Raw genomic sequence first — 576,716 nt, 5'->3', positions numbered from 1 at the left:
AACTCTCAAGAATGAATTTCTCATAATACAAACACAAGTGATTCTGCTAAGGAGAAAAAGGGGAAGATGTCTAGAGAAGCCAAGAGATAGAAGCAATAGCAGGTAACTGAACATGGATATAAATTAGTATCAAGGCTTGTAAGAATAGTGTTAGAAGTGTTAAAGCTCAGAATGAGCAGATGGTGATGAGAAAAGGGGCTTTTTTTTCTTTAACCCATATTGGGAATAATGGAAAGATCCAAGAAAGGAATGGTACCATTGTTCTCAATGAATAGAATGATGATAATGAAGACCAGAATGGGCTACTTTCTTAATTTTCTGTGGCATATGATAGATAGAACCCTGAGTTTGAAGTCAAGAAGACCTGAGTGTGAATCTTGGTTCACATACTTCCTACGTGTGACTCTGAACTGGTCCCTTAACTTTCAGTGTCCTCATCTGCAAAATGAGAGAGCTCAGGTTTGTGGGGAAAATCATGAGGTAATATATGTAAAACACATTGCAAACTTTAAATTGCTGCTTAAATGCTCACTATCATTTTTTATCAAAAAGAACTATTTTGGACTAGAAATCACAAAGTAAAAGAGTATTGAGTTGAAACTTTTAAGTGAAAAGTTGGTAAAAGAGTATTTAGAAGCCCTAATGAGTTCAAGTCACAAGAAATGGATAGATTACATTACTGTTAGTCATCAAACATTTCATAAAAAATTATTTATTTTTTTAAATACTTCCCAAATTTTCATTAGGTATTTCATCAGTGCTTACAAGGTGTAAGACAACTGTGCTAAGTGTCAGAGATATATAAAAAAGTTAAAAGAATTAGTAGATGTTATTGCTATGGTTTTGTTGATGATGCTTGAAAAATTATGGAGAACAGGGACAATAGGATAAGAAATTGCTACTACTGCTGCTCCTATTTCTACTTCCACCTAACTAGCTAACTACCAACTTCAAAGTTGGTAAAGTATCATACAAATATAATCTTATTCTATCCCCACAACTTGGGCGGGGGGATAATTACTATTATAACCATTTTATACATGGGGAAACGGAAGCATTCAGCAGTTAATTTTCCAGGCTATATAGCTAGTGTCTTTGAAGGGATCTGAACTCAAGTCTTTCTGACTCTAAGCCCTGAGAGTTGGAGGGCTGAAGTAGGGAGTGACATAGTAGGACCTCTGTTTTAGTAAAATCACTTTGGCAGCTGAATGGAGGATGAACTGAAGTGGAAAGAGGCTTGAGACAGGCAGACCCATCAGGAAGCTATTACGATAGTCCAGGCATGAGGTAATGAAGGTCTCCCAGTAGCAATGTCAGAGGACAGAAGCTAGAATATTTGAAAGGTTTTGCAAAGGTAAAATGAACAGATCTTGTAGAGGATGACACTTAGGCTATAAGCCTAGAGGACTGGGAGGATGGTGGTCCCTTCAACAAAAATAGTAATTGAAAAGTTAGGAGTAAAGATGGAACTGGGGAAAAGATAATAAGTTCAGTTTTAGATTATCGAATTTAAGATAATTTAAATGGATATTCAGTACAACATCTGAAAAGCAGTTATAGAAGCAAGATTGGGGGTCACCAGAGAGGTTAAGGCAGGACAGATAGATTTGGGAATCATCAACAATGATATGATAATTAAATCCATGAGAGCTGATGGGATCACCAAGTAAAATAATAATACAGAGGAAAAAGAGAAAGAAGACTCAGGAAAACATTTTGTTGGATACCTAGGCTAGAGCATGTGATGTGACTGAAAATCTAGCAAAGGAGATTAAGAGGGAGAGTTCTAGTAGAAGACCCAAGAGAGACTAAGGTTCCAAAACTTAGGGAGAACAAAGTATCAAGGAAAGAAGAAAGTGATCAACAGTGTCAAAACCTAGAGAGAGGTCAAGAAGGATGAGGATTGGGGGGCAGCTAGGTGGTGCAGTGGATAGAGCACCAGCCCTGGAGTCAGGAGGACCTGAGTTCAAATTCAGTCTCAGAAACATAATAATTGCCTAGTTGTGTGACCTTGTGCAAGTCACTTAACCCCACTGCCTTGTAAAAACTAAAAAACATTAAATTTAATAAAAAAGAAGAATGAGCATTGAGGAAAAGTCCTTGGATAGCTTTGAAGAGAATAATTTCTTTTTAAAAATTATTTTATTGATTTATTTTTCCAATGTCATACAATGGTAATTTTCAACATCCATTTTTTACAAATCACAAATGGAGAATGAATATTAGAGAGAGAAAAATCATAATACATAAAGCAACTTTTAAAATTGAAGATAGAAAGCTTTGGTCTGCATTTAAACTCCACAGTTCCTTCTCTGGATAGGGATGGTATTTTCCATCATGTCTTTCAAAATTGTCTTTGAATATTGTACACTGAAATTAACAAGTCCATTATAGTTGATCATCACTCAATGTTGCTGTTAGTGTCTATAATGTTCTTCTGATTCTGGTCACTTCACTCAGCATCAGTTCTGCAAAGTCCTTCCAAGTTAATCTGAATGATGTCTTATAGAACAGTGGTGTTCCATCACATTCGTATACCACAATTTGTTCAGCCATTCCCCAATTGATGGGCATCCCCTCATTTTCCAGTTCTTTGCCACTATGAAAAGAGATGCTATAAATATTTTGTACATGTGGGTTTTTTACCTTCTTTTGTGATCTTGTGATACAGACCTAGTAGTAGTATTTCTGGATCAAAGGGTATTCATAGTTTTATTGTCCTTTGGGCATATTCCAAATTGCTCTCTAGAAAGGTTGGATCAGTTCAAAAGTCCGTTTTCCCATATCCCCTCCAATATTGATCATTTCCCTTTTTTTGTCACATTGTCCAATTTGATAGATGTGAGGTAGTATCTCAAAGTTGTTTTAATTTGCATTTCTCTAATCAATAATGATTTAGAGCATTTTTCATGTGACTTTAAATAGCTTTAATTTGAAAAGAACAATGTCAAGAGAATGATGAGGTTGGATTGAAAGGGATTAAGAAAAGAGTGAAAGGAGAAAAGGTGAATGTACTTATTGTATATGGTCACAAGTAGTTTAACAACAAAGAGTGGAAGAGATAGAAGATAGGAGATAGAGGGGATGAAGGGAATCAAATGAGGGTTTTTTGAGCTGAGGGCGATATAGTCACATTTGTAGGCTGGATCTGGTAAACAGGGAGAGACTGAAGATAAATGATAAAGATGGGATGACACAGGAGGCAATGCACTGAAGGAAATGGAATGGAATGGGATCACATGTGCAGGCTAAGGGAGGCCTTAGGAAGTAAGGTCACCTTTATTGACTAGGTTAGTAGATCCATAGATTTGGATCCCTGAAAGGTTTTTGACAAAATCTCTTAACAGATACCCTTGAGGTATCTGTTAGATGTACAGATATTATTTGTATAAGATTTAAGTTAGGCATATTTGGAACCTTTTGAAATGATCAGACCCAGGGAGGCTAGGTTGCACAGTGGATAGAGCACTGGCCTTGGAGTCAGGAGTACCCGAGTTCAAATCCGGCCTCAGACACTTAATAATTACCTAGTTGTGTGGCCTTGGGTAAGCCACTTAACACTTAACCCCATTGCCTTGAAAAATCTAAAAAAAAAAAGATCAGACCCAAAGAATTCCAATCAATAATTTAAAGAAAATGTAGTGGGATATCACTTGTGGTATGTCCTAAAGTCTATCCTTGGTCACACTTCATTTTTATTAATGACTTAGACAATAGCTTAAGCTTTTTAGTTGATTTCAAAAATCATCATGAGTCAATAGTGTGACATGACAGCATCAAAAGCTAATTCTATCTTAGATTGCTTTAAGAGATAAGAAAGGAAAGAGCTAAGGGAATAAACATTTATGTGACAAGCACTATTAAACTACAAATATTTTCTCCTCTGATCTCACTGTGAGGCAGATACTTTGATCCCCATTTCATGGTTGAGGGAACTGAGGCAGAGATTAAATGACTTATCCAGGGTCACACAGATAGTGTTTGAGGCCAGATTTGAAAACAGGCCTTCTTGATTCCAGACCCAGTGTACTATCCACTGGGTCACCTAAAAAAGTCATTCTAGGGATGGGGACAAGACAAGTAAAGTAATAGTCCTAATCAGACCACGGCATTGCAGGAAGGAAGGAAGGACACTGGTAAACTGTAAATAGTCCACAGGAGGTGACAGGGATGGTGACGTACTTTGAGTTCATGCTATTCCCAGTGAATGGCACATAACAGGCACTTATTAAATGCTAGTTGAATTGAATTCGATTGGTAAAAGAAACTGAGAATGTTTAGCCAGGGGGATAGAAGACTGATAGGGGGTTATGAGAACTGTCTACAAGTATCTACATGGTTGTCATGGGAAGATGGATTAGATTTTTTTTTTTGTCTTCATCTCCAGAGGGTAGGACTAGAAGCAATGGGTGGAAATAGCAGAAAGGTAAATTTAGGCTTGTTATGAAGGAAAAACTTAACCTCTCAGGAGCCAATGAAATCCTATTCATTAGTGGTCATCAAGAAAAGGACCTTCTGTTGAGGCTGTTGTGAAGGATAAACTTGGTTAGGGATAGTTGGACTACATGGTCCTAGAATTTCCTGCCAATTCTGAGATTCTAGGATTCTGGGACTTTGATCAGCTATAATCATAGTTGCCTTATAACCACCCCCAAAAAATTATTATCAACACATATGCTAGATTATTTCAATTAAACATATTTACAGAATTGTATTGAATTGAATTGGTCTGTGATTTTGTTGTTCTGAGTTTACTCCTCATCAGAGAAAGTTATGCCCCAACTCTGTGGACTCAGGGGATCATCTTGTAAACTTGGAATGTCCAAAATAGTCATCATCCTGTGGCCAATCTGCTAATACTCCTAAACAATAATCATAGATTGTAGATAGTTCTTAAAGATTTTCAAAAGTCTTTATAAATATTGTGGTTTCTGTTGAAGTTTTTCAGTCATGTCTGACTCCATTTGGAGTTTTCTTGGCAAAAATACTGGAGTGGCTTACCATTTCCTTCTCCAGCTCATTTTACAGATGTGAAAACTGAAGTAAACAGTCATGTGACATGCCCAGGGTCACACAACTATAAGTGTCTGGAGCTTCATTTGAACCCAGATCCTTCTGATTCTAGGGCCAGCACTCAATCCATTGTACTGTCTAGTTACCCTATTAATATTATCTCATTTTGTTCTCACAACAATCCTGGGAGGTGGATGCTATTATTATTCCCATTCCACAGATGAGAAAACTAAGACATTAAGGTTAAATCACTTTCCCAGAGTCATGCAATTAGAAAGCCTCTGAAGTTAGACTTCATCCCAAGTCTATTTATTGCCAGATTCAGGAATCTTTCTACCTCTGTTGTATAGTGTTTTTATGATTTGCAAAAAAGATTATATACATTTCTGCATTTGTACCTTACAACAACCCTACAAGGTAGACACTATTATTAAACATTCATAATGTACTATTTGAGGATTTACTTAAAAATAAATTATAAGCTTTGAGACAAGTCATTTTCATATAGCACATGTACATGGCTGATCTTTTTTAATCTTAATCTTTTAATCTTTAAACTTCTAGTTCTAGTTTAAGCCTAGCTTCTGCAAATGCCAAAACCAATTGAAGTTTTCAGTCAAAAATTAGTTAAACTGTAGAAGCAAAACAGGTTGAGTGAATTTTTCCCATTTGAGTTGATTATTTTTTGTTGTCATGGAGATATAGTCTAAAACTAGGAGTAAGTGGTGTTGTTCATCTATTTAATTTGAAGGCCATTGATTAATGAATCTGTTTTTGTTTTCCTTTTCTTCTTTGCCTCTTTCTTTTGCTCTTGTCCAACTCATCTTCTGGCCGGAGTTGGATGCTAACATTCCCCCCCTACTTTTGCCAATTCTACTTGGGTGGGATGCTCCTTTTAAGAGAGACATAAACATTACTGATTTTAGGGTCAGAAGTGACTCAGCAGCCTTTTTCAAATTAGTTGAAAATTATGCTCCCTCGACTGTTTTTGCATAACAATTAACATGATCTTTTCATAGGCAACGCCTTTGTGATAAGCTTATTTATTCTGTCATTCCTTTGTTTTACTCTCAAGTTGAACTAAGGTAAAATGCCTTCCTAGCCATGCTGTGTCATTAAAGCATTTTACCTAGAAGTCACTCTTATTTTGTTTCCTTATCAGTATATTGGAGAAGTAGACCAAAACAGAAAGAATCATAATACTAAATAGTTAACATTTTCATAGCACTTTCAGTTTTGCCACACATTTACAAACATTAGCATCAGATTGCATGATCCTTAAGACAAGAACTGTCTTTTCTGTCTTTTTGTTTAGAACAGTGTAGCACACAGCAGGCACTTTACAAATGTGTTGATTGATTCTTTATCTCATTTGATTCTCAAAGCAATCCTAAGAGGTAAATGCTAATATCCTCATTTTACATATGAGGAAACTACTTGTCCAGGGTCACACAGCTAGTATGTGTCTGCAGCTCAATCTGAACTCAGATCTTCCTAACCCCAGATCCAGAACTCTCCTTGATGCTACTATATGACAAAATATAGCTGCTGCTATATATTTTGGACAGTGACAGAGAAGAATTAATGTTCAAAAATCCTGAAAAATGACTGGCCTAAAATGACAACATGGAGTGATGGTAGGTAGGTTTTAATAGCAGAAGATGGAGAGGAATTGATCAAGAACTCTTGTTCTTCAGGTCACATGTCACCTTCACAACTCATGAACTGAGCTGTCAGTGTGGAGGGAGTGGAGGGAGATGCTCCTCCATGGGAATGTACAAAGGGAATTTCTCTGCCATTGAGCATTTCCACCTTGAGTGAGATAGAGCCATTGCAGGATCACAGATCCAGAACTAGAAGGGATTTTGATGACCATTAAATCTGGATTGCCAGAGAACCTAAGCTCTGTCAAAGTCACCCTGGTGAAAAGGGTCAGAGAAAGTCTTCTGACAAGAGTTCATCTTCTTTTTATTTTATCATCTTCCCTCTTTAGTGAGTAGGAAATTATTAATCAATAGATGGCATCAGGGTTTTAAGGGAGGATATCAGAGCACAAGACAAGAACACTTTGCCTTTCTGTTTTGCCTAGGTTCAGAGTCAAAGAATGCAAATATTGGAAAGGACTTTAAGGATTTATCAGTTAAACTAACTTCCTTATTTTTTGATGTTTTCCTTATTGTTCTTCATCCACTGTACTATATTGAATCTAAGGGGAGAATTATTGGATCATGACTATTAGCTGCTTCTTCTCACAATCTTCTAAAATATCAAACTTTTTGGTCTCAACATCATTTTTTAAAATGACTAAGGAACTCCTAAAGAGTTTTGTTTACATGAGTTATGTCTTTTGACATTTACAAATTTAGAAATTGAAAAATTTAGTGTTTTGATGAAAACAGTTTAACCTCATAGCCCTCCCCCCTTCCAAAAGGGTATCAAGGATGCTCCAGGAGATACTGAACTATACTTAAAATACTATTTTAAAGGAAGATTTCTGTGCAATGCATTAACCACTAGTAACCAGTGGTTAGTGCCCTCTCCATTCTCAACAATACATATATCTCATTTATTTTATATATACTTAGTTTTATGCATGTTGTGTGCTCCATAGAAGATAAATGGCTTTAGAGGAGAGAGAATTTTTAAACATTTCTAATACCAAGTACAGTCTCTGACACTTAATAAGTGCCTAATAAGTGTATGTTGATTGATTGCTTCAAGGTCCCTGAGAGATATTCAGAAAGACGAACTAATAAGAACATATAGGTGCTCTGGAGCTCATGGGCAACATAATGTATGAAATATTCTATTTCTAATCACAGGAAGAAAGAGTGAATTAATCAAGAAGATGCTGTACTGGACTGGATTATTTCATCCATTTCTTCATCTCCCACTTACTTTATGACCCTGTTATCTAACTTACCTTTCTAAAATATCTGTCATTCCTTTGTTTTACTCTCGTTTCATTTTCAGTCTTTATTCCATGTCTTTATTCAAAACATTATCAGAACCTCTGACATATTCCCTCCTCATCTTTGTGCTTTTGAAGTCTTGACTTCCTTGAAGACTCAGCACAAGTGTTTTCTCCCCTAACAGAAGCCCTCCCTCATCTCCCTAATTGTTAAGACTCTTTCCCTTGCCAACATATCATTTATCTACTAACTGTGAAAATGTTGTAGTGCTTTCTGAATTATCACTAGCAGTACTCTCAGCAAACTCTAGTATGGGGTGGGGTAACAACTATTTCTTTAGATCTCTTTTTTACTTTTTGGAAAATGAGAGAATTGGACAAGTCCTAATGTCCTTCATACTAAGACATTCAATAAAATTATTAAATTTTTATGACAGACTGATTTGTAAATTCTAGGCAACAGAAAAGCCCTTGTAAACATTGATTCTTCCAATGTCCTCATATACTTGAGAGAAAATTTCACATTTAAGGTAGAAAGATTCCTTGGTAAAAGCAAGTAGGACCTCACACAGGCATGTCTATTGAACCAGTGCTGCTCCCCATCTAAAGAACAAGGCCAGCCTTTAGTGAATTGGTCACAGTAGCAGCAAATTTCTCGATATTGCAGTCTGGTTTAATTTGGAGCTAAGTTTTAAAAAACAAAACTAAGCAATTCAGTTGTTATTGGAGGTGCTGAGTCTACAGTAGGTGCCATTAACCTTACTCTCATTCTTTGTCTGCACTGGCCAAGTGAAATCTCTGTTTGGAAAGGGTTCTTTGTTGTAACCAGGGTGGAACAGTTGATTTTTTTTACTTCCCAAAGAAAAATAGGCACTGTTGAAAACACTGAGGCAGGTTTGCTGGGCTTACAAAGAATAGTAGAAATTGTTCAGGTAAAAATATTTATATTAGGCTGATGGGGGGTGGGAGGTGAGGGGGGAAGCATTTTTTTTCTTTCCATTTGGACCATTCTATTTTCTAAACAACAGTTGGCATAGTAACAAATACAAACAAGGCAGTCGGCTCATGTAAAATGGATACATTGTATTTCAGCTATGGCTTTTATGCTTCCATTTCATTCTTTTTCATAGTGGGCTAATACAGTTGCATTGCACACCTCAACAATCCATGCTGAAATTAGGCACTCACTTCTATGACTTGGCTGAACCCATCTATAAAGGAATCTTTAAATAGGTTTAATAGATAGCTAAGTATGTTATAGGTATTATCATCATTATGTTAATTTGAAATCACTTTCAAATTCCTCTTCAAGAAATAAGGATAGAAGAACCCTTGGGGTTTTGGGGGGTTTTGGTTATTGTTGTTGTGGGGTGTGAGGGTTGAAATTTCTCCCATAATTGATAGATACCTTCTGGAACATCAATAAAGGGGGAAAATAAAATCTACTTTCCAGTTCTGACTTCTAACCTCATTGGTCCAGAGAACTGAGCTGCTCCTTTGCTCTAAATATTTGTAAATGTTCCCTTTTTAAAAGTTTCTTCTTAAAGATTTTTCCCCCTCCGGCAATTTGCACAAACTTTTTCAAAGCAAAATGCAGTTAAAAATGTCTTCAGTCTCTGGTCTTAAGATATTATTAGTTAAATATGATAGGTTATTGTAGAGAGCTCCCAGGAAAGTCCCTCTACCATAGCAGGTGAGTATCTTCTCTGCAAGAGTAGTCTTAAAGAGTCACCTAATGTTGACCTAGAAAAACCATATATAAACATTATGTATGTTTATTGTTTGTTATTCATTTTATTAAATATTTCCCAGTTACATTTTATTGTGTTAAATTTGACTGGGAAGGGTTATGGGTCACAGGAGGAGCGCAAGCAGCATGTGTGACTGATCTGGCATCAAGTACTCAAGGTTCAGTGATTTGTCCAGGTGTCCATGGTCAGTATGTCAGAAGAAGAACTTTAAACTATTGTCTTTCTGACTTTGAGGATGGTTCTTTCTGTGTGATGCCCCACCTGTTTTCCAAAATTAGGTACTTAATATCAATGCTGCAACAAATATGATTCTCTCAGAAATGAATGGTATAGGGGCAGCTAGTTGGCACAGTGGATAGAGCACTGACCCTGGAGTCAAGAGGACCTGAGCTCAAATCCAGCCTCAGTCACTTAATAATTACCTAGCTTTGTGACCTTGGGCAAGCCGCTTAACCCCACTGCCTTGCAAAAAAGAAATTAATGATATAGACATTCGTAACTGACCTTTATACAAAGTGTCCCAGAAGTCACAGTGCAGATTAAGCAATTAATCTTTAAACTGAACCTTTGGACTCCCTATAGAGCACTTTGCCAGCATGAGCTCTTTTGATCCTAACAATAAGGGGGGGGGGGTTAATTACTTATTACTTCGGGTATTATTATCCCTATTTTATAGATGAGGAGATTGAGGCTGCGAGGTTAAATAGCTTACCTGTGGGGTGGCTAGGTGGCACAGTGGATAAAGCACCAGCCCTGGAGTCAGGAGTACCTGGGTTCAAATCTGATCTCAGACACTTAATAATTACCTAGCTGTGTGGCCTTGGGAAAGCCACTTAACCCCATTTGCCTTGCAAAAAACCTAAAAAAAAAATAGCTTGCCTGTAGTCACACAGTGATGAAGTGTCTGAGGCAGGATCCAAACCCAGGTCTTTCCTAGTGCAAGGTCCAGCATCCTTTGAACTACACCATCACACTGTCTCCCAGTGTTAAGTACATGAGATATTCAGAGAAAGATGAAGCCAGTTTGGACTTGCACTCTCAGGGGAGACTTCATTGAAGAGGAAGGACATGAGTTGGGTCTAAAAGTAGGGAACTTAATTATTGTATAAAGTGAGCTAGGCCTGCATGCTACCTTAATGATTTGAAGTATACTGTTTGTGTTAAGTCATTTTAGCTGGACTTGATATAAAGGAAGACATTCTTTTTAATTTATTCTGTTAATTTTTCCAAGTGTTGTTTCTGGGTCTTTCTGGCTTTATGTCAAAAGCAATTCTGTATCTTCCATGCTTTCCTTCAGGTAGCCAAGAAACAGTATTTCAAGTGCAAGAAAAGGGGAGGGGAGACTGTTAGATCTAGCAGAGTCTAATGAAGACAGATGGAGCTGAAGTGTATTGATTATTTTATTTTTAGTCAATTTTGTGGCACACATTATTGACACTACTGTTCAGATTGTCTGAAGTTGGTAAAACTTGCTGTCAGGAAAAGCATATACTGTTTCAAGTTAGCAGAAACTGTTCATTGCCTATCTTAGTCTTTCAGCAAATTTAGACTCTGGAGAGTAGGGGGAGGCAAGTATGGACTCTTCAGGTAAAGGAAAAGGAAGCCATCCCTTTTAAAGACTGAGCTGAGGATCTCTTAAGATTATTGAGATTAAGGGAAATAGTTTTGTGAAACAGAAAGAACTTTGGAGTAGGAGTTTTAGTGGATTTTATCTCATTTTTACCACTTAATGGCTTAAAGACTGATCAGATCAAATGATATCCTTGAGCCTTGTTTTCCTTGTCTATATAAAATGGATTGAGTAATACATTTTTCTAATATTCTGACAAAGTTGTTTTGAGAATTAAATGAGGTAATCCATATTTAGAATGTAAGATATAATTATGACTATATTCCTACCAAAAGGCAACTTACTTAGCACATAGAACGCTGGTTTCCAAGTTCAAACCTTTTCCCTGATAAATGGCTCACCATGCCCACTTCTCATGTCAGCCTCTTGGCTTCCAAGTCCCAGCTAAAATCCCACTTCCTATGGGAAGCTTTTCCTAGTTGTCCTTAATCATAGTGCCTTCCCTCCAAGTCTAGCCCCAATATATCCTGGATCTATCTTGTTTATATAGATTTGCCTGATGCCTTCCCCATTAGAATAGGAACTCCTTGAAAGCAGAGAATGACCTTTGCCGTTCTTTCTTTCCCCTATGCAGGAACAATGTCTGGGCATGGCAGACACTTAACAAATGTTTATTGACTGACTGACACACTAGTTGTGTGACCATGGTTAAGTTATTTAACCTCTCAGTGTGTCCCAGACAATCCTCTGAAGCTTGTGAGCTGCAGAAAATTTGTTGATCTGCACTAATAGAGGAAGTTCCTTACCAGTGAAAAGAAAATGAACAGACAGACAAACATGTTTCTGTGATTTATTGGCAAAAGAATGAGGCTTGAAGTCATGAGACCTAGACTTGAATTCTGTAGCAAACTCTCACCTATTATGTGACCCTGGTCAAGACCTTTATAAGATCATACATAGCTCTGGAGCTGAAAGAAACATTATAAAGTCATCTGGTTTAACTTCTTCATTTTACAGCTGGGAAAACTTAAGGTAGGTACATGAATTTTCTAAGGTCACATAGGTATTAAGGGATAAAGGGAAGAGACAACCCCAAGTTGTATAAATAACAGTAATCAAAACAATTATAATAATAATAATAACAATGACTAATACTTATATAATGCTTTAAGGTTTGGAAAGTATTTTACAATGTCTCATATTATCCCCCAAGCAGTTCTGAAAAGTATGTTTTTACGCCCATTTTTGAGATGAAGAACTGAGGCTGAGAGAGTAAAGTTACTTGTAGAGGGTCTCACACAGCATAGTGAGTGTTTGGGGCTGACCTTGGACTAGTGTCAACCTGACTCTAAGAACAATATACTCTAATCCAATATACCACTTAAGTTATTTCCCCTTATGTCATTAATCAATCTTAGTTTCCTAATTTGTAAAATGGGGATAACAATAGTACCTCTTTCACTAAGCTGTTACATTTTAAAAAATGAGATAATTTGTGTACATATACATACACATATATACCTATAGATGAATACATATATATATATATATATATATATATATACACATGTGTGTGTGAATATATCACTTTGAAAATCTTAAATCCCTGTATAAATACTACTGCTATTGTCTATTACTGAGTCTTAGTGAATTTCCTGGAGATTATTTAAATGCCCAGTGGAAACAAGTATTTGTATTAGAGACAGAATAATTATGGGGGACATTCAGTGTTTAGAAATGGAGGTTTTATTAGTTCCCCACAATTGAGACTCAAAGGTGACCTTTTAGTTGGTGATCATATCTGCTTTTGTTTATCAATTCCTAGAAAAGACTTAGAGGGATATTGCGTATTCATTGTTTGAATTTATTAAAAATCATTTGACTATAACATCTTTATAGGGTGGGGGTTGTCTCCCCTTGCAATTTATTTCTAATTATAACATTAAAACCTCAAACAGTAAAAACATGGTTATCTGATCTGGCAGAAAATGGGAAGAGGGTTAGACAAACTCTCCCTTTAATTAAGAGTTAATTTCTATTGCCCCAGGTGGTAGTCTTCATAAAGCCCTTCTTCTAATTGGCAGAAAGTGCAGTGATTTACATATACAAATCACTAGTGTTTATAAAAGTTCTGTGAAGCAGAGATATAACTTAAAATGAAGAAAAGAACCCAAAATTGAAAAGCTCAAAATAAAAAATAGAATGCTAAAATTGTTTTCACCTGTAATTGAGGAAAATAAAATACATTCTTTAAAATATAAAAAAAAACCAAATAAACAAAAATCTGTAAATTTTCTGCTAGTAATCTAAGTACTTCCTACCATAATTCAGTTGGATAGGCTATTCCTATTAGTTCAGGCATTGGGTTCTGGTTACTTTACTCAAGATTTCTTGTGAGGGAATAAAGGAATGAAGATTTCTGGAAGTTTTCTAATTAGCAAACAGCTAAAAGATAAATTTAACAAGCCTCTTCTTTCACAAGACTTTCCCAAATATTTTAAGAAACAATGGAAAGTGGTACTATTTCAAAATTAAGAGAGCATTTATTAATTAGAATTTACAAGTCTGGAAGAGGTGACCTCAGGCAATTTATTTAATCTCCTGGGGCCTCAGTTTTCTCATACGTAAAATAAAAGAACTAAATTAAATGGTCTAGAAAGTCTCCTCCAGCTCTACAACTCTGATCGTATGCTCAAATGCTTCCTTTTAGCTGGTGGTCATTCTACTTCTGCTAATCAATTCCTGGAAGGGACTTAGAATTATTTTAGTATAGTTTTTATTATTCCCATTTTGCAGAGGAGGAAAAGGGAGACTCTGAGAAGATAAAGGACCTTTTTCATAGTCAAACAGCCAAGTTTCAAAACCAGGTCTCAAAGACTTAAATTGCAGCATTTTAATCATAAAGGAAAACTGCCTCGCCTTGACATATATGCATAAAAAGTTAAAATAACAATAAATAGTGTTCTCAGAGTTCAGAGAATGGCAAACATGATACATTGATCTTTCCCACCATTTATGGAGTACATTGTACTGATTCTTCATGGAAATGATAATCAAATTCTCTACTTCCCCCATATTTTATAACCCACTATTATGTATCCAGTGGTCTGCTTTCTATCTCTTCCATAAGCTAATATGGTCCAGTTCTTTCTCTTATATGAATAATGTTTATACCTCTGAATCTCTTGTCCACCAACATATTCCTTGAAGATGATTGAAAGTCCTTTATAAACCATCAGGCACTATGTAAATGTAGTCGATTATTTCCCACATCTTTCATCTGTATTATTCAGGACTATCTGAGGTTTCCCAGTGGTGACTAGAAAAGTGGGATTACTTCAAATGTAATACTTGAGATTTAATAAGTGAGGGATTGGGATTGGATCTGTGATTTCAACTCCCTTTAACAACTTTCTCTAAAATGTATGTAAATTCCAAGCTCTACCAATGAGGTACTGTATGCAAAGTGTTATCTCATCCACATCATACATAAATACATAATGTGGAACATGTAGAAACTTCAAGGAGGAGCAAGAAAAAAGAAGATGGAAATTGTTCAAGAGCATGCATTCCATCTGACATTATTTTGTGAAAGGAGCTGATCATAAAAGAGAAGGGGAAATTCAGAAGGGAAGTGAGAAGATGAGGCAGGGAAAGAGATACATAGAAGGAAAGAAAGGAGGGCAAAAATACAGGAGAGGAAAAAAACATCTCAAATTTATCTATAGAATTTTTAATGTTCACAAAGCACTTGACTGACAGCTACACTGAGAAGTAGGGTAACAAGTGGTATTATCCCGAATGAAAAAAGAGAGAGAGAGAAGGATTGAATATGATTGGGTGCCTATGCAGTTGATATTGGCTGCAAATAACTGTGAGCACAGTTATCACTTAGCTTGAGAATCACCTTCCCATAATACATTAAAACATACATGCATACACATACACACACACACACACACACACACACACACACACAAATATTTCCCAAAACACTTGAAAATTTTCAAGCTGGTATTCAGTCTGTGTTAGTCACTTCATTGTGGAGCTGATGTGCCTCTGGGTTTTTCCAAGAGGCATATAAAATATGGAAAATCCTCCAACCTCCTCTGTCACCCCCTCCCCAGAATCTAACCAAGATATAAAATTTCTCTTTTAAAAGTCCCGCTGCAGTTTCATATTTATCCAAAACAACTCTATTGTGGAGACAGCATGCTCATTCTTCTTTGATGATGCATATGCCTAATGTTCACATTCAGAAGTACAAACATAGCTTTAGTAAAGGTTACAGCAAACACACATACACACAAATAATAATCCCACAACAGAGATGACTTCTTTGAATATGGAGTGTCATTGGAATCTCTACTTGAGTAAATTAGAACACATTTTTCAGTGTTCTACCTCAGTAGGAGTTCAGTGTAGAAAACTATTTACTTACCATAAATGGCACTATATTTCTTTCCACAAACATGCATGCAAGTTAGTGTGAGCATTTTCTTTATTAAATGATAAAATCATTTCTAGCTCCAGATTTTAGCATCTGGCTGCTAGAAGAGTCTGATTGTACAAACAGCCTAGGTGAAGTATTTTTCTTCTCCCTTTCTTTGGCTCAGAGACTTAGACTATTGTTTTCTTCATTTGTCATCATCATCATCTTATCATTATTATTATTATGTTTTTCTCTTCTCATTTTTCTTCACAATTTTTTGTTGTAATGATGATTTTTTAAAAATTGTATGAATCAGGGCAGCTGGGTGGTGCAGTGGGGACAGCTAGGTGGTGCAGTGAACAGAGCACCAGCCCTGGAGTCAGGAGGACCTGAGTTCAAATCTAGCCTCAGACACTTAATAATTACCTATGTGACCTTGGGCAAGTCACTTAACCCATTGCCTTAAATATTTTTTTTTAAATTGTATGAATCTTTTGTATTCTTCAAAGGATATTCAGATTTAAATATATTGTTTATTAGATCACAGTAAACTCCATGTGTTTCTACTAGGTTCCTAAACATACTGTGAGAATACTTTTCCTCCTATTTTAAAATATGATATAGGTGAAAGGTGTCAGATGAATTGCCCTTAAGTCTAGCATCTTATATTTTATTCCTATTCTGGGTTGAATAAATTCTTCACCCCTCCTAAGGCAGAGTTCTATGATTAATCTCTGTTTTCTACTTAATCTTCCAGCCCCTCTTTGTTGATGTCTATCTACAGAATAAAATTCCTTTCTGGTCTATCTGAAAGTGGGGCAAAGTCCTTGCTATACTATTTATTTCCCACTCCCTATTCCCCTCTTCACTTTGCTTCTCCTTTTATACCTTAGCTGTCTTGTAAGAGACCTTTTCCTGATCCATCTAATTGCCAAAAATTACCTTGAATTTATTTGGTATTGGGGAACATTCTGTGAAGCAGGTGTGAGGATAATTCTCTATCTTCTTCTGGTGGGCCATATGCTAGGACATATATGACAAATGAAGTTTTTTCAGGTTGTCTCTTGGTCTACTATGAGTATGGAAAGTAATTGGTTAGATAAGGGAAGAAGAGATGAACCCCTTAATCTTTAGAATGGTTCACTTGTCACTCATTTAGACTTTCTAGGAACCCCTTTTTAGGGTGAAGCTTACCTGTTCTCCTCTTTATCCAGTCTACTGAGGAAACACCTTTCCTGGTTCATTTGCTAAACATCTGACATATGGTCCTTTAGCATGTTGTTTATCACAAGGAGCCAGCCAAGTCCTATTCAAGCTTCTTGGATTGGCCTCCACTACACTTAAATTTGTACTTATTTCCCCCAAAAGAATGTAAATTCCTTTGGGGCAGGGATAGTTTTATGTTTATCTTGTTATCCCCAGTTCAGAGACTGGCACAAAGTAAAAGATTAATAAATGCTCATTGATTGATGTTTATAGATAAGAAAATTAAGTCTCAGTGAGGATAAGTTACTCACACATGGACATTTAATTGGTAAAGAGGTCAGAGACAGGATTACAATTCTGATCTTATCAGGGTTCAGCACTCTTATTAACTAAACCACAAATACCTTTTTGATCATGCTGCCTCTGGTACCGTAATTCACATGGGTCACAAAATAATCTCCTACTGCTAAGAACCTCCATTTCTGTTGACCTGGACTGGTCATCATTATCAGTTCACTGAGTAATCTTATCCACCCCCACAGAAGTTGTAATAACTTTCTCTGGTTCGTAAAAAGGCTAGTAAATGAATCAACTCCAAAGAAGTAGCTGCAGCATTGACTTTACCATTCTGACTTGCACTCTTTTCATTGTAATATGCAGGGGAAATGGCACTTATAGGCCACCAAGCACACTCCTCTACAATTGTGTGTGTTTAATATGAGGTAAGAATCACCAACTGCTTTCTAGCAATGATTACAGAGAAATTAAATGAAAGGGTAAATTAGTCCTATTACTTTACTATGTAAGAAACCCGAAGTCTCCTTTGCTCCCCTCGGCAACTATTTTTACATTAGAGGATATAGATTTGTTTGCTGCTGCTTCTTGGCCTACAAGAAACAGCATGACTTGGGGTGTGACTTCCTTAGTCAGTAGAGATAATATCTCTTTGAAGACTACATTAGTCTTTGTATAGCATACTGAAAAGGTGTGTCCACAGTATGTCTTGGGCTTTAGAGAATTCCACTCTGACTTACTTCTTACTCCTTTGGAAAAGATAGTGGCAGTAATGGCAGATCCAATCTCATTGCTTAAATCTTAAAAAAAAGAACTTCATCCTTCACTGTCCTTCCAATGCTCCTTTGACTTAGAGGACTATGAGGGTCCATTCCCTTAGTCTGGCTAAACCTGGTACTTTTTTCTCTTCAAAGAGCTACTTAGGGGAATGTTCTACAACAAAAAGGGAACAGGCACAGGCCTGTCAGAGTAATCTCTATTTCCAAACCAAACCAATAACAACACTAGGTTTTATAGGTGAATTAAACAAGGAAAAAAGAAGAAAATTTGTTTGGGGATATGTCTTTAGCTCAGACATATTTCCTGTGAACTTCAACTGAGTTTCTGTACTGAAATTACTTTGTACTAACTTTAAAAATATTTTTTTATACTAGACCTATGATTTCTACTGTATGGGGAGCTCCAAGTAAGGAATTTCCTCTCCAATGCAGATAAACACCTTCTTCAGCAAGGCCAGTATGTATCAAGAGGCAAGTTTTGAACCTAGAACTTTCTAACTCAAAAGCTAGTTTAGTTCTCTGTATCTCCACCTTTAGGGCTTAAGTGGAGAACATCTACAAAGAATTGGAAGTATTTCCATTAGAATGAGATTTGTGTCACAGTTAACTTTGTTAAAACAGGATTTGCTTTCCCTAGACATACCTCTTGGCATGTATATTAGGCTAAATCCAATCCTGAAGCCTTGGCTACAGAAGGGTTGAGGAAGGAGGGTTCCCAAAAGGTGGTACAAAGAACAAAACAGAAGAGTCAGCTCCATGGCATAGTTCTTGGGGCAGTGGACTTAGAGCCTGAAAACTCTGAGTTCAAATCCTGAGTTTCAAATAATTTACTAGATATTTGATCCAGAACAAATTATTTAACTTGTGTGGCCTTGGTTTCCTCTTGTGTGAAGTGAGGCGGCTGACTTTGGTGGTCTTAGAAGTTTCTTCCAGCTCACGTGTTATCACCCTTTGTTGTCTTATCACTTTAAAGCCTTCTTTAAGCCCTTTATGAAGCAAAAACTTCTCTCCTCTTCCATATACTTGGTCATGTTTAGATAATTATAGTTAATAATAGATAACATTTTAATATTTCCATAGTGATTATGTTATTTCACCTGATCTCTTTATTGTCCTATGAAATTAACTGAGGAGAAGAGGGAAAAAAAGTGACTTGCTGAAGGTCATGGTCTCGGAACTCCAAGGTTACTCTTGATCTTCCTTATAAATACTGAGCAGGGATTGTTGGGTAGAAGATGAATATATCTCATCATTTGCTCCTAGTGAACACTTCCAGGAAAGGTATTTGCCTTGTACCTTTTAGGGAAAATCCTGAGCACCTGCATGTTCTAGATACAGAAAACTGTGTTTTGGTCAGCCTTGTACAAGTGTGATTCTCCACTGCTGTCTTGAGGGAGATGAGGTATTTGGGAGTCACTCCAAAAGGTATTACAAAAATTTCCAAAGTTTCTGAAAGAAAATTAATTTGTAATTTATTTTATTAAAAAAAACACACACAAATATGTAGCACCTTCATGATATAATGGAAAGAGCCCTGGATATGAAGTCAGAAGACCTGGCTTTGCTGTGTGCCTGAGCCTTATAGTATCATCGATATGGAACCAAATGGTAATCTGGGAGAGTCATCTAATTCCACCCCCTCTCTTTAGTAGATGAGGAACTTGAGACACAAAATGTTTAAGTGATTTACAGGAGGTCACACAGATAGTTACTTGTCAGAGCTAGGATTTGAACCCAGATCCTTTTCTTCTATACCAAACTGCTTCAGTCTTTACAATAATAGTGGTGGCCTGGATTCCTGAGTTCCTTCCATCTCAAAGCATGGTGATCTTTTGAAGAGGGAGGGTCAGGGTTATACAAATAACCAGTGTTGAGATGCTGCAACATTCCAGAAAGGAAAATGAAAATCTCATTTCTTTGGCTTTTGCACATTCTCCCTAGAGAGTGAAACTCAACTCACTCTTATGGTGTTCTGTCCTTCATTCATATATCATGAACAAGTAGAGGTGGTAGGTCTATTGGTAGTGGAAACAAATGACTCTTGTCAGGAAGCTGCATGGGAAGGAATGAGCAATAGAAAACTGCATTTTGAAAGATCCCAGTGTTCTCTTTAGCATTCTTTTGCAATCTGCTTGTCTGCCTTCTTTATCTTTTCATCTAGGAAACCACCCAGCTTTGGGAACCATGCTGCCTTTTTTTTTCCAAAAGGAAACGCGCCTCCCATCCTTAGCCTTTCATCTAAGGGTTTATTACCAAAAATTAAGTTTTCATCTGCAATGGGTTAATGTCAGTTGGAATTAGTGGCAGTTTTACTCATAAGCTTTTATTGTTAATATTTACATAACTTCAAGATTATGGCCTTTGGCTAAGAAGACCAGTATTAGAATGCAGAATGAGCCCAAGCCTGGAATCTTAAGATTTTTTTCTTCCATTTTATTTATGTTTTTAATAAATAAAATGAGTTGAATGGCTTCCAGTGAAACTGCCAAAAATAAAATATAAGACTTCACTTTCTGCAAGTCTTGGCAGCCAGAGCAGTTATTAAGCAGCAGTGTTCAAGAACTGTGTAAATACGGCCTTCTGAAAGAGGTTGTTACCTTTCTGTGAATGTAGCAGAGAGATATGGAGGGAGAAAGAAAAAGACCTGCCTTCTCTTTTCTGGTTCTGAAGATACCTATAGGCCTAGATGATTATGATTTCCATGCTATCATCATTTTAGTTTGTGTGTGTTTCCCATCACTAATTATGGTGCAGTATCTCAAGAGAGACAAGGTTAGTATGATCAATTCACTTCTTGCCTTGATTTGACCATTCACAATTGGTTTGAGAAGTGTACTGGCTAGAACTATTAATTGATACCACACAGGTTCAACTTCTCAGGGCAATGTGATATAGGAAAATTCTGGAAGTGATTTTAATTGTCTTGAAATAATATCTTAGTAGTTTTCATATTTCTTTCTGCTTATACTTTACTTCAGGGAGGGTAATGATGTTATCTTGACATGATTTCATTGGTATAGGAAACTTCATCCAGAGGAAACTCCCTCTGTGAATGCAGATAATCATCCATTGTTCTATAATTTAGAATTATAAAGAGTTGCCTAGGGCTCTGTCAGATTAGGTGGCTTGTCCAGGTTATATAATTAATATGTCCTGGAAATGGGACTTGAACCCAGGTTTTGCTGACTCCAAGGCGTCCTCACTCAATTCTCACAATTCATATAATACTTGTGATTTACAAGGTGCCGTGAAATCAACATTGTTACAAGTTTTCTTTGAATAGCCGTAATCATGGGTAATCTCTAGGTAGCTAGGTGGTACAACACCTATCCAGAAGAGTTGCTGTGATGATCAAATGGGATAATATTTGTAAAATGTTTAGAACAGTGCCTGGATGTACCAGGCACTTAATAAATCTTTTACTCCCCACCCCCAATTTGGGGGGGGGGGTGTTGAGTAACAAACAGCAATTAAGTGGCACAGTGGATAGAACATCGTATTTGGAATCATGAAAACCCATCTTCTTGAGTTCAAATTTGGTCTCATTCACTTATTAGCTAGATGGCCCTTAGCAAGTCACTTAACCCTGTTTTCCTCAGTTTCTCCTTTGTAAAATGAGCTAGAGAAGGAAAGGGCAAACTATTTCAGTATCTCTTCCAAGAAAACAACAAACAGGATCAACAAAGAATCAGACATGACTGAACAAAATATTGAGTAAAAAACAAAACTCAGGTATGGATTTGATTAAATGTTCTCTGTGACTGTATCATTTTGCTACTCATCTTCCATTTTTTAAAAAATGGACATGGTAGTCACACTACAAAAATCTATTTCCAACTTCTTTTTTTAAATTGATATTTTATTTTTCCAAATACACGTTATGAAAGTTTTTCAACATTCATCCATATGAATATGTATATTTTTAAGTTACAAAATTTCCTTCCATCTTCCCACCTCCCTCCCCTCAGCAGGTGAACAGCCAGGTTAGTATTGTGTATATATAGGGGTGGCTAGGTGGTGGAGTGTGATAAAGCACCGGCCCTGGAGTCAGGAGTACCTGGGTTCAAATCCGGTCTCAGACACTTAATAATTACCTAGCTGTGTGGCCTTGGGCAAGACACTTAACCCCATTTGCCTTGCAAAAACCTAAAAAAAATTGTATATACATATATATATATGTTAAATATAACAGATTAGTCATTTTTAGCATGAGGAATTAGAATTAAAGGAAAGAAATACATAAGAAATATTTTTTTTTAAAGTGAATGTGGGGTTCATCAGTTTCTGAAGGGTTTTTATTTTGTTTATTTGTTTTGTTTTGTTTCTCATTCTCTGGATGGGGATAGCTGGTCTAATAGCTCTCTGTACTGTTGAGATGGGCTGCATCCATCAAAGTTGTCCATCTCACAATGTTGTGGTTAATGTGTGCATTGTTCTCTTTGTTCTGCTCCCTTCACTCAGCATCAGATCCTGTAATTCATTCCATGCTTTTCTAAAGTCTGTCTATGATTGCTTAGAGTATAATAGTATTCCATAATAGTCATATACCCTAACTTGTTTAATCATTCCCCAATTGATGGACATCTCCTCAATTCCCAATTCTTTGTCAATACAAAAAGAGCTGCTATGAATATTTGGGAACATGTGGGACTTTCCCCACTTTTTATGATTTCTTTGGGATGTAGGTCTAGATTTGGAATAGTTCCATCTTCTTGAAGGGTCCCAAATTAGCATCCTAGCTTTCTACTTCTTGCTCAGGAGAACATTAATGATGTGTTTTGTGAAGCCACTAAGTTAAAGAACAATTCTCTGCCCTCAACTCCCCTAGAGTTGATGATCAAATTCAAATGTTAACTAAATGGAATGTACCATTCTCATTCTAACAACTATCCTTTTTGAGAAAAGATTGGAGGAGGAAACAGAAACAGAAACTGTAACTGTGTTTGTGGAATAAAACCTGAAGTCATTTAGCACCTCCATGCCTGTCTCCATAGATACTAGAACTGTAAACTGTAGCCTGAGACCCCAATATGTGACTCCATTCCCCATTCATTGCATGAATTCACAGAGAACTTTCTTGTTAGGTCCTTTGCCATGGAAAAGGAAAGAACTAACTGTTATGGTTACAGTGAGTTCTTATCTTTTACATATTTTTCCATCCTGTTGGTTTGAGACTTCTCAGTTTAGTGTTTTAGAGCCGTCTAACTTCATTTGCCAGTGCCTAGTTCTATCTCCTCTCACTGCTCTCAGCCTTGATTGGTGATTTTCTTGAGTGCTGAATGTTTTTACCTTTGCTGCTTATGTTGTCAGTGGGGAATACTGGCTGGAGGTGGGGAGCCCCCTACTTACAGATCTGATGGTCAGATATCTATGCTTTTTCAGCCCCAATGAGTAGAACTTTTCCTCCATATGGTTCTAAGTAATAGTTGATGGTTTTTAGCTTGGTTTCTTTATATAGGATTCTAAGTGATGGTTTAAAAACCAAAAGAAGCAGGAGAGAAAGGATCACAAAGAAGAGCAGATTGTAAGTAAAATATGTTATTAGCAATTTTAATAGGCTGGAGAGTAGTAGAGTCTTAAGACCTAGACTCCAAGATTAACTGACAAAGGAGCTCAATTCATAGAATTGAGAACTGCATTTTGGAATTACTCAGGGGAAAACAATGACTCAAGTAATTGTAAATGAAATGTAATTATTTACCTTGGTGCCTTCCACCCTACTTGTTACTTAGAATCATGGGGGCTGGGTGTCCAAGGAATCAGGGTCTTTACAATGAGAGACATAGAAAAGTATAACTTTGTAAACATGCTTTGGTCATGAATCTCTCCAAATTTAGCAAAATTGATCTTCAATCATAATGGTACCCATACACAAAGCCTTTCTAGAAAGGAACAGTCTACTCATACATATGATCTGTAGTTAAAACCTTCAAGTACTCAGGGTCATCAGGTCTTCATCATTTAAAACTCATGAAAACCAACTTTAAAGGAGGAGAGGAGTGACAGGAATTGAAACCAGACCAAATGAAATTAAAGATCTCTAAAGTATTCAACTTAGTCTTTAAGGTATCATAGGATTTCAGCAGATACAGTTTAATACAACATTCAGAATGTCTGGTTTTCTTTCTATTATAAAGTAATTTCAGAAGCTGTTCCTCCATGAGGAACCAGCAAGCCAAGCCAATGAAACCAACAAGGAAGGGGGAAAAAAGAAGAATGATTGGGTGGTGTAAAAATCTCATATTGTAGCATCATAGAACTGTGAGGGACCTTAGAGATCAAGTCTAATCCCCTTATTTGAATGGTTAAGGAAACTGAGACACAGAGGGATAGATTGATTTGCCCATATCATATAGCTGTAAGAATTGAGACAAGATTCAAACCTGTATCTTTGTGACTAAAATTCCAACACTTGGTAGATTATAAAGTGACAGACTTAAAATGAATAAGGGCATCCTCACATTAATGGTGGACATAATGGATGGTGGACAGAATGGATGGAAGAAGACAGTAGATTCTTACTCACAAAAAGTATTACAATATATGGGTGAGAGTGAATCATTAGAAATGACATCATGTGAGTTTATCATTTATTTATATTACTACTTCAACAGTTGTTGGTGGTGATGATGATGATGAAGATTTTTTTCTTATCCATTTACTGTTTCAATGGGCAGTTTTAGCAAGTGTTCACTTGATTATTTTCTGACAGATTTTTATTCATCTGGTTTTTTCCTCAGAAAAAATGTATTTGAAAAATAGAGAGAAATTTTATTTCCTGTCTCAATGAGAGCCCATAATTCAAAACAAGTGTTTGGTTGACATCAGATCTTTTGAGCAAAAAAAGGAGGTGGGTTGTCTATTTTTATTTACTGATTGTAGTTAGGCTTTGAGTATCTACCCTCAGTCACTTGGTTATAACATTCTTATTCTAAAGATAGTCTGGAATAAACTCTGTGCAGCAGGAGTGTTGTAGAATTTGCCATGCAGGAGATAAGGATTATTATGTAGCATAATGTATTGGAAAATAAGCATTTATATTTAATATAATAAACCCCTGAATTGCATTTACCAAGCACTTAATTTCAAGATAGCATTACAGGCCATCTTTCAAAAAACTGTCTACTACAGTTTTAAGGACTTTTCCAGCCTCTATGACCTTATGTCCATCAGTCATTTATTAGTCCACTTACTGAAACTAAAACCATTTTGATTGCAAAAAAGTTAAGAAGATTTTTAAACTAGTTTCTCCTGGGATTAAGCTACTCCCTGGGGATAATTTGGACAATTTCAGAAGTTTCCCTAATGGTTTCAAATCACTAGGAAATTGTTATTAAATGATTCCTTCAATGTATTACCTAAAAGACCGGCAAATGTGAACCCAGCTTCCCAAAATATATGAACATTTCTTTAGTTAATAGTTTAGTGCTATGGATTAAGGTTAGGTGGTAGAGAAAAGGAAAAAATGGCAATCTCTGCTTAAAACTTAAAATGTTTAGATATTTTCCTTTTGAAGATCATTTCATTTGTCTGAACTCTAGGGTTACTCTGATGATGTAAGGTTAAATTAAAGTTTTTAATAGAAGTAAAAGTTTCTCTTTTTGAGTCTGAATTGGCATTTATTTAGCAGATTTGATGAATATAGCATATCAAAATATTAGCTCTTTGGAGACAGGAATTGTTTTTTTTTCTTTATATTCCCATCACCTAAACCGGCAAATGCTTAATAAATGCATATCGATTGACTTGAAAAACCATAAAGAAAGAAATCAGGTAATTTTTTGTCTTTTAATTTTGCACCAAATAAAGACAATAATTATTCTTTCCTGCCTTGATAGTATTTGAGAGATCAATCTAAAACAATTCAGTTTTTGATCAAATATCCCTTGTTAGCCTTTTGTTTATGAAATCAATTTAATTCAGTTTTAAGAACCACTTTTTCTTCTTTTTCCTTTCCTGTGCTGGATATTTACATAACACTTTCTTACTCCAACTCTCTAAAATCTGTGGTGTAAATATCATCCCTATTTTAAGGGATGAGCATAATGAGCCCCAGCACAGTCGCAGCTCCCCTTCAGGCCAATCTACTCCGTGGGAGAATGGAGTCTCCTGGCTCAGTGGTGTTCTTTGCACCAGGCTAGGTTCCCTCTCTCCCTGAGGTCAAGGTGACCAAACTTCCAGAGGTGGGCATTGAGGTCAGTATTGCAGGACAGTGATGGACAGCAGAAGTTAGTGCAGCGCGGGCTAGGATGTCTCCTTTCTCACCTTCTCTCACTAAATTCCCACGTGTCATCCCACAGTGCGTGTGTCTCTTTCAGCTAAACTCAGCTGTGTAATTTCTACCTTCCCTCAGGCACTGATTCTTACAAGCAGACAATTACTGGTGTCAGCAAGCATGTGGCTATGGTTCACTGCGTGATTAGCTCTTAATATTTTGTTAAAGGGATCATTTGAACCCCATCAGTGTGCCCATCAGTATGACTGAAGACAAACCACTTTTCAAGCATATCAAACCAGGCTACCTACCATGAAGGGAGGGAAATGGCAGAAATAGGTGTTTCTTTTGCCACTAAACCCAATTTTATTTTTCCATTAGAGGAGTCATCATGGAGAGTTTCTGGGACTCTATTGATCTATTATAGTGTACAGTATAAGAAGGGAAAGAGGGGATGGGCATAAAAATATTGAAAAGATTAACTAGAGACCTGGTCTTGGACCCAGATCAGCCTGGATTCAAGTCCTCATTCTAAAATCTAATCAACCAGTGATCATGGACATGTCACAACCTCTCAGTGCAAAGGCAGTAATCTAATACTCTCATTTTCAGACATAGTGCCAATCTGCCTCCATGAATTGAATTCCCACTACGGGAATTCTGTTTAAAAAAAGAAACCATTAGTCAGGGCCAAAACAAACAAACAAAAAAAAAAGACACCCCCCCCCACACACACATCCATACACACACTCACACAAACATAACCCTTTGGAAAGTAATTTCAACATTATTCCTATTTGAATTTAAAGCTCTTTTCTAACATTTTCACAGTTTTATTTTCTGTGGTATACAGGGGAGGGGTGAAGCAAAATGTCATTCGTGACAATATGATGCTGCAGTCAAGCAAAATAGCCTTCTTTGGAACTAAAATAATAGTATTAGATTTCTTTATCCCTGAAGGAGTTTAACTGAGTAATCACTGTGACTGTCATTAAATACACATGAGGATATATTTCTTTATATCTAATTTAAGCAGGTGTAGTAATTATAACTATGTTGCCAAGTTTTTTTTCATTATTAGGGCACTTGCAACATTTTAATGTTGGAGAACTTTTACTTTCTACCCCTTAGTTGCAGTAGCAGAAATCATATATTGAGAAAAGTCATTAAAAGTCAGACTTATAAAGAGACCTTGGATTTAGAGAGGGTCAGGGAAGCTGCTCAGTATCACATATTTGGGGTGGGGAAAAGACAAAGGCAGAGTAAGAAAAAGGATCAAAGGATCAACGGAACAATGATTTAAAAGTTAAGAGAAGTGAAAATCTTAATGATTTTGGATTAATCACTAAATCTTCCTCATTTTCCCCCCTTTTTGAAATGTAGGGCTTGTACTGCATTCTCTACTGTCCATTTTTTCAATCCCAAACTATCATCCTATGTTCATGTTGTTAGTGTTTAGTCATTTTCCAATCATGTTCACTCTTCTAGACCCTATTTTGGAGTTTTCTTCAAAAGTGCCATGTGGTTTGTTATCTTCTTCTCCAGCTCATTTTACAGATGAAGAAACTATGGGAAATAGCACTAAGTGACTTGTCCAGGGTCACACAGTTGTCTGAGTCCAAACTTGAACTAAGGTCCTCTCGACTGAAGTGAAGTCTATCCACTGGACCACCTAGCTGTCCTGAGTTTCTGTGTTCATTGGTCAATAAAAATGAGGCTCTAAAATTAGAATTTGAGAGGATGAAAGACATTCTTATTCCTTTGATGATAGGAATTATTTTCTTCCCATAAGAATGCAAGTTCTTTGCCTTTCATTGTATCCCTAGCACTTAACACACTATTTGGCACATAATAAGACTTTTTTTCTTGCTTCTTGCAGGGACATTTACTGGGACACATGATCTTTCTATGGTGCCTTAAAATTAAAAACTCTTTACATCCCTTATTTCATTTTCCCCCTCAAAATAATTTTATGAGGGGCAGCTAGGTGGTGCAGTGGATAAAGCACCAGCCTTGGAGTCAGGAGTACCTAGGTTCAAATCCGTCTCAGACACTTAATAATTACCTAGCTTTGTGGCCTTGGGCAAGCCACTTAACCCCATTTGCCTTGCAAAAAGCTAAAAAAATAAAATAAAATAATTTTATGAAGTAGATTTTACAGGGTTAATGGTTCTTTCTTTTAGATGAGATAGTTTGAATTAAGGTGACTTGAAGAAGGGGTCCATAAAAGATGATATTTTTAAAATATTCAATAAAAAATTTCAATATATGATTTTCTATATTTAAAAACATGATTTTTTGGAAAGGGCTTTTTTTGTCAAAATAATGGGGTTAAGTGATTTGCCCAAGGTCACACAGCTAGGTAATTATTAAGTGTCTGAGACAGGATTTGAACTCAACTTCTTCTGACTCTAGAGCCAGTGCTCTGTCCATTGCACCACCTAGCTGACCCTAGAAAGAGTTTTAAGTTTTAAATTTTAAGACTTCCATCAGGATCTACAACACAAACAAGGATCACCTCCTCTATGAATCCCTTTACTTATTTCCAAGTTGTTAATGCTCACCCGTTATTTCATATTTATGATGTATTTATTTGAGGTCGACTTATTGTATATATGTTTACTCTCAGTTGAATATATAAGCTGCTTGAGGATAAGGATTGTTTCATTGTTGTCTTTGTATGCCTAGGGGGTGCCTTACACATAGTAGGTGCACAGGTGCTTGTTAAATAAATGAAACCTTTGGAAAAAATAGAGCAGTGTTTTGTGGCTGTTTTCAGTCCCCATTCCAATCTTTAGCCAGGTGAGTTATGATTGCTTTGGAATAAAATTATAGGTGGGGTTCAGTTCATGCAGGTACATTTGAATCAGAGGCAAATGAAAGATTCAGCAGGTCTGACTCACCAGTTATTCACAGGACCTGGCAATGGAAACAACTGATTCGATTGTCTCAGTGTAGACACAGTCAGGATCAATTGAGGGAAAAAGTCACTAAAAATGCTTCCAGACTATGGTAACCTCAATAGAAACAGAAGAAAACTCTGTGGAGTTCTTTCCATTGGCTTGCTAATGACCACAGATGATTTCACAAGTCCTGAACTCCCCTAGCTTTCAATTTTATCCTGTAAGAATTGATTGCTTTGAATTTCTATTGTTAGTAATTAATTGAAAGAATAAGTCTTCATGATAGGTTAATAAATATGTTTTATTGGAGAAATCCCAGCAGTGCAAATGCAAAACTTGCATTTTAAAATTTAAATGGTTACCAAAATGAAACTTTCAACTCCTTCAAAAGTATAGCTTACTGAATCAATAATGAATCCATTAATTTCCTGACATAGCTATTTAAATATCCTATTTTGGTTCCCATAGGCATTTTCTATGTCCAACCTAAATCAAAGATTACTTTACAATATTTCTGTAATAGATCAGCTAGGGTAGAAAAACTTATGGCTCCTCCAATTTGGCTCTGTGCTTAGCTTCATTTAGCCTGATTCTTTGACCTATGGGTATATGTCTGGAGCAAGAATTCCCATTCCTACTCTAGACTCCCAAGAGCTTGATATTGTTCTCTTTTGGAAATGGGTTTTTTTTCCTTTTACAAAAAAAAGTGCATGTGCAATTTGAGAGGGTACATTATCATCCTGGAAAGAGAAGAAAAGGAAAGAACTCAAAGTTAGCATCCTATGTGGCAGAATAAACAATAACTTATATGATGTGGTTTCATGATCATAGACAGGCCCTACTACAACTTATCCAATTGAAATTTGGCTTGAGACATAGGTCCTGATAAAAATTCAGGACACTTCTGGAAAGAGTAATACTTTAAGCATTTTGGGGGTTGTTTTATGTTTTTGAATTTAGTATATAGAGTACCATATATAGGTAAAAAAGGATTTTTTTGTTTTGTCAGGACAAAAAAAAAGAGTAATCTAAGGGACTGGAGACAGACTTGAGGGGCAGGGCAAAAAAATCAATGGGCAGAGAATCAGGAAGCCTTTGCTCTCTAGTATCTAGAAATGGGGAAGAAACAGAGAGAATAAAGTGTAACTGATGAATTCTTGCTGATGTGGAGATAACTGCTGGAAAAAAATGTTCTGCAGATTGTAATGGAGCTTTCTGGTTTGCAAGCTCTTAGGGTGTGTTGGGTATGGTCCTCACACTGGCTATTTTTTCTTTACCCTGGCATGATGCAATACTGTTTGTCAATTCAAAGATTGGTCAAACAATGAAGGGAGTGCTACTCTTGCTTCCACCATCCAAGACAGGGAACTAAACAATAGAGACACCACCTAGAATAAAGATGGGGACCCTGGGACTGCCTAATTCTCATGAGCCAAAAAATAATGATGCTTTCTCCTCCTCCTCCTCCTCCTCCTCCTCCTCCTCCTCCTCCTCCTCCCCCCTCCCTCCCTCCCTCCTCTTCCTCCTCCTTCTTCTCCCTCCTCCTACCTTCCTCCTCCCTGCTCCTCCTCCTACCCCTTCTATTCCTCCCTTAAACTAGAAGAGTGAGTTCCTGTTCCAATTTTCCCCCAGTTCTTGATAGTTGTTTACACTTTCTGATTTAATTAGTACTTCATCTGATTTAGATAAAAGATCAATCCTAACTTTCTGGTTGTGTGCTTCATTATCTGTAGTTGGAAAGGCAGAAAGAAAAGAGGGCAGTGACTAATTTGTTACATCTCTAGATACATAAAAAGGACAGAGGTTTGAATCCTTAGTCAAAAGGACCAAGTTTATCTTCTGGGTATGGGGCTTCTAGGTTAAGAGAATTTTATTGATATTGATATCCATTTTAAGAAACCTCCCCAAGTGGATAAAACAATTTCCAGGATCTCTTTGCCCTTCAGTAAAAGCAAGACAGTGGCCGTGGCTGTTTGAGAGGAAGGTAGGTTGTCTAGTCACACTGGCTTTTTCAGTTATTTCCTCCCCATCTCTCCGTGCACTGAAAAATATCTCTGTAAGAGGTAGAGTCCACAATGGTGATTAGAGAGTAGGTCATATCCAGTGAGAGGAGAAATGGAATGTTTGGACCCAGCTGATAACACCTACATTTCAAAGGAAATGGCTAAAGAAGAAGAGAATACCTCTCCTTTTCATTTTTTTGTTACATTCAACCAAAAAACCTCCAAACTTATATACTACAAAGGCATCTCGATGTACCTAAGACAAATTTTGTGAACTTCACTTTCTTCTCAGTCTTATTTATATTAAAGCCCACCCTGTTTCTACTCTAATTTTAGATTGCTTTGATTTTAAACGAGGGAGGGAAACCTATTTAAAGGAGTATTTCCAGAATCTTTTCTCCAAAATTTAGTCTTTGGCCTGAATGGACTCACAATAAGAATAAATAAGCTCAATTCTGATGAGAATGTGAATGGAAACCCAAGTAGGGTCTCATTCTTTTTGTATGCTGAGCATTCTCCATTGTCTTGATACAGGGGGGAAATTATGTTTCAGACAACAAAATAACCATAAACTGTACATGGATGAAAAGGGAATAAAGTCATTTCCACCTTAAAATGCCTAAATACTTCTAAAAGGAAAAAATAAGCTAACTTTTAGATATATATTTTATATTTCAGTGGCATCTTAAAAAGTTTAAGTACTTGCTTTTTTTGCATATCATTTGCAGATATACCAAGTGAAATTTACCTTTTAACAAAGAAAAACAAATACATGTAACCAATCAACAAAATTATATGATATAGCCAATATTGCATAACCATAGCCTCTCATGTCTTCAGCAAAAGGAGAGTGGTTCATTTCCTCCTCTCTTCTTCAGGGCTGAGATTGATCAGTTAATAGCTTTAAAAAAAATTCTCTACTGACTTTTTGAACATCCAGAGGTAAACCTTATCAATGCCTTCCATTTCCCCTCTGCCCAAGGTGGAGAAATCATTTCAAAAGTGCATGCAGTATATTCCAATTAGAGGTAAGTTCAGTGGTGCTTCCCACTGTCATGTAAATGACCTTTCACAGTTCCCTTTCCCTTAATGCTACCTCATGTCACCTAAGTTTAAAACATTGAAGAAATTTAACATTGAAGCTAAAATATTTATTCCATGCTTAGATTTTGCCTAGATCTCAAAATGTATTGAGGTGCCATTCATAAGATTTTGTCAGAGTTAAAGTTTTTTTAACATGTGAATAGAACACCACTCTCCTGTGTAACTGATTTTAAAGCTCTTGTGTTCAATTAAAACAACAATATCAAATTATGTAAATGTGCTAATTGCTTTATTGAAATTTATACCCTTATTTAGCAAGTTAAACCTTGTAAAATGGTCATTTTATTAAAAATTATGGAAGTAAGCTGGCCATTTAAAGGCTAATGTAATTGGATGAGCCCAACAACTATAAAATGTCAATTAAAGGGAGATTGTTAAATAATATTGTTTAAACAATCAATTTTCTCCTGTAGCTTAGAAAATTTCTAACAGACAAGATAAAGAAATAAAGCTTGTCAAAGAACTAAAGGAAGCTTTGGATTTCCTTTTTAGGTTTGTTTTCCCTTTCCTTTACTATATGTAATAAGGAGTCTTATATTAAGCTATGTTGATGGTGCCTGAGGATATACTCAGGTCATCACATTTCTACAAAGGTCATTGTCAACTGTCATTGAAGGAGGAATTTAGAAATATTAGGCCAATAAGTCATTGACACCATGCTGGGTATTTGTTGAAATATGTGGAAACATTTAATCTCTCTTAATTTGACATCCTAGGGCTATTGAGGTGATAAGGGGAAAAAAATCCTGTCTGCTCAGAGTGGGAGGAAATATTGCATGGTGATTGAAAACTATTAAGGATTGTTACTCTGTGACTCCAGTTCTTATGATGAAAAACCTAAAAATTATGATTCTCAATGGAATCACCTTTAAAGATATGGTCTCAGCAAGAGCCTTACCCTAGAATTATGAGATCCACTCTTTTTTAAAATGAGCATTCTCATTGGAGTAGAGTACAGAAACCTATTTGTGCAAATATCTTGTGGCTTCCAAATAGTTGCTGGGAAGGGAATTTTTGGTCACTCATGTAATTTACAGAATTGAGGTCAAAAGAGAATTTTGGGATATTTCACAATGAGGCTATGAAGACAAATGTACAATTAATAATCTGAGTCTTTCTGCATTATTTCAGTTATCAGCCTCTAAAATATCCATATTTTATATGAATATGGATTTTTGGATAAAATATATCCATATTTTAATAAATCACTCCATCTGTGAAATTATCTTTGGTTGTGTCCATGGCCATTTAAAGGTTATCATTACATGTGTTACTTACCGGTCCTTGTTCATTCGTCCCCACAACCTTTTATTATTTAATCTTTAAGAGTCCTTTCCTAGAAGAATCTATTACTCCTGAATTACTTAGTGATGATTTTTTAAAAAATCAAAGATTTATTTTATGATTTTTCTCTCCCAATACACAAACACCCAAAAGAAAAATAACACTGGTAAATAACCCTTTGAAAAGTTTAATCTATTTAAATTTCTTTTGCTCTATGCTAAAGATATTTTAGATCTGCTCCTTGGAGTGGTAGAATTTTTTTTTTCTGCATCATTGCATACATGACTAATATGAAATATGTTAATTTTATTATGCCTATCCTTTGAAAAACATAAAACTTCTTTTTGTCATAGGATTGTTTATTTCAATAGCTAAAAAACAGCAAAATGAGCCCTGATTCATAAAAGAGTGAGTTCCAATGCTATTCAATCTTCCCTGATGAAATAGTATGAGGTGCTGGTATATAGTATGGTAGTTCTGAAACATTTATCTCTATCTCTGTCTCTTCTATCTGTATCATCTATTTTATCTATAATGTAAATTCCTTGAGATTAAGGACTTTTAAATCTCATCCTTATATCCTTACCTCCTAATATAATGTGTAGCTTCACAGCAGGAACTTAATAAATATTTGTTGATTAATTAATCATTCTCTGAACCTATGTGATTTCATCAGTAAATGGAATTACCAGTGTGAAGACTCCTGGTCTCAATGCATATGACTACATGAAGACAAAGAATTTGTCTGAATCCCAGATGTGTTACTTTCTACCTAGGACAGTTTGAGTAAATAATTTAATTATTCTGGATCTCATTTTCATCATACATAAATTGAAATAATTGTACCAGATGATTTCTAAGATCTCTTACAGCTCTATATCTTTGAACCTGTACATTAAGCAAGAAAAAAGTTTCTCCTTATATTAAGTTAACTTAGAACATTGGATTTTTTGCATTCTTGTGTCCACTTTTTAATTTTTCTGTGCTGCTCACTGTCACTTCTTAGAAATGTCAGAAACACAGACCATTCTAATCTACTATGGACTTGGAAATCAGATAATGATGCTTACAAAGAGTTTGTGTGTATCTGTATATCTGTGACTGTATGTGTGTGTATGTTGTAAAATGAATTATAACCTATGAAAAGTACATGGACTTTAGTCTGTTGATGCTGTGATATCTGTTTTGATCTCTCAGAAACTTTCTTTCTTTACTCCCTTCCTTCTTTCTTTCCTTTTCTTGTCTTGTTCTATAGAGGTAAGCTTGTTAGTGAAATTTTGGATAGGTTAGGGTTTACTACATTTAATTTTTCTTTTAGCAAGGCCAGGAGAGCTGCCAAAAGCAAAATGATGATTTACAAAAATCACTAGACTATTACTGCATTGTACTTTGTTTAATTGGATTTTCTTCTACATAAAAAAATGTCTAAAGGAAAATGTTTCCCTTGTGAATATACTATGCAATATGTAAAATGAAAGAGTACCTGATAGTTTGAAGAGTCTAGAATGTACACATACATTCCAATTCAATTCTGTTTAGTAGGATGTTATTAGTTATGATCAATTATTTTAAAAAAATATGGACTTTATCTAATGTTCCCAAGGAAATTTGAAAGATCACAGAAAACTATTTCTCTTCTATGCCCAAATGGTTGACAGCTTCCTATTTAGCATTTTCAGTTGCTGGCCATATTCGTTTCTGCCACTGTCTTATTGTGCCTTGGCTGGAAGAGTTGAGAGGACATGAGGATTTCTCACTAGTGACATGAAATGACACTTTACTTTATTGTACACTGACGATTTTCTGACAGAGATAGATGACATAGTTGGAGTTTCCAAGAAAATGTTATTCCATCATTGTATTGGGAAGCTTTGAACCAATCTTCCTTATTTACAAACAGGTTATGGATGTGCCAAATCTGACAGAAAGATACTGAAATGTGAAGCCCTGAAATTGAAGTTAGTCCATTGTTGTTTGAGCCAGGATGTATAAAGTTACAGGTAACGAAACACATCTGAGAAGTTTTATTTTCACTCTTCATTAAGGAATATAATTTACCTGATTTTTGTCAAACCCTTGAAGAATTAGCATTAGTTTCCACTTCTTGGACATCAGCACCTATGATAATAACTTCATAAAGTAGTATAATTGAGGTAAACCAGTTGTCATAATTAAGAGACCAAAAGACTCTAGAAACCACTTCATCCAACAAACACTTGATCTTTATACCACACAGAAAACATAAACTCATGTACAGGACTAATAGAAGGAAGAATGTAGAAAATTATAAACAATATTACTTCATGCAACATTTTAAAGCAGTGGAAAGTAAAACAGTTTGGTAAGAGACTCAATTTAAATACATATATATTATATATGTATATATATTGCCAAGGGCATTTAATGATATAACTACAGACCGTACAATAAACATATGAAGAATGAGAAAAAATCTGTAAAGTTTTTTAAAATAAAATTTTCCTCATCAAAGAGAGAAGGACTACCTCATTTGGATTCTAATATGATTAGTAATTAGTCGTTCTTTAATGCATTTGGTTATTTTATCCAACCTTGTCAAAATCTCATTTTCTACCTTATTTTTGAAAAGTGGTGTAAGAACTTTTGTGATTAACCTCAGTGAGTGAGTGACCTAACACTGGACTGCTGGTTGGCTTAGTTGACATAAAACCTCCTTCAAGAGTCTTTTCTTGATTCTTACTTTAATTTATAGGCCTTCTCTCCCTTCACCATTCACATTTACCATTTTGCCTCATATTTACTTTGTGTATCTTTCAACACTGTGTAGTTTTCTACATGCAGCTTCCCCCAATATAAAGTATTCTTTTTTTTAGGCAAGAACTATTTTCATTGTGGCCTTTGTATCTCCAGGACCTAGCACATAAAAAGGTGTTGAATTGCATTGAAATAATAAGTTAAAGTGACTCAAAATCAAAGAGAAAAATTAGCTAATTCTAAATCAGTGTCAATGGTCACATGTCATATGTAGTGTGTGTCAAAAAAGCTGCTATGTTTTAGGAAATCTGATCCTAAATAGCCACAGTTGGTCAAACTGTTCTTGTTTTGTTGGTCAAGATGTTCTCTGTATGTGCTATTTTGTAACGTTCATGAATGTGATTTGAATTATTCAAGTGGGATGATTAACATTAAATGTTCCATACCCTTAAGAATCCAAAGGCAATTAAAATATTGTACTCGACCTGCTGCTCTCTTTTGAAGGGTATATAAGTTCTCTGCAGGAATTATTGCAGAGGTGAAGGTGGAAAAACACACATACACAAAAATTCAAGTTTGTCCTACATAGTGTCCTATGTCTAAATATATATATACCCTTCAAAATAAGAAACTACTGAGTATGATTCAGTTTAAATGCCATTGGATAGTTGAAAAGCTAGACAAACAGATGTTTCTATAGAGTTGGCTGCATGGTGTGGAATAGACAGTGTAACCAGATGAATAATTACATTTTTTTCATTTCATCTTGAATTAAAAAAACCTATCCTTCATAAACTGATATTTTACATTTCCATAAAAAAAACTTTGTACCTTGAATTTCTTTCTTTTCCACTGAAATCCACATTAAGGGTCAAATAAATAAGGAAATCAAACATATCTGAATCATATGATTAGTTCAATTTATTGTATTGTTCATATAAATACTATTTTAAACAGTGAAAAACTCAGATACAGCTCTCCCTTCCTCCCATAAGCAAGGTGACCCTAGACAAAGTTGGAATCTATAGTAGAATACATAATATGGCCTTAGACATATTGCTTTTATCTGTGGACTTCAGTGTCTTTATCCATGAAATATGGTTGAACTAGACAAGTGTTTTCTACCTAATAGTTGATGGCAAATTTTTACTGATATTTTAAAAAAATTGACTCCCTTACTTCTTAAAACCTATAAGCTTTTAAAACTGACTCCTTTTCATTCTCCTATATCAACTTCCATTTGTTCATTCAACAAAAATTTATTAAGAATTTGTATCAACAAATTAGAGGAAGAAACAAACTGTACGTATATCGCATAAAGATGAACATGTTGGACGACAGAATTAGGACTCTAAAGGTTCTCAAGTGTCTAGAATGTTGGGCTAATTCTAATAAGATTAAAGTTAGAAAATGTAAAATTAGGTTGAATAAAATCATCTTCATATGTACAATGTAGCATGACCAAAGAACATCACAGGTGAAAAAGATCTGAGTGCTGCAAGTTCAATACCAAAAAAAAAAAAAACTGATGTGATCTTAGACTGTTTTTGAAAGCTGTAAAGTGTCTAGAACAGAATTCACTCTGAATTATCAGCTGATCTGATATACAAGAAGGACATTAACAAATTAGAAAATACATATATGGAGGCAGGAAAACTGAATGGTGATAATCATAGAGGCAGTGACATAAAAAGATTGGTTCAAGGAATTGGAGAGGTTTGTTTGATGGCTGCCTTCAAGTATTCCAAAGACTGATATTAAAAAAGTAATTATTAAGCTTATTCTGCTTTGACTCAAAAAGGAAAACTAGGAGCAATGGATCAAATTTGTACATGTGGATTTAGGTTTAACATGAGTGGAAGCCAAACATAATGGTTTGCACATAGTAGGGTGTTTAATAAATATTTGTTGCTTGATTGATTATTGATTAACCATTAGAGTTTTCTAAGAGTACTGTGGTTGATGATGGGTTACCATTCACCATTTTGAAGATCTCTAAGATCTTCAAATGAAAACTGTATGACTTTTTTTGAGTAATATCTTTATATTTTTCATCCATATGAATGTTTATTGCAGAATTTCCTTCCACCCTCCCTTCCCAGCCCCCTACCCTCAGTGACTAACAGTCAGATTAGCATTGTACATATATAATTTTGATAAACATGATTACAGATTAGTCATTTTTAGCATGAGGAATTAGGATTAAGGGAAAGAGATACTTAAGAGATAATTTTTATAAGTGTTAATCAGATTCTGAAGGGTTTTTGTTTTGTTTTGTTTTTCTTCCTCTGGATGGGGATAACATTGTCCATAGCCAGTCTAATATGGTTGTCCTAGCTAGTTCTCTGAACTGCTGAAAGTAGCTGTTTCCATTAAGGTGGTTCATCTCACAATGTTGTTGTTAATGTGTACATTGTTCTCTTGGTTCTACCCCCCTTCACTCAGCATCAGATCCTTCAAGTCATTCCATGCGTCTCTAGAGTCTGACCATTTATAGTTTCTTCTAGAAAAATAATATTCCATAGAATTCATGCACCATAACTTGTACTGTATGATTTCTTATTGGGGATGTTGTAGAGGAAAATCCTGGGAAAAATTAGAATGAGAAGGTCCTTTGATGAATAATAATAGCAATAATAATAAATAGCTGGTATTCTGTAGCACCTAAAATATAGACATATATGTATATATATACATTTGAATATAGATACACATTTATATTTATATGCACACTCAATGAATAATTGTGACATTAAATTAAAAATGAAATTGTCTATATCTGCCTATACCCAGTCAGATTCACTCTCCTTGAGAGACTCCAAAGTGGATATTCAGAAGCAGCAACAGAGCAGAAGAGCAGCTTTCAAAAGGCAGAATTTTGGAATCCCAGATTGAGGTAGACTGTAACTGTGGGGGAGGCAGTATGCACAAGTCAAAGACTCTCTGTGACTAGTGAACTATGATCTAAGGAGGCAATGTTGCCCACCTCCTAGGGAAATTTGTAGGTGAGAAATCTGTTTTATAGTGTACCAAAGAAGTCCTTTTTTTTAATATTGTCTATTTTAAAATATTTTGAGACTATACTCTTGAAGGTGGGTTGAGGACCATGACATGAACTAATGAAATTCATATACAGCTAGCTAGCTAGATATCAATATATATTTTGATATCTATCTCTTGATAGATATCTACATATATATAATTTATATACATGTACAATACATAAACATATGTATAAATTCATATACATGTACATGCATATACACACACACACACACACACACACACATCTAGGTGCTTTCAAGGAAAGTGAAAATTCTTTTTCTTATTTTCAGGGACCTAGTCAGGAGTCAAATTATGACATTCCCAAAGGAAAACTTTGGATGGAGGCAGGGCAATGACTAAGATTATTGAGAAGGCTTCATGATTGAATTTGATCCTTGTAAACCAAGAGTTTTCATTCTGGGAGCTGTTGTGGCCAGTGCTGAGATTGTAGTGGATAGAGGAGTCAATGATAGAGAATTGAAATTTAGTGAAATTTAGTGGCTTAAATTGAAAGAGTAGCTTAAGTTGAAAAACACTGGCCTTGGCGACCTCTCAGGTACTTTCCAACTCTTAAGTCCCCTATATATTGGTCAAGCTCTGACTGTCTTAGTTTTGGGGTACCAAAAGCTTCTAACCAAAAGAATTGCTGCTGATTTCATTCTTGGAATTCCTTCATGGATATTTCTTCTCAGCTAAGAAAATGAAAATATATAAATGCTGTTGCCTGGGGCGGGGCGGGGCGGGGGGAGGGAAGAAACATTAGGCTGTTATCAGGTATTAAAACATAATTTTTAAATTTAATTTATTATTTTATTTATTAAAATTTATTATTTTAACATATAGTCTATATTAGCAGGTACCTAAAGAAAGAGGACACAAGACAATATATTTTCAGAGAGGTATTCGGGAAGTAGAGGGTGAAAAGGGAAAGAAAGGTATTGGAAAATGGATTCTGCCTAGGAAACCACACTCATGTAGAATATCACAGAAGTGGCAGATAAGGGCAAATGAATTACAGACCTAGGCATTAATGGAGGAACAATAATGACAAACTTTTCCTACTTCATAGTTTTGCCAAGTGCCAGCTCTGCTCACAAGGATGCCTGTTGAGAATCAAAACAGACCCCTGAAGTCTTTTAGCCTGGCCCAGCTGTAGATAAATAGAAATCTCCCTATTGAACAGTGGAGAAAATGAAGTTGACTTTATGAGCTTTGCCCAAGGCCATAGAAACAGTCCATATCACATCTGGGATTAAGACTCAAATTCTTCTGCCTTCCAGAAAAACAACCACTGTCACTCATGAGCATGGCCTATTTTTAATTTCATTACTTCACCTCCTGGTACTTAACCCACCTTCAAGAGCTGTAGCCTCAATACATTTTAAAATGGACAAATCTCAAATGATCTTGCTCAGGTTACCCACCTCATCTTCCATGGCTCCAGAAGGACTCTGTGATACAGAACAAAATAGGCAGGTTTCTCTGGGAGGTGGGAAACATTTCCTCCTTAGATCACTGAACACCAGTCACAGAGAGCCTCTGGCTAGTGCATACTGCTCCCCCATTGTAACAGTCCACCTCAATCTTGGATTCCAAAATGCTGCCTTTTGGCAGCTGTTCTACTGTTCTGTTGCTGCTTCTGCAGCAATATCCATTTTGGTACCTCTGAGGGAAAGTGAACCCAGCTAGGGCATAGGCAGATACAGCCAAATTTTCCCTCCATCTCAGTTTAAATCCACAAGTATTTATTGAGTCCCAACTGTTGGATTAACAAATTATTCTAGGTGAGGTGGAACACACAAAGCCTAAAACAGAAATCCCAAAGAGACAATAGTCCAGTAAGGAAGCCAAGACATGAGTGTATAAAATACCTAAATAATAAAATAAAACATTAGATAATTAAATGTCAAATTGAGTAGAAGAGACAGTAAGGACTACTAGATCAAGAAGAATTCTTACTGAACTACAATAAAGTGTTCAGACAAATGACTAGGGCATCTGACATAGAATTAGATTCATAAAAGAATTTTCTCCAAAAAGAGCTGGTGGAAAATGAAATGAAAACTTTGAAACTTACTTATTTCCAGCCAGAAAAGCAATGGAGTTTAGCAAGATAAAGGATCTTTTTTTCCTTTTTGCAATAAAAAAATCCCCAAAACATCTTTTTTTTTACTGACCAAATTCATGAAATTACTCTATTAACTCTGTTCTTTGAGATGAAGCTCAAAAGAAAGGCCTTTATTAAAATGTAAGTGACTGCTTAAGAAGGGTAAGGCATGAGGACATTATCAGTCATTAGAACCTAGGCTTAAATTAATTTAGCACAGTAGCTTCCAGTCACCTAGAAAAGACCTCGGGGAATGGTCAATATTCATCTCCTTCTGGGCTTCTGTTTTCTCTACTGAAGGAATTGATCTTTAAACTAGAAAGGATAAACAAAAGAGAAAAGGGTGGGTTAATAGGTATTTTAAGCCCCGGCTAGGTGAGGATATAAGGGAACATATGAATTGAATCACCTGTCCTGGTTAAATTATATTCCAGACACTGAAAAAAACGATTTAAAAAACAATTCTGAGAATGTGATTGCTGAACTTTGCAGTGTGAGAAATCATAATAAATTGGAGGACTGTTTCTGGGCTGGAGATGGTTAAGTATTTTCCTACTTTGTACATTAAAGATGGGTAAATATTCTGGTTTTCAAAATTAACATGGGTACAAATAGTTCAAATGATTGAGATTCGAGTGATTATATATATATATATATATATATACATATATAATAGAATTAATTACTTAAGAGGGAGTATGTGTGTACTTACAGAGTGAGGGGGTAATAACTGGGATCTATCATAAGTTCATTCAGCACAAAGTATACCAGCCTAATTTTTTAACTGTTAGTAGTTTCCTATCATTGGATGTGTTTACACAGGGACTGTCTCTCTATTTGTTGGGCTATTGAAAAGGGAATTTCTCTTCAGGGAGAAGTCAGATTTCTTGACTTCCTTTCCCTTAGATCTTAAGATAATATTAAAATGAGACCATATAAAATCATTAATCTTAACAAATCCACCAAAGGATTATCTCTATGATTAAAATTATTGCTATGTAACCTTGAACATGTGACAGTGAGTCTAGACCTCATTTTCTTCAAATATAAACAGAAGAACCTGCACCTGATGATCTATATATTCTCATAGGCAACTAGATAGCAGGATGAGTGACAGAGTGTTGGTCTTGGAGTCAGGAACATCTGAGTTCAAATCCAAACTCAGACACAATTATCCTTGTGATCCTGGTCCAATTATTTTGCCTGACTGCATCAGTTTCCTCAACTGAAAGACAGGGATCATAATACCCAGGGTTGTTGTGAGGATCAACTGAGATAATATTTGGAAAGTGCTTAGCACAGGGCTAACACAAAATATTCACTTAATAGAAGTTTATTTCCTTCCTTTCTTACTGCTCAGATATCAGAGTGAGTCCATGATTCTGGGTTCTGAAATGTCTTTGATATCTCTGAAAGTTAAAAAAAAAAAAAAAAAAGGAACTGTGCTTTTCGTTTGTATTAACTGGACTTGACATTCTTCTTTCTCTGTCCTTTTTTTTCATTTTTTTGTTCTGTTTTTCTTTTGTATCCTATTCTTCCTTTACATTTGCTGAACACCCACATCATGACTGACCAGCCTTGGAATAGGCATTTTAGAGGTAGTAGGAACACAAAACAGGGTGCAGAGATTGCTACCGTGTCTGCCTCATATTACTGCTACCCCCTCATGTCTGGCAAAGGAGCAATATCACTGGTAATTTTTGGCTGTGTGAAATCTCATGGTTTATTTAGTGAAGAAGTTAATTTTGAGAATTGTTGGTCCTCATTATGAAATGTTAGCACATTTCTGGACTGGTGTGCTCTGTTGGGCTTTTTATCACTCTTTTCATAGGTTAACACTCTGAGGTGGTCTGTCACTGGGACCTAAAGGGGCTTTGAAGAAAAATCAAAGTTAGCACTAAAAGGAATAGGCCCTTTAATTTGGTGCATTTAAGAGAAGGCTTTGCAGCTTAACAGGAGACAGCCAAAGCTAGGATCACAGAGTGGGGAGGCAAGAGCAACAAGAGAAGGACATTCTGGCAGCAGTCACCCATCAAACTGGAGCAGTAGTTGGTACCTCTAAAATTAGGTCAGCTTCCAACTCCCCCCACCTCAAATTGAGGAAGCAACTGATAGCTCCAGAGTGGAACTAGAGATGTCACCAGAAAGCTTTGGGAACACTAGAATGCAAGGTGTTTGAGGACAGGAACTATTTGATGTCTGACTTTTTAAGTGCAGCACTTTAGTACAGTGCTGTTGTGCTATGGTAAGTTGTCTACACAGTAGAAACTTCATAAAAAATTCATTGATTAATTGATCAATTGTGGTTTACAGATAGGGTAGAGTCTCACTCATAAGTATCTGATTAGTGTCGCACACATTTGAGGTCACAGGCATGGAGATACCAATTTTGATCATATGAATTTTCTAATATGGAAGGTTCCTAGGAGATTCTAGAAGAGGGAAGAGGTACTCAACAAAAGAAAACTAGCATAACCAGTGTGAAGAAGGCTGGACCTCCAAAAACTGGAAGTTTTGCTGGTAGTTTTTCCCTGAGCTACAACACATTTCTAGAGAACTCCCTTACAGTTTAACTTTAACATCTTTACCTTGTGTAAGGGTGGAGAATGGGTACTCCGACTCTTGAGTGTTGGGCACTGTAGCAATTCTATTATACCATTTGTACTAAATTATAACCATCTTGCGCCTTGTGTGAAGAGAGCTATAGTTAGTGGCTGGTGTTATCTCCTCAAGAACATTTAAAGAAAATACAGTTTTCAAAGGAGTGGCAGATGTTTTTGAAAAGGCTTTAATACAGTATGTTGGGGAATTGATGGAATAGAGACCCCAAAACTTTTACTCCAAACCCTTCTGGAGACTTAACTATGTGATCTGGCCTTGTAACACACCAAGGTGAGTGTTGTTACTACAAATGGGGGGCCATAGAAATAGTAATCCTGATGATTTTGTAGAATTAGCCTGAATTTTCTAAATGAAGCAGGTTTTCTTCTGATATATATAGGTAATAATCCCTTTTCTCTGCTTATTCATACTGAGAAGGGCTTAATTTCTTTTTACCTTAAATCTTCCTTGCGTGTGTTTAAGATAGAGAGGACAAGAAATACAGAATCTTCAAGCACCAAATAACTGATTATAGTCTCAAGGAGTTTCCCTGCTCTGGGAAAAAAAGATAGAGTGAGTCCCTTTGCAAAGTCAATTTCTCCATCTTACCTGAGGAATAATAAGCAACTCCCTAAACAGGAAAAATCGAAACATAAAACATTAGGCCTAAATAGCAGTCTTAAAAAATCATTTAGTTCACCTCCCTCATTTTTGTCATTTTTAGTTGTGTCCAGATTTTTGTGACCTTATTTAAGGTTTTCTTTGTAAAGATGCTGCAGTTCTTTGTTGTTTTCTTTTCCAACTTGTTTTACAGATGAGGAAACTGAGACAAACAGGGTGAAGTACCTTGCTCAGTGTCATACAGCTAATGTCTAAAGTCAAATTTTGAACTCAGTCTTCCTGGCTTCAGGGCTCCAAATCTAATAATAATGTTTTTCCTTCATTATCGAGGAAGACCACAACATGGGGGGGGGGTGATGCGATGAATTGGAGGGGGGCTGTGTTAAGTCACCAGCCTCACTTTCTCCTCCAGGGCCATCTGGGTCCAGTGACCAGATATGACTCAGGACCACTGGAGATGGCCCTGGATGTGAGGCAATCAGAATTAAGTGATTTGCCCAAGGTCACTCAGATCATAAGAGTCAAGTGTCTGAGACCAGATTCAAACTCTGGACCTCCTGACTCCAAAGCCAGTGCATCCTCTGTGCCAGCTAAACCACTGCCAACTGAGGCACCCCAGGGGAAATGACTTGTCTGAAGTTGCACAGTTCATCTTGATCTGGGCAAGGACTAAACCTCTAGGTCTTCTGACTAACAGCTATTGCTTTTCCCATTCCTTCCCAAAAAGGTACAGCTGGTCCGTGGGCTCCAGACCTGATTGTGGCAGGTTTTCACCGCCCATCATTGATTATATGCCTTCACCTTCTGCTGCAGGTCCATGCCTGGTGATGAATTGCTTCTTCTGATGCAGGAGTGGCAATCTTCCCACAAACCTAGTAGCCAAACAATAGTTGTCGCTCCCAAGCTTAGAATAGAATGACCTGTGACACCCCATAAAGTACTGTTTTTCACCCTCATCCACTGATTCTTATTGTTTCCTGTTCCAGGTCCTTAGTTGAGACATAATCTTGGGCAATAAAATGGCACAGGAGAAACATGTTTAAGCATTATTTCCCTGCCTGCAGTATAGTCTGTTGGAAATGTCTAATGACTAATCTCTTGTGACTGTATATCTCCCACCCTTAAAACTGCTGTTGTTTACAGCAAATAGTTTCTCTGTCTGTGTAAGAACTTGATACAGATGCTACTGAAATCGAATCCCCCAGGATGATTAGCAGAAGCACAGGTTCCTGAAACGTTTGATTAACAAGGTACTGGTCCAGGAGTCTGTAGGCTTGCTAGTTGAATACCAAAAGCCTCAGCTCCCGTTGCCTTTGTTTTGTTCTGCATACATTCTTCCCATTTTCATTTACAGCCTCTTTGCCCAAGAAATCGACTCCCTGAATTGGTGATGACTTTCCAAATCCATATTTCTTTGCCTTTCCAGTTATTGCATTCTTTTCATTTACCCAGTCACATTGGGTTATGGAAACACAAAGGCAGCAACATGACCAAATAAATGTGATCTCTGAAATTTAAGGCAATTTGCATTTCAGTATAACAGAGCGGCTTCTGCAGCATATTGAATGAAGCCTGGGAAATCTTTCAAATCCAAGCCTGATATAATGCCACGCTCGGCCAGCTCCTGGATTGTCGTATCAGCTGATGTTTCTTCGTGGGATGCACTTCCCTTCCAAATCTCTTTTTTCCCTGCCTTTCCATTACTTTATGCCTTGCAATTTCCCCTTCCATTCTATTTATTTTTCAAGTATCCTTCAGAATTGGACTTTCAGATATTTTACAAGACTGATGTTGTAGATATGCCTTCTTGCTTACCTATTTCAAGTTCTATTTGATCTTTGTGGAAACCAGGTAATCATAAACTAGAAATTTGCTTAAGCTAGGATGGCCCAATTGTCCCAAGTGTCTGCCTGGCAGCAGCTTGTCACTTCCATTCACAACTTTAGAACTCCCAAAGCTATCTATCTACTAAATGATTTCTCAAAGAAAAAAAAAACCACCCTAGACATATTCTAGCTTGAAGTTCATTTCTACTTCAGTGTTCCATCATCCACTCACAATCAGTACATTAAAAATTGGCAGAATGGGAAAAGAGTTAGATTTCAAGTTAGAGTGTCTAGGTTCTAATCCTTGTTCTACTACTAACTTCCTCACATTCCCTTTGACAAAGGGAAAGTTAAGCATTTGTATAGCTCCTGCGGTTTACTAGGGACTGTACTAAGTGTTTTTCAAATATTATATCATTTGATCTTCATAACACTGCTAGCCAGGTAGGCACTGTTATTGTCTCCATTTTACATTTGAAGAAACTGAGGCAAACAGGTTAAGTTAGTTAACTTAGTATCTGAGGCTAGATTTAAACCCAGGTCTTCCTGACATTAACCCCAACCATCTCTCCACCTCAGTGATAACCTCTTTGGACCTTCTTCAGCTGTAGAGTGAAGGAGTTGGAATGGAAGATGTCTAAAATTTCTTCCAAGTTTTCATCTATGATCCTATAAACCCCTAAAATATTATAATAGCTTTTATTTATATAATGTTTTAAGGTCAAAGGGAATTTTCTATTGAGCTTCCTTAAATCTTCACAACATTATTGTGACACAAGTATTATTATTATTATTACCCCCATTTTTTTCAGATGAAGCAACTGATTATCAAAGAGGTTGACTATGCATGACCATAAAGCTAAATAAGTATCCTAATTATGATTTAAACCCAGCCCTTTCTGATTCCAAGTGAAATAGTATACCTGCTGTATCTTGCTGCCTCTCTAATCAAATTCTTCTTCATAACTACTTCCACTTTGGTCATTGGAGTTCCTTTTGTCCTTTTGAGGAAAGCCGAAGTATTATTATTCTGGACAGATGGCCACAGCAATGGCCACAGGAACTTCCTTTGTATCAGAAAAAAAAAGACATATATATATATATATATAGATATAGATATATATAATGCTTTAAAATTTACATAGTACTTTACAAAAACTACATACTTCCTCCCAAGTTTCACTATTCTTCCAGACTCTGGATATAAAGCCACTTGGAGTTCCTTCATGTCCCATATTCAATGAGCATTAATTTTAACAAATATTTATTCAATAAGTATCTACTATAAATAATAATACAATAGAGATACAGTTGGAAAAGCACAATTTCCAAAGTTAGACAATCTCTTGAGTGTTCTCTTATTTTACCATGTTAAAGTCATTTATTCTCTCTAGGTCTCAATTTCATCAATTTTAAAATATGAGATTTGGACTAGAAGGCTTCTTATATTCCCTATGCTCTAGATCTGTGATCCAAAGTACACAAAAGGAAGGCTGGCAAGAATGCAGTTTCCTTCACCAAGGACAGTTGTTTCTTCCTTCAAAAATATCTCTTGGACTCACCCTTTCCCCTCAATATCTCCATGTTGGATGAATGCTGCTACTTTAGTATAAGTCTTTACCAATTAGACTCACATCACTTCAACAGATCCATCCTACAAATGGCTTTCAGACTGGTATTTCTAAAAGTTATCATGTCACTCTGCTCTTCATAAACTTTGTTTTAGTGAGAAAAGAGTATCTAACCCATAGTGAGAAGATGAATTCTTATTGTAATTCTGCCCCTAACTTGTTGACCTATTTTAACTCTCAAGATTTCATTTCCTTCCTGTTTATATAAGAGGATTAATTTAAATGATCCTTCAGCTCTGGCATTCTGTGACTTCAAAATTCTAGGAAGAGAATGAGGAGAATGGGGAAAAAAAGACAAAATTGAAGTTAAAATGATGTCCTTATATAAATTATGGATGATTATGCCAGGGTTTCCTGTGTCTGTTGCATCAAGTACAAACTCTTCCTCATGACTTTCATGTCATTCCATAATTTGGTCCTACTTTACCTCATTTCAATCTTGGGTTAAAAAGAAGTCAAACAGTTAGGTGAAGGTTCTTAAGACTGTGTCATCTAAATCCTGAAGGAAGTGGAAATTTTAATCCTAAATAAGAAAAGATTTAAGAAACATAATTTTCTTCAAGTATTTTAAGGGCTATCACATGAAAGGGGATGACCAGATTTGTTCTGAATGGACCCTGGGGACCAAATTGTAAGCCACAGATAGAAAATACCAAGAAATAAATTTAAGCTTGATAAGAGAGAAAACTCCCTAAATGCTTAGAGCCATCTAAAAAGAGAAAGGTCTCCCTTGGGAAGCAGAAGGTTTCACCTTAACAGGATTCTTCAAGGAAAGAATGGATAAATACTTGTCAGATATATTGAAGACAGAATTACTCTTTAGATATGATTTGGATTACATGGTCTCTGAAGTACTTTCTACTCCAAAATGCTCTGATTCACTCTTTTTTCCAAGAATGCCAATATTGATAGAATGCTTTGTCTTCCATCTTGGAATATTTTAGAATTGTATAGAAGCAGCTATTACAGAAATAAAGGCAACCCTGGGTTCTGTGTATAGGTAAAGTTCATTTGACTAAAAAGAACTGTGTGTACTACAGCTGACTTTGAGAGACTGGCACTCTACATCTTTTTTCAGTCCATTTGGTATAATTCCCTTAGAAGAGGTGGAGGCTTGGCAATTAAGGTAGACAGGGGACCACTATTATTAGTCTCAAGAAAAACGTTGTTAGTCTTGAGAAATCCAACCAAGGGAGGAAAAACAAACCTAAAGCTGACACTGCTTCCTTTAAAATCTTCCCTTTTCAGTTCATTCCAATGTGATCCACCTATATAATTCCTTCCTCTTTAGTTCATATCTTTGTGTTCATGTCATACCCACTTTGCCTTCTGGTCCATTAAGGCACAAAACTCCAATTCTCAGCTTTCAAGTATTTAACAACCCAATTGTTGCACTCAGTTCAACAATGAAAAAAAAGCTATATTTTCTTTCTTAGCTTAATAACTGGAAGTCAGCTTACTAGGGGATGGCCATAGCAAGAGTTTAAAAGTCCAATAATTGTTGACTAATAGTACCTCAGTGGTAGTTCCAATATGCCAGTTAATGCATAATGTCTCACCACATGAAACCTGATCAAAAAGGCTTAAAGCTGCTCAGCCCCTACAGTTTGATGTGGCAAACATGTAGACTAAGGGCAGCAGAAAGAGAAGCAACATAGAGTTACTGACTAAAAAAAAAAAATCACCATTCAGAAAATAAACTGTGCTGGAAAAGGACTTATAGTTAAGGGGAGCCACCCTGAGTTGACCACAAGACTACCCCCCCCAAAAAAAAGAAAAAAAAGGAAAATACATTTTTCATCTCAGTTTGGAACTCTTCCCATGAGCAGAATATAATATGCAACAGGAAACATATGCATTAGCTTCATTAAGAAAAAGAATATTGTTTGAAATCAACCTCAGAGAGAACTAAGAGCTGTATCTTCCTATGTAAGAAAAATAAGGTACTGCTTTTGGTAAGACAAAAGAGGAATATACTTTAATTGGTGCTTCTTTCAGCCTGAGATTTTTTTATTTATTCATTTTTAGTGAGAGCCAGAGCAATGAAGATAGTTATACTTTGCTTAAAAAAAGAAAAACCTAATTAGCAGGTTTTTTAATTTACCTAGACCTAAAAAACTTATCATTGACCTTGCCAGTCAGTGAATCAAGAAGCTCCTATTTGTATCAAGTACCTTCCTCCATAAAAATACACTTTGTGTATTTTATGGTGAAAAACTCTTAGACACCGTAGTCAGAGAATTTTAGAGCTTGAAGACATTTGGGATTACCTAGTACAGAGGTGAGCAAACTACAATCCAAAAACCTTCCTAAATCCAACCTTCCCCCCTACTTGTATAACCCACAAGATAAGCTAAAACGATTTTTTTACATTTTAAATTAAAATAGAGCTTATTGAATTTAAAATCTAATTCCAACCTAATGGGAGAAATTGAAACAGAGAGAAGTTAAGTGATTTTCCAAGATTCCTCAGTTAGTTGGTGAGGTAGTATAACATCCTTGGATGTGTTAGACTTGCAATCAGAAGACTATTCCAGTCCAGGTTCTGACAAGAACTAGCCTAATGAATTTAAGCTCAATTTCCTCACTTGTAAAATAGAGATAGTAATAGCAGAATTCACTATAGATAGCAGAATTGACTATAGAGTTTTTAAGATAAAGATGCTTTATAAGTGCTATAGAAATATGGGCTATTATTTTCAGACTTCCAAGTTTCTTAGAAGTTTGGTAACAGAGTAGAGTGCTAGATTTATACTCAGGAACCTGAATTCAAATTCTGCCCTATACTCTTATTAGCTGTGTGACCCTGAGCAAGTCCTTTATCCTCTCTCACTCTATCTATAAAATGGGGATCACCTAAGAGAAGGAGAGCCTAAATGAGTGACTCCTATAATATAGAGTTGGAGTTCGGGGGGGGGGGGAGAAATTCTATTTTGTTTTAAATACTTTGGGTTTTTCCCCCACCTACTTTCCTCCCAGAAAAGTCTGGACACGTTTTTATTTAGACGATGCATTGTGACATTTTCTCTCATTTCCTCTACCTATTAATAGTGCTGGCTACCCCAGGTGTTCATTTTCAAGAAGCCCTAGAGAAGAGGGGTTTCTGGCAGCCTCTCTGCAGTTGACAGCTTCTAGGAAATGGCAGCTTTTAATTGATGTATTATGGGCACTGTGCTTTTACTCTCTTTTTTAAAAATGTGATGGGTTTAGCATTCTTTGGGGACCTATAGATTTTAATATGTCAATTATTACTCTTTTTATTGGAACAATGATGTTTGTACCTGAATGATAGTCTTTTAGGCACTTAAAATTATCTTATGTAATGCTACCGATCAAAAGCTCCCTGAATAAATCCCCAACTCAAGACAAGAAATCATCAATAGTACCTTTGTAGGTTAGTAGCTTATTCTTTATATAAATTATCTTTATATAAATTCTGTACTGATTACTTAGGTTCTAGTAGAAATTAAGCTAAGTTTAAATATAATCATAGCTCTAGTCCTGGAAGAGACTTCAGAGGTCATATAGTTCAATTCATTCATCTTAAAAATGAGAATATTGGAAGTGTGTGTGTGTGTGTGTGTGTGTGTGTGTGTGTGTGTGTGTATGTGTGTGTATAGCAGAACAAATAAAAAGAAAATACATCACACCAAAGTTTCTGATTTTAAAACAGCTTTGGCAGTAGTTCTGAGGCTGTTCTACCAGGTTTCAGGTAGAAAAGTGAAAATCCCTCATCCATTGTTTCCATGAGGATTAGTTTCAGGAGGCAGAATATTTTCTAAGTCAGAAACAATTCTTTCTAAAGGTTTCTGTTGAGTACCAACACAGCCTGGCCCAGCGAAAACACTTATCTTGGTGTTGATCTCTATGAAGACCTTAGCTTCCTTCTTAGGATTATTCATAATGAACATATTTAGAGAACATATAATCATCTTAGTACCCTTTGGTACCATGATGGACTAGGAAAGAAATGGGTACTTTATTAATCACCCCACATACATGCATACACATATTCATTCCACATTGAAAATTCTGATTCACATCAAAACCTCTTTTTTTAATTTTTAGTTTTTATTTTTTTAAGAAAGACTTTATTTCTTTTGAGTTTTACAATTTTTCCCCCATTCTTGCTTCCCTCCCCCCAGCCCCCACAGAAGGTATTCTGTTACTCTTTACTTTGGTTCCATGTTATACATTTATCTCAGCTGAATGTGATGACAGAGAAATCATATACTTGAGGAAGAAAAATAAAATATGAGATGGTAAAATTACATAATATAATGGGGTTTTTTCTAATTTGACAGTAATAGCCTTTGGTTTTTGTTCAAAGTCCATAATTCTTTCTCTGGATACAGATGGTATTCTCCATTGCAGATAGCCTAAAATTGTCCCTGGTTGTTGCACTGAATGGATGAGCAAGTCCATCAAGGTTGATCACTACCCCCATGTTGCTGTTATAGTGTACAATGTTTTTCTGGTTCTGCTCATCTTGCTCAGCATCATCAGTTCATGCAAATCCTTCCAGGCTTAGCTGAATTCCCATCCCTCCTGGTTTCTAATAGAACAATAGTGTTCCATGACATACATATACCACACTTTGTTAAGCCATTCCCCCAATTGAAGGACATTCACTTAATTTCCAATTTTTTTGCCACCACAAGCAGGGCTACTATAAATATTTTTGTACAAGTGATGCTTTTACCCTTTTTTTCATAATCTCTTCAGGGTATAGAACCCGTAGTGATATTGCTGGATCAAAGGGTATGCACATTTTTGTTGCCCTTTGGACATAATCCCAAATTGCTCTCCAGAAATGTTGGATGAGATCACACCTTCACCAACAATGTATTAGTGTCCCAGATTTACCACATTCCTTCCAACATTGATCATTGTCCTTTCTGGTCATATTGTCCAGTCTGAAAGGTTATGAGGTGGTATCTCAGAGTCTGAAAGTTATGCTTTAATTTGCGTTTCTCTAATAAGTAATGATTTGGAGCAATTTTTCATATGACTATGGATTGCTTTGATTTCCTCAGCTATAAATTGCCTTTGCATATCCTTTGACCATTCACATCAAAAACTCTTGTTTCCTTAATGACCAGATTGAACATTGTACATTAGATACAATTAATATTTAATAAATGCTTTTTATTTTTTTAAAAATATATATAAACTCCTAATATGGAAATTATTTTCCCAATTGAAACTCATAGAAAATGATCTTCATACATAGGGACTTCAACTAAGCATTTAAAAAATATCATTATATAGACATATTTTATATATGTCCATGTATCCTAGAGTAAAGCCCTTCTGCCATATCCAAGCTTTACTCCAACACAAGTTTGGCCCAGTCAGCAAATGGGAATGAAACATCTACTATGTACACATCACAAAAGAAATAAAAAATACAAGGCCTGATCTCAAGGAGCTTATCATCATAACAGGTTGACAAAAATAGTTAATGAACATATTATTCCAAAGCTCTAACTCCTGTGACTTAAACTCTGAGTGCAACAAGTTTTTAACCTTCAATAATGATTTACTCTTGATAGTTTAATCATAGCATTGACTGAGAAGTCTATCTATATGGAATATATAGATATTTAGATATATAGATAATATATAAATATATAGATATATAACATATATAGATATATATGTATATAGATAATAACTCAGCTGCTGTTTAGTTTGTGTTGTATTATTTCAATTTTATCATGGGTGTTAAATAATAATGTGGGTAAATGGAGTTCATTTGAAATAAATGAAGCCAAAGAGTGTCTATAGTAGATAGTCTTACAATGTTGAAATCACTGGAGTCAGATGCCTTCTATTTTATATATTGAATTAGTCTCCCTGTTGGTTAAACCTTTTGGTGACAATGATCTGTTTTCTAGTAATGCACCCTAAATTATTGAAGTGACACAGATTTTTATAGACTAATATAGAAATTATCAAGCTCTTTAAAACTGAAGCAAACTTTTCTTAAAATGCCAAATGTTTTTGTTTGTATATTGTTGAAGGAAAAAAAAATTTTCTCCACTTATCAAAAGAGTAACCTGCTCTGACAGCTTTCCTTTTTCTCTGCCAAAGTGAGTGATAACCCATCTTACATTAACTTAACTGAAAGAGCCATTTTCATTCTAAGTACCTATTTATGCTCCTCTATAACTTCCTTAAAGATATGCCTTTGGGGTGGTAATGTTGTATGCTTATTCTTAGCTGAAATGTGAATACTTTTGCTAACTTTCAGGAACATTGATTGGGCTATTTCTAAGTCATTTAAACAGTTTTCCTTTGGGGAAGAAAAAAAGGCATCACTTTGCATTGAAGAAAATGAAAGTGGTTTAATGTTCTTAGTATTTGCCATGCATTTGACCTTCAGTATGAACAAGAACCTATGACCTTTAAAAAAATTTATGAGCTAGGAAAAACATCAGGCAATCTTTTTTCATGGAGGCCCCTAAAACAGAATTAACTTTTCTTATTCTTACCTTTTTTTGGGGCCTAACAGGATACTCTGTTTTACATGGGTACTTTCTCCCTTGTCATAATGCAAGCTTTGTTTACCTCAAGTCTTTGAGCAGTTCCTTATGAAGGGTCCCTTGGCCATTCTGGTTTCTTGCAGGTTGCCAGAAAGCTGCAGTTACTTTCTCTTTAGTCATTTTCCCTTAAAGTTTTCTAGGATGAAAGTCTAGTTTTAGCTTCTTTAATCCCCCAACTCTATCAAATATGCTTTAAAAAAAAAAACGAATACCCTTTTTACCACTACCTTCTAAGGACATTCAAATTCATTCCAGTAGCTTATGATCATTAGCACAAGTCTGCCATAGCTATCTTTTCTCATGCTTTTGTCCTTTTTTTTTTTTACTGGTGAGAAGTAGATATAAAATGGCTTCTTTTTCGGTTAAATTATTTCATGGGCATGGAATGTAAGGTCTTTTCCATAATTATGTTAATTTCTGGGGCAGCTAGTTGGTGCAGTGGATAAAGCACCAGCCCTGGAGTCAGGAGTACCTGAGTTCAAATCCGACCTCAGACATTTAATAATTACCTAGATGTGTGGCCTTGGGCAAGCCACTTAACCCGATTGCCTTGCAAAAACATAATTTTGCTAATATTCAATGATTCATTTTTCACAGAGGTGATGTATAAAGACATTCAAATTTACAAAGCCTATTGGTCTTTTACTAATAAAAATAATTTATGCTATATGGCTAATCTTTTTAAAAATGAAAACTTTCTTAATATTGTTGATCTTTACCACATGCTGGTTGAGGAATCTTATTTTCATGTTATCAGTAGAGAAATTGAGTTGCATATTAAGTGGCTATCAATCCCAGTAGGTTTAGCAATTACCTAGAATTGAACCCTTAATTATTTTTGGTGATTCCATATGACTCACTTTATACCAGCCCAATTTAAGGATAGATGATAGATACATAGATACATAGATACATAGATAGATGCATAGATGATGGATGGATGGATTGATGGATAGATTATAGATATATGTAATCTCAGAACATTTTTCATGTAAAAGGAAAAAAATTATGAAGTCCTGTTGTTGTTGTTATTTAGTCATTTCAGTTATGTCAAAATGGCTAACATGGGAATATGTTTTCTTGCTTTCTCAATGGATGGGAGAGGGGCTGGAGGAAGAGAGATATTTAATTTTTTTTTAATAAATTTTTAAATGATAAATTAGAAAAAAAAATTTCCCTGTTTATCTCCTGCAACAAATGCTGTCCTGTAACCTGCAATTAACTTCATAATGATCTTTGGGCTTATAGTTATCATGAGTGCCATCAGACTAGGTGACTAAGAGTCTCCTGAAATGATGGTTCTTATTACCTTGTGGCAAAAGAGGAAACTGATTCCATCCTGTCTTCTTTATTCCTTTCTCCAATATTTATTCAATTTCTCCAATTATGTGATATATATAGCAATTTTTTTTCCTTGTGAATCCATAAATTGAAAGGTTATTCCAGGGAATCTACAGAATTACCCAAATGGTCCATGACTGAAAAATAGTGTTAAGAACCCCTGATTTATGCTGAGAATGTCAATATTGATGTGCTTCAGGAGTGTGTCGATTTGTTATTCATTAGACAAGGGTATCACATGAAGAATCTCAATAGCTAAATTAATGGTTTTATTCTAAAAACTGATTTTTAACACCTTCCCACCTTCTCTCATCCCATGGCAAAAGTCAGTACAGAACTAAAAGCTGGATTTTTTTGTTCTTTGTTGGCCAGATTACCATGGCCAAAGAACTTCTCATGAGATGGCTCCTAAAGATTTCTGGTATGGGAAGAACCATGCCATACTTAGCAACAGTGGTAAAACTACAAATACAGCTTGTTTCTGGGATCATTCTTAAATAAGGCCTTTCTTCCTTGGTAGACTTTGCAAACTTAAGGTTATATCCACCAAAAAAATAAGACATCATTGTGGATTGTGGTAAAGTAAAAGTAATGAAGGAAGATTACAAAATGTGGCTTGGGTCTGCCAAGACTCTCAGGAATTCTAAAGTTCAGAATATATCAAAGTTGTGATAAATTATGAGATCTAGGGAAGGAAAGGGGGTATCATATTGTAGGGAGGAAAATAAATAGCATCTGTTACGAGATGGGATTTATGATAAAAATGATAATGATGTCAACTGATAATAGTAAGAAGGAACACAATAATAATAGTTAATAGGAACTAAAAACTTTTGTATACATATGTGTGTTATGTACAGATATACATATATATATTTATGTATTTATATATAATTTAAATATTTGGAGAGAACCTCAAACAGTTCCCATCTAGATGGAGCAGTAGATAAATCATTGGTTCTGGAATCAGAAAGACCTGAATTCAAACTTAGCTTCAAATCTTTACTTAGCTAGGTGACCTTTGGTAAGTCACTTGATATAATGTTTGGCAAAGCTTAAAAAGCAATATCTATGCTAGATATTATTACTATCATCTGGCACTGAAACATATAATAGATATGATTGTTGAGTTGCTGTCAATGATGTCTGAAAGGTTATGAAGAACAAAAGGGGTGCTGTTACATACAGGACCAGAGAAATTTATGTGTATGCATGTATATTTTATATATTATATATACACATATATGTGTGTGTGCAAGTGTATATATACACATGTGTGTTTATACATATATAACTATATAACATATATGTGTATTTTAGAGATAGAAAATGGAGTCTGCAAATTATAGACAATTTGGGTTTAACTTTGAATACTGGTGAAGTCCTAGAACAAAGTATTTTAAAGATAATTTATGAATAGCTAGGAAAAGAAGCAACAATTACAGAGAACTAGAAGAACTTCATCAAAAAGTAGTCTCATTTCTTTCCTTAAAAATATCATTGCATTGATTTTCATTCCAAGAAGGTTGGTTAATGTGAAGTCTAGTGGGTAACAAGTAGATTACCATAGTTTAAATATAGAATGCTTGAAGGAAAATAATGTGAAATCTGAAAGGTAAGCTGGAGTTGCTCCAAAATGGTTATCTTCAGTCCTGATTTCTCTTTCAAAGAGACCAAAATCTCCAATCATTTACAGGATACAACTACCAGTATTTTCTACTAGCACCTCAAGTTCAATATGTTCAACGAACATTCATTGTCTTTCTACATAAATGTGATCTGAATTTTGACTTCATTATTTCTGTTCATAGTACCATTCTTTTAACCTTTTCCCATATTCATAACTTTTGAAATAGCCTTCTTACATAGTCTTTCCTCCTTTTCTATCTCCCAGCTCTATTTCTTGTACACACCCTTCCCTTCAAATGCCTACTCTAATTAAAACATATTTTCCACTTTCGATCTTACCAGTACTTTATTGTGTATCTCTCTAATCCATTCATCATATAATATTGTATGATTTAATAACTAAATTGATATCTGATTCTCCTACCAAAACAAATTCCATCAGATTAGAGAATGTGTCTTATTTAAATTTTGTATCACATTGAACATAATGTTCTGCACATAATACTTTTAAAATGATTGTTAAAGAAAGTAAGAAAATGCATAACCCAATTTAATTAAGTAAATATTTATTAACTGCCTACTATGTACAGTGCTCTATAATAGGCAATAGACAAAAACAGAAAGAAAACACAAGCACATGTTTTTTGAATTGATCCTTGAAGGATCCTTGAAGGGCAGTTTAGATTTGGGGACAAAGAACAGGCAGAAGGAAGAGCAAGAGAAAATATCTAGATGTGGTATGAAAGTTTGATATAAATAGTAGGAACAGAAAAGAGTCAATTTTTTATTGACTTGGTTAGAGAGGATTCATGAAGGTAAATAGAAAGAAATATGATTGAAAGAAATACCTTGGGGCGGCTAGATGCCTTAGTGGATAGAGCACTGACCCTGGAGTCAGGAGTACCTGAGTTCAAATCTGACCTCAGACGCTTAACAATTACCTAGTTGTGTGGTCTTGAGCAAGCCATTTAACCCCATTGCCTTGCAAAAACCTAAAAAAAAAAATACCTCACCAATGTGTAGCTTAATATAGCATGTTCTCCTTAAGGGCAGAGGCTATTTCATGTTGTAATTTTATTATTACATGCCTGGTATGTCATAATTGCTTAGTAAAAGTGTGTTCAAGTTTATTCCTAATTTTTGGGAGGATAGGGGGGTAGTGGGTGAAGGGATGGGGATGGGGATGGGAGGCTCATTATCTGACTATTGTATATATGCTAACTTAGTCTTCTTTTATCAAATTTCCCAACCCATGTCAATGATAGCTTCTATCATTGTAGCTTCTATCAATCAATCAACATTTATTAAACATCTAAAAAGTGCTAGATACAAAGGCATACAATGGGAAATACAAGGACAAAAATGGAACAGTCCCTAGCCTCAAGAAGCTTATAATCTATATCGGTGATAGACAGCTAATAGACTGAAAGCAGATAGTATGTGGTGATTGAGTGATATACAGTCTCACTCTGGTGTATTTTATTTCTATACTCTAGTCTCTGTAAAGAAGAGAGGGATGTGGGTTCCTCTGTACTCCTGTCTCAAAAGAAATTGAAACACCACTGTGATTACAAATTATATCACCTTTATTGAAGAGTTTGCAGAAAATCTCAAGTGACCATGAATTGGTTAATGAAAATAATTCTCCTATTCTTCTCATTGTCGATGACTTACTGGGAAGTTTTGAGCCCTGCCCCTGCCCTTTTCTTGCTGGAATGGGCCCATTCTTGTTGCCACAGCACTTTCTAAAGTTCTAAGTATGGTTATAAAGGGAATGAGTCCAGGTGTGCCACATTTGCTGTGACCTGACATTTTGTGTGGGGATCAGTTGCTATACAGTAGCTGTAGTTAATTAATCAAGGGTAGCAGCCCGTGTCCTCCCTAAAACAGCCTAGTGAGGTAGTGAACTTCCTCTTTGATCCTATCTTTATGCCTCTGGGAACCTTTTTGTATATTAAACTCATTAACCAAAGCAAACAGCCTGTCATTAAAGTATTCTTGCAGGCCAGCCTTTTTATCAGAATTGTGTGGGTGGTTTCCCTGGGCCTTGGAGTCACTTCACCTGGTGAGACTCATCTCCGGTGATTTATCATTTATGAAGGAGAAAGCATCAAGTTCTTTGGAGCTGAGCTTCATTGGAAGACTTCTGAAGCTCAGGGCAAGCCTAAGGGGCTCCCTGTGACTTGTTTGTATTACATTGGATTTTTTATGGTAGCTTCATGGTTTGGTTTGGTCTTTTAATCTTATTGGAACATTAGGCCAAATGAGCAGGAATCACATATGACCTTGATGGCTGTTATGAATGGAATAGCCAATTGGCCGTGCATGATGAATGAAGTATATTCCTTAACCTGCAAAAGCTCAACTCCATCCTCACAATTAGACCTGTTCAACTCTAGAGCTTTGTGTCAGTGCCTAATGTGACATTTTGCACATACAGAGTTTTTTAAAGGAGAGAGGAGTTGAATTGATTTTTGTTCCTTAAAAGAAAAGTTTGCATTATATTTCATTGTCTTTTTTCCGTCTTTGTAAAGACAGAAATGACACAGAATAGTTGCTTTATAAACACATAATAGGTGCTTGATGTTTGTTGATTGGAAGATCTTTTGCTTAAATTGCTCTTTGTGACAGAAATCTCTCCTCAATCATCTTCACTATTTTTCTAAGAAGTATCATGTGCCAGGGGGCTTAAACTTCTCTTCATAGAAGCCATTAAAAGCTTACAGATGGAAGGTACCTCAGAGTTCATCTGGTCCAACTGCCTCATTTTATGGCTTAATCCAATTGAGAGTCCAAGAGGTCAAGTGAATACCTGAGATCACACCCTAAATTAGAGGCAAAATCCCATGCCCTTTGATTCCAGATCCTGGGCCCTTTTATGAGAACCACATCCTCTGAGTCCCAGTACAATGATGGTACTTCTACCTATTGGTGGAAGTTATATGTCATCAACATTCTGATTTAATTGAGGAAAGACTTTTGCAGCAGTGAGCATTGGCCAAGAATGAATCTGAGCTGCCTCCTGTACTGGAAGCATTGTGATGGAGGCTGAGAGACTGTCGGAGATGTCACAAAGGAGATCCCCAAAGTTGTGGTTACTTTGCTGGGAGCATGGGGAGGTTTGTGTCCCCGGCTGCTGTTGGCAGAGCCTGCTGTAGTTTTTGGCTTGGCATTCTTTTATCACACACTGCATGGTGCCTTGGTTCAAAAAGAACTAGGCTGCCCCCTTTTTAGCGTGATGCTACTTCAGGCCCAATTGATCTCTCAGCTGCAGTGAGGTCCCAGCATTCCACAGCTTTGCTGAGTTGGTTGGAGTTGTGATTCAATGTGTCTGAGAAGTGTTTCTCAGCCTGTTCTTCTTAGTCCTGCTTCAACTGACTGGCAATACGATGTAGCATGCACCAGAAATGCTAAAATGTCCTAAAACACCTCAGGAAAAAAATGCTACCTGCCAAGCATTTTTGCTTAGGAATAATAGCCTTCATTCTCCACATGATTGGCAGCTGTTGATCTCCTCCTACCTAATGGCTGCATCTTGTGTGAATGTTTTGAGAGATGCCTTGCTTTTCATTGCCCCTATGTACCTCAGAGATCATGAAGAAAATCATATTTCAAACTTTCAAAGGTTTATACACAGGCAACTGACCAGAAATCTGGGTACAAATTTAAAGGTGCTGTAGAATGATTTGACAACAGAATCCTAATATGTAAGCATGACAAACTGTCCATCACATTCCACCTTTCTGAATTTCAGTGCTTGTTTTGCTTCAGGGAAGATCATATTTGAACATTTTATAGCATCCATCAACAAAAGTCTGCACAGAGATTCAGATAGGAGTTTTCAACCCCCTGAAACCAATTACTTCCACTTAAATAATAGAAATGCCAATGTGTGAATATTTTAGTAAATAAGGACTTTTAGAAGATTAAATACACAAGATGATGGCACGGGATCAGCAACAAAAATTGTGTACAAAGTCTTTTTAAGAGATATTTTTGAAAGTCTGTGTAAAACAGTGTTAACCTAGAGAGATGCAGAAATGTCAGACGCATTACATGTGCAGGCCGCGAGTTTGGCATTTGGCTGCCAGCGGGGGAGTCCTCCTCCCACAACTAATTCCTCAGGAACCTCATGCTGAGTCTGTCTACAGGGAAGGGAAAAAAAGGTGGGGGGAGAGGGGAGAGCACATATTGCCTATTATGTTTTTTCCTCCCAGCTGGAGAAGGACTCAGCTGTGTCAGACTGGGTGTGCTGGAGATTTTTCTGTAGTTCAGGGGAAAAAGAGAAAAGAAGAAAATCCAATCTCCAGCCTGGGCCAATGGTAAACCAGGCTATAGAGCTCATTCCCATTAACAGCACAATTGAGCCAAAGCCAGCCAAAGTATCTCATAGGGAGGCAAATTAAAACCTCACCTTGGCCTCCTAGTTTTCTCCATGCAAAAATGGTGATGGATTCTTTAGGTAAGAATGACAGGTTGGCATGCATGGTGGCTCTTTTTTCCAGTTAATTTTATGCTAGAGAACTGTCTGAAGGGTTTTATGTTAACCCCTTGATGGGCATCTTGAGAAAGGTAGTCATTGTGGGTATGAGATTTTATGAATCTCCAAGGACAATAGTTACCACATACTTTTCAGTTCTCTTTACCCTCTAAATATTTGCCCTCTGGACTCTACCTTCATCAGAGAACTCTCAAATGCTGAATGTGTTCAGCTCTGGGCTCTACAGTTAAAGAAGAATATTTATAAGCTAGAGAATGTTCAGAGAAGGGCAAACAGGACAGTGAAATGCCTCGAGGCCATGTCATATTAAGAGCAGTTGAAATTAGCCTAGAGAAGATGGGGAGGTGGGGGTGGGAATATGATAGCAATTTTTGAATTTTTAAATATTTAAAGCGCTATCTTTCAGAAGAGGGAATAGAATTAACCCAGACAGAAGAACTAGAATATAAACTTCTTGAGGTCCTGGGCTTTTTGTTTTTGTCTTTGTATATCTAGTACCCAGCACAACACCTGACTTGTAGTAGGAGTTTAATGATTACTTTTTGATTGACTGGAAGATGCAGAGAGGAAAATTTAGGTTAGAAAAAACTAGGTGGGGCAGTGAAGAGCACAAGACCTGGAGTCAGAAAGAGTCATCTCCATGAATTCGAATTTGACTTCAGTCACTTATTAGCTCTGTGACTCTGGGCAAGTCACTTAACCCTGTCTGCCTCAGTTTCCTCACCTTTAAAATGAGTTGGAGAAGGAAATGGCAAATTACTCTAATGTCTCTGCTTAAAGGACTGTAAATGGGGTCTCAAAGAGACAGACATGACTGAATAATAACAGGAAAAACTTCCTCACAATTTTGTTCAGTTGTTTTTCAGGTGTGTCTGACTGTGACCCTACCTGGGGTTTTTCTTGGCAAAGATACTGAAGTGGTTTCCCATTTCCTTCTCTAGTTCATTTTACAGATGAGGAAACAGAATTAAGTGATTTGCCTAGGATCACACAGCCAATAAGTATCTGAAGCCAGATTTGAATTCAGGAAGATGAGTCTTCCTTGACTTCAGGCCTCTCACTCTATCCACTATACCACCTAGCTCCCACATTCCTAACAATTAGAACTGTTCAAAAAGTGGAATGTGTTGCCCTGAGTTTTGGTGGCTTCCCCTTAGCATAAGTCTCCAGTGACTGGATTGTCACATGTCAAATGTCTTAGTTTCAGGATTTTCTTTGTGTATGGTTTTTACTAGTTGATGACTGAAGGGCCTTCTAGCTCAGATTCTGTGATTATCACTGATTATCGTTATACTTTTAACTCTGATGTTTTCTTAGAGATGAACTGGTTGGTATACTCTTTTCCTAATATTGAATCATCTCTGCCTACCTGGTATAAATTCTACCTGATTGGTATAGAGAAAAGCATTGAGGCATAATAAAAGAGAAAATGGAAAACCTATAGAGTCCTGCTTCTGACCTATGCTGTTGGTGTGACCTCCTTCGTGTTTTAGGCCAGAGGTGCCCAATACCAACTGTCTCCTCCAATGGGCAGCATTCATCAGGTGCCTTGAGTGCTTCCCAAACTAGATAAAATATAATTCTGAAATAGTTAACAAAATAAAAATACAATAAAACATAAGTAACATTACATAGTAAAATTAAGTCAGTAAGAGCCTTCAGGAATCTTTGTCTATAGATTAGTGGTCTTGATTTTATATGATTTTGACACTGCTCCTTTAGGCAATTCTCTAAAATTAAAGATGCAAAGCAAGTTCAGACTCATTGATATATTACCAAAAAAAAAACCTGTCAATTCAAATAGATAGAGAGTAGTAATGATAACTGTGAAGTCTCTTTAACTAGAATAACATTATGTTTCATAATAATAATAATAGCTGACATTTATATAGCTATTTAACGTTTGCACAGCAATTTACATACATTATCATATTGGAATCTCACAATGACCCCATTAGGAAGATACTACAGGATTATTATCTTCATTTCATAGATGAAGCAACTGAGATCCAGTGAGAATATATGAATTTTCATTAGTCATATGCTAATAACTAACAGAGGTGGGGATTTGAATCCAGCTCTGTCTAGGGCTTAATTCTAATACTCTTTTTGCTATGCCACACTGTCTCCCAAAAATGCAATTTTGAAGTAATTATCTAATTGTGCCTGATACTGAGATCCTATTTAAGGGTATTCTATCTTTTTCCATTTGAATTTTTTCACCAGAGAATTCTTTATGAAAGATATATGATAGATATACTCTAATGAAAGTGAATTATAGATTTTAACCTTTATAAGACCTTTGTATTAAGGCATCTTTAGAGGAGACAAAAAGGAGAGAAAGAGAGAAACAGATGGACAGACAGACAAACAAAATGATTAATTCCATGAACAAATCCTTCTTCAAAGTCTTGGTGAGTCTCATATGTGGGCACATAAAAACCTGGAAATTGTAATGACTGGCATCTGGGGTCTTATTTTCCTTAAAGTTTTTATGTCAGTGGTGATAAACAAAGGACTACCTTCGTTTAGCTGAATTGCGTAAGCAATAGCTATACTTCATATCTAGCACTCCAAGTTCCTTGTCACTTTTCTCTACTGAGTCCAGTTTCTCAGACAAACCTAAAACAGTATACTTCACAAATTCTGTTGTTTCTGTGAGTGTTCCCTATGTCCCTCCTATACAATACTTTAATTCCAGCTTTGCAGAAGAAAGTGACTTCATAAATCAATTCACATTGAGGTGTGAGACTGATTCACACAATGATATTAAAATTAGTTAGCTCTTAGACATATTTACATTTTAAAAGAAGGCTTGTTAAAAAATATAGTGGATTTCTGACTACGGAGCTTCAATGACTCAGGTAATAGACTAGATGAAATAAGCATTTGATATATGACTAGCCTTATGCTAAGCAGGTTACAAATATGTCACAATAACTCTGGGAGATAGGTGTCATCACGATCCCCTGCTGAAGAAACTAAGGCAGCTAGATGTTGTGACTTGCTCAGGTTGATGTAGCTAAATGAGTGTTGCAGGTAGAATTAGAATTCAAATCTTGCTGACTTGAAGCTTTGTGTACCATTAATTTGCCTCATATGTAGGGAATTGTAGATGAAAGGACCATGAGCTGTAGCACTCCAAAACAAAGCAAGCAGAAGACTATATACCTCAGCCTTTAAGTCCAGAAGAGTCTCTGACTGTTATGGTCATTTTAACTCATAATATTACTTTCCTAATTTTCCAGAGAAGAAAATGTCCTCCTTCTAGTCTCTTCCTTGTTGTGTGCTCTGGTGAGGCTAGTGTCAGAGAAGAGAGTTACTCATTCTTAGTGGATAGCCTTTGTGGTCTAAGGCTTACACACTCTTAAGTGACTGTCCCCCAAAGCCCCAGAACCCAAGTGGACTCAGCAGCACACTCCAAGATTACTTAGATGCTTTTTAATGTCCATTTTGTTCAGTTCACCCTTGCTCAAAGACATGCCCTAAAGGATACTGGAAATCCCACCATTGCTGTAACTTAGCAGCTTAAGTACAAAGATAAAGGAAAAATTCTCCTTCACATTAAATTTCCCTCTTCCATACACTCATATTCACAAATGGATTTTTAAAAGCCATCCTTCTCAAACTTTAACAACTGTACTTTCCATCCTATAAGCAGGGAAAATCTTACTCAGCATGACTTAACATTTCCCCATGTGTCCTTCCTTCCATCTCAGTAAGAGGCTGAAAAAATGTTTTCTCCAACATAAATTTCTTTCTGTCAACACCATTTCCTATGTTACGTGTCTTTCTCCTCTCCTGCCCAAGGCAGGTAGTATGTGTGTTTGTCCATTCTTGCACACCAAAAACCCCACTAATAAATGCCTTTACACTTGCTTGAAGGCCTGTCTTCATGCTTTTGTCAGAAGATAGAAGTACTTTGATGACACATTAATAGCAATGTTGCATTTGAATCCTACAGGGCTAGGGCTTTCCCCTCCCTCTACTTTAGGAGTTGTCCAAAAACTATCCCTGAGGCTTAGACAATTGGAGAATGAGTGACAAGAGTGCATCCCTCTGAAACAAACCAACAAACAAAATCTAGTGATGCTAATGCAAGCCTGGAAATAAAAATAATAGAATATTGAGTAGAATGGAACTCGTACATCATTTATACAATAACATCATTTTGTAGATAAGGAAATTAAGATCCTTGCCAAGTTACTTAGTTAAGAACACATAGTGACTGTTAAATGTGAAGCAGGTCTTCCAGAGGGCTCCCAGATCTCAGCTCCCTGACTCTTTCCATCAACCATTCATCAGGAGTCCCAGGTGCTGCCAAACGGTCTCCTAAAATACTTCCTTTATTATCTGAAGGATAACCTCAGTAGTTTAGGAATGATGATTCACAGAGGAGAGAGGACAAACAGAATAGGAATGCAGACAGCTTTGTGATGGACAAGTCTGGATGTGCTGGGAATAACTAGCTCAGTCTGGGAGGGATTTGACATAGCTTCATTCCAGCCTAGCGAGTGGGTGTCCATAGCCTAGTTAGTTGACCTGGGGAGGTTGGTGGGGGGGGAAGCAACATTAATTCTCTTCACCATAGATCTTAGTGTTGAAAGGTTCACTAGTAGCCCGGGAGCTTCTGCCTGAAAGTAATGAGGCAATATCTGGTTTTCAGGGGGTACTGACAGTACCTGCCAGAGAACAGTGGATTTTTTTTTTCAGATTTATGATATGAAGGAAGATCAAGTTGCATTTGTTGGTTTTCTGGGGACAAAGCAGAGAGAGTGAGAAAGATGGTGGGGGGTGGGGAATAAAATGTTTTTCAAACTTCTGCTTTCTCCTTTGAATTTCAAGTGAACATTTAGAAATCTAAAATAAAGACAAGTACCCTCTTGATTGATAATTTCAGGCTTAGGTCAGTCACTCCCCCTCTTCTGACCCCCAATTTCTCCCTCTGTAAAAATGAAAATCAGGGACTTCTAAGGTGGATTCATGATTCTGTTTAGCATGTATTTCAATATAAGTAATATCTTCATAAACATGTGTGTGGATGATATATATACATATATAATTTAAAAGATAATTCTGAAAAGGGAGTTCATAAGTTTCATATGTCAAAGGTATTCATGACACTGAAAAGCTTAAGTCTAGATGTTCCCTTCTAGGTATGATATTTAGTGTTCCTAATGCCTGAGACTGGAGACAGTATGACTGTAGGAATTGATCTGATGAATTATATACTTCATATATATATATATATATATATATAAATATATATATATATATTTATATATATATATTTCAAGCAGCTAGATGGGACAGTCAATAGAACTCTGGGCCAAAGGAAGAATTGAGTTGAAATTTAACTGTAGACACTAGCTTTATGACCCTGGGTAAATCTCTCTTAATCCTGTTTGCCTCTATTTTCTTATCAGTCAGATAAGGTAGAGAAGGAAATGGCAAATGACTTCAGTATCTTTGCCCCCCCCCCAAAAAAAATCCAGATAGGATAACAAAAGAGTCAAATACAGCTTAAGTTACTCAACAATACCTCCTATGTAAAAATTTTCATTTTGGACCATATCAATAATTTCATCAGTGTAGAGTATCCCTGGTGATGGTTGCCTGGAAGCAGTGAAAGGTTAAATGACTTCTTTTCAAGTGCCACATAACCATATGTGGCAGAAGTAAGACTTAAATCTAGGTGATCCTGACTCCAAGGTAAATTCTTCATCTACTCTATCCTTTCAAGGATCTTAGATTCATAGCATTAGAAATAGAAGGGACCTCATAGACCATCTAATCCAATACTCTCATTATTTTAAATAATATTTCATTGTTTCTAATTGTATGGAAAAGCAATTTTAGCATTCATTTTTAAATGTTCATATGTGTCATGTTATGAAAGAAAACACAGACCAAAAGAAAGAAAAGGAAAATAAGAAAGTGAAAATAGTGTGCTTCAGTATGAATTCAGATTCTATCAGTTCTTTCTCTGGAGGTAGGTAGCATTTTTCATCTTGAGTCCTTTGGAATTGTCTTAGATCATTGTATTGCTGAGAATAGATCATTGTACAATATTTCTGTGACTGTGTATAATGGTCTCCTGGTTCTTCTCACTTCACTCCCTATCAATTTATTTAAGTCTTTCCATGATTTTCTGAAATCATCTTGCTCATCATTTCTTATAACACAATGGCATACCATTAAAATCATATACCACAACTTATTCGCCAATTTGATAGCCATTCTCCAATTAATAGACATCCCCTCAGTTTCTAATTGTTTGTCACCACAAAAAAGAGCAACTATAAATATTTTTGACCAAACAGGTCTTTCCCCTTTAAAAAAATCTCTTTGGATACAGACATAGTATTCTCAGTGCTTGTGGGTTTTGGCTAGCCATTTGGATATAGTTCCAAATTGCTCTTCAGAATGGTTAGGTGAGTTCCCAACAATGCTTTAGTGTCTCAGTTTTCTCACATCTAACATTTATCGTTTTCCTTTTCTGTCATAGTAAGCAATCTGATAGATGTGAGATGGCACCTCAGAGTTGTTTTAATTTGCATTCCTCTAATCAGTAAAGATCAATATTGGAATAATCAATTCGCAGCATTTTTATATAACCATAGATAGTTTTGATTTCTTCATCTGAAAAATGTCTGTTCATATCCTTTGACCCTTTAGCAATTGAAGAATGACTTATATTGTCATAAATTTGACCCTATTCTCTATATATATTGAAGCAATAAGGCCTTTATCACAGACTCTTGATATTAAAATTTTTTCCCAGTTTTCTACTTTTCTAATCTTGCCTACATTGGTTTTGTCTACACTAGAACTTTTTAACTTAATATAATCAAAAGAACCTATTTTACATCTAGAAATGTTCCCCATTTCTTGTGCATTTTTATCTGATCCAGAGATCTGACAGGTAAATTATTCCATACTCACCTAATTTACCCATAGTTTCCCCTTTTATGTCTAAGTCTTGTACCCATTTTGGTCTTATCTTGATATGCAATGTTATATCTAGCTTCTGCCAAGCTGTTTTCCCATTTTCCCAGTATCTTTTGTCAAGCAGTAAGTTCTTCTCCCCAAAGCTTGGATCTTTGCTGTACCTTCATTTTAAAGATTATAAGAAACCTAGACTCAGAAAGATCAAGAGATTTGCCTAAAGACACATTGCTAGTTAAATGCCAAAGGGAGGATTTGAACCCAAAATCCTACAATTTGAACCCCAAAAAAACTACAAAGACAGAACTTTGCATCATGATGTTTTGTGTTGTTGATTTTTTTCCTAATACATTCCTGGTTTCTACTACTCTATTTCTACTGTTTTAGTCAGTTTTTTTGGTTAAAGGGACCTCATGTGAGATACCCATTTTTAATCATGCGGTCCATGATCATGAGACATAGTGACTTTGTGAAGGACCTTTAGCATATGTGACCCTTGAAGCATTTCAACTAAATAGCCACAAATTGATTAAGTACTAATGGTTTAGTCTTCATCAGTTGATGTATGATGGAGCTTGAGTTTGCCTTAATGGGCACTTTGAGAAAACTATCAAAGACTTTGGCTTTCCTTATTCTGCCTTGATTGTCATAATTCCCAGAGAGAGCCAAATGTGAAAACAACAAGAACCTAAAAATAAAACAAACCAACAACAACAAAAAAGCAACAGGGCTCACTTAGTTTATAGCTATAATTTTCACTCAGTTGCAAATATTTTAGACAATTCTTAAGAATGCCTACCATTCCCTGTCATACTTAATATTATGTTGCCATGCACTGTCTTTAATACATTAATACCAAGGGAAGGAGGGAAGAGTCAAAATGAATGGAGAGAAACTGCCTTTCTGAGATCCCACACATTTGTCAACACTATTGATTAGGAATATTTCATAAACATTGAATCACTTATGTGCTTAAGTGTTATCCTTGTACCAATGAACTGTGAGTGCCATAGTAACTGGCTTACCTGCTGGAAAGAATTAAACAGATGTGGTCTCTGCTGCTTGGAGCTAGCCTCAGGAACTTATTGTTCTTGATTCCCCAATTGCCTTTTGGATGGGGATTCAAAGTCACCAAGTGACTAATCTCTCAACTCAGAAGGACAAAACAAAACAAAACAACAAAACAACAATAACAAAAGCGCATGCGTGCATGTGCATGTGTGCACACACACAAAATGGTCTTTGGTATCTTGCAAACAAGTTAGTTCTCTAGACAATGCAACAACCGACCTCCTGGAATAAGTCCGAAAGTACTTTCATTCTGTGGAATGAGTTCAATGTGAAAAAAGTTAGCAATAGGAAACCAATTGCTTTTCAGTTACACAAAGGATGAGAGGATTTTTTGCGATTTTTTTTTTGTTTTATTTTTTGCTTGTTTGTTTTTTAGATGGGAAAAATGACATCAAGAATGGAAAATAATGTAGAATCTCAGTTGGTTCCTGATGCAATGGGATGATCTTAAACTACCCCCTCTCATCAAGGGGAATTTTCAATAGGAAGTATTATCAAAGGAGGGAGTAGATAAGCAGTATACTAATCATAGGAGAATTTCCTATGTATCGAGAAGCTTAATCTTTAAGGATCAGATAGATAAGTAGCATTCATTAATGGACTAGAAATACCAATTTTGGACCTTAGGTCACAGGAAAGAGCAAAAAAAGATGACTGGATACTCTACCCCAGTCATGAAAATGAAATGAAAACATGAAAATGACTGCATTTAAGTAGTAAAGCCATGGGGAGAGAACAAAACTGACTATTTAGAACCCCAACAGGCTCTGATTTCCATATCTTTGAATGTGTGTTTTATTGGTAAGTTACTATACTCAAAGGAAAGAATTATTTAACTAAATTCTTGTCATTGCTGAAAAGATGAGGAGGTATTTCTGCGTAATTAGGGGCAATGATTAATGTTATGCAGCTCCATTCTGGGATGAGGATCCACAAAGTAGAGTTGGGCTTAAAGTTAGCACTAATACACTACCTTGATGATTCTGGTGAATAAAACTATACCATTTGCATACATAATAAAACTGCAACTTCAGCGCAGATTGTCATATTACCCATTTTCCCAGAAGTCATTGGCCACATTTTTGCCTCATCCATTTAAATTTCCTGCATTAGAGATTGTAGCCAGTTAAAAGAATAGCTCACATTTAAATGATACTTTATAAAGCTAATGGATATAAGCTTTGAAGTCAGGGAGACCTGGGTTCAAATCCTGACTCAGACATATACCACTGCTATGATCATGGTAAAATCATTTCATTTCTCACTGTCCCAGGTTACAATCTGAGATATCTTAAATGCCTCCTGATCACTGGGAAAAAAGCATTGATCTGAATGCAGTTCTTGCCCCAGTCACTTACTATCTGACCATGGAAAAATCTCCTAATCTTTCTGGACCTTGGCTCCTCATTTGTGACTTTGAAGGAGTTGAGCTTAATGATTGCTAATATTCTTTTTCCTTTTTTTGCTAATATTCTTTTTCATTTTAAACTCATGATCCACTAATACTAAGTTACATATGAATTGTACGTCTGAAGCAGTATTGGGGGGGGGGGGTCTCTATATGAATAGTCCATACCAGTGAAATTGATGCCATGAAAAAACTAAGCAGAGAGAAAATTGTTAAATTGTGTGCCTTTCTTTGCTGACCTTGTGTATATCCTGAGAAATTAGGTTATGAAAAAAACTGTCTTGTACTATCCATCCCTTCAAACTGTTAGCAACCCTGAGAAAGTTTGCCGCTCTATACCGGACTTTAGGTTGATAAAAACTGTCTTGGGTACCCAGTATCTCACCAGTTAGATAAGACAACTATCCCTGCCTACAGGAAGATCCTACAAGTACAGGGAAGGAGAAGCTAGAGGCCAATAATGAATATCAAGATAACAGATTGTTACCCCAAAATGAGCTAATTATCCTTGAGCATTCTGACATCCATTAAACTATGCTTGCACTAACCCCTTCAATCCCTTCCAGCATGTTCTCCAGACCTTACTTTCCTCAATAAGTCACAGCACATCCCCCCTTAGTTACTTGTCCACTAAGATTAATTAGCTTGGTTAGAGTAACTATTAACTGGTTAATATAACTTATATGTCCCTCATATTTCTGAGTCTTGCATCTTTCTATCAAAATCAGAGGTGTGGTCACCCTCTCTCTGATCAAAATGCTTTGTATCCCTTACTTTTTAATCTCCATAACAATGGAGATTATTACTACTACTACTACTACTACTACTACTACTACTACTATTATTATTATTATTATTATTATTATTATTATTATTATTATTTTCATTTTATAGATGGGAAACCTTAGAGTCAAAGACATGGTGACTTGGTCAAGGTTATACTGTTAAGTCAATGTCAGACCTGAGATTTGAGGCTATGTCTTCTGACTACAAGTCAAATATGGATTGTCTTTTTTCTTTTCTTTTTATCCCCAGCCTGTAACAAAGTGCCTGATGCATAGTAGGTGCTTATTAAATATCTTTTGATCAGCTGACATAATCTCCTGAATTATATGAGTTCCTGACATCTGTTCCTATTTATAAAGCAGCAAGAGAGAGGAGTTTAACAAAGAAAAGTCCTATTCTGCTACTCTAGAACTGATCTTGGTTCATCAGAAAGGATAGAATATGCCAGTTTATTTCAGTGCTTACTCAGTCTCTTTAGTAGATTTACTGCCATGAGTTATTCAATCTATTCTAAGTTACATAAGCATTCAGGGTGCTCCCTCCCACTTTTTTTGACCCACTTTTAAAAATATTTAACTAAAGATGCTTCATTAAGTTTACTTTGAGGTTGCAAGGCAATCAAAATTTCTACTACAGTTGTTACCAAAAGATTTCCTGTTTAAAACTCCACATTTTACCCTGTCTCTCCTGTCTAAAGAACTGCTTTCATACAGGAGAGACTTGAGCAAAATCCAATTGAACTGTCACCGAATTTTTCTTTATTCCTTTTCCATTATCACTGATTGCCCAGCTTGTAAATCCCACTTTCACACTTCCTTATCCAACCTTCCCCTCCCTCTGGAGTGATACCAAAGGATAGTGTTTATGGTTTGTCCATTAAGGCCATGTCCAGAGTCCTGAACAGTCACAAAGAGCATACTCTGACCACCCCCAGGGAAGTGGGACTGGTAGGAGACTGGCTACTTATGTGTGTAGTAAGTAGCAATCAGCCACGGCAGGGAGGGAAATATGTAAGAAGTGGATGGCTGCATAAAGGATCATTTTTTGGGGGAAAAAGTGACTTGGAGGGTGTTGGTTTTTGTTAGCCTACTCCTATGAGGTCTTTTTATTTTGTATAGGTCTGGAGACTGGAGAGCGCAACACTAACAAACGAGCCCTTCCAAGCTCACAAATTCACTGCTTCTTTGTTCCTCCCATTAGGTTCTTTATGCTGAGAGTTTCAAATTGCAGCCCTGAGCCACCAAGTGATAAGCAAATGTCAAATGGCTCTAAGCCCAGCTCCCAACAGAGATACTGAGACACTGCTGCTCTGGGAAACGGATTTTCTTTTCTTTCCTTTTCTTTTGGTAGGGGGTTGGAAAGAAATACCAGATAATCCAGAAGGAAAGGGGGCAATACAAGCCCGTTGTCTTCAACTGATTTTTTGACTTTCCTCTTCATCAAATTGTTCCTCTTTTATATTTGCAGAGTAACACGAAATTTGGGGACAGTTGCTAACCTGATTACCACCCATGTCTTAAATAAATGATGAATGACATGAGGCCCTTCTGGCTTCTCCTGGATTTACTTTTAATACCAAGGATCTTTTACCTTTGCTGGACCACCTTCCTTTTACTTTAAAAATTGTCTGTTTACTATAGTTAAACCCTCCTGAGGATCTTCAACTTGTTGAGTTTGACAAGCACTAATTTATAAAAAAAAAAAAAAGGAATTTTCCCCTCATTTTTCACCCCCATTTGGCAAGAAATTGATGAATAACTGAGGGCAGATCATCAGTCCATCCCATTAGGAGAAAGATGTCCCCATCAGTGGAGGTCAGGTTTTTCCAACCTTACTGTATGATAATTCTCATTGTGTCTTTTTCCTTGGCTTCACAGATTTGGTCCTTTTAGGTAGGGCTTATCAAACATGGAATGCATGTAAAATTCCTAATGGAAATATATTCTCTTTCTCTCTCTCTCTCTCTCTCTCTCTCTCTCTCTCTCTCTCTCTCTCTCTCTCTCTCTCTCTCTCTCTCATTTGGGGTTTTCTGATTACCATGATTTTAGCCACTCTGTGATCTCTACCTCCCTTTTCCAAATAATTTCCTGGTCTCAAGTAGTATCACCATATGACAAGGCAGCTATAAAAGCATTAGAAGACCCTAGATTTTATTTACACAGAAGCATCTTAGATAGTAGAGGAAATAATGTTTCTTATAGAATTTTCTGGAATGTGTAGTTTCCTATCTCTTTCCATTTAATGGAGCATTTTTTTGACAGAAAGGGACATTTTGAAGAGCCAGTGACCAGCAGAAAACAGTCTCACTTGTCTTAGTCATGTCCTGGTTATCACAATCTACTCATGTAACAAATCCACACTTGAAAAAATTGGAGACAAAATACATATTTATAATCTTCTAAAAAAAACCATGCCTTCTCTTCTGTCCATGAGGAACTCTTCCCAATATCCACTGTTAAATACCTCCTTTCCATAGGTGATGATGAAACTGGCCCTGCAAATAAGTAGGCAGATGATACCATATGCAATCTGAGTCAATCTTTTCAGGGCAATCTAGAGTGAAAAGCACTTTTTGGAAAGAAATTAATCTAAGACCTGCAACGAGAATCTTAATAGGTAATTGGAAAGTTCAAAATCTAAAGAAAATAAAAGGGTTGGGTCTCAGCAAGGTTGCCTGGGACCTACTTCAATGAGAAACCTTATAGATAGACCTTTCACTTTGACAGATAGACTCTTTCACTCCATAGATAAACTGTTCACTTTGAGAGACCAAGGTCTGGATAGTAACTTCACTTATTAATGTAGTGATACCAGGAACAAAACAATAAAAGTTAAATCAATCACTACCAATCATTTGTTAAGCATCTAAAGGGTAGCTAGGTGGTGCAGTGGATAGAGCATTGACCTAGGAATCAGGAGGATGGGATTTTGAATACAGCTGGTAGGAGGCTTATTAGCTTATTAGCTGTGTGATCTTGGGTAAATCACTTAACCCTGTTTGCCTCTCATCCAGGACCATCTCCAGTCTTCCTGATTCATATCTGGCCACTGAATCTAGATGGCTCTGGAGGAGAAAATGAAGCTGGTGACCCAGCACAACATCCCCCTTACTCAAATCCAATTCATGTGCTTGTCATAGCATCAACCCCCTGATGTAGTTTTCTTTAAAAATGAAGGACAAACAACATCATTATTATTGCTGTTGTTATCATCATTGTTATTATTTTTGTGAAAATGAAGGACAAACATAATCATTATTATTGTTATCATTATTATTGTTGTTGTTGTGAAAATGAAGGGCAAACATCATCATTATTATTGTTGTTGTGATGATGATGATGATGCATCTACTATAGTGTGTACTAGAGATCTAAAGACAAAAACCATATCCACAGTTTCTGCCCTCAAGGAGCTTACATTAGATCCAGGAAGAGGAGGGGAAAAAATGAGTCACCCTACAATAGGCCTATAACAAACTATTATTACTAACAGAAGTAATTTTCCTTAGTCAACATTCACCTTCAAAAAATAAGCTGTTCCAATGAAATGCCTTTCATTTACAAAGTTGAATATGCAAATATAGTCAGTTAAGATTTTGTCCTGAGAACTCTTAAGTCTTTTTTTCATCCCTCTATAATTAATAACATGCATGAATCTGTCAAAAAGACACTATAGGCCTGATCTGTGCTTTCTGAATAAAGGGGATTTCAGTGTTAAATCTGCCAGCTGGTGATATGCCTAAATATTACATTAGTCTCTGTATGATCTTGCATCCTGTATAAAATGCAATATTGGGACCTAATGGGCAGGATTAGTAAGAGCTGGGCAACCATAAATGAAAGTTTCTTGTTTCTAGAAAGTAAAATAGAGCTTTTATGTTGCTCTGATATGTTTGGTGAATTTCAGTTCATCTCTTGGGCTTTGCTAATATTAGTGTTAATGTCAAAATTGATCCCTCTGTTAGTAAAATGTATAGCTTCTTCAGGCAGACTATAGACAGTGGTTGGTGCTTTCAATGATCAGAGTATAGGTTCAGCAGATATTTGGACCTTTGCCAGGGATGTAATAAAGGTTTTCATAATGCAATGGAGCATGTTACCTGGGATGCCCTCTATGGTTCTGGTTAGTTCTAACATGAGACCACTGGATAATCAACTTTCTGTCACAGTTACGGACACAGAATACACTTGGTCCTCCAGGCTCCTGGAGTAATGACTAGTAAGTTTCTATGACTGGCAGGTGTGATATCTTGGTGCTTAAAAAAGAAAGTCTTATTTTTGAATGATTTAGTATTGACAGAATGAATGTGAGAACTCTTGCTGTTTGAATACGAGTATCAGCCTGCAGTTATATGAATTGTTGGAACATAGTTTTATCTTGTGAATTCCAGTATAACTAGCACGTGCCTTCAGTTGTTCTTTCTTTTCCTTATTAGTAATGCACATCTCCCATTAGCATATGCAACTAACTACTCCCTTTCCACTGTGGAGTGTTGACATTCATTGTAATGATTTATTATCCAAGCTAAATAACCCTCCATATGAAACAACAAACATGCCTGTGTTTGTGTTTTCCATTTGTTTTGTTTTCTCTTTCTTGCTCCAGCATAAGTAGATGGTTCTTTATGTGATAATTATATGGTAAGGAAACAAGCAATTTAACATGCAGTAGAAGGATTAAGAACCTGGGTTTAAAAAAAAAGTCAGATGCCACCATATTTTTTTGGAAATGTGAACTTCATTTTACACTAGATTTTTTAGAATAGATTACTAAAGAAATGTTCATTGTGATAGAATATTTCATATAATTAGAAAATTGATAGCAGTTTATTAAAGGATCTTACCACAGCATTTAGTGGAAATTAATTATTGCTTTGGTAGCATGGTTTGTATATTTGGAATAGTAATTTATCTGTCATTACCTCAGATATTCCATCATTAAAATGGGTATAAGACTACCTTTTACCACTTCCTTTTATTTTATGAATGTCACATGTGAAACATTTATAAGCATATATGTATGTATGTATACACACATAGATAGCCTTAAGTGATATAATATGGCATAAATATATATGCATGCATATATGAGGTGCTACATTATTTCCTTATTGCAATAGAATGAAATATAACACTATCATTTCTAGAATTATTCATTTCACTTCACCAAACATCCATTATGTTTACTGAATTTATGGAAATCCTTTTGGTTTTTCAGTTGTTTTTCAGCTTTGTCACATTTGTATCCCCAAATGGTGTTTTCTTGGGGAAAAAATGCTGGAGTAGCTGTCATTTCCTTCTGCAGCTCATTTGACATATGAGAATACTGAGATTTTGAGCTGGAGGGGACTTAGGACATTACCTAGTACAGTCTTCTCAACATAGTTTGCAGGTGAAGAAATTGATATCCAGATAGGTAGATATGGCCAAGGCCATGTAGGCACTAGCCCAACTAGGATTAGAACCTGTCATTTTTGAGGCCATATACAAATGTTCTTGCCTCTGCAAGAGCTTATTACAGGTCTTTGTGAACCAGTCTGAGGCAGAGACCTGACTTTGGTTTTATGACCAATACATCACATTGCTCATTTAATTTGGGCAATTGATGACATTAATGGTAATAGTTTGCTGTCTGCATTAAATTACTTTCACATAGGTGATCTAAAGCTAGTCTGATGGTGATACTCCTTCACCATTCCAGATGTAGATCAAGTTGGGGGACAGCCTTCATCCCTAAACTTTATTTTGCTGATTAGTATATTTAACATGGGACCAAAGTGTTTTATGAATTATATTTTGAAAAAAATATTTTGAAAAAAAAATTAGCCTAATCAAATCTTCATGTAGAGCCCCATAAGTTATCTATCATTGACCTGGGGTTTCTTTTTTCATTTTTATAACCTTCAAATAAAAGACAAGTAAATTCCTAGTAACTGTGTCCAAGGCCAGGTGTTTCAAAGAATGTACAAATTCATAGACTAACGTTCTAGCAGAATCCCAGACTGACAAATGTAAAAGACTCCAAATTAGGGTTTGTCACAGAAATAAGGATGGCAAAACAGTCTTCTCCTACAACCAATTTCTAATGTCCAAGGAAGTAGTTTAAAAGAGAACAAAATTTTATTATCTTCAAAAATTGTTTCAATATGTTTAAGGGTTGAAAATAATCTTCTGTAGTTCAATTTTTTAAAAAAAATAAGAAATATCAGTGCTTCATAAGCCTACTTCAGTCATCTCTATCTTTTAAAAAAACTTTTCCTTTGAAGCTAAACACTTGATGGATTAGCCCAGCACTAAAGAAAATGCCCTCTTTTATGTGTGAAAGCTTGGTAATTGCTGCAGAAAGATACTTAGTGGCTCATGATATTCATATAATCAGATTAGTTCTGAATCCTACCTCAACTGAGAATGTAGGAGTAATCCAATTCATACTTGTTTACCTTGTGGAGCTCACCCCCCCCCCTTCCATCTTATCCCTACCCCAATTATTATGCCCTTTCAGATGATATCAAAGAGTACTATCGATAAGTTCATCTCAGCCTCCTTCTGAACAAGCAAAGAGTCATAAGGGCAAGAAGAGTGTGTTTAAAGCTTTGTCAAGGATTCTCTGTGACAGTTAAACCCACCCCTGTTGTTTTCAGGGTATGCCACTTACCATAGCAATACCTGGTTGGCCAGTTAAAATCTCAATCCATAGACAATTGCCTAGTGACAAATCCTCTCTGAGCTTTGAACATATGGCTCTCTCTGATCGCTTAATTGATTCTACCAGACAGAACTTTCTAACATCTTCATTCATGGGGGTGGTCATTGTAAGGATGAGTGGCAACATTCCTGCAAAAAATGATCACTTTCACAACCGCAAAGTTTCAAAAGTGATTTTGGAGAAGATCTAAAATTTATATAAAAACTAGAGGTCACACCTAGATTCAAGCTGCTTTTTTTTTCTTCTTATAAGCCAGCTGCTACTACTGTCTTCATATAGGCATTACTATAGTGCCTTTCACTGGGTCTATGAATTCTGGATTGTGCATGCTGGACTCCTTATGTTAACAGTAATCTAGGCAATAAGAAGTGTCAGTCAATTAAGAAATATTTAGTAAACAGCAACTTTGCATGAGATTCTGTACCAGACTCTGAGGATATAAAAACATAAATAAAAGAGTTCTTGTCCTCAAAGAATTTACAGTCTATAAAGGAAGAGGATAGGACATTAGTTTTGAAATAATTTGGACTTGGGTTTGAATTCTACTTCAGTTACTCACTACCCTTTGGTATTTGAACAAGTCATGTAATCTCCCTGGGCTTCTACTGCTTATATATAAAAAAGAAGACTTGGACTAATCCAGGGATTCTTAGACGTGTTTGTGTTAAAAGCTCCTTTAGGAATCTGCTGAAGCTTATGGATTACTTTAAAAATAATGTTTTAAATAAATAAAATAAAATATTTAAGATTACAAAGGAAAGAAAAGTTAGTGAAATAAATGATGCAATTTTTTTCCCCTACTCAAGTTCACAGAACCCCTGAAATATATTCTTGAAAGCTTTGGGAAACTATGGACAATATGTTAAAAATCCCTGAAGTAGAGGATCTCTAAGACAACTTCTAGCTCCAAATCTATGGTTCTTGATTCTATGCAAATATGTGAGCTTATAAAAAAGACAAATATAAACTTATATGGACTTAAATTAAGAATGTTTACAAATGCATATACCCATATTAAGCTTACACATAAATAATTTATATGAATATATACATAGATAAACATAAAAATAATAATTGTCACAAAGACTGTTAGATAAGACATGTCCTTCACTGAAAAGTCAGCTAATGAGATTCTCTTTCTTCTCAGCATTTCTTTCTTCCTGAAATGAAAATGACATTTTTGCCATCTGTCTTAGAAGAACATCAAAAAGGAATGTGATGACACTGTGCCCATTATTTAGCAATAGTTGTGGGCCTGGTCCTCTTCAATGGAGAGTCTTGGATCCTAGTAATGGCCACTAGTATTTAAAATCTTTGCTCTTCTTTAGGATTAACGCTGATTGGGGAAAAAAAAACACATCCTCTCCTACCTCAACTTCCCCTCTTCTTTCATAGAAAAAAACTTACTATAGGGCACTCATTGGAGGCACATGAGATAATGGCTCAGCTTGTCATTGACCTTTGTCCTTCCTCCAAGTGTACCTAGCCAAAACCAAATATGAGTTTTGTTTTTTCCTAACCCGCAATTCACTATTAGGACATCTTACTTGCTGCCTGATTAGCTGTATTAGGCAGCACAGATACCTGCTGGACTTTGAAGCTTATCACAAATGGGCAATCCCTCCTGGTTTCCCCAGGGAGAGAGAGCCCATGCTTCCTTCTCTCATTTTGTGGTGGGTCTTTGAAGTCTGACATTTTTCAATTACTCACCATGTCTAGCACTTTCTTTGAATAAAACACTTACTGAGAATCAGACCCACTGTCTGCAGTTCTTAATACATAAAAGTGAACTATTAATAATTCGCTTGATATAGATTGCCACAGTACCAAGCTAGTGCAGGTATACACAATAGCAAGGCTTGCATTTTAAATAGAATCTGGGGCCTATTAACAAGGGGAATGAATTGAGCTATTTTCCTTCTTCCATATGTTTAACCTCTTTTAAATTGCTGACAAGTCTTTTATTTAGTAAGTATATTTAACTAGGAAAAAGACTTCCTAAACAGGATTATTTTCTTTTCTCTCTTGAGAATACAATTTAAAACTTTTTTTAAAAAAAGTTCTATCCCATGGATACAGCCCTACCAAACATAGTTTCTATATATCACAGTCCCTTCCCCAACTTGACTCCTCCCCAAAAAAGTAATATTGTTTTTGAATAGAGATCTATCTCCTGCGATAAAGAGATTGTAATTCTCTCTATGAACAGTGAGAGCAGACTGTAGCTATGGAAGGTATGGAAATGATATGCAGGATGCTTTCAAGTTTAGCGTTTTTGTGTGTTCCATGCTTGGAAATTCAGCTGCAGAAATATGGTTAGACTATTTTGACAATTTTTAACCTGCTTAAATTGGATTTTTTAAAGTGCACAAATTGATGTTCTGCCTACTTGGAGAATGTTTTAAAGATACCAACACTTCAAAGAAAAACACTGAGAGTAAATCAGATGCAAACATCCCAGTATCCATCCTAGCAAAATTAGTTCAAGATTTCCTAGGGCAGTGCTAAATTAGAATGGTGCTTAGGCATCAGGGTGAATACCATTGGTAATCATCTTTTTGTTGGGGTGGGGGATGGAGAAAGATGAATATTTTCACATGCAGTGAGAAACATTAAACAGCATCAACTTCATAGATGTTTTCCCAGGATGCTATTGAAGAGTCTTGGTCTCCCTCCCACTGTCAAGAAGAATTGTATCAGTTTCAGGGCTGTTGGAATTTTGGATGTCTCATGGCTTCCCTCTTTTCCCCTTACCCCCTTTCTTCCTTCTTTTCGGTCATCAAATATCTTTCTCTTTTCTTACTGCAGGGTAAATTAGGTCTCAAAAACAGCAATGTGTATTAGACACTATAGTAGAAGTAGAAGCTGAAAGCATTTTTTTAATGAAGCTAGAGAGATGGAGTGATCTGCTTGATAATAAAGCTTAGGTTTAATGCCAGCTCCATGCTGTTACAGCATATTACTAAACAGCAAGAAATGTGGCACAGATGTTGTGGCAGCCATATTTTACACCCTCCAAAAGGTCATGTCGCTTGTTATTACATTCAGAATCAATATTAAGTGAGCGTTCCAAATTTCAGCTGTCAGTTGAATTTATTGCTGCAAAGCAAAGCTGAAGGGTCCTCAACTGTGATTCAAGCAAGCTAACAAATTAAACGAGTATAGGGGTATTCTTAGAGGAAGCAGGTGACCCATATGCCAACTGAAAGGACTGGATCTCCACATATCTGTAAAAGAGCATTGGTCAAGTTGTTCATCAAGAGTATTTGCCATCTTAACAGTAAACTCAAATTTTTCAATGAATTGCTTGGTCCTTGGGGCAACAACACTTGGAAAAGTGTTTCTTGCGTGGGATATAAAATATTCAGGAACTTGCTTTTGCATGTGTAGAAAATGACTTAATGGTTGGCATTTCCTTCTTGGTACTGCTGAATGAGTGAGTGGATGAGTTAGTGTTTTCCCCAAGTTTTGAAAATCTGACTACTATGCCAAGTATTCAGCTTAATTAAGTATTGGAAGCATATCTCCTGACACACCCACAGACTGATGAAAGCCTGCAACCTATAGATAAGTGTCTGAAAATGAGAAAAAATGCAGGAATAACAGTGGGACAGCTCCTATTCTATAGTTTTTTTTTTTTGAGCAAAGAAAGCGACACTCGTAAGAGAAAAGGAAAGTGGTCTTAATGTAGTCTTAATCTGTGGCATCAAAGGATGGCTTACTAGTTGTTTTCTTTATGTCAATCAATCAGCAATCATTTATTGAGAACCTGTATGTCCTTTTTAGGAGTAGTCTATGCAACCTTAAAATCCCATATCACCCTTTAATAAAACCCATTATGAATTCATCAACAGTGAATTTACCTAAATCTTTTTTGAAGCAGTTCTTAAATAATCTACAACTAAGGGAGATTCTTCTCCCAAGTGTAACTGTTGAAATGATGAATGCTACCCCATTAATAAGTGGCACAGGATTTCTTCTAGGGTAGTTTGCATGGTGTGAAAGATATCTCTGGATAACTCCCTGGAAGAGAAGCTATGATGGGTGGTTAGAGTGAGTGGGTAAGATTTGAATTTGGGAAAATTAGTTCCAGATCCAACACTTACTCGCTAAGTGACCTTAACAGAATAAAAACCTCTCTGAACTTCAATTTGTCACTGTAAATTCGGGATAATAATTATAATCCTCACTGAGTTTCCATGAGCAAAGTACTCCTCAAATCATAAATGTGGTTTGTTATAATGGCCCAAAGTGATTTTCCCTCCAGGGAATTTTTGACTGAAACTCAAGAGTCTCTTAAGAATTTTTGGTCAACTTGGGAATCTTTTCTGATTTACGAATTCTAAGTGTCTCCTCCACAAGTTCTGTATTAGACTCTGGATGATTGTATTGAGTAATAGCAACATAATGACAAGCATTGATATAGTACTTGGAAATCACTTTTAAAATATTATCTCATTTTAGCCTTGAGAATACTGCTATTATCCTCATTTTACAACTGAAGAAATGGAGGCACAGAGAGATTTAAGTGTCTTTCACAGTGCCCTTTAGGTAGCAAAAATCTGAGGCTGGAAGACAACTTAGTCTTCCTGATTCTGAGTTCAACCCTGTATACTGTGCTACCTAGCTGTTTGTTCCAATGTTTAATATATTATGCTATGTTATTTTAAAAAGTTGACCAGCAATTTGAGTTCTTTGGGACTAACTCATTATACAGTTACACCAATTAAATAACTACATTAATTGATCAGATATTTTTTAAGAATCTACTATGAGTGAGGAGCAGTATGATAAATAGCATGGATAAAAAGCAGACCTGACTACCAGGAATATAATATCCAGGAATACTGAATTCAAGTATTGTGTTATTACTGGTTGTGTGACCTTGAGCAAATCACTTAACCTCAGTGCTCTAAACTGCTTTGTAAGACACCTGTGGAGAAAATGCCAACCTGTCTTGGCAGAGTTCTTTGTATCAGTTAAATCCCAGTTCCAGACCCCAAACCTCCCCTTATATTACTATGCTGGGGGATATTTGAAAGAACAGTAGGAAGGATCTATGTTATTCAGTCTTACTATGAGATGTTTCAATGCATCAGAGGCAGTACTTTCAGAAGTGTTAAGAGCAAGGCATAGTTAGCAAACATATTTGTAGGATATGAATAAGTGTTAAATCATATGTTCCAGGCTTATTTCTATTTGGATAAGGACTATTATATCATTGAGAGTAGGAGTAGTCAGGGGAAAAAGGAAGGAAGTAGAAATTAAGTTGGACTCAAGAGGATGAGCAAAGAGTAGGTTCAAAAGAGCAGGGAACATATTGGAGGTAGAAGAGACCATATAAATTTTGGCATGGAAGAGAAGATGTCTGTAGGATGTTCAGGAGGTAGCAATGCTCCTTGGTTTGGGAGAGTCAGATGAATAGCTATCTAGGAGGAGTATGGCTGAATTATAGATTCATTATTCAACTCATCAACAAGATGAGGATCAAAGTTTTGATATAAGGAGTATAGAAGGTTCTTGAATGAAGGACCAAAAAAAAACCATAGAATCACAGTCTTAGAATGGAAACAGAGATTATCAGACATCTAGTTTGACTCTTCACTTTGCAAATAAGGAAATGATATTAAGAACACAACTCTTGCAGTATTGATGTGCATATATTGGGGGTAAGAGACTGGAATAAGAGAAATCAGCCAAACGAAGGTCATTAGAATAATGTAGGAGTGAGGTGACAAAGTTTGAGACAGAGTGATAGAAATTGTAACAGAAAAAATAAAGGACAAATAGACCATTAAAATTTATAAAGACTACTCCCCACATTTCCATAAAGAAAGGGCTTCAGACCTCCTCCCTAGGCAGAAAAACAATATTCTTTCCATCAATATCATCAAAGTATGGCATATCCTGTTCCAGAAAAGTTTCATAGATAATCATCTCAAAATGAGACATTTAATCCAGATAAAAATCCCCAAATAGGCTTCCAGTATCTTTCTTTTGTTTTTTTTTTTCAAAAATAGATCTGACATTCTATTTGCTCTGGTTACTCAAACTTCTACTCATTTTGGAAATTTCATTAAAATTAATTCAGTCTCCATTAGAATTCCTTTTTTCTAAAGCCAAACTTTTCAGTGCTTTTCTTCACATTTATCAGTCTTGTGATTCTTCTCAGTTTTTGGTTCATAGTGATCCAGGTTAACTAATCAGGTACTTTCCCAATTTTCTTGGAGTTATATTTGTTGCATAGAATTGATTGTGATAGCACAACCCATTTCAGCCCAGTAAAGGAAGGGGAAGCTGAGGAAATTGCGATGCTAGAGTGAAGAAAATGAAGGAAGAAGCTATTAAATAACAATTACTCACCTTGATATAATGAGTACAGTTTAGAGAAGCACACCCTACACACCAATCCTAGGAATTCACTCAGGAACATATTAGCCTCATTTTATAAAATGAGAAGAATGAGTATTAGAAAAAGTAAGTGATTTTTGCCTTTGGTCACAGTGGTAGAAAGTAACTGATCTGGGGCATGAATCCATGGTTTCTTACATCCAGGATTCTTTCCCCTTTTTCAGGTTCTCTCTGTGAGCTGATATCTTCCAGCTGGATAACAGGAGGTAAATTACAACAATACCACCTGTGAACTAGAGGAATTTTTGTATTCCTTCTCCAATCCATAAAAGTCTTGAGCCAGTCATTAAAAGTCTTGTATGGGAAATTGTTTCTTAGGCATTTCTGACCTGGAAAAAGAAATTGGACAATACATCCCTTGCCCCTCCAACTTTTACTTGAGACATTTGCAGTTATAGAACTCAAATGGTAGATATTTCTCCTAGAAGTCTGTGCATTATCTTTTTTTAAGCAATTATATAGGGAAAATAGAGACCACAGGAACCTCTGGAATGTTACATTAAGGGATAGGATTTTGAAGCCATTTCTTGTGGTTAGAAGATCCTTTAAGTCAAGCTAGGCAACTGTGAATTTGAAATGTTATTTGATCAGAAGCTCAAGAAGTGTCACCAATCCTCTTGCAATGCTGAATGACCCACACGCTGTCATGTAGAGAGGTCATTTAAGTCAAATATATGTCTCTAATTTCTTTTTTTCAAGTTTGGCCGTCTGAGTCCCACAGTTCTTCATCTTGCTTAACATAAATGCCAGAGAAGGGAGGTTTTTTAGGCCCTTGAAACTAAAGATGTAAAAACAAAAAAAAAAGTACAAGGGAACAGTCAAACTGAAATGAGAGCAATTAATGAGACAAAAAGTCCCCTTAGCTGCCTTTTGGGTACTTTTTTGATCTTTTCACCAAGGATTAGTAGCTTTTAATTTTCCCCACCTCAGTTTAAAGTACTGCTAGTGGAAAAGAAATATACATTATGGAAAGACTGTCTTACATTGAAAAATACATATAGGTGAGCTAGTCAAGCAGCTGTCATGTTCCAAGGAGACAGTCTCTACAGAGACACAACTAGGGTAAAGAGAATGGTGCTTTGCTCCAGGGCACTAAAATTTAGCAGGCACTGACAACACTTTTGGTCCATCAGGAGCAACCTCCCAGAGTCCTATGATGCATTTTCTTCCCACATGAGTAATATTCTAGGCAAACTTCTTTTTCTATATCCTGTACCCTTCATTCATGCTTCTAGATCCATGTACAAAAATTTCTAATTATGACTTTGAATATATGTGTATCTCAATGTCATGACCTATGTCCATCAAAAACAACTAAACAAAAACTTTACTTGGAAACATCTTCTATATAGCCACCAAATAGATCACTTATTCGTATACTTTCTTGGCTTCCTTTTTAAAAAATCAGCCAACAGAGTTGCTGTTTCTATCATTAAAAACATGTCTCCCCTATTCCCCAAACACTGAAATCCCCACCCTTTTGAAATTTGGTAAAAGAGAACATAAAAGTGTATGTTTTCCTCTATATGGTGATGAATCATTGTTCTACTCCAATTCAAAATATGGACATTTATGTTGTTGTTTCCAACTCCACCCTCCTTCTTCTATGGTAACTTTATTTATCATCACAAACTGGGCTCCCATTATCCAGTTATATTAAGCCTATATACAGAATAACTAAGGAGAAAGGGTCATGGTACAAAGGAAGATTATGAGGGACAGGCCTGGGGCAGCTGCAGGGTGAAAGAGAGACATGTTTGTTGATGTCCAGTGGTCACCAAGGTTCACACCCACTCTGCACTAACAGCAGATTTGACCACTGGGAAATAGATTGTAACATTTTAGAAATAAAGGCTTCTGAACCCCAGTTTAACAAGCCCTCCACAGCACTAGTTCTGATCCCCAGGAAACTCATTAATGCAGTTAGATGCCATGGCAGTCTATGCTTAAGACAGGGAGGAAATATAACTGAGCTTCAGCTCCACTGATGCAAAAAGGGATCCTTCATTCATTAGCCCACTCTCTTACTTGTTTTTGACCTTATCTAGACTCTTTGGGGCATTTTGGTTACCACTGTAGAGATTACTGCAATTCTCAGTGATGCTCTTAAAAGTAACATAAATACTAAACCAGTCACGAATTGTCTTTTGTGTTTGAAGATGACTTCATGTGATCTACTGCTAGTGAAATTCCTTTTTTGAGTCCCCTTTCTCCACAATATTAGTGATAGGTTCCCCTGAGTCATCTATATGGCTGGGCATTTACTAGGGAAATGGTTTGTATTGTTCATGAGTTCGGTCTGCATTCATGACACAAAACAAAGCTAACTGGCCCACATGGGGATAATGTGGGACTCATTACTTCTAAGTTCTCAACAATAGAGTTACCTAGCCAGATCAAGGAAAAATATATAGTATTACAATACTTATGTTGTTTGGATGGGATTATTATTGTTGGCTGAGTATGGTTTAATCCTTGAATGATATTTTTATTCATCTCTACTCTTCCAGTTCCTTTTCCTAATAATAGTAATGATGACAATCTGCATTTAAAGTTTGCAAAGTACTTTACAAATAATACCACATATGATTCTCACAAGAACCCTCAGAAGTGCTAGTATAATTGGACTGATAGAGGTTAAATGACATGTCCATGGTCACACAGTTAAAAAAGACTGGATTTGCACTCTGAATTTGAACTTCTCTCATTTCTGTTGGTCAGTGTGGTACATTGTTATAAAACAAACAGGATCAAAGTTGAGAGAAAGGCTGACAACCAGAAAAGCTTTAATGGAAAGGATAGAGACAAGAACAAGTTAGAAAAACCATCTCAGTTCTCTTTTTGTACATTTTCTTCACTGAGAGAAATCATTGTGGTCATCCTAGGAACTTATAAGAGGATACCAATGTATGTCTCTAAGACTTCAGGAAATTTTCTCTATTAAGGAAAAAAATTTCCAAGTCTACTCTGCCTTTACCCTCTTATAAACCAAGGACTTTTCTGGCCTTTAGATTACATAGACAACTAAAAATGCATTTGCCTTTTAGCATGCCAGTGTACACATGATTGCAAATGGCATTTGTATCTGTCGTTGTAATTGCGTTGTCCCAAAATAGAAAAAAAAGGTCAAGTTGGATGTCATAACAGAAGAAAGAAATGACATCAAATGGGCATCAGTAGCTTCTCAAATATTATAAGATAAATATGGCAGCCTGTTTTATTGGGGGTTAAATGCAAAGTGGAATTTCTGAAATACCAGCCACAAATGATTTGTGGCTCCAGCTCAATTTATTCAACTCCAAACTAGTTCAATAAATCTAGGGATTCATCTATATCCTGTTAAATTAAGGTTTTACCATTTTGAAGGAAATGGTGCCAAATTGATAAAGTCTTTTGAATTATTCTCCCTAAATATACTTAATCTTCATTAATGCAACCCTGTATGGTATTTCAAGCCAATCTGAACTAGCAGGAAGATTTTCACATATCTAATTCTTAAAATAGACAAAATTTCTTTTTTTCCCAGAACAGTCTGCCAAAGCATGTGTATACAGGGACCTTCTCTGTAACTAGTTTTTCTTTCCTTCCTTCTCTTCTTCATTCCTTGTGGTCCTTTGGCATAGTTCACTGTGACTGCTAAGCTTTCTCCATTTCTTCTTCTACTTCTCCTGTTCTTCAGAACCATGAAAAGAGAAACTTGCTCATGCATTAATAATGCATTTACTTTGATGGAGTTGTTTATTCTCTCCCCCCATCCCCCAACCCCTCTATCCAATCCAAGAATATGCATTTCAATTCCTAGACTCTCTGGATTTAGATCCAGAAAGGAGCTGACACACAATTGATTTCCAGCCCCTGATGGAAAATGGAAAGCTGTGGAAGACTCACATCCATTGACCTCTGAGATATGGGCCCAGTGGGATTTCTGCATCATCCTGTTGTTGAATTTATGCATGATTCTCTTATCGATAAGAAAATCACCAGGACAGTAACTATACTTGTACCACATAGCAGCTTAAGCCAGCCCATCCTTTTTGTGTTATTCTTTATCCCTTTACAAGTATTCTTTACTTAAAGAAACTCAGAGACAAAAATCTCACTAAGAAAATACTTAAGTTTTGGATGAATCATCTTACTAAAGTATTCTTTGCTTTACCAAAGGATTCACCCCCAGGGTCCTTTAAATAGTAAATGGCCCACCCACACTTAAAATGTAAGGTTGATTTACAGTGATTAGCTGGCACCTAACTTTTGAGGAATCTATTGTATAATATTATGCAATTTAGAGTTGGAAGAAATCTCAACTAATATATGATCGGGATCCTTATTTTTACAAATAAGGAAACTAAAGCTCAAATGGAGAAATGACCACACATAATATACCTGTATTAGAAATTATATTGTGACTAGTATTATTTATGTTTTCAGTAATTCTCTAAAAAACTTCCATATGAGAAGCATTCTCTACTGATTATATTAAGTCTTTTCTTTAATTAAGGTTCATAGTCATTGTTGCCAAATAAATGACAGAGCTAGAGAAGATCCAGAGAAGAACAACTCTAATAATTAAAGGAAAGGGGAAACTTTGGAATTCTCGATAAAGAAACCTGATGACTAAAAAAGAACATGGTCAAAATCTATGCAGTTATGAAAGATAGGGATAGAGCACTGGTTCAGGTTAGCTAAATAAGACTCTTCCAAGAAAGAAAGAAGAGATGCAGATGGAGAACACTAGAGAGACTAATGGCGAGGTATAAGCAGGTCTGGTTCCTAAGGGGAATGTTACCCAACTGCTGTGGTAAACGCTAGTGACCTCATGACTGGAATCTGCTGGATGGTTGTGTTTTCCTCAGTCTGATTAGAAACATTCACTTCTTTTTATTTTCCTCTATATAAAATGCCACAACCTCCTAACACCATCAGTCTAGAACTATTTGACTTATTCCACTACATATAAATGTGATTTCATTTCACCAAAACCAAGACAAAGTAGAGACTTGAAATGGGAAAGAGGTAACTGTTTACACATATGTGTCTATGTTCATATATATCTAAATATAGAGAGACATATATGTGATTTAATCTTGAGCAAAACCTCATTCTGTTCCTTGAAAATCACAATCTGTCATAGGCATATATAAAATTGGTCACCATGGCTCTAAGTTGGAAACATTAGAACTTAAGTGCTAGAAAGGGGTATAGAGGTCATCAGTCTAGTCCCCTCATTTCATAGATGAGGAAATGGAGTCGTGAACAACTTCCCCAGGTTCCCAAAGTTAATGTCAGAGGCAAGATTTAAACCCAGGTTTTCCTGACTCCAAGTCATTTTAGCCACAATACCACCAATGCCTATAGTTCAATACCTTCTTTGTGTATAGTTAAGAAACTGAGACCCAGAGAGGGAAAATCTTTCTTAAGTTCACAAAGGTAGTAAAAAGCAATGTAGAGTTCTGAGCCCAGATATTCCTCTGAAGGGGACTCTGAAGCCAACATTATTTTTACTACATAGTATTATATAATGGGTTACTATGAGAAAGCAGTATATTGTGAGGTATATTTCCTAACCTTTGAAGTTGACATCAAGGCTGACAGCCTTCTGCTCCCACTGCAAATCCTTGGGGTCCCTATCAGAAACAAAATACCAGGCTGGATGGACAATGGATTTGACACATTATGGCAGCTCTTAAATTCTTATGCAAATGTTTGAGGACAGATTAAAATTTAACATCAGAACAGCCAAGTGAGACAGAGAAAAGGAAGCCATGAAATAGAATATAAATTTTTTAAACCTTTGATGAAATTGTAACCCAAATAGCATCTGACTAGGAGTTCCTGAATGATGGGGAGAGTCCAGGCAGTCTTCTTACTACTTGTCGGGAGCTATCTTACTTCAGATGTAAGGCTCAGGGGACAGGGCAGTTTTTACTTTTTTTGGAAACCTCTCAAACCTTGCTATTTAGATCTACCACACCTATTTCTCTCCCATTATAATTGCTGAGAATGGAAAGAAATGCATACCAAGCCAGAATAAGATCCGAAAAAACATCAATCAGAGAAGAATGCATTCTTTGACCAGGATGCTGAGTACCAATGAACGTGCAATGGAAATCCAAGGGTCATTATTGTAGTAGAGAGGTGATATGAAAGCAATTTCCTTCTGCTTGTAGATCCAGGTCTCTAAACCACTGAAGTCAATTGGACCCGCTAATAATATTTATAATGGCAATTGTTTTTAATTATAGAGAACTTTGAAGTTTGTGAAGTATTTCATACATATTGTCTCATTTGAATTTCTTAATAATCCTATGAGGTAGATGCTATTTTTTGTTTCCATTTTAAAAATGAGGAAGCTGGGACTCAGAGATACAAAGAGACTTGCCAAGAGTCACACTGCTACTAAGTATCTGAGATAGTATTGGAACCAAAGTCTTACAGATGCCCCCAAGCAGTGATTTATCCTCTATGCCTTATTACCTTTCTCACTCCTATGACTACAATTCCTGGAATAGTCCTTGCTATTTGATAATTTTGTTCACCTGGATTGGATTTGTTCACCTGAATGGATTACCTCTGCCTTGATTTTTCATTATGTTGTATGCTCTTTCATTCACTTATTTTTCAGAACAAAGAGTAGTAATTAATGCTTTATGCTAATGATTCATAAGGTGGTTTACAAATAAAAAGAAAGGCAAATAACTGTATTCTTATTTTACAAATGGAAAAAATAATAAGCTGAAGATAGTCACAGAATTTGAAATCCCAACTGACTGGTGTCCTATTTATTTCATGCCTCAGTTCTTTGAGTACCTTTTTCAGTTATTAATAAACAAAATAAAAAGAAGTGTTGGGGAGGGAAGGGAAGGATAGAAAGATGAGGCCATACCCTGGCTTTGATTCCTGCATGGAGCTCCCATTGATGTCAGTGTGATTTGTCTGTGTGGATTGATGTCAGAATTAGTCTGCTTCTAAGACTGTCTAAATCAAGGCACAAAAGTCCCTGTGCTTACTGTGTCTTCAGATAACAGAACGGGAAAGCATTGGGTTGGCAAAAAAGAGTGTAAATCCACATCCCTCCCTTCCTACCTACCCCCCCCATAAGGAAAATGAAAATAGCCAGTGCAAGAGAGCAAGTAAAGTTTTCATGATTTAGAGTGATATTCAGCTCTGCAGGCTTTCCACTTGAGAGTAGGCACACCCTTACCTTCTCCAACTGCCTAGACATCATTTTTTAAAACAAAGAAGCTAAAATATATAAAGGAATAGTGGGTCTTCAGGGAGTTGTATCCGTGATAAAAGTGAGGCATGTAAACTCTCAAGAATCAGATTCCATCAGATCGTAAGAGGGAAAAATTTTTACAAATGAGGATCCTCCTCTTTTCCACTCTTTCCCTTCCCCCTCCTTGAGTCACCTTGCCCTTATCAGGTCTGCCAAGAGACCAGAGTTGGTGCATATGTATTGAAAGAAGAAGATTAATAATAAGAATGTATTATCTGATATTTTCACTAGTTCTGACTTTAACACTTTCTCAAAATATTATCATATGCCTGGAATACATTTTACTCCTTATTCAATGAATGATCATGATGGGAAGGAGCATCACTGAAATAGTTCCTGAAATCCCAAATCTACCATTAAGCTTTCCCAGATTGCTCAGAAAATTGTTGACTTTTTCCCTCATGGGCAATGATACTCCACATCTATTCATGTGGTTCTCCATTCTGGTGAGATATACTTAACTTTGGTGAATGGAACACTTATATAGCAATCCTACTTTGCCTTATAATTTATCAATATTAGTATTATTTCAAAAAATATTAGTATTATTTCCTTTGCTAGACTAAAAGTAAAGGTAGCACTAACCTACCTTTCAAACTCTTTACATTGCCTTTATTCCCATGCCCTATAATCTAGCCAAACTGGCCTCCTTGCTGTTTTCCATATGCGATAATACATCTCTCATTTCTCTGCCTTTGTTCTGGCTGTTCTCCATGCTCAGAATGCACCTTACCACTGACTCGTAAAAGCCCTTGTCTCCTTCAAAATGCTGCTCTAGTGATACCTGGTGCATGAAGACTTTCTTAATAACCCTAGTTGCTAGGATCCTCCTCCCAAAAAAATATAAATTTTTATTTGTTATATCTTTTGTATTACTTATTCATACATGTAATCCTTCCCAATTAATGCTACTTTCTTATGGGCAGAGACCATTATATTTTTCCTATTTCTATCTAACATAGCATCTGATTCAAAGTAGGAACTTGTTGACAGATGGAATTTTTGTCTGGGAACAGGGAACATTTCTCATTCATATTCATATCCCTCATTGCACCTAGAAGGGTACCTGCACACAGTAGGTGCTCAGTAATCCTTTATTGAATGAATGCTTAAAGTGATAACAGTAGTATTGATGATGGTAAGGATAGCATATGATATAATGGGAAAATCATTGGACTAAGAATCATTTTACCTAGATTCTACTTGAAACTCTAGTGCTGCCTTGCTGTATGATCTTTTCCTCTCAGGGACCTCAATTTCTCCATCCACAAAAAGGGGGTGAGTAGTGTATAATAGCTGCCCTAAAGTTTGGTTGTGAGGATCACATATAATGATGTTTTTGAAAATAAAAGTTATTATGAAACAGGAAAAATAACCAATTTAAAGACACCATTCTTTGTGTTGGAATGGCCACCAAATGTGAACTAATTTAAATCTAGAATAGTCCATAAATTTCACATTGTAGAGTGTAATTTAAGGGAGCTCTCCTTCATCTTTGATTAGTTTTACTGTGGTCCTTCATAGGTGCAGGCATAGAACAGCTGTTGGAATATATTCCATCTAGAAGCATATGTCAGGAGATGCAATGGTGCCAATGTGGTTCCAGAGGGCTACTTGAGACATGAAGACAGCATGTTTTGTTTACCTCAGTGACCATGATGGATCCTTGGGAACTACAAAGAGTAATTGTATAAATCCTTTAGTTTAGGGACTTTTCTCCTTAGCTAATTTTTCATTCAGTAGAAAATATCTCCCTGGGAACATTGACAATCAGATATATAAATGTGTATTGAGGTGACCTTTGCTGGGTTTTTTTTTTAAAACTGAAACCTTTCAGTTAAAATTCAGAATTGCTCTGATTCTAACATCAGGTAAACTCATAAATAATGTGTTAATATTGCTAGAATGATTTTTAAATTATTTTAAATTTTCTCAAAGAGAGGAGTCAAATATCTTATATAAGATCATTTAGAGTGATCAGCTTCTGCTATTGAATTTAAATTCTCATTTACCTAATATATTTGTCAGCATATCCAAATCTGCCCTCACCCAAGGATAATAAATGTAGTTCTAGAAATGGCCTTAGAGATCATCTAGTCCAAACCTTTTTTTATAAATGAGGAAACTGATTCATAGAGAGATTAAATGATTTTCACAAGTCACACAGATTGAGGATAGAGCTGAGATTTGAATCTACTTTGCCAAACTGAATTTCCCTAAGATTTTGGGGGGTGGGAGGGTGGGGAATTAAACTACTCTATCTGCACATATTCCTAAGAGTTCTGTGGCCATATACATATATGGAGTGGTCACTAGGATTCCATTGGGGACAAAATGTTTTCTCTCCTGTTTAGACCATATTCCTCCACTGCCAAAACTGAAACTTATCAACCCTTTGTCCAAATTATTTTTCCTCTTCTTGTTTTCTTTCCCTCTGAACTTCCTTCTCTTCTCTTTTCAAAAAAAAATCTCTCCTTTTCGACCACTTAATTATTAGTAAGCAAGTGGTACTTTAATCATAACAATTTGATTTATTAATGAAATATAATGACATTATGAATAAGAAAAAACTGAACCCAATTTCATAACCTTGCATTTAATATAGCTTGCTAATAGATTTTTTTTTTTTACATTTCACCTTCCTGCTTGCTTGCAGGGGGAAAAAACAGGTAGGTGTTAATAAACCTTAAAGTTGGGAAATTGGCATAGAAAAACTGTCATCAACTAAGGAATGTAGCTTAGGATTCCCCTCTCTTCATGAATATTATCCCTGAAAATTTAAGATCTATTACTATTGACTATTTAATAGTACCTTTTGGGGAAATGATATGTATTGCTAGGGATATGTCACATCCAGTCCACTTGGAAGGCAGATAAAATCTAAAGTATCTTCAACAAACAAGTGCTATACAAATGGGACAAGTGGCAAATGTTTGCCAAATAGAGCACTTGTTTGAGAAACAAACATCTTCTCTGGGCAGACAAATTACAAATGTGTATTCCAAAATGTTGGCTCTGAAGAGAACCTTCAAAGGGAAATAAACTTGTTTGGTCAGTACAGATTAAAAAAGAAGAAGAAGAAAGAAGAAGAAGAAGAAGAAAAGGAGGAGGAGGAGGAGGAGGAGGAGGAGGAGGAGGAGGAGGAGGAGGAGGAGGAGGAGGAGGAGGAAAGCAAAAAAAAAACCCGGCTAGGTGACGTAGTGGATAAAGTACCGGCCTTGGAGTCAGGAGTACCTGGGTTCAAATCCGGTCTCAGACACTTAATAATTACCTAGCTGTGTGGTCTTGGACAAGCCACTTAACCCCCATTTTCCTTGCAAAAAAACCCTAAAAAAAAAACCAACAACGATTTCTTGGTCTTTAGGATGATTCCGTCATTAGCAAGTATCCTACTAGGACAATGTTTATAAAAGCGTTTTTTGTATATTTCATGTGTAAAAATATAACAATGCATTCAGTGAGGTCAGGACTAATATGAGTGAATTTTGTATGCATTGTTAGATTAGATGTCCATATTAGCTGTCTTTGCTCAATTGTATTTCTTTGCCACATGGAGAGGTGCAGCCTAGTCCAAAATGTGTGGGGAGGAAATGACTCTGGTGTAAAGACTATAAAACATTTTTAAAATACATTAAACATTCTTGATAGCTGATCAGTTAATAAATATTTATTGAATGGTTTACTATTTGTATAGCATTGTTTTATATGTTGAACAAATTTTATTTTACTTTATTTTGTTTTTTAGAAGGAAAAGCTTTTCCTTCAAGAAGCTTAGTATCTAACTGAGTGGGATAATGTCTGATACAACTGAAAAGGAAACTGAAAATGTCAGGAAATTTTGGTTTTCCAGTTAGTGGTACATACAAACAATAAGGAATTGTTTTAAAGGAGGGGGAAAAAATCGGAGTGATTAAGAAAACCTGCAGAAATATAGCATTTAAGCTGGGATTTGAAAGACAAATAGATTTCAGTAAGGAAAAATTTTGTGGAAAGAGGAAGAAAAAGGAAGGAAACCTACATTTGAGGTTAGAAAAAATGGTGTATTGGATTTTGAAAATATCACTTTCCCTGGAGTTATGGATACAACTAAATGTAAATAATTATTTACATATTACTTTTCTCTTTCTCATAAAATTGTACATTGTCAGTATGGAGAGGTATGTTAGAATTAGATCAGGGGTTTCAAACATTTTTTGTTTCATAGACTACTTTAGTAATATGGAGAAGTCTACAAACCCTTTCTCAGAATAATATCTTTCAAATACATAAAATACATATGGTTGCAAAGAAAATCAATTTGTTTAAGCTACAGATATCAAAATATTTTTTAAAAATTCTTCTATGCCATGGTAAGAACCTCTGAGTTAGATCATAGATGGCCTTGACAGCTAAAATAAGAGATTTGTTCATCATCTTTGGAGTTAGAGGAGAGTCACTGAAAAGTTTTGAGTGGGAGGATAATAGGATCCCAGTATTTAGAGCTAGGAGAGTTCTTAAGGGGCAATTAATCTTAATTTTCTGGTAAGGAAGTAAAGAAAGAGTGTGATGGGGGGGGGGGGGGAGGGCTGGAGTTGGAAGTCAGGGGATCATAGTCCAAATTCTAGTTCATCTTAGGCAAGTCATATAACCTTGCTGGCTTATATTTCCTCTTCTATAAAGAAGGTAGGAGTGAGGCTTAGTCTAGATTAAGATCCCTTCATGCTCTTTATAAGAGCTATAAGAGGTTAAAGGACTTCTTCAAAGTCCTGAAAGAAATGAATAGTAGTGGAGTGACCTTATATGGTCAAAAGACAGCTTATAGTCATAGCAACATAGTGTCAAACATCAATTAATCTTCATTTTATGTTCCAAGGACATCCCCAAAGTTCTCTATTCTCTACTGTCCCATAAGGACCTAATGTGATTTAAGAAGCCAAATATATCTTTTTTATTTCTATTAATTGGGCATAAGAAACATAAGGTTAACATATTTTAGCAGCTCCCTTTCCAGTGAATGTAATAATTATTTACACATTGCCTTTCCTTTCCTCATAACATCCCGATTAAAAACTCCCTGTATTAAATGGATCTTTTCCTAAATGGATATCCTTTTTTATGAGAGGAAATATTTGTCCCCTTTAACTCAGCAGCTCTTAGAAGCAATTAGCATTTAGGGAATTTCTTGTTTAGAAATAATGTGGGCATCAAATTATCCATTATGGACTAATTTGAAGCTGGGAAGATAGACTCTCATTTCTCACTGTTATAGCACCTGCAAGCATTTGCAGCAGTTGGGCTAATAACAGCATTATTGTTAGTAGTTGTATTATTAGAGAGATTTGAATAGTTGGTAAATAAAAAACCTCTTAATATGTAAGTATTTTCTAAGATGGAATATGTTCATTTCAAATTGTGCTGTTTACCTGTCATTTTGCATCTGAAGGTTGAATGCACTTTGCAGGTTATAATTAATTCTTGTACTGACTTTGAGATTATTGCCTTTGGCCACAGTCTATAAAATGTGGAGTGATGCCATATGTCAGTGATTACTCCTATTTTAGAGAAGGGTGGGAGCTAGGGGAAAGGGAAGGAAGGAAGGAGGAAAGGAAAATAACTACAAGCTGACATCTGCAGTGATAAATTATTTTAAATTAGCTTAAAAAGGGTATATCAAATGCAACTTATTTATTATATTGAGTAAGTTGAGATAATCCTGTCACTGACTTATAGTAGGTCTTTAACTGTTGATATGGTTTTTTTTTGCAAGGCAATAGGGTTAAGTGGCTTGCCCAAGGCCACACAGCTAGATAATTATTAAGTGTCTGAGGCCACATTTGAACTCAGGTACTCCTGACTCCAAGGCCAGTGCTCAATCCACTGCTCCACCTAGCCGCCCCCTGATATGGTTTTTACTTATAATTTTAACAGCAATAAGAGTTGCATTTATATAGCACAATACAAATGTACTCTAATTTAATCTCCATATCATGTCTGGGAGATAGGTACTGTTAGGATGCTAATTTTATTGCTAAGGAAAATGAGGTTAAGTTACTTGTCCAAGGTCATACATTTAAGTGTCTGAGGGAGGTCTTCTTGATGCCAAGTCTAACACTCCAGTCATTATGCCACCAACTGTCCTAAGGAAAAAACGGTGGATCAACCTCTTCTCTATTGCAAAAACTGTCTCCCTTACTGTTTGTTTGTTTGTTTGTTTTTTATCATTTTTCATTTCTTATTGATCCCTTTCAAATTGCAGTTAGCCAATGTTAGCCATTAATTGTTTTATCATAATAAACCTGAGATGGATAGAGAGATAGGTAGACAGATAAGGACAGGGAATATTTATTAAGGGTTACTGTGTCAGGCATTGTACTAAATGTAAACACCAAGAAACAGCAAATTAATCCTTGCTCTTGAGGAGATTACATTCTAGTAGGGAAGACAATGCATGAAGAGGAACTGGAGGGAAGTAGCATGGAGACCTAATTTCACATAATTTATAAATTGAAGACTTGCCCTTCTGCTGGTAACAATCAAGCATTCCAATAGTATAGAACAAGATTCTGGTGGTGGAGAGATGGGAAAGATGCTAGAGGGGAGTCAGCATAGCATAGAGATATCTGGGAAAGATAACATGGACCAATAATCCTGAGGAAAGAAGATAAAGCATTTAGGAAAATAGGATCTTGGGTGACATAGCTGGTGTGTATGAGACAGAGAGCCAGGGTTCTGATAAAGGTCCTTATTATTCCCATTCTAACATCTTTAAGGAGCTTTGATATCTCATTCGGTATTTGACCATTGATGCCAGGGAGGGTAAGTTTAAGAAGAATATTGAATAGTCAAAGGTCTGCTAAGGGCAAAGGACCCTTTAGAATGATGATACATTTGTATTATAATTTTATCATTGTTGTTGATGGTGGTGGTGATGGTGGTGGTTTGATTGTGTTTGTGTGTATGTGTGTGCCCATCTTATCTTCCCTCTTAGACATTATGCGAGGATGCAGGCTGACTCTGTGGTCTTGGTGTGGTGATCTCAGTGCCTAACACAGTACTTTATATCTAATAGGTGCTTAATGTTTATAGAATGAATTGAAGGGACATAGCAGGATAATAAAAATAAAGAACCTATCTCATATTTTTGCCTAGAGATGACCTTGCTTAAAAATCAAATGTCTAAATAAAGCTAAATAAAGGAAAATATAAGCGAAAACAAAACAAATTCTCATTTATTAAGCTTTAACTGTCCTAGGAGTCTGCATTTTATGTTCTATCTTAATTATTCTGTTTGTCAATGACACACAAAATTCCACTATAGCTTAGGGAGCTATTATATCTTTTATCTTTATGTTAGAAAATAACTTGAGATGCTTAAAACAACACTCAATCTAACTTCAAAAAAGGCAGCTTTGTAGAAGATTCCATGGCATCATGGAAGGAGAGTAAAGACCTGGGTTCTAGTCCTAGTTTTGCAACTTACCAGCTATATAAACTGCAAGAACTTTCATCAATAAAGTGGTCATAATTCCTGAGGACCAATCTATTCATTAAAGAAAAGCAAAGGATATGGGATGCAGAAAGATAAAAATTTTTGCATACAGACATTGAGGAAATTGGTTTTACTTGACGATGAAGATTTGTCACTAGGAATTAGTTTTTCTTTTTTCCCAATAGAGAGGGGTTAGAAGAAAGAGAAAATAGGTTTCTGTTAATTTTTCAGTATAAAGGGATGAAAGGTACTACAGATGTAGAATATTACATGCACTTTCACATGAGGTCACTGAATTTTAAGAGTTTTTTTGGTTATAAGGGAACTGTCTTGGGATACTTTGTAAGTGATTGTAATGTAAACTCAAATTACAGCAATAAAACTTTTTTTTAATTGAACTCAGTGATGCCATTTCATTTCTCTAACCCTCAGGTCCTCGTTTAAAAATGAAAATAATATCTGCCAGTTCTCTTTCAGAGGGTTGTTATATATATCAAATGAGATTGTGTCTAAAAACACTTTGAAAATTATAAAGCCTTTCTTTAAATAGAAAAGAGTACTATCTCTGAAACTTAGAAGAGAAATGGTTTTCTAATTTCACGTTCCAAATCTATCCAACCCTATTTTGATCCTAGAATAGACATTGGTGATTTCCTTTGGGAGGAAAGCTTCAGGGGAAGATGGAATGCATGGAAAGAAAAGTGAGACAAACATTTAGTTGGATAATGGTTTTCTTTGCTTTTTAGACTCTAAAGACAAACTAAAAAGGTAATTCATGTCTAAGATAAAGAGGGAGATTATAAGAAAGCACTGAGGTGCCTAAAATGAGTTCAAAACAGCAGACCTAAATGAATTGCATCTCTATATACATAAAAGAATTGATATGGAGCCAAGATGGTAGAATGATGGAGCCAAGGTGGTGGAGTGAAGGCAGCATTTCCTAGGAACTCCTTCCCCAAAAAACTTCAAAAGTCCTCAAATTATTACTCTAGCCAAAATTTAGTGGGGCAGAACCCACAGAAAGACTGAGTGATACATTTTCCTAATTCGAGATAACTTAGAATTTCCACAGGAAAGGTGTGCTTCACCAGGACCGGGAGTTGGAAAAAGCCTTGTTCACAGCACAGCCCAGGAACAGCTTGAAGAGGTGGTGAGATAACTCTGCTACACCAGAATGAGTGTGGATTGATGAGCACTGGCCATAGAACCTGCAGCGAGAATCTGGAGAAAGCAGCCTGCACCTCCAGAGCACAGCCTACAGATGGAAGGGGGTCGTGGAGCCTGAAGAAATTTCCCTGTTCTCCCTGGGGGCAGGATTCTGCTAGTTGTCCACACTCAGATCCAGGTTGCAGTTTGGGCTTCCATACTAAGATAGCAGGGATCCTCCTCACAGCTCCAGGGACAGAGGGGAGTGCTATGGTCAGCTACATATCAAAGCACAGGCAAGAGAGCATAAGACCTTTGAGGAATAAAGGTCCCAGTGGGGTGTCCCCCAAAAAAATTCCCAAAGCCTTGGAAGTGCTGTAAATTAGTCTCGGGCTGAGGAAATGAATAAACAACAGAAAAAGAAGAATTGACCATAGAAAATTACTTTAGTCCCATGGAAGATCAAAACACATACTCAGATGATGACAAAATCTAAGCTTCCATATCCAAAACCTCCAAGAGAAATAGAAAATGGGCTCAGACTATGGATGAGCTCAAAAAATACTTTGAAAAGCAATTAATGGAGGTGGAGGAAAAATTGGGAGGAGAAATGAGAGCAATCCAGAAAAATCATGAAAACCAAAATAGCAGCTTGGCAAAAGAAGTTCAAAAAATACTGAAGAAAATAAAATGTTAAAAACCAGTTTAGGTCAAGTGGAAAAAGCAAAATAAAAGACAAATGAGGAGAAGAATGCCTTAAAAAGAAGAATTGGCCAGCTAGAAAAGGAGATTAAAAAAAAGCTCTCTGATGAAAATAACTCCTTCAAATGCAGAATGGAACTAAAGGAAGCTGATGACTTTGCAAGAATTCAAGAAGAAATAAAACTCTTCCAAAAAAAGCCAAAAATTAGAAGAAAATGTGAAATATCTCATTGGAAAAACAACCAACCTTGAAAACATATCCAGAAGAAATAATTTTAAAATTATTTAGGCTATCTGAAAGCCACGGTCAGGAGAAGAACCTAGACTTCATTTTTCAAGAAATAATAATACAGTAAAATTGCCCTGAGATCCTAGAAGCAGAGGGTAAAATAGAAATAGAGAGAATTCACAGATCACCTCCTGAAAGAGATCCCAAAAGAAAAACTTCCAGGAATATCATAGCCAAATTCCAAAATTCCCAAATCAAAGAGAAAATTCTAAAAGCTGCCATAAACAAACAATTCAACTACTGAGGCTCCATAGTCAGGATTACACAGGATCTGGCAGCATCTACATTAAGGACTTGTAGGGATTGGAATATGATATTCCAGAAGGCAAAAGATCTTGGTTTACAACTGAAAATCAACTACCCAACAAAACTAAACATCCTCTTTCAGGGGAAAAGATGGACTTTCAATGAAACAGGGACCTTTCAAACTTTCCTATTGAAACAACCAGTGCTGATCTCCAAGTACAGGACTCTGGTGAACCATAAAAGCAGTGGAAGAGAAGAACTAGCTATGAGGAACTTGATGTTGAACTGTTTGTATTCCTGCATAGGAAGAAGATATTGATAACTCACATGAACTTTCTCATTTATAAGAACTGTTAGAAGGAGCATATATAGACAGGACATAGGAAGGAGCAGAATATAATGGTATATTATAGTAAAAAGATGGAATCAATGAGTGATAAAGGAAAGTACCAGAAAAAAGGGAAAGGAGATGAAGACGCAGCTAAGAAACTTCACATAAGAGTCAAGAAAAAGCTTTTTCAATGAAGTGGAAAGGGGGAAGGCAAGGGGTGGAATGGGTGAGCCTTCATTCTCATCAGAAATCGCTCAGAGAGGAAATAACATACACACTTAATAGAGTGAGGAAATCTTAATAGGGTATAGAAATCTATCTTACCCTAGAGAAAAATGAGAAGAAAGGGATGAGATAAGGGAGAATGGGGAAAGGGGGGAATAAGTGATAGAAGAGAGGGAAGATTGTGGGAGAGGGTACTCAGATACAACACACTTTTGGACAGGGCCAGGATGAAAGGAGAGAGAGAATAGAATAAACGAGATTGAGGAGGAATAGAGTAGAGGGAAATACAGCTAGTAATAGCAACTATGGGAAAAATATTGAAGAAACTTCTCTGGTGGACTTATGATAAAGAAAGTAACTCACCCCCAAGACAGAACCATTGGAATCTGAACACACACTGAAGTACATTTTTTTCTTTCTCTCATTATTCTTGAAGTTTCTCATCTTCTTGGGGGGGGGTATGTTTACTCTTATAACAAAATTATTGTAATAATATAAAATAAATAAATCTAGATCCTTTACTGAAAAAAAAGAATTGATAGTTGTTACTCCTGAGCCAATCTTAGTGATCTTTGGAAGCTCATCAAGAATAAAAGACACTTTAGAACTAAAATATTCAAATTTTCCAAATCGGTAAGAAAACAATGAGTTTGACTTTAATCCCTGTCAAATATCTAGAACACATTTCTAACAAAATGGTTAGTGAACATCAAGCTAGTGGGAGAAGAGGAAATGGGGAAAAAACATAAGACCAAGCATGGTCTTCATCAAGAACAATTCATTCTTGACTAATCTCATTTTCTTTATCGATAAGATTACTGGACTTGGATAAAAGGAATGATGCATAATTCACCTAGATCTTAGCAAAACTTTTGCAAACATCATATTTCCTTGTGAATAAGATAAAGGTTACTTGTTCATCTCTGAGTACCACATAAGAGAGGATTCTATTTTTAGCATTACAAATTATCTTTCTCAGGATGGCTAGGTGGTGCAGTGGATAGAGCACCAGCCCAGGAGTCAGGAGTACCTGAGTTCAAATCCCACATCAGACACAATAATTACCTAGCTGTGTGGCCTTGGGCAAGCCACTTAACCCCATTGTCTTGCAAAAAACCAAAAAAAAACAAATTATCTTTCTCAATGACAATGTTAATATTTTAGTGATAACAATGTAACTGAATAAGTGTCTCTTATTGTCAACAAAATCCATTGGGTGTCCTGTGAATTTGTAAATAATATTTGTTGGCAATTAATTGTTTGATAAACTTAATATAGCTAGGCAAGCAGGTGAGCTTCTCACTTTAGATAAATTTTTTTAAATGTTAGATAGCTAACACAACAATCAAATATTAGGCTGTAATATATCTCAAAATTTCCAGAAAAGTCATGTTTCTCTTTAGGTTAGCCAAATAGCCTACACAAACAAAAGTGTATTAGTTCCAATTTCATTCCAGCAAAAGTTTTCAGTATAAATCCTTTCCTCTTTATGTGGTTCTGCTTAATGAAATTTCCTGGTCATGTTTGGGTATTTTAGTTGTGTTCTTGTATGAGTTTGAGTAATAGAAAGAAGACCAATTTACCTGGCCAGGATAGTGTGGGAGGGTGAATAATACATAAAAATACTGAAAGGTAATTTGAGGACAGGTTTTGAAGAGCTTTAAATGTGAAACAGAGAAATTTATATTTGATACTAAAGTCAGAGGGTACTCTTTGGAGTTTTGTGAATAGGAATGTGATTTGGTCTGAAGTATACTTTAGGAAAATTACTTTACCAGTCTTATGGAAGATGGATTTATTTGTAGTAGTGAGAAATACAAGTCTATAAGAACAATTAGGAAGGTATTTCAATAGTCCAGGTAGGTCTAGGCAAAAGTTGTTGAGGGGCCAAATTAGGGTGGTGCCTGCATGAGTAGAGAGGAGATAAAGGCCAACAATGTTGTTGAGTTAGAAATGACAACAAATGGCTGCTACTTGTGGGGAAAAAAGAGAAGGAAGAGGAGAAAAGAGAGAAGAGGAAAATAGCAGAGGACAGGAGGGAAGAGGAATCAAAGTTAGAACCTAAATAATTGAAGTGGGATTACTGGAAGGATGGTGACGTCCTCAGTAGAAATAGGGAAATGAGAAGAGCAAGGGGGTGGTGGGGTGGGGGTGGGGATGGGGGAAAATAATGTAATGATACATGTTTTACAGATTGTCATCTATTCTGTTTTGTTTATTAGATGATTCACTGCTTTGCATTCAAAATGAAAATAAGAGTGACGTAAGGGTCTTACTCTCTGGTCTCTGCTTATTAGTAAAGAGCCTGCCCTACAAAGGACATATGCTAGAACCATGATGTGATCTAAAGGTTGGGGTTTAATATGCTAGTGGGGATGAAAAGGGGAGGGGGGTATGTGTGGGATTTGTTCAATTAAACCCAAGTAGCTGCTGCTGTGGGTGTCCTGGTCCTTGATTGCTCTGAAGGACAGATGCCTCACTCAGAAAAAGGATCCAGCACAGTAGGGGGAAATGGAAGGAGTGTTAGGGATTATTAGGTGAAGATTAGGTATAGCTGTGTTGGAGACAACAATGTAGGCAGATTGGGATGTGATCCATCTTTCCTGTCTTTGATTAATGACATATCCTTTGAAATGAAGCATGAGTGCCTTGGGGCATCTCCCACTTTGGAGACCACTGAACTAGAAGAGCACTGAAGTCCCTTCCCTCTCTTAAGAGTTTCTGATTCTGTGATTTAGAAATTCAATAGAAGGTCAGTCTTAGGCAAAATTGTGATGTAATAATGTACTTTTATTTAGGGTTCTTAGCTTTGCAAAGATCTTCTCTTACTGCATCATTAGGTAGTACTTGGTTAAAAAGATTATCCACTCTTCCTCATCCCTTTCACCCATGCCAGATAGGTGTAATTGGAATGGCTTATATAGAGTAAAGCAGATAGAGTTTAATGCTTTTGATACTTAATCAGTAAGCATTTTAAGTATCTACTACCATATATGCTGGCACAGAGCTGGACACTGAGAGAACAAAAACACTAACTAAAGGACTCCGAGCAAGTCATTTAACCTTCTAGTGTCTAGAATAATCCCTAAGACTTGTGTTAAATTCAAATTTGAGTATCCAAAGATTAATGGCCTTCAACTCTACCTTGCTGCCCTATAAGGCAAAGATAATCTAACTTTTCCTTGCCCATTCCAAATTATTTTTTCCATCCCTAGCTTTCCAAAGCCCTGTCTGCAGCAACTGTCAGCAAGACTGTTAAAATTCATTTCTCCTTACTAAATAAATCTGTATAATATTTCATTCCATCTCCACTCTGTCTTCTGGTTTCACCTGACTCATTTTTTATCAGTTTCATTATCATGAGTGAATTTGTTACCTAATCTCAAGATATCTTTATTTTGATAATGGTATTAAACAGTTACAAAATATTTTAAACCAAAAGAGCAATTAGAATAAGTAGAAATGTCATGGTCAGGATAATACTGAATGATAGTCATACAGAGAAAAAAAAGATTAGCAACTTTTTAATCACTAGATTTTCTAGCACATACACAATGGGGTAAGCCCATTTCTTAGTACTGTTTCTAAACATAACTTTGATAAACCATTTTTCCAATCCAGTGTCCTCTTCATGGACCTTGGATATGCCATGGGCCTTAGTTGCTCACAGGTAAAATCATGATAATATCTTACCTGCCCAAAGGGAAGAGATTTGAATCAGCCAGTTTTGTCTTATCTGAGCTATGGAATAAAACCCTCAATGACTGTTTTACAATAGCTGGGGCTGCCCAATCTTTCTCTAATATACTTGCAGATGCTGTTTACCTTGCTGTCTCCAGGAAATCTGAGCAGGTTTTTAATGGGAGCTCCTGTGGTCCAGAACATGGAATGATTCATCTCTAATCATTGACATTATCCAGTTGACTTGCTTGGAGACAGAGCTTATACAGAGTTAGTTTCCTTTCAAAGTAGATGTTTCATAACCAGAATTACTCTGCTATACCCAAAGCCTTTTGCAAATATTTTCAACAGTTAACAAGCTTAGCCTGTAACCATAATATGCTCATTAGGCCACAAGTTAGTAGTCAGGTCTTAAAAGTCCCATAAACTGATACTTGATTTCAAACGAATTTCAGTTTAGTTTGTCATTGGTAGGAGAGTAGTGGCAGCCCAGTGGGTTTTGCTGAGGGCTCTTCTTTTTGACTTGTGTTTCATAGTAGCCAGTGCTTATTGTAAGGCTGTATATACTTGCCCTACTCCTACCTCAAGCCATTTTTTTCCCTGACATGAGATCTCCTTGATGCCAGTAGCTCTTTTATCAGAAGTCCCTAATAAATGAAGTCCTTCAGGATTAAGATTTTGTTTTAAGAGGTGCTTGTGAAGAATATTTTATGCATTGCCCCTTAGTTTGATGGGCCAAAAACTGTTATCTTTTTCCTATTTCTCAGAGTATGTGACCTCCATCTAAAGAGATTTTTCTTTTGTGTTATGCCTCATTCTTTAGCCTTTAAAGTCCCCACCTGGAAGAACAATGCTGGGTTCCAATTGAATTTCAAATCAAGTCAGAAAGTGGCCCTGCTCCCATGAGATACTTGTTACACTTTAAAAATCTTTTTACTCAAGGAAAGTAGTGCCTGTAGTCAAAGTATGAACAATTTGGCTTTTGCAAATATGTTAACAATGTTTAAATAATATCAATAAATCTCATTTTGACAAAATGCTCAATTTCTAATAATCAGCTTTGCTCCTTGGTAGTATCTTTACTTTTCAGATGAAAAATCAGTTGAGCAAAATTGTCAAATAGAGCGATTATGAATAACAATATGTATAACTTTCTGCTCTTATAGTTTACCATCCCTTAAGAAGAAGGAAGGGTGTTTAGATATTGGTCATCTGGAACCAGAATCAGCTATTGAATTTGATCTCTTCTCTTTTGTCTTTTAATAGTCCTCATATTTCAGTAGTATTCATTTGGTTGGTTCTGCTCTTTTTGCTCTGTATGATCATATACATATTTTTCCATAGTAACTCTAAATTCATCACATTCATTAGTCCTTACAACACAGAGCTATTCCATTAATTTCATATACCACAGTGTTTTTAGCTAGTCCCCAAAAGACTCACACTTTGTTACAGCCTTTTCCTACTACAATCAGTGTATCTATGAATATTTTGGTACTTATTGGACTTTTTTGTTATTGATCTCCTTCAAGTATAAAGCCTGTAATACAAAAGTGTCAAACTCACACTGTCAGCTATCCAAACTAGATTGAAATGTAATTGGGAAATGTGTGACAAAATAAATAAAAATACACTACAACATGGATAAAGTTAATTTATGGTTTTCTAAGTCAATATGAAGCAGGGCTCTGTTTCTATATGAGGTTGCACCACTGCAGTAATGTAATTGCTCAGCACTCCACCATTTATTATTTCTAACTTTTACCAACTTTGGTAGTTTGATGGATGTAAGATGATACCATAAGTGTGGCTTTTATTTGCATTTCTCTTATTATTCATTATTTGGAGCATTTTTCACATGACTGTTGATGTTTTAGTATTTCTTCCTTTGAAAATTATTTTTTCATATCTTTTGGTGACTTTTCAATTGAAGAATTATACTTCATTTTTATAAATATATATAAATTCCCAATATGTGATGAATGTCAGACTTTTTATCATAGTTGATGTAAAGATTTTCCTAGTCCATAACTCTCTTCTAGTTCTAGCTATGAGGGGGGAGTATAAAATCCTTTTCTTAATTTTATAAAATTGAAATAGTGTTTTCAGTATTTTGTAATATCTTCTTTCACTTGTGTAGTTATGAATTTTTCCTTCATCATGGTTATAAAAGACATGAACTATTTTTTATGATGTGACCTACTATATTAAGATAGATTACTAATTTGGCATTTATTATGGTATATAGTGTAAAGATGTTGATCTGAACCTATTTTCTACTAAAACTGTTTTTCAATTTTTCCCAGTCATTTTTGTCGAGTCCTTCTATTAATTTGTATTCTTTATTTTGATACACATGGTTTCTATATCCATTAGCTTTTGTTTTTTATAATCTATACTTAATGCTTATGATAATCATTGCTCTATAATATGTTGTGAGATCTGGAAAGGCCTAGACCTCTTCATTTTTAATGATTTTGTCCAATTCTATAAAGTATCCCCTTGGCAGTTAGGTATAGTGCTAAATCTGTGGATTATTTTAAGTCTCTTGGATATAGTGCTGCCATCTAGTCAGTAATTGGAAATAACTCTTCAATTACTTAGGTGTTCCTTTATTTTTGTGAAAACTCATTCCCAGGAATATTAATTCATGAAAGAAGGAACATGATATGGTAGAAGGGGCATTGGATTTGGAGTTAGAAGACCACTCACAATCTACCTATCTGCCACTCTAGAACCCAAACTTGTCATTTGTATCAGACAGTTTCCAAGATCACTTCTGTTTCCAAATTCAGGCACCTAATTTTTATTACCTCTCCTTACTCTGTTCTCTCAACTGAATTACTAAGTAGTAATCTATCTTTCCCCTTTCCAATCAATTTTTCATATAGTTACCAATAAGATGTGCAGGCTTCACAATGTCATTTCTCCTATTCAATTCCAGTGGCTCCCCATTACTTCTGGGATCAAGTATAAACACCTTTGTTTTGCACTTAAACTTTTCACACCTTGACTCTTACCTTTCTATTCCTTTATTATATCACCCACTCCCTCCTCCTTGTACCAACAATGTAGAAATACTGGCTTATTATTTCATATATAGGACTTGTATATCTCTCATTTCCATAACTTTTCACAGACTATCCCTCATGCCTAGAATTCTCTCCCTCTTCAACTCAACCTCTTAATTAATCTACTTCACTTTGAGATTCTGCTCCAGCACCATCTCTTCTTCCAGAAGACTTTTCCAACTGCCCACAGCTGGAGCCCTTTCTTGGTATATATATATATATATATATATATATATATATATATATATATATATATATTTCCTTCATTAAAGACTGATTTTTTCCCCTTGATAAGCCCAAGTTTCAGAAGAATATCAGAAACATATTAAGTAAATAAAATGCTTATTGATTTATCAACTGGAAGTATAATATTCAGATTTTTTTATGGACCAGTAATACTTAGATTGCTGTCACTGTCTTCAAGATAATTGTTCTGGCTTATAAACATTTCAGATTTTCTCTCCGTTTTACTATTTTTTATTTTTTTCTGGTATTCCTTCTCCCATTTCTACATCTTTGAGTTCCAAATCAGACTTATCTTCTTCATATTTTTCTTTGAAAACCCACTGTTCAAGAGAGAATCTTTATCATTTGTTCTAAATTATCTATTCTCTTGTTTATCTTTTCAAATTCTTTGATACATCTAACTTTGGTCCTAATTTTCATCCTCATATCTTCCTTTAATTTTTATTAGAAATTCTTACAGTTTTTCCACTGTCATTTCTGTGAGTTCCTTCTTATAACTCTATCTTCCTTCACATCAGGGATTTTTACATCACTTTTTTAAACTTTAGAGTTTAGCATATTTAGAGGATTAGGAAATAGACAGTGAAGTGGATAGAGCTAGACCTGCGGTCAGAAAGACTCATCTTCCTGAGTTCAAATCTGACCTCAAACATTTGCTGGCTGTGTGACCCTGGACAAATCACTTGATCCTTTATACCCTAGTTTCGAAATTTGTAAAAGCTGGAGAAGAAAATGGCAGAACACTCTAGTATCTTTGCCAAGAAAACCCCAAATGGAATCATGAAGTCAGACACTACTGAAACAACTGAACTGCAATAACAATTAGAGGATTATTTTTGATGCTTTCTTTATTATTCTTTCTATGAAACTTTTCCTTTCCTTATTATTTTCTTTCCTGAATAAATGAGATATTTATAAAGCCCCTTGCAAAATTCTTCACAAGTAACAGGCACTTTAAAAATGCTTATTCCCTTCACTCACCTAATAGTTTTTCCTGTCCCCTCTATGCTGTTCTTTTTCTGTATTTGATATGTTTCTTGCTATTTTTGAGGTGACAAATGGGAGTTGGGCTTAATGAGACCTCTCTCTGAGACATCTTGCCAGGGTTTCTTTGTCTTAATATTTTCCCCCCAAAAATAATTCCTTTTGCTAACATTCTCATTTATTGTAATTGCTTATAAAGTATAGCATACTTTTAATGATAGTCAGAACTAAGATGTCACCTAGAATTTAGATTCTTCCTAGATAATGATAAACTGAGTCCCCAAGTAAGATCTGGGCATTAAGATATTTTCTCCCCTTGGGCATTTCAGAATTTTTTCAACAAGTGAGTGGGAGACAAAATTTTTCCAAAGCCCATTCTGAGCTAGTTGAAAATTCCAACAACCTGCCCCTTCCATTCTGTCTTCAAAATGTATTTATCCTTTCCTTGTATAGAATGCAAATTTTTAGCCCTATATATTTTAATTGAGTGGTGATGTACTGCAGTGGAAAGGTCTTTGAAAATGGAATCAAAATAACTGAGTTCCTGCCTGTCATTTACTAATTTAACTATTTTCAAGTCACTTAACCTAGTGTAGTTTTTTGTTTTCTTTAAAATGAAGTTATCAGTCCTTGAACTCCCCACATTTTTAGGTGTGTTACAAATACAGAAAAAAAGACTTAATGAATTTTTAAATTTCCTTGAAATTTATTATGAGTTTATTAAAACTATTATGATTTGTGTGCTACTTCAGCATTTTAGTCCAAAGCACGTTATTGTTCATGCATTCCTTATATATCCTTATTCTTGTAACTTAAAAGCCTCTAGTTGGCACAACCATACAATTCTGTATCTGTAGTTCCTAGCTCTATGTCAGACACAAATAAGAAGTTATTTAATGATTTTTATAACTATAAATGAAGACAAAATTGTAGGAAGACAAAAGAAAAGACCAAATAAATGCTTAATGAATTGCAGACTTTCCTATGAGATTTGAATTTTCTGCCAATTGAATGATATTCATAGATATAAAGTTTGGGGGCAATAGTGGAGCCACCCTTCAGATGGGGGATCAGTGTGATGTAATAAAATAAAGTTGTGACTAGGAATCATAAGACCTGAGTTCTAATTATGTTCTGCCATTAATTAGTTGTGTGATCTTGGCAAGTCATTTTTCTCTTTGGGCTTCAGATTCCTCAGATATAAAATGAAAAAAAAAAATGGACTTACTGACCTCCAGTGTCCCTTTGAGCTCTTGTATTCTATGATCTGTACTGCTAAAGTCCTCGGATAATTACATCCAGCATTTGCATTGGAAACATCTGCCTTTTGGAAGCATCTAATGGGAAGTTTTCCTGCTATATCTTCTAAGCAGTTAAACACATTCTACTTGATTCTTTATCAGAATAAAAAAGCATCCATGTTAGTTTGAATAAGTGTAGGTGCATTGTACTGCAACTAATGATGTCTGAACAGGGTTCACACCTGTCAACCTTCATTCTCTAGCAATGAGACTGACAGTTATTTCCCAGAATATCAAATTTTTAACTTGCTTGAGTCCTGGAAATGGTGGAATATTAACCCTACAGCTGCAAAGAAAATGTGATGATGGTAATCAAGTGAAAAATTCCTACTGCTGAATAATGATGGGAACAAGAGATCAGGTGGAGCTACAAGTTGACCCTGTACTGATGTTATAGTGAAGTGACTCAGGTGTAAAGAGTAAATGTGTCCAAAAAGTGATCATTTATGCCATTCTTCTCTAAGGAAATGGCGTGTCATTTAGCTTCTAGCTGTGAATATCAAATCTCTTTGCTAGAGTTAAATTTATGAGTTCATCCATGGCCAGGAGTTGGGGAAATGTCAGCGAGATTCCTTAACACCCTTCCCCAGCCAAATTCCTCTCTCAGGTTCTCTATTGATTTCTCTAATACAAACATCTGAATATTATTGCTTTAGTTTAAAGGATTTTTACCTATTAAAATGTAAATGCTCCTGAGAGAAAGAAAACTGTGCTAAGTAATAACTAGACATTTATACTGTTTTGTAAATTGTTTCCTGGAGCTCTTTCTAACCCAGGACATATTTTTGATAAGGGAGAGACTAAAGAAACATAGGAGCTATAAATGGAAGCCATTTAGTGAGAAGAAATTTTCTATGAGGGGAAATGAAATAGACCAAAGAAAAATATCATGTCATGTATCTGTTGTGACTTTGCTCAAAAATGTCTTCTGTACATCCTTAGAATCCCTGAGTCATGAAATACCCAAATCTGTTGATGGCTGAAGAAATCTAAAGTTCCCATCATTTTAATAGGATCTGATCCCATAATATTTATGGAGCTAGTATTACAATTTCCAGAAATTTTTCTCTCTCCTCATCGTTAATGAGTAAAGAAATATGGGACTCCATTTATCAGAGGGAATGTGCATCATTCCACACAATATCCATCTGAAGTGGATACATCCTTCACATATCTTCCAATCATAAAATAGCCCTCAGAGGCTATCTATAGACCATATTCTCATTTTCCTAATGAGAGAATTTGGGCCCAGGGAAGTACAGTAATGTACCTCCCTTGACTAATAAATAGCAAAGATAGGATTCAAATGAAGAATCTCATCCTGTATAAATTTTCACCATGTTATTCTAGAAATATCCCATAGAAAATCTGCTCAGCACACTGGAAGCTTTGTTCTTTTCTCTGCTAACTTTTAAAGAAGCCCATTTCAACACATGGACTGCCCTTCTGTTATCACCCATTCTCATTACATGACTGACTTATCTTCTTTTTCAGGCCTGTGTATCATTTTTTGGAGGGGGGGAGGAAAAAGTTGGATTTAGGAACAAAGTTGAAGAAGTATTGGACTTACACACACACACATATACGCACACATACACACAACAAATTGTTCATTTTGTCTGTAAAAATTTAAGGTGAACATCCTGATGGCTCAAACCAAATCTTAGACTCATGCTTTGTGACTGCCATTCTCTAAGCCCTCTTTCTTATCTTTTCTCTTAGAATGGGGGAGCATTTAACACAGTGTTTAAGCAGTGTTCAATAAGCAATTTTTGCCCCACCTTACATGACTACACTACAGTTCCTTAGAAGGGTTTGGGAAATGCATTTACTTAATCTTTGTGGAAGTATAAACACTGACTAGAACACCACTTTCTAGTGATTCAGAGACAGTAAAATCTATTTTTCCAAGAGATTATTTTCATAGCCTTCTAATTTCAAACAGCTATATTTTAATTAAGCTCCTACTATTTGTTTAAGTTCGTGGGATCTGAGATTTAGAGCTGTAAGGAATTTCATCTCTCACCTAGTCCAACCTCCTCATTTCATAGGTGAAGAAACAGGCTCAGGGAGATATATAGATTCATAAAACTAAAGCTAAAAGGGTCCCTAGAATCCATCCAGTCCAACTTCATTTTACAGATAAAGAAACTTTAGCCCATTAATGGGTTAAATTATTTGCTCAAGGTCACAAAAGATCACACATAATCTTCAGGGATGAGATTTATTTGCAGGTCTTCCACCTCCAGAATCAGTGCTCTTTCTTACCACACTGTCCTGCCTTTCTGAAGGTTCCAAATGTCAAGAGGGACACACGAGAAAAGTTCCTCAAGAACATCCCCCTCCTCATGAACTGAAATCCCTGAGTTGATTGTGCTGGAGTCCTGTATAACTAGTTATTGGTTTAATTTTTTAGCTATGTTTAATAATTATGCCTACACCAACCTCAATAAATACCAGCAGTACTTGACTGTACATGTACAGTGGACGTGAAGAAGAAAGAATCACTGTGAATTAGTGGCTTTTGAGCAGCCTCCCAAGAGGAAATGGGACTTAGGGTAGGTCTTAAAGGCTGAGTAGCAGAAGTATGGAGGCAGGACAATTAAGATGATAGAAATAATAGGAGCAAAAGCACTGAGTAGGAAGTGAACTTCTTTGGTATGATGCATAGGGAGGGAGATATGACAAACTAGAGTATGGTAGTAGGAAGCAATGATAACTAGATAGGATAGTATTCACTTCAATTAACCAAAAATTTTAAAAGATTTAAATGTTTCTTTTTTATATCTGAAAAAAATATGTAAATGATATTTTATTTTTCCAATCACATGTAAAAACAATTTTTAACATTCATTTTTTATAAAATTTTGAGTTCCAAATTTTTCTCCTTCCCCTACCCCTCCCCAGATTGGCAAGCAATATGATACTGACATCATGTAAAACATATTTCCATTGATTTTGGTGATAATTTTTTGTCCAACATTCTCTAAGAAGACTGTGACATCAAGGGGGTGATGCCATGACATGTATGTAAATAGGATTTGAGTGGGGGGGGTGCTATGCTAAGTCGCCAGCCTTATTTTCTCCTCTGGAGCCATCTGGGTTCAATGATTAGATATGAATCAGGAAAATTGGAGATGGCCCTGGATATGAGGCAGTCAGGGTTAAGTGTCTTGTCCAAGTAAGTGTCTGAGACTAGATTTGGACTCGGGTTCTCCTGACTTCAGAGCAACTAGATGGCGAAGTAGGTATAGTGCTGGCCCTGAAGTCAGGAGAATCTGAGTTCAAATTTGGTATTTCCGATAAAATAAGAAACAGAAGGAAAAAAAAGGGAAAAAAACACACATACACAAAAAAGAAAGTGAAAACAGTATGCTTTGATTTGTATTCATACTCCATCAGTTCTTTCCGTGGATGTGGATAGCATTTTCCATCATGAGTCTTTTGATACTAACTTGGATCATTATATTGCTAAGATCTAAGTCAATCATAGTCAGTCTTATCACACAATGTTGCTCTTAATGTATACAATGTTCTTCTGATTCTAGAGCAAGTATTTTTAACTCAGGGTCCTTGGATAGATTTCACAGTTTGTGAACTTGAATGGGAAAACATTATATTTTTATTTTGCATTAGTTTCTAATTAAAATCTAACATTTAATTCAGTTGTAAATGTAAGCAACCAGCATTATTCAGAGAAGGGGTCTGTAGGTTTCATACATTCTCCCAATGGCACAAAAGGGGCTTGATCTTTAAAAGTAATATGGTGGGGGGGGGGGCTTCACACTTCAAGTCACTAAGCCTAGATTCAAGTCCTGAGTTCTTTCAATCATCCCTAATAGCACTCCAACTCTATTTTTAGCTGTATTTTGTATCCTGGCTTCCCCTATTGGAATGTGAGAGCATTCTTTTTTTTATTTTTATTTGTATCCTTCGCACTTGGCACAGTACCTGTCATGCTTAGCTCCTTTCTTGTGAACCATAAAACACTCTATAAACCATTGTTTTACTATTGATGTAGCAAATAAGCAAGAGAGAGCCATTTTAGGTAACCTGAAAAAAATGGTGTTCTACAGCCAGAACTCAATGGAAGACAATGCAATTATTCAGCCAATTTGGACTAATTTACCCAGTTAAACCAAGCTAATTAAGGGGAGAGAAACAGAGCATCACTTCTGCCTAAATAATTTGGATTGATCATATTCTTCTAAGAAGTCAGCACCATTCATTAGTTCAATTCAAAGTCCAGTTCCAATTTGTCCCTTTTTGTGAAGGTTTCTCTGATCACCTGATCACCTCAACTTACAGTGCTTTCTTCTTTCTCTGAACTCTATTGTCACTCTATTACATAATGTCTTTACCACACATTTGTATTTCCACATGTTGTCTTGTACTATCTTTTTATTTGCCATCTTCACCAATTTGTTATATCTTTGGGAGCAGGAACCATGATTTTCTTTCCTGTCTCCTTGAAACATCTAACCCAGGCTTTTATACATGATGGAGGTTCTTAGGGGATAACATGGTATGATGACCTTGGGCCATGGACTTGGAGAACCTAAGTTACAATCCTGTCTCTTACACTTACTAGTAGACTGAACTCAGAGGAATCATTTAAACATCTTTGATCTTTAAACTCTCCATTTTAAACATCAATATCATAATGCTAGGGATACAAAGCCAAAAATGAAATCATCTGCCCTCAGAGATTATACATTCTTTCTAGAAAAGCATCAGGTACATAAGGAAGAAGGTAAACAATACTGCCAAAGTAAAGACAAGTTAATTTTTCCAGGGAGAGGAAAAATCTCATGGAAGAGGTAGAGTTTGATCTGAGTCATGAATGAAACTCAGAATTCCAGGAAACAGAAGTGAAGATTAAGTCAGGATGACCTGAATGCCCTTGGGCAGGTCACTTAACCATTCTCTGCTTTGGTAAAATGAGGGAAAAAATGACATCTGCCTCCCAGGATTGTTGTAAGGATTAGATAAGATAATATGCAAAGTATTTTTTAAATCTTAAAGCACTATATGTTAACTAGTTTTATTTTATTTTAGTATTATTACTATTACTACCACCACCACCACCACCACCACCACCACCACCACCACCACCACCACCACTACTACTACTACTACTACTATTGTATGAAAAGACAAAAGTTTAAAGAGTTTGATTTCAGCACCACAATATTGGCACCAAGGTTTAAACCCAATACTTCTGGCTCTCAATTCAGTATTTTTGCCAGACTATAGACTGGCCAGACCAAAATGTCCCATTATAGGAAATTCTGAATGATACTCTTCAGATTAAAGATATTCATTTTAAAAACACAACCAAGTAATAGCAACAGCCCTTCTATGGCACCTCATACAATATTCAGCATATTCTCAAACACTGCCTTCAAGAGTTTCTTTATTTCTGGGACATTTTAAGATTTAACCCTAGGACCATTTTTATTTCAGAAATACAGATCTGCTCTGCCTGCTCTGCAGTAAGTCAAGAACTACTAAAGATCTCCCTTTTGAATAGAATGGGCTGTAGGGAAGAAAGAGATACAAGGTCAAGTACACTCAGAAAAAAAACAATTATATTAAATTGAGGGGGAGTCAGAATGTGATTGACATATAGAGTGAATGCAGGAGCAAGTATTTATTAAATGCTTTCTATGTGCCAAGGACTGTCCTAAGCACTGGATATACAATTAGAAACAAGCAAGACTACCCTGCCAGCAGGGAGCTTCCATTCAAAAAAAAAAAATGGAGCTTCCATTCTGGTGGGGGTAGAAAGCATATAAAAGGGAGTTGGAAGGGAGAAGTGAGAATTCACATGTTACATAAGTTCAAGGTAGCAAAAAGGTGGCTTGCAGGGCTGGTAGACAAGATTAGACAAAGCTCACCTGTCAGTCTAGTACCCCAGGGGCAGAGTCCAAGGGTTCCTGTGGGAGGGTAATGAGGAGAATGACCAGTAAATTGGCAAGATGTTGTGGAGTTGGCTGAGAAGTGTTGGATATGTATGGGTTTGTTGGAATGAATTCCTCCAGAAGCCAATTCTGCAAAGAGCTCAGGGCTCATACAGTGTCCACATCCCAGGAATTTGAAATGAAAGCCAATTTCTCTATTTTGCAAGTTTATTTTGCTAAGGCATGGCAAATAATAGTCCTCAGGGGCATAGATGGCATTGGAGAGTTTTAATCTTAGATTTTCATTTCCTGTAAAATAACTTCCCAGTTATTATATTCACAGAAAATACAATGGGTTTCAGGACATATGCATATTTTATCAGAGATGATCCAAAGCATGCCACCCAAATGCATCTGAGACTACAGAGTTAAGAGGAATAGGTGCAGTCTAGGAAGCAAAAGAATGTCAGGCATCATTGTGTCAGCTCAAGGAAGTCTGTAGCTCCGCAGTGGATGGTGCAGGCAGGACTTTCATTAAAGGTCATAATAATGATATGAAGAAACTCACTTCTACAAAGATTGCATGGTGGCTGGGAAAATGGCAGAGTTGATAGATTTTGTTTAATTCTGAGTTTATTGAGCTCAAAGGAAAAAAGTCATAATAGGGGCTTTTTTCAAGGTTCTGCATATTGACACAGCCGTCCACTCCCTAATGGTGATGATGTGTCTTTATCTAAATTCTTAGTACAATATGAAAACACACCCTGTCTGTTTAAGCACTGCCAAATCCTTCTTCTCCAAATACCTTTTCCAGGAGGACCATGCACCATGGTTGTAGCTGAAAGAGCACTGAACTCTCACTGATGAATACAAATGTTTTTCAGTGTATCCTATGAGAAAATTACCCAAGCTGAAAGGGACCAGCATTCAGAATCGGTTCTTCCCTGTATTCTCTCTTAGGCCTCCACTAACTGCATGCTCTAAGCACAGTGGGAGGACTTTAATTTTGTAATTTATTATTCATTATACTATTCAAATTCTTCTTTTAGATGAAAAGCAACCAGTGATCAGAGGACCTCAACTTTATCTTCATTTCCTTTTTCATTTTATCATCTGATGGTTGGCAGAAGGTTTCATATGGATTTTTCACAATTAGGATAGGGACTATGATATTTGGATTTTTCTTTTTTAGATTGATATATATATATATATATATATATATATGTATGTATTTGTCTTAGGAGTTGAGAGATGAAAGGAAGTTTAATGCATTTTAATTGGCTTTATTATAAAAACATAGTTCTTAGGTTTGAATTTTAATACTGTGCTTTTTAGGTAGACAGTTATAGGGGGAAAGTCATGTGCTATCTGTTTAAGAAGATCTTAAATTCTTGCAACTGCCTCAGAATAGCGAAGGCAGCAATTACAGTATTCTTATATGCATATAAAGAAGAGAACTGCTTTTGTTATATAGTTGTTGAGAAATGTCTGATTCTTTGTGATTCCATTTGGAATTTTCTTGGCAAAATACTGGAGTGGTTTGCCATTTCCTTCTCATTTATAGATGAGAAAACTGAGTAAACAGGATTAAGTGACTTAACTCAAGGTCACACAACTAGTAACTGTGGAGGTCAGATTTGAACTCAGGAAGATGAGTCTTCTTAACTCCAGGCTCAGCACTCTATCCACCAACAAAACCGTTGCTGGCTTTTGTATCACAGGTTAACTTAATTTAATAAATGTACATTGTATACAACGTACCCGTTTATTTCAAGTTCTCAAGCACATGCTTGAAGTCTACTGGGGGATGAGGATATGTTATAGTGAGGATTACTTTTCTGGTATGATTTGGACTAGGTGACCACTGAGATCTTTTTCAAATCTAAAATCTTGTGATTCTATAGAACATTAAAGATCATAGATTTGAAAAGTCATCAAGTTTGTACCTCTCTGTTTTTTCAAGTACCAGAGATTTAGGAATAAATGACAGAACCAGGAATTGGACTCAGGCTTTCTGTATCCAAACCCAGGACTTTTCCTACTGCACTAACATGTTTTAAGGAATACAATGTAGTGGAGACAACCTCGAACTCTGGCCCTTCTACTAACCAGTTCCTGTGACCTTGGGCAAGTCATTTGGCTTCCCTAAGATTTATTTCATAATCTGCTTGATAGAATAATTGGTAAAATGGTCAGAGTCAAGTTGTGGCCATGCGCTAGATACCTGAAGCTGAGTAGAGGCAAAAGCCACACATACACACACATACACACACACACACAAACACACACACAGAGTATGACTAGAGTGTTGTAATTCAATTCAGTAAATATTTATTTCATTTTATAATATATAAGAGAACCAGTCTTGAAGTCAGGATGACTTGAAGTCCCACTTCTAACACATGCTAACTGTGCTTCTCTCATTAAGTTACTTAACATCAATTAACCCAAGGAATTCTCTAAAACTAGAGGCTTCATAGAAAGTACATTGGGAGAAGGAGATTTTTCACTAGGAAGTTCACTATATGGATCACAACACTAACCCCTATTTTTGTTCTAAATATGTGTTAATCAGTAATTACTAGAGAAAGCTAGGTGAATCAGAGGATAGACTGCTAGAATTGGAGTCAGAAGAATCTCAGCTCAAATCTGATCTCTCACATTTACTAGCAATGTGATCCTTAGCACGCTCTGTCTCAGTTTTCTTACCTGTCAAATAGAAATAATATGAGAATTTATCTCCTAGTGTTGTGAGAATAAAATGAAATAGTATTTGGAATGCACTTAGTAAAGCTTGAATTTTTATTATTATTAATCATAATCTTTATCATCCTAATATAAATTGAAGTCATCAAGGATGTCATGGGATGAGGAGAGGATGAGAATAATGAATCAAGTGTTAAAATAATTAAAACCATAGGATAATATTTTGAGTGAGTAGGCTGAATTAAGATGGTGGAGTATAGGACCCAAATTAACTCTTCCAACATTCCTCCAAACAATTCTAAGATAAATTCTCATAGGAACATATTTTTTTTAACCTATGACAACTTAGAAAATTTATAGGAGAGGTCTTTAATACTAGACTGGGTGCTGGTCAAAGAGCTCCAGCTGTGGGATTTGGAGGCAGTCACAAGAGTGGCAGTTTCAGGAGCTCTCAGATAACTGGTCAGAAAGAGATTATAGGGGGCCATATGTTGGCTTTCGGTGCAATTGATACTGATTGCAACTCTATTGCCCATAAGCAATTGTGAGTCACAGTTCTCAGACACAGGGACCATAGACCCATTTCCAAGGCAGAAAGAAGAACTGGCATTTGAGACTGCAAAAATGTATTCCAGGACCAAGAAGAGCACTGATACTTGTGGCTGTAGGGGGAGCAGGAAGCCTTCCTGGGTAAAGATCAGAGCAAGACCTGGAGAGCAGTGACTATACCTCTAATAAAAAAACATCACCTTGAAAGTAAAACTTGCAGACCTCCAGAATTAGTTCTGAAAACTGCAGCACAAAAATGCCTGAAGCTTGGCTTAGTGCCTCCCCATCCTCAGGTGAGCAGCACCTAACTTTAACATAAAGTTGAAAGTCAAGAAGTCTTGAAAATGAGCAAACAACAACAATCACAAAAAAAGAACTTGACTATTAAAAAGCTACTTCAGAGGCAAGGAAGATCAAGACATAAACTTAAATGAAGATAACATATTGAAAAACAGCTAAAAGCAAAGCTTCAAGAACAATGTGAATTAGACCCAAAGACAGCAAGAATTCCTGGAAGCATTAAAGAAAGAGAAAGAAGAGGCAGGGGGAAAAAACGAGAAAAATAATGAGTAATGCAAAAAGATTATAAAAGAGAATTAACAGTGTGGTCAAAGAAAAAACTAAAGAAAATATTATCTTAAATGATAGAATTGGCATAATGGTTAAAGAGACATAAGCATTCACTGAATAAAAGAATCCTTTAAAAAACAGAAAATACCAAATGAAAAAGGAGATGCAAAAATTCACTGAAGAAAAAACTCCTTAAAAAGCAGAAGTGGAGGGGCAGCTAGGCGGCGCAATGGATAGAGCACTGGCCCTGAACTCAGGAAGCTGAGTTCAAATCCAGCCTCAGACATTTAATTACCTAGCTGTGTAACTTGGGCAAGTCACTTAATCCCATTGCCATAAATAAAAAAAGAAATTTTAAATAGAACTGGTCAATTGGGAGGGGGGAGATACAAAAGCTCATAATGAATATAATTCTTTAAACATTATAAATGGGCAGTAGAAATGGAAATATGTGGAAAGTTAATGATTCCATAAATCTCCAAGAAACAATAAAATAAAGTCAAAAGAATAAAAAACTTAGAAGAAGATGTAAAATATCTCATTGTAAAAACAACTAACCTAGAAAATGGAGGAAAGACAATTTAAGAATAATCCTACTTGAAAGCTATTATCAGGAAAAAGAGCTTAGACATTATATTTCATGAAATCATTAAGGAAAACTGCCCTGATATCTTAGATCCAGAAGGTAAAATAGAAATTAAAAGTATCATTGATCATCTCTTGAAAGAGATCCCCAAATGAAAATTCCAGGGAATATCATAGTCAAATTTCAGGTCAATGAAAAAATATTGCAAACAGCCAGAAAGAAACCATTCAAATATCATGGACTTACAATCAGAATCATACAAGCTCTAGCAGCTTCCATATTTAAGGAATTGGGGGGGGATAACTAGGAATATCATATTTCATAGAGTACTACTAATTACAATCAAGACTCACCTACCCAGCAATATAATCTTTCAGAAGGAAAAATGAATATTTAATGACATAAAGGGCTTCCAAGAATTCCTGATGAACAGGCCAAACCTGAATAGAAAATCTGATATTCAGACACAAGATTCAAGAAATGAATATAAAGGTAAAGATAGAAGAGTCATCATATGGTACTCAATGGAGTTAAACTATTTTTATTCCTCTCTGGGAAGAAAATACATGTAACTCTTATTACTAAGGCAATTAGAAACAATCTACCTGGATGAAATCCACAGGTATAAGGTGATTATGTTGCAATAATCTCTAAAAAATAGAATGAGTAACTATGCTAGGTGCTGGGAGTATATGGACAAAAACGAAACAATTTTTCCCTCAAGGAGTTTATTTTCTGTTGAAATACTTAGACCTGTGTATTATGAATCATATTTTCATAGGTATATTTTAGATAGAATAACTAAGTGGGAGACTGAAGGCAAGGAGATCAGTTAGGATAATAATTAACTTAAGAAGAAATGCAGACCTGAATTAGTTTGCATAAGAAGAGACTAATAATAATACAAGAGATGCTAAACTCTTGAAAAATTTGGGGCAGATGAATGATAATTATAGGATACCATGATGAAGGGAAGGACACATCACTGATTGTGGTATCTCACACTGATATGTAATAATGATTTTTAGTTTTTATGTTTTATTTTATTTTTTGATGACAAAAGAAAAAAATTTAAGAGGACAAAATAATAACTATTTTAAATCCATGCAAGACTTCTAATAGCATCATGGTGAGTCATTCCATGGCCCCAAACAAGTTGACAGTACTTCCTTTTGAAGGTAAAGCAATTTGGAGAATGAATATGTGCTGCCTTTTAGTAGGAGAATGGGTGCCAAGGTCAGATCTTTAAGGAAATAATCTTATTATTCCCTCCTATTAAGGCAGGCTCTGTGGTGTGTAGACTTTGAACCTCCCTGATAAAAAGTAGGACTTGTCAAACAGCTCACAGCTCCGAGTGAAAAGGTTGAACTTTGTTGGCTTAGATCATCCAATCCAAATGCAAACATGTTTCTAAGCTTCTGTTTGCATACTCCAGGAGAAAAAAAAAAGGCTTGCCCATTTTTCCCTGGCTCTGACACTAATGGTATTCCAACAGGATGGCAGCTCCCTCAGTAAATACTAAATCATTGCATCTTTTAAAAGAAGACCTTTTTAAAAAAAAAAGGCAAAACTTTCCAATAGAACTTGAAATCAAGATCTTTTAATTTTCATTGTTTTACTCTTCTCTTTCCCCTTTTCCTCCTCTTCCTACCCACCTTTCTTTTTTTTTTTCTAATAGCTCCCAGGCCTTCAGTCTCTTTTCTGGTACTTCTCTTTGTTGACCCTGTATTGAAGTTGTAAGGCTGAAATTTTGACAGCTTTGTCATTTCCATAGCTGCGAGGGTGGATGTCAGACTTACAAGGATTATTGCACTCCAGGAATACTTCACTACATAATCAAGCAGAAGGTCAAGAGAGGTGGAGAGAGAAAAAACTCTAATTAAATCAGGAAGGGCTGACTTCTGCCCTCAGCCACACGGGCAACTTCAGGGAGAGTCCTACTGAGCCTGAGAGCAACAATTGGCCCAGAGTCGGTAGCTGCTGTTGGAACAACAGAAAGCAAAGCAAATTGCTTTTAAAGTCATTCTCTTCTTATGGAACTGCTCGCATCCCTTGCCTTTCTCCAACTATTAAAACCTTTCTCAAATCAAATTAAGGAACAGCATTATGGCAAATGTATGATTAGAGTAATGGAAGTAGGAGGCCAGAATTTTATCCCTGCTTTTTTTCCTGATGAGGAGTGTGACTCCCGGAATCTGGCTCCACTCAGCAGAGGTGAGACTAGCAATAACAAGCCTGCAATAGCTAATAACATCCTAGAATAGTGTGATGCCTCATAAGAATGAGGATGGGCTGTCATATCCCTTTTCCCACCAAGTGGTCAGAATATCATCATTTTGGGACCAGGATGAAAAAAATTTCCAGAGACTCCTTGGCTGTGGTTATTGTATACCTTTATCCTAGGTAGAATGAACTCACCAGCCCTAATGCCCTTCGACTTCTGGGAGTGTTCCTTAAAAAAAAAAAAAAGAGTTGACTTTAAAACTCCCTAAGATTCCAGACTGTTTGCCATTGAGAGCAGGGGGTGGGAAGGGAGGGTGGAAGGGAATTATATAACTTATAAATATGTGAATGTTGAAAAACTTTAATAACATGTAATTGGAAAAATAAAATATCAATTGTGAAAAAAAACTCAAGATTAAAAAAATCATCAAATCCTAGACTTTTTGAGGTAGAAGAGATTTTAGAGATTGTTTGGTCCAATATTTTCATTTTTACAGATAAAGAAACAGAGACCCAAAAGAGATGAAGTGATTTGTCCACTTTTACTCAGCTAGTTACTGACAGATCCAAGATCAGAAATCAGGTTGGACTTCCTTTCCAATATTATAATGCTTTCTTTAATATTTCTGGAAAGACTAATAATTTATATAGGCATTCATTGGTCAGTGCTGCTTACAAAAAAAAAGTTAAAGTTTTTGTTTTGATTATGGTTTTCAAATTTCTTGGGAGTTACCTCACTATGTAGTCCTCCTTCCTAGGACAGCAGCCTGGTTCCTGTTTGTGTACATGGGGAATAAGCACTTGGTCTGCATTTGACTGGAGCAGGCATTCATTCTGGCTATATGCTCCACTAGGCTGGTGTCTCAGGACATTAGAGTTTTCAGTATTTTTAGGTCAAGGAGAATCTGGTGATTCGTCCTGTGTTATACCTCTCTGTGACAGGCTAGTGACATGACAGAGGCAAACAGGCAAATAAAAAAGGAGGAATAATGTAAAGTGACAGCGAGTAAGGGTGATATGTACCCAAAAAAGACCCAACAGCAATTTCCAGGATGGTGCTCAGACTGGAAAAGAACTGCTGACGTCCTCACTGAAATCTGTTCCACTGGGAGCTACTGTATTGGGCAAGGCAGGCTGCCATGAATGAGAAAAGGGCTCAGGGGGAAGGGCAAGGATTGTGGTGAGCTCATATGTCTTCCAATAAGACATTTACAGTGATTTCTTAAGACATCATCTACTTAACTGCTTCACTCCAAGTTGAGGAACCCCCTTCTACAAAGGAGAGATTTAGAGTTGTTACCCTCTCTTCAAGACATGAGGATGGAACTGTGCTGGGTCCTCTGGGATACCTGCTAGCCCTATGTACATGCTCTTTTATTGGCCCTTCCCTCCAAGTTTATAGTTTTGGGTAACCATCTGTACATCTGAATGGTCTGCACAGGTCTTCATGGTCAGGGAAAGTTGGCACTGTTGGAAGATGGCATAGCTATTCTCAGCATGTCTGGTAAACAAAGGGAGGATCATCAAACCAGAGTCAAGCTTTCAACCAATCAGCAAGCTTTTATTAAGCAACTGTTTGGTTCCAGCACTGTACTTAGGGTTGGGGCTAAATTTTTTTTATGTGAAATATTTCTTTTTTTTCACTTATGTATTTTCTTTTAACAAAACATTTATTTGTTTATTTATTTTCCTCCATATGCATCTGTATATTTTTAAGCTACAAAATTTTCTTCCATCCTCCCTTCCCACCCCCCCACCCCTCAGCAGCAAGCAGATAGGTTAGCATTATACATATATAGTTTGATAAATGAGTTTACATATTAGTCATTTTTTTTAGAATAAGGAATTAGGATAAAGGGAAAGAGATACATAAAAGATAATTTTTATAAAATATTCACCAGATTCTGAAGGGCTGATTTTTCTTTCTTTTTTTCTTTCTTTCTTTCTTTCTTTTTTCTTTCTTTCTTTCTTTCTTTTTTCTTTCTTTCTTTCTTTCTTTTTTCTTTCTTTCTTTCTTTCTTTCTTTCTTTTTTCTTTCTTTCTTTCTTTTTTCTTTCTTTCTTTCTTTTTTCTTTCTTTCTTTCTTTCTTTTTTCTTTCTTTCTTTCTTTCTTTCTTTTTTCTTTCTTTCTTTCTTTTTTCTTTCTTTCTTTCTTTCTTTCTTTTTTTCTTTCTTTCTTTCTTTTTTCTTTCTTTCTTTCTTTCTTTTTTTCTTTCTTTCTTTCTTTTTTTTCTTTCTTTCTTTCTTTCTTTCTTTTTTCTTTCTTTCTTTCTTTCTTTTTTTCTTTCTTTCTTTTTTCTTTCTTTCTTTTTTTCTTTCTTTCTTTCTTTCTTCCTTTCTTTTTTTCTTTCTTTCTTTCTTTCTTTCTTTCTTTTTTTCTTTCTTTCTTTCTTTCTTTCTTTTTTTCTTTCTTTCTTTCTTTCTTTTTTCTTTCTTTCTTTTTTTCTTTCTTTCTTTCTTTCTTTCTTTCTTTTTTCTTTCTTTCTTTCTTTCTTTCTTTCTTTTTTCTTTCTTTCTTTCTTTCTTTCTTTCTTTTTTCTTTCTTTCTTTTTTCTTTCTTTCTTTCTTTCTTTTTTCTTTCTTTCTTTCTTTTTTCTTTCTTTCTTTCTTTCTTTTTTCTTTCTTTCTTTCTTTTTTTCTTTCTTTCTTTTTTTCTTTCTTTCTTTCTTTTTTTCTTTCTTTCTTTCTTTCTTTTTTCTTTCTTTCTTTCTTTTTTTCTTTCTTTCTTTCTTTCTTTTTTCTTTCTTTCTTTCTTTTTTTCTTTCTTTCTTTTTTTCTTTCTTTCTTTCTTTCTTTCTTTCTTTCTTTTTTTTGCTTTGTTTTGTTTTTCTTCCTCTGGATGGGGATACCGTTGTCCATAGCTAGTCTAATACAGTTGTCTTAGCTCTCTGAACTGAGAGGACCTGCTTCCAAGGTTGATCATTTCACAATGTTGTTATTGTGTACATTGTTCTCTTGGTTCTGCTCCCTTCACTCAGCATCAAATCTTGTAAGTCATTTGTGCTTCTCTAGAGTCTGACCATTTAGATTTCTTATAGAATATGAAATATTTCTTGACCTCAAGAAGCTTATCACACTATAAAGTAGACAACACATGTATAGAAAAGCATACACAATATATACAAAACGAATACAGAGTAGCTTTGGGAGAGAATACTTTATCAACTCAGGGCATCAGGAAAGGCTTCTTGTAGTAGGATAGACTTTTACGGAGTTTTGAAGAGAATCATGAACTCACAAACATAGAGGATAGACTATAACTCATTCAAGATATAGGGCACAGCCAAAAAAATGGGGATGAGAGAAACAAGAAGAGACCTTACCCTAGGCATTGAAGTAGCTTGCTTTATTGAAGAGCCTATCTTCCCTACCACCCCATAGAATAGAGGCAAGTATAAGAAAGGCATGTGGTATTGTAGAAATAGCACTGTCTGAGAACCAGATGATCTACTTACTAGGGATATATTATTGTAGCTATTGTGCCTAAGTAGCACTTGAGTGTGAAACCCCAAGTTCCTCATATGTAAAATAAAGACCTTGGGCTAGATGATCTCCAACTTACCTTTTAGCACTAACGTTTTCTAATTGTAAGATTAAAGTGTAGCTGATATTGAGGGAGGAGAAAAGAGATAAATGACAAAAGGAACCCTAGAGGTCATGTAGTCAAATATCATCATTTTGTAGATGAGTATATTGAGGCCAGAGAGGTATATAGCCTAGAATAATCTTGGTAGTAAGTGATAGAACTAGATTTTTTAATCACCAATCTCCTGACTTTAGACCCACTGACCTAGCAATCTATCCCACACTAATTGCATCAAAGTTAAAAGCTGAGACTGTTCGCCACTGAAGGGAGTGGGAACGGAGGGTGGAAGGAAATTTTTTAACTTAAAAATCTACATGTGCATAGATGAAAATAAATAAAATTTTGAAAATGCCGAGTGACTGTCCTGAATAGCAGTAAACCTTGTTAGGGAAAGTTAGGTGGTGCAATGGATAAAGCATTGGCCTTGGAGTCAGGAAGACAGGAGTTCAAATCTAGCCCTATCCACTTGCCACTTACTAACTGTGTGACTTTGGGTAAGTCACTTAACTCTGATTGCCATGCATCCAGTCTTGATTAATATCTGGCTTCTGGACACAGAGGGCTCTGGAGGAGAAAGTGAGGCTGGTGACTTATCATGGCAGCCCCCTCACTCAATTCATGTACTTGTCATGGCATCACCTCCCTGTTGTTATGATCTTCGAGAATAAGCCTTGTTTCTGAGTGCCTCACTTAGATTGTGTTTTCTCTCTCTTTCTTCCAAAAGTGAGTCAACCAGCTCTGATTGCTTCCTAGCTTTGGCCCCTCCTTCTACCAAACCCTGTGGGTTTTTTCTGAAATCCATATCAGACACAGGGTTTCTAAATTGAGAAGGTGATGAATTTTTAAATTCCCGAACCTCTGCTGTAATAATTTCTTTCAACAACTCCACAAATTACAATGCAGGAAAGCAACAGATGTGTTTTCTTATGACTCTGGGAACATGAAATATTGATAGGGAAAGAGAGTGAATTCTTAATATTGAGGTTCACATAATATGATGGCTGCAGTTCTTATCACAGCTTCTCATTTTCCACATTTCTGTTATGATACTTTGGACATGAAGAAAGCCCAAACTCCCGACACCCAAGGCTAGCTCAACGAAGGCTTTTAAAAACCTATGCAGTGAAACCTCTCAGAAAAGGTCTTTATCAGTCTATGGGGACCAATCACTAATGAACCTAATACACATTTGATCTATACAGATGATTTTTCCCTTGTCCCCAGGGGCATCTCTACAAACATTTTGGGTTTACATGATGCCAAACCAAGGTAGCCTGTAGGAAAATAAATAGCAATTTAACACATTTGAGCATCAATCTCCAGGATTAAAAGTAGCATGTGGACTTTTCTATGTGTTTTCCATTTGGGTTATGGGACATAATGAAAACTTAATTTTTAGAGCATTTCTTTTTCCCGTGACATTTCCCTCACAAGCCCTCTCCTCTTGAGAGGGGAAAAATACAAAATTGAATTGTTTATTAAAAAAAAGAAAGAAACATTGTATAGGAAAATCTCACAAGTGAAAAGGAAAAATGGCACCAACTTTGCCCTTTCCCAATGGACAGTGCTTGTCATGAACATCATTCCCATTATTTACTCATTCATTCTATTGCAGTAAAGTGCAGTGGAAAGAGCATTTTACTCAAATTAAGGGATGTGAGTTTTAGACCTGTCTCTTCCACTCACTAGTTATGTGACCTTGAGTAATTCATATATCTCAAGGCCTTAACTATAAATTAGTTTCCTCATCTGTAAATGATTGAATTGTACAAAATTATCATTAAAGTCAATTGTCATGGCTTCTCTTGCACCAACACAGTGTAATACATAGAATGCTATCAGAGGATCTGGTCCTACTACCTGTGTGACCTTTTGGTGAGTCTTTTAACTTTTGGGGTTCTCTAGAAGGATGAAGTTGGACTAAAGGACTTTTGAGATCTCTTGAGGTTCCAAATTCATAATCCTTTGACTCCAAGTTCTCTTCTAGCTTTATGATTATATACAAAAGAAGAGCATTCATTTGTTCTTCTCCTTGCAAATAAAAGTCCCCCACACTGGTGAAGGCAAGGTGGAAGTCTTGCAAAGGAGGATGTTGAGCATTGGGGGAAATCATGCCATCTTTGACGATTCAGAGTGAGTCACCAGGTATGCATGTTGCCATTTCCTAATTCACTGGAGGAGGGAGAATTTTGATGTAAGAGGTCATCCAATTCCAGAGCATTCAGTGGAATAGAATTATACAGGAACCTCTTTAGTTTAAACCCTGGCATGATGCTATCCCACCTACCAATATTCTACCTTTACCAGGTCATTGAATGAATCTGTCTCCCCAGAGAAGGACATAGGCTCTCTCTTTAAAGACTCTAATTTTTGTTTTAGGAAATCATCTGACTGGCAGAAGCATAAAGACTCATGAATATAGTATAATGATTTTTTTCTAACTACATAATAATGGTTGTATTTCTGTTTCTTCAGCTGACACTTTGGGATTTCAAAGCCACAAATTTTTAGTATAATCATCCTAGACTGGTAAAATACATGTCTTAGTAAACAGTTTTTCTGGTCATAATTGGACAAGAGAAGTAGGTATATATGACATTTCATAGTATTATCATGAAAGCAATGATAGTAGCTGCTTGTCCAGAGCTGCTGCTCAAGCTATATCTCTATTTTGTCACTCATTATCCTGAGAAGTCAGTGTGCCTCACCCCTTAGCATCACCCCTGGGATATACAGATATGTGTTGCATTCAGACTTCCATGTGGAAAGATCACTTGATACTGCCTAGAATGTCTCCATTTTATTTCTTGGATCATGGCTTACTATGTCAGAAACCCAACCCTCTAATACTAAGAATTTTAATATCCCAAATTGCCCTGAAAAGATGGAATTGCCTTCAAGTGAAGTATAACATGTGTAAGAGAAGAAAGACTAGGCTTAATGCTGGCTAATTTGGTCTGAACCATGGAGGGAAAAATAAGAGAAAATGTTAACTTAATGAAGCAAAATAGCATCTAGTATTAGAAAGCGATTAACTGTGATCTGTGCAGTGAATAAAGCAGGACTATGTTACAACTTGAATTGGCTGATGTATTTCAGAAGGACTCATAATTCATGTTTCAACTAGAAAAATAGCTCCAGTGAATGATACAACATACCTGATTTTGGTTCAGATGGTTTAACAAGAAACAAAAGCCCTATAGCTGCTTGCCACTTTACAGCAGAAAAAAAAAAGTCTGTGATTGCAGTTGGACCCAGATATTCCTAGGAAGAAAAAAGAATCATTTTCTATTTAAAATGCCTTACTCTAGAATCACAGTAATGCCTTTGATGAAAGACATAAAAATGTGATTGTAGTATTACAAATATTAGCATAAAACTGACCATTGGAAGACTTTATGTTAAGGGCGGCCATAATTTTCTATTGAATATATTATTTCATTGAAAATATAATATTATCTAGAGAACCATTTTCCCATGGAATTAGTACCTTACTATCTTGCTTTCTTGCCCAGAAAACAGAAAGTTTCAAGAAATGAGTAGAAATTTTGAGTCTTACTTTTGTTATTCAGGAAATTAGAGAGTGCCTTTTTGGATGACTATTGGATAATAAAATAAAGATATGAGGAGAGTAGTAGAAACCTTATTCCAAGAATATCTTTAAAAATATTATAACTCACATTTCTAGAATAGTTCTAACCAACACTACTTAGAGGAAAGAATACCAACATTATTATCCTCAATTCAGAGATGAGGATTCTCAATAGTCTGGTAATTAATAAATATTAGAGCTGGAATGTGAACCCAGTTATATGGACTCCAAGTCTAGGGTTCTTTCCATTATGTCAATATAATGAAAAGCAATTTGTCTTTGGTAATTTAAAGCCTCATGAAAAAAAATCTTGATTTCAATATTTTAGATGTTAAAAAAAATCTGAGATAGTATTGTAGAAACCACTTAATTTAGACCAAATTAAAATTTAACCTTTTAGCTTTTACCTTCAACTAGGTGGTATATTGGAAAGCATAAGAAACTGGAAGTCAGGAAAGCTAGGGACAAGTTCTGACCATGCCACTAACTAAACCATTGGCTTTCCCAAATCACTTTCTCTCTCTCTAGACCTTAATTCTCTCCTTTGTAAAATGAGGAAGCTTTAAAACTCTTTCTACTTAAAAAAATCATAATTTGCTTTTCACTTCTGGAAAGAACTCAGTCTGAGTGTGCATTAATTTTATATAACCTTATGATCCTGGGCAAATCCTTTGAATTCCCTTGAAGGACCCCGAAGGACCTTTCCAGGTCTAATCCTATGTTTAATTTTTGTGGATGATTTTGTCTTGTTGGGTGGAGTGAGAAAGAGATAACTCTGATTTATAATGTTTTACATACAGGTGGTACTAAAGAAATGTTTGTGGTGGAAAGCTATTAAATAATAGAAATGTGCTATCATCAAGGCTATCATCAAGACAGAAATTCAGAAATCATCTAACCCAACCTCATTTTAAAATGAGGTTACTGATGTCAAGTTGTGAAGTACTTTCTTCATATTGCACAGTCATTTAGTGAAAGATCCGGGACTTGAACCCCAGTTTCCTTGCTCCCAGTCCTGGAGATAAAGCTGTTTTACATGCAAATGGCTTGTGAGAATTCATTTCTAGGCTAATTTAAGTGCATCAATGATTGGAAGATGGGCATCCAGGTATAGGGGAGAGGGAGGAAGAGAAAGAAGGGTGTTGTTTAGATGACCCTTATAAAAGTCTTTCCATTCTAAGGAGCATGTCATCTTAATTACATGAGAGATAGGTTTTAATTTGGTTAAAAATTTAATTTGCCTAAAAACTAAAGACATAAACAAAATCCTTCAATCATCTATCTTTCTAAGGCGCCATCTCTCTTCAGATCACTTCAACTAATGATTCAATGGCCTTCTCAAGAGCAGATGTTAGTGGGAATGTATCCCACCGTGAAAGACAAGATCTGCTTCTAGTGTAGAGTAATGTGCTTAACCATATGTAGCCAATTCCCTCTTTGTATTTCAAAGTGGATCAGATCTAACAGGGTACTAAGTTTTATTGATTTAGCTCCAAAATATCATTCAGATTTGTGCCACTCTCTATTCCCACTGCCACCAGCCTTATTATACCATTCACTTGTTATAATATAGTAATCTTCTAACACGGCTTTCTGCTTTCATTCTCCAACCATTCCAAACCATCATTTACTTTTTAGTAAATCTTGTCATACTACTCCTCTATAGGCCTACTGAATGAAATTCAGACTTTTTTTATCTGACACTCAAGGCCCCTGACATTCTGGCACCACCTTCATTTTCTTCTGCTCTGCTACAGCTTTTTGATATGCATTCACGGTTCCTACCAAACTGTATTCTTCTCTATCTAAAAGTCTGGAAAGAGAGAGCAAGGCTTTACTGACAAGAGGCCCATAATCAAATTTTGGCTCTGGCATACAACTCTCTGTGTGACCCTGAGCAAGTTTCAGAATCTCTCTGAACCTTAGTTCCTCTCTTTATATAAGGACTTTGGAATTGATGATCCCCAGGTTCTTCTGGGTTCCACCTATGATATTTGAATGACCTCAACCAGACTGCATTTACCCGTGCCAAACCTTTTTGTATTGTATTCCTTGTGACTAAAGGTTTCCCCTTCTTTATGTGTTGGATGCTTTCTCTGAAGTCCAACTGAGATGCCAAATCCTCATGGAATTCCTCTCCACCCCTCCCCATTGGTAATAAATGTTTTCCTCTTCCAGACATTACTTTACACCCCCTTTGAATTTCTCTAATAGACTAATCATGTATTATTGTGTATTACACTTATGTGTTTATGTATCCTTTCCCTCTATTAATCTCTAATCTCCATGAAGGCAAAGACTGTGCCTTATCTAAATTATGCATCTTCATTAGCTGACCTAAAACACTACTTTGCACCATAGTATGTACTTGATAAATACTTGTTTGATTGAATTGAATTGATAGGAATATTTTATACATTAAACCTCACATCCAGCATTCTTTCTATTGTTTGATAGTGCAACAATGAACCAGTTCATTTGGTTTAAGGATGCTAGGAAAATTTCTGATTCTCTATGCAGGGGACTAAATGTTTCAAGTCCCTCTGCTAATGGTTATATCAGATGATCAATTTGTCCTCAGGGCTTGCTGCTCTGCTCCCCACACTGTAACCTGTCACTCCTCCCTGGAGAACCTTGATAAGCCTTTTACAGCACTCTCCATTCCATACACCTCTTTCCTACCTATAATTCCTCAGCTAGAATGGACTAAGACAATTATTTAAAGTTATTTAAAAAGCTACGACTCAGAAATATAAGTTTGAAAAAATCCTTTATTGAAATGCATAGTTCCCCTTTTCTTTTTGGACTCTTTTTAGTAAAAGGTCTTGGATAAGTTGCCCTTTTTTAATTAAGTGACTTGTATACATGAAGTTGTACTCATGTGAACAAATTACCTCAATATACCCTGTTTCACAGACAGTGCCTGGGGCCTTTGCAAAAAGGAAGTCACTATTTCTACCAAGCTTTTTACTTCAGGGACTAGGTTGATCACTACTAGTTGAGATTCATAGATTTTTTTTTCCATTATTCCTAAAGAGGAAGGATCCCCTCATTATGTCTTATCATAAATGCCCTATTTACCTTTGACCTTTGTCTTTTGGGTCATCTTCCAGTGCCAAAGAGGCTTTACCTGAATAGCTTGACTATCTATCTATCTATAAGAAGGAAGATGGCAAATAGAAAATTGAGAAATCATTCATTCAACTGAAGATAAATTAGAAAATGAAAAATACCCTAATCAGCTCAAACAAAGGGTCAATCAGATCTGTGTTCCACTGGAAATGGGGGCAACAAGGAATTTTTGTTTGGAATAAATGGTGTAGTTGACCTCTTTGACTTGTTTTATATCTAGAGCCCTTAATAACCCTATACAAAACAGTCTTGCATAAATTCATCTAAATACTTCCATCTCCTTGAATTTACTGCTTCTGCACTGATTTCTCCCAACTCAAATAGCCCAATTTTTTCTGAGTTACTAATTTCATCTTTCTCCTCAGTCATGAGCATATTGTTGAAGAATATTCTTTTCTAATAGTCTGGTTTCACATGGTAGCCATTTCTATGCTCACCTGGCTTCTAATTTATGAGTTGGGACACACCTCAAAGTGCCTTTGTTTCCTCTTTACAAAGGTTGAATCAGGGAAGAGCGGGAGAGGGGGGAAAACATGTGGGAACAGTTTAATTGCATCCATGAGGATGCTTAGTAATCAGGATGCCAGTGTGTGTTTTCCAAAGCCTAGAGCTGGTATAAATAATGTAGCGTACCTTTCATTGTGTGGGCTTGCAGAAGAATGCTGATGGAGAAAAAGCCAAACTGGGATCTGAAGCTTCTGGCTCCCGGCATGGTCTTTAAAATCCTTTTATTGAGTGGTAGTTTTAAAATCACAGCACAGTACTTTGTAGGCTCTGTACACTACAGGAGTCTGACAGAGGAGCAACTTCGGAGGGTGTCTGCTGCATCAGCCAGTGGGCTACTGGAGTAGGGAGGCATCAGGAATCTAATGTTGGACTTGAAGGCTCTGGCTAATGATGAGTTAATTTCTTTTGGCCTTCCTAACCCCACAAGAAAAAAGGACAGTTCTGCCAAGGTCCTAAAAGTCTGGGTAAGTGTAGAAAAGTTACTAACAAGATGCGTCTAGTCTCCTAAATAATAAATATGTATAATGTATAAAATATATATAATATGCAATATATGTATAAAATATATATGCAATATATGTCTAAAGTATATATAAATGCAATATATATATATATATATATAAAATATATTTATGCAAATATAAAAACACCTCACTTGTCTTCCACAGTCTCTCCTTAATGGTCCTAGTAGTGGTAGCTTTATCAGACAGCAAACCCCCAAATGAAGTCTTGCAACATAATCTTATTTAATGGAACATCAGAAATAGCCAGAAGGACCTCAAAGTGTTACCACCATGCTGTCAGAGAGGATGCAAATAGACCTTTGCATAGTATTTCTTGCTGACACTCAGCCAGGCCAGTGATCCAACTGAAACTTGAGTGGAATCTGTGAGATCTTAGGTTACATTTTAAATCTCTAGTCCTTGCCAGGGAAATCTCTAGGGAGGAGGGAAATAGTGGGTGGAGGAAAGGCAGATATTTTAAAAGATTTTGTTGTTGTTGATGATGTTAAAAATTGGGCTCTAGGCATTCCTTAAGAGAGATATTTAGTCCTCTGTCTACACTTGTGCTGGTTTAGAGAAGGACCTGGGGGAACATTTGTGTTCTCCTTTTGATGAAACTTCATAAGGCCTCTTTTGGTTTAGAAAAAGAAGATTAAAGCAGAATCAGTTTAATTTATTTAGTTTGCCTCACCAACATGAAGTTAGCTCACATTCTGTTGGTTCCAGTGACTGGTACAAGGTAAAATGTTTTCTATTCCACTATTTTGAAGGTGGTCTTTAAAGACCTTTCCAAAGCAGCCTTATTTTTAAGTGTAGGCCATTGACAAATGGCTAAAAATAGCAGGAAACCAGAAAATCCTGGTTTTTTTGAAGTAAACAAGACTTCAGATAGTGTTCTTCTCTTAGGAAGATGACTTCATTTTGGTCAGTGATCAGCCTTGAAGTGAAGGTGCCTATAGTCTCAGGACAGGAAGTGATTTCATGTACAATTTGTTCCCAGAACTAAATAGAATTAATTTTTCAATTTAACTCAGTTCAACAAAAGGTATCTGCAAGGTGCTGAATATTTAGGGAAATTAATAAAGAAGATACAGACTTTTAGTGCTTTTAAAATTCTTTATCTTTTACCTATAGCTATGAATATATATATAATATATATATATCCCCACAAATATCTTTTATTTGAATATATTTTGTATTTCCCCAGAAAAATAAAGGAATTATATGGTTTAACTTATACTCAAATAAGTAACTGTCAGATCTGTTTTTCAAAAATTTATTTGGAAATTTTTGATCAATGATCCTGTTGATATGTTATTACTAGCCCTGCAAGTCACTCTTAACAATCTAATTGAATCTGAGCTTCATTTCATTTTATCCCAACATCTCTCATTATTTGTTTACCTGCTGCTTTAAAATGACTACATGAAAAATACTTAACATAATGTTTATGCCAAAACTTTGACTTAATAGTCATAAGAGCCATCTCATCATTTCTCCCTTCATGTAAAATATTTATCCACATCAGGCTTTTTCTAAGTTGACTCCATTTTTCTTAGGCACAAAGGAAAAGAAAGGTATAACAAGTTCCTCTGAAGAACAGAGGGACAGGGCTAGGTGGGGATTACAATGAATTTTCTGTTGGCTATGAAATCGGCACTGGCTGTCCTTTGCCCATTTAGTACATATGATACCCACTCTGCCCTCTCTGGACAGCAATATAAGAATTAGTGCCATGGGCCTGTGTAATGAGAGGATGCATAGGTTCGGTAAACCTCTAAGACCAAACAAGTAGAGAGAGTATTTTAGTTACTGGAACAATCTAAGCCTGTACTGGTAAGCACTTGAATGGAATGTGCAACAACAGATCACATGGGGGGGAGGGGGATTGTAAACCTATTATAAACAGAATTCTCCTAGGGCTTATTTGTAGGAATGTGTTTATAAAAGCTATTCTCTGTAGGGTTGTGCAGAGGAATGTCTAAGTTGGTTACAAGAACATATGGGTATATACATATATATATATGTATATATATATATATACATATATATATATACATATATATATATTTATACAGGATATATACATATCTGGATGTATATAAACTTATATAGATATATGTGTACACAGGGACCTTATGTGTATGTACACATATATGTATGAGTATGTATGCAATATTATGGAAAATACATTTTAGCTATGTAGGGGAATTCAGTATTTCCACTGAATAAGTTTTGATACCCTCAGAAGTGGCCTAGAGAATTCTGAAGAAATGATCGAATGCTGTGGTTCTCGGGTGCAAAGTCACGGCCTCATGTTTAATTTAACAAAACATTAAACATTTCATGTTTAATTTAATGAAACATTAGAACGCTAGGGTTTGTCACCTAAATGACAGAATGTCAGAGCTGGTGGAATAGTCACAGAATGTATGCTCTTGTGCTAGCTTCACATTATCACACCAGAAATGTCACCTAAAAAGACCTAGACTTTTTTTTTTCTTTTCCTGGTAAAAGGAGCTAGAAGCAGAAAGCAACAAAAACAACAACACATTAGCCATGCACTACTAGTCTAGCTAATTTTAGGGGGACTATTAGCAAGCATTTAGGCAAATCTATTAACATTTAGCATCAGCACAAATGCAATTGTGCCTTGATTTTTTTTGTGTTGCTGACAAAATAAGCACAAAGCTATGGGGGGAGTCTTTAGAACCATCCACTAAATGCTGAAATCTAGATGAAGGAAAAAGTTTTAGAAAAACAGTTCAACTCACAGGGGCAGGGGAAAGGTCCTCAGAAATTTCTTTTAATAAAGTGAATGAGCCAGATCTATAAAGATAGCTGTTGATCACAGGAGTTGCCAATCTCTGTTTCGCATTACTTAACCATATCTTTTCTCCATCTGGAAAATGTTATTGGAGGTTGACAAGTGCCGAATGGCCTCTGGCTCATAATGGATTTTTTTTCTTTTTATATTTCAGAGTTCTAAAATGAAGTTATGTCTTATCCCTCTATCCTCTTCCCCATCAGATATTGTAGATAGCTTTTCATTTGACACATTTCTTTTCAGTGGAAATTGGAGATTTGTGCTTATGTAAAGACAGCAATTACCATCATATGTCTATAGATAGATACTGTATATATGTATAAAGTCTATACATATGCAAACTCCAGAAAATGCTACCTGTGTATATGAACAAGTTTTCTATGAATTGAGTATAAAAATCAAAATGTAAATTGAATAGGCACAATATTTGCTTTGTAATGGAAGCAATTTGCGAAGCATTGTATGGCAGGCTTTGGACCCGTAGTCAGGAAACCTTTGATTTCCACCTCAAACACTTCATAGAAGTATTATTTTGTGTAAATCACTCAACTTTTCTCCCTCATCTTGTGAGGCTAGCTCAGGAAAGCTAGTCATGGGGTTAGCTCAAGTGATGCGAAACAAAATCCTAAAAACAAAAACGGTGAGGCGTTATTATCTTTCAAGGCTATATATATGCGCTCCATGTCTCTGTGCACCATAGATTGAAATAGTCCCCTTGCCCATCTGGTTTTGTGCCTGGCTGCTTGCAGTGACTAAGTTTGGACACCTCAGAGGGAAACATTATTGCAAATCTGGAACATAAGGCAGAGGGAAGATTCAATTGACCTAAACAATAAATGGTTAAGCCCCTTTCAATTTAATCCCATTGAATATGCTGCAAGCGTTACACTTATTCAAGTAATTTTCTAATTTGGTATTGAAATTGTTGGCTCAAGGCAACTAGGTGGTGCAGTAGATACAGCACTGGGCCTGGAGTCAGGAGGACCTGAGTTCAAATCTAACCTCAGACACGTAATAATTATCTAGCTGTATGACCTTGGGTAAGTCACTTAACCCCATTGCCTTGCCAAAAAAAAGAAAGAAATTGTTGGCTTTGGGAGTGATCTAAACCTGAATGTGGCCATGGAGTTAAAAATTTCCTTGGCTTTATATCCATGATTTTTTTAAATGTCTTGGTGAGCACAGAAAAGAGAGTAAGAAAAATGCATATCTTTGGTTCTCCAATAGACTCTCATGATAATTATCCATGATGGGATGAACCAAGTCCATTAAAAAACAACAGCAACAGCAAAAACTAGTCATACTTATTACACCAGATTTGGTTTTTCTATTCTATTTAAATCCCATGCCTTCTCACTCACTTGACCTTGACTGGTTTTTGCTTCAGTTTCTTCATGTCTAAAAGAATTTATAACAGATGAACTAAAACTCTCTTCATATCTATCATCTTTAAAATGGAAAACTATCCAGATGACAATAATGTATTTATTATATACATGTGTGTGTAGGTCATACTATTCCTTGAGAGAAGAGTTTATAAAATCCGCCCCTACATGTTCATATGACAATATGATTTTTTTCTTCTTCCCTTTGGAGTAGAAAAATGTGCTGCAATAACAGTAGTTTCTGTTATGGCAGTTTTCCCAGGGAATAGAACAATATATGAAAAGATCTCTTACAATTTTCTTAATGTTTTGAACTTGACTTTATGTTAATAAGAAATGTTTAAAATACCTGAAGGTTTTATTTCAGGAAAAGCTAGGTTTTGTAAGATCATCTAAGGAAAGAATGTTTGGTGAATGAAAAAGCATTTATTAAGTATTTTCTTTGACTTGGAATTTAAATAGATTTGAATTCAAATCAAGCCTCAGACACTAGTTATGTAACACATAATAATAGTACCTACCTTCTAGGGTTGTTATAATTTTAAAATGAGATAATATTGTAAGGCGGTTTGTAGACCTTGATGTGTTTTAGAAATGCTACTGTTGATGAGATTGTACATGTACCAGACAATTTGCTAAATTCTAGAATACAAATACAGGTAATTAAGACAGTATCTGTCCTCAAGGAAATCTAATAGGGTAAAATAATCTATATAGAAATGGTGGTCAGGAAAGAAAATCATAAGAATCATGATTGGAGTCATGGATAAATTGGCTTACACATCTTTACAGCAATAGTTGTGTTGAATTTGTTCAAATTGTGATGACTGTTCTTAGGAGAGGCAAAAATCAGAAAAATGGCTTGGAAGAAGTATAGTGATTCTTGGTTTAGGATTGTTTTTTGTTCAGTCATTTCAGTTATGTCGATTCTTTGTGACTCTGTTTGGGGTTTTCTTGACAAAGATACTGTAAAGGTTTACCATTTTCTTCTCCAGCTCATTTTACAGATGAGAAACTGAGGCAGACAGGGTTAAGGGACTTACTATGGGTCACACATCTAGTAAGTGTCTGAGGATGAATTTTAATATGTGAAGATGACAGCACATGTTTATATAGTTGAAATTTCAATGAAAGAAAAAAGGAGAACAGAATGAAAAGCTTGTAGATAATGGCTGTCCAGTTCTATTTATCTCAGTCTAATTAATGGGAATATTTGACTTTTAAAGCAAAGCAGATACTGCTCTCTTTCCCTCTCTTTTTTTTCTTTTGTTCCTCCTCTCCTCTCTCCCCTCCCTTTCTTCATCTTCTTTCTTCTTCTTTTTTCTTCCTCTTCTTTTTCTTCTTCATTCTTCTTTTTTTCTTCCTCTTCTTTTTCTTCATTCTCCTCCTTTTTCCTCTCTCTCTCTCTCTCTCTCTCTCTCTCTCTCTCTCTCTCTCTCTCTCTCTCTCTCTCTCCCCTCCCCCCATCATCTGTAGGGCAGAAATGGTCACATAAAAGCACTGATTTTCTTATGGCTTATACAATTTCCATTCAAAGGCATCAAACAAGGGAATGTTAACTAACTGTTAAGTATATAACTACAGTTACTGGGCAACAAGGAGGGGAGTGGAGCCTGGCCTTTTAATTTCTGATTCATTCAAACTCATCTATAATCATTTGGCCCTTTTTTGGCACCAAGACATTGGTATGACTGGCTTCTGAGTTATGGTCTATTTATAAAACGTTCTTGGATAGCTGAGTCCCAAAAGATCTCCTTGTGAAAATCAAAAACTGGCAAAGTTTTACCAGAGAGGCTTCTGTAGTCTTGAATTGTCAGAGTTTAGTGGATTGAATGATAGGCTGCTCGTATTTGGAGTCCTGGGATTGAGTCCTGCTTGTCTGCTGGTATGGAGTAGTACTGCTAAGCCCAGTGTAGGTAATCAGTAAATTCTTGTTGACTTGACTAACATCTCTGTAGCTCAATTTTTCCATCTGTATAAAGGATATGTAAAACTTTCCATTTATTAATATAGTGTTTTGCAATTTATTAAGTGTTTTCCTTAGAAATCCTTAAGAGAGAAATGGGCAATGAAAGGATTATTGTTTCTATTTTTTAGAAATAATATTGAAGCTCAGAGAAGGTAAGTACACTTGCCATAGCCACATAGCTAAGTAGCAGAATTTGACTTGAAGTCTTTTTATTCTGCTCTTAGTATTCCTTTCACTGTATTGATGTAGATGAAGATTAGTATTAATAATAAAAGATAATATAATGGAAATGTCTTATATTTATAAAATGCCCCCCATCACCATAATTTAATTATCATTTCAACCCTGGGAAGAAAGCATAGACAGGGCAGTTGAAAGGTATTAAAAGACCCCTACCAAAATTATGAAATCTCCATTTTATACATAAAGAAACTAAGACACTTGGAGTTAAGATGACTTGTCCAAGAGGTTAGGGAATAGAACTTGGCTTCCCTGGCCCTTTGGACCAATCCCAGTTCCATTGAATGCTCTGAGGAAAATGAGTACCATGTAAATTCAAAATGGCAGATTAAACCATTGAGGCCAGCAGGTGTTCCTAGACTCCCTGCTGGTGAAGCAATGATTCCTTTGGAGCATTCCGAATGAACCCAAAAGGGACCCTGACTTGGAGTAGGAAGCTATACATGAATCTTGGCTTATTCACTTGTAATTCTGCTACCCTAGACAAATAAACCAACCTCTCTGATTCATAGTAACCAAATATAAAAATCATGGTTGGCCTAGATAATCTCAAATGTCTTTTTAAACTCAAACTTTCTACAATTTTAGATAGCAGTTTCTTTAGGTAAAGCAAGGCAGATTGAAACAAGTGTATAAGCTGGATAAGATTCCTGAATGTGATTAATTTGAGATCAAAAAGAAATAAAAACATTCAGATTCCAATAGGACTTTCATCATACCTGGTTTTCATATCTATATATGTCTTTATATTACCACCCTATTATATCAAGCTATTATATTAGTATATCATATTATTTCATATCTATTATGTCATAGTAGGTACTTAGTAGTAGGAAAGAATTGCTACTTTTTTGATGATTGCCACCTGTTAATTCATTTATCTCTAAAACCACTCTCTCTGATAGATATCACAAGTACAATTATCCCTTCCACATCATGGGAACTAAGGGCACAGTAGCTCCCTCTCCCCCAATCTAGAAAATCTGTGTAAAAATATCTGACTTTTCCTTCATACTAGAGAAGAAATATGAATTATTATGATATTAAAAGGTAAAATATGTTATTATAAAACACTATCCATATGCTTTATGCATTTCTTAAGTTTCTAAACATTTTCTGTCATCTGGTGGCCTTTGAATGTTGTATGAGGATTCTGCAATACTACCCAAGAGTTCCCATTCAATTTCTTAGGCTGACCCATGAGATATAGAAACCATGATGGGGAAAGTTGCATAGTGGAAGGAATAATTGTATTATCACTCAAACCATCACCCACAATATTTACCTTATAAGGAAAAGGAAATCCAAAAAGGTTAAGTTACTTATCTAAGGGCTAGGTCACACTTCTAAAATTAATAACAAAACAGTAAGTCAGAACAAGTTCCCTTATTAGTGCTTTTTGCCTTCTACTTCCTCCCTCCTAATTCTACTTTTCCTTATTGCTCTGGGTCCTGTGCTTCAGGGTTTAATATTGAGGTGAATTGCATATTTAGCATTTGTCTTCCCAACCAAGCCCCTTCAGTAGCATCAAGCTAGGCTAGTCTCTGTCCATCTTTGTACAATTCTCCACCCTTCCTAATGAATCGGAGTAAAACTTCTGCCTCCTCACTTTTTGTGAGCAAAATGGTATATCTAATAGCAGTGAAAGCTTTTCTGCTTAGTGACCTTTGACTTTGCTGGTGTGTTAAACAGTTGGAGCTGACAAACGATAAATAGTTGAAAATAACTTTTATTAGCAGAAATTTTCTCAAGGCATATTGTTATAGATAATACAAACATTTGTGATTGTCTTAATCAGCTCTGAAGTAAGATATTCTAGTCACTGGCTGTTGGTTTCAGTGCTCAGACTGCTGCTGGCAAGGTGAGACTGTAGTGGGAGGGAGATGATGATTATAACTAAATTTTAATCAACAGTTTCATTGACAATATTAAATTTAAAAGTTAGTCGTTACTAGTTCCAGTGTGACTTTGCTAGTACACAGGCAAATCAGTCATTCTAGGATGATTAACTTCTATTCAGAACTGAGAATGTATTATGGATTCCAAATTATCATAGGAATTAATGCAGCCTTTTTAAAAGGGCTTAAAATATGGTAATAAATACAGTATACTAGCACCTGCAGCTCAAGGTACCAAAGTTATTAAAGATAGATATAATTATATTTATTATTGCAAAGATCTAGATGGAGGGAAAAACACAATTTAATGAGCATGAATGAAAAAAGGGACTTTTTATTTAAAAAATCTCTTAGTTAAAGCAGCTATCCCCATAATGCATAATTTCATCTCTAATTTCTCAGAAACAGTATTTTAGGGTTGAAGGGACTTTTGAGGTCATCTGTTCCAAAACCTCTCTTTTGCAGAGGAGAAACTGAAAAACAGAGACTTGCCGAAGGTCACACAGCTAGTTCAATTTGGTGGCATGTATAAGTCATGTTTTGTTCCAGAGTGATAGGCATGAGGAATGCAAAAATTTGCTATGAAATAAATCTTTTAAAAAAAAAAGCTTAAAATTCAATGGGGAAGACAGATATACAAATAATTATGATACAAGGGAGAGCAAGATAAGTACAAAGGAGATGTCTAGTTAAAATGCCAAGATTAATTTGAGGAGGAAGGGATTTCTTTTATTCCCATAGGGTGAAGTAGTTAGAGGAGGAAAGGGGAAAGGAACAAGGCTTTATTACCAAGCACATCTTCTGAGTGTTATACAAATATTTCATTTGATCTTTACAACAATCTTTTTTTTTTTTGCAAGGCAATGGGGTCAAGTGGCTTGCCCAAGGCCACACAGCTAGGTTAATTATTAAGTGTCTGAGGTCGGATTTGAACTCAGGTACTCCTGACTCCAGGTCCGGTGGTCTATCCATGCATCACCCAGCTGTCCCCTACAACAATCTTTTGAAGTAGATTTATCCCCTATTTTAACAAAAGGAAATGAAGGCAGATAGTTTAAGTGACTTGCCTAGGGTTGCGTAACTAAGATGTGTGACTAGATTTGAATCTGATTCTTCCCATCATGAAAGCAATAGTATCTATTAGATTGTAAAGGAAAATCTAGTCTTAAATAGAAGTAGACAGTTGAGGGGTAAATATGACCCCAGGTACATGAGCAAAGGTAAAGAATGAGGGGACAGCGCTGTGTTGTTTGGCTGACCTACAGCGCACTTTTGAAGAGGGACAAAGTGAAAGGAGAGAGAAAATAGAATAAATGGCAGTGGGGAGGAATGGATGGAGGGAATTACGATCAGTAACAGCAACTGTGGAAAAATATGGAAGTAACTTCTCTGATGGACTCGTGATAAAGAATGTGATCCACCCCAGAGACAGAGCTGATGGTATCAGACCACAGACTGAAGCATATTTTTTTTCTCTCTCTTTCATTTTATTTCTCTTGAGGATTTTTATTTGGGGGGGGGGGGATTGTTTACTCTTACAAGACTATTTTAGTAATGTGTAAATAAATAAATAAAATGTAAATTTAAAAAATTACAAGAAGAAATGAATGGACAATAGATGAGGTGAAGGACATAGTCATCTAGAATGAGTAGAACCAAGAATATTTGAAAAGGGAGGAGTAGTGTGCTAACAGATGAGGCAAGATGAGAAATTGGAACTTGATTTTGGAAAGCTTTATAAAGCAAGAGTTTATGCTTGATATAAGAAGGTGGCTAAAAGTTTTGTGAATGAATTAATTAAAATCATTTATTACATATTAATATAAAATATCAAGCTAAGTACTAGGGATACATGTCCAAATGTTCAGAAATTATATGTTCACAATAATGCTTAGGAAGCTTCATCAGATGACTATTGTATTGTTATTGTTATTGCTCAAATGTTGCAGTTGTGTCCAACTCTTTGTGACCCCATCTTGGCAAAGATACTGGATGGGTTTGCCATTTCCTTCTCCAGGTCAATATATAGATGAGATACTGAGGCAAATAGGGATAAATGACTTGCCCAGGGTCACACAGCTAGTTAGTGTCTAATTCCCAATTTGAACTCAGATCTTCTTGATTTAAGACCTGGCACCCTATCCACTGTGCCACCTAGCTGCCCCTTAGTACAATAGAAGATTAATTGGAGAGAGGAGATAATTGGGACAAGATAATCCAAATCAAGCATCCAAGTAATCTAAAGTTACTTCCAGAAATGACATTTTTATTTCCAATTGTTTTCTTAGACTATGGATCCCATTTTACACTAATATGAGTACCTTTTGACTATATTTTGGGAGTAATAGCAAAATTAACTAGTTTTACTTAGGGGCTTGGCAAATAGTTAATAACACTTAATAAATGTTTTAGGATTTTTCTATTTGTTATTTATTATTCTCTTGCCTGTATATATTTGAAATGCTAACTACAAATTCTGATTATACATAAAGGCATGAAAGAACATGATCTAGAATTTGGAAAAGGCCTCAGGGAGAGTAGTCATCACAAACCAGGTTTTGAAGAAATCCTTACCAATTCTGCCAAAAATACAGTGAGAACAAGAATCACAGTATACTACAACTTTAGATATCTGGATCGATTGGGTCTTGGTTCACTTTAGAAATATGGAAAGCCAGCTGACCACGAGGGATATATATTGTATCTTGGAGACAGTATGATATAATAATAAAAGGGGACCTGAATACAGGATCATAGGATCTGTATTTGAATCCTGGTTCTGCTAACTTACAACTAATGCAACCTTTTGTAAATAACAACATCGACATAAAAAGTTTTCACTATAAAAAGTTTCCCCATCTGTAAAAAGGGGCTTCTCACTTCTTGAGCTTTTTCCCCGCAAGTATGGTAAGTGGTCAATGAGGGAGATTTGAGTCTGCAGAGCTAAAAGGTCAAAACCATCAGCAAGACATATTGAGCCTTTTCCAACATCATGCAGTTCCAAAGTAGTAAGAACATTCCACTGATGGAAGGATTCAAAAGAGATAAAATAGCTAATTTACATGTCCTAAAAAAAAAAACTGAAAATCCTGGTAGACAAGAGCCAGATAAACAGGTATGTCAGCTATGAACAAAATAGTATCATAATAAGCTAATATTCATCACATTCTTTAGATTATTATTTATGAGCTGGGGGGTGGGAAGTTGAATTGGGAAAGCAAGAAAAAACATAGAACAGAAGAATTTGGGTTTGTTTTCAGCTCACCTGAAATTGCTCCAATTGTGTTTGTTTTCAGTTCAGATAGCTCAGCTATCTGTGTGACATCAGACAATTCACTTTATCTCCCTATACCTTAATTTCTTCATTTGTAAAGGGGAAGCTTCAGACAGTTTTTACATCCCTTCCAATTCTATGATACTATAAACATAGGAAATGACTTTTCCTCTATCTTTGATGTTCCCCAATTCACAGTGTATATATCAGAAGACAGTGATTCCATTTATTTGTTCATTTTTATACCAAATACACACACACATTTATCTCACTACATTTTCATCTAGAGTCAATGCTTATTTTTTTCTTTTTTCAAGGCAATGGAGTTAAGTGATTTGCCCAAGGTCACATAGCTAAGTAAGTATTAAATGTCTGAGATCGGATTTGAATGCAGGTCTCTCCTGACTCCAGGGTCAGTGCTCTATCCACTACACTAACTAGCAGCCTCCCATTTATTTTCCCAAAAAGTAAGCCAGTGCTTATTTTTGTTCAGCTGTGGTTAACTTTTCATGACCCTAATTGAATTTACCTTGGCAAAGATAGTGAAGAGGTTCATTATTTTCTTCTCCAGCTCATTTTACAGCTCAGGAAACTGAAGCAGAGTTAAGTGACTTGCCCAGGGTCACACAGCTAGTAAATATTTGAGGGCAGATTTGTATCCACCTGATTCCAAGACTGGTACTCTATTCATTACATCATCTAGCTGTTTCCAAATAACTAGGCTAATTTCAAATGGTCAGTAGGTCCTGCCTAAATTTGAAAAAACTGAGCACCATTCAAAATTAAATAAAATTTCATACAATACCAAAATATAACATGTTGAAGAAATACAACAAAGCTATTAACAAGACCTTCTGTCAAATTATCTTTGATTCTGCTTCTCCCTTCAACCTCACTAAAAGATGCTTGTGAAACATTCAGTCTTTAAGAGTTTTACTTTGATCGTTTTAAAAGAAGTACAGTAACTAGTTCTCACTTGTAAAGAATTTGTTCATCTTCAAGTCAAAGCTAATAACTCTCATAATTTTGGAATCCCTTCTTTCATGGAGGTCTCTGATTTTTTACAGATGGGCATGCCTAGCAATAACTGATATTATACCATAATCTTCCTGGAAATTATCTGTAGGAAAGCTAAAATACACAATCATACAATACATGTGCTCCTTCCACCTTTTTAACAAACTTGATTTTAAAAATTGATGCTATTTTCCATTGTGAGTCTCCCTTTTTCTTTCTGTATTTGTTTACATTTTCACTCCTCTTGCTGTATCTTTCTGTCTTTTTCTATAGCAGTAGTCTATGCCTTTTTTTTCACTAAAGAATTCATATGTGTATTTTCCTTGAAAGCATCTAACACTGACTTCTCCAAGTTAACTTGTAGACTGTGTACTGGGAAAGATGACACATTAGTCAGTTGAGTATTGTGAATTCCTGTTGTTCCAGTCATAGGAATAAGATTCTTGTGGATTTGAGTTTCTAAAGGAGGCCCCAGTACTCATTATTATCCTTCAGTTCACAGTATGTGTCCAGTCAAATACAATCTCTCAGTCTGCTGATGTATAAATAAACAAAATAGTCGAATTAGGGATCCAGTATAACCTCCAGAAGGGGTTGTGTCATCTTCAGGGAGAGAGATAGAAATACTTAGGGGCAGTATGTATAGCAAAAGAAAAATGGGTGTTAGAGAGATTAGAGAAGGGAAAACAAGTGTTAGAGAAAAGAGATGTTCATGTCAAAACAATTATACAACAATGTATTTTGGGAATTAATTTAGCCTTTTAATAAATAATAAAGCAAATTTTGAAGAATGTACCAAAAAAGTATGAGTTGATGTCAAAAAAAAAATGATAGCTAGTTCTTGCAGTAATGACTTTTTGTCGAGGGGGAGGGCACCCAGTCAGTCTAGGAAATAAGAACCTTGTGGACTAAAAGATCATCATTTGTCAATCCTTTTGAAGCAATTTTCCTAACAGTTCTTTCAGTGCTAAATGCTTTTAAGCATCTGTCAGTATCATATAATAGCCTTAATGGGATAGAAAAAAAAAAACAAGTATTTACTGCATAAGAATGAACTGAGAAGCTTTCTCTTTCCTGGAACACAGTTAAAATGACTGCTCTGTCCATATGTAGATATCCATATACAGCTGCAAAATAATTGTTTTCATTTGAACTTCAAGTTTCTATAATTTTATGTATATAAAAATGATTTCAGTTGAAAAAGAGAATGGACAAAAATCTAACCACTCATATAGAGACAAGTCAATAAACAGTGTAATTACTAATTCATTCAGGAGCAAATATAATAGCTTTCTCAAGTGAAACAACGAAATCCAATAACTAACAGTTTGTCAGGGTGATAATAATGGTATTTGTATCTCTTTTAATTGGCTTTAACCTTTCCCTTCATATGTGAGCTATTAAAAAATTAAAGAGGAAAGTATTTAGAGACATAGATTTATGTCAGTGCATAGCTTACATGCTTTTAATGAGGTCAAGGCAATAAAGGTACTGAATAGTTCCTGTGGCCTAGGGGGGCCGGGAATGAATGACTGTCTTTTGCTATAGGTATGCCACATTTTGTAGTTTGTGACTGGGATGGTTGGGGGTAGGAGAGGGAATATGTGTGGCATATATGTCTATTTGCATGACAGGTATTTGCATTCATGTATGAAATTGTATAGCACATGAACCCTATCTCTGATTTTGTAATACCCCAAGGCACTAGAGATGTAGAACTGAAAGGAATATGGGGGATCATCTAGTCTCCCACATCAAACAGTTGAAAACACCGATGCCCAGAGAAGACTAGTACTTAATCAAGATTAAATACATCATAAAGTGACAGAGTCAGTGTTCAAATGTAGGTTCTTAGACTCCAGATACAATCTCATTGTTGTTGTTATTTCCTACATCCTTAAATTATCAAAATTGTGATTTTCACTTCCATTTATATTCTCTTTTGAAAGAGAAAATAAATCAAATGAACAAAAGTAGAGTTTTTGTTGAAAATCCAAAAGTATATAAATTAGTAATAGATTGATGATTTTCTTCCAGTGGTGAGAGTTTTTGTTCCTAAAAATATGTACCAAAAAAAAAAAAAAAGATCCTGGTGTAGAAAACATTTTTGTAGAGATTCTATCTCATGTATATCTTAGCAAGAGATAAATACTTAGAACCTTGTAGTAAACTCTAAGCTGTATGAGAAGTAAAGACCACGTGGGTTCAAAGCCTATCTCTTACATATATTCAGGTATGTGACCAGATGTTACTTGAGAGGCTGTTTGGTGCAATAGATAGAGAGCTAATCCTGGTATCAGAAAAAAACTGAGTTCAGATCTTGCAACAGGCACTTACTAGCTATATATTCCTGGGTAAGTCACATGACCTCATTTTCTTGATTTGTAAAATGAACATAATATTAGCACCCACATCACAGGTTTATTTTAAGGATCATATGAGATTGTATAAACTTTGAGATTAAAATGTCGGCTATTGTTATTATTAAAGGAAATAGTGTAAAGTGCTTTGCAAATCATAAAACCTATATCATTTTTGGTTGTCATCATTTTTTCTAGACAAAGTAACTCAATTCTCAAGGGCATATAGTAGATATTGTATGCCTTGCTAATAATGATGAAAACAGAATACCCTAGATAACTAAGTTGTAGTCTCTTTTAAATGTACTTGAAGTGGCAGGCTATGAGCAGCTGCCAATATCTGTCTGTATAAAAGAATTTTGACATCTATGGAATGCCATTTTGAAATGCTGATTTTCTACAAGTCAGCAATTTTGGGCACCTGATGAAGAGGAAAGGGAGAATATAAGGTGGGGTGGGGGGATGTGTAAAGAAACCACATGGCCTCCTTGTGAAATTCAAAAGGTTCCGGAAATGTAGCTAAACCTGAGCTATTAACAAGCTTATGTCATTATATGACTCTGGGATTGAGAAAACACATTCATCTTTGCTTAAGTCCTTGAGAGACTTCTTTGAAACCTTTTTTTTGTATATATAGGACCATGTGGGTGTGGATATGTAGAGGCTTCACCCTATCCCATCACTCTTTTTTCAGGAAAATAGAAAATTGTGAATCCCTGTTCCATCAACAGAGATAAAAGAAACAAGGGCAGATGAGTTCTTGAGAAAAAAAATATGATCATTTCTTTGGTCCCATATTAGTTTTATATTACTTTTCTCTCACTTGCTTTTGTCTCTTTTTCTTCTCCCCCCACCAAACCCCCCACCACCACCAGAAATAAAGGTTGAAACTGGACTGAGTCCCTGCCTCACATAACATGTGCAATGAAATTTCTACACCAAACTGCATTGCCTAAGAATAGAATTGTAAGGACATGCATGAATGCTGACTATTCCTAAGGGTAATGGAAGCTACATAAGAAAAAAGAATAAAAAAGACCAGAAACCTAGAGAGAAAATAAACACAAAAGAGCCCATGAGATAATGTGAATGTTTATGTATGTTTTCACTTTTAATTTACTAAAAGTATCAGCACTAGAATTTCCTTGGAGAAATATGTATGTGTATGTATTAGGGGAGAAGGGAAAAAAAGAGAGGGAAACGTCAAAAAGTGTTACCTTTTTCCCACAAGATAGCTACATTGTTTTTAAGTAAGTTTTATTAACAAGTGACAATTACTTTTTTATGATACATTTAAGATAGTGAATTATGAATGACTGAAAATACCCTCCAGCCTAATTGGGAACCATTATGTCTGGTAATTGCCACTGATTTCTGCAAACAGTCATTTTTCTCTGGCCTATTAACATAATTTGAATTTTTAATTGCCCTTCATAATTGTCTGTTGGAGTTAACAAACAGACCTATTCACTGAAGTGTTTAAGGCCAGCCCCCTTCCTTACAAAACCAAGGTTGCTAATCACCCAAGAACACTTGAAAATGTCAAGTCTCAAAGAGGAGCCAGGTTCCCCCCAGAATGGACTTCATGGACTTTATATTTGTCAATCTATTAATAGAACTAAAATTATATCTCTTTAAAGACCCATTTATCAATAGGGTTTATCACCCACCCCATCCCCAATATTCCTATCAGGGTCTTCATTTTTGTTCCAAAGCAATCTCACCATAAATAGAGAGGAGCACAATTTCCAACACTCCCCAGTCAGCATTGATTTTTTTCACTTATTCAGTTTACAACAATCAGCTGAAATTACTGAAAAGAATTTAAGAACTTGTTTTTATCTAATCTATTTCCCATAGGATTTCATGCATCTTATTAAGTTAAATGTAGGGAAGGAGGGATGGAACATTGCATTTGTGATTTTTTAATTCTTCCTGCCTTTGCCTCTCTGGAGGTTTCTCTATCAAGAGCCCTAAAGATGCCAAGAAGGGGGTGGGGGGAAGCTTGAAGAGAAACATGTTTCCATTTGGCTACTTTCAGGGATACCTGGAAAGCAGCACATTTCTTTCTTCTCCCTTCCCATGATTACACATTTGTAGTGAGGGATTTCTGGTCTCTCACTTGGCATGGTCCATTGGAATCTTTAAGAACTCTGACCACAGAGACCTAATTCCAACCCTTGAAACATCCATATTCCATACTGGCTTCAGACTGTGCTCTCCTCCCAACACCAGTGTGTTAGTTGTCATTTTAGGTAACTTCTATGAAGTATCAAAATTGCTTCCACATTTATTAGTTTTGAAATGAATGGGAAATGCTCTAGTAGATAGTTGCAGGCTCTAGCCATGAGTTTGAAATACTAAATCACAACCAATTCTCTCTCCACCAGTTTTTAGTGTCACAACATAAAACCATGACTGATCAATATATTGACCTGGTAGCTGGAATTTAATGACACAACAGAAGCCACAAAAATGCTCTATTATTGTAAACCTGAATTTCTGAATGAGGTGACTGACAGATTCTAACCTGTATTCAAACTGGAAGTATTGGTTCAATTTAAGATTTTTTTTAGGCAAATGTACCAGATAGGATATTTAAAAGATTAGCTTTGAGGAGGTCTCTCTCTGTGGTAGTGGATGTATGAAACTAAACCATTGTTTTCTGGCTGCAAAACTGTCGATGCTATTTATACAAATGCTTTTAAATAGATTCCTGTTTCTCACGGGCTTCTCCAATATATTGAGTGTGAGGATTCTCTCAATTCTTCACAACAAACTTCTGCTTGTGACTTCAGACAAGGCATTTGTTATAAAATCTAAAATAGTTCCTTCTCTTTCCTGACATTTTACCTTTTCAAATTGAAACTGTCTTAGCCTATTATTTCTCTTCCTATTCCCGTCTCAGCACATGGGTTTAGATATAGTTTATATGGAACTGTCATTAAAGTTAATTTTTGAAAAGTTAAAAGAAATTTCATAAAAGTTAAAAGAAATGACAGTGACCTATTAGTTTTTCCTGGCCTTTGTCACAGATGATTGTTTATGTGCAAAATATTTCAAACTAGTTTCCTTTAGTTAGACCACAGCACTGTTCATCTTTGCACCTGTTCTTTATATCTTTAAAAACAGAAATATAAAGCTGTAATGACAGATTGAAGAAAAATATCAGGGATAGTTTTTAAGGAGAAAAGCAAATAAGAAGGAATTTCAGACCTTTGGAAAAACTTATGATTAGTATTTTAAATGGTACAGTTTCAACCTTCTTTGGGATTCCTGCTATGTGTATATAATGTGCCATCTCTATTTCCTCCATTTTCCCAACCTCATCTGCATTCCCAGTTAACTGATGTATGCCTGGTTCACCTATGTAGAAATTGAATGGGAAATTGTGGGAACTACCAAAAGATGTCAGATGAATCTTTGCCCCAAGCCAACTGTTTATTCAGAGCACTCAAATAACAAATAATTTCACTGGTGATTTATTGTTTTCCTCTGTGAAATTCTTTTTATATATCTATAATTAAAAAGGGTGCAGAACAGTAAATCGGTACCTGTCATAAAACATTTGTTAGCATTGAAAACTGAGGCATTGTAGCTATTAGAAAAGGAAGATAAAGAGCCTAGAAAGAACCCAATTTTTAAGGGGATTTAAGGGAAAAAAATAGGAATATTTCATAGTACTTAAAACAAAACAAAACAAACACATAAGGGGGAAGAAGACTAATATTTTCCATTGAATTTAGGGTCTGATCTCTTTTACATTTATTTGTCTAATTCCTGTAAACAATGAGGATAAAAGAATCACATATTTCAAAATTTTTAAGGAACTTTGGTGGGTGTATTTAGTCTAACCTCTCCTCAAAGAATTCCTAAAGCCCCACAAATCTTCAAAGAAAAAAAAAAAAGACACAACCAGCAAAAGGTTAACTGGGCTTTACTTGAATACCTTCAGTAAGAAGGAACTTTCTATCTCCCAAAACTTCCTTTTCCATTTTCCAATAATTGTTAGGAAGAGATTTTGATGGGGTTTTGTGTCATTTTTTTAAATTAAGTCAAATTTGTATCTTTGGAACATTCATTCATTGTGTCTAGTTCTGTACTCTGGGGTCAAACATAACAAATCCATTCCATCTTGGACAAAACAGCTATCCTATCCATGTGCTTGAAGTCAGATGTTTTGAGACTTCTTCTCTCCAAACTAAATATCCCTAATTCCTAGAACTGATCCTCATGGGAATGATCCTCAAGGCTCTTCACCATTCTGATCTTTGATATCTTTATAATAAAAATAGATTTTCCAGTATCAAAAAAGCCTTTTATAAAAAGATTTTACTCTATAGAAGGAGAAAAGTCTACATAATTTGCAGTTGAAGAAAGCATTTTTCTAAACATAGGTAAGGATTATGAATATCTAACACATATCATTACTATCTCTGGCAAATCTGCTTTTCTAAAGGATAGAGAAAGCAGTAGGAGACCATGTGAAACTTAGTCTAATATTATAGATTGAAGGAACAGCAGTGAAAAGGGGAGGGTTGAGCCCTAAATTTAATACTAGGCTCTAGAGGTGTTTGATATCCTTGGTACATTGTGAGGTGAGAATATAATGGTGATGTTTATTTTTTGGGACTGATGTGTGTCTAAGAGAGGGAGAAGACTGACTAGCAGTAAACAATTAATGAATTTTATGCATTTATGCATTTTAATCATGAAAATAACACCACACATATTGTGCAGCTATATCTAGGGTGCCATTCTGTAGAAAATTCCTTCAAAATGAAAATAGATTAAATATAAACAAAGTGGTTCCTAGAGCACCTTTATACTTCTCATCGTTACTCTCCTCCCCCAAATTAACTGAGAAACAGATACATCAGCCAACAATGCAGGAGCCTCATTAAGCTTCCAAACAGTGCTTGGTCTCACAAGAGAATAACATTTTGAAGGAGACAGAGGGAAACAACAGATATAATCAAGAGAAAGAAAAGACACCAGAATAAAAGGAACATCAATAAAATATACCACGCACCATTAAGGACTACCACAAGATAAGATACTAAGTCTAGCAGTAAAGATCACAAATGAATTAATGTCAGAAAAGGATGTTCAGTCTATCAGAATATGTCAGATTGTGTTGAAAACCACGTCTGCCTAGGGAACTGTCAAGGCTACCCAACTCTCTATTTGATTGGTAATTATGCCAGTGGCTCTTAATGCTAAGAGAGGACTTAGTACATCACTTTTCCTTGCAGGAAAAAATCCTTAGTCATTTGAGAAAGCAAAGACAATGTAGCCAATGAAGCATACTATAAAACTGAGGAACAGTTAATTTTGGGTTTACAAATGATAGGACCAAAAGAATCATGCTTTTGTTGGACACTTCTATGGCAGACCTCTAGGTCCTTAGATGATTAGGGTCTGGTTCAAGTTCCTACTATTTCTAGTCATTTAAAATGCCCCTTTCATCTCCAGAAGGAAAATGGTAATTCAACCAAAGTGTAAATAAAACCAAAGAATTTCTAATAAAAATTAGGCACTGGACTGAACCTGATAACTCCTACTGAGTCATCTAGTGGTCCCATCTGATGTCTGAAAATATGGCCAGAGGCTAACCCAAAAAAAATCATGTAACTATGATAATATGACAGAGATGGCAGCATGACACAATGCTGGAAAAAGCACTGACCTGGAGAAAACAGCTGAATTCTAGTCCCATCTTTCCTACTAACTTAAGTTTGACTTAAGTAAAGTCATTTGAGCTCAGCAGGCCTCATTTTGCTTCTTTGTTGATAATGATAATAATAATAATAATAATAACAATAATAATAAATTGTTGTTATTATTATTATATTTATATGCAGTACCTGTACCAGGCATCATACTAAATATATTTTTTTTCTTGTTTGATCTTGTTTGACCCTAGGAGGAAGGTGTTATTCTTGACTCCATTTTCCAGTTGAGGAAACTGAGACAAAGAAAGGTTAAATGACTTGCTCAGGGTCATACAGTAATTGAGTTAGATTACCTTTAAGGTACGTTCTAGCTCCCACATGGTAAAATTCTGCAATTATATGGAAGGCACCATACCCATCCTATTCTTGCAATGAGAATTTCAGATGTCAGAAAATTTGGAAACTTTTAAAAATATTGAACTAGGAGACATTGGAAAAATCACAACTTTAAAATCACTTAGGATGAGACCTTTTACATAGTAGTCTCAAATATTTGATGAATGAATTTGAAAATGTAGCAAAAATTTGAAATATTTTTATTTTTTAGGATTAAAGGATCCTAGGTTTTGAAATTAGAAGATACCTTGGAAGCCATCATGTTCAATCCTCTCATTTTATGGATAACCTATAGGGTGATTAAGTGGAGAGACAGTAAAGGTCAAAGGTGGGAGTCTAACCCAACTCTTCTTGACTCCACATTCAGGACACCATATTCTTAAGTTATTTTAACTGGGGTAATTCTTTTTCACTTAACAGCCTACATAGGACTCTCCTAGGGAAATTCTCTCTGTTTCTATTTTCTCTCTCTCTTCTTCTGTCTCTGTTCATTTGGGTCTCTCCTTTTTGCCTCTTTTTCCATCCTCCTCTCCACCTTCCCACATTTTTTTTTAGATTGTTCTCCCCTGCAGCAAGTGGGTGTGTAGCCTCCATAAGGGTTTAGCTGCTTCCTTTTATTTATATGTCTGTAATCATCATAATAAAAAGAGGACAATAAAGCTTTGAGCACTGGATTCCGAACAGCAACCAGGAACATGGTATTGTCTTAAAAATGGAGTGTCACCTCTTGGACTGAATCCCAGGAGCAGCCTTTGAACCTTTCCTTGGGCTATCAAGCTCAGATGATTTGGTGCCCACTGTTTGTTTTGTGTTGCCTTGCTTCAGATTAGAGTTGAGGAATGATGGAAACAGCAGTCATCTACTTTGAGCCACCCTTTCCCGGCTAGATATCTCTGTTGACTGATTGAATTTTTGACAGAAGAGATACATATTAGCCATATTCATTCCTGTTCAACTGACTGGTCTGAGTTGTCTAAGTCTCCAGGTGGCTTTAGTTATGACTTATAACTTGAGCCTGGCATTTGGGGAGAAACTGAAAAAGTAGTATAAATGTAAATGTAAAAGATACAGCTCATCCTGTCTTTTGAAATTGTTGGTGTGAAAAGAACTCAACGGTGTTTTATTTAAACAAGGTCGGCTTCGACCTTGATTGACTTGCAGTAAATTGCCTGGTACAAGAGGCAAAAGAAAGTGGATAGAAAAATGGCAATCAGCACCAAATGTTTCCCATATTGATTGACAAGCACCAGAGATGTGCTAGAGTAAGATAAATTGGCCAACAGGGCCCATCTTGACAGCTCCTGAGATGGGAAAATTGTTCCTGTTAATTTGCTGCTGGAACCTTGTCATTTATGGGGATATACATGTGAGTGTCTTCTAATTGTGTAAACAAAGCTCAGATTCCTATGCGGCATATTTCAGTCCCAGTTTGGTCATTTTGGGTCTGAATCTCTCAGAGATGTGTTTGTAAATGGCTTTCAGATTGGAAAGAGGGAAAACTCTGCACCTGCTTTAAGCTGGCATTTTAAACTGAAATATAGTAAATTATTTGGCAGCCATTCGATATTCAACAATAGATTTCAAGCAAAACCATGTGCATAAGAGAGCTACTTGCTCCCATGTTTCATTACTCTATTCCTGCATATTGGAACATTATCTACATTAGCTCACCCCAGGTTTTTGTTCCTGGGTTTCTCTTTTTTAGTGCATATGTCATTTTCAATCAGTTCTGGGATCCTGAGTAGGAAAACACCTAAAAACCTCATTTCCCTTCATATAATTTTTTTCTTTGTATTTTCTTTCAAAGAAACAGGTTATCTCATTTCTATTTTTTTTTTTCTTGTTAACTCTTGTAGCACACTATCTGCTACCCCCATCTCTGGACTACTTTATGGAGTTAAAAAGTCTATAGGCCACTGTCCTACAATGATTTTTTTTTTGGAAGTGGTTATGTTTGGATCAGAGGGCAATGGATTGCCAAGTGAGACTTTGTTTGAGGTGCATCCTTCTCGAAGTAAACTTTTAGTCTCATTTTCCATCTTGTTCTCAAATTAAGTAAAAATCTATTTTTAATTTAAAGGTCTGCATAGAAAGAGCAGTTGCACAATTTTTGAGACTGATCTTTCTCAAGCAGAAAGCCTCAAAGCCACATTCCCATTGTTTTTTTTCTTTTTTTCTTTTTTCTTTTTTTTTTTGTTCAAGAGAAATTTTACAGATCATTAGTTCATTCTGGGAATGGACCAGGAGTAGTATTTCTTTTTCATTTAACACGACTGTATGAAAAATAGCTCCTGTGCAGACACTATAACTTCATAGATCCCACTTTAATCACTCTCATTAACATTGCACCTCAGAACGATGTATTACTCTACTCTGGACTAAGATATAGTGCTTTTAACCTTTATCAAAGTGTTTTCATATGCATTATCCTCTTTTATTATCATATTAACCCTTTGTAGTTGTTCTGTTGTTTAAGTCATTTTCAACTCCATTTGGGGTTTTCTTGGCACTAGAGTAGACTGGAATTTCTTTTTCCAGCTCATTTTATAGATAAGGAAACTGAAGCAAACAGGGCTAAGTGATTTACCCAGTTAGCTAAATGTCTGCGTGCACATTTGAACTCAGGTCTTCTTGACTCCAGGCCTAGCACTCTATCCATTGTGCCACCTAGCTATCCAATAAGGTAGGTAAAATAGCTATCACTTCTCCTTTACATAAAAAATTGAAGTAAACAGAATTTCACTAACTTGTCTAAGGTCAAGTGTGTCAAGTTCACATTCTTTCAGTGTATCACTCATTCCTTCATTGAATAACCATTTATTAAGTTCCTGTTATGTCCCAGATATTGATAGCACAAAGACCAAAATTGACTTGGTCTTCAAAAAAAAGATGTGTCTACTGTGGAAACTTTAGTGGGGCATAAGAACAATACAATTTCAAGAGATGGTGAAGCAAACATTGTTGATAGGGACTTGGGTGGGTGTGTAGCAACTTTTCTAGCGATTCCTTTCCTTCCAGTTCTTTTGACTTGAATTAAATTGGTTTTAGAATGGAATGAAAAGCAAAGGATAAGTTCTCCCCATGGGCATCTAGATGGGCATAGTGCATAGACTTATCTTTCTTAATTCAAATCTGGCCTTAGACACTTATTAGCTGTGTGACCCTGATCATATCATTTAACCTTGTTTGCCTCAGTTTCTTCATCTGTAAAATGAGCTGGAGAAGGAAATGTCAAAGGGCTCCAGGATCTTTGCCATGAAAACCTCAAATGGGATCACAGAGAATCAGAAATGACTAAAAGTTCTCCCCAGGCTAAAGTCAATTCTCAATAGCAAATCCTATGTTGGATCCAGGGGTAGGTGCACCTTTTCAGCTCAGGGACTTCTACAGCTACAGTAGTATACAAGATTTTCAAATGATACATAAATGAAAATGAACCATTATTGGCTTATTCCTTTGACTGGAAGTTCATATATTTCCTTGATATTTTGAAAGAAGAAACAAGTCTCTATGGACCTTTCTATCTTTGAAAGAGAATGGCATGATTTAATTTTGTTTTGTTTTGTCTTTCTGTCTTAAGGGTAAAACATAGGGTTAAATCTGGGCAGGCTTAAAAACTGGATGAGTTTCCCAAACACATTTGCACCTGCATTTGCGGATTGTGGTTGCATAGGTTGACCTTGTCAGGGAAAGGACCGTGGACCTAAAGCAGAAAGGGATCTCAGTGGCCCTTGAGTCTAATACCCCATTTTACAAATGAGAAAACTGAAGCTTAAAGAGATTAAGTGAGCTTGCCAAGGACACATACTTGGTGAGTAGCAGAAGAAGGATTTGAACCTTAGTTCTCTGATTCTTCAGGATGTGTTCTTTCCATCATACCATACTGCTTCAGGAAAGGGAAAAACTACTCTTGGGATACTTATTTTCAGAGAAAAGTTCCTAAATCTTTGCAGGGAGCCAAAGGTCACCTTGAAACAGAATCTCAATTGAAATTCTACTACCCCTTACCCCAACTTCCCCTATACATTAACTTGCAAACTTGTTAGTTCAGGTACTGATACTTTAAAACTTGTCTTCATTTACATACATGTATAACTCTTGAGAAGCAAAGAATTTGATTTATGAATTTGCTCAACTAGGAAAGTACAAGTCAGCAGGAAAGCTGGCCTCTTAGCCATGGTCAGTGAAACATATGGACTGTTAGGCAGCCTTCATCCATACACTGTCTACAAAGCATGGGGATTGTTTTCAGAATGCTCAGGTGTTGTTTATATGGTGCCAAGAATCATTTAGAAGATTGAAAACAGATGAAGCCATAAAAAGTTGCTACCACAAAAAAGGGGTGCTCATATATATATATATGACTGTGTTCACACACATTCACACATACATGCACACACACACAGACACACACACACTCTTATGCTTAGAAATGTACAATATATTTGGTTGACAAATAATTATATGGACATATATTCACAGTGAGACCACATGGTCAGGACTCATTAAAGGGACCATTTTGTAGATGAAAAATCTCTCCTCAAAAAATGACAATGAAATATGAAATCTCACAGGATCTTGAGGTGAAATTCTTATTAAAGGTAGTAGAGAAGTGGGAAAAGGGTACAGCTATGTATTACTCATTCCTTCCTCCAAGACACAATGCAAATTCTCTCAAAGATCTATTCCCTCAAACATCAAACCTCCTCATGTAGAGAATTGATCTTGTACTTCCTGCTTCCTTTTTGGAGTCCTGGCCTCTGGACACTAGAAAGCATAATAGTCAACTTATCCAGTTATTTTTGTTAATTCATTAGTGAATTTTGTTAGAGAAAACATGTTAGAGACTTATTTTGGAATTATTTTCACATTGTGCATTTATTGTTATTAAGGATCCCAATTGGGGTGGCTAGGTGGCACAGTGGATAGAGCACCGGCCCTGTAGTCAGGAGATACCTGAGTGCAAATCTAACCTCAGACACTTAATAATTACCTAGCTGTGTGGCCTTGGACAAGCCACTTAACCCTATTGCCTAGCAAAAAATAAAAAACAAACAAAAAACTAAAGGAAAAAAAAAGATCCCAACTGGGATCCTGACTTTTAAATAACAGCAAGTACTTTTATAAGGAGTGGTATCATGGCAAGAGTAGTAGCTCTAAATCATGGGACTGAGGTTTGAATCACAACTCTGCTGGTTTTGCAGCATCATAGAAAATTGGAATTGGAAGGAATCTCACAACTCATTTAGCATTGGCCACAACTAAGCTAGAAATTCTTTTACAACCTCCTAGACTTGTGATTATTAAGTCTCTACTTTTAAATGTCCAATTGTGGGTAAATCCACAAACACCTGAGACAACTCAACTGGAGGATTTCTCTAATTATAAGGAAATTTGTTTGGAGGTTGATATGGATTTTTTCTTTTTCTTCTCTTATTTTTTATTTTTTAATGATATTTTATTTTTCCAAATAAATGTAATGAAAGTTTTTTTTAACATTCATCCATATGCATATGTATATTTTTAAGTTACAAAGTTTCCTTTCACCTTCCCTTCTCATTCCCCTCCCTTCAGTCAGGTTAACATTATACAAACATATTTTTTGATAAACATGTTTACAGATTAGTCATTTGCAGTATGAGGAAATAGATAGAATTAAGGGAAAAGATACATAAGAGATATTTTTTAAAAAGTGTTCATCAGATTCCGAAGGGTTATTTTGTTTGTTTTTTTATCCTCTGGATGGAGAGAACATCATCCATAGCTGGTCTAATACAGTTGTCTTAGCTCTCTGAAATGCTGAGAGTAGCTGCTTCATCAAGGTTGTTTATCTAACAATGTTGTTAATGTGTACATTGTTCTCTTGATTCCTTTTCCTTTGCTTGGCATCAGATCCTATAACTCATTCCCTGCTTCTCTAGAGACCCACCATTTATGGGTTTTTTTATGGAACAATAATATTCCATAACTTGTTTAGCCATTCTACAATTGATGGGCATCACCTCAATTTCCAGTTCTTTGCCATCACAAAAAAGAGCTGCTATGAATATTTTGGAACATGTGGGACTTTTCCCATTTTATGATTTTTTTTTCTGGATATAGGCCTAGAATTGGAACCTCTGGGTCAAAGGTAATGAACAGTTTTATTGCATTTTGGGCATAGTTCTATATTGCTCTCCAGAAAGGTTACATCCCTTCACAACTCCATCAGCAATGCATTAATGTCCCAATCTTCCCACAATCTCTCCAACATTGATCATTTTCCCTTTTTTCTCATCTTAGCCAATTTGATAGGTGAAAGATGATACTTCATAGTTGTTTTAATTTGCATTTCTAATCAATAATGATTTGAAGCATTTTTTCATGTGATTATATTAGCTTTAATTTCTTCATTTTAAAACTTTTTATTCATATCATTTGACCATTTATCAATTAGGGAATGACTTGTAACCTTATAAATTTGATGCAATTCTCTATATATTTTAGAAATGAGACCTTTATCAGAACTCCTAGCTGTGAAGATTGTTTCCCAGCTTTCTGCTTTCTTTCTAATTTTAGCAGCACTGATTTTCTTAGGGCAAAACCTTTTTAATTTAATATAGTCAAAATCATTCATTTTGTAGTTTATAATGCTCTTTTTCTTGTTTGATCATAAATTTGTTCCCTTTCCATAGATCAATAGAGTATTTCTTGGCCTATTAATTTCTCTGTGGTGTCACCCTATAGGGCTAAATCCTGTACCCATTTTGACCTTATTTGGTCTGAACAGTAAAATCTAAATTGACCTCTTATACCTTCCTGTTATTCTATATATTCTTGCCTGTAAAGGCAAATTGGACAAGTTTGATAATTCTTTAACATCATTCCTTACCAGATACTTGAAGATTTCCTTCAAATAACTTTTTTTTTTCAGATTAAATGTTCCCAGTACTGTAAGTGATACTTCCAGGATCTTCTACATTCTGGTTGCATTAATCTGGGTGAATACCTCCTTAATAGCCTTCCTAAAAATGGGATACTCTGATTGGAACCCAGTACTACAGATATAATTCAAGCCAAATTATAGTGGGACCATTAATTCCCTAGTTCTGTACATTATGGTTTTTTTTTTAATACTTCTTCATAGTGTATTTGGACAGCTAGGTGACACAACAGATACAGTGCTGGACCTGGAGTCAGAAGGATGCATCTTCAAATTTGCACTCCATCACTAGCTGTATAACAACAACCAACAAGTCATTTAATCCTGTTTGCCTCAGTTTCTTAAAACACTCTAGTCACTTTATCAAGGGAATTCCAATTGCACTCAACCAAAATGATTGAACAAAACAAAATAAATAAAAAAGCAAAACATTGCATTTCCTTTTTTTTTGGCTACACTGGCATTGTATCTCTCATTTTGAACTTTAGAGTCATCTAAAAAAATTCTATTTCTTTTTCAGACAAACTGCTGTCTAGCTATAACTCCCTTACCTTTGATGAAGTCTTTTATTTTAACTAAAATGTTCCATCTTACATTTGTACTCTAGATGTCTCTGGATTCATGATATCAATAATACAAATTCTCCCTTTGATAGTGCAGATTATATCTCATCCGTGATACTTATCTAGAGTGGCTCTGACCCATAATTAATCCATAGAGAATCTATCCAGTGTGTTGAAGGTCTTTCTCAAGGGCTCTTAATCTAGTATCTGGGAACTTGGTTTTGTTTTTTTAGAATTTTGATGACTATATTTAAATATAACTAGGTTTTTTTAAAAATCCTACATATTTTATTTTATTTTATCCACTCAAAAACATTGTTCTGAGAGAGGTTCCTTTGGTTACATCAGCTTGCAGAAGGAATTCATGAATCTTTTGACATCCTATGGGACCAAAGCAGTATTTAGGATCCTATTAGTTATTCCTTGTTCTCATTTCATGTATCCCACATCCTTTTGCTAATAATGTGTTTTTGGGTTAATATTCTTTCCATCATTTATTGTGCAAGTCATTATTTAGTAATATGTTATAGACTATTTATGTCCATCATATGTCTCTCATCTGAACTGAGGTCAATTATTTTGATTCTTTAGTGACTGTCATATTGTCATATAGTAGCAAAGGGAAAATATTAGTCTTTTAAAAATTGAGTTATTACATAAGGGAGAGCTCAGGATTAAAAACTTTGTGAAATTTCCAAATTCACTCTAGTTGATTTTCTTCAAATAAATTCTGAACTCAATTTATTATCCATGAGTAATACTTGTGGAAGGCACATATGCATTGAGTAATCTAATAGGCTGCCAATCCAGCTCCATGCCAGTCTGGACAATGTACATTCTTTATTCATTTGTTCTTTTCTATAAATTTTACTACCCTAATCTTTTTCAAGTAGTCATTGATCTCACTGAGGAAACTCCAGAGGATCAGGAGAACTTTCCCTACAAAAGAGCACTATTGAATCAAATGCTCCTTGGATTCTCTATCCTATTAGTTATTCCATGACTTGGAAGGTATGATGGGTATAGAAAACAGTGAAAAATGAACTGTTCTCTTCTCATATTTTCATTAAGGATGCCATTAATATGTTAGTGGAAAAGACAAAGATTTTCTAGGGATAGGAAAGTAGAATTATGAGTCAGAAATTATTGATGTCCTTTTGATTGCCTTTTTTCTAGTGAAATTTTCCATGATTTTAAAAATTTGAACATTTACTTTGACACTTTCAAAATTCCTTTGTTTCCCCAGACTGATTTCTTCTGTGTTTTTTATCTGATTCACCTTCCTCCCATCTTCAACTTCTTCATTCCTATCTTCTTTAGAATTCTGAATTTATCCCTATTAACTTCCATCTTATTAACTCCATCCTATTTTTCTGGCCTGCTAAGAGATTTAAAAAATTCTGTTTTCCAGTTTGTTAGCTATTTCTGATCATATTATCTGTAAAATTTAATAAATATGCCATCTAGCTCTTTCACCTGAAAAAAATTGTTAAGACCAAGGACAAATTCCTGTCCATTAGCTTGCTTCCTCAAAATTGTCATGAAACTGTTCATTTTTACTGTTTAGGTCTAATCATTTAGTCATTTTCAAGTCCTCTTCACTCATAATTTAGCCTCAATAATTCTTGTTGAATCAACTACCAAGCATTTATTAAGAAATGTAAGCACAGTGTTGCACAGATCATGAAAAATATCAAATGATTTGCTGGAATCTAGGTACACCTTGGTTACAGCATTTCCCTCTTATCTACCAAGCTTGGTTATCTTGATGGTAAGTCCTTTTACCTCTCTGGACCTCAGTTTTCTTATCTGTAAAATGAAGGAGCTAGACTAGCAAGCTAAGATTCTTTCCAGCACTAAATCTTCCCCCATCTATCCAAAGTCAGTCATAGGATTTAGAAATCTAAGAGGCCTTAGAGAAAGTCTAATGCCCAACCTGCACTTTTTTTTTATAATTCCTTGATTTATGGAGGAAGGGCTGAACACACATAGGATGGCATTATACAAAGGTGGCCCATTAATTTGGAGTGGGTGCCATTTAAAAACAAAACTGATTTAAGAGGGAGGATTAGTAACGTCCCTAGTGTTTAGGTAGGTAGCTAGATATTGGGTGCAGTGTTTTAGCCCCAGGCAGGGTGGAGGCAGAGCTTCCAAAGATCGGAGCCCCTCCCAGTTCTTAGGACTTCTTATAGTCAGAAATGCTCTCCCTCCCCCTCCTCCTCCTGAAGTTTAACTAAGGGAACCAACTGCAACAGATTCCCAGCTCTGGTGGAGTGCAAAATGTGAAACTGAAAAACTGTTAGGAAGCTCCAGGGGGACTGATCCTGAATACACCGGAGATGAGGGTAAGACTTTGATACTGGTTTTGAAGTATTCTGACAAGAAGCACCTGGGGCATGATATATGCAAAAAAGCAGATCCCTAGTCCTACCGCGGTCCTTTTGTAACTTCAGAAATGAAACCTGATTCTCTTAGATTGCAAGGAATCTGTCTCAAAGGGTTGCTGTTTTCAGTTTGATTGCAAAGAGTTAATAATAATTCCATAGCGCCGGATTAAAGAACTTGTGTGATATATGTGACGTTGATGTGGTTTAGTAAAAATATAAAATAAAATAAAATAAAAGCTAAATAATTTCAATTCCGAATTTTCTCATGTTCATTCACAAAGGTGTGATCTTTCCCACCTACTTGCAATTCAGGGTGCATGAATCACTAATTGTTGCACAAATCCCAGGAGATCGTCTTCTCTACACTACCTGCCTGTAAGGAGCAAATGCTTGAAACCCATTTATGGAGAAATGTATCATTCCCTTTGGAAGTTTTCATTTCTCAACTTGGAAATTATTTTGATTGGAGTAAGCCAAAGCTTTACCAGAAGTTGTTTATCAAATTGATTGTCTTCTTGTTTGGGGCAGGAGAGAATTCCTAGAGCCAATTTGATTTCGGTTTGTCTGCTCCCTACCTAATTCAGATTCCTACTATGTGGTATGTTTTTTATAAGATAAGCCACTGTGTTAATGCAAGCATGCATAGTCATTGATTTTTTACAAGATTTCAAGGAACAAATGTTACATGTCTCTGCTCCAGCTTTATTTTCTTTGCTAGAAGTTGTTTATGAAAATAGTTTTTAATAACAGCTCTTCAGTGGGACAATCAGGGTATCTTTCTATAACAAGAATTTGATAAATATTTGTTGAATGAACGAACCAATGGTGAAAGTTGATTCAAATTTTAGTCTGTTTTATTTATTGGCTTTATCTATTTTATGACAGTGGATTCCAGAAATAAGACTTTGCCTTGAAAAGCTCTGCAGTCTATCTTTAGGTGCAAATGGATATGAGAACTTGAAGGCAGAATTTTGATTGCAAATGGATAAAAAAAAAATCCCAAAGTGTAGAGCTTTCTTTCTTTTAGCTATTAACATCCTATGGTTCAAGATTTACTTGTGCCACCATGGTGGCAGCAAAAATGCACCTTCCATTTGCCTGTGGACTGAGACAGGCCACTCATGAAAAAATAAGAAATTTCCATTCTGTCCTCCATCATCCTTCCACAGCCAGGGATTCTTAACCTGGGGGTCCTTGATAGATGGAGAGGAGAGGAGAGGAGAGGAGAGAAGAGGAGAGAGAGAGAGAGAGAGAGAGAGAGAGAGAGAGAGAGAGAGAGAGAGAGAGAGATTTATCACTCTTTTTCAAGATAATTGATTTCCTTCATGATCTTATGTATTTTATTTTATGCATTTAAGAACCTTGTTCTGTGAAAATGATAGGTTTCATCAGACTAACTACCAAAAAGGGACCTTGAAATAATGAAAAAAAGGTTAGAAAAATCTGTCTCATGTAAGAAGCAAGGGTTATATGAGTGTTCAAGAGCAGCAGGGCCCCCCCAAACAGGCCTGTGCTCCTAAGTTTTTCTTATTTGAATTTAGCTGAAGTCAAAGTACTTTATCACAAGACTGAAGATTATATTTGTAAAGCTTAGGATTTTAAGCTTCAGAGTGATGCCCAGTGCATGTACCCTGATTAAACCTACATTATTCTGCCACTTGGTAAAAGGGTACAGAGAAGATAGACACTTTAGCCACTTTCACTTGTGTCTGCATTATAAAAAAAATTGTTGCTTTTACATTCAAAAATTCTTCTCTACTTCATTGCGTTTATACTTTTCATTAAGAGGCTGATATTTAAATCACTCAGGAAAGAACTCTTATTAAGGAGTATGAGGATACTGAGATTTCAAGGATGTTTCCCCGAAATTTTTGTGTTACTCTTATGTGTTTTTGTAACCATTTAAATTACAGAATCCAAAGAACCAAGTTGAGCTTAATACATTGTCAAAACTCACTGTAACAAATGATTGTTTTCTACCTATGAAGATATCATTAAGCATATGCCAAGCAATCAGCTCTCAACTGTAATAGGTTCATGGAAAGAAAGGCATTTTCTAATCATATTCAGTGGTGTTTTTCCCAAGACAGCAACAGCTTTTATAAAATGATGGTTATATCTCCTCATTATAGAATCTAATCTCCCCAGAAGACATTCAGCAGCTGCAAAACCCTAGCATCTTTTAGTTGTAAATTGTTTTTTATTATTTATCCCCATTTAACTAAAAAAGAAAGGGCCATCAGATGATTTAACAAGACAAAAATTTAGTGGTTTTAACATTTGACAGCAAGCAATTATTATCCCATGCATTGATCTCTTTGGACCGTATTTTCATCGTAATACATGTTTTTGGCTTTCATGCCTGCACTGTAAGTTTCCTATGATTTTTAGAAAAATAAACCTGCAATATTGGCTGTTTTCTGTCTTGTTTTACTCCATGAGTAGGTGTAAAATTTTGAGTTGCATGTGCTTTTTGTAACAGGTAAGAAATTGCAACATTAGATGAAAAGGAATGTGCCTAGATAAAAAAGCAAATCAAATTCAAATTCTTAACCAATTTACTAAATATAAAAGCAAAACAGACTAATTACAGATGGGAGACATTTTTGCTTAAGCACTAGATATTTTGATTTTCTGGTGTACTTCACTGTTTAAAAAGTATTACAGTTTCCAGATTTTTAAAAAAAGTAGCTATGTTTTTTGTTTGGATATTTGGAGAAATTTGAAAATAAAATGGTTCTGATGAGTTTTAGCATTTACTCATAGGCTTCAACTATAAGAGAACATCCAGCCATTTTGGAGATTTCATAAACCAATGGGCATTTCTAGGACAAGACATTCATCTCAAATGAAATCTAGTTGAGAAGTGATTTTCTCATTCATTCACTTACACAGATAGAGACCACATGCTCTTTTTTTTAAAGTTACATTTCCATGCATAGTATGTTAGAAAAGTATCTATCCTTTTTCATGGTGGAGTTACTTGTTGAGTTTGTCAAGAAAGCTCTTAAGTCATTTTCCCTGCTGTCGACTGTTTCTGTCCCTAATGGGAGGTCACACAGACCCAATTAAGCAACTGTTTATTTCCATGGATAATATCTCAACTTTCATTTTACCTATTCTATGTAAACTGAAATTGCAGATTTGAGGTTTTCTATTTCAGTCCTCAGCTTAAGGTCTTAAGCTTTGCAGATATAAATTAATCTTCAGTCCCTCTGATAAAGTAGCTTGACTTCAGCAAAATTCAAATGAGAAATATTTCTTATTTATTGAGTTCCCCACAAATAACCACACTCCTACCACTAATAAGAACTGTGGAACTTGTAATGTAGCAATTCTGTATTTCTAGGTTTAAAAAATAATATTCCTTAGATGATGTTTGTCTTATTTCTATTATATATATTTCATCCAATGTGCAAAAAACTATAAAAACTAAGTTCTTTCCATGTCTTCTATCCTCTTCATTTTCAAAGTTCTGAAAATATTATTTTATTCTTAAGTATAGAAAAAGATATATTCAAAAGAAGATTTTCATCTTCTGTCTCCCTGTCTTTGTCTTTTTGTCTTTCTCTGTCCCTGCCTCTCAGTGTCTATCTATGTCTGCCTGTCTGTGTGTCTCTGTCTCTGTCTGTGTGTGTCTCTGTCTCTCTTTCTCTCTCTCTCTCTCTCTCTCTCTCTCTCTCTCTCCCTCCCCAAAACACACCCCTACAAATTAACCATGCCTAAGGCTTAAAAGAAAATCAGGTCAAGCTGAAAAAAAAAATCAGCCAACATGACTAAAATTAATTTACTACACTGTTCTATTCCTTTCTCTTCCCTTTGTGATACATTTGCATGGGAAAATGGGTTTGCAAGGGAATTTGGTGTTTTTGTTTTGTTTTTCCATGGCAGCAAATATCTATACATTTGTCTGTCCAGATTTTAATTCTGAAGTATGTCCAGCTTTTTCCTTAGTCCAGTTGCCATATTGAACTTTCTTAGCTGTTTTCTCTAAATCACCAGCAGTTAAATTCTAGCAATGTGTTTTCCAGTGATGAAAAGATCAGTTTTTTTTCTTTGACCCTCCATCCCCACCTCAGAAGGAAATATTTTTTGATACCACATCAAGTATTATTTCTATCCAGAACCATAAATGTTGAACCTAACTCTAAGGAATTTCAAGGCAAAGGTCGCCATCATTTTGAATCACATGGACTGGGAAAATACTACAAGGCTCTGCCACTAATTTGTGTAACCTCAGGAGGAAGCTTCTTTACTTTTCTGTCCCTTCATTTCCTCATCTTGCAGATGAGAAGATTGAATGAGATGACAGCTAAGGGTCCCTGATCCTGTTCTAAAAATCAGTGATTTTTGGTATCTTTTCATTTCTTCTGTTATGCCTTTCAAACTTGGTTATGTGACTGCTCAGGTGGTGTGATAACTATTAGGATTAGATGAGATTCAGTTAGCACAGGATTTTCTTTTCTTTTTCTTTCTGGTTTCTTTTTTAAAGATGATAATCCAGTAAACCTTAATAGGATAGCGGAAGTAGACAGTGGGGAGGAGCTGGGAAAAGAGTTCAATGAGAAGTATGATATACAAAAAAAATAGTAATAATAAGCCAAAAGCAGATGCTTTTGCCTGAGAACATCTATACCATTACCACAATCTTGATATTGAAGGTCCCATAAAGTGGTTCTCCCTGATTAACTTCATGTCTCATTTTTACAAAAGAATTAAGACACTAAGGTTACATCCTGATAAATTCGATGTGACTCAATACTACAGAATTAAGTAGAAAAGAAGATAAGGATGCTGAGGCAAATGAGAATGTGAGGCCAGAGGATAAGAAGTTTAATATTCTCCTGTTCTGAATAGGGCATCCCTATTTGCATATGCAAAAGAGAAAAGGTCTTATGCTATGCCCTAAGGGTCTGTTTACTCAAAGAAATTTGTGGAAGCCCATGGCATTTCCAGGATACCCACAGATTTGAATTTATTTTGAGCCACTCTCAACAACTCCAGCCACCCATTTGGATGGACTGCCCAATAAGTAGAGAATAAAATTGAACAACTGTTTTTATCCTAAAGTGGTTGAGATAATCTTTTTATCTACAATGATTTGGGGATAGGCCTGAGGGACAGGAGAGCAGTAAGACTTAACAGAAGTCTTGTAAGAGTAATGTATCCTCATCTAGGATTAACTAGATGTGTTTTAGATGGATCATCGTTTTCTTTTCATGGCAGGTATGAACTATTAGGAAAGAAACTCCACCCAATGAAATCCTATTGTGCCCAAATTTAGCTGTTCTAAAATAGGGGGCAGGAGCCCTTTAAAAGTAGGTCAACATTTGCCAGATCAGAGCTAGAAAGAGGCAACACGGCTCCTTAATCTGATTGCTGGGCAAGAAGGTGAGAGTAGCAAACCACCCCCACCCCACCCCCTTCTATTTTCTGCCTAATCATTGACAAGTCACACCCTGTTTTAACAAATGAGCCAAAGGAAAGCTTCTTTACCTCCCAGGTGAAAATTAATTATTGTTTGCAGGGTGCTTTGAGATCCTCAGATGAAAGCAGCTATAAAAGCAGAAAGGGTTATTATGTTGAGACCAGTTATAATCTCCCATTTAGTACTGGAAACTGCTTCAAGCTGAAATGCTGAATCCTGAAACTGAGGTTGCCTAAATATTACATTTCCTATAATTAATTTGAGCTTAAATTTCAACACAGTGACATGTTTCTTTTAAATAAAGTTAAGTCCTCTAAGGATGGATGAGTCTATATGGGTCTCAATTTTCAGCTGGGAGCTAGACATTTTTGAGCTAGGTGGAAGGGATTAGGACAAATATATCAATGATTTCCGAAGTAGAATATTAGTACCTTCATTGACCTCTGACCTTTCATGGTCTCTCCTGTCTTGGAGAAGAGTAGGTAAAAAAATCATAAAACCTTAGAATTTGATATGAACTAGTTTAGCCTACACCAATTCAAGAAATCCTCTTGTGGTATTTTTGACATCTGATCCTCTGATCTCTGTTTAAATATGGGGAGTTTCTTTGCCAAGAATACCATTCTATTGTTGGACAATTTCTTTATTAGAACATTCCTTCTTGTGTTAACCTGAAATCTGCCCTCTTGTAGCATCTATCTATATAGGTCCTGATTTTGACCCTAGAGCAACACAGTACATATTTATTCTTTTTTTTTTTTTTTGGTATTCCAGCCCTTCATGTATTTGAACATACCAGTTCATGACCCTCCTTTTTATCCCTAGTGCCACCAACCATTGCCAACATATAGGTTACCTTCCGCTGAATACATTTCACTTTGTCACTGAGCCTCTTAAATGTAGTACCTAAAACTGAACAGAAAGCCACAGTCAGTCTGGCTTGTTTCCATTGAAATGCACACCATATTCCTTTTCATATTGCCTAAAGACATAAGACATTTTTATAGTTGTATTGTACTATATTTCTATTCATGTGACCTAAAACAGACCCTTTTTTAAAAAAAAAATTGCTATAATATTTGAACATTTTTGCATTTTCTATTCCTAAGAGGCAGTTAGAATGTTTAGTCTGGGGTCAGGAAGACCTGAGTTCAAATGTGACCTCAAAACCTATGACCCTGGCTTCAATTTGCTTTAATCCACTGGAGAAGGAAATGGCAGATCATTCTAGTATCTTTGTCAAGAAAATCCCATGAAGCTTTTTGGTTAAATGTCATGAAGAGCGGAACTGAACAGCAAACATACATCACATAGTAGGTATTTCATGTTTTTCAGATTATAACTGAAGCCCTATAATCAGGTATTCTTATGAACTGACACTAAGATGAGTTTTCCTTTTCTGTATTTATGAATTAATCGAGTTCCCATGGAGAACATGGAAAGATACCAAGTTATAAATTGCAATTTCTGGATATGTATATTAACAGACTATGAGATTACAGAGGCTCTTACAGGGACTTCATTTTTAGGGTTCTTATTGTGAAGTCTATGGATTTATGTTTTTCTATAACTATATTTCAATGTAATTGGTTTTCTTTTTAGTCTGATGTATTTTATTTCATGCATTCAAAAACCTTAGTCTCAGAAGGAATGGAAAGGATTCATCAAACTGTCAAAGGGGTCAGGACACCAAAAAGGTTAAGAACCCCTGGCCTGTAAAATGAGGGAGTTGGGTAAGATGACTGCTAAGCACTACCTTGGTACTCTAAATTGCTGGAGATATTTATTCTGTGACTTTTATCTCATGACTGCTGGGCAGACATTTAAATCCTAGAATGTGTATCATCGATTCTAGGAAGGCCAGACCTGTTATGAGGCACACTTGTGAATCCCCACAGATGGAATTCAAACCAATCTCCAGCACCATATTTTTCCTGTTGAGAGCCTTTCTTCTCAGAATTCAGGAATAAAATTCCCTCCATTTTGGCATTCCCAGAACAATCTGGGTCCTTGCCCTGGTTGGGCTAGCTATATTTTGCTTCCTTGGTATTTACCTTAGCTCCCCAAGCTGACCTGTCTAGAAACTGGTTGAAGACTCAGAGTCCTTGTTTCAAGGGAGCAAAACCAATGGCCATTGTATCCATATGAGAGTCGGTGATTCTTTTCCAGTCCAACACTGTAATTTTATCAACTCTGGCTCAGGCAAACCTATATTTATAATGCTAATTAGGAGGGCACACATTTAATTTGGGTTGAGGACTGTTTGTATCTCCTGGAGCCTGATAGTCCAAGCTCAAACTGCAGCACTCACAGGCAGATCAGCCTTTATGCTTTTTCCAAGTATTTGAAACAGGACTTACTCTTGCCAAATAATTTCTCTGTTGGATTTAAAAAGAAAAAGAGAGAGAATGAGAGTGAGAGAGAGAGTGAGAGAGAGTATGCTGAATGTGCTGTACCTCAGAAAACTTTGAGTTTATCTTCTGCCTGCATAATATATTTTGCAGTGTGCTGAGAAAACATGCCTCTTATGTTATCTAATTGTTTCCTGACACATTTAGCAACATTTCACACTCTTTAAAGTGACATTAACATTGCTGACAGTGGAGGTGCTTTCATTAGACAGGCTTTGAATTGTAGCCAGGATGCACGGCAGGTCCTCAAACAGGCTTGTAAAAGGCAAGAAAGGTATTATTTGTGAAAATAGTGATTTGGCCAACATTGCCCTGCTGAGCTCTCTTAATTTTGCTGACTCCAGTCAATTAAAAGAAAATTATGAGAGAACTTCACATAGTCACTTTTCTTCCGAGGGCTGGTGGTGGACCTCTGTGGATGTTCAGTGGGTTGACTTTGGTAAGCCTGTAGTGCCACTCTGGCAAGCATATTCAATTTAAAACATCCTTTTAGCTACAACCAAGTATTGTGCTATTTTAGATACAAATTTGCAATCATACCAAAACTAGATATAGGTTAATTGTATTGTGAGTACACAGAGCTTGACACTGTTCTCTCCTCACGTGTTGTAAAGTGAATTATTCTCATTTCTCCCTTAATGAGTTCATTTTGTTGTTCATTTATTTCAGTCATGTCAGATACTGAATGACCCTATTTGGATTTTCTTTGTCATTTCCTTCTCCAGCTCATTTTACAGAACAGGAAACTGTGGCAAACAAGGTTAAATGACTTGCCCAGAGTCACCCTGCTAGCATCTGAAACCAGATTTGAATTTAGGAAGATGACAATATTCAGAAACAATATTCTATCCACTGTGCCTATCTGCCCCAATGACTCTAGGATCACTTTTTTATCCCCAGTCATAGTGTTCTAAATGATCCTGTTTTAGAAGTATTCTTCTATCTTCATTTCTTAAAAAGAGATGACAGTGGTTCATTCTTCTTACCTTGAAGAAAATCGGGCCCATCCCTCTCTGTAGTCTGCAGCCTGATGAAACTGAAAAGAGAAAGCCAGGTTTAGTAACTGTTGTTCTAAGCTCTCAGAGCTGTAGGAGGCAATATGGTCCAATGGAAAGTTCAAGACTCATCTAAGATATTGATCATACATTGGCCCTTGGACACATCTTAACTGTTCTTTCTCTTTGGTTGTCAAATAATGAGTTTGGCTGGATGACCATAAAGGTCCTTTTCAAGTCTAAAGCTATGACCTTGAAGCTAAGTGAATTTCTGACTGGACCATGCTGAGACCAGGTGACCTCAAGTCAGATACATATATCCTAGTTTTAGTCAGACCACCTACCTGTAAAATATATGCAAACTGTATAATATTAGTTCTGAAAAGAACTTTGGTAAAACTAACTCATTTTGTAACTGAACACATAAAATCTCAGGCTACTGAAGTCCAGAGAGATATTGTATATTATCTGAGGCCACACAGCTCATTAGCAGCAGAATCATAAACAGAACTCATTTCCCCAAGTCCCCATCTTTAAATATTCTTTCCATTCACAACATCACACAAGTTTGTAAAGGTATTTTAGATGTAAGACTGTGATTGAAAACTTATAATCTTGGAAAGAACTCATTGGAGTATATAGTTATTATATCCAAATAGATCTGGATATAAGATACCTTTCACATTAGTTTATAATTTTGAAAAATTTTATATTTTCTAGTTTCAAGTGAGTTTTCTATTTTTCTTCTTAAAAGAAGTCAGTCTAATAAACATTTAAAAAGGATTCACCATATCCAAGGCCTTGATGAAATAAGGAAATATAAAGTTTAAAGTGATCTCTCCAGACTATAACTTTACATGTTGTTATATATCTTTTTTAATGAATGCAAAGCCATTTATATTTCTACTATTAAAATGTAAAATGGAATTCTAGTATTCTATGGTATGCACAGATTCTTAATCTTTTTTAAAAAAATTATTTTATTTTCAATTCATGGAATAAATATTTTCATAACACAATACAATAAAAAAAGATCACTGAATGTGAAACTGTAAATCTTCCATATACAACTAGCTATTCCAAACATACAACAGCTTGTGAGGTGAAAATAGAGGTGCAATTTCGTGAGACCTAATTCACTTATCAACAGAGCTGCCCTCAGGGCCTACCTACTGCTTGTTGATTCACTGAAGTTGGCCAAACCTCAGCCCGGAGGCCCTGTCTTTTCTGAAGTTATTTTAAGAGGACAACTGCTTTACTCCCTTTATTTCTGCTGCTCTACATTCATTTCCCTTCAATTTTCCCTTCAACCTAGAGATCCTGGAAATTTCTAACCTACTCAGGAAGCTCCCTGTTCTACCATATTTTTTTTCATCTCCCTAGAAAGAAACATGCTATATGGACCTATGTATGAAGGAAAGCAAAGTTCTCTCTACATGATGGATGACCATGAACATTTTTGGACACTTTGCAGTAAACATGCATGTCTCTTTATTTTAACTGAACCTAAGATTTTGTTGGCGTAAGAAACTCCCAATGGAGAAGTTCCTTCTACCAGAGCATGCCTGCAAGTGCTCCACAACTTATAGTCTTAGAGCTTCTATTTTAGGTATTCACTAGAGGCATGGAAAAGTTAAAGGATTTGTCCAGGGTTTCACAGCTAATAAGTGTTAGATATGAGATTTGAGTCCAAGTCTCCTGACTCCAAAGCTAGCTTTCTATCCACTATTTCATGTTGTCACTTGTATAGTTTGACATACATACATATTTATACACATACACATAAACACACATATGTAAATACATCTAAACATACATATATATATATATATATATAAAACCTTCAAGAAAAAAGTAGTATAATGACTGGTAAATAAAATATAAAATATAAAATCACCAAGTAATACTTAATTTCTGGCATAATCTCCTTTACTCTTCAGGAAAAATACTAGAACAAAAAGGAAAGGTTTGGGTATGTTGTCTCCCTCAAACCTTTCATAATTCCCTTCCCATCATTTTATGCCATTTAAGATAGTTGATTTTAGAATTATAAGGGGAATTTTGAGATGATTTAATCAGTTGCCCTCATTTTACAGATTTCATAGACTCAACAGCTAGGTGAAATGTAAGAGATTATCTAGTCCAACCACTTTTTTAATGGGTTTGGCAATAGTGGCCCACAGTGACAAAAAATTACTTGACCAGAGTCATATTGGGAGTACAAGCTAAAGTCAAGATTAAAGTCCTGCTCTTCTGACTTCAAACCTAATGCCTTCTTCATTATACCACATGGCAAGAACTAAGCTGGGTGGATAGTCAATGCTAACTATCTCAATGCTGACTGTCTATTTAGCTTAGTCCTTGCTTTGTGAAGTCGCGCCTGTCATGCTATGATCATTTGTTGATTATTCAATAAATTATAACTTATTTAATAAGTCATTGATAAACTTTGCCCTATGGTATAGTACTTTTCATACTATGATCGTGCATTGATTATTCAATAACATAACATACAATAAGATATTACTCATTCATTAACTATCTGTCAATGTCTCATACCATTAACAAAATTTTTTTGTTGTTATTAAGTCTTTTCAGTCATGTCTGAATCTTCATGACCCTATTTGAGGTTTTCTTAGCAAAGATACTGGAATGGTTTGCTATTTCCTTCTTCAGCTCATTGACAGATGAGGAAACTGAGGCAAATAAGATAAAGTGACTTGTAATAGCTAGTAAGTGCCTGAGGCTGGGTTTGAATTCAGATCCTTCTGACTCCAACTAGGTGACTCAAAATGAACTTATATATTTATTTGTATTGGTTCATAACATTGACATTTATTTTATGTTGTTTTATATCATCTCTCTAAGAAAAGCATAATAATTCTTGAGACCAAGAAACATGTTGTGCACTGCCATTTAATCCATAGCACTTATCACAAGACAAGAGTATTCAGTAAATATGTGTTGACCAGTTATAACTGAAGGAGACCCATTTATCATCTTAGTTTTATAATGTATCCATTCAAGATGCTAATAGCATCATCCTAATTTAGAAAGTTTGTAAATATATATAATACTATCTCAGCTTAGAAGGGTTAGAATATTAAATTAATTTTCAGGAAAGGACCTTGACATTCCTGGATAGGTTATTTGAAGATCTATTGCTTTTTATACGCATTTGTGTCATTGCAGATAAGGTGGAGATTTCTAGCAATCTATAGCCTACAGATGTGAAAATAGCACAAATTAACGTCTTTTCAATCTCATGAATATGAAGATTGCCACCATTATAAAACTATTGAAATCATATTATTTTAAAATAAACTTCACTCTCCATCCAGATACTGATCTATTTTTGGTACCTTTCAAAGTACCATGCTGTAAGAGGAGATATGATATATAAACATGCAAAGCCTTGGTGAAATATGCTAATGATGCATGACTGTACAGGGAAAACCTGTACATTCTTGGACTCCAAAAAGAGTTGTTAAATCAGGGGCAAACCCAATATGAAGATTTTCAATAAATTAGTACAGTATAAGCAAAATTTTTTCTTTTTTTTTAATTCCAGTGATTAGTTTGTCAAGATTTGTTTTTCAAGAAAATGCCTGAGTTTTGGGGATTTTTCTGAGTAGAAGTGCAGACAATTAGACAATTTTGTTGCAGAAATTAAAAAAATAAGGTTATTTGTGGATAGAACAAATTAAGTTGTTTTATAAAAACAGGGTTTTCTCTAGGGTACAGCTTATCTGGTTGATTTAATTGCCTCTGGCAACATTTAAGGGACTCAGAGGTTGATAACTGGTCAGATAATCCAAAAATATCAAAGAGGAACATGTCTATTTGTATATTTGTATATATAATTATATGAATCTCTTTATGTGTATGATATAGGCATATGCATGTGTATAGCTATATGTCACTATACAGGGTATCCTAAAAGTTTTAGTGGTTTTAAATTTTAATTTATGTGAATATGTGTGTGTAAGTATATATATATATATATATGGGTATATATGCCTAATATCTATATTTTATATGTAGAAAGAGAAGAAAGGAAGGAAGGAAGGAAGGAAGGAAGGAAGGAAGGAAGGAAGGAAGGAAGGAAGGAAGGAAGGAAAGAAGGAAAGAAGGAAAGAAGGAAAGAAGGAAAGAAGGAAAGAAAATTGCATATATCCTAGTGGCTTAATGGAAAGAATACTTGATAGGAATGTCTAATTTCAAATTCAGCCCTAAACTGCTGTATGACCCTGTGCAAGTCACTTAACCTCTACCTCAAGTCTTTATCATAAAATTGGAATAATGATAACACCTTTTGTACAAGGTATTGTTAGGAGGATAAAATAAAATAATATTTATATAGCACTTTGCAAAATTTAAAACAGCATATAAATGCTAGCTATTGTGGGCCCTACTTTCACCAATATATCTCTTAGTTTCTTCCTATTTTTCATACAGGTTGATTTTTTTCAGTCAATAAATACTTATTAAGCACCTACTATAGGCCAGTCCCTAACCTAAATACTAGGGATACAAAAAGAAGCAAGGATAGTCCCTGCCTTCAAGGAACCCCAGATCTAATGGGAGAGACATCTAGCAAACAACTATGTAGAGACAAGCTGTATAAAGGTTAAATAGGAAATAATTATAAAAGGAAAAAATTTAGGATTAAGAGAGTTCAGACTCTGGGGCTGGCCCTCTGTCCACTGTCCACCTGGCTGCCCCACAACACACTTTTGAGGAGGGAAAATGTGAAAGGAGAGAGGGAATAGAATAAATGGGAGTGGAGTGATTTAGAATGGAGGGAAATAGTTAGCAATAGCAATTGTGGGAAAAAAATATTGAAGTAACTTCTCTTATGGACTTAGGATAAAGAATGCAATCAGCTGATGGTATCTGAATACAGCTGAAGTACATTTTTTTTCTTTTTTCTCTAATTTTATTTTTGTTGAGATTTCTCTTTGTGGGGGAAGGGAGGATTATGTTTACTTTTAAAACAAAACTATTGTAGTAATGTGAAAATAAAAAATAAATATTTTTAAAAAGAGGGCTCAGAAAAGACTTCCTTTAGAAGATGGGATTTTAGATGGGACTTGAAAAATCCCAGTGAAACTAGTAAGCAGAGATGAGGAAGAAGAGCATTCCAGGCAGAAATAATGGCTAGAGCTGAGAGCTGCAATGTCTTAATTAATGGGATCCTTTCTTTAAAAAATCATTTAATATACAAAGTAGATGAAATATAGGAAAGCAATTCATTTGTTTCCTCTACCACCAAACACAAAAAGACCCCCCCCCAAAAAAACCCTCCTTAGGTGAGTGGGATTTTTTGCATTTTTGTTTTGTTTGTTGTTTGTTTTAGTTTGGGGGGAGGTTGTTTTGTTTGTTTTTCTTTTTTTCATAAGTGATAGTAAATTATAAATCCAAGAGTTTGGACTCTCCTGTTCCTATATATGTTTGTTTTAAGCATTGATCTCCTAAGTGAATATAAGGACAGAAATGGGTTACTATTTCAAGTCAAGATGTGTTTTGGGGAGATCTTTCATGTTTGGTGATGGAGGAAATAAACAGCTGTCCTGTATCTCCTATAATGGGGGAAAGCAAATGAAGGTATCATAAAGAAATCAGTAAGAAGTTTCTGTTTTGCATGCCTCTTTATTTAGAGGCCAGTATACATCTCACTGAAAGCAGCTAGGAATATAGGAAATTACTAAGATCAGAACCCATCTGCCCCTGCAAATGGGCAGGACTCAGGCACATACTTGGTTGCATTGCCACTGTGGTTCCCTAGGATTAGCATCTATATAGCATTAATCATATAGTCAATTCTCAAAAAGATGTATGATCTCACTGAAATGTATAAATTCTCCAGTCATCCAGGCAGCAAGCAACCCATCATATTTGCCCATATCATGACTTTTTTATCCCTGTCCTTCCATAAATTCACCACAAGTTGAGGGGCAACAAAGTTGCTAACTAGGGAAATAACTTGATTCCTCTTGAAACTATTCTAATAATGAATAATAATAATAATAACTTGCATTTATGTAGCAAGTATTATCTATCAAGTACTCTCTTAAACACTTTACAGATACTTGATCCCCACAACTCTGGGAGATAGATGCTATTTTTATCTCCATTTTATAGGGGGGGAGCTGAAGCAGAGGTTAAGTGACTAGCTCAGAGTCACAAGGCTAAGAAGTAGCTAAGGCTGAATTCGAACTTGGTTCTTCCTGAGTTGAGGTCCAGCACTCTAACTATTGTATAGCACACAACTGATCCATGAAATCGCTTACTTAGCCAAGCGTCTCACCACATGCTCAGTCCAAATACTTTTTAAATCACCTATTTCTTTAATGTTCTCAATTCCAACTCTCTTTTTTTATCTTTTTGTTTTAATATAACTAATGGTAGGGCAGCCTCCTCACATCTGCCACAAATCCCTCCATTGTACCCTAAAGGATATTCATTTTTAATTTTTTTAATAAAAGATTTTATTTATTTTGAGTTTTACAGTTTTTCCCTAATCTTGCTTCCCTCCCCCCACCCCCTCAGAAGACAGTCTGTTAGTCTTTACATTGTTTCCATGATATACATTGATCTAAGCTGAATGTGATGAGAGAGAAATCATATTCTTTTGTTTTGGGTTTTTTTTTTGTTTTTTTAGGTTTGTTTGGGTTTTTTTTGCAAGGCAAACTGGGTCAAGTGGCTTGCCCAAGGCCACACGACTAGGTAATTATTAAGTGTCTGAGACCAGATTTGAACCCAGGTACTCCTGACTCCAGGGCCGGTACCTTATCCACTACACCACCTAGCCGCCCAAGAAATCATATTTTTTTTTTTTAGGTTTTTGCAAGGCAAATGGGGTTAAGTGGATTGCCTAAGGTCACACAGCTAGGTAATTATTAAGTGTCTGAGACTGGATTTGAACCCAGGTACTCCTGACTCCAGGGCCGGTGCTTTAATCCACTGCGCCACCTAGCCACCCCAAGAAATCATATTCTTAAGGAAGAAACATAAAGTATAAGAGATAGCAAGATCAGACAAGAAGATATCTGTTTTTTTTTTCTAAATTAAAGTTAATAGTCCTTGGTCTTTGTTCAAACTTCACCGTTCTTTATCTGGATACAGATGGTATTCTCCATTGCAGACAGCCCCATTGTTGTAATGATGAAATGAGTGAGTCTATCAAGGATGATTATCACCTCCCTGTTGCTAGGGTGTACAATGTTTTTCTGGTTCTGCTCATTTCACTCAGCATCAGTTCATGCAAATCTTTCTGTGCTTTCCTGAATTCCCATCCCTCACGGTTTCTTTTTTTTTTTTTTTTGGTTAATATGACTTTATTTATACATTACTAAAACAATCTTTTTTAAGAATAAACATAATACCCCCTCCCCCACAAAAATATAGAACCTCATGAGAAATAAAGTAAAAGAAAGAGAAAAAATGTGTTTCAGTCTGTGTTTTGATACCATCATCAGTTCTGTCTCAGGTGGATCACATTCTTATTTTTATTTTTTTCAAAATATTTTATATTCTAAGATTTGCAGCCACAAAAGTATAGTATATGAGTATTAGAAAGACAACCCTTTGTTTCAAGGAGAACTTTGGGATCATGAGAGGAGCCTTCAATTTTCTAGGGGCAAAATATTTTCCCTTGGGGAAATATTGACATTAAAGAGATGAGTTTTTGCAACAGTAAATAGTTTGAGATCATTGAAAACGCTGTTCAATTGTGATCCAGCCTTATATCCTACCAAATTCTTGAGCCTGGCTCACTGCTAACCTGTATCTCTTACGGAACTCCCTCCAACAATAATAAGAGAGAAGTTGCTTGAATCACAGAGAAAGGAAGTGACTAACTCAAGTCTCCGGTAAGGTATTTGAACCCAGGTCTTCCTGACTCCCAGTCCAGTCTACCTCTACTACTTCAAACTGCTTTATGTGTCTTTCTAATAATTGCCTTAGAATTTTTTGCTGGAAACAAAAGAGCTACTTGAAGATGTGACAATATGACATAAATAAAAACAAATCTATGTGAAGTCTTCACACATCACAGCCTAAGTTCAGCACTGCACCTGAACAGCAGGAAACAAGGAATATTTTCTGCACTTGAAAATCCTTATTTGCTGGATTCATTAGGGTCCCTTCAGTTGTACATTTGTGATTGAAACTTGAAGCTCACTTGCTTCAGGCTATGTTTTTTCCTCTCTCTTTTTTTTTAATTGAAGAAGTAGGACAAGAAATTGAATATTTCTACTTCACATGTGCTCCTGGAAACCACCAAGGCCATTGCTGGGGTTAAGAGAGTTGGTATGTTGGACCTCTCCTAGAATCCCAGCCTGGGGGTGGGATGGAGACAAGAAATGATGAACAAGTATGCTTGTTTCTCTCTCTCTTTCTCTCTCTCTCTCTCTCTCTCTCTCTCTCTCTCTCTCTCTCTCTCTCTCATATTCTCTTTTGCTCTCTCTCTCACTCTCACTCGTTCTCCTTTGCTCTCTTTCTCACTCTGTCTCTGTCTCGTTCTCTTTTGTATTCTTTCTCTTTCTGTCTGTCTGTCTTGTCTCTCTGTCTCTTCTCTGTCTTTCTTTTTGTCTCTTGTCTCTTTGTCTCCATCAGAGAGACATGAGGATAGAGCCTGGGATATGGGGTAAAGTAGAATCAATGAGGAAACCAGCCTGATTCTAACAGTAAGAGTAAGGTTAGATGGGTTAGGTGTAATTAATGGAAAAATCACCTTAAGGATAGCTTTTGCTCTCTGAAAGGCACTGTGATATAATTGAAAATGTGCAGAATTTGGAGCTAGAGAATCTGTGCTTGAATTCTACCTCTGACCTTGTGTGTGAGATCTTGGACAAGTCATGGGGTCCAGTTTCTTTATCTGTAAAATGACAGTGTTGCAAAGATAACCCCTGAGGTCCTTTCCAGTTTTAATCCCATGGGAAACAGGAGGGACTGAATGTGGATCCTTAAATGAAATGTTTCAAGAAGATGAATCTGGTTAGGGCATGCAAATTGACTAGGAAATAGGAAACCTGAGCCAGGGAATCTAGTTGGGAAGCCATCCTCCTGTGGCTTTTCCCTATATGATAGCACCATATTCATTTTTGATAGTACCTCTGGCAGAACCTCTCTGGGCCACAGTCTACTTTGATGATGGGAACCTCACACTGCCTTGAATTTTTATGCAAGTCAGATAAGAAGTATCGTTGCTCTCCAGTAATCAAAACCAGACAGTCTTCCTAGAATTTGGTGTCTTTTCTGAAGAACTTTCTTGCTGATTTAAAAGTGTAATTTAAGGGGCAAGGAGGATTGTATTTTCAAAGAAACAGGTAATGCATAAAATGAGGTGAAGAAATGTCTCAGATACTGAAAATATATCTATTCTCTCCTAAGTTTCACCTGACTACTCTCTGTAACCTCCAGAGATTTTGGCTCTTTCTATGCAACATTAAAATATCTGAAGGGAAAGTGAAAACTCATCTGGAGATTTCATTCACACAACGCCAAGTATTCTGGAAACATCTGGCTCATTGACTGAATTTTTAACTTTTCAACCAGATGTTTGGCCTCGTGTCAACATAGCCAGTGGTTCTGTACAGTGTCACTCAAGATCAATTTGACCTTGAGAGAGGTCGTATTTTCACATGAATAAAACTATTCACAAACAATTTATTCATTTCACCAGGCATAAATCATTTCTTTCCTTTTTTTCAAAAAATTATCTTTTTTTAAATTCGTTTCATTCCTTTTTCTAGACATGCTTCTTCAATATATATTGGGATAGTTCCACAGGGCAAAGACATAGCTGCTCTCTACCTTCCAATAATTCCCCTCCCCCAGATTCAAACTTTTTATCTTTTGATACATAGTCCTTCATTAGTAGTGAGCAACTAGAATTTCCTAAGATATTTGAACTTCAATGAATTTAATTCAGGATTGAGTTTACATTGTCCCCCCCCAATCATTTGTTATCTTTTTTTCTCTCATTGTAATTCTCATTCTTGACAGCAGGTGAAAAACAAGAGCCTTACTTACACATTTTAGTATCTCCATGAATGAAAAAAAGAAGATCCAGTTCTTTTTAAGTACATTTGGAAATGAGTCCAGAAAGTTTCACACTACTCTAAGCCAAAAACTGCTTTCAAATCCCTATTCAGAGTAGCAGGGATTTGGGAAGTGAAGGGAGGAAGGAAATGCGATAGATTGGCCTTGGAGTGGTACAGACATTTCATACAAATTCAAATCAGTTTAAGAGGCAAAATGAAGCTTTAAGAGAGACATCACTCTAAAGAATGCAAACCTTAATTCTTTCAGCTTATCCCATCCCTTGATTTCTAATATCATTGTTTCATATCAGGAGTAAGTAAAGTTACTAGGGAGCCCATGAATCAGACTTGAAGAGTCTTATCTCTAGTACTAATTGTAGGAGTTGAAAAAATAGTAAACCATTATTAATTCAGGACCAGAAAAAAATGGACCTTAAATTAGCCATTTTTGGATAGTTCCCTGTTTTTATTGGAAGGGCATCAGGGAATCAATCCAATCATCTGGATAGCTGTTTATGCCTTGAATTGTGCATATTAAAAAATAAAAACTAAGAAGAATGTCACCTTAATGAGATTTTAGTATATTTGCATATATGTGTGTTAAACAAATCTATTAAAGCTGCCCCATCTGCTGTGCACCCTGTAACCTTTGAAATACACCCGAGGGCCATGCCACCTTAAGTGGTTTTGCAGGAAATAGAAAGCAAAAAGAGACATGTTAACTTTCAGCTTCTGCCACTGTACTTTGGAACCTGTCTGTATCTGTGCAGATGGTCTCTGTCAGTTGGAACAGTCACAGGGGGAAAAAATGTTAGCATAATTGGACAAAATTAGAAAATTACATAGCGAATACAGTACAGGATAGCAGTTGATTGGGACAGATCTGTGGATTGAGCAATATCACCATTCACAGTAGGTCCCAGGGAGCAGAATTTAGGGAGTAACAAAGGCATGCTCTTTTCTGGAAGCAGAGGGGCAGGGGAATCATAGGAATCAAAACTAGCTTGCGATACAAAACCCCAGTGCTTTCACTGCTCTTCCATTGTCTGTATTTGTATAAATTAAAAAGCAGTTTTGTCTTATACTCTATGAAATGAATTCATGCTTAACGAAATTTCAAAAAAAAAGTTCATTTAAAGAATGATTTCACAGCAACTATCATATCAAGCTCTTTGAGAAGTTGAATTTAATTCCACCTCAGTTGCTCAAAGGAATTAAAAAATTAGTTTCCAGTCATCCCTGTTGTTCAACACTCAAGTCTCAGATATGCCCACAATAATGCAGACTTTAAAAACCTAACAATTGTCTAAGTTAAAATTTGTTCCTGTCTGGAACCTTGCTGTTAAGTAGGCATCTACACTACTTAAGTTCTCTTCAAGTGACTGACTTTGGAATACCCAGGTTATATTGTTCCGTGACTCTGAATAAGGTAAAAAGTGTTTCCCTCAAGTGGTTACTTCTGACATCAGAATGCAATTGCATCATGAGAAAAGACTGTAGAGGGGATTGTATTTATTTTTAAATATCTTGGAAAATCTCATGAAAAGTAACCCTGCCTGTAATATCCCTTTGTCTCCATCAAATTCTTTACTTCCCTCAATTCAATTAAATTCCCTTCATTTCAACAATCATTTATTCAATGTCTGTTGTAAGTCAAGTCCTCTGTGAAGTCTCCCTATAGTTCTAGTCCCTGTCAGGGACTGTTGTGTGTGTGTGGGAGCACTGTAAATGATCTTCACCTGGTGTCCATGAGCATCAAAAGGTTGTTTTACCAAGTGCCACAGGAGTGGGAGTGGATTAGGTACTAGGAAAGATATTTAAGCACTGGTATTTGGTTTAATAAATGGAGACTTTGCTGTATACAGAGAAACTTGTTTTCCTTGTCTCCCGACCCTCCAACACTGGCCTGGGGAAGATTGTGGAAGTCTAGAAAGGGACTTAACAAGTCCCCATCATTTTCCATTCTTTAACTTCCTATAATAGAGATCCTTCCCCCTATACCCTCCTTTCTAATTACTTAAAAGCCAACAAGATACATAGAAGAATTCTTTCATTAAGAGTTTTCAGTGAGCTTGGGCCAATGAGACAAAGTAATAACTCACATTCAAAGTTGGCTTGGAAATTTGGCAGTACAGGTATAATTATTATTATTAAAATCAACAATAATAGTAGCAGCCCAAATCTACATAGTATTCTTAAATATACTGAGTGTTTTCATCATACTAAGGCTATGATCCTAAACAGATAGATGAGCACTAAATTTTACTAAATCAAATCCCATTCACTCTTAATTGACATGATTTCAAGGATACTTTATCTTCATTTATGATTGTCCTTCACCGGACAGAGGTTTCTAATCTTTTTTAACTCTAAATATTTTTTCCCTCCCATGTCTCTGTCATCTTGTAAATGAATAAATGAATAAGCATTTATTAAGAATTTACCATGTGCAAAGCACATGGTCTAAATACTAGGGATACTGATGGAAAATGTAGACTGTTTCTGCTTTCAGAGGAGTGAAAGATATAAAAGGCAATGGGAAAATAGTATAAAGTGACAATAAGCAAACACTGATATACTAGAAAAACTCATCATTGGTGAAAAAAAACCTATTGCAGGAGAAGCTCAGCAAGGAACAATTACCCTTCCCTCAAAATTAATCTCATTTATAAGTTTTGTGTGTGTGTATATATATATATATATATATATATATATATATATATGGAATTTCCTTAGATTGTAGAATATTTTGATGGCCAGGTAGCTTTCTAACTGTTATGCTAAGAAGGGATCTTCATTCATTTATTCATTCATTCAGCATGTATTTATACAGACTTATAATGTATCAGACAATATGGACTGCACTAAACAATATGGATACAAAGACAAAACCAAAAAGCTCTTGATTTAAAGGAACCTGTAATGGAGGAAACTACATAAACATAGCTATGTAAATACAAAATAATTTTAGAAGAGAGAGGATATGAGAAATGGGTGGCATCAGAATTTGGCATCTGAGCTGAGTTTTATCAGAAGGTAGGTGAAGAAGGAGCACACTCTAAGCATGAAGTAAAGAGATCCCTTTGGGGTTTTCTCTACATTCTTCTTTCCCTATACCCTTCCTTCTCACTACCACCCACCTTACTTCCCTTAGCATTGGAGCTTGAGTCTTCAGGCTGCTGTGGCTGGCACATTTTCAGTTGCAGAAGTAAAAAAAAAAAAAATGGGGCAACTGAGAGATTTCATAGTTGTGTGTATAAAACAGGTGAAACTGTTCCTTGTGATTACTTTCCCAGTAATTTGACTGCCAGGTGTTACAAACCACATGAAAAGAAAGGTTAGGGAAGTGCCTAGAGGGAGAAAGAATATCCATAATCTGAGATCTCTCAAGAGAGCATCCCATTGCCTGGCTCCTCCCTCTTCTTGTTCCACTTAGCAATTTTTTGTATGTTGTCTCCCTCATTAGACTGTGAGCTCTTTGAGGACAGGGACAGTGTCTTTGCCTTTTTTTTTTCTCCCTAGAGCTTAGCACAATACCTGGAACATAATAAATATTAAATAAATGTTTGTTGACTGAATGACTTGACAACCAACTTAGTAATCTTTCCATGGAAACCTTGGGGAATTAAATGGAGTGGGTATTAGGTGCAATTCCTCTATGTAATCCTTTTTTCACTTGATCTTAGTTTACTTTTCCCAAGGAGATGGATACCATACAGCCTGTCACATTGTTTCTGAATGACAGACAACACTTCCTCTGGTATAAGATTGCACATTGAACTACTTCTAATAACACATGCAGTGTTTAGTGGAACACGACTTTTTTTTCTGTTTCCAGCCAATTTCAGTATAATTTTCTGAATATTATATCATTACATTCATTGCTGACCTTTGATCCCTCTGTCCTCTTTCCCAGGTCGTCCCATTCCACCTACATCCTCGTCTAGCCTTCTCCCATCTGCTCAGCTGCCTAGCTCCCATAATCCTCCACCAGTTAGCTGCCAGATGCCATTGCTAGACAGCAACACCTCCCATCAAATCATGGACACCAACCCCGATGAGGAGTTCTCCCCTAATTCATATCTTCTCAGAGCATGCTCAGGGCCCCAGCAAGCCTCCGGCAGTGGTAAGGAAATGGCAAACACATCAAGTCTGGATGTGTGATTGTTTGTGTATGTCTGTCATTTGACCAATTTTTTGCTTAGAAGTTTTTGAAACAAGGGGGTGGGAAGGGGAAATGTTGCAGAGAGTAAAGGGGAAAAGACATTTCTGGTTATTAGGCATTGCACTTTCACATTAGATGGCATCTATTTTTCTCCCTCTATTTTGTCCTAGATAAAGACTTCTTAACCTGGGGTCAACAAATACTCAAGGAGTCTGTGATTGTGGATAAGCAAAAAATTTTTATTTCAATATAATTGGTTTCCTTTGTAATCCTATGTGTTCTTTTTTTTTTAATAGTTTAAAAACATTAATCTGAGAAGAGTCCATCAGCATCAGTAAATTGCCTAAAAAATGGTGAAAAATCTTTTCATCTAGAGTACTTTTAATGTTGTAAAGACCAAAAGAATACAAAAACCACCTGTATATCTGCATTGTTGAAGAATTTTTATCTTAATGAGAATTGGTGGCCTTCTTGGAGAGAAGGAATTTCCCCTGGCCTCCACATAGAAACAGGACAATCTCAGTGGTGGAACACAGAAACAGGCTGTTAAATTTTAAAGTTGAGTTTTGTATCATTTCTATTGTGATCCCACATGAGGGAAAACCTGGGTTTTTCCAGATCCCAGTATATGTGTACATAAGGTGCCTTTGTTTTATGATGGGCGACCTCTGATTCTTGCTGCTTCAGTTGTTTAAGGGATTTTATTCTCAAAGTGCATCTACTTGTTATGGCCCCTGAGTCTCCAGACAAGTTTAAAGGGACCTCTCCAGCAATTCATGTTTATGTGATTTTGATTGGATTCAATACACTGATCAAGGAGCATGGTAGTAAGCAATACCTTCACATTCACAATTAGGGTGTTTCCAAATAACAGGCTATATGTGATATAGTGAATGGAGCATTATCCCTGGAATCATGAGACCCTGAGCTCAAATCCAACATCAGACACTTGACTCTTACTAACTGTTGGACCTTAATCCAGGGTCATCTCCAGTCATCCTGATTTCATATCTGACCACTGGACCCAGATGGCTACAGAGGAGAAAAATGAGGCTAGTGACTTAGCACAGCATCCCCCCTCACTCAAATTCAATTCATGTGCTTGTCATGGCATTACTTCCCTGATGTTATGGCCTTTCTCAAGAATGAAGGACAAGCAACATCATCATCAATGAAATAAGTGAATTGGACTAATTCTCCAAAGACCTGCCTAGCTCTGTCACTGTGACAGAGTGAAAAAAAACTTAAAATGTTAAATTTTAAACTGTTGTAAATCAGCTTAATGGACTGATTTTGAAAATTTAGACTAAGCATTTCAGATTATTTAGTATGGTCAATATCAGAAATATCAGGATGATACCATCTTGATTAGGTTTAAAGCCAACAAAAAATACTCAACAGGTTCCAATTGTAATCACATCCTATGAAAATAAATTGCTCATAATGTTATCAATAAGAAAATTATTTTTCTAGAGAGTAAGTTAGGTGGCACAGTGGATAGAGCACTGGCCTTAGAGTCAGGAGGACCTGCGTTCAAATCCAGCCTCAGACACATAATAATTGCTTAACTGTGTGACCTTGGGAAAGTCACTTAACCCCATTGCCTTCAATAAGCTTTTTAAAAAAAGAAAATGACATCATAAAGGCATGCAAACTAACCTTCATCTCAGTTCATAGATAAATTCTCACATATGAAGATCCCTATAGCTTCTAGGAGAGAACAGGATCTGAACTCTGCCTGTCCTCTACTGCCCTTCCATAACCTACCCTAGACTTGCACCCCTTGATTATAGAAATCAGGTCCACCAATTCTATGGGCATATTTCATGATAGCCACCTACCTCTACTATTTTGATGGAATTGTTTCAGGCCACACTTTGGGAGAGTCTCATGGAAATGATGACTGGCTCTTTTTTCCTATGTTAGTGATAGAGTCCTTAGCTTTTTCAGTCACTGCTGAATTGGTCACTCAAGAAATTCATCTCTCACCTTTACCTTCAAAGTGTCACTGGGCAATAGGAAACAGAAGGCTCTGCCAAGAGCATGGCTTAATGAGATTACACTTGTCATGGAAAGGAGTGCTTTGGCTTCATGCATGAGCATATGTCACTGTTGGCCTCAACATCTACAATTAGAAGAGGCCACCCAAATGAATTTAAGAGGACTCCTTCTGGGCATGAAGTGACAGACAGCCACTCCTGATAGCCTTGCCCTTCCCAATAGCCAGTTCTGATATATTTAGTAAACTCGTATTCTTTTTTTTAAATTACCTAATCAAATCTTTCATCAAATGAGCAATCCATTGTTGATATTATGAAGGCCTTTAATCTACCATAAATCTTTATTAGAACTCATCAGAGCTTCTAGTTGGAGAGAAATGTGATTATAGCACTCTTAAAATGACATTACATCATTGGGGTGATTGGTTTATCATTTGGAGAAGAGACATCAATCATAACTAGCATAACCACACAGTAAATGAATTCAACCTTTCTACCACAGAACAATGACACTGTAATTGCTCAAAATCAGGCTTAAAATGGAATCGGAAAATGCTCTTTCTTCAAATATGATGTTAACTTAATGGAATATATTATGAAAAATCATGTTTGAGGAAATTCTATATAATTAAAAATATGTGGAAATATATTCCTTTTTTTCTCTCATTAGAACTTGATTTCAGTTGCAGAATCATTTTTGTGCTGCAGAGATTATGTTGCATTTAATTGAACTACCCTCACTGATGTTTTTCTGCTTTTTATTCTGTACTATGTAATCGGGATGCATATTGTATTATGAAGGACAAGAGGCTGTTGAAATGAGGTGCACCTGCTGATAGCTTTTTAAAAACAGACAATTATTACAGAGAAAATGAGACTTTTTCAAAGCTATATCCTTTTATGAATATAAAGATAGCAGAGTAAAGATGATTTCCATAAGAGAGGTCAGTTCATCTCTCTCTACCATCTAGATTATTTTCTTATAGATGGCATTGTGAGCATTTTATTTTCTTAGGATGTGCATACAATTGGACTTTGTTGAGGGGCATTTTTGTTGACTTCATGACTAATCAAAGCATCATTTTATGGTGATGACTGGAAACTGACCACACTGAATATTTGTTGAATCTGAGATATCAGAGTGCTTAGTTTTAATTTTCAAAACCAATCTGTTAATCTCATATGAGGTTTCTACTTATTTGAGCTTTGATAATGGAAAAAAGATATATTAAGTTTGGGAGTCCATATTCATTCCAAACAATAATTGTGTAGATACAATAGCTTCTCCTGACCCTGTTGTACAATACACTTAGTTTCGGAGGATACTTTGCTGAGGGCTCTCTCATGATCCAGCCAAATGGAACAGTATTCAGAATACTTGGCTCTGGCTTAACTAATGTGAAAGCAAATATAAATGCTGTTTATTTTTTTCTCTCTTTTACACAATATTTTTGGCTTAAGACAAGCTGGAGATTCTGTCAAGAAATTCAGTTTATTCTTTTATTTTTACTTTTTTTTAATTAAATTTTATTTTTTAATTAACAAGATTTATTTTCTCTCCCCTCCCTTTGCCCTACTTAGAGAAAAGAAAAACAAAACAAAATAAAAGGAAATAAAACCTTCCTAAGAAAGATACATAGTGACTTTCTATGCCTGCTCTTTTTGGTAATCTGTTTCTGAAGAAAAACATAATGGAACAGAAAGAATATTTTATGTGAAGTAAAAGAGCCTAGATTCAAATCTCAGTTCTGTAATGTACTATCTATATGAATAAAACTCTTAATTTCTTTTATCCCTTCATTTTCTTTAATTAGGAAAAAAAGGTTAGCTTAAATGACCTGTGAAGGCTCTTTTAAATCTAAATCTCTGATCCTTTGAACTAATATCATTTCATATGGTAGACTTCAAAATGTATATTTTGAGAGTAGAGTATGTTTAATCATATTTGAAATGAAAGTTCCTTATTTTTCTATAGAAAAATGGTCTACTGGTATATGCAATAAACTGAGAGTTTTGGCAACCTGGGATTCATGGCAAATCTTTTCACCTGTATTGGTCTATGTTTAATTCATCTCTAAAATGAATATTTTGAATCAGATTATGTCAAAGCTTCCATCTAGCTGTAATTATAATAGTAGAAATAACAATAGCTGACATTTATTATAACACCTTAAGGTTTGCAAATCACTTCACATAGATCATCTCATTTGATCCTAACAACAATCTTGGTAGGTAGGTAGGTTGGTGTTAAAATTATTCTGTTTTAGCAGAGAAAGAAAGTGAAACTAACAGAGGCTAAGTTACTTGCCCATGCTCAAAAGCGAGATTCCATCTCATGTCTTAATGATTCCCAGGTCCACCATTTTCCACTGTGCCACATAGATTCTAGTAATTTAGGTGTCATATCATACAACAACAAATATGATCTTTGGTTCAGCTAGTAAGGAATATTGACTTTTAGTGGTTATTTACCTGTCAAGTGACCTTGCTTTCTGGAGAACTTTGGTTCATGTGGTTAATTTTTTCATCTTTCTCATGGAGGTAAAATAAAATTATTACCTTGTATTATTCATCCTATTTGAATAGCCAAAGACTGTTTCTGATTCTCTGGTATTCCTTGACAGCAGTGAAAATCCCTTTTTGAGAGGTGCTGTACATCTCTTCTTACACATTGCAACTTTTATGATACCTGGTGCTCTTGGTGTAAAAAAGACAAATCTACATAAACTACAATCAGTAAACTTGAAAACTTCCCCCAAAATAAAAGCAGAATCTTATCATTTTGATTTGGCTGTCATGGGAAGTAGTATAATATAGAAGTAAGAGTCTGAGGACTCGAATTTGAACCTGGCTCTGGTTAAGTGACCTTTGATCAATCAACTCAACTCTGGTCCCAGATTCTATGTCCATAAATTGAGGGGATTGGATTAAGTGACTTCCAAGGTCTTTTTAAACTCTAATATTACTTCTGGTTAGTCCTCACATCTAGGGCTCATTCTTTGGATCTAAGGACTAAAATCTTGTAGCAGCATATTATCCTAAATCTTAGTCAATTTTGATCTTGCTGCCACCACCTAGGCTTACTAGGAGAGAAAATATGGCAGCATTTATATTGCAATCCAGATGTAGTCTTACCTTATTTCTTCCTTAAATAAAACATTGAGTTTTAGTTATTTAGGAATCTAAATAAAGGGTTTTGAATAACTCACTTGGTGGTCCCTTCTCCAGTTTGCCATGAAGATGTCACCTTAAACCAGAAATGAGAATCAAAACCAGTGATTCATGTGCAAGGTCCAGGGTGCCAGTCAAGTGCCAGAAGAGTCATACTTTTCCCTCATTAAAAGAGATTGTGGGTTCTTTGACCTTCTAGGGCGAAAGAAGAAATTCAGTAAGGTAATTAACTCAAAATACTTGTAACAAATGAAAGCCTGCTGGTGCTTGGTTATATAGAATGACATGTTTAGCTTCACATTTCATTTGTCATTTTGGTGTCATCATGAAAGGAAATTTTCCATATAAAAAGATTTTCCAGATAATTTGAGCATTTGGGGATTTTTTTGTTTGTTTGTTTTTTACTGAACCTGTGATTCCAATGGTGTAAAGTCTTCTCAACCAAGGAACTTCTTTTACAGTGCAGATTGACCTTATATTCTCTGGGTAATGAGAAATTAATTGAGTTGGTCAGAGTAGTCTATGTCATGTGTTCCATACCTATATGAACACACATACACATGTGAACATACATACATATGTATATTTATATATATATATGGACATCTAATTTTTGTGAAAATATATTTCAAACAAAAGTATATATGTAGGATTCTAGACACTAGAACCAGGAAGGATCATTGAGATCATATAATCTAACCTACTCATTTTATCAAAAAAGAAAAATGAAGAAATCAAGCAAGCAATTAGAACTCTTAAGGAGAATGAAAAGCTAGTGTAGTGCTGAGTGAGGAAGGGGTTGAGAGGAAAGATCTAAGAAGTTGTAATCAGAGCTGTGAAGAGATTTCAGTGGTAGCACAATATATAGTGTTGATATGTGATCAAAGGTGTGACCTTAATGGTGTGTGTGGGTAAGTGGAGGAGTAGTGGAGAAAGTCCCCAGGATTGAGTTGCTCAAAGAGCAGAGCCAATATGTTGTATATTAGAGGCAACTAAGGATGCTGGCAGAAAAAAGAGAGGATAAAAGGTCAGATAAAGAAATCATCGGGGCGGCTAGGTGGCATAGTGGATAAAGCACCGACCTTGCAGTCAGGAGTACCTGGGTTCAAATCCAGTCTCAGACACTTAATAATTACCTAGCTGTGTGGCCTTGGGCAAGCCACTTAACCCCATTTGCCTTGCAAAAACCTAAAAAAAATTAAATAAAAAGAAATCATCAAGAAATGTGGAAAAGTATTTACATTCTGGTAGATAACAGTCACAAAGATGGTGAGAGGCTAATATACAGAGTGTCCCAAAGGTCTTTAAGTTTTAAAACACCAATAGGCATTTGGGATACTCTTCATAAGATGGCATAATGGACTTCAAAGGAGAGGACATTGTCAAGTGATAGTGGTAGAGCATAATTCACAGGGTAGATAGATATTCTACAGTGAGGGGGCCCCAGATTATAGAGTTGAGGATTTCACTTTGAACCAAACTCCTGAAAGTGGGGGGGGGGGTGGTGGTGGAAGGAGTGAGGAGAATGATAGCAGAAGAATCTTCTCCCCCAGGGAAGTTCCTCTTTAAGAATTTGGCTTCAACTGGAATCCTATGTGTGAGTTCTTATGATGGACTAAAAGCTATATATAAAGGTCCACGGCTCTTTGAGTTCCATTGTTGAACAATGGGAAAAGGCGTGAATTTTCTTGTTAAACTTGGAACCCTAAGCATGTGACTTTGAATGCTGGCATTTACCTAGGAGCTGGACGACCTTGGTTAGGTCAGTTAACTGCTGGGGCTCATTATCTTCATCTGTAAAGTGAAAGAGTAGGCTAAAGACCTCTGAGGTCTCTCTTCCTCAAGCATCTAATTTTCTTTCTTGACACAATCAAAGGAATCACAGGGGTTTAGAAGTGGATCTTGTTTACACATTTAAAACATCACTCCCAAAGATCAATTCATTGATAAATTATAATGGGGAAGAGTTCCCCTCCCCTTACAGTAATAATTGTAAGTGACAGGGATGAAGAAAGCTAATGTAGTAAGGGCAAGTTGGAGAGGCATAATAACACTGAGGGGAAGTGTAGTGATTTGAAGGAAAACCAGAACTAGCTCAGATACAATTCCTGCTAGAATGTTTGTGAGATGGAGGATGTGACTCAACAAGCTTCTGTCTCAGTGCTGGCTGATAGCCAGCCTACCATCCAGGTGAGGGGAGGAGACACCCTGGTGATTCAGACTTCCCACAGATAATATTAAAATTTCAGATCATACTTTTCCTCATCAGGGCTTAAGGTCACAATGTGTAAAACAAAGGAATAAGTGATCTATAAGGTCCCTTCAAGCCATATTTTCTATTTTTCTTTGTCTTTGCAACCTGATTAGATGAGGGGAAGCCTGCCAGACTCTCATTCTCACATTTTTCCAATCTGTCACCAGCTTCTAGGGCATTGTTGGGATGTAGAGACATATAAATGTACATGGCAAGTCTTTATGGAGTCACCGCTTGGCAAATCAATGAACTTTCATGTTAAATGACACTTTTGCAGTTTTGGTATTGGTTCCCTTAGGCTATAATAATAATAATAATAATAATATTGATGATGGTGATAGCTAACATGTATATAGCAATTTAAAATTTGCAAAGTGATTTATACGTATTGTCTTATCTGATTCTCACAATAATCCTGCAAGTTAAATAGTATTATTATTATTATTCCTGTTTTATAGATGAGAGAAGTGAGACTAACAAAGGTTAAAGTTATGTCACAGTGTCTGAGATGGGATTTGACTCAGGTCTCTAGACCCAGCTGTCTCTCAGATAGAGAATATAAGAAGTGTGGTGATGGTAGACAGCTTTATTACCTAAGTCTGGTTGAGAATTCTCAGGAAGTAGCCGCCCCAGTCCCTAAACTCTTAGAAGCAACATCTGTCATCTTGGGGGTTAAGAGAGGCAACCTAGTATAAAATTCTCAACTAGGCCTCAGAAGGCCAGAGTTCCAGCTTCTCCCTTCTTTTCTGCAGTGTGGTACAGTGGGAAGAAGTTTGAAATGGCCTATTATATTTGGAACCATAAGAATTTGAATTTTAAAGTCGGTATTGACCCTTAAGAGCCAAGTGATCTTGGTCATGTCATTTTACTTCTGGGGTGCAGATTCTTTGTTTATAAAATAAAATAGCTGAAGTGATGATCTTTAAATATGAGCAGATTTGTCTAAATCATTTTTATGTCACAGACCTCTTTGGCAGTTTGATAAAGTCTATGAGCCCCTTCTCAGATTAATGTTTTTAAATTCATGAAAGTAAAATTTATAGGATTATAAAAGAAACCAGTTATAATGAAATAGCATCTATTATAAAAAATATTTAAGAAAACAAGTTTATGGACTGCAGACGTCCCAGTCTTCTAATTCATGTATTCTGTGACCTGGCAATTAAGACTCTATCAGCAAACTGTTGCTGCTACCACTGATGTTTGTCAGTGTAAAACGGGGATTAAAACCTTTCATCTGTCTTCTAAGTAAACACACACACACACACACACACACACACACACACACAAACACACACAAACACACATATTCTTTCTCTTCTCCAACTGTCCCCAGGACCACTTTACTGCTCCAAAGTGAAAATGAACACAAAGTCAAGAGAGGCAAGGCATTTCTTTAGCGTCATTCTATATAGAAGCTGTGGATGCCACAGAATAGCTCCTTCTCAGCAAATAATCTTGCTATTGACAAAAATACCATGATCGATGCACAATGTGTACCTTCTCTCTGCCACCTTCATTTCTCTCCAGGAAATAGAAAAAGAGTGTCCTAGATGTGAAAAGATATTCAGAGATACCATAGAAAGCTTAACAGTTTCCTGCCCTGCTATTCTTAGCCTGATGATACCCTGGGTATCTCTCCTTCAGAATTCTAAAGATTGCATTGAGCTAGAACTCACTTCTTGCATACAATCTCATTTTCACTCAAAAAGAGGCCCTGCTGCTTTTAAAAAATATTTTAATTCCATCTTGAGTCCCAAAATTTGCTTTTATCATTGTGTACTATAATAAAGAACCTAGGGGCAGACAGGTGGTGCAGTGGAAAGAACGCCAGCCCTGGACTCAGGAGGACCTGAGTTCAAAACCAGACTTAATAATTATCTTGTTGTGTGATCTTGTGCATATCACTTAACCTCATTGCCTTACCAAAAAAAAAAAAGAAAGAAAGAACCTAAGCCTTAAGTGGATTTCTTAAACCCCAAGGAGACATTATTATGTAAATTATTTCTGACACTTTAATAGAACCTCCAATTATATGCATATATCCATGTAAAAATACAATGTAGTTTGGTGGTGGTGGCATTAGCACCTTGGAGTGATCAGTAAAAGACCATGTGTAGAAGGTAATAATTGAACTAAGTTTTGAAGAAAAAGTAGGACTTCTAAGCAGTGGAAATGAGGAGGGAGAATAGTTCTGGTAAGGGGAATAGCCTTTACCAGTTACATTTTCTGTAATGCATCCTATATTACTTCTTGTGGATTAGCCACTATTGGGCATCATTGCTCTTTGGTTTAAACATCATTTTGATTCTTTGAAGAAGCAGAAGGAAGAGAACAGCAGACTTGGATTCAGAAAGACCTGAATTCAAATCCCTCATAAGATTCTTAATGGTTAGAAGACCCTAAGCAGGTTCTCATCTTTGCTTTCTTCATCCGTATAATGGGCGTAATAATAATATGTATCTGTCTCACAGGGTTTCTTTGAAACTTAAATGAAATAATATATGCAAAGTGCTTTGTAAGTTTTAAAATTTCTTATAAGTGTTATCATTTATTATTTTTTAGAAATTAAGAAATTTTTTAGAAATTAATTTGGAAATAATTAAGAAATTTTTTAGAAATTAAGAATTTTTAGAATTAAATTTAGAAATGAATGATTCACAGTCATAATGGATTATTGGGAAAATATTAGTATTTTTAAAAAGTGTGTGTGTGTGTGTGTGTGTGTGTGTGTGTGTGTGTGTGTGTGTGTGTATGTGTTGGATGGGGTGGGGAACCTTCGTAGAATCATATAAAATGCTTCAGTTTCCCAAAAGTAATTCAGGTCATTCTATTCCTTCTGCACAATTTTGGATGCAACTCATTATTCTATGAATAGTCATACTGATAAACTATCTCAATAGATTTATTGGAAAAAGGAAGTGAGCTAGTGATGAACAAAAGTAAGGGATAGCATAGAGCCTGAATGATATTAGTTCTTATTATCCAACATTTTAATCAACATCTATTAAATACCTCAAATTGTAAGTTAGCTGTCCTTTCTTGGGACTGTGAGCCATGATATAGGTTCAGGAGTGAGGATTGGCTATCTAATGACCCAGAGTTCTTTTCCCATAGGGAAGGGAGAGATTGATTGATTTTTCAGCTACTCTAAACTACATGGAACAGTGCTGTAAGTGGAAAGGACCATATAGGGACCTTTGGGAAGGGGAAGGAAGAATCTTGATTACCTTTGAGCTTGGGTGCAACTGCTATGTGTTTGTGTGTGTGTGTGTGTGTGTGTGTGTGTGTGTGTATGTGTGTGTTTTCCATTGTGTAAATATTTTTTTTATATTTAGAGTCTTGATGAACTCAGTACATATATATGAGAGCTTGAGGGCCCCTTTAAGCCAAGCAACACAAACTATATACTGATGAATGGATGGGTGAATGGAGGCTATGAATCAAAGGAATATTGTGAGAGACATGAAGTAGATGCTGATATTTTTAGGGTTTCCTAGGGCTTAAAAAAATCAAAAGGATTTTGTAAGAGACTCCCTAAAATTGTGCTTGGAATTATTATGACAAGACTAAAACTCAACTGATACATAGTTTACACAGAATATCAAAGAGCACATATTTGGGCAGATTCACCTTGGAGAATTTATGCAAGGATATAAATAATAATTTCACACAGGATATCAAGACCTGAATAGATTGTGATTTTCACCCAAAGAATAAACACATTGAGATATCAGACCTTTATTATTGTAGTAGTGTTGTCAAGTCTTATTGATTCTACTTTAACAATATCTTGCCTCCATCCTCTCATTTCTATTCCTTCTTCCACTAGCCTTGAAAAGACCTCCCCCATTACCTATTGCTGTCTTATAACTGTTACCTCCATCTTCTTTCTTCTCTAATTCCTCTTCTGTTAGTACAAAAGTCAATTTTCTCTTGCACAAACGATCACTCCACTCCTTTGCTAGAAACCCTTAAATAACTATCTTTTGCCTAGCAAATTAAGTTCAAACTCCTTAATCTGGTAATTAAGGTCACCAGAAAACAAATACTACTCTCTGTCTAGTCTAATAATAATAATAATAATAATAATAATAATAATAATAATAATAAATAAATAAACAACTTTGTCCCCAAGAAGTTGGATATGAGATAGTATTAATCTAGTTCTTTTCAATACATCTACCATTGGGAGCATCAGTATATAGTTTGTGTTTCTCTGCTCAAAGTGGCTCTCAGGCTCCCCTGTATGCACTGAATCCATCAAGACTTTAAACATGAAATAGATTTTGTTTTTGTTTTTTTTACACAACAGAAAAGAAAGTATAAAAGCATACAGGAGTCATGCCCAAATTCACAGTCAAAAATCCTGCCTTTCTCTTCCCAAAGGATCCTATATGGTACTAAAATATTGTCCCATGTAGTTGAGAAATCAATATCCTTTCTTCCTAGGATAATCCACCTTTCCTTTGGGGAAAGAACTCGAGGTCATTATATAGCCATTCCTGAACCATGGTTCACAGACCCAAGGAATCTTCCAGCATTGGGTATTTAATAAATATTAGCTAAATTGTTGAATGGTCTAATTCAACATTTAGGCTTTCTATAATCCCTTACTATTGTTTTTGTACATCACTAACTCACTTCCTTTTCCTATAAAAGTCCCAATAAATTTATTGAGATGATTTATCACTATGCATTCCTTGAATAACCTGGGCCCAGAACTGAGCAGAAGGAATAGAATGAACTGAATTACTTTTGGAAAATTGTGAAAATTTATACATGAATCTAATATTATTTCCCACGCCATCTCCATCTCACACACTCACTCACACACACACACACATACAAACACATACATATACTTTTTAACATTAGTATTGTCCCAGTAATCCAATGAAATACCTTAATTTTAAAATAATAACAATAATTGATAACATAAAATTATTACTAATTTTTAGTTACTATATTGATATTGTTAAAGAACCAAACTGTTGTGTTACTTTACTGCTCAATAATAGTCAGTGGTTCCCCTTTCCCAGAGTAAAATACAAAATCTTCTTTTGTGATTTAAAGCTTTTCTACTCGCCAGTTTTTCTAAACTTATTGACCCTTCTTCCTGCCAACCATATGCTCCCCATATATATTTTTCTCTCCAAACAAATCTTTAGTAGTACAGTTATTAATAGCAATAGCAATATCAACAATAATAAAAACTAGCATTTTATATAGCATTTTAAAGGTTTCAAAGAATTTTACAAATATTATCTCATTTGGCTCTAACAACAATAATACTATAAGGTAGGTGCTATCATTAGCCTCAATTTACAAATAAGGAAATTGAATATAGAAGCTAAATGATTTTCCAGGATGATACAACTAGTAAATATCTGAGGTAGAATTTGAACTCAGATCTTCTAGACACAAAGTCTAACACTCTATTCACTGTACCACCATTCTAACCCAACACACTAGATAGTCCCCAAATCATATTTGTTGACTGGCTGATTCAATTGTTGATTTATCTGGTCATAGAGAATTCCTTATTCCAAAACATGAAGGTGGGAGAGAAAACATTATATAATGGAACATATGGCTGGCAGGAGTGAAGGGAGAAGTTTAGGAAAGTTTAGGAAAATAGAAGAGCTTTAAATATCAAACAAAAGAGTTTTGTTTTACTCTGAGCAATAGGGCACCATTGAAACTTATTGAGAAGGGGAGTAATATATCAGAATGGTTCTTCGACATAGTCAATTTATTAGCTAAAAAAGATATATTGGAAAGAACTAGAGTAGCACTATATGATATCCAACCTTCTGGTGACAAGTCTGCTCAAATGTTCCGGTCTTCAGAAGGCAGACAATGAAATCAATCATCAGAACAATATGTGAAACCTTTCCAGGTTGGCACAATCTTCCCAAGCTTTAAATTAACTCTGTTGACATAGTTATCAAAAACTTTGAAAACAGGGAATTTTAGTGGAGGGCTCATACACACAGTCAATAGACACTATCTCTGTTGCTGCTATGTCTTAATCTAGTTTAAAATGACCAGGATGAATTCAGTCTGACTATTCAGTTAAAAACAAATGTAATTCAGTTCTATTAGAGATGATTAGAAGAGACTGAGAAGTGACAAGAGTATTGGTATTCCTCTTCATAACTTTCTTAGGGAAGTTGAAGGAAAGAAATAGAAAGTAGTATGGGTTCCCACTGCTGTCTTCATGTTGTATGTTGTATAATGGAAAATGTAGAACAATGATGTCATTTCTTATTTATGATGATGATTTGTAAGGCCGTTGCTAAGATCCTAATTCTGTTGTTGTCCTATTTGAGCTGTCTGAGGTCTGAAGAAAGCCAAGATTTTTGAAATGTTTTTTCACTTTAATAATATTAGGGGAGACACCCCATTTTCCTCCTAGATCTTCCATTAAAAAGCTCCTCAACTGAACTCATTCATTTAGTCCAGGATTGGGATTTTAGCTTTGACAATTCTTGATCAAACCTTTTGTTTTAATGTAGTTGTTGCTTACTATCATTTCTACATTATTCCTGGTACTCAAAAAGCCAAAGATGAGGGGCCAAATGCATTCTTGATCCTGAAGCATTTAGGTGGTTATCACTTAAATTAATGTTTTCTGCTAGAGTTGTATTTTAGCTGAAAACAATTATTGTTTCTAAGACGGCATCTTGGAGTTGAACCAATTCTATCAGTGAACATTCAACCATAGGAAGCTCACAATAAAAGGCGATGATCAATCGTTCCTCTTTTCTCCTACGCTCCAGAGCCAGGCTTTGAATCCCTTTGCTTTTAAAACTAAGCCGACAGGGTAGCTTTCTTTTTAATACCTCAGCAAAACAGTCAATGCTCCTGTTACAAAGAGACCCCTAATTTGTCCTCATCATATTCTCCCACACACTCACCACCCCCACCCTGCGCCTTCACTTAGGAGAGTGGAAGAGGCATTTGTGTAAGTGATGAATTATTGTCTCCAGCAAACACCTGCTTTTGAATTGGGTTGATGTCCAACTGGGGGTGGGGGGATTTCAAGGGGGTGAGAATCATATTCTTTTCTGCCAGCTCCCCAAATATTTCCACAATGCATTCTGTGGCATTCACACTTGACTGAAATCACATTTCAATCTGTTCCATTTGATTGGATTCTGTGTTTTCTTCCAGTCTGTGGTAATGGTACACTCGTTCCCAGTTCCCTAGGTTATTTTCATTTCAATGACCTTTTTCATCTCCCTGGGGCGCTTCGCCATTCAGTCCCCCTGCCCCCCTTCTCTGTTCACCATGCTTCGGATATTGCTTAACATGTTGCCGTCTGCTACAGTCACTGTTGTTTTGTTGGGTGCATTTGTATAAAACAGAGTAGCTTTAAAAGAACAGTGATCTTTACTGACTTATGGTCCCCCTTAATTTTTGCCCGTTCTTTTCATGTTCTTCTCAGGTCAGATCTAAGAATGGAGTTTAAAGAAATAGGAAGAGACAGGATGGGAAACAATCTATTTAAAGTATTAGAAGAAGGTTGTTTCTTTGGGTGTTTTTTTATTTCCTTTGCTAACCTGTGCTCCAGTTTCTAGTGCTTGAAAACTAGTTAGAATACAAGAAACAGTCAATCATGAAAGTAATTCACAGAGACGGAAAAGTTTCATTACTACAGACAGACCTGGACCTCTTTGCCTCTCTTTGTTGGTCCAGAATTGCTAACGGCTTTATTTAGAAGAAGAACACTGTGGCATGATGGAAAGCAGTAGCTGGCCATAGTAAGAAGCATTTATAGAACACTTTAAGGTTGTAAAGTATGGAAAGAGTGCTTAGCTGGGAATTAGAAGCTGTAGGTTCCTGTCCTATTCAGGCTCAAACTAGCAGTATGATCTTAGATAATAATAACAATGGTAACTAACATTTTATATAGTGGTTACTATGTTCTAGGTACACAAAGTGCTCAGTTTTTGCAATTATTATTTTATTTGAGAACAACTTTGGAAGGTAACTGCTATTTTTATCTCTTATCTGTTCCAGTCTGTGGGGAAACTGAGGCAAACAGAGGTTAAGTGACTTGCCCAGGGTCATAAAGAAAATTGCTCAGTATGAATTTGAACTTAGATCTTCCTGCTTTCAGGACCAGTGATCAAAACATCGTGCTACCTAGTATCCTCATCTGTAAAATGAGGAGGATAAATATAATAATAATAATAATGGTAGGAATGACGATGATAATAGCTAACATTTATATAGTGCTTACCATGAATCAGGCAATGTACTAAAGTATTTTATAATTATCTCATTTAGTACTCAAAAAAAAACCCCAGGAGATAAGTGGTATTGCTATCCTCATTTTATAGAGAAACTGAGTCAAACAGAGGCTAAGTGATTTACCCAGGGTAACACAACTAGTCTATGTCTATGGTGGGATTTGAACTCGGGTCTTCCTGTCTCCAGGCCCAGCATTTTACCCACTGTGCCACCTAGTTTAGTTATCTGCAAAATGAGGGGAATAAGTATAATAATAATAAGAATGATGATGATAATGAAAATAATAGTAACTTAAGTTCCTGAGAGTTAGCATTGCATAGAGATATGGAATCGGCCTCGGAACTAAGAAAACTCACATTCATATCTTGCCTCTGAAACATATTGGCTGAATGACCCTGGGAAAATCACTTAACCTTTCATGACTCTAGACCATGGGGGTCAAACTCATATAGAAATGGGGACCACCAAAATCACTTGTGGACCAGAGACTACATATTCTCTTAGAAAAATCACATATTATCTATGTTTTATTGTTTTCTTATTTTGTTAAATATTCTCCCAATTATATTTTAACTTGGTGAGTAGTGTTGAGGACCACATATGGTCTATAGATCACCCATCTGATGCCTTAACTCTAGATAACTTTGTAAGGTAGAAATTTCTAACCTTTTTTGTATTATTGACTCCCTTGGTAAACTGGTAAATTCCTATTTATTTGTTTGTTTGTTTGTTTATGGCAATGGGGTTAAGTTGCCCAAGGTCACACAGCTAGGCAGTTATTAAATGCCAGGCCAAATTTGAATCCAGGTCCTCCTGATTCCAAGGCTGGTGCTCTATTAACTGCACCACCTAGCTGCTCCACAAACTGGTAAATTCTATGAACCCCTTTCCAGAATAATGTTTTAAATGCATATAATAAAGTACATAGGATTACAAGAGAAACCAAATATATTGGAAAAAAGATACGAAGTTTTTTCCATCCAAGTTCATGAACCTACTGAAATTCATTCTTAGTTAAGAACCACTGCAAATTTTAGACTCTAAATTATAGCATCACTCAGTTTGGCCACCAAGCTTTGACCTCCCTCTCTGTGTCCTCTTCTGAACCGGGAAGGAATTGGGTTCTCTGGCCCAATCCCTCCTCTTATCTATCTGTTTTTGTATTTTGCAAGATTTGCCCAAGGACACACAGCTAGGTAACTATTATGTGTCTGAGGTGCTCCATCCACTGAGCCACCTAGCCTCCCCCCCCCCCCCATTATTATAAAGATGATGAAACCGATGCCCAGAGTTAGGTGACCAAGCCAAAGTCATGCAGTATTGGAAGAGGGGAGATTTTCTCCTCAGTGAGATATCCATACCAGTGAAATTGCAGGTCCATATCCTGACCCTGTCTCTGTCACATGTTTCTAAAACTCTTTAAGGCTTACAATGCACTTGTCTTTACAATGATCCTAATACGTAGTTAATAGAAATAGCTCCATTTTACAAATTATCTTTCCTGGTGGCATCCTCCCTAATTACTTCATCTTTATTTTGTAGAATATCTATAGTTATTCCTGTTGAAACCCTAGATGGAACACAGAGAACAGAAACTTGAGAGCAGAAACTATTTCATTCACTGTATCTGTATTCCCAGATTACCTGGGAAGGTATGCCTAAGAAGGCTGTTGATGATTGATGAATGAATGATCCTTAAAGGTCCCTCCTACCATACTCCAAATCTGTGAAAAAAAGAAAGAACTAGATAAATAAGACTTTTATTTTACCTTTGACTCAATGTCTGCCCCAGCTACAATTTCATAGCATAGAAACTCCTCAAATTATACTTGGAGTCAATAGAACTAGATTCTAATCCCAGTTCTGCAATTTACTACTCTTCACATTGTGACTGGGGGGGGGGGGGCAAATCATCTCATCTCTTTAACCTTGGTTTTTGTTACTTATTTGCTCAAAAAAAAGTTGGTGTCTTTCATGTAGCTCTAGGTACAAATACAAACTTAACTGCTTGACATTCAAAGCCTTTTATGACCTGACTTCCAATCTACCTTTCTAGGTTTGTTATAAATTATTCACCTTCACTCCTTCCATGCTCCAATCCAACTGACCTGTTTGAAATTCAAAGAACCCAGTATTTCATCTCTTGCCTCAATGTCCTCCATACTTGGAAAACTCTCCCCATTCAGTTATACTTCTTGGAATGTCTAGGTTGCTTCAGGGTCCCAAGTAACCATCTCTTTCTTGATTCTCACAATGGTTAGTACCTAATTCATCTTTGTGTATTGAGAAAAATTTTTTCTTGTTCTTACTTATCTGAAAGCATGTTTGCAAAATATAAGCTTCTTAAGGCAAATATTGTTTTTTTTATTTGCCTTTGTATTTCAAGTACCTACTACGGTAATAAATACTTGTCACTTGATCAACTGGGGATACAGAGAGAGGTGTTTCCATTTGGGACAATCATGAAAGGCAATCTAAAGAAGGTAACTAAACTTTGAAAGACAACTAGCATATTTAACAAGAAGGTTAGGTAGGTTGAGAGGACCAGTGGTCAGAGAGGTTAGAAGAGCAGAAAGGATCATTTCCAGAATCTAAATTGGTGTGATTATCCACTAATATAAACAACTCAACTTGTTTATCAAGTGTGACTATTAAGGTGAAATAGCTATCTATAAAAGAATATGTTTGTTAGTAAGGAAGAATGATGAATCATATCAACATTTATTGAGTGCTAATGTGTGTATTACACTATATTAGTGTTTCTAAAGCTCTTTAAGGCTTACAATACACTTTTCTTTATAACGATCCTATTATGTAGTTAATAGAAATATCTCCATTTCACAAATGATCTTTCTTGATTTTTCTCCCCATCACTGTTAGTGACCATCTTCCCCAATGACCTCGTATTTATTTTGTGTTTTACCTGTCCCTGGATAGAACACAAGTTCCTTGAGAGCAGTCTGTATTAAGATTCAGACTCAGGCAAGTTCCATAACTATCAAAAGTCAAATATAAGAAACATGGAGCTTTTTAACAGGACAGTTAAAGCAAGCCAACATTATGGAGGGGAGATGCAAAATGAAGGGCAGTCAAGAACAATGGAAACAGATGTATTTTGACCTTGAGTGGAATGGAGCGCCTCTTTTAAGTCCCTGAAAGGAATGGGGGCACCCTCTCCTAAACAAGTAAACTCTGATACATTTTTGTAGAGCTTTTATCTGGGACTAGCAGGACTAAGCATTAGGAGAAGGGAACAGGGAGCCTGGACCAGGGAATTGGTGCCTATTCATGCTATTGAGGAGAACAAAGGCTCCTGGGGAATTGGAGACTAGTTTATATTCAAACTTGCCTCCTTTGGGAAAAGGGACCTGGGGTTTTTTGGTACTGGTGTTATGCTGATAGGATGACGCAGCTTCCCTGACTAGGGTTTTTGAGTCTCCCCAGGGCTTCTTCATTTAGCTCCTCTGTGAGGCTACCCGATTCCTTATAGAGAAGAATTACCAACACATTTTTTAAATGATATAGAAAACAGGATCCCTTTCTTTGGGGAATAGTATTCATATTCTGAATATTGAGACAAGACTTCTAGTCACAAAACAATTAAAGAATAATGCAACCCAGTGTTTAATCAGACACTGAAATATATAACACAAACAGTAGGTGCTAAAAATCTATAAATAAATCTTCCTGTAGTTGGTTCCTTTGTAAAGTGACCCCTCGGTTTCTAACTTACTGAATGCATTTTTTGTGGAAGTTAATTTGATTAGAAGAAATGAAACCTTCAGTGGGTCATAGTGAGGTTAGGTATCTTTCAAGAGGCCTTAATTGCATATCGTCATGGCTTGTTTTCTTGCCTCTCTGCCAAGGTCAGTGATGTGGTTGCTGAAGTGAGAGAACCTATCTTCAGTGTTTTGTTGATTTTTTTGGCAAGAGAACATAACATTTAACTCTTCTGGAGAATAGGTCCCTCAAAAACCTTGGGTCAGTCATCAAGTATTTATTGTATGCCTAAGTATTAAGAGAGTTAGGAATGTATGGTATTGTTCAGGGGTTTCAATGTAGAAATGCGTCATTCCAATACTAATCCTCAATTCTTAAAGTAGGGCAGTTGGATAGAGCATCAGGCCTGGAGTTAGGAAGACTCATCTTCCTGAGTCAAATCTGGCCTCAGACACTTACTAGCTATCTGACCCTAGGCTAGTCACTTAGCCTATTTACCTCATCTGTAAAATGAGCTAGAGAAGAAAACTGGAAACCACTCTAGCATCTTTTCAAGAAAACTGAAAGTGGAGTCAATGAAAACAAAATTCCCTAGCTTGTGCCTTCTCAAGCCCTTGCATCATAGTAAAAGGAGGTTTCACTGGTGAGAGGGAAAGAACACACTGGCTCTTGAGTCAAAGAATGGTGGTCAAGGAAAGAGGAGGGGAGGGGAAAAAGAGAAAGGAATAGAAGTTGGAATACAAAATTTTTTAACATGAATGTAAAATTTTAAATAATTTTTTAAAATGTAGGTTCTAAACTTACCTCTGCTAATTGACACTAGCATAACCTTGGATAAGTCCTTTAACCTTACAAGACCTTTTCCTCACCTTCAAAATTAAGGCCTAAGACTAGGAGTGTCTCAGAGGTCTTTTTGAGCTAAATCGTAAGAAAAGTTTTGTTCAAGTTCATCCTTGAAACAATGTTGAGGCCATTAACATCCTATCTTTCTCCTTTTCACAATTCCTCCCCTTTTAGCCTTAATGTCCTAATGACATTAAGAGAAGGGCATCTCACTAGCACACCTTGTCTTGTTCCTGTACTTGTCTTTCCCTTAAGCATGTATCTAGGCATGCACATGCTGGGACTATGCTAGGTCTAACTGAGATTTTCCCATAAGAACAATTCTTGAATTCTCATGTTGCAACAAAACATTTAGCGGACCTCTGAATAGAAGAAGTAGGCTTTCTTTTTTTCTTCTCCTTTCTGAAGTGAAGAGCCAAGAGTATAATATTCCCTGTTATTAATGTGCTCTACAGAAGCAAAGATAGTGTGGATAGAACAGACTGAAACCAGACAGGATGGCAGGTATCTCTGATCCATAGTGCTTCTATTTTTAAGATCTATTACAATTTCACAGACCAGGCCTAGACAAGGGGATTGAAAAGTATTCCCTTAACAGATTTAAGAAGAAAGATTCAATGTATTTTTTAAAACCCATACAGCCCTCAAGAGCTGAGATTTACACGCCCACAGACCCAAGTTATATTCTGTTCTCTGCTTCTGGACAGTTGTGACTTTGGGCAAGTTCTTTAATTAACCTTTTTTTGTGTCTCAGTTTCACCATCTGTAACATGGGGATAATTATAATTATACTCTGAGATAATGTGTAAATAATGCTTCAAGCTCTTGGAGAGGTACAATCTGCAAAAAAAGGTGTTATTATTGTTTATTAATTGTAATAATAGCCTCTGTGAACAGCAGTATCAAGTCCTTTGACCTAGAGAGCTCAAAGACTTTGTCTAAATTGGCTCATTAATCCTGGCACTATTCTTATGATCCAAGTATGGTCAGTGTTTGATTATTCAGGGAGTCCCCTGAGCACTAGAATTAGCAAGATCAGCTCTTCTCTGATTATTTCTTTTTCTTGTTACTTTTTTACTCCTTATCTCCACAACCCCCTAAAAGAACAAACTCTTGTTTAACAGAAACCAGTCTGTTCAGTTACTTGGTAGCAGCTTGGGTTAAGTTTTATGGGAAAGAAGGTTGAAGTTATTTCCACAAAGAAAGGGTAGGGATCATTCTTACATTTAAATTGCCTATGGTACCCTATACTGGAGTCTTCAGTGCAGAAATTGTTTTTCAATGATGAATCAGAGGAAAAGTGAAAGAAGGAAGAACATTCATTTCAAAGATTTCAGACACAAACTTGAAGATCCAGAAATCTACCAGATAATTCCAACCCTTAAACCAACAACAAGATACCCTTCCCTCTGTGGGTACAATTTTTTTGTTGTTGACTTATTTTTTCAGTCATGTCCAACCCTTCAGGACTCCATTTGAGATTTTCTTGATTAAAATACTGGAGTGGTTTGCCATTTCCTTCTTCAGCTCATTTTTACAGATGTCCTAGGCAACTGAGTCAAATGGGGCTAAATGACTTGACCAAGGTCACACAGCTAGTAAGTGTCCAAGTGTCTAAGACCAGATTTAAACCCATCCTAACTCCAAGCCCAGTACCCTATCCACTGTACTACCTAGCTGCCCAGGGTATGATTAGACTTCTAGAAAAAAAAGAACAACCCTTTTTATTTTGTGAGTTACTGGCATACCACAGCTCCTAAATTACCTAAACATATGTTTTATTGCTAGTGTTTTCTTTTTTTCTCCCTTTATCACTGGAAAAATGTTTTTACAATTGGCAGATTAGGTGAATTAGTGCAACAGAGGTGTTGATTTTCATGGGCTTTTAAAACCACACAATATCAAGCATGATTTCAGTCCTATATCAACTCCTAAGCAAACACACATCCTTGTGAGGGAAGAACTGATTTGTTTGGTGTGACTTCTTTTGATGCAGTGAAGTTCAGTTTTCCCAGTATTTACAGAGTACCTACTAATCCAGTGTACTACATAAAATTGTCATCTCATGTTTATGCATATTCATGTATTTAAATATGGCAGAGATGCATGATGGTGTGGGTTGGCTCCAAGTACCTGCTACTCTGAGAGGAAAGAATACATCAATCTCAACTGAGGAGGATGGCAAGGGAAGGCAGAAGTTCAAGATGGTGACTCTTTAACTTCCATTCTCTCCAATGGCTTAGCCTTACTACTCTCCTTTTTAATTTGCATAGAAGGATAGTCAGTCAGTATTTATTATGGGCCTACTATGTATCAGTCTTGTACAAAGACAAACATTTCATAACTCTATGGAGATTTTCAGGAAGGCAATGTGTACCCATACAGAATGATAACAGAAACACAGACTAGCTAATGAGAAAAGGCATAACCAAACTAGCTTTCTTTTTTTAAAATTAAAAAATTAGTTTATTTAAATTTTAATTTTTGCACATGTCACACCATTGCCCCAGAAATCCCCCCCTTGCTGACTTGGAATGTACTCCCTCCTGAACCCTCTAAGAATCCCTGATTTCTTTGCTTATGGATCCCCTTAGTCAAAAAGACTTTTCCAACTTCCCACCAATCCTCTAGTGCCCTCCTACTCAAAATAATCTTGTGTTTATTTTGTTTCTATTCCTTTACTATTTCCTTGGATAGAATGTAAGTTCCTGACAACAGGGATGGTTTCATTTTTGTCTTTTTATGACCCTGCATCTAGCACATAGTAGGCCTTTAATAAATCCATTTTTGCTGTTGTTTTTGTTTTGTGGGTCTTTTGAAACTTCTGTGTCTCTTTTCCCAGTAACCTGGGAAAAAGCCTCAAGGGCAAGTCTTTAACCTCTATTTCATAGACAAGAAATGGCTTGTTCAGTAAAATAGTTAATTAATAAATTATTGTTTATATTTGACAGTGATTTAGTATATCTCCAAATTATTCTCCTTCCCTGCTCCCAACTAAAAACTAAACAAGCCACAACTGAATTCAGAGGTGAAAACAGTGCTGTCAGAAAAAGATCCTTTTTTTGTCTGTGGACCAGCTGTTGAAAATGTTTAGAATAATCTCACTTTTTCCTAGCTGTTCTTTGCCAGCAGGTCCAAAATTTGAGCTATTAAGCTTCTGAGATTAAATTTACTTTTCTTACTGAGGTTTATTTGTTTCATCTGGAGATGGGAGAATGCAAGAAATCTCTTGGCTCTAATTAGTAGAATTCTGTAATTGGGAGACCTGGGTTAAGAGCTGAATCAAAATTGTATTTGGTTTGGTGAAGGGGTAGCACAGAGCTGGGGAATGTTGATCTGCTTACTCATATCAGCTTCTGGCCACATAACTAAATAAAACTGTAATCTCCTTTTGGACTGAGGGAACTTCTAGGATCCAAAGTCAGAGGAGACTTTCCAGTGCAGAAGGAGAAATTAGTATTATCCCAGAAAGAACTGCTGTATACTTGAGGCTGAGATTCAGGAACAAGCCAAGGTGAGAGCTCTGGGGAGTCCAGGTCATTTAGGGAGCATCTCCTCCAGCTGCTAGGGCTCTTCCTCCCCAAACTAGCCTATGTTATTTTGGGAAATTGATATGTGTGTTTATGCTCATGTCATAACAGGCATAGATATACATGCATACAAACTGTATTGAACATATAATGGATATATATATATATATATATATATATATAAAATATCATATTTTTGTATGTGTATGTTGTCTTTGTCTTCTGTTCTTGCTGGCCAAACCTACAAAAAAGAGGAAACCTGAACATTTACTAGGGTGATTAAGGTATGCTAAATAACCACAGTATTTTATAATATAATATACATAAAATATATAATTGCAGGATATTTATAGCAATCTTAAATGAGCATAACTTGGTTTATAAATGTAGAAAAGTTTGCAGTGTTGGCATATGACTTCCTTATGCTTCAAATGGATTAGAATGGAAATTTCTTGTGGGCAGGCACAATCTTATTTTTATCTTTGTTTTCCCCAACGCTCAGGGCATGGTGCAAAGTCAGTATTTAATAAATACTTGTTGATAAATTAAAATCAGACACTTTAAGGAGTCACAGGCTTGGGAGGGGATTTCTTATGGGGGAGATGGATAGTTTACTCAAAATTACCACTCATGTAATTCTTTCAATAATTGCTTTAGTTCATGCATCATTGCACATCTGGGAATGATTCTTAGACATGGTACTCTTTACTGTCATCAAAGGCAATCCTGGACACATTGGAGAGCTGAAAGCATGGTGGAAACAGAAAAACCAGAGACCACCTGACCCCCTAGATGGAATTTTCTTTTGGAAATTTGTTCTCCTTCATTGCCTTCTGTTCTGCCAGGCCAAACCTACAGAAAATAGGAAGCATGCACATTTACTGGCATGATTAAAGTATACTAAATAACTTCAGCATTATATGATATAATATACATAAAATATATAATTGTAGGATATTTATAACAGTCACAAAAGAGGATAAATGTGGAAAATCCTGCAATGTTGGTTTATCAGTTCCTTGTGCTTCAAAGAATAAGAAGAAAAGCCTTTGAATAATTTTCATATTCAATATATTCCTGAGAATCAAATGATGGGCCAATTAAATTTAGCTTTGTAGGTTTTTCCCCAACTCTTCCATCCCAAACATAGTGAACATGAGGTAACAACTTCAATTTCCTCATATATCAACACCTAGAATTTGAACTAAAGGGATTTTGGAAGCCAATTAATCCAATTCTCTTTTTACAGATGAAAAAACTGAATGAACACCAGGGAGATTGAATGATTTGCTCAAGGTTGCACAAGTATTGTCAGAGACAGGATTTGAATTCAAATCCTGTGCCCAGAGTTTGAGTCACTAAATCATACTTCTTCCAAGTATAAAATGATGAAGTTAGATTGGCTGTCCTATAAGGTCCCTTTCAGTTCTGAATCTCTATTCCCATCATTTTTTTCCATTATGTTCTGTTATTTCATTTATGTTATTAGGTGAACTAAATATAACCCTTACTACTTTCTGCTCTATATTTAGTGACTATCCCTCTCTGGTCATTACAAAATGCTCATAATAAAGACAGCCTTGGTAAACTTTGATTTTGGGAGCAAAAGCAATATTAGCTAACGACTTAATTATAATGTATATGATGAGCAAGCTGTGAGATAATCAAGCCTTTATAATGATTTTCTAAAATCCCTCCCAGGTGACACTAGTCATTTCCCGTTCTTGATATAAACCCCTAGAATTCAGGCAGAAATGCTATTTACAGTGATCCCTGGCAGGAGATATTGAGTACAGATTTATCTGCCTGCCATGTAACAATTACACCTTAAATCTAAATGAAATGAAAAAAGGAGAAGCCTCCTCCTTTCCAGTAATGGGGTATTCTGACCATACCACTGCTCTTAATGCGTTGTTGCTGTTTCCATTAACAGACACATTTATGAAAGATGCTTCAGCTTTGTCTGAGAATCCTTTCTTTAGACATTTTATGAAGACTCAAAAAATAAGGAAAGAGCAAAGAGGAAGAAGATGGCTGAAAAATAAGTGAGTTTATGCCATTGAGGGAAAATCCAGAGGGTCAAAGTCACAAACTGAACTAGACTAGTACATATCTCAATTCAGAGGAGACAAAAAGTCAGTCTTTTAGTCAATCATTAGCTTTTATGAAATGCCTCCTATATTCTAGACTAGGATACAAAGAAAGAAAAAAAATAAATTGTCTTTCCTTTTAAGGGGCTAATATTTCATTGGGAGAGACAACATATAAATTTATAAGAATAAACAAGAAACACTAAGTAGCTAAGGAGACACTAGCAACACTGGTTGGGAGGCTCATGAAAGATTTCAGGTAGACAGTGATGTTTGAGATGTATCTCAAAGGGAGAAGGAATTTCTATAAAGAAGAAGAGAGAAAGGTATAAGGAAGGATCACTGCAAAGAAAAGGAAACAGGAGATGAAGTGCCAAGAGAAAAGCCTACCCTTAACTCCTCCATATAGGAAAAAATGGAAAAGAAAAATTTTCCTTAGCAACAACGAAGACAGAATTCAACATAAATTCTCTTGGCTGCAGATAAGATTTTTTTTTTCCTCAGTTAAATAAGAGCAAGGTATGTCTTTTTGAAATGTTTACTTGGAGCTTTTCTAAATTAGACCTCTGATTATATCAGAGTAGGGAATCTGTGGTGGTAAACTTTCTCCATCGATGAAAGCTGTGGTATTAAAGAGTTTTCTCTGTGTCTTAGTCTTAGAGAGTTAATTAGGGACACCAAGAGGTTAAAGATTTAGCCAGTCCCACAGAGTGTGTATCTAGAGATAGAACTTGAACCCCAATGCTATAGTATCAGAGATATGGACTAGAAGAATCAGATATAGAACTATAGAATCTCAAGGCCAGCAAATTTGATCTTATTTTATTGGAAAGGAAACTGAGGTCTAGGGTTATTAAGTCACATGGCCAAAGATGTACAGATAGCAAAAAATATGCTTCTGAGGTATTATTTGAACCCAGGTCATGCCATGCCAGATGCTCTTTCCTCTGTATTAGCTTGCCCTCCATCCTGAATCCAAGGCTGGCTGGCGCTCTCTCTCTCTCTCTCTCTCTCTCTCTGTCTGTCTTTATATTAGGCTATCTCTTCTGAAGGAGAGATTTTTGAAAGTCTTTTTCTCCTGGATTACAGTAGTTATGCTATCTACCCAGTGAATGAATCATGATCAGTCTCTGCCCTATCCTCTTTTGATCAAAATACCCTAAAATATATATTTTAAGTGTTTAAAAGCAAAGCTAGTCTGATCAGCAGGGATATCTATTTAGACAGCCTTCAGTTTACCAGCGAGGGGGCCTGAAGTTTCAATCCTACAGTAGGCTGGAAATAACTCCTATTTCAGGCCAGGCTGACTTCTATGAGGGAGAGCTTCCATTTACCAAGAGACTGTCTCTCAGCAAATGAACTCGCCTATCAAGATGGAGCGAAAGCACTCCTGCAGAGTCTGACAAAAAGTTGACATTTGAACAAAGAGAATTAAATAAAGAGAGTGTGTTAAATTAATTTGAAAGATCTTGTTTAAATCCACTCACGCAAAGGCATTCACAATTAAGGCTTTTTATTCCTCTCTCGCCAACCCTCTCCAAGCTTAGTTAGATATTGTGCTGCCTGTTACATGCAAGACAATGCCAGCAAAAGTTCATTTCACACCTGAAATGGTTAGACCTCATACCATTTTTAAATGGCATCTTTTAATCTGTGCTTCCATTCCTTTAAAAAATGGGGAGGAGAGAGACTGGGGTGGGGAGAGACAGAGACAGAGACAGACAGACAGACAGACAGACAGACAGACAGACAGACAGAGACAGAAAGCAGCAGAGTCAGAGAAACAGAGAGACAGAGACAAAGCAAAGAGAGACAGAGACAGAGAAGCAGAGACACAGAGAAGGGAAGGAGGAAGAAAGAGAAATACTTTACTTTAGGAAGATCATACCAAAGCAGACTAACATTTTGTCCTTTATGAGGACCTCAGAAGAAATGAAGGATTGACCTGAGTTTTAAAGGGTACTATGAATTCTGAGAGGCAGAGATGAGTCATATAGTTCACAACCTCTATGTCTTCCTCCTCTCACTCTCACTCATCCCACCTGTCCAATCACCTGTCAAACCTTGTCATTTCTACCTCTACATCTCTTGCAGTTGGCACCTTTCCTCCATTCAGCGACACCTGGGGTTCAGACACCCCCTCCATCCCCTGTGGCATAGACTACTGTCATAGCCATCCTTCCTCAAGTCTCTTCCTGCTGTAGTTCATTTTCCAACCAGGCAGTCCTGGAATGAAAATTTCCAATTCTATATTTGGTCTCCTACAATAGCACATCTATCCATGTAAGAAGTAAGTTTAAGAGTCGCAGGCATAATAGATAATGAAATAATAGAGGAAATAGATTACCAAAGAATTTTTAAAAAATTCTATTCAATTCATTAACATATAGTAAGTATTAAGCTCCTACTATGTGAACAGCTTAGTTTGGACAAGATCTCGATGATATGATTAGGTGCCTACTGTGTGAAAGGTGCTGTATTTGCAAGTGATGTTTTTCAGTAGAAATTAATTGAAAATGAACTTTGATGTGCCAGCTCATGCTGGGGTTTTCTCCTAAGTGAAAGGACTGAACTTGTTTTAAAACTCTTTAATTGTCTTTTAATAATTGGGTTTGCTAATGACTGCCTAGCTGTGAATACAACAAAATTGGATTGCCTAAAAATCAGGACATGCCTTCAGTAGTTCCGACCATGTTCTGTCTTGATAGAATAGTTATGAAATTCAGAGACTAAAGTGGGAGGGGTAGGTGGAGTGAAGCTGACAACATGAGTAACTATGACAATAGAAAAAGAAAAATAATACTATTAAGTATTATACATTTTTGCTGTTTATTATCAAGAACAGGGCATATTTGCATGATAAAATGTTGAACTAAAAAGATTAAAGTATGCAGGTTTAGATTGCAATAAAGCAAGCTAATTTTTTTAAAGGTCCCCTTCATAAGTTCTGATCCTCATCATATTATTAATATTAGCTCATACCCACATAGAATTTTGTAGTTTATAAGCACTTTCCTCCTGAAATGTCTTCAAGGCAGGAGGTCCCATTTTGCAGATAAGGTATTGGGGCTCAGAAAGATTAAATGACTTAGCTACATACCAGCCATGTGACTAGTTGAGCGAGAATTTAAACTTAGGTTTGTTATGGTGGTGGTGGTGATAGTGATATTTTGAAAGTACTGGGTGACACAGTGGATAGAGTGTTAAACCTGGAACTCAGAAAAACCCTATATTCAAACTCAACTCAGATACTAATTTTCTCTGACATGGGACAAAACCATTTAATTCCTTTCTGCTGCAATTTACTCATCTGAAAAATGGGGACAATAAACAGCACCTACTACCTCATTTTGTTATGAGAAGATATTGAGATAATCTTTGTCAAACATTTTGTAAACCTTAAAGCACTGTACAAATTCTAGCTATTATTATCTATTTATTGTTATTCCTTTTCCAATAAACTTCACTGCCCTTCCAATTAATTATGTCTCCCTGATATTTTCTTCCTCTCATTTAAGAAATAAAAAGGGTCTGTTGGAATCTACCTGATTGGAGTGAGAAGATATATTTTCTTTATAATTAAAAAAAAAAATGTTCCTAAGAGTAATGTAAAGAATGGTCTTCCCTTCCACCAATTCCCAATAGTTTATATCAAATCAGAATGAGGATATCTATTCTCAGGGGCTGTAGTAGAGTAGAAATTTAACCATATGAGGAAATAGTAAGACCAGATTTTAAAAATAATGGCTGGAAAGACTAGAAATAGGTTGAACACTAAGATACTAAATACCTTATTTGTTTCAATAACCATGTTTGAGTAATTGCCCCTGGTGACCCTAACCTGACCCAGGGTGCGGGACCCAGGATATGAAGAGTATAAAAGCAGCCTTGGGAGAGGTCCTGGGCTTTTTTGTTTTCTTTATATTTTTTGAACTTACAGGATCCCCACTCCTACAGACTGCAGGAAACAGAATTGAATCTCTATCAGGATAAGGGAGGCACCAGAAGTTAAACCTTCTTCAAGAATGCTTGAATAACTTGAATACTTGAATATGGTTTTATCCTTATATGGCAGGGGTGGGGAACATTTGGCACATGAGAAATATACAGCCATGAAATCATTTGGTCTGGCACTGCAGGTGAGACTGAAAATTCAGTACATCTAGGGGTGAATTAATTAAATGTTTGACCAAATATAACAAGCAAATTTTTAAGTTGATAATTCTGTATGGCTCATGAATAATGTAATAAATTTCCAAATGGCCCTTGGCAGCAAAAAAAGGTTCCCCTCCCCTGTTGTATGATAACAATGAAAGGGAAATGGTAGATTATTTTCCAGGTTTTCATTTTTCCCAATTCAACATCCATTGAGGTCCTCCAATCTCATTCATACAGTTCCCAAGGAAAATTCAGATCATATTCTTAGTCAAGAGAAACAGAGTCCAAGGAAATCTAAGGAATCAAAGGCACAGTTTTGAGAAGGCAAGTTAGGAAATCCTCTAGGAAAAAGAATGTGAGCTGGAACAAATACTGAATTGTTGAAGTCCTCTTATCACTGACACCATGCGGTCCTGGCACTCTGTTCCACTGGCCTTCCCGTGGCTAGTTTCCAAGGCTATCTCAGTGGTCTTGGCCCCAGTTCCTGCCTCTGTGACAGGGGAACAATATAATTCACCTCCTGGGGATGCCCCAGAATAAATGGAATAATCCAGGCTACTTAGCTACCTCACACAGAGGAAAACTGATGAGATGAAAATTCCTTTGGGGAACAGAAACAGCCGTATAAATAAAGTGTTATTGCTGCCGACTCATCCGAAATGACACCCGATGTCACCTAAGTGTTTGGTGGATTTCTGCCTCTTGTGAAGGAAAACCTGTTTTCATATTGTAATGCTCAGGTTCTCCCTGGAAAGCGATAGTATGTGACAGTTTTCTTTTGCCCCCACACTGAAGGGAGCAGGGCACTTAGGTTGGTCACATTTGTTCTTAACAGGAAAACAAATCTGGCATTTTTAATATATTATTCTTTCCACGTGAGGGAAAGCAGGTTTGCCAGCCTAGGAGAAATACAGTTCCACTTGAAGCAATTTACATTAATGTTTTATTCCAGATAAATGAAATCTACCAGCTGTCAAGGGGGAAAAATCCCCTTCCCATCCCCATGGACTTAACCTGAGCCCACTTAAGAAACAATAGAATAAGGAAGCCCTGAGATCAAATCCTGCCTCAGACCTTTACTCTGTGCCATAGACCAAAGTAATTTAACTTTTCTTTGCCTCAGTTTCCTTATCCTTTCCTTATCTTTTCTTGTCCGTAACCTGAAGGACTTGGACTCAATAGTGCAAAACTTTTCTCAGTCTTAGTTCCTTTATCTGTAAAATGAGGGGCTGGACTCTAAATCTATGAATCTCTTAGGGCAGAATCACTAACCTTTCCACAAACTAAAGACCAGAATTCCACTAGATTCTTAATCTCAGGCATTTTTTTTTAGGTTTTTGCAAGGCAAATGGGGTTAAGTGGCTTGCCCAAGGCCACACAGCTAGGTAATTAAGTGTCTGAGGCCGGATTTGAACCCAAGGCCGGTGCTTTATCCACTACGCCACATAGCTGCCCAATCTCAGGCTTTTTGAGAAACTTGATAGAAACTAGAGGTTAATCCACAGGTTGTAGTCATTGAACAAATGTCTTGACTTCCTACTACATGCAAGGTACAGTGTCCAGTAATGGGTAAAAAAGAACTATCAACCTGCCTGGGTATTCTCTCTTCCCTCCAATGTCTATTTTTACTCTCTCCCTGGAACATCTACTCTGAAACTTTAGAATGAAAGTAGGGAAGAAAAAAGGTCTTTAAGAAACACATTTTTGGGGTGGCTAGGTGGCATAGTGGATAAAGCACCGGCCCTGGAGTCAGGAGTACCTGGGTTCAAATCCGGTCTCAGACACTTAATAATTACCTAGCTGTGTGGCCTTGGGCAAGCCACTTAAACACATTTGCCTTGCAAAACCCTAAAAAAAACACACACACATTTTTTAAAGCTGTAATATTCACAGGTGATTTCACCTCAGGCAAAATAACCATGAACATTACATGTGTTCTTGTTTTAAAATTTTAAAAAATAACCTTACATTGGGCAACATTCTTGAACTCCTCAATTCATCTTATTCATCAAATGGACAAATATTGAGAACCTTTACAAATACACCAGGATGCTGAAGTTTCTGTTTTCCATTTTATGATGAAAAAGGGAAAAGCCTGTTGCTTTTTGGACTGAAAGGTTAGACCCACTGGATGAATAAAAATTAGTCACTGGAGCTGATGATTATCTATAGTAGAATCAGTATTAGTTCACAGCGCAGATTTGCTGACTGCATTGGGGGCCAGTTCTGATTTGAAATCTTTCAATGGGAGTAAGGAGTATAAAAACTTGAGAATGAAAATGGAATTTCAGGGACTTCCTGGGAGAGATCTTTAAATTTAGCAACTGAGGTACTAATGTAAAAATACACTGGTGCATAGATTGGGGGGATGAGGATGGGGTAAGGAGTCTTTACAAAAGGAAGTATTCTGGATATCTGTGTTTGAAAAATTCTTTTGGACAAAAGCAGAGAAAATGACATTATCTGTAATTAGAAATAATAATGTGTAATTGGTTCATTTGCCATATTTCTACAGTTCTGATTTAGTTGAACAATGTGATCATTACGCCACCAGTTTTCAATAGAAGTGTCACAATGAAAAATAATTGCAATATTCCACAATATTAACTGCACCCTAATTGCAAAAGTTTTGAAATATAATTACCATGAAAGCTAATGCGACAGGGAACATTAAGCATAATTAGTGTTTTTTTTTTAAAAAGGAAAAACTGTTAGGAGCTTGTTATTGTCTCGTAAGGTAGCTTCAAATTAGCTGGCTGTAGAGCACTTTCATCTAGCTTTTCTATAATTTTCATTATTAGCACAGACTGTAATAAATTTATTTGACATAGCCCACACCTGCCAACCCTGCAGGAGATAACTTTGAAAACACTCCTGTCCCAAGATTCCCCACAGAACCTGTCAGAGCTTCCTGCAAGGAGGCAGCCTTGGGTGAGGTTATTTTAAAATAATAATAATAAAACCCTCAATTGCACATTATGCAGTTCAGACTTAACACTTAAGCTGTGTTTTAAGTAATTTCCACCGAAAGCCAGTGCTCTAGGAATGCAAATAGGAGTCTCTTGTGGGTGGCTCTAAACAATCAAATCAATGAACATTTCCAAGGGCTCCTAAGGCTCTGTCCTCCTCCCCAGTGATTAGCAGACTCTGCTGGGTGTCTTGGCAATTAGCGGGTGCACCTGTCTGGCCAAGCAGGGCTGCTGATTTTCAGAGAAAGCCTTTGCCTACCCAGCAGTATACATCCGGTGACCAATAGCAAACCTCTCCATTTTTATTTTTATTTCATTTTTTTAACAAAAGTACTTGAGGTCACCATTTCTGAACAGTCATCTCCACCTCCTGCCCACTTTGGACTCAACCTGTCTATAATAAGGCTTAAGAGCAAGGCTCTCAACTCTACACATACCACCTTATTCTGGAGATAAGTGCCACTTCTTTCTTCCCTTATGTTCCAAGGTCTCTATAGTTGATTCAATAAGTGATTTCCTATATAGCTGGTGCATATTGGGGGTTGGGGAAGGTGGGGAGAGGTGTTGTTGAGACCATCTGTAGTTTCAAGCCACAACAAAACCATTGTCCTCCCCAGCGAATGAGGTCCTATGGAAAGTTGGGAAGAGCACCTGCTCTGCCTCTCTGAGAGGGTCAAATGAGAAAATACAGTATGGGGAAAGCACTTTATTTCACAAATGGAGGCTCATAATAACAGAAGTTGCAACTTGAATCTATCATCTTTATCAGTTGCTCCTTGTAGATCATTGTCAGACCTCTGGACATAGACAATGCAAGCATTTTTTTTTTGATAATGCATATTTGTTTTGAGAGTTGGGTTTTTTCCCTTTGAACTTGGGGAGAATTGCAAGGAGAGAAAATAGATGTTTGTTAGTTGAAAATGAAATTAAAAGAAAAAAGAATAAAAGTAACCGACATTTCTTTAAAGTTTGTTTTACCTTAGTTATCTTAATGGATTCTCATAACAACGTCATTGTTATACCTACTTTTTGGATAAGTAACTGAGGCTCATGAACGTTATACAACTTGTCCAGGGTCTCAGAGGTGGTCAGTCTCTGAGTTAAGATTCAAATTCATATCTTCCTGTTAACCATGGCTAACATTATATCTGAGAATTCATGAGGTGAAGTATTTCAAGTGTTTTTATGTTAAAGCTGTTCTGACAGTTTCCACATATCAGTTCATCCTTACCTGCTTCTATGAACTGTTGTATATCAGTTTTAAACTCTGGAGGATACTCTGTAAAAAGATTGTTTGGGGGGACAACAAAAGACAAGTACCCCCAATGCTAAGGGGGAATAAATGAACCATATATAAGAAAATGGGAGAAAGATTTCTGTGAGAATGTGTGTTTGAATGAATATCTTCTCAGTTCACTAAATGTTGTCTAATACATGCTGAATTGTCTTGGCTTAAGGAAACCCTGCGCATAGAACCCTATGTTGTGAAATAGTGAAGCAAGGTCCTTTATCTTTTAGGAGTAGAGGGAGGAAAGGAAGGAGAGTTGTGCAAGGGACTTATGGATACTGTTCAATAGAGAAAATGAAAACCAAGACAAGGAGTTTCAATGACATGGTGAAGGTCGCATAAGTAGCAAGTGACAGAATCAAGTTTTGTAACCAGGCCTCCAGAGCCAGTGTTCTTTCACTGACAGAAGAAAGTATTACAGTTATCTCATGGGAAGAAGTCCTGAGGCACCCACACTCACCCTTTTATGGCAACTTTCCCCCTTCTCTTTTCTTTTTTTTCCTGCAAGACTACCCTTAAAAATATTTGGGATTTAAAACAATACAAAAACAAAAAAGACTGCCCTAAATATTAATTTTAGCTAGAATTTATCTGTCCATAAAGATCTTCAAATGCTGAACTATTGTGATTCATTTATAATTGAGTTTTCTGATATTAGCTAACAGTTCAGTTAGTAATCTTGGTTCTAACACACACATCCCAAGAGGTACTCTAGACTATTTGTATATTATTAGTACCAGATTCCTCCAGCTTCTAGTGCCCTCTAAATTAACCTGTCTTTACAACTAGGTGGCATGGTGGGTAGAATGCTGAGGCTGAAATCAGGAAGCCCCCCCTCCTCCTGAATTCAAATCTAGCCTCAGACACTTACTAGTTGTGTGACTCTGGGCAAGTCATTTAATCCTATTTGTCTCAGTTTCCTCATTTGTAAAATGAGCTGGAGAAAGAAATGGCAAAATACTCCAATATCTTTGCCTTGAGAGTTGGACACAACTGAAATGACAAAACAATAACAGGCTCAACAATAGCTGAATTGATTGAAGGCAAATGTCTTCTAGGGCCTTAGAATCATAGCTCGAGAGTCAGGCAGGACCTCTGAGATCTCCTAGTACAACACTCTCACTTTTTAAAGGAGGAAACTGAGGCCCAGGCAGTGTGACTTGCCCAGAACAAGATGAATAATAATCAGTGGCAGAGCTAGGATTAGAATTCAAGTCCTTTGACTCCAAATCCAGTAATCTCTCCATGATACAACTCTGCCACCACATATATTTATTCCATTTTTACATTTCTACATCCTTTCTATTGCTAACTTGGAGAGGAAGGTCCTGCAGACCAGAGCTAATCTTCGAGACTACTAAGTCCTAGGCAGCTTTGGAGCTTCTCAGAGTTCAGTATAATCTGCTGAATACAGGGCCTTTCAATTTATGGAAAGGGGTCATATATTTTAGTGGTTCTGCATGATTTAAGTACTGTTTAGTGCTTATTATGATTCCTGACTGTGACATTTCTGCTGAGTTTTTTTAATCTTAGTTTTCATTTTTTTTTAGCCAAAATTGAACCCTTTCATTTTTATTCCAAGGGTGAAAGAATTCTTTTCTGAAGAGAATACCAAACTGAAAAACCCAAGCTTTAAATTTAAAAGAATAAAAACTGCACAAAAGTTTCTTCTTTTTTTTTTGCATTATTCAGTGTAAAAATGCTAGAGTTGGCCTTCGGAAAGGGTGAGCAGGCAGAACATCAGATCATATTCTCCCTTTCAAAATATTAACTACATTCTCTTCATTCTGCATAATGTAATCACTTGTGTTTAATTTTCCCTCAGTAAGGAATCTAATGGTTATCAAAAGTATTGTTACAATGTCACAGCAGAATTTCCCATTAGACAGTTCTGTAGTGTCAGTAATCGGCTACTGTACTTCATTAATAATTGCATGATTTTTAATTCCTATTTGTCTATACTCTGTTGAGTTAAAAGTATTCCTGTAAGCCATGATAGTACACCATCTTTTACTGATCAGTGTCACAAATCAGGACATCAATCTAAATTTGCAAAGAATGAAAATCTACTTTTAAAAAAAGTTAAAAAGAAGAAACATCAATTGTTGAAATTCTATCCTAAAGATTAAAGGTCCTGGGGCGGCTAGGTGGTGCAGTGGATAAAGCACCGGCCCTGGAGTCAGGAGTACCTGGGTTCAAATCCTGTCTCAGACACTTAATAATTACCTAGCTGTGCAGCCTTGGGCAAGTCACTTAACCCCATTTGCCTTGCAAAAAAAACTAAAAAAAAAAAAAAGATTAAAGATCCTAAAATGCCTGGTATTTAAAACCCCTCACAACCTCACCCCAACCTACTTTTCCAGTCTTTGTGCTGTTCCTTTCCAATAACATTGCATCTTCTGTCTCAGTGGTCTGTTTCCCTTACCTGCTTCTTCTTCACTCCCATCTCTTAGACTCTTTGCTTTCCTTCAAAGTTCTGCTACAATGTCACATCCCAAACCAGACATTTCCTGATTCCCCAGCTATTAGTGTCTCTCCCCAAATTACCCAATATTTGATCTGTGAATATTTTGAATGTTATCATTCTATCATTTTCAGTCAAGTCTGACTCTCATGACCCTATCTGAATACTGGAATGGTTTACCATTTACCATTTCCTTCTCCAGTTTTTTACTGATGAGGAAATTAGGCAAGCAGGGTTAAGTGACTTATCCAGAGTCACACAGTTAGTAAGTATCTGAGGCCACATTTGAACTCAAGAAGATTGGTTTTCCTGATTCCAGGCCCAGACACTATCCACTGTGTCACCCATCTACCCTGGTATATTTTGCATATACTCTTATATTCACATGTTATTTCCTCCTATAAAATATAAACTCCTATAGGCAGGGACTATGTCCTTGTGTTTCCAGCAAAAGGCACATAAAAGTGCTTACTGATTGGTTGAAATTCCTGGATTTCATAGTTTAACTGAAAATTAGAAACATCAAATTGGGCATGGGAAGGTGAGGAGTTACTTTTATTTTTTAAGAAAATGAAATTTTAGGATGACACCTGACTTGAGGTTAGGAAGATTTTAAGGGTTAGAACATGGAATTGGATAGTTAAAAATACCAGAACCCTTAATTCTGCCACTGAACTGATTACCAACATTTCATCTCTGGAGTGACACCTGACAACTAGCTGGCTGACCCTGGGCGAGTAACTTAAGCCCCAATTGCCTTAAAAAAAAAAAAAACAGGAGACTCAAACTCTAATTGGCCAAACCTGCTATGAGTGTTAACACTGCTTTAAATTTGAGTGGAATATTAGACTTGGGTTTACTAACAGATATTTACAAAGGCTACTATTCCCTTCCCTCTCCAAATCACATAAAAGCTGTGAAGGAGACATATTGAAAATATGACTTCTTGGGTTTTTACTTTATTACTTCTAGATATGAAACCAGTGCATTTTTTTTTTTTTAGTTTTGCAAGGCAATGGGGTTCAGTGGCTTGCCCAAGGCCTCACAGCTAGGTAATTATTAAGTGTCTGAGGCCAGATTTGAACTCAGGTAGTCCTGATTCCAGGGCCGGTGCTCTTATCCACTGCGCCACCTAGCTGCCCCTAGTACATTTTTTAATACCTATGTCAGATCTTTTAAAAAATTCGCCAACCTCTTCAAGTGCAAGAAGGTGGCATCACTAGACAGCAGTCCATTTAAAAAAGATCTGAACTTTTAGTGGATACCAAACTGAATATGTACTATTCGTATGACAGTTTTCAATGAAGGTAATGTAGTTTTAACCTGTTTTAATAGTCATTGTGTACAGAGGAAGAGAAGTGAGGGTCCTTACTCTTTCCTGGTCAGACATCTGTAGTATCTTATGCAATTCTGAAAGAACATTAACAATCTGGAGAGTTTTTAACCCTTAGAGAATATTAACAGTAGAATGAACTGTGATGATTAGAGGAGTGGTGATGAAGGGTGTACAAGGATCAGTGGGAGTCATTGGAAATGTAGAGGCAATGTCTGTACTTGGAATCAGAAGATATGAGTCCATAGATTGTCTTATTAGCTCTGTGCCCTGTAGGAAGTCAGAAACCTCTCTGAGCTTCTGTTTTCTCATCTATAAAACATAGGAGGGGCAGTTGATTTTACCTATGCTATCTGCCTCAGTGTTGCAATGAAGCAAGAACTTTAGTAGAAACTGAAAGCACTATGGAAATGTGTGATCTTATTTTTAAAGAATAGATTTTATTGATAGCTTTTGTTTTTCCGTCCCATAGATTTTCCTTTACAGGTCTTCCCCAGAGAGTTATCCAATGTAACAAAGAATTTTTTTTAAAGGAATAGAGGCTCAGCTAGGTGGTGCTGGGGCAGCTAGGTGGCTCAGTGGATAAAGCACCGGCCCCGTAGTTAGGAGTACCTGGGTTCAAATCTGACCTCAGACACTTAATAATTACCTAGCTGTGTGGCCTTGGGCAAGCCACTTAACCCCATTTGCCTTGCAAAAACCTTTAAAAAAAAAGAGGAAGAGAAGAAAGATCAGCAAAATTTTCACACACACACATACTGATAAGAAAGTATCTCTTATTTAGAGCTAATACTACTTCATAATTTCACAACATTCACTTTTGACTATGTTGTGGTTATTGTTCTTTCCATTTGGGTTGCTTTAGTCTTGTATTTATTGTGTTCTTAGCTCTACTTACTTCATTATGTTCATTACTTCTAAGAGTACAGTACTATCTCATTACATTTATGTGCCATGATCTTTTTTAGCCATTCCCCAGTCAATGGACATTTACTTTGTTTCTAGTTCTTTACCACCACAAAAAGGGCTGCTATAAATACATTGGTACATATGGAGCCTTTCTTTTTTGTCAATGACCTCTTTTATGGCTATGTGTAATAGTGAAGATTCTGGGTCATTGGAGACAGACATTTACTTTAAGCACTTTATTTGCTTTCTTCCAAATTGCTTTCCAGAAGGGTTGTACTAATTCATAGCTCCAAGAGCATACTCTCTGTATGCTGTTATTTTTATCTGTCAATTAAAGAAACAGAAGGATTATTATATTTGGAGCCAGGGGACATGGATTTGAATTCTGCTTCTGTCACTTATCGTCTGTGTGAGCTTGGACCTCAGTTTAGGTTAAGCTAGATGACCATTTAGTCATTCCTAAGGTCTATTCAGTATTCCCAAGAGACTTAGGGGAAATAGTCTTCCAATATCTAAAGGCCTTTCTTGTGAAAGTGAAATTAGATCTGCTATTTGACCTTAGTAAACAGAATAGGAGCAATAAATAGAAGTTGTAGATATGTTGACTTGATAGGAGAACCAACTTCCTAACTTAGAAGAAACCTCAAAATAAAATAGGCTACATCTAGAAATCTCCAAGTCGAGGAATCTCTGTTGGAGTATATTGGAGAATAGGTTCATGCTTAGATAATTATTGATGTTTGCCTCCAAGGTCCCTTACAACTATTGAAATGTTAAAGGCTTAAGGAAGGGTCAAATGTAAGATAAGTACCTAGTAATCTAAATGTCAAATGTCATAGTACCAAGAAGCTATTATGATACTAAAACTTATTACATTTGTTTATTGATAATGTAAGCTTAATCTTCTCTTCTTTCATTCCAAGTAAACAACCAGGAAGGATAAAATCAGGGTCTGAATCAATGGAGTTCCTGAAAAGGATTTTGGGGTGTCTTTGTAATCAGAGCAACAGAATAGTCTCTCCCTGAAAGAATCATCAATTGATATCCCAGTTTTTTCACTCCATCCAAAAATAAATAGATAAATAGAATGGACTACCTAAACATAATTGTTGTATCATGTTTAAGTTCTTTCTTCGTGTGTCTGTTATTCAAAAATGCTAACTCTTGGGGCAGCTAGGTGGCTCAGCGGATAGAGCACCGGCCCTGGAGTCAGGAGTACCTGAGTTCAAATCCGGCCTCAGACACTTAATAATTACCTAGCTGTGTGGCCTTGGGCAAGCCACTTAACTCCATTTGCATTGCAAAAATCTAAAAAAAAAATGACCAAAATGCTAACTCTTCCTTGTCTCCTGTACTGATACTCTCTATGGAGGAACACTCTTTAGTTCATCCATAGAGAGAGAGAGATTCTTTTAAACATAAAGGAATTTTCTACTTGAAGGAATAATTTATAATGGTTATAGTGAAATGAGTAAATCTATGGCAGTGTAGTTGAATTCATAAGAACAGGAACCTATCATTACCCTGGGATTCTCTTTGGATCTTTGCTAAATGTCTTGAGGACTATGCAATTTATGAATACATATTTTTTTGTCCTATTAAAGCAAACCCTAGAAAAGCACATGTTTATGCATCTAAAACCTGTTATTAAGAGCTCGAAATATAAACTTATTAAAAACTTGAATTTTCCCCCCTACCAGAATCTGTAGAATTAAGAAGTAGATTTTGCCTTCATTTGTGTAAACTTAACTTTAATTCTTATTCCTATCATACTAATTCTTATTCTTATGGTTTTGCCCATACTTCAATCATGCAGAAGTTTCCCTTCAGCCCTTCATTTAACAGAATCATCTCATTTGGTGAAGACACTGAGGTGAAGTAACTTTCCCAAAGCAATTCAGCACTTTCCCCATCATATTCTTGTGCCCCCATAGGAGTTCTCATTTTTTGTATTTATTTTCATCCATATGCACATATATATTTTTATGTTACAAAATTTCCTTCCACCCTCCCTTCCCACCCCCCTCCCCTCAGCAGCGAACAGTCAGGATAGCATTGTACCTACATAGTTTCTTTCTTTTTTTTTTTTAAACGGGGTTAAGTGGCTTGCCCAAGGCAACACAGCTAGGTAATTATTAAGTGTCTGAGACTGGATTTGAACCCAGGTACTCCTGACTCCAGGGCCTGTGCTTTATCCACTACGCCACCTAGCCTCCCCACCTACATAGTTTCGATAAACATATTTACAGATTAGTTATTTTCAGTATGAGGAATTAAGATTAAGAGAAAGTGATAATAAGACATTATTTTTATAAAGTGTTCCTCAGATTCTGAAGGGTTGTTGTTGTTGTGTGTGTGTGTGTGTCTGTCTGTCTGTCTATGTGTTGTTTCATTTTGATTTTCTCCCTCTGTATGGAGATAACATTGTCCGTGGCCAGTCCTCCACAGTTTTCCTAGCTCTCTGGACTGCTGAGAGGAGCTACTTCCATCAAAGCTGTTCATCTCACAATATTGTTGTTAATTTGCACATTTTTTTCTTGGTTCTACTCCCTTCACTCAGCATCAGATCCCTTAAGTCATTCCATGCTTCTCTAGAGTCCAATCATTTGTGTTTTCTTATAGAACAATAGAATTCCATAGTATTCATGTACCATAACTTGTTTAGCCACTCCCCACTTGATGAGCATCCCCTCCATTTTCAGTTCTTTGCCACTACAAAAGGAGCTGCTATGAATATTTTGGAACATGTAGGACTTTTCCCTTTTTTAAAAATTTACTTCTGGATATAGACCTAGAATTGTAATTGCTGGGTCAAAGGGTATGAACAGTTTTATTGCTCTTTGGGCATAATTCCATATTACTCTCGAGAAAGGTTGGACCCATTCACAACTCCATCAGCAATGCATCAATGTCCCAATCTTCCCACATCCTCTCCCTCACTTATCATTTTCCCTTTTTTCTCATCTTGGCCAATCCGATAGGTATGAGGTGATGCTTCATTGTTATTTTAATTTGCATTTCTCTAATCAATAATGATTTGGAGCATTTTTTCATATGATTATATATACAGCCTTAATTTCTTCATTTGAAAACTGTCTATTCATATCCTTTGACCATGTATCAATTGGGGAATGACTTGTAACCTTATAAATTTAATGCCGTTCTCTATGTATTTTAGAAATGAGACCTTTATCAGAACTCCTGGTTGTGAAGATTGCTTCCTAGCTTTCTGCTTTCCTTCTAATTTTGGCAGCATTGATTTTATTAGTGTAAAACCTTTTTAATTTAATACAGTCAAAATCATTCATTTTGCCGTTTATAATGTGCTCTAATTTTTGTTTGGACATAAATTTATCCCCTTTCCAAAGATTTGATAGATAGAGTATTTCTTGGTCTATTAATTTATCTATGGTGTCGGGAGTTCTCATTAACAGCAGACAAAATATGGCTGATGAAGAAGGTATTGAGCCCAAGTCAAAGGCACAAATATTTATTGAGTTCCTGCTCCAAGACATTATGCTAGAAGCAATATTATTGGCAGCCAATAGGTGACTTTGTAAATGCTGTACTCTATGTATGGAATTTTAAAAATTAACCCAACAATGCCATTTTTGAGATTTTATATGAAGAGAAGATGTTAGTATAATAGATCAAGAATTGTACCCAAGAAGACTTCAGTCTGAATTTTGTCCCAGGCACTATATGACCTTGGGAAATTGTTGAACCCATCTTAAACTCAGTTTCACATATGAAAAATGGGTATAATACCCCCTATCTCATAGACTTGATACAATATATGTAAAGAATTATATAAATGTCAACCATCACTAATGTTAGGTATTATTAAATATGCCTACAACTCTGAGAGGTTGAGAGACTTGCCTTGGGGTCACTTGACCAGAGGCAGGACTTGAAACCAGGTTTTTCTTCTCTTAAACACTGGCAACCTATCTGCTATAACATGTAAGACTATATTTTCAGAGAAGATCAGAAGGTTATGAATACATAATCTTGTGCCCTATATCTGAGAGTTCTTTCTACTCCTGAACTCACAGATCCAGTCTTTATCCCTATGATTAAGCATGGTAGGAGACTTAAAGGATTACAGAGTTAGAGCTGAAAAGGACCATAGGGGTCATTGAGTACAACTTGCTTATTTTACAGATGAGGGAAGAAATCCCGTAGAGACTTAGTGACTTGCCCTCAGTCACAGCAAACTGGTAGCTCTCTGAGGAAGGATTTAAACTCAATCTCTCCAATGGACTATCCAAATTCATTGCTCTGTACCATGTTGCCTTAACCAACATGATTGGTTGTGCTATGAATCCAAATGTTTATGTAAGTTCTTGTTCAGAAGTGCAGAAAGAACTGAGTTGAAAAAAGAGTAACCAGAGTTTGGTGGATAAAAATTCAAGACTTGGAATCAGCAGCCTTCCCCAAAAGGAAAGAACCTTCATTATAATTCCATATTGAGCTTCAGAAGTGACAGATTATACTAGTTTGCCCTAGGAAAATGTAGCAGAAGGCAGTGACTCATAGATTATGTCTTATGGACTCAACATGGGATATTGGGCAAATAATGGGAGAGGAAAGAATTCTCAGAGGAGTTGGTAAAAAGAACCTAACTGGGACATCAGTAAATATGAAATTGAATAATGGGAGTAACATTGGAACCCTGAAGACCTCTTACTCTAGCTCTGCTCTAATGCTTTGTAGATTTACTTAGATGAATGTGCATCTACATTATGTTATGGATATCATATGTACTCCAGATTTATTGCAGGATTCCTGGGCTGCCTGACTCCATTGCCCTCAGTCTCCTTCCTTTTCTTCATAGTGCAACCTGGCATTGAGGTATCTTAGCAATCCCTGAAGCATTTGGCTAAGTTCTAATGAGCTGAATCCTTTTTTGCATGTCATTTTGGTGTGTTGATTCCCTGCCAAAGATCAGTTGGTTTTATAAACTTTGACAGAATGGCGGAAGAAGAAAGTTTTACATGCTGTCACCCACTGTATTTTCTTATCAGGCAGGCAGAATAAGTTTAAGTGGTGTTACAAAGCATATTTATTTATGCAGCAGCTCGCTTTTATCTTTTTTCCCTGCGGGATATTGGCACCACATTTGAAATGGTAAAAACATTTTCCCATTTCTCAATCCCCTTATTGCCAACTTTGAATAGAGACTCTCCTCAAGGTTCTGAGTATCTTCATTTTTGATCTATTATGAGTTTGTGACTGAGAAATTAAAACAAAGCCACTGCCTGTGAGCTGACATAGACAATAACATGAGAGATGTATTCCCTTGGCTAGCTTTTTGCAACTGGAAAGAATAGAGAGATTTTTCCTTTTTCCTCCAACCTGGCTACCCATCCCATAATGCCTCCAGAGATCCTCATTACCATAGGACAAGGAATATCTTAAGAAAGTTCACTGTTTCTCTCCTCTTCACTAGTTGCTTATAAGGTGCAAAGGAGGATGTTAAGCAGTAGCTTGAGGAATGGGTGGTGTACAGAGCAACAAGACACCCTATATCATTAGACTGCTACTGATAACCTTCTCATTGTGTTAAATCAATAGAGATGAAGTTAGTTTGTCCAATGCCTTTGAATTACCAGACCCTCACTAGGTAGTTTTTCATATCTAGGTGATTGGGAAAATAGTGGTACTTGCAACAGAAATCTGGAAGGCTAGAAGGGCCACAAGATTTGAGAGTGGAGGAAGAAAATGAGTCCCATTGTTTCACACTTCACAAGCTTTTTATTTGACCTTATTTACATAAATAACAAGCATCAATCCAATTATTAGTATTTTGGAATTGGCTGTTATACTGTGACTAATTGACTTCATGCCATTTGACCTTTGTAGCTAGCTAATGACATGAGTATGTCCCATGACTATTTCTATGGTTTTAGGATTCCTAAAATTCCTCCATATAGGCATGATTGACTGCCTATATTCCAGCAACACCATGATCAGAATTATCCCTAGGTGTATTAGGAAGATATCACCATGGTGTAAGTTAAAGGAACCAAAAGAAGAGAGGATGTCAAAGATAAAATTTGCCTGTTCCCTAACATAATTCAAGGCTAGCCCTGGATCCCATCCTGAATTCCATTCATTCAAATTCATGATTGTTATGCACTAATTAATTCAGCTTCATCACTGAACTGCAAATTATAAGAGTAGGGAAATGACTAGCACCTGGCTCCAGAGAGTGAGATTGAGTTGTTTATTTCAAATTAACCAAAAATATAGAAAAAAGAAATGGAAATCATTTATTAAGTATTTGCTATATATCAAACTTTATGCAAAGTGCTAGGAATAGAAATAATAAAAGTTAGGCAAGGAGCTACAACAAATTGGTGGAAGAACAATGCATAAAAGAAAATTTGCTTCAAAGAAGAAAGAAAACCCTGGAAGTTCTAAAAGTATACTTGCAGGACAAATAGCAAAGCCTTGAGTTCTTAAGTTATGTTTTTAGTTCAGATGACAAATGCTTGATCTGAAAGAAAAAAAGGCAAAGCAAATAGTAAACTTTGGAGACCCTCAAGATGCAGTGGCAAGCTAGTCTATATGGTTTAGTGATCCTCCATCCCACCATATGCAGTGGAGAACTTGAATCTTGCAGGGTATGAAACAAGATATAAGGATTAAAGTCAAACTGGAACTCAGTTTTTCTCCTGAAACTTTGTACCTCCTTTAGACTCCCCTTTTTTTCTGTCATCCTTCCAGTCTCCTAGGCTCAAAACTTCGAATTCTAATCATCTCTTTACTCTCTTTCCCACACTTCCTTGCTCTTTTCCCATATGAATTAGTTGCCAAGATTTTTCAATTCTACTCCCACAGCATCTCTTGAATCCATTTCCTTCTCTCATCACTACAATTTAGGCTCCCATCAATGCTCTTCTACACCATTACAATACCTGCCTATTCATTGTTTTCACCTCTTCCAACCTCCCCTCTCTGGTCTTCATAGTGCAAATCATGTATCTAAAACACAAAATTAACCATGTTGATTACTTAGTCAGGAATCTTTGATGATTCCCTACCATTTCTAGACTCCTCGATTTAGCCTTTGAAGCTCTTCATAATCTGATCCAAGCCTAATTTTCTAGATTTCACCTTATTCTCCCTGGCACATTATCCTTTCCAGCCAAACTGACGGAGTACCATTTTACACATCACTTGCTCCTCACCTCAGCCTCTCTGAATCTTCAAATTTCTTTAAGACAGCTCAAATGTCACCTTGTACAGGAAACTTTTCCTGGTTCTTTTGTATTTTTGGTGCTCTTCTGCTCCCTCAAATTTCATTTTTTTTATGTTGAAATGTATAATTCCCTCATTAAGAAGTTCTTTAGGGGCAAGAAGTTATTTTCTATCTTAGTTTTCTATTCCTAGTTCCAAAAGCAGTTCCTGAAACATAGTAGGCACTTAGCAAATGCTTGTTTGAATTAAATAAAATTGAATTATGGTCCATAGAGAGATAGCATTGTATAGTGAGGTTGGATCACAAAGTGAGGTCTGGAAGCTACCATTTTTGGGAATCTGGGAGATCAAATCTAATAATGCCAAAAAATAATTTCTAATAATGTTAATATCAAGAGATATACCACACATAAACAAACACTCTTGAATCAATAATTTTTAAGTGAAAAGGGGTCTTGAGACCAAAAAATTTGAGAATTTCTGAGGAAAGATTAGAGTGGAAAGAATGCTATTCTTAGAGACAGAAGATTTGAGTTTGAGTTCTAGCTTTGTAACTCTGGGAAAAGTTATTTAACATATCTGAGCCTTGGTGTTGCCATCTCTAAAACAGGGCTGAAATACTTACGAAGTGCTTGTAAGAAAATTGTTTTGTAAACCCTAGAATGTTATTTCAATAAATATAGATAAGTGTCATAGAGATGGGAGAGGTAGTTTGGCAATGTTTTGGTCATATCTCTACCTTAAAAAAAAAGTTATCAAGGTATCTTAATTGGTTCTTGGAAATGTAGATTCCCCCCCCCTTCTCTTACTTTATATAATTTTGTTGTTATTGATTCTTTCTCTTAAATGCTTCTACTAACCACCAGCTCATCCCTGCTGGCACTGATCTCAAATGCTTTTCCAAATGACCCCTGAAGTTCTTGGGGTCTTTTAACTTTATCAGTGAACCTTCTTATCTCTTCCACTCATTATTTATCCTTAACCCCACTTCCTCCTCCCCCACACTTCAATTTTGTAAACATGTATTAAAGGAAGAGAATATTTAGAAGCTTCACTCTTTGTGTGTGTTTGTGTGTGTGTGTGTGTGTGTGAGAGAGAAAGAGAGAGAGAGAGAGAGAGAGAGAGAGAGAGAGAGAAGAAGGAGGAGGAGGAGGAGGAGGAGGAGGAGGAGGAGGAGGAGGAGGAGGAGGAGGAGGAGGAGGAATAAGAAGAAACCAGATCTTGTACTCTGCACAGAAAGTTGTTGACTTCTTATTTCTCTTCTCTTTATAGATTTTTTAATCCCCTCAAAGAAAAGAGTTTCTTGAATTTAGTGTTGTGTTATGTTTCTAGAATGAGTTTTTGGTGTTGATTCTCCTTGTAAGTCTGTGTTCCAAGAAAGCTCATTGTTGGGATTATTGAATCCTGCAAGGAGGAACTATAGACCATTACTGTCCTTTTTGCTTGGTCTAGGAACCAGCCTGGGATAAGTGGAAATAGCTCAGCTTTCTCTTGGGGGTTTTGCCTTTACTCTATTTTTGTTTGGAGAGCCGGAGCCAAAGGACCTAGTAAAAAATTTAAATCCGATCGATGAGAGTCAGTAATCTTCATCTATACCCACTGTTCCACACAACACCTTTGCCACTGGGTCAGGGAAATCATCAATCCCGGGGAGCAACTACAAAGCTAGACCCAGAGACAATTTCCTGCTGAACTGTGTGTTATACTCTTAGCAGCGCTCCAAAAATTATACTCACTTCAAAGCTGGCTTTGATCTGTTTTTTTTTTCCCCCTTCTCCCTCAGCCTTTGCTGAGGAGCACATCTCCAGTAGTAGAGAGGTTCACCTTGAAATGCCAAAATATGTATGTGTGAGTGTGTGTGTGTGTGTGTGTGTGTGTATGTGCACATGGGCATGTGTGCTCTCCACAAGGAAGCATTTCCTGAAAATGAGGAAGGCCCTGGGGGACAAAAACAATCCACAGGAGACATCTCTTATACACAATGGAACCCTGCCCTCAAATCTGCAGTGAAGCTTCTTCAATATTAACAAAATCACCATCCTGGGATTTCCTCATCCACAGGCACACAACTGCCATCATTTTGGCTTTGCAGAATTAGGCAATGGTTTGTTTCTAATTTGTCAATTCAAACAAGGAACTAGATTATGCTTCATACCCAGAGTGAAGTTGTATATGAAAAGCAGAAGCAGAAAGATGAGAGATGAAAGTATAGGATGACAGAAAGAAGCTTACCAATCATCATCTTTTCCTTGATAGGTTCTAAAGACCCTGTGCCTATGTGTGAAGGACAAATCCTTGATATTCTGCCTTAATGACCAAACAGACCAAGCAGGTTTATCAAATATGTATTTCTGACAATTCTCTTCCCTCCACTCTTGTTTATCCTTTCTGCACACAACTCTTTCTCCCCATTCCCTGAGAATGAAAAGGAAATGGAGGTAAAATAACCTACCTATAGGAATAAAGTGACTGAAATTCCAGGTTCACATCACAACCCTCCTAAAAATGACTTCAAAGCCAACAGTAGAGTTGGAAGGTGAGGGAAGAGAAAAGATTTATTGTGCCTAGAGCATAGTGGACTACATTAATCTAGAACCTCAAGTTCTGCCAAGTTAAATTCGGATATCTCAATTACCCAAGTGAAACCCATGTGATTTCAGATTATTGCCTATTCTGCCTCCAACTAAATATGGAATCCATATTGACTGAGTCAACTAAAATAAAAAAAATCAAGAAGAGCATGCCAAAAATTTAGTGACATTATTTTAGGGACAAAACAGGGGTCTCTTATTCCCTTACAATAGAACTTAAGGAGGGGTGGCTAGGTTGCACAGTGAATAGAGCACTGGCCCTGGAGTCAGGAGTACCTGAGTTCAAATCTGACCTCAGACACTTAATAATTACCTAGCTGTGTGGCCTTGGGCAAGCCACTTAACCCCATTACCTTGCAAAAAACTAAAACAATAGAACTTAAGGGATAGAGGACTTAGGAAGAAATGTTTTGATTATGAGTAACAGTATATTTGTGAATAAGTCATATCTATAACCTGGCCAGGAACATACTCAGTTCCTGACCCAGCTGTAAGATCTCATTGGATTTCAAAGCAAATCCTTTTAAATTAATATGATTGGTTTATCTAAAATTGGTGTTCCTTTTTTTGCTTTTAAACCTCAGCTATTTAACTGGAGGAAGAATAAGGATCAGGAGTCTATCACTTATAGTAGTAATACAGTATTAAAAAAATGTCAATTTGCAAAAAAGAAATTCTGAACAAAAACTAAATTGGGTGGGTGGGTGGGGTTTAAATAACTCCTGGCTTCCAAATCTTTGCCTGGACATCCTCCTTCTTTTTCATTGCCTCTTGAAATCTCTTAACTCTGCTCAGCTCAAGTGCTACTTCCTATATGAAATTTTTCCTCAAAATTATTTTGAATTTTCTTCACAAATATTTCTTATTCAAGACTGGCTCCTCTGCAGTGGAATCTAAGTTTCTCAAAGTCAGAACTATTTCCATTTGAGTATCCCTAAAAATCTCAGCAATTGATGAATAGAGAAGCTTCTTAATATCTGCTTCTGCTAGTTTATAAAAATGATTGGCCACTAATTCCCTGCATAGGATGAACTCTAATATATTTAAATATACTAGATTTGTCTTGTAAAACTTTTATTTTTGCAGCTTTTTAATATTCTGTCTGTTGCACACCAATGAATTCTCTCTTGCTGTGAAAGGCCAAGGAAATATACAGTCCTTGTCAGTGTACAAAACTAAATAGCACTGTTAGTAAGGTGATGTGTCTTGTACTGAATGGGGTTCTGAGACCAAAGCTAACTTCCTCTAAGATCCACTGAGTTTCACAGACCTTGCAGGTAATTCATCAGCACCCTCATATTGGATTGGGGGTGGAATGCCCCCGTTGGTCTGGGAGGATTGTGAGAACATTTGACCACCTGCGTGTTCTCTCTAAGCCCTTTCCACTGCATTAGCAAGCTGAAGCTATTATATTCGCTCATGCTGCAGCTGAGCCTGCAGTTTGATTTTTGTCAGTATAAAAGCAAGACACTGGAGTAATTAGGAATAAATTCCCAGATCTTAACCTATGAAGCACACTGCCATAGAGCGAAAGGGGAACTATATGGTGCTATTACTGAGGATGAAATGAGTGACCTTGCTGCATGACCTTGATCTTAATCTTTCTATCAGCAAGACCAGCAACATTTGGCAGGGACCTCCTGTTAGGCAAGGCAGCAGTAGCAGAGTTTCTCTAGCCTGTGGGCAGTTAGAGTGCTACACTAATGCAAAAGAAGGAAAACTGAAGAATCAAGCCAATCTGGGAAATAACAAAGTTACCAAGGGGACAAAATGTTCTTTGGAGCAGCTTGAAATGAGCATAATTCTGGAAATTTTCAGCAATACTGGGTTAATTTATAATTGGGTTTGCTAAGCAATCAGCAATGTGTTGCTCCTATTTTCCTATGCTTTAAGCATATGACTGTGTGTGCGGGTATGTGTATGATAATGTCCTGGTACTCTGGTACTTCAGTAATGTGCAATCTCTATTTCTTGCTTTTGTCTGGGGGCCTCTCATATTACATTTAGATTGTATCCTTTATCATCCCAAATTGACATTTATGCTTTTACTTCTATTGTTTCCCTAGCTTCTCTCTGGTATGGATCAACAATTTGTTTTAATCTATGTCACTTCTCTTATCTCCCCCAACACAGAGATGCAGTCATTTTGCACTACCATCCGCCTACAGAGGTGGTGTTATCAAGAGTGTGGTAGGGTCTCTCCCTCGCCCTCTCCCCACTGTCTAAAATGCTAGTGAATGTTAATTGCTTTTCCAGTTGGCTTATAAGAATGCAGAGAGGACGAAATGCAGCGTGGCTGGTTTTTGACGAAAGTAATGGAATGCTAGTGCCTATGAATAAATAAATCTGATTTACATAGGGGACTATTGTGGCAGTGGATAGGAAGCCATCGAATGCAAGCAAATTGCAGTTTAAGGACACATTATTCCTTGGCTTTTATTCTAAGTAGGGACAGTAGCTCAAGTTTTTCTTTCTTTGGGTGAGGGTAGAAGAATACCCAGGTTTTATTGAAAAACTAAAACAGTATTTGAAGGATGAGCTGATCTGGGGCTACAAGGAGGTGTTTTTCTGTTAGAAAAGAATGCTTATTTCTAGATTCTGCTTTCTGAAATCAGATAGCACAAAGAATAAAAAGCATGGTCAGTTATGTTGAATTTTTAAGATAGAGAAAGTATTGGGGACCAATATTATCACACCTAGCATTATGTCTTGCACAAAAGTAGGTACTCAATTATATATATAATATATATACATATATATTATTTAATAGGCTCAAAATTTGAAACAAAGAGAAACAAAATCAGTATATTTCATCTTCAACTTGTTTGTAATTTTTAAAGTCCCACAAGGTCATGATCACTTGAAATGGAATGAATTAGGACTGTTTTGGGGATGATATATATGCTCAGTCGTATTGATGTTTTCACTTCAACACTCTGCTAGAATATAAAGGCAGGCTTGGAGATTTATCCATTTGCAATACTATTAATGAATTTAGGATTTCAGTATTTGCATGATGTCTGAGGTCACTAAATTGAGTAGTTGTAAGTGATTTTGGTGAATCAAAATGCAACATTTAGGAAAAACATATAACAGTACGTAAGTCTCTGAAACTCTAAGAGGTAGAGAAGGAACCAATGGAATTAAGGATTTCTCTATATCAATGAAAATACAGGTCTATTTCCTGCCACTAGTCCCTATGTCATCTATTTCATACTTTTTTAAAGGCAGTTGGGTTTAAATGACTTGCCTGGGGTCACAAAGTGTAAGTATATGAGTCCAGATTTGAACTCAGGTCCTCCTGCCTTGGGGACTAGTGTTCTATTCACTTGGCCATGGCTTTTCACGTAGTAAATAGTCAATATGGAAGAAATAAAATAAAAACAAAACCAACTTAGCACTTGGTTGTTGCACACAACCAACTAATAGTTTATTTGAATATATAAAATTAATGTATGTGAAACAAAGAACAATTAAATGAAAATTATATAACACTGAATATCACATAATAGGAATTAAGAAGAAAGATGGGATCACTTTGGGAGAGAAAAACTTCATGAAGGAAGTATGGCTTTGAACTGGGCCTTGAAGGATGTATAGGATTTAGATCAGTGGAGGGAATGGCATAAATAAGAATACACAAGTAGACTTTAATATGATATGTATACTGACTAGAAGCCAAAGTGGGGGTAGGGTCAGAGAACTGAAGGAAGGAAGGAAGGAAGGAAAGGAAGAGAGGTTTATCAAATGAGAAAGATTTCTATCTTTATCTCTTTTCTATCTCATATGGATTCCTTATGTGATTTTCTTAAAATGAGGTTATCTTCCTTGTCAACTTTAGAGTCTAAAGAATGCTATGAAAATATCCTATTTTATGTTCTTGAAATGCTAAAATGTCAACAAAAGAAAAGACTAGTCACTTTTATGTAATCTAAAATTTCAAACTCTAGAAATTGTCAGGTTATACTGGATCATTTAAAATAACAGCACCTATTAGAAGACTGTGATATTGCAACTCAGCTCTATTAGACATCTTAGACAAAAGACACCAAAACAAAAGTAGAACAGCTATAGTAAATAGTCAGGAAAATACTAGAAATGGGAAGAATTGGTGGGGGGGGAGTGGGAAATAGAAGTAGGATGATAAAAAAGAACAGGAAATGTTCATTTGATAATGGCTTGGTGATCCTGAAAAGTTATGAAAAGAAAGGTGGTCTGTTTGTTGTAGATAGAATATCCCAGCAAGAAGAACTTCCTGTTGCATATAATTAAAATGGCATTGACTCTAAAGCCTCTTCCTCTACAAGAAAACATCCTGGAGAACATTCCCAATACCATACACATTGAGGGGAGCTGGTTAGAGACAAATAGTATTAAACAGTATAAAAAATATTCATCTTCTCCTGACACTTCCAAGGATCATCTATCTCTAAGTACATTTGGAATTAGGTTATTAACCACTATCATCCATGCTCATCTTCCAAGTTGCTCTTAATCATTTCCTAGATAGTGATGATCTATAGATATTCTATAGATTAAATGCTTAAAAACTAGCAAGTATAGCTGCTGTAAGATTTATGAACTCAGCCTTTGTATCAATCCAATCATCTAGGAAAATATACGATTGCACCTTAATATTAAAAATTACCTACAGTGTGTCTTCATCTTATCTGATTGGTGGTGTTCTGATGATAAGCCATAGTAACCAAGAGAGAGAAATTGTGTGATAAATTATGAAACAGACATTGAAAAATATATTTATTATATTTGGATGAAAAAGAATTTCTTTGGTTGTGTGTAGAATAGAATTTATTTTTTTAATGCCCATTGTTTCCAAGTATTTTGGAGCACCAAAAGATTATATTTCATATTTCACTTAGCTCTGTGTACATTTAAGTCAAATGTAGAGAAGAATATAGTAAATGTACTCTACATATCCACAATTAAGCAATTCTCTGAAAATAGAGTTTTGTGCTTTCTGGCTGAAGCAAATAGTATGCTTTATAATGAGGTCAAGATTTTTTACAAATTAAGTCTTGCTTTATCCCCAGACTTGTCAGAGGCAGACTATGTACCATAGATAGGAAAACTGTCTCATTGGTGTGTTTAATGTAGAATGGAGAGGTGAAGAAGGGAGGAGAGAGAGAGAGAGAGAGAGAGAGAGAGAGAGAGAGAGAGAGAGAGGCACACATACACATACTAACAGAAGAAACCCCAAAGAGATAGAGACTGAGAGAATATAAACTCAGATTTTTCTTTTTTCTTTTTTTTTCTTTTTTTTTGGTTTTTGCGAGGCAGTGGTGTTAAATGACTTCCCCAAGGTCACACAGCTAGGTAATTGCTAAGTGTCTGAGGTCATAGTTGAACTCAGGTCTTCCTGACTCAAGGGTCAGTGCTCTATCCACTGCACCACCTAGCTACCCCTCAGATTTTTCTAATGGGATATATACATTTCCAGTAATGTATACCCCCACCCAGAGATAATCAAAAAGAGCTGCTAATTAATAGGGTATATACAAAAATAAAGAAGCTACTATTCCTAGTTTTTTTTTTTTTAAAAAAACTGCTATTACATTTACTTTTTCTTTTAATTTGTGCCTAAAACAACCCTATTTCTTAGAATCTAACCAGGGCTATCTATACATGGATGATCCCCCCCTCTTTAATTTAAGGTCTTTCCTCTCCACTTGGATTTTTACCAAGCCACATGTTTCTTATCTTACAATTTTGCTTTTCATCTGAAGTGGGATATGATTAACTTTTAAACCATTGAAGTCAGAAGCTTGACTGTACAGTAATGGTGTCTCTGCCTGATAGGTAAAGAGAAAGTTAGGGTGACTTCAGATCAGAATTGTTTATATTGGGGGGGTATCTGAGAAAACCAGCAGTAAATCTGTCTCTCACTCTCAATCTTCTTTATTTCACTCTGTTTGTGTCTCTCCATACACAAGATGTGAGTATGATGAAATAAGACTGATTCCATAAGCCATACATGAAAATTGGTTTCATTACTTTATAGTCACACCTTGTGCGTGTTTATATATTTCTATATATGGCATTCAGGGAAGAGAACATTTTGTTTTAAAAACAGAAATCTAATTTAACATCTTCAGAAAGAAAAACATCCATTATGTATTTGTCCTTCTACATAACTCTTCTCTAAAGTAGGTAGAATTGGATGCAGCTACGGCAGGGATGTGGAGTTCATTTGACTTCTAGGCTGGATTAGGACACAGGGGCCAGGGGAGCTGCTATCACTGACATGAATGTCAATGTCAAGTGAACTGTCTGTGCTCTGTTTCTGTCGATGGGAGCTGGCCTAGAACCAGACGTTAGAGTCAATGGGATGTCCATCAACCTGCCAAACACCATTCTTCAGGACCACAGCATCCCAAGTAGGGCAGAATGGCCAGCTGGTCAGACCTGACCTATGTTCCATCATTTGCACATTATACACATAATATACACATAGTTGCTTTATCACAACCAAAGAAAAACTTGGTAAAATAGCCTCTTAGTGAAATCTTCTATTTTATATAATAACTTGATTCTCCTTCCTAGTAAACCCAAACATACCTGGGCTTCATTGATCAGAAACATGTCCTGAAATTGAGTACAAACCGAAAAGCATAGCAACTGTAAGTCCTGCCCTTATTTAGTGGGTATACATATCTATCTCACTGAAGAATATAGTACTTGAGGTAACTGAAGTAATAGTTACAGCCTGTTAGCTGAGTTCTGCCTACCCCAGCAAGCCATTATGTTTTGATTTATAAGTGGATTTGTGTTATCGTACTTGAAAATCCTTCCCTCCCTCACCCATGGATCTATGTTCACTCTGAGGTGTGGTTCTTAACCCAGGGTACATGAACTTCTTTTTTAAAATGCTTACTGCATTTCCACATATGTTTCCTTTGTATTTTCCTTTATGCATTTAAAAGCATCATTCTGAGAAGGGGTCCCTAGACCCCTCTACCACCCTGTCCCTGACACAACAGAGAATGAGAATGACTACTCTTAAGAAGGAAGGTCTCAGCATCCCCTCTCTAGTTTTCCATTTCCAAAGCCTCAGATTTGTTGTTCAGCTTTGGGAATACATTTGTTGAGCATTCAGTTATTCCTCATACAGCATAAACAATGCCCCAAGAAACCTCCCTAAAACAGGGTCTATGGGAAGATGTGTCAGCTGCATGTGATTTTACACACCTTCTAGCTAATGCAGTAGTGCTAATGCAATCTCTAGGATGCTGGGACACCATGTGGATTTGAGTCACTCCCTTGGGGACCTGGAGTGCATGAATCAATTTTTAGTTTATACTAATCTATACTGGGTAGTAGCTTCCTTGTCTGGAGGAGACATTCTAAGGCTAGCATTCCTGTTAGGAAATAGTCTGTCTGGGGAAAGGAAGTGATTGATGAGATTTTCAAACAGGCTTAATTTTTTAACCCTTTGAGAATTCTACCCCTACATAGATTTCATCTCAGCAAAGAAACTTATGCAAAGAAAAAGAAAAGGTTAGAGTTTTATAGCTAATCAGGTGAATGAGAATTGGGCATTTGCACCAGCCAACCTTGACTTGTCTGGTAGACCATATGCTATTTGTATGTATTGCCCTATGCCCAGGGTGGTTGTTATCAGGGCTTTGAAAATGATGTCGCTATATGTTATGTCTCTATTATGCTCCTAATGTAGTAAGACTTTGGGGAGAAAGGGAAGGTAATAAGCATTTATTGAATGCCTTCTTTGTGCTGGGCATTATGCCAAGTCCTGTACAAATATGCTCTTATTTATATAATCTTTTGAATTAACCATGCTTTGTAATAAACATAAGTTTCATAATTCACATGATAGCCACTCAAGTTAGAATTCTTTGAATTACAAATACTATAGAAATTATACTTTGAGATTGATGAATGCTCTTCTTTGGTAAGACTCTATAGAGATTTTCTGAATGATCTCAAATGTATAAAATGTCCTATGAGAACATTTTGTGAGTTATCTCCATTTTGCATGTGCAGAATCTATGGTAAGATAGGATGGCATACCTAATGGCATATAGCTGGAATTAGAGCTCAGATCTCCTCATTCCCAGACAAGGTTGCCTTTCAAAAGATAGGACTCAATTGTCTTGGAATTCCTTTTACCTCACTCCACCTAATCTCATTTAATGGTTGATTGGTAAGGTGGGAAGCATAGCATCAAGCAATACACTTAATGCTATGCTTCCCAAGGTTTTTGGTGTATTGGACTAGAAGGCATTTAAATGACAAAAAACGTCTAGAGAATATATCTCTTATAGGGATAGTCCAGATGGTCACTCTTGTACTTGAAATGGTTCCATTTATAGAAAATCTTGAGTGTCTATCTGAAAGTTAAATGAATTTTTGTTTCTCCTAAAAGCATGATTCTTCCTGTGGGCTTGTGAACATAAAGTCACTTTTAGAAAAAAGTATCCTTTGGGTGAGCACAAAGGGATGTTAAGAGAGAATTTGAAAATGATCTTTAGACATCCTAATTCAGTTTATTTGAATTTTTTCAGTATGGCACAATTTGGTTCTAGTCAAGGTCAGCCATAGACAAGAAAAAGAATTGATAAAATTGGGTGGAGAAAGATTTTTGAAACTTTTCTTCATCACTCAGGGCTGTGTTTTGTAGCAAGATAAGAGTGTTGTCCCTTAGAACAGAGCATGAGTGAACAGTTCAGCTCTGCCTTCCTGCCTTTCTGTCCTCTTCATGCACAGATTCTCAAGACAGTGCTGTTATCTCACCAGAAAATACAGCCGAAAGCAGTACAGATGTCAGGTATAAGTAGAACTCATATTAATGGTTATGGTGTAAAGAAGAGGCATGCTTGGATCTCTTGGTTAGGCCCTCCGGAAATAGTAATTTTTATTTTCTTCCAAAGAAGACTATCAGGAACATAAAAGGAACAATTTGGCTTGTCCTCACTTAGAAATAGTAGGCTTTATAAAGGCAACTTTGATGACAGGGTTAACATGACCTGAGAACTTTTTAAAAAGCTCATATTTCCCATGGTTATCTTTTATGAGGGTATATATACATTTAAGCACTTTACAGAAAATTCAATTTACCATTGTAGCAAATGGGAGTGATGGGGGGGGTTGGGGGGGAGTCATTTATGGGGTGGTTTCTGACTTAAATTTACTTTATCTTTTACATCAACTCTATGCTCACCACAGAGTTCGTTTATCATGACTTTCCACTCTGAATTTTTAGGTCTACTCATATAATTGAATTAGTTTTATTTCCCATATACTAGAACCAAACCTAGAGAGATCTGTTATGGATTAACTGAGCTTTACTTAAAATACCAGCTTTTTTTGCTCTCTGATTAGCCATATCCTAGCAGGGAATAGGTTTCACCTGGGGTCAATGGGACTCTGTGGGAAGAGAGTATGAAATACTATGCACTTCTACAAATCTTGAAATGTGTGCAATGAAACCTCAAATATCCTTGAAAGAATTAATCCTCTTCTAATTAAAAAACTGGGTAAATAAAACACCACTGGCAAGAACATGTTTATGTGCACCAAAATTATATATTAATATACTCTTTGTACCTTTAAAAGTATTGTCATTTACATATCCTGTCTATAGCCTATCAGTGCTCAGAGAGTAGCAGAAATTTTTCAGTTACGTGCCTGTGATGAAAATGTTATCCACTAAACATCTTTTAAAAAAATAAATTCAGAGAACAGCATTATGAAATTATAAAGAACAACCTTGGTCCCATAGGAGAGATATGAAAAGATACTTCCTTCCCATCCACTCCCACTACTTAGAAGAGGTAGGAAGCTCCACATGAATGGAACATTGTGCATAATGTAAAATTTTGTCAATGTATTGATTGATTTTGCTGAATTTTCTCCTCTTCCTTTTTTTATTCTTTTAAAAATATCTTTGGTATAAGGGAATGGCTCTCTGAAAGGGAGAGGGAAAGTGGTACAGGGGAAAATCTAGGTGATATAAAAGCAAAAAAAAAATCCCTGATTCAGATCCACCCTTGCTATGTAACAGGATACATATCTGCCTTTTTTCATCCGAAATGTAGCTGCCGTACTTTGTTATGATATCAAAGATTGAACTTGAGTGAAAAAAATATATATATATGTACATATATATTCCTAATAATTATCATCTGAGCAGATTTATAAAGCCTAATTTCTTACTGCAGATAAGTTTCCTGGGTGGGTTAATGACTTGCTTTGTGTACAGCCTAATTCCCATTACAAACATGGATGTATAAGGATGAGTTTTAAATTCCTTGTCTCAACTGTGAGGGCTTTTGTGCAGTTAATGCTACCTGAGAGGGAACCTGAGTCTTGTCAACTCTATTTTTAAAGATTACATAGAAAATCTCTGGGAACCAGCAGGTGAGGTATCAGATAGTCTTAGGGTATGGAGTAAGCTTCTTGTCTTTAAAAGAAATTAATTTTGTAGTGAAACATGTCAAGAGTTCTTTTTTTTTTCCAAAAATGACACAATTGGTGCGTGCAGGGGGAATAATTCATGTTGCTAATTGCTTTAGTAATAATAGGATAATTCAACACTACCTGTGGAGTGGCAGGGAAGGGCATCTAAGGAATTTGGCTGCATTGATCGTTGCTTTGTCTTTGTGCCTGACTCTGCTGCTTGGTAGCAAGAAGCCAATTCTCTTCCCTTTCTGTCTAGGCATCAGCTGAAGTGTTTTTAGCTCAAACTCTACAAGTGTTCTAAAGATAGCAGGGTGACATTTCTATTTCAATGAAGCCCAAATCGTAGGCAAGATATGAAACACGAGGAGGAAAAAAAATCATGTTTGCTGATTTTGCCATCGTTCATATCGAGCTGCCTAGGTGAACATTTGTAAGTGTGGAGGCAGCATTATTGCAGTAAATGGGAGGGGGCGTTAAACTCTAAGTTGTGTAATTTATTGGGTCCTTAGCAGTGTGTCAGCCACCGTAATTCTATATTTGAATGCCTCTAGAAGTTTTGTGCAGAGTATGAGTGGATATAAGGTAGAACCTGAGAAGAAAGTATTGGTTGTGTTATTTTTTTTCTCAGTTTTTCTTTCCAGAAATCAAGGTATGATTGTCTTTTTTTTATTTCATCTGTATTTCTTCCTACCATATTGGTTTAAAGTAGATCTAGTCCATTTAAAATAAAAGAGCTCTTCAGACCCTAGCACCAAGGATTCCTAATTTGTTTTAATGTTGCTATATCCTTTCACATTTATAGTCTTATTGTGAAATGCCAGAAGGTTTTAAAGTATCAGAACTAGAATCTCTGATGATCATGATCAGATTTGCAGATTTATGTCCTTTATTTGTTCAGCAAATAGAGGCACCTACTAGGTACATTGCATTGTGATATAAACCTTGAAGAAGAAACAATGAGTGATCCACATGACCTTAGAGTTCACAATAGAATTTGAAAGAGGTACACACAGGCATGTGAAGTAATTAAGTTAAGTGCAAGGCAATAATACCTCAATTACCCCAAAATCAATCTTCTAGCAATCTCAACCTTCTGAAATTTAGGAATAATTTTTTTAAAATTGGGGACCAGTGGATTTATTAGGATAGTGAATTCTCAGTCAGTAGTTCACTTGACTAACCTAGATTTAGTCTTTGAGTTGCCTAAAGTATTGTGTGATTAAGTGACTTGCCCAGGTTCACCCAGGCAAGATGAATCAGGGGCCAGCTGTGACCCGGAGTCTTCTTGACCTTCAGGCCAGCTCTCTTCTCACCATACCATGCTGCCTGAAATGAAACCTGATATTGAGCTAACACTTTAAATTTTATAAAATACATTCATTATTGAAAATAAATCTTGATATTTTTGATATAGATACTATTGTCATTATCCCTGTTTTAGAGAAGAGGAAATTCAGGCTCATAGTAGATCAGTGACTTACTCATAGCTAGTGAGTGTCAGAAACAGAATTCAAGCTTAAATCTTTCCTGACCCACCAGGTCCCTCACTCTTTGCACTCTACTAGGCTGTCTCTGAATTGTAGTTAAACTCTAATCTTTCTCCCTAGATTTTAATTCTGAGTCTTCCTTATTGATTTTTAAAATTTGATATAATTCACAACAAACTTGGTTTCTAACTCTCATCAATCAACAGATTAGAAATAGTAATAATAGCAGTAAATTACAAGTGAGGGACATCAATGTAGGTTGGGGAATGTGGCAAATTCTGTTAAAAACAACCTGACTTCAAGGATGGAAAACTGGCTATAATCATAGATGTTTCTAATGTAATATAGAAACTAATGTAATATAGAAACATCTATGATTATAGCCAGTTCTATTTTCCAGGCAGGAAAATAGAAAATACATTTTATTTAAGTTTTCCTAAATGAAAAAGTCTAAAAGTTGGCATGGATAAGAATTGGCAATGTGGAAACTTTATTTCCCTGATAGTTCAAGCAAAACAAATAAAAGAGTTAATCAGTGTGATAGCAGTTCAGGGCAGGGAGAAGTTGGTGTGATGTAGAGCAGTTGAGTAGGGTTTTAAGGAAAAGAGAGGAACAAAGGAGCACAGAGCCAAATTGGGATTATTTGTACAATCCACCCCCCCCCATTTTACAATGAAGCAAAATGAATTGTTCAAAGTTCCACAGCTAATTAGTGGCAGGACTGCTATTTGAACCCAGGTCCTCTGATGACAAATTCAGGGCTTTTTTCTCCTACTGTACCATAGGAACTGTGTTTTAGCACAGTTATAGATCTAGAGATTAAATTGAATGTAATTTACTCAACAGTGATCTGCTACTATCATTTTTTTTGGATAGGAATAGATAGGGCTTTTTGGCAAAAGTTAAAAAGATCTAGTCCATTTAAAATAAAAGCTCTTCAGACCCTAGCACCAAGGATTCCTAATTTGTTTTAATGTTGCTACATCCTGTCACATTTATAGTCTTATTGTGAAGTGCCAGAAGCCTCTTTTATGAACTTAGGATCACATTCTCAAAGTGACAGATAAGACTCCTCTTGCCCTCAGAGTTTCCTTTCTATTGCTTTGTTTTCAAACTGAAGTTCTTACTATAACCCAAATGTGATCTAGGAGGCACATAGAAGAGTCTTGCTCAATATCTTCCTCTGAAAGAAGGCCCTTAAAAAGGCATCATTTCCCACTGGAGGACCTGTAATTGTCACTAGTCTGTCCCACTGGTGAAACACAAAGAAAGGAATCCCATAGAGAAGAGAAGATGGGAGAGGGGGTTGGACAGAACAATGAAAAATGCCTAGTCTCTTGGGTTTTAACTAAACTGACAGCAAAATTCCTGGGAGGAAAGACTAAGATAGCATCTGTCTTTCTAACTCAATGCTTGCCAACATAGCTTGTGCCTTTATTTTATCTCTGATATTTCTCAAGCTTTCAGAACATAGATATTCACTGAGTAGGAACCTTAGCTCTAAGTGATATGCTGGTAGCACCGTCCCAGGATAGGCTGTTTCTGTCTTCAACAGAGTGGCTGGCAAGCAGGAACCATTTCAAGAGTATATGCTTAGCTTAATATGTTTTCAGTATTTCATTTTGATTGCTAGTGCTAGCCCTGAATAAGCCAGGTAAGCAGAGTGTTGATTTTTCTCTGATTGATCAACCTGGGCAAAAAAACAAATAGACTCACAGACAAAGACAGACAGAGAGATATATATCTTGAATTCAATTTCTTGGATAGCTATTCTTGAGAAAAGGTCAAGATGCTTATAAAACTGTGACACTAGTGACATGGAGAGACATATGGGGATGGACAACAAGCAGACATGGAAGGAAGATTGCAAAAGGGAATAGGAAATCAAAAACTGCTTTTTATCCTTTAAACCAGAGACCAGAAAGAAGAGACAGTCAGTAGTACTAAAGTAGTATTGAATATAAAGCAACTTGATTTTGTTGCTGATTTGGAGAATAAAAATGAATCAGATTTGCTCTTCTACTGGTGTCCAGAAGGGTAATTGTGATTTTTAATGGTTGATATACTACTGGGAGAGGTTGTACAGTTTTGACGGCAATGGAAAAAAAGCTTTTATATCATGATTTATCTTTCTTCTCATATCCAAAAAACCGTGGCATCTTTATCTTTATTCATAGCTCACCTGATCATGTTCTACATAAGGCCTTTTGTCTGTCTGGTTGTTAGCCATTCCCTCTGAAATTACTTTGTCCTTAATTATTTAGGGCTATGCTGTTTTCTCCAAGAATAAGGAGGTCCTTGAGGGCAGAGATATTTTCCCTTGTTTTTATACCCCCTACACTTACCACAGCATCTAGCATTGGTTGGTACTTAATACTTGCAAAAGATGTCTTATTCTTGCCAGATAAATAGTGTACATATTACGTGTGTCTCAGCTGTGTGATGCTTTAGTCTTTGGCTAGTCTCTAGCTTCTCATACTTTCCTCCTTATCCCTCCCTGCTCTGTTCCTTGCTAGGTATAACCCTTGTATTGAATTCAGAGGTTTTTAAACTTTTCTTTCCTCCCTTGCCCCACATTCTGTCATTTAGGAGCAATTAGGGACAGATGAACAGAATGGGTTCATGTCACAGAAACTAGAGCCTTGCAAAGTATGCTAATTAATCTATACCTGTTTCTTCTAACAGGCTTGATACTGGTTCTAGAGTCAAAGGAGCTGGGGTTCAAATCCCACCTTTAACATTTACTAACTGAGCCAGTTTAATCCCTTTGGACCTCACTACTTTTCTCTAAAATAAAGGTGCTAGACTACATGGTCTCTGAGTCCCCTTTCAGCTCTAAATATATGGTCTATGATCTTCTTACTGTACTGCTTAAGATAGTCAAATCTGTTTGGGGGTTTATTATATGACCAGACTATTTTCTAATTCTCCCTATTGCTGCTACTTTATAAAGCCTTGAAAACTTTACTAAGAGAGAGTAACATGGTGTACAGGTTAGGGGTTAAAAAGCTAAAAAAAAAAGAGATGGTTCTTTTCCTTCTTTCCTCCTTGTCATTTTACTTGATGATGTTAAATCATCATTTAACTATAATTCTTTGTTTACTGTTGGCCTAAATTGCCTCTATCGGTACTTTGATCTTCATAATTCTTCTCTCACCCCTTTGTTTCCATCTAGCCCCACTAGCAATAAGACCATCCAACTCTGAAATTCCTGGATCCTTGGAGACAATTCCCTTCCTCTGAAACAATTTCCATTCATGAAAAACTGCCTCATGTGCAGTTAGGAAGAACAGTAGATCATGAAGTCCATGTAATTTGTTCCTCATCACAGTCATAGACTTATTACTGATGAATAATGTAATACTGTTAATGTTTCACAAAGGTTATGAATTGTGCTGAGTCTCAGTGGGGAAACCAGCAACTTTTTTAGCAGCTACACCATTCTGTTTCCATGCCTCTGTAAAGATTTTTGAACAGCTTGCTATATATCCCTGAGCTTTTAGCAAACAATATTTAAACAAATTGAAATACAGAAACTATTAGCTGTATGCCTATAGGAATCTTATGCAGATGTTTATTCTGACTTTTATTCCAGGCTGCTGGTTTGTTGGTTTCTTTCATTTTGTTTTGTTTTTACAATGTGATAAATATGTTTGGAACAGACTTTCAAGTTGTGAAGTTGGTTTGTTCTCATATTCCTAAGAGAATCATTTTGATTTCTGTATCTAAGCTGCTATCTGCACTGATTTTATTTCTCCCCCCAAAAAAATTCTGTCCAGTTCCTAGAACCAATCTTGTATTTTGTATTTTATATTGAGGAGAGGAGAAGAAGAGGGAGGATTGACTATCAAAGGAGGATTATTTTTTCATAAACTGTCCAAAAACTTCCATCATTCACATCATAGATTCAGATATGGAAGAGATTTAGAAGTCATCCAATCTTACCCTCTCATTTTATACATTAAGATCTGTTGAGGTTGGATGGCTTTCCCAAGACTCAGGTTAAATGGGTAAGTGGGAGAGTTGGGAATTTTAACTCTGCTCTTCCAAATCCAGCTCCAGAGTCCTAGTCTATTCTACTAAACTGGGCCCTGCTGGGAGACTATGTAGTGATTCATCATCTTCCAACAATTTAGAATACTGATTTCTTTCGGGTCTTTCTTTTCTAATGAAATACACAAATCCAGGAAGAACCCATGTTTTCTTATGTAATGGAAAAAAGCCTGGTGTAGGAACTCCACCTTGCCATTAAATCTTAAGGTTAAATGATATGTTGAAGTTCACCAAACTAAGAGGCAAAATTTAAACCCAGATCTTCTCATTAGAAGCCCAGAATTCAATCTACTGTGACTCAGCTTCTGAGTTATAAAAAAAATAAAGTCCTTTTTTTTAATCTACAAAAGATGTCTCTCTAAGAAGAAGTAAGAGATAATCCTTTGTTTTTCTGGATGCAATTTAAGTGGAGTTTTGTTGTTGTAGTGTTGAACTACTTGTGTTTTAATTAGAGAAATGTCTAAATAGTGGGTACTGATGTTATTCATAGAAATGACTTTATGATGTTAGCTATATGCATAGCTGCACAAATAGGCAAGGATTGTACAATCTGGGCAAAATGGGGATAGTTTACTTCTTTAATGTCCCCTGGGTCCATTCTCATTTTACTTATCCAGATGTTTTACTCCTTTTTGTGTCTGTAGATAGTACATTGGAAGTAATGTTTACCCTGATGCTTACATTAATGTGGGTTCTACTCAGATGTCTAGTGCATGAGAAATAAATTGAGTCTGGACCTTCTAAAGAAAGTAGAATAGGAAATATTGAATACAGTCTATCATTTGTACTGTTAAGGATTTGCAATTTACAATGCATTCTTTTTTCCAGTTACATACAAAATACTATTGTAAAATATCTCAATCATTTGAAAACACAAATGAATCAAAACTATATGGTATCTCTCAGTGAATAATAATTAACATTCTTGTATTTTTTCATTGTGCTATGAAGTGTAGTTTAAATAGTAAGTTAATGACAAACTTTGCAACAGGGAAATGACCATATTCCTACCTGACAAGAATTTGAATCAGCATGAAGAAGTGAGACTGAAGGTGAGAAAAGATGTGTCTGGGATTAATTACATTCAAACATGAGTATTTTGCAATATTTTATGACTCAGAGCCTCCAATGTCATCCTTATATGTTTAATAGAATGCAAAAAAAAATCATTATGCCTCTTTCATTTACTACCTTGGGCATGTCAACTAATCCCTTTGGCTGTTAGTTTCTTCATCTGTAAAAATAAAGGAATTGGACTACATAGGCTCTAAGCTCTCTTCCAACTCAAAGTCTATGATACTGTGATTTTTTTTGTTTTACAGTCCTTTCAGTCATATTGGACTCTTCACAACTCTATTTGGGGTTTTCTTGGTAGAGATATGGAATGGTTTGCCATTTCCTTCTCCAGCTCATTTTATAGATGAAACTGAGGCAAACAGAGTTAAGTGACTTGCCCAGGGTCACCTAACAAGAAAATATATGAAGTTGGATTTGAAGTCAGATCTTTCTGATTCCAAGCCCAGTGCTCTGTCTACTGCATCACCTCCTTGATCAATTAAAGCTCAGTTAATTTGACAATCTCAAAAAAGAGACATGAATATGAATCTGCTCTCTGAGTAACAAAAAGCAGCCTAGGAAACAACTCTCCTTGTATTCAAGGTTCTGGAAACCAAGGATTCTGAACCTAAAAAACCTCAACTAAAAAGCTGAAAAATGTGTTAGTGCGGAGCTTGTTCATAAGGTAATGAGTGCTTGGTCTGAATAAGGACACCCTTCCTGATGGAAAGTGTTGGGATGTAGAATGAGTATTAACTGCAAATAAGGGAAACAGATTTCTAAACTTGCTCTTGACATTTCTACCTCTGAACCTCAGCCTTTATTAAGTGTTAAGTACAGAGAATAGAAAGCTAAGTGGTGAAGTGGATAGAGTGCTAGGACTGGAGTCAGGAAGCCTCATCTTTATGAGTTCAAATCCAACCTCAGATGCTAACTGTATGACCCTTGGCAATTCACTTAACCCTGTTTCCTTCAGGTTCCTCATTTGTAAAATAAACTGGAGAAGGAAATGGCAAACCACTCAAGTGTCTTTGTCAAGAAAAACTTAAATGAGTCAGGAAAAAGTCAGACATGACTGAAATTGCCGAATAACAATAAGCAACAAAAATAATCACAATTGGGGAAATAAATACAAAAGTGAAGCAAATCTCTGCCCTCAAGTAGCTTAGATTTTAATAAAGGAAGTCAACATATATGGTGAGGAGAAATGCCTAGTCTGCGAAGACAGTTTTGATCTGGGGAGACCAAAGATCTTATGACTAAAGTCATAGAGCATGCAATTGTAAACCTCTTTCCAGTTGAAATGGTCATATTGATTCAATAACTGGCATGTGTTAGGCATTGTGCAAAGAGGATTGCATCAATTTTCTTCATATCCTTAAGGTACTTGTGTTTTAAGACAAACTGATTTGTAAAAATGAGTGTCACCTTTTGAAAGGTAGTTTCAATTGTTTCTTTTCAAAGCTTGAACCAACCCACCACCCAACACAGGACTTTCTAAACCAGGTTTGCCTGATGATGCTCATGCCCTGCTCTTGAGATTGATCCCACCTTCCCCTGAAGGTGATGACTTAGACTCAGAACTAGTTCAAAAATTTAAAATGAGAAAGGATATTTAACATCTTGTCCAGCCATAGAAGGGGAAACTGAAGTCCAGTTGACTTGCCAAAGCACAGAAATAGAATTTCAACCTAGATCCTTCAAATATAAATTCAGTAGGCATTGCACTATGTCATTTCTACATCTTTCTTGAATGCCAGACTATTGGTCAGTTTCAGAACATGGCTTTGACTGCCATGTTCTTTTCTCATGTTTCTATTAAGAGTTTGAGATTAAGCAAAATTGAGCTTATGTATAAAATTCTGTTGGTGGTAAATGAGGTAGTTCATTCCAGTCAAGTCAAAAGTAGAGGCCAGCAATGATGGACTGTCTTGAGGACTCTGGTCATTTTAGAGCAAGAACAATAGCAACTACAACAAGAAGAGCTACCATTTACATAGTGCTTTAAAATTTATACAACACTAGAATTGGGGTTTCATGAACTATTGCTGCCAAGAACAAGAACAAATTTCAGACCTCTTTCTAACCTTGTGGTCATTCTAAATAGGCATTGCTCAGATAGTACTCACTGCTAGGGATAGGAATAGGGAATAGGAATTCCATAAAACAATGATTAATCAATAAAGCTTTATTAAATACCTATCATGAGGGGCGGCTAGGTGGCACAGTGGATAGAGCACCAGTCCTAGAGTCAGGAGTACCTGAGTTCAAATCCAGCCTCGGACACTTAATAATTACCTAGCTGTGTGGCCTTGGGCAAGCCACTTAACTCCATTTGCCTTGCAAAAACCTAAAATAAACAAATAAATAAATAAATAAATAAATGCCTTTCCTGAACCAGTCATTATGCAAAGCTTTGGGGATACAAAAAGAGGAAAGACAGTCCCTGCCCTTAAGGTGCTCATCACTAATGGGGGAGAGAAGATGCAAAAAAATTTATATAGAAAACAAGTTATATACAGAATAAATAGGAAATAATCAGGAAAGGCACTTGAATTAAGAAAGGATGGGAAAGACTTTTGATAAAAGATGGGATTTTGTAAGGATTTAAAGGAAGCCAGGAAGTCACTGGAGAGAGCTGAGGAGAGAAAATGCCTGAAAGCCAGAGTATCTAGCTCGTAGAATAAATAGCAACGAGGCCAGAAACTGAGGATTTGTAGTCTTTTGGTCCTCACCTTTTGGAAAGTAGTTTGTTTCATGGAGACTTTGGGATGATTTTCTTATCTTTCCTTGATCAGTAGCTCAAATACTTCTTGTCACAATCCATGTTGTACCCATGAGAAGGGTCAGTAAGCACTAAGACAAGTCTGATCCACCTTAATTGGGAAATAAAAACCAGCTCTGAGCAATGGAAGCAAGGCAGTTCCTTAAAAAAAAAAAAACAATGAACAACTCCAAACAAAATCAAAACCTTCTTTGAACAGAAGTTACACCAACCACATGATCCCTTATGTTGGCTGTTTCTTCAGGGATGCCATCAAATATTTATTTCTCATGGGTAATTAGTTGCTCCTGTTGGTGTTTTTGTTTTGTTTTAACGAAAGGGTATCCTTGAAATGTCTTCCCCAATATGACATATACATCCCATTACATCAGGTGTCATTTGACATGAAACCAGATGCAGTTCTAGGTCTGACATTCAACTGACTTTTGTTTATTCAGTATGGAGAAACTTTTGTTCCCTTGCCCTATAGGCCTCTACCATGAGAGATTTTGGGAAAAGGTCACCCAGATAGTAAATAATTCTGGTTTCTGCTGAGCTTTGAAGTGGAAATGATCCCAGAACCTTTCTTCTGTCCTTGCCATTTAACTGGTGTGCTCCAGTCAGTCATTCTTGGTATTAATGAATGGTGTAGATCAGAGATGTACCAATCATTTGATTCTTGGGAGGCTCAATCTGAAATCAAAACCATATTTTATCTTTGTTTTGATCCTCTCCCTGCATTTAGGGGATAAGTATTGTGAATCTCTCAGAGAAAAAGAAATACAGCCCAAGGAAAATCTGGTTAAAGAGCTAAAGAAAGAGGAATCCTGATGGAAGAAAATTCCACTGTGATTTTTTTTTCTGAAAAGTAGTCTGATCTTTGAAAAACACATTTCCTTTCATTGGTAGTGAAATATCCAAATTCTGCATAGTATATTTCACAATAGGATCTCGGAAAGCAATATGATGAGCCAGAATAAGGGAAGTTTAAATTTTTGATGCAATCCTCTGCTTGGGAAAAGTGATAATGCAGCTCAAATAACAGAGAAAGTATTTTCTGTTACAGAGCAACAATCAACATATCATCTAGGTATATTAATAATTTCACTCCTAAACTTCTCAACAGGGAGAGCATGGGTCTTAATAGCATTGTAAAGATCCTTAGGGCAATTGAAAAACCAAAAATCATTACTTTCTACTGATAGACTTTCCTTTCCCAGAGGATACTGAAATATCTTGGGTAATGTAGATTTATTGAAATGCTCAGATAGGCACTGCTCAGATCTAACTTTGCAATAAAATCTTTTCTCTTGCAGGGTTACTTTTTAAAGATTTCAAGTGGTCTGTTTTTGAAAGACTTTGTCTCTGAGAAAGTAGCTAATGGGGTTCTGATAGATGTAAAGTGATAATTTCCACATGATCTGGGGCATCAAATAATGAATTTTGTGAAACTCCTCTGCAGTCAAATGATGAAGCACTTAAAGTCACCCGTGGTTCACATTTTTCCCCTTCCATGGCATATGGCTAACTTATCTTGGTTGGTTAGGTTGTTTTATTGTTGTTGTTCTGCCATTTCAGTCGAGTCTTCATGACCCCATTTGAGGTTTTCTTGCTAGAGATCCTGAAGTGATTTGCCATTTCTTTCTCCAGTTCTTTTTATAGATGAGGAAACTGAGGAAAACAGTGTCAAGTGACTCACTCAGGGTCACATAGCTAGTAAGTGTCTGAGGCCAGATTTGAGCTCATAAAGATGAGTTGTCCTGATTCCAGGCTGGCCACTGGCCACTGTGGGTAGGGTTTCAGAGGCACTAAATCATCTTTGAGGGAACTCCAATTTTACATCTGATTTAGAGTCCTTCCCCACCTCCTTCCCATTCCCAGATTTCCTCCCTCTGCCCGACTGGTTTTGAGATTGAACTAGAATAACTCTCACTCCTGTTACGGTCACTCTTATATCACAGTAACAATTTTCAGGCTCCCCCACGGACACTCAAGAGCACAATCAACTTCTCAAGCTGTGCCCAGCTAACAATCTCCCGTCTGAAAAATGTCAACAGGCCCAGAGTCCCCACCAACATGCTCCTATGGAGGAGCTGCTTCAGGTTGCCATGGGAGGATATTACTTTTAAGTAGAATGAAGTGTGCCCCTTTCGGGACCTAACTTCCATCAGCTGGAACAGGGCTCTACCATAGAAATGGCTTTTTTGGTTACAGGATAAACAGGATTCAAAAAGTTGCCTCCTCACCTACGGGGGCTGCTCTGTGCTAAAAGAGCCCTCCAAATCAGTACCCAGAACACTGCTGCACAAAAGAGAAGGGGAAACTCGATGAAGTAGTTCCAGACAAGAAGTTTATTCCTCGATGAGCAGGAGTTGAATTCTGCTGTAGTCTCTCTTCTCCAAGACTCTCCAAATCTAATAGGAGATGCCGGTCCTCAGAGGCCCTTCCTCTTTAATAATCCACTTCTTACTTCAATACTTAGAGGAGCCGATGATTTTATCATTGTGGGTTTTCTTTTCTCCCAGTTCTACTCCTGAGGCACAGGATTTTTCACCTTGCTCCACTTTCTAGTTCCCCTTTATATGTGGTCATCCTCCTTTAGAATGTAATCTCCTTGAAGGCAGGGAAGTTTTATTCTGGCCTGAATTTGCATTCCCAGCAATTATATTTAATAAATGCTTGTTCTGTTTCCAATCTCTATCTTCTACCTCCATCACTTCTTTGCCTTTTCAGAAAGAAAAATCAACTGGTGGCAAATCATTTTGATGAAGCTTTTCCAGGTTTAATAAAGCTAATAATCACATGTCAGACATAGTCTATTGTTGGTCCTGTACCTCAGGTCTTTCAGGGCTGTGTGGTAAAAACATTGATGGATTTGGAGGCACAAGAGTCCTGAATTTAAATCCCAGCTCTGCCACTTACCATCTGTGTGACTTTGGGCAAGTCATATAAATTTCCTTGATCTTCATTTTCTTCATATGTAAAATGATGGGATTGACCTCTAAGGTTCCCTCCAGCTCTAATGAGGCTGTGGGTTTGTGTCTCATCATAATAAGACATTTAAATAAAACTTTTGGAGGTAAAAAGCTCAATATAGCATAAATATCAATCAATTCAGGTTAAGGAAAATGTATACAAAATGCAAAGAGTCATTATTCCAAAATTTTGAATCATTCAGATCATGATAATCTGAAGGATTTATGATGTTCCAGGAATCCTATGTAACTCTAGTATATAAAAAGCACATTAAATAGGCATGTCTATCCTCTGGAAACTTACCTATGGTGTCTGCAGCACAGATGCATCTAGGCATATCTTGGAAGGGCATCCATGCAAATAAAAGGATTTGCATTACATACAAACAAAAGGATAGGGGCATTTTATGGATGTATGAAAGGGAGCCTGGGAGTTGTTTCCAAGTAAGGTGATTTGATAGGGTATAGGTTTGAGGCAGAGGGGAGGGAAAGCAGGCCAAGGTCAGTGAAGCTATTTGCCCTCTAATTAGTTAGAAAATTCTTCCTGGAGGAGGTAGATTTCCCGGAGCTTTTTAATATTATGTAGGTGACATCACTCACTAATCTCTGTATTTGGAACCTGATCAACTTTAGCCTGCAGGTACTGACAGTCTTATCTTGCCCCAACTCCTACCCTCATGACATTTTATTCAAAATATCTCACCATGCAAATGGTTAAAAAAATTCCTGGAGAAATGAAGGGAAGTTGGAGAAGAACTCCTATATATTATATAGAGAGCTAAAGGAAATGATCATTATTTTCTTCTTTCCTTATGCCTAGGTCCTAATGATCATTCACGACACAACTTACAGATCCTGGTACTATCTGATAGCCCTAAACTTGAATTGTATTTTTTTCTGCCCATTAAGGAGAGTGGGGGCGGGGGGGGGGCTGTTCCTTCATGTCTGGGCTGGTTTTCAACCCTTAAGTAGAAATTGACCCTCCCAGACTTTCCATTACAGTCCCAGCCTTTCATAAGTTACATACCTACCGTTAAAGAAAAGGCAAATCTAAATGCCCATTTTCTAATAAAGGTTTCAATAGTTCCTCCCTGTCCTCCCCACTAACGCTACCTCCCCCAGTTGAAATTTTCCTTCCCTCTTGGGACATCATCTATCACTTGGCACTCTTCTGTTGCACTTTAAACACCATCCAACTAGTTATCACAGACAGTTGTTTATGTGGCATATCCTCTTATGAAATTGTAAGCTTTATGAAGACTGGAGCTAGATTTGATTTGTCTTTATATCTGCCTTAGCATCAAGAACAAGAGTCTGTGCACATAATAGAGATGTTTAGCAAATATGTATTGAATTGAACTAAATAAAATTCCTTGACTTCCCATCAGATCATTTCTGATCACAATACACAGTAAAAAGAATATCAGAATTGAACTGTTCATACTCCTTAGAAGCCCCAGTGTCCCATTTGTTATTGTAGTTTTGTGTGTGTGTGTGTGTGTGTGTGTGTATTGGCTTTCTTCCCAATCTCCATCCTTATATTAGTTGGAGATGTCTATAATGACAGGGATCACATCTTTTCTAAAATTTTATCTCTTTTCCAGAACCTACTTCAGTATGTGGCATGTAGTAGTTGCTTAACAAATGTCATTAAATTGAGTTGACTGGAGGTCAGAAGAACCCAAATTTTAGTTTTGATTCTTATACTAACCAATTGTGATCTCAAGAAAGTTGTTTTATTTTGCCAGGGCCCTAGTTTCCATTATTGTAAAATAAGGCATTTGCAGCCATTTCCTCTGTTGTTGCTGCACCTTGCTGTAGACATGACTAAACCAAAATATTCCAAACAAGTTCAGCCAAACAATCCAGGAAAACTGATTGTGGCAACCCCAAAGATTAGACTGCTTTAGTGTGTTCTGTGTTCACCTGAGGATATATGCCGCTTCCCTGGGTCAGCATCTTTTAGTAATTTTTCACCAGAGGAAGAAGAGGAAAGAGCTAAACTCTTCAGTGGAAAAGGTTGGTAGCTCTAGTTAGGAAGAAATCAATGAATCCATTTCTGAGCATACAGCTTCCAAAGAGAGGGACCAGGACTTTCACCCAGCCAGGAAATATTTTTGTAATCAGGGAGTACTGGAATACTCTGAGAACTAGGTTGGGTCTTGCTTCTGCATCTGTTAGATCTAATTGTTTCTTGTCTTTTACAGGACTGGTTATGTGAGCCAAAGATTCTGCACAAAAGAAGGGTTTAAAAAAATTTGAGGGTCTTTAGGGAAGTCACTTTGACCCAGAAAAGATATTGCTTTGCAATATTACTTTGTTCTGGCCTATTTCTCCTAATTCAAATGGCATCATAAAGCATGAAGCTGTGAGGTGAGAGATTACCTCCTGTTCCTCACATGATTTGGTTCTGCCATTTGATCAAATGTCCAAAATCAGACTCATCATCCTCTTCTCCCTTCCTGCCCCTAACACATACAGTCATAGCTGCTGCTTCTCCTTGTCTTCCTAACTTCCCTATTTCTGTTAATGGTAATGGACACACACACACACACACACACACACAGAGAGAGAGAGAGAGAGAGAGAGAGAGAGAGAGAGAGAGAAACACTACTCTCTCTCTCTCTCTCTCTCTCTCAAAGAGGCTCTAAACCTTGGAATTATATTTTATTTCTCTTTTTTCTTTTATGGGTAACCTTGGGCAAACATAGTCCCTGCTAACTGTTAAATTCTTTGAGGTTTGTAAAGCACTTTTAATCATTATTTCATTTAATTCTCATAATACCTTATATGTAATGTTCATATAGATTTAATTAAGGTAAATTGAGGTAGAACAATAGATACTAGAAGCAGAATTTTAATTCAGCTTTCACCTAAATTCAACAATGAGCATTTTTTTTTCTCCACTGTATCATAGCCCTACCCTCTGGGCAAGTCATTTAACCCTATGGGGTTCTATAACCTTATTAGGAAAATGAGGGGGTCAGACTAGGTGATATATGCATCTATCCAGCTCTAAATCTATGGTCCTATTCTAAGCAATGTTGAATTATGTTGTTTCTTTCTCTAAAATATGATCTGTATTTTCTATATTCTTTCTATTACCATAGTGAGATTCTATTTGACTAGCTTATTCTGTCTTAAATGATTTTCTCCAGTTTCTTCCCCCACCTCTAATCCATCTATATATCCCTGACAGGCTAACCTTCCTAAAGCAAAGAGCATATCAGTTGAGGTAGGCACTTTATTATCCTCATTTTTGTAATTGAGGACTCTAAAGTAGACAGAAATTAAATGATTTGCCAAAATCTCACAGCTTATAAATGTTAGTGGCTGGATTTGAATTCAGGTTTTCCTGTCTCCAAGCCTAGCATTTTATCTACTATGCCACCTAGTCATCTAAATGCTGATAAACACTTGGGTATGATAAATTTTATTGAATTATTCATCCTTGCTTTTCCCCAAAATACCTCAGACAGTGCCTTACATATAAATGAATATCTATTGAATTGCTAACTTGAAATGTACAAAAATAAATTTTGGTGGTGTTTGCCTGCATTTGCCCATGAGAGTGCAAATGCAAAGTTATTTTTTCTATCTGCTCCTAAGTGAATTTATCTGACCACTTCCTGGTATTCTTTTGCTCTCCTCTCTTTCCCCTTTCTCATTTTAAATGAATTTGAAACTCAAGTCTGATTATTGTAACAAGATTTCAAAGGGAGAATAACAAAGTTTATCTATAACTGTTAATACAATTGATTTGGTTTCATATTTACCATCCCATTTCCATGAGAGAATAACCATCTTGATTCAAGTCATTGAGTATTTAATAAGTCCCACTATATGTAACTCACTATATAAACCACTGGGGGAGATATAGAGTTCAAATAAGACATAGATCTTGATCCTCACAGAACTTACAACTTGTCATGGAGAAAAGGAAAGTATTTACTGTTTAGAGAAAACCAATATTCTTTTCCAGTTGATTATACTTTTTTGTTGTTGTTGTTGTAAGGTTCCTTTCTATCCAATTATTTTTCACCTTTTCCAAAACCTAGAACTTTAACCAACTATTCAGGAGATTGTAAAACATGTAGAATGGTCAAATAGAATAATAAATGATCATATCAGATGTGCAAAACAAAGAATCCTATAAGGACTGAGAGGGCATTCTTGGCCTTGTAAGAGGGGAGGAAGCAAAGCAGAAAAGACTTCATGGAGGAAGTAATATGTAAATTGAACTTTAAATGAAGAGTAGAAATTCAATAGCATAACAAAAAAAAGGCAGAAAATGTGGAAAACAATATAGAAATAACCTAGGCAAAGATATAGATGTGAGAATTCCCAAAAGAGGAATGGAAGACAGAGATTTTGGCTGAACCATAGAGCAGATATTGGAAAATAATTTGAGATAGCCTGGGAAGTTAGAATGATTCTAGATTGTTGGAAAGATATATTATATCTTTCATATTATGACATATTATGGCACTAAATGCCAGGCAAAGGAGTTTGGACTTTACTCATTAGATAACAGGGGCCATGTAACAGTTTTGAGAAGAAAAAAAGATATGAAGTGATGGATGGATAGATGGAAAACAACGATTATTTTGCCACAGTGTGAAAAATAGATTAGAAAGGAAAATAGAGGTAGTAAGACCTGAGAAAAGGTTATTGCAGTGCTGCTAGGGACAAGTAGTGTGATCCCTGAGTGTTTAAATTATTCAAATTTGTGCTGCATATTTCCATTGAGTTGGAACCAATTACTATATGTTAATAATAATAATAATAATAATAAATAGCTAACATTTATAGAGCACTTACCATGTGTCAGATGCTATGCTATGCTAAGCACTTGATAATTATATCTAATTTGATCCTCATAACCACTCTGGGAAGCAGGTGCCATTATTATTTCCATTTTACAGATAAAGAAACTGAGGAAAGTAGAGGTTAAACAACTTGCCTAGGGTGATACTAGTAAGTATCTGAAGTCACATTTGATGTCAACTTTAGATCTGGCAGTCTCTCATATATGTGTCCACTTGTATTCCAGCTGGATAGTGAAGAGGACCTAGTCCAAGGTTTGGCAGGAAATGCAAAGAAGAAAAGATGGGGACAATAGACATTATTGAGGTGTCTAAGGATCACGTGGGTGACTAAGAAGTTCAAGAAACAAAAAAGTCAAAGAAATTGCAGTGGTTCCAGATATGGAAGATGGACATATCATTAATGAATTTTAAACATCAGAAGAAACAGATATTCTTGAACAGGTCAAATCTGAGGATCTAGTGGAATGCCAGTGGAAATGACCCATAGATAGTTCAAAATGAAGATCTAAAAACTCTTAAGAGAGCTTCAAGATAGAGATAGAAATTTGGTAATTATCAACCAAAGCACTGTCACTGAATGAGACTGACAGGGGAAAGGATGCAGAGAGAAAAAAATAAGGACTTATTTTTAGGGAATGCCCAATGTTGAGGATAAACCATGAGAAGTAGTACTCAAAGGAGTAGGAGAGATTAGAGCACATGAGATTGTTGAAGGGAAAGAAGAAACTTGCAATTGGTTTGGTTGTTAAATCATTGGTAACTTTTGAAGGAACAGTGGTAGAGACTAAAACCAAATTTCAATGGGTTGAGGAAACTGGGTGAAACAGAAATAGGAAATGCCAAGGGAAGATACTTTTTTTCTGATCAGTTGACAATGAAAGAGAAGGAAAAGATAGAACAATAACTGTCTATCCCATAGTGCTTTGCTGGAAGGGTCAAAAAAATGCTTTTCAAAAAGTCTGTCATGAGTCATTTATTAAGTACCTGCTGTATGCAATACTCTGCATCAAATCTATGCAGATAAAGAAACATATAAGCTGGTCCTTGCTCTCAACAAACTTACAGTGCAATGGGAGAAACAACATGCAAACCACTGTGTACAAACAAGATATTTGCAGGATAAATTTGAAATAATCAACAGAGGGAATGCACCAGCATTAAAGGGGATTGAGAAAAGCTTCTTGCAGAAGGTGAGATTTAGCTGAGACTATGTTCCAGCTACTCACTGGGAATATAAAGACAGATATGAACAAGTCCCTGCCTCCAAGGAGCTTACTTTGGAATAAGGGGATATAACACTTATAGAGGAATGGAGATAAGGGAAAGCTGATTGGCATGAGCAGTTAAAAGAGTTGCAATCAGAATCAGGGGACAGTTCATTGGCACACTGGTGACAGTGGTTTGATGACTTCTCCAAGAATAAGAGCAAGAGATTGAAGGGACAGGGGAAGAAGATGCAGTATACTCGGAATGGCAGTACAAGCAGCACAATACCAACTCTGAGTACATGCCCTCCTAGTAACCTGGTTGATGGCTCTAGATGAAGTATATTCTAGAGTCAGCTAGATAAAATGGATTTGAATGATGACTCATTTCCCCACAAATCAGTATAGTTGAGCTGCAGCAACATAGTAAAGCTGAGTGAATCAGTCTTCCAGGGAGGGGAGGCATGGTGAAGATGCAGGTCCAGATTTGGTCATTGTGTCTGGTCGGAAGAAAGTGGACCTTAGCAGAGACTAAGTCCTTCTGGGAGGAGGCCTTGATTTCCTAGAGAGTTTGTGGAGATCTTATGTTGGACAATAGGGACCAAAACTCTCCCCTGAGCATCATTGCTTCCACTGTACCATACTGTAATCACATCTATTACTCTGGAGCTCTTCTGCACTGTGCATCTTCCCCACCCCCACCTTTACTGCTCTACAAGAATAATAGCTCACATTTTTATAGCAGTTTATGGTTTACAAGATGATTTTCTCACAACAAATCATACGAGGTAAGTGGTGCAAGTATTATTATTCCCATATTTTATGTATGAGGAAATGAGCTTCAGAAAGGGTAAATGATTATCTCACAGTATCAGAACCAGGGTATCAGAACCCAAGGTTTATTTTTTTTTAACTTCACCCCAGCATTTCATAGTCTATGCCTTGCTGGACATCTTTTCCTCTTCTCAGCTCTCCATCTAAGATTCTTGATTTCAGTTGCATGGTGAAATTTTAAATGTGTGTCCTAATGCAATTTTTTAACATTTACCAACAATATCCCCAAGACAGCTTGCTTTCTTGGGGGTGGTCCTGCAGGAAAAGGCAGAGTTTGTGGTTAATGTATTGGCTTTGGAAGGATTTTGATTTTTAACAAGGTGCAAAAACAATTGGATCTTTCTCCAAGAGGGTATGTTATACCAGCCAGAAAGACATGTCCTGATGATTTTTTTCTTATGTACATTTTATCAGAATTATTAATCATTGGGAAAAATAGTTAAGAGAATAAAACAATGCAATTAGGTCTATAAAGCCCTAGCAAAAGTTGGCCCAAAGTAAAATTTCTGCACTACCTACTCATTTCAGGATAAGTTAACAATAATGGCAGTTCATTAGTAACCTACTTCCTTAGCCCTAAGAAAAATTCTTCTTTCATAAGCTATTTAATATTTGAACATTTGATGTTTTCTCATCATGCTTAAATTTCTTCAGTATAATCAGCACAGGTAATCATCTCCCAAATAAATAATGCTCCAATTTGGACTTTCCAAGATTGTTGGTATTAAGACTTGTTCAAAGCAGATAATATTTGTTACCCAATGAAAAGAGAATAGTTAGTGTATTTTTTAAATGATCAATTAAATATTACAATCATTTTGGCTCTAGAGCTTATACTCTGCAGGAAAGGCTGGAAGAAAGAGTTTAGATGGCATAGTCCCTTCTCTCCTCAAATTTACAGTCTAGTTGGAGATTAAAACACCAACAAAAAATTGTTAACTTTCACAATTTATCATTAAACAGGGAAGTATTGCCCAGTGATAGGAGGTTGAAGTCCATTGTGAAGGCCAAATCTGCTATATATACCTATACTATTGAACTCTATTCAAAACCCACATGTACTCTCATATTCTAACTCCCAGAAGAATAGAGGATCACACAAGGTCTCCAGCAAGAAACAAGATCCTAAATAACTATGGTTCCAGAAATACAGTAGCCTGAATCACACAAAATCCAAGGAAGAGAAGTAGAGAAAAATCCTAGATCATTACAACTAACCACGAGCTTCTTGAAACCTTGCCTGCCATTCATTTTCTCACTTTCATATGTGAAAAAAAAACCGTCATAAGAGTTTAGCCAGCATAACCAAGGTACACCACTGAAAGTAGTATAGAAATTGATGAGATTCCAGCTAGACCCTGGCATGAGTTCTTGATGCTCATCTCTAGTGGATGTCTGCAGCTGAGGTTCTACTGCACTGTGTTCATTAGTCATGGTACACTTATGTTTCTTGCTAACAGTTATCAAGAAAAAATTTGTGTCAGGTCTGAGGAGAAAGCTTGTTAGCAACTGAGGGGATCATGGAAAAGTTACTAGAAGAGGTGGCTTTGAAATTGGGGCATTAAAATATGAGTAGGAAAAAAGCTTTTTCAATGGAGGGGATGGGGGAAGTCAAGGGGGAATGAGTGAGCCTTCATTCTCATTGGAAATGGCTCAGGGAGGAAATGACATGCACATTTAAAGGGTGAGGAAATCTGTCTTGCCCTGGAGGAGGATGGGAGGAAAGGGACAGGATAGGGGGAATGGGGGGAGGGAAGGGGGGAATAGGTGATAGGAGAGAGGAAAGAGGGTACTCAGATGCAACAAGCTTTTGGACAGGGTCAGGATGAAAGGAGAGAGAGAGAGAATAGAATAAATGAGAGTGGGAAGAAATAGAGTGGAGGTACAGCTAGTAATAGCAACTGAGGGAAAAAAATTGAAGCAACTTCTCTGGTGGACTTATGATAGGGAAAACAATTCACCCCAGAGACAGAGCCATTGAAATCTGAACACAGACAAAAGTACATTTTTTTTTCTCTCTCTCTATTCTTGAGGTTTCTCATCTTCTTGGGGGGGGGTATGTTTATTCTTATGTTTACTCTTATAACATTAAATTTACATCAATGTATGGCATGGAAACAGTGCAGAGACTGTCAGACAGCCTTCTGGGGGGAGGGAAGGGAGGGGGGAAATTGTAGAATTCAGAGCCTTGCAAAAAATGAGGGGTACATATTACTATTGTATATAATTGGAAAACAAATAAAATGTTAAAAAAAAAAAAAGAATATGAGTAGAAATCCAACAAGTTAAAAAAGGAGGGTGGACATTACAGACCTAAAAAGTAGTTTTGACCAAAGTTCATGTTTTGGGGGGTAGAACCAGCTGTTGATCAGTTGCATTTGCTGCTCTGAATTTTCAGCATCTCTATTCAAAATGAAATTTCCAGTAGTCACTGTCTCATCTTCTAGCTACATGCTAAACAATACAAAGCAGAGTATATTTCCATTTTCTGTAATAAAATGAAAAGTAACCATTCCTTCAGCTCCTGATCCTTAAATATACAGAAAGTATACCTTTTGTGAACATATTTCCATTTCATGATAGTGGCAGTTGGGCCTCCCTAACCTTTAGCGAAGACTTTGAAAAAAGTCATTCCTTCTAGCCTCTCTGTACTATATATATACACACCACTTAAAATTAAAATGCTGTTTCTCAGCACATTGGTAAATCAGGTACACTAAAATAGGTCAGTGCCGAGCGTTTAATGACAGTTGCCTCTAATAGCATAATTATTGAGGCTCGACACCATGTAACCATTTGTTACATAGTTGTTCGTAGTTAAACTGCATTATTAGGTGATTTCATATTTATGTAAAATAAGGAACATTAATTACAAGTACATTAATTAAATTCAGTAAATTTGTGGAACTTAAAGGGAAAAAGATTATCCCTCTTAATCAAGCAGAGTCATTTACCTTCTAATTTGCTTATAGATTTCAGACATCAGTTACCTAGGAGGCTGGGTGGTCCATGCACCTTAGCTTCTCCTAGGGTACATTTCATTGGGCCCTGTGCCTCACGACCACATAGGAACTGCAAAAAGTTCGTATTCAGCTGATAAATGAGAAGACAGATGAAAAAGAGCTTTGGAATGAAGACACCTTATAGTGTGATATATCATAGGAAGAATACTGGACCATAACTCAAGAGACCTGATTTTATTAAATGCAGGTCCTATTGAAAGTCAGCTACATAAGTTGGTGTAAAGCCTTTAATTTTTTTCCTGAGGGGAATGGGAGAGAGAAGAAAATTAGGAGGAAAGGTAAAGTAGGCAATATCTAAGATCCTTAATAATTTTTAAACTCTATGATTCTAAGTATAAAAATACAGCCATCTTTTCCACATAGGAGAGAAATCTTCATAGCACATTGAATGTCATCTGAAATTCTTGAAATCAAATTTGGTTGTGTTCCTATTGATTTATATCATAAAGAGAGAAGTGATTCATTAATGAAATCTGTATCTTTGTAGCTTTCTATATAGCACTCTATATATTTAGAAGCAGGTTTATGAGCATTCCCTCATTAGATTATTCATGACTATATGAGGTGATGACAAGTATCATCTGCCATTTACAGAAAAGACTAGAGAGGTTGTAGCTTGCCCAGGGTCAAACAATGAGGTGTTAGCAGAGCAACACTAGAGTGTTTTCTCTGGCTTCCAGTCCAAGAATTGTTCCCACTGGAGCCATAAATAGGAAATTCTGGTACTTGGGGCAAATGCAGTTGGGGGGGCAGGGGATGGGGGGGCAGGTTTAAGGTTTTACCACCTGTATGCTTGGTTGTGGTAGAGTGATGATAAAAATCATTGGGAGAACTCAGAGGGCAAGGTGTTTGAAAGGACTGGGGTGGAGAAGACTGGGAGCCAGGTCTGAATTATTGGCCAGGAGTCACCTGGAAGTCCATAGATGAAAGTAAGAATGGAGTGAACTCTAAAGGAGGAACTGTCATTGCTCATTGGCGTTAGTTGAGGCAGTATCTTAAAGGGTCAGCAGAAAGCAAGGAGCACACCAACTCCTCCTCTTCTGTCTCAAAGGGTATGAGAGAAAAAATAATGAGCCTTGGGGCGGGTACCAAGATATATGATGTCTTCAAGAGAAAGATAGGTTTCAGTGAGCACCAGAAGATGAAAAGCATAGGAGATGAAGAAATCTAAAATGAAGAGGAATTTGTTAAATGTGAGGAGAATTCCAGGAGACAGTAGAAAAAGAAAGCAGAAGAGAATAGTAATTACTATGGTTGAGCTGAATAGGAATGAAAGGAGGGGAAAATATCAAAAGGAAGTGATGGAAGGCAAGTGAACCCCAGGAAAGACAAATTAAGGTCAGTTTTTAGAAGTGAGAGAGTGTGCTAGCTCATTTCAATCTCCTACTCAGCTACCTTACTCTGAGAAAAATCAAAGACCCTTTATCATTACAAATACCAAAAATCAAAATAGTTCTTACCCTTAAGAAGCTTATATTTTAATGGGAGTAAACCACATCTATGGGAAAAACTGTGAAATGTCAGTTATGATGAGTAGAGTCAGAGGAGAATTGGTTGGCACATTCTTTCCCAGAATGACAGTGTTGATAAAATTATTGATCCTAGTGCTAAAATTGGAAAGGGGAGGAATATTGTCGAATTGTCTTCATTCAAGCAAGGTGATAGCTGGAGAACTGAATTCTGGGGCAGGCTAGATATGGAGAGCCCTCACTGATTAACAGTCCAGATATCAAGGGAAAGAGCTGACATTCCAGGTTGGAGGTTTGATATAAAGATTACTGAGAGCCCTCTGACAGTGGTTCTTCTCTCTTGCTGTCTCCTGTGATTTTCTTCCTCATTCCCTCTCCCCCCTAACCCCAAATCCTGCAAGATCATAAATCAGTGGAGAACTTTGAGGCACTATTCTGAATCCTGTTCAGCCCTTTCAGATTCATCCTACTCTTTGTAAATCCATTTGGGGTTTTCTTGGCAAAAATACTAGAGTGGTTTACCATTTTCTTTTTTCCTATCTTTATTCTTGTTTATCTTAATAATATTTTTGTTTTGATTACATGTAGAGATAGTTTTTAACATTCATTTTTGTAAAATTTCCTCTCTTCCCTTCCTCTTCCCCATGACAGCAAACAATCTGATATAGGTTATATGTGGTTTGCCATTTCCATCTCCAATTCATTTTACATAGGAGGAAACTGAAGAAACAGGGTTAACTGACTTGCTCAGGGTCATGTTAGTATCTAAGGCTAGTAAGTATCTAAGGCCAGAGTTTAATTCAGAAAGATAAGTCTTCCTGATTCCCAGGCCTACAATGGGCCACCTAGCTATCCCAAATCCTTATGTAAAGTAATATAAATCCTTAGGTAACATGATTAACTCCAGTCTGAATTTTATGTTTTTAAGCTAATATTTTTAAATAGTGGAAAATCAGTAATAAGGAGTCAATCTCACAGTCAAAATTCAAGATGTATCCTTGCATTGAATCCATCTGTGATCATGAGCAAGTTACTAAAGCCTCCCAGTGCCCCAGAAAGTTTCCCTGAAGCTGTAGATCTTCAATAGTATACGAAGTTTCCACATAAGGAATTCTCCAAACTGATCAAAAGCTTGTTTTTTTTTAAAACCATGGTTTCTTACACCAGTGTGAGGACTCCCCCAGTGTTTACAGAGTTGTGATTAATATAATAGTAACCTGTCCTTGATAGGTTCTAACGAAATCCACCAATCTCCTAAAGAGTAAAGCAACAAAACTTTTCCACTCTAGAAATCACATAGGACTTAAGATAGAAATGACAGAATAGTGAAGTACTCCCTACTTTACAGATGAGTGAATAGATAGTGAGGAAGATGATGTAGTGATTTGTCCAAGTTCACATAGTAAGTATCTCAAGTCACATTTAAACCTGATTCCAGTCCAGTGCTCTAGTCCCTGAATCACCTAGCTGCCCCAATAGAAATTCACAGTCACAATGCAATTCCTCACCAAAGAAGTCTTACTTAACAATTGTCTTTCTCTTTTTTCTTCTATCCCTTTTCTTCTGTCCTTCATCATTGTCCCTTCCCCTTCCCACTTTCCCACCTTCATATTTCCTTTTTTCAGAGTAAAATGGGTGAGGAAGTATGTGTGCAGAAGAAATGGCATGTTTACAGGAGAATATAATGAGTAGAAATAAGTATTCTTTCATCTCCTACTACTTGTATTCTTTCTTCACCTCCTCCATCATCTCCTTGGCCTGCCAAACACTTTGAAAACCTTTCTTTTAATTTTATCATTGAAAAACACTGGGGGCGGCTAGGTGGCGTAGTGGATAAAGCACCAGCCTTGAAGTCAGGAGTACCTGGGTTCAAATCCGGTCTCAGACACTTAATAATTACCTAGCTGTGTGGCCTTGGGCAAGCCACTTAACCCCATTGCCTTGCGAAAACCTAAAAAACAAAAAAAAAAAAGAAAAGAAAAGAAAAACACTGACAAACCCATGATTCATGGAAGGAATCTGACTTCACCTTGGTCTCTACCACATAGTACCAAGACCATATTTCCATTTTATACTATGCACATCATCTTAGTACTCTAATCCCTGTGACACTGCCCGTAAGAAAGTCAACCAGAAACAGAGAGGAAAGGTAAAGTGGTTACACTGGAAAAAATGGAAACTCAGATTTTTAGGACCTCCACTATCTAAAGAATAAATAAAATCTCCTACATCATCCTTTTGTGTACTATGAGGTGTGGTCTAAAGATTAAGGCTTAGATAGAAAATTACTGCTCTGAAGAGAAGAAGGAATTCTCATTCTAGTGATTGACTCAGCTCATATGCCCTAAGGCAAGTCTCATAACTACCCAACCAGTGGAGATAATGATCCTACCTGGTGGGGGAGGGGAAAAAGGATTGAACAGCATCTAGAAAGTTGACTATTATATAATTCTATCCTCACTTCCACATTTCTTTCCACTAATACCAGACAGATGAATACTAACTGGTTAATAGTGTTTTTGCTCTGGAGGATATGGTACAGTAGAATAAAATATATCAGTTACACAATGTGGAATGTTAGAGCTGAAGGGGACCTTGGAGAGAATCTTACAGAGAAGCACCTCTGTTGACTTACCCAGGTCACCTAGCTATTAATGATGAGAACAGGACTCAAGCTCACAGAATCAACCTCCAAGTCCCATGCTCTTTGGACATCATCACATTACCTGACTGTACATCATATGAAAAGTACCTTGAATATGCCCTTGAAATCTATAAAAATGACTATGGGTATTTTCTCTGTTTTGGGGGAAGAAAAAAAATCCAGATGATAACGTCATTTTAGAAATAAAAACTTGCATAAAGCAATTTTACCAGGTTTTAATTTATTTTCTTTTTTTTTTTGAAGTTAATATCATTGTTCATTCTCTTCTGCAAAGCCAGTATATCCTTGATACATCTTGTTTTCCTAAGCATGTTTCTGTGAACAAGGAACCATAGAATGTAGATTACACCTTTTGGAGATAGTCTGGCCACATAAGGAGACAAGTAGTTGAAATTTGTGTCAAATTGCTTGTTTAAATGACTTCAGTCATCTCCTTAAAGCCAAGACAGCAGGGGCTGAGGATTTTAAAAGTTGGCAGGGGCAAAATGACAAGGCTCAGGCAGACACCTGGTGAGCTGCCAGCTCTGACTTAAAGCTTCAAAAAATAAACTTTCTCAAAGGACACAAATTAAAGTCGTGTTTCAGTGCCCATTAAAACAAAATTATAGGCTTTAAGTTGCATACCCAACTACTTTCACTTCCATTAATTTTAAAATATTGCATCTTACAGACTTGCAGGTTCATTCTTACAGTTGTTAGATTACACAGTGTGGAACAGCAAATGAGAAATGGAACCAGAATAACCAGGTTGGAATCACAGTTCTGCTTCTTATTGAGTATAAGGAACTTGTGTGACCTTGAGCTAGTCCCTCATCTTTGAGTTTTTGTTTGTTCATCAGCATTTGAGGGGAAGAATTTTTGTTAATAGATGATATTTGTTCTATTTGCATCAAGCCTGTATTTAAAAAGGTGCTTTGTACTGTCAAGAACTAAATTAATATGTTTCTCATGCTACAAAGAGACATTTCCTCTTGGTAGACTTATTTTAGGAAATGGTTAATGCTATCACTGAATTACCTCCACAGATATAGAGATAGAGTTGAGAATTTTTTTCTGCCCTCTTATTTTTCTTTTGAAAGATAGGAGTAGTGGTGGTTAAAGTTTAAATTAAATTTAGTGAGTCAATCAATAGGGAGTTATTAAGCACTTACTGTGTACTGAGGCAAACACTGTTCTAATCAATTGAGTTTCTCCAGAAGAATGCTTTGATGACTGACTAAAGAATACCAAATTCTTTCTATTAATTTTGTTTGTTTTGTGTGTTTACTGGACATCTTTGGAATGTGATTTACTGTGATTTTGTTGATAGGAAAGTTCCTGTTTGAGGAACTTCTACCAAGTATAAGGTACAAAACAGTTTTGGACATTTCTATTGTTGGAAGAATTAAACATGCTATAGAATATCCATGTTGTGCTTAATTCACTTTCAAGAAAATAGATTCTTCTTTTTCTTTTCTTTATGGACACAAATCCATCAAGCTGTAAATGATGAATTCTATTGTAATTATCTCCTTTTATGGTCATGTCCCATTATTTTTTTTCTTGTTTAAAAAGTATTTAGGTACTTCCACTAAGTAGCCCACATCCGCATAGTTTTATTAATGTGATTTCTAATTATTCTTCATTCAAAGCCTGAAGATTAATGCAGATTAAAACATTATTTATTCTTATTTATTTGCTGTTTTCTATAATTTCACCCTTCTCTGTATTTTACTGTACTCAGCAATTATCAAAATAGAGACTTACAGTCAATTATCTAATTTTTTTAAAAAATGAGGCATAGAAAAGTTACTACAAGAGTTTGGAATCTGTATTTGGCAAGTGTTGAAAGGTTTTTTTTTTCTCCTTCTTTTTCCACAGGCCCACCAAATCACCACAGTCAGTCAACTCTGAGACCACCTCTTCCACCTCCCCACAATCACACTCTGTCCCATCACCATTCTTCTGCCAACTCCCTCAATAGGAACTCACTGACTAACCGACGGAGCCAGATCCATGCCCCAGCTCCTGCTCCAAATGACTTGGCTACCACTCCTGAATCTGTCCAGCTTCAGGACAGCTGGGTGCTCAATAGCAATGTGCCACTGGAGACCAGGTATGTGACCATTTTCCACTTCTGGTTGAAACAATTGTCCTATGTATTCATCACACCCACACCTCTGCAGAGAACTAAAGAGGAAAAGGGAGATTCTGTCAATGTGTAATCTTTGAATAAAGATGTGCTTCCAAGCTTGCCTCCTGATACTAACTTTTCCCCTTACTAATTTGACCCTGGATGATGGGTGGATAGACATTTCTTTGTTCACATGTGTCTCCTTTTAATACTTGTTTACTCTTCTAGACGACTCTTGTGTACCCAACTAATAGAATTAGCATAACATATTTTTACTCAAAGGCTCATGGGAAACTTGCTTATAAGGGTATATTGACTGAGAGCTACTGATAAATTATGCATTTGGCCTTTTGTGAAGTAATAAATGAAGACTCATTTGAAATTAAGTGTTTGGGGAGACCTTGAGAAACAATCCCTGATTTGAGACTGACAGAAGAATGATTTTAATTTATATTTCATCCAACATGCAGTTTCACTTTAATCCCTCCTGTACACACTAACAGCTTGATGCCTATGGGGCAAACAATAATGTATAAAAACAAACAGGCAGAAAAGGTTCAGCACTTAGGTTGAGAAGGAAGAATTTCCAAAGAAAATGCTTTATGGATTATTTGGATTCTTTCATTGTTCATTCACTTTCAGCTTTCACTTCAAGTTGTCCAGAATTATAAGTATACTGAATAATCTAAGATTAGGTCCATCAGTGGTGGCACAGATATTGAAACATCTTTGGTTCCTCCTCAACAGATACTTTTAGACTTTAGGTTTTGCTGTCTTTCCTTCCAGTTTTTATTTGTCTTAAAGGACCAGGAGGAGGCATAATTTAAAACTTTGCTTGAAAATTTCAGTAATTTAATGTGTGGGTATCATAGAAATGGGTTTTACGCTTTCTGTTTTCATCAATGACATGAGCTTTAATCCTGCTAGCAGTTTGACATAGCTTTCCTTCTCAGGTATATTATTTGCCTCAGAATCTGAAGTAAGAAGTCAAATCAGTTCAGTAAACATTCATTAAGTATCTATCTGCAAGGTATTGTACAATATATATATTTTTTTATTTAGTGTTTTGTGCCAAGTAGATATCTTAATACCTTAATAATACCTTAATAGATTTATTTTTTACTGACAGAAACAGAAAAATTTTATAATACCCACAATCTGAATTGTTAAAATACAGAAAAAAATCTTTCTGAAAGTACAAAAAAACTGAAGTATAAAAGAACTTTATAAAAGTTGTGTGTATACATACACATTATTTTGCATTTTCTTCCCCCTCCCACATAACTCTTCATTGAAAAGTAACTCACTTTTCTAGTAATATTCTCTTTAACTATGGATCATTTAACCATTAAGCTGGAAACTAGAATATTTTTTCCTGTTATAGTTGGTGCACAGATTTGTTTGTGAAATCTTTGGCATATGAAAGTTGATAATGGTTTTAGATCCTGAATTTAAAGTTATTTCCTTTTCACTACATATTTCTTGGTTGGTATAGGATATTGTATTTTTAAGGATGAGGCTTAGAATGAGAGCTTATTTTTTAGAAAGTAATTACTGGAGAACAAAAGAATAATTACTTAAGATGGGAAAACCATAGGAATATAGAGCTTGAAGGGACTTCTGAGACCATATTGCCCATTCTTCTCTTAACAAATGAGTAGATTGAAGAATAGCAAGTCTAAGTGATTTGCCTAAAGTGGCACAGACAAGAGACAGAGGTAGGATTTGAACCTAAGCACTCTAATTTTAAAACCTCCTCTCTTTCCACTCTAGCACCATTTCCATCATTTCGCTTTGGTTCATGAACAAAAAATATTGGTGAAATATAGGTTAAGTAAATAAGTCTCGACTCTTTCCCATAACACAGACCCTCATCTAAACAAGTATACATATTATCCTTTCCCTTAGGGCAAAGATCACATACCCTAAGGCAGCACTTTTTTTCTATCTTTTGTAAAAGTTGAAAAATGAGCAATAGGATTTTGCTCTTTTCCTCCCCCTTCAGTCTGTAACTTTCCTAGTAAATGGGCAGAAGGAAACAGACAGACAGAGAAAGATTGGTATAAATGACCAGAGCTGTTCACTGTATTGGGTATGATTGTTCATTATTAATGGACTTGTCACTATTACTTGTCATACCAAATAAAACAATCCTGAGACTAGATAGATGATCTTGGAGACTGATGATTTTAACTGTTTCTCTACTGGTTTTGAAGGTTCAATAGAAATTTATAAGGCTCCTTACACCAAAAATCAGCACTATAAATGATCTCAGATCACCTGGGATGATGAGCAAACTGTGTCTTATTTCTAGGAACTCTAAGCCAGTCTAATATGTCTTTATTTAGACTAATGGAAGATATCTTTTTCCCCTTCACTTGTCTAGTGAGATCTCCATCACTATTGACCCTTTTTTCTTGGTCCTGATCTTTCTTGACCTTTTTGAAACATTGACATGGTCAGCCACCTATCCTTTTGCATAGCTTCTCCTTTCTGGTTTGACCTGAAACTATTCTTTCCTAGTTCTTCCCTAACTGTGACTGATTAATCTTAGTCTCCCTTGCTGTATTGTCATCCATCTTGTGCCCCTTTAAATTTGAATATACTACCAACCCTCTGTCCTGCACACTCCTATCTTTTTTCTTTATATTCAATCATTTGGTTACTTAAGCAGTTCCCATGGGTTCAATTATAATCTTGATGATTTCCAGATCTATTTATTCAGTCATTGTCTCTCCTGAACTCTAATCCCTTATCACTAACTACCCACTGGAGATTTTGAACTGGTTGATACCCTAGATAACTTAAATTCAACATGTCCAAAATAGAGCTCAATATTTTCCTCCAAAAATTTATTTCTCTTTCTACCTTACCTATTTCTTTAAGAGCACTTTCTTCATTCTAGTAATCAATATCCACAACCTCATGCCATCCTTTGATTCCTAACTCTCACTCACTCACCATAGTCAAGGAATTGCCAATATCTTGTAATGTCTGTCTTTCATAATAGCTCTCGTATTGAACCCTTCTCTACTGACATAACTATTGACATAGTTCAAGCCCCTTATCCCTTCTCTCCTTGACTGCTGGATATGCCTCCTACTGGTCTATCTTCCTCACTCACTCTAGTCCACCCTCCACCCAGTTGCCAAAGTAATTTTCCTAAATTACAGGTCTGACCACATCACTATTTATTCAGTAAACTCCCAAAGCCTCTAATTACCTCTAGGATCAAATGTAAACTTTTGTGTGGAGTACTTAAAACTCTTTAACACCTGCCCCCCCCCCCCACCTCTTTCCATCTTTCTTGTGCAGTACTTCCGTTTACAAGCTCTCTGGCCCTGCTATACTGCCTTCCTTCATGTTTCTCAGACATAGCATACCACTTCGAGTCTTGTTTCTTCTCGCTATCTCCCATGCCTTAAATGCTCATTTACCATACTTTTACTGCTTGGAATCTTTTCCTTTAAGACTCAGCTCAAATGCCATCTTCTCCATAAAGTCTTTCCTTATTCCCATTTCTCTTAGTGCCCTCCCTTCCAACATTTATTCTTGTTTTCATGTTGTCTCTTCCATTAGAATATAAACATGAGGGAAAAGATTGCATCACTTTGCCTACATATTCCAAGAACCTATCCAATAATAGTTACTTAATATATATTTATTTGCTTGATTGACTTTGTGTTTGAACAATTTTCAAGGAATTTGCTGAGTTTTCGCTAGAATTTATCCTCCTTTCCCATGAACTACAAACTATATAAGATTGTGCCGTTAGTTATAATAGCAGATAGAGTAAAACAATACAGATTGGACTGAGCACTAAGAAAAATCAATGCCATCCCATTATTATTGATTTATGCAGATTTCAAATATCCTCCAGTGGCTCTGGAGTGGGATGTGGGATGATGTGGAAATTCTCTTCACCAATACAGAGAGAACAACCCATCTTATACCTGCCCTTATATATGATTCAAACCCATGTCTAGATATAACTTTGCCAAAGAAGGGAGGTTTCACGCGATAAATTAGAAGCCTTCTTTCTTTAAAAAAATTTTTTTTGACATAATTAGTATTCCATTAGAGCACATGATCTATTTGTCAATTGCCCCCTTTTCCTTCATTCCTCTATTCCATATCTCTTTCATAATCCCTTGTTTGCAACGTTAAGTAGCCTACCCAGTTCACTTAATTTCATAAAAGATAATCAAATAACAAATCTATGTAAAATGAAGAAAAAGGGAAGGAATATAGAATTTAAATTCAAACTGCACTATGTTTTCTAATCTAAATTGAAATTTTTTCTTTTGCCTTTATCTTTTCAGAAATAGTCCCATTTAAAAAAAAAATTCACTAATAGTACTACTTTTAAATTGCCCTTTATTGTGTTCATTCCTTACTTTACTGAGCATCAGGAATGCTATTATTGACCTTTATTTTGAGGAAAGTTTAGAAATTATCCTTCCTTTTAAAAAAATAATATGGGGTAGCCCATAATTTGCAGCAAAATGTCTCTTTCTTACAAAATACTTTCATATTTCTTAGGGGCAGAGAATTGCAGTTGGGAGGTATCTCAGAAGACATATACTTCAACATTATCTTTTTACATAGGAAGAAATCAAGTCCTAGATAGAAATGATTTACCCAAAGTCTTTTTTTTTTTTAGATTTTTGCAAGGCAAACGGGGTTTAGTGGCTTGCCCAAGGCCACACAGCTAGGTAATTATTAAGTGTCTGAGACCGGATTTGAACCCAGGTACTCCTGACTCCAGGGCCAGTGCTTTATCCACTATACCACCTAGCCACCCCTCCCAAAGTCTTATAGATAGGAAAGGACTTATTAAAACTAGGTCCTTTGATTTCAAATTTAACAATTTTCTTTCTCTACTATACTACATTGATTCTCTTCTTGCTGAAGTGAGCCTCTGCCTCTGAACTTTTCTCTGAAATTAGTATTTGGACTCAGAAAGGCTCATCTTTTCCCTGGAATCAATATTCTCTTGGGAGCCTTTCTCTTACTTTATTTCTTCCTTTCAAGAATGAAGGATGAACAACAACTATTATATTGTTGTTGTTCAGTTGTCTTTCAGTCATGTATGACTCTTTGGGGTTTGGGCAAAGACATTGAAATGGTTTGCAATTTCCTTCTCCAGCTCATTGACAGATGAGGAAACTGAGGCAAAGTTAAGTAACTTGCTTAGAGTCACACAGCTAGTACATGTTTGACATATGTGTGTATATACATATATACATATATAGAGAAGGAGAGAGAGAGAGAGAGAGAGAGAGAGAGAGAGTGAGAGTGAGAGAGAGAGAGAATCATAACTAGTATGGTGCAGAGGGTCAGGCACCATAAAACATGACTAGAAAACAGCATGAAAGGTCCCTTCAGTTGATTTTTAAAGTCAAGTTCAGTTACTGGGAGGGACCTGAAGAGAGACAGAAAAGGGTAAAAGGTTATATTTTAGGAAACAAAGTCCTACTGGGGAAGAAGACCCAAAACATCACAGTGAAATTCTTGGGATGTTGGTTTTGACCCCAGGATTGTTACTATGAAGACAGCTCCTACAGGAGGGATTAGAAAGATACGCTGAAGAGCCCACCTGGGATATAACTGCTGTGTGGAGGAAGCTCATGTGCCAACTTGTAGCCTCTAACTTTAATTAATTATTCTCCCAAACCTTGCATTAAAATGGGTTGCTTCTGACTGTTAAGTGCTGTCAACACCTTCTAAATTTCAGCACCTTGAAGCCAAGATTAGTTTATCATTCCCACCCTTACCCCTTCCTACCCCTATACACTTTAGTTATAACTCTACATATACATGTAATACTTGTAATGATGTTCTTTCCATTTTTTTTTCAAATCCAATGTTAATTTGGTATGGAACTAACACATACTATATACCAAGATGACCCTTTAATAATTATAAGCAAAACAAATTATTCCATGCTATTCACAAGAGAACTCTACAACCCTATATTTTAAAATAGTGCTATCAAAATTTTGGTAACTCTAATGAGAATTAGATAAATTAATAGAAAAGTCTGTCCCAATACTGAAAGCATATACCAGATATTGGCAAGCTTTCAAAAAGGGTATTGTCAGTAACATTTTTTTGGAGGGGGGGCAAGTATCCAGGTACTGAATTATTGGATGAGACCTGATGCAGGTTCTCTTGTGAATAGCATGAAATAATTAGCCCCAGTTTATCCATTAGAAAGTTGAGGCAGAGAGAAGTTGAATGGTTTGAAAAGAGTCCAGTAGCAATAATTTATACTTAACTCAGATTTTTCCTGACTCCAAAGTCCAATGTTGTATCTCCTGTGCCACATGAATTCCTGTTCTTAGTCTCAAACTGCAAATATTTGTATGGAAAATAGGTTGATAAATAACTTGGTGTTTATGGATATTTGTACATATATATATATATGCCAAACAATAATGTTATTATATTCTTTCATATATATCACATTACATTTGTTAAATCACATATAGTATTATAATATATATAAATATATTCTATATATTAGAGCCAAATAACTTGGTTCTTTTATATATTGTGTGCTTCACATACCAATAATACAACACCAAAAAACTTACTTTTAAAAATTAAAACATAAATCTTGTGCTGAAAGGGACTTCAGAGGTCATCTAATACAATCCTTTCTGTTATTATAGATCTATCTTGATAGATCTGGGTTTGGCTACAGAATTTCAGAAAACATTTCTGTACTATTAAAATGAAGTGGGTTAGGTCAGTTCACTCCCTTGAGTTCTTCCCTGATAAAGAATACCCATTACACAGTAGTTCAGAGGCAATGCATTGGGTAAAAAAGATTTTCACAACAAGACCACATGACTGTTGAGAACATCCTCACTGTGTTATGCTCTAAGACTATTCCAGACATGTTTACCAATTGATTTTTCCACCCAAGGATTAATTTTCTGACAGAATCAATGAAAAGCTTGATCTTGAGAATATTAAACCAAGGTAGCCAGTTTGGTTCATATTATTTACTTTATTTTTTCATTTGTTGATTTCCAGTGAAACTTAAGTAGATTTTATACCAATAAGACCAAATCCATTGTAAAACTTTTCAGATTAACAGGCTAGATTTCCCCTCCTTCTTCATTTTTCTAAACATTATGCCACCTCTAAATCCTCATCAGGAGCAACATGGAAATTAATGAGACCTTTTGGTTATCCTTTCAAGCTCAGCCTTATTTTATAGCTTTACCTTACTTTGCTGACACCGTGATCCTGCCTGGCCACCAGTATTTCACGTTGCAATGCTCTTTAATTTTGCAGTTTTCTTAGTCTTCCTTGAAAGTTGGCAGCTTATTAATCTCAATATCAAAACTGCTCAATAGGCACCCCGGTCATCGAAAACATAGGGGCCTCTGTCTTTCCTCTTTGTCATTACAATAGAAGGGTCTGTGGTGAGGAGAGTTTGGGGATAGGAGGCTGAGTGGAGAAAGGGACAGTGCAGGTCTGAAGTGAAGTTTGGAATCTGTGCCAAGTATTCCAAGTCATCTTTAACATGTAGAATACTAGTATATTTTTTGTTAGCTGTCAAGAATAAGATGGACTATTCAGTGCCATACTTTACATTACAACTTGTGAGATGTAATGTTAAACACCTTCAGATTTCTTAATGAGAAAATAAATTATAGAGCATATTCATGAATTAGAGATGCACTAAAGCAAAAACCAAAAAAACAAAAACAAGTAGTTTGTCTTGTTTAGATCATTCAGTTTTCAGTTGAATGGATAGTCCACATGGAAGAATTGTGGGAGAATCATTTTTATAACAATTGACTCCCTATATAAAATTAAAAACCTGGAAATTTTATCAAGGCTTTGGGTACCTGCGCTTCTTTCTTGCAGGGTACTACAAGAAAGCCTCTGGGTAGAATTATGTCTTTGAAAAGAAGCACTGGAGCTCTTTTCAGGCCACACTAGAGACAGAATTACTGCTTGTGGCCACCTAGTGGTCTTTAGCTGTATATATGTACTTCTGCCCCCCAAGCTTATGCAAATGTGGAGCCAGGTTAAATTCACAGTTGAAATGAGCTGAAAATTTCAGTCTATGACTGGTTCCTTTGCCCTTTCAGCTAATATCAAGTGTTATTCCCTTGGGGCATTCTCTTAAGTTATCCCTGTGGATATTTTATCTGACTCAGACAGGGATAGACTTGATGAGCTGGTAATCCTCCCCCCCCCCCCCCCCCCCCCCCCCCCCCCCGCCCTTCTTTCTAATTCTGGCTTCGAAGATTCTTTACTTTCCTTTTTTTTTTCCTGGAACTAGATAAGGTGTTCATAGTTCTCTCAGGCAGGGTAAGTAGGATATGTAGTTCCTTTGAAAACTCCTTTGATTTATTAGTCTCTGTGTCCCATGCCCTTGTGAGCAAGGATCTCAAATACTCAGAGATCCACTGGTTTTGAAACCCACTAGTCTGACTCTTAAAGCATTGTTAATGTTCAGAATTTTTTTAAAAAATTAGTTCTTAGGAATTTGTAGGAGGGGAGGGAAGAGAATTGGGAATATTATGTGAGCAAATGCTTCAGAATAATAATTTTTAAAGGTCAGGACAGTTATAAAGGAAAATGATCACACCCTCAAAATTGTATGTTAGAAGAATTCTTAACATGATTATCATTATTTTATAGTATAAGTCATTACTCAGAATAACTGTTTTGGGAAATAATAAATCCCTCTGAATTCTCCTATGAACATTTGAACTTTGTGATCCTTTCATTTTTAAAGGAACAATTAATTACATATTCTCTTGTCCTATTTAAGTTACCAAGTATATAACAGAATATGTCACAGTCACAATTTACAACTCCGGTGATGCTACAATGACAAACATTTTTTTAATAAGGGTATAGGATATTCTGGAAGGGGCCTGCCTCATTACCTGTTTAATCTAATCCCCTCATTTTACTGATAAGAAAACAATTTAACTCAATTCAGTTAATAGTTATTAAGCATCTATTTGCTAAGCACTGGATAAGACATTGGGAGTGCATAAACAAAAAGGAAATAATTCCTCACTTCAAGATGCTTACTTTCACTCAAAGACACACTCCATAAATTGTCTAGGTGAGCCTAAAGTCCATGAAATATCTTTTCACATTTTTATCAGATCCACCTCTCTCCACCTTGTACCAAACCAAACAATAAGGGTACATAAGGAACTATTAGACCTTCATAAATGTCCTTAGATGAATACCAGGAAATCTCCCTTTCCTCTGTATACTTTATTTAGAATATACTTTACAGCATATACTTTATTTTAGATTTGACTTAGGGTGGTAGCTATAGGGAGTCTTCCTGAGGCACAGCAAGGGGGGGGGGGTTGATCTTATTCAGCTATTGAGCTTAGGGAGAACTTGAGAGAAAGCAGGAAAATGCAGCTAGGTTGACAAATCTTTCCCATTCTCTCAGTAGAGTCAAGGAACAGACTGTAGCCTGGTTGCAGCAATTTCTTCTTCTAGTCATGCATGCACAGTCCTTACCAGAGGGAAGCATTGCAGGAAACAGGGTGATGAGACACATCTGGATCCCTAGGACAATGTACAACTAATCCCCTCTCAAAACAAAGGGGACAAGAGGGCTCTTTGAATATTGACAGCTAACTTTGCCAGCTGATGTGTCAGTCTCTGATTTGCTTCTCCAGATATCCCACTAATATACCTTTGGGTTCACTATTGCTGCTTAATGCATCTTAACTTTTATTAGTCTCCTGATGTCTGTCTGAAACCATCATCTCCTTCTTGCAAAAGTGCTGGGAATCCACATTTTCTAATTAAAACACATTCGTTTATTGTTGTACTAACCAGTGCTCTTTATGAGGGCCCATGATGGGAAAGCTAGCTCAGATCATTTAGATGTGGGATCATCTGGATGGAGTTGGAGAAGCCATTTTGCCTTTAAAAGGTTGAAATTCTTTTGAGAATTTAAAAAAAATAAGATCATGCTGGGCAAACTATGAACTCCACAATGTACATTAATATCACTCTGTGGAATGCATTTGTCACCTTTTTTTATGGAAACCTTGTTGCAGTTATGTTTCAGAAACATAATGGGCCACAAATGAGGGTTATACAAGTGTAGAAATAGATCTAGGTAGAAAGGAGAGATAGTTAACTGAAATTGTGAAGTGCCCTGATGTCAGACTTGGGATCCTGTATTCTTTTAGTCGGCTCAGTTGGCATTGTATTCAGTCAAATAGTGAAAATAATACACATACCTTTGTACTCAACTAGAATTTTAATCTAAATGCCATTATTATAATATTATAAGGTTTTCATTAAAGGTGACTTATCTATGTGTGATACCCCTTTGTGTATTTTCTTGGTCTGGTTTTTATCTACTATAAAAAACTCCTCATTATAGAAATTCCCTTCACTCATACAGATTACCAGTTCTACTGAAACTTAGAAGATCATAGATTTCAAATCTCCTCTTTTTTAGTGAATAATATGAAACCTAGAAAATTTTTAAGTGACTTTCCCAAAGTCACACATAGAGTATAGTAAGTGGCAGAGCTGGGTTTGAAATTCAGGTCCTCTGATTCGAAACATGTCAATCTTTTCACGGTATTACATTGTATTCTAAGAGTCTTATAGTTGCCTAAGGCTCAGAAAGTTAAAAGCATAACCCATGCTCACACAACTCTTATGTTTCAGTGGTGAGCCTTGAACCTAATTCCTCCTGAGTCTGACACAGGCTCTCTATCCTCTCTACCACACTGCCTTTCTCTTTGTGCTTATTCTTTTCAAAATGTTCATTCTCTCTCTCTCTCTCTCTCTCTCTCTCTCTCTCTCTCTCTCTCTCTCTCATTAAACAGAATTTAGATTAAATGATGAAGAGAAATTCATCATTGAGATTGGTGCACAGTAGGGGCAAAAGGACCTTGGTTTTGGTCATAATCAAAATGCCTTTGCTTTTGACTCTTATTCCCCTAACAAAAAAAAAATTTAACTCCATTTGTTCAAGCCTGGAAAAGGGAAAGATTTGAAAGCCAAGCATTAGATTATACATCACAAGAATAGTTGGGCAATTTACTTAAAATGCTGTGTTCTCTCTGGTTGTCCTCTTTCATTGACCTGATATCTTTAACAGACTTTAGCCAAAAGCTCTCATTTTTGTTTTAGTCCCTGATTTTAGCCACTCAGAGGCATTATTAAGAAAGGGATCGTGAGAGAGAGAGAGAGAGAGAGAGAGAGAGAGAGAGAGTGAGAGTGTGTGTGTGTGTGTTTTCAGAACAGACTAATGTACCAAGTGGTACCCTGATATCCCAGGGGCATTAATATCATACCTACATGCCTGACTTAATATGAGAGTGACTTAGTTACCAGGGTAAAAACTGACTCAGTATTTTGTAGTGGATACAACCCTCGTCTTTCTTTTTATTCTCAATTATACTGGCAGTGTCTTGAGTCGTTCAAGTCATCTAACCTCTTACTGCCTCTGTTTATTTTTTTTATTCTGGAAAATGACTTATTGCTACCCACCTATCTCTATCTTCTTAACAAGAATATTATGAGGATCTCTGAGATAACTTAGTAAAAAGGGGCCCTAGGCCCTCAAGAGAAATGGCAACTACAATAGTCCTGTTGGTACAGCTATCACCAGAAAACATCATAAGCAAGACATGAAAAACCCATTGAGAAATTAATTCCCTTTCATGAAGAACTGAAGGATCATACCTAAAAGACAAAACAGACAAATCAACTAGTTACATTTTCTGATGATTTTTGTACTCAGAGCTTATAATTTTTGAATCTTGCTCTCCAATCCCTTGATCAGACATGTCCATGGGTTTTAATTAAAAAGTGCTCAAAAACTGATGGCCAAAAGTACCCTACAGGTAATTACAAATCAAAAAGACATTTTTGTATATAAAATTTTCTTTATATTTTATCAACTGGACCTCCAAAGCAATTTTTTGAGACAGAATTACAGGTATAATACCCATTTTATAGCTGAGGAAACTGACACTCAAGAGGCAAAGAAACTTGCCAATGGTTAAACATCTAACAAGTGTCTTAGGTAGTATTTGAACCTAGACCTTCCAGACTCTAAGCTTCATCTCTTTTCTATCTACTATAGTGTGGTGACTCCCTTTTAGCGTGTGTCTCGTGAAAAATGATCATCCCGTGGCATTATAATGATGATATTGCCATTAACATAATGCTTTACAATTTAAAATATTTTCCATAGAGTAGCCTTTAATAGTTTCATTTCTCTCTGAATGACTTGGTTGTCTGCCTGGCAGAATAGAGGTCTTGGTGTCAGAATAATTAAGTATAAGTCTCTTCCTGTTACTCACTAACCATTTGACACTAGATAATTCATTAATTTGAATTACCATTTCCTCATCTATAAAAATGGAAAAAATAATATTTTAGATAAACATCATTTTCATGGGAATAAAATTAAAGCAATAATGCCCCCAAACTCAGAGGCAGACTTTCTCAGATATAGCTGTGTCTGAGGCCTTCCTGAATCCAGGCCCAATTCTCTATCTACAGTACCACTTAGTCGAGGAGTGCTGTAGAAACATGAACTGTTCTCATTATTACCACCTCCCCACTGGACTGTTGTTATGACAGTGCTTTGTAAGCCATAAGCTACTCCATGATTGTGAACTATTTGTATTCTTCTTGCAAACATTTCCGTAACTAGGTGACAGTACCCTCATTGGTTCTTCTATTCCCCCTCTACATCTCCCATCTTCACTTTCTTCCCCCACCTCTCCTCCACATAAATAGAGATGTTGCTTTTCTGTAAGATATCCAATTACTCTCTGCAAAGTGATACCACACACTTAATATTAGGTAAATGCAGTTATTGAAGTCTAATGCCTTCGTTTCTCTGCTTGCTTGAGATTCTTTTCAACTGCTGCCTCCCACACAGCTTTTCCTTTAAGTTTTGTTTAATGCCATGACAGAACACGATGCCTACAGGCTGGCACCTGCCTTTTAGTCTAACATGCTACCTTCCTGTCAGGCAGCTCTCAATTACTGTGCTTCTGCATGTCCAACTGCATCTTCGTCAAGACTTCCAAGATGGCAGTGACAAGCTATTCTGGTACTTAAGGCAACGTGCATGACAGTTTGCCTTAACACTTGCATTTTTAAAAAGCTTTGCCTGGGGCCCTAGGAAACCCAGCATTTAAGAAACCATGAGCCTTTCAAGGAAATGATGCACTGCCTTTAGATGGTGCTTCATTCAGAACTTGTTTTGCTGCGGAGAGGCTTCAGAGTCTGCTTGAGTGTGTATTAAGTGTCATGGCAATATTTATGTGTTGATGCTAAATGACGGTTGCCTCACTTAATGGCATTTTCTGAAGACAGCAATGTATGGAATTGTTCTGTGCCTAGTCAGTAGGGTGTGTGGATGGCCTACAAACATACTTAAATGGCACACTTTTGCAAAACATTAATATCTGTATGTCCAACAGATCTATGTGAACAAGTGAATGTATCACAGAGGTTGCCATAAAGCTTAATTAATATCCCTGAAGAGATCTTGTATCATCTAATGAAGAGTACTAAATAAGAAGAAAATATTTTACCTATGGATATTCTGTGAGTAGAAAAGGGTAGATAAATATGCTGATAGGTCTCCTTATTTGTTCAAATGCCTTAAAGGATCTTCTTTAAATTCAAATGGGAAAATAAATTGTATTAAAGATAACCATCACTTTTGCTAGATAAAATAAAAGCAACAATGCCCCTAAACTTAAATGCTAGGAAAGCTTTTAAGCTCATCTATGGGAAAGGAACAAATATAAAATCTATTAGAATATAGTTTATACAAAAATAGAATTTCTTTTTCTCCTTCATTCAATATTCAACAACCAAATACAATAAAGCAAACATTTGATAAGCATATAATAAGTGCAGAGAACTATACTGGGAATGAAGAAAAAGTCAGTTTAGATCTAACCTGGTTCCTGCCATCAGGGAACTTGGTGACTAGTAGACACTACAACAGAGAGTTATAGATGGAATTACATGATAAGTCCATTAGCTCACAAAATTCATTCATCAAAAAAAAATTTTAGTAGGTACTGGAGATCTATTAAGTGGATCTATATGGATGTGTTTGTATGTGTGTATTATCTTCACTTAGGAGGAAACAAAAAAATAATAATATAACCCAGTATTGGCACTTAATAAGTAATTGTTGACTATTGCTGGTGGACTACTTGAAAACTAAATAAGAAATAGCTTCAGTCCCAGAAGAGCATTCAATATGTATGAAAATGATAACTTGAGATAAATTAGACACGAGAGGTACAAAGTATCATGAGAATTCAGAAAAAGGAGGGGAACATAATTTCAATATATGGAGATCAAGGAAGACTTCTAGGAGAAGGTAGTATTTTGAGCCATCTTGAAGAAAGAACAAGATTTTGTAGATGGAGATGGTATCTAAAATAAATACCAGGCATTAGAAACAGCAGGATAAAGAGATGGGGAGATTGGCATGTGTCTGAGGACATGGATAATATTCTAATTTGACTGGAAGGTAGTGTTCATGAAGAATAGTCATATGAGATAAGGGTAGGAAAATGGTTTGAGGCCAGATTATAGAAAAACCTTCAATGCATCAAGCAATCTGAGTTTAGTTTGGTAAGCCACCAAGGGGTGGGTCCCCATAATGTAGGATGCATTTATCTCCCCATTAGGTCTTTAATTTGGTATTTGATTAGTTCTGTTAGGATTGTAAGATTTCTGGCATGAGTTGGGTGCATAGTAATCATAATGAAAAAAAAGTCATTAGCAATCCTGCTATGCACTATCATATTAAAATTACATCTGGTCTAAAGTATAGTGTTCAGCTCTGGATGACACTTTTTAGGAAGACCATTGATAATAGTCTTTTATCTGAATCTTTTATCTGATCATAACCTTCTTTTATTCACTTTTGTCCTGTTCCTTACTGATTCTTAGCCTCTTCTTTAGCTTCACTCTTGCATCCACCTAGTAATACCTGACCTTTGCTTTCACTTCATTTGCCTCCCTTCCCAACACATTGACCTTCTAGTTAACCAGTCTTAATGCCTGACTCTCCTCTTTTCTTGAATCCCATGCCCCTATCTCCTACTCAACCCAACCCTGAATTAATCTAGCCATCTGCTTCCTATATGCCTATTCTGTACTGATGAACTGAGCATTTGGAAATCAGATGTCCATGCTGTCAGAACTACTACAGATTTATGTTATCTAATCTCAACTGGGACCTCTCTGCAGCAGGGCAATCCTTTTATTCATCCTTAATTGAATCTATATCCCACTCACCATAGCAGCTGTTCTCTTAGCCCCTCTACTGAGGTCTTACAGTTTACTGAGAAAAAATAGAAGTCTTTGACTCTTAACTACCTTTTCACCCAACTCTACTTCTCAAAACTGTTGGCATCATCCTCTATTTTCTTCTTCTTCTTTATTTCTTTTATTTTTTTTTAAAAAAGAAAAGTTGACCCTTCCCCTTTCCAAGGTCAACCCTTCAACATGTAACCTTGATTCAATCCCTCCTATATCATGGAACAGATTGCCCCTACAATTATCTCCTCTCTAATCTGCAGTGTAGAGATTATTTCCCTTACTGCCTAAAAACATTCCAAAGTCTTCTCCATCTTAAAAGAGAGGAGAAAGAATCCAAGAGGTGAGGCAGGACAAAAATTTCAAGATTACAACAAGGTCAAGAAGAGGGAGGATTGAAAATAAGTTAATGAATTTGGGGGTGGCTAGGTGGCGCAGTGGATAAAGCACTGGCCCTGGAGTCAGGAGTACCTGAGTTCAAATCCAGTCTCAGACATTTAATAATTACCTAGCTTGTGTGGCCTTGGGCAAACCACTTAACCCCATTTGCCTTGCAAAAACCTAAAAATAATAATAATAATAATAATAAGTTAATGAATTTGAAAATTAAGAGACCACCTCTTCTTGACCTTGTTGTAGTCCTTGAAATCTTTGACTTGCCTCACCTCTTGAATACTATGTCCTCTCTAGAATTTTCCAGATACTCTTTTGGTTCTCCTCCTATCTTTCTGACAATATCTTAGCATTTTTTGCTAGATCATCATCCATATCATATGACTTAGTTGTAGATAATATTCAATATTCTGTCTTGTCCCTTCATTTCTTTCTGCACTCTCACTTTGTGACCTTTTTAATTCCTAGGGGATTAATTATCATCTGATGCAAATGATTCTTATCCCCAGTCTCTTGAGTTCTAGTATCACATTACTACCTGTCTATTGGGTCTTTGAAATTAGATCCCCATAGACATATCAGTCTTAACCCATCCAAAATAGAACTCATTTTTTTCACCAAAAAATATTCCTCACTTTTTATCACAACTTTCTATCAAGAGTACCACCTTCTTTTCACTCAACAAAGTTCATTATCCTTCACCCTCAAAGAGGAATAGCATACACACTCAATTAAGTATAGAAATCTATCTTACCCTATAAGAAAGAGAAGAGGAAGGGGAAGTGGGTGGTAGAAGAGAGAGCAGATTGGGGGAGTGTAGAGAAGGGACAAGGTAAAAGGAGAGAATAGAATAAATGGGGGGGGAATAGGATGGAGGAAAATACTATTAGCAATAGAAACTGTGGAATAAAAATTTTAAAACAAGTCTCTCTGATAAAGGCCTTATTTCCCAAGTACACAGAGAACTGAATTAAACATATAAAAATTAGAGTTATTCATCAATTGATGAATTATCAGAGGATATGAACAGTTTTCAGATGAGGTTACCAATGCCATCTATAGTCATATAAAAATGTTCTAACTCTAACTATTGATTAGAGAAATGCAAACTAAAACAATTCTGAGGTACTACCTTATGCCTATTAGGTTGGCTAATAGGACAGAAAAGGAAAATGACAAATAATGGAGGGGATGTGGGAAAAAATGAGACATTAATGCACTGTTACTGGTTTTGTAAACTGATTCAACCATTCTGTAGAGCAATTTGGAACTTTGCCTAAAGGACTAAAGAAAGAACTATGCATGCTCTTTGACCTAGCAAAGCTCTTATTAGGTCTGCATACCAAAAGAGATAAAAAACAAAAAGGAAAAAGACCAATATGAACAAGAATATTTGTTGTAGTTCTTTTCTGGTAACAAAGAATTGGAAAATGTATCATTTGGGGAAAGGCTGAACAAACTGTGGTGTGTGATTATGATGGAATACTATTCTGTTATAAGAAATGGCAAACAGGGTGCTCTCAGAAAAACCTGGAAAGACTCACATGAGCCAAATGAAATGTATATTGTATGATGATCAGCTATGATTGACTTAGCCTTTCTCAGCAATATAATGACCCAAGACAAATCTTAAGGACTTATAATGAAGAATGCTATTCTTTCCCAGAGAAGGAACTAATAGTTTTCAGAATATAGATTGCAGCATATTTTTTTACTTTGTTAAGAAAGCGGGGGGGGGGGGGTTGACTTGGAGAATAGAAAATTTAGAGAAAGCATGCTATCTAGTTTTAAATATTTGAGACACTGTACTATGAAAGAGATATTCTATTTGTTCCACATAGCTTCTGATGGTAAACTGAGTAGCCAAGGATGGAAGTTGGAAACAGGCTAATTTAAGTCTTGATGTAAGGAGAACTTCCTATTCACATTTCAAGTTATCTGCAAATTGAATTGTTTGCCTTGGAAGGGAGTGAATTCACTATAATTGGAGTCTTTTAAGCAAATTTTGAAGTGGATGATCAATATTTGGTTATATTTTAGAGAGTTCCCTTTTCTCCCTATGGATTGAACTGGGTGGCCATTCCTTCCAGAGTTGAATTTATGCTATGATATGATCTATATTTCCCCTCCATTCAGTCCTTGCCAGGATCTCTAGCTAGTTCTTATTCTATTTATTCTAGGAACAGAACAGTGGGGGAAGGTTCTTTTAACTGATGTAATAACAAGAGAGTTAGGCATTATCTGTCACTGATTTAATGATAGAATATGGAAACCTACAACATATTATTTTCCCCCTTCCTAGGGAAAAGGGTTTCATTTTATGAGTTCATTTCTCTCTTTGCCTGATATGTTTGGGTTGAAAGCTGTTGATACTTGTGTCTAATCAAAAATCTTCTATACCTAGGGCCCCCAGAAAAAAATAGTGCTACTTTTCAATCACTAGTAAAGATGAATATTAACAATGGAATATCTCTTTAAAAATTTTTATGTGATCCTCCCCAGAAGTCAGAAACCTTGAAACAGACTCAGTGATGTTGTCAAAAGCTAAATGTTCCCTTGAACAAATTTCTGCTGATTTTGCTTCATGAAAACTCTATAGAAGGGGCAACTTGCTTATGGCAGTAGCAACAAATGTTTTTATTGTCGTTTCTACAATAAGAGCAGTTCTGATATTCTGAGAAGTTGTAAACCTTTAAAGGAATATCAAGCAAACTTGGGTACCCATTTAGAAATTAAGCTGTCAACTATACTCCAATGAAGTGAAAGGCAGATCCCATAAACACCAAAATAGTAGTAGAAATACTCTTTGTAATAGTTGCCACCTGAAGGCAAAGTAAATGCACTCCATTTGAGGAATATTAGATAAATTATGGTATTCAAATATTAGTGCTCCATAAGATATGATTGATATGAAAATGTAAGAGAAGCAAGAAAAGACAATATACATTGATAGACAGTGAAGTAGAAGAAAGACACCAAAACCAGAAAGAACAAAAGCTGATGATAAATTCCATGTAATTATAATGACCAAAAGCCAGAGGAGATTTGAAAAAATTAACCTCCCTCACTTCTTTACAGAGGTGGAGGATGATGAGTGTGGAAAGTACTGTCAAACACATTGATGTGTTGATTGGTTTTGCTAAAAAGCTTTATTCTCTTTTTTAAAAAGAAATCTTAGTAAGGAATAGAAGAGGGATGTGTTCAAAAATGAAGATTAAAAACCAAAGATATCAAGAAAAACAAGAGAAAAGAAAAGAGGAAATTAAGTAGCCAGAAGGAAACTTGAGGAATACTTTGCCTGGGAAAAAAAGCTAATAATGAGTTCTTTTTGAACATTAAAAGTAAGAAGCCTGCTAGAAAACCAATGGGACTACAACATAATGAAAGTGTAAAATGTGTTCTGGGGATGAAATGAGGAAAGTAAATCTCCTGTATGAATTCTGTGCCTCCATCTTTAACAAGGAATATATTAAGGAGATTTTCATTCCCAGTATCAGTAAATGTATAGAATGTTAAAAACTGGCAGATTTCCAGGTCCATTATGACCTGCTATCATAAGAAGAGTGAACATAATCCATTTAGACTTTTCAAAAAATCTTTGACACAGTTCCATTCTAATGGCTATTAATTTTTTTAAAAAGAATAACTTTTTGTTTGTCATGAAAGGGAATTGGCTAAGAGTCACAGAAAAAAGAACAGGGATGAATGAGCACTTCTCTCCATGAAGAAGTGTAAATACTAAAATTCCTCAGAGATCTATAGAAGGTCCATTTTCGTTTTATATTTTTATAAATGATATGGATAAAGAAATACGTAGTAAAATTTTCAAATTGGTAAATGACCTAAAATTTTCTAAGGAGCAAAAATCCAAACCAATAGAAGTAAACTACAGATAAATCTTAAAAGGTTATACAAGTGAGCAAAAAAAAAAAAAAAAAAAAAGATGAGCTTCAAATATGACCAAGTTCAAAGTTAAGGAAAAACAATACCAAGAACTAAGTGAAAGCTTCATGACCATATTACATTTGTAGCCATATTACAAAAGAACATAGGTTACCCTAGATTGACTCCTAAATACAACAATCCAATTTTTTTTTTGTAAAACTTCTCTGTGTCAGGATGGGTTTCTAAGATATCTGGAAGGATTTGCATGAACTGATGTTGAGTGATATGAGCAGAACCAGAAGAATATTGTACAGCCCTAACAACCAGGTGGGGGGTGAGGATCAACCTAAATGGACTTGCTCATTCCATCAATGCAATAATCAGGGACAAATTTAGAGTACTGAGATAGAGAATGCCATCTGTATCCAAAGAAAGAATTGTAGTTTAAACAAAGACCAAAGTCTATTACTTAAAATTTAAAAAAAAACTATTTTATGTACTACATAATTTTGCTATCTCTAATATTTTATTTTTTCCTCAAGGTTATGATTTCTCTCTCAACACATTTAATTTCAATCAATGTATAGCATGGAAGCAATGTAAAGATTATCAGACTGCTTTCTGTGGGTGGGATGGGGGGAGGGAAGGGAGGGGAGAAGAAATGTAAAATTCAAAACCTTACAAAAATCCCTACATAAACTACTATTATACACAATTGGGAAACAAATAAAATATTTTTAAAAATGTCTATGTTAGAGGCAGCTGGGTGGCTCAGTGGATAGAGTTCTGGTCCTGGAATCAGGAGGGCCTGAGTTCAAATCCAGCCTCAGACACTTAATACTTACCTCTGTGACCTTGGGCAAGTCACTCAAACTCAATGCCTTAAATAAAAAAAAAAATCTCTATATCTGTGTAACTTATGAAAGTAACTTAGAAAGGCCAGATTCTGACAGATGATAGAAATAAAGGCATTTATGAATGAAATGACTGAAGCTTATACCATTTGATATTGAATTTAAAACTGACTTGAAAATCAGTCACAATCTTTTTTTAAATTGTTTTTGTTTCCAGTTTTGACATTCATATTTCCCAAAACTCTGCAATATTTTTAGTGTAGTGGTGAAGATTTCAAGTCATACTTTCTAGTCATGTGCAAACCCTGTTCACATCTTAGCTCTTAGGGCTCAGTTTTCAAGGACTTTCTTCTAAGTCTCTTGACATTAATTAGAAATTAGCTTAGCCCATGAATTGTTCTCTTATTTTTCCTACATAAACAGCCCAGGTATACATTACTTTGATGATATCTTTTGTTTCATTTCTTGATTGCAGTTTTTCATTGGCAATATGCTACAACCAATTTATGCCTACCATGCAACTGATTGATCTGTAACTTTGATTCTTGGAAGTTGTAGAAGTTCTATCATTTGTAGCCATATTACATTAACAGAAGAAAAATATTGATATTAAAAAAGGGAATTTTGTTTTGGGGAAAAAATTATTATCATTAAAGACACTATGCAATTTCCCAAATTGGGAAATTCTCTAACTTCCCTTACTATAATTTAGGTCTATGTCTAGGTCTAGTTCATTGTTCATTGGCATTGTCTGTCCAAGATACATTTGCTGATAGACTAACTCACTTAGGTGTCCATTCAATTGCATATCATAGTCTGAACAGTAGAAAAATTTCATCCATTTGTTTTTTGCTTTCCTTATTTGGTGAGTTAAACTCTTTTTAATGCTTATGTGTCCAGTGTCACAGAGCTTAAAGAAATTAGGATGATTTCACCCATAAAAAGGAGTATCTATAAGAACTCACCATCTATAAGGAATCCCTTATCCATTTGGATTCTGTACTAGACATCTACCAAGACAATAGCAGCCACCATGGTTATCATGTCTCATCTTTTATACCTCATATAATACTAATAATCAGAGAGCTGTCAAACAAAGCCATCTTTCTTATAGTATCTTTCAAGGAATCTTGATGAATTTTTACATACAGGTGAGCGTACCTTTGATATAGGAGATGATTTTAAGGAAACATTTTGCTGTATCAAATAAAATTTTTGCAATAGGCAACAAAGAATAAGCACAGTAGAAATTTTGCATTCTCTACAGCTTTCAGACAGTCATACAGCAGTAAGGAGGTGGGTAACTATAGAGTGTCATTTGGAAAGCCTCTCTGTATGTTATCACAATTCCAACAGGAATGCCCTTGATATATGTAGATTATTCTCATATTTTTTAGATATAGGAAAGTAAACTTATATAAGAGAATCTAACTTTTGTTTTGTACCCCTTTGGCCTAGGGGCATTGCCTTGTCCATAATAGTATATTAATAATATTTTCTATGATTAATTAAATAGGTAAGTGGCAACATATTTTTCTCAATCACATTTTGATACTATTAGATTTTGTGATTTTTTTCCAGGTGATATCATACTCACTTTCAGATATTTTGTCCATCTATCCTTCCATGCCCTCAAAATTGTCACATCCAGGTTGGTTCTCTTCTTTCTCTCTTTACTTGATCCGATGCAGTTCCACTTCCCATTTTTGTTTCCTCTAGTAGTATTTATATTTCCTCTTTCAGTCCACCAGAGACTTATTAAGTCCAAATGTAGTTACTCCACTGTCTCTCATGGTGAAAATAACTTGTTTTAGAAATCTTACAAATCTTTTCCATTTTTATGTTTATTCTTCTAGTCTCATAAATAAATATTCTCCCAAAGATCTGGCTTAATAGGATTTGTCACAAGGTTTTTCTCTAAACTTGATTTTCTGCCTGCTACTTCTCTATTTTATACAGAGATTTTGCTCATAATCTTCCACCATCATTGTCTATAATTACAAATAATTTTATGTCCCATACTATTATTGTCCTTGGCTCCTGTGTTCTCACCTTATCATTGAGATCAAGTATTTGCTAACTGGGTTAGTTTCTAGTCTCTTTTAGCTTCCTTGTTGTAGCAATTAATTTGCATTGTTTAAACTTCCTCAAGAAACAGTTACAGTCTCTGATATCTATTTTGTTATCTAATTCTCATTATTTAGTATTTGTTATCTAATTCTCATTATTTAGCATTTAAGAAACCAGGTTTACCTTCATACCATGATAAGACATTGGAACAGGACTTTCACATTTTTTCCAGTAGCTTGTTTAAATAAATCAAGTAAGAGAGATGCTTTAATATCATGTTATATCTTCTCATTTTTATTCTTATTTGGTGTTTTTTGGTTTTGTTAGAGAAACCGATGGCCTTTCTTGACACAGACAACTGATTGAAATGACTTTCTCATAAGTAGCCAGTTGTGTGCTGTCTGTTAAAATAACAACGGAATTTTTGTGGTTATTCATTGCTTCCCAACTTTATTATATATGTAAAGATGTATATATAGATACATCTAATTTTCTTTGCAAACATATATATATATATATATATATATATATATACATATACATTCACAAACACACATGATATATTGGCAATAAATACTTCCATGTATACCTAAATCCTTTGATCTTTTTTTTTTTGGCAAGGCAATGGAGTACAGTGGCTTGCCCAAGGCCACAGAGCTAAGTAATTATTAAGTGTCTGAGGCCGGATTTGAACTCAGGTACTCCTGACTCCAGGGCTGGTACTCTATCCACAGTGCCACCTAGCTGCCCCTCCTTTGATCTTTTTTTTAAAAGTCGCCATGATTTATATTTTCCACTATATTGGTGAAGGGAGGTGGCTTCCTTTTGTAGGTTCACTTTTACATTAAAGTAACAAAGGAAACCAAGTTTATTGAAATAGTTACTAAATGTATTTTTTTGAAAAATTTATATGCTTTAGATGACCTTCTGCATCCTTTTCTGCTCTTTTTATCATTATACCAAAACAGAAGAAACTGTTCTTTTATTTCATGGGTTGTCATAGCCAAAGAATTCATCTCCTAGTGGTCATTCAGCTTGCAAGTGATGAACCTCTCCTTGGTTAACTAGGCTGTTTCTTGAAAAAACAAATAGGGACTATGACCTGGACTTGAAGCCTTTCAACTGAGAATAACTTGCCAGAACTTGTAGCCATGGATCCTAAGAATTCAAGGTTGCCTCTTAGGGACAATGAAACTTCTAAGTAGAACTTTCCCTATATGAAGATTATTTCTAGTTAATTTGAGCATCTCTGTTTGTGGTGACAAAGAATTGGAAATTGAGTGAATTTCCATCAATTGGGAAATGGCTTGATAAACTGTGGTATATGTATGTGATGGAACACCATTGTTCCATTAGAAACCAGAAGGGATGGGACTTTAGGAAAGCCTGGAAGGATTTGCCTGAAATGATGCTGAGTGAGAGAGCAGAACCAGAAGAACATTGTACACCCTAACACCAACATGGGAGTGATGATCAACCTTAATGGACTTGCTCATACCAACAGGGCAACAATAAGGCACAATTTTGGGGTATCTGCAACAGAGAATGCCATCTGTATCCTGAGAAAGAATTGTGGAGTTTGAACAAAGACTATTGTTATCTAATGTTATCTTATTGTGTAATTCTGCTATAGCTCATACTTTATGTTTCTTCCTTAAGGATCTGATTTCTCTCTCATCACATTAAACTTAAATCAATGCATACCATGAAAACAATGTAAAGACTAACAAACTGCCTTCTTTGGGGGGGGGGAAGCAAGGTTAGGAGGAAATTGTAAAATTCAAAATAAATGAAATCTTTCTAAAAAAAGAAAGGAAAAAAAGAAAATCAAAAGGGTAATAAATAACCCTATGAGCAGGGAAGGGAGTTGTAAGAAATTAGGAATTCTTATCTCTTTCCAAGGATACTAAGTTTCTCTATAATGTCTGAGTGTGTGTGTGTGTGTGTGTGTGTGTGTGTGTGTGAGAGAGAGAGAGAGAGAGAGAGAGAGAGAGAGAGAGAGAGAGAGAAAGAGAAGGAATTGAGATTAGAAGAGACAGAGAAAAAGAATTGGGGAATAGGGAAGAGGAGAAGGGATACAGAGAGAGAGAGAGGGGAAATGGATGGGAGAGAGGAGAGACAGAGGGGCAGGCAAGCCTTAGGAGTCACACTGAGTAGTATATCATTTTAGAAGGAAAAAATGTTTTACCATGAAAAATGTTGTTATGTGATATCACAGTGTGACACTATTTAAATATCAAGAGTTGAGGCTTCTATTTAGAAAACGGAAGGCAATAAATTGAGTTGCTAATTATTCCAGCTGTGAGTATTTTGGGTATGACTGCAAATTTTGAAGAGGGCAAAATCGAGGATTTTCCTGTTGTTTATAACATATGCAAATGTTGTAACATCCCCCCATGATCTGAAAGGTTAAGACTGGGAAACCTTAAAAGCCTTTTCACTGAATCAAAAATGATTTGAGTTTGAGCTTTGGAGACAGTGAAAGCAAAATGTAAAGTATTCACCAGAATGTTAATAATTTTAATTGAGTCATTGCTTATGCTTCCCTACCCCAAATTGAAAAACTTTATTTCTAGAACTTTTTTTGCCTAACTTTTGCCATTTTAAAAATAAGCAAAATCAACTTTTCCTCCAAGAACACCTTCCCACTGGGAAGTCAGGTTATATTAGTCTTTTCTGCTACATTTTTTTCTTGGAATTCCTTTTTCTTCTTTCTGCCTAGACACAACCCCTTCCTTTGGGTCTAATTAAAAAGTCTAACTCAGATTCTTATATGGGAGACTAAACTTAGTGATTGTTCATTCTCCTGGGGGATCAGAAGAATGGAATGGTTATCAAAATTACTCTCATTGAATTAATAGGGGACAGAGTAAGGAGAGAGGCCAGTCTCATTTAAAGTAGCATTTTGTATGTCCACCGAATTCTGGCATAAATGTTTATTATGGTAATAAGGGATTCATTGTCAAACCTAAGGCCAATACTTGGGATCCTAATTACATCTAGACTTTACTATTTGTAAGAAACACTTCCTTTATTAGCACTAGTTATATTAGCAAAACTGATTATTAGCACTGAACTTTTTATTGTTCCTCTCACCAGACACTCCTTTTCCTAACTTGATCTGTTTTCCCTAACTGACCCCCTAGCCTAAAGCTCTCTCTCTCTCTCTCTTATCTCTGCCTCCTATTTATTTCCCTGACTTCTTTCAAGTCAAGCTAAAGTCTCACCTTCAAAAACATTTCCTGATTTTCCCTTAATATTAGTCCCTTTATTCTGTTAATTATATTCAATTTGTAGAGTGTCTGTATGTTCATGTGTGTGTGTTTACATGTGGCATTCCTCATTATATTGTAAGTTGCTTGAGAGCAGGTATTATCCTTTGCCTTTCTTTGTTTTACATTACCTAGCAAATAGAGGCATTTAATAAATACTAGTTGACTGCCTTGATTGGATTATAGTTTGGCTAATTCTCCACATTTTTACTTTCCCCGCTGAAATCCGAAATAAATACTAAATGTAGAGAAATAAGAATTTAGTAAAGGGCTCAATGCTAATTAAACTTTGCCTTTACTTTCTGTAAAGGAACTTCAAACTTTAAAAGTAACTAGTTTTCTACATAAAACTAGTTTTTAACTAATGCACATTCTCTACTTCTTTAATAACACCCTCTAAATCTCCCCAAATGCTGGATCAGAGTCAGTGAGAGCATCTAAAGTCTATTCCACTCTCATTCCTTTAGCTGGGAGTAAAATGCACTAATTATGCTCAAAAGTGTGCTGGTTATTTAACCTGTCTCTAGCTAAATGTTTTATTATAACTTTTGAAAACCTAATTACTGTAGCTTTACATGCTACAGTAGCCTTTATGGGCTGCTACTTTATTAAACTTAGTGCTTTAGAGACAATAAACCTGATGCTTCAAAGGGCACATGCAAAGACCAGTAAGATAGGACAAAATCCTCAGATTTCCAGCATGCCCTCTTCACTTACCTACATTTCCCTCGCTGATGACGCCTTCATGGATGGTAATTGTGCCAGTCCATGTGTATATCAGCCTCCATACTTTTCCTAGCTTTTATCAAATTTTACCGCAGCATGTATGGTATTAAAAATCTATTAGGGATTAATGGGCTGTGTATCGTTATTTTCTTGTGTCACATTCTGTACCTGTAAGTCTATTTACTGGGAAACCTCTTAGAGTAAGGTCAATTTTCTCCATAGAACAAGAGCAGAAGCCTGGCTCTCCTGATAACCAGTCCTGTATTTAGTACACACTGCACTGCGCTGAAACCATTCCAGGCTTTCAATCTTCTCCAAGTAGACGGGCACTGCATCAGAGTTCATGAGAAGAGGGTCCCTCTGCATTATTAGTCTTTGGCCCTGTTCCTCAAATGGTACAGTGAGATGAGATAGGGAAACTTAGGTTTAAAAAAATTCTTGACCTTTTGGATGTAAGCAACACAATTATTTGTACAGGACCCATACTTCAGTTTCTTAGCTTTGCTGAGATTTGTTCCTAGGGATGAATCTAAGCAAACCGAAAATAGGGAAACTGCCATTTAAGGTCCCAATGGCTAACTATAGAAATGGCACATGATGCTAGGAGTTTTTTTTTTTTCAGTGGAAGGCATGGATGAAATTAACAATAGGGTTTGTACTGGATTGACTTGTCATGAACAGAAAAGGAAGGGAACTCCCTGGAAGCCAGGTAACCTGACTAGTTAATGTTTTTACCCAGATCACTAAAGCTTGTTTATATCATGAGAATGAATTGAATACTAATTTTCATGGGGTCTTGATTTTTTAGAAATCTATTTTTTTTCTTTTTGTTTCTCTGTGTATGTTTTTAATATCCCTAGAAGATTTTTTAAAACCCCATTAGATTACTCATCCTTAATTTATAAAAAAAATCACTTTGAAGAAAAAAACTTAACTTACCCATATGTTGACTAAGAGCCATGTTTATGTTCAGTTGCAGAAACTCAGGGATAAGGGTGGGGTGGGGGTACCTGTTAGGTGCACTTTGCATTTTTATTAAATGACTACACTTTCACAAGTAGAGGAAGACTGACATTTTGAAGCAACAAAATGAAAGATTGATTGGTTAGAGTAGGATCTCCATTGTGTAATCAAGTTTGTTCTGTTTAAAACATGAAGTTCATGCCTCCTTTTTTCAGAAACAGAGAAAACAATACTGCAATAATGATAGGGAAACAAGTAAAGCACTGTTTGGAAAATGGAGAAAGGGAGACAGAGAGAAGGGAAAGGAAGGGAAGGGAAGGGAATAAAGAAAGATCTAGCTGGTAAAGAAACTAAGGACAAATTTTCTCTGGGAAGCCTCTGTTGGTATATGAGCAGGCTTCAAGGGCAGTACTTTGGGGCCCCCTCATTTGCCTTTCATTTCCAAGGCACAAGTGGCCAATTCTGAGGACAATTGAGTTGTGCTTGAAAAATGTCAAGAGCATTTGGAAACTACACATTTTTGCTGATGCCTGGAGTCCTGAGCAGAACCATTTCCATGGCCGACTGCTGGGATGAGGTTCACCAGGGGCATCACAAATGAATCACTGAACATACCAAGTGTACCCGTAAGGGGGGAAAACTGCCTTAATATCCAGTACAAGGGAAAAAAAAGAGCCAGACTCTTTCTGTGCCTCTGTGGAATTAGTTGACCTGATCTTTACCTTAGGGTCTTGCCTAGATTTTTTTCTGTAACATATAATTGCAATTCTTAGAAGAATCAAAGTTAGCATAAGTAATGACCAATAAGACAATGGACTGTCTCAAGTAACCCTCTGGAAGAATCCTATGAGATCCCTAGGTTATTTTCCAGTTACATTTTAATCTGGTTTGGGCTACACTAGGGAAACATCTTCAAGCCACAGGCTATGTATTTGACACTTCTGATCTAGACCAAGCCCTATATTTTACCCTTAACTAGACACTTTCCAAGATCACACAAATAGTAAGCAGTAAAGTCAGAATGTGAATTCAAGTATTCTGACTCCAAATCATATCTCTTTTCACTGTACCATACTATCTAGAACATTTTATATTACATTGATATTCAATTTATTCATTCATTTCAACCTAATTTAGCAGAATACTATATCTACTATGAAAGTATTTTGCAAATGGTGAAGTACAATACCAATATGAACTGTTATTACTGTTGTGCAGTGAACGATTATAAACACAAATCCAAAGAGAACACATTTAGTATTCTAATCATAAATGGAAAGGGTTCCTTTTAGCTGTAATTTTCTGGAAACACTAAGTTGGTTCCTCATGACTGCACTGAGTGATGAAAAAGAGACCTGGCTCCCTATTACCTAAGACTGTTTCATCAGATCAGTTGTTATCTAATTAACTTTTTCAATAACAATCAATCTTATTTCTGACATCAAAGAGATTATTCTAACATATCTATCATACCATTTGAAATATTTCTGCTGAATAAATTTCTGAGGGAGGGAACTCTTTATGGGAGTTTTTCAAATCAAATAATTACCAGTGGTATTTTCAGGAACCTGTGATTCTAGCAGTCACCATATTGGATTTCTTATAACCTTTAGGACTTAATGCCCAATCCAAAAGGGAGCAGCTCCCTTCTCAGTGATGAAATGTGATGGAATAGAGCAATATAGTTATGTATATATACACACATGTAGGCAGATATTTAGAAAGGAGAAAATTTGGGTGCCAAATTGAACCTTCATTTTTATAATTACATATTATATAATTATATCTTAGAAATTTGCAGTCATATTTTAATCCCCAAAATGGTTGGATCATGGATTGTATGACCACTTCTCAATCATCTCTTACCCTTAGATGCTCTGATTCTATGACTAGTAAGACTATTCAATAATCAGATACTATCTCATTTTTTATATTTCTCCATTTTAACATAATTTGTGTGACCTGAGTTATCAGATAGAGTGATAAAATTTCAATGGTCAGGGCAATCTCTTTACTGCTATAACTAGCAAGTACTTTACATCCCAGTATATAGTTTCTCATGAGTTATTGGCCAAAGCACAATTCCCTTTCTGGTGCCAACCTTCTGAAGATCCATTGCTCTTCTTAGCTGGGCTGATTTTCTGGTGCCAACTCTTTCCATGTATCATTCTCAGCTTGATGGAACTTACTTACAAAGAATAGAATGATAAACTTGGAGTCAGGAAAACCCAAACTTACATCCTGCCTTAGACAAACTTACCAGTTGTGTGACCCTGTACAAGTTATTTAAATTCTCTGCCTTAGTTTCTTTCTATGAGTACTGTCACCCACCTTAAAGAGTTATTGTGAGAATCAAATAAGGTATAATTTGTAAAGCACTTGGCAAACTTTAAAGCATATATAAATGCTGGATAATGTTATTGTTGTTGGATCAAGGACCATAATCCTGCAAATGAGACATAGAAGAAATCTCAGACAGCTGTATGGAGAACAAGAAAAACAGTACCATGAAAACCCAGGGAAACAGGATATCCAGTCAGAGAGGATGGTCAGTGCCTTATGCTGCATAGACCAAGAAGAATAAGGACTGAGAGAAAGACAATTGAATTTGGCAATTGATGGATAATTGTTAATGCTGAGCAAAGTAGTTAGAGCTGAGTGATGATACTGAAAACTAGGGGCTGGGAGATAAGTGTTAAGTGGAAAAAATGGACACATATAGATAGTTTTGCTAGGAGTTTTGATGGTGAAGGGGAGGAGAGATAAGATAACTTCTGTTTTATTAGTATTTAAATATTTAATTACTTACTAGATAGTTTTTCCTTTAAAAAGATATCCTTGTTTTGTTTTTCTTTAATATTCTGTTATCAGTACCCACATTCCAAAAATACATGTTAAGTAGTTCCATAAATACTTGAAAGGATACATATCACCTGGGCTTTTTGCTTTGCTTATGTTTTGATTTAATCATAGGTCAGTGGGTTATTATTTAGTGATTTAGAAAGTCTTATCAAAATTGTCCTTGTCTGTGTTTGTCACTTGTCAAAATTTGAACAAAATCTTGCAATCTGGGTTCATGATATAGCATGGAGTAAGCATAGTCAGAAAATACACTTTTTAAAAATTATCATTTCAATCAAGATCAAGCAGGAAAAAAAGTTGTTAGGAAGGGAACTGAAACCTCATTAATGGAATCAGGTCTTCTAGGCTTCATCCAACTTTTAACCTTGATCTAATATTCATTTATATATATATATAATTTATATATATATAATATATAAATATATATGTATGTATGTATGTATATACATATATACATATATCCAAGAAGATTTCGATTTTAGCCATGACCCTTTTAAATAATTAATTAACCATAAGTTCAACTTCTGACATGACTGTCAATTATGCTAGCATATCACTGGATGTGGGAGTTTTTAAGATGCTTAGACTTTTAATAATTTTCAGACCCAGGCAATAAGCATCCACTTACAGGTTGTACTAGATTCCACTGTTATTGATGACACCAAATGTTTGACAAGGCTATAGGCCCCCACAGCTAGATCCCTCTGGGAAAGCTGATTGAGTTAGTAATAGAATGATGTTTGCTATCAAAGATAAAGTTTTCTTTAAATTAACAAATGTAGGAATTGTACATTGTGTAACATATTACCAGATTGACTATCCTAGGCAGGCATCAGAACAAAAACAAACAATAGCAAGGAAAATCCTTTCCAAATGACTTTGATTCTAGGTTTATGGTGAATTATGGACCTGGGAATAAACTTCAGAAGTCACTTGATTCCTGTATATCTGTATACCTAAAGTTATCTTCAACATTCTCTAAGGAGGGAATCCCTCCCCCTAAAACACCTTTAAGTAAAGTATTTAATATATTGGAACAGCTATATGCTACTATGGATTGAGGAAGACTTATCTTCCCAAGTTCAAATCTGACCTCAGACACTTACCAGTTGAGTGACCCTGGACAGCTCATTTAACCATCCTAACCTCAGACTCTTCATCTGTAAAGTGAATGGAGAAGGAAATAGCAAACCAATTCAGTATCTCTGCCCAGAAAACCCCAAATGAGTTCACAGTCAGACGTAACTGAAACAATTGGACATAATTTAAAGTAATATGTATTTTTTGTTCCGATATGTATATAGATGAAAATAGGTTCTTGCCAGCCTTATAGGACCTTTTAGAACATAGGTTCTTTTGGCATAGGCTTTTATAACACAATCTCTTTCATGTCAAATGAAACATCAAAATAAAGCTTTGGTGAAGAATTTTGATTAGTATTAGCATCATACCATAACCCTGGCTCACCCTGCTCTTAGAGGGTAGTGTTGTAATTTGCCATAGCTGTAAAATCCAAGAGAAAGAGACCTGTAATCCTTGCAGACTTGCTTCTAAAGGAGACATAAAAGCTTTAGGATCATTGGCAAACCCTCGGTACCTGAATGAGTTTTCCAAGACTATAAAAAAAAAAAAACAGACTGGTTATTGTTCTGCATTAGGGGAGAAAGTTTCTACACCAAGATTTCCATATACTGATTAAATCATAGGATTTTGTCTCACCACCACCACCATCAAAAAAAATCTTCTAATTTAAAGAAATAAGAAAATATAACCATATGCAAAGGCAATTTACATATGAGGAAATCAAAGCAATCCATAGTCATATAAAAATTGGTCTAAATCATTACTTATTAGAGAAATGAAAATTAAAGGATCTCTAAGGTACCACCTCACACCTCTCAGACTGGCCAATATGACCAGAATGTCTTGAACAAGCAATACCTGCCAGGGGAAAAAAAAGATAATGATCAATGTTGGAAGGGATGTGGGAAATCAGGGACACTAATACATTGTTGGTGGAGCTGTGAACTCATCCAATCTTTCTGGAGAGCAATTTGGAATTACGCCCAAAGGGCAACAAAAATGTGCATACTCTTTGATCCAGCAATACCACTACTGGGTCTATACCCTGAAGAGATTATGAAAAAGGGTAAAAATGTACAAAAATATTCATAGCAGCCCTGTTTGTGGTGGTAAAGAATTGGAAATTAAGTAAATGACCTTCAATTGGGGAATAGTTTACAAACTGTGATATATGTATGTCATGGAACACTATTGGTCTATTAGAAACCAGGAGAGATGGAAATTCAGGGAAACCAGGAAGGATCTGCATGAACTGATGCTGATCAAGATGAGCAGAACCAGAAGAATATTGTACACCCTAACAGCAACATGAGGGTGATAATCAACCTTGATGGACTTGCTCATTCCATCAGTGCAAACATCAGAGACAATTTTGGACTATCTGTGATGAAGAATACCATCTATATCCAGAGAAAGAATTGTGGAGTTTGAACAAAGACCAAGGACTATTACCTTTAATTTAGAAAAAAATTTTTATCTTATTATGTAATTTTGCTATTTCTTATACTTTATTTTTCTTCCTTAAGGATATGATTTCTCTCTCATCACATTCAACTTAGATCATTGTATACCATGGAAACAATGTAAAGACTAACAGAATGCCTTCTGTGGGACGTGGGGGGAGAGGGAAGCAAGATTGGGGGGGGATTGTAAAACTCAAAAAAAACTTTCTTAAAAAAAAAAAGAAAATATAACCATAATTCCCCCTTTATAGCTGCACCTGGTCAATGTGTCATTTTTCTCTCCTTTTTTTTCCCCCTGGCAGGCATTTCTTGTTCAAAACATCTTCTGGAACTACCCCTCTGTTCAGCAGCTCTTCTCCTGGATACCCTCTGACCTCAGGAACCGTTTATACTCCACCCCCCAGACTCCTGCCCAGGAACACTTTCTCCAGGAATGCTTTCAAGCTGAAGAAGCCATCCAAATACTGCAGTTGGAAATGTGCTGCTCTATCTGCTATTGCAGCAGCTGTGCTTCTCGCTATTCTATTGGCTTATTTCATAGGTAAGTTGAAACTTCATTCTGTCTTATTCTTGTTGGTCAGAAGGCACTTTCCTTTTAAAGAGGATTCAATATGGTATATCTGATAGGGGTAGAATGGGTTGCTGTATTTAGAGTGAAGTTACAGATCCCCTGTAGTTGGTTCAAGTCATTTATCAGCTCCTGCAAGACAGAATAGTGAATGATGGATGATTTTTTCCCCTTAAAACTAATTAAAGCTGATGAGCTCCTCTTCAAGATCCCAAATGACCTTTAGCAAAACAAAGATTAAAAAACTCTGACTTCACATTTTCCTGGCTATAACTTAGAATGCTTATTATTGGCAAACCCAACCCTTACTCTCAAAGTTGCCTCCTAGCCTCTCTTTTATTGGATTCTGAGATGGGATTATTGTGTTAAATGAATGCAGCTGTGATCAGATATCAGTCAACAACCCAAGAACAAGAACAGCCTTTTGGATGATCTGGGTTCATTAAAGGCCAGGCCAGACTTGGCCAATTTACTTTGAGTGCCTCTAAGGAAAAAATATGACAAGATAGTGAGGCCATAACATCCAAAGAGGTCTCCTAAGAAATGAAATTGATCCAAGTGATTGATTTTTTCCTTTTTTTCTTCTCTTCATTCTTACATTACCCCACCCCTTCCAACCAAACCCAAATTACAGTAGCACTCATAAATCTTTTGTACCATATAGCAACCCAGCATAAGACTCAGATTAACATGCTGGATAATTATGCTGTTCTTCAATACTAGTAACACCCATATCTACCCATCAAAAATTAGAACTTGGGGGAAGGTAGGTGGTGCAATGGATAGCACACAAGCCCTGGAGTCATGAAGACCTGAGTTCAAATCGGACCTCAGACACACACACACACACACACACACACACCTAGCTGTGTAATCTTGGCAAGTCACTTAACCCCATTGCCTTGCAAAAAAAAAAAAAATTAGAACTTGTTTTCATGTTATGTAACTGGAATTTATTATAAGCTTCTCATGGCATCATAGATTTAGAATTTTAATAGCTCTCATCCTCATCCCAGATAGCTAAAAGGATTTATCTAAAGCCACACAGGTGGTAGAAGAACTTGGATTTGAACTCAGATCACCTCACTTCACACCCATGCTCTCTACTAGATCATCTGCTCTAGAGATTGAAATCTGCATGCATATGATCAGTGGGGGGGGGGGGGGCAAGGGGGGAGGGAGAAACATCTGGTTCCTAAGATCCTGGACTAGAATCACATAAGTTCTGCTCTGTGTTTGTCCTGCTGGACCTTGGGTGGACCCCCAAGATAGAATCAACAATGGCATTTGTCTCTGATGAATTGTAAAAGTTCTTTCCAAAAATTCCCTTGTGCAAATTGGAAAGTCTTCCTGTTGTCATCATCAGTCTAAGTCACATAAACTTCTAGCTCTTTTGCTACTTCCCCTCTTCTCCCAATTTTATCAGCTGCTTGCTTATTAACCTAGTCAGAAGTAAGAAATATGACACTTGCCAACAAGTGTTTATTTAGCTTAGTCTTGAACCAAGGGTCACCACTGTCCTGTTTCTCACTCAACACCCATTGTATCTACCTAGCAGATGAAAGGAGGCTTGTTGGCATGGGTTTATCTTTTCTGCTATCCATGGGAAGCCAAGTTGGTGTCTTAGATGGATGCTTCTGAGAGAGGCTGACCTGCCCAATTAAAGTACTTAGTACATTGCTGGGCAGAGAATATGGTGAGGAAAGATCCCCTGATGCAAACACGAGTAGCTTGCCAGGCTGTGTTTATGTACACTTCTTCTATAAGGAAACAAATGCACTGACGTGTGACTAGGGAGCAGCTGCTCTGCCTTCCTCGCATATGGACTGGGGCACAAGATATAGAAGTTCCTTCCTGAGTCCAGTGAGTGTGTGGAAGGAAGGCATCTCTCTGCTGCAAGCAAAAAACTTAGCCCCTGGGATTAGACCTTATGCATATTCAAGTAAAAAAAAAAACATTGATGAAGTACCTACTATGTACTGGGCAAACAAAGAAAGGCAAAAATATCCTCAAAAATGTCTAATGGGGAAACAATATGTTTATGATACAAATAAGATATATATTATATATATAATATGTATAAATATTATATATATAATATATATACATATATATATATATGTATATATATATATATATATATACAGGATAAAATGGAGATAATTTCAGAAGGAAGGCACTAAAGAGGACTGGAAAAGGCTTCTTCCTGAAGGTTGGAACAAGTCCTAGTGAAAGCATCAAAGCCAGGAAAACACTAGTCAAGGATAGGGAGCCAAGAAAAAAGTTCTTATTGCTTCAACAGAAGGAGACCCTTAGTATCACATGTTACCTGTGAGGTTGCCCTTTAAGCTCCCTGTATGAAATGGCAAGAGAAAGACAGGGGTTATAGTATTATGCCTTTAGCCCCAGCTCCAGAAAAAATTTAAGACTGAAAAACTTAACACCTTTGACTTAAACATTAACCTCAGCTTTCCCACTTTTCTGGGTGTCCTATCTTGGGGGGTGAGAGTAGGAGAGAAATGAAGGATGAAACTGGACATTCTAGACAGAAAACAAATCTGGTGTATAAAGCCCTACTGAATACATAACTATGTGGGGAGGGGTACTTATCACTTTCCTGTCAAACTCTGGAATGCAATTGATTGCATTTTTGACAAGTTTCTTATGGCTACTCAGGATGAAATTTCTAAGAGACCGAAGAATCAAGCTCTATTTTCCTTTGGAATCACTTTATAGGCTGACTTGCTGTTGGAAATTGCAAAGAGGCCCCTTGTGCTCAATTCTCAGGCTGATGTTCTACTGGGTAGGTCAGGACCATGGAGAACACATCCAAAGAAGTAAAAGGAGTGGCTACTCTTGCCAAATAGGGTCCCCAGTGAATTTCAACTTGTTGTAGAGAGATAGATACTTCCTGATTTATTGAGCTTGCCAGTTAAAATGTAATAGCTGTCTGTAAGGGGGAAATCATATAAATAGGAAATCATAAGGTGAGAATTCTTAATGTTTTAATTGAGTATGTAGCTTGTAAATGATGGATTGTGTAACATTTTTATCCACCATCTGCAGGCTATTGGAAACTAATGTTAGGCATCCTAGTATAGTTTATTAGTTTATAATCCATCATTTCTGATTATATATGCTTTAGGTAAGATTATGCTTTGACCCTGGAGCTTTGAGAAAGTTTATAACTCAAAATGAATGATGTAATTGGCCAGTTTTCAGGGTAGTTAAAGATGATGATCACATAACCCAGTGATTTGGAAAGTCTGTACCAGGGACCCCTCTGAGGTCACAAATACAATCAGATGATCCATGAGATCAAAACTTTTTATAATAATGATACTTTATATTATAGAAAATAAAAGATATTTTGATTTCTAATGTGATTAAGTAGTGATTCCAATAATCTACATATACTAAAGCTCTTGGTGGGGGTCCTCAATAATTTTTAAAACGTTAAAGACATCCTAAGGCTAAAAAATTTTGAGAATCAATGACATAGCCATATAGTGACATAGCCTCTTTCCTGAGCTGGAGGTAAAGTCAAACAAATCCTTATTATGAGATAATAGTTTGCCTCTTAAGTCTCCATTTCTTAACTGCAAAATTTGAGACACAGATGATTATTTTCATGAGGAAACCAAAGTGTACTGAGGACTCAGTAGAGTATGAAAATCATTCTGAAAATGAAAAGCTATATTAATTATGTAGTGCTGTAAGGTCATAAACACTACATTATAGCACAGGCAGGGTGAGTTCCTGCCTGCCTGGAAAATACCTACTGAGTAGACCAACTTCAAGAAATAAAGAGACAAAGACCCTCCTATGAGAAGGACATTTTGAAAACTCAAGTCCATGTCCTTATCCAGATGCATCCTATTTCCTCTGATAAGAGATATTTCCTAAAATCTTGTGATAAATCCCATTTGGTCATGTTTTGTTTTGTTTTCAGAGAGGCTTTGGGTAGAGGTCTATCAGTTGTAGTGGCAAATAAGTCAAATTATTTTCTATGCATGTTCAAACCCGTCAAGAGAAGGCTTTCCTGAAATGAGCAGTGCTATCAGGTTCCACTGCATGACAAGTTCTTTCACAGATCCAGACATGTAGGTGGGTGTAATAGCAGAGTTCTACCAGCAATTCTGCAGACTAGAGGACCGCAGCCCTTATCAAGTCAAGGGGAACTGATTCCCCATATACTCTGCCAATATTGCTGAGGCTGAAGGAACTTTTGTGACTATTTGGTCAGAATCTCCCAGAGCATAACTCTCCCACTGCATACATAATGTACTGCCTGTACATATATTAAACATGTTAGGGAGTCATATGAACTCCTTCCCTTCACTAGAGGAATCCATAATTAATTATTCTACTCTTACACTAAATGGTCCACCCCAACCCCTTAGGAAATTTTGGTTTTGATTCTCAAGAAAGTACGACCTCTGGTCAACTCACACACCCTTTCTTTGGAAATTGTGCATTCTCTGTAAGATTATCTTTCTCCAACTCAATATATTTCTTGTATATTTTTAATATATATATATATATATGTATATATATAGTCTCCCTTTTAAGATTAAAAACTTCTTGAGCAGGGAAGCTAGGTGGCACAGTGGATAGAGCACCAGCCCTGGAGTCAGGAGTATCTGAGTTCAAATCTGGCCTCAGACATTTAATAATTACCTAGCTGTGTGGCCTTGGGCAAGCCATTTAACCCCATTGCTTTGCAAAAAAACTTCTTGAGGGCAAGATCTGGTTTTGCCTTTTTTTTGTATTCCCAGTGCAGTGGTTTCCATCTCCTATCAGATTTATCATATTGATTCACAGAATTGGTTTCACAAGGTCAGTGTCTTAGATTCACTGTACTGTATAAGAAGCACATTCCTTTTTTTAAGATTATGTAATATCTAATCTTCATGAAGCCCTTTAAGCTTTATGAAGTGTTATTCATAGGCTCACTCGTTTGATCTTCACAATTGCCCTATGAGGTAGACACAATTATTGTCCTCATTTTATAGAAGAGGAAGCTGAGGTTGGAAGAGGTTAAGTGACTTACCCAAGTAAGAGTCTGAAACAGGATTTGAATTTAGACCTTCCTGAATCCAAGTCATGGTCTTATACAGGAAACGAAGTTATGGGACTTTATACTTCTGCAGAGCATTGATTTTTTTTAATATTGCAAAGCACTGTCACATAATTATTTTATTTGATCCTCCCAACAACCCTGTGTGGAAATGCCCATAAAAGGTTCAGAGAATGTGCCTATATTAATACAGTTAGTTAGTTAGTGAGAGACAGAAGCCAGGTTTTTTGACTCCAAACACAGAATCTGTTTCTTGGTCCTTTAGCACACTGATTCTACTATTTCCTCTAGAGATTCAGGTTAGTCGGATTTGCCAGATACTTTATGCAATTTAAATGATCTCTTCTACAGTTTAAACTCGTTACTTTCTATTCAGTCCTCATTAACAAATGAGCATAATTGGTCCCTTTTCTTCTCATGGAATCTTTTAACATATCAGTAGTCAGGTATCATGTCTCCCTTCTGTCTCTTTTTTCTGTAGCTGAAGTGCCCATCTTCTCTTAACCTTTCCATGTATCTTTCCTCCTCAAACTTTATTTTATCTCTCTCTTCTGAACCACCTGGTTTCTTTAGGAGAAAAGTGTTGATTCCCCCAAACTGAATCCACAAACACCAGTCAAAGGTCTAGCCCCAGTCTTTGTGAAGCAAAGGATTGAAATTCTCCAGTTTCTGTGATCTATCAAAACCATTTTATGAGGAATTAAATCTGCTTTCCTGTGCTCATCCACAGACTAACAAAGCAAGTAGCCTTTCAATTTATTTGATTGTGACTCTGAGAAATAGAAATCTTCATCTTAACAGTTTAGCCTTTCATAGGGCTTCTGGAAAACAACACTTCAGCATTTTTGTCAGGAAGATCGGCCTGGCATAGTTGCTTGGGTACTCACTTCTCCTCAATCTTCATCTTCTCCAAATTCCCATTCAAAATACTCTTCCATTTGGCCATCATTTTTGGTTCAGGGCCTAATGCACTCCCTTAATTACCTTTTGCTTTGCTGCCTATCTGAACATTTTCAACAGGTTGCCTCCATGCTGCTTCACTAGGCTAGCACTGGCACTCTATTCCAATAGCAACTCATCACCTTTGTACTTTCATGAAACATTTGAATGTCATGTTCTTTTGAAAAATTAGGAAATTTATTGCTGGTCCTACTCAGCAGACAAAAACGATGTCTCAGAAATATGGTTCCCCATTCAAAATCAGAACCATCCTGGAGATTCCAGGATGATTGGCAAGGTACTCTATAATATAACACAACTGTGAAAGCAATAATGTTTATACCATGAACTTAGTTATTGTCCAAATCCTTCATTTCATTGGTAGTGTAAGAGGAAAAAAGATGAAAAGAAGCATCTTTGTCATCCTAAATTAGTTCTTAGCTCTTCAAATTTCTGCCAGAGTTAGCCAAAAAAGGAAAACATAAAAACAAAAAACAAATAACAAATAAAACCTCTACCTACATATGATATCAGAAAGTCACCTTGTCTTTTTTTCACTACAGTAATTCCTGCCAAATATAAAATACTGTGTTTTAAGTAAGCTGCTAAACTGCTCTGTCTTCTGCCAATCTGACTTTGATCTCCAAAGAACATCAGGCCATCAACATGTCAGTATGTTAAAAGTGTGGTAATTTGGGGGGCTTTCAGTTTCCTTTGAAAATAATAAGAGATTATTTTCTATGGAAACTAAAAGCCTACAATGTGTTTAAAGTTACTACACTTGGAAATTGATATGTTGAGACTCATCCTGATGAATCCTAAGAGCCCGGCTGCTATTTTGTGTACTCCTATCACACAGAACAGAACAGGAATAGGGAAAATAAAAAGAAAATGACAGAAAATGATGAGCATAGAACACTTACCTGGCATCTTTTGTATGTATGCAGTCTAGGAAAAATATTAGCTCTCATTTAGCCTCCAATGCTATTTGACTACTTAGACAGATGAGATTTAAGGTAAACTTCATCCTACTGTATACATTCCTGACAGTGTTGTTACCTTGATGTGAAGAGTATCCTGTTATCTAAAAGACAGAGCTTTAGATTATTAGACCTGAATGGTTTAGCAAATAGAATTTCACCATCATTCCCACTCCTCTAAAATTTATTCAGGCTTGTTAACATTGAAGGAAAAAAGGTACTGACCACAGATGAGTTAGGAAGCACTTTAATGTTCTTTGTTCCTATTGTAGACTGTATTTGGTAGAATACTTTTTATCTAACAGAAATGCTAATGAATACTTAATCTGATAATATATTCCTGTCACTGCTGCCACAATCTTATGGGGTAAGGGAAGGGGAAGAAAAGAAGATAAAAAGGGGAGGGGAGAGAGGGAATGAGAGAAAAAGACTGTCATTTATCGCATCCAGTTTTAAAAGGACCCACTAATTTGTCATAAGTAGAGGAGTAAAGCACTCATTAAGCTCTAGTTGGGCGCATGACAGTCATTTTGAGGACTTGTCCCTCTGAAGAAGTTTCAAATAACAAAGAGTTTTCTCTTTCAGGAATGGGCCCATTAAAAACAGGATTAAATGAATCTTGTTGGTTTAGGGTTCTTTGGGATAAAATGGCTAGATAGTTCCATGGATAGAGTGCTGGGACTGGAATCAGGAAGAACTGAGTCCAAATCTAGACAGACAGATACACACACACACACACACACACACACACACACACACACATTCTCTCTCTCTCTCTCTCTCTCTCTCTCTCTCTCTCTCTCTCTCACAGTGTGACTCCAGGCAAGTCACATAATCTCTCTCTGCTTAAATTTCTTCATCTGAAAAATGGGAATAACAATGTTACTACTCAGTTGTTGTGAGGATGAAATAATATTTATAAAATACTGTGTAAACCCTAAAGTGCCATGTGAATGCTTGATACCATCATCATCATCATCATCATCACATCTATTTGCAATCAAATACTCCTTCCTTCAAGATTTCAAGGATCTCTGATTTTATCCATGTTGGGATTTCCCCCTACCAATATAAATGGTGGCTCCTTTATCACCTTGGTCTTTGTGAATTATAGGAGTTTTAAAAAATTCTTTACTTGGGTACCAACCTTCCAGATAATGAGTTTTTTCCATCAAACATTCAATTAACTTTTTTGAAGTACTGCTTACGTGTCAGCACTATGTTGCATTGTAGAGATTAAGAAAGAAAACAGTCAGTGCCCTCAAGGAGCTTATGCTCAATTGAGGGATACAATGTACAGATATAAATTTGTACAGTATAAAGATAAGGTATTGACTGAGGAGGAGTAGCCTGAGGTATGAGACAAGGAGGAGGATCCTTGCTCAAGGCTTTTTTTTTTTAGCTGAACTTTGAAGGTGATTCAGTATTCTGAGAGGTGAAGATGAGAAGGGAGTATACATTCCAGGCAAGGCCTGGATGAAGTCCCAGAGCTGGGATATTGTGTATAAGGAACAGCAAATGGGCCAGTTTGGCTGAACTGCAGAGTAGAAGAAGGGAGTAATTTATAATAAGGTTAGAAAGATACACTAGAGCCAGGTTGTAAAGGACTTTAAATTTCAAACAGGAGTATTTAATCTTAGTGGTGATAGGAAGCTTTTAGAGTTTAGTTAGGAGAGAAGTGACATTGATAGAGCCTGTGCTTTAGGATTATTACTTTAAGTTCTTGGATGCAGATATATATAAGTCCATCATTGTGCCCTTACCGAAAACCTTTCACCTTCCTAACAACTACTCTTCTATGGATCCATATTAATGTTGATGAGTATATTAGCTCTACTTCCAAAGTCTTCTCTGATCAAATGATTTAGCACCCTTCAGCCAACCTACCCAAACTTAACTAGGTTGGTCCTGGGTCAATAGAGAGACCCTCACTATTGCCAGGCTCATGTGAAATCCTTTCAACTTAATAGCAGCCTCTGCTGGATCAGGTGTTTCACTAGCACAGTCCTGGGGAACCCTTCTCACTATAACAAAACATTAGAGTCAGACTTCAGTGGAGAGCTGGAGGGAAAGGCCCTCCTGACTCAAGTAATCAAGTCAATAATAGACTCTTTTCTCAGGGTGCAAAGGTAGAGGGTTAATTATAGAAAAGGTCCTTAACCTTTTCTGTGTTCTGGACCCTTTTGACAGTGTAATAAAGTTTATGGACCCCATCTCAGAAGAATAGCATAAAGTATAGAGAATTACAAAGGAAACCATGAAAAACAGTTAACAAAATATCTTTTTACAAGTTCCCAGACCCCAGATCACAAACCCCAAAGCTAGAGGAAGGCATTCTTGTTTCACATTTTAAGCTACTTAGAGCAAAATGAAGCAGTTCATATTTGCACTGAACTAGAATAAAAACCAATACAAGTAGCAATCCCCTGACATTTGAGGGAACCAAGAGTATAATTCTATCAATATGGAATGCTCACCACCTGTTGTTCACCAATATTAAAATTGACAGCCTTCTCATGGGCTTTTCTATTGCAATTGTCTGTTCAACTCTTACTACTCTAGAGACCTTGGAGCTTGTCTATCATACCTTATTTTGTACCACTTATTTCAATCAATCAGTATCAATCAGTTGATCAATCAGCAGATATTTATTAAACATCTATGTTCCAGATGCTGTTAAACTTAGATAATGCATCTGTTTAGGCTTCCTTATAGAATCCCCAAGTTAATGTTTTGTATTAACTGTTTTTCAGTTTATCATTTTAATCTGTGTATTGACTTGATTTATTGCTTGAAAGGGATTATGTGCTGTTTCTAGTGTAGCAAAAAGAGCAAAGCCTGTTTCAAGAATCTGAACCTAACTTAGACACAGATATTTATAATTGATTTACCCTTTGCTGACCACTACTCTCTCCTGAGCTTAAACTCTATTCGAGGAATTTAAAGTAAACCAGACTTGAAGCCAGTCAATTGGCATTAGGGTGAGGTGGGTCATGTAGCAGAAAGGTAAAAAGATTCATAATCCTAGCTCAGCAGTTCCTAGTTTCTCCCTTTTTCCATATAAAAGGGAGTTTCTAGTTCCCTGATGTTGTAATTGCCTCTGTTCCCAAATTGCATTTCTGAGTTAGGAAGCATTTAGGCAAAGGAGCAGTTAGGGGAACTCTATAAGCACCACATTGAAGCCCTCTAGCAGGAATTTGTGATTCCCTGAAATTGAGATAACTAGCTGAGTGAAACTGGTAAGTGTTTGTGTTTGGCAGACTGCCGTCATTTGGCACTCCCATTACAAAAGTGTAGCTGAATTTAGCTGAAGTTCAAGGTGAAGAAGGAAATAAGGATGTAGAGCTAAAAGTCTACTGCTGTTTCTCTGTAAATGAGGAAGAGCTAAGAAATAAATGCAAATGCTGCTAGGACTGTGCACACAGATTGAGCCATTGGGGGGGGGGGATTGTCTCCTCAATTGTCTAGTTTGGCTGTGTAAACTTGTTCAATGCTGACTTGACCTTACAGTGAACTTTAAAAGCACTCCATTTTTCTTTAAGACCAGCAGGACCAGACTTTCTTCCATTCTGCCATAGAAATTTATTTTGCAAACTCCATGTCATGTTCTTTGACCCTTAAAAACATTAACAACAAAAACCAAAATTATTCACTTGAGCCTGTTTGCTCCTGAATAAAAAGTTTATTAAAATGACATATCTTGCAACATGGACCTCTGCATTAGGAATACACTATTACTTCATATGTCAATATTTGCATTGAGTCAAGTATTGTAAGACCATTTAAGATTGCTAGGGGGAGGGGGTGGAGAGAGAAGAATTAGGTGAAAAATAACTCTGGCATCGTTGTAAATATAATAGCTACAAATTGCACATTAGTAAAACAAGAACTTGGCTAAAATAAAACAGAAAACCCTCTTCTTCCTCCCCCACATCTTTCAGAACTACTTCCTAAAAGCCAAAGAAATGTATTTGATAAGCAAATAAACCTCACTTCCAGTCTTTGCATTTCTTTCATCATGGCTTCTTCCATAGCTGTAAGTGAAAGTCCTTCCCCTGGGATGCTTTTTCAGTGGAGGTAGGTCATTTGTGGGAAGATTTGTACAAACAGACTCAGCAGCTTCCCTAGGGAGATTGATCTTTATAAAAGAAGGGCACATTACCCTGCCTTTGCCATAGCCATCATGATGCAATTCTATCAGTTTCCTTACTTCTGTTACACCATGAGCATTTTAGAGTCATGTTAATGAAACTTAGATTAGACTTGGTTATATTCCAGAGGGAAAGGTAAGTATCTGGGTGCCAAATGTATTCTGTTCTTCAGGCCATAATAAACACTGATGACATTTTTTGCCGTTTTAAAGAACTTTCATGTGCCTTCGAAACAAGTCCTCTTTGCAAACAAAGCTTAAGACTATCTTCTTCCTCAAATTCCCTCCAATTTGTAGATAATGGAGAATTACATTAGTTGAATTTGGGGATCTGTACGTTTGAATTTTCTTTTAATAAATACATTGTTGCACATGAAGTCACCCAAGAATTAGGAATAACATAAATCCTCAAATCATAGACCAAGAGTTTGAAGGAGTCAAAATTTGTTCTTATTCTGGTACAGAAAGTTATTTCATGTCCTAAATATATGACCAGTTAATTAAGTAACTTCACAAAGATACATAATGTGTGTGGCTCCCCATATCCTTCCATTGACTGCTTAAGCATACTCATTAATCTAGGATAGAGTAGGCTTGTATGAGAGTAGATGATACTCCTTATGTCAGGTGGCTAGAGCATTGAAGCAGCCCCTATTAAAAAAGTCCCTTCTCTTCAAATGACTATCCATTATTTCCTTATTTCCTTTTCACATATCATTTTTAAGTCCATTTCTTGGTCTACTATACATGCCATCTAGTTCAGATCCCTTTTTAAAAATTGTTTAAATGAGACCCAGAAAGGATGAGTGATTTGCCATAAGTCAACCATTAAAAGTGGTAGGATCAAGATCTGAACTCAGTCCTCTGAGTTGAAAAATCTTTCCCAGGTAGGTTGGGAGCATCTTCTGGTGGATCAGATTGCCACTGTGAGTATCAAGATTAGCTGGCTTTTCTCAGAATCTAATAATATTTTTCATTTGAAATTTTCCAAAGTTTGGGACCTAGGGATTCCTAGGTAGTCAGAGTTAAGTTAATAAGAACATTTAGTGAACTTTGAGTATTATCCAAGTTATGTTTTGCTTGAATGACTGGTGCAGTGACATTAATCCAGTACAAGTAGAGGATAAAGCCAGTTCAAGGGCCACTGAACTCTTCATTTTCCTAACAATCATCAAACAGGGAGCTTCTGCGATAAAGAATATTTTGTTAACTGACTAGGAAGAATGAATGTTCAGTTGCCCTCAACATTTCTCCATTTCTCATGTCCTGTATATATGGTGGAGTAGTTGAGGGGTTCTGCAGTCCAAAAAGTTAAGAGGAAATGTTTATCTTTCTACCTATACTGTGATTCTCAAAGGAAACCATTACTCCCCTCCTGCATTTGCTGAGAATTTTTTTAAGAGTTGGATAGGTTTTTAAGTTTGTAGTTAACACCTTCCCAACCTCTGATATCCACCAGGTTTTAAGGGTCTGCAACAGTGAAGATAAAGAATCAACTTGAGAGAAATAAGTGCTGAAAGGAACAAAATTAAAAACAGGGACAAGAAGTAAGGAAAAACCATAACAGGCTGTGAAGACAATAATTGTAAATGTTAACTAGCAACAGAAATTATGAGATGCTATACATTAAGCAATGGAAAATGTGGGACAATTAGAGGAGACAAGTATGGGAAGAAAAATGATACCCAGCATAGTAAATTACATATCATATTCTGCACAATTTCTTGAACCAATAAAGTCCAACCAAAGTGTAATGAGATGAAAAGCAATAGTTGAGAATTACTTGGAGGTTGCTTCACTGCTTCATCTTGCATCATTAGATTTCTGGTTCTCTCATGAACCACTTAGATAAACAAGAGAGAACAGCCCGACATTTGTACAGATAAAACTTAGTTATCATAATATAGGGAACAGAATTATCCCTATGGGAAAATGTTTCCTAATAAATGGTGCTGATGTAACTGGGAGTTACCATTGGCCTAAACATTGAATAGAAGGTATGATAAATATAAAAATTATTTGGGGGGGGTGGGATGTAGAGGATAAAATGCCTGTGCTTTTATAGGGAATACTCAGTGAGGGAGCTTTCTCAACTAATGTAGTCTATACTTTCTCTGTACCTTATATTTTAGAGGGTTGCTTAGAAGCACTAGGAGATTATGTGACCTTGCCTAAGGTCACATAGCTAATATGCATTGTAGGTAGAACTTGAATTCAAGCCTTCCTAAAACCATAGCTATCTATCTGTCTACTACAATATACTGTCACTGTATAAATATTGTCCTTCCCTGAAAACTAGTCAGCACCAAAGATATTTTATGTCCTACTGAATCATAGCTGGCACCCAGATTTATCAGTTGCCTTCACTACATTAGGTTTATCAGAGCTTGAAATAATACAGATAGATACTATTCCCCCATGAGTACTGAGTTTTTTGGAAGGAAGAAAATTCTCCCTTGGCTTAAATTGTATGTTCTTTCAATAGATTCATAGTGTCTGAGAGCAAATTGTGAGAATTTTTTTTTTCTTCTTTTATGAGATACTTGAACAAGTAAAGGAGTTAACTTAATCCTAGGTTTCTCCAAGTTTGTTTATAAAGGAAGCAAGTAACTTTCCCCACCATATTGTGTTAAATCTGCATAATGTAGAATGAAGATGAGGGAAGATATTTGGGAGAAAATGACATGGTCCTCTTGTCCTAAGAAAGAGATTCATAATCATTTGGTATCACAAATCCCTTTGACATTTTAGTGAAGTCCATGGACCCCTTCTTAGACAAGTGCTTTTAAATATATAAGATAAAGTTACAAAGTAAGCCAACCATTTGGAAATGCACTTATAAAAACATATAAAAAAACAAACAAGCTCATAGAGTCCAAGTTAAGAATTCCTCACCTAAGAGTTAGATTCTATTAGGAAACATTTACCCATAGGGATAAATCTATTCCCTATATTATGATAACTAAGTTTTATCTGTACAAATGTCGGACTGTTCTCTCTTGTTTATCTAAGTGGTTCATGAGAGAACCAGAAATCTAATGATGCAAGATGAAACAGTGAAGAAAGTTGTAATGGAAAGAACCAGACCTGATTCCAGGAGGCTCGGGTTCAATTTTTAACTCAATGCTTACCGATGCTTTGGCCAGTGGCTTGTCACAACCACACAGAGGCTTAATTTCTTCATAATTAAAATGAAGACAATTCCAACACTCACTTCACAAGATTCTTATGTAGGAAGCACTATTTAAAGTTATTGTCTTAGGTAAATTCAAAGAAGCAGATTTTAGGAGATTTTTTAAAATGATTCAATAGAACACCATGGGTTAGAGGCACCCCTCCCTTCCATGAACCTTGCCCCCAACCTGAGTTCCATCAATCAATAATCCAGAGACAGAACAAGGTGCAGTGAGGTGGCACATTGAATAGCACCTAGGGCCTGAAATTAGGAAGACCTGGGTTCAAATCCAAGCCTCAGATATTTACTAGCTATATGACCCTGGGCAAATCACTTAACCATGCTTGCCTCAGTTTCTTCATCTGTAATTTGAATGGGAGAGTGAAGTGGCAAACCACTTTAGCATCTTTGCCAAGAAAACCCAAAAAATGTGGTTATGAAGAATTGGACATGACTGAACAGCAAGAAACAATTCAGAGCAAGAGAGGTAGGAGCCCAGGGTCTGAAAAATATTTCAGCCAGAAAAATCTCTTCAAAAGTCCTGCTTTTTTATGAAATCTTGACAGATAGATTTGGTTTTCCATTGAAAAAAACTAACACTCACACTTCCATCCAAAATTTGATTCTTTCTCAGAGTATCTATTTACCTTTGTAAAGACATAAGTTGAAAAGTACTATTTTCTTCTCGTCCCTTCTTCCCTCTCTTTCAACCCTCCCCCCCCACCTTTAAACATCCTCAGGGATGTCCAGATTTATCCTGTTCTGTCAGGTTTAATTTTTTAAAAGTAATATGCATAATACATAACAGTACTGCAGTTAATTTAATTTTAGGCTTTTTTTAATTTACTGGTTCATTGATCAGCTGCTTTCTTCCAACTATTTTTTTCCTTGGGTTCTTTCTGAGGAAAGTCACTGGGATGAAACAGCTGCCTGAGGATGGTAGTAGTGAAATATAAGATGCTCCATTTCCATTTACTTGGTGGGAATGTGGAGTCTGATTGCTTGTTATTTTCAAACTGACATGAATTAGACAAGACTTCTTGAAAAGTCAGTTGACACCCATGCATATATACAAGTAAGTACCAAAGTACTAATGGGTTGCTTTCATGTCAGAAGTAAATGGGAGGATGGACCTAGCTGAAATGCTTGTTGCTAAATTTATCTTGAAGAGAGGAGGAAAGAAAATTGTCTATAATGGTTGTATGACTAAGGGATTTATTATACTAACATGTGCTCCCTACCCAGGCAAAATGCTTCCAAGATAGGGGAAAAAAAAGGCAAATAATGCCTCAGATAACCTTGGAATGTTGGGTAAATTTTGTGTCTCAGGGCCTTTATTTAATCCAGACCCTTCCCTTTCTTTATCACATCCCATTCCAGCCTGACCCCTAACTAAAAGCATTGCTATGAATGTTGCTTCCTTCAATACAAGTAAAATAACAAACTACACTATCATACTGCTCTAGAGGCAGCTAGTGGGTTCAGTAGAGACTTGACTTGAGTTCAAATTTAGTCTTAGACACTTACTGGCTATGTGATCCTGGGAAAGATATTTAACTTCTGTTTGCCTCAGTTTTCTCAATTGTAAAATAGGATAATAATAGCACCCATCTCCTAGGATTGTGTTAAGGATTGAATGAAATAATAGTTGTTAAATGCTTAGCATATAGTGCCTGCTGACTGTCTAGTACTTTGTATATACATGTTTATTCCCTTTCTTTTCAATTCCTTTCCCATCCCTATACAAATCCTGAAATAAAGGATTTTGTCACCTATTCCTTAAGCCCACTAGTGAAAGAATCTCCAAAGGAAAGATTGATAGCTTGATATAATTACATAATATGTAACAGGGATACTGTAAATCCCTACTCTCTGATTCAAGGAACTTACTTTACTACATAAAATCTATAATGTGTTAGTTAGATAGTAGATTGTATGGGTTTTCATGGAACCAACATGAGACAACAATGCAACATGGTAACTAAGAAAGCCAACACAATCTACCAGCAGAATCTAGTTGATGGCTTGTCAGGGAGGTTTTTTGAGGATATATCCCCCTTTCATCATATGTAAAGATCAGGTCAGACAGTCCCTGATGTCCCTTCCTACTCCAAGATTCTATATGAACTCTTTCTAAAATTAGAGACAGAAAACCAGCCTGGATGCACAATTAAATGTGTTTTACATTCATATTGTTAAAGGAGTGTACATATTTATATATTTCATAAACATATAGAAAAATGCATGTGTATGTGTGTGTAAAACATTCAAATGTCTGCTCTAAATGGAGGGGAAAGTGTTAGATTCTTTACGTAGTGTTTTTATCTCAATTCTTCCTGTTGATTACCCAAGAGACTGTACAAATGGGGAACAGGAATAAATGAAATAATGCTTTTTGAGGTATAATATGAGAGAAAAATTGAAGAAGCATGGAGATTTTTTTAATTGGTGAGACTAAAAAGTGTACAATGATTCAAGCAATGATTCTCAATTTTTTTGGACTTTTTTCACACTCTTAATACTCTTAAAAATGATTAAACTACTGCCACCACCACCAAAGAACTTTGTTTATATCAGTTATGTCTATTAATATGAATTAATAAAAATGAAAAGATCTTTGTATTATTATGAAAACAATTCTGCCCTCAGAGACTCCTCTAAAATTATCTAAGGAACCCAACAAGACCACTCTTTGAAAGCAGCTGAATTAAAGTAAAACTATGCAAATGTATTCATTCAAGTTGCTAAATTTATGTTTCCAGAAGAACAGAAAAGTATGAAGGAGACTTTTGGGGTAACTGAAGAGAATAATTATAATTGCTTTGCAGCACCTTAGTCCATATTTGTCCCTCCCTTACTTTTCAACTTCATTCTTCATTAAAATGTAAGCTTTCTGAGGGCATGGACTAGTTCTTTCTTTTTGTTTGGATTTGCCTCCCTTGTTACCACAGGGCCTGGAACATAGTCAGGCTTGTTGACTTCCTGAGGCTCAGCTCTGGACAAGTATTTAAATGTGAACCCAGATTAAATGGTCAATGTAGGAAATTAACAGACTGCCCCCAATTGCTTTGCTTTTGTTTTCTTCCCCTGGTAGATAGCTATTCATTTACCCCATCAGTTCATAAGCCCAGTCTCATCATCCTGAGAGATCCAAACCATATATCTTTGTAATCAAAAAAGAAGAAACATAATTTGAGAAGGGGGGGGAGAAACCTAATGCATTTTGAGAAATTACTCTAATACCAAATGGGGGGGCAGGATTCTTAATATTTTATCTTAACCAACTGACCAGAGATTGTAGGGTTTAGTCTTTTTGTTTTGTTTTGTTTCGTTTTGGTTTTAGTTTTCATTTCCCCTGTTTCTGGCCATAAGGCTTGATTACTTGACTTTTAACTAGATCTATTACAGATTTCCATAAAGGCGTTTTCTCTTAGACAAGAATTTGAACCTGGCGCTTTAATACTTTTGACAGCTCATCAAACAACAACATTGACATGCTTTTTCTATAGCCTAGGAATCCTAAAATAAATAATAGAAAAATTGTGATTTAAAATATAATTCCAAATACTAACTGGGCCCAGCTGACTCGATGAGTAATAAGCTTCAATAAATGTGTGACAGGCACAAGGCTCTTCAATATGAAGAGTAGTGAGGCTGCAGAAATAGAAATAGGTTTTTCATTACATGAGGGATTATGTTCAGCCTTACATCGGAGCCTGTTCTCAGGACCACAGCTGTATCTTCTGCCTGCAGTTGTATTAACCAGTAATAGTAAAACAATGATGTGGGCCCAGAGACAGCTATTTGTTTTAGGGGGAAAAGAAAGGTTGCTTTCCCCTACTTAAGTCAGGATTACCATTGTTTACTACTTGCTTCACCTTCTACTTCTATTTGACTGGAGCTAATGAGCCACAATTTGATGCGTGTTCTGCCTGAATGCTTCCCTAAATCTGTGAAGAAGCCAGTGGTGGAAAAATTTCATACTGAGACCTGTTTTTCATTTTAAAACCTGCATCTGTGCATTAGTTCATAGACCCATGCATGGGTGCCCAGACATAGGTTAATACAGAATATTCTCTTTCAAAAGAACTCACTCACTCAACATCCCACTCACATTGTTCCAAATATAATAGTAACTCTATTTCCAGAACTTCCAACCCTTTCTCCCTTCCTTCTCAGGCCCTGAAAAACATGAACAGCATAAACAGGCAAGTCCACATTCAGGGAAGCTCCTCCCGACCTTTTCTAAGCTATTGGGTTGCCTTATTTGACTTTCTTGTGGTCTCTGATGATACCCAGAAAGCATTTGGCATAGAAAAAGTAGCATGTACAATAGTTAGTTTGAGTGACCATATTTTGTTTTGGGCGCAATAAGGAGGTCATTATAGTTAGAGTTAGAGTTCTATCAGATTTAGGAAAACTTGAAGAATAAATATGAATAAGAAGAAGGGGCTTACTAATCAAACAATCAAAAAATTATGAAGTCTTTGTTATGTGCTCAGCACTGTGTTTAGTGCTAGAAATTTTTTTTTAAATGAAACAATTCCTGCCCTATTTTATCAGAATAGAGAGCATGTGCTTATGTTAGGAGATGCAAGACAATAAAGCTAACATCAGGAATAATTGGAAGGCACTAAGAGATGAAAGAACCACCAGAAGCTGCCCAAAGATGATGATCCTTGAGTCTTGAAGGAATCCAGGGATTCCAAAAGATCTCTATTAAGGAGGGAGAACTTTTCAGGAGAAAGTAAGTGAAAAGACAGGGAGATGGGAAATTATGAAAACTTTGCAAGAAGAGATTTAATATAGCAAGTGATAAGATCTTGTACATTTTTAAGCAGGAGAGTGAACCAATCATGGGGTTTTGCAAATTGAAAGAGACATGAGAAATTAGTCCAAACCCATCATTTTACTTCTATTACTACTACTGATGATGATGATGATGATGATAACTATCATTTATATTTCACTTTAATGTTTGCAAAGTTCTTTATACATGTTATCTCAGTTGTTTCTCACAACAACCTGTGCAGTTGGTAATATCCCCATTTCCTTGATGAGGAAAGTGAGGAAATTTGCCCCACGTCACATAGCTTATATAACCTGATTTGAACTAAGATTTTCTAAGTCCAACACTCATGAGAGACTAGCAGTGACACCCAGTATCTAATAATAATATTAACTGTAGCACTTAACTATGTGCCAGACATTATATTAAGCATTTTGCAATCATTCATTATCTTATTTGAAACTCATAACAACCCTGGGAGGTAGATTATTATGAACCATATGTTACAGATGAAGAAACTGAGGCAGACAGTTTAAGGGACTTGCCCAAGATTGCCCAGCTAGTAAATGTCTGTGGCTGAATCTGAAACTAGATTTTTCAGATATGGTCTTCTGTTCACTGTGCTACCTACTTAATTCTAAAATTGAGCTGTGAAGCCGGGTCTCCAGCCTAGATCTTGTGGTACTATGTTCTTTTGACTGCATCACATTGCCTCTGTGGGTACATTAAAGATTCATAATGATCAATTATAGGTGCAAGATATACTAGGAAATTTATAGTAATCTAAGTAACAGATAATGAAAGCCTGAATTGGGTGACAGATTGAGCTAAAAAAAAAAAAAAAGAACAGTCAAAAGGGAAGCCAAAATTTCAAACCTGAAATCACAGAAATGAGCAAAGTGGGAAATTACAAATTATCTGATCAGTTTGCAATAGATATGTTTGTAAAAGCAAGTTTGACCACAATTTCCCACTGATGTGTAACTTTACTAGATCTGGGTAACCATTGTGGACATAATGTCTTCTCACAAAATTCTGTGGCAAGTTTTAATATGGTTAGGCCCATTACTCCAATTAAATCCATCACTCCCTTCTGAATTATTCATTTCCTAAAGATCTGGACAGTCAAAGGAATTTCTCCAGGCAAGCATGCTTGTCACATGATGTTTTTTAAGATGCTGTTATTTGCAACATGAAGTTTGTGAACCAAAAAACAAAAATCATGGGGATGTATGTGTGATCGAAAACTATCACTGTTTTTCTGAATATACAAACAAGTTCCATGACTTAATGGTACTTGCTCACAAATGCAGAATGTAGTTCCTAAAAATTTGTAATGCTTCCCTTTTAGATTTTGGTCAGTGAAGCTTGCAAATGAAAGTCTTAAAAGGAGAAACTTGCTTTTTTGATCAGATGGTTGGAGGCAGGTTTAAAATTATGATAAATCAGCTACATATTCACTGTATGAGCAGATTTAAACTCTAATGCATCAACTTGTGTATTGGAGGGTGAGGCTGAACTGGGTTGAAGGCTAAGATGGATGGAGTTGGTTTCCATTTCAAGATTGGGGCAGAGAGGGCTATACATCCATGGGTGAGCTCTCTTTCTTCTGTTTCACCCCCCTCGTTGGACCACAAGGGAGTCTCTGTTAAGCTTTGCCTCTCCCAGCATTATCTCTGTAGAAAAGGTGCCCTCCTGGGTTAAGTGGGCACAGATAGCTAATAGCTGACATTTATGTAGCATTCTACAAAGTTTCCCAAAAGTCATGGTGTAATTTTAAGCTGTAGTAACTGAAAACTGCATTAAGACTTTTGAGACACCCTGAATTTATATGAAAGGTAGTAGAACTTGCTGAATAGTCAGCCTTTAATCCAGGAAGATCTAGATGTGTGATCCTGAGCAAGTCACTTCAATTCTCAATATTCTAAGCAATTTTCTAAAGAGTATAATTTGCAGGAAAAAGTACAAACCCATGTTGGTGGTAGTTTTCTTACCTGAGAATTCCTCATAACATGTAATCACAGGTTTAACCCTTTCTGTCTCCTTATGGTGCTTCAAAGTTTAAAAAGCACTTTAAATATACTATCTCATTTGACCTTCACAAAAAGGTAGGATGCTATAATTTTCCTCATTTTCAAATGAGGAAATCAGAGCAAGATAAAATGATTTGCCTCAGATTCTATTGCTAGTCAGACTTTATGGGCAGGTAGGTGGCACAATGTGTAGAGTATCAAATCCGGAATCAGGAAGACTCATCTTCCTGAGTTCAAATCCCACCTCAGCTACTTAACTCTGTGACCCTGATCATTTAACCCTATTTGCCTCAGTTTCCAAATCCATTCCAGTATCTTTCCCAAGAAAAACCCCCTCACAGGGTCATGGAGAGTCAGATACAACTGAAATGATTAAACAACAAACCAGACTTTGAAAGACTTCCAGCATCCAAATCCTACATTCTAGTTATTGTAGAAATTAAAATAGTAATATTAAAATTAAGGCCCCAAATCCACCTCTTCTTGAATGATCAAGATTAACTATTCAAATGATCCTTAAATCCATGGATAATCATAGATATAAAATTTCTCCCTGCCCATCTCCCAAACTTCACCACCTACCTCTCAGCTGTATGGTCAGGTTATCATTAGGAATGTAAAAAGATGAGCCACAAATCTGTAGTTTCTGGCTCAGTTTTCTTCATATTGTGCTGCTTAGTGGTGAGAGACCTGTTCAATTAGTAATTCTATACTGACTATTGAGGTTGGTATCAACTGAGTGCTACAGTTTGGGATTTAGTTGAGACCACAGGCTTCTTTAGGGCAGCTAGGTGGCTGAGGGGATAAAGTGAATGGCCTACAATCAGGGAAGACCTAAGTTCAAATGTGGCCTCAGACACTTATTAGCCATATGACTCTTACCCGTTTGCCTTAGTTTCTTCATCTATATAATGAACTGGAGAAGAAAATAATAAATCTACTCTGGTATCTTTGTTAAGAAAACCCCAAAAGAGGTCATGAAGAGCCAGACGTGACTGAACAACAACAGACTTCTCTCAAGTCCTATGAATCTGACCCTTTCATTCTGATCTCGGTCCCATAGTGATAAGGAGAATTTAATGACATAATAGACCAAACACTCCCACAGAGAAAGTCTGATTTCTAGGATTGGGTGTCGACTTCATGTCATCATTGTAGTACTAATTATAATTACAACCATAGCCCAGCCATCATTTGTAGAGATATTACTTTTTTAATGAATTTACATTCAATCATGTGATTAGTCCAGTAGGAATAATCATTGGATTACTATGGTGTCATCTTACAACTTCTCTGTATCTGATAACATACTGAAAAACTTGTTGAAATATAAATATCCCTCCTTCAGGAGCCTGTTCTAGGGAGTCTAAAATATGATGAGAGTTGTATGACGTCCAAGAGAAGTTTCAAGTGGAGTTTGGAAGATAGCGAACAGACTCTTACCATGAGTAAAATTGTAACAGAACAGCTTAACACTGTTCTTATGAGCCAGCTTGTCATTTCTCAAGTGGGTAAAGAAATGGTGTAGATGAATAATTTTTCATACATACAGTCTCAATAGTTTTAAATACATTATTGTTTCATGGTGAATTCCATCATGTGGTCTAGTTCACTGTTTCACAAATCATGGACCCTTCCCAATGGGACCATAAAACAATTTACCATGGATCCTTGAAATGTGGTTCCCCACTTCAATCGCATCTTTTTCTTTCCTTTTTGTTACTTTTTTTGAGGTTAAAAAGTGATGTGGCATGAAAGTGAGTTTCTGGGGTGAGGGTGGGGGAAGGGACTCAATAAAAAATTTTGATAACAATTAACAGTTATGTGAAAGATCTGTGATTTCATCCATGTGGAAAACTAACCTGGAGACTTCTTGCACCAACACAGATCATAACCCATTTGTGGCTTGTCAGGTAATTCTTGCTCTAGCTAAGCCTGAACAAGTAAATGTGAAGACAAATTGTTCAAGTTCATGTGCAGTGGCTACATTTAGGAGATTAAGGTAACAATTATGGGGAAACCTAGGCTAACTTGTGTGATTTTAAGACAGCATTTAAGATCCACTCAACCTCCATGAAAGGTTATAACACTGTATTTGTCACAAAATTTATGAAGTCAAGAGTAATAAAAAGTTATGGATTATAATGATATACTTCTTCCAATAGAATGTGATCTTCATAAGAACAGGGACTTGCATTTTTGTCTTTGTGTAACCAACTTGTACACAGTTCTTGACAATAGTAGAGGCTCAAATGCTTATTGAATTGAATTTAACAGAATGGAATTAAATATGGAATTTATCACAAATGTTATTTGGATCGGTTTTATAGCTAGTCAGTCTAATCTCAGCATACATCTTTTCTATATCCTCCAAAAATATATGGCATAGTGTCTTAAACTTCAATACTCACCAAATTTTTATGCAAGGAGTATAGTAGATTGGTTGCAAGATAGAGGTCACTAGTCCTCTCAGGGCCACTAGCCCCTTTAAGCCATGTTCTAAAAATTTACCATGGTGGAGGTACTAAAGGAGACTGCTTACCACAGCTCTAATCATCTAGGAGGTACAGTGAATAGGAGCCCCACTTGGAAACAGAAAGACTTATCTTTCTGCGTTCCAATCTGGCCTAGCTTTGTAACCCCAGGGCAAGTCACTTAACCCTGTTTGCCTCAGTCGCCTCAGTCTCCTCATCTATAAGATGACCTGGACAAGGAAATTGCAAACCACTCCAGTATATTTGCCTCGAAAACCCCAAAGTGGAGTCACAAAAAAATAGGACACAATTAAAAAATAGCTGAACAATAACAACCCCCAAATTTATCGAAGTTGTATTCATTTAAACTCCTGAAATGATTTTCAGGGGTCTAGGCTAGCAACCAACAATGTAAAAGGAGTTCAAAGAAATTTTCTGACCATAACTCAAATACGAATTCAAACTCAGTCCAAGTGGAAGCAGAGGAAAAGTTCAAAACACAGATTTAAATGCCCAAAAACCTCTCTAGTTGGTTGGTTGGAGTGTGAAATCACAAAAGAGCTGTAATATTCCCCAGCCCCAGACTATGAGCTGGAAGAACTAGAATTCCTTATACTGTTTTTTCCATAACCCAAGAGAGAGTAGTAGAAAACAGCTTTGCTGAGGTACCAGCAAAGAAGAGTATAGACATGAGAAGAGATCAACAGAAGACCCTAACTTCATGAAAAAAGAAGTTGGTAGCCTAAAGACTACAATCCCACAGGACCATAATCTTAGAGGACTATGATCAGCAACTCTGCAAGGGAGCAACAACAGCAGGAGAGACAGAAAGGTATTCCAGTGGGGATAAGCTTTAGGAGAGAGAATTTCCCTAGTGACTCATTTTCTCCATGCTTGTGTCTTCTCCAAATGTATTCCCTAGTCATACTTGCTTCCTGTAACTTCACCAGTACAGTTAACTTGTAGGAGAATATACCTCTGGATGGGGGGGGCGGGGATTTTGCATTACTTTTGCTATTCTGTTCATATAAATGACTTCTGCTCTAAAATAATATCTTCTGGTTGACTTATAAAAGAAACATGTCCTTGGTAGCTCATGAGCTATATTTCTAAGTGAAGACTGACCCATTATGTGCTTGAAACATGGTGTTATTTTCAGGGGCCACACATGCAAGAAAGACCCCAGCTACATTTAATAATGATTATGAATAGAAACATTGTTAGTTCACAAGTTAACCTGCAAAATTAATTCATTCAATAAATATTTGTTAAGTGATTGTTCTGTGGCATAAACTTTGCTAGCTGCTGGGGTGGAGGAGAAGAAGAAGGTGGGGACAGAGACTAGATGACAAATGGAAAGATAGAGTTGATAGAGGTTATAGATCGACAGATGATAGACAGATAAATGATAGAGAGATATAAACCAAATAAGTAAAGCTTCTTAAAAAATATATTCCATATGATTTGAATAAGTCTTTCAATATTGAGTTGGTAAGGAAGATTATTAGAAAATAGGAAAAGGGTCTTTCTTTTGGGCTCCCACTTCTTTTTTATAAGCTGTCTCCCAGTGGTCTTTTTTTGGCTATAAATATAGCATTGTATAAGAGGAACAGATTACAACTCTCTAGGTCTTTTTGCAGTATTTCAAAGATTTTGCCCATTAAGCTCACTTGATTTAAAGTGCCCCTTGGTACAGATTGGTAAAATTGGCCAAAATTGTTATCACTCAGCATTCTAGAGTCCAGGTGGAGTAAGAACTGGTGGTCTTATATATTGTTCATTAATGAGGAGATAAAGGCTTAAGATTGAATGAAAATGTTTCTTTGTCTCCTCTATTATTCTCTACTTTTCTTTGTAATCATGGCTCTAGGTACCTAGAGGTAAGGCAGATCCTATACCAAATACCTGAACCCACCCTAGAGATTTCTTTCTGTTTCTTATATGCCAGGGGTTTATAACTCACTAGTGTAATACACTTCAAATTTATTTTTATTCTTTCTCCTTTTTTGTCCTCTGAGCATAATGCCTTGGATTTTTCCCTCCTTATAGTTACTGAAACATTATACTTCATATATTTCAACCACCTCAATCCTCCAAAAATCTATAATGTCATTGATGAGTATATGCCCTCCATCACTTCCAATTGCAACCCCTCAAAAGCTTAATATTTAGGTTTTGAGAGATGTTATGGCCAAAGATCTCATCACCTGTAGCAGACATGATAAGCTTCCTGAACTTAACAAGACCTGTTCTGAGACGATAAGCATATAGGTTTTTTTTGTTTTGTTTTATTTTAGGTTTTTGCAAGGCAAATGGGGTTAAGTGGCTTGCCCAAGGCCACACAGCTAGGTAATTATTAAGTGTCTGAGACTGGATTTGAATCCAGGTACTCCTGACTCCAAGGCTGGTGCTTCATCCACTAGGCCACCTAGCCGCCCCAAGCATATAGTTTTGATCAGATTCATGCTCCAAGCTCCAATACGTCCCAGCTGAGTAGGACCTGCCAGAGCCTGTATTCCACTAGCAGAACCCCAGAGAAACTAGGATCATCTCCATACCATAGTGAGGTACCAGAGAAGCATTTCATGCAGGAAAGTAAGAAAAAGAAGACCTGAATATCTTTTTTTCAGACCATAAATTCAAATAAGAGTTCAAACCTCAATTCAAGTGGAAGTAGAGGAAAAGAAATTCAAAGTACAGATTTAATTGCCTAAAACCCTAACTAGCTAGTTGACTGGAGTGTGAAATCACAAAAGAGCTATAATATCTCCCACCCACAACCCATACTATCAGCTAGAAGAACAAAAGCCCCTCATGCTTGTTTGTTCTAACAAAAGAGAGCAGCAGAAAACAACTCTACTGAAGTACCAGCAGATAGTAGCATAGAACAGAGGACCAACAGAGGACCCCAGTTCAGTGAAAAAAAAGATGGTTGGTGGCCTAATGGCTATAATCTCACAGAACTACATCCCTTCAGCTCTGCATCTATCATTCTTACTGCTACTTTTTGTGTGTTTTTAGTGCTGTCAGTTCTCAAGATTAATTGGTTGAAATGTTACAATGTAATCCATATTGTTATGACTAATCCTATTTGTAAAATGCAATAATTTTTAAAAGAATCAATTAGCCAGGTATAGTGAAAAGCATCCTTATATCCTGATACCTCACCATCTTGTTTCAGAGGACCATATTTGACTTTTTTCCCTATGATATATTTAAATACTGTTGGATCAACTTTGGGGAAAGATTACATTACATCCCCCCCCCTCAGAATATCAGAAATCTTGTATATGAGAAACTGTAAGGAAAAAGCTGACAAGAAAGGACAAGGAAGATCTAGATTTTCAAAGATCCTGATTATTATATCTTATTATTTCCATCAGTGGGAACTTGCATCATGTCTTGATAGGGTACCAGATTCTCAACATGCTCTACATAGTATAAGTTTGGCTGTCAGTGGATGGAGTGTGAGTAGCATTTACATAGGAGGGTGGAAGCAAAAGGAAGTCAGTTTCATAGCTGAACAATGAAGTTTGCCGCCTGCAGTTCAGTCCCCTGAGTCTTCAGATACATTGATCATTAAGATGGAGAGGAGCAAAAGGACGTCATACCTCAGAGTCATGCCTTTATTTTACAAAGCAGAAGAGAAAAAAACTCATAATCTGCGATCTTTGCCTACAAGGCAGCTCTATATCCTTAGTATGCTCCCATGAAATACTCTGAAAAAAGTATTTTTAAAAAAATCTGTTTTGGGTGCATGTCCGGATCATTAGTAATGTTGCTTCTAAGCATTCTTGGTGAATATTTGATAAATACTAGTTGACTAGATAAGTTGACAACAATTATTAGTTAACTGGTAATTACTTTCTTTTAAGTGACTTGCTGACTTAGAAACACAAAGTACTTCATCCCACACTAGTAGCAGTTGTGACTTTTGCTTGTGTACTTATTCAGACACATGTCCATCAGCAAAACCATTTCATTTCAACAAAGGGTGAAGTTTATGGAAAAGTGCAGATAGATTTTAGTGAAATAATTAAAATATTATAACCAATTAATCATGTAAGCATACAATTAGAGAATGTTTGGGAGTTCAAAAAAGGCAAATTGAAAGAAATCATTCCCCCCCATTTTCAGAGGTCCTTTAAAAGAAACCATCTTATCTAGACTCTTATTTCCCTCAGCCTTAAGAACCTTATGAGTCAATTTTGGGGTTTTTCATCCACCCTTTTTTTGATTTTATTGCTATCTTCTATTTTGAATACCACATTCATTTCCCTTTTACTGGCACCTTACACACATACACACACACACACACACACACACACACACACACACACACAAACACACACACCATGTTCCTTTTAACAAGGAAAGATACCTCCAAAACAAAGCCAACATATTAAGCACAATTTACCCATTTAATCATATTTAACAGTTTATAGCCATCCTCCTTCAGTCCCCCTCCCTCTACTGAAAGGAGATATATTTCACTATCACTTCTCCAAGACAGAAATTTCATTACAGAGAAATCACCAAGGTTCAACTGTTTTTAGTCTTCTTATCAATTTATATTGTTCTGATGATTCTGCTTTCATTCTTCTGCATCTCTCCATACAAGTCTTTCCATTCCCATATACTTCTGACAAACTCAAATAAAAAAAAAAAGAGCAATTTTCCCTGAGGAATAAGATAAACCTGAGAAATTAGGATATGAGTCAGCTTACCTGGCTGAAGTTGAACTTAAATTCTGTACCTTAAGTGCTTATTAGAAACCCTCTGGAGCTCTAACAACATCATGTCTGTTCAGTGAATAGTAAGTGCCTTGTAGCAGCTGCTTTCGCTAAATAGCTCCCTGGAACTCAGCTCTTCTGCTCTGGAACAGCCTGTTGGATCTTTTACAAATCACCTAATGCTTTGCATTTCCCATGTTCTACATGAAATTCAGAAGGGGAGAGGAAAGTGTACATCATTGGGATAAAGAAATGGTGGAGATTTATAAGGAAATTATTATTACTTTTGTAAGAGTTCTCACCTTGGGGCAGCTAGGTGGTGCAGTGGATAGAGCCACTGGTCCTGGAGTCAGGAGGACCTGAGTTCAAATTTGACACCAGACACTTAATAATTACCTAGTTGTGTTACCTTGGGCAAGTCACTTAACCCCATTGCCTTGCAAAAACTAAGGGGAAAAAAAGAAATATTTAGATAACATGAATCTTTAATATGTTAGATAAAAGAATCATATTCTAAAAAAATTTCAGTTTTTGATAGATGTCACCATAAAGAATACTCATAAAATTGTGTGGAATGAAAAGTTCTTAAAATATAGAGACCTAGAAAAAGAGAGCAAATTGAATGGACACAACATCCGCATTATACTGTGAAGTCCTATACTTGGTTCCAGAAACAAAACAAAACTGCATTAGTATAAGATTGGGAAGGCATAACCAGACAAAAGTTAACCTGAAAAAGATCCGATTTTAGATGACTACAAACAGTAGGAATCAGCAGTGTACCATGGAAGCCATAAGCTTAAAAAAATCACATGGTATTGGATTATATTAATAGTATGTGAAAGATAATAGTCCTATTTTCTGCTCTGATCAGAATATATCTGGACTATTTTGTCCAGTCCTGATGGTCTCACTTTGAGAAGTACATTGAACAAATGAGATAATATTTATAAAGCACTTACATATTAGACCCTTAATAAATTTTTGGTACATATTGAACACTTGGTTGGTACATATTAGACACAACAAATTTTTTTCTTCTTCTTCAATGCAAACTGAGGGCACATAAGTTGGTAGGAGAATATATGATTTGAGGGTTGATAAGAAATTGGACATATTTAGCTAATAGCTTAGGAAGTTTGTGGTCTCAGTTTTCGAGTATGTGAAGTGCTGTAACATGGAAGAGAAATTACATTTTCTTTCTTTAGCCCCAAGATGCAAAACTAGAAGCAATGGCTAGGAGTTACAGAGCAATAAATTTCAGATCAGTGTAAGGAAAAAATACCTAATAATGAGAGCTGCCCAAAATGGAATGGGCATGAAGGGCCTTCTCCTTTACTTGAGTTTATCATTCAGAGGCTTGGTACCCTATGCTATGGAAGACATTTGGGTGGCAGCATTTTATAGTGGAAAGAACAATCAGAAGGGAGCACTCCTGTGATCAGAAAACCGATATTCAAATCTTGTTTCTGCCACTTACTTTGGGTGACCTTAGGCAAGTCACTTAAGCTCCCTGAGAATCATATTCCTCATCTGTAAAATGGGGGTAGGGAAGGGAGAAGCTCAAATATATGGTCTCATCTAGCTTTCAATCTTTGATTCTATTTTCTTTTTCTTGGACTTGACCAGAAGTTCTCAAAATGTTTGGTCTTTTTTTACACTCATAAATTATTGAGCTTCCCATAGAACTTTTGTTTGTGTGGGTTATATCTCTCTCAATATTTGCCATATTAGAATTAAAATGTCAGTACTATTATGAAAATAGTTTTGGCTTCAAAGACCTCTTGAAAGAGCCTAGGGACATTTAAGGGGTCCTAAGACCACAATGAGAACCACTGAAATAGAAAATGTCCCCTCTAACACAAAATTTGTGATTCTGATTTGGTAGCTTGGTGCATTCAGCAATAGAAAAAGTAACTCAGTATAAATGGTGTAAGGCAGTTTTTCAGGAAACTTTTCCTCCAGGGAGCATATTTACAGTTTGGTGGGGAGAGGAAGGGGATTTCGTTATTTTGCACAATTTTTCTTTAATTCTGGATTTTACCACTTTTTGTTCTTCTCTCTTTACCCTGCTTGGTGTTTCCCTACCTGGCAGAGCCAGGGAATGGTCCTAAAGAGAAAGTGTCCTTCCCTTTGTCTCTACCATTGTTCCTTAGAAGACATATTGACAAATTCATTCAGCTCCCAAACTGGCAAATGACTTTATTGATGGCTACAGCCTTACAAAGAGTGATCTTCCTTTTCAAGGGCAGAATCTAGCAGGTCACCTTGTCTCTCTTCTCTTTCTTCCCTTTTCCCCTCCCTCTCTTTCTTCTTTTTTTTACTTCCTCTGTCTCCTCCTTTCTTCTTTTATCTCTTCCTCTCCCTCTATCTGTTTCTCTCTCTGTTCTTTCCTCTCTCCTAAATGAGAGAGGGACTCACTTCCTCTATTGATCTATGCTTTTTTTCTTGATAGAATCTTTTTAATGGAGGCAGGGAAGTATATGCAGGGGAGTGCTTTCCACAATGTATTCCAGACTACTGAGGAAGGGCACAATGAAGACTCCTGCCTCTCCAGCTCAGGGATATAACCTCGATCTAAGGATATCAACCAAACAAATAGGAACCTTCCCCTTCGGTTAAGAGACTTCTTTCCTACTTGAGCTTCTTAATTCCTGTCTTTCTTGCTCTCTCCCACCAGTAACCTCCTCTCCTAACATCTAGATCCTCAAGATTCAGCTGCATCTAGTAACAAAGCAAGTGATTCCTTCTTTACTGTAGAAGATGAACCTAGAACTCTTTAATGGGGATTTTCATTTCATTTGAAAGGGAATAAAAGGGATTGGCAATGTATGTTTAGATCTGTTCCTCAGTTTCCAGTAGGTGCCTTCCATGGAGTCCTGTGTTTATCTTCATGTCTGTTTTGGGGTGCTCTGAATTCTCTAAATGTGCTTTGATCATCCCATTTTTAGTCCTATTTATTATCCGTATCTATGTGGCTGTGGTGAGGGTTGTTTTACTGTGGCAGCATAGCAAATTGCTCTTTAATAACAATCTCCGATATTTAATTTTCATTGAAGTGAGAAAGGAAAATTACTAAGAGAGTGATATGTTTAATCCTGGTGCTGAGAAGCCTGTTTCATTCCACTCCATCCCAGCGTGCCGCGGTGTCTCAGTGCCATCATTCCACTGAGAATAAAGGGCTCTGTCTGCCTGATAATTGTTCCGATATCTTTTCAATTACAGTTTTTGACAATGTTTGTGACAGGCATGTCGTATGTAAGAATACAGAACAGAGGGAGGGTTGAAAGTTCTTTGCTGCATCTTATTTACATTTACAGAATCTGCAAGCCCTCTCCTCCTGCCACTCTCTTGCATTATACCTTATCTTTCTCCTTCCTAATCTTTTTTCTTTTTTTCTGTTCTTTTTTCCTCCCTTGTTTCCTTTGCTCCATTTCTCTTTCCATGTATCAGAGAGATGCACAAGTTTGGAGTCATGAGAACTGGGTTCTAGTTTGAATACATGCACACACACGAACAAGAAGGGTGACCTTCAGTAAGACGGGAAACCTCTTTTGTTAAAGGGGGGGAAGGAATTATTTACCCTTCTTCCTCTCTCCCTCTATTTTCCATTTTTCTTTCTTTCCTCTTAACATTAATTCTGATTTCTTTTCCTTCTGAATTTATCTCAGCTCATGTAATTTGTCTTTTCACTTTATGAATGGGGATAATTTGTGAATAGAAATTACTTCCAAATGTTTCAAAAATATTTTCTAAGCAATTGCTTAAACATATCCTCATTCCCTCCACTCCAAAGGGAATAAGAGTTTAGAAGGACACGGATTCTAGGAAAAGCCTGGAGCACTCCTAGTCTATACCCCATCTTATTAAGCGTTCTTGATCCATTGCCCCAACTATACACTGACAGAGTCCCCTATAGTAAGGGAGAAGGGAGGGATAGGCTAGACAGATTCGCATTTGCCCACCACCACCCCCTCAAGAATATCCAAGGAAATATAAAGGGAGGAAGAACTTCTATCAGCCCCTTTCAGGCTTTTTTTAGGCCCTGCTGGTCCCTCCTGCAGTTCAGGGTAGAGACAATTTACAGAAAATTAAATCTCCTATTTTAAAACCCAAGGCTTCTTTAGTGAGAGTCTTGGGAATCCCTGTTTGAGGAAGTTGTTTGTTTGTTTGTTTGTTTGTTTGTTTTTCCAAGACACATTTTTACTCTGGAGTAATCCTGGGAGGTTTTTTTTGGTTGTTTTGTGGTTTGGTTTGATTTTGATTTTTGTCAGCAGGTATGTGTACACTAGAATAAACTCGTATTGTTCCTGCTTCTACCCTAATATCCTCTTATGGAGAGAGTGAGCCCTAGGCTGGTCCTAGAAATAATGGAGTGAAGGTAATTTATTTTGGCTACTGATTCATATGTCTTAAGGTTTGATGTTAGACTGTGGCCAACTATGATCTCACTTAAAGTAAGATAGATGGGAAGGGGAAGTGTCAAGGAGTTTATTGTTCAAATGTTTGACATAGGTTGGCCTTTCTAAGTTATTTGAACATGTTTAGTGAGGATGTAGAATTGGGGGGGGGTAATAAAGTATAATATGCTAAAAAGATTTCATCTTTTAATTGAAAAGCAAGAGTTCTGTGTCAACTGAATGATAGATTAAGGAAAACAGATGTTAGAAAGGCCAATAAAATTCCTTTATTCCTTACCCAGAAATAATGTTGTTTTTTTAGCTTAGAGAATTCAGATTTTTAAATGAAAAATCAGAAGACAATCTATTCCATGTGCCAAACCTAGACATATGAACAAGACAGAGTGAAGCCTAGTAAACAACCACTGATCTGATTGGTCATTCTTTGCAGTCACTCAGACCCAGGGTCCCTTTTGAGTTCATCAAAATCCCTGGAGACAATTTCCAGGAAGTAATCTCAGGGGTTTCACAAAAAAAATACCCCAGCCCTCCTCCTCAGAGAAGAAACATCCCAGAGGTACTACACTTTCCATTTTCCTCTTCTTTTCCTTTCCTTCCTGGCTTACACTATTTGATAACAAGAGCACTTTCAGCCATGGTAGGCAGCTGCAAATATTTGACCCCCATCTCATTCTCACTTTTGCATATGTTTTTCTGGGAAAGAGTTGCCAGCTCTTTGACAGCGACCTGTTTTCATATGACTTAGGTGCAAGATTCATAGAAATGTGTCTCTCAGCCAACTTGGGGTGTGATTTAAGATCTATGTGTGGATGGGCATAGTAGAACTAACTCGTCAGCTATACAAACTGAGATGTTGGATTTTAAGAGCCTTGGTTGTTGCTAAGATACCGGATATCTTTGGAGGCTCTCCAGACTATTTTCCCCCCACTATCATAGCAATTCTGAATATTTCCTCTTACAAATGTAGTTAGATAGGTTATATGCCAAACTGAAGCTAGAATTGTTACAAAACATTTCCTTGAGTGCAGTTTCTTTAGTGTTGTTTCATTCATCTACTATATACTAGGGGAAAAAATAAAATCAAAAAAGTTCTATTAAATAAATGTGCCAAGTAAGAAGCAAAAAAGGAAAGTTTCTACAACTTTTATGTGCTCAGAATTGTCTCACAAGCATTTTTCCCCTCTATTTAAAAATTGATAACCTAGAAATACAGATTGCAGAGGTCTACAACTTGTTTATGGTACAAAAGTGGCACCTACTGGTAAGTCACAGCTAAATTTGGAGTTTAGATTTGTGTATGACCTTGACCACAGTTATATCCTCTTGAGAAGACTTTCTAATGATTTTCTATGTCTGGAAGGGCAAACCATCTTTAGATGTATAAATATTAAAAAAGGCATCTTTGGAATGAGAGTACTAGTTTCAGGGCTACAAAATGACTCTAGCTTATAATTAAAAACAACTACTAGCTAACTAACCAGGAGCACTGTGTATAAAAGGGATGGAGGGAAAGACAATTTAAAATATTTGCTTCAAAAAAAACTGGGCAAACCTTGGACATTCATATTTCCCTCTGACTTAACAAACCAACTCTTTATTGTCTGAATATGGCTGATAGGTTAGATAGACTCTTGTCTGGCCCCTGCCTATTTAATTCTCCAAGGCTGCTCCAACCATCTGCCCCTTAGAACAGGCAGCCCTTTTCCATTCCTGACTTTGGAGTTTTTCGTTGTCACTGGTTTTTTTTTTTCTGTCTCTGTGACATCTCTGGAACTATGGAAATCTCCCATAGAGGGGGAATTTGAGCACTTGTATGTAATGCTGCATACTTGAGACACTTAAGTCAGGAACCCAGGTTGTAAGCATTGTGGTCTTGTGATGTACTTACTTGGGGGGAAACTATAGATTTTTCAGCTTCAAAGAGCTTCCTTCCTACCTGCTTAGAATTTTTTTTTTCCACTTTCAAAGTCAACCAGCCTATGGGTGGGCACTACAAAGAGAAGAGTAATAATAAAAAAAAATCAAAGGATGAATGGACTTCTTCGAGGAAAATTTCCCAGATACATTAAAATGGAAGGGTCATCCAGAGACTTTTGTTTGCCTTGAACTTTTCTGACCCATGCAAAGAGCCCTCTGCAAGAATTGAGCATCAAGGAGTTATCAAGTTGGTTTTTAATTCTTAAGGACTTAGATGATTTTTAGTGACCCACAAGCAATGAATTCCTCCAAAAGCCTACTTAAAAACACAGGCAAACCTGTTATGTATTGATTGCCTTGCCACCTTTGACAGAAAAATAACTTTTCTCTTTTCCAATAATTTTAGAACACCCAACAGAAAGCAAACTCAACGGCAGGAACTGTTTTTGCTTTGTAATCTATAAGTGCTTAGGGGAAGTAGACAATAAATGCCTGTTAGTTGGGTTTTTGGTCTTTGGACCCCTGGACCCTACCACAGTGCCTTGCCAACAGGAATCTGAATCAAATTGAAAAAATCTAGCATTCCTCAACCTCTTCCTCTTCCTAATTTACATTTAATTTTTGTCAACTGCTTTTTAAATAAACATCTGACACATGATTCTTGCCCTGCATGTGACAGGCATCTATGAAGGTCACATCCTCTTCCCATTCAAATCTCTGAAACTTTCCCAGTTTCCTCCACCCACTGCGGCTCTGGTAGTATGACTATGGATTAACACAACATCTTTCATTGCTGTCAGCCTATGGCCTAATAGAGTTAGTAGAGTGGGCTCTTTAGAGGTGCTGGTCTTGACAAGGAAAGCTCCTGTAATCTTGCCTTTGTTTAGAAATATGAACTTCGAAACCCTATTGCGGAGAGTGTCTGGGAGTCACACTGATCCGAGGCCTTGGGCAAATTCATTTGAATTGCTTTGAAATTGGATATTCAAAATTCAATAAAATAAGCCAGCCCTGATGGTACAGCTGCAGCATTCCACCCATCCAGCTGGGTAAGCCGAGATGATTTCAAGGCCCTGGACTAGCAAAGCCAGGGTGTGATGTGAAGATTATACCGGGAGCTGCCAGAGAAGTCTTTCTGGCAACCCAGCCTGCCGAATCAAGCCTGCCAGCTGACTTACAGAGCGAGGCTGGCTTTGGCTCTAAGTGGCTACACTTCCTGGCCCGCCCAGGCAGAGACTTGGTGAGAGCCGCAATTATGGCCAGAGACTGGGGAAGGGATTGCCTCAAGGGCAAATGGATGAGGTGTCGAAAAAACAATAAAATCACAACACTCCAGTTGTTTGGAAAGTGGCTGGCCCTCCAGAATGCATTGACACAGATCCAGAGCTATCAGATATGTAGGCGGGTTTAATTAAATTGTATGCAGATGCAGACAAACATCATAATTTGCCCTTGAGCAAACATTCCTGCTTTTGCCCAAAAAGCAGAAGTGTGATCCCAGATGGCAGTTGTTCAATGCCATACCTAGCAAGGTCCCATCAGTCACTGTCCACTTGGTAAAAAAAAATTCTACCAGTGGGTTCAAGAGAAGACTGTTCAACACTGCTTCTCTCACTTGGCCAAAATACTTTGGCCTCTCAGCTGTATAGGCATCAGGCATAACAAGTGCATCCTAATTACAATTTTAAATTGGCGTGTGTATGTATAAAAATACATCCACACATCCACACACACAAACAGGCACAAAAATAAAGCAAGTATTACAAGAGAACTGACTATAGCTTCAGCAGCCGCCTCAATTGGGTGTACCCCTCCTATCCTCCAAGCTGTTTCTCCAAATGAATCTCTTTGTATGTGTATGTCTATGAGTCTGCGCATGCCCGGTCCTCACCGTGCCTGCTCTCTGGAGAAGGAAGCCGTTAACCTTCCAGCCATCAAACAGGAGACATCCTGCTGCACCATACCTAAAATTCAGGTAATATGAGCGTGTACTGGGACATTGTCTGATTCCCATTCCATTGGTCTGTATGCGGTAGCCCCAATCACACAAGGACCAGCCATGAAATTTAATTTGGAGTTTTACAGACACATTTTGAATCAGAAATCTCAATAATAACTTTCCCTTTGCTCAGCCTTTTAACTGTGAAATTCAGTTGGGGAGTTTCGAAGCAGCAGGTAATGTCAGAGCACTCTAGAGGGATTTTGCCAGAATTCTACTAAAGTGCTTGCAAGTGTCATTTCCATATTTAACTAATTTCAGTTTTTAATTAGCTCCATGTGAAAAATGAGAGTTCATGCTGAGCTCCTCTGTCAGCACAGACGTTTGTTTCCTTTCTAGGCTCTCAGGACAATTAAGAAAAAAAGAGTTGATGCTACAGTAAGTGTGATCATGCATGGCTCTCTCAAGCCTTAATATTGTTCACTGACAGTGAATAAGTGACACTGCTGGGTCCCACTCACCAAACTGGGAAAGAGCAATTTGGAAAATGTTTTTAGATGCAAATTTGACTTGCAGGAGGAGCTGCACCACTTCTTAGCCATAGAAAGTACATTCTCATCTTTGAACTTGCCAAATTTCACTGTTGAAAACAAGTTTTATTGCTTTCTTCTGTGTGTTATGCTCGTGTCCCACTGCCCTGAAAAAAAATTTGCCTGCTGCTGGACTCTAACAAAACTCTTGATTACAAAAATTTGAGTTTTTTTCCCTTTTTTTTTTAGGTTTTAGCAAGGCAATGGGGTTAAGTGGCTTGCCCAAGGCCACACAGCTAGATAATTATTAAGTGTCTGAGGCCAGATTTGAGCTCCTGACTCCAGGGTCAGTGCTCTATCCACTATGCCACCTAGCCACCCCAAAAGTTTGGGATTTTGAAACAATTTAAAATGGAAATGAATTAAACCTGCATACAGTCAATTTATTACTTGCTTTCAAATATAAAACCACATGTTCCAAAAAAAAGTTTCTGTTCTGCATACAAGACAAAAATCTTTGGATCAAGTTTCTGAAATATTTTATAAAGCCAGATAGATAAAAGATCTGTTTGTCCTTTCCATAGTACTCATTTTTCCAGCCTGCCTTGTTTAACAGAGAAGATCCTTTAAAAGTTTGGAAAATAATTAAAACAAGGAAAATCGGTTTCATATTGTCTTTTCTGTTATGAATACATTGCGGTTTTCTTGAAGATTATTTTTGCCAGTTGCACAATGAGCCCTTCCTTAAAGTCATCATGATGAATAAATAATAAGATATGACAGAACACCAGATTTCCCCTATTTAAACCGTCAAGCCAAAATGTAAATGGAAGGAGCAAAACTGGGTTGTCAGGTTTTCATGGGCTTTTGAAGAAGTAAGTTACAGTCAGGAGAGAGTAGTGTAATTAGAGTTACAAGGTCTAGGTTCATATTCCAGCTCTACTATATGTGGAGGCTTAAGCAAATCACTTGACTTTTCTTAGTCTCCATTGCCTTCCAGTTCTTGATACTGTGAAGAAATGATCTTCTTTATTTTTTTTAGCATCACAATAGTGTTACTAAGGTGGTACCAATTATAAAAATATTGTGATTTCAAGGGCCTTAGGAAATTTCACTATGCCTAAATATCTCCTCAATAACCTTTGGATCTTGTAGATACTTAAATTTTAAAGCCTTCTACTAAAATTCAAATGTCCCTTCATTCCCACACCCACATAGATTAACCATAACATTTTAACAAATTTGAGAGATCACTACCTTGTGGGAATAATTCAGTTAGTAGTATATAGCATACCAGACTTGGAATAAGAAAGAACTAGATTCAGATCCGGCCATACTAGCTGTGTAACTAATGGATAAGCCATTTAATCTTTCTCAGCCTCAGTTTTCTCATCTATAAAATGAGAATAATAATAAATCTAGTAACTACCTGAGAAGGGAGTTGTGAAGCTCAAATGATATTTCTTATAAGTTCTTTGTAAACCTTAAGGACTTATATAAATATAAGTTATTAGTACACATAATATGTAGTATCCTAATTTATACCCAACCTTTATCTCTCCTTTATCCCTTGGGTTACCTGCAATTCTGATGCTTTAGAAGTTGTGGTATTTTGTTAATTTTAGATATATAATATTATCAGAAGATTATTGGTATTTAAAAAGATGAGTTTTTGTTTCATTAATGTAGTTGTTAAAGGCACTATACAATTCCTCAATTGCAATCATGTTCATTCTTCTATTTATTTCTAAGTCTCATTCAGTCCATTTGTACTTCCTGTCCAATTGTACTTAGAGGTTAATTCAGTGACCTGCTTGTATAACTTTATATGCCATAATATCAGGAAGACCTTCTTCTATTTGATTTTTCTTGTGCAGATTGCTAAAATGATCTCCTTCAAGTAGCCATAAGGCCCACTAAAGAGATCATTTTTGTATCACCAGGGCTTAAGGCAGTCAGCTCAATACCATCCATATCTAGAGAACTTAACCATCTTCATCCCCCCCCCCTTATTTGGAAACAGATATCTGTCATGAAAGTCAAACACTTTTAGAGTTTTAAGTCTTATTCTTTTATGCCTCATTAATAATATGAAAAATATTTTTATATAAATTTTTTTAAAATAGAAACTATCATCATTTCAGGATATGAATGAAACATACATAAGAAGGGATGTATTCTTATAAGTATTCCTATAAGTACCTATATTGATCTATTGAGTCAAATCCTTTTTTTGAGGGGGGATGATAAAGAGCTAGACAAGGTAAAATTACTATTATGCTCTTCATTCAATTTGGTGACTAAAAATGTTTTTTGTAGAAAACTATATGCTAAATCTTATTTCTTATTTCTTTTACTTCTTTCAAGAATATGCTCCTCCTCCTCCTTCTTATTGTTTTGGAAGGGAATTTGTACAGGGTAAAATCACGTTGCCCTTGACATCTTTCCTGCTGACTTGTAGATCAGAATTTTGCTGGCTATGACAGTTTCTAACTTCTTTTGGTCTTCTTATTATGACAACTGCTTTGTGATGGTAATTGAAGCATCTTCTCATCTGTATTCTAATTTTTTCTTATTTGGAGGTTTTGTATTTTCTTTAATTTCTCAATAATATGATTATTCCCAGATAACCAGTTCTGAAATGATTTCTGCAGTAGTGATCAATCATTTCCTGTCTGTTAAAATGGGATAGAGATTGAGTTTGTGATTTTTATTGAAATAGGGATCCTCCTAGTCAGGTAACTCCATTTACCGTTGTAGTTTAGTCCCTTCTCCGTCACCCAAAGTCTGTAGGGTTTCCTAGAATATTGAAATGTATTAAGAGCAGGACTTGAACCTTCCTGTCTACAAAAGTTCTCTATCTCCTATACACAGCTGTGTCTCTGTCAAGATATGGTCAATTTAACTTTTCTTTTTAATGATAGTTTGGCACTCACAACATTTGGCACCCTCCAATTCTATTTTGAAAAAAAAAATTATTCAGAGCATACATATATGAGACTATTGTGCAAGCATCTAGTCTTTGACTTTTTTCATCTAAAATGAAAACTATTTTCCAGGTTTTTGATGACCCTCCCATTTGACCACCTTTACATTTAAGTTATCAAGCATCTTGATTGTCAAATTGACTTGACTAGAGACTCTTGTCTTCACAAAGAACTTCTCTTCTTTATTCTTTAGAACAGATATCAGTATATTGGCAGTTGTGCTTATCCTTTGGGTTATTTAATTTACATTCATTGTTACACTGCAAGGAGAGATGACAAAGTCCCATACAATGATGTTTCTTTTGTGTAGCCTTCCAGCATGTGGAAAAGCCAATTTCACCAATTCTTTAATTTGCCTCATTGAGAACAACATGTTAGTTGTTCTTTCCTCTTAGCTACTTTGTTTCCTGCTTTTATTGATTCTGAAAATTCCACACTGACAAGGTCCAGTTACTTCAGCTGAGTGACAACATGTCTAGGTCTAATGTTTACATCTAAAATGGGGTGTCTTATTGTGTTCCTCTCCCCATCACATTGTCATTGTCATTGCAGAAGCAGAGAGGAACTAAGAAGGATAGGGAGTCATTTTTTTAAAAAAATGTTTTGCTCTTTCACAAATTGTCAGGCGAAAGAATGGATGGATCATCTTGGAGCCAGTCTCCTAGTCATAAACTTGCCCAAATTTTGATAGACTAGTCCCCCTACAGAAGGTGCATGCTCTATTAGGTCCATCTGCAAAGCTATTGGCCCAGTCTTCCACAAAAGACAGATTCCTTCCTGCCAAATTGGGGCATCAGAGAAGTATTTTTGAGTGGCAAGATAATCATAACCAAAAGAAATCAAGATGTGAGCTTAAGGTCCTCAGAAATATAATATGAGAAGAGGGAGAGAGGTTTTTCCCTCAAGCCATTAGGACTGGTCCTGGAGCTCTGAGATACCATGTAAGTGGAGCACCCCTTCCAGTTTTATTCTCCCAGTACCTTCTTATGCTGGCAGTAACTACACCAAAGAGATCTTATCCTAAGGGGCTTAGTTTAGTTCTGTCTTCATTTTAGTACCGAAACTTTAGTGGAAAGGGAACTGGAGTCTGGGAAGATCTAATCACTGACACTGATTACAGGCAGCACCACTCTTTGAGCATATAATATCTCACCTATAAAACTGGGATAATATATAATTTGATATCTACTTCATGGTGTTGTGATAAATGAATAAATGATGAATAAATGGTTGAATGAATGGCGTGTTTATTAAGTATTTATTTTGTGCAAAGTTCTATACTAAGTGCTGGGGTTATAAATAGAAAAGTAAGAGTCTTTGCTCCTGAAGGAACTCACATTATACAGGGAAAACAACACATATGAATCTAATGTATAGAAAGTGTTTTCTAAACCTTAAGGCACTATATAATGCTGTCAGTTATTATTAATTCAGCTAGGAAAGCTTTTTAAGTATCTGCTAGGTATTTGAGGCTGGGTTAAGGTATTGCTTGTGTAAAGTCTTTTTCAAAATGTAAACACAAGATATTTACTTTGGAAGGAAGGACACCATACTAAATCACTTAGGTAATTAATGCAGATTACTTTTTCAGATTGGCTAGCTTAAATTTGGCCCTGAGGAAACAAATTTGGTAGAAGTCCATCTTGTTAGTAGAAGGGACCAAAACATGGTGTATTTACTGTCTATAAAGGGTAGACCTGGGATGGGAGCTAAAATAGAGAAGGGACCTAGGCTAGTAGGGGTCAGCCTGAGAAGACAGGTTACTTGCTAGGATAAGGGTACCAAAAAGGAATCAATCAGTAATCATTTATTAAGCACTTTATTATTTGTTAAGTGCTAGGGAAATAAGGAAAATATCAAAATCACAATAATAGCCCTTACTCTCAGGGAGATAACATATCATTTGGGGAGACAAACAGCCTGGTATCTATATGGTACTTAAATAGTAGGAAAAAGTTAACCTTAGAGGTAAAAATCTCAAATGTCAAATGGCTGAGGGACCAGGCCTCCTAAGGAAAGTGATATTTGAGTTGAGTAGTAAAAAAAAGCCAGAATAGCTAGTTGTCACAGTGAGAGTATTAAACCTCATCTTCATGAATTCAAATCTGGTTTCAGATATAGCTCTGATTCTCATTTACACAATAGCTGTGTGACTCTGGTCAAGTCACTTAACCCTGTTTGCCTCAGTTTCCTTATCTAAAATGAGCTGGAGGAGGAAATGGCAAAATCTCCAGTGTCTTTGCCAAGAAAACTCCAAATGGGTTAACAAAGACACAAACACAACCAAAAATGTCTCAACAACAACACCACAGTGAAAAAGTTAATGATGTGTGGAGAGCAGAAGTGATGAAGGATAGCATTCTAAGCATGGGGAATAACCAATAAAAGACATAGAAAAAGTAGATAGAGTGTTCTGGGTAAGGAAAGCAAACAGGACATTTATTATTGCCGTATAGAGTGTATAAAAGGTATTAAAGGTGAGAAGGTAGGAAGAGTTCAAATTGTGTAATGTCTTAAAAACTAACCAAAAGAGTTTATATTTGATTTTGGAGGCAGTAGGGGATCACTGGAGTCTCCTGCGTTAGGAGTTTATGAAGTCAAACCTACATTTTAGGAAAATCATTTTAGGAGCTTTGTGGAAGATGATTTGAAGGAGAGACTTGAATGAGGAAGACCACCTTAGAAAGCCAGTGTAATAATCCATGTAAGAGATGATGAGGACCTGAATTAGAATGGTAGCCATGTAAGTGGAGGAAAGGAGATATTTATGAGAGATGTTGTGAACCTAGAAACAACAAAAATTGACAATGATTGGATATTGGTAATAAATAGGACTAAGGAATCAAGGAGGATGTTAATGTTGTGACTCCTGAGTCTAAACAGCAAAAAAAAAAAAAAAAAATCAAAGAAAGAGGAAAAATCCCTTATGTATAAATATATAGCAGCTCTTTTTGTCCTAAAAAAAAAAACAAAAAAAATGGAAACTAAGGGGATGCTCATTGGTTGGAGAATGGCTGAACAATTTGTGAATTTTGTTGTAGTATAAGAAATAAGGAACAAGAGATATGGAAAAAGAGATAAGAGGAAAAGAGACAATACTTGTATGAACTGATCCAGAGTGAAAAGAAACTGAACCAGCAGAAAAATTTATACATCAATATCATAAAAATGAAAAATTTTGAAGACTCCTTGACCTTCTTTAAGTCCCAACTAAATCCTGAAGCACTTTGTAATCCATATTAATTTTAGTGCCTTCCCTTTGTTAATTATTTCCTGTTTGTCCTGTATATAGCTTTCTTTGTATATATTTGTTCCCATGTTGTCTCTCCCATTAGATTGAAAGTTCTGTGAAACCAAGGACTGCTTGGCCTCTTTTTTTGTATTCCCAGCACTTAGCATGGTTCTTCGAACATTGTAGGCACTTAGAAAATGTTTATTGATTTGTTTATCACACAAATAGATGAAGAATGAAATTAACAGAACCAACAAAGCTCTTTATACACTAACAACACTGTAAAAAAAACTGAAAGCTAGAAAAAATTCTGATTAATTCAGTGACTATCCATGATTCCAGAAGACAGATTGCTATCTACTTCTTGACAGATAGGTGAGGGACTTTTGATATGGAATAAAATATAACATATTATGTACTCACACAAAAATATATAGATATACACACACACACATATATGATAGGGCTAATTAGGAAATGTTTTTTGTTAAATTATTCATATTTGTTACAAGGCTTTTTTTCTCCAATGGAGTGTGAAATAGAAAGGAGAGAAAATAGTTTCTGTTAATTAAGCAAATAAAATTTAATTTTAAAAATAAAACTTTTTTAAAATATTTTTTTAACTTTAAAAAATTTAGAAGAGAGGAGGATTTTAGGGAAATGATAATGAGTCCTGTTTTGAACATGTCAAGTTTAAGATGATTATGAAATATCTAATAGGCCATTGACTAGACTAGTCAAAAGAGAGTAGGTTTGATTACAGATCTGAGATGGGTTTACTGAGGGAGACAGTATAAAGAGAAAAGAGAAGCTCTCTTAGAGCTTCCACTGTTAGAGAGTATGGCAAGGATGAAAGTGGTGCTACTACTGAGAAGTAGCCAAAAAGACAGGAGAACTAGAAGAGAACAGTGTCCTGAAAAACCCAAATTAAAAAGAGTATTTAATCTGAGAAGGTGATTGACCATGTCATGAAGTTTGAGGAAAAGCCATTAGATTTAGCAATTAAGAGATCATTAGTGGGGCGGCTAGGTGGCGCAGTGGATAAAGCACCAGCCCTGGAGTCAGGAGTACCTGGGTTCAAATCCCATCTCAAACACTTAATAATTACCTAGCTGTGTAGCCTTGGGCAAGCCACTTAACCCCTTCTGCCTTGCAAAAAATCTTAAAAAAAAAAAAAAAAGAGAGATCATTAGTAAATTAGTAACTTTGGGGAGACTAGTTTCAGTCAAATGATGAAATAGGAAGCCAAATTGCAGGGAGTGAGAAGAGAAGAAGGGTAAACACAGAGAATGTAATGGGGTGGAATACTGAAAAAAGAACATTTTGCCTTGGGATGGCCCTGGTTTTAAAAAAATCTTGTCATTTTTTTCATCCTGAGATAAATTTAGCTTTATTTTTCCCAGGGTAACTATGAGGTTTCTGACTTCCTGGTCATTTTCTTATCCAATCAAACACAGACTTCGTGTCTAGCAATAACCAACAGGTATATTACTAGGGAGGACTGGATCATCTCCTTCCTTCTCTGTACCTGGAAATAGAAAATTAGAGCTTAGAATTACCTTTCTTATTCATATAAATAGATTGCTATTGGTCTCCCTGAGATGTTCCATTTAGCAACAGAAAATCTAAGCCAAGTAGCAAAGTGAATAGGACAAGCACCAGGAGCGGAGAACACTTGAGTTCAAATGTAGCCTTAGATACTTAACTGTGGTTATGTCCCTGGACAAGTCACTTCACCTTTATCTGCCTCAGTTTCTTTATCTGTTAAATGGGGATAATAATGTGTGGTGCAGCGGATAGAGTATCAGGCCTGGAGTCAGGAAGATTCATTTCCTGAGTTCAAATCTGGCCTCAGACACTTACTGGTTGCATGATCTGGGGCAAATCACATAATTCTTTTTGCTTCAGTTTTCTCATCTGTAAAATGGACTGGAGAAAGAAAAGGCAAACCACTCTAGTATCTCTGCCAAGAAATCCTTGAATGGGATCACAAAGAGTCAAGTTTAAGTGAAAAACTGAATCTAGGCCTTTGTGAGGAGAAAATAAGATAATGTTTGTAAAACATTTAAATTCTGACTATTATTGTTATATCAACACCCTCACAAGAAATAAGAGCATAACTGTGTCTCATATGGCAACCAAGATGTAGTATCCATTTCTCTTCACTGCATTTCTTCCTCCTCAGTAAGTACTTATTTAGTAAAAGAGAAAATGAAGAGTATTTGCCATTTTGCAGTATAAAGACAAAACAAATAATAATGCTAAGTGCCAGGCACTGTGGGAAGCATTTCAAAAACAACTGCATTAAGACATAGTTGACAAAGTGGAAAGAATATAAACTAGGTGTCAGGAGACTTTGAGTTCTAATTGTGGGTTAGCTATTAACTAGATGCTTGACCGAGGACAAATTACTCAACCTCTCTGGGTCTCATCTGTAAAATGAGGCTTGAATGGGGTGAATCTAAAAGACCCCTTCCAGCTTTCACATCCTACAATTCTAATTAAAACTCTTTAAGAAGTTTCTTATTAAGGACTCTTGATGAAAAATGCTATACACCTCCAGAGAGGGAACTGATGAACTCTGAGTAGATTGTAGAATTTTTTCCGCTTTTCTTTATTTTTCTTCCTTTTCCACCCCCTATAACATGGCTAATATGAAAATATGTTTTGGATAATTTTATTTCTATAATGCATGTCATATTTCTTGCCTTCTCAACTTTTGGTGGCGATGATTTGGAACAAAATAGAAAAAAATCACAAGAGAAAAAGAAGTTTCTTTTTAATCATTCTTCATAGCAATCAAAAATAGAAAATTAGACCTTAAATTGATAAGTAAATGAGAGACCAAATTAGAGATTTGTTACAAAAGTATTCATTCCACTTTGGTCACACCAAGGCTACTATTGGAGGGTAAAATGCTTAATTGTGTCATATCAAGGGTTGATGTTATGTGGGCTTTACATCTCAGGAGATATTATTTTATTCATGTTATACCAAGGGTCTGGCATAGTTCCACATATTTTTTAAACTAAAAGTCTTATTACAATTTATGCAGTCTGTAATTCAGGGAGGTACTTTTTGAAGAAAACTTGAAGATGTTTTAGCCATGGAGAAATAATCATGACTTAAATGCTACATTAAAAAACCCTGAAATTACCTTTTTTTCAAGTAAATTGTCACACATTCAGCATAAAAACTTAATTCTATCATTTATTTAATTGCAGATAAAAACACACCAATAATATCTCTTTATAGATCTAGAAAGATTGTACACTAAAAATGGTTAACCTTCCCCAATTCCATCTTCCCTTCTCCCTGCCCTATTTACTCTAAATGAGAAGTTGACCAGACAGTTATAGGATTTAGAGCTGAAAGAGATCTAAGAGGTCATCCAATTCTACTCCCTTCTTTTTATAGGTGAATAGAGACCCAAAGAGATTGTGGCATCAGCAAGGTCACACTGGTGACAGAGAACAGAGCCAACATTCAGATGTCACCTTCTGATTCCAAATACATTCCACTTCCTCACACCATCCTGATACAGACCTTGTTGAGGGTTACTACCACATTTTCTTGGTTTTTCCTTCTCTTTTAAAATGGTCTTGCCCCAGGTGAGAAAACTAATTTCTTTAGCATTTAGGTTTTCCACCAGAATTAAATTTAAAACGTTTTAGGCTTGCCCTGTGAAATCCATTTTGCCAAAAAAACATGTAAGACAAAGATCAAGCTGAAGTCCCTGATAAAGAATTTGCATTTTAGTGTTAAGAATCCTCCAGCTAACTATGTCAAAAATTAAAAATTTAAAAGGACACTGTCAACCTCCCAATGCGCCTAATTTTGGCTCTGTTGAACAAATGGCAAAATTGAGAAGGGAATTATTTTCAGGATTTGTTTAATATCCATATTTCTTTAACTCAATGCTTACTATTGAAAAAATTATTATGCCAAGCTCATGTGAAGCATGAATAGGTGCAGCAGCATAAAATTTGAAATGTGACATTTCATGAGCTAGAGTATAAATTGAAAAGTGGGGATAAATTGTTTTTATTTTGTGTTTATTTCAGAGATATGATGGTAATGACTCAGCAGATAAAATGCCCAAACTGAAGTCAGGAAGATTCATCTTCCTGAGTTCAAAATTCTGGCTTCAGACACTTAATGGCTATATGACCCTAAGCAAGTCACTTAACCCTGTGGGCTTTAATTTCTTCATCTGTAAAATGAGCTGGAGAAGAAAATTACAAACTACTACTTCAGTATCTTTGCCAAGAAAACTCCAAATGGAGTCACAAAGAATTGGACATGATTGAAAAATAATTGAACAACAAAAAATAATGACTCATATTCATATCATAATACTAACATTTTTGAAGAACTTTCTTATTCATTTTGCAATTTGATTGTCACAAAAATTCTATGATTTAGGTAGGGCAGGCATTAATACTCCCATTTTACAGATGATGATACTGAAGCTCAGAGAGGCTAACTGACTTTCCCAAGGTTACCTGGGTAGTAAGTAGAAAAATCAAGTTTAAAATTCAGATCCTCTGACAGCTGTTCCAGTTTGTTCCTATGGCAAGGTGTTGCCTCTATTATAGTTTATAGTAACTCAATCAACTTAAAGTCTAAAAAAAAATGTATTATTCTTTATCATATAATTATAGGTGAAGAAAAATCACAAATATATCAATATTACCAATTTATAATTTAGTTTTTTCACCAGTTTTTCTTATGTTGTATATAATAATCACTTGCTAAAACCATACCTTTAATACTTTTCTTTGCAAAAATAACAATAACAATAACAATAATTAATAATAATAAAACAGCTCACATTAAAATAGCCCTTATGATACACAAATCACTTTAGAAATATCATCTCATTTTGTTCTCACAACAGCCCTACAAGGTGCTGGTAGATAGCATCCAGGATAAAGTGCTGAACTTGGGTTCAAATAAGACCTGGATTCAAAACCTTCCACAAATTTACTAGCTATGTTAACTCTGGGCAGTTTACCTAACCTCATTCTGTCTCAGGTTTGTTAATTGAAAAATGTTGGTAATAATAACACCCACCTCTCAATGCTGTAGTGAGGATTCTTTAGTTGTTCAGTTGTCTGATTCTTCATGACCATGTGGACCATAATGTTTTGTGGGGTTTTCTTGGCCAAGTCACTGGAATGATTTATCATTTCCTTCTGCAGTTTTGGGCAGGAGTTAAGTGACTTGCCCAGAATCACACAGCTAGGAAGTATCTGAGGCTGGATTTGAACTCACATCTTCATGACTCTGGGACCAATGCTCTAGTCATTGAACCATCAGCTGCCTCCGCAAAGCACATTGCAGCCTTCAAGCACCACATAAATGCCAATGCTTAGATAGATTTTATTCTTACTCTGTTTTATAGATGAGGAAAATTGAGGTCTGGAAAAGGCAAGTGATTTATCCAATGTCATGCAGCTAGTAAATGCCTGAGATCAGATTTGAAATAAGATCTTTGAGCAAAACCATCTTATATACTGTTTGAAAATGATTCATATAACATATGATATTCTATATCCAAAATCTGCTACTTCTCAAAAGAGAGGAAGCAGCCAGTATCAGTTATCTGAAACAAATATTATTCACTGCATTGAAGGGTAAGAATGCATTTTTATGATGCCTTCAATTATATTGCTATTGTTGTTGCTATATATATTATTCTACTATTCTGTGTTTCCTCTGCATTCTTCATATTCCTCATTCTTTATAACACATTCCTTCCATTGTATTTGTAAACCATTATTTGTCTATTTCTTAATCACTGGATATATACTTTGTTTCCACATTTTATTTTTAAAAGTATTGTTTTGGACATTTGGGTATTAAACCAGTCCTTTTACTCTGCTACTCACCTCCTTGAGACCCAGCCTAAAGTACCACTGAAATAAATGTTTAGCAACTATTTTTTATGTAATTATAATTTGTTATACAGAATACTGGACCAATTCATATTAGTATGTTCATACTGAGATCCATAAGATTCATAGCATATCAGACATTGCTATTTACACCTTTTGTTATCTTTACCAAACATATGAGTATAAGCAATAGTTCAGTTTGTATAATTTACATTCCTTATATTATTAATAATTTGGATTATGATTGTTGCTAGTTTTATTTCTTTTTTTAAAAATTGATTATTATATCCTTCAAACACATCCTTATTGGAAAATGACTTTGGGCCCTATAGATTTGAGCCAGTTCCCTAAAGATTTTGAATGTTAGATATATACTGGTACATAAGATATCTTCCCCTCTCCCCACCATTCATAGCTTCTCATATTTCAGTGGTATTGACTTTGTACAAAAGATTAAAAAAATTATAATTTTAAGTTGCCAGTTTTTTCTTTTATAAACTCCTGTAAGTTACCTAGTTATGAATTCTTTCATGAGACATAGCTTCAAAGCTACAAATTTTATTTCTCTAATTTTTTTAATGGTATTGCCTTTTATTTTTAGATCATATGCAATTGGAATTTTATTTTGGTATATAGTATAAGATACTATCATAAACCTATTTTTTTGTTGGACTGTTATTTCTGTTCTTCCTAGCAGTCCTCAAATATTGAATCTTACTTCTAGTAGATTTTATCTTGAGTTTATAAAAGACTGAGCTTCTAGATATTTGCAAATACATGTAAACATATACATACATATATATATACAATTTGCTTCTGGATCTTGCTTATAAGACATTTTCTACTAGTGCATTTAAAAAAAAATTAACCTGTATCACAAAGTTTTAATGACAACTATTTTTTAATATGATTTGATGACTGGATCAATGTGAAGACTTAATATTCTACATTTCTCTTGAAATGTTTCTTCACGGGGGGAGGGGCAGCTAGGTAGCACTGACCCTGAGTTCAAATTTGACCTCAGACACTTAATAATTGACTAGCTATGTGACCTTGGGCATGTCACTTAATTCCATTGCCTTAAACAAAAAAAAAAAAAGAAATGTTCCTCCACATAAATTTAGTCATTGTTTAGATAGGTATGTAGCTTAGTAACTTGATTGCTATATGCAAATTTATTTATGCAGCAACATATGGGGTAAGTTATTGCTATAGTCCAATGAACATCAAATCTCACTCCAGTTATTTAGGTCTACCCCTATTTCATAGCATAATAGGGTCTTAGATTCAAAGCAAAAAGGAACTTTTAGGAAACTAAAGCAGAGGGATAATAATAAATGACATGACAGGATCTCACATCTAGTAAATATCAGATGCAAGATTTTAACCCATGTCTTCTGATCACAGGTCGAATGTTCCTTCATAGATATATTTATAGAAGTATGTTTTGGTAAATTAAATAATGTCTTATTATTTTGTAGTTACTGTCCTGGAATTTCTTTAACATTTTCTCTTCATTTTTGTAAGTAATATACAGAAATATTTATGATCTTGTGGATTTATTTTTGTGTGCTCTTTAGGAAAAAAAACATTCTTTACCCAGAAAAAGAACAAAAGAGATGTCTTTTGCTTTCTCCCTATAATCAGGGATTACATTTGTCTTGGAGAGATTTATTTCTTTGTAGCATACATAGCCATTGGCTCCAACACCCTAATTCTCTGTGGTTTGCCAGGGAAACAAGGAATGGAAGAAGAACTCAGGAACCAGGACACTTGTATTCTTGGCATGCTGCTGCTCACTAGCCATGTGTACTTGGGAAAGTAATGGTCTTTAGTTACTTCATCAGCTAAATGATGGATTTAGACTGGATGATCTCTAAGCTTCTTTCCAGCTCTAAAGTTAGAGTAATTTACTGTGAAACTGAAAATGATGCCACCATAGGGATATAGTGGCAGCAAGTGCAAAAAAAAGGAATCTTATCTAAATCTAGGCTGTATCATATATCACCTAGATGTTACCTTGTTTGGGGTTGTATTTGTATGTTATTGCATTATTATGATGAGCCGTGACATATAAGAACCAGAAGCAAGATGTTTATCCTTCCCCCCCCCAACTGTATCAACTCCCCTGGGGAGTTTCCCCCATAGATTTTTGTTATATAAACCATGAGCTAACATATCAGCTCTTTGTGAGAGTTTTCTGTGGTACCATGAAATATATACAGGAATGCCTTTTACACAATGAGACAAACACCTCTTCTCTGTAGCTAAATGAAAATATTTTGCCTTAGACATTGAGTAGAAGGATACGGTAGACACATAATAATTGCCGCATATCTGACACCAATTACCACTCTTCTTCCAGAGGGTTATTTTTCACATGAGAATTTTCCATCTTTGTTCAAGCTCACATTGCCTATCAATATACCATCTACTCATCTAAAACATTCATAATGTCTTCCTTCCTAGGAGGATTCAAGTAGCAAAATACTGAATGCAGTGGGCAACTTTTTCATTGTAATTAGAGTCCTTGGTAGTCACACCTTTCTTCTTTAATAGTTGGTATTTGCTGTTTCGTTTGTTTTGTTTTGGCTTTTTTTTAAGAAGGTTAAATATTGTTTGGGTTGTCAACACTAAGCAAGCTCAAGAAAAATAAATGCTTAGGGTTTGGGTTGTTGGGGTGGTTTTGTTTTGTCTTGTTTTGGTATCACAAAAGCTCTTAAAATCCCCATCCATGATTGTTGGTGAATAAAATCTACTGATATTATCATTCTCTAAAGGGATCTTAGTTACATGGGTCCTTTCTTATATAAAGAAAAGCTTTTATTTTTATTTCTTTCACAGGAAATAATAATAGTGAGTATGGGATATTCTGAGGTTGCAAATGATACCCTGTGAAGCTAAGAGCTCCACTTCTGTATGTATCTGCATGTGGATGGCTCTGCTCAGTGGACAATGGGCTGGCCATCCCTAATCCTTAGCTAGATTCCTTCCTAAAATCCTGGTTCAAGAAAAACAAAAGTGACTAAGAATGTGAACTTTCTTTTGTTTAGTCTGGCAGTCTTAGAAATACAGTGTCTCCTGCCACAGGCTTTAAAACTTTTTACAAACCTAATGTGGTATGTACCTACAAAAATATTTCTCACTCTCTAAATTTCACCCCATTCATTGGAGTGGGAGGCTACAGAAGGTTGCAGCACTGTATCTAAATGCTGCAATATGAGAGTCCACTTCTTCCAAACACAGAAATTGATTGATCTTATACCATTTCCCTCTCCCCACCTAATATTGAAGCTGTCATAAGAATGGATTAATGCTGGACTCCATAGTGCTGCTGCTTCTTGTCAAACCCCCAAAGCTTTTTTCTCAAATCCCAAACAGACCTATAGCCAATACTAGTCCCTTACTCTTGTGACAGGTATACTAAAGGAAGGAGTGGCACTGCCTTTGTGAGGGGACCCAGAAAGAGGACAAGTTTCAAAATTCTTGCTGATGGAACAACTCAGTCCTCGGAGGAATAATACAGAGAAATCCTGTGGTGATTATGAAGCAGGAATGTTCTTTAGGGGTCCTAGAGCCAGAGCTACACCTCATCTTCTCCCTGCTTCAGCATAATAACTGGGCTGTGTAAGCTTTGCATGCATTTTCAAAATAGCCAGAGTGAGGGTGGACAGAAAGGAGTAAGTTTTCAGCACATCCATGGAGATAGGTACACAAATCCCATTACTAGTAATGGGATTTGTGGGCGTATCTTCCATACAGTGCTTTGAAAATTCATTCCATTCAGTTTATTGCAATACAGTCCAAGAGAGGAAGAAAAATCACTTCACTGAGGCAGTTTGAAAGGGAATTTTAAAAAACTCCTTTAAGACTTAAATATATATTTTTAAATCTCTTTCTGCTGTCTTATTTGAACCTTTGTATTCCTTCTTCTTAGAAGATTGAACACAGCTAGATCTCTCTAAGAAGCAACAACAATTAATGCATTTTAATGGCCTCTTTTTTTTTAAAGAGGAAAAAAACACCTCTTATGTTCCCCTAAATAGTAATAAACAAACTACCAAAAGAACAAGTCTGATAATATGCTAAATGTACCTGGCATTGCTTCAAATTAGTTTCCAAACAGAGATTTGTTTTTTTACATAGGTGATTCCTGTAAGTTAAAGAACTTACCAGTAAAGGACATTTATTGGGGACTAATGACTAGTTAAAGAGAAGTGGGGAAAGGAGGCATCTATTAGTTGATAAACCTTAACAACATTTAATAAGTAATTATTTAGTTTAACTGCCCTGTTAATTCTCGATTAAATAGTTGTAGATTTAAGATCTCACACTACAAGTCTGTAGCATATGCTAAGAAACAATGGAAGGTATAGTAAGACTTTTTTTTTTTTAATAATACTGCTCGTTGTTATGTGATCATGGCAAATCTCAGCATTTGTTACCCATACAGATTTGTCCTGGCTCAACCTTCTCCCCTTGCTTTTTGCCTATGCAAGGGTAATTAGCTGCACTTCTCTCCTTGAGGCCATGCAAAGGACTTGTCATAGTTGGGTTTTGACACAAGCTAAATTCCCCTTTGGGGACACCAGCATTATTAACTGAAGTTGGCAGGGGAGGGCAAGAGACCCAGCCTTGATCTTACTCTTCCATGCAGCTATTGCTTGAATTGGCTTTTTCATTATCTACTCTAGAATGATTATGACCCCGACCACATAGTGAGTTCCATGGCCTGGCATTGTTCTCTCCATCTATCCTCCCTTGCCATTTACTGGCCTACATGTAGTCTTCCATTTTCAAAGGAACACCAGATCTCTTCCTCCAGTCATGTATTGACAAGTCTGATCTTTGAAGATACCCTCTGCTCCTACATGCCATCTCTGGAACACAAAGGAGCCTTGGACTCCATGTTCACATTCTGTGAGATGAACAATTCTCTCAGAAGAGATTCTGACATATTGATTGGCTTCTTGTCAAGTTGATCCTCTGTTAGCCAATGAGTACAGATAGTTTTAAGTGGCACCCAGCAGTGCTCCCATGAACCCTACTTTCTATTTCAGACAATACCCATCTCTAACTGATAATTTGCTAGGACATGTAGGCTCCCAGTCCTTATGATTTGGGAGGAGATTCCCCATTTAACTATAACTGATATAATTCTATTTTCTTCTTGGTTCGGAGTTTGTTAGTATCTATTTCAAAACTCACCTAGCATGATAACACAGTGGATCCAATAAGAAAATATTACCCTGACTCTAGTTGTTTTCCTTTATGGAGTTCCTTTGCTCCTCTGGCTGAAATCCAGGGTCTGTGTGTGTGGTCTGTCTGCCTGGCTACAGAGCTTTTTCAAGGTTTCATAAAAGTACTATACAATTACTTGAAGAGCAGATTGAGAGTTTGGCTACTTATTGTGTTCCAAATGGCCAATTTCCCAAGCTACTGCCTAGAATTACATAAGTTTCTATCCCATGGTCCTTTCTCCATCCTTACTGACCTGAAGGACCTGCGTTTCCAGCCCTGAGTCTCTATAGAGCAGGATCTGTCAAGTCATGATGAATTATACATTTTGGTTTTAGGTGGGGGTAAGTAACCATGAGGGAGCAAGTCTCCTAAACTCATTTTATTTGTAACCCAAAGATAGTCTGAATTTGGACCTCCATAGATGAGCTTTTACAATATTAAGACTTAAAACATCCTAACTCCCCAAGAGGTATTTTTTTCCTCTGAAATGTGAGTTCAGTAAAGCTAATTTTCACTTAAAATTATGAAGTGATCAAGAATAAACATTTATAATAAGGCTTCCAGTCACAATACTTTTTACATAGTGATTAATAATGCTTTTTTTCATTCATTAATTCATTTATTCACTCATGCATACACGTATGCCTATGTTCATCCTTCCTGCCCTCCCAGCTAGTGCCAACTGAAAGAACAGTATTTGCTGACATTTGAATCAATGTGTGATTCCATGCTGATTGGAGTCCAGAAGAGATGCTGATCTATAAAACTTCCCTGAGATCTCTCCCCTATGAAAGGAAATTCTTCAGTTTCCATAATGTATCAGGCTATTTAGAGTTTCCATAGTGACAAGTTTGGGTGAGAATCACTATACCTCACACCTCAGGAAAGCTAAACACTATTAAAACATCTCACTCCCAATTCTTTGAACTGTTAGCAGGAGGGTGTCAAGTACAGGAAGGGGCCAACTTAAATCTTGAGTGCGAAGACCACCTGAAAAAGGACTCTAGAGCAATTATCTGAGCCTCCACTTTTTTATATTTTTGCCACTGTCATTTTAACCCATCTCTCCCCTTCCTAACGTCAGTCCTAAAGTCTAGCCCTAACTGGACCTATTCCCATTTTTTAAGGGAGGCAAAACTGAGAAATCTAGTAAAAGAATGATTTTTTCCATCAATATATATGTAATAGGTGACATAATGAAGAACCTGGAACCTGACAGTAAGAAATCTGTCCTTTTCCCCAGACTACTTTCATATCCCACTCATGAGGACAGTTCTCTCTATTTCCACAAGCTTTATATGACTAGAATTTTCTTTCACAAACAAGAGAAGGAATGGAGGAAGATCAAAGGAAAAAAGTACAAACAAAAGTCTTTTCTGACATTAAATACAAACTCAAGCACACACAAGAAGGTCCATACTCTGAAATAATTCTCATTTATTTACTTAACATCCAATTCCACAACATCACTATGCCCAAACTTGAGTTTCCTTTTTGTTGTATTGCTACCACAGAGAGGATCTTGTACTTGTGTTTGGCTGATTTGGCTCTTTCCCTTCTTCCCATCTCCCTCTCATTTTCTTGCTTTTCTTAACACTTCTGAGAGCTGTCTGAGAAGTTGTGGCATGCTCTGACCCAACCCTTATCACCTCAGCTATAGTTCTCTTGTTTTCAACAGATTTTTTTTTCTTTTGCAAAGGGATTCTACAAGAGAGTCCAGGGCAACTGGTGGAAGGGATGGGAGTAATAGAAAATACAACATCTCAAGCCAAGAAAAACTGTGGTTCATAAATACTTTCATTAGTTTAGTCATGAAAGATTGAAGAATTGGCTTGCCTCCCTCCCCTTCCCCAAAGATGGCATATCTTTAAATGACAAGGTAAAATTCTATAAGGAAAAGGTTCTCCACCCACCCCTCTTTCTTTTTTAATTAAATTTTTATATTTTATTTTTATTTACATATTAAAATTAACAATTTTTTTGAGTTCCAAAGTCTCTCCTTCCCTCTCTTTCCTCCTCCTCTCCTTGAGAAGACAAGCAATTTAATATAGATTATACTTTTGCTGTATGCAAAACCTATTTCTGTATTAGCTATGTTTTAACACAGACCCCCCAAAAAAAAAAAAGACAAAGAGAGCAAAAAGAAGTAGGCTTCAATTTACATTCAGACTCTTATCAGTTCTTTCTCAGGAAGTCTTTCAACTTAAGTCCTTCAAATCCACCCCCCCACCCCCCACCCCACCCCCAACCTCTAATCAATAGAGCATTAAGTCTGATGATAGATTTAGTTTAAGGCATACTGTCTTAACTAGAAGACTTATGTTCAAATCTTACCACAGTTGCTATCTATGTAGCCCTGTGACCTCCTTCAGTTCAGTTCAGTAATTAAAAATAGCACATTTCTCACAGAGTTATTGTGAGGATCATATGAAATAATATCTGTAATGGGCTTTGCAATACTTAAGTTTGTTCAGTCATTTTCAGTTTTATACAATTCTCCATAACTCCACGTAGGGTTTTCTTGGCCAAAGATATTGGCGTAGTTATCATTTCCTTCTCCAACTCATTTTGCAGAAGAAGAAACTGAGGCAAACAGGATTAAGTGACTTGCCCAGGAGTCTGAGCAAGCCAAGAAGTATCTGAGGTCAGATTTGAACTTAGAAAAATGATTCTTCTGACCCCAGACCTTCAGACTATCCACTTCAATACCTAACTAACCCTAGCAATAGTCAGTCAATTTTATTAAGCACTGTGCTGTGTGCCAAAGTTACAAAGAAAGACCAAAAACCATAAACAAACCAAAAAGAAAAATTCCTACCCTTCAGAAACTCACATTGTAGTGGGGAGATTTTATATACATATACACAGACACATACACACACACATATATAGATACATATATATATATATATATATATATATATATATATAACTAGGTACATAGATTTTAGAAATTGTTATCATTATTAATAATAATATTACTATCTATAGTAATGTTGGGAAGATAGGTAGCCTTCCTCTTTGTCACATAGATCCCTAACTTCCTTCTGTAAATATGAAAAATCAAGGCTATTGGACTAGAACCTTAATTGTACCTGGAACACCTGTGTCTAACTCAGGACAGAGAGAAATGCTCACCATAGAACTGTATTGCATCCCTTGTGGGTTAAGCAGATGGCTCCGGGTAAAATTTGATAACACAGTAATATCATTTTTAAAAAATCATTTAAAAATAGCTAATTCCTTGCCTACCTTCACCTGGTAATTACAAATCAGAAGCTATCGTTATCTTGAAGCAGCCACTCTTAGTTTTCATTTCCTGACCTCTGTGCTGTGAAAATATGTCATTATCTGAAGCAGTAGAATTTGGTCGCTTCAAGTAAGTGACCTACATATAACGTATAAACTGCACGAGAAAATTAGGTGTTACCTTGACAGAAAATGTACTGTAAATGTCACTTATTCTTATTAGTATTTATCATTTTTAACACTTGGGCCCAACACTTCAGAGTAATGTATAGAAAAACCACAGGGCCCTGCGACTGGAAAGTGTCTGAGATAAAAGACAGGTATTTAACCATAAAAACTCAGCTAGTTTAAATTCCTGCACCCAACTTTGAAGCTATAGAATGCAGTATGACTTAACTGGTAGTAGGCATGCAGAATTAATTGCTATGCAAGCAATTTCCTAAGCATTGTTAATTGCTTTTCCTGTGGTTAATTGTTTCTCTCAGTCCCTGCATCAAAATCAGAATCTGTCTCTGTCAACAAACCTTTTTCTATGACAGGACTAGAAATACAGCAGCATCCGTAACCTGTGTCCAGATGAAATGTAATACAGTTGTAGTGTGGCTATTGTCTGATAGAAAATATAAGGTAGAATTGTAAAATCCCTTTAAAAGAGGAAAGAGGAAGTTGAATTAGGAATCTGTTAGCCAAGGAATTTGAGAGAAAAGGGATTTGGGAAGGATGGGGTGGGAAGGAGGCGTATTACCTTCAACTCAGCCAAAAGGATAAGTTTAACAAAAGCAACAAACTAACAATCACTTCAGATGGATATGTTCCCGATAAAATAATTGGAGAGTTCCCACAGAGTAACCAGGAGGATCAAGTAGGCCCCTGTGTCAATCTAGAAGGTTAATACACATAGAGTGAAGAAAAGCCAGTGCTCTAAGGATTGTCTTGTTTCCTTAGCAAAAGAAAGTCAGTGAGACAGTTCTGTTCTCTGGCTTTATCCTTTAGTGAAATAAGAAAAAGTCTGTGTTTGTATATATGTGTATGCATGTGTGCTTATATATATGCTCATATATGCTGTAGAGGTGGTAGTTTCAAGAAGATTGAAGGTACTTGGCACTTTAAAAAGAGTAGGAATATTGAAAGAAAAGGTATATTCACATTCTGGTGAAAGGTGATACATTTAATAAAAAGTGAAAAGGAAAAGGAGATAAAGGCAGGGAGAAGACTGTAGTAGACATTTAAAATGTCAATAGATGGAAATCAGGAGGAAGATAGATTTAAAATGGGCTGATGAACCTTTGGTGCAACTGTTGTTTTGGATTCAGCCTTCCTCTTTCTGCCTCTCCTCCTCAGAGGATATTGAGTATATTGACATTTCCAGTGTGGGACAATCAAGTTTTCAGAGCTGATGTTAAAGAAGAAATCTCTGTAGAGATTTAGCACTACACAATTTGATCAGGGCCCTTTGCCCTAACTTTGAGAGAAAAACCTTGCAAATTAACTTCAAGATAATAGCATAACTTTTTTTTTTTTTACCATATTCCCTAAGGTAATAGTGGCAGTAACTCAAAAGTAGCCTGCACTATGAAGCATCCTTGATCTTCCTTCTCTGGAATTATGTAGGAAATCTTGGGTTCATTGTCTTGCTTCCTCCACATGTCTCTTTTAAGCTTTTCACTTTGAGACTGCAAGTGGTGTGTTTTAAGATGCGGAGCAGCTAAAAGAAGCTGTTCTCTGCCCCTCTCTGTAGCAAGCTGTTTCGGATGACTCATCCATAAAATGGATTTACCTGAAAAAGGCTACTGGCACTCCCCTTGTGACATTTCTAGTTCTGAATTATATATTTATATTTCATTACTTTGTCTCTCCTGCAGCAATGCATCTGCTCGGACTCAATTGGCAACTACAGCCGGCAGATGGACACACCTTTAACAATGGGATAAGGACCGGATTACCAGGAAACGATGATGTGGTAACATTGCCATCTGGAGGCAAAGGTGAGGTTACAGCTGCTGCTTGCCCTCTTAAGGTCACAGGAATTCAGAGCTCTTGCCAGCCATTCAGTTTTTAATCCAAATTTTGGAAGGTATGCAAAAAAAAATGCATTTTATGGTCTTTTTGTAAGTGCCCACATTAAATGCTGTTTGCTGTTCCTGTTTGTTTGCTATGTTTGGCTGTGTGAATTCTGTGCTGGCTCCTTGCCCACATAGAGCAATGTGTACACCTCCACTATCTCCATTGATTGGCACAGTCCTTCAGCTACTTGAAGGAATCAAAAGGATGAAGTAGCCACAGCAACAGCAGCAGCAGCAACAGCAGCAGAGGCCTGAGCAGCAGCAGCAGCAGCAATAGTGGTAGCAGGGAAAGGACACTTATCAGAAGAGAAAGCAGCAAACACTTGTATATTGTTGTGGTCAAGGCCTCTCCCACTAGGAGAGATTCGGTGTCCCTGGGGGACAAGGCAAAGCCTAGCTGGGCATGAAAGAGGAAAAAGTAGTGCCTGTTCAGTCTTCAGAGAAAATAGCAAGGAGTTTTGACAACTAGCTAACAAAGCTTCCCTTCTTATAACAGCAAGGGGACAAAAGAAATGTTTATTGAAGCAATCAGGCACCATATTCTTCTAGAGAGAAAATAGGTGCTAACAAGGTGCTAAAAGGGGAGAGGAAAAGCAAAAAGAGAAGGGGGGTTGGTAAAGAGGGAAGATTGTAGGGAATGGAGACATGAAATAATTAAAAAGAAAACAACAGAAAATGCCACATTTAACCAGCTGGAACATTGCACATTTAATTCAGGATCAAAATAATAAATATATAATGTTACTGTTAGGAGTTTCTCCAGCTACAAAATTTACTCTCTGCTCCTTGGCATAAACAAATAAGACTAATAACAACTACTTACGTAATAATTGACATGAGGCAGCAGTGAATAGAGAGCTCACCTTGGAGTTCATGAAACCATGGGTTTAAACCCTGTGTCTGGACCATTCTGATTCTGTGATCCTGGACAAGTCATCTCCCTTCCCAATGTTTCAGGCAACTCTCTAAGATCATAAATTATGGAACTGCTTCTGATCTGAACTTGCAGGGAAGGTTTCCTTCTCAATTTCAGACAAAATATAAATATGTATTTGTGTGTGTATATATGTATATATATATATATATTTACACATATTATATATATACACATACACACAAAAGAGTCATTGTGGCTACATCAAGAAAAAATGTATCAAACTTATGATTCCTTTTTTTGACACAAATACTAGCCAAAAAGAAAAAATTCTATAGATACATTTTACCTACACTTTAGCTGAGCATTTGATAAAAGTATTTCATATTTGTTCTATGGGAAGGATATGTGCTAGATGATAATGCAATTGGACTCTGAACTGATTAAAGGACCAGGTTCGAATTGTAGTTTTTAATTGCTGAGTCTCCTCTTAACAGGTCACATCTGTGCTTGACCCTGTGCTGTTTCATATTTCATCAGTTCCTTGTAAGGAGCAAGCTTAAATGTTTATCACATTTGCAGATGATACAGAGGAGGAAGGGACAGATGACAGAAAAGAAGGAAGTGATGGCTAACGCAGGGGTCTACAGATTCGGGATCCAGAAAAAGGCTGACCGGAGCATTAGTCTGACTTTAATAAGATGAATTTAAATTAGCATAAATGTAGATTCTTACATTTAGGTTCAAAAAATCAATTTCACAATTTGACAGAACTTGGCCGGAAAGAAAAATCTGGGAGAGATTAGTAGAATGCAAGGGTGGCAACCCAAGAAACTGTTGTCAGGCTAGGTTGATATGTATATAACATCTGGAGTATAGTATTCAGTTCTAGGAACCAAAGTTTATGCAGAGCACTGAGAAGCAAACTAGTTTGTCAGTGGATAGCAACTAGAATGGTGAAGGACTTAGTTCATATCATGTGAGAATTGGTTACAGAATAAAGGATATACAGCCTAGAGGAAAGAAGACTCAACAGGGGTTATGGTAACCATCTTCAAGTATTTGAAAGGATATTGCTTGGAAGAAATTGGGGAAGAGCTGTTGTTTTAGGCCCCAGAGAGCAGAATCAGAAACATTGGCTGGAAATTGGAAAGAGTTAAATTTAGATTTAATGGGACTAGGGGCAGCACCTGGGATGGGGGAGGGAAAGATTGAAGGACTTCTAACAATGAGAGCTGCCCAAACTGCAATGGACTGTTTTGAAAGGTGATAGGTTCATGCCCCCACTCCCCCCCATCATTGGAGGTTTTCAAACTGAGATCAATCAGCTATCTTGTAGTAGGAATTCCTTTCAATTTTATGTTAGACTAACTCCTGAGATCTCTCTCAGTTCTATAATTCTGTGACAAATATATACAGGCCATGTACATGCACACATACATACACACATCTACATATATGCCAAACTATATTTACAAAGTACTTTAAGATTTAAAAATACTTCAATTTTGATTTTCATCAGTCTTGGGAGGTGGGTACTCTTGTTACTATTAACTCCATTTTCCAGGTTAGAAAACTGAGGCTTTAGAAGTGTTCAGAAATTTTCTTAGGGTCACAAAAGAAGTAAGTATCAGAGCTGGGATTTAAACCTACCTCTCTGCCAGACTCTTTAAATGTTCTTTCCATGGCATGATGGAATTAACCATATATCTTCTAACATTCATTATAATTAAGAATGAAAGCTACCTGTTGCCTATAGAAGGAAGGTAGTAAAATTTTCTTTTGAGCCCATGTTATTTACGAAAAAAAATAATAATAGTACTTTATCCATTGGTCTTTGGAAAGCATTGTGGAGCTTTTTTTTTAATTTGAACTATTTTATTAGAATCCTAAGCTTAGAAGTTATCATATTCTCTACTCCCATTTCTTTAGATCAGGAAAGACATAGTTTAAAAGGTGCTTGAAAAGGATTTCATGGTTTTTTGCCAGTTTTCCATTGGAATTTAAAGAATTTCTATTTTGAATTTCTCTTCTCATTGTTGTAAACATTCTAAGACTTCTGGTAAAAAAAGAGCCTTTTTATATAGTTTTATTCTTTTTTTAAAAAATCTTAAGAGTTAACAATAAGAATCTTCCATTGCTTGTTTTATTTATTAACATATTCATAAATGATTTGGAGAGTAAATTGCAACATGAAATCTTTTAAGTTTTTAGATGACACTAAACACTTATGTGTATCCAAATTTAAATCTGCAGTATAAGAAAAAACTAAAAAACTTATACAATCATTTTGGAAAATTAAAAATGAATCAATCATTTAGCAATTTAATAAGTGTTCAGTATCATTTATTAAGTGTCTACTATGTACTAAATGATCACCTAGGTGGCCCATAGGCAGCTAGATAACACATATGGATAGCTGGGTGACACATCTTGTTTGCCTCAGTTTCTTCATTTGTAAAATGAGCTATAGAAGGAAATGGCAAATCACTCTAATATCTTTGCCAAGACATATCCCTAATTGGGATCATGAAGAGTCAGACACAATTCAAAGGAATGAACATTGTGCTAAGCACTAAAAAATATGAAGAACTATAAGAAAAATTAAAAAAGATGGGGAAAAATACGTTCAAAAATTATAAAAATACTTGACTAGTTCAAGCATAGATCTTTTCATTGATTCTCCAAGAGCTTCTCCATCTGCCTACCTCTTTCATAAAACCCATTATCATACCTTTAAAAATGTGTACTGAAAACTACTTTTGTATGTTTTCTATTGGCAAAAATAAAACCATACACCCTAACACATTTTCATGAGCTGCTAAAAAATACATACAAATTTTGTTTAACCTGCGTAACTAAAGTTATTTACCACTTCTTACTTTTTCAGCTGGCTTCTTAAATACTTTTACTTACATTGGTTTTTTAAATTAAACCATTTCAAAATCATTGGAAAGGTTGTGGGAACACATATATCTTGTGTTATGTGTGTGTGTGTGTGTATACATATATGAATGATGAGTTTCAGTACATAGTTTTGGAGGAAATATGGTATTGATGAGTCCTTTTAAGTATTTGAATGTATGCATAAACTTTCACACCATTTAGTCAATCTTCTGAGTATCACAATAGTCACTCTAATGAGTATCACAGATACAAATAAAGACAAAAAATTTGTGATCTCAAGGAGCTCACAATCTAGTGGGGGAGACAACAAATAAACAACTGAGTACAAAACAAATCTATACAGAATAAATGGTAAATAATCAAGAGAAGGAAGGCACCAGAATTGAGGAGGACCAGGAAAGGCTTCCTTAAAAATAGAACTTGAAAGAAATCAGGATATGGAAACAAGGATGGATGGCCCAGCATTCCTTTAAATAGCACAAATAATGTACTTTTAAGTAGTGGCCTCTAAAACTATGAACTCACTGAAAGGCTTTATATTTAGCATGTCAGGATTTAATACTACTTCCATCATCTTCTGCTTCCTATAGTTCCTATTTCCATCGAGGTAGAAAGAAACCTATTTTGAAATCATTTCTCCACCAAAAGAGGATGTCAGATGTTTATACTAACAAATGAAGGAACTTTTTCTGTTAGAAAAACCTCACTTTTTTTATTTGTTTTCATATATGAATATGACATGCTTAAGGAAATGTTAAATAAGACTCATACTTTGCTAGATTTAATGTTTTCAAAATGAAAAGTAAGATTTGTACATTTTTACCTGAAGGAGCTTATAGTATCTAGAGAGCTAGTTTCAAAGTCAGGAAACCTGAGATCAAACTCTGCCTCTGAAATATCCTTACAGTGTGACCCTGGACAGGTCGCTTAACCTCATGGTGGTCTTCAGTGGAGTCAGACTCAGGAGGGCTACATTTTGCCTCACAAATTAGGAACTCAAATTAGAAACTCACAAATTACCATTATCTGTGTTGTACTGTATTTTTTTAATAAACATTTTCAAATTATATTTTAAGCTAACAGAGTTTTGCTGGCTGCAGGCCCCGAGTTTGACATCTCTTTTCTAGATGACTGTTTAGGATTATTAATTGCAGAGAAGATGCTAGCTTCCATTGGGAGATGAGTTTCTTCCTGTTGTTCTCTATCTTTATTCCTATATCCCTGACAACAGGGGCATTCATGTGATGGCAGAGATATTAGAAGTAGCTTGACCTGAAGCAACTTGGTGGCAGAGTGAATAGAGCACCAAATCTGGAGCCAGAAAGTCTCATCTTCCTGAGTTTAAATGTGGTCTTAGATACTAACTAGCTGGGTGACCCTGGGTAAATCACATATCCCTGATTGCCTCAAAAAAAAAAAAGCTTGGCATTTAAATTAGACAACAACAAATCTGAGCCTAACATAATAAAAACCCTTTTTTATAAGTATGAAAGTTTAAAAATCTAAAGTGCCTAGAATAGCTTTGGTATTTCCATCAAACCCTCAAGAAAAGACTCCAGATAAATTGGTTTACCCACTGACCACTTTCATCCTTCCCCTCCCAATTCCATATGTTTAGATAACTAGAATCAATTCCTATTGATTACTTATCTAGTGTTTCAAAGAGACAATCAAGATATATTGGCAATAAGTTAATTAAATAACTCCCCCCTCCATTTTATGTGATATACAATAATCCTTCACTCCCATAATGTTTTAATCAAGCTACACCAGTATTGCCAGAGAGGTTAATCTTATTAAGCAATTACTGAATAAGTATCCTGCAGAAGCAAATTAAAATGTAAGCAAAATACTGCCATGTGAACCCCATGTAAGATGGCACATCGATAGAGATTTCATTACCTGGTCTTTAGGAATGTTTACACTCCTCAGGTTTGGAAACGAATCTAATAGACAGAACAATCCACACACCCTGATGGTGTTAGTGGAAACAAAGCACTTGATTAATTACTTGAAAGGGAATATGTTCTTTGGGCTTTCTTCTCTCCTTTATTCATTCTTTTTTTTTCTTTTTCTTTTGTTTTGTTATTATTGTTTTGCATGATTTCCCTCCCCAATTAACTCTCCACATGGTTAGTTGTTAAGTCACATCTCAGAAGGAAAAGCACATGCTATTAGAATTGCTGACCATTATGTATATTTCTTGATAAAATGAAATGAATTCACACACCTGCACTACAAAGGATCCAAGACTATAAGAGGGTTGAGATACAGAGTCTCAGAAGGGTTTTCTGAGCTGCTTGGGTCACATAGGAAGATCCTTTTTGTTTTTTTGCTTTAATAAGGAAAGAGGTTGGATGACTGGGGAGAGAGCAGAGAGAAGACCCTTCAAGAGAAAGAAGAGACACAAAATTATGGAAGAGTTGATGAAAGTTTGAAGTAAAGAAACATTTTAAATTAGAATTTTGTGGGCTATTCTCAAGATCTGTGACTTAAAATTCTCTTGTCCTCTTACTCCGAATGGATGCATTTTCTGAGTCCTAGAACCATAGTAAGCATAATCTGATACTAGGAATAGCAACATCTTCCCTTTGCCTCAGTTCTGCCACATGGCTGAAGTAGTAATAAAATATATTCCAAAATCTATCACTGAAAGATTTTCATGGGGATGTGATATTTTTTTAATTATGGAGAATGTCACTTAAATATTCACATAAAAAAATACTTTAATTAATTTGAAATATTTTCCAAAACCACCGTTGAAGGCTGACAAGGATGGTCATTTCTTAGACTTTTTTTTCTTTCTTAAGTCTAAAGTAACCAAATACAAAGGCTTTTTCCCAAACATTTATTCAAGGAGGTCAACAGGGAATGGGGTGTCCACTCCAAAAGGTCTTGTGTTACTGAACCAGCTTGACTATTCCCCACCCCATTCCTCATCCTGCTCTAGCTTGGGCTCCATCAATGCCAGCCTGTCTGTTTTAAGCCCCCTACTTTCTCGGTTTATAACTCAGCTGTAAACATTTATTTGTGCCTGGAGCACATTTCTTTCCTACCCTTTGAAAAAAAATCAGAATTTCCAGATGGTATGCAAGTTGGAAAGAAAAAATGGCAAAGACTGTTATTCTGTTTAGAAACATGTTTTTCTACACTTGCCCTTTCAGCAAAAACTTCATAATGATTTTTACTAGTTTGGCATAGTGTACAGAATTAGGAGCCAGATTAGTAGGGTGGTTTGTCATGGCTCCTCTGGATCCTTCCTATCAGCCTCCAAATGAACATAGGGCAGGCTCTCAGAATGATCACACTCCCACCATGGGGCCTTTCTATTGTAGCCAGAATCCCAGAATGAACCAGGGTTCTTTGTCCCTAAGACCACTGTCACAGAGCACACACTGACCTCTTTAGGTAGGTAGCTTGGTGATCACAGAGTGAAGACAAATTCCCTCCTATCTTCCTTAATTTCATGTTCTTTTATCATTCATACTCAAGATCACCTTTAGAGAAATACTGTGGTGAATCTTAGGTTTTATATTGACCCCTCAGGGATCATATTTGAGTTAGAAAGTTCTCCTAAGTAGTAAGTATCATTGCTCTTTGTTGTTGTGTTTAGTTTTGGGGGGCTGGACATATGACTTCATAAGTGAGAAGCTTCCTCTTTTAATGTAGAATGGCACTGTTTTGTAATTTATTATCATAAAGAGGTTCCTAGGCCCACTGAATCCACTGACTTGCCCAGTGTCACAGCCAATATTGGTTAGCAGAATGAACCCATCTATAACCAGCTCTGCCTATCTCTGAGGTTTGGATTATCAATGTTTTTCTATAATACTTGGCTATACCCTAAATTGATTTTTACCTTCTTCTCTTTTCTCCCTGTGGAGATTTGATGGCATGTGTGAAAATCCTGATTTTGCAAAGTTCTCATCTTTGATTTAGCTTGGATCTTCTGAATGAATAAAACCAGTGGTCCATGAACCATGAGAAGTGTAAATGTTTGTTCATAATTCATAAAGTAGAATTTACCATTTTTGCCCAAGTGCACAAAGAAGCATTTTTTAAAAAGAGATCAGGGACTAAATTCAGTCACTAATTTGAAAATCAGAAAGCTGGCAAGATCTGATCACCCTTCATATATAATCTGAATGCCATCATCCAAGAATAATTATGATCACAGGCATGATAAAGTCCATTCATAAAACTACTGGTGACCAATTGAACCATGAGATTTTACTGACAATTTTGTTGAAAGTCTGTGTTGTCTTTCCTGTCTTTATATAAACTGGGTCCTTGGGCAGTAAAGCACTGGACCTCTGGAGGGTCTGTACAGTCATCTCCTGGTTAAACTATGACTGTCCTGATTTCCAAATAAATGGAAACGAGGTGTAATGACTGAAGCAATATTCTGAATTCAACTTTATTTGCAGGAGATAAAAATATGTGAGGTGGAATAATCTATGCAGCAGATTTATGCTGAAGAGCCCGCTGAGTTCTGTTAAGTTTAAAAAGTATTAATATAAGGCTTCATTTTTATGTCATGAATATGGCTCCCTTTCCTTATCATTTGTTTGGGAGATAATTCCACTGTTTCTGTAAATGAATTATGGCAACATTTTCTGAAATGATTAGTTCCTAATGTGGATTTGGAAGGCTGTCATTTTTCTCATCATCAGTCTTACTTAACTAGTTGAAGTTTTAGGTACATGTTTCTGAAATGGGCAATATCTTCAAATTTACATGAGCAATCTTCCGTGGAGTTATAGAGTTGGACTGCCCTGGAAAATTGATCATTAGTGTTGCCTTTAAAAACTTGCAGATCTAATCTTCAAGTTGGTGATGAACCATCCAAAACCATCATTTCTTAAGCATCTTCTTTTAAAAGTGAGGTGATTATCATCTTCCAAATGCTAGTTATAATAATAAGACAGAGGAAAATAGTCTGTATAGTGTCCAGAGTCCTGGGAGATGAGACAAGGGATTGTGAGTTAAGTTCAGTCCTGCCGACAAGTATACTATCCACTTTTAATGAAGTCAGCTAAATAATCATTTCATTCTAAAAATTGTCAAATAGATTTTTCAGTACACTAACTCTAATATGAGGGCAGCTAGGTAGCACAATGGATAGAGTGCCCAGCCTGAAGTCAGGAAGACTCATCTTCCTGAGTTCTTCCAGGTCTATTTTACTTAAGACCTGTGTGACCCTGGGCAAATCATTTAACCCTGTTTGCCTCAGTTCCTTATCCTTATTCAAACCACTCCAGTATCTTTGCCAAGAAAACCCCACATGGAGTTATGAAAAGTCAGACACAACTGAATGAAAGGAAATTCTAATATGAATTTATTTCATAGGAAATGAACTTTGACTGAATTATTATAAATTCTTTTCAATATATTATACAAAATAGTAAATAAATAATAAAATATTAGTGATAAATATATGAAAAATAATGATATAATATATTTTATAAAATATTAATATAATGAATATAAATAAATATTAATTTAATTAAATTCTTCCTATCAAACAACAAGTATTTTATTAAGTACCTTCTAAAAACTAGACACTGACAATTAATCATCAATAAATATTTATTAAGTATTTATATGGCAAGCACTATGTTAAAGTCCTAGGTAGACCTTGGGGACACAGCTACAGTAAAATAAAATAATTCCTACTCTCAAGAAGCATATATGTTATTGGGGATAGTAACATGTCCATACAAGGTGGTTAGGGAGAAAGAGCCCAAGTAGGGGAATCGGGAAAAGATTAATGTAAAATAGTACTTGAGGTGTATCTTAAAAGAAGTGAGGGATTTTGTGAGGCAGAGGTGAAAAGGTAGTACATGCCAAGTAAAGGCACAAATGCATGCCATCTGTAAGCTACAGAGAAAAGGCCATCCAAGCTGGACAGTAAGAGGAGACCTATATAATGAAGATGGAAAGATAAATTGGGAATAGTCTGTAAAAAGACTTTAAAAGCCAGAGTAGTTTCTAATTTTTCTCTTAGTGGCAATAGATGGCTACCCATTTCTTGAGTTTTAGGATTCAAGGTTGAATTTACTTTAACCCATTTCTTCTCAGGGATCATGTGGAACAAGTATAATCCCCTCTTCTTTATGAAAAGTCCTTGAAGACAGCCATCATACCCCTCCTTAGCCTTCTTCAACTTAAATGTCCTCAGTTCATTTCATTGTATGATTTGATCTCTATGAGCCTTTTTACCACTACGTGATGAAATAGCAGGGGAACAAAATCACTGGACCTGCAGTCAAGGAAATCCTGAGTTCAAATCTAACCTTAGTTACTTAGTAGTTGTGTGATTCTAGGGAACCCACTTGGGGTTCACTGTGCCTCAGTTTCCTCAACTACAAAACAGGTATAATAATAGTGCCTCCCTCACAGAGTTATCCTGGAGGATAAGATATGATAATATTCATGGGGTGCTTTGTAAACATTAGAGCACTATATAAGTGCTAGAGTTATTATCTTTCTCATTAATATTGCTATTATTCTTCTTATGTTCCATCTGTTCTCTGCATACCTTTATACTGACATACCACATACCAATAATGTTCTTTTCTTTTATCTCCACCTCTTGATTTCCATAGCTTTCTTTAAGTGTCTGCTTCAATCCCCTCATCTGCAGGAGGTCCTTTCAGTTCCCCATGCCTTCGACTCTAAAATTACTGTAGATATATTCTGTATATTTCTTGCTTGTTTTGTATATTTGTCTTCTCCATTGAAATGTAAACTCCTTGCTGGCCAGGACTGTTTTTGTCTGTCTCTTTGTATGTTTGCATCCCTCTTGCTTAGCACATATTGCCTGGGACCTTGTGGGTACTTTAAAAAAAAATCCCTTTTGATTAGCTGATTGAGTGCAACTAGGTAAACTAAAACACAGTTGCCTCAGTAACCTAGGAAGTCCTATCACAGAGGGGGAGCATAGCATAGTAGATAGCCATTCTGGATGTGGAATCAGAGAGACAGTTTCAAATTCTGTCTCAAATACTTATAATTTATAAACTGTGTGACCTTCAGGACAAATGTCATTACTGAAGGTCACATAGTTTATTCAATTCTGACCATCAACTTATTCACCTGATAAAATGAGTATAGTAGCAAACACTCAAATGATAATGTATATAAAAGTGCTTTGAAAATTTTAAAGAACAATATAAATGACATTGTTTCATTTTTTTATTATTATATAAAAGTAGTATGGTGTTATAGATAGGAAGTAGGTCTTAAAATCAAGAAGATTTGGATTCAAATTCTATCACCTGATACTTACCCGTGTAAGTAACCCTGACCAAGTCACTTAACCAGGAAGACTTGAGTTCAAATTTGACCTCAAGCAATCACTAACTCCAAGTAGACCCTATTTGCCTTAGTTACCTCATCTCTAAAATGTCAATAATAATTGTAGCTACCTTGCTGGGTTGTTGTGAAGATTAAATGAGATAATAATTATTAAACACTTAGTACAGTGCACTTAGATAGTATTATATAAATGTTAATGTTATTGTTGTTATTTAACCTCCCAGTGATGTAAGCATCTCTAAGACTCTGATTAAGAGAACAATTGCTTATCTGCCTAGGGAAAAGGGGTTTTTTCCAGAGGAATTCCCTGCACCACAACAAATGAACTAAAAAGAGAAATTTACAAAACTACAAAAATGTCAGGCCTTTAGATTGTATGCTCCTTGAGGGCAGGTGCTATCTTTTGTCTCTTTTTGTTTCCCCAGTGCTTAGAACTATACTTGGGCATGCTTAATAATAAATGCTGTTACATCAAGTGAGTGAAACATTGCTTATCTTTTAAACAATAAATTCTAGTCTTCCAGTTGCTTGGAGCATTCTCAGTGCTTCTGGTCAGGGTCACAGAGTTGTTTCTAGGTTAATATCATGATTATATCTTTCTCTCTGGAACCTGATATCCCAGAGAAACTAAGTAAAAAATAACTCTATTAGATAGAAAAGGGTGTGATCAGAGGATAAATCTGTGAGTCTTGGTGAAGCAGATGTGGTTATTGAAAAGGTAAAGATTTACACACTAGTAGTGGCAGATTATTTCCTGGGGTTACTTTTCCAAAGTTGAAGTAAATTAAAATAGTATGGGATAACATTACTGTCTAAAAAGTAAGCAATGTTTTGACACTGGGGATTCATCTGATTTTTTTCCTAAGCAACAGCTCCTAAGGAGGTTGGCTCTTTCTCTCACAGCTCACAGCACCGACATTTGACTTGACATTATCATAATCCAGTATATTTCTCCTGTAACCCAACTTGTTTGATCTCATTTTCTTGCTTTTCTCTCTCTCTCTCTCTCTCTCTCTCTCTCTCTCTCTCTCTCTCTCTCTCTCTCTCTCTCTCATCCCAGTATTAACCTAGAAACTCCTGAAAGCCCATCAGAAATGAGGGGAAAGCCCATTTTTATGAAATGTGAAGATGAAACATTTTTCAATCAATAAGTATTCATGAAGCATGTGCAATGTGACAGGCCCAATGCTAGGTACCAAGATAAAAAGGGCTCTCCTCTCAAAGGGCTTATATTCTCTTAGAATATAAAGGGCCAGATACAACAATTATAATTTCAATAATTTCCCCACACACACATGGAGAAGCAGCATGCTCTGGGGCCTCAAAGCCAGGAAGACCTGATCTTAAGTCTCATTTCAAAAACATTCTGATATCATCACTCTGCTTGATTTTAATTCTCTCTGTCCTTATTTGGGCTTTTTTGGTTTGATCATCATTTCCCCTCTAAATGTCCTTTGTGTACTTGAAGAAAGTAATCATATGATTTTTTTTTGTCTTCTTTAGACCCAAGGCTGACCCATTTATCTAGGGGTTTTTAGTTGGGTCTGCTGCCCAGAACTCTTTCTCCATATAATCTGTTGCATGCATTCATAAATGAAGGAAATACTAAATTTCACTTAAAGTTAGTGAAAAATAGAGAAGGAACCTTTACCTATCCAAGTTCATCAATTTCCTGAAGTCTGTGGTAGACCCCAGTCTAAGAACACATGTATTAACAGAGAATGTTGCTTTTCTTTAAAGATTGTAGTTTTGGGATGGCTAGGTGGTACAGTGGATAGAGCATCGGCCCTGGAATCAGGAGGACCTGAGTTCAAATCCAGTCTCAGACATTTAATAATTACCTAGCTGTATGGCCTTGAACAAGTCACTTAACCCCATTGCCTTGCCAAAAAAAAAATCTAAAGATTGTATAGCTTCTCATTTATGTAATAGACATTTATTAGGTGCCTATTGTGATTTAGTCCCTGAGGATTCAAAGAACAAAACTTAAAAACAATCCCTGCCTTCAAGAAGATTCTATTTAATTTGGGCCATATAACAAATAAACAGTTCAAGGACACTTACAATCCCTAAACTGACCTTTGAAGGAATCTAAGAATCTTCATCTGTAAAATAAGGGGGAGGGGGGGAGACCTCTAAAGTCCCTTCAAGCTCAAGACCCAAGAGCCTGTGGACATAGAGAGGGCAGCTTGGTGGCAGAGTATATAGAATCCTGAAGCTTGAGGCAAGAAGAAATAATTCAAATCTGACTTCAGATACTTAATATCTGTGAGACCCTGGACAAGTCATTTAACTACTCTGTGACTCAGTTTCTTAATCTATAAACTGGATATAATAATAGTACCTACTCTTGAGTATTGCTGTGAGGCTCAAATGAGATAACATTTGTAAAGTACTTTACAAACTTTAAAACTCTATATAAATGCTAGCTATTATTATTATTTATGATAACAGCAACAAAAACAACTTATATATCTAAGTAAAGCAAGGAGAGAAAATGGAAGATGAAATATCAAATTCAGAAAGCAACATGTAGGGAAGGTTGGGCTGGAAGATAGTATCCAAAAGGAGAGTTGTGTGACATAATCCTGGAGAGACAGGCTGGTGGAAAGTTGTACAGGGCTTAAGCTGTCAAACTCAACAGTTTGCATTTAAACCTGAGGCATTAGAGAGTCACTGAGGGTTGTTGAGCAGTGGTATAGCATGTTCTCTTTTCTAAGATGATTATTTTGGCAGTTGTTTGGAAGATGAATCAGAGAGGGGAAAGAAACTAGTAGGGAGACCAGTTAGGTGACTACTGAAATTATCTAAGTAAGAGCTAATGATAGTCTGAACTAGATTGTTGGCCAAATACGTGGAAGGTCTCAGAGTTGTGAGTGGTTACCCATACTAGACATAATTCTCTAATAAGGATCCAACTATTGAAGGACATAGAGGACAAACGCCTTACTAGCTTGTTCCTACTAAAGTATTTTTCTTTATCGTAAAGATAACCAGGTTATCATTTCTGAAGATAATGACCAATTTTTTTTTAATTTAAGGCAATGGGGGGTAAGTAACTTGCCCAAGGTCACACAGCTGGACAATTATTAAGTGTCTGAGCTCAGATTGAATTGAGGTCCTCTTGACTTCAGGTCAGTGATCTATCCACTGTGCCACCTAGCTGCTCCCCAATATTTTTGAAGCAAAATTTTTCTTAAATTTTAAGCATTTTTAGGCATGTCTGACTTTTGGTGTTTTCTTGGCAAAATGTTAGAATAGTTTGTCATTTCCTTCCCCATCTCATTTTGCAGATGAGGAAACTGAGGCAGACAGGCTAGTGACTTGTCCAGAGTCACACAGCTAGAGAATGTCTGAGGTCAGATTTGAACCCAGGAGGATGAGTCTTCCTGACTAATTCCAGGCCTGATGCTCTATCCACTTTACCACCTAAATGGCACTCATCTTTTCAGGATGATTTAGCACATTTCCTAATGAAGGAAAAGAAGAAATTACTTATTGATGCCTTTTCCAAGCATCATGAAATTTTTAATACTTTTTCCCTATATTGAGACTGAAAATTACCCACTGGTCTCTACTTTTCCCTCAGAGTTCAAGTTCCAAAAGATGTCAAACACTGAGAGTATATGGTTTATGTAGGTTTGGGGTAAGGAAGTGATTGTTACTTGCTACTACAAAATCTCCAGAATTATCTGTTTCTGAGACGCCTATCACTAGCATTCTGGGAGGGAATGAAGAGTGTGCAGGAGGAATCTTCTCTTGAATGTTGAGTAGTGGGATGGGTATTACACTATTTTTTATATCAGCCTTTGGTGCAGTGATGGTGAGGATGATGATGATGATGATGATGATGATGATGATGATGATGATGATGATGACAATAACTATAGAGTACTTAACTATGGATCAGGAGAAGATAACAGTACAAATGAGGGAGGAAAAACTTGCTAATCCTTCTAGTTCTCTGTATCCTCTTTCAAAGAGCAATGAAATAGGAAACCACTCATGTTGAAAGCGTGTTTTCCATTGAGACACTTTCTTTTTGCATGTATTTTAGTTTGGTGGGGTTGTTATTTTATTTAGCAAAATGTCAAAGAGTATATTGGACTTGTTTTTGGTGTGTAAGAGGAATAATTAAAGTCTAAAAGAATTAAATTCAATGCCACATTAATATTACCCCTTCCCTGCTGATAATTTTTACATCCTAGTCACATTCAGGGTGGCTGGAAGGCGCACAAGCAGCTTTACATGTTCTTATCTGACTCTCTGCTCTTATTATATTTGATCAGCAAAGAGCAATCACAGAATAAAAAAAAAAACCATGTGCCAAGATTCTAGATGCCCTAGGGTATGGGTTTATAGCTTTGTTATTTTAAAAAAAACTAACCATTTTAAGCTTTGATTTAAAGAGGAAAGTTTCCGTGAGTTTAATCTTGAATATTAAAAAAAAAAAATTTTGGCATATAATTAAACAGGAATGCAGACCCAATTTATATATTCAGAATGTCACTCATTTGATGCCTCTTCTTGTTTTACAGGGCCCTGGACTCCAAAAAACAGCAGCATAGATAGTGGGGAAGCTGAGGTAGGAAGACGGGTCACCCAGGAAGTACCCCCAGGGGTGTTCTGGAGATCTCAGATTCACATCAGTCAGCCTCAGTTCTTAAAGTTCAACATCTCCCTTGGGAAGGATGCTCTTTTTGGCGTGTATATACGAAGAGGACTTCCACCATCTCATGCCCAGGTAGGAAAGTGCTTGATAGGGTTAAAAAAAAGTTAACATCCTTGCTAAGAGAGGCAGCTCTTATAGGCCTGTGGGTTATCCCTTGGGCTATCAGGTTAAGTCTTTCAAATGTCACAAATATTCTGTGGTAGATTAAAATGTTGAAATGACTACAATTTTTAGCCCTTGCATTTCTGGGTGCTTCTCTCCTACTTGGTTTTTCCTAATTCTTTTATTGTTTTTGAGATCATATCTGTTGGAGATGGGCTTCATCCAAAGTATTAGGGATGAAGTGATTAGGTTAGGTTTAAATGGCTCCATGTTGGTGGAGGAGGAGAAGAAAAATCTTCCAGTGGCTCCATCTCAGAGACATGTTAGTGCCTCCTGAACTATGTGTAAAAGATGAAATGAACTGAATCTAAGAAAAAATATGCAATGTTTCCTTTCCATGGTAACTCATGAAGCCAGTGGGCACAAAATAAAGAGCTTTTAATAAACACATGCATTTATACAGGGGGAAAAATACATCTCAACAACTCATCATGAACAAGTCAAAAGAAGATTTCAAAACCTACCAGAGGTATACTTTTAGTAAACCATGTTAAAGAAATTCAGAGTTGGGAGGCTGAGATGATCAATGCAAGAACTATGTTTTATTTTCGAACAGATGGGAATGCATAGATTTTATATTACCTTGAACAGCATTTGCTGTAGGCAGAGATAAATAAGGTAGAATCACTGAGTCTAACTCATTCCACATAATCTCATCTGCCCTATGGAGAAAGAGGCTAAGGAGGGAAGCACATCTGTGAGACATCCCTTAGGCATAGGACCTCATGGAATTATTGTGAGGAAAGCATTTTGTAAACTTGAAAGCATTAAATAAATGAAATTGCTTCTTAGAAAAATGGGGGTGGGAAAGGACCCACTGCAAAGTCATTCAATTTGGGGGGAATTTCTCACACTTTTTGGTTCTAATTATTTCACAGAAATATACACTGGAGAATTTCACTAGTGAAATAATCTTTTTGTACTCCTCAGAGAAGGGTAAACCCGCCTCTGGAGCCTCAAGCCTAGTAGATAAAAGGAGTTTGGGTAGAGAAGTTATTTATTCCCCCAGACTGTTATAACTACAGGGTGTTCCCTTGGCCAGCATTCCCTATTCCTCATCTCTGGGCTCCTTTGAAGAGTCTTGACTATCAATTGGTGCTAAAAAGCTAATATTAATTATCTCAGTGAATAGAAGTGCTGGGGCTGAAATTAGAGGATCTGAGTTTGAGTCTTACCTCAGGTACCTATTAACTGTGACTCTTGGAAAGGTGCTTAACTGCTATCTGCCTCAATTTCCTCCACTGTAAAATGAGAATAAGAATAGCACCTACCTCCCTGTATTATTTTGTGGCTAAAATGAGATGCTATTTTTAAAGCACTTAATATATAGAACTTAATAAATGTTGTTTTTCCTTCTTGTGTGCATTCATGCAGACAAGAAGTTAATCCACTGGAAGTCGGGCATACTTAGAAATATATATATATATATATATATATACATATATATATATATATATATATATATATAGACCTTCTGAGCAGTCCTGACCCTCAGTATCTAGATTCACTACCAGTCTTTTTTTCATTTTCTTGCTCTGAAGCAGTCAATCCTTAAACATTTATTATATTCCAAAAGGCACACTGCAAGGGCTGGGAAAAGAGACAAAAAATGAATCATTCCTAACCCCCAAAGAACATACATTCTATAGGAGGAGAAAATGTAAGCATATTTAAGTATTTACAGATTATAAATAAGAAAAATCCAAGGTGCCCTTAGAGAACATTATTCCAAAGATCATTCTCAAATAATTCTCTTCTAAGGATAGCCTTAAACATGTTTTAAGTAGAAATAACTACATATTCTGAAACTGAACATGTCCCATGGCTTCCACATCACCTTCTACATAAGAACATAATAAATATTTGTTCAATGAATTCTAACAGTAGTTTATGTTAAGGTTGTGTTTAGAAAAAGGCTGCCAATTTGATGCAGAGTATAAAATGATTAACTGATATTATAGGTTCAAGCACAGTATCTGGTATATTATAGATGCTTCCTAAAAGCATGCAAAATAATAAATTGACTTTTGATTGATTGAAATCAACCAAGCATTGTACTATGATGCTCAAAAACATTTAAGATGTGCAGCCTAAGGAACAGTTTTGTAAAAATAAACAAATAACCATGAAGGAAAGAAGAAAAATCAATTTAAATAAAATATTCATTCATTTCCCTACTACTACTACTACAGCTGATAATGATAATGATTATGATAATTGCATTTATAAAGCACTGACTATGTGCCAAGCACTATGGTTAGTGAATTACAATTATTCTTTCATTTGATCCTCACAAGAACCCTGCAAAGTAAATATTGCATGTCCTACAGAAGATAGTCCTTCGCAGAGAAAGGTAAGTCACTCATGTCTGGAGCCATTATAGGATTTCTCATTGTGATTGGCATATTCTGTCAGAGTGTGTAAACACTGTAAGGATTGGCATTCACTCCAAGGTGACTCATTTAAAGTAGCTCTGTATGTGTGTGTGTGTGTGAGAGAGAGAGAGAGAGAGAGAGAGAGAGAGAGAGAAGACAGAGAGAAGACAGAGAGACAGAGAAAGACAGAGAGAGAGGAGAAGAGAATGAGAACAAGCACTTCTTTGTGACTAGATTGTATGAATTGGTTTGCTTAAACTATTTATCAAATATCCTTAAACAAAGGTTCTCAGTGATGAGTTTCTCTCAAACATCAGATTCTCAGATACGGAAAATTAATAGTGGGATAATAGAAAGAACAAAACCTAGCAATTTAGGCACTTGCCACACATATCATTTAAGAAATACATCCACAGAATATTTTGCTTCATTTTAAGTTGAACATTTATTGTATAGACAATTCATAAAGAACACTACTTTTGTTCATCAAGCAACTAAAGAAACTAACTTTGCTATACTTATTTTTTTAATTTACAAACTTTATTTTAAAAATACAAACTTGAAAAGTTTTTAATCAAACTTTTTTCTCTTGCTCTAAAAGAATCTTCTCAGCTTTATATTCTTAGCTTAAAAAAATTTTTCCCAATTGGTCCTTACTCCCTTAGCATTGTCCTATACTGCTAAGGTATTTAAATACTACCTGTATTTAAAATTTTTTTAATTTAACTGTTTTTCTTTCCTTCCTGAATTAACTATACATTTATGGCTGAGTCATAGAAAACAAAGTAGGCAAACAAGAGAAAAATCAAGTTTATTTTTCCTTAACCCTAACTGTAGCTCGCTGCAGTCTTGACAGTGAGAGAGATTCCTGGGGTGGTGAAGAGAAAGACAAAAAACCCACAAACCATGATAAGAATTAAACTCTATTAAGAAGCTTCCCTGTAACAGAGTAGACAATACCAATGGAGAGAATCCAAAAGAGGGTTATGGTGGGACCCTGGACTATTTGGGAGATTAAGTCACTATACTTATTTCCTTCTTCTTCCAATGCCAGAGCTTTATAGAAATAGATAAGGAGACTGAGTGGGAAATAAAAAACAGAGCAGTGATAACTAATAGCTAAGGCAATTTAGGGTCTCCAGAAACTGGAAAAGCTGCCCTTGTTCCCAACAATGTCCAGATCCTAGGATCATTCCCTGTCAGCGTACTATTGGAAATGCTGGGTGTATGGCTATGACTATGAATATGGAGTCTTGGGTTATAGGGGTGAATATGTCTGTGCTTTTCTTTGTGATGTTGACCCTGGATAAGGAAATCTCTAATGTATCTCCATGCTCAAATGGTCTCTAGTTCTAAATCCAGAATTTAAGAACCACAGAACATCTCATCGGGGCTCTCTTTACTATGTGTTGTATATAGCCAGGCATTTAGAAGAAAATGTAAAATGATATATAGTATTCCTTCAATTATATTTAGATAAAAGTCATGACTTTCATCACCTGTATTCTTAATCAGACATCTGATATGAGCCAATCATTCATTCAACAACCAGCTATGTATTGAGTTTAAAATACTGGGATAAGATGTGCACCCTTACAGCCTAACTAATCTATTAACTATAATGCTGAAAGTAAATTGTATTAAAGCTTGTGAAAGGTATAAGGTAAGATCTAGGAAGAAAAAATTAATTTCTGCTTGGGGGGTAATTGGGGAAAGCTTCATGGAGGAGGCAGCATTTGGTCTAGTATTGAGGAATGGATAGGATCATAGAATCATATATTTAAAGCTAGGGGAAAAAAAATTTAGAGCTATAATTTCTTTATTTTACAGATGAGAAAACTAAGGCAAAAAAGAGGTTAAGTGACTCTCCCAGGGTCCCATAGGTTGTAAATTACAAAACTAAAATTCAAACCCATGTTCCTTATCTCCAAATCTTAAATAGTGCCTACCTCACCAGTCCCTTAATTCCTGAAGGAGCCAGGGATGTGGCGGGGGGGGGGGGGGGGGGGGGGGGGGGGGGGGGGCCAGTGCTTCAATTTATATTAACAGAAACAGTATGACCTGGCTACTATGCTGGGCATCAATAGAAAACCATAAACTGTTACTGTAAGTTAAGAACTTGGGTGGTTAAAACAATGAGTGAGTTTGCTTGACAGTTTATCACTGATCACTACTGATATGTCAAGCTGGGTAAAATCCTTTGTGAGAACAAGTCAATAATCAGCAAATTAGGTACATGATTAACCAGAGACAACAAGATGCAGTTACCGCCTGGGAACCCTGCTGGGACTTCACCTTCTCAGGATTACTGTTTAGCAAATATTAAAAAATGCCTCATTTAGTCACTCAAGCTGATGTACCAGTGAGTCCTATACCTTCTAGAGGTAACCTTGTAGTCTTTTTAGTGGGCATGCATCTCAGAGCAGGGAGAGCTGAGACAGCAATGTAAGTTTGAATAGAGGATGAAACAGAAAAAGAAACCATCATTCCTGAGTACTTTAAGCCTAAGTGCTTTTAGGTTGTGTAGCAGAATAGCTCAATCTATTAAAAAAAAAAAAAAAACCAGACTTTTAAAAATAAAAAGGAAAATATAAAGGGACCATAAATTTTAACATATTCATAGTGAATGAATAAAAAACATGGCATATTAAGAATATATAGAATTAAAGACTTAATAAATTGAGTGAACATTTTTATCTGAGTACATCTGTGAATTTTCCAGACATATTTTTTAAAGTATAGACTACCATTAGTGATGTAAGCTTTTCCTGGCCCTGGTTTATCTTTTTTCCAATTCAAGCCTTTATTTGAAAATGGTATATCTCTTTCTCTTCCTTTCTTCATCCTTTCTTTTCTCCTTTCCTCTTTTCTCTCTTTGCCTGAGTAACTAAATCTGCTCTTGTTTTCAATTCTAAGTGAAATTAATTTGAATTACCCAACAATCTGGATGCTCATTTAATTCTTGAATATTCCTGATAACCTTAGTGCTGGATTGCTGCTACTACTATTGCTGTCTCTGCTTTCCTGGAGTCTAACTTGGTAATTATCAAGTCAAAAACAACTTTTCTCTCTCCCTTTCCCACCCACCCCAACCTCCTTGCACTTCTGTTTGGTGTGCTTAGCACCATGGGGTGGTGCCCTGCAAGTTAAAATGGGAAAGGAATACATATGTTTGTTTTTGTTGTCAGTTTGTATATCACATCAAATACTAATTCACAGAATTCACTAATGAGATATTATTTAATCTCAATTTTAAGGAGGATAGTTTTACAAACACAATCTCAAGTCTTTATTGATACTCCAGGTTAGAATCAGAAGATTTTGTGAAATCTGTAAAAGTCTTCATTTTCACAGAAGTAGATGTAAAGGACCATGAAAAACTGACGTCCCATTAAAGGTCCTTTGTATTTGTTTTTGCTATCTAAGGGTACCCTAAAATAATCAGTACAAACTGTGCCCACATGTCTAGATATTGAGCAGCAAAATCTAAGATAGGTATAAGGGTATCTTCTGGTTTTTTTTTGTTTTGTTTTATTTTTTAGGTTTTTGCAAGGCAAATGGGGTTAAGTGGCTTGCCCAAGGCCACACAGCTAGGTAATTATTAAGTGTCTGAGACCTTATTTGAACCCAGGTACTCCTGACTCCAAGGCTGGTGCTTTATCCACTACACCACCTAGCCGCCCCTTGGCGTTTTCTTTTGAAGGACCCATGTGCAAGTTTATTAAGAAGGAGAGACTTAAAAGTAAACGGGAACTTTTCTATTCTAATCCCTTCATATTATAAAGTAGGAAAAATAAGGCCTAGGGAAGCCAAAAAAAAATTGAATTGGTAGTAAAAAAAAAAATTAAGTAGGGATTGAAATCCACCTCCTGTGATTCACACTATCCACCTGAACTTAGACAAGTTATCTTTCCTGTGACTCAATTTCTCTGACAATACAATAAGGAGGTTGGATTCTATGATCTCTGTGGTCCCTTTGTTTTATAATTTAATGATTTCAGATTTTCATTGTACCACACTATCTCCTAAGGAGGACACTTGAAGAAGACAGATATTCTTGTCCTTTGAATCTCAAGTGAAAACAAACAGGAAAGAAAGGAGAGCTCTGTATGTGTAAGGTCAGTGGAGAACAGTAAACTTGATTTATATTTTCTTGACTAAACAGCCAGAGTATACAAGAGTCATTGGCATTTCTCTAAAGAATCTATGCTGGGATTTCAATCCAGTAAAGTCTAAAAGGTGCAAGGTTCCTAAAGTGGTCATGCAGAGGAAATCAGAGCTTAAAAACAAAAGACAGACAGAACTTGAGATACTATTCAACTTTTCAAATGCAGGGGAAAAGTCCAGGTCACACTCTGAGAGCAGAATCACTACCCACAATGGTTCTATTCTTCTATGCACCAGGTATTCATTCTGTGGCTGGAAGCCTTCACGGTTTGTTCCCCTATTCTCAGGGATGCATTTGATTTATTTTTACATCTAGCCCACACGAGACATTCCTATTGATTCTGGAATGGCATGGAGCCAGATGTGACATTTTTGATAAACCATTGGATAAAGACAATTAGATGAGAACGTGCAGTAAATAAAGAATCACATAGGCAAGGCAACAAGAGGTGAAGTATTGATTTAGCTGGCCTTGCGGTAGAACAGATCTACATTTTGGGATGGCCTTGAGACTGTTATTAGCTTCACTGACCCAGACTGGGTATACCATAGTCAGGTGACTCATCTGGTCTTCAGAGAAATCTCTTCCAGCATTTCTCTAGGCTTAATCAGATGGACAACACAATTACCTAGTGACCTTGTGGAGAGGACTAAAATGTGAATAAGAGAAATCCCTACTGTTAAGCATGGAGCATGTCTACTTTGTGACATTTGTGTCACCTTCCATGATTCTGTTTTATAGCTGCCATACTCCTACTTAAAGCTTGTCTTTCTTTGATTGCTGTTTAAAATTGAGGCCAAAGCTTTGTCTTTAAGGAAAGACTAATCCAGGCAAGGACTGAGTAATGCCAGATGGTTATAGGTGAAGGCCTCTGGAAGTGCTGCATTCCTGTGTTCATTTGTCCCATTTTCACGACCTTGTCTGTAAACCCAATACAAAAAAGCACATTATTAAATGGAAAGGAAATGTGGCCAAGCATCGAGATGTTTTGAGCTGCTCTCATTTTGAGCATGTGCCTAGTGGCTTTTTGTCTCCTTTCTAGAAAGTGGCATTTTCAATGGATTTTTAGAACTAAATCAGGCCACCACACAGGTAAATTGGCAGCTGTTCTCTGGAAGGCTGAGGATATTGCTCTTTGGTCCTACAAAAGGGGACATAATGAAAGAATACAGCAAAGAATTCTACCAGTGTAGTCATACCCAAAGAGGGGGGAAATGGTACAAATGTGGGAGTACAAGCCAGTCTTTTTTGAAAAGATGTCAGTTTCTGTTCCTCTCTTTCTTTAGTCTGTTTTGTGTTCCTCTGTGGGACTGGCACAATGAGTGACAGATGAGTTGTTATGACTAAGAAACATAAAGGTAAATTCCTTGACACAAGTTTATGATCTCCCTCTCCAACCTGGAGAGTGACTATCCAGAACAATCCTTTGCAGCTGTGCCCAAATACAGGGAAACATGGAGCCTGAAGATTGGTCTGAATGTGAAGTCTTGCAACTGTGGTAGGAAGCCACCAGGATGGAAGGGCAGAAAACCTGCAGAGGAGCTGACCATGGTACTGAAGAGGTTGTCTTTCCTCTACCTTGGACTAGTACTTCCTCTCTTTGAAAGAAAGAAAAGAATTGTGCTTAGCTTTAATGAGGAGAATTCCTGGTGCACTTTGCCACGGGCATTGCTGGAAGCAGAAAGATATGTACAGGCCCCTTTGAGTGACCTGCTCTTGCTAAGTCACTCCCACGATCACTGGATGAGACCAGAGACCCTGTGGCTAATGTGGCTTCAAGCAACCCTCACTTGTGCATGCTGTTTCCCTTCAATCCTACCAACTGCTGAGTTTGCCCTGCCATCTGAGGTAGAAGCAACATCAGACATAGAGGAGGCAGAAGAGGCTGCCAGCACCAAGAGAGGAGAACAGCATGCCGTCAGAGAGAAATGTCAGCTTTTATTGCTTTCCTTTTCCATGTCAACCCTTGGTGAACAGTTGTTCCAAGTAGTAATAAAGTTATTTTCCCTTTTTCTAAGGGTCTTGGACCCAATAACACCATCTTCCCAAAGGGTAATGAGTCTGTCTTTAACCCTGCCCTCCTTGGCAGGTGTGTGTGTGTGTGTGTGTGTGTGTGTGTAGGTTCTAGGGACCATCCCTGATCCAAAAATATAATATACTGAAAAGACAACTTACTTTCCAGGGAAAAAAATGAATGACATTGTGTGTGCTTCTCTGCTATAGTTTATCTTATTCCCCAAACCACCAAATTTCCTTCATTACATCTCCTTTATAGTTTTTGCCAAGAGGAAGAGGGATTTATAATTAGATCAGTCAAATATTTTCTGTGGTTTATTTCTTTGCCTATTGAGCTCCTGTAAAAGTTGCATTTAATACTACTTTGTGAATTACTGAATATTCTGAGGCATGGACCTCACATAGCATGCTAACATGTGTTGTTTTTTAAAGAGTGGAAAAAAATCAAAGAGAGTAGGGGCTTTTTTTGTTGTTTATTCCATGTTATTATCACTTTACCCACTCATCCCATATATTGAAGCAAAGAGAAATGTATGCTGCCTCAAGCAGCCATGAAGCAACAAATCTTTTTTGGAAAGGGACCAGATAAGCTACTTTTTTGTTTTTAGACAATATGGAGATAAAGTGGAGTAACTTTCTTATTAAGTCAAGTACAAAACAGTTTCCAAGACTTGTCTTTATTCTCTACCCTGAATTTGTTTAAGATGGGACCAAGAGAAATAAGCCCAGATGTTACTGTTTTCCATTGACAATACCATAACATAAAGAAGTAATGCCGGCAAAGAGTGGGTCACTGGAATATGGCCTTCTTCTCAAGTTAGCCGGTCTGCCAAGCCAGCTGGTAAGACTGAGATTTAACAATTCTAGAGAGTTTAACCTTTCTTGAACCAGCTGGTTCCCAAGCAAACCAACTGCTTCCAGTCCTAGAATGCAAGCTTGATGAGTCTTTGACTCATTCAGTCTTCAGGAGTTTTTCCATCCTTTCCCTAAAACCCACGTGCAATTATTTATGCTGCCTCATTGCACTATGGACTTTCCACAGTCACCTATAGGATAAATTGGAGTTTGAGGGGGAAAATGTATATATCCATGTGAAAAACATCTGTTGATGTTGTAAAACATTCTGAGAATGTGTCATGTTCTGGATAGATGTGTGTGTTCTAGAAAGAAAAATAAACCATAAAGATATAAATTCTGGGGAGACATGAAAAAAGGACAAGATTAAAGGATACCCTGGGTCAAATCATATGAAGTAGATATACTTTTGTTAATAATCCCACTGTGAAATGACAGCCATGGAATCATGTTTGCTTCAGGAAAAAAAAAATCTTTCATTCAGGTAACCTGAATCTGTTTCTTCTGTATCAACATAGGGAAGGACTTTGAAGAGCCAGATGGAATACCTATAACTACATTTATATATCTTTATGTCCAATGTCCTTAGCAAAATGTCTTGTTTTGTTTTTCCTCAAAGTGATTTGATTTGTCAAGAACTAGGTATCCCCTAAGTCTAAAATAATTTTCTAGTTCCTTGCCTGATCAGCCCACTCATAGATACGAGTAATCTCATTCTCTATAGTGATATCTGAAACAAAAAAAAATGAAGTCATTTCCCTCTTTGACAGCAATGAAGTGATGTTCATTCTTTTAGCTAAAAGTAATTCACAGAAATGTAACTTCTTTGGTTAGAGTCTTAAGAAGTTGATTTAAAAAATATAAATGACTTTCTAGTCTGAGAAAATGGCATATTTACCCCAGAGTCCTCATCTGTAAAATGGGATAATAATATCTGTTCAAGTGAGATATTTGTGAAGTGTGTAGCACAGTGGCTAACACTAGCAGCTGCTCTATAAATTATAGCTATTGTTATCATTACTGTTATCATCATTATTATTATTATTATCATTATTGTTATTATTGTAATTTAAGATCATTTACCTCAGTTTTTAAAATCCAGTCTCCCACTTTTAACCATTACTAACAGTAAGTTAGGTAGAAAGAAACTAAAAACATATATAACTTTGGTTCTTTGTAGATAAAATGTCCCTTCCTGAGGCACAGCTGTTACTAGTTGATCCAGGGAAACAAGAGAGTCAACCCCATTCTTACTTTATTTACCTTGTCTAGGAAGTTTTCAAAAAGATTTGGGGTTGAGCTCCATGAACGTCCATGGACTAATATTCACTTTGGGGAACAAAGGGAGTAGGGAAGAAAATTAATTAATCCCTTAGTGGGAATTTGCATTAATTTAAAAATTCAAAAATTGGAATTCTTAAAATTCTCCAACATGTCTTTGATGTGAAATGATACAACATGGTGGTCAGGAGACTGCCCTGTTATAGCCTGTGGCACTTACTTCCTATCTCCCCAGTTAGAAACCAACATCTTTGATCTTCCCTTTCTTGAATCCTATTTATAAAATGTGACACAAGTCCTATATTTTTCCCTAATAAATGTCTCTCAAATTTTGATGCCTCCAACTATATTCCCAATGCCATTGCCCTATTCACCTCTCTATCATTGCAATGATTTTTCTGAATGATCTTTCTCAGTAATCTATCCTGTCTAGCATTATCAAAATCATTTTCTTAAAACATTCCTTTCATTATATCATTCAGATGGTCAGGAGTCCCCAGTGACTCCCCACTGATTTCCATTGCAAGTCCAACTGCTCCCCATTATGAAATGTTCTCTTTTTTTTAAAAGGGTTTTTGCAAGGCAATAGGGTCAAGTGGCTTGCCCAAGGCCACACAGCTAAGTAATTATAAGTGTTGAGGCCGGATTTGAACTCAGGTACTCCTGATTCCAGGGCCGGTGCTCTATCCACTGCGCCACTTAGCTGCCCCTGAAATGTTCTCTTCTCACCATAGCCTCTTGAATGTTCCCTGTACATACCAAACTTATTTTCCCATCCCTGTATTTCTTATACCTTTCTTCCATTTTGGAATGGTCTTCCTCCCATTTAGAAGTCCTTATTCCCCCCTCCACCTATCATAAATCTATCCAGTCTTCAGAGTTTAGTTCGAATCCTACCTATTTCCTCATTAAGCTTTCTCCTGCTACTCCAACCTATACAGATCATCCCGTGCCCTATTAGACTTTTTTGTTAGAAACACATAGTTAAGCATTTTGTATCTTCTCCAAGATACAATATTATAAATTCCTCCTTGAGGGTAGTATCCATTTAAATGAAATATTTCACAAATCTTAAAATTCTATACAAATGTCAGATAGTATTAGTATTGTCAGCATCATAAAATCTCTTTGGTAGCTCCACAGTATTGGATATATAATAGATATTCAAACATATTCGATTGATTGTCAGAGAAGGGGGAAGGAAGAGACATTGACTGTGTGGAATCTGTCTCTTTATATCACATGCAATTTCCTTTTCTTTTAACAGTATGACTTCATGGAGCGCCTGGATGGCAAAGAAAAATGGAGTGTGGTAGAGTCACCCCGGGAACGCCGGAGTATCCAGACACTGGTCCAGAATGAAGCTGTGTTTGTGCAATATTTGGATATAGGTCTATGGCACCTGGCCTTTTACAATGATGGCAAAGACAAAGAAATGGTTTCTTTCAACACAGTTGTCTTAGGTATGTGTAAGAATTAATTTGGTAATCTTACCCCTTGGATACTGGTGCTAATGTCCTCATCCATTTGACAAAATAGTTACTATTTTGATATACAGGAAGTTGAAATTTATAAACCACAATTAAGTCAAAGTGTAGCTGATTATTTAACTAATGAGCTATTAATCACCCTTAAAAATTGGGGAGAGGGAAAGATAAACCTCAAAATAGTTATTCTGAGAACTCCATTCAGATTCCGAAGTGATTTTTTTCCTAAAGTACAGGTCTTAGCATGTACACACACACACACACACACACACACACACTCAATAAACTCCAGTGGTTCCCTAAGACCAAGATCAAATACAAAATGTTCTCACTGGTATTTGAGGTCCTTCATAACCTAACTCTTCTCCCTTCCCACACACTTATACCTTTCTATTCTTTTTACACATTACTTCTCTCCCCTCCCCAAGTATGCTTTGATCCAGTGACACTGGCCTACATCCTGCTGCACAAATGAGACACTCCCATCTCTCAGCTCTGAGCATTTTCCCAGCTGAACCCCCTTGCCTAAAATTATCTATCTCTATCCTTATACTTGGCTCCTCCCTTTCCAGGTTTCATTCAAATCCCATCTTCTACTAGAAGTCCTTTCCAATCTCTCTTAATTCTAGTGCCTTCCCCTGGTTATTGTTTCCTGTTTATCCTGTACATATCTTGCTTAAGCACTTTTGTTTGTTTGCTGAATCCCTCCTTAGATTGTGAGATCCTTGAAGGCAGAGTACATTTTTTGCCTTTTTATCTCCAGTGCTTAGCACATTGCCTAGTATATAGTTGCTGTTTAATAAATGCTTATTGATTGACAGACATTCACTCAAAAAAAGTAATAAAAGAGAAATAATTCCTTTCTTTAAGAGCCCTTCAGTGAATCCATAAAATAGGGCTAAGAGATTGAACAGATTTAAGAGTTCTGTGTTAGCACCAATTGCAAACATTATAATGTATATCTTTTTATGTATGTTACTTTTGTAAAATTCATATTCTCTTTTTACTGTATTTTTATTAAGCCAAGAAATAGTCTCCTTTCTCATGACTTTTGCCATCTGCAAATGTCCAAATCTAGAAGACAAACCTTTTCAGTCATCTCTTACAAAACCTTTTTAATTCATTCCTTAGTTAATACCTGGTCTTCCAGTCTCAGGTCTCCTTAAGTACCATCTGCTTCCTGAATGACATAAGATGACTGCAAATTTAGGAAGCTTTCATGCTAATGGCCATCAGATACTTAATATTGCATATATGACTGAGCCTTGAAGTCAGCCCCTGTCTCTTCTATTATAGAAAATTCCCAGTATCTAGGCAATGAAATGTTCACCTTTCTGGAATTTTCAAAATGAGTTAGAAACTTCGATTTCTTTTGTTAAGTAACTGAAAAGAAAAAAAAACATTCTACAGAAAAGGAAAACTTGCAAGGTCATATGATATGTTAAGAGATAACTCCACTGAAGGAATTGATTCAGGACCAATTTAAAACTAAAAACTAACAGAAACAACTGAAATAAAACAAATTTGCTTTGAGTTAAGAGTTCTTATATATGCAAAGAGTGTGATATAAAATGATTTCCCTTTGGTAATCCTGGGTTTATACCAAGAAAGTATATAGCATACATACCAATGCTGATGAGTAGGATTTGAAACAAATCTAGACAAGTTATTAGTAAGTAAGCCCATGGTCAACAAACTCCTTAGCAGCAGAAACAAGTATGATATATGCCTGTCAATGTCACTCTGTTGTCCTCTGAAAAGGAAACCTATCTATGAGCCCATCTGTTTCAAACACAATGATCTACTAATACTTGCGTTTGCAATTACACGAATCCTAGCAATTTTCTGGTGAATTTGGAATAGTTGAATTCTTTTCTATATTTTTTTTCTCTTAATAAAAGATTGATTAAGAGCTGAATTATCTCAATAATTCTTTCATCTCTTCATTCACTTATTCATTAAGGACATACATTATGGATTTCTACCCTTAGTAAAGGATAGCAAAAGTGGCACAGAGAGTATAGAGCACTGGACCTGGAATTAGGAAGATCTGATTTCAAATATAGCTTCAGGGAGAGGGTGAAAGGAGAGAGACAAAAGAATAAATAGGAGTGAGGAGGAATAGGATGGAGGGGAGGGAAAAAAATATTGAAGCCTCTTCTCTGATGAGCTTATGATAAACAATGGGATCCATCCCAAAGACAGCTGATGGTATCTGGAATACAGACTGAAGTACATGGGTTTTTTTTTTCCTTTAACTTTATTTTCCTTGAGATTTCTCTATTTTTGTAGGGGAAAGGGGATTAGGTTACTTTTATAACAAGACTATTGTAGTAATGTGAAAAAATAAATAAATGGGGGGAAAGTTCAAATATGACCTCAAACACTTATTAGCTAATAAATGTGACCCTGGGAAAGCCATTTAACTTCTGTTTGTCTTTGTTTTTCTCAACTTCAAAATAGAGATAATAATTGCCCCTACCTGAAGATCCAAGGAAATAATATTTGTGAAACACTTTATACAGTAGCTGTTTAATAAATATTTTGCTTCCTTCTTTTCTTAGTTCATTACCTTTACTTTTTCTGTTGAAGGCAAGATCCCAGGAGAATTTCCTTTGTCTGCACTCTTACAAGAAAAGTCAAAGATAATAAGGCTAATAGTTGAGTATATAGAGAAATGATAGTAATTGGCAAAAAATAAGGAGGAAAGAACAGTGTTTAATTTCGTTCCAAGGTTCACTCACATAAGTATTATTATCAGAACTTTCTCCATCAAGAGGGAACAAGAGCTGAAAGTGTGATATGAAACAGAAGAGACGATGTTAGATAAGTGTTAACTACTAATCACATTAACTATACCTTTGAATTCATAGGGGAAAATATTCTTTTTGAGCTCTAGAGAGAAGAAGTAGATTCATTCCATAGATAGACTTCATCATCAGAAAATGGAATTTTTTTTAATTTTATATTTTAGATCATCCCGTGATTTAGCTTCTTTTGAGAGAGGTCACTCGTGAGGAGATTTGCTCAATCAATACAGATCTGTGCCTGCTGTGTAAATTAGAATATTAGAGAAATGCTTAGGGCACTGAAAGGTTAAGTGATTTGCCAGGGTCACCCAACCAGTATGTATTGAGGTAAGACTTAATCCTCATCTTTCAAATTCAAAACTTGCTCTCCACAATGCCACCCAGTCCATCTTAATACTGTTAATTTCTTTTTTTATAGGCTTTAAAGTTTTTATAGTTTATATAGCATTTTATTTATAAATATTCATATTACACACACATTTTATATATATATATGTATATACACATACATATATTTTTATTTAGCATATATAGAAAGCATTTTATATACAAGCTGTCCCAAAAGTCTTGGTGCAGTTTTAGCTTAAGTTTGGAAACCCTAACAACTTAAAATTGCCCTGAGACTTTTGGGACACCTTCAACATTATTTTGGGACCCTTAAAGTTTCAAATCCTTGATCCTCTTATTTATCACCTGTGTGACCTTCACATTTCTAAGCCTTACTTTCTTAACATATGAAGTCATGAGGAGGCTAGAGGTTGTACACATTGACCTCAGAGATCCTCTAAATCAATGATCCTCTGAAATAGAAATGGCAGCCCAGAGAGTCAGGTATTGTGATCATTCTCATTTCATAGATGAGAAAAGTGAAGCTCAAAAGAGTAGAGTGACTTTCCCAAGGACACAAAGTTATTCATTGTCATAAACCAATTAACTGTGTTTTTCATGGGTTCCACAATACTTGGTTCTGCCATTGTGGAGCTGGTTTAACCAGGCTTACCCACGAATAAGTCTAGATTTGCTTGATGTTGCACTCATTCCAGCTCATATGTTAATATGATTAATATGTTGTTTCCCTTTCTAAAGACTTGACCATAGTAGATAACACACAAAACTGATTCTGGATAAATGAGTACATGTTTTCACAAATGAATTTATGAAAAAGCACTTCTTAAACCCTTACATAGTACATAGTAAACTCTGGAGATACAGATTTGAAAATGAAAATGAAAAGTCATAGAAATGATCTAGAAGAGGAAGTAAACTGATACACACTGTCTTGTAGCAATTACAATATTGATACAATCAACTAAAGAAAGGACAGGAGCATGGAAGATTTTGTATGTCAGGGTAAATGGCAAGAAGACTGACCCTGAGATGATACACACAATGCAGGACAGTATTGCCTCCAGAGTGGGAATTACAGAGAGGAAAGAATTAAGAGCCACAGGACATGATCTCTGGACCAGAAGTTACAGTGATAGGGTCTTAAATATGAAGTATGTTGGAGGTCCCCCCACAAAATTGTCTTATGTAAATGGGAAAGGTCTGATAAAAACAATATACAAGAGTGGAGTGGAGAAAGTTCCTTTTAATCTTACCAAGTCATTGGAATTTTCTAGGATTGGACTTTCATTCCAATGACAAGAAATGGCTACAATGACTACAATGACAAGCAAATTTTTTTTTTAAAGAAGTCCCTTGGAGCAGCTGGGTATATACTCACTCGCTGTGTGATCTTGGGCAAGTCATTTATCCCCATTGCCACACACACACACACACACACACACACACACACGAAAGGGATTTGCAATCCAAACATATCATAAAATTATTTGGGTTTGGGGAGGTACCCTGTTTCTCTGCCACCAGTTTTGTTAAAAATTTTTAAATATATTTTCTTGTTTCCCAATTACATGTAAAAACAGCTTTATCATTCTTTTTTTTTCAAATTTTCAGTTTCAAATTCTCTGCCATTGAGAAGGCAAACAATTTGTTGGGGTTTATACATGTGTATGTTATACATAGTCTAGTGAGTTATACCAACAATTTCTTTGGGCAGGACTAGAGTGGCAGAAAGCATAGGGTCCTCCCTGTTTTGTTGATGACACCAGAGAGACTGAGACAGCTTTGTCTTTAAGAAGGTAGTTCCTCTGTCAGGAAATGATGTCATCTTTCAGATGATGTCAGGAAAATCAACAAATGAGAAGGAATTTTTTTAAGATATATAAATGTGCATATATATCATATATATATGGTATATAGACATATGTGTGTATATATGTGTATATATACATATATGTGTATGTGTGTATATATATGTGTGTATATATATATATGCTACTATAAACCAGACATGGTGCTTAATTCTGTAAGGAGAAACAGGAAACTGTCACTGGTAAACTGCCTGCCACCATAAGCCTGCCAGAGATGCTATCACATAATTTCTCTGTGAAATTTACCTGGGTGAAGATTGCTTTTACAAATCCTCAAATTGTATGCCTAATTTTTGAAAGAATAAATCTGTTCATCAGGTGATCATTAAGATGTCAGCAACAAACTGTAACCTTTTATGGTTGGAAGAGAACTCACGGAATGAAATGCCCTAAGAAAAGAAAGTGATATTGCTTGCTTTGGTTTGACAGTCCAAGGTGGGAGTAAATGGGAAATTAGGTTTAAAAGAAAAATCTCTTTTAATACTCTCAGGTGACTCCATTAGGATAAATTATACTTTATAGTTTTTCATACAACATAGCAAAAACCAATGTACCTAACTCCCTAGGAGACATCTAATGTCACATCGAAGACATGGCAGCTGGTAGTTTCTTTTCATCTCCTTTGTAAAATGAAACCTAAAAATCCACACTTTTTTTTAATTTAAGAATTGAAAACTAGTAGCCTACAGGAAAACTCTAAGGGGAAAAAAGATTTTTTAAAGTAAAATTCCTAGTCTCTTACAGTTTTAAATTGATGTGAGAAAATGCCAAGATTATTAATTTTTGAGATTTTTATCAGAGTCAGAAAGTAAATGTCAAAATGAAATAGCCACACAGATTGAATCAAAGGTGAAGTTTTTATAATGAAGAGAATAAACATTTACATAGTGCCTACCATGTACTAAGTACTCAACAAAGTGCATTTTACAAATATTATCATTATGTTTGATCCTCTGAGATGCAGGTGCTATTACTATTCCCATTTTACAGCTGAGAAAACTGAGGCAAACAAGTTGTTGAGGCAGGATTTGAATTCAGTTCTTCCTGATTCCAGGCTCAGCGTTTTATCTACTGCATTACCAGCTATCTCTTAAATTATAGTCTAAGAGGGGGCGGCTAGGTGACGCAGTGAATAGAGCACCGGCCTTGGAGTCAGGACTACCTGGGTTCAAATCCGACCTCAGACACTTACTAATTACCTGGCCGTGTGGCCTTGGGCAAGCCACTTAACCCCATTGCCTTGCAAAAAAAAAAAAATTATAGTCTAAGATAGGTAAACTTTGTTCTCCCTAATTGACATATTCCTAAGAAATTGTGTAAATTGAATATATTTTAAAACAAGAGTGGGGAACTTTTTTCTGCCAAGGACCATTTAGAGATTTATAACATCATTCAGGGGCTATATCTGGTCAAACGTTTAATTAATTAAGCCCTTTAAAAAAACTGCTAGATTTTTTTCAATTTTGAGTTCCACCTGTGGTTGCCTTGGCAATGCCAGACCAATATGGCCCTTGGTTTTTTTTTTTTTTTTGCTAGGCAATGGGGTTAAGTGGCTTGGCCAAGGCCACACGGCCAGGTAATTAGTAAGTGTCTGAGACCGAATTTGAACCCAGGTACTCCTGACTCCAGGGCCAGTGCTTTATCCACTACGCCACCTAGCCTCCCCCCCCCCCCTTGTTTTAAAGGAACTTAATAAAGAAGCCCTATAGTTTCTAGGTCTTGGCGCAGTAATCTACAAACAAGAGAACATATAACCAGGAAGCCTCTCTTCCATCTGAATTCCTCCAAGAAAAACACCTCTGGTCATCCTGAGACCTCTCAGGGAAATCCATCATCATTTCAAAAGTGGTGAATTCAACAATCCCCATAGTGAAAACAAAATGAATGAAGAATGCTTACCATTCAGACCAGCTTGCAGTTGGCTAAGTAAGAAGTCTATTGAACAAGCTAATCAGTGCTTGTCTTGGATAGAACCTCATATAGATGAACAATGTACTTTTGCTCCATGCTTGAATACAGGAAGAAGAACAAAGTGGATGCCATATAGTAAATTATGTGCTTTCTTGGATCCTAAGCTCTTCTCTAAAATATACATACATATACAAACACACGTGAACATATTCAAAATAATTTTAACACTAGTTAATTTTCCCATCATCATACTCTTCAAGGAATCAGCTATCTCACTGCAGATGGTTCCCAATCCTATATCTATGCTCAAAGTTCAATAGAGAGATGTTTGGTGGGCCTAAGTAGGTTGTAGTATTTTAACAATGATGACTTTGATAAAACAAATGGTATAAAATATGCCTTCCAGAAAGGAGGAAGTTCAGTTGTTTAAGAGTTAGCAGATGGACAACCTGAGTGAGAGCCACTCTGGTACCCACAGAATGTCATCTGCCTCCAAATATTATCTCATTACAAAATCCTTCCTTCCTTTCTTTCTTATCCCAATTTACTGATGAGGAAACTGAGTCAATCAAAAGTTAAGTGACTTGTTCAACAACCCTGGGAGACCTGTTATGGACAATGCTTTCCACATTCAGAGTAAAACAAAACAAAAAACTACAGAATTTGAATGAACACTACTTTCTCTTTTTTAAAAACTTCTCTTATGTTTTACTTTCCTGTCTCATGGTTTTTTCTTTTTCCTTAGAACTAATTCCTCACACAGAAAAGGACTAATCTGTAAACATGTTTAACATAAATGCTCACCAGACTGTTCACTATTGAGGGGAATAGGGTGGAAGGGAGGGTGGAAGGAAATTATGTAACTTATAAATATGGATGTACATGTGGATGAATATTGAAATTTTTCATATATGTAATTGGAAAAATAAAACAGAATATCAATTGGGAAAAATAAATAAATAAAAATGAAAATGAAAGGTGAACTGTCTAAGGCCACATAGCTAATAAGTATCTGAGACTGAATTCTAACTTGGATCTTCCTGACTCCAGTCCCAGATGTCTACCTACTGTACCACCCAGCCAATGCATCAAGTTGATCCCTTAGAGTTTCTCAGAGAATGTGGGCATGAAACATCAGGACAAAAAAAAAAAACATAAGTTGTAATTCTACTGATTGGAAAGTGACCATATCAATCAATAAACCTTTATTAAGCATTTATTATGTGTTAGGCACTGTGCTAAACCACAAGAATGCAAAGAAAAAGCAAAAAACAATGTCAGCCCTCAAAAAACTTCTATTATATCAATGAAATCAGAGATTCCAGAAATGGAAGATAAATATATGCAACTTATTGTTAAAAGAACCCTTAAGTGAAACTTATTTTTTTAAGCAATTAATCATTCTTCTTGACCACTTTGTAGCATTTGACAAATGACTAACCCCCTCCTTCTTGACAGGCTCTTTCCCCTGGGCTTTGGTGCTACTATAGCTCATGATTCTCTTTCTTTCTCTTAATCTTGCTTCTCTATGTCCATTGCTGACTTTTTATCCTTCCTGAGCATCTCATGTGGAAGCATTTCCTGAAAAGTTCTGACCTTGGTCCTCTTTTGCCTTTTCCTGATCTTACACCTTCCCCCCAATAAGCTATTAGTTATTCATTGCTGTTTTTGGTACCAAACCCTACAATTTTATGTCATGGGGAGCTCCCAACCAGGATATAAGTCCTTATATCAGTAAAACTTGTCACCTTATTTGCAACTTATACTCCTAGAGGGTTGTCTCAGGCAGAGAAATACCAAATGACTTACCCAGGTTCATGCAAGTCAGTATAACATGAGTTTGAGAGAGAATTTAAACTCAGAACTTCCTAAACCAAAAGACTAGATTTGTATATAGTTTATCATGCTGCCTCTCTGAAATTACATTGCATTATTTTACATACTTTTATGTATACTTTTCATCTTTCTCCAATAGAGTATAAACTCCCTGAGGATTTTTGTTGTCTGCTTCTTCCTGGCCTCATTTGGGATCTATGGCAAACATACTGGAGTGGTTTAACATTTATTTTTCAAACTCATTTTACAATTTAGAAAACTGAAGTAAACCAGTTAACTTGCCCAGGATCACCCAGCTAATAAGTATCTGAAGTCAGATTTGAAGTAAGGAAGATGAGTCTTTCTGACTCCAGACCCAGCCTTCTGTGTACCATGGCACCACGTCCCTGCCTCATCTAGTACATAGTAGTTCAATAATATATTCTAAATAAAATAATAAATTATTTTATTTCTTTATTCACCCTTTTCTTTGAGATATAACATTTTATTAGGAAGAGTGCTAAATTTAGAGTCAGAAGACCTGGGTTTAAATTTTGACTTGAATATAGACTAGCTGTATTACTATGGGAAAGTCACTTTCCTCTGTGAACTTTAATTTCCTCATGTAAATGTTGCTTGCAGTTTCTCAGAGGACAGTAGTGAAGAAAATGCTTTGTTCTCCTTCTAGTGTGAGTTACTTTTGCTGATGACTTCACCTACTCCTGTAGCTTCAATTTTCACCTCTCAGCAGGTGATTCCCAAAATTCTATCTCTAGACCCTGCCTGTCCCAAGATTCAATCCTCTATTTCCAACTCCCTGCTGGGCATCATACATTCTTTTGGTTATCCCACCAGTATCTCAAAACCAACATAACAAAAACCAAACTTAAAATCTTTAGCCCAAAACTTTTTTCCCTTCTAACTTCTCTCTCTTGGCATTGCCACTCAACTTCCTAGTTACCCCAACTTGAAATCTTGATGCCATCAATAACTTCCCCCATATGACACCCCCATATTCAGTTAATTGCAATGTGCTCTCGATAGCATTCTTGCAGTATCTCCCATGTCTACTCTCTTCCTTCCTTTCAGTGCTGACTTTAACCATTCTGGTTCACTCGCTAGACTCTTGCTCACCTTTTTCAGTCTATTTTGACAGCTTCCTAACTTGTGTTTCAGAATCTAACCTTTTTTTTTTCCTCTAGTCTATCATTTAGCTATCTGGGAAATCTACCTAAGACAGTGCCAAAATAAACTATTTTTCTTCTCAAATATTTATAATGGCTTGCCATTACCTACCAAAAATGTTTGAAGTTTCTAATTTGAGTTCTAGTCAGACTATATTTACTTGCCTCCTTTTCTTGCCCTTACCATCCTGTATAGTTGAAGTGAACACACTCCTATCCCATTGGTATTTTCATCTGATTTAGACATAATTTCCTTTAGAAGCCATCCCCTATCCCCATTGATGGTAATGATATTGGCATTTTCAAATATCTCATAGAACTTTGGAATGTTCCTTTGTACTTCTCCCATTATGCCCTGATTTATATGTATTTATTGTTGTTGCTAAGTCATTTCATTAGCATCCAACGCTCTGTGACTCCATTTGAAGTTATCATTCCTTCTCCAGCTCATTTTTTCAATGAGAAAATTGAGGCAAATAGGATTGTGCTACAGTTAGTGAGTAGCAGAGATCAAATTTGAATTCAGGCTCTCCTAAATCCAGGTCTAGATCACTATTTACTAGACACTCATTTGTGTTTATCTAAACAACTAGTTCTCCCTATTGGATAGCAGTCTCTTATTCTCTTATAAAGCCAGAATGGTGTTTAGAGTTCTGTCAGGAAAATCTGAGTTCAAATTTAAAGTCAGACATTTATTAGTTGTGTGACCTTAGGCAAGTCATTAAGTATCTGCCTGCCTCGGTTTCCTAGTCTATAAAATTGGGATAATAATGGCATCTATTTTCCCAGATTGTTGTGAGGATATAGTGAGACAATATTTGTGAAGCACATTGCAAATTAAATGCTATTTAAATGCTAGCTATTATCTCTGTTTTGCCATTTTCTTATCAGTGTCTTATACATAATAATAACTTAATAAATATTTGTTTAATTGAATTGTGTAGTCAAGCAACAAGTACTTATTAAGCTCTGGACTAGGTCTTTGGGATAGTCTGTAATCGCTCCCTAAATTAGCTCTTTTGTAAGTTTAGAGTTGCAAATACTGTTATTTCTTTAAGTTTAAATTTCTTAATTCTTAAAACTCTTAAACTTTCTTAATGCCTTTACTGACAGCAAATCAAACGTTATGAGCTAACTACATTTAGGATTTGGTTTTGATGTGTCTAGCATATCTTAAAAAAAAAGTATGTGATTCTACCGAGATCACATTTGGTGATCATCAGATTTCATCAAAATCTAACAGGAGAAGGCAATCACTGAATTTTTCTTTCTTTCAGATTCTGTGCAGGATTGTCCACGTAATTGTCATGGGAATGGTGAATGTGTATCTGGAGTGTGTCATTGCTTCCCTGGATTCCATGGAGCAGACTGTGCTAAAGGTATTTGTCATGAGACTTAAAAACAGGATTGAAACTTTCTAGTGGAGAGATCTGAGGGGATAGAAGATGGCACCTGTAGAGCCAGCCTTCCTGCAGTCAAGGAAGAAAGATTAGACTTCTTTTTCTTGGCAGAAGAAGTGGGAGGTAGAGGGTGTCAAGAGTCAGATGAATGTCTTTTAAAAGAAAAAACTTTGTACCAAAAAAACAGAATCCAAAATTGTGATGTGCTGGTTTAGGAAATGAGTTCCTGTTGCTGAACATTTTTCAGCAGATAACACAATAGCCACTTGTCAAGAATGTTGTAGACAGAGGGCAAGACTTGGAGCCAAGAGGACATTGGTTCAAATCCTGCTTACTAGCTGTGTGATTCTGGGCAAATCACTTAACTTTTCTGTTTCTCAGACTCCTCTTTGGCCAAAAAAAAAAAAAAGTTCTCTAAAGTTCCTTCCTGCTCTAAATTTCTAATCAAGGATCCTTTGACTAAATGACCTGTCAGGTAGCTTCCAGCTCCAAGATTCTGTGATTCCTGATATGTTATGTGAAGTTCAGGATCTTTCCTTTTAGCTAAAAGTCTGATTTGATATATGATAATTGGCCAGTGTACCCCATATAAGGAGGGCCATTATCCTTGATGCCAATATGTATAGAGAAGAAGAATTTGCTAAAAGATGAGATGACTGTTGTTTCCTGTAAAAGTAGGGAGTGAATTACCATCACTCCTTTGTAATAATCATTAACTTCCATGTAATGGAAGATTAAGCATCTCTGTGTTAGTAAATTTCATTCATTCCACCTATCCATGGTCTTAATCCAGGAAACATGATTTACCTTAGTATGATTTCTCTGGAATTGTGTTATTAATTCACCTGCACCCCCCCCCATACAAGAATGACTTGGACCCTTGAATTCTTGAAAAAAGCATAGGCTAATAGTTAACTGACAAGAAGAGGATAAAGGCATTTAAGAACCATTCTCCAAGTTCTTTTGTGGAACTTTGGCAATTCACTCAACATATCCATACTTAGGTCCTTCAACTCTTCTGTAGGGGGAGAATTCAGTGAGAAAAAAAGATCACTGACTTTAACACTAGAGAATCTGAGCTCAGATTCCTTTTTTTAGGTCTGTGCTCCTATGATCTTACTGTCTGTTCATTCAGAATGTCCTTCTGGATGTTCTAAGAATCACTAAATAATAGGAACTACTTTTTTGAATAATAGATAGTAGCAGAACAAATTGGAGGATTTTTTTGGTAAATATTACCCACAGAACTGAAAAAAATTGACAAATTACAAATACTAATAAGATTCATGTGATGCTTTATGCTTTACTTCCCACTTTTGATACATATAATGTTTCATTCATGGTGATTCATAAATAATATGAACTAAGTAGACTTCCTTCAGAATGAAAATCCAGTAAACTTAAGAAATTCACAAAAGTCAGAGAGATTGCATTCTTTTATGTAAGACATCACCAATCCCCCACATTCTGTCCGAAGGTAGATTCACATATACAAAGAAAAGAGGAAGGATGAAATGTTAAAAAAAAAACTATGTTTTGGCTGAGATTTCCTATATTTCCCTGATTAGTATGGTGGTTGTCAGATGGCATGTCCATTCTGAAGGCCCTGGGCACTGGAGGCTTCAAAGCAGAACTCTTAATATGATTTAGAAGATTTTCTTTTGTTGTCTAATTTTACCAAGATGAGAGAATTAGACAGGAAGGAAAAATTTCCTACTTTTACAGTGTCAGAAATGGCTTGGACTGTCTCTTCACCCCCCAAATCTAACCTTTATAATGCTACTAGAATAAGCTTTCTTACATCATTTCTTAGCTAATAGAATTCTGAACCAATTGCTGATTAAGTAGCTTTTATAATTGATATGAATGGACTCCTGGGCCCAGAGTCAGGAAGATCTGAGTTTGAATTCAGCCTCAGACATTTCCTAACTATACGACCCTGAACACATCAGTTAAAACCTATTTGCCTCATTTTTCTCCTCTGTTAAATGGGAATAATAATAATAATAGCTCCTACCTCCTGGGGTGTTATAAAGATAAAATAAATAATATTTGTAAAGTGCTTTGCCAGCCTTAAATCAATATGTAAATACCACCAAGCAGCTACTCTTTGTTGCTGCTGCTACTGTTACTACTACTACTACTATTATCAGTACTACCACCACCACCACCACTACTACTAGTACCACTATTACTACTTCTATCACCACTACTACTACTACTACTACCACTGCTATTATTATCACTAGCACTACCACTTTTCCTATACTACTACTAGTACTACTGCTACTACTACTACTACTGCTATTATTATCACTAGCACTACCACTTTTCCTCTACTACTACTACTACTACTACTACTACTACTGCTATTATTATCACTAGCACTATCACTTTTCCTGTACTACTACTACTACTACTGCTATTATTATCACTAGCACTACCACTTTTCCTCTACTACTACTACTACTACTACTACTACTACTGCTATTATTATCACTAGCACTACCACTTTTCCTATACTACTACTACTACTACTACTACTGCTATTATTATCACTAGCACTACCACTTTTCCTATACTACTACTACTGCTATTATTATCACTAGCACTACCACTTTTCCTATACTACTACTACTACTACTACTACTGCTATTATTATCACTAGCACTACCACTTTTCCTATACTACTACTACTACTACTACTACTGCTATTATTATCACTAGCACTACCACTTTTCCTATACTACTACTACTACTACTACTGCTATTATTATCACTAGCACTACCACTTTTCCTATACTACTACTACTACTACTACTACTACTACTACTACTACTATTTCACCTAGTCTTCAAGGTCCAAATGCAATCTGAAACCACCATTCTTTTCCATTTTTTATCTTATAGTTCTCCCTCTGGGCATTCCACCATTCAGCCAGACTAAGCCCAGGTCACATGAATCCTCACTAGGCTCTCTAGCCTCCATGCCTTTACTCATTGTGTTTCCTTATCCAGTTATAAAATTCTTCCCCCAGTTTGCTTGATAAATTTTTATGCATTTTTTGATTTGATAAATTTTTACTCATATCAAAAACCAATCTAATGCCATTTCTTCCCTGATCTCTTGAAGCCCTTCCCTCTCAGATCTTGAATATACTAAGCCATTTAATGATGTAATAGCTTGTATTAAAGTTATTTGTTTGTGTTTTACCCCTCCTCCCCACAAGTTATCAAGTTCCTTGAGGGCAGGGGCTGTGTCTTATCTAAATTTTGTATCTTTCCCAGCGCCTAGCACTGTACACAGTAGGTGCTCTGCACACAGTAGGTGCTTAATCAATGTCTGTTGAAAGAATGACTGACTGAATAATAGCATGTAAGTTCTAAATGTATCTTAGCACTGGAAAACATCTACATATTATTAATCTTTAAAACCATATTTTTCATGACTGCATGCCGAGCTCTTAGTCTTTTTAAACCTGAGTACTCTGGCCACTTAAATAACTTTTTATTTTAAATTGATTTTTGCACTAGCATGCATTCTGTGTTATGGATCCGTAATGTGATGTGCACTGGGATTTTTAAAGTATCTTTTTTGTGTGTGTTATGCATTCTTAGCATGCACTGTGGTGGGATGGGTATACAATTGAATGTGTTTTAGCAGTGATATATAATTGATCCTTGTGGCCCAAATGATTGAGTAGTTGTTAAAGAAGCTACTTCACATACCTAAGAGCTATTACTAAACTCTAATAATGGCCTTGTGTGTTTTTATTGGATTGTTGATCCTTACAGTGAATCAAACCTTTGGGGGATATTTAAAAGAGAAAAAAATCCCCCCCCCCTCTTTCCCGCATGCAATGTTAAATCTTCTATAAGTAAAGTTTAAATAAGTGCCTCAGAAGCAAGTAAATATCTCTTCAGATCTATAAATAAATCAGCTCTATGCTTATGTCTTGTTAAATTCAGAAGCAGTAAGCTCAGACAAGAAGGCAAGGTCTGACTATGTTACTCTCCTATTCAGTAAAATATAGTGGCTCATTCTTATCTTTAGACTCAAATATTAACTCCTCTGGCATTTAAAGCACTACACAATGTGGCCCCAGACTACCTTTACAGCCATTTTATGCAACAGTCCCCCTTCACTCACTCTACAATCTAGTCAAATTAGCCTTCCTACTGTTCCTTCAAGTACAACACCCCATTTCCCATTTCTTTTCCCTTTCATTAGCTGTCCTCTGTGCCTAGAATTCACATACTCTTTAAATGCATCATTTACTTCAAGATCGAGCCTAGATCCACTGCCAGCCTTTCAATGAGACCTTCCCTGATCTCCCCCACCACCACTGTAGCTGCCAGAGCTTTCTCCCACAAAATATCTTGTATCTATTTCCTATACTTTTTATCTCTACCTCTGTATTTCCCTAAATGAATTGCAAACCCCTCCAGGGAACAGACTGTTTCACATTAGCCCAGCACACATAGCCATAAGCACGTAATAATTAATGTTTGTTGATTGATCCATTGAGCCACTGTAATATCAATGAGAATGTCCTTATCCACTTCAAAGAATGCTGCTGCTAAAGCCATGTGGATGCCCTCATCCTGGTGATGACTGTTCAGAGAACTTTAGATAAGTAGTGTCCTCCTGGTGGTTCTAAGTTAAGAATCTTCATATTAGGCTAGGACCACTTACCAGAGAGCCCCATGTTCTGAGAAAGGCTCAAGGGTTCAAAACTGCATCTCAAGTGTGTCTGGCCCTGAAGATACCTGAATACCAGCAACACTTGGGAACTAAATGATGAGGTGAGTCAGGTGGCAATTGGCAGGCTGATGTGGCTCTGTTCTACCCTGGACTATATGGTTTTTAAGGACAACTGCTGATTTCGCTTGTCATATGTAAAGCTCTTACCTAAGATTTTAAGCCAAAAAGAACAGAGCTTTTTATTCAGGTGGAACATAAGTCAAGTGATCTGAGAGGGTGTCTCTCTGCAGTTTTACATTATTTTGCCAGGATAGCTAAAAGTATTAAAGGAAACCACACTGTTGAAACAACACATGAACCTGAGCATCTCCCAAAGTGTTATCAGTAAGTAACGGTAATAGGGCAGCAAGAAGGAAGGAAGAGACAGCTGGTTCCTCATTTCCTGCAGCCTACAACAAGACATCAAATCTCTCCCTTACCCTGAGTTCTCACTGGCCTTCTTTTGATGAGGAAAACCTTAGGAGACCCCAAGCCCTTGGTTTCTCCTGACAGATTCCTCCTTACTTTCTGCCTTTGTTGAAGGCCTCACCTCAGATGATTCGGATCTGCCAGCTTTCTTCATGGCAGGTAGCAGGCAGCCTTGGTTCTCCTTGCCAGATAGAGACTTGGCCATGTTTATGGTAGAGAACCCATTTTGGCAAAGCAACTGAATGTGTGTACAGATGACAGAAGTACATGTTTACTTTCTTGACCACTTGTTGAGACTCCCATCTCCTCAGATATACCTGAGACTTTATCACTACCTCTTCTGTTATTAAAATGATTACCTAGATAGAGCTTCCAAAGGCATATTTACAGTGAATGTTGACAGGTTACCTGAGTATTTATTGAGATACAGGATGGTATAATAGAAAGAGCACTGTTTTTGGAGTCAGAGGACCTGGATTCAAATCTCCACTCTACCTCTATGATCCTGAATCAATCATCATTAGTGAGCCCTAGTTTCCACATCTTTAAGATGATGGGGTTGGACAAGATGAATTTTGTTCCTTCCAATTCTAAATTAAGGATTCATCTATATGTTCCAGTCTCTTTAAATAGTGTCAGAGAATGAAGTGTGAGGAAAAATAAATCAACTAAACCTTTATTAAACCCATGCTGTATGCAGAGCATTGTGTTAGCAGTTGGGGGAGATAAAATTTAGAAAAGATGGGGTGCTTATTCCTATGGCTCTTAACAGTCAAATAGGGAGATATGATACAAAAACAGATAACTAGTATACTACACCAGGTGAAACAGGACAAGCCCATTAGAGAGGTGCAAGTGATGAATTATATGAGACATCATAGTACCTGATTCAAAAAGGCTTTTCAATTTAGTAGAGGTAGAGAAATGGACCTGAAACATGAAACAATAACATGTAGTAAAAGATAACTCATCCATACATATACACACACACCTCTGTGTATGTGTGTGTGTATGAGACTTACCCAGGGTCACACAGCCAAAGTATGTCAGAAGTGGGACTTAAATAAAGGCTTTCTCAACATAAGGCTGACTCTTGTCTACTACACCACATTGTCTTAAACTTGTATGAGTGAATAGGCAGCAGGGTATAGTGGATAAAGCCAACCTTGGCATTAGGATTTGCATCCAGTCTCTGAAAAAATGTAACTATTTGATCCTAGGCTTCTCAGACCTATTTGTTGCATTTGACATTCAGGAAAATAAAATGCTTTTTTATTTGTTAACCCCAAGGCAATCCCCTAAGGCTATGAGTGGTAATCTAGTTTTCAATATACTACACCAATAAAATCGTAGGTCAAGACATTCCCTCCCTTACCACCCCCCAAAAAACTTATAAATAATGTAGCTACTCAGAGAGAAGGATAATAAGGTGGTAAAGATATAAGGGAAAAGCTATGGTTTATCTTCTATAGAGAACTAGAGACCAGATATGGAAATGAGAAAAAGATGCAAATAATTAAGGACAGTTGTATATACATTTTATGTAAAAATGTTGAATTAGCTACATGATACAATAGACAATCTGTTCAGATTCATACCTTAAGTAAAGATGGCATTTTTTTCAGTGATGGGCATCATAATCTATCAGATGCTTCTCCTGTCCAGCCATAATTGCATTCATTATTCAAATTGTTGTTTATTATAAGTTTTATCTATTCCTCTTGTGTGGCTTTTTCATTACTTCACATTCCTTCTCTCTGTTTTTGGCTTCCTGACAAAGTATGTCACTCTTTTTCACAAATCTAAGCATGAGAGTAGGGTTTTTTAAATTTTTTTTTCATTTTAAGTCCATTTGTATATTTAATAGAGTTTTCCAAACATAGAAATATACATCCTGTTTGCATTCCAAACAGAAGAATTGCATCCTCCTGGGGTTTCTGATTGTCCATTTTAATACTAGCTGTTCTATTTGCTTATTTTTTGTCATGTTTGTGCCCCTACCCTGCAGTACAAACTTAACAAACCCAAACCTATGTCATTGGGTAATAAGTAGTTAGTAAGTATTGGAAATGACAACTCCTGCTGCTCTACAGCTGTCACTGGAGAACCACAAGTGCCATTGCTACCAAATGAAAAACATTGTCTTGAGAAGTTTGTTTCGGCTTCTTAGCAAGCTTTTCTAAAAACAGGGAAAACCAGCAGGGATCCTCCTCTGCACATCGAAGAAGTCCTACTATTATGTGGCACCTTTATTATTCTTCATCCCTAGTGGGGTATATGCTTTCACTGAAAGCAAAACTGAGAGTTGGGAGAGGGACTTCCCACAAATTACAGGCAGGAAAGAAAAGTTAGTCTTCTGAATGGTTGATCTCCTTCCCGTTTTCATCCTTTAGAGACCCTTCCTCTCATTAAACCAGCAATCCCAAGACAAAAGGACCATGAAGAGATCAGAAAAGGGTTCTGCGGATTTCACCAACCCTCAGTTTCCTTTGTAATCTGTTATAATCTTAATCTTATATATTTGAAAAATATTCTTCTGAGAAAGGGTCCATTAGACTGACAAAAGAGTCTACAACACATAGGCAAAAAGGTAAAGAATTCCTGCTTTAAATAGTACAATCAAGATGGTATCCTCTACCTCTATATACTGTGGCAGCCTCTTGGCCTCTGCCCCTCAGCCAACTGCTAAGCCTCCAACAATACTAGAGCCAAGACCTGCAGTAGAAATCTGAGCTCCATTTCTATCTTATTGGACATGTCACCAAAACTCCTTCTATCTTAACTTTTTATGTATATACAATGTAATATATATATATATATGTATATATATATATATATATATACATATATATATATATTTCCCTATTTCAGCATGATTTCTGAATTTAACCTTCTACCACTACCACCACCACTACTACAATACACATACACACACACACACACACACACACACACACACACAGATATTGCTGTCCTAGGTACAATTCAGAGAGATTCATCTGCCATGAAGGTCTTGTATTCACAGCAGGTGCCCATAGTGCTGCCCCTCTTGTCCCTAATGAGAGTTATAAAAGGAGTTCAGGGATGGCACTTTCAAACTCCATCCTGACTCCCAAATTAATACTTCCATGAGATGCATTCTGAGATCCTTTGCTACTAGAAGAAACATAAAGACTCAGAATTTCTTTACTGTCTAGTTACAGTCTCAGAATGATAAAGATGCTCTGCTGCTAAAATTGCTCTAAATAAGCAGGTTCCTTGTATTTTGGTCAGGAATCAGATTCACCCTTTTTCTTGCACCATTAAAATGAAGATTTCTATCCATTTCCATAGCCCTATGTGTTGAAGTCATGAGCATGTAACTGCAATTCTACATCCTATTCTTGGTGACAAGCTTTGTGCCTGGAAAAAACAGAATTATGTTAATTAATGCCTGACTTTCCAGATTAAATAGACTATAATCTAATCTATTGAATTCAACAAATATTTAATTAGCATCTCTCATGAACTTGCACCATACTATGCATACATGTATACTCTGTCTGGAATACAAAACAAGCATAAGATATGGTCCTGAGTCCTCAAGGAGTTTATAGTCCCATTGGGAAGATAAACCTACTATACATAAAACAGATAAAAAATAAAACACAAAGTAATGTTATATGTGTATATGTACATAGTACATATATGTATTATGGACATATAATACTAGACATATATAGTATCAAATCACACAATACACAAATGCATATACATACTATATATTATATGTATGATACATATATACATATATTATATATATATATATAATTTGGTGCCTAAATAAGTGATATGAAATGAGTGCTATCTCATTATAAGTTCCATGGGGGGCAAGGACTATGTCTGAATTAAGATTTTTGTCTCTTTTTTCCAAAACTTGGCACAGTGTTCTACCTGTAATAGGAACTTAATCACTGTCTATTGAATTTAATTTAATTTGGAGAATTAAAAATGCAGTGTTTCCAAAAGAAAGGAGTTGCTACTTGACTTCCAGCCATAAGAAGCCTTTGCTAGGAAGATTTCATGAGTCTGCTCTTTGAAGGAACAGTGAAGGAAGGGAATAAGCATTTATATAGTGCCTACTATGTACCAGTAAATTTATTGAGTGCTTTTTAAAAAATTCATATTTCATTTAATCCTCACAAAACCTGGGAAGCAGACATTATTACATCCTCATTTTACAGTTGCAGAAACTGAGACAGAGGCTAGATGACTTGGTCAAGATCATACAGCTAGTAAGTGTCTACTCTAGATTTGAACTTAGGTCTTCCTGATCCAGCACTTCTATCCACTGAGTCACCATTGCTTCTTTGACATGACATACTAGCAAGATCAACACCACTAAAATATGCAGCTTTAGCAACATAGGCAGTTTGGATGAGCTGAGACTGTCTGACCACTCTAATATGAGATCAGTCATTTTCTCTCCTCTTCATTAGTCAATGTTTCCATACTGCCAAAATGCCTCTGGAGCCTTCTCTGCTTTTTTCCACTCTGCTCTTTGGGACAGATGATCATGCATAGCAATTCCTTCCATTTGATCTAGATAAGAGCCTGTCAGATTCCTCCCTCCATAATGGTGGGATGAGTTTTGTGGGGGGTGGGCTCCTACCTCACCACTCCAGGACTGCTTCTTGATGACAGGCTCCTTCTGGAAGTTTGAAGCCTCCTAAGCTCCCTTGGCAGGGAAGCAGGTTTTATGTCTAACAGCTGGCCTCTCTGCTCTCCAAAGAAAAAGGCTGAAATCCCATCTGTTCCTCTCTTCCCCCCCCCCCCCCCCCCAGTGACCATGTGGACTGGAACATTCATGAAGACATCTACATTTTTTCCTCCCTGCTTCTATCCTGTTCCTCTCCCAGCCCACTTTCCCCTTTTGCAACTACCCCTCTCCACCCTGGTAATTAAGATGAAGTTGTCACCAACCAAAAGATCTTGGTTGTCTGCCTACCGCATCATTTCATCTCCCTGTTTCATCTTGACATCGGAATATAGTCCACCCTCACCCCCCACCCCACAACACACATGGATTGCTGGCCTCAGTACAGTTCAGAGATTCCTCGGCCTCATATGAAGTCTGGGATGGCACATCCACAGCAAGTGCACACAGTACTTACTGCCCCTCTTGTCTCTGATGAGAATTACAAAAAGAAGCAGAGCTCGGGGATGGCACTTCCAACCTCCATTCATCCCTTCTCCCAGAATCCCCCCTCCAGAGGTAGAGAAAGCCCTGCCTCCCTGGTTTCATAGGCATAGTACATATTAACTTAATTTATTGCTTGGTGATGAAGTGATAGTCCATGCCCTGAGCCCTGAAAACTTGGCAACCACGGATGCTTTTATGGTGTATTACAAAATATAAATAACTTTTTAAGGGCTTAAAGGAGCCAGCTCCCAAGATTAAATTGATACTGAAGCTGAAAACCCTTGTTTCAAACCCACCAGCAGAGTAGCACAGCAGTCTTGGAAGGCAGAGTGCCCAACCCCAGTGAAACTTGATATGTTATAAATTTGATCTGTACAGCTCTTGTGAAGTGCTGCGCTTAGCAAAACCTCTCTTTATTAGGAAATAAACCAATCTTTTGAGAGCAGGTAGGTCAGGGGCAGTGGGCAGGGGGTGCTCTACAGGGCAGGCTCTCTTAACAAAGTCACCAGAGGTAGGAGCTGTAAGATAATGGGGCAACAGATGGCTCCAGGCAGGAAGGTGAACAGAAGCCCATGCTGATACCTTGGGTCACATAACCAATAATAATGAAAAATCTACAGCTTTCTCAGTTTGGGTTTGAGCTAAGAAAAAAGCTTGCTGGGTACTTGAAAGAATTTAAATATTCATTATGTAATTAATGCTGCTCAGTCATTTAAAAAAACACAACTTACACTTTTTTTTTTGAAGAACAGCTTAAGTACTTATCGATTGAGAACTTTTATAACTCTCAAAATGGAAGCATCCCCATATCTCTACAGGTATTTTAAATGAATTGAATTAATCATAGGCTTAAAAGTCTCTAGCGATCTTCGTTAACTTCCCTGGGTTTAATTAAAACATCTGTGCACTTTTAATTTATCGATTCATCCAACTCATATGTCATGTTTTTAACACACCCCAGCATGCTCTGCATCATTTTTAACCCGATTTCCACTTAACTAAAGCAATTAAATTCACCCCGGATTAATTAAAGCATCCATACTTTAGTGCTTAAGTCAGCGTGTGCTGCTTTCCCCACATGGTTTCTGAATGTCAGAGATTTGACACACCTGATGAGTTTTTTGTCCTTCTGGAAATGCTTCCCCGATTCACTTTCTGGCTTATTAATGTGCTAGTTGACAGAATCAGAATTAGGAAGTTGGTGGATCTGCCCTTTGGCCCTCCAAAGTGGCGACTGACCCTGGCTGACCAGTGGAGTCCCTTCATTCCCTCTGCTATGTGAGTCCAGTCTAGCTCTTGTCCCATGAAGACCAGATACCTTATCATGGAAGGAAATAATAATAATCTTTGCTTCAGACAAAGCTCCACTGTCCTTAGAATCACCGTGGCATTTTGTATTTGTACTTTGTCATTGAACCTTGACATTTCCTTTCCACAATTTTATCAGTCAGGGCTCTGCCCATTTATTGGATGGGAAAACTGAGGCACTGGGAAACCAAATAATTTGCTGTGAGCAATAGAGTAAGTGAAGGATGGAGCCAGAATCGGGGTCTACTTCTGTCTCTACTAGCACCTGAACAAAATGTCTGGCTTGCAATTCTTCTATATTCCTTGTTTTCTCCTCCACCCCCACCCCTGTCATCAACAAAAATGAGGAATCTGTTACTTTTATGTGTTTAGATAACCTGTCCCCCTTGGTTATTTAAGGAAATCAAACTATCCCCTGCTACCTTTACAGTGCCTTTGGAATACTGAATTTTAAGCAGACTAGAAGAGTCTGTTTTCCAAAGGGAAATGGGAACAGATGCTAACACTTTTCATTTGAAAACATCTTTATTTGTGATTTCTATCTATACATGACGATATCCATGCAGGGACAACAGAGGGCTGGGCTTTTTAACAATGCTTTTTATTACTAACCAACTTTAGAACCTTAGACCCTTTTTAAAATATCCCATTGGCTTCATGCTACATGTGAGAGATCATTTTAGTTAAGACTGGGAATACAGGTGGTTGCTTTCCTTATATCCCATGGTACAAATAACACTGATAATTCATCTCATCACATAAAAGTCCCTGTTGGTGAGAAATTAATTTTGAAGGGGAAAAAAAGCCTTCCACCTTGATCATTATGATAAGCATCAGACTATTTAAGTCTAAAATGTCTTTTTTTTATTAGCCTGTTAGCTTATCAAATGTCATTGACAACACTGACTTATTTTTCTCCAGCATAACTCCAAGAACTGCCTTTTATAATATTTAGGAAAACACAAATTATAATTTTTTACCAACCTTTTTATTGATTTTTAATATAAGTCCACATGCATAATGTCTTATTCCCATAGATGATAGGAAAAAGAGCAAGAACATGAAATATTTTTTGTGTTTATTGAAGAAAAACTCTGAATTCTCTGTTTAAGGCACAAATCAGCCAGAGACAGATTTGTTATTTAAATCATTCTAAACAACCTTTCTTAAGGAAAAAAAAATCCAAAGAGAGAAACATCCATTGTGCTTTTGAAAACATCACACTGACCCATATCAAAAGAAAAGTAGAAATTCCACATTAAGGTAAAACATCATTATGAAGTTCAGATAAACAGTTTAATTCATCAAATAGAAAGTCAAGCCACTTAACTTTCTACACCCTGGAGAATCTTTTCCTAAAATAATCCAATCCCATTTAACCCCTCCCTCTAAGGATTTTCCTTTTTCCCTAGTTGAAGGTGAACTCAAGTGCTACTTCTCTTAATTGAATTAATCAAAGTGCTCTCAGTTTTGATTAATCAGTTTTCAGGTGAGGCTGATGAAGCTTCTCTCTTTAGAAAGTAGTTAGGACTTTGACAAGAATGATGCTAGAGAACTTAATGCTAGGACACTGTCTCCTCAGGTTAATTAAGTACAGGTAACTTTTAAAAAGATGAGACCACAGATTTTAGGCCAAACTCTAAGAAAATATTATTTCTTAATATTCTAAAGAGGGGGAGGATTAATGTGTTTCCACACATGTAACTCTTATAGGTCTGGGCCTCTTTGTTTTGTTGCCTGCCTTTCACTGAACAGAGCATAGGAAAGAGAAAGGAACCAACATTCTGATAAATATCTCTTGATGATGTTTTCACCTTTGGAATGTAATAGATTTTCTTTTTTTAAAAAACCTGCATAGAAATTGTTTCCAAATTGAAACACTTACATGAAAAATAAGTCTCCTGGCTTCAATTCAGTATCTAATGAAAACAGATATTTCATTCCCAGTAGTACCAAAAATAAGGGATAGCCACATTTTAACAATTATAAAAATATGATATAGTAAAAGTTCTAATTGTCCTAGTCATCTGGCTTACATATAGCATTTTCCCAGCAAGAGTACCTTAGACTTAGCTGCTGAAATGCTTTGGTTTGAGTTATGTCAGAGAATGAATCAATTATCCCCTCGAGAAGATGTTCTCAGGTGGAGAGCAGCCCTGGAAACATTGGTGAAGAGTTCCCTTGGCATTTATGTGCCCTCAGTTTGCCCTGGTAGCAAATGGATTACTAGAGAACTTCACTCTTCTCATTAGCCTAGCCTTGTGCTTTGTTAAGTCCACCAACAGAACCCAGATAGCATTCTGTTAGCCAAAAAGCATAAAGTTTTTCATTTTGACTACATTCGGGTTGAGTTGGTAGTTGCTTCTAAAGAGATTTATGCAGAATCTATATTTTCAGTATTTGACATTTAGCAGGAGTTTGGTGGTGTGAATCTGATGTATGTATGTACTGGATGAGCAAGGTTATCACTCTATTTAATTGTCCCTACCATTGTGGAGGCAGAGCTATTCTATTCTTTCCAGGTATATTCTTGGCTTTTCAACTTGAAGATGACTTTTATTTCCAGCTTCTTCTCTGCTCCATCCCTCTGGAAAAGTGATTTTCTTTTTTGAAATTAGGTGACAATCAATAAACATTTATTGAGTGCCTACTATGTACAAAGTGTCCTTCTAAGCTCTGGGGAGCCCAAAGGAAAAACAAAAGGAAAAGAGACAATTTCTGCCAAGGTACTTACACCTGTACCTTACATCATTAGTTAACGGAATTGAAACCAAGGTGCTTACAGTCTACTGGGGGGGGGTGATAATTCACCACAGGAAGCTGAAAGGAGTTGGGGGAAAAAGTATTCAGTGGGAAAAGTGATGCAAAATTCTGAACAAACGAGAAATGAAAAGATGGCTAGCCTGGACACTCTTCTTAAATGGTGGCTCTGAATTCCTACTCCTTCTCTAATCCAAGGGATCAAGGGGTACTGATGAAGTGTGAATTTGAAGGTTGAAATGATTTTAGAGGATAATGAGGTTCCTGAGCATGATAGTCCAATCCAGAGTTCAGTCACATGAAAAACAATTGAAAGGGGAAATTAATGGCCAATGCCCCACTCTCCTTGTAATGCCAGTTTATCAGTCTCCCCCAGCCAAAGCTACTGAATTGTTTGCACAGAAAGATCCAAGTCCAATTTTCTCTCTTTACTCTGAAAAGTTATAAAAATAACTGTGAATCTGAGGCTGGGAGTATTTTGGTAAAATATGTCACTGTTTTAACAATTGCAAAAATCTATTTCCTTCTCTTTCTGAGTGTTCCTGCACCTCCCCTATTGTCTCTTTCTCTCTGTGTAATCCTAAGCAAGGACACAAAAATGGAAGGTTTTTGCCCTGAGCCCTCTATTCTATATTGCTCTGTGATCTCATCAGCTTCCAGGTGTTCAGCTTTCATTTCCATGCATATTATTCTCAGAGCTATATATCCACCTCTAATTTCTCTTCTTAGTTCCAGTCCTACATGAAGAGTTGCCTCTTGGACATCTCGGGAGATGTCTAGTAAGCATCTCAAACTCAACATATCCAAAACAGAACTTCTCTTCCCAACTTTCCTGTTGTTGTTGAGGGCATACCATCATTTCAGTCATTCAGGCTTATAACCTGGGTATCATTCAGCATCCCTCAATTGTAGTCACTCTATGTATCCAATCTATTGTCAAAACTTGTCCTTTCTGCCTTAACAACAGTTCTCATATATTTGCCTTTTTTCTCCACTTAAACAGTGACCACTCATGTATAAGCTCTTATTACCTCTTGTCTGAACTATTTGCAGTAGCTTTATAATTGCCTCAGAAATCTCTAATCTAGTCCATCCACCTGGTGACAAAGTCATTCCCAAAATAAAGGTCTTACTATCTTCCTCCCTTTCTTCACTATCATTAAACTCCAGTGGCTCACTATTTCTTCCATTTAATTAAATGTTTAATCCTATTTGGCATTTAAAACTATTAAGAACCTGGTCCCTAGGGGCAGCTAGGTGGCACAATGGATAGAGCACCAGCCCTGGAGTCAGGAGTACCTGAGTTCAAATCCAGCCTCAGACACTTAATAATTACCTAGCTGTGTAGCCTTGGGCAAACCACTTAAGCCCATTTGCCTTGCAAAAAAAAAGAAAGAATCTGGTCCCTTTCTGTATTCTTGGAATCTTCTTATATTTCACTTTTGTCCATGAACTTTACAGTCATGTAAAGTAAACTTGTCATATAAACTTTACAGTTACTCATATGCAGCATTCTATCCTCTAGTTATGCAGAATTATTTGCATAATTTTCCTCCTGTTGTAATATGAGTCTCCTAAGGACAGTGATCATGTTTTCTCTAGCAGTTAATACATTGCCTAGGATTTAATAAATAGTGAATAAATTGCTTGTTCATTTACTGACCAACTGAAAAAACAAAGGGAATGGAAAATAGACTTAAGAAATAAAAATTCAGAGAATAGGCACACATCTCTCTCAGGAAAGGAGGAAGAAGGGGAAATGGAGAAGAAATGAGTGAGGCTTCTCCAGCTCTGATCTTAGCTATCTGAACATCTCTGGCAAAGCCAGCATTTGCTCTATACCATTTTTGTATGGTTTGATCATGTAGATCTTGTCCAAGTAGTCCAGTGCTGAGGACCCCAGGGCTGACATCCTTCCCAACACAATTGCCAGTCATGGCAATGACCCCCTCCACTGGGTACCTTCTTCCCCTTTCTGAAGCTGGTATATTCATCCCCCTGTATATACTGTCTTCTTTTGTGACTTCCTTCCTTCCTCCTTTAGTATGTGAAGAGACCAGTTCATCAATCAAAAGTCTGGCCCCAGTCAATCCAGCATCTGTACACTTATAGGTCAAGGAGGCAATGCTGAAAAGATTTCAATCTTGACCAACAGGCATCCTTTTCCTTCATCCCATATGTCACTGGCAACCCAAAGGGGCAAAAACAGAAGAAATTTCTATCCTAATTTCAATTTTTCTAGGATAATTTAGAAAAATTGCACTGTTGATTTGATTTTCCAGACATTGAAGTTAACATTAAAGCCATTCTTAACCAATTAGAGAATTTCAACTCCTGTCACCTAGCCCTGGCCCCATTTCTACCATCACCTGTGAATTCAAACTTCTGAAAAAGAAAGAAGAAAGAAGAAAAAAAGAAAGGGGGAAAAAGACAGAAGGAAGATTGCATTATGAACAAAGAGAAAACATTTTAACTCTATTTTGCTGTTAATGAAAATATTGTTTATGTATCTATTTGGGTTCACAAAGATCCTAATATTTTTTAGAATAGGAGTTCAGTTCTGTTCTATTCCTGTAAGTCAAACTTTCCTTGCCATCTTACCTAAAGTTCTTATAATCAAAACTGAAGTATAAAACTTGGAAACATTTTACTAATATGTTGACTATTTTGTTTTTTACTATATTCTTATACTTCAGTATTCAAGGGGAGAGTATCTATATTCAACAAGAAAAAAAATTATTGTTGTTAATTCTCTTAATCAAGAGACCCGCTCTATTTTTACCTAGATTTTTAGCCTGAGTTTTATGAGGAAATTATGAAACCCTTTCCCAGCTCTGAGAATACATCAGTAAACCAATTCTCTCTCAAAAAAATGACAATAATTTTCCCCAGTAAACTATTTAATGTTGTTTCCTCTTCTTCCTTTCCCTGAGTGTTGACAAGGTTATCTTGTATGTGAAGCAAATGCTTCATCAGTCAGTCAGCAGATGTATCCACTGTGGATAGATTCCACTATTAGAAGATCCAAGAAACAGAAAGCAAATTTCCTCACCTTAGAGAGCTTATCCTCTATTCTTAGCTGACCCTTCTACTCTGATGACAAGATGAGGCTATGGAATTTATTGAGCATTTTGCCCAAATTGTTTTTGCAAATAGCTCACCAAATATCATTTGAGAATAGATCTATATCATCTTCAACATTTTTCAAGGGCTGGTCCCAGCTAATTTGACCAGCTTTTGTACAAGTTAAGCAGACAACCTAGGATAACATACCAAATCTTGGCTGTGGAATTAGACAATATATAGGTTTGAAGATTGCCTCTGCTACTAGTAAAAATCCTCTCTCTGAGCCTCAAGATTCTTTTTCTGTAAATGATCTCTTAAGTTCCCTTTCAACTCTAAATCTGTGATCCCTTCAGTGCTTTTCTAGAGATCTTCACACAATCATATCAACTCCATATAGTCTTCCTTGCCTTTTGTTAAATAGATTCATATATGATTATTTTCTCCATTATTTGAGAATCACAAAAAGTCAGTAATATACAATAAGGATTTGTCTGATCAACTTTTTTTTTTTTAACTAGACAGTGCTTAGCATATATACTGCACTGTGCTTAGTTTTGGGGGTGGAAGAAGGAAGCAATGCAAAAAAAAGTGTAATGGATGATCTTAACCTTAAAGAAAATTATACCTAATTGGAGCTGTAAGACATATACATGTGAATCAATAAAGAGCAATACTGGGATTAGATAACCATACAGAGCAAGGAAACAAAAAGTGTCCCAAAGCAATATATACCAGATGAGTTATATAGGCAATAAAGAGAGTAAGAATGGAACTTTTTTTTCTTAAATGCAGATCTTGCAGAATTGTATGTATATATATACATATATGTATATTAAATATACATACATAATATACATTTACATGTCCACATCAATAAAATATATATAAAAGCACAAAACACCATCATGTGAGCTTATCCTGTACTCAAAAATAAGAGATAACATAAACAGATGCTACTTGAGGTAGATAAGGAATCTACCTTAATTACTCAAGATCTCTGAATGTTAGAGGCATTACCCAAGTTTCAAGCACCAAAATGATCTTGAGATGGCTTTAAATGGTGCTAAAAGGTATCATGTTGCCATTTAAGTCTATGGGTGATTTCAACTAAGATACAATTCAGTGATTTCTGAAAGGGAAGGAGAAAAGTAGGGGAATAGGGGAGGAAGAAGCAAGCAGAGCATGGATGCATGGAAGTCAAAGACAGTTCCCAATTTTAGAGTCACCATTAACTTCAACATTCCATCCCACTGATATTTACAAAAGCCTTTCCCAAATAATAAACCACTAAAAACATGATCCTGACCTTCTCCTTCCTTTTCTCTTCCTCTCATGGGCACATATAAATGAATAAAATAAAGATGATAACATATATATACCACCACCACCACTGTACTAATATTCCTATCTAACTATATTCTTGCACTGCTATCAAAAATCCTGATCAGTTGGGGAAGAGAGAGAATAAGCATTTCTATAGTGTCTACTAGTTACCAGACTCAGTGCTGTGTTTTTTCCCAAATATTAATTCATTCAATCCTCACAACAACCTTTTGAGGTAAATATTATTATTAGTTCCTTTAGTAGAGGAAACTGAGGCAAGCAGAAGTTAAATGACTTGTTCAGGATTACTTAGCTATCAGGATTTGAACTCAGGTCTTCCTGATTCACATCCCAGCATTCCATCTATTGCACCACCAGCTGCCTCAAGCGAACTTAATGGATATGTTTAATAAATGTAGCAATAGCTCACTTAGGCTAACACTTTATGATCATAAACCTATTACCTAATGGTAAAATTGTGTTAGGTAGAAATAGTATTATTATATCCATTTTACAGGTGATACAACTGAGACTAAGGGTGGTTAAGTAACATCTCTAATCACACAGCTAGTATCAAAACAGGAATCCAGGTCTTTGGATTTCCAAGTTCAGTGCAGAAAATGACTTTTCTCCCTTGATTTCTGACACAAACTTTGTAGTGTGTGCTCACTGTGTGACCTATTACTTTGTCATCCTTTTTGTAGCTGCCTGCCCTGTCCTATGTAGTGGAAATGGACAATATTCAAAAGGAACGTGCCAGTGCTACAGTGGCTGGAAAGGCGCGGAATGTGATGTACCCCTGAGTCAGTGTATCGATCCTTCATGTGGAGGTCACGGATCTTGCATTGAAGGGAACTGTGTTTGCTCTGTTGGCTACAAAGGAGGGAACTGTGAAGAAGGTAAATATTGGCATGTGCTCTCTGCCTGTGCTCTTACCCTCTCTTTGGAAACTTCAGAAGGTGGGAAAGGTTTGGGGCTTCGATGCAACTGTCCATTGCTATTTCTAGACCCAAGGTTCCATGGCAATGTCCTATTGCATAAATTATTCATGATACTCAGGAGTGTTACTCATATTTAGGAGAATGGAAAGAAACCTGTTGGAGATGTTTCGTGTGTGTGTGTGTGTGTGTGTGTGTGTGTGTGTATGTGTGTGTGTGTGTATATCATTATCATAGTAATTATTCTCATTTATCATTGAGAGTAGATTATTCTTCCTTTGTCCTTTATTTCTCTTTTGGTCTCTGCCTTTATTCATCGTTGGGCCTCTTTTCCTCTCCTGTCATTTTCCCCCTCTCTCCCCTTCTATTTTTTTCTCTCGCTCTTGCTTCTCTCCTTTTTTCCTCTCTTTTTTCTTTCAATTCTCCAAATGGAAAATTTTAAAATTTATTCAGAAAGTGAAAACAAGACTGCCCCTTCCCCAGTGGTGTTTTTATCCTTTACCATAATCTGAAACCCATATAAGTCTGTGCAAATATTTCAGCAAAAAATTAATATCAATACAGAGCAGTCAGGCTTGAAAGACTACAGGTATCCATGTCATTTAGAGACATCATGTAGGGCAAATTATTCTGGTTACATACAATCACATAGAATTAGAGGAAAGTGGATGTACAGCAAGAGAACAGTGATTTTATGAATACTAAAAAGCTCATTGTATCATTTAAGTAGCCTTGGGCATGTGTGGGTAGAAATTAGGGGATTTAACAAACTGAATCAAACCCTACTAAAGATGGTCAGAGTTCAAGCTCAGGAGATGTGGGGGAGGGAGGGGGGAAGGAGGGGAGAGAGAAAGGAGGAGAGAGAAGAAAGGGAAAAGAAAAAAGGAAGAGAAAGAGAAAGGGTAGTAAGGAAAGAGAGTGAGAAAGCACCAACTATTCAATTTAAAATAGTTGAAGTAGATAACTTACTCAGTTAGATATGTCCTTTGTTCTTGCCAATGAAATGTAATGAAAGATTAAAGTGAGAATTCTGAATATAGAGGGTATTGGGAAGACATTCTTAAGGGTGAGCAGACATCATATTCAGTCTCATCAAGCTGTACTATTTTCCATCTCCTTAGGGATTCTATGCAACCTATGATATCCCTTTCATTGAAATTAATTTTAATGACCCTGAAGGCATGTGCACACATAGGCATGCACGCTTGCAAATTCAGTGTGATAACTACAGAAAATACAGAAGTTGGAGTCACTGAACCTAGGTTCCAATTCTACTTCTACTTACTATCTGTGTGACCTTGAGCAAGTCACTTTACTGGGACTCAGTTTTATCCTCTGCAAAATGAAAAAGTCTGGACTTGATGACCTTCCAGCTCTAAATCTAAAATTCTATTATTTCTCTTCTACTCAAGGACTACAAAACATTTTCTATATAAAAATAATTAGAATACTGATACTCATTTCACAAATGATAAAACTAAGAACTATTTAGATAGCAAATTATTATCTTGAAGTCCTCTACTGATATACAAAGTATATCAGAAATAATTTCTTTAGTGAGATCTAGACTCCTGGTTTTCCTCCCCCATGGGTCTTCATTCAACTCCATAAGTCTTTGCTATAATAAAGGGTAGCCCCCAGGTCTGCATCATAAAACCAAATTGTGAGTTTAGATGGAGGAAGTACTGATTTAATAACAGTGCTTGAAAGGTTAAGGTTCTTAAAGATAAATGGATTTCAGGAGGCAAAGCTGCATTCACTGAAAACATGGAAGAGGCCAATTCTATGACAAGGAAGGTTAAAACGACCTTTTGCATACATCATTTGGCAAAAGGATAGTGCCAGAGCAATGACATTACTGTTTTAAAAATCTTTCCCTTCAGTAAATATTGTTCACACAAGTATTAAATCCCAAGAAATGACAAGAATTAATTTCAAGGGGTTTCTCAACTCTTTTGCAAACCCAACCACTCTTATTTAAATTTTTGGAATAAATTAACCTCCCCAACAAAACAAGGAAACCACGTGGAGCTTTATTAAAGGATGAAATCTCCTCTATTGATTTGTGCTGCCCCAAAAGAATGGGCTAGAGTGATTCATATGCTGTTTTCAAAATAGGAAATGGAATTAGAAAGTCTGGGTCAGCATTTTTTTCTTCCAGTTAGCTTTTTATATCTGATATTCATCATAGTCATATCGTTCAAACAATTTACCTGAAATGGCAATGGCATGAAAATCGATAATTGTGATCCACAATTTTTGCTGCATAAACATTGTTGCTCTATTAACGAATTTGCACATGAAATCTAAACAATGTGTTTGTCAGGTTTCACTCCATGAGGTTTGGGGGAGTAGAAAAGTGATGCAAGAGGGATTGACAAATTAGTTTAAGTCAGCCATGTTTTTCGTGTCATTTTCATGGTTGAGTCATTTTTCAATGACATTTAACTTCATAAGTGTAATTCATGGTTCTTCAGGGGTTTCTAGTACATATTGTTTGTGAAACTCCTTGACCTCCTTTTTCATCCTTAGGGATCTAAAATGCATTCACTACCCTTTTTTGTCAAATCTACAGAGGACCTGAGACTAAATGAGTTCTAATGATTTCAGCTGCCCGGGGGTTGGGGTTCCTAGGCACACCTTACTTAGTTTGTAAAGGCCATTGTACCCTTTTTAAGCACAGCAATGTTTCCATTTTTAAAGCTTCATAAAATACTATGGTTGTTCCTCCCTACTAAAGACTCAGCGGCAGTCCCAACAGTGTCACAGGAGGTTAAAACCAAACTAAAAATTTGGAACAAAAATCACTGAAAGCACTCTTCTTCAAATCTGAATTTTGTTTTTCAGTTACCTAATTAAAGAGCACTAAAGGTGTATTTATCTATAACAATGGCCAGGAACAGTTAGTTCATATTTCTCAGTAGAGTAAGTAGTTTATTCGTTGACATACTAGTTCTAGGGTAATAAATCTTTCTGGATTTTCCCCTGCCTGGCTATTATATATCTATAATTCTGAACAGAGAAGAGATAGTTAATTTATCTGCAAGAGAAATGCTTTTTTATTTTATGTATATTACTTTTATTATTGCTTCCCTTTAAAAAGATTATGATATATCCCTGGGAGTTCCTGGATTCAGCACTTTACCCTAGCTTGGTATATAATACATTGGGCTAGATTCAAATTCTTACTAGTTGGTGATTTTGGAAAGGTCACTTTATTTCTCTGTACCTCGTTTTCCTCATCTGTCAAATGAGGAGTTTGATGTGATGGTCTCTAAGGTCTGCCTGAGGCAAGGGAAAAGACTGAGGATAGGAAACAGATATGCCTTTCTAAGATTCTCTTTATTAGAAGAAATGAACCTAATCATTAATAATAACAACAACAACAAAAATTTTGTCAGTCAGTTGTTTCAGTTGTGTCAACTCTCTGCCATCCTTTTGGAGTGTTCTTGGCAAAGACACTGGAGTGGTTTATCATTTCCTTTTCCAGCTCATTATACAGAGGACATACCAAGGTTAAGTTTCTTACCCAGGGTCACAGAACTCAAGACCCAGGACTCTTCATTTCGATGTCTAGCTGCCCCCAAAATAATGTATTTGTATAGTGCTTGAAGGTTCAAAAAGCACTTCAAGTTATTTCATGTGATTCTCACAATAGCCCGGTGGTTTATATACTCTTATTATCCTCATTTTATAACTGAGGAACCTGAGTCTGAAAGAAGTTAAAGAATTTGCTGAGGATCACACAAATCATAAGTGTTTGAGGCAAAATATAAATTCAAATCTTCAATGTTCTAAATCCAGTATTTTATCCAAAAGGCTACCTGAATTTAATCTGGATAAATCAGCTAATTTCTTACAACTTCTGAATTTTATCTATTCTTTGTTTTATCAAAGAAATCTTTTCACCTTTGAAATTTTTAAACCAAATTTTAAATTTAAATAGCTTTAAATCAATCAATTCGAATAGCAAGTTTCAACAAGTGTCATTGAATACTTAAGTTTCTTCCACTTTTAGAAAACAATTTCTGTCCTCTGTGTAAATTCTCCAAATGAAAAGAAATATAAGAATATACCTGAGGCTTTCAGTCTCATCTCAAAATCTGGTGACACTTAATTTGAGCTTGAGATGTTAAACCTTTGACTTCTTAGATGAAATTTAGTTTTCAGGCACTAAATAGTAATTGCAATCATATTCCCCAAACAATTAATATTAAAGGGTTTCTAACCAAATCAGTGAAGATTATCATTGTACCCATCTGTCTAATAAGAAGTTATTCACATAAAAAAACCAACCTTCAAGAATTAATTTCTATATTTCAGTGAAACATAGGTGATGCCAAAGATTTCTACAGTGCTCCTTAAATTCTAAACTCAGATCCTTTTGAATGATGCTAAGAGGATGTTTGTAACAAGAAGAAAATGAAGAGTCAGGGGCAGAGAGACTCCTTTAAGTCCCCAAGAAACATTATAACCTAGAAAGAACTTCTTTCAGACACAGAGGAGAGAGTTCTTTGCAGGCTCAATCTCTAAACCCCAACAGAAGAACAATTTTTAGTTAGTCTAAATTCTTCAGGTCAGAAGTTCCCCAGTGCTAAATGTTTCATGAGCTGGGGAATTTGTGTAATTGTGGAAACTACACCTCTTAGGTCCACAAAGTGAAATCTAAGATCTCTAGAGTGTTATTCTATATTCAAACCTTGTTGCTTTTAGAATTCTCTTCTCCAATGTGCCATATTTCTGTTACCAGCAGTACAGAATGAGGCTGTTTTTCTTTTTTTTCTTTTTTTTTAGGTTTTTTTTTTTGCAAGGCAAATGGGGTTAGGTGGCTTGCCCAAGGCCACACAGCTAGGTCATTATTGTCTGAAACCGGATTTGAACCAGGTACTCCTGACTCCAGGGCCAGTGCTTTATCCACTGAGCCACCTAGCCACCCCATGAAGCTGTTTTTCAACCTTAATTTCCACTTTTTTAACTCCAGGGAATTAAATGGGATACCCAAGTTTTGAGATCATAGCCCTGAACAAAATTTATACTTTATAAGTCAATAAATTGCAGACTTATTCTCTTCTGCAATTTATATATCTAGGAGTAGGTTTGCTAGAACTGTGTCCAAATTGTGTTTTTCATTTGGTTATTAGAAAAACCATAACTGGAACACAAAACAATAATAATATTCCTCTAGTCACTTTAATTATTGAATCTGAATGGCAAAAGGGAAGAAGTCTTGGGTTTGCAAGCAGAGAATTGTGATCTGAATCTCAGCTCTCCTGCATACTACTTTTGTGTTTCTGAACCTGATTCTAAAGTACCTCTTGGCCCTAAATCCTATAATATTATGATCTGATTGATTCATTTGAAGGAAATACTTCGACTAAAAGAAATGAAAGCAGAATTAGTTAAACAGCCAGCTAGTTTATCTGTATGTAGATTATCCCTTGTCATTATACCCCAGAAATGTTTCTTCTGAGATTGACTCCATTGCCACTCATCACCTTTAGTAACTACATTGAGGTATGTTCAAAGAATGAAGACTCATTTTAATATCATTCTAAGAAAAACTTAATTGGGATGGTGAAAATTATATGTGTAGGAATTTTTAAAATTGTGTTTTGTATTCTGGAGGCAAATACTAATGACTTTAGAACTATATCTTCCTATGTTCCTTTTCATTAGTAAAGATCATTGAGAGTTAACCAAGTTTTGGTTGATCTGGTCAGTACAGACATTGTCAATATTATTTGGGTTCCCTGGAGGTCTCTGATGTACCTTATTTGAGTACCTAATATTTATAATCAGCAAGTCTTAAAGATTCCCTGATAAGCTTTCATATAATAGCATTGCTGACTTTTACAGTTTCCAGTTGAGAAAAATCGCCTTTTTTTTCCTCTCTTGTCATCAAGGTTGAGATTCTTTTTAAAAATCTTGGCAGGCTCAGTATATTTTACTCTACCCAAGTGTTTTAAGAAACTACTTAAATACTTTCTGGTCTATTAGGTTTTCTTGCAGTTGTATGGGACTTTGAGGAACCCTGGTCCATTTCCTGTTAAGCAGGTGCAATGCTATAATCACATGGATATATAATGCATTTTTCTTCTCTGTCTTTTTTTTAGTTGATTGCTTAGATCCAACATGCTCCACCCATGGGGTCTGCGTAAATGGAGCATGCATCTGTGGCCCTGGTTGGGGAGGTATAAACTGTGAGCTTCCAAGGGCCCAGTGCCCAGATCAATGCAGTGGGCATGGCACATACCTCAGTGACACCGGACTTTGCAGCTGTGATCCCAACTGGATGGGTCCTGACTGTTCTGTTGGTAAGCCAAGAGGTTTTCTCTTACTTTTTCCCATAATATCCCTACTTTGTCTTTCTTCCATGAACCCAGGTGAATGATAAACTAAACTTGCCTTCAGCTTGGAAAAAAGAGGAACTTTTATAAAGTACACAGTGATGTCCTTGCTGCTGTTGCTTGGGGAACAGGATTTGTGCTTTCCATAGGAATTCTCTGTTTTTGTGCTTTGTTTGTTCCATCACTGAAAATTGATATGGTGCCCTGAAGTGTATTGCCATTTGCATTATAGGGTTTCTTATGTACACTCCCTAAAGGGACTAGGAAAGAAAGTAGAGCAATTCAGCCCTAGACAAACTGAACGGAGCATCCTCTAAAGCAGAAAGAGGCTCCCTGAGGGTGCTATGTGTACATGTTTTAAAGCTCTGCAATACTCCAGTGACAGGAAAATAATGAAGTTGCACAATACACTTTATTTTTCTAAAATTAAAAGTATGTTTATAGTTCAACAGTTCAAGCCAGTTCCAACCATTCCAAGAATGGTTATGTTCGCACTGACAGTGACTATCCAGGCAAGTGAGCATCATTCCGCCCCCTGTATCTGGGTGGTGAGATAGCTGTCAGATTGCCATGGCAATCATGATAGGAATGTTTGTGAAGCTTTGCCTAGAACTGGAAAGAAATGAATATTTCATTCCAAGAGGGAAAAAAAGCCAATTTAAAATCTGCTGTCTCTGGGTGTCTTCTCAATTCCACTTCACTCAAGTTTTAGCTCTGAAGCTTTTTCGAGTCTAGTGGAGAAAACACTGGACTGGGAGGCAGGTAACCTGGTCCCTCGTTCCCATTCTGCCTCGCTGTGTGACTACAATTCAGTCACTTAACTTTTCTGGTCTAGGGCTTCCCTCCATAGGAGTCATGATCCCTGCCTCCCTCATTGGGCTGCTGTAAGGATGAATGTTTGGAAAGTGATTGTCCTAGAGTGAGAGGTCTGGAAAGGTACGGAGTGAATATCTGTCTGTCTGTCTCCTTTTTAACCACAAAAGCCTTTGAGCTCCTCTGAGAAAGATGCTATGTAAATGCAGTGTATGATTGTTAATAGCACCAATGGTGCAGAGCAGGGTGACTGGCATTCTTGATGTAACTGTGGAGACACAACATTGATGTTAGAGCTCGACCTATGAGATCTGTGGTCAGTTTGGCCAAATCCAAGAACTAGCGTGGGAAAGTCCCAGTTTCCAGCAATAAAGGGAAGCCACACTGTGCCCTCTCTACTGGGTGTCTCCATCCCAGCATTAACTATCTCTGCCCCTGGCAAATGGGGAGCAATTGACCATCTCAGCTATTTTAGCTGGCAGCAGCTGGAAATTAAAGAAAGTAAAAGGGGAGAGAGAGAGAGAGAGAGAGAGAGAGAGAGAGAGAGAGAGAGAGAGAGAGAGAGAGAGAGAGAGAGGAGGAAGGGGGAAAGAAAGAAAGAGAGGAAGAAAAAGAGGAAGGAAGAGAGAGAGAGAGAGAGAGAGAGAGAGAGAGAGAGAGAGAGAGAGAGAGAGAGAGAGAGAAAGGAAATAAAGAAAGAAAGAGATCCATGGAGCAGGGAGATCAGTTGAAAGGACTCCATAGCTTCCAGCTACTCATCGGGAGCTGCTCTTGTGGCCCTGACCACTTTTTTGGTACAGCCACCAGGAGAGGGTTTCCCCAGCCATAGTGTTGAGCTGTAATCATTGTTTTTCTTCCAGAAGTGTGCTCAGTAGACTGTGGCACTCACGGCGTCTGCATCGGGGGAACGTGTCGCTGTGAAGAGGGATGGACAGGGGTGGCTTGTGACCAACGCGTGTGCCACCCTCGCTGCACTGAGCATGGGACCTGTAAAGATGGGAAATGTGAATGCCGAGAGGGCTGGAATGGGGAACACTGCACCATTGGTAGGCAAACGGCAGGCACCGAAACAGGCACATATTGCTTTATTTTCATAAATTGTAGAAATATAGTGACTGTTGTGCACTGCAATGGGCTGTTCCTTCAGGGACACAAGTGCTCCCAAACATCTGTGCTGCCTCTTCAAATCTCCAAAGGGGGAGGGTGGGGAGTCATGGTGTTCCCCAGTTGGAAACAATTTACCTTTCTTCACTAAAATCCAGGTTGTATGGTGTTGGCAGGAAATGGACCTAAATAAGAGAGCTAATCAATGGTCCTTTGCACAGGAAGAGAGAAATGCACATGCATGGGAAATGGTCCGAGCTGAGGGGTCCATGCTCATCAAGGTCCATTGGTATTCAGGTGACACCTTTTTTGTTGTTGTTGAAGCTGGGGGAAAAAAGATAAAATTCCTGGATGGATGGCTTACTGCTTGCCTGACACGGTGCATCACTATCCACCCACTAACACACTTGAGGTCAGATTAGATGAGAACAGGGCTCCTGGGGCTACAGAAATAGCTCCCTGAACAGCCCTTGGGCTGTAGCTGTTGTGTGTCTCATCAGTCACAGGAGGAGGTCTGACCACTGGCAGAGCAGATTAATATGCCACCCCCTGTATTCTCTCCCATGGTCCCCACAGTCACACTACTAAGAGGACCATCAGCCTGGCTCAAGCAGCCTTTCTCTGGATTATTACTAGTCTGGGATGCTTTTAAAAAGGCTTCTTTCTTTCTTTTTTTTTAAAGAGAAAACTCATTTTTAGGTTTGTTGCTTGGGTGGTTTTTCATTTTCACTTTTGTTTTTCTTGCAGTTAATCTGAGTTTAAAGTTATATAACTATTCCACATATTGTGGAGATAGGAGAAAATGCTTATTGATTAGGAGAACCTCCATAGTCAAGTGGGAATACAGAAAAACTTAAACCCCAAGAGATTTTTTATTCTATTTTTAATTGATTTCTTTTATAAATTCACTCCTTTCCTCCAACTTTTAGTTGTCTACAGAACAGAAAACAGAAAATTACACATAGGTCACTAACGTGGGTGGCTAAGTCTTAATGTTAAACCTGTAACTATAAGGGGGATGTTCCATTCACAGGAGGTCTCATAATTATCATCTAGAGTGAGACTGAAAGAAAAGATGGGGGAATGAGAGAGGGAACTCAGAGAGTGAGGCTCAGTTTCCCATGCTGTTCATTTGACTAGTTAGTCATAAATAAAGAGAACTGTGCATTACATTCACCCAAAGTGACACAATCTAATTGGCCAACAGAGAGGCAGCATGCAAACTGGGGTCATGGCTGTGGCAATTGGGACCCTAATGGGACAGTCTGTTGGCAGTGAATTGTTCTTTCCATTTTTCAATGTCACTTAAGATCTTGCTGCCCTTGGAATTGCTTTAATGTTCAGCTCCCTGTCAAGTCTTGGGGATTCATGAGCCTTTCAAGGGATTATGCACAGCTCAATACCAACAAGTGCTTAATATTCTTTAAAAAAAAATCAGTTCTTAAAAATAGCTTCAAATCCTCAGGGGCATTTCCCTTTGAAGTTTTTGTGCCTCATTTTCCTCCCACTACATGATTTAAATCAAAACCTTGCCCCTAAAAGTCCTTTCTAGCTAAATGCAGAGAGAAAAATCGGTTTTCATTTTAAAAATCACAAAATCCAATTCCCCCTTTACCACATCTTTGCTTTCAATAAGCTAGAATCCCAGTGAAAAATCAGTCCATGTCTAATAACATTAATAACAGTAATAATAATAATAATAATGATCTCCATCATCCTATCTTCTACTAGAGTTGTTCTGAGAATGCTTTCAATGATCTGACAGAAGATGAGTTTATAACCCAGTACTTACATTCAATTATACAAAGCAGTTATTTTATCCACCTTTGTAATAATAGTCCACAGAAAATTAAATGTAAAAGAATAATAGAAAAATTCCTTGTCACAAGACTTCTCTTATCTGAACATCATCAAAAAGATAAGAATAAGATAGTAACAGTATGAGTAGTAGTTGTAATAATAAATTACACATTTATATAGCACTCCAAGAATTGCCAAGCTCTTTATTTATATTCTATCATTTGCTTCTTATAATAATTCTATGAAATAGGTGCCATTCTTTTCCACATTTTGTAGGTGAGTGATCTGAGGCTTCTCAGGATCACACAGCTAAGAAAGAGCTAATTTAGGGCAGGTATCTACCATACCACCATGCCTCAAATTATAACATTTGGGTAGGGAGGAACTTTGCCTAGAAATATTGCACCAAAAAAGTAGCCTATGGTGAGGACCAGGCAGACCCCAAATAGCTATTTTGAAAGCATATCACATGCTTATTTTAATGTAATATTTAATAAAGAAGACTAAAATCTAGCTTGAAGGCCAAGAAAAAAAGGAAAAGTGATATGTAGTAGGGCAAGGAATGGCAGAGTATGAGTTAGAGAGGAAGGGGGGACTTTAAGGGCAAAAATGAGAAGATGGGAACTTTTAAGATGGTTTGTAGTAAAAGTGAACTGGCAAGAAAAGAAGAGGTTTTTAAAATGAAGGCTCCATGAAAGGAAAGATTTCCTAGCAGATAGAGTTAGGCAGAAGTATAATAGACTACCTTAGGAGATAGATCTTCAAAGATCTTCAAAAAGATTATATGATCATTTGTCGGGAGTATTATTGACAGTGTTCCTATTCAGGTGTAATTTAGCCTACATAGATGGTTTCCAAGGTCTCTTTCATGCTGTGATTCCAGATCACCAGAGGGGAAAGGTACATTCATTCTGGAGTAGAAGATTGAAGGATTCCTGGTAGATTTGAATATCACTTTTCCATGAACCAGCATCTCTGATAATGCTTGAAGAGACAAAGGAAAATGAGGGAAATTACCAGAACAAAGAGAGTACCATAAAGGTCTTTGGTTCAAAACTGTAATTTCTCAGTGATCTGAGTATATTCAGTGTGAGCTACTAAGATCTTTCTCAATAAGGTAGTGAATACTAGGGAATCTGAATTCTGCTCTTTCATGAGATGGATGTCTGCTTTGAGCACGTATCTGGGTAGTCCCTCATGGATTGTCTAAAGAGCAAAACATAAGACATTGGCTGGTGAGATTTACCATTTTAGAGCAGAAATGAAATCATACAAGCATAATTGCTTTTTAATCTAAAACCTTTAGTCCTGGAACTGTTTTGCTTAAGTATGAAGTCCTGTAAATTCATTTTAAATAAAGGCCACAATTTACAGGCATATAGCCAAACCACCCCCTCTGAGACACCAAGTTATAAAGGGGAGGGTGGGTCTTGAGTCCTTTGCTATCACATTCCAAATACTAGATTTTGAAAATTGAAAACAAATAGAACCAAAATGTCATTTACCATATAAAAAATTCATTTGGGGATTGAAGGTAGGGCAGAAAGGTAGAAGGTGGGTTATTGTCTGATATTTGAGTTCGTCTTCTGAAGGGTTGTTTTTTTTTTCCTCAAAGTTTGGTACAGATCTTTCCAAATAGACATCTACACAGTGAACAGCAATATATGTGAATTGCATTTATTTTACAAGTGTAAATCAGAAATGATAAATATGAAATAAAAAAGTAAAGAAGTCAGGCTTTAAGGTCATAAAATTTTATCTCTTTTCTAAAAAGGGCTAGGCTCACAATATTGAGGCAGGCAGAAGAGTCAACTTATTTGTACATTTGTTCAATATGTAAGCCCGGTAATTTTCTGTTTTAAAAATATTTTATTGATTATTTTCTTGATAACATCATCATTGCTCACACATCTAATTCTAATTTGAACCATCTCTTTTAACAAAGGAAAAGATAAGTAAGAATGTTTCATGCAGAAACCTTGTCTGAAAATCTATACAATATTCTACCCTAGAGCTATGAAGGAGGTATGCTATTATTGTTTCTCTAGGACCGTCATTATTTTTTCCATTTATCATGGTTCTTCTTTTCAATTTCTTCATTTACATTATTATAATAATTATGTAGATTGTTATCTTAATCCTACTTATTTTTCTCTGTATCAGTTCATACAGTCCTCCTGCATTTTTCTGAATTCCTCATACTTGTCATTTCTTATTACATAGTAATATTTCATTATATTCATATGCCATTGTTGTTTTTTTTTTCAGTCATTCTTCCAATGAGTGGGCAACTGCTTTGTTTTTAATTCTTTCCTGAATACATTTTTTTGGAAGCTCAAAGACTTCTACTATGAATATTTTTACAAATAATTTGATATATGTTTCTATCTTTGACTTCCTTGGGATGTATGCCCATTAGTCAGATTGCTGGATCAAAGGCTATATAACTGTTAGTTTCTTACCTTGCATAATTCTAGAATGACTGGACCAGTTAATGGTTCTCTCAATAGTCTCTTTGCATAACTATCTTCTCATAGCCCCTCCAGAATTTATTATTCCCATCTTTTTTTTTTACATCATTGTTAAATTGCAGTGGGGGGGGCTGAAACTTCCAAATTGTTTTAATTTCTAGTTCTCTTATTATTAGTTATTTGGAGTATGTTTTCATGTAATCTTTATACCAAATTAATATATTACTATATATTATAATTAGTAGAGAGAGGGTCTTATATACATTAAACATTTTCTAACAATTATATGAAGGTAATTGCAATTAATTTATACTCCTGAATTCATATAGAGTTCTGTTTCTTCCATTATATCTTTAAAAAAATTGAATCATATTCAAGATTTCCAGCATCCCATTTCCACAAAATATCCCTGGAATCCAAATCAAATGGAGTCCCCAAAAACCTTTAGTATATTTTTTTAAACTTAAACAGAAGAGAATTTTATTCTTTGCAGTGACTCTCAAAGGTGGATTGTCGCTCATAATTTTCCTCTCTGTAGGGATTAGTTTAACCTGAAAAAGCAAAACCAAGGGCTATAACACTCCAGGTGGTGAAAGGAAGAATATGGTTGATTTTTTTTATTAGGTCATGATATTAAGCCATATTAAACTCTAAGACAACTGTGCAGTTTATTACAGTGAAGCAGCTATATTAAGTGGCAGAGTTTTAACATTCAACACTCTTTTCAAGAGAGTAGTAGAGCAAAATAAAAGCTATGAACCAACCTCCACCTTGACTGAATGTGCTCACTGAAGCTAAATGTGATAGAAAGACAATTGCAATTATCCAGAGAATATGAGACCATTCATTCAGTTACACTTGAAATTTCAGATTAGCAAGCATGCTTGTGCTTGTGTACAGACACACACACATACACACACAAACACACCTTATACATTCACATAGCACACATATACAATGTACACACACATATACTCTCAGATATATACAAAATGTTTTTGCACTAAATAAATTATTCATTGACTGAATAGCTCTTAATTTATGTGATAATTTCCCCAAATTCTGCCTCAGTTGTGAAGTCCCAACTTCAGGCAGGGTCACACAAATTATATTTCTGAGAATGTGTAGGGCTGAGTGACCAGCTCATATGCTACACATCATAACAGTTTTCTCTCCACCACACTGGGGCCCTTCAGTTTTTCACCTTTAATTGGTTAGGGAGGGAAATAGATTCCTATGCCGTTAATAAGGAAAATTAATCTTTTACCCAAGGTAAAACCAGCCGTGCGACAATGTGATGAGCTGATTAAGTGATTGTAATCAGGAGTAGACAGTGTCGCAGTCCAAGAGGGAGAAGTCTTGGGGGCTTCGGGGAACCAGTTCAGAAAAAGCTACTGTAAAAATTAACTAACCACAGGCTGCATACAGCTGTTTCTTCATCTCGTGCCAATTTCATTTCTGAATGTTAGAGGTGCCCCCCCACTAAAGCTGCTGTCTTTGAATATTCAGGCCTTTATGACCTTGCCAAATAGAGCAAGTTGGGCACATATCCTTGATAGAGTTGTCACTAGAATCACAATCCAGAGAAAGAAGCAAAATCTCCAGTTTAGTAATTATGATGTATCTACTTTTTCCAGAGTATACCTGCATTAATGTGACTTCACAGCAATTAAAATCTTAAGCCATCGAATAAATAGAATATATTTTTTCTATTTCATTTTTTAAATTTTTTTATTTTAAAAAAAAGAAACTTTTATGCCCTTTTATCATAGAGACATTCCACCCTTTCAAATGAGAGTCTTTGAAAGTGACATTTTTTTGAGATAATGGTCTTCTTGATTTAATTAATCAAGTGAGTGATTATTTATTAAGGATCTCTTCTGTTCTGGGTATAGCACTAAATGCTAAGGATTCAAAGAAAAAATTGTCAGAGACATACTTAAATGACTTAAATGAAACAAAATTATGTACACTTTGTATGGAAGTTGGAGTGTGGGGCAGGGCAAAACGGGAGGAGGGAATGCTTGTGTAGGAGGTGGTGTTTTGGCTCCCAGCTTTGAAACAAACTAGAGCTTTTAAGAGGTGGAAGTGAGAAAAAAATACCCTCCAGACGTGGGAATGAAGGAATGAAGGTGGGAGAGAGAGTTTAGGGAGGAGAGTGGGCTAGTAGTTGGCAGTGTACCAAGGTATCCTTCCTTCAAATAGATTTTTTTTTTTTTGGTAACATATAGCCAAAACTTGTTCCATACTTCTTCAGAATGTTCCCCTAAGCAGCTGGTCTAGCTCTGCAAAATTTTCTAATACAATCTGAAAGCTAAGAACCAATGAGTAGAAGTTACATGAAGGATAATAAACTTCCTAATAGTCAAAATTGCCCAGTCAGAATAGAATAAGGCCTTCTGGCTTTGTGATTAGTGAGTCCCTTTTCAATAGAAGAGTTTTTAAGCTGGTCAACCAACCATTTCACCTGTGAAGGGGGTTCCCATGATAAGGTGTTAAATTTGATCACTTCTAAAGGTTCCTTCTAAGAGATCCTTCAGATCTAAGATTCAATGATTTTATGATTCAAACAGCAACTTTTCCTTAACCAAGAGATGTACTTACTGATACCTCTATTAATTTCTGGACACATCACAAGCCCTTACCAAAAAGGAGGAGGAAAGAGGCAGAGCACCTGTCTCGATTGGGTTAAGTGTTAGGGGGCCAGAATCAGGTGGGCTGTGATTGGGGCATTTGCCAACACTATCCCAGCCTTATTAAAAGACTTTCAGAGTCTCAAACCACTGCATTGTTGTTGGGGCTGTGTTAGAACAAATAAAAAGACTGAACTTTTGCTGTTAAAGACTTCTGAATAGCAAAGCCTCAAGAACAATTAGATGTCCAGCAACACACAACCTAGATATATAGTGAGGTGAGAATGATAGAATCCTCAAAATCTTGGAATTATCTGACTTCTTAAGCCCTCAGAGAGAATATTCAGAAGAAGTGTAATTGACTTTACATACCAGCTATGTTTCTGAGAAGTTGCATTTAAAATCATCTTTTGCTAATCAGATCTTATTTCCCCACAGACTGACTTTATAATTTCAAAAATGCTCTCTGGGTGCAAATCTTGTTGCTTTACCTTTAAGAATCTCCTGCCACAGCAGTGTCTTTATCAAGTAGTTAATGAAGTGTAAACAAACATTTAAGGAGAAGAGAGAAGTTCCTATTTATTTAAAGGTTACTTACCTAGGCTTTTTGTTACGTGAAAAATCATTTTCCTGTGTAAATAACCAATGATTTTTGAACCAACTTTGAAGTTCTGTTTCACAGATTTTCCTAAATTATGGCTTAACCCTTTTCATTTGCTTTCCTACAGTGTAGCAATAACTTTGTTGTATAAGTTTTGGGGTCTAAATTGTGTTAAATGGCCAGTACAGAAAACAGGCCAAGATGACAGGTGATCCTTGAATTAAAAGCTATCCATCAGTCAATCAAAGATTTAAGCACTTACATATACTATGCTAGCAGTTATGAGGCAAAGACAAAATTAATATAGTCCTTACCTGCTATGGGGGACAAGACCCAGCATGTAAATATATACAAAATAAAATTCTTTAAAAAAAAAAACCACTTCTTCCAGGATCAAATTCAAAGTCCTCTATATCCAAAGCCCTTCACAACCTGGCCTCCTCCTGTCTTCCCAGTCTTATGCTTAACTCCTCCAGCCATTCAGGGACTTTGCTCTGTTTGCTGTGTTTCTTGCACAGAACAAAAGACAATCCATCTCTATAGAGTCTGGGCATATTCCTCATGCTTGGAATGCTCCCCCTCCTCATCTCTGCCTCCTGGCTTTCCTGGCTTTCTTTAATTCCAATTATACTGAGGAAAAGCCTAAAGTCTCCCCTCTCTATTAATGATCTCCAATTTATTTTGCATATATCTTGTTTTCATGTTTTCTCCCCCTTTAAACTGTGAGCTCCCTGAAAGCAGACTATCATTTGTCTTTCTTTGTATCCTAACATTTAACGCCATGCCTAATAAATGCTTTTTGACTGATTAAATATAGGGACATTTGGAGGTAGGTTAAAGGCACTAGGAGCTGGGTGCTTAGTAAAGGCTTCATGGAGATGGTGGCTAATTTGAATCTCATAGAAACATTTCTGACCTAATTGTTTTCCACACATAACTACCTCCATTCTGTCATCTACTTAAAAGCTTAGTACTTACTGATACCCCAACAATTTTCTTTTTCCGAGAACCAGACCTTCTTCACTTTATTTACCCACCTCAAACTTGGCTAGCTTCTTCCTCCTTAATTATATTTATGAACCTAATTTTGACATAGAAACATAGGTTTCCATCTATGGCAGCTGAAGTTGCATTCTTATTGTATTAGCCCAGGTAGAAGCAACTATGAGGATACTCTAATAGATCTTAATTATATTGTGGGTACAGTAATGTAGAAGTTTGGGGCTTTAGCCAGGATCTATCTCAGCACATTTTATAGCAATGGCTATTTCCCTTTGTCTTATTTGTTATTATTATTTTTGGTTCCATATGTTGCAAGTTCATACCCCCATTGGGTACCACATGTTCAAGTAGTGATCCAAGATAAGACCCAACTGAGGATTAATGGAGAAGATAACGTATACTTTTTTTTTTTGATAATGTATATTCTACAAAATTTGGGTGTCACTGACTCTGCCCCAAGTCAACCCAATAAACTTTAAAATTACTTTTATTTCTACTACACTCCAGACTGTTGATTCTATGGAGCATGACCTATGTTTAACATCTGGGGATTTTTTGCTTCTCCTAGGATTATTTTGTGGATTATCTGGAGCCACACAGTGCATCCCAGATGTTCCAGTAAGAGACAGATTCTACATTTTTCACCACTGTTTTCTGCCTAATGTGTCTAAATACTGCACAAATCCTCTTCTCTAACTATATTCTATTACATAATACATATTAAAAGACACTGAGTTTACTGCCTTCTGGACATGGAGAACCATCATTTTAAAAAACTGCCAGTCAATGTCAGTAGCTTATTATTTGCTTCCTCATACCATTGTAACCTCAGTTTCTGGGCACGGTCTTTTCTAGTCCAACATAAGGCCACTTCACCAGCAGACATTCTATCCTTGATTTTTATATATACAGTAAAGTAATATCATGCAAAAGAGCTGCTAGGAGAGATTTAAGGTTTTCTTCACAAGTGTTTTCAGAATGACTAGACTAAATTAAATTACAAAAAGTAATATATTTAGTTAATCTTTTATATGTTAAAAAGCCATCCCCAGCTTTAAATATAGTACATGTGCTTGTATTTAATTTTTCAAAAAAATAACCATTAAGAGAAAGTTCTATTCTATCCATGTAGATATTCCTACTTTTTGATCCTCAGAGATGCTCAGGCACATTATATCCTAGGTTACCTTCCAATGTCACTTTTTTTTTTAGGTTTTTTTGCAAAGCAAATGGGGTTAAGTGGCTTGCCCAAGGCCATACAGCTAGGTCATTATTAAGTGTCTGAGACTGGATTTGAACTCAGGTACTCTTGACTCCAAGGCCAGTGCTTTATCCACTGCGCCACCTAGCCACCCCCAGTGTCACTTTTTTAAGGTCCAGCTCATTAATCAATCAACAAGCATTTATTAAACTCTTATTATGTGCCTGGCATTATGCTAGGCTCTGGAGAAACAAAGACAAAAACAAAAAAGTCCCTGCCCTCAAGGGACTTCCAGTCTTCCTGAAGAGATGACATGTATGCAAATATGGATATGTAAAATATACAAACTAAATGCAAAGCAAATGGGAAGCAGATTCATAGTTGGGGAAGATGAAGGGGTAGAGATGGCTTCCTGTAGAATATTTTGCTCAGCTGAACATTACCAGAGTTTTGGAGAAAACAAGGAATTTAACAGGCAAGCATGGTGAGAGTGTTATTCCAGGCACTAAGGAAACAGCACATCTTTAAAGTTATTGCCTATCTTGGTCCGGAGGTCTGGCCTTCCTTTTAGTATTTGCCAGGCCTCATTCATCAATATCTTGGGTAGGTATTTGGCTGTCAGGTGACACAAAGTGAGGAAAGTCTTTTCTGGTCTAATTTGCCTTTCCAGATAACTGACAGAAGTGGGGGAAAGAGGGAGTAATTGAAAGTGAGAGAGAGGAAAAAGAAAATACCCAAGGGACTGAAAAATAGCCCATTGGACTAAAAATATTTCTCCATAATGATCTAGACCATACCTGATGAACAGCCCCTTTGTCAGATTTTCTCTTTCTCCCTCCTTAGAATTCTCCTCCTTTTTCTCCAAGTCTAGGTGAAGATCCATTTCAGGACACATCTCAGTCAAGAGTAAAATGAAAAACTCTAACCTATTTGGAGGGGTTGATTCTAATATTTGTACCAAATGACCTAGGAATCTACGAAGAAGTGAGAGAACATCTCTTCTTCCCTTCCTTGGCATTATTCCCCATCCATCCTACCCCAGTGTCAGAAAACCAACTTTCTTCCAAGATATCTTTGTTTCATTAATCCTAGAGACCATTCTCTCCTTCCAATCAGGCTGATCCTGGTACAGTACCAAGCCTTACGTGGCCAGTTCAAAACACATCATGCATGCAAAATGATATGTTCCAGCCAAGCTTAGGAAGAGAGAGAAGCCTAATAAACATTCTGTTGGTAAAAATCTGTCTCCCAGCTCTCAAGTTCTACAAAATAGACATCGGGGAAGAATGAAAGACTTGAGCCAGGCAATGACAGAATCCTAAGCGGCTGAGCCCCAATTGCAGTGGCAGTGGCAGTAGGTCAGACAAGCAAATGGTCAACTATTGCCCCAGATCAGTCTTCTTTCTAAGGACACTGACAGGCTCTGGGAAAGTGTGAACTATATTTAATTTTTTTTAAAATATGCTTTTACCCCATCAGATATTGTTAGGCAGTCTTGTCTGGTTGTCTGGAAACAATACCAGGGGGATAAGCTCTGATGATTATAAAATAATTCTTTCACCAGCCCAGAAGTAACATTTGTATTTAATTTTATTCTGATATGCTAGTGAGGTTGATTCCCCAAATCATGTTGTGGAATCAACGCTCTACCATCTCCAATGACTTGGATTCAGAAGGGACAGTTTCTGCTTCTCAGAGAGCCCTGTCTGGCTGAGAATGTGGCTATTTCTGTTCAGTCAGTATGCATAAATGTGAGGAACCTAAATGTCAGCGATGATTGCAATTCCCTTAAAAATAGAGAAATGATGGGGTAGGTGAGAGGAACCAGCTTTTTGTATTAAGCAGGGGAATAAAAGAAAGTAGAGTTGTGTCCCTTAATCAAGTTGCCATCAACTTCTCTCCATGTTTTGAATATGAACTGATTTAACTTTTTTATTTCCATTTAATGGGGCCAAGTAAGATCGGTATCCATTCGCTCGCCAACCTGCTCCCTGGGGGTCTAATACGGGAATTATTATTATATCACCTAAAGCCTTAGCACAGAAAACAGCATGCCCAGAATTAAATAGCATGGAAACTCATGCGTCCTCGTCTACCCTACCCCCAGCTTCCAGCATCCCCCAAGGTCACCTGCTTGTGATTTATAGATTACATACCTCAGTGCTGTATGTACTATTAACACATTCTATTAATATTTTTGAATTATTGTTGATGTCACTCATTCTATGGGGAGTAGGGCAGAATTGACTTCTGTATTAAATAATATTTTCCATAGTTTCTGAAGCATCAGACAATAAATAGTTAAATGCCTAGATGTAATAAACAACCACCTAAAACCACAGTTTGAGGGTTTAAGAACTCAGGAAGAAATGCTAGAGGTTTAAACAGATATTGGGAAGTTTTGGGGTGGGGTGGAAAGAGGGGTTGTTCTTGTCCCTCCCACTTTGATTTTTCTTTTTTTAATATTTATTTATTCTCTTTTTGTATAAATAAAGTTTTTATACATTAATAAAATATTCTTGTTTAAGAGTAAACAGAATACCCCTCCCCCTACAAAATATAGGCTTACTTGAGCGATAAAGTAAAGGGAGAGAAAAAAATTAAAATAAAAAGATAATAGTAATAATTGTAGGTATGGTCAGGTGGCGCAATGGACGGAGCCCCAGCCCTGGAGCCAGGAGCACCCGAGCCCATATCCGGCCCCATACACCCAACAATCACCCAGCCATGTGACATGCAAGCCACCCCAACCCCACTGCCCTGAAAAAAACAAAAAAAAAAAGGGGGAAAAAAAAGACCCAAAATAAAATAAAATAGTAATCTAATAGAAGGCTGTTTCCCATATACTGCAAAAATAACCATACAGAATAACTTAAACCAAAAAATGATAGTAGACATTTGAGAAGTGAACCTACTATGTATTTGGAATACAAGGAAAGACAAAAAGAGTCCCTGCCCTTAAAGAATTCATTCTAATGGTGGAGATAAACTTGAAAATAACTAGATACAATCAAGATATATCCAGTTTATATATGGGTGGTAATCTCAGAAAAAAGGCATTAGCAACAAGCCAAAGTAGGAAAGACCTCCTACACAGTAGGATTTGAGCTGAGTCTTAAAGGAACATAGAGACAAGAGGTGTGCAGTGAGACATTCTAGACATGGGAGCTATCCAGTGCAAAGATGGAGAAGAGAGATAGATAACCATGTACAAGAAACAATAAGTAGATCAGTATGGCTTGATTACAGAGTGCTAGAGGATAGTAAAAAGATACAAGGTTCGAAAAGTAGGACTATATCAAGTTATAAAGAGCCTTAATTTCCAAAGGACTGACCCTCCCTGACTTCCTTTAAGTCTCAGCTAAAATCTTTCTACAGGAAGCCTTTCCCACCTTCTCTTGATTCTAGCACCTCCCCTCTGTTAATTTTTTTTTCCTGTTTATCCTGCTTCTATGTGTATATATTTGTTTGCATGTTGTCTCCCCCTTTAGATTATAAGATCCTTGAGGAAAGAAATTGTCTTTTGTATTTTTAGAGCTTGACATAGTACTTGGAACATAATGTCTTTTGAATGACTGATCCTGGAAATAATAGGGAGCCTTTAGAGTTTGAGTAGGACAGTGACATGTTGAAACCTATACTTTAGGAAAATATATGTCTAATCAAAAGCCCTGCTATAGCATTTTATCATGTGATGATTGAAAGAGACCTATTTTAATTTAGAAAAGCTGGAATATCTAAATGTAATAAATAAAAATTTTAAAACTCTCCCAATATTCCCAAAAAACTGTGAACTTGAAAACATATCTATTCCCAACACTTATGGATCACTCTTTTTTAAGCTGTTAGTAAATCCAACTCAAGGTACAAATACCACAGGCTGAGGCACCATTCATGGAGCAGTGTTTCCTTCCATATTGGGTGCTCATTTCTGAGTTTCTGTTCTTTTTTCCAGCAATCTCCCTTATAACATTTTCCCCCAAAGACATCAGTGATAGAGCTGATCTTACTTCATGGCACTAGTTTATATCCATTTACAGCACAATTTAATTACAGCAAAGATAAGAAGCCAGGTACCAAACTGTGGATTCACTCAAATGACTCCTTCATAATTGTTAATATTTTCCACAACAGAGGAAATTCAGTTAAATCAAATGAAAATGGCAGCTCATTAAAAACTTGATCTTCCCCTCCCCCATCATTTCTCATTTCTTAATCCTCCATATTCGCACAACACATTCTGTTAACTAACACTCATTAATTAAAGCTCATCTTTCTTAGTTGTATCTATATTTTATTTATTATGAAAACCTTCAGATGCTTATAATCTAATTTAAATGGATTACTGCTAGGACATCACTAAGTAGGAAAAACTTAAGCTTTTAAAGAGGCTTTACTGGCAGCAGGGGGTGGGGGGAAGAGGGTTGGTGTGGGAAAAACACATTCTCTTCTCATTTCTTCCTGAAGTTGAGTTGGCCAGGCTCTCCCTCTGCAGGAGAAACTGATCCAGGACTGGTGCCTGAGGGCCACTATGAATACAGGCTCTTATTGAGCCGGGGAATGTAGGGAAGGGAAGAAGGGAAGAAGGAAAGGAGGGACTTGGCCTCTTAGCTCTAAGAAATAGTCTGGTGCCAAATCAGAAGACAGCATTGGCCTGGTCTGAGATGGGGAAAAGTTTGGCTTCCTCTTGTTCTTAATACTAAATTCTTCTTTGGTGACTAGGAGAGCTGACTGGGAGGCTCCCTGTTTGGCCATACTCATTACCAGTAGTACAATGGTGATACTTTGCACTTATATAGTGTCTTCTCCAAGGAGCTCAAAGGACTTTGTGTTACCTCAGTTATCCTCATGATAATCCTCTGAGGTAGACAGGTAGATGTTTTCATTAAACACCTACTAAGGAAAAACAAAGAAAACTTTTTAATATGAGGTAGCTCATTCAACTCTGATTCATTGGTCTAAATTCAGAGTATATTGAAATTAAAATACTAACATAAAACTCTGAAGCATGGTTGGGAATACAGATTCCAGCTTCACTTAATATCCTTTTTTTTGTCCCTTATTTCCCTTCTAGCTGCTCTAGCTGACCTTCTGGCTGACAACAAATCACTAAATTTTCAAAGGAATACAACTAAAATGAAATACAAATTCCTATTGTAGGTGTGGTTGTGTGTGTATATATATGTGTGTGCATGGATGTGTGTGTGTCCCTGTCTGACTTATTAGCAGACACAGCATTGTACATTCTCACCTGTCACAGTATCTTTATGCCTTGGCCACTGGTTTAACAATATGTCCTAGAACACATTATATCTACTTTTGCCATTTTTGCAAGATCCGAATAAGGAATTAGTTGGAGTTAGGTTTCAGGATCCTTGGTTTTTCAGAGTACTTCACCAATACTACCTAATGATGGTTCTTGCTCTTTCTGAACAATTAGCGTCATGTTGTTTCCTTAGAGTTGGGGAGGAAGAATATGGTAATGGGGCTGTCATATACATATGCCCAAGAAAACTAGTATAGATCTCTAGAAGTAGAATTGCACAGCAGTCTTAATGAAGTAGGGGGTGGAGTTAGGCATTGAGGGTCTTTCTGTGCATTTCTGTTTCAGAATTCAAAAGGAAAGAATGAACTGTGATAATGAAGCTGTTTCATGGGTACCATTTATCCATATTTAGGTCTTCATTTTCTGACTTTCCTCTATGTTCTCCCTAGCATACATTTCCCTCTTGAGCACATTCACTCAGTTTCAATCTCTTTTCATTCCCATTCTTTGTCAAATTAATTAGACATCTCTGATTTTGAGGCTTGTTAGAAGGAACCTAGAAGAAAGGATCAGCCATTATCCCAGAACAAGTGACCTTTGCAACCTGTTGATCATGCACCTATCACAGCAGAAATAGCCAGTATTTTCTAGATGGCTTTGCTATCCCCTCCAAATAGTCTCCAGATTGTGCCACTGATTCCTGGGAACAGTTCCCAGCATGCCATCCTATTATAATTACTCACATCCTACGCATGCTAGCATGCTGTAAAATTCTTCCAAGCACAGATGTAAAACTATAAAGTAATCCCCAATGGTAAACACCTGGCCATTTTCAATGACTGTGGCAGAGAAGATGAGTAGAAACACCCGTGGATGGAAACACAAAGGCTGATCTATCCACTGGCTTAGTATTTTATCCAGTAAATCAGGAAGCCCTTTCTTTGGAGTCAAGGGAAGCTCCTCATCTTCTGGTGGCAAGGACTTTAAAGATCTAGCCGGAAAGCTTTGAAAATCCCTCCTTGTTCTAGTTAGAACCAGGAATTGACTAACCATTTAATATTAAGCATGCTGTTTTAGCTCTTCCCAACAGATGGAAATCAATATTGTAGGTTGGTGTGTTTTGTTTTATTTTGTTTTATTTTGTTTTCTATCAAGAAGAGGTGTTCTTTTTCTATCTTGGAGAAATCAGCTTTTGATTATCATTCAGATGTTCCGCTTAGAAGTCTTTTGCATTCAGAAAGGTCAGCCCACAATCTTCTCTGTCTTTCCTTCATAGTGCCATATCAATTGCTTCTGAAATAGCTTTTCGTAGATCAATTACAATTTGTATTTTTATCACACATCTGTGAGCATATTATGCATTGGAGCAGAAGGGGAATGGTTGGGGGTGACAAGGAGAGTCTTTGCTACAGAAGCCTATAAGTAACATTCTAAAACTTCACAAGTCCCTGAAAGGCTACAAGAATAGCCATTACTGGCATGAAATAATAATAATAATAATAATAATAATAATAATAATAATAATAATAGCCAGCATTTTCATTGGGGCAGCCATGTAGCTTTCTTATGGTTTTCTGGTGGATAAGAGTACCAGGTCTGGAGTCAGGAAGATGAGTTCAAATGTAGCCTCAGACATTTACTAGATATTTGACCCTGGGGAAGTCAATTAACCCTGGTTGCCTCAGTTTCCTCATCTATAAAATGAGCTGCAGGGGAAAATGGCAAACCATTCCAAAAATCTCTGCCAAGAAAACTCCAATTGGGGTTACAAAGAGTCGGATATGACTGAAATAACTACATAACCAAAAATATGTTACATACACACACACACATAGAATGTGTATGTATCTTTTGCACATTAAGATTTGCAAGGCACTTATAAATATCATTTCACTTTATTTTCTTCTTATTCCTTAGAGGTAGGTACTAAAATTAATTTTATTTTAAAAATAAAGAAATTCAGATCTTCATATCTCCAGGTTCAGATTTCTTTCTTCTTCACCAGTTGGCTACCTGACACATTCATTAGATAATCATGAAAAAAAGAGACCTAGTGGCTCTTCCTCCTTATCTCTTCTTCTAGGCATTTAATATAACCAAGCTTAAAAGTTATAAATGAATATGATTACATTTCTGCTAAAATAAATCTTTTCCTCTGTGCTCAAAACCATACAGGTTACTGGGTAGAGCTTTGTGTTTATACACACACACACACACACACACACACACACACACACACATATATTTCTTTGGGCTAAAATGTCTCATCAGCCACCAGATTAATTTAACTCTTAATACAAATCATTCAGCCTCAACAAAACTCAATCATTTTACCTGCATAGCCACACCTTGGCTCATCATCATTAGGAACTTGACTTCCAATATCTTCAACACTCAAATTCTTCCTTGTTCCCACAAACTCCTACCTTTTCTCTAATCCTACTTCTTCCATTGGACTAAACATGCATATTTTATCATGATCTCTTACCAACCTCTCTCTGCTCTTCTGGGAACACAAACCACTTTTAGTTTTTCTTTCCTGAGACCCATGGTCAGCCATTTTAGCAAGGTTTCTCAATATTACCATCTATCACCTCATGAACTTTTCCTTTTTTCCCTTAGGAGATAACCCCTACAATTGTCTTTTCCCTCTCCTGCCCTGCTAGGTATTCCTGGAAAAGGTCATCAACCTAAGTTGAGTATATTCACTAAAAATGCATACCCAAAATCAACACTGGTACTTGGCCATCTTTCTTTTCATCCCTTACGCTTTTGAAATCCTAGTTCCTACAATGAATATTCCAAATTCTTTTTTTTAGTTTTTCCAAGGCAATGGGGTTAAGTGACATGCCCAAGGCCACACAGCTAGATAATTATTAAGTGTCTGAGGCTGGATTTGAACTCAGGTACTGACTCCGGGGCCAGTGCTATATCCACTGCACCACCTAGTTATCCCTATTCCAAATTCTTTCCACACTCAAGTATCCACCTCTTCATTTAAAAAATAATTTCTGACCCCTATATTTCTCAGAAGATACTATAGAGATTATTCAGTTTCACTCCACAAAACCTTTCCATATGTCACCCACAATGGCTATACCTTCCCTTTTACCTCAAAGAAAGAGTTGCTTCTCTTTTTTTCCAGTAATAACTGCTACTTTGATCTTTTTGTACGTTGTTCTATCAATGATTTCCTCTCTACTTTCATCTTTAATTTCTTCCTTTCATCAGTTCCTTAAACTAATCTATGGCCATCCTTTTTCCAAACAATAAAGATCTTCCTTCAGTTCTATGATCCCATCCCTACAACTGAAGCCCATTTTTACCCCAAAATTTCAAGGGAAAATACTCTGTTCTCATCAACTATACTATTCCCTCCTTAGTCCCTTGCAACCTGGATTTGGTTCTATTTCATGTGTCTGATATGTCTTCCTTTTCCTTCCATCTTATTTGCCTATTCAAATTATCTCTCTTATTTAAGTCCTCTCATTCTCCCTTAACTATCTCCTCTTTTGAAGCTTCATAAAACTTTGTATCTTTTATCAAATTCTACCTTATAGTTTTCTGTATATTTATCATATCTGCCCTCTGAATGACAAGCATCTTGAAGGATGAGATCAGGTCTTATAAATTAGCCCAGAATCTTGCCCATAGTAAGTGCTCATTTTTTGTTGAGTGAATTAATGAATGAAATATAGAAATGAGGCCAAAATATGCCCATGAGGAGATAATGAAACCTAGATTTCTCTGAGTCTAGCCTAGAATAAATTTTAGGGTATCTGTAAAGTTCTAAGTTTCGATAAGATCATACCAGTACCAAGTGTCATCAAATGTTTGTCTTTATCTGATCTGTGTGCTGTACCTGTTTTAGTTAAATATCTAAATTGCCACCTATTTCACCAGCAAGATCAAGTGACACTCACTGATTTGCCTTTAAAATATCTTCTCAGCAGTAAAAGCAAATGATTGCAGAGTTATAAATTATTATAAATTTAATTGGCATTAAAATGCTACTAACACTGGTAGCAAAGAAGAAAAAGACACTGGCCTAAGACTTGTTCAGGGAAAAGAGAGAAGTCTAGCAAATGGAGGAGATGTGCTTAAAACTGAGCCTCAACTGGCCTCAGCCACAGGAGGAAAAAAAGATTTGCCTCTTTGCTTCCTGTTCCTTCTCAGCCTCTACCTTTCTAGTTGGGATTGACACAATGCTTCCCTAAGAAAAACTGCCTGGAGCCATCCTAGACAGAAAGAACTTGAGTCTTCTGATAAAAAAAACAAACACTCCTAAGTTATTGAAAGCTATCTACCTGCTGGTATGGGACCTGTGGAAGTCATTTAAAGGGGGAAAAAGGAAATCCACACTATGGTTCAGAATAGGAGTAGTCAGAGTAGGGAGGAGCCTTGAAGAAGTTGTGCTGAAGAACAGCCCAAAAGATGAATGATTGTGAGTTGTTGCATGGTTCAGGAGCAGTAAATCAATAGCAAAGGAAATCATATATTAACATATAATATCTATCATTTGGATAGTTTTATTGCTTACAAAATGCTTTACATATGTTATCTCATTTGATATTATTGTTGTTTTTAATAATAATAATAGCTAATGTATATAAGACAGCTAGGGGATGCAGTGAATAAAGCACCAGCCTTGGAATCAGGAAAACTCTTCTTTGTAAGTTCAAATCTAATCTCAGATATTTATTATCCATGTGACCTTAAGCAAGTCACTTAATTTTGTTTGCCTTAATTTCCTTAGCTGTAAAAGCAAGCTGGAGAAAGAAATGGCAAAGCAGTCAGAATCTTTACCAAGAAAACCCCAAATGGAGTCAAGAAGAGTTGAACCTGACTGAAAACATGCTAAGCATTTTATAATTATTATCTTTTGAGCCACATGAGAGAGAAATGCTATTGTTGTCTCTATTTTACAAGCCACCTTGCTACTTCAAATGTTAGTATAGGGGATTTTGCTTAAAGACAAAGTCAAAGCTCGAGATTCCACTGGGTGACCCATGGGCATCTCAAATTCACCAACTTCAGATCACAGCTCATTATCTTCCCCACATCTACTGAGAGTACCATAAGTCACCCAAGTTTTCAACCTCAGAGTTATCCTCAACTCATTTCTTTCCTTCCCACCTCCCATATCTAAGCAGATGCTGAATCTTTTGATTCGACCTTCACAACATTTCTCACATAAGTCATATTGGGACACCACTCTCCTCATCAATCCTCACCTAGACTATTGCAGCAGATTTCTAATTAATTTTCCGGCTTCTAGTTTCTACTTTCTCCAATCCATCACACAACTGCCATAATTATCTTTCTAAAACACAAAGGAACTTCAGTGGCTTCCTATCATCTCAAGGATCAAACATAAACTCTTCTTCCTGGAGTTTAAAGTTCTTCGCACTCTAGGACTAGCCTACCTTTCCTAGATTACTCTCCTTCACACTGCATTTCAATCAAATTGACCAACTAATTGTACCCTGAATTTGGTACTCCATTTCCTACTTTCTTGCTTTCACACAGTCTTTTCCATGCTTAGGTTGCCTTCACTTGCCATTTCTGCTTTTTAGAATCCCGAATTTCCTTCAGCTGTCAACCCCTGAGGAAAACTTGATCTTAGTAGTAGCAGCAGCAGTGGTAGTAGTAGTAGTAGTAGTAGTAGTAGTAGTAGTAGTAGTAGTAGTAGTAGTAAAACTTGATCTTAATAGTAGTATGTAATAATAGTAGGTAGTAGTAGCAGCAGCGGTAGCAGCAGTGGTAGTAGTAGTAGTAGTAGTAGTAGTAGTAGTAGTAGTAGTAGTAGTAATAGCAATAGGAGGAGGAGGAGGAGTAGCAGTGGTAGTAATAGTAGTAGTAGCTGATCATATTAGGAGTTACAGAACAATTCTGCTTTCCTCATGATTTTAGTAACAGAGATAGGACACTTGGATATATCATCTGCTTTTCAGGAACATTCCTTCACTTCTTTTTTCTATCCCTTTCTTCTGATTCCTGTTATCTCAAAAAAAAATTATATCTGTACAGATTTAGTTTAACTGAAACAATCATTTAATGGAAACTGCTATTTTGATAGTATGTGGGTGGGGGGGAGGGATTCTAACCATTTGATTTATTGTTTGACAAATACCTGAATCAATCATTTTAAGGACATGTAGCCACTCCCAGGAGAAGCCACTGCAATGCAGGAATGCAAACAGTACATTTGAATTGCCCCAAACCACCAAGAACAATATATTCACTATGACCCTAATATTATGATTTCCAATCCAGAACTTAACCAGTACATAAGGGGACAACCTCTGACATAAAGGTTGATTGGTGAACTTTCCCAAATTTGAGTTGACTTTTTATTAGAGTTCACATTTTTACTAACTTTTCTTTCAATTAATTATTCAAAACAATTCAGAGTTAACGTTCTCCCAGCAACTGTAACTCTGCCATGACTATATTAAGGCGTAAATTAAATGGCATGTTTTGAAATAAAGTTAATTTTGTATTCACCAGCGAACTGAGTTATGGTTGCTGTGGGAACCACCCTTTTGAATCTCTTGACTTTTATACATTTAAATTCTCAACCCTAACATCATACAGCATACTTTGCTTAGACTTTTATTTGCTTTTTACTGTAGTCTAGTCATATGCAAGAGACAGCTGTGACAAGTGGCTAGAGAGCTGCCCTCAGACCTAGTTCAACACCTTTCCTCAGATACTCACTGACTATGTGCCCTTGGGTAAGTCATTTATCCTTTACCTTAGTTTCCTCAAGTGTTAAATGAGTACAATAATAGCACTTACTTCACAGAGCTATTATGATGTTCAAACAAAATAATGCCTAACACACAGTAGGCATGGAAATGCTTATTCTTTTCTCTTCCCCTTCCCAATCTCTTAAACTCTAAATTGAAGAGTAATTTTTTAATTTTTGTTTCCTAGATAAGTAGAGGGAGTTTTCTCACTGGAAGTTCTCTATAACAATGAAATGATAAGTACACACACACACACACACACACACACACACACACACACACACACACACACAAACACAATTTAGTCTACTTGTCCTTGACTTAAATGTCCTATCATAGATTGAAATAATAGTATTCATCTTTTCCTGAGACTCCTATTGATGCTAGGTCCTGTGGTCCTTTATGGAATAGCAGCCAATGGAAAAAACAAATGAAAGCCCCATTATCTTGAAGATGTCAGTTTGGGGGAGTTGACTTTTCTTAGAAGCAAGAAATAGGAGTAGAACCAAGTATCTCCACTTGAGAGTATCTAGTAAGGTAGGCTATTCCCTCTGTATTGTGGTGATGCCAGAAATCCCATCCAAGGATATTTTAAATATGAGTTTTATTATTCAATGTGTAGTGGATTACTTCTGAAAGCTCCAAGTCCCTGTTTATACCATTCATCATGTAGGCATGCATGGCCATACATTGTGACTTATTAGCACCACACAACAGCAAAGTAGCATTTCACAGAACCACACAGAAAGCAAGCAATTCTGAGTCAAGCCTCATTATGGGTTCCTTCTAAAAGGTATGCTCAGCAGAACTAGAGTGGAAGTCAGACTAAATCTTTCTGGATGGTGATTATGGAAGTGGTAGCATATGTCAAGTTAAAGACAGAAATCTTCTTTTGGAAGAGGGGTACACAGACATGAAAGGCTTCACAAATGCTAAAGATGTGAGAGCTTTGTCTATAAGGATTATTGATTTTTTCAGTCTTATTGGAAAAATCAGTCATGCTTTCTGCCTCCTGGGGATTGCTATGCTGTGATTCTTTTTTTTTTTCCTAAATTCTGTAGGTTAGTAGCTGAATAGGCATTCCCATTCACTATTCAATTACCCATTTAGCCAAGAAGTGACTTAGCAGAAACAACCTGATGTTTTGCATCTGTAGAATATGCTGTAAAGGAGGAATTTTCTTTCCCTGTATAAGGGAGGATTTAGAAGAAGCAGCTCACTTCTTCCTAAGGGCACAATTATTATGCACAACTGGAGCATAACTCCTGATATTGGCATCATGCAGATTGTTGGAATTTTGATAGCCATTCTGCCGACTTTCAAAAAACAAATCTTTTAGGGCTTTGTATTGTTCTGCAAATCAATTCATCCTTAATCCAGTTTGTAGTAAACTTGCAGATTAAAATTCTGAATGACTAGTATACAACCATATCCTGTCTTCAGCTGGTAGGCCTGAGTTTACCAATTTGGGAAAACTATTTCTAAATGCTTCATAGACCAAAAAATGTACATTAAGAAAAACTTACACATACCATATGCAAGTGTATTTTCAAAGGTTAATATAAGTTTACATGAATTCATTGAATTTACCTGAGTCCCATGAGTGCAGATAGGTTAATAAAAATATAGCAAATAAAGCAACCAAAAAGCATTTATTAAGTGACTACTATGTGCCATGCACTACTTGTTAAATTACATGCATGAGAGGATGTAGAAGAGAGGATTTCATTGTTTCTGTAGGACAAAAATAATGGAACCAAATTGAATAAAATGTTAACCAGCTGATGAGGTCACTTGGCAAACAGGTTTCTAGACCAAATCTCTGGGGCAGTTGGTACATGATTGAAGAGGAAGTTCAATGAATATCAACATTGTCCCTCTCTTGCCATATTATAAGAATATAAATTGAATGTAACTTAATACATGATCTCTCCTAAAAAAAATTGGAAATCATGCAAGGGGATTAGAAACCATAGCCACTAATATCATAGAATTATTCTGAGTGGCCTAACAAGACAGTCTAAACAGGAGTAATGGGACAAAGTAGACCCAAAGAAAACTGTCTAAAGATAAAGTATTCCATTAGAATGGAGTCATCATGGCAACTAAGTGGCACAGTGGATAAAGCACCAGTCCTGGAGACAGGAGGACCTGAGTTCAAATCTGTTCTCAGACACTTAATAATAGCCTAACTGTGTAACCTTGGCCTTGCAAAAGCCAAAGGGGTGGGGAAAAAATGGAGTCATCTTGGGAGTCCTACTGCTGGAAATTCTTCACATTTAAGTTAGATAAAATATCTGGGAATATACTATAGAAGATAAGCCCATGTCACTAGAGAACACTCACTAATCCAATCATTCTTTTCTATCTCCAATTTCTATATTTTATACATTTTATACTTTTTGGGATGCCATGCCTTTTCACCACTTTATGTACCTAATACAGAAAAGCAGCTTAAAGATGAGTGCAGATCAAATATCAAATCCCATTTTCTAAACCTTATTTATTACCTGATTCCCATCTGAAGGATTTATTTTTTCAACAACAAAAGCAATAATAAAATTAGTCTGGTTTTTTTTTTTAGTCTTTCATGATTTCTTTGTTTCCAAAAAGAAGTATTTCTCATGAAGACTACATTGGGAAATCTTCACAACTATAGGATTAGCCCATCCACTAAATAAGAGAGAAAATCTTTGTAAATGTGAACTGGAGATCATAATCTTGTGGGCCTGCCAATCCCATCCAAAGTCAGTGTAGCCAATTTTTTTTGTCTTTTTGTTTAATCCAGCTCAGTCTAAAGACTATTTATCTTGTTTTAAGAATTCCTGAAAATGACAATCGGGAGCTCCTCTGACTTACCAGTTAGCAATAGGGCTGATCAGCCTTGAATATCAAGAAATTTTTTTCACTTAACTAGAACCTCTTTTGCTACAATCTAAATCCATTTCTTTTTGTTCTGTCTTTAGATAATGTTTTAGGTAATTAATGAGTTGTTTGCCTTCGTTGGACTCTCAGGTGAGTCCCATTGCTGACCCAGGCTAAACCCCAGCTTGACTCTTAACTGTGATAGAGAAGATTCTTTGCAGCATACCCTCCACCCTTAGGATCCTTTCCTCTACCTCTACCTTCTGCCTACATGTGATCCACTGGTGGGAAAATAAAAAGCCCAACCAGTGTTTTTTTTTTCCTCCCTGTAAAAGGATGCTTGCCAACAAAAGTTCAGCCTACATCCACATCCATCTACCCCCATTCACTTTACATCCGTGAGAGAGGAATATTTCATGATTTCCTTACATTTTCTAAAGTTGTGCTGGGGGGGAAGAAATAAGATGGCAATTTATCGTTGGCCTGATTTTACTCTAGTTAAAAGAGAAACGTCAGCCCTACAGTAAGTAACGAGTCCGTGCCCACAGGCCTCGTAGGTGTCATTTGTATTTTTATGACCCTCCTGTGGCTCTAACGATGCTCAGTGGGTGTAGAAATTGGATGGTTAAAAATAACAAATAAGAAATCAAAGTCAAGCCTTTGTCCTTATTTCCATACTCACAGGCACCTCATTCATTATTTGCTGGACAGCCGTGGGAATAAGCAATACAAGGTACAAAAACTTGATTATCCTCCAAGAACCAAATTAAACCACTGGGCTTTCTTATTATTGTCATCCCTGCCTTTGTGTAACTCTTATCACTTTCTTAATCTACAAACACACTTTTTATTCTTTCTCTCCAGATATCTGTTGTCTCTTTTTATCCAGTAGGTCTCAGCTTCCCTAATATAGAGCGATGCTTGTCACACGTGCACACACACACACACACACACACACACACACAGCTAGTAATCCACTTGCCAATTTTGTTTTTTATTTCCAGTGTCTCAAATACCTCTTTTGCTCAACAAAGTTCCATCAGTCTAGGAATTCATCTGTATGTCTATAAGAAAGAAGGAATGAGCATTTACCTTACTACATACCTATTACATACTGTGCTTTTACATAACTTATTTCATCATCACAGTAACCCTGCACAGGTATTATGGTCCCGGTTTTACAGTTGAGAAAACTCAGGCAAACAGAAGCTAAGTGACTTGTGACTTGACCAGGGTCACACAGGTAGTAAGTTTCTGCAGGTGGATTTGAACTCAGATCTAGCTGACTCCAGACCCAGCACTCTACCAGTTGCCCCACGTCCAAGAGAAATGATGACTAATAAAGTTTTAAGTTTTGCAAAACATTTTATAGACATCTCGTTTGAGCCTCATGAAAACCCTCTGAGGTCAGTCAGTGTTGCACTATCACCCTCATTTTACAGATGAGGAAATGGAGGTTCAGAAGAGGTGAGGTGTTTTGCCCACAGTCAGGCAGTTGTTAAGTGTTGGTGGTCTAGTTTTCCGGAGACCTGTTCTAGAACTCTGCCTTGCTAGTAGCTTTTACCTTCTATGTTGACTCTAAAACAATGAGTAATGACTCTGAACATAAGCATAATTGTGTATATCATATCTTGGTGAAACTTCTATGTTTAATACATGTGGTGATGCCACTACCTTATCCAACAGGGAAAGTGGTAGAAAGGGGTCCAGATTCCAGGGCAATAGAAATGATTTCACTCAAACCCCTCTTCCTCCTATACCCTTAGAGTGTGACTAACTTGCCTTCCTTCTCTTTTCTTCTCCCTATTTACATCCCTGTTTGAGCAAAATATACCAGTTTTTAAAACTGTAAAAAGTAGCTTAAGGTCTTAGTCTGGATGAAAGAAAAGTGGTCATTGTGAGCATGGTTAAGTTTGGAAGAAATTCAAAACCCAACAGCTTCTTCTTGTCTCATATGTCTCCTTTCTACACAGAACTGTCTACCCAAGATGTTTGTCTTCATCTCACGATCTTATACTGACAATAAAAAAAAAATGTTTATTACTGAAAACTTGGAAAATGTAAGAGTAAAAAGCAGACAAGTTCTCTTTTTATTAGAATTTAGGGAGGGTTTTTTTTTAAGAGTCAGGTACAAGAAGTACCTGATTTGAAATGATGCTGTTCAGTAGAAAACGTGCAGCCTAGACAGCTGGATCCAAATGGATCCAGTCCTGCTGCTATCAAAAGTGATTTTTGCCTTGTGAGCAAAAGTTGGGCAGTGGGACTAGAAAGACCATCCTCCTTCCCAACTCTCCTGGTCCTTCCCTCTTGCCCTTCCCAAATCTGCACATGTATCCCCAATTTAAGATCTGACTGCTGAACGATCATGAGGTCTTACTTCTCTGACTCTGTAGAGTCAGACATTCAGGGACTAAGTTTTCCTTACTAATCTCCAGGGTATAGAAATGCTTTTTACTTAATTGAATATGTACAGCCTATATTGACTTGCTTACCATCTCAGACAGGGAGGAGGAAGGAATGGATAGAATTTGGAACTCAAAACTTTTTTAAAAAAGTTAAAAATTGTTTTAACATGGTAATTTGGAGAAAATATTATTTTAAAAAAAAGTTATTGAAAAGAGAGAAAGCTGTGATTCTGAGTTTTGTACCTTCTTTCTTGCTCATATTAGCACCTAAAGGTCAGGGCAGCCATTTAAGTGTGGGTGTACCAAGTATGTACCTACAGCTGACCATCAGTGCTCTTATTGCCAGAAGAACTTAGCTCCTGGATGCTTCCCTCTTGCACAAATGGATGAGTAAGAGGAGCAGGCCCTCACATCTTCCTGAGACAGAAATGCTTCTTTAGCAGTCATTTAAAATTAGTTAAAGGTTTTCCCCAGAGTATCTCAAAACATCAGATTAATTTTCTGGACCTTTGCCACTGCTGTTTAGTTTAAATGGCCACCGAACCCTCAGTGAGCATCTCTCCCCAATCAGCTATTTTTAACCATAAACATTTCTGGAAAGCAAAGGCTGTCTACTAAATGATACTGATGATTACACCTCTAAATTCTAGTAACATCTGGCAATGTTGCAACTTCCATGACTTCAGATTTTTTTAAAAAAGTAACATTTAGAAGAGAAGAATAGAGTGGAGATAATGACCCCTCTTTAACATAAGATTAAAAAAAAATAGGCCTTTGTCGAAGGATGATACCTTTCCTATGATTCCATACCAGCATGAACTTTAGGAAGAGCGAACAATCAGTAGTGGTGTTGGGACTTTCCTGGGCAGTAATCTAATAAAGCTAAAAGGGAGAGGGGCACCAGTGAGTTTTCATGAGAGTCACAAATGCCCAGGAGACCTCTGTAGGTCTGGAGGTTCCAAACAAGCTACCAACCTTCCTTCTTGTCTGCTCTTGTTCAGAGGAGGTCAGAAATAACATGTGAATTGGCTGGAATAGCCTTTGAACAAGGCTATGCTATGGACCAGGAAGAATTGATGAAATGTCAAGGCAAGTTGGTCTCCCTAACTCAGAGCAGCCTCTTATTCAAAGCATTGATCTGGGATATTATATTAGATTTTTATGATGGCCTCTAGCACCAAGTAGGTATTTCTCATTATACTGACAGCAGCTTGTTCATTCAGTCTGTTTGCATTTATTTTCAGTTTGTTTTGTATTTTTCCCTTTTCATCCACTTCCTTGCTTTTCTATTTGAAGTAGGTATTATCTCCTGAGCTTTTCCAAGTTGCATTTGATTCTGAATGTTAAGATCCTTTCTCTCTTCACATCCCTTATGCAATATTAGCCATTTATTTCTACCTCTAAATTGCTGAACGTGGTAGAACATTCCTTTTTAGGAGAACCTTTTATGGTAATTATAGCTTTCTTCAAGTGCATTTGTGCCCCCCTTTCACTGCACCATAGACATTATTTTGCTTTAGCCTGACTTTTTTTAAAAGCAAAAAGGCTTCCTGCTTGAAAACTGTTGACAAACAGTTTTTTTTAAGTGACTAGATTTTGGTAGTGAGTCATCCAGCCCTGCTTTGCTACCGGAGGTGGATGGGGGAAGCAGGCAATTGGGAATGCTATTTTTTTCTATTAACAAACAAGGATGCAGAATTTCTCTGATAGACTTATGACAAAGAATACAATCCATCCCAAAGACAGAGCTGATGATATCTGAATACAGACGGAAACATACTTTCTCCACCCCACCCCCCCACTTTATTTCTCTTAAGGTTTCTCTTTCTTTGTGGGAGGGTGGGTATGTTTGCTTTTACAACATGACTATTGTAGTTGTGTTTTTCATGGCTACACATTTTTAATCTATACCAAGTAACTTGCTTTCTCAGTGGGGGGGGGGTGGAGTGGGAGCAAGAGAGAGAATTTGGAACTCAAGGTTGGAAACTAAATGTTGAAGCTTGCTTTTGCATAGCTGGTGGAAAATTTAAAATAAAATAAAATAAAAAGGATGCAAGAGTAGAAGGCATTTGACATGTATGCTTTCATTTCCTTGGTCACCAAAGTCCAGTATTGAATCCCTATGGATTGGTAGGCTGTCAGATAAGGTGGAGTTGACTGTAACCCCTACATCATTGCTGTAGTTAGTAATTCCTCCAGAAGAGAGAGAGAGAGAGAGAGAGAGAGAGAGAGAGAGAGAGAAGAGAGAGAGAGAGATGGACTCTATGGGGAGGTCTCACTGTTTTCTTTTTAGTCTAGACAATTTTCTAAGCAGAGGCCAGACAGAGCAGCTAAAGTGCCATTAGTCCCATGTCACCTGCTCCATGTCTAAACCAGTGTTTGGAGTATCCCAGAAGGCTTCATGTACTTTAGACACAGAGCTGGCATCAAACACAGGACCGACTTTGAAAAATACTCTGTGGTCTATGTGGTCAACAACCCTGTCCCAGAGGACTCCACCCTGTAGGCTTGTTGGTTTACCCAGCCAATAGTTCTGACCCCCCAAGTTCACATTCTAGAAACCCAAGTCCAATTCTGACTTTCAAATCCTCTCCAGAGGGAATAACAGCCCAGTTGCCCACTTGCCCTATAGACTAATTACTTCTTACATTTTGTTTTTCCTTAAGAGGAAGCTGGCTTTGCATTTTACAAACACAACACATCGTCTCTTCTGAAGGCCACCAACAGAATGAACTTGTGCCAGGGTAGCGTGGGGTTGCCTAGCAACTCCACGCACCTACTGGGGCTGCTTTCTTCCGTCTTCAAGCTAAAAGCAAAGTCATGTCCATTAATTCCCAGCTGCCCTGATACTTTTCAGAGATTTGCCAGCTTCCCACTGTTCATGTTTTCATCTTGCTCATATGATGTGGAGAAAACCTGCTACTGTGATCTGTTTATCTCACTTTGGTTGGTCAAAGGGAAAAAAAATGGAAAAGGCAGGGTGGGGGAGGGGAAGCTACCCGACCCAGGCAAACACACATTGAGCGCATATCTCCAGCAGACAGGCTAGTATTGATTGTGAATTTAAATTTTGCATTACAAACTTGGGTTTCCTTCACAATGAACCCTTCTCTGATAATTTTATTCTTGTTTTAATTCAGAAAGCAGGACCCCTCAAAGGAGCAAGATAATTCACAATCACAGTAGTTTACCCAGGTGTTCAACATGTTGGTAGACCATTCAAATTAGGATATTTCATGTGTTGTAGTAACCATACCCTTTGAAACGAGAAAGTTGGATATAATTCAAGATTGATTATATGCCTTTTTTTCTCCATCTTAAAATAGTGAAAAATTCTTTTATTTTCACTTAATGAGATCCTTCAAAAACCTGCAGAAATATCTGTAATTCTCCATTTCTCTTCTCCCCCATTTCTTTCACTATTTTAGAACCTGAAGAAGTTGCTAGGCTCTCTTTGCCTTAGTTTCCCCATTAGTAAGAAAAGTCATAATGGCTTGGGAACCCAGGAATGAGGGAGTGTTAGGAATTAAGAAGTGTTCGTGCTTCTACAATCAGGCCTCTGCATTCTAAGCTCAAAACAGAATGCTACTGCAGTTAAATGTAACCTTTACCTGTGGTACCTATTTCCTTTCTCAGTCTTCCCCTAGTATCTTCCCTCAACCATACCAGGTGAACTTTCCCTCATATATTGTTTCATCTAAATCTCTATGGGGAGTGGCTACTGCCATGTATTCCCACTCCTACCACCAGCTAGATAAAACTAGGAGAGTCTTAGGACTGAGCAAGAAATCCCAGGTGAAAGAACCCTTTAGAATTTGGGATTTAGAGTTATGGATTGGTTCTATTGTCTCTCTGGCACTTAAGACAAGAAAGGAACTGCTTTAAAACCCCATCCTTAGTGCTTGTGAGGAAAAAGCGCCATACTTTTTTTTTTGCTTTTTTATTTTTTCCAGAGTAATTGGTATTGGCTTGTTTGGGGTTAGCTGTCTTGGCTCAATCCTCTATGCCAAACCCTCTATCTCTCTTCCATTCTTTTCATTGGTAAATCATTTTAAGGGAATTTACTATTTCAATAACAGCCCAATCAATGACTATTAAATACCCAGGCATACTGAGGAGGAACACATGAAGAACTTCTCATTAGCAATCTGTGCTATCAACCCCTTTGCCCATGAGAATTCTTCCATTCAACTTAAGTACCTGGGACCATCCCTCACTTTGTCTCTACCCTGGAAGATACTGTGTCTCAGCTCAATAGAGGGACAGGTTCAGTCATTTCAGTGACATTCAGTGCACATTCTGCAAGTGCATGAAGGAAAGGAGGTAAAATATTGATTTCCCTTTCAATGGCCAAAAATAAACAAACCAAAAAATCCCCCCAACCCTCCCCAAAAAAACAAAAAAAAAATTCAACTCACTCAGTAACCATTTATGCATTAGGAAAATTTCTCATACTTCAGCTTTCATGTAATTCAGTTTTTTAAATTCTGCCATAAATAGGTTGAGTAATAAGTAGCCAACTTTTTAAAGTACCCATTAAAACTTAATATTAAAAGAGACAGAATGTGAAAATAGCTCAGCAGACTAATCCAGTTCTCAGTCATGAGAAGCCTGTGATAATTATATGTAAATATATCTTTAGAATTCTGAAAGATGGAGAGGGCACTTTGCCATCCTTAGTTGAAAGGAATATTTTTCCCCTTCTGCAGAGGGCACTTTTCTAACAATGCAAAACAAAAAAAAAAAAATCAAGACAGTGTCCAAACTAGGGCACTGGTTCTAAATAAATCCTGAATTAGATATACTATCAACTCAGAACTGATTTCTGTTTTCTGGGATGAACTGTCGAACTCCATATGTTCGGAAAGTTCAGACAACCATTCACATAGGGCAGTGGCAGCAGATCTCAATGGTGCGTATCCCCTTTCTTTCATGTCTCCCTGCTGCATGTGTAACCCGCTTCCCCAAACTCTGTTTCTAAGATGGACATTATCTCCTCCCCACCCTCTACCTCCAAGGATGGCCCTGTGAATGTACAGTGACTTCGTTCTCCCTTTGCATGGCCCTCAAATTTGTAGCATGGATATGTGTGCCTCGTACTTATCTTCTTCATTTCTTCAACCAGATGGCTGCCCCGATTTGTGCAATGGCAATGGGAGATGCACACTCGGTCAGAACAGCTGGCAGTGTGTCTGCCAGACCGGCTGGAGAGGGCCCGGATGCAACGTTGCCATGGAAACCTCCTGTGCTGATAACAAGGATAATGAGGGAGGTGAGCAAAAGTCTTCCAATTCCCAATCCCTCAAGAACAGAGGGTTGTATGTACTTTCGTCATGAGTCATTTTACTACTGAAAGACCTCTCCCATACTATTGTCAAATATTGTTGTAACATTTCCTTTGAAACAAATTAGATGGTGAATATGGCATCCTCATGCAGATGTGGGCTCCTGTTGAAGGTATCTTGGGGTGACAGAGGATCAAGAGCTAGGTGCTGCTTTCAGATATTCAAGCACCCACAATCACGAAAGAGTCCCTGATGTTGTCTACAGAATGGCTGATTCTAATAGACCTTGTGGTGACTTGCATTTCAGATGAGAGTTGAGGAGTTGACCTGAGTCCTGAGCCTGCCCCCCCCCAGTCCCACCCCCACCTCAATCCCATGTTAACCAGGTCAAAGTGGAAGGTCATGAACCCAGATAATCTGATCCTCAGCAAAGCACTACTTAGTTTACTCAAAGTTTTTCCTCCTGCTACATGGAGAGGACAGGGATGCTATTTAATATAAGTGAAATTCTCTTAATTTCCTAGTTCTTTGATGTCCATTCATCATGAATCTAATGGTCCCACTAATGAAAATCTTTTATTTTTTTATTTTATTTTTGCTTTGGGTTTTCATAGGATTCTAAAGTACCATGTTCTACTCAATATTTACATTCACTATTGCAATATTTTCTTTTCTGAAGTAGATTCAAAGTTCTGGCACTGTCTTACTCAGGAGTCATGGCTGTGTGTGTGTGTGTGTGTGTGTGTGTGTGTGTGTGATGGAGAGAAAGAGAGAGCAGAGTATGTGTGTGTGGTTTTTTTCTCATTCATGTTTGTTTCACAAATTACAATAATTGCTAACTGATAACCTTGTGGGTTTTGGACTGATTTCTTTACCCATCCTGGGCATCTACAGCAACATAGAAGAATATGGGGGAAGGGGAGAGAAAGGAGCAGGATAGGTGAAGACCACCAAGTCTAAACCCATTTTACAAATGGAAAAACTGAAAACCAAAGAGGCAAAAGTAGTTTGCCCAGCCCAGAGTCACATACCTTAACAGATGTCTGAGGTGGTATTTAAACTCAGATCTATCTGACTCCTAGTCTAATACTTTATTTGCTGTTCCATATTCCCCGTGTAATCTTCATGATTTATAAGTCTCTTGTATTCCATGCTTCATCAGGAGAAGGAAGGGAGGAAGGAAGGAAAGAGAATGGACAGCCAAGGTTCTCTAAACTTGATCACATTGGTCATCAACCCTAAGCTCTTGTTATATATTGGGGGGGGGGGGCGGAAGGAAGAGGAAGGAAAGGAAGGAAAGAAGGAGGGAGGAAGCGAGGGAGGAGGGAAAGAGAGAAAGCAAGCAAAGATTCTCTAAGCTTAATCGCACTGGTCTCCAGTCCTAAACTCTAGCTGTGTATTGAGGGAGTGGGGAATGGAAGGGAAGAATACACAAAGCAGCTGCTTTTAGCTTCCAGAGGCAGAGTCAAAATGAGAGCAAGGCAAAAGAAGGGCACAAAAGCAAATGAGCCAGGGATTATGCTAAAGACAATAATGGCCTTGTTATGGGAAGTATTAAAGGAAACCTCCCAAGGAAGTAATTAACCACATAGAAAAAGGAGCCACACAATGTTTATAAAAAGAAACTCCCAGTTAATTGTTATGTCAGGTGAGAGAGGTAGTCACAGACTCTCTCACCTGACATAAGCAATTCTCAATTAAACCGAGTGCCTTCTTTATATGGCAAATCCAAGGCTCAGATTCTCTGTTCTGTGGTTAATTACATCCTTAGGTGGGGCGCTAAGCACTTTGCTATTTATTGATAAATATTAAAACTGCTTGTCATCCAGTCTGGACCAAGTCCTTCAGCACCCTAATTATATCTTTTTTGGGAAACTCTGCAGTAGCCCAAATTGTGATTTATTAGCTATTCATGAAAAGCTGTATTGGTCTATAAACCTGACTGCGTAACTGAGAGAGCACCCATGCCGAACCTGAATGCAGCTCCAGGAACAGCTGCAAAGAATGCATTGGTTATAAATCTCATGAATGGGCAAAATAATAGAGTACACTTCAAGAAGGAAAATGTAAAAAAGGCAAACTGCTTTTCTAATACTGCTTTGTAGGTTTGTTATTTTTTAAACTAGTTCTCGGTATAAAAGTTTAATTTTTTTAAGTAGGGGAAGAAAGAGGAAGAAGTGAGGCCTTTTGGTGTTCTAATCAACAGAAATATGTTGACCTCTATCTTTGTTTTTAGTCCCTTCCACCATTTTTGTTCCTCAACTCTTTGAATCTTAACAATAAGCATGAAAGAAATGCCGTTAGTTATTCATTTGACAGACATATATTAAGTACCTAACATTTGCATAAATAGTATTGGGTTCTGAATATTCAAAAAATGGTACAAGAGAGAGTCAGAAGACCCAAGTTCAAATCTTAATTCTGCTTCTTGGAGAAAAAAACAGAAGACCCAGGTTCAAATCCTAATTCTGCTTCTTGTATGACTTTGATTAAGTGATTCAACCTTTGCAGGACAACAGTTTCTTCATCTATAAAATGAGAAATTTTGTACTAGATCACTCACATCTAAGGTCCTTCTGGCTCTAAACTTGTGCACCTGTGAAATAGTTCTTCATGAAAATCTCTTTGCTCTCCATGGACTCTTAATAGAAGTGAGTTCTCTTTAGATAAGACTTGCTGGCAAGCAGACTTTTTTTTTTTAATAGCATGAAATCTTCACTTGAACTGCTCACCCCAATTTGAAAAACAAGAGGCTCAAAGAAATATTTTTGCTTACAGGAGACAAATACCAGCTCATTAAAGTCTGAGAACACACACAACATGTGTGCCAAGTGACAGGCAGATAATATTTAATTATCACCACCAAGTCAGAGGTGTGAGTTGTAGTTCAACACAGCTGGGGGCAGGGTATGGAGTGGGGGAGAAGAAAAGGGGTGTAGACTCCCTCTCAAAGTGGTAACTGGAAGGTGTAGTAAACTTGCATAGACCATCTGGCCTTTAAATACCACTTCTCCAAGACCTCTCTATCTTCCTTGCTCTTATAACACTGGAATGAAGTCTTGCATCATATTAAGTTTAACTTGAATACTTTCCAAGCTAGTGACCTTCTGTCAGCAGTCCTCATCCTGACACATTCAAACACACACACAATACACACACAAACACACACACACACACACACACACACACACACAACACCTAGGGCAGATGTGATACTGTTAAAAAATAGTTGTATCCTAAGATAACATGTGATTTGAGAGAGCATTGACTCTGTTGATGAATTGTAATTGGACATAGTATGGTGATGACTGGTTGACAGTAGTGACAGGAAGCCCTGTATTCAAGTCTTGTCTTTTACATATACTACTGACCATGGATAAATCACTTAAAGAAAGAAAGAGGAAAAGTGTGGGGGAGGTGTACAATCCAGGCTCAAGAGACAGCCAGTGGAAAGTCAATAGAAAAGGGAGATGGCATGTCCTATATGAGAACTAGAAAAACAGCTCTGATCTTATAAGGCTATCAGACTTAGGATGTAAAGCTCCTAATAAGGATTGTTTCATTCTTTGTCTTCATAATCCTAGAGCCTAGTATGGGACCTGATACATATTAGGCTCTTAATAAATGCTTTTTGATTGGTTGGTTGATATATTATGGATGAGTGCATGATCTGTATAAGTGGAGAAAATTCCACAATGGTAATACCCTATAACATGAAATTACAGATGTAGAAGAAAATAACAACTAATCATCCAATCAAGTCTTACATTACCTAAATAAGGCGGAGGGAGATAGGGAAAAAATTTTTCTTCTCTGTCCCAAAAATCTCCTGAGCTTATTACTCTTGGGACTTTGCTCTGTATTATGAAGGCTTCTCATTCTTCCCATTTCTTCTCTTCCTCTTTTTTTTTTTTTTTTTTTGGTTTTTGGTACTCTAACATTCTCTCTCTATATATATGTCTATACATATATATATATATATATATGATATGTAAATATGTAAAATAGCATTATCTTTTTAAATTAGAAATGGTCAGTTTCAGCCAGATTAGGCTAAACCAGCCTGATAAATGAGAGCTATAAATGTACTGTGCTCATCTCCCACTTTTTCAATCTATCTAGGATTATATCAATCCATTCATTCTTATCATTTTTTTTCTTCTATGACTCTAGTTATTATGTACTCCATTCTTCTGTTTCTGCATTTTGAGGACTTTTGAAAATATCAAAAAATTAGTTTCCAGATTTCTTTGTAATCCAAATATTTGTCCATCTTAATTGCTTTATAATATTCCAACATATTTTAATAGTATTTGCATACTATTGCATACACTTTAAGATTTACAAAAACACTTTAAATATGTTATCTCACTTGATCCTCACAACAACCATAGAAGGTCATTGCTATTAATTATCTACATTTTACAGATGGAAAAAAAACAGAGACTGAGAAAAATAAGGTAATTTGTCCAAGATTATATAGAAGTGTAAGTCTTCCTGACTCCAAACCCAAAATTCTATCTGCTATGCTATTTATCCCTTCCTCTTTTGCTGTATATTTAGGTTAATTTTTTCCAATAAAAATGATAACAGCTATGACAAGACCCCCAAGGGGGTTCCCATTCCATATGAAATTAATCATGGAAAAATAAGTTTCATCTTTATATCTCTAAGTTCCTAAATAGATAGCTTAAGCATGTTAAGTACAAGGGCAACAATGTCCAGACTTTCTGCAGGGATGATTTCAAATGTTTCACCCTGGCTCCCCATTGTCTAGGGTGGCACCTGGAGTAGAGGCTCCTCTAGAGAAAATTCCCACAAAATGTAATATTAATTGAATTGGATTTGGCTTTTCTATTCAGTTCAAAGATTTTGTGGCACCTTTAGTTGAAGATAGAAGCAGAAATTAAATTCCATGGTTACAAATACCTGGATTTCCCTTTTTTGAGATAATATTCTTTTGACTTAGTAGATATTATTGACATTTATTCAACATTATTAACTAATTTTTGTTTTAGTTTTGGGGCCCAGTAGTGCCCAGTAATCATAGTGTCCACTGTTGCTATGAAAAGCAGGGAAGAAGCAGCTAGGGGCTGCAGTGGAGAGATCACTGGAAGGAAGGAAGGAAGGAAGGAAGGAAGGAAGGAAGGAAGGAAGGAAGGAGGGAAGGAAGGAGAACGAAAGAAAGAAAGAAAGAAAGAAAGAAAGAAAGAAAGAAAGAAAGAAAGAAAGAAAGAAGAGGAAGGAAGGGAGAGAAAGTGAGAAAGAAAGAGAGGAAGGAAGGGAGGAAAAAATAAAGGAAAGAAGAGATAGAGGGAAAAGGAAGGAAGGAAGGGAGAGAGGGAAGAAGGAAGGAAGGAGTAAGGAGTGAGAAGAAGGTGAGGCCACCAGAAAGACCCTGTTCATGTGTCACCCAAATGCTGCTGAATGTTTATCTTTCAGAGAAAAAGTCTTAAGTAGTCTGTGGCAACCTAGGACTTTCATCATTGCACAGGGATGGATCTCAAGTCTAATATTTGTCATTTTTGTTATTTAATTATTTCAGTTGTGTCTAACACTCCATGACCCCAATCGGGGTTTTCTTGGCAAAGGTATTGGAACAGTTTCCCATTTTCTTCTCTAGCTCATTTTACAGATGAGTCCTACAGCCCAGAATCACATAGCTATTAAATGTCTGAGACTGGATTTGAATGCAAGATGAGTCTTCTTAACTTCTGGAAAGGAGCTCTATTAATACACTGCTTCATCTAACTGTTCCTCTAAGTAGTATATTGTTTATCAATTTCTTTATTTGTCTTCCAACAAACTAGTGCCTGTGATCTGTATGATCTTTCAAAATTTAGCAAGTTTTAGTGCAGTCCCCCCCCAATATTTACCATTCTCCTCCATGTTTTCATCCCTTCACTTCTAATGATCGGTTTAGCAAGAGACTGCCATAGGTCAGGAATGAGGAGAGCCTTTATCTGGGCTCTCAGTACCCTATCTGAGACTGTCAAGCTAGGTCTAAGTGAGGGGAAGTAATATTGGAGTAAGTCCAAGGGACTTGGCCTAGATATAACCATTCCCCCTACTGATCTCCCCTCCACCTTCCCATCGTCTAACTGTCCAAATTGGTTTGACGTGATCCAGGGATGCTATTCAGGCATTTATCACACTTGTTAATTAATAACTTTCCTTGGCTAATGAGAAAGCAAGGGCTTCCAGAGACCCATAAGAGAGCCATATTCCTAGAATGTACCTAACCACTGAAAAGCTGTTCAAACTATATAAAACTTAGTTTATGCAGTAAGTTAAGGGGGGGGGGGGGAGTCTACCTGCTTAGTGAATCAGATGTGAAACATCCTTGATTAATACTTGAAAAAAAGAGGTTAATTTTTAGAGTAAGGGAGGAAATTCCTACAAAATACAGTGTTGCTATATTAATTGAATTGAACTAATTTTTTTTCAATTCAGTTCAAAGTCCTTATAGCAATTTGTTTGGTGATAGAAACAAATTAAAACCCAGAAAGAAAAATATCATATCTGATTCTTAATAAGAAAAGTATGACATAAGTTCACCACCAGATCACAGTATCTGTTAGTCCTCTGTATTTTAAGAATAAAGAATATCCCCAAAACTGAAATCCTATGAGAACAATATGGTTACATGTGCCTGGATTTCCCTTTTTGAGATAAGATTTTTTTGTTTAAAAGGTCAGTAAGGTGGCATAGTGGAAGGAGTGAAAGGTTTAAAGTCTGGAAGACTCATCTTCCTTGGTTCAAAACAAGCTTTCTAGTTATGTGACTCTGGGCAAGTCACTTAACCCTGTTTCCTCATTTTAAAAATGAGCTAGAAAAAGAAGTGATAAACCACTCCAGTGTCTTTGCCAAGAAAATCCCAAATGGGGTCACAAAAAGTCACTGAAAAACAACTGAATAATTTGACTTAATGGATATAGTTGAAATTATTGACCACAATCTCTTCCTGAAGACTCTACTCAATTTTCATGACTCTTCTCACTCTTGGTTGTTCTTCTACCTGTTTGACCACTTTTTTCTTTATCTTCTTTTATTATAGCTTCATCTATGACACATCCAGTGACACCTCAGGCTCACAACCTAAGCATCATCCTCAATTTCATTATCTTTTTATTGTTGTTGTTGTTGTCGTTGTTAGATATTTCAAAGCAATGGGGTTAAGTGGCTTGCCCAAGTCCACACAGCTAGGTAATTATTAAGTGTCTGAGGTCGGATTTGAACCCAGGTACTCCTGACTTCAAGGCCAGTGCTCTATCCACTGCGCCACCTAGCCGCCCCTTCAATTTCATTATGTTTAACCATTCTCTCTCTCTCTCTCTCTCTCTCTCTCTCTCTCTCTCTCTCTCTCTCTCTCTCTCTCTCTCTCTCTCTCTCTCTCTCATCTATTGCTAAGTCCTGTTGATTTCACCCAAAAGCATAGCATTCCCTTCTTTCTTCTGACATCACCCCAGTACAGGCCCTCCTCACCCTACTCCAGGACTATTGCAATAGCCTGTTGGCTTTCTCAAGGCCATCTCCACTCTACCATTCCAATCTCCATTCAGCCACTAAACTGATTTTCCTAAAGTACAAACCCAGCTTCTTCAACTCTTCCTACAGACCTCCCTGACTTTAAGTCCCAACTAAAATCCCTTTTTCTACAGGAAGTCTTTTGTAACCCTCTGAATTCTATTATCTGCTCTCAATTAAATATTTGCTTTTTATCAGAATATTCACATATAGTTTGTTCTATATGTTTTTGTTGTTTGCTTATTAGATTCCTCCATTAGACTCTGAATTTCTTGAAGGCAAGTAGTAGCAGCTCTGTTTTTCCTTTTTTTTTTTTTTTGCCTCCCCAATGCTTAGCCCAGTGCCAGATGCAAAAAAAAAAGGCATTTAATAAATGTTAATTGACTGTAACTGTGAGTAACATCTAAAACTGTCCTATGCCTTTTCATGTCTCCCCATACTCTCACTAGTAGTCCCAACAGCTTCAAAAGATCAGTTACCATCTCTGATAGGAGCAATGACTTCTAGTTCTATGTATCCAGCCCTGTTCTCTCCCCTGAAATCCAGTCCCATATTACCAACTGTCAAACTCAACATATCTAAAATAGAACTCATTATCTTTCCCATCTAAGTCCCTCTCTCTTGAATTTCCATATTACTGTTGAGAACAATACTTTTCTGATCACCCAGGTTCTGACTCCAATGCCATCCTCACTGTTCACTCTCCCTCTCTCCAAATATCCAGTCAGTTGCTAAATCTCATCATTTCTCTACATCACTCATACATGTCTTCAAAATATGAAGGATGGAGAGAAGCAAATACAGTAATTGGAATACAGTAAAATTCTTCATCTTACTCCTTAGGGGACAAATATCTTAAAGGGCCCACTTGTTCTTGGTTAATTGTAAAATAACGTGTTCAGAAAAGAGAGACACCCTTTCTGAAATTCCTGTTCAATGTTTATATGTATCTATGAGCAGATTCCCTTTTAGGAAGCAACTGAATTTAACTCCTTTCTAAGATATTGGCAGGGTAAAAGATGAAAAGAAACACAGGATCATTGTTGTTTCCAAAGCTGTCTCAAAGAAAGGAACCTAGAAAAGCCTCCCGAAATGAGAAGATTCTTCCTCAGAAAATCCTCTGTAGCTCATTTCTCTACTTTTGAATTTACTTGTTAAAAGGTGCTTGGAGTACATGAGTTTACTCAATGTAGCACCTTCAATCTTATCCACCTTTCTAATCAGACCCTTAGTAGTTTAAATGGTTATTAAGCATCTCTGGGGGAATTATATTTTTTCCTGATTAGTGACAAATCAAATATTCATCATATAATTGTGATTAAAATGTATAATCCCCAAAAAAGGAATTGTATAATAATTTAAATCACTATGGACTTATTTTAGAGAATTAAAGGATTAGAAACACAGATTTAACAGGTGGCAGAAAGGTAACATTTTAAAAATTAATTTCAGTTCCTTTTGTTACATGACTTGGCCAGTATCTTTGCCCAGACAGCAGCATAATGCCTTTCCAGGGTTTCCAACCTGCAGGGAAGATGGGTCTAATTCTTGAATTCATTCTCATAAGAGAGTTCATGGATTATGCTATGTGGTACAGGGGATAGGATTTGGGGATAGGAAGACTTGTCAAATTGTCTTACCCACTTGCTAGAGATGGAACTCTGATCAAGTTTTCCTAGTTTCCTCCTTTATAAGCTAAATGCCTACCTCACAAGGTTGTTGTGGGAATCAAATGAGATAACATTACAGAGTGTTTCGCAATTCTTAATCTACTGTATAAAGTCTAGCTATTACCAATATTATGGCCAGCTACCTGCCTGGTCTATTCAAATAACTTTCCTCAGTTATACCTCTGTGTCTCCCAGGGATACGTCTCTATATATCCTAGGAAGCCTATAAACAATAGCCACTGAGAAGCCAACTGTCTTTAAAAAACAATATGGCATAGGTTCCATTGAAATCCACCTAGAGGGATGGAGATGGATCAAAAGACCTATGTGAATTCCAGTCCTACATGTCTCTGATCCTGGGCCAATTTATATGGCCAGGTGGATTCATTTAACACTATGCCAGTTTCATCAAAATAGCATATACTGCAAGTTGAAATTACCATCTAGTGCCAGTAACATGGAAGGTCCACATGTGTTTCTACCTGTCCTTTGTGTCTAGAATCTAGGTATTATCACTGTGCTCTGCATGTTCTTGCTCTCAATAAGATAATGTATGTAAAGAGCTTTGCAATTGTAAATAGACTGTGTAAAGGTTAGCTATTATCATTAGCATGATCAATCAACATTTATTAAGAATTTATTTATAATGTTCTAGGCATTGTTCTAAGGACTGGGATACAAAGAAAAAGCAAAATGGTTCCTGATCTCAAGGAGTCACCATTTTAATGTAGAAGACAATATATATATATATATATATATATATATATATATATATATATATATATATATACATACAAAACATACACAGTGGGTGATGGAAGATAATCTTCAAAGAGAGGGCATTAAGCAATTGATGGAGATTGGAAAGTTCTCCTTCAGGAAATAACACTGGAGTTGAATGTCAAAATAAGCCAAGGATTCTAAGAGGTGGGAGTTGGGATGGAGAGAATTTGGGGGCTTGTGAGAAAGAGATAGTGGAAAGGACTGGAGATGGAGGCTCATGTGTGGGAAGCTGCAGGTAGGCTAGTATGAATAGACTGAAGAGTGTCTGGAAAGGAGGAAAGGGTAAGAAAATCAGAAATATAGGAGGGAAACGGGTTGACAAGAATTAATAGAGATGATTAAATCTAATCCTAATAGAGAGCCAGGATAGTTGGGAGTGGGTAAGATGATCAAATATTTTTCTGAATGTATAATGGGATAGTACTGGGAGACTGTGCTCCCAAGATCATACAGCGACCCCACCTCCTAGTCCCTGCAAGTCAGAGGTGGTTTTACCCTTCAGAATAACATGAGAGGGAGGAGATTCAGAGAAGGGAGTACCCCATTATGGGATTTCAAGTGCATTTGTTACAGAAAGTGCTTAAGTTTCTAAGGCTAGATTTGAATTATGATCTTCCTTACTCCAGACCCAGCACTGTATCCACTGTACCACCTAGTTGCCCCAGCATATACCTACACATACAAATAAATATAAAATAAACTCCAGAGACCTTCAGGGAAATAGATTTTGGGGATTGCAAAGTTGCCTGAACTAGTTCTTTTGATATGAGCATCATTAAGTTTGGACCCCCCTTTCCTAAGTAACCCAAGTTCTCCAGGATTCTTAGCCCTTTACCAAATTGAGGGGGGAGAAGCACTTTTTGGGAGGTCAGGGAGTGGGGAGAAGGCAGGAGGGGAGATATTATACTACAGCTTTATAATCTCCCCCAGAGAAATATAAAATAAAAATGTAAATTGTGTCACAGACTCTCCGACAAATGAAAAGATTTCTCTGTGGTTGGCTGCTCTAGGTAATTTAGGAGTTCACATAAAAAGTCTCTGTTTCCTTTCTATTGCACTGATGGGAGGAGGGTGAACACCAGTGGGGGAAATAGCCCACAACTGACAGTAATATACATTCAACATGGTGCAGTACCCTTAGGATAATTCAGTGATACTAAAACTAGTCAGGTTGAGGGGTGAGGCAGGTGGGGAGGCAGTGAGGATGGTGGCAGGAACCACTTCAGAACAATGAACTACCAGAAAGGAAGCCTCCTCCTGGTTATTTAAAGTTCTGTGGCTCCCTTGATCTCATTCAATGATCAGTAATTCCTAAAGACAGTCAGGACAGAGTCTGGTGGATAGAATCAAGAAGATCTGAGTTCAAATCTAGCCTCAGATATTTATTAACTGTGTGACTGAGCAAAATGTTAACTTTTTGGTGCCTCAGTTTCCTCATCTGTAAAATGGGGGCTAAAAAATAGAATTTATAGGGGACAGCTAGGAGTCAGGAGGAGCTGAGTTCAAGTTCAGTATCAGATACCTTCAAACTATATGACCCTGAGCATATCACTTAGTATCTGTTTGCCTCAGAGTTCTTTTCCGTAAAATGAGGATAATAATAGCCCCTACCTAAAAGGATGGTTGTGAAGATCAAATGTGATAATAATTGTAAAATGCTCAGCACAATATCTAGCCTGCAGTTTAGACTATATAAATGTTGGCTATTATTATTATTGGGGGCATCTAAGTGGTACAGTAGAGTGTCAGGCCTGAAATCAGGACAAGTCTTCTTTCTGAGTTCAAAACTAGTCTCAAGCACTTACTAGCTGGACAAGTCACTTAACCTTGTTTGCCTCAGTTTCCTCATCTATAAAATGAACTGGAGAAGGAAATAGTAAACTACTCCTGTATCTTTGCTAAGAAAATAGCAATCAGAGTCACAAAGAGACAGACACAACTAAACAATAATTATTATTGTACCACTTTAGTCCAAGATAAGCACTTTATATTATATATGATAATGCTATTATAATATATTTTATAGAATATATTATTATATAAATTATTTATATATAAATTCTATTGATATATTTTTATAATATAAAATAAAATTCATCTTTATTAGCTATGTAAATATTAGTGTGTTTTTTTTAATAATCAGGGACTTAATCTAAGTAGAGAACTTTGTTAGAGAGGACTCCAGGGAATCAAGCCTTTCTTTCTGTGAACCCTGACAGCTGTAGAAAAAGAGTGACAATACCCAGTTGCCTGATGGCCAGAGACAAGGGAATAGGTTCTGCCTCTCAAGAGGTGACAAGTAGCTCAAGAAGCATCTGTGGTTTGATTGGTCTGACTTCTCAAGGATATCTGTTTATCTTGGGAAATCTCTTTGCCACAGTCTTGGCCTGTGAGTTTTAAGATTCTGATGATTTGGAGCTCAGAGTAAATAATATGTATATGTTTAGAAAATGAATGATATTTTAAGTTTGGTAAACAGCAAATTCGCCAAGGCCTTTTCTTTTGTAGAGAGGAAAAAAAATAGATTTTATTAAACCTTTTGTTTTTAACCTCATAATTATTTCCAAATAACCCACCCTAACACACACACACCATTGAGCCTTGCTTTGTAACAAAAACAATTAAACAAAACCAGCTAACACAGTAACCATATCTGAAAATACATGTAGCATACACAAGAACAGTTATCCACCTCTCTAAAGAAACAGGGAGATATATAAAATATAGTGTTTTCTGGGGCTGAGGTTGTACATTGTGATTACTCAGAATTTGACTTTTATTTAATGTTTTAATTCTTTATATTACATCTTTAGACTCACTATCTATCTGAGTCTCTTGGTTCTACTTGATTTACACTGCACATTTCAAACAAGTTTTCCTAAGTTTCTCCAAATTCCTCATTTTTGTTGTTTCTTATGGCATGTAATAGTCATTTTACTCATATACCGCAACTTGATCAGTTCTTTCCCCAAAAAGGACACCTAATATTTACTCTTCCAAACAATATCAGGAATAATTTGGTAGATAGACAAGATGGATGAGCAGATGGATGAAGCATTTATTCATCACCTACCATGTGCCACACATTGTACCAAGTACTAGAGATATAAATATAATCAAGCAAGATAGTTTCGGCTTCCTGGGAGCTTATATTCTAAGGGGAGGATAGCAAAAAGGGATGATGGAAAGGTGAAGCAAGGGAGAGATATACCTGAACAACATATTGTGGAGATGACTGGAAAGTGGCTTAGAGAGCAAGAAATAATACAAAAAGCTTATCCATCAGAGCCAGGGGACTGAGCATTGAAGTCCAAGATTCTTCCTGGATAGTGCTAAAGATTATGATGGAGAACAGATGGCATGATATGGCGATTATATGGGGACTTTCTGTAATTGAGCTCCTTAGATATGTGCCCAGTAAGATTAGATACTTTTTAAAGTACTACTTCAATATAAAATTATGCTTTAAAAGTGACTAAACTGTCATACCATTTGGCCCAGAGATCACATTGCCAAGGAAGTCAAAGACAGTAAGTATAACAATATATTCATAGCAGTACTTTTTTGTGATTGTAAAGATCTAGGAACGAAGCATATGCCCAGTGACTGGGGAATGAATAAACAAATGATGTTTTACAAATATAATGGAATATTACATTTAGTAGATATGGATATAAAGAATTTGAAGAAACCTGAAAAGATTAATTATATACAATATAATTAATTATATATTAACCCAGCCAAAATAAAGTAAAAGAACTACCAAAACAATGTATATACTGTAACAACTATATCAATGAAAAGAACAAATAAAAATGAGATATATTGCTATGTAATTATAATGACCAAGCTTGACCCCAAAGAAGATATAGAAAATGTAATTCCCTCTTTTCTGTGTAGAGATGGGAGATGACAAGTATAGAACATTGTATATCATGTCAGTTGAAGTATATCACCTCAGATGAGTTATTGGTTAGTTCTTCTAAACAGCTTTTTTTCTTTCTAATTGCAAAGGTTGACTCAGGAAGTAGAAGATACTTTCAGAAATAAAGTTGATGAAAAACAAAAGTTATCAGTAAAAATGGAAACGGTAGCCAAACACATGACTAGATGAATAGCAGAGTAAAGCAGTCTTTGTGATACAATTTGAGCATCTCTGGGAAATTTCCTTCCACCAGAGAAACCAGCCCAGCTCTTCCATGTTATCTGAAATTTCAGACTTTTCCTTCCCATGGATCACACTCTTTCTGACAAGGGACTGATACAACATCTTTCCCACTAGAATGTGAGTGCCTTGAGATCAGACTATTTCTGCCTCCCTTTGTATCCCCATCACTCGATACAGCATCTGGAACATGGTAGGAGCTGAGTAAATGTTTGACAGCTATCAGAGATAATGCCACCAAATACCAGTAAGCATGTAAGTGTCAGCAGAAATCCAAGACTAAAATTGAGTTCTAACAAGTTCTAACTTGTTTCTGTTTCTGTTTCTGCCTCAGACTTTCTTTGCTCAGTGGTCAGGGGAAGCACCCATCCTTCTCTCTTTGGATCTCCATTCTAGTTAGAAAGTCTAGTGAACCTCTTCTCACTTATTCTAGTCTTCCTGCTCCCCCTTCTTAGGGGAGTTTTGGTCTTTCCCTGAAACATAAAGAAACCATTCTAGTCTGTTCTTTCAGGTGTCTGTACCACAATTAGCAGTGAAAGTTTCTGTGAGCTCTCATTCCTTTTCCAAGTTGTTGAATAGGTCAGTCTTAGCTCCCTGCTGTGCCATCAAGTATACAATGTGCTCACTCAGGACAGAGGGTTTTTCTTTTATCTGCTTGTGGTATTTTTTAAAATATATATATAATCAACCAGAAGGCAGGCAGCACTCTGAAATGGGAACTTCCCTATGCTCTCGCTGTTGGGGCAGTGGTCCTTGCACGAAATGGTGTGACAGCAACACCAAGGTAGAAATCATCAGCCTGCAGCAGTGGCTAAAGAACAGTACACCCCAGGGATAACATGGAGGAGATGAACCAGAGACAGCCATCAAGGGAGAGATTGCATGTCAGATGGAGTTATTCCCAAAAGCCCTACCTGGAAAGGGAAGGAAGAAATAAAATAAGAACAGACTAACAAACAAAAATGTTTGAAAGTAAAAATCGTTCTGATGAAAGAGAAATAAAGAGATTGATATTAATATTAATATGTGTCCCTGGCAATTCCATATATGACACAAATGGTTAACTATAATTAACAATTTGAATCCTGGTTCTGCCCTTTGGTGTGGCAGTCTTGAGCAAGTCTTTTAATCTCTAAAGGTCTTTGTTCCCTATTTGCAAAAAATTAAGGTGTTAGATTAGATAACCTTTAAGGTCCTTTCCGGGTCTAAATCGAAGAACAGATGTCCTCAAAGATCTTTGTGAGACATGGAAACAATGTAAAGACTGATAAATTGCTTTCTGGGAGGGGGGAGTAAGATTGGGGAGAAAAAATTGTAAAACTCAAAATAACTAAAATCTTTAATTAAAAAAAGATCTTTGTGAGGTCTAAACACAATGAATATAATTCTACATTCCTTCCTAAAAGTAGATGTGTTAAGTTAGGAGCTACAAATTGGGAGAGGTAGCTTTCTGCCAAGGACCTTGTCTTTGCTGAAAAAGTACATCTTAATTTTCTAAAAAAATAATTTGCTTTTACAATTATTACTTCTATCGTCATCTATTCTTGTTCCAGATCCATGATTTTATTGATGTAAAGAACTCCCTGTGGAGTTCTTTATCCTTTATCCCTCCGTGGATATATATTGAACCTTGCAACTTTTCAGTATTTATTATTAATTAATTAATTAATTTAGTATTAAGTATTTAGTGTTAAGGTTAGTATTCAGTCCTAGGGGCAATGAGATAGTAGGATGACTTGCCCAGGGGTCACACAGACAGTATATGTCAGAAGCAGAAACAGAACCAGGTCTTTGGACTCCAAGGCCACTCTATCTTCGGGTTTCTCAAACTGTGGTCCATAGATTTCAGAAGAAAGGGGATCTATGAAATTGGAACTTTTAATATGTTGATAATTATATTTCAATACAATTGGTTTCCTTTGTGATCCTATGTATTTTACATGGTTACAAACATTATTCTGAGTAGGTGGTTCATGGACTTAGAGAAATTCATGCCATAAAAAAGTGTTAAAAGGGGGCAGCTAGGTGGCACAGTGGATAAAGCACCAGCCCTGGAGTCAGGAGTACCTGGGTTCAAATCCGGTCTCAGACACTTAATAATTACCTAGCTGTGTGGCCTTGGGCAAGCCACTTAACCCCATTGCCTTGAAAAATCTAAAAAAGAAAAAAAAAAGTGTTAAAAGAAGCCTGGTCTGTCCCCTCTAGCTCAGCTGCCTCTCCTCTTTACTGTATTTTAATAGAGACTGCCCTTAGCCTAAACACTGTGGATGTGCTCTGGGTGCATTGTCTTCTACTCCCTCCTTATTCTCACCCTCACTCTCAATGAGGATCTTCAAAGTTAGCAAACACAATTGCCTGTCCACACTGTTCTTTGTGACTGTAGACAGTGCCATTGACATCTTATCAAAAGGATATCAGCTTTGAGTTCATTTCTCAGGCTTAGCAATGGATTTTGGGTAAGCCTGGGCAACAATGCTTTTGTCAGATAGGTGTCTAAAGTTAGGAGAGAAATCAGGCCTTAGAACAGGCCAAAAACTAGCTATTCCCTCCAAGAACTGGATCACCAGCCTTAATAATCTTAAATACAATAATATTTGTAAAGTACTCGATCCAGTTCTGATACATACCAAGTAAATGTGTGTTTCCTTTTCTTTTTCCTCTAACCAATTAATACTGCAAGATTACTAACAGATATGGATACTGGAACACATAAAAGAGATGTTTTCAGTAGCTTAAGATTTTTTTTTAAAGATTTTTTGAAGGTTCAGTACCTCAGAGCCAAGACAGATTTCCCAAAGAATTTCAACCTATCATTAAACAAGCTTTTTATTAAGATTCTATATACTAGGCATTGTGCTAGGCCCTAAGGGTACAAAACAATGAATGAAATCATCCCTCTTAGTAAGAAACTTACTTTCTAACTGGAAAACACACACAATATACACACATATTCTGGAATACATACATACACACTCACATATATACATATACACATATATATTTATATATACATACATACATATATATTATATACTATATATAGAGTAGAAGGTATATGCAGAATACAAATAACTAAATAATTTCTGACAATTTCTTTGGTCTTTAAAATAAAATAATAAAACAAATTACATTCCTAATTGATTTTTTTTATTCTGAAACTCACAAAATAAAAAAGTAGTTCATAAAAATCACATGCTAGGGCAGAATTTCATTTTCATCTTCAACTTTCTTCTAAAGGCATGCCCAGTGAATAATAAATATAATAATAAAACCAAAGCACAGCATATATTAAATGACAAACTATTTTACTTATTTTATACTAAGGATCTCAAATCTATCATCTTCCTTTGATTTAAAAAAAATTTCCAAACATTATAACTTTCAGGATGACAAGAGAAAGCCTAATTCAAACTATTTCATATAAAGATTTTTTTTTAAAAATATAACTATTCAATTTCTATATTGTTGTCTGAGGATGTCAAATGACTTTCTCTTTTTTTCCTTCTTACATGGAACTCTTACCTGAATGATCTTCTTTCTATTCAGGGACTGTCCCTTGTCCAGAAAGAATTTTTTCTAGTCAGTCTTTGCTTTCTTTCCCAAGTACAATGTGGGGTAACAGGAAAACCAACAGAGAAGCTTTTCAGTGGGGCCAATATCTATCGAACCTCTTGTTGGACTTGAATGAGTTCTCTCAGCTAGGTCATGAGAAAGTCTGCAGGGGGTATAGAGTTAGGAGCTCTGGTTCTGAAATTCAGAGACTGACAAAAGAATTTGAAAAATAGAAAGTAATAATTTCTAGAAAGCATTCCAGGAGTCACACAAATACAAGTCCACGTCTTATAAATTTAAAAGCAAAAATAATGTTGATCTCCTGAGAAAGGGGGATCAGAGATGGGCAGAAGGGAAGTGGTGGGGGGGAGGCTAGATAAAAAGGAGAGAGAAAGACAAGTAACAACCTATCAAGTAACTGGTATATTAATGGTAGATGAAACCTTCAAAATGAGCACCTTGTCAGCTAATCTATTGCTTTGAAGGTCTGGCACTACAGGAGACTCAACAGGAGCAATGAAGAGCTAATCTCATATTGCCAGGTTAAATCAAGTCAGAATTGCCTGTTCCTTTCACTTCTTGGTTACATCAAGTCAGAATACTTTCAATTATCCTGGCCTTATATCTAACTTTCAAGAAAACCTTGGGTATTATGAATATCTCCAGGTGTAATGGCCTTGTATATAATTTGCTACTTTATTACTTAAAACTATCTTCCACACTGTGAACATTAGTGCCACCTGTCTGCAATGGTTTTCAGTTTTCCTTCCACACAGAAACCTATCTAGGTCACTAATTCATTTTCAAAAATTTCCTTTGGACATTCTTACTCGGGCTTCCTCCAATAGACTTTATTTTTATACTTTGACCAGATTGGTTCTCCGGTCCCTTGTTCTTTTTCATCCTTCTCCCACAAATGACAGCCAATGCTTTGTTATCTCCCTGTCCTTATTCCTCATCCCTCCTCCTCCATCCTCTATCCTATCACTTCACCTCAGTCTCTGATCCTGCCTGTTCTTTTTGTTAACTGGACTTGAAAATTTTCACAAGAGCAACAAATTTATCCTCTGGGTGTTTGGGATTCCACTTTTGCAGATGCTTCCATTAATTTGAGTCAACAGCAACAAATATGAAAGCTCTCATCTTGTTCCCAGGCCAGCTGGAAAAAAAACCTTCTGGAGAACATCCAGAAGAGGCTGAAAGAGAGAAGGTGAAATGCATGGAAGGTTAAGTCAAATGTAAAAAATATGATTCTGCCATATAGGGGGAAGCATCCTAGCATGTGGGTGGTTCCCATCTCTGAAGAATGTTCTTGCAGCCAAAGGCTGATTGTAAAATTGTTTTCCTGATTCTATGGCCAACTGCCCCCAAAATATCAGTGTTTGGAAGCAGATACCAGCAGAGCTTCCCATTCCACCTGAAATGAATTGGTTTTTGCCAATTTGTGCTGTTTTGCATTTTAGTACTTACAAATGTGAAAAGATAACCTTTAATATTAAAGAAACTCAGAGCCTAATTCTAAAAGTTTATGGATATGTGAGAAGTCATGAGCATTATGTTACAATGGAAAAAGTACTGGATTTAAAGACAGGACACAAGTTCAGATCTTGCTTCTGACACTATTTGTGTGAGACCTTAAACAATTCACTTAACCTCCCTTGGCTTCTGTTTATTCCTTTTTAAAAATGGGGATATTGGACTAGATGATCTATGAGGCTCAGATTCACTCAGGAGCTGTGATCCTTTGATTTTTCCAACTTGCTCTTCTCCCCTAACTTTCCTAGCTCTTCAAAATCAGAGCAAAAGAAGTCATCAACATATATTTATTACTAGAGATTCATTAATAAATGTTTATTCCTTTTCACCCTTTCCGTTTTCTGTGTCAAGCAATATCTGATTGACTAATGGTTCTACAAACATTCTACTTCATTCATATTGTTTTTAATTTTGTCAAATACTAAGGGCAGGAGTAAAAATTATTATTCTAAATAATTCCAGATTCATCTTCTCTACAGTTTAACATTGCTATCATCTCCCTCCTCCCGTAAGTACCCTTTCTTGTAGCAAAGTATGACTAAGCAAACACATTAAGCATATGTGACAGCTTATAGCTCATTCCATACCCACAGTATGCCACCCTTATGCTGAAAGGAAAGAGGGGTGTTTCCTTGTTGGCCTTCAGGGGTTAATTGACTATTGGGCTGCTCTGATTTCTGATGTGTGGCTAATCTAGAGCAGGCTAGGCAAATCCTCAGGATATTATATATCAAAGTAGTTTCCAGAAGGGCTAAACCCCTTTAAGTTACCTTTTCTCCGAGCATACAAAGACTTGCACTTCTGATAGGCCAAGAAACTCCCCTCCATTGTTCTCTCTAGAAGTCTGATCCTAGATATATGATTAGCATCCTGGAGGCATTCATCCTGGGCAGTGTGCTGATAAGCCTAAACACAAGAAGCATGTCACAAGGGAATCCATCAACAAACATTGGTAGCTTTCTACTACAGGCATATCTCTGTCCTTGGTACTGATTTGCTTTCCCTCAACTCAAGATTCCACATCCTTCAGTTTGATCATTGTATTTTAGTTTTGTGCCCCTAAAAACCGTTTTAAAAATAATCTCATTTTTCTCTGAAATGTGATTAAAAAGGAATGTTCTCAATTAATCCCTAGTAAGTTTTTTCACTCCATATTTCTCTGAAATTGCCATTACAATTAGCACATGCTGTTTACTAGACATATCCCAGCCAGCACTGTGATTTAGCTCCTGTTCCCATAAAAATACCTTGCTATTTCTCCTCACAGCTTTTTGTGAGAAGTAAAAAGGAAAATAGTGAACCTCTGTAATTTGCCTTAGGTGGATAGTAAGATGGGTGGTAAAAGGATTCCTTCTGTGAACCTGAAGTTTTGTCCTTTATGAGAACTTAAGAGTCTAAACAGCCCCTCCCCCAACACTGTTATACACATGCGTACCAGGAAACAGAAAAAGAAAGAAAAAAGAAATAAATAAATCATCCAATGTCAAAGGAGCATTGTGCAGTTTTCTTGCTGCTATTGAATGGAGACGTTTCTAGCCTCTCAGGTCCTGAACTGGCAATTCAGAACAGTTTGATTGCCTGCTTGATTGTTTGCGAGATAACTGCAAGATTGGCAGTGACAGGGTAATTTACTGAAGATTGCGATGTCAGACTATATCCAAGGGGGCTTGCTGGCATAAAGATGCGATTCTCATGACTGACAGGCCACTGGGAGATTGGTGTGCCAATTTAAAGTTCACAGTGTCGTCAAAAAGTGTTCAGTGACAGCAGCCCATAATCATGCTGCATGATGAGGTCATTACAGACATAACATATGCTCACACATAATAACAGACATAACCAAAAATGTGCAATATCTTGAGCAGGTAAATGTAAATCTGTAGAAGGGAGTAATTTATATCCTATTTTTTGCTTCTACTATGTTGATAGGATTTCTCTTGACTGACAGTCCCCTGAATAAAAGCATTGAACAAACTAAACAGTGGGGCAATTTTAAGTTCACAGTTTTGAAGATGTCACACACCCAGAAAGAGTAGGACACTGTGGGTGGGGGGAGGGTTCAGAGCTTAATAGGAAAACTGTCTTGAGTTATTATTGGAGCTCGATGATGTCCTCATGTTGATTATATAGAGTGGGTGGCAAATGGACCAGAGGGGAAAAAAATTCCCAGCTTCAGGATGGAAAGGGCATCTAAGATGGATGGAGTTCCTAATGGGAATAGGCCGCTGACCTTAAAAAAAATCTATAACTCTAACAACAATGGAGTTCTTCTAACTTAAGAAGTTTCTGTGGATGCTGAATGAAACAGTGCCAACATATCTCAGCAGGTTATTTTTAAATCAGAAGCAGTCATTTCAATTGTGGGTTCTTTCTATATAGCTTAGGACAGTCCACAGGAGCTAATGTTAAATGCAAAATGCTATAGATTTTCTTTCTCTTTTTCCCCCCTCTTCCTCCTCTTTCAGTCTTCACCCTCTTCTCCTCCTTCGCTCCTTTCTCCTCCTCCTTCTCTTTATTTGTCTTCCATCTCTATCTCCTCCTCTTCCTTTTATTCCTCTTCTCCTTATTCCTCCTCTTCCTTCCCCTTACTCATCTTCCATCTCTGTTCCCTCTATCTTATTCTTTTCTTCTGCTTCTTCTTCCTTCTCCTCTGCTTTTTCTCCTCCAAGCACTATCAGTTTATTTTACCTATCTAACCAGGGATCAGAAATAAAGTATCTCCACATTATCAGCTGTAAACCACCAATTCTCCATTGTTATCTCATGTATTTGGATGTTGCAGGGCTCCAGGGATTTAACAGGTTCCACCAGTGCTCTCGGCTGAGATGTTCAGATACTTGATTTGAAAAGTCTCTAAGTTGAAGCGATCATGCGCGCTGCTCTTTCTCCTTCCCTCCTCCCACCTCAGAAATTTTACAAATCTAAATGTATTCCAAGACACGTAAAAAACATTTGGCCATGTGGAAAATGAGGGGCTAGTTTTAATCATTTAAAACTAGTCAAAACATGCAACCTCCTAATTTGTTTGTTTGCTAAAAAGAAGGTAATGTTTTAAAATAATTGTACATTAATTGCTAAATTACAGTGGAACTTCAGTGAAATTACATATTTCAATTTCATTAGTGAAATCAAATGAAAAGGGTAATGCCAAAGAATTATGTTAGAATCCATTTAAAACGCAGAGCCTGGTCTGTGATTCAACAGACTAATGCACATGTTTGTCAATTCACTGCTACTCAAGGTTCTAGTGCAAGTTCCTACGATGCTAATTAGGCCAAAAATGCCTTAGTATTAAATTTGCTAGATAACAAGCAGCTTGCTGTCTGAGCCCAGTGGCTCAGCAAGGCTGTGTTTGACCAATCAGTTCTTAGTGTAATGAGCCAATTTTAAAAGGAAGATCTCTAGCAACAACCCCCACCCATGCTACTCACTTACCAATGCAATTAACAGAGAGGGTAGGGGGAATTCATCCTTAGAATCCCCCCATAAAAAAAGAGATGATAAAATGTATATCCCTCCCTTCCTTGAAGAAATAAGGCTACAGATATGAAATATTACTTATGCTGTCAGACTCAGTTGCTGTTTTGGTCAATTTTACTAAACTTATTTTTGTCCTTTCTTTTTTTTTAATTTGTCATAAGGGATGGCTTTCTTAGAGATGAGGGGTATATTTCAATTAGTCTATTGACAGACATTTATTAAATGTTTACTATGTGCCAAAGACTTGTGCTAAGTGCTAAGGATACAAAGAAAGACCAAAAGACCAGGAGAATAATATAAAATCCAAGTGATAAGCAATAAAAATAAAAATTTAATGTAATATTAAAAGAAACACCTATTAGAAGTACGTGAAGGATATAATAGCCAAATCCTAATAGTTCAGAGTTTATCAGCTAATTACCCAGTTCAACCATTTTTACCACTCCTCAGGATTTCTCATGTAGAATGGGTTTTCCTCAATTTTACAACTTATTAGCAACTTAATAAGTTCTTGAAGGAGATTGTGGAAGCTTTTGGTTACCATGAAGATTAAGGAATCCTATGGAGTTACATTACTTGTGATTTTCTCCTTTAAACACCTGTAGCTGAGACTTGTTCATAGTTGTTGGGTTTATTTTTTTAGGCAATGCCACAATAATACTAAAGTCTTAATAAAATCTCTTTAATGACAACAAAGTCATTGAGTAGCCTTATGTAGTGAAATTATTTGACTGTTTGTCTTTCTCATTCCAGATGGCCTGGTGGACTGCTTGGACCCTGACTGCTGCCTCCAGTCAACCTGTCACAACAGCCTGCTCTGCCGAGGGTCCCGAGACCCTCTCGACATCATTCAGCAGGGTCAGACAGGCTTGCCAGCTGTGAAATCTTTCTATGACCGTATCAAACTCTTAGTGGGAAAGGATAGCACTCACATCATTCCTGGGGAGAACCCCTTCAACAGCAGGTAGCCTCCCAAGCCATAGTATCACTCCCCCACCCTACTCCACCCCCACCCATTACCCCCAGGCTGTCAGGGTAGCAAGGTTGGACTCTTGTCATTGTTATTCCATTCATCTTTGAACAGAAAACATTGTTTTCAATTACTCCATATTCTCTCTTGCCACAGAGACAGCCCCGCTGAGGACCCCCTGTCGTGGCCCATTAAGACTGTCTTCATTATTTGAGGTTAGACTGGGCAGGTTGTCCCCAGGTTGAGCCCTGCTCTCTATATAACCATTTGACCTTCAACTAGACAAGGGCAGATAACTGGAATGGGAAACTGGGGAAACCAGCCCATACCTAGGTATTCTGATCATTTTCATGAAATGTATTTTTTCGGAAAGCTACAGAAATCAAACACTTAACCTTTCAAAATGATTGGCTGCTTTTTATTTGCTTTGGAAGCACAGGGAGCAATTGTCACTATCGTTACTTGGAATTTTATTTTCTTATTTATTCCTTGTTCTAATTAATTTTACTTCTGACATAATGTCATAAAGTCAGGGGTTTTTCCTCTCTAGTTATTTTCTTTTGCTAATTTAAACTTTATAAATATTATAGAAGCAGATTCAGAATTAATTTCAAGATCCCACAAGCCTAAGAATGAGGCTGCTGAGCTAGAACTCAGCACTCAGGATTCTTGTTTTATCTATATAATTGACTTTAGGAGTGTAATCTTGCACAAGTCACCTCAACCCTATCTGTAAAATAGGGAGAAGTCTTCCTTCTTCCTTTCTTACATAGAGGTTTTAAAGACAGAAGTTAAGTAATTTGCCATGAGTCACATAGCTAGTAAATGTCTGAAACTGGATTTGAACTTGGGTCTTAAAAACTCCAAGTCCAATGTTCTGTCCACTTCAAGGTTTGCTAAATAAAAATCTTTAAATTTTTTTAAATCTTTAGGTTATTCAGAAGAAAGATAGCAAAATATAAATTTTATCAGTAGAATTTGTTCAATTTTTATTTACCCTGTGTTATTGAGTATCTTTTTAAAAAAAAAAGCCTTTTCCTTATGTTTTCTAAATTCATTCCTTCTATTCTGTCAGTAAGTTTCTACTTTGTTTCCCTCAGTGGTATGAGACTTTGAATGGTTGCATGATGTGGTGCAAAGGGTGATGAAATTAGTTAGAGAAGTCCTTGCTTAAAACTTCCATTCCCATCATTTGCTACCTCTGTGACCTTGAACAAGTCACATACTTGATTCCAAGCCCTCAATTACAAATCCATGCGTATCGTTTAAAGTTTGAACAAATTAAAGCGAATTCCATGCACTCTGAGGTCAAAACATCATGAAATGTATTTTCTCCCTAGCATTTGCATTATTATTCTAAGGTTTGCCTTTTAGGAATATATTAGGTTCACATATTTTTGAACCTACATGTAGATATAATCATCAGACTCTTGTTCCCCAAAAATATTTGATGTCCTAAAATTTTTCTTGGTAAGATTTGCAATGTTTTTCTTCATTTGTATTTCTACAATATTTGCAACACCAAGAGATTTGCATTTTAAACCACAAACCTATAAGAATAAAAGCTTTAGTCAAATAATAGTTTCTTTTCTTTGTTAAGTCTTAATCTTGGAAAAGGAATTCAACAGCTATTCCTAGCCAATGATGAAAGATAATTAAAGTTAGATGAGGATCACTGGGACCTTTCCATGTTACTGGCATATAGTACACTTATAATATGTGTGCATCTACTTAGACTGTACTTGGAAGTAGTTCTGGCAAGTAAGTCATTTCATTTGTTGTTTTTGTTTTGTTATGTTGGACATTCTTTGTGATCCCATTTTGGGTTTTCTTGGCAAAGATACTGGAGTATTTTGCCATCTCCCGTCATCCTGATCTATATCTTGCCTCTGAACCTAGATGTCTCTGGAGGAGAACATGAGACTGTGACTTTGCACAGCCCTTCCTCATTTAGATCCAGTTCACTTCCAACTCATGGCATCCTCTTCCTGATGTCATGGTCTTCTTTGAGGATAAAGGACAAACAACAACAACTGTAGTTGTCTGCCCTTTCCTTCTTTTGCTTATTTTTACACACACACACACACACACACACACCAATAGGTGTCTAAGGTTGGATTTGAACTCAAGAAGATGAGTCTTCTTGACTCTAGGCCTGGTACTCTATCTACTGCATCACCTAGCTGCCTTAAATAGCTTTCATTATTCCTTCTCCTTTGGCTTCATCTTCATTACAACTTTTTTCTATTTAATATTTGTGATTGAGATAAGCTTTTATTTTCAGAAACTTATCAGCTCATGAAAAAGGTTCAATGAACCTTTGAGGATTGAAGTGATAGATGAGGCACCCCCAAAGTTTTGACTGGGCTGTTAGTAGTCTCTCATCCTCAGAACAAGCTAATGTTGCTTTCAAGAAATAGATGATTATGTCTGGAACTGAAATAGCAATAAATAGAACTACCAAAGTTGAAATGATGCTTTGGGGAGGGGTGGACTGTGTTTGGGCAGAGATACAAAATCATACAATCTTAGAGTTGGAAGAGACCTGAGAGGTAACTTAATCCCACTCCTGTTTTCAGTGTAATACCCTTCTATAGTAGCCTTGGCATGTTTTGGTTCTGCTGCTTCTAGACACAGGTTGAAGTTCAGGACAACTGTGAATTTCAGTGCTTTATTATCTGACAAGTAATGAAGGACAATGCCAGGAGTAAAAAAGGAATTATTTCAAAAATTCTAAGAAGGCGTTCCCTTAGATAATAGAGTATAAAAATAACTAAAATGCTTTGAATATACCCCTATAATTTATATAGCAGATCTCACTATCTAGATAATGTGATAATTGTTACACATCAATAATCATAAATAGACATGAACTGTTAGGATGTCTTGCTAAATCTTACTCTGTAAATTGGCTGCTTATAAAAAAAGATAGAAAGCCAGAAATAATGAAGAATTAGAAAAATATGGCTTAGAAATCACATGTTTTATTTCTGTGGCAGTTATGAAATTGTATGGTACCAAAACCTATTTGGAGAAGACCCATTAAGAGAAGATACATATGAAATGTGAATGTCTATGAATTTTGGTATCCCACTGTGAGTACTATTTTTCATAGGGTCATTAGCACACATTGCTGATTTTTAAAATAGTATCTGGTCAGACCTAGATGAAATCTTGATCTACCAAAGACAAGAAAGCTAGATTGCACAACAGGATTATTTTCACAAATTAGTTTTCTACTACCAGGAGACTCTACCAATGCAGTTGGAACAAGCTAAAAATGGGAATTCATTTGTTATTCAGCCAGTAGCAGACAATTAGAACTGTCAATGGGAGCATTCTAAACATTCCTGAGATACTAAAAAGGTCTGTAAAACAACAGTGGGGGTGTTGCTAATACAGAGAGAGGGGCTCCCAGACAGCATCCCTTCAGCTTTCTGGGGCACTGGGAATTGCAGGAATGAGCAGATTCCAAAATTCATACAGACTTTGACATGATTTTGGCAAAGAATGAGTCGGCTCGATTCCCCAGTCCAGAAATTGGGATCCCATCCAGGAACCTTGAGGGTCGAGTATCTCTTTGCCTTTGCCAAATTGCCCAACGCCTATGAAAGCCAAGGAGACAGCTGCAGACCTGTCTAATATTCTAGGGTCAGTTCAGAAATGAGGATTCTTTATTATCCTACTTTTCTGTGAAGTCAAAAAACTTATGTGGGAGAAAAAAAAAAAGCTACCTTTCCCCTTGGTAGACTTTTGAGAGGGACACTGAAGCCTCTCCCTGGGTTCATGGAATTTTGTAGAATTGCAATCACTAAGTTGGAAGCTAGTGACAAAGGATGAAATTCCAGTCATTGTTACTTAGAGACTGTCTCTTAGGGATTCTTTCCCCTGATATTGTAAAAAATCTGGGTGGGATTTCAAAGGCTCTTTTTCTCTGTTTTGTATGGTAGTCAGATGGTTTAAAGGAGAGAGAGAGAGAGAGACAGAGACAGACAGACAGAGACAGAGACCTTGAAAGGAGGTACATAACCAAAGGTAACCCAGAAACCGTTCCATTTCCATGCCAATAGAAAAACCTTGGAGGAGGTGGAGAGAAATCACATGCACACACATGCTCTACCCCATCAAAAAACTCAGTGTGCTTTTTCCCCCCCAACCCCTCCTCTCAATTCAGCCTCGAGGATAAGAATAACTGTTGCTCCCAATGCTACCTTCTTCTGGAGCCAAAAACACAAATGTGAAAAACAAATGAGAAACCAGATGGGGAGGCTCTCACCCATGTATAATGCTGCCTTGCTGCTCTCCCTGTGCCTGGCTGAGGCAGGGGTGTGAGTGAGTGTGAGAAGGCTGAAATACAGGCCAAGCTAAAGTCAAGTCATGCCCAGTGTCAAGGGCAAAGAGACATGGGGTCTCACTTCTAGGTTGAATGGTGCAGAGAAACTGAAACCCTGGAGATTTTGTTCTTAAGGGCCAAAAAACCCAACTGTTGTTCTGGTCGGGGAAAGCAGCAAAAACCTCCCTGCAGTTTGGTTCAAAGGGGGGGGATCAATGTTGAAATTCTTGCCCTGTGACCTAATGTAGGCAGGGTTGGGGACAATAAATAAACACACACCGGGACAAACAGTACTGGTTTGGGATCCCACAGGTGCCTAACTAAAGCTTCCTGTGTTCCTTTCTCTCAGCCTGGTATCTCTCATCCGAGGCCAAGTGGTGACTACAGATGGAACTCCCCTCGTTGGTGTCAACGTGTCGTTTGTCAAATATCCAAAGTACGGCTACACCATCACCCGCCAGGATGGCACGTAAGTGGCTCTGCAGAGCTCAAGGCCTGCTTAGGATGGGATGCCCATGCCGGGGAACAGATGGTGCTATCTACTGGAACCATGTGGCACCCCCACATGGACTGGAGTCCCAGCCGGGCCAAACCACCAGTGAGGCTCCGAAAAAGCTATTTTTTGCTTCTCATGATGAGTGCTAAGAGCACAAAGGGAAAAAAAAAAGACCAACCTTTGGCAGGGCTGCAGAAAGCTGCCACCCCTTTCTTCCCTCCCCCCGCCATGTCACATCAAAGACATCCGTGAGAGTAGGACATGGAAGGGGAAAGGACAGAAATTGTGATATAGTCCCTTAAAAACCAACTCCAGGTCTTAAGGGAACGAATGAATCCACATGATACTGTGCATCCTGTTGAGAACCCCCTCTCCCTCCATCTGAGGCTTTTGATAGTATCTCTCCTATTTCTTTGGGGGGTAAAATGTAATCAGAGGCGTCTAATTAAATACACTTAGAATTCTTCCTGCTGAGTGAAGAAAGGAACCTTTCCCTATTATCGTCTGATTTGAAATGCTTGCCAGTTCAGCCTATACCAAAATGAGAATACTGTTGTTTCTTTAATCCATTGGACATGGAGCCATAATAAAATATCCTTGAAAAAGAAAATGTAAAAAGTTACTCATCCTTGGACAATGATGTGCTGCCAGATTCAATCCAGAATACTCAAGGGGGAAGCATGATAGTCCTAGTGAGGAGAGGGATGTCAAAGACCAGGTCTGTCATCATTCTCATGAGACTGGAGCCTAAGAAGCCAAGTTATCATGAGATATAGGTGTACTTCACATCCTATATTTCAAATCTTTTATTGGCTCTAGAAGTTTCTTGCCAGCTCTTAGCAGGTCTTGCAAGTAATTTCAAAACCTACTAACCCCCAAAAGCCTTTCTTTCACCAACCAGTGCCCAAAGTATACTACATTTGATGACAAAAAAGGAGAATTGTGTTGATATGCTTAAAATTCTCAGTTTGCATTCAAATTCTCACTTTATTATAACCTATAATTTGACTTTTTGAGGACAAGATCAAATTTTCTTCAGACAAAGAGATCATGGGTTTAGATAATACCATTTTCAAAACTTACTCATGTCTGAGAGATTCCATTACTAGGTATATGTCCCAAGGAGATCAAAGACAGAAAGAAAAGTCTAAAATATTCAATGTAGCACCTTTTTATGATAGCAAAGACCTGGAAACAAAAAAAGTAAAATAAAAAATAAGACATTTGGAGAATGGATCTCATTTTCCTCATCTGAACAAAAAAAAGGGGGGGGGTTGGACTAGATAAAGCACCTATTAAGAAAATACTATTTGCCAGGACTAACTACTGAGTCACTTACAGCTATGAATATCTAAACAAATGTTGATGAAAGAATGTAATAGAATATGGTAGAGTCACAAGAAATTACAAATAGGAAGAATTCAGAGAAATGTGGAAAGCTTATATTACCTGATGCAAAATTAAGTTGGTAGAACCAAGAAAACATTTTAAGAACTATTAAGTAATATGAAAGGAAAGAATAGTAAAAGAAAGCTTAGTTAATCAGCAAGTATTTATAGAGTGACAGCAAATATCAAGAAACTTATATTAGGGGAAAATAACATATATATATATATATATATATATATATATATATACACACAAAATAAATACAAAGTAATGTATTTAGGAGAAAAGTGTCAATAGCTATTCAGATCAGGAAAGACTTCAAGTAGAAGATGACAGTTGAACTGAACTTTGAAGATTCTAGGGATTTGTTGAGGGAAAAGTGAGAAGGAAGAAAGATACAAAGATGGGACCATGTGTGAACAATAGGCTAATTTGGCTCAACTATAGGTTATAGGAAGAAGGAAAATGTAGGTCTGCAAAGTAAGTTGGAATCAAGATATTGATGGTTTTAAAAAACAGAGGCAGTAGGGACTACTGGAATTTATTGAGTAGGGGACTGATAGTGTCAGTGAACCTCTGCTTTTAGAAATGTCACTTTGGGAGCTATGTGGATTATGGACTGGAAAATTCCACTTAATTAAAACTACAAAGCCTGGCTCCCATAAAAGAGTTGCGAAATTGTGTCTCCCTTCTTTCATCACTTCAAAAATGGGGAACCAGGATGTGAAATAGTGCTAAAACTATCGAAACTCAGTTGATATTTTCTGTTTTCGTTTTAAAGTGAAGGCTTAATAGTAGGATGGGAGGGTTGTAATTGGGAATTAAATATAATGTAAAATAAAAATCAATAAAATTTTTCAAAGGACTGAATGTCAATAAATTGGCCTAAGGGCTAAAATCCCTGAAAGGGCAACATCTTTGGGTTGGCTGCCCCAAAGAAGCCTGCATAAATGGAACTACACCAAAAAAAAAGAGGACATTTGTGTACATGTTTATGGTTTGCTGGACTCAAAATTAGGTTTTCCTCCTACTCTATCCTTTCTAAGTCCCTTCCAAATATCCCCCAGCCTGGACATAGTGCTGATCTTAACAGTGTCTTAACCCTGTCTCCTTGGTACCCAAGGTGAATGTGCTTTGCATATAGTAGGAGCTAAATAAATGTTTGCTGAATTGATTTTAAATTGGGTTAAATTGGAAAGAGACTAAGGAATAATTAGAAGACAGTTACAATGAATGCCACCCTTTAACCTGGCATTGTGGAAATTTAACCTACTCTAAGCAGAACTGGTAACCCTATGTAAAGGTGAAGATAAATTTCAATTTGTAAAGAACTGCTGATCCTTCCTATCTAAGTGAATTCCATCTCTCCTTAGGTTTGACCTTATTGCCAATGGAGGTGCATCCCTGACCCTGCATTTTGAACGAGCTCCTTTTATGAGCCAGGAGAGGACTGTATGGCTTCCGTGGAACAGCTTCTATGCTATGGACACTCTTGTGATGAAAACAGAAGAGAATTCCATCCCCAGCTGTGACCTCAGTGGTTTTGTTCGACCTGATCCAATCATCATTTCCTCCCCATTGTCTACCTTTTTCAGTGCTACCCCTGGACGGAACCCCATTGTTCCTGAGACCCAGGTAGGAACAAGTAACCCAAGTCATCCTTCACAGCCCTGCCTAGCAACCCAAATTCCAGACTAGAGTTAATACCTTTTTGCTACATCTCTCACCTCCTTCCTAGTAGTGAATGCCAAATTGCCAGGGCTAAGGGACAAGGAGACAAAATCCACAAGGAGAGTCAAACCTAGACGCCAATCTACAGAGACTGAGTCTTGATTCCTGTCTTCTCATGGAGTCCCCAGATACCCTTTTGAGTCTTTGGTAGTTTCTGTGCCTCTTAATAGACTGAAAATTTCATATATGTGTGCAACTCACCTGCAAATTGCTTTTTATTCCTGTTAGTCACAGAGATACATGGTAAGAGGCTCTTTAATGATCTACCTGGGTAATACTATCGAGGGTATATTACATGATTACATCCCTGTTGCTTTATACCGATTGTCAATGGAAGTTGCAGGTTCATATAATTACAGTCTCTTGTGGCCTCCTAGCATACAGCTAGCAATAAAGCTTGCTATTCATATTTACATCTTTTGCCAACAGTGTGATTTTTTTAAAAAGAAACACAACAGTGACCAAGAATCATTATTAATTCAAAAATCATAACCTCAGCCCCATCACTCAGCAGTACAGGATACAGATATTTTTTTCCAGTCATGGAATGTTCTATCGTTTGAATGAACTAGTGAGCAGGATGAGTACAATGAGAAAAGCTCACCAGCCAGGCATCTTTGATATGCCATGTCTTCACTGTGTTTCCCAACAGGTCCTCCATGAAGAAATCGAGATTCCTGGCTCCACTGTGAGACTGTGCTATCTGAGCTCCAGGACCGCTGGATATAAATCCCTGCTGAAGATCACCATGACTCAGTCCACCGTGCCTCTGAACCTAATTAAAGTTCACCTGATGGTTGCAGTAGAAGGGCACCTATTTCAGAAATCATTCCAGGCTTCTCCCAATTTGGCCTATACCTTTATCTGGGATAAAACAGATGCTTATGGCCAAAGGGTGTATGGGCTTTCAGATGCTGTGGGTATGTTCTCTCTTTCCCAGGGTCACCCCTTCAAAAATACAGGGGGGGCGGTATGAGGATTAATTCAAGAGGAATAGTTTAGTGTGGACTTCAAGTGTGGACTTTCTGTTTCCCAAGGCAGTGAACCTGGTTAGATTTTCTATGACTTTGAAATAATTTGCTGGTCTTTCTTCTTCACTCACATTCCCATAAGCATAAAATGGAATACTTTATAATAACTAGACTTGAAGGAAGGTAGCATTAGGATTCAAACAAGCTTGTCTGATTTATTTTCCTACTTCTTTAAGATCAGAGAGAATCCAGAAAACTCACATAACTTCATCAAAAGCCTTGATATCTCTCTCAGAATGTGGAAAATTTTTCACAAGTAGAACTTTAACATTTTTGGTGTCCAAATAATACACAGTATCTCAAAAAATTTATATTTAGTATTAAAAGCCACCATACAATTTTTAAAGCAGTAAGTTTACCTCCGTGATCTTTTTGTTTCAGATCAATATATCAGTATAGTGTAGGAAGCAGTGTGGTGTAATAGGTAGAGAGTTTGGCATACAAACCAGAAGGACTTAGGGTCAAGTTCAATCTTTGACATACACTAACTGTGACCCTGGACAATTGCTTTTGTCTTGAATGCTCTAGACAATTCTCTAGTATTATAAATTGTGGAGAGTATACCAGTGTACATTAGTAGAGGTAATTTCCTCCCCTTGCAATACCTTACATCATTAAAGCCTTGGGTCTGGTCCCTATCCTAGTTCAATTGTAAAATGATCCTTTAATTGCCTAAGCATACTCCAACTGAAGACAAGGAGAGAAATGCTAACAGACAAGCAAAAGTTGTTTTTGGATTAAGGATATAATTCAGATAATCTCCAGAGAGGCTAATTCATCTAGATATAATTAAGATCTTTACAGTGTTAAAAAATAACTTCCATTTCAATAGCATTATAAATCTTACAAAGCACTTTCCTTCACAATAACCGTGTGATGTAAATATTGCAAACATTATCATCTCCATTTTGTAGATGAAGAAACCGGCCCATAGAGTTTCAGTGACTCCTTAAGAGTTAGATCTGGGATTTTTCAACCAGGTCTCCTGACTCTAAATCTGGTTTTCTACTGGACCACATTGCCTCATGATAATAATGGTGCCCCATAGCTCTAGAGTATGTTTCTAATTAAGAATTTAAAAATCTCTAACATCATTTTATCATTCATTCTCTCCTCATTCCATGAAGATAGGAAGGAGTTCGCTGCCCCCATTTTGTAAGCAGAGAAAGGGATAGATAGGTAGCACAGTATACAGAGTACCAGCCCTGTAGTCAAGAGAACTGAGTTCAAATCCAACCCCAGACACTTAATGTGTGACCTGGACAAGTCACTTAATCTTGATTGCCTCCACAAAAAAAATAAATAAATAAAAAATAAGAAGAGAAAATAAGGTCCAGAAACAGTAATAAGCCAGTAACACCAAGACCAGACCTCAGTTCTCCTTTCACTAATATATACAAATGAGGACAATAGAACCTCTCCTATAGAACTAGTCCTCTGACTAGTTGCTATGTGACACAAGTCTTAGAAAGTATCCTAGGGTAGCAAATTGGGGTTTTCCCTAATAAGCTCCATTCACCTTTTTTTAATCATTTTTTTAATCCCCTTTTGCTCTTCCTGCATTCTCACTGATTTGAAGGCCTTCTGTGTCCCAGTGCCTGCCTCTCCTGGCACTCTATGGGATCTTGAGTGAATGGATAAAGTGTATTAAATAACACAAGCTGTTGCCCCCAGAATCTCTTTGTAAATGAGCTGCTATGTTTCCAAGGGCTTTTCTCCTGGTGAGTGAAAATAAATAACACAAAATATAATAAATACATGCAGGGAACAGCAGGCTAAGGTATGTGGTCTCCTGTCCTACCATAAAGATGAGTTTTATTAGGTTTTTAAATGATTCATCTATTCCCTTCACATCAGTAGGGTCATTTTGTGAAACCAGTTGTTCATTTGAAAGGTCTTCAAGTCCCCACAGAGCTTTGCTGTGTAAAGTTTCCAGGTTGAGTCCAGCCTAGAAATCTGAATTTAATATTGTGGAATCAAAGAAAAAGGCAATCAGTCCACCTCCTTGAGTGAGTTTCTGGAGCCAAGTCTTTATTACAGAGAATACAGTCTACTCATTCTTGTCAGATAGTTAAGGAATAATCAAGGTGTTTTCTCTCTTTTTTTCTTCCTTTCTTTTTCAGTCTCTGTTGGGTTTGAATATGAGACCTGCCCTAGCCTAATTCTATGGGAGAAGAGGACTGCATTGCTTCAAGGATTTGAACTGGACCCTTCCAATCTGGGGGGTTGGTCTCTGGACAAGCATCACATTCTGAATGTCAAAAGTGGTATGTTCCTTTACTCCTACATGGTCTAGTGGACAGAGTACTGGATATGGAGTCCAGAGATCTCAGGTTCAAATATACCCAATAATGACACCTTAGAGGAAATATTTTGCATCCAGATGGTCTATCTATTCTTCTAAATTATGAGGTCAACCCAACATTTTCCTGATGTAAAAAGGCATAAAGGTTTCCAAAGGATGGATATGTATGGCTGAACTTTGACCTTTTTTCCCCTTTCTTTAATACAGGTTATAAATGTAAGAAGTGTTTTTTTTAAAAACTTTTAAAACTTAAAATGGCATTAAAACTTTTAGAACACCCTCTATAGAGCAAGAAAAAAATAAATTAGTGGGTATGCTAGAGGAATGCTTCAGTTGTGGTAATTTAATTAAGAGTTAAGCAGAAAATTCTTTTTTGTTTTAAACATTGATGCTATATTTCTTTTTTTAAAAAATTATTCTACTTATTTACCTCAGTAAATATACTTTCAATCTAATCATGGATCTTTTGAAGTGTTGAAGCAAGAAGTAAGTGCAAAATATTGTACCAAACTTAAAGAGATTTTTCTTTGATGATTAAAAGATTATGTATCTCCCCCAGTGGAGGTCTTCAAGTAGAGACTTGATAGCATAAAAGATTCCCCTTCAGGTATGGGACCAGTAAGGACCTAAGTTGCCCTGATGTACCATCTCACTCAAGGGTCTATGATTCTGTAAAGAATAATGTTGAATTGAAAAGATCAGTGACCATAGTGGAGGATTAATCATTCACATTTGAAAGACACTTAAAATCTTAGATTCAATTCAATTCCACAAAAATTTATCAGATGCCTACTAGGTATTAAACACTATATACGCAGGAGATTAAAAGACAAAAACAGAACAGTCACTGCTCCAAAGATTACGCTGTAATGGAGAATTTATGGTGCACACATTGATGGGACTCAGTCTAATTCCTTGGAGCACCCACAAGGCTTGTTTATCTCAAAGAAAAAAAAAATAATCTTTCCCTAGCATATGTGAGGGATGTTCCTCTCAGGAACAGAAATTGTGAATAATGCCGTACAGGATCTGGAGTTTGGTACCCCAAACTTCAAAGGACCAAGAAAGAAAAAGATGTTTTTAAATGGGTCTTCTGCTGCCAGCAGTGACTTAGCCACCAATAGTTCTCTATCCTAAGGCAAACATCTAGTAAATATTTATTAAGTACCTACAAGCTGTATGCTAAGTGCTAAGGATACAAAAAGAAGCAAAAGGCAATTCTTCACTTCAAGCAGATTATAATGTAATAGGAAAGGTAACTTGCAAATAAAATATACAAACAGGCTATATATAGAATAAATATACTGAAAATAACTAACAGCAAGAAGGCACTAGAATTCAGAGGGGTTGGGAAAGTCTTCCTATAAAAGATGAGAGTTTATTTGGGGCTTAAAGGAAGCCAAGGAAATTTATAGGTAGAGCTTTCCAGGTATAGGAGGCAGAGAAAATGCCCAAGAGCCAGGGGATGGAGTGACTTGTTCATGAATCACCCAGTGTCCCTGAGTCAGAATTTGTGGTGGAGAGTAAAGCATAAGACAGGAAAGGTGGGGGGGGGGGGCTAGGTTAGGGGGGTACTTTAAATGCCAGAGGTTTTTGTATTTCATCCAGGAAGAGATAAGGAACTAGAGTTTATTGAGTGGGGGGGGGGGTTGAGGAATTTGACATAGACCTTCTTGTCTAATAGATATTCAATTCAAGATGAGAAATTATCAGAAAAGTTGATAGCTGGATTTGAGAATCATGAGTATGAGTACATAGAGATGGTAATTAAACCCATAGGAATTGCCAAGACCTCCACATGAAGTAGTTTAGAGGGAGAAAAGGATCCAGGACTCTTGAGGGATAACTACGGTTAGAGGGTAGGAACTGGATGAGGATCCAACAAAAAAAGGAATTGGTCAGATAGGTAAGAGAAGAACCAGAAGAGAATAGTTTACTGAAAACCTAGATATCAAGGACAAGGGAATCAATAGTGGAGAGTAGTCAAGGAGAATGGGGATTGGGAAAAGACCATCCAGTTTGGTAACTAAAATCATTGGTAACTTGGGAGAGAGAAGTTTTAGTGGAATGATTAGGCTTCTTTGCTAAAATACTGTAGTTTGAACTAACTCTGATACAGACCTTAGAGTGAAACCTTGAAACTGCTATCCTAAAATAAATTCATCATGTTGACAACATTATAAGGGATAGAGCACTGGAGTCAGACTTTGACTGAGAAACCAAGGATAAATTGATAAGCCTCAGTTTCTTCATCTGAAAAATGAAGAGAATAAAAGCACCTATTTCAAAAGTTACCAAATCAGAAACATTTGCAAAATGATTTGCAAAACTTAAAGTACTATCTAAATACTACTTATTTCCCATTATATATTTATATTATATATTTTCCCCCTAAGAGTAGAGTACCATGACAATTTAATATAAGAAAGGTCCCATTAATAAAAAGATGAGCAGCAGCATTATGTAGTAGATAGAAAGTTGGCCTCAAAGACAAGAAGACGGGGATTCAAGTCCTAATTCTGACACATACTAGCTGTTTGGCCCTGAACAAGTCAACCAACCTTTCAGTGCAACTCCTTAAGATTGTAAGTTGAAAAAAAAGGTATCAATTTGAATGATTAAAGGGGATCTTTTCAGCTGGGATTTTTTTCTATCCATAAAATCACAGGTTCAGCAACTAGGCTATAATACACATCTTTTCTATTTATTCCAACTAGTTTGGGGGAGGGGAATAAAATCTTCTTTTGCTTCCCCAAAGGTGACCTGATTTTTCTCTTTTTTCTTCCTTCTCACCCACCCATCATCCCTGACCCATTCACCATGGGGCCAACAGATCTTTTCTATGGATTTCTGGTAAGCATTCCTATTTCTACTTCCCTAGGAATCCTTCATAAGGGTACTGGAGAGAACCAGTTCCTCACCCAGCAGCCTGCCATCATCACCAGCATCATGGGGAATGGACGGAGAAGGAGCATCTCCTGTCCCAGCTGCAATGGTCTCGCTGAAGGGAACAAACTTCTGGCTCCTGTGGCACTAGCCGTGGGGATCGATGGGAGCCTTTTCGTTGGAGATTTTAATTACATCCGGCGCATCTTCCCTTCTCGGAATGTGACCAGCATCCTAGAATTACGGTAAGCATCCTCCTGAAGCCAGCTCCTCTTGCTTCATCTCCTTTCTGGAAGATCTATCCTTTATCTCCACCCCAGTCCTCCCTTGGGAACACCCTCACATAAAAGGGAAGCAGGTTAGGGAAAGGTTACTGTTGTGTCCCAATACGGGAACTTGGCTCGAGGCTTTACTTCCAACAAGAGAAGGGGTGCCCCAAGCAGCTGCTTGTTTTTAGGGCTCATCGGAGTACTCTATTAAAGAGAGCAGCGGTATTTAAGAGAAAGGCCAAGGCTGTAGCCCACGCCAAGAACTCTTGCCATAAAAGCAAAGTGGAGACAAGTAATTGATCTATTGAGTCTCTGAGCAGAAGCTCTCCAAAATTCCCTGATCTTCCCAAGTTTCTTTAGAAAGTGGTCTAGTTTGGTTGCACAGGCCTGACCTTTAAGGGTAAGTCCCCAGACCCCAGCCTGTGGCAGACACTCCACAGTAGCATTTCATCTGCTCATTGCTGGCGCTTCCACTGCCTCCCAAGGCTCTCTGGGCAGACGGTGACCAACACATGGTCAGCTCATATTCATGCTCTTGTAAAATTGATTTTCCCAGGGCAGGTGATCCAGGCTCTCCAGCCCTGGAGGTGAGGTCTGTGGTGTCTGTCTCCTATCCAAAGAGCTTTAACTCTGAAACAACAGTACATAGAGCCATTAAGAGACTGTGGGACTGCCAGGTCTCTGTTAGAGATATTGACAGCATGGATAAAAGGAAACCACAGAGAATGGAAAAGTGTTACTCTCATTCACAAGTTCCCCCTGCTCCTTCACCAGAGCTAGTACCCAAGCTGTTTACAGCCAGGCAGACAGTTGGGACTGAATTTCACTTTTCTTTGATACCCTTTTTTTTTCTGGAGGTGGCAATGATCTAATACTCTGACAGTATATGAGTGTCTCCTGAGCTCAGATCTGTACTAGAAATACTATGTGAGGAGGAAAAGGATGATGGAGGAGAATCACATATCTTCTGACCTCAAAAGGCTTAGAGTTGATAGTGAAGAAAGAAGGAAGGTCTAAATTATCCTGAAACTTGAATATTAAGCCTAAAGTCTTTTAAGAGATAATTATTCTGTAAATAAGCTCCTTCACCATCTAACCTCTTTATTTGATTATTAGTGTTAGAGTTTTGCCCCTTTAAAAAAAAATCCTACAACAGCCACCCCTCCTTGTTCCACCTATAAGATATTTACTATAGCTCAGATGTTATATACATCATGTAATCACAGTCCTAAATCCGGAAGGGCACCTCAGAGACACCCTTCCTTTTTCAAATGAGGAAATTGAGGCCCAGTGACTTTCCCATGGTTGGTCAAACAGGTAGTAAGCAACAGATGGGAGATTTGAACCCAAGTACTCTTGACTTCAGAGTCAGTGCTCTAGCCAGTGTCCCACAGATGAACTAAGCTCTGTCCTATAAAGACTCCATTGAGTAGACTCTTCCTTTTCTGATCTCCTCAAGGCTTACCTTTGTCAATCATTTTCAAAGCCCAAGAGACTCCAGTCCCTCATTTTTGAGGAATGATATCAGCCACCACCTCCACAGCTGACAAGGCTCTCCAGATTTAGAGTCAGATGCTTCTCTTGAACATACTGAGTATTGCTGTGTGATGATGGGGGGAGGGGTTTGAGTCCTGATTTCTTTCGACAGCTGTGTAATTTTTTTTTTCTTTAAACAGTCCTTGGGCTTGTTCTTGTTTTCAGCAGCCAGGTACCCAGAGCCGATTAGGAGTTAAGCTTTTATAAGAACAGTGGTTTGATTCTTCTTTTCTTCCCACTACATGCCTGGAAACAAAGGGCTGTCAATCCCATCTCTTTAAAAACAGAAAACAGTGAGGGAGGGAGGGAGGGAGAAGCATGTCTTGTTTTTTTTTTGTTTTTTTTTTTTTTTGCTGGGTTGTTAGTTGGCAGCTGAAGAATTTCCGGAGAGAGTTGGCTTCTCTCCCCAACCCCTCTTGCCCATCCCAGAGCTGAGTGAACTAGGTCTAGTTTGGGGCTGAATTTAAATTCCCTACCCTCCTGTCCTTTCTACTTGCCCCTCCATGTATACACAAGCAAAGACAAGGTGAGAGTTATCAGAGTTCAAATACTTCCTTGTTACCAGGGATGACTTAATATATAAATCAGTCTATAATATGGAGGGAAAACAGGAGGGGGGAGGAAATCACCTGTTCACATCCCTAGTACCTGAAATGTTGTTTTTGTTTTTCATTTGTCTTCTCCTGAGGACTTTCTTTGAAGTGCAGAATAGGTGAATTAATATACCCAGTTCAGGGATCAAGGACCAGCCTAAGATAAATGGGAGATTAGAGGCATGTAGGTGGCACAGCGGATAGAGCGCCACCCCTGAGGGACCCAAGTTCAAATACTGCCTCAGACACTTGATGCTTATTAGCTGTGCAATGCTGGGCATGTCACTTAACCCCATTGCCCCACAAATAATGATGATGATGATGATGATGATGATGATGATGGGTGATTGGAGGATGGAGAAATAAGAGAGAGCAAGAGTGGGGGGGAGGGGGAAGGAAGATGAAGAAAAAAGGCCACCAAAGACAAACTCCTTCAGAGTTTTAAACAGAATTGTCTCTGATGAGAAAGTGAAACCTAAAAGAGAATAAATTCCTTCAGTATAACGTGCCAATGTTTTGGGAATAGGTGGATAGCAAGAGAGGGAGGAAGAGGGAAAAGTAGAAAGATAGATGGAGGGATGACCCAGGCTGTTATCTGAGAGCTCACTGGCTCAGATTTTGAGAAGCTGAGCTAAGTCAGCCATGTGATTGTGAGCCGGACACATAGGGAACGTCTGGGCCCTCTGCCTAGTCTACACGGCACAAAGTGAAACAGTATTGGCAGTTAGCCAGTGAAAAAGCTTATCCATCTAGGTCATTTAGACTAAAAAGAAACTCCACTTTTTTCTCAGTGGAGTAGGAGTGTGCATGGAGTGGGGGGCAGAAGGTTTGTGTGAGTGATGTGCAATGCTCAGGCCGTAGGAAAGCCATCTCCGTACCTTTCCCTCTGAAGAGGGTCGGCAGTACTCACCTAGCCCATGGAGCCTCCCGATTGTGCTTGCTTTAGTTTTAATATTCATTAAGCTCCCACTGTGTGTGTAGCACTACACAGAAATAGAACTGACCTCAGCACTTCTCTCAAGGGAGCTTATATCCTAAAAAGGTAACTAGAGCTTTATTCTTCTCTGCAAGGTGGGAATTGGGAATAAGATTAGGTTTGGGTCAGCCTGGGATGATGGGACAGGAGAGGTACTTGATCTAAGCTTACTGACTGATGAGAGTCTTGGAATGGTTTTAAGAGGCTCTGAAAATAGAAACTGCTGTGTAAATGCTAAGCATTATTATCGCTGTAATCATTATTGTAAATGAAGGTGGCAATAATGAAGTAAAATGGGAGATGTGCCTCTCCTGGCTACAGTACTGCTGCTGGTGCTGGCTATAAGAGACTGGTTACAGAGACAAAAATTTAGGAATCTGGAAAGGGCAGGTCAGGAAGATGATTGAGGTCCATGGTTATCCTATATACACCAATATGGAACATTGGATAAAGGGAGGGGTAGAATGGGCCAATGGTGTGATTTGAGAGTCACTGAGAAGAAAGAAAATAGTATAGCACAGAAGAAGGAGTGTTGATTTCAGAGACAAAGGGAGTGTGAATATCCATGTGACTTTGGATAAATCTTGGGTCCAATGAAACTCAATCATTCAATCACCTTTCATTAAGCACCTATTATGTGCCAGTGTTATACTCTAGAGATACAAAAAAAAGTCATAAAATCTGAAGTTGAATCCTAGCTGCTACCTTGGGCAAGTCACTTTACCTCCTCAGACTTCAGTCTCCTCTGTAAATATGGGCATTGGACTCAAAGACCTTTTAAGGTCCCTTCCAGCTCAAGGTCTCTGATCCTGTAATCTGTGAATCACTTAACCTCTTTGGTCTTCAGTTTCCTCATGTGGAACATGAGAAAATTGGATTTAATGACTTCTAAGACCCTTCCAAATCTAAATCTATGGTCCTCAGGTCTTCTGCCCAAAATATTTCTTTCACTGCTTCTTGATATTCAACCATTGGCAATTCGTTTTTTTGGAGATACTTCACTGACCCAGGTCTCTTCTTTTTACAATGCAAATGCTACTGGAGAAGGTAAAGTAAGCTGAAATGTGGAAAAATTTATCACTTCTGTGAGTGACAGAGGGATGGGTCATCTTGAGAGCAATTGGGTGTCAGGCAAAAAGAAAGTAACTGAAGTAGGGAAAGAAAAAGGCTCCAGGGAAAACAGAAGCAGCAAATCCAAAATTCACAATTTTACCATAACTTAACCCTGCAAGAGACCCATTGCTGACACATTTTATAGTTTCATAGGACCATAGAATTTAGACCTAGAAGGCACCTTAATAAGCTTCATCTAAACCTCTCTCATTTTACAAATGAAGAAATTTTGAGTCCCATGAGAAGAGTTCACTAGAATGACAGCCCAGGTTAGTACATAGAGAGCAAAACTTTGATTCAGGAAGAAAGATTTAAATTCAGATCCTTATGCCAATCAATATTCCTCCTATGTAATATGGGAAGAATAAATAGCTCCAACCTCTCAGGACTATTTCAAAGATTAATTGAAGGACAGCTAGGTGGCACAGTGGATGGAACACCAGCCCTGGAGTCAGGAGGACCTGAGTTCAAATTTTGTCTCAGACACATCATAATTACCTAGCTGTGTGACCTTGGGCAAGTCACTTAACTCTACTGCCTTGCCAAAAAAAAAAGATTAATTGAAATAATGTATAGAAAGCACTTTGTAAATCTAAAAGAGCTATAGAAATGTTAGCTCTTTCAGATCAAAGTTGCAAAAGTAGAGAGAATAAAAGAGAAGGAACCAAATTCAAATTCACCTCTTCCAATCACAAGATTAGATTAGCATTGTTAATACTATATAGATAGATAGATAGATAGATATAGATAGATATACATACATACTACCTTGCCCCTCAAAAACAGATAACAGTAACTAACATTGAGATAAAACTTTAAGGATAAAAATGAACTTTCCTTGATGTAAGGAGGTATTGCAAATAGTATTATCTGACTTTTTATAGATTAAGAAACTGATATTCAGAGAGAAGTAACCCATCTATGATCATACAGCTAGTTACTTTTAAAGTCTAGAAAATCTTCAGAGGTGTTCTGGCAGAAGACAAGAATAAGAGGAATTTTTGCTGTCTGCTATTCTTTCCTTCAACTAAAATGTTGTTTTCTTACCCTCTGAGACAAGCAATTCTAAGAAATAACCACTACTATCTAATGGTTTAAAGAGAAGGGTATTCCTTCCCCAGGTGTGGCTAGCATAACAATCTCTCCTTTCATCTGCCCTTGACCTCATCAGAATCTCTTTCTTCCCCCACCATAGACTTTATATTAATCAACTTGGAGCCAACATTCTTGGGAAAGAAGTAGGTCAGGACAGCAAACCCAAATCCCTTCAAGTCTTGCACAAAATCTTGACTAAAGAGTAGAATTGATATTGCAATAATTAAGAGCCAAATATTACTGCACTGGTGGCAGATAACATTTCACTTTCATTAAGCAATATAAAATAGACATGAGAATTCCCAGCTGCCACCGTGACACAGTACGGTTTGCAGAATGAATCTTAAATTGTGCTATGTCAGTCAGAGCTCAGGAGTTATTGGCATCATTTAATTAACTTTTTTTTTTAAACTAACACTTTGGAATAAAATAGTAAAAAATGTAATCCCTGTGCAAACCTACCATTAATGATGGCCCTGGGCTGGGGCCTGAATAGCACCCTATAGGCAGGAATCACAGCAACCCTGCCCCCCAGGAGCCCTCTTTACTCTCCCAGAAGGAAATAGCAGGCAAGATATTCTTGCTACCTCTTTTCCATAAAGGAGGTATCTCAGAGACAGCCTATTATCTCCCCCACGGTCTTGAAGACCCTAATTGGGTAGTAAATGGGCCCTATGCTTCTTCACCTGCCTGCCTTTCAGTTCTAAACTGCCAAAACACAGCCATGGACAGAGAGAGGAGAAAAACAGATGCCTTTGCTACTTTTGTAGTAATTATGCAGAGATTTGTTGAGAGAAAATGGTGAAACTATTTGGTTGTGACAGAGAGGACTATTTAAAATTTGCCATTCACTAAAAGAGTTCTTTACGGTTTCTCAATTCCTCATAAGAACAAACTATTGAGAGTTTTATCAATTGGAGAGGAGAAAGAAATAGACAATTAGAGGGTCAGAGGGTAGAAGAGGGCAAGTAGGGCTATTCCCCTCAGTATTCTATAGAGTATTTGCTATCTCTGAGTTGGGTGTGAGCAGAAGTCCTCTATAAAATGATGGTGACCCTACCCCAAGATAACATTTTCACCTGATGATACCTGTACTCAACAATAACCAGGGGACTCTGGCTAGATCCCTGAGAAGTCTTTCAAAGCATTCGTCCAAACTGCCCAAAGAGTCCAGTATCAGACAAAAAGTACACCCCAAATTAAAAGTGGAGTTGTATTTGAAGGGGGGGGGGGGTAAAGCTTCTTTTGGGCCCCTTTGTAAAAGAAACTAAAATGTTATATTTGTTTTACCATCAATTTCTCAGCTAACTGTTTGTTCTTTTTTCCTTCTGTTTTCTTTCTATTAAAGAAATAAAGAGTTTAAACATAGGTAAGACCAAGAACTCTTTCCCATATTTAATTTAATATGGTTTGTTTGCTTCATTGTGTTTGCTTTTTGTGTTATGCTTCTTGTGTAATGTATATTTTTAATGTACAAAATATAGTTCTTTTATGTGCTAATTGTGTGTTGTGGATATAATAAGCTTTAGCAATTATGAAATGCAGTCAAAAAACAACCATATAAGCTGACAGTAATTAAAATTCCTTGGAGACACAAGTATAGGGCAATGAACCCTCAGTGAACTTCTATCTAGGCACTGTTCAATGCAGCCCATAATTGGGCTAAACAGTTGAGGCAAACTTCTGTCTTTGTAGATGCTGGACAGGGTTCACAAAAGCTTTAATGAACTGGAAATGGGTCAAAAACTCATTTTCAACTCATTAATGATTTTTTTCCCCTGGATTTATGGTCATTTTTTTTTAACCAAGTTAATTACCAATCTGCTAGTCAGAATGGATCCAACTGCTGGATGTACTAGTAATTTACATAGATCTCAAAATCCATTTTGAACAAGAGGTAGAAAGAGCCTAACCTCTTTTGCCTAAATAGTTTATAGCATGTAGATCTAAAGGCATCATTCAAAATCTCCCATATGGTATACTATAGGCAACACTGATGTGGAAAATCATCTTGCTTGAAGGAAATTGAGTTTTTTTAGTTGGGAAGGTGGGTAGAACTTGACCAAAACTTCCATTACTATCTGTGAGTGAACTGAAATGCATGACAGTTAATTTGAGGAAATAATCTATTTGCTTGTTTGAGTAATTGGTCAGAGTAGGAGTGGCAGAGATAGTGATATCAGGGGATCAAGAAGATTAAATCATTTAAGCTCATCACAGACACTGGAGATCAAAAACAAAATATGATAGATCTTCTCTGATAGGCCCCTGAAATAACTCCTACAACAGAATTTGAAAAGTTCTAAAGTTTGAGAAAGCAAATATAACACTCATAAGATGTTCTCCCTGCCCTCAAATTCTCCTTTGGCTGCTATATCCATAGTCCTTCCTGATCCTATCCTGAGATTTTTTTTTTTAAAAGGGAAAAATTCTAAATAAAACCATAGACACACTCTTTACAAATCTCCCAATGGCTTGCCTCAATTAAGAATCTGGGTCCAGCAGTGCAAAGAACAAGAATGTAAGAACACATATTTTGGGAGACTACTCCCCTTTTTTTTTACCATCTAGTTTCCAGGTAATTGAATATAAGACCAGTTCTTCATGATTGACACCACAACCTTTCCCAAAATAATAGGATATTAATCTATTAGTAAGTATTTGTTAAATGTGTATTATGTGGTAGACACTAGGCTAAACCCTGGGGTTACAAAGACAAAATTAAATAACCCCCTACCCTGGAAGGACTTAGAGTCAATCAACAAGTGTATGTGCAAAATAAATGGAAATTAAGTGCACAGTCATTTTGGGAGGGAGGAAAGTGGCATCTAGAAGGATCTGAAAAGACTTCATGCAGAGTACTTGAGCTGAGCCTTCAGTGAATAAAATAGAAAATACACTCTTAGGAATTGGGGAGACAAGGAAGTCTATAAGTTTGAACATGGATGAAACTCATGTTCCCCCCCTCCCTGTATTCTATACTAGAAGGGTTTTTTGTAGGTTTGTTCTTTGAGGGTTTTTTTTTTGCAACTTTATAAGATTGGGCTCCCTAGAAAGTCCAGAATCAATTATCTACCTTTTAGACAAGTGAAACTGTATATGTGCCATGATCTTTCTGCTGATCACTCTGGTTACTGTTCCTTCAGTGAGACTGCACAGTCTAATTAAGAAATATCATGGAGTTTCCCCCCCCTTTTCTTTCCTAATTTGTTTTCTGTACATTTAAATTCTCCAGCGACTTTATAAGGAAAAAAAATGAATAGAAGTACCCCTAGCCTTTCCAACTAGTTATCTAGGCAAGGGCTTTCTAAGGACCTTGGTTTCCTCTTCTTATATTTCTTAATAGCAACCTGAGAAGAGGTTATGATTAAAGACATTCTCAATTCACAATTCACAGATTGTTTCTTAAAATAGCCTTCAGGATTTGTTTCAGAGTTTTGTTTTTAAATCAGTGTAGAATCCAGTGTTGTTTTTAATTGGAGTTTCACCAACCTAGTGACTAGTGAGCTCCATTGCTACAATCTTCCATTTTTCTCTTCATCATCTAAAAAATGTTCTCCTCCTCTTCAAAAAAAATCTGAAACTGTATGTAAATAAAGGAATCTGACATGATGTGGAACACTTTCATCTTGTCAATGCTTTTATCTGCATAAAACCAAAACTTATTCCAGAATATTGACAGAAGAGTTGATAAAAGTGAACTTGTTCATAAAAATGAACTTGGGTCTTGAGGAAGGGTCCTTATGATATTCAGAGTGAGAACAATAGCCATATCAAACAAACATGCCCTCCTTATGGTACAGGAAATTGTAACATCATGTCATTTATTCTATTGCTGAGGCTGAAGCCTTAGATACAATATCCTCACTTTCCATTTGAGGAAAAGGGAACCCAAAGAAGCTTATTGAATTTCCCAAGACTTATCACTTACCTAGTGGTAGTGACTATTGTCAGTTAATTATGCCAAGCTCTAAGTATAAAAAAAAGAAAGGCAGAAACAGTTCCTGTCCTCAAGGAGCCTGTGTTCTAATGAAGGAGACACAACATATAAGTAAGAAGGAACATGAAAGGCAAATATAGAACAGATGAAAATAATCTAGCATTTGGAAATATAGGACTTCTTAGATTACCAAGTGACAAATTTAACCATGTTCCAATTAGGGTTACAATGGCAGAATCAGGGTAAAGGGAAAGTCTCTCCATTCTATAGACACACTTTTAAATGTTAAGCAACTTTGCACTCTGGGGGGAAGGAAGAGAATGTACCTACAACACCCTTTAAATTTAACCTGTATTACTAACCTTTCTTAAGACTAGACAATCAAGAAAACCATAAAGTAAACCCTGAATTATAGCCAAAATGTTCACATTGAAAATTTAACCATCAGCTTCTAGTATATTCATGTTTACATGCCACTACTCCAATCACTAATCAGTTTGGTTGTTGTATAAAGGTATAGGTTATGCTTCCAGAGTTAAGGAGACCCAGATCCTAACTCCAGTAAGCAAAGAACCAAAAACTACCTCTCCTCTCATTACATCCATATTCTTTAAATATTTATATTATTCCCATCCATACCAAGGAACTGGTCATCATTTTAAGACTATAAAAAGATTTGAGGACAAGTCAAGGGAAAGCCTGTAAAATGTTTCATGTTTCAATTAGGAAGTAATAGCTTGGTCTTATTTTTTAATGGTGCTGCTGACCTCTAGGCTTTGAGGAATTAAATACATTATAAAATGTTAGTAAGCACTGTCATGAGAAGCAGCCATAGTTCAGTGAACAAGAAATTGGCCTCAAAACCAGGAAGACTTTGGTTGAGTTCCGCCTCAGACACATTCAAACTTTTTGACTCTGAGCAAAACACTTTTAAACCTCTCAGTTCCTCCAAGCAACAATTGAAGGCTATAAGGTTGTAGAGCAGGAGGGGGCTGACATCCATGGGGGTAGGGGAAAGAACATTGTCACACTGAAATGTTCCTATCATTTGGTCATGCTAAGGCTGAGGTGAGCAGATAATGAGTACCTGATTGATAGGGAGTTACTATTGTATAAAGCAAGTATTTTTTTAACTAGTAACTCCTTGATACTTTCCTTGCTGGCTAAATGAAGCAGCAGCACATTAACACTGTGGGAAATGATGAGTTCTTAGATAAATTGAGGAGTACAAGTCCAACTGGAAATAACTAAAAGCCATGCTATGTTAAAACACTAAGTTATTGCATTAGTTTCTTTCCAGTTCATTAAAGTGGAAAGACACTGGAAGGTAAAAATACCAGTAGAATGATTCTCTTTGCTTTTCTTCTGGTTAGCCAGCTCCATGTTCTCTTGTTTCTCTTTGTGTTCTCCCCATTAAAGCAACAACCCTGCCCATAAGTATTACCTGGCAGTGGACCCTGTCTCTGGCTCGCTCTATGTGTCAGATACCAACAGCAGGAGGATTTACCGAGTCAAGTCTTTGACGGGAGCCAAGGATCTGGCTGGGAACTCAGAAGTCGTAGCAGGGACCGGAGAGCAGTGCTTGCCCTTTGATGAGGCCCGCTGTGGAGATGGGGGCAAGGCTGTGGATGCAACGCTGATGAGTCCAAGAGGTGAGACAGAGACAGAGACAGAGAGATAGAGACAGAGAAAAGAGAGAATCAGAGAGAAACAAGAGAATGAGGAAAAAGAGAATGAGAGAAAGAGAAAAGAGAAAGAAAAAAGAAAGAAAAAGGTTTTAAGGAAAATCATGTAAAATATGAGTTTGGTTTCTTCATTATCTAGACTGAATAAAATTAAGTCAGTAGTCAAATCATTACTTTCCCTGATATTTAATTCAACTCTAATTAATTGCTTTGTATATAAGTGGATAGGTTTTTTAAACCACCTATTTAAATTTTATCTGCTTGTGATACTAATAGAAAATTTTATTTTGAATGGATATTCTTTACTTTTGTAGAGTGTAGAAAATTAAAAGAAATTTTAACATCCTGAATTGTGATTTAGGAGACTTGACATCCCAAGAGATGATGCTCTCTCCTCTAATGCTTGCTTATAAAATAATGGCTAACATTCATGTAGCATTTATTATATACCAAACATTGTACTACAAATATGATCTCATTTGATTCTCTCAATATTCCTGGGATGAAGATGATATTATTATCCATTTTACAGATGAGTTAATAGAAGCAAGTGGAGATTAAATGACTTGCCCAGGGTCACCCATTTAGTAAGTGTCTGAGGCTAAATTTTAACTTAGGTCTTCTGACTCCATTTTATCATATAGCTATCTTCTAGATGTGGGGTGACAATGGTATAGGACTGATAATTGTGAAAGGCCCTGAGGTCATTGAGCAAAAAGCAACAGAGAAATTCTAAGCGAAGAACCAATGATTGGAGAGGGGGATGATATTACCAATTCTGTTACAGTTTCTGCTATAGTAAGTATTGATTAGATAGTCATCAGATACTGAATTCAAAATACTGAATCTAAATCCTATGGTGGGGAACAAAAGATAGAGAAGACCATAATCCCTGACCACAGAGTGTATCTTAACACACATTTACAGAAAAGACTAAGAACAGGTATGAGGCTAAATACTAAGTAGTAGTAATAATAGTAACATTTTAAGATGTACAAAGTTCTTCATTATATGTTATGCCTATTGGCTAACACTGTGCAAACAATACCTAATGTTTATATATCACTTAAAATGTTTTCTAATTGCTTTTCATATCTCTCTTAATTCACACAAGGCAAGTGCTATTATTATTCCTATTTTACAAGACAAGAAACTGAGTCTCAGAGGAGTTAAGTGACTCAGCCAGGTTTACTCATATAATCATACAGCCTAAGGCAAGATTTGAATGGTCTTCCTGACTCAAAATCTTATATTTTGTCTACCATGCTCCCCAGCTACCTGTGTTATGAAAGCTACATAGACTGAAGGACTGAACAAAGTTAGGTGGCACTAATCAGGGATACCATCCTGGAGGGAGGTATATTGAATAATTTGTGATAGATTTATTCCCTTAATGATGTTCTAGTCCACTCCAATGGATTGTCAGAGAATCATTTATAGTGCCCTCTCCTCCACTCCCAAGCTCCCATATCTTGCACTATTAAATTTTCTATCAGAAACAGACAGGGTATATAGAATCATTCTTCTCCTGCCCAGGTATTGCAGTGGACAAGAATGGGCTCATGTACTTTGTGGATGCGACCATGATCCGAAAGGTGGACCAAAATGGAATCATCTCCACACTGTTGGGCTCCAATGATCTGACTGCTGTCCGTCCTCTGAGCTGTGACTCCAGCATGGATGTGGCCCAGGTAGAGTTCCTTCCTCATTTCTACCACAGTGCAGCAGAATGCTCTTGGCCTTGGGTTACTGCCTCACCTTTTTTAGGCTTCTAGATAAAGCCAAGGAGGGAAGAACTACCATGTCTGAGAGCAAAATGGCAGATAGTAGGGAAAGTTGCCAAGAGGAAGACCCAATTCTTCACTAAAGTACAGCTGACATTATAATCATTAAATTGATTATAGGATAGAAAAGTTACTATATAATTACCCTTTCTTCTCCATCATCACTGCAGGTTTGAGAATATAGCATTGCAAGTGTGAAATGTCAATCAACATTTGTACATTAATCTAAAATAATTTCATCCCATTGTATATATCATTAATTTGTGCAGTGAGAATGAAATCACAGAGCTCTGATCTGTAGTCATTCTTCTCTTTCCTATAGTATGTGAGTATACATACACACACATACACACATATACACTTTGTGTGTCTTCTGTAGGGAAATGTCTGTGGATTCACTGAGTTGTTATTTAACGCAGTGTTTGATGTGACTTTCCAGGTTCGATTGGAATGGCCAACTGATCTTGCTGTCAACCCTATGGACAACTCCCTCTATGTGCTGGAGAACAATGTCATCCTACGAATCACTGAGAACCATCAAGTGAGCATCATTGCAGGCCGCCCCATGCACTGCCAGGTCCCAGGCATTGACTACTCCCTCAGCAAACTGGCCATTCATTCTGCTCTGGAATCAGCTAGCGCCATAGCCATCTCCCATACTGGTATCCTCTATATCACTGAGACAGATGAGAAGAAAATCAACCGACTACGTCAGGTGACCACCAATGGGGAAATCTGCCTTTTAGCTGGTGCTGCCTCAGACTGTGATTGCAAAAATGATGTCAACTGCAACTGCTATTCTGGGGATGAAGCCTATGCGACTGATGCCATTTTAAATTCTCCATCTTCTCTAGCGGTAGCCCCAGATGGAACCATCTATATTGCTGACCTAGGAAATATTCGCATTAGGGCAGTAAGCAAGAATAAACCTATCCTAAATGCTTTCAACCAGTATGAGGCAGCATCCCCAGGAGAACAAGAGTTGTACGTCTTCAATGCAGATGGCATTCACCAATACACCCAAAGTCTGGTGACAGGAGAATACTTATTCAACTTCACTTACAGCACCGACAATGACGTCACTGAGGTTGTTGACAACAATGGTAATTCCTTAAAGATCCGTAGGGATAACAATGGTATGGCCCGCCACCTGCTCATGCCTGATAATCAGATCATCACTCTCACTGTGGGCAGCAATGGTGGCCTGAAAGTTGTGTCTACCCAGAACCTAGAGCTTGGACTCATGACCTATGATGGAAGCACAGGCCTCCTAGCCACCAAGAGTGATGAAACTGGATGGACAACCTTCTATGAGTGAGTGTCTTCAAAATATCTTACATACCATCCTAAGTTTTTTTCCAAGGCACTAATATATCAAATCTTTCATTCTTTCAAATAGCTTTGGAGGTTTCAGTTGTCTCTCTTCCTAACATTAGAGTTTCAACTTGCAGCTTCAAAATATGCAGTTTCTTCCTCTGACTTGGGTGCTCAGCAAAAAGTTATTGATTTATCTGACTGGGTCTCTTATATGGAGTGAATCTCAATATCAGAGTTTTCTACTGAAATTCCCATTGCAAGCCTTTCCATTCAAAATTCAGGATATTGGACATAGGGAGATAAAGTGTTGATTAACTCAGCTGATTATGCATGTTTGTGATGGGTGCGGAAATTAGAACCTAAAAGGCAAGACCCCAGTGGGGCTTCTGTAATTTGCCAATAGTCCAGAACCACACTTGATTGCACAAGCAGGTAGATAAACTCTGAATTTCCTCTTTAGCAGAAGCAGATCAATACAGATAAAGTGCTAGGTATATTAAAAGATGCGAGAGTCAGTCATATTTCCCCTAACAATTATCTCATACTTAATAGTCTGACTGTTTGTTTTGCCAAAGAGCTGCTTTCCTTAGCTCCTGGAGCTATCAAAGTGTGTCCTGCAGGGATTAACTAGTTCAATCCTGGATAGCTCAAACTGTCATGGTTTGATTCCCAATCACCTTCTAGAATTGGAATGAAATTTAAAATTACCCAGATTTCTAATTGGTCCAACAGCATCATAGGCTGTTGGTATTACTATTAACTGCAAAGGCAAAGGAGAGTTTCCCTTTCTGTATAAGTTGTCAAGGCTTTAGTAAGTTAGAGAGAAAGAGGGAAACAGGCAAAAGAAGACATGATGAAAAGAACCCAACACTAGAAACATGCATTACTGATCTAGCCCCATTGCCTAGAAGGCTATGTAGAAAGGCTTAGAGATGAAGAAGGAAGCTGGTACCATCTGCTGGTAGATTCCTGTTTTACAGACATGTGTTCCTCCAGCTTACTTTTTCACTTGGCAGGTTTACAGGCCCCACTATTCTCTCTGCAAAGCTCAGCATGTCGGCATCATTAGCATCATGGCATCCTTCAGAGAAGTGTGAATCTAACACACTTTCCATGCCTGTGACTCTGTCACTGAGATGCCTTGTCCTGACACCATTTGTGAATGTCGATTTTAGCCCCTCTCCTAGCGTCTCTCACCATGCTTTCCTGGAAGTTTTGACCTACAGCCAATGAATTTCACAGAGAATTAGTAGACCTACCTGATGCAGTTAAAAGCTCCCAGGTTCTGGAGGAGCCTGGCTTGAATTTTTTAACAGTCTGACTCATAGACTATTTTTAAGGTAATGAGGTTTTATTACTTTTCACTATATGCATAAACATGAGTTTTGCTAACAAAGAATGACCCAAGTTCGTGTGTGTATGTCTGCGTGTGTGTGTGTGTGTGTCTTGGGGTGGGATAGGAGAGAGGAAATCCTCTGAGGGATTGTTTATGGTAAATAATAAAACTTTCTAGTTAGCACATTAATTGTTTATGGGAAAATGAGTGTTTCTAGTAAACTTGAAAATGATTTATTTATAGAAAGTTAGAACTAGAAGGAACCTTGGAATAATTCTTAACTTTTTTCTGTAATAGCCCCTGTGGCAGTCTGAAGGTGAAGCCTATGGGCCACTCTCAGAATCATGTTTTTAAATGTACAATATAAAACACAAAGGATTACTAGGGAAACCAGCTTTGTTGAAAGAAAATTTTTCCCATCCCAGAAGAAAAGACCCCCTAAAATCTAGTTGTGACACTTTGACCCTGTGCCCCAGGTCAAGAGCCCCTAGGTCTAATCCAACCCCCTAAATTTCCAAAGGAAGATATTAAGACTTAGAGAACTACACAACCAATGTCATCTTAGCAGAGTTGGGAGTTAATTTCATCTCTTCTGGTTCTAGTTCTAAAGATCTTTCCATTATACCGTGCTGTCTCATGAAGTCTCAAGTTAAGTGTACTTCCTATATCAGGGATATCTAAGGGTTTTTTGGACATTTTCTGATCATAAGATCAGGTGTGTAGACCACATGATATCTTTTTTCTAACTATAGTTCCTAATTGATCTAAACTTACTGCCATAATACTTGAAAGCAGTTACATTCTGGTGGCCAGGGAGGAGGGTCCTATTGGCCTACTGGTATACATATACATATATATATATATATATATATATATATTTATATATATATATTTATATTTATATATATTTATATAAATATAAATATATATATATATTATTTAAGTAAAATAATTTGGGGTTAAAAATCTCAGGTGGTCCATGTGACACACATTTAGGTACCAAGTATTATTTGCTTGTTTCTACTATCAATTACTTAACTAATTTATTTAACTAGTTCCAGGACAATACAAATTTACATTCTTCTATGCCTTCCAAAGACCTAGAATGGTTTTTCATATAGGTCACCGTGAAAATAACAATTCAGGGGCAGCTAGGTGGCACAGTGGATAGAGCACCAGTCCTGGAGTCAGGAGTACCTGAGTCCAAATTCAGCCTCAGGCACTTAATTACCTAGCTGTGCAGCCTTGGGCAAGCCCCACTTAACCCCATTTGCCTTGCAAAAACCTAAAAAAGAAAGAAAGGAAGGAAGGAAGGAAGGAAGGAAGGAAGGAAGGAAGGAAGGAAGGAAGGAAGGAAGGAAGGAAGAAAGAAAGAAAGAAAGAAAGAAAGAAAGAAAGAAAGAAAGAAAGAAAGAAAGAAAGAAAGAAAGAAAGAGAAAGAAAGAAAAAAGAAAATAACAATTCCATTAACTTACACTTGGCAGAAGGTAAAGTGATGGTTGGGAGGTAGGGTATGGTGATAAGGAAGAATGAACTCTTGACTAGATTGTCAGAAAACATGGGTTCTAGTCTTGACTCTACTCTTAACTACCTGTCTGAACTTGGACAAATAACTTCTCCAGATCAGTATTTTGTCATCTTTAAAAGTAAGGTACTTGCATGTTTATCTCCTCTGCTGCTATATATGTTATTTCCCCCAATTAGAATGTGAACTCTTTGAAGTAGAGCCTGTCTCGTATTTTTCTGTTTATATTCCAAGAGTTCAAGGTTATTAGCACTTAGTAAATATTGGATAAATATTTTTCTATTCCATTCTGTGATCAGACCTGGCTTATATAGGTAACTAAGAATAATATGAATTAGAAAGGAGAAAAACTGAACTTGGGGCATCAATTAAGAGACCATTCCCAGTATAGAGGGGATGAGGGTCTAAACTAGGGTGATTAGACTGATAGCTATGTGAATGGAAAGGAGACAATGAGAAAAGATGTTATGGAAATATATTCTACTAAATGTGGAAACTGATTAGATGTGGGAGGTGAGAAAGAGGGGAAAAGCTAAGAATGATTATAAAGTTATAGAGTAGGGCATCTTGGGAATAAAGGAGAAAAACAAGCATTTATCAACTTCCTACTATTTGTCAAAGTACCTTACAAATATTACCTCATATAATAATAATGAAAATGATAATAATAGTTGACAAATATAAGACTTACTTTAGGCCAGACATCGTGTTAATCATTAACATATATTGCCTCATTTGATCCACACAACAACCCTGGGAGACAGGTGCTGATATTATATCTATTTTAGAGTTCAAGAAACTGAGGAAAAGAAGAGTTTAAGTGACTTGCCCAGGATCACACAGCTATGAAACTTAAGCTTAAATAAAAGTTAAAATTTGAACTCGAGCTTCCTGACTGAAGATCCAGTGTTCTATCCATTATACCACCTAGCTGCCCTAATTTGGACAGTAGTGGTACCCTTAACATAAATAGGGAAGTTGGGAGGAGTTGAAGGCTTCATCAATTAACAAGCACTTTTTAAAGTGCTGTCTAACTTCTAGACTCTCTGCTATGTTCTGGGGCTACAAATACAAATGTGAGACAGTCCCTACCTTCAAGGAGTTTGCAATCTGCTGGGAAAAAAAAAACATTTGGATATGTTGAATTTGAAATGCAAGTAGGATGGCAGATGTTCACCAGAAATCTAGCAATGAGGAACTGAAGTTTAAGAAGACAGACTAGGAATAGATCTTTGACTTTAGGAATTACCTATGTAGAAATGATACTGGTATCCAAGTAAGTTGATGAGCTCATCAAGGAAAAAAGTATATAAAGAGAGAAAAGGCCTAGGGAAGAGGGTGAGGAAACAACAGATGTGAGCCCAATCTGCCTAATCATTGGTCTTGGTCATTGTTTGAGCCTTATTGACTCAGAGTGGATGTAAATAGCAATTTTTTTTCTGTTTTGGTCAGAAACTCTGAGGGTCCTTCCCTACCAGATTGATTTTTTTTTTTGACTAGGTAAAAGAGGTCATTTTTTGGTCTCTTTTCTTACCAGCTTTAATTACTAAATTTACTTAATTACCTCAATCAAACTGAGACCTGGGAAAGACCTCAGCTTGAAAAGGTTAAGGTTTCTCGCTGCATCTGAGCCTTCTCAAGTCCCAATCTATATCTGGCCATTGAACCCAGGAGGCTCCAAGAAGAAACTAAGGCTTATGACTTTGCACAACTGTCTCTCACTTAAATCCAACTCACTTGCATAAACTTGTTGATGTACTTTTCAAGAATGAAGGACAAAATAGCAAGTCCTGTTTGGCAGAAAGAAAAAAAAAGGGAGAAGGGGACATTGAGAATTCCCTATTTGCTCTACAGAACTGTTCTGAGGACTGCAATTGGTTGAAGCCACTTCATTAGCCAAAGAGAACCTTTCCTTTCCTTTCCTCCTAGGATGATCTTCCCAATTTCTGCTTCCAACTTTAGGAGCACAGCAGTGACTAAAATATGTCTCCAAATCCCTATTTCACAATAAGATTGCACAATAGAAAGAGTGAACAATTTTGAGTTGAAGATACTCCCAGCTATGCCCCTGTGTAATTTTGGCCATGTCACCTTATTACCCATAGGCTTTACTCAGCTAACAAATGAAGGAGTTAGACCATAAGAATCCTAAGGTTCCTTCTGACTCTAAATCTCTGATCTTGTGGTCAGCGAGGGCAGGGATTATGCCTCTCATCTCTTTTGTATTGCCCGCTGCTCCACAGTAATTGCTTCATAAATTTTCATTTAAACTATTTTTCCTGAGCTCCAGAAATATAATTTCATTCAGGAAGCTTCTGAATTTCAGAAGGGAGCCACAAAAAGAGAGCTTTTCCCATCAAAGACCTAGATGTTTACTAGCTTGGCTGTATTCCTGTGCAAATTATTTAACTTCTCTTAGACTCAGTTTCTTCATCTGGATAACAATAGCACTTACCTCATGGGATTATTATGAGGATCAGATGAGATAATATATGGAAAGCACTTTATAAACTTTAAAGCACCACATGAATGTCAGCTATTATTATTTAGCAACCAATAAAAAGCAAAAAAGATCATTTCTCAAAATTTTGCTTAAGATCCCAGCTAATGTCCTCATTCATCCCACATTTGGGTAGGTGTGTTGTTTTTTTTAAGTTAGATATTTCATGAGAATTTATAGCTTTTCTCACTATAGATCACTGAACTCTTTAAGGCAGGGAGAGAGAGGAGGATGAGATAGAAGAAGGAATTGACCTGACTGAAAATCAGTCTCCTAGTCTCCCCAATATCCAGCAGACCAGCTAAGTATAGTAGCATATGGCACCCTGGAGAATCCAGCCTGATGGCAGAGATCCTTCCTGCTAAGAAGATTCTTTATTCCTTATTGCCATGCCCTGAGCTTTCAAGCATAAATAGTTTCTTCCATTGATGTAAAAGGGTGAGATTGGTGTGGGGAGGCAGGGTAGAGGTGCCTGGAAAAAGTAAAACGGCAAGCTTGAGATCCAATTGACTCTCTATAGCAGTCAACTTCTTTTCTGCAGTCAACTTCATCCTTAGGGGATTTAAGATCTAGGGTCAAGGATGTTTTCTTTCTCCAACTCCCTTGTTTCCCTCCTTTTACCTTAATCCCTCCAACATACATATGAATATACACAGGTAAAATCAGGTAAAAAAATGAACATCTAGAGCAGTCTAGAATAAGGAGTGAAGAATCATAAAGCATGCATTTTAAGGGGAGTATATTGTAAAAAGGATGCGTTATCCTATATGCTTTTTCTGTAGGGATAGGGGAAAGAAGCTATGCATTGATATGCATATGTATCTATAAGGAATACGGTTCCTTTTTTCCTTTAAAGCATTGCCTGGGGACGTCTAGGTGGCGCAGTGAATAGAGCACCGGCCTTGGAGTCAGGAGTACCAGGGTTCAAATCCGACCTAAGACACTTAATAATTACCTAGCCATGTGGCCTTGGGCAAGCCACTTAACCCCATTGCCTTGAAAAATCTGAAAACAAAACAAAACAAAAAGCATTGCCTGGTAAAGTAGCCTCGACTAGCTACTTTCCCAAGTTACTTCTCAATCTCCTACTCACAAGAAGCTCCCCAAAACACAGGGCAATCACCCTGATATCCTGCATTGTAGAAATACATCTCTTCATCCTTTTTCAAACTATCATCTCTAACCTGATCTTTGCAGCCAACAGCTTTGTTCTTGCCCCAGCATTAATCTAGTTCTATAGTAATTCATTAATTCAGTGACTATGTATGGAGCACCTATCAGGCATTAAAGCACGGAACCACAAAATTTTTAAGCTAGAAGAAACTTCAAAGATCATTTAATCTAATCCACCCACTTTACAGATGAGGAAACTGTGATTCGGGTGATGTGCCTTATACAAGATTACAGAGTTAATGGCAGAGCTGCAACTAAAAAAAAAAAAAAACTATATTTAGCACATATAATGTACATGTTAAAGGGATACAAAAACTTCAAAGATAGTTCTTGCTCTCTAGGAATTTGTAATTCAGTGGTGAAAAGGAAATATATGAGTGAAGCAAGATAATGTGATAAGCAGATATATGATATGATGGTAAAGAGTTTAAAAAAATACCAAGGTAGGGGCAGCCAGGTGGTGTAGTGGATAAAGCACTGGCCTTGGAGTCAGGAGTACCTGGGTTCAAATCCAGTCTCAGACACTTAATAATTACCTAGCTGTGTGGCCTTGGGCAAGCCACTTAACCCCATTTGCCTTGCAAAACCCTAAAAAAAAAATACCAAGGTAAGGTAAAGTAAGGCCATAAAGTAGATAAGTCATTTTAAGAATATCAGCCCAGAAGTCTGTGCTAGCTGTGTTCACAAGCCAACCACAGCCTTCTTCAGAGACTGAAAGACTAGTGCTCTCATCAGGGTTATGAGCGATGGTCTTCTTACCCCATAAAGCAATTATCCTATGAACTAGAATCTGTTTGGAAATTAAAAACTATCTTCAGAGACCTTGGTCTGGGTCCTTCCTATCTCTTTCTCTCTTACCCTCACTTTTAACACTGTTGCCCCAGGTATCACCCTGTATTGTAGAGTGCTAGAAGGACAGATGCCTTCAGCCCTTCTTTCAATGAGTTTGGCTTTTTTCTTTTGTCTATCAGCTATGACCATGAAGGTCGTCTGACAAATGTGACACGCCCAACTGGAGTAGTGACCAGTCTACACAGGGAAATGGAGAAGTCAATCACCATAGATATTGAAAACTCAAACCGTGATGATGATGTCACTGTCATCACCAACCTGTCCTCGGTAGAAGCCTCCTACACTGTCGTTCAAGGTAGGAGCCCTATAAGGTGCTCAATCCCTACAACTCAGCCTCTCTAGAAAGACCCAGAAGATAGGGAATTAACAGAATCTATCAGATATAGAAGAGTTATCAGAGATCTAGATTATCCTTGCCTGTCCTATTGCTCTTTGAATCTCAACAGAACATATATTTAGTTTTACTACTAAAAATCAACCCCCTAAATGATGGACAAAAACATCATTCCCACTGCCAGGATATTCTAAACACAATATGTAAAATATGTGAATATTTGGAAATATCAACATAATAAATTGAAAACTTTTGCATTCACCACTACCCACACCTGTCTCCTCATCACCACCATTCCTACTAACTACTATTGTGAACTAAAAAGCCATAGAAAGAAAGGCAATGAACCTTATTTGTTCTTGTAGGCCCACTGACTAATTTGTCTTAAGCTTCTTCTGATGTCTTTTTGTGGGTGATGACTTTCTGACATGATTGCCATGGGATCTGAGACCTATAGCAATCTCCCACCAAAGACCAAGCCTATTAATTGTCCACAGACCATATTGTGGTTATTATTGTCGTTAGACACAACATAGTGCAAGGGCTACAGAGAAAAGGAATTGTGCAGATTAATTTTTCTTTTAATTAAGAGATAATGTCAGTGGACTAGCACGTTGTCAGAGGATAAAAGTGTCCTCCCGATAAATGGTGACATTTATAGACTATTATCCCACGACACATCCTGTTCCAATGACTTTATTTCTGCTCCACCAAATGATTAATGATGTAGATTCTGTCCTTCTGCGTGATGACTATAGATGCAGGAGTGACAGCTGCATGCTACTGGGGCCCTGAGGAACTGGCTTCTCATTGGCTGACCTAGCTAGGTTCTTTTTCTTGGATAATCAGGGAGCAACTTACCCGTAAAAGGAGTTTCTGATCTGATTTTTTATTCTTGTAACTTATCGATCAAGAAAAAGGTCAGAAATCCAACTAGCCAGTACACATTCCATTCAGGAAAATTAATCAGACTTTATCAACTTCCACTGGTACCTATCCTATCCTCTCTTTCCATCTTCCTGATTCAGACTTCAAGTCTGAATAAAACAATCACTAGAAGCAGAATCTTCAGCAGAGGCTAAAGGAAAAGATGGAAGATTGCTTTCTGTCAACTTTCAGAAAAGAATTGTAGTCTACTCCTGAAGGTTCACTTCCTAGTGTATCTGCCTTATGCTCTACATAACAGTGAAGAGCACAAGAAAGGGTAATGAAGGGATAAAGGGAAAAGTAGTTCCCCCCTTCATTTTTTTTCTCTTTAGCTAATTTTTTTTTAAATTCGGAGTCTGATTGACATAAAATGTGTGGGTAAAAGACATCATTATATATTTAAATTTTCTATTAATAGCTTTCAACCAGTGAAAGGAAAACATCATGGCATAATTATTTTGGGAGCACCACATATTAATAGTGTTGTTCTTTACACAGATCAGTAGCATCTCTTCTGTTCACCTTAACACTGTATGAGTGCTAATTGCAGGCAGTCTTCATCTGACAGCTGCAAAGTACCATGGAAACCTATAAAAATAGGTGATTTGTTCTCCTTATGACTAATAGAGTGGATAATTTATCTCTTCATTCCCCTCATTCCCAATTGCATTTTTCCAGATCAAGTTCGGAACAGCTACCAGCTCTGCAACAATGGCACCCTGAGAGTGATGTATGCCAATGGAATGGCAGTCAGCTTCCATAGTGAACCCCATGTCCTGGCAGGCACCATCACACCCACTATTGGGCGTTGCAACATTTCACTGCCAATGGAAAATGGCTTAAACTCCATTGAGTGGCGCCTAAGAAAAGAGCAGATTAAAGGCAAAGTTACTGTCTTTGGGAGGAAACTTCGGGTAAGTGGTTCTTAATCATAACATTATACCACAGATTATATGATACCTAGATTTCTTGTTTTTGTTTTTTTGTTTTTGTTTTTGTTTTTTTTAGGTTTTTTGCAAGGCAATGGAGTTAAGTGGCTTGCCCGAGGCCACACGGCTAGGTAAGATACCTAGATTTCTTGGAGGGGATAGGGACACATTTTTCATATAGCCAACAAGGGCTATATGGCTATATGGGCCATTATAACCCCCACAAAGTGCTCCCTAAACTCAGGTCTTCATACTCCTCATAGCTTTATAAAAGGCAGTATGGTATAATAGATAGATTAGAAATTAGGCCACAGAAAGTTCACATTCCATCTAGTAGGGACCCTTGGCAAGTCAGAGCCTTCATGGGCTACTGTTTCCTCATCTGTAAGTAGGTAGCAGATTATTTGTCATGCCTACCTTTCTGGATTGTTGTGAGGCCCAAAAGGAATAATATATGTAAAGAGCTTTGCAAACTTAAAAATGTTTTTTCTAAATACTGTTGTTATCATTATAAGAATCCCATCCTTCAGAGAAAATTCTCAGCTCTCCAAGACTTTAATAGTATCATTTTTTTCCCCATGAGGAAGCATGTGATATGGAAACTCCTAGTTTTGGGCTCCTTCTAGCTTGTAGGGATAGCACATCAATGCTATATATCCTCATATTCCAGCTCCTTTTCACATTTAATATCTTATCTTTTCATCCCTCACCCCAAACCCTATATTTGTTCTAGATGGGATTATAGTATTTTGTCAACCCAGACTTTCCCAGGTTGGGACTCCAGCTTCTTGATCACTTGAATACATATCTAATTCAGTTCAATACACATTTATTATATACCTACTATTTACCACATATTATGCTAAGTACTTGGAATACAAGACAAAAAAAGAAGTAGTTCCTACTTTCAATTAGTTTGTTTTCTATGGGGGAAAGGTATATAGATAAGAAAGTACTACAAAGTGATCTGGGACAAGGAAAGGAAAGCACTAACAACCAAGATGATCAGAAAAGGTTCTGATAAGTGTTGGCTTTTGAGCTGAGCTTCAAATGGAACCATTAGTTGCAAGTGACCAAGATGAAAAAAAAGAGCTTTCTAGGCTTGGAGGGATATATGGGGGGGAAAGCTGCAGAAGCAGGGATGGAATAGCATGTGTGGGGAAGTAAAATATAGGCCAATTTGGCTAGAATGTGGAGATCGTCTGAACTAAATGTCAATAAGTTAGGTTATCTTCCTCTTTGCCCTGGATTCTACTCAGTCCTCTAGTACATAAAGGGACTATGCAAGTGACAGCTGCTTTATTCTGGGATAACCTATAGCAGGTCTTATCTAGGTGCTTTGAGATCCTTACAAGTAGTAGCATTACAGCAATGTCTTAAAAATGGATTGTCCCTCTTGTCATTTTATTTGGAATAACATTTCCTAGACTATCGTGGCCACAAGAGGAGCCAGGCTGCTCTGTATTAAGATTCCCCTTTTGTCTAGTGGATGTCTAATTCTCAACATTAGGTTATCAGCAGACTCCCATGTTTTCCTTCCTCCATCGGTATCTGCAGAGTTGCAAGCTGCCGTATCTTACGAAAGACAAAAATGGAATGAGATTAGCAGCTAAATCCTTAATGACTGGATTTCAGGGCTATGTAATTGATTTTTGATATGCTGCACTGTAGAAGTTGATTATAAGTAGTAATCACTTCTTTTCTCTGATAAATCAGCTATGCATTTTGACTGAGTTTTCAAAATAAAGATAAATGTGGCCCTAAAATAAAATGGCTATAATCCCAATTCTGAATATTAAAAACTTAATAGTGGTACTTGTGGTAATTAGCTGAAGTTAGACGCACAAGTCTTATAACTGAATTCCTGCCAGGGTTAGATTTGCTGGCATCATGTTTATGCAAATCAAAACACAGCTTTATCTATCAACACCTCAACATTTAATTGTCTGGTGTTAGTTCCTGTAACAATAATCACATATCCATTTAGCTCTCTTAAATGAAAATCACTATGAGATTATAACAGGTTGAGTGGACTGAAAATGTAATTTGAAAATGAGGGAGAAAGCATGGAATTTATTTGCATCTCATTTATTTTAATTCAGCTTTGTAAACTGTTTAGTGAATGGAATAAAAGCAACTCCTAGAAACTGCTGGGGAACAAGAAAAAGAGGTGAAGGAAGTTGGGGGGTACAAAGGATGGAGAATGTGACATTGCTGATGGGATTGGGAGCCATTTTATTTTTTGGAACTTCAAGATGATATGATGAAATGAATTGCAGTTCCTCAGTTGAATAGACTATGTTGATTGTGAGTCACAAAGAGGTGGTTGGTACAGTGGAAAGAGAGCCAGGCAGGAAGACTTGTGTTCGGGATCTGCCTCTGATACATTTTGGCAATCAGACCCTGAACAAGTTATTTATTCTTCAAATAGTGCTAGTCTTCATTAGTTGAAGAAGGTTCTAATGCTGACAGTTCCCTATACCAACGAAATCAAAATTCTTAGGAGGGAAAGGGTCACAGTTACCAGACTGACCTAGAAGAAACAAATCTTATATCTGGGATGGTTAGTGTCCAAGTTAGAACTTTAGTTCCTGGTCATTCCTCTTCACCTTACCCTCCCTACAAACACACAATCATTTTTTCTCATGCTTCAATTAAAGGATGTAGAAAGTTTAGCCTGAAGGGTTGAGTTCCTAGGGTGACTGATTTAAAAATTAGCCTGTATTACTCTTGTCCAATTGTCTTGCTCCTAATCTGGGAGAATGATCATCCTGAGGATGTGCTTGGGTGCAGGTGTGTGCACACCTGTATGTGTGTGGAGGAAGGTACCATGATTCTAGCTGAAGATTTATTGAGATGTGTTCAGATATTTAGTTCATTATCAACTCTTCCTCTTAGATCAGGGGAATAAAAAGAGCTAAAAAGAAAGATGGAGGTAATCAGCGATTAATAAATTTCTTCTCTAGACACCCTGGAGGATTGCAGGAGTACTGAAGAAAAACAGTGATAACAAATGAGAGTACTATCTGTTGAATCAGGATTTCTGGTCCCTAACTGATGCCTCTTACCTGTAATAATAACAAATCTCATTTCTATATTGCTTCAAGTTTACAAGTGATTGGAGGAGGTATAGCAAGTTTAAATATTCCCATTTTTACATAAGAAAAAATTGTCACTCAGATACATTAAATAGCTTGTTCAGGGCCATAAAGTTATTGTCAAACCTGGAACTCATATGTGGTCTTCTGATTCCAAAACCAGTCATCTTTCCACCGTACCTACCTGGTAGTAAACATAAAAAAGCATATCTAACCATCTTGCCTGAGCTTCCCTCCTTCCTCAAAATCCTGAAGACTCCAACAAGTCAAAGTGTAATATTAAGCTTTTGATCAAGCTCATGAAAGAGAAGCCAAAGTAATAGTAATTTTCAACAGAGGAAAATCAAAGCTATTGACAGACTCTGCCCCCCACCTTCAGGGGCAGCTAGATGGATCAGTGGATAGAGAGTTGGATATGGAAACAGGAGGACCTGAGTTTAAATCTGACCTCAGACATTTACTAGCTGTGTGACCCTGGGCAAGTCATTTAACCCTTTTTGCCTCAATTCCTCATCTGTCAAATGAGGTGGATAAGGAAATGGCAAACCACTCCAATATCAATGTCAAGGAGGTCATGGAAAATTGGACATGACTAAACAATTCTTCCCTATACTGAATACAGTGCTTAGCATATAGCAGATACTTAATAAGTGATTTTTTTCCATTCATCTCCTCAGTCATCCTTTTAACTGAGTCACTTAGGATGGCCAACAGATGTGTTAGATGAAAGGGCCATGGTCCTGAAAGATAATTTAGTTTTCAGTGATTCATTTTTTTTTGAAATTGAGATGTTAGCTTCAACATCTCCACCCATTCCCTATGTGTGTAATTGCATTTCACCTCCTGAAAATTTCTCAAATAATTTCATTTAGGAAAATTATTCTTCCACCTCTTCTGTCCTTCCCTTTCCCTACCTCCTACTACCCACCTTTATCCCCATCCCTTAGCCTTTCAACAGACAAATGCATGCACACACATACATACACACACACCACACACAACACCCCCCCACATATATGCATACAGCACACATTCATACAACACACACATACCATACATATATATAATATATATACACACATACACACACACACACACACACATACACACATACAACATTACAGAAGTTAAATCTACATCTGTAAAATTATAAGACTAATGTCCAGGCACCATGGGCTTTCCAGTCAATGGTGCTTGAGAAATACCAGCCATTTTGGTTTCAGATTCCTTGTTATGAAATATAAGCTAATCATCCTTTGAATGTATAACCACTGTGCTGTGTACCTTTCCTGGGAGCCCAGGTCAGTATTTTTAGTCAAAAAGGTTTTTTTTCCAAATGCTTTGGAAGTGGGAATTAACACAGACCCTTTCTACTGAGGTTTAAAAATCTGTCCTTGAAAAAAATGTGTTGTGAGGAGTCTGATTTTCTCTGAAAGCAAGCAGATAACCAGTCTCCTGGAGCTGTCTTCCTGATTGTAATTTACATAAAGACTGCAGAGGTAAGAAACAGATACATGTGTAGGTAGCAGAACAAAAGAAAAATTGCTTCCAAGATAATCTTCCATCATGATATTGGTATTAGTGTTATTAGTATTCCAAGGAGAAGTGGGAGTTAGTAATTTTGTTTTGGTTTCCATATAATTAATATGACACTGCAATTATACTCCAGAGTGTTACTTTTCCTTACCTTGCAAATCACGAGTGCACAGGAAGTAGACAGGACATTCCTAGTATGAGTTTTGTATGGGTATAGCATGTGGGCTCATGTGTGTGTACAAACACATTTGATCTCCTGTGGAACTGTCATAGTAAGCCAGGTTTTTGTCATATACAGGGATGTATGTATAAAACTTCTATTTTCTCATATCTTTAGCCTGCCACACTGGGTCCTTCTTGTCTATAATAGTTTATGAATAGCAGAAAGACTGAGAAAATGGTATGGATACTCACCTGTCTGCTCCAAATAGATGTTCTCTTGCCTTGTTACAAGGAGATAAAGAAACTACCCTTGAAGGTCTATTCTAAGCTAGATATAGATCCTGTAGCGAGTTGTTTTGTGAACAAATACTGGTCACAAAGTGATTTTTAACCATGTGGAGCAAGTGCTAGTGAGGTAGCTTCTTTTAAAAATAAAAGAATCCCAGAACCAAAAAGAAGCATGTTGTTCATTTAATTTTTCATGTAAAGTGAATATTTAGTCTAAGAAAGAAATACAAATGATTTTCTTACTTGTGAAGATCATCGAGCCTAACCTCCACCGCTGTAAAATGGTTCTGCTTTTAATCAGCCCAGTAGCCAAGGCTTTTCTCCCTGGGTCTAACCAAATTCTCTCCTGCTACTCCTATTCTTTCCTCTTATCCCATTCCTTCTGAAAATCACATTGTTGATTTTTTTTTTCTTTTGGGCTGCTTCAACTCATCAGCCCCATTCATTACCCCTCAGAGCAGAATCGGAGCCACCAGCTATGAGCCCAAGAAGACTATTCCAAAGTACCACGTTTCCTTTCCTTGGGTACTTTATGAGCACTTCAGGCACTAGCAACAACCTCGGCTAGAGCAAAACATTCTGGGGGAAATTCCACAGGGGGAGCTGTTTCCCAAAGTTTGCCCACTGCAGAAATAAAAACAGTGCTAAACAGCTGAGTTTTATTAACTGGGGAAGCCAGGATGAGGAAAATACCCGATAATTAAAAATAATGACTTCCTTACAAACACAAAATTGTATTAATTTAAAAATTGGTTTCTCTTCCACTGGATTCCTACCGAGCAAGATAGGGTTGGAATTGTGCTGATCATGGCAGTGAAAATAATTCAAAATAACTTTTATGTTCTCCAGGAAGCCTCAAGGTTAATTTAAATATTGTTTGATGGGCAATTTAAATCGGGATAAGAGAAAATGTTGCTATATCAAAGTTCCTGCAAACTATAAGTTTGAAGAACACATTCCCAGGAACTGCTGAATGCTCCTTTTGGTCATCACTGCCATCAAAGGCTATCTAACTTAAAGACTTCCACTTTATTAATGGCACACTCACAATTAAATTACTTAAGAGGCTTTATTAGATTACAGCACTGGTCCAGACTCCTTGGCTCATCTACCACTGAATTTATCTTATTTCATTATTATCAGAAGCAGAAAATTCACAATTAAAAACCAAATTAGAAAAGTACCATGGCTCAAAGGAAGTGCCATTCCTGATGACCAATTTTGTTTTTGAAAATCATAAATCTAAAGATTAGCTGTAACTGTTCATACTTGGTATTCTCTTGTGTGAGTGCATGTGGGGTCAAGGGGTTTCTTCAACCTTGAGTGTGACCTCATTAGGGTTATAAACACTCTCTGTGGATGACAATAGTGGGTCCAGGAAAGAAAGAAAAGTGGGGGATAAAGAGAAAGAAGAGAAGAAATAAAAGGATGAAGAGAGCAGAACTTTAGAATATTAAAAGTAGAAGGAACTTTGAAGATCATCTAATTTTCCCTAATTTTCCTGGAGAAGAAACATGGAGGAGGTATCAGGAACAGTTCAGGGCTCAGTGGCTGCTAAGTAGCAACATCTATTGTCATCTGCCTTTGGCAACATTCATAATTCTTCATAACATCCTTGCCGGACACCTGAGTGGTCATGATCCAGAATGCTGAAACAAATGAGCCAGCAATATCTAAGGGTATTCCTAAACTTTCCACACTCATTTAGGACATAAGTGAAACAGTTGTCACCAAGTTACACTTTTAAGAAGAAACAGCCTTTCTAACTTCAACTTGTTATCAGCTCTAAAAATGGTAGTTTCAGTTTGAATGCATGTATATACATATATATATATATATATATATATGTAAATCACCTTATTAAATTGTTGGATTCCAAAATCCTTAGAAACTCCTAAGATTAACTGTAGGACAAAACCCCTGAAATCCCTCATTTTATACCTATTACTTTATTAGTTGGGCAGCTAGATAGAGTTCCAGGCCTAGAGTCAGGAAGTCTTATCTTCCTGACTTCAAATCTAGTTTCAGACATTTACTAGCTATGGACAAATCACATAACCCTATTTGCCTCAGTTTCCTTATCTGAAAAATGAACTAAAATAAGAAATGACAAATCATCTTTGCTAAGAAAATTCCAAATGGGGCCATGAAAAGGTGGACACAACCAAAATTATTGAACAATAGCAAGAATTTTATCAGTTGAAACTTTCCTAATAATGTATTCTCCTATACCCTTATTAAGCTTTAGCCAAATTGAGAATACTCCATGCTCATTCCTTTACATATATTTGATCCACTGTATCCTTGCCCTGTCTATATTCTACTCATCATTTAAGATCTTGTCCAAGTCACACCTCCTCCAGGGAGCCTTTCATTACTGTTTTATAAACAATCTAGTATCATCTATGAAGTGCAAAGAGCATTAAACTTGAAGTCTCCCACAGCTGCAACCAGCCATTTATTTGGCATAGCCTCATGTTAACGTCCTGGATTTTTTTTCCTTGTGTTTTTATAGGTCCATGGAAGAAACCTCCTGTCTATTGACTATGACCGGAATATCCGAACAGAGAAGATCTATGATGATCATCGAAAGTTTACCCTGAGGATCATTTATGACCAAGTAGGACGCCCTTTTCTCTGGCTTCCCAGCAGTGGGCTAGCTGCTGTCAATGTCTCCTACTTCTTCAATGGTAGACTGGCGGGCCTCCAACGAGGGGCCATGAGCGAAAGAACAGACATAGACAAACAGGGCCGGATCATCTCTCGAATGTTTTCTGATGGCAAAGTGTGGAGCTACTCCTACCTTGACAAAGTAGGTGAACTTTCTCTGCCTGTCTGTGAGGTGATGCAAGGTTTGGTGAAATAGTGCCATTAAATATTCATTCTGGGCTTCCTGAAAGGAAAAAAAAAAAGATTTGAAATCTTTTGCCTTCAGATATTCAAAAACTCTTTCCACCAAATAGATGAAAGTTCTCTGCCCTCCCCTTGGACAGCAAATTTGAAGGAATGTGTTATTCGTGCCTCAGCACTATTTCCATAAAAAAGCATTAGGCTTCTCAGTAATGGCAGAAAGGACGGATTGTCTGATTTTATTCTAAAAAATGTGCTGCAAAAATCGGGCCGAATCACCCCACTGGCGAGAGAGCCTCTCATCTAATCATTACTTATGAATTGGAAATGCAGTGATTCATTTCTGCCTAGTCCTAAATTAAGCTGTCAGAATAGAAAAGTTTGTCTAAAACTCAAGCCCCAGCTGCTGCACATTTCCTCTTTGGTTGCTGTCTTCAACTGCCCCTGAGTTCTTGTCATGCCAGGTTCCTTGGTTCTGGAAATGTCCAACTTCCTTGGTTTAGGAGAGTCAGACCCTTCTCTCGCTAGAAGAAACGTTCATTTCATAGCAATAGGGAAAGTATACCTCTTTAGATTATATTCTGACATGATTGAAAACTATCCTAGTCATTTTCCGATTCCCATATGGTCTGAATCACAGCATCCTATTGATTCCCTCCTTTCCAGTCTTTAGCTCTTGTTCCCTTATCTTTCTCTTCTACAAGCTGCAGGAGCTGCCATCAGTGATATAGATCTAGAGCTATGGTCCTCCATTAATGATGATGTAGATAATGCTATATTGAAATTAAGAGAAAGAGAAGCTAGAATCTTACATCGTTGAAAGCCCTAGAAAATATCTTAAGGTTAAGAATATGTATTTTCTTATCTGTTAAAGTCCTTTCCATAGTCCATGGACCTGAAATATTTAGACTTGTCCATTCAGTTCAACAGATATTCATTGTATTTCTGTTTGGCACTTGAGGAGACAAGGTTCAAATTAGACAGGGTTGTCTGCCCTCAAGGAGCTTATAGACTAGGAAAGGCATGTGATATATCCCCAAACAACCACATTGAGTGATTAATAGCTTCAAGTAGCATCCTGTGAGGAATCAAAGAGGGGAAAGCTGAGGACTAACCCGAAAGATCTAGGAAGGCAAGTTCCCAGAAAGATTGTTAGGGTAGAGTGCCAGTGTAGAAGCACCTGAGGCAGTACCTAAATTAAAGTCTTGCCTCAGACATTTAGTAGCTATGAGACCCTGGGAAAGTCACTGAACCTCTCAGACTCATTTCCTGCTTTGTAAAAATGGGAGATAAAAATGTCACCTGTTTCACAAGGTGGTTGTGCGGATTAGATAAGGTAACAGGAAGTTCTTTGTCAGCTTTGAAGTGCTATATAAATACCAGCTAATAGTGTCACATTTAGGCTTTGCTATTCCTTAGGGGGGATCTGTGGGCCTTTGTAGATGAAATATTTTTCAAAAGGATTCCTCTCCATTGAAAATCCAGCTGTGACAAAGAACTCATAGATTTAAAACTGCAAGAATCCTTGGGGGTCTAGTGACATCAAACTCAAATAGAAATGCAGATACCTGTGAGCTGTATGTTTTCTTAGAAAGTTCTAAATTAACATTATCTATGTTTATCATATTTTATTCATTTTTTAAACATTTCCCAATTGCATTTTCATCTAACTGAGGCTTCACTTGGAAGTTTTGCAGCCTACCTTTAGCTTGGCACTTCTGACCTAGTCCAACTCTTTCATTTTGTAAATGAGAAAATTAAAATAGAATCCAAGTAAATTAAATGACTCATCTAAGGTCCCATGAGTGGTAACAAGAGCTTGCATTTGAACCTAGATCATGTTTGGCCCCAAATTTGGTGCTCTTTCCATTGTTCCAGGGACATGGAAAGTAAGTGATTGAGGCTCTCTACTTACCCCAAGGCAGAGAAAAGGAGGTTGTTCATTGATGAATGTCTATATTTTCCATGAATTTTGCTATAAACTCTGCATTGTTTCCTTTTAACTGTCATTAAATAACTTGTTTGAAGAAAATCTAATTTCAACATGCCTTCCTTTCTTTTCATTCAGTCCATGGTCCTCCTGATGCAGAGCCAAAGGCAGTACATATTTGAGTATGATGCCTCTGACCGTCTCCATGCTGTCACCATGCCCAGTGTTGCCCGGCACAGTATGTCCACTCACACCTCCATTGGCTACATCAGGAATATCTATAATCCTCCTGAGAGTAATGCTTCAGTCATCTTTGATTACAGTGATGATGGCCGCATTCTAAAGACATCCTTTTTGGGGACTGGGCGACAAGTGTTCTACAAATATGGGAAGCTCTCTAAGCTGTCTGAAATAGTTTATGATAGCACAGCAGTGACTTTTGGTTATGATGAGACAACCGGCGTTTTGAAGATGGTGAACCTCCAAAGTGGTGGGTTCTCCTGCACTATTCGATACCGGAAAATTGGCCCCCTGGTTGACAAACAGATTTACAGGTTCTCAGAGGAAGGCATGGTCAATGCAAGGTTTGACTACACCTACCATGACAACAGCTTTCGGATCGCAAGTATCAAACCTGTCATAAGTGAGACTCCTCTTCCAGTAGATCTCTACCGCTATGATGAGATCTCTGGCAAAGTAGAGCACTTTGGCAAATTTGGAGTCATATATTATGACATAAATCAAATCATCACTACTGCAGTCATGACTCTGAGCAAACATTTTGACACCCATGGGAGAATTAAAGAAGTTCAGTATGAAATGTTCAGGTCCCTCATGTACTGGATGACAGTCCAATATGACAGCATGGGAAGAGTAACCAAGAGGGAGCTGAAACTGGGGCCTTATGCCAATACTACCAAATATACCTATGACTATGATGGAGATGGGCAGCTCCAGAGTGTGGCAGTCAATGACAGACCAACCTGGCGTTACAGCTATGACCTTAATGGAAATCTTCACCTCTTGAATCCTGGGAACAGTGTCCGGATCATACCCTTACGCTTTGATCTCCGGGATCGGATCACTCGTCTAGGTGACATACAGTACAAGATAGATGATGATGGCTACCTCTGCCAGAGAGGTTCAGATATCTTTGAGTACAACTCTAAGGGTCTCCTGACAAGAGCCTACAACAAGGCCAGTGGGTGGAGTGTTCAGTACCGGTATGATGGAGTGGGGCGGCGAGCCTCTTACAAGACTAACCTTGGGCACCATTTGCAATATTTCTATTCTGACCTTCACAACCCAACGCGGATGACTCATGTCTACAACCATTCCAACTCAGAGATCACTTCCCTTTACTATGACCTCCAGGGCCATCTCTTTGCCATGGAGAGCAGCAGTGGAGAGGAATATTATGTAGCCTCAGACAACACGGGAACTCCCCTGGCAGTTTTCAGCATAAATGGTCTTATGATCAAACAGCTACAGTATACAGCATATGGGGAGATTTACTATGACTCTAACCCTGACTTTCAATTAGTCATTGGCTTCCATGGGGGACTCTATGATCCCCTAACCAAGTTGGTCCACTTCACTCAGAGAGACTATGATGTACTGGCAGGTCGTTGGACTTCCCCTGACTATACTATGTGGAGAAACATTGGCAAGGAACCAGCCCCCTTCAACCTATATATGTTCAAAAGCAACAACCCTCTCAGTAACGAGCTGGATTTGAAAAACTATGTAACAGGTGAGAACCCCTCTGCCTTAATCAGGGGAGCAGTCACTAGAGTTGTTTTCCCAGTAGAGTTTGAGGGAGGTTTCACATCATGAAGAGACCTTTTTTAAATAATATCCCTTTCCATATATTCCAGAAGAACATTGATAGCACTGTTGACATCAGTTTTGGTGTATTTCCCATTGACAAATAGGACAATGGAGGAAACGGCATTTCAGAATGGAAAGGCTCCAAGTTTTCATAGGAAACAAAGTGAAAAATAGACAATGCTTATCATTGGCCACCAGTGGGTTCTCAAAGCCACAGAATCAGGTTTGGCTCTGGATACTTAGGAATGAATGAGCCAGAGCTAGACAAAGGGTATTTCCATAGTCTGTGCTGGATGAAAGTGAATAGGCACCTACTGATGCCAAGTTCCAAATAAACACATGCAGTCAATGTAATAAACCTGACTGAGCCCTCTGTTTTCTTGTTGGCTCTTGAAAGATGTCATAAAAATAAACTTTTCTGAAAACAAAATGGCAGCACCTCATTCCACTGCTCTTATAGCACCTCAGTCAAGGGGGATGCAAGTCATATCAAATTAAATTCAACCACATTCCGCAATCCTTAACTTCTAAAGGAATTATTCAGAAAGGAGCCTATTGTTTGTTGAGAGAAGAGGGACTTGATACCTGAGCCAGTAGCATTAAAAAAATGTTCAGTGTCCAAAATCACATTAGAATTGGAAGAACACCTGCAGAAAAGGATGGGAAAGAGCACTAAATCAATCTGTATGTATTGTGTTTTGGTAAAACTTTTACCCTCATATCAATTAGTACTAATTTACCACTTAGGAGGATAGCAAAGTAGTTGAACTTGCTGCTAACAATTTACAAAGAAGAGGTAATTAAGATGCAGTCAGGAGAAACTCTAATAACAGAACCCACTATCTCCCATAATTAAGGGAACCCTTGCAATTTAAGAACAGAGCTATCTTAGTGAGTGGCAGTTCCTAAGTGAGGAAAGGGCTTGTTTCCTCTAAAGAAGTCACTGCAAACTGGCTCTGCCCTCTCCCTCTGGCCCCGCAGGAGGCGGCTGCCAATTGAGGGAAGAAGAATGAAGGTGAATATGACTGGGGCTCCCAAGCCTTTAGACCCGGTGGAGCAATTCATGGATGTCCCTAGATCCTATTCCAGATTTCTGATTCTGGGTAATACCTCAGTTTAATAGATTTTATTGTATCGGCTAAATGATGCTATTTTTACAACTGCCAATTCACAAATGAAACTCTAGTTAAGGAAGCTACTCATGAGACCCACTCAAAAATAGTTGAAAGCAGTAATGAATCCTAGTACCTGGGACTCATGTCATCTCCCTCTCAGAGGCCCCCTGGTGGTTCTTCAAGCATACAATTCCCAAGAATGCTTTCACTTAAGGAAAAAAAAAGTTGGATTTTGTAGTTTAATTTTCATAAGTGAGAAGAAAGGCATAACCTTCTTCTCACATTATCTCCTTCTCATATTTACACTTAACACCTGAGGATGCTTTGTTGACAGCATTTTCTGAGGGAAAGCTAACTTCTCTTACTGTGTGATCACAAGCTGTGAAGAACATTAGAAAAGGGGAATAATGAACTATTAGAATGAGCTGCATTCTCTTGCTTAGACCTAAATGACTCCCTCCTCAACAGATTGTTTAGGGAGACTGTTACAGAGTAACACCAATTACATTCCAAATGAGAAGAGGAACCCGTTTGTCAGCGCACTGTTGAAGAGGCGCCTTCTGCAAAATGGAGGAGACAGTGACTCTAATAAATGTGATCTGTGGTCAGACTCAAAAACTAACTGTATGGACTGCTTTAGAAAAACAAGGTCAATGACATGAACTGTCACTGTCAAAGTTAGTAGCCAATGAACAGCCCTCTCTTCAGGAGGGAAATCACTTTTCGAATTATTAACAAGTGAATTTCAGGTGGGAGGAAAGAGGAGCCTTAAGGGGTGATTGTAACTGGGATGGAGGCTTGACTTTAGAGTTTGCTGACTCTCCATGAGGGACATGGGAACAACAGCTCAACACCTAGATAGCCTGGATATTTAGTAAAAATGTTGTTTATACTTCCTCTTGAAGAGGACCAATGATATCAGGAAGGTGACTTGCAAGTCAATTGGATTTAAGTGAGGAAGGGCTATGCAAAGTCATCAACCCCATTCCCACCTCCAGAGCCATCTGAGTCCAGTGGTAAGATATAGGTCAGGACTACTAGAGACAGCCCTGATACAGTGGGAGACCTTGGTCTTTTTAAGCTAAAGTCTTTCCCAAGATTCAGTTTGACTGAATTAAATGATTAAGTCTAGGTAAGAAATGAGACAAAAAAATGTCCTCTTTTACCTAGTCAAAAAAGAAACTAACCTGGAAGGAAAAATCCCTCAGGGTTTCTGTCCAAAACAGAAACAATTGCTGATAATGCTCACTCTGACCCATCAAAAATGATGTAGTGAGACTTGGACTGGGAACTATTATTGGCCAGTCAATGAGAGCCAGAGAGATTTAGATTTGAGGCATGGTCAAGTAGCTCCATTTGAATGCCAATGAGTTTTATCAAAACCTGGGTTTCCAATGTTTTCAAGAAATCATAAATGAGTCTACATGGGGCAAAAGAGTTAATTGTCCCAGTTTTGGTTTTCTTTTTTATGATAGAATAAATAGGGAAGAGAGAAAAAAGATATCTAGCCTATAAATCATAAGATACCTTGTGAGATTTCAGCATTCAAAATTTATATTCCTTTAGGTCAAGCACCCATAGATAAGGGTATGATTCCCTATGTGGGCAGAGGAGAGAGTGTAAAGTAAAAATGGGAAATTACTAGACAGTGAGCTCATTCTCTCCCCACCATGTTCCACCTTGCCACTATCCTCTGTGACTACAAAGTGGCAAAGTGCCAATATCTTGGTATACCCTTCAGGAGTCTGTGTCACATGCTCCATTCTACCAGCACCACGAATGACACTGTGCTTTATTTTGTTGAGAGCATAACTGGTTTGTTTGGTTGATTTTTGTCATGGTGTTGCTATCACCTAGAATATGGTAGGAATTTAATAAAATTATTGGGGCAGCTAGGTGGCGCAGTAGATAGAGCACCAGCCCTAGAGTCAGGAGTACCTGAGTTCAAATCTGGCCTCAGACACTTAATAATTACCTAGCTGTGTGGCCTTGGGCAAGCCACTTAACCCCATTGCCTTGCAAAAAAATAAAATAATAAAAAATAATTATAGTTTGTTGATTGCTAAAGACACTTTGCCCAAGATTCAAAAATTCCTAATTATGACTCTAAAAGAGGAAGAAACAGGAAAGAAGGCTCATTAGACAAAAGGTATTGAAGACAGTCTGGTTTTTCTTTAGCTATACAAAAGATGGAACCTTGCTAATAATTTATATACCTTCTGATACATTTGTCAAAGATATAAACATATTACTTCTTAGCATCTGTGTAAAAATACATTGGGATGATAAAAGCAAGGAGAACTTGGCCTACTGCGTTTCCTCTTTGGACGTATGTTATAGTCTCCCTGTTATATCACAATTGGTGCCTCACCAAGCTCCACCACTAATGCCCAAGTGGCCTATTTTCTTAACTCTTCTTTATTTTTCATTGCAGATGTGAAAAGCTGGCTTGTGATGTTTGGGTTTCAGCTCAGCAATATCATTCCTGGTTTTCCAAGAGCCAAAATGTACTTTGTGCCTCCACCTTATGAATTGTCAGAAAGTCAAGCTAGTGAAACTGGACAGGTGAGCTGACATCCCAGCTAAACATCCAAATCATTATTGGCATTCTGTATTGTAAACAGAATTACATGGGGATGAGTGCAAATCCATGGAGGAGTGTAACATCTTAGTGGGATATAAATGGGCCACTAAACAGCATTGGATTCCCAGGGAAACAAATGTCAACATTGTCACCTGTTGGGTACAAACCATCTTTCTTCCCAACCTCAATTATTACCTTAATTGCACTATCGTTACCTGTTCTGTCTGTACCCTTGAGTTGTTACTTGATTAACAGTGGCACAGGGAAATCTGAAGGTAACTTACCATCTGTTCTTCCTATAAGATCATAACCCTTTTGGCTTTTATGGGGAGTAATAAAACCATGGTTTGCAGTTTCTGTCCCATTAAGGGAACATTTTTATGCCCCACATAAAACCTCAGTGTTTTATGATTAAGATTTTATACAGAATGAGTTTTTTAAGATCATTTGTGGTTGGTTCATGTAGTAAGGGCCAGAGAGTTGTGGGTTTTGATTTGGAGGTTGAGTGGCCCATAGTTCACTCAAGTGGGTGGGACTCTGTCACTATTCAAAAGGTAGTATACAGAGAAATCTTGGAATTGGTAGGGACCTCGGAGACCAGTCAGTTTAATGCATATCTGAACATGAATTGACTTATGGGAAAACCTACTGACTAGAGTCAGAGGACCCAGTTCAAACTCAGGTTCTGATATTCATTTAAATGACCTTTGCGAAGACTCCAAGATCTCTTCCAGCTCTAAATATGTGATCCTATATCTGACAAGTGGCCCAAAGAATTCCAATATAGGGGGATCCTAATAGCTTTCAAGGCAGCATATTTTATATAAGGATTGTTCTAATTGCATGGAAACTCCTCCTTGCATCAAGTCTCTCCTCTTTATTGGCAGTCAGTACTAAACTAGGTGGTACAGTGATTAGAATGCCAGGCCTGGCATCAGGAAAACTCATCTTCCTGAATACAGCCTCAGACACTTTCCAGCTGTATGATTCTGGACAAGTCATTTAACCCTGTTTGCCTCAGTTTCCTCATTTGTAATATGAACTGGAGAAGGAAATGCAAACCACTCCAGTATCTTAGCCAAGAAAATCTAAAATGGGCTCATGTGGCATTGGACATAACTGAAATGACTCAACAATTCAGCATTATAAAAATATGAAATGTTGGGGCGGCTAGATGGCACAATGGATAGAGCACTGACCCTGGAGTCAGGAGTACCTGAGTTCAAATCCAGTCTCAGACACTTAATAATTACCTAGCTGTGTGGCCTTGGGCAAGCTACTTAACCCCATTGCCTTGCAAAAAAAAAAAAAACTAAAAAAACTTTAATTTTTTTTTTTAAATATGAAATGTTTCAGTAAATCCATCAAATTGAGGTGACTACAAAGAGACAACTTAGAGTTTTCTAGTCCCCCTAAATTTCCCATGATGATTTCCACTCTGTGAAGAACCATCTTTGAATTAATAGCAAGGCTTTTTTGCATTTGTGTAAGCATTGTACATTTCAAAATGCATTCATTTCCCTTTATCCAAGTCCCGGTCACAGTTACTTAGGTAGACCATATTTTGCAAATGAGGAAATTGAAGTATGAAAAACAACATGACCTATCAAAGTAAAGATGACTAGAACTCATCTCCTAACTCCTAGCTAAGAGCTCTTTCTCCTTGGCCTCATAGCCCCATTGAGCAAAGTAAGCACTAATTTCTTATTCAGCACATTATAAGATGTTAAAGAATGGGCAGTTTTTGGACATGGTCCAGGGACCAGCCCTCATTCATCTTCTTGGAAGGCAGAAAAGCCCACAGCTAGAACCACTGAATCTAAGCAAATCCACCCCTTCGGGTCAGAATGTTTTTTTGTCTGAGTACTATAAGACAACTGCCAAAGAAATCATTAATGAATAGCTTGCGTTTCCTCAACGTCTAAGAAGAGTCTTGGGGGCATCAGTTGATGCACAGCTCTTTAGAAAGGTGGCACACTTTCCTCACTTTGCTTCTTAATTAGTTACATGCTAATCTGAACTATCTGCCCGGCCAGCATAGAGTCCATGACCTTGAATGCTCAGCAAGCCCCTTGGTAGCCCAGGCTTACTTCTGGAGATGTTAGCCTTGCACTATGATGTTAGTTCTGTGGCAGCAGAAAAGGGGAAACATTGAAAAGAGCAAATGCATACGTTTTGTTGTCTTATAATGAGCTCAAGCCAACCTTCTCATCCTTGTGGGTTTTCTTTTGCCTACAGCTCATTACAGGAGTCCAACAGACGACAGAGAGGCATAATCAAGCCTTCATGGCCCTGGAGGGGCAGGTCATCTCCAAAAAGCTCCATGCCAGTATCCGAGAGAAAGCTGGCCACTGGTTTGCCACCACCACACCCATCATTGGGAAAGGCATCATGTTTGCCATCAAGGAAGGGCGTGTGGTGACTGGGGTGTCAAGTATCGCCAGTGAAGATAGCCGAAAGGTAGCCTCTGTGCTGAACAATGCCTATTACCTGGACAAGATGCACTACAGCATAGAGGGGAAAGACACCCACTACTTCGTGAAGATCGGCTCCTCTGACAGTGACCTGGTTACCCTTGCCATGACGAGTGGACGGAAGGTACTGGACAGTGGGGTAAATGTGACCATGTCGCAGCCCACCTTGCTGGTCAACGGGAGGACTCGAAGGTTCACAAACATTGAGTTCCAGTACCGAACACTACTGCTCAACATCCGCTATGGCCTCACCCCAGACACATTTGATGAAGAGAAAGCCCGAGTCCTGGACCAGGCGAGGCAGAGGGCCCTGGGGGCAGCCTGGGCCAAGGAACAGCAGAAAGCCCGGGAAGGGAGGGAGGGCAGCCGCTTGTGGACTGATGGAGAGAAGCAACAGCTCCTGAGCACAGGAAGGGTGCAAGGTTATGAGGGATACTATGTCCTTCCCGTGGAGCAATACCCAGAGCTTGCGGACAGTAGCAGCAACATCCAGTTTTTAAGACAGAATGAAATGGGAAAGAGGTAACAAAATGATCTGCTTGCTGCCATTCCTTGTCTGGATGGCTCAGTAGGCGTAACTGTTATCTCCTCTCCTAAGGAGATGAAGACCTAACCAGGGGCACTAGGCTGAGCTGCTTTGGGATAATAAGTGGCAAAAAGGAAAAAAAAGAAAAAGCTCATTTTTTGAGTTCAGATGCTACTGTCCAAGTGAGACGTTCCACATCCTCAAGTGGACTAAAAGCCTAACTGAAAACTCACCGGGAAAAAAATGTTCCAAGTTCCCCTAAGATATGACCCACTTGTTCTGGGTCTAAAGAAAAGAAACACAAATTTCACAAGGAAAACAAAAACAAAAACAAAAAAAAAAACAAAAAAAAAAAACAAATGGAAAAAGAGAAGGCCTCATATTCTATTACCTCACTCCATTCACACGTGAGCAACTTCAAAACATCCATGAGGGCCAGCTTCACCAGACCAGCTGAGGAAAATATTCAGACTGCTTGTTTGATAAAAGCAAACAAACTCCAGAAGTTTTCGTTTAAAATACAGGTGCATTTAGAACATGACTTTTGGGGTGATTTGTGTGTAGCAACTGGGGTGGGGGGAAAAAAGAGGTGAAAGAGTGAGCACTGGAATTACTCTTTACAGAAAAAAAACAAGAAAAAAAATAAGAAATTAACATCAAGAATCAGAGAGAAATATTAATGTCCTGCACTTATACTCAGATCCTACCTAAGTCTGACCTGAGTCGATTTATTCCAGGAGGGTAGAGTGTAAAGTTCAATTCAAATGGTGGCTATAATCACTACAGATAAATTTCATACTCTGTTTGTCTTTGAAGATTCCATTGTGGACAGTAATACACAGTGACAGGGTGTAGTCTGTTTAGATTCTGTAGTTTGTTGGTATCAGTTCCAGTAGAGGTGTGGGCATTGTATCACTCTTTTGCTAACGGGCACCACTTCAGATCACCCTGTACATACATGAGCCGAAAGGCACAATCACTGTTTCAGATTTAAAATTATTAGTGTGTTTGTTTGGTCCAGAAACTGAGACAATCACATGACAAGTCACCACGAGGAAAGAAAAAAAAATTAAGTCTAATAAGAACTTTGGTACAAGAACTTTTTTTGTAATATACATGTATGAATTGTTCATTGAGTTTTTATATTAATTTTAATTTGCTGCTAAGCAAAGACTAGAGACAGGCAAAGATAATTTATGGCAAAGTGTTTAAATTGTTTATACATAAATAAAGTCTCTAAAACTCCTGTGGACACTGGTCTTCTGTGGAAGTATTTTGACAAAAGGATAGGACAAGAAGAGAAGGACCCTTCCAAGAGAATGAACTGGTATTTCACAATCAAAAGACAAGCATTCATTAAGTACCTTTATTATGCGAGAGATACATACAGAGAAAGGCAAAAATAGTCCCTTTCTATCTAGGAGCCTACAGTTGAACAGAGGAGATGATATGCAAACTACTATATATAAACAGAGACAATTATGGAGCAAGATCAGCTATTTCTGGGTTGCTTTTGCCAAAGTCTACTAGGTCCTCTACTTTGTGCAGAACTTTCTGAGACATATAAGAGAAGTAAAAGTTGTAAGGATGTGGGCTCCCTGTCTAATTCCTATGATATCAGCTCTTCACATGGGTCTCTCTATGTCCATCTGAAGCACCTTATTACACTGGTAGGTTTCAAGGGATATTATCATTATTATACTGGATCATTGACATTTCCATAGCTCTTTATATACATGGGATCATAGATTGAGAGCTAAAAGGGACCTTAGAGGCAAATCACCCCCCCCCATTTCATAGATGAGGACACAGAGGCCCAGGGAAGCAAAGGGACTTGCCATTGCTTAGACAATAAAATGACAGAGCCAGGATAGGAACACAGGTCCTCCTATTCTAAATCCATCACACATAATACTGTAGCACACACCTCTCATTTGAATCTCAATACAACCCTATGAGATAAGTTCTACCATCATTCCCATCTAACAGATAGCAAAGAGAGAGGAACTGACCCATCCGCAGACACACAACTAGTAAATGTCAAAGGAAAGTCTTCTTGATCCCAGGTCCATCATTCTGTCTACTTTGCTAAAGTGCCTCAAGACTACTAGGATTAGTTGTATTTAAAATATCCTAACAGGTCCCAGGTCCAACTAGAAAGCACCATCCAGTCCCTGGTCTGGCTTTGGTCTGTACAGCTAGGGTAATCAAACAGTAACAGTTAACTGTGGAGCAATTAATTCCTTTTCAGACTCATATGAATAATTATGTACTCCGGAGGCTGGTTTTTTTTTTTTTTGCAAGGAGAGGGAAAGAAAATAATAATGTCCAGTTGACCCCATTATTTTACAAGAAAGGTGGGGTTTTATTGGGCATGAGGAGAAAATGAAAGTTAACAGTGATGGAGGGGAAAGATAAGCACCAATAAAACTAGGTTTTATGGGTGGTAGTGGTTTTCTGGTTTGTTTGGTCTTTTTTTTTTAATATGCAGGAAAAAGCAATCATATCTAGCCCAGTGACCTAATTGATCTGTCTGCCCCAAATGATTAGAGTAGTTCGATATTATTCATCAATTGGGAAAAAAACACTCGAGTGAGGGAGACTACACTGGATTGCGGATTGTTGTAAAAAAGGAAAGACTTGGGGCAGCTAGGTGGCATAGTGCATAAAGCACCAGCCTTGGAGTCAGGAGTACCTGGGTTCAAATCCGGTCTCAGACACTTAATAATTACCTAGCTGTGTGGCCTTGGGCAAGCCACTTAACCCCATTTGCCTTGCAAAAAACCTAAAAAAAAAAAAGTAAAGACTTCATTCAGCAAGTAGCTCATATTGACTGGAACTATTTACTCCTCATGTAGCTCAACCTAACAGCTCAACAATAGAGGAAGCTGCATTTTTTGGCTTCCTTCAAGACTCAGTTCATATCTACCCTTCTATGGGAGGCTTTTCTTGGTCAGTCCCCTTCCCTTCCCTCCTACTAGAGCTTCCTTCTGAAATTACCTTCCATCAAATATGTCTATGCCTTGTATGGACATATTTATTTGAACATGAGGGACCATGTTTTACCATTCTCTATATCCCCAACGCCTGGCTCAGAGTAGATGCTTAATACATTTCTTGGTGACTGAGAAAAACTGAAGTGAGCTCAACAAGCAGCCTCCAAGGTCAAGCTCAAGGCAAATTCAATCAAATAAGCATTTACTAAGCATCACTTGTGCCAAGCACTGGGGATCCAAAATCAGATGTAAACTTAAGCAGTTAACATTTTCTTGGGAAACTGGAGTCAATGCTTCTAAAAGCAGTAGCCCCCCTAATCTGCTTCATACCAACTACCCCACAAGAAGGAGAGCTTCGGGCAGCTAGGTGGCATACTGTATAAAGCACCAGTCCTGGAGTCAGGATTACCTGAGTTCAAATTTGACCTCAGACACTTAATAATTACCTAGCTGTGTAACCTTGGGCAAGCCACTTAACCCCATTTGCCTTGCAAAAACCTAAAAAAAAAAAATCACAAATAAAGGTCCCTATGGATAGAACTACAAAGAGAGGGACTCCCAGGAAGCTGTCAACTGACTAAAATCTCTATAGAATCTGAAATCCATTTTTTTTTTTTGCAGGGGAGTCGGGAATGGAGGGACCAAAGATGGTCAGGCTGATATCTCTATCATCAGCAAAGCAGAAAAATGAGGATGAAAGGAACTCATCATTACCTCCCCTCCCAAATTCCAAAGATGCTTTTACTGTCAGTAGTTCCAAGAGAATAAGGAAGGAGATAACCCTCAGTAGACTTGGAAGGTCAATTAAATATCTCTTCTTTCCTTTCAGGATGAGTTTTAGGAAAAAAAATTGTAAAATCAACAAAGTTTGTCTTGAATATAACCCATGATTTTAAACCTGGACATTTGCAGAAGATTCTGCATTGGCAGAGAGAATCATTACTCCATTCTTGGAGCCTGCAGGCAGGGAAGAGTTAAAAAGAACCTGATTTTCTACAGCTTCCTTTCTCATTGCTTCTCTATTCAGTTCATCTGCCTAGAAGAAAGCAAATAGAAAGCACTTCATAATAAGATGTTATTGGCAAGTGAACTGAAAAAGGGAAATTCCTTGCCTCTACCCCCAAAAAAATATGAAGGGAAGGAAGGAAATAAAAATTTATATACCACCAACTATATGCTAAGGGCTTCTTTACACTTATCTCATGTGATGTTCATAATAAACTCTTTAAAGTAGTAAAGTATCTCCATTTTACAGTTAAGGAAACTGAGGCAACAGGGTAAGTGACTTGCCCAACATAAAACTATTTAGTATCTAGTCTTAGTTAAATTCACATCTTCCTGACTCCAGCCCAGAACAAACCACTGGAAAAGTCAACTTTTTACCATCCTTCAAGCCATAGATACTGGTAACTGTGGCTGGTAAGACTATTTCTATCAATTCTGCCCTTTCTGCCTCTCAACCCTTAACCTCATGCCCTGGGAACAGCTAAGACTGTGGGAGGCAAATCTCAATGCTATGGCTACAGTATTATGACTAAAAGAGCTACTCAGGTTGGGGACAATGTGTAGGGAATCGAGGGAGAGTCAGACACAGTGAGGATAGTTGAAGGTGAGGCGAATATAGGTTCCATTGAGTCTGCTCTGTTGCTTTGGTAGCAAAGCACCTTTCTGTTGGGCATGACAAGAAATCCATCTGATTTAGGTTGTAAGGTACTAATGACCAGATTCATGCTGTATCTCTTATGGATGTCTGTGCTCAGAGGAAGCCTGGGAGACTCAGATGTCCCCTTCCTTCCATTGTCCCATCCTGCCAATTTACCTTGTGAACCCTCTTTTCCACATACCCTCTTGAGAGAATCCAAAATCTTGAAGACTTCCCTGACATAATCTAAACAATTTTCCTACCAGAGACCCTCTGCACCAGTGAACTGGATTTCCAAAGACATATGGAAAGGCACCTGTCGCAAACCATCTTGCAGCAACTCCACCAGCCCTGAAGACTACCACCTGCCTAGGCTGCCACCTCCTTCCAAGGAAAATTTGAATTTGCTCTCTAGCCACACGGTGGCAGCCTTCACCATGAAATCTCCCCCAACACTCAGTTCCCCAACCCAATTCATGAGGAAGGTAATTCATATTTAAAAAATAAGCATTTATTAAGCCCTTCCTATATTAATCCATTCATTCACATGCCATAAAAATGCCAACCAACGGGGTGTTCTAGAACCTGGGACCCTACAGAAATGAGACACCTGACACAAGCAACTTTAAGCCACAGGGAAGGGGATTTTCATTAATAATAACCTATTTCAATTACACTTTAAAGAAGAACATTCTTCACAATAACCTTGTGAGTCATTAATGCAAACATTATAACTTCATTCACATACAAATTAACAAAGGTTTATAAAAGTGGTGATGATGAATTAAGGTCTTTTGACATGACACGATTACCTTGGACATGATCACCTTGGACATGATTTATCTCCTCTCTCCTCTATCACCCACCTGGTATAGTTGACCTCAGATGGAATCACCTAAGAGTTCTAACAGAACTTTTATGTCCTGAAGAATGAGCCAGAATAGAAGAGGGGACCCTAGGAGATAGTAAGTGAAGGGTGGGCAGAGGTATTGCAGAATTCAAACTCAATTTGCTTATTGTTTCCTTTCTAAGGAGCAGGGAAGGAAAATCAGTGATCTGAGACACCATCACCAGTGGCCCGGTCTTCTAGGAAGGGGATGAACCTGCTATAGAACCAGCTATGTATTTATGGAGTAGAAAGGAGCAGATTCATGGACTAACCCAGGAAAAAGAAGAGAGGTCAGCAGTAAGCACCTTTACCTTATGGCACAATTTAGAGAGTAATGATCGTGGTCAAGTTGGGGAGCTAGGTAGGGGTGTGGTAGAGTATATGAGACTTTGCTATTAAGAGGTGGTATGATAGAATGAGGGGCCTAGAGGCAGGATCAGTATCTTGATTTCTAACATTTATAAGTTGAGGGCCATAAGTGAAACACACCTTGTCTGTGCCTCAATTTCCCTAGCTATAAAAGGAGGATAATAACATCTATCTCACAAGATAGCTTTGAATCCCAAATGAAAATATAAATCTTAAGGGCCGTATAAATGGCAGCTATTGATCCAGTTCTATCGGTGATGAGTCAGAGTTCAAGCATGTACATGAATGAGAAGAATATCAGACCTTACCTCTAACCTTTGGAATTTTGGGTTGGTAAGGGGAGTAATTCTAATAGTATCAAGCTACCTTCTCAGAAATTCCACAAATCTAATAGTCTTCTCCATCTTTCCCATGGGAAGGTCTTCCAAGATTTATCACACAATCCAAACCTGATCCTTTTACTAAGCAAAAACTGTCAGAAAAAATATCTCCCATGTGCTTCCTGATTTAAATACAGTCTATTTTCTCAAGCCTAAATTCCATTCTTCTCCTAGAACTACCCAAATCCAAGAAGTGAAGATGACTTGGGATAATAGTGTTAAAGGAGCATGCCTCATACAACCACTGTCTTCCTCCAATTCAGTATGATATAACTTCTCTACCTGGGTCTTTGTTGTGTATCCCTTTCCACTTGTTCTTCTTGCTGACCATATGCAGATTTTATTTTAGGGGAAACAACCATTTTAGGAAACCAGTGAGCCAAATCATAATGAATTGTTCCTTGAGGTCAGCCATACCCTTTAGAACAGAACCTATGTTCCTAAAGCAAGTTTTGTTAGGTGTAAAGAGTCCCTGCCCAACTTATAGCAAACACATCTAAGAGATTAAAATAGATTTCACCCTGCCTTGAAAAAGTCAGACTTTTGTCACTAAAGATACACCACACTTCCCACTTCTCTACAAGCTCCTATTTCCCTTTACATTCGTTCCCTTTAGATCATCTTGTACTCCTGGCTGATAGTCTCAGTCTGGGGTTACCTGTCGGATGCTCCAATCAATCAGCAAGCATTTGGGTGGCAACAAATCTATATACCAAACAATGTTTTTGGCACCAAGGACTAGAAGTATAATGAATGAAATAATCTCTGCTCAAAAGCAGTACACCCTTTAATGGGGAGCTAAGAACATATACAACATAAATCTGAAGATGATAAATATAAACATGTACTAAATAGTTAAATACAGAGTAGGAGCAATAGAAACTAGAGAGATCAGGAAAGGCATCATGAAAAAGATGGCACCTGAGCTGCATCTTTGCAGAAAAAGAAGTGCTTTGTCATAAAGTTTAGGAAAGAGTGCATTTCAGTTACAAAATGAAGTCATTACAAAAGTTCAGGTTTGGGAAAGGGAGGAGGGGAAGGGAGAGAGAGGAAAAGAGAGAGTGATCAGGAAGAGATGTGTCCAGTAAGGACTGAAAGATAAGGGCTAGGATGTATAGCAATCTAAAAGCTAAACAGAAGGGTTAATTTTTTTAACTTTGAGACTATAGGAAGCCACAGGGGTTGATTGAATAAGGAAGTCACTTAAAGAAAATCCACAGATCTTAGATCGTCTTCTACTGTCTTCTGTCCCTATTAAGACTTCACCTAAGGCTGAGCCATTTAAAATTGGGAGGAACCTCAAAGCGGGATCTAATAAAACTCCTACATTTTCAAGGGAGAAAACTGAAGCCCAAAGAACTTTTGTGGACATGATACCTTGTCTTCTGGCTGAGCAGGATGATGTTGGATACCAAACTGCCAAACTGGTACAGTGGATAAGGAGCTGGACTCGAAGCCAGAAACATATGGATTCAAATCCTGCCTCTAAAGCATGTGATAAGGATGATGACCCTAAGCAACTTGTTTCACCTTTCTCTGATCCTCTCAGTCCCTTCTATAACATGAAGGGGTTGTAATTGGGTGTCTTCCAGATCTAAATCTCTGGTCCCATTCATCACCTCTCTTCCTCCTAGGGTTCTGCAGAGTCTCTGGGGCTGAAATCCATCAGCCTGGTTTGTTAGGAAGAAATCTTTCTCACCACCTGCCCACCACCACATTTCTTTCCCCCTATCCCATAATTCTGTGGGGAAAAGGGGAATACTCCTTTCTCCTTCCCAGTATGAGCTGGGGATTCTCCGAGGAAGGTGGTAACACTGAGGAATTCTCTGCAGAGAGAACAACTGTGGGCTCTGAATCGAGGATCAGTCCTTTAAGCGAACTAAATGGAGAGAGTTAAAGCAACTACTAAATTTAAAAGATGAATGGTGCAGTGGGAACTTCTCATCTGCCATCTATAGGGGTAGGAGTCAAATTGATTCAAGGTAGGAATCAAATTTATTCAAGGGCTCAGGACAGAGCAACCATCTCTTCTCCCCCTCTACTATCAATTAACAATCACTTATAAAGTACCCATTATGTGCCAGACAGTCAATGGGATATAAATACCTTCCCATGTCTCTGCCATGGGGTTCATTTTACCATCTGCAAGAAAATATTACAATGATGATTTATACTATAATATGTTTTCTAAGTTAGGCAGGCTCTGAGACAAAGACTGCTGGCAAATGATAAGAAAGGGATGTCAAGAGTCCATATCACTATACACTATTTCATTAGTATGTACTCCCGAGAAATTACATTTTTAAATGACAAGTATCAATCAAATGCTTATTGGAAAAGTCTATTGGAAATGAATTTTCCCCCAAAACCTACTGAATGCCTCTTAATCCTAAAAAAGAAATAAAAACTTAACTTTTTTAAGTCATCAAACTTTACTTTAAAATACAAACCTTGCAAAGGGCTGCTTATATTCAACTTTTCCTCTCAAATACGGAATAAACTTTTGAACCTTATCTTCTTGTCTCAAAAAAGCATCTTTCCAACTGGCCCCTGATCCCATAGCCCCACATGAAGGGCTAGGAATGGAGTTCAAGGACTGGCACAGCCCTTTAATTTTTGAAATTTTAACTTTTTTCCATTTCTATCTGTTCTAACTAGAACCTCAGGGCCACATACAACTGTCTGAGTCACAGAAAACAAAGTAGCCAAAGGAGTCAAGGGGGAGGAAATGCCCCAGTTGATTTTTCCTTGACCCACCTGCAGGCAGCTAGTCCTCAAGCACAAAACAGTAGGAGTTGGGGAGTGGGGAGGGGAGATACAGACTGTCTGCCCCAATCTAGAGCTGGGCTCCTCCAAGCAGAAGCACCACAAGACCATGGGGCAGTGCTGTGGAGAGAGCCTGGAAGATGGTCAGAGGGATTCCAGACCTGAATTTGTCTTGTTCTTCTTCTCATTCCAGAGCCTGACAGAAAGACTGGAAAAGTGAGTGGGGAATAGAGGAGAGAAGTAGGGTCAACAGTCAATCAAAATGGGCTCCCTATCCTAAGGGTGGCAAGTCACATAATCAAGTTACCTGGGCATACTTGGCACACTCAAATGCATGCCTAGGTCACACATTAATTTATTTAGACCTCCCAGTGAGGTTCCTGAAGCTTCTTGTGACAGAAGGGAGAGTCCTTGAGAGGAATCCGAGCTCATTGTTTGCCCTTCATATTTCCCTTTGAGAGGAGCTATGGCCTCCTGGTCATAGGAGTTCCTCATCCCATTCATTTGTTAGAACCCTAGGTACATGACTGCCAATTAATTTCAATCTATCTTGCAGACTATTCAACCCCAGAGGTTGAGTACTTGCCAAACTCTCCATGCCTTTCAGGACAGCTAGTGCCACTCTCTGTTGGCTGACCTTCCATAGGTGGTTTTGCCAATTCATCTTTCAAGATCCATGCCAGCTCTCATCCAAATAGCATTTCCCTTCATCTCTCCCCCCTCAATTTGCTACCACTAAGGTAGGTAATGGATAAGCATCTATTTATTAAATCCAGACAGTGCTAGAAACTGGAGATTCAAAGACAAAAATTCAATAGTCTCTGCACTCAAGGAGTTTATTTATTTTTTTGCAAGGCAATGGGGTTAAGTGGCTTCCCTAAGGTCATCACACAGCTAAGTAAATATTATGTGTCTGCTGTAGGATTTGAATTCAGGTCCTCCTGACTCCAGGGCAGGGGCTTATCAACTGCCCACCTAGCTGCCAAGAAGCTTAGTTTCTACTGGGAAAGAGACCTTTAACCTTTAACCCTCTATTAAAATTTCCAGGAGCTGGCAAGGTGGAAATCCAAATGTTCAGCTCTTCGTTGTTCACAGTGCTGAGGTAGCAGAAAGGTTTGACTGAGCTTTTTACTCATAACAAAACCTCTGTCATAAATCAGTGATTTAAGATAGGATGTCAGGGTGTTCAAAGGGGAGCCCTACCATGGCAAACTGTACTAAAGAAACCCAGGAAGCAAAGGTCCTGGTTCCCATAAGTGGGTGACCATTTCCCTTTGGCTCCCTTGGCCAGTCACACAGCTGCATGTGCTTCCTGACCCTCCTCTCATCCCAAGCATTTTGCAAATGGACCACAGGTGTTGCACAGAATTTGGGACCAGTCTCAGGAGTCCCACCCATCAAAGGGATTCTTGTTTGTAAATGAGCTGTTGAGAAGAGGAAAAATGTGCTAGGTCCAGTCAAGGTCACATATCCACCAACAAATCAGACTCTGGGAGGGATAATACTGTGTGTATATGTGTCTCTGTCTCTGTCAGGGGAGGGAAGGGATATATAGTGATAGAATTCAAGGAATATGGGAGGATAGATATTACAATGTATAGGGGAAATGAATATTATATATATACATATACATATATATGGAAAGAATTCTCACAATGTATGTATCAAATCCACAAAAGTGAGGATCACAGGAAGGGTGTCACATAGGACACAGGCATTTGGGATGACTACGGAGTTCAATATACAATATATGTTTCTGGAGCTATAGTATAGTATATATTTATGTATGTGAAGGTGCAGTGCACTCTGGGTATATATATGTCTGTTAAAGACAAAAAGGGAAGTGGGGAGAAACAGAGAGAATAAAATTTAGTGTATTGAGAAGAGGATTTAACACTATGTGTGTGTGTGAGAGAGAGAGAGGGAGAACTGGGATTGATTATGTGCATAATGATTCTGTGCATAATGCACAGAATTTGTAGAGAACAAATGCAGTATATTAGAAGAAAGTATAACAATCAGTGGATTGTAGAAGTCTTGTGATGCCGTGTGTGTGTGTGTGTGTGTCTGTGTCTGTGTCTGTGTCTGTGTGTGTCCAGAGCTATAACACACAGTGAGTGTGAAGGGAAGCATAATGAACAGTTTGTGGATTTATTTTCACATTGGCGCTTCTCTGAAGGACACGGCAAGGAGAATGAGACAAAAGGAACGTCACCTGTTTTGTTGACTTTGGCAACACCAGGACTCTGGGGCAGCAGCCACCTGCTCTGTTGATGTAGGCACACACACTCAGCTCCAACAGGAGCAGAGTGCTGTTGAACAAGTACACGGTCCCAGAATGCTAGCCTCTGGGCCTTGGTTCTTGCAGGGATGGCATCTGAGGCAGGAGGCTTTTCAGGCTGACCTCCTGGGAAGAATGGTTTCCTGCTTGGGAGCTTGAGATTGGAAAACAGGGAAGTCAAACTCAGGGGGCCCAAATCCTCTTTTTGTCTCCATTCTGAGCAATGGAATTTGGTCCTTGAATCCTGGGGGACATTTATATCCTTTGACTTTTCAATCTAGTCTCTCTAGTTCTGCTCCTTTCCATATCTTACTTGAACACCATGATCAGGAGCCTTGGAACAAAAATCAGATAGAAAGGAGTGAGGAATTCATTGCCTGGACCCAGAGTCATAACTAGCAAGTAAAGCTTTGTCCCAGAGCTCTGGGGAAGGGACCAAGGGGATACTACCTCCTTAAGCAGCATAGACTGACCCCAGTCAACCATGGTCTTATCACTGTGGCACCATTCTTCTGGGGTCTGGTTTTCTTTGCAAATCTTGTGGGTCAGCATCTTTTGAATACTGATCACTTCCTTCACTAATATAGCTTCACCCATGCTTCAACTGTCCTTTGTGCTGCTGCTCCCTTAATGTTTATCCTTCTTTTCTTCTCTTTGTTTTTTTTTTTAATTTTTGCAAGGCAATGGAGTTAAGTGACTTACTTTCCCAAGGTCACACAGATAAGCAAGTATTATTAAATGCCTAAGGTCAAATTTGAACTTAAGTCCTCCTGAGCCTGTGCTCTACCCAACATCCCTAGCTGCCCCTGTCCTTAATTTTTGAAGAAGACCATGACATCAGGGAGGTGATGCCATGATGAGCATGTGAATTGGATTTGAGGAAGGGGTGCTGTGCTAATTCACCAGTCTCACTTTCTCCTCCAGAGCCATCTTGGTCCAGGGGACAGATGTGAATTAAGACAGCTGGAAATGATCCTGGATTCAAGGCAATCAGCGTTAAGTGACTTGTCCAAGATCAAACAGCTAGTGAGATTAAAGTTTCTGAGGCCAATTCAAACTCTGGTCTTCCTGACTCCAAGGCCAGTACTCCATTCACTGGGCCACCTAGCTGCCCTAAATGCATACAGTATTACTTTGCTAAACATGAAATGATATGGCCTTATAAATAGAAGACTAGATTTGGCAGAAGGAACTGACCCCCTTAGACACACTAATTCCTAGTAATATTTGTGCTTAGTCAAGGATGCAACAGAGATTTCAATCAATCAATAAGCATTTATTTGTATTCATTTAGGTGAGGCAATGGGGTTAAGTGACCTGTCCAAGGTCCCTTAGGTAGTAAATATCAAGTGTCTGAGGCTGAATTTGAACTCAGGTTCTCCTGACTCTAGGTCTGGTGCTCTATCCTAGCTGTACTTCCACAAGCATTAACTATCTACCAGACTTGAACATGACAATATCCCTTTACTTTGACAAAGAATGACTTTGTCCAGAAGCAAAAGGTTCAATATAGTTTATATTTGGGGACCCCGAGGAACTTATACTATTCTTTGAAAGATCTCATAATTAGTGATTTAAAAAGTAAGAGCCAATTGAGTGGGGTAAGAAAGAAAAGGTATGTATTTTAAATGAAGGTGATGTTAAAAAAAATCAATAAAAATGAAAAACCAAGAGCTAGAGATACAATTCCACTTACCATTCCTATTTTAAAAAAATAAATGCACTGGAACAAGAATTAGGCTATAAGTCAGGAGGTTTAGGTTCAAGTCCTAGTTTTACTTTATGACCTTGAACAAGTTAATTCCTCTCACTGAGCTTTCAGTCTCATCTGTAAAATGGAAATAATACTTTCCCCCTATCTGCCAGACACTGTGCTAGGGGTACAAAGGAAAAACCAATATTCCCTACCTTCAAGGAACTTACATTCTGTTAGGAGAAACACATATGAATATACAAATAGATATAAACTACATACAAAATAAAAATGCGGTCATTTACAGGAGGTTGGGGGGGGGTAAGAAAATGCCTCATTTAGAAGATGTTGTCTGAGCTGAGCCTCAAAGGAAGCCAAGAGAAGAAGATTCAGAGACGGTGCATTCCAGGCCTGCAGGGAGACAAGAGACGGCCCCTAGACTGGTCTCATTTTGTCTCTCTCCAGGAGAGCTCCGAAGCACAGATTGTTATCTTGGTCATGCCTCCTCTATTATTCACCAGAGGATGCAGCACAGATGGAAGAGCTTCCATACCACCTGGAGGGACCGCTGGGAGTTCCCAGGCTGTGCTAGCAGCAAGAGGACTTTTTCAGTTCAAACTCCAGGGAATGGAAAGAGTCTGTGCAGGTTCATTCCAGGTGTAGGAGAGTTTGTCCACCTTCCCTCCACCCCCCCCCCTCCCATCTTGCCGGAGATCCCCTCAGTATTCATTGAAAGGAATTTTTTGAAACTTGTGCCTCAGGGGGCTCCATGGTACTTGGTAATTTGCTAATTACAGTTCTAATGACAGTTCAGGTTCTCTTCTGTCTCCAGGGGGTGCTTGGGTGGGATGCATGGCCCTGGAGTCCTTAGGGTGATGGAATTCTCTACACTCCCCATCCTAGGGTCTCTCTTTCTTGGGAAATAGAAGGACTTTGGGTCAGTACTGAGGGAATCTGGCTTATTGTATAAGTATCCAGGGCCACAGTGGAGAGACCCATGAGAAAAGTGACATTATGTAAGTGGGAATGGGGGAAGGGGGAAGAATGAAAGGGGAAAAAAGAGAAAGAGAAAGGAAGAACATGTACATAATAGATTTGCAGTTTCATGTGCAATCATCTTTTTTCCTATTCTGTTATAGAAATGCTTATTTTATTAGAATAAAATTATTTTATAAGAATGTAATTTGCTTCCCTGGTAGCTCAAAGGAACATATTTTGAAGTCATCCAGACTTTGTGTGCACAGGGCATCATAGTAGGGAACAAGAAAAAGGATGGAAAGTCTGAAATGGGGTGTTGGGAGAAATAAAGTTTAGTTTTCTGTTTGGGGGGGGCATTTCCAAACACCAACCCAATTTTGGAAAGGCAATCAGGTAAACTCCTCTGGCCACCCCCGTACTCAGTCAAGAACCTGTTAGGACCAGCCAAGTCAGAACCAAGCAAGGTTCACATTGAAGAACTTCAAGAGATTAGGTAAATCAGGACCTGGTTGCAAAAAGCCTTATGTCAACTAAAGGGGGTTAGTCTTGATTCTTTGATACACTGGGGAGCTTTTTGAGCAGGGGACCATAGAATCATAAACTCTATATTTGGAAGAGATCTCAAATACCATCTAGTTCAACCTCCTCATTTTACAAATAAGGAAACTGAGGCTCAGAGAAGTGAAGTAACTTAGCCAAGAATGATAGAGGCAGAACTTGAACTTGGATGATTTTACTCTGTCTGGTTTTCAACCCAAGTCTCCTGACTGGCAGAATTATAGAATGAATTTGATAATGAAGAAAATTAGGAAGTAACAGGGTTGGAAGATGCTATTGAAAATAAAGATGAAAAGTTCAGTGATGCTTAACCAGTTTAGGGTGACTTCAATACCTATCCTGCTGGATGGTAGAATCAATTCACTTTGATAAGCATTTATTAAGTGCCAATTTGTGCCATGCACTTTATATCTAGAGATATTAAAAGCTAAAATAAAACCAGGCTGTGCTAGCAGCAAGAGGACTTTTTCAGTTCAAACTCCAGGGAATGGAAAGAGTCTGTGCAAGTTCATTCCAGGTGTAGGAGAGTTTGTCCACCTCCCCCCCACCCCTCACCCCCATCTTGCCAGAGATTCCCTCGGTATTCACTGAAAGGAATTTTTTGAAACTTGTGCCTTTGGTCTTCGAGTTTAATTCAAATCTTTTTGTATTGACCCTGGTTGGGGAAAAATCATATATTAAATGCTTACAATGTGCCAGGCACTCTTCTAAGAATTTTACAAATATTATCTCACAACAACCCCAGCAGATTTTACCAAGGAAGAAAGCATGGGGGACAGAGGTAAAATGATTTGGCCAGGGTCACACAGCTAGTAATTTGAGACCAGATTTGAACCCAGGTCTTCCTAACTCCAAGCCCAGGGTTCTATCCCTAATGTAATAATATAATATAATAAATATAATATAATATAATATATAATAATAAAATGCATTTCCTCTGCCCTAACATGGTGCTTCTAAGGAGGTGTCTGTTCAAATGGTTCTGTGTGTGTGTGTGTGTGTGTGTATGTGTTTGGATATATGTATGAGTTCATGGTTGGTTTCCTTTAGACAAGTTTCTGAGTCACTCTCTGCTTAATAGTCCTTGCCAGAGACTACATTTGGGTTAGTTTTTCAGCCTTATCTAAAGGAAAGAGACCAGGATTCAGGACACCGGAATTCCAGGATCACCTTTGCATGGAATTACTGTGTAGATTTAAGCCAATCACTTGATCTCTTAGGGCTTTCTCAGCTCCCCAACTGTTAAATGAGTTGTGAGGGGGCCAGGTGAGGAGTATCCATGCTGATGCATCTTTATACTGGTGTTTAATTTAAGCACTTGGGTACCATGGCAATGAGAACTCTATAAATACCAGAGAGATGGTTTCATTACAGCTGGTCTGCTGGTTACTTTGCTAACTACCCCACCCCCTTCTTCCATCAAATCTTAGTTTATGCAGGATGGAGGAGATTGGAGCAGAGAGAGCTGTTTTGCAAAAATTCCCCCTTTTTCCTTTTTTCTTTCTTTTTCTAAACCTCCCTCCTGCTCCCAAATGAGAATTTAATTCCCACCTACTAAATAAATATCTTAACTAACTTCTTAGTTGATGAAAGACAAGTTCCCCATCCTGGCCACACAGGACACTAAATATCCATGGGTCAGGATTGGACAACAGCCTCAAATGCCATTCAGTTTAATCCCCAAAGCAAAATGAGTCTTATCCAGAAGAATATAGTATAACATATTACCCAGAAAATAGGACAGGCGAATGTAAGGAAATCAAGCCCCTACATCTTTTCCCTCAGAGTTGCCCAGTCCATTGTATCTGCTTTACAAGTATGACTGGCAAAGATCAAGGACAGCAAGGTGTTTTAATGGATAGAGTATCAGGCCTGGCGTCAGGAAGGCTCATCTTCCTAAATTCCAATCCGGTCTCAGACACTTATTAACTGGGTTACCCTGGGCAAGTCATTTAACCTTCTTAGCCTCAGTTCCTTAATCTGTAAAATGATCTAGAGAAGGGAAATGGCAAATTACTCCAGTATCTTTACCAAGAAAACTTCAAATGGGGTCACAAAGAATAGGACATGACTGAAAAACAACTGAACAACAGTAAGCAAAGGTCAAGGGTCTTATCCAGGATTCCACAACTAGTGAGCCTCAGATGCAGTATTTGGAACCCAGACATACTTGATTCTCAGTTCAGTATTCTAGGCATTATGCTATTGCCTTTGTGGAGAGGAGATGAATAGATTATGAAGAATAAAGTTGGCCCCTCTTCTATCCTATTGAGTTCCTTAAGAGGGATTCCCAGCTCCTTTCATCTTAACAAAGTCAGATACCCTTGGCTTCCTTCTCTCCTCAAGTCCCTGCCATCTCCCTCCTTCCATTCATCCCTTCCCTACCCCCCCCCCCCCACCAAAGTATAAACCCAGCTGTGATGGGCTCTGATCTTGCTGAGGAGAAGCTACAAGTAATCTTCTATTTGCCTGACATGTGAATAATGTACCTGGTCTTCTTTCTCCAGAGATCAGCATTTTCCCTGCAGATGTAAATGAACAGAAGAGTAGAGATGACTTGAAGAACAGACAAGAATGTAGAAGAAACCAGCATCATCTTCCCACAAAAAGAACTCAACCTCCAAGAAGATATAGCAAAGATCCTTAGATATGAGCCAGAACAGAGAGGAACATTTGGTTGCTGGAAGCATGCCCTTGGTAAATGACAAATTAGGGAGACTTACTAGGGTCCCAATGTTTTGGGGGAAGATAGAGTACCCAACTGCAGGCACTTGGAACCAAGGACCTCAAGTGAGTGAGGAAGTTCACTAAATAGCCTTCCCTATGCTCCTAAGGATAGCCTACTTTCAGAGGGTACCAAAAAATGACCTGCATAGTTTTTCAGTTGTATCTGACTCTTTATGATGCCATTTAGGATTGGCAAAGACACTGGAATGGTTTGCCATTTCCTTCTCCAGTTCACTTAACAAATGAGGAAACCAAGGCAAACAGGGTTAAGTGATGAACAGCTAATAAGTGTCTGAGGCTGGATTTGAACTCAGGAAGATAAGTTGCACTGCTCTAACTAGCTACCTGAGAGTAACAGTCATACAATTTAATTAGAGGAATTTAAGTCCCTATTATTGAAAGGAAAAGGGGGTGTATGAAAGGGGGAGGAGAGGAGAAGGAAGGAAGGAAGATTAGCCTCAGAAAGATACAAGCGTAGACTAGATGCTTTCACTGTGTTTACAATCTAATAAGAAAAATATCATGATAAACAAAGACTTTTTTCACTTTCTAGAAGAAACCACTGGATCTCTCATAAAGATCATTGTATTTCCTTCCCAAATCTATTTACATGCAATCATACAAGAATAAACCTATTGTGTAAAGCAAGAACACCTATAATCACATTCAGAAGCTGGAGTTCTGCAGTGTAGTGTAATGGAAAGAACAATGGAAATACAGTTAAAATAGAGGATTCAGATATGGGTTGTACTGATTAATAGCTGTGTGACCTTGGGTAAGTTATTTCACTTCTCTGAGTTGTGGTTTTCTCTTCTTCAAGATGAAAGGATCGGAATAGATGATACAACTTTTGTTGGAGGCATCAGTGGATACAGGATTCTGATTCCTAGAACTGGTATCAAAAAGACCTGGGTTCAAATCTCATGTTAAAATTATTAGCTGTGTCAACCTATGCAGGACCCTAAACACCCTGAGTTCCAGTTTTTTATCATTTGCCAAATGCAGAGAATCACTTACCTCATAGGGCTGTTGGTCAAATAGCCTGGATTCTTATCCTAGTTCTGCTACCAACTAGTGATGTCATCTCAGAAAAGTCATTTTATTGACCCCAAAGGATCTAAACTAAATGGTTTGTATGTATGGTTTCTCTTTATGACTTGCATATTTTCTCTTCTCAGGAAGCAGCTCAGCCTCGAGTCATGCATGATTAGTGGAAAGGGAAAAAAGCAACTTATTGGTTCAAATATGGGAAGCTAACTATATGGAAATGCACAAGAGACATGATGAGCCAGGGAGAAACAGACACTGAGTAGGAGGGGAAAGGAGAAAACTCCCTAGCAGAGATTACTTCAGCTTCTGCTTTCTTGAGGAATGCAGATATTAACAGGAAATAGGTTTTAATTTGACAGTTATATTCCATTATTTAAGCTTTCTGTCCTTTCTTTTCAATCTTTCTCCTCCTCCAGGAACTCGATGAAATGTTTAAACATGAAATGGCCTCTTTTCTACTGAAGCCCCAGAGATTGGACTTGAGGGGGGGAATGTCTTTTAAAGAAGCCGGACTGTAGGAAGAGACAGTGTAGAAAGAACTGTAGACAAAAAAAAAAAAAAAAAAAAAGGCAACATAGTGATCTGGGAGTCAAAAAAGACCTGAGTTAAGATCTTGCTTCTGATACTTGATATTTGTGTGACCTGAGTAAAATCTCTCTGAGTCTATTTCCTCATTTCTGTTGAGAAGCTCAAATGGGATGATATGTGTGTGTGTGTGTGTGTGTGTGTATATATATTATATATAGTGCTTTGCAAATCTTCAAGTGTGGTACTTTTAGAGTCACACCATAGAATTACAAATTTAGAGTTGAAAGGGACCTTGGAATCTACTTAGTCCAACTTCCCTGTTTTACAAATGAGTGTGTTTCCCAAGGACATATAGGTTAAAAAAAAAAGATAGAGACAAGATTTGAGCTCAGAAATTCTGTTGGTACAAGGCCATCAATCTCTCCAGTGCACTTAGGCTTGAATTCCATGCCAGTCTGAGCAACCTGTGGAAACTTCCCTGCTTTGATGTTCAACTTCCTCATCTGTGAAAAGGGTTCCAGAAAACTTACATTACCTCTGCGGATTTTCCTGAAAGCAAATGAGCGAGTGTTTTGTGAAGTGCTTCATGATCATAAAGTACTCTATCAATGTCAAGGATTGTTATTATTATTGCTCCACACAGGCCAATTGATTCAAGTCATCCACCTTTCTCTTTTTAACGATCCTGTGAACAAATGGCAAAGGGTAGGCCTGTTGCTTATTTCAGATGCTGACTTGGTCAACCACCAACTCAGTGGGAAGGCAGGTGGCCCTCCCTACCAGGCAGAGGAGGAAGGAGGGGAGGGGCCACCACCACTCTCCTCCTGTCCAGATTCCTGCGACTCAGTCACCTGTGGAATGATGTCCAATGCTGCACATCATGTGGGCTGGCCGGTTTCACCTTTCATCTCTTTCACATATGCTTGCAACAACGGTGCCCAGGTTCACAGAATACCTAGTGATGATTCACACAGCCATCTTGTGGGTTCACAGGGCAGCAGCCAGCCAGTCATCTGTTGCATTACCTCATGCTGTTTTTTTGCTTTTGATAACACAGGATTGCTTTGTAGTGAGGGAGGTGGGGAGCTAAGGAATGGTACCAGGGGAAATAGGAAGAAGAGTGATAATGAGTCAATTCTTGCTCCTGTGTTTCTCCTTCCCACCCCCTTCTCATGATTCAGAAGGTAGATATCTTTGAAACAAATGACATGGGAACCAACTCCATTTCATTCTCTTTAATATCCAACCAAACTGAACGTTTTTTAAAAACTTAATTACATATTTCCAATTACATGCAAAGGTAGTTTTCAACATTCATCCTTTTGCAAACTTTTGGGTTCCACATTTTTCTACCACTCTCCCTTCCTTCCCCACTTCCCAGAGTAGTAAACAATCTAGTAAAAGTAAAACATGTACAATCGTGTTGAACACATTTCCATATTAGTCATGTTATGAAAGAAGAATTGGAACTAAGAGGGAAAACTATGAGAAAGAAAGAAGAAACATAAAAGCAATTTTTAGAAAGTGAACATAGTATGCTTAGGTCAGACTCCATAGTTTTTGCTCTGGATGTGGATGGCATTGTCCATAATAGGTCTCTCAGGACTGTTCTTTATCGCTGAATTGCTGAGAGGAGCTGCATCAGTCATACTTGATCATCTCACAATGCTGTTGTTAATGTCAAACTGAGATTCTTGCTGTCACTCACATACAACAGTACTCCACCTCCCATTCCTTGTTATAGGAATAGTCTGTCCCCTCAAGGCTAGAATATGCTCTATCCTCACCTCTGCCTCTTAAAATCTTCAGTCAAACCAATAAGCATTTGGTAAGAACCTATGGGCCAGACACTGTGCCAAGCACTGGGAATAACAAGAAATTTTTTTAAAAAAGTCTCTGCTCTCAAAAATCTTACAAGAGATGTTACAAGCATTGTTTGTATATTTATAAAGACCTGAAGCAGCTAGGTAGTAGATAGAGTATTGGGTCTGGAATCAGAAAAACCTGAGTTCAAAGCTGATCTAAAAGATTTACTAGTTGTGTGTTTATTTCTACGTAAGTCATTTAACTTCTGTCTGCCTCAGTTATCTCAACTCTAAAATGGGAAAAGCAAGCAGTTTTCTCCCAGGGCTATGAAGACCAGATGAGGAAAAGTACTTGGCCCAGTGACTGATAAATGATCAATACTTAATAAATTTTTGGTTTCCTCCCTATGTACGGACAAAATATGGGCAGGATAAATTCTAGATAACCACAGAAGAAAGACATGATTATTAAAGAAAACCAGGAAATGTTCCTTGCAGAAGATGTTATCTTAGCTCATTCTGTAGCATATTTCCAATGATAGACTGGAAGGAAGTCAGAGAAGCCAGGAGATGGAAATGGAGGATGAAGAGGATTCCTGGTTTCCTTCCAAGTTCAAAATTTAGCTCTAATACTACTTCCCACAGGAGATCTTTCCTGATCTCTCTAGCTGCTGATGCCTCCTTCCCTAAATTCATTTGTATTTATTTCATATCAACATTTCTTGTATACATATTTTCTCCTTCCTTCCCATTCCTCCCTCCCCTGCCCCCTGCAAAAGAAGAAGAAAGAAGAAAGAAGAAGAAGAAGAAGAAGAAGAAAGAAGAAAGAAAGCTTGTTGAGAGTAGGAGGTCTTTCATTTTTATTTTTTGGTCTTTTTATTTTAGTAATAAATACTTTTTGATTGATTGACAATCAAATCTAAAAAACTAACAGGAAAAATAATCTGTTGCCAAATAAAACAAAATAAAATCTCTTGTGACTGAGATTATTTTAAACATAGCAATGCCATGTGTTGGGAATATCAAATTCTCTAAGGAATCCAAATGGCAATGGAATGATGCATGGCAGGCATAAGTAGGTGGTAGCATATTCCCAATGATGACCTACAAGCAAGAAATAGTGTAAGGGGTATCACTGGGGAATCACAGGCTGGGAAAAGGCAGTGAGCCAGTCATGTGCCAGGGATGACAACAGATGGACTGACTGGTACCCTGAAATGTGAAAAGAACTAAAGGAAGGCTTCTAACATTCTGAGCTAATCCTCTGTGGAGGATTTTTGGAAGGATTTAGCTCTTGTTTATTAAGCACCTCCCGTGAGCCAGGAACTGTGATCTTATCTATGGAGTATTCTCTCCAACATATTCTTGTATAACTTGCCTTTCTGGACCACTATCCATACAAGTCTGCACATTCTGTACTAGTCTTGTCCATGTTCTCCAATGCATTCAATACACAGTGTAAATTTGACAATCTAGGAAAAAGTAAAACAGCATAGACCCTACCCCTCAGAAAGCTTACTGGAAGAACATGGATGATAATAACACTATGAGACAAGATGGACTCTAATGTCTTTCCAGTAATGATCCTAAGGCATGGATAAGTAGAGATATGCATAGGTAGAAGGAGTAGAATCATGGATGAGACCATGATTATTAAATTCTATTTAAATTTTATTATTTTATTCTATTAAATTCTATCTCACACAAGCATTCATAATTTTAACAAATGGGGTGGGGGGCCAGGAAGGTTAGCACTTAGAAAAGAAGTCAGAGATATTTAGATATCTAGATGCCTAATACAATTATTTTAAATATAGCATTTCTTATATTTTAAAAATTAGAGTGTGACCTATCAAACATTTCTTAGTGAATTTCTTTATTTTATACAGTACAAGAAAGCAGTGTTCATTTTTCAACTCTACTTTGCAGAGGTAAGGTTCAAAGGATGCAAAATGTTGTATATGCTGTCAGACAGAAGTGATGCTTTGATTTATTTTGTAGCATTTTTTTTCCTTGTTTAAACTTTATTAGCTGAGATGGCTCACTGGATAGGGAAGAGGGAGAAATGATGATATAAAAGCAAAATAATAATACAATTAAGTATAAAAATAAGCAACTAGTAAACAATTGGTAAAAACTGATCATAGTCAATCTAATTGATCATTGATGATATTGCTCAAATTTTGAATGGATCTGTGATCTTCCAATAATTTATATCATACCCATTCTTACCTACCTATCCTACATCATTCTCATCCACATCCATCCAAGGTGTCAAATGGAAACTACTGGTTGTTCATTCAATGTGTTAGGAACCTTTCTCTCTTTCTTTTGACATCCTAAGGAAACATAAAACTGGAGCACCCTGATTGTTCAACAAGATATTTTTTTCTTTTTATTCTTCTGTGTTTTTTCTACCCATTTTATTTCGCTTTTTTCATTTTTTAAAATGAGGATAACATCTTTATTAGCTATCTCAGAAAATCATTGTGTTATGAGAGTAGAATGAGATTATAGGGTGTTCCACAACTCTTAACACAGTTTTAAACTGTGTGTGTGCATATGCTTTAATACTTTCTAAATCTTTAATTTTTTAAATATTTAATATTCTTATTTTTAAGTATGACTCTCTTCTTAATAATCTTGTTCAATATACCTCCATAATAATAATTACAATAACCAACATTAAATAATACTTAGAATTAAATTGTCATGGCAACCTAGGGAGATAGGTGCTATTATTATTCCCATTTTACAAATCCAAGATTGAGAAAGATAGAAGTTAAGTCACTTGCCAGGGTCACTCAGCTATAAAGAATCTAAGGGAGGATCTGCTTATTTTTGTAAAGAGAGAATTGGAAAGTAAATGGAGGGGTATGATGATCAACTATAATAGACCTAGCTCTCCTCAGCAGTACAATGATGAAAGACAATTCTAAAAGACATGTGATGGAAAAATCCATTCACATCCAGAGGAAGAACTATGGATGCAGACCAAGCAAATTATTTTTTTTAATTTATTTTGTGCTTTATGTTTTTCCCTGTCATGATTTTCCCCTTTTGCTATGATTTTTCTTTCACAACATGACTAACATGGAAATATATTTAACATAATTATACATGTATAACCTATATCATATTACTTGTTGTCAAGGAGAAGGGGGAGGGAAGAAGAAAAATATTTCTCAGAATCTTACAAAAAAGTGAATGTTGAAAGCTATCTTTGCATGTAGATGGAAAAATATATAAATATATATATATATATATATATATATATATATATATATTTTTTTTTTTTTTAAAGAAAGTAAATGGAAGGGATTCAGGAAAGATTGTCCCCCAGAGAAAGAAGTGATGCATGTCTGTGAGGCCTTAGGAGAAATTTGAACTGTTTTAGGATGTGGAGAAAAATACCTGAAGTCTAAGGCTTTGGATATGCAGCCTTAAAGCTAGACATCCTTTGTCCTGCCACCTTTTGGAAAAGGCTTCAGACAATACAATCAGGCTTTTGTGACATTAAAGAGACACTTTGGGAGGGGGTGGGGAAGAGAGAAAGAAAGAGAGAGAGAGAGAAAGACAGAGCCAGAGAGTTAAGGGTCCCACAGTGGGAGAAGCTGAAGGAAAAGAGTTAGATTTAGTTTATCAGACCAAGGTTGGAGTCCCATCTCTACCATTTACTGTAGTGGTTTTGGGCAAGACATTTTATGTCTCTGGGTTTGTTTACACATCTAGCTGATCCCTTCCAACTCTAAATCTATGATCCCTGGTGACATGAGTCAGATATTAGGATAGTAGAAACGTCTTGTGGACATGAGAGAACTGGGAACCCAGAAAGGAATGTTAGATTCATTCCTTACCTCAATTCATGTTGCCTGAGAGGCCACAAAGAATTGGCAACTACGTGATTGAAGAAATAGAATAGAGATTAGGCCTCGGCCCCTTTCGATCTTCCTGGATAAGAGATCCCGGAATAAAATGTCTCAATTAGCCAGCAGTGTAAAACATTGTACAAGATATGGGTGGACATGGAGCCATTTGCCATTACTTTGGAAGGCTACCTGGAAGATATGAAATATGAAGAGTTTTCTGAAATACAAAGAAAAGGGGAGTGAGGACTGGGTGAGCTGGGGAAAACTGCTGGAGTAGGGGAAGGGCCACAGTCCGATTAGAGGAACAGATTGATAAAGCAAAGGTAGAGTGGGGTAAACACCAAAGGATGATAGATTAGAGTTAGAAGTGAACTCGGAAGCCACACAACCCCTTGAAAAACAGAAGAGAGAGACTCAAGACTCAGAAAGGGTCAGGAATTGTCCCACATAGGTGAAGGATTATAACCAAGGTTATCTGACTCTCCTTCATGTTCACGAATGCTAGAATTGCTCCATTTGGGGACTGATGACTACTTTTACATAATACATACTAAAGGCGTGAGAATTTGTGACTAAGTTTGCCACAAGGTAGGAAGAATGAGGTTGGTATGTGGGGGAAATTGGACCGCGCTGAAAACGGGTTACTCTTTGTCCCTATCCTCTGGGCTCCAGTCGCCAAGCCAGGACGGAGAAGTCCTGCTTGCAGTTTCTCCTTGGAGCTATGGGAAGAAAGTAGAGGATCGAAGCCGGGATAATGGGGTCGGTTCCTTGCGGGGATCGATTCCCGAAGGCTGGCCCCCAACAATGATCTCGACTCGGGATGTCTGGCCAAGTGGCCAAAGTCCCGAGGACTCGGGCGGGCGGCCCTGGGGCTAGAGCCCCGCGGGTGCCGGCTCCCCTCGGCGCCCCGCGCCCCGCCTCCCGCGCTCGCCGTTTCCGGGGCAGCGCAGTTACCTGCATTACCGCGGCAGCACCTGGCGGAGGCGGGGGCAGCAGGGCAGGAGCAGAGGCGGGGCAGGGGGAGCTCGGGGCGCGCCGCAGCCGCAGCGCCCGCTCCCGCACCGCTCGGAGCCGCGGAGCCCGCCGCCGCCCCCCGCGCCCCCTCCCCGCCACACTCACGCGCGCGCGCGCGCTC

At 36.9% G+C, this 576,716-nt stretch overlaps 1 protein-coding gene across 6 annotated transcripts; it reads left to right on the top strand.

Annotated features, from left to right (window-relative positions):
• Nucleotides 1–166,959: 166,959 nt before the first annotated feature.
• TENM2 (teneurin transmembrane protein 2) lies at nt 166,960–552,812 on the top strand. 6 transcript variants are annotated; one of them, XM_074212471.1, is made up of 28 exons: nt 166,960–167,071; nt 189,913–190,122; nt 277,607–277,841; nt 311,075–311,313; nt 370,972–371,094; nt 386,812–387,017; nt 399,070–399,265; nt 410,503–410,604; nt 430,141–430,335; nt 436,488–436,688; nt 438,395–438,607; nt 470,760–470,906; nt 494,386–494,596; nt 499,285–499,404; nt 502,194–502,455; nt 503,204–503,471; nt 505,706–505,849; nt 508,769–509,018; nt 515,704–515,724; nt 519,715–519,947; nt 521,517–521,671; nt 522,204–523,078; nt 530,587–530,762; nt 532,407–532,642; nt 540,257–540,553; nt 542,660–544,274; nt 547,901–548,031; nt 550,289–552,787. In XM_074212471.1, the coding sequence occupies exons 2-28, from the start codon at nt 190,002–190,004 to the stop codon at nt 551,048–551,050; spliced, it is 7,734 nt and encodes a 2,577-aa protein (XP_074068572.1). In that variant the 5' UTR covers nt 166,960–167,071; nt 189,913–190,001; the 3' UTR covers nt 551,051–552,787. The 6 variants fall into 6 exon arrangements, with proteins under 6 accessions (XP_074068572.1, XP_074068568.1, XP_074068571.1 ...); XM_074212467.1 differs by lacking the exon at nt 166,960–167,071 and having other exon boundaries at nt 189,919–190,122; nt 438,395–438,580; XM_074212470.1 differs by lacking the exons at nt 166,960–167,071; nt 438,395–438,607 and having other exon boundaries at nt 189,919–190,122.
• The last annotated feature ends 23,904 nt before the right edge of the window (nt 552,813–576,716 follow it).

Source organism: Macrotis lagotis, chromosome 1, assembly GCF_037893015.1.
Source record: "Macrotis lagotis isolate mMagLag1 chromosome 1, bilby.v1.9.chrom.fasta, whole genome shotgun sequence".
NCBI lineage: Eukaryota > Metazoa > Chordata > Mammalia > Peramelemorphia > Peramelidae > Macrotis > Macrotis lagotis.
The sequence above is the reverse complement of the archived record's forward strand: the minus strand, read 5'-3'. Positions and strand labels throughout refer to the sequence as shown.

Excerpts from the sequence above, each read along its gene's own strand:
- TENM2 (XM_074212471.1), top strand. The coding sequence starts at position 190,002 with ATGCCATTGCTAGACAGCAACACCTCCCATCAAATCATGGACACCAAC. Across the intron at positions 399,266-410,502 it reads TTTCAACACAGTTGTCTTAG|ATTCTGTGCAGGATTGTCCA; the intron begins GTATGTGTAAGA and ends TCTTTCTTTCAG. Across the intron at positions 532,643-540,256 it reads TCTTTGGGAGGAAACTTCGG|GTCCATGGAAGAAACCTCCT; the intron begins GTAAGTGGTTCT and ends GTGTTTTTATAG.